The following is a 576,716-nucleotide window of genomic DNA, read 5'->3' as shown; positions in this document are numbered from 1 at the left end:
TAGGTTAATTGTATTGTGCAAGTACTTTTTAATTGTTTGTCTCTTGCAATCTTACATACACTTCACCAAATGGAATTGGCACTTAAGAATACAGCTGGACGTGTGTGCTAATATTTTGCTGTTTTATTTCTTGAATTAGGATTGATAAATTGAATGACCTCACTTTCAATGTTAATCAGTTGATGCCCTACCAGCTACACTGGTTGAAAGGAAATCATTCTGGATACTGCAGAGTGTGACGACTTGAACACACTGCTTGATTGACAGGCATTGAGGAGTGGTCTTGGAGTGGGAGTGGCCCCTTTCTGTACCCAGGTTTTTTAACTGTGCCGGTGGGTAAACGTACCAAATTTCAAGGGGCACACAATAATGAGTATACCTCCTAACCTATACTCATATGCTGCCAAGCAAACAAAACCCAGACTGATATCACTAGACTCTCCCACTGCACTACTCACAACTATGGCGTCTGATAATCAATGAGCCCTGTTAATGCACAAATTGAAATATGAAAGACAGTAAATCGTGCAGTGATAGATGGAGTCGGGGGACGATACAACATCACTGAGTTTTTTGCCACCTCAATAAGCAAGCATAAGGAAGGCCTCCCAGGCGTGACAGAACCAGCTAAGCTTGAACGTATCATTAAAGGTTGATAACAATTCCCTCCTTAATCTTTGTTCTGACCTTCGGCCTGACTCCTTAAGCATGCCATCTTCACTAATCAAAACTAGTAACACTATCCCTGATTATAGTGATAATATAATTTGGACCAACATGTCTGCATCCCCGGACCTAGAATGTATTGCGGCGATACTTCCATCTCGAGCTGCAATGATGATTCATTCAATGAGTCTTATTCCTCACATGCCAGTCCTACAAGTCTGGACTCCAAATTGGACTCCATTGCTTCCACTCTTGATTCAGTATTTGGGCCATGTTCTGCCCTAATTATAGAGCAGAGAAACCTTAACTTGGTGGTGACAGAAATTGTTGATATCGTAGAAAATAGTTCTATAAACAACCATCACCCCTATTCATATGGGTGAATTTGATAGTTACTCAATGAACAAAGATTCACCACAGGAGAGTGGAATTTCTTCCCCTATTGTGATTATTAACACCTTTCAGGCACTAATTCCGACGCCTATGGATGCATGTGATGCTTTCAAATACTTTCCGAATATGCACAAGTGCTTGCAGAGTGAACAACAATCAAAAAAGGCCTAGGAAAGCAGCCACAAACAGGACCAATCGTGAGGGCATCAAACAGAAATTAACTAAAAAGAACGTTGCGCTCTGGCATGTACTTTACTTTTTGTATCGCGCAGCCATTGACCCTTGGGCTTAAAGGTGCAACAAAAAAAGAGCAAATAACAGATACAGTTACAGAGGGGGAGCCAGCAGCAGGGTTCTAGAAGTAGTTTAGGTGAACAGATGAGTCTTTAGTTTCTTTTTGAATATGTCCGTTGATTCGATGATCTTGGTTCTAGTGGGAGATCATTCCAAGCCTTCGGAGCAATTGCAAAGAAGGCCCCTTTGGCGACCTTCACAGTGCTACATCTTGGGATAGTAAGAAAATTCAGATGGCTGGATCTTAATGATCTAACATAGGTTTTATTAATTAGCAGTTCTTGTAGGTAAGAAGGCATTCTTCCCTGTGGGCACTTCTGAGTGATGGTCAAGATACGAAAGAGTATTCTTGATTCGACAGATAACCAATGCAATGCACATCTTGCAGCCGTGACATGGTCTCTACGCCCAAGTTTCTTCACCACCCTTACTGCTCCATATTGTGAAACTTGCAATTTGTTACACACCGCTTTGTCGATGCCTATTAAAAGGCTAGAGAAGTAATCCATTTTAGCCCCTATAATTGCTCTAGCAATTGTTTCTGCATTCTTCTGCGAGATAAACGGCCTAAGGTCGGCAGGCAGCTTTAAGCAGTAAGCACAGCAGGATACCAGGCTGCTTACATGTGGCTTCATAGAGAGGTGCTGGTCAAACACTACCCCCAAAGTTTTAACTTTTTTTCAATGGGGTAATGTTTGTTGCTCCTAGTGAGAAACTCTCGTAGGTAGGGCCCAATTTCTGTAACATGTGAGGAGAGCCAATCGCCAACAGTTTGATTTTTTCTCTATTAAGCGCTAGCCTATTAGAAATCAATCAATAACTCAACTAAAGAGTAGATCTTATTAATCAATGCAGTATCCAGGTCGTAATTGCCGGACAAAGGAATGATGCATTGTGTATCATCAGCGTAGTTTGTGACAATATTACCACTAGTGACAATATTATATGCATTAGTACAGGAACTTACTACATTCTGCAAGCAGCACCTATTAGTCCCAGAAAGGTACCTGGTAAATCTACACATAACTTGCAATCAAGAGGTCCCTTAGAGCAGTGGCTCAATAATAACTTAAACGTCCCCTCGTTGAGACAGAGTGGCATAGTGGCTAGCAATGCATCTTCAAATTATGCTTCCTTTAAAAGATCATCCCTCACAGCTTAAAGCAATGGTTACCCCCAGATTGGAGGAGTGAGTAGCATTGAGAAGGAATATAGCTCTACGGGAGGAGAAATTGATACGGGAGCAGTGAGACCCAGCGTGATCTTGACACTCAAATCCGGGAGCCACCACGCAAAGCTCTATATTGGGCAACAAAGAATGATCAGCAGCTGGAAAGTCAATACAAATTGAGGAATTATTTCCTGCTATGGATAGTCCTTTTCTTTACCGTCAGAGGGTGCTGTATTTATTATATTCTGTACCTCAATTAAGGGGCATCAGCTCATCAGATATCACATCTATAGAATTACCAGACCTCTGTAGTAAAGACAATTGGGTAATCATAGAATTGGTTTACTCTATTATTACTGAATTGGTGGTCTTTTCAGCAGCACCTTTGTTAAAACATGATTTTGATATTATCATATGTAAAAAATGTGTTCATGAAAGAGGTAATCGTGATATGAAAGCTCTTGAGAAAGATAGGCCCAACAACCCTAGCTACATCACGGAAAAACATAGCTTATGGTACGCATACAACGATACTGACAAATCAAATAGAATGAACAGGTTGGGCAGACTGAAAACAGGTGCTATCTAGATGAATGATAAACAGAACAGCTTAAATGTATAATCCTGATTTACTGGAATACTAGAGGTGATCACTCCTTCCTCAGCTTCGAGGGAAGAGCTCTGTTATCTGACAGTGACATTTTTGCTTTACAGGAAATATGCTTATGTAGTAATCTAGTCTTAGTAATGTTATTCATCTATTTGCTAGATCCACCAGGGCTGGACGCCCATCAGGAGGACTATGTGTTGCAGTGAAGTCCAACCTTCATGCCAGTGAACTTAATAAGTGTGGCACCTCTCCAAATGCCTTATGTGTTTATATCAAGGGCTTGGCCCACCTAGGAACTATATTGGCCATCAACATATATGACGACCCCTCCCCAGGAGGGATCAATACCAATCCCATTATGAAATATGTTGAAAGGATGATTGAATGCTGGACAGACAAATCCCCTATGCAGGTATAATAGTTGGGTATTCGTTTTAACTCCTATTGTCACGGCTACAAATATTGAAGGAGGGTAAAGTGAAGATGATCGCTGGGCAAACACGCTCCTGAATGTTAATAATAAGACTCTCCAATGGGGCACCTCCCAAAGGAAAAATTGCAGTAATTGGCTAGAGTGTTTGTGTGCTTTAGGTTTAAACTATTTGAACCCCCAATTCCCCGAAGCTGGAGACAATTGGGATACATGGTCAAGTGGAAACACCTCCTCTAGGGTAGATTACATATTAGCGACCACAAGCTCCTGAAACTAAGTATAAGCCACAGAAAGTAAATCTACTTACGTTAGAAGCAATATAAATCTTCAGGTCTCTCTGGGGGGGACAGGATCAGGTGGACAGATCGATGTATGGAAACATTTAATCAGCGACTTGCTTTCTGACCTTTGGGTAATAAAGAAATATTGGAAACCATACATGCCCTTTTAGAACGTTCCGGGAAAACTGTAGTATTTTGCATACAGTGGGAGGTGCCACGAAAATATCTATGACTGGGTTATTAAAGAAAGGAAGAAAAGTTATAGAGGGAAAGTTTGCAGAGTAAAAAGCTAAGCCTCCCTACACAGCCAAGAAAAAAGGGAGATTATCTCAAAAATCAAAACAAAGTATAAAATTGGCTTCGTTCATATGGCATGATGTAGGGAACGCTATTTGGAAGATGCTGTTTAGCATTCTCATGGGTAATGACAAGAAGAAGTATTGACATCTTTACTGACAATACCTGTCTGAGAATGGACCAAGAGATGCCAACCTTATTGATGTAATGAGATGGGAGAAATGTGTTGGTGAAACCTTTTATGATAAGGTTCTAGGCACTCCCATGAGCGATTGTGTTGTAGGGGGCTGTGTAGGCCAATTTCCATTCAATCTGGATGACATTACTAAAATCATCATAAAACCCTCTTCTGCCCCTGGGCCCGAGGGGATACCTAACACAGTTATCAAAGGCAATATACATTGTTGGGAAACGATCCTATTAAGACTATTTGCACTAATTTGGGAAGAGGTACACATTTGTGATAATTGGCGCAAATCGATACTGGTCTCTGTCTTCAAGAGGGGGGGGCAGAACAGAGCCACTATGGTATGCTGGCTATGATCAACTCCTGTTCTAAGAATCTTTTCACTCTATTGTTAGGAAAAATTGGTCACTTGCTGACAAAAAAAAACAAGTATCTTGCCAACTAACAGGATTTAGACCCGGTCTAAGCAAACTTAAAAATATGCTAACATTGCAATATCTTATATCTGACACCACGATCACTGTGGGGAGAAATCTATATCTTTGGTATATAGACTACTCTGCTGCATTTGATAATGTAAATTGGGGCCATGCTTTGGGGTAAACTACTGAACTGAGGAATGTGCCCCCATAAGTTGTATTTTTATAAAAGTCATACACTCTGGCACCACAGTAGTGGTACGAACAAATTCTGATGGATTGTGGACGGGACTCATTCACACAAATAGAGGCCTAAGGCAGGGCTGCGTCCTGGCCCTGGTATTATTCAATCTTTACCTGACCAATTTGGACACAGCCCTAAAGGGTGCTCACAGCTTCATGCCAAAGGTGGGGAAAGCAAACATTTGTTGGCTTACCTTGTAAAAGCAAAAAGAGAAAATCGAGGCTGAGTACCCCAAAAGGAAATACACCAACACGGGCTTACAAAGATACACAGATCTTTATTCTACAACTGAACAGTTTTCAAAGGACAAAGTAACAGATAGCTATCAGGCCCTCAGTACAACATAGAGAATACCAGCCCTGTTCGGTGTATGAAGTGAGTGGGACTGTACATTAGATTGTTTGTGCTTTTTATACAATTCTCAACCTGATGTCCCGCCCATTTACAGGCAAACCATTTCTCGGACTAGGGGTTCATGCCGAGTTCGTTCCTAATTTATTCATCTATACATTTATGGATTATCCTTAATTCATACTCCAATAGGTTACAATAGCAACTGTGTGTCTTTAGATTCAACATTAAGCCTTCATACCTATTTCATACAATGCAGCTAAACAATTGTTCACATTCATCGTTAAAACAGTATCGTGCTTAATATGTGTTCGCAGATTAGTATCGTTGGCACAGGTAATCCTCGATCTACAGGTCAACGAAGGACAAGTTCTCATTGCATGACCCTAACATTTGGCCTACGGGCAGTTTAAGCATTAACTCGTCTGTGGAGGTCAAGACGGCAATGTTAGAGGCAGAAGAACACTGTCCACCATTTTAGAACACAGGGTGACTTTGGAGTGAGAATCAAAATGGTGGATGAACCTAAAATGGCGGCTAAATCGATCTAAGGTCAGAACCTTGAACCGTGGATTTCTTTGCAGAGCGACTAGGCTTAGGCCAATATATACAATAAGGAAGGCACAATATGGTTTCCAGTCTAACAAACCCTCCTTTAGGCCTAAACCAAGCGCTAAACTACTTCTAGTCACTTTACGAGTAACTCCACATCTCAGAATCCATACACCCTGAATCACTATCGGAGATGTCAATCGCCATAAGATCAGTTACTAAGATTTCTTTCAGCACATATTCATTGGAGGTCTTCTCTGGGGCGTATACCTTGCGTCCTAATGTACCCATCACCTGTGCGCAACATCCCCCTAGCATCGAACACATACCAGGAAGGCATTGTATACAACAACAAAGACACAACATAATTCCTAAAATGATCAGTAAGACTGAAAGTAGCTTCCATCCCCAAGATCGCAGAACCATGCGCTAAGATCCCAGTTTCCCTCGGAACATGCACTTCTGAACTTAGGACATGCAGATTCTGTATTGCCTTGAAGATAGTTGGGGAGGAATCTGGCACGAAAACACAGAAAGCTGACCCCACTAACTTACATACCCCTCCACGTTCAGCCAGGATGACATCTAATGCCATCCGGTTCTGAAGTGCTACCAACCTTATTGCTTTCTGTCCTAGAGTCATATTATAGAGTATGTCAGTGGTCCGGTTGATGGTCCTCTCCAGTACTCTCGCTAGTCTCCTTATATCTTCACAGTTCATTATTTGCCCCCAAAATGGCACAAAGGATTTCGCTACATCGCCCAGAACTTGTGCTGAAGTGTCACCATTCTCGTCCTGCCGTGGACGAGCCTTTGAAATTTCTACAGTACTGGCTATGAATACCCCGGGTAACAGAATCCCTAAATAACAGGTTCCCTGCCAATCCCTGGGTAACCATGGAAATGCTACATTACGGTAAACAAAAAATTTGCAATGTTGGCGCAACCTTTAAAATCACCCACTGACTGAGTACCATTCCTCTGTATGCAGAAAGAAACTGAATCGGGGCTATGATTGACAGTGTAGGAAGGAGGCGTGGCATCCCTATTGCCTATAGGAGTCATCTTGAAAGAGATCAAAGATTCAAAAGGACAGGACAGTCTATCGGAAGGCCTAATAGAAGCAACGTTAGGCTTACTCCTATTTGCAAAGAACGAGCATCCCAAGGGAGTCAGAACACGTTTTTCAAACTGGTTCAAACTAGTCCCATCAAAGTTCCCTGAGATGCTATTGTTCCAGCGGCCAATGAATAGTTCTCTAAGAGCAGCATAGCATGCAGTCAAAGGTAAAGGATGAATATACCAACCTAGCCCCTTATACCCGTGTTGCGGTAAATGTGAACAGACCCAACAATTAGATTTGTTAAAAATGGCATGTGTAGCATTCATAATGATTAATAGTGTATTATTATGATATCTCTGTCTGTGCTGAGAGTCTCTAGGAGATAGAGTGTGCAGATGCACGTAAGGAGTAGAAACAGTTGGTACATTTTCAGTAGGCAAAAAATTCTCAAGCGGATGTACTTCTTCTAGATACCAGAAACCTAAGACAATGACTATTGTAAAACCAATTAACATTATCATAAGACAGCAGTACATTTTCGGGGCCCACATAAAGGATTGTCCATTTTCACAGCTGGTCACATGTTCTCTTATCAGTCCTGTACGAGCGGAAGTGGTTGCAGGCATTGTAGTCTTCAAACGAAAGCACCAATGTTAGTTTGCTGGCGACCTCCAGGCCGAGCGTCTTCTTAGTCCTTCCACAAACCCTAGCCAACAGAATCCCCTTACCAACAATTGATCGGGCCAAAAAGACAAGCCCTTCGATGATTTTCCTCGATCGCACAGCCGAACCATGCAATAAATCCATTTCCTTGGATGCAGATCGTACCTTGCGATCCTTGGTCCTGAGTGATCCGCGAGCAACGTGTCGTCACTTCCCACTGGAAGTGGTGACTGAGCGGAAGCAAGGTCATAGACACAATTTGGGACTATTTCCGGAAACAAAATGGTTGGAGAGTGTGGAGATGAAATAGCTGTTTCCCCAGACCACACGGGATCAGAGAGAGTCTCCGATGCACTCTCGATGCTCGTTGCTGTTTCGTGATCGTTGGTTACAGCATTGGTAAGGGGTTCTGCTTCTTCTGTATTGTGTGGCACCGAGTGTGGAATCCTCTTGGTGTGCAACACATGAATCCAATTCTGCCGGCCTGCTACCCATACCGCAGTCTATGTGACCAGCAGGACGTGGAAGGGGACCCACCAAGGAGGTGCGAGGCAAGACGATTGCTCGAATGATCTCATGAGGATCCACTCCCCAGGTCGTTTGCTGTGACCGGGACCCTCATATTGTACAGGTAAAGCTTCTCGCACCTGGTGATAAATCAAATACAAGTTTTTAGTCAATTGGCTACAATAGTGAGAGAGAAGTAAATTTTCAACATTTTGCAAAGAACGACACTTCGAAATATTCCAAATATTAGCAGTCCTCCCCATAACCACATCAAAGGGAGAGAGCCCAGTCTTAGTTTGAGGGGTTGTTCGCATTGATAGCAACACGATCAGTAAGGCGTCCGGCCATTTTAGTTCGGTGCCGGCACAAGTCTTAGTGAGCTTGTTCTTGATGATGCCGTTGTGTCTTTCCACTAATCCAGCACTCTGAGCGTGTCTGGCCGAATGGAACTGTTTATCGATCTGTAATCCCGCACATATCTGCAGAATTACAGCAGCGATAAAATGTGGCCCATTGTCCGACCAGATGACTCTTGGTAACCCAAATCTCGGGAAGTATTCCTTTAACATAGTCTTTGCAGTGGTCATGGCTGTAGCATCTTTGACAGGAAAAACCTCAACCCATTTGCTAAAAGCACAGATAACAACGAACACATTTTAAATTATTGCAACGCTCCATCTCAATAAAATCAAAATGGATCACCTCAAAGGGGACAGAAGGTGGGCCAAAACTACCCCTAGGCGTTGATGCGCCCTGTCCCACATTATGCTGCAAACAGATCATGCATTCTTGAATGAAACGTTCAGCTACTTTCGAGATTTTGTCATTTAACCATACTTTCTGCAACATTTTAGTGATCTTACGAGCACATATGTGTGTGGGACCATGAGCCATAACAACCATCATCATAATATACGCGGCAGGAAGTAACCACTTCCCTTCAACTCTGTCCACCCAACACCCATCATCATCAAGTTTCCCCAAGCCCTCAGCCCATTTCTTGGACTCTTCTAATGTGGCATCGGCTTGGATATCCCTTACGGAATCAATACCCTCCTCCATAGTACAGGCATGTGTGGCTTCCCTTGAAGTATGCATGTCTGAAGAGAGATCAGTGGCAGTCTGTTTGGCTATCTGATCAGCAAAAGCGTTCCCTTTTCCTACATCATCTACAATCTTCTGATGCGCCGGCGCATTTTATGATAGCTAGCTGAGTAGGGAGTGCAAGCGCTGAGAGTAGCCGTACTATCAAGTAGCCATGCTGGATTTTTGTACCATGTGAAGTCAAGAACTCTCTTTCTGACCAAAGTCTCCCAAAGTTGTGAACCACCCCAAAAGCATGCTGACTGTCAGTGTATATATTCACTGTAAGCCCTTCGGAAAGTTCACAAGCTCGGGTCAATTCTATAATATCTGCAGACTGCGCAGAGTTATGCGTAATTCTCTTGGTTTCCACAACCGTGCTCAATGTAGGGATTGCATAAGCAGCTGTGGATGTACCATCCGGGAGTTTGAAGCAGGAGCCGTCAAAAAACGGCTCCCCTTTTGGATTGTTCAAAGGAGTATCTTCCAGATCGATTCTACCCTTTGTCTCTTGTTCAGTAGTGTAAGGGCAGCCAAGTGACTCTTCGTCACTGAAAGCAGTACCTTGCAGGAAAGGTAAAAGTTCAGCCGGATTAAGGACACAACACCTCTTGATTTGTATGTGTGGCACAAACAAGATCAATTCATATCTTGTTAATCGTGCGGAGGTGAGGTGTTGCGTTTGAGTTCTGTTCAGTAGGACATCTACAGAGTGAGGTACCATTAGAGTTATAGGATGGCCTAGGACTGTTCCCTCGCTCTGTTTTACAGACGCAGCAGCAGCAGCTACAGCTCGCAAACATCTTGGCAAAGCGCATGCTACAGGATCAAGGGCGGAAGTAAAAGTAACCGCACGGCCTATTCTTCCCTCCATGTTCCTGCGTTAATACAGCCAAAGCACATCCATCGCATTCAAGCACATACAACACAAAGGCCTTTTCATAGTTTGGTGTGCCCAAAACCGGTGCCGAGCACAATGCAGTCTTGAGCAAATCAAATGATTGCTGGTGTACCAAGTCCCACAGCAATGGCGAAGAAATGCCCTTCTTCGTCAAAGCCAACATTGGTTTGATCACTAAGGAGAAGTTCGGGATACAATGCCTACAGTAAGAAGCCATTCCTATCAAGGCTCTAACTTCTTTCTGCGTATTTGGGACAGACATGCTAGAAATGAGTTGTATCCGTTCAGGTGTCAACCTTCTTCCCTACTTTGACAGGAGATAGCCTAAATAGGCGACCTCCTGACAACAATATTGACATTTTTTAAGCGAAGCTTTGTGACCATCTTTAACCAGGTGAATAAGTAACAACACAGTGCCCTCTTTACAAGCGCTCTCTGAGTAAGCAGCTAAAATCAAGTAATCGACATATTGAAGCAGTGTACAAGTAGAGGGCAACTCAAGGGTATCGAGCTGCTCTTTCAAAGCCCTGCTATAGATGCTTGGACTTTCCGAGTAACCTTGCGGTGCACGGGTGAAAGTAAACAAACGTCCCCCTAAGGTGAACGTGAACAAGTATCTACTGTCTTTGTGTATTGAAATACTAAAGAAAGCGTTCTTTAGATCCACGACACTAAAATGAGTGGCTGATGCCAGGATCATAGTTAATATTGTCGTCACATCAGGCACAATTGGAAATTGTGGAGCAACGATCTTATTGATGGCACGTAGATCAATTATGAAACGAAAAGGAATTGCATTATCACCTTTTTTGTACACGGGCAAAATCGGACTATTGCACAAACTACCTGCAATTTCCTCAATCACCCCTCGATGCACAAAATCAGAGACGATGCATTTCAAAGCTTGCTCGCATTAACCGAAATCTTATATATACTGTGGAATACGTGGCAGCGTTACTCCATGTTTCAAGACAATTTTAACAGGTTCGATTTGTAAAACACCGACATCATTGTCATCTATTGCCCACAAACACTCTGGAACATCACTGAATTCCGGCGGCAAAGGTCTGGTCAAGAATTGAGAAACAAAGTTGCTGTGGTGAAATTGTCAAACGCACTCCATCAGAAGAACAATCAATTACAGCATTTAATTCCTTCAACAGATTCAACCCTTGCATATTCTCTCCACAATCCGTAGTCAAAAGGAATGGACAATGGTCCGTAAAGGGACCCAAAGAAATAGGTACCGGCAAAGAAACCGGACAAACAACTGGTGTGCCAGAAAACCCTACACAAACATTGGTTTGCCCTGACAGTGGAATGTCTGGAACCCGTGAATGATCAATGGAACACTTCTGTGCCCCTGTATCTATCAAGAATAGATGTTTCCTATTTCCCACTAACATTTCAATGTAGGGACCTTTCTGATTAACGGGAATAGGCGTTGGTTCCAAACCCTGCTTCGGGCAATCATAGCAAAACAGAATGTCATCGAAAGGACGTTTTTCAGAGAGGTAAGGGGCAGAAGGATGGTCAAAAATGTTTCTATTGTCCGCACTTGATGCCTGATTGTCCTGTGAAAAAGGTTGCTGTGAATCCTGCGAAAACTGACCTCTACCAGGACCCCCTATACCTGGGCGGCCTCTGGATCGTCTACCCATATTCTCAAATGTGTTATTTGACCTCTGTCGGAGGATCGGGCATTGTGCACGCCAATGACCCTCTTGTCTACAATAAGCACACTGGTTAATGTTTACAGGACCCAAGGGCGCGTCACCCTGTGGAACATACTGACCTCTAATTTGCATACTACCCCCTCTAAGGCCTCTAACAATTTGCTACAATAATACTTTAGTCTTCAAATCACCTTTTCTCTTTTCGACTCTTTCTTTTTCTTTATTGACACAATTCTCGTAGTACTGAGCCATGTGCAGTTCTTCTGATTGAGATTTCGCTTGCCAAGCGCTCTCGGGGGACATAATTTGCGACTGGATGTCAGGCAGCAATCCACGCACAAATTTGTCTACGAATAATCTTTTCCCAGACTATGTGCCTAAGTCTTGTCCACTGAAATCTGAAAATACCTGTTCGAACCGATTAAAGAACTCGATAGCACCCTCAGACTTCCCTTGGACACAGGCAGCAAGCTTGCCCCAAATATTTCTCTTTTCTGGAATTATAGTTTTCAATTTTGTAACTATTCTGTCAGGCAAAGTTAGTATCACTTGAGGCAGTCTTTCACCAGCTGGGCTTTCTCCAACGAGCCTAACCATGTTAGTCCATGTATCTCCAAACCCTGGTACGTCATCCACAGTTCTAATCTGTTTCCACAAATCAACAGGCAGGAGTACAGGAAATAACAAATCAATATCACTTAAAGTGAATACCAATGATTGCAAAACAGACTCTATCTCTTTGTAGAACCCTGTCGGATTCTTCCTAATGTCGGGAATAGACTGTTTGATGGTGCTCACTTCCTGTCTCGAGAACGGGACGTGAACAAACTGCGACACATAATGTGCAGGAATGTCCTGAGCTGGCGTACCTGCTACAGCATTAGCAGGAATCTCTACTTTTGGGACAAATGTCAGAGGAACCTCTCTCATAGGCGACTGAGAAATTGGCAACTCCTAACGCTTACTAAGCAACCGAGCCAAATCGAGCGCTAAAGCAGGCGAAGGGGTGTCAATCGAAAAAGCTCTCTTGTAAATACTCAATAACTCTGCGGGACAACTAATCTTTCTTTTAACACACTCATCCTGTAAGTACTCTACCATTACCTGTATCACTTTCCTCTACATTTCTGGCGTATACTGACTATACGTGTCATATACTTCAACGGGAGTTATCGTCATGTCTGAGATCCATATAATCGCATCTTTCGTGCAAATCTGCATTTCTTCAGTTATCAATTTACGACAAGGAAAGAACTGTTTCTGTACGAACATAATATATAAGCTATCACCATCTTGATCTTCATTCCGTAACCTTTCCACCTCCCTTCTATACTAAAGAACTCTCTCAACATGCTCTTGCACTCTATCCGCAGTGTCTCTAGAAAACGCTAAAGTATTCAGATCCCTCAATCCTTGTGGGAGATTCGTATCAGTTAACCTGTCCCACATTACACACAAATGAATCCCTAATCCCTCAATAAAAAAGTTTTTCTCAGGAAAATTGTCTATATTAGAAAGTGTGGCAAAAACATTAGCTTGATCACCCTTCTCCATGCAATGCTTAGCCCACGCAGTTAACTCATGTTTTTTCTATGGAGATACAGTATTACGAGTGACAATCCTCGATACCGCTCCCCGATCTACTACAAGCGGTGTAGAACCACTTGGAAGAGGGAGAGTAGGCAAGTTTTGGACATCTGGGAACAGAGGTGCCATTACTGGTACAATAGGCAAAGGTGGAGGAGCAACGACGAATGGAGGAGCAATGACTGGAGGAAGAAGAACAGCAGGAGGAGGAATAACAGCAGGAAGAGGCAAACCAGCAGGAAGAGGAACATACAGACGTGGCGCAGTGGCAACAGGCCTTCGTTCATGTAACAATTTATCAATAAGTTTGTCAGAAACATGAGAGTCTTTAGAAGGATAGATTTTCTGGGTACCAAGTGAGAAAGCCCTATCCATATTCCTAGCTGACTCAGACTGTTTATTTTGGTCATTTAACAATGCTTTTTCGGCGTTTGTCATATGACGGCGTGCATGTTTTTCTCTACTTTTGAGCTGCTGTAAAGCTTCTTTCTTCCAATTCTGTAATACGTCAAATGCTGCAGGTCTAGCCTTTTTCTTCAATAATATAGATTCTAAGTATTCAATACAAGGGATTTCAAAACTACCATTGATTGGCCACTGAAGTTCGGAAGCATGTCTAGTTTGTCTATGCCAAATATTAAATACTATACTACCAATGCCATGCTTACAGTACATAGTACACGCCGGCGACCCCTCCATTGGTGCCGGTCGGCCAAATTCCAAAGATTGTCTGTCCTTACGGAATAATGCCCTGAAGCAGGCAGACAATTTCCCAGGCATATCAGAATACTGGTGTTACTGGTCAATAATTGAACTCACGAGTGCAATACGCCAAAACAAATTATCAGGAGGTCCGATCGGATACAAATTTTCTAACAAAGGTTACCTCGTGTTTGGTGATTTCAGCAAATCTGCCCGCCTCGATATATGGACCCTCGTCAAGATGCTGACTCGGACCGCGTGCTCACCGTCCAGGGATCGGGTCGTGCAGCGCTGCTGAGGTGTCACTTCTCCTCCAAGTAAGGGGCCCCCTTTTACACCGTCCGATCCCGGTCCGATAGCCGCGTCAACCTTCAACGAGCTGGCATCAATCTTGAGGGTCCCTATTCGGGCGCCATCTGTAAAAGCAAAAAGAGAATATCGAGGCTGAGTACCCCAAAAGGAAACACACCAACACGGGCTTACAAAGATATACAGAACTTTATTCTACAACTGAACAGTTTTCAAAGGACAAAGTAACAGATAGCTATCAGGCCCTCAGTACAACACAGCGAACACCAGCCCTGTTCGGTGTGTGCAGTGAGTGGGACTGTACATCAGATTGTTCGTGCTTTTTATACAATTCTCAACCTGATGTCCAGCCCATTTACAGGTTAACCATTTCACAGGCTCGGGGTTCATGCCGAGTTTGTTCCTAATTTATTCATCTATACATTTATGGATTATCCTTAATTCATACTCCAATAGGTTACGATAGTAGCAGTGTGTCTTTGGATTCAACATTAAGCCTTCGTACATATTTCATACAATGCAGTTAAACAAGTGTTCACATTCATTGTTAAAACAGTATCCTGCTTAATATATGTTCGCAGATTAGTATCTTTGGCACAGGTAATCCTCGATCAACGGTCAACGAAGGACAAGGTCTCATTGCATGACCCTAACATTTGGCCTACGGGCAGTTTAAGCATTAAGACCATGTTACAAGCAGAAGAACACTGTCCACCATTTTAGAACACAGGGTGACTTTGGAGTGAGAATCAAAATGGCGGATGAACCTAAAATGGCGGCTAAATCGATCTAAGGTCAGAACCTTGAAACATGGATTTCTTCGCAGAGCGACTACACTTAGGCCAATATATACAATAAGGAAGGCACAATATGGTTTCCAGTCTAACAACCTATGCTGATGAAACGATCCTCTTAGACCAAACACCTATTGATTTGCAGCACTCTTTAGGCACACTATTCACCTATGCCACGAGAAAAAAATGACCATCAATTTAAAAAAAAAAAAAACAAGGTGATGATCATTGGAGGTTCTGCCTGTAACGCTCACCTGATTCCCACGGAGGCGCGGGTCTTGGCAGGAAGCTGTCTGTGACTCGAAAAGTGATGTGCAGGACTCGATTGGCTTCTGGGGTCGAACCTCTTCGCACTGTGTGTCGGACTCGAAGAGTGAGGTTTCTGCAGGTGAAAGGATATGGGGGTTAATGGTCTGGGTAGTTGAATGTCCCTCTCTCTCTCTCTCTCTCTTCCCAGCTTTTTCGTAGAGCCCCCCCACAGGTCAACGTGCTCACCTTATATAGGTGAATGCTGGGTTCTCCATCTGCGTCTGGTGCAGGGTGCCGTTGCCAGTTCCTTCACTGGTGAAACATAGGCCTCTTGAATTCAGAGGATGGTTACCGTCGTTATCTGCATGAGCGGTGAGTTTCTGGACACCTTTTGTATTTATAGTCTTTAAATGCGTGGCACGTTTATATGCAGACTCTATATAATGCTTTTCCCTTATGTATTGCAGGGCTCTTGAGATGGAAGATGAAGTGAAGCGCCTGGAAGTTCGTAAGTATGGCAAGCGCTCTAACTGTCTCTTTCCTTGCAGCTTAGTTCGTGTTAAAGAGACGCCGCAGTATTTGCAGGCGTTTGATTGCGACGAGCGTAATGGACGTAAGTAAATACCTGCTTAATGTCTTTTCTTTTGCCTTTCAGATATTGGTTTGCAGCGCCGGAGTCCGCGGAATGCCAGTAAGTTGTTAACGATACTTTGTCTTTACAGGCGGCGATGCAGAACGAAGAAATCCGGAATTCACAGCGTGCCGGTAAGTATGGCAATGCTTTTGCCCTTGCAGGTGGAGATGCGGCGTGAAGAAGCGGCCGCAGCCGATGGATCAGGTGAGTAAGTACTGCGTGTAAAGTTCGCCTTGCTAACCTGTTGTTTTCTGTTCTTTGCAGGTGCTGATGATGTCTGGATACTGAAATGGTAAGTAGGATTCTTGCAGGTCCAGGATCAGAAGAAGAAAAGCCGGAGCAGGCTCGGTGAGCGTTCTGCTGCAGATGCAGAATAACGCGAAGCACGCTTCATCTATCGGGTGTGGTTTAAATAGCCTTGGAGTGATGAGGCGTCTTCTTCCACGGCCCCGCCTAGGTAAGAAAAGAGTTCCAGTTTCCAGAAGAGTTCCAGTGCTGTATCCAGGGAGTGGAGCTGCCCCACCCAGGTAAGAAAGTAGTTCCTGTTCTTAGATAGCTTCTAAGTGGCTGGTAAGTAAGCAGCATGGTCTGCTGCAGGTAAGTCCACCCAAGCATCCTCACACCTAATATGAGCCCGGCGCTTCCAGTGCCGGGACCAATGGTTTTGATGAGCCTGATGCCACCGGCGCCAGGACAAGGTCCAAAAGGTCCCAGTGGGGACCGGCTGGTGCCTAGGATTAGGGTTAGGGGCCTGCTTCCAAGGACGTTGGGCTGGTCCTGGCTCCTTGGAAGCAGTGATCATGACAGTACCCCCCCTCAAAGCGTGTCTTCTCCGGGGGTTTTGGCTTGTCGGGGTGATTCAGATGGAATTTGACCAGACGAGGTGCGTGGACGTATTCTGAAGGTTCCCAAGACCTTTCCTGGGGGCCGTAACCTTTCCAATCAATCAGATAATATAACTTAGATTTGGAGATTTTGGAGTCTAGGATGTTCTTTACTTCGAATTCAAGTTCTCCATCTACTAAAACCGGTTCTGGGAGTTCAGTCAATCGGGTTTCTGGTTGCACAGGTTTTGATAAGGAGACATGGAATACTGGGTGTATTTTCATATGCGTAGGTAACTCCAATTTGACAGCCACTGGATTAATTATGGCAGATATGAGATAGGGTCCAAGGTATCTCGGGATGAAGGTGCGGGGTCCCTTTAGAGGCAGGTGCTTAGTGGATAGCCAGACTTGATCTCCTACAGCATAGTGAGGAGCCTCTTTACGGTGTCGATCTGCTCCTCTTTTGAATTGAGCTTTAGCTCTTTGCAGATGGGCCGAGGCTTCCTTAAAAGCACGGGTGATCTCCGAGTGCAAGTGATCCACAGCAGGTGCTTCGAATTCTTGGGGAGGATCTAGGTTAGAGGTTCTAGGATGGTGTCCGTATAGTAAGAAGAAGGGAGTCTTTCCTGTTCCAGAATGAATCGAATTATTGTAAGCGTATTCAGCGATCCAAAGAATATCCTTCCAGGGGTTTTCAGTTTGTTGGAGCATGCAACGTAGATATTGTTCTAGAGTTTGATTTGTCCTTTCAGTTTGTCCGTCAGTTTGGGGATGGTGACTAGTTGAAAGTCTTACATCAATTTGGGCTAGACGACAGCAACTGCGCCAGAAGTGAGAGATGAATTGACTTCCCCTATCGGAGACTAAAACCGAGGGAAAACCGTGTAGCCGAACGATGTTCTCTAAGTATTCTCGGGCCAATACTGAGGCTGATGGTAGACCCTTTAGGGGAATGAAGTGAGCCATCTTGGAGAATAGATCCACGACTACTAAAATGGTAGTATACCCCGAGCATGGAGGTAAGTCAGTGATGAAATCCATGGACAGGGTATGCCATGGACAGGGAGGGATGTCTAGTGGCTGTAGTAGGCCTGCTGGTTTTTCCTTCTGACTTTTATTCTGGGCACACACACCGCAGGAGATTACAAAGTCTCTAATATCCTTTTTCCATGACGGCCACCAGAAATGTCTTTTAATCTTTTCCATGGTTTTGGTAATGCCAGGGTGACCCTCCATTAGAGAGTCGTGATAACAGGAGATTACTTGTTTTTGTATTTTCTCACAGGGTAAATGCAATCGTCCTCTGAAATATGGTAGGTCTTGATCCACTGAAAATTCTTTCCCCTTTAATTGCCAATCTTGTAAATCGCCCGGAGTTAGGAGTGATTTAACCATGGTCTTGATGTCTTCAAAAGATTGAGCGCTGACCAAACCAAAAATTCTTTGTTCTGGAATTATGGGTATTTGTTCTGGATTGGTCAAATGTTCATCTACTCCCATCCGGGAGAGGGCATCTGCTTTTCCGTTCTTACTGCCTGGTCGATAAGTAATTATAAAGTCAAATTCTGCTAGAAACAGAGCCCAGCGAAGCTGTCTGGAAGATTGCGCTTTGGCTGTCTTTAGATATTGTAAATTGCGGTGGTCAGTCATTACGGTGACTGTGTGTCTGGCTCCTAGAAGATAATGCCGCCAGGCTTTAAAGGCCGATCTAATGGCCAAAAGTTCCTTGTCTGTAATTGAATAGTTGATCTCAGGAGGCGAAATGTTGCGGGACCAAAAGGCAACAGGATGTAGTTGGTGTGTGACCGGATCTCTTTGTGATAACACTGCCCCCATAGCAAGACTAGAAGCATCCGTTTCCACGATGTAAGGAAGTTCTGGGCGAGGATGTTTTAAAACAGGTGCAGAAATGAATTTAGCTTTTAAGTCCTGAAAAGCTTGTTCTGCTTCAGAAGACCACTCAAAACGTTTGTTCTTTTTCAACAGAGCGGTGATGGGCTGGACTATCCGAGAAAATTCAGGAATGAATCTGCGGTAAAAGTTAGCGAATCCTAACATGCTTTGAACTCCTTTTACAGAGGTTGGTGATGGCCACTTGATAATTGCATCAACTTTCTTTGAATCCATATGGACTCCGTTAGGTGACAATATGAATCCCAGGAACTCGACTTCCGTTACGTTGAAAACGCATTTCTCAAGCTTAGCAAAAAGATTATGTTGACGCAATCTCTCGAGAACCTTTTTAACGAGTCTCTGATGTTCTTCTTCAGATGATGAATAGACGAGGATGTCGTCAATGTAGACAACAACACACACGTCTATGAGTTCTCTAAGGACATCGTTCATAAAATATTGGAAAGCAGCAGGAGCATTACACAGTCCAAAGGGCATCACTTGATATTCGAATAGCCCGTACTTGGTGCGGAAGGCCGTTTTCCATTCATCGCCCTCTTTTATCCGTACCAAGTGGTAGGCTCCTCTGAGATCCAGCTTTGTGTATATACATGCATCTTTGACTTGGTCCAGGAGTTCAGGGATCAAAGGTAACGGGTATCTGTTTTTAACGGTGATCTGATTCAGGGCGCGGTAATCTATGCAAGTCCTAAGGTCTCCTTCCTTTTTCGGAATGAAGAACAAAGCCGATGAAGCTGGAGATTTTGAAGGACGGATAAACCCGTTAGCTAGGTATTGGTCCAGGTACTGTCTGAGGTGAAGGTTCTCTGGCTCGGTGAGGGCATAAATCCTGCTGCAAGGAGGAGTTGTTCCAGGTATCAGATCTATTTGACAGTCGTAAGACCTATGAGGAGGCAGGGTGTTAGCTTGATCCTTCCGGAAGACGTCTTGGAATTCCTGGTATTCGGGAGGTAATTTGGGAACCTCCTCAGAAGAGATTGCCGCCAGTGAAACATCAGACCGAGGATAACAAGTGGTAAAACACTCTGGAAACTGAACCGTCTTTGCTCGCAAATCGATTTGAGGATTGTGCTTCTCTAACCAAGGGATTCCCAGAATGATCTGGAACTGAGGGGCCTTGATTACATCGAACACGATTCTCTCCCGGTGTCCATCTTGACTCACTAGCGTCACTTCTTGGGTGGCATGCGTTACTGGTCCGGAGGCTATCTCCGTGCCATCCACAGTAGTGATGACGTCTTTTACTCCCTTAGGGACAAGGGGTAGATTCATCCTTGATACCATTTCACGGTCCACATAGTTACCGATTGCTCCGCTGTCAATGTAAGCTTCAATTGCATGCAAATGATCCGGACGTTCAGGACTAATGAGGACCATGGGTATCACGAAATGCGAGGTCACGGGACAGATCTTAACGCTCGGCAAGAGGACCGCTACTCTTGTCGGGCGAGGTCGTTTCCCTGCTCAGACTTTGTGGTACAGGTATCCGCGGCTCCTACAGTCTTCTTAGCTGGTTTCACTGGACAGTCCCGAAGAAAGTGTCCTGAGTTTCCGCAATAGAGGCATAATTGCAGCTGCCTTCTTCTTTCCCGCTCTTTCTGGGTTAAAGGTCCTTTCATGCCCCCTATTTGCATGGGTTCCACAGTGTCAGCTCCCTTATTCGAGGTCTGTGGTTTAGAAAACACTCGGGTATCAAATCTGGAACGATCTGCCTTCCTGTTCTGTAGTCTATGGTCCAATTGGACAACTAAGTCAATATAGTCAGAACATTCTTGTGGAGGATTCACAACTTGCGCTAACGCATCCTTGAGCTCTCCACGCAGGCCTCTGTAGAAAAGCGTTATTCTCTTGTCCTCGGGCCATTGTGTTTCCACTATGAGTCTATTGAAGGAGGCTATATAAGTCAAGAGGTCTTGACTACCCTGTCGTAATGAGAGAAGTTCATTGTCCAAGGCCTGCCCTTGTGCATGTCTTGCGAACAGTTTCTCCATGCTGGACTGGAAGGCCTGAAAATCATGTAAAACCGGATCATCCTGGGTGACTAAAGGGATCGATCAATCAGCAGCGCTGCCACTGAGATAAGAAAGCACGAAAGCCACCTTGGTCTGGTCTGTTGGGAATGCAGCGGGTCGACATAAGAAGTGTAGGCGGCACTGGTTGATGAACACTGCGAATTTCTTTGGATCACCAGAAAAGCGTTCGGGCGGAGCCAAGGGCACATTACCGGGCAGATTGATTTGCACTGGATTTGAAGCTGAGGCAGAAGGATAACTCCCTCCTGGAACGGGCAAAGGTGTCTGTCCTGCCTGCGTTTGTGACAACTGCCTAGCAAGGTCCTCTGTTCGCTCCTTGGAAATTATCAGTTCTCTTCTTAGAGAGTTTGTTTCCTGACGAGCTGCATGTACTTCTGCTCTTAATTCCCCGAGCAACTGGGCTAGTTGATCAGTGTCTGAGGTTTCCATTGCGCCTGGGTAGGAGTTTTGTGGTGGGCTTCGCGTTCTGTAACGCTCACCTGATTCCCACGGAGGCGCGGGTCTTGGCAGGAAGCTGTCTGTGACTCGAAAAGTGATGTGCAGGACTCGATTGGCTTCTGGGGTCGAACCTCTTCGCACTGTGTGTCGGACTCGAAGAGTGAGGTTTCTGCAGGTGAAAGGATATGGGGGTTAATGGTCTGGGTAGTTGAATGTCCCTCTCGCTCTCTCTCTCTTCCCAGCTTTTTCGTAGAGCCCCCCCCCAGGTCAACGTGCTCACCTTATATAGGTGAATGCTGGGCTCTCCATCTGCGTCTGGTGCAGGGTGCCGTTGCCAGTTCCTTCACTGGTGAAACATAGGCCTCTTGAATTCAGAGGATGGTTACCGTCGTTATCTGCACGAGCGGTGAGTTTCTGGACACCTTTTGTCTTTATAGTCTTTAAATGCGTGGCACGTTTATATGCAGACTCTATATAGTGCTTTTCCCTTATGTATTGCAGGGCTCTTGAGATGGAAGATGAAGTGAAGCGCCTGGAAGTTCGTAAGTATGGCAAGCGCTCTAACTGTCTCTTTCCTTGCAGCTTAGTTCGTGTTAAAGAGACGCCGGAGTATTTGCAGGCGTTTGATTGCGACGAGCGTGATGGACGTAAGTAAATACCTGCTTAATGTCTTTTCTTTTGCCTTTCAGATATTGGTTTGCAGCGCCGGAGTCCGCGGAATGCCAGTAAGTTGTTAACAATACTTTGTCTTTACAGGCGGCGATGCAGAACGAAGAAATCCGGAATTCACAGCGTGCCGGTAAGTATGGCAATGCTTTTGCCCTTGCAGGTGGAGATGCGGCGTGAAGAAGCGCCCGCAGCCGATGGATCAGGTGAGTAAGTACTGCGTGTAAAGTTCGCCTTGCTAACCTGTTGTTTTCTGTTCTTTGCAGGTGCTGATGATGTCTGGATACTGAAATGGTAAGTAGGATTCTTGCAGGTCCAGGATCAGAAGAAGAAAAGCCGGAGCAGGCTCGGTGAGCGTTCTGCTGCAGATGCAGAATAACGCGAAGCACGCTTCATCTATCGGGTGTGGTTTAAATAGCCTTGGAGTGATGAGGCGTCTTCTTCCACGGCCCCGCCTAGGTAAGAAAAGAGTTCCAGTTTCCAGAAGAGTTCCAGTGCTGTATCCAGGGAGAGGAGCTGCCCCACCCAGGTAAGAAAGTAGTTCCTGTTCTTAGATAGCTTCTAAGTGGCTGGTAAGTAAGCAGCATGGTCTGCTGCAGGTAAGTCCACCCAAGCATCCTCACACCTAATATGAGCCCGGCGCTTCCAGTGCCGGGACCAATGGTTTTGATGAGCCTGGTGCCACCGGCGCCAGGACAAGGTCCAAAAGGTCCCAGTAGGGACCGGCTGGTGCCTAGGATTAGGGTTAGGGGCCTGCTTCCAAGGACGTTGGGCTGGTCCTGGCTCCTTGAAAGCAGTGATCATGACACTGCCCTACAGGTAGTCCCTTTCTATTCTTATCTCGGGATGCCTATTTACACAAATTATACCCTTTCATCCTATGAAAAAGCATTGGCTACAAGTAAATGGAACATTATCAGAACATTCTTGGCAAGGTGGTGTGGCTATTCTGTAGAAGGCTTTCTGCAAATCTACTAGACGAGCATAATTCCCAGCATATTGTATGGCCAGGAAGTGTTACCAGAGAAATATCTTCATTGGCTGGGAAAGCTGGAGGGTAAAGTCTGGAGACCTATTCTAAAACTTTTGTGCTCTGTCCCCATTCAAGCTATCACATTTCTTGAAACTTTAGTGAACATTCAGAAATGCAAATAATATGTTAAATTAATGATGATTTCTTATTGAGCCTGGTTGCCACCAATTTGCAAAAGAATACATGTAACTTTGCACTGAATAACATTGGCTTAACTTCAGCGCTTTCTTGCAGGGATTATGCATGACAGCCACATTTGAACAACAAGAATTAATGACAAACTTCTTTAAAAAAGTAAAAACCCAATCAATAGATATGGAAAGAGCAAGCAACTTGGAACAGCTAGGCAATAGAAAATGATATAAGACCTCCACATCCTCTCAGCCACCCTACACCTGCATTTCAGGGTGGCAAGGTCGTAGTCATACTAAGGACATCCAGAGTGTTAGAGATAAAAAGATGCTGGTTAGAGAGGGCTGTGTCAGAGTGTCAGTCAGCAGCAGGCGGAGCAGAAAAGGTAGCGGCAAAGGCCTTCACTGACAAACGCTTCATGGGCCGGATGACCGAGAAGGTCGGTGGCAGTGCTGGGGTCAGCTTCACCTGAGGGACAGAGAGCTTCAAGTCAGAGGAGAGCAGAAAGTGGCCAGTCCAGGAGTGAGGAGTGGTGAGAGGGTTTGAGAGGTTGGATGTCTGAGGAGATGAGAACATCCAAGGTGTACCTGGCAGAGTGTGTCGGGCCAGAGGGTAGAATGGAAAGAGAGGGAGTGTTGCAGAGATTGCGGAAGAGACCAGAGGAGGGATTAGAAGCAACCAGGTGGATGTTGAGGCTTCTGAGGAGGAGAAGTTGAGAGGTAGAGGCAAGCAGAGAAGAATAGAGGTCAGCCCACTCTGAGAGGAAGAGGGCGACCTGGCCACGTGGCCTGTAAATGGTGGCCACAGTCAGAGAGCGGTCAGGAGAGATAGAGAGCCTGCAGACCAGGCATTCAAAGGAGCAGTAGGCTTGCCTAGGAATGACAGAAGCAGGGACCCACTCTGGAAAGATAAGAGCTACTCCACCTCTGGGATGGTTGGTTCTGGGTTCGGAGAGGATCATGTAGCCAACAGGGAGAAGAGTGTCAAAACTCATGACAGAGCTCGCCGTGAACCATGACTCAGTGAGAGCGAGGACATCCAAGTCCAATTCTTCAAGGAGGTGGCAGATGTCAGAGGAGTGTTTGACAGCAGAGCAAGAGTTGAGAGTAGCGACGTGGAGCAGATTGCCACATTTGAAAGACTACCGTGGAGGGGTACAGGCTTGAGGTACGCCCTTCAGAGGTGGTAGAGGGACCTGAGAGTGGGAAGAGGAGATAGAAGGAGATGGCAGAGTTGCCAGAGAGGATGAGGAATGTGCCAGAGAGGTGGTGGAAGAAGGAGGTGGCAGAGGGGCCAGAGAGGTACTAGGAGAAGGAAGGAAGTTGATAAGACGCGGGAGGCCCCCATCGAAAAGGGGCCGATTGGGCTGAGGGCCCTGTACCAAGACGGTGCCATTCAGATAGACATTAATGATGGTCTTGGAGGAGTGGAAGCAGGCCAGGAGGACCTCCCCCTGAGTGCCACTATCAATGGGAGAGGAGGAAAAAGAAGAGAGAACAGCGACCATACAAAGGGTCCATAGGTCTGGAGAGGGAACGACAAAGAGGATGTCGGTAAGAGTCTGTCTGGAAGAAGCACTGATGTAAGTATCAGCGATAGAGAGGCCCTGGTTGGAGACCAGGATGTCCCTCTTGAACCTCTGCCTTTCTGATTTAGTGCAAGGGATAGAATAGGAGATAGAGTAGCAGTTACAGAAGATAGGGGAGACAGAAAGCACCATAGAGGGTGCAAGAAAGAAGTAGGGGGAGGAGGGAGCTCAAGAGAGAGGATGCAGGATGAACAAGTAGTGGGTGGGAGGTCACACAGTAGGGAACCCACGGAGGGGCAGACACGTGCACCCAACAGTACAAAGGGTACTCCCAGCAGGGTGGGGTCCTAGACAGTGGGAGAGAGCCTCAAGGACACAGATCACTGTAAGAACAGCGGTAACCACAGTTGGGGGGGGACCTAGAGAGTGGGAGGGAGCCAAAAGGACACAGATCACAGTAAAATCGACAGTAACCACAGTTGGGGGGACCTACCGAGTGGGACAGAGCCTAATGGACACAGATCACTGTACAGCAGCACCCACAGTTGGGGGTTGGGGGGTCGTAGAGAGTGGGAGAGAGCCTCAAGGGCACAGTTCACAGTGACCACAAATGAGGGAACCTAGAGAAAAGACAGACAACACAAAGTATGGCTAACTGCTGGAAGGAGAGAGCCTAGGATTGCGCAGGGACAACGTATCTTATATCAGACTGTTAGATGGAAGTACGTGCAAAGGCTGGGAAGTTTAGTAGATAGAAGTAGTGGCTGCTCCCCCTGCCTGCACCTTTCTTAACTTTGGGCCGCAGGTGGTCGATGGCTGCGTTGCACAATCGTACTCTGTGCCACAACCCCTTTGACAACAAACTTCAGCATTGCACAACACTGTGGTCTTGCACTGCGAGGGCTTTGCCATAGAGGGTCTGATCCTCAGTTCTTAAAGGTTTGGATGCGTGGACGTAGGTGCAACATATTAAGTATCGACGGGCAGCGTCTCCTGTGCACGTGCGTCGCACAACACTGCACCCTTGTCCTGCGAGGGCTTGCTGCAGAGGGTCTGATCCTCGGTTCTTAAAGGTTTGGATGCCTGGACATAGGCGCAACGTATTAGGTATTGACAGGCAGCATCTCCTGCGCGTCTGCATCTCACAACACTGCGGCCTTGTCCTGCTGTTAAAAATATAAATAAGGTCCATACATTGCACTGTATTTAAAAACGATGTAAAACCTTACTTGCAAGACAACCTGGCCAGGGCTGTCTCAAGGTTTCCACTGCCAGTATCTGTGGATGTTCTTCTCTGGCGTCACGCTCTCCTACGATAATCCTGGGAGCGGGCAGCAGCAGCAATTGTGTGTTGTGCCCAAAATTCTTTACATAGGCTGGGCTGCATATATCAGCTCCAGCCCAACCCTCAGAGGCCAGGTGGGGAGGCCCCCACAGCACTTCTTAACATGGGCCACGTCTGCCAGGTGTGGCCCAGGGAGTCCATGTGAGCCACCTGAACAGGGGCTGGCCCCTTCACTTAAACTAAGCTGCTGAGGGGAGTGCCATTTTCTTAATGTGCCTGGGGCCGGCAGTGATTTCTGATAGCCACCTGCTAGTCAGGGGAGTGCCAGCATAAAAGCCCAGGCTGCGACAGTGTCAGTGCGCAGGGCAGGGTGCCTGTAACCCTCTAGCAGGGTTGAAATGTCACCCAGTCCACCATTTGCACTTCAACTGTTTTTTTTCCATGTTAAGTATAATGGTACCTTCACGTAACCACACGTGAGGGTCCCTTATTCTAGCCCCTTTTTTCATTTCCTGGTCCCTGGCGTGGCTGTTGCGCCGGGGATCTAATTTTATTTTTTTATATCCGAATCCCCAGTGCGGCTTCACGCGCCGGGTATCCTTTCTTTAATCCCCCGACCTCGGGGTTACAAGAGGTTGAGAAGGTTACTGCAGGGAAGTGGAGAGCCTAGTGAGCAATTTGGAGCTTCTATCTGGTGTGACGATGGTGACGTCTCAGTAGTGGTGCCCCTCAGGTACGGTAGTTGTGAGAAGAAGTCCTAAAGTCACCCTGGAGTGAGCTGGTATCTCTGGTAGTAGGCAATGTGCAGCACCTGGGCCTTTTACGAGAATTGGGGAACACAGAGGAGTGAAAAAATCTAAAGAGCATGCAAAAGTGGGTAGTGAGTAGACAGTGGATGAAAATAGTTCTTGAGGCGAGTTCAGAGATTCCAGTGATTCCAGAGAGGGCAGAGCCTTGGTAGGATCCCAGGAGAGAGACTAAGAGTGGGGCATCTGGGAGCACTTTAATTTAAGGTAAATAGTAAAATGCTGAAGAGTTTAGCGAGGGGCGCAGGTGACCAAGCCACATATAGCAAGGCATAACATGGCCTTGTGTGGCATAAAGATAATGAACCAAAAAAAAAAAATCAGCAACTCAAAACCTGTCACAAACAAGGCAATTTTTCCAATTAATCAAAGTGCAATTAAGTGTAGTAGATGAGACTCAAAGATGCCAGAAACAGTGTATTCTTTATCACCATCCACCGATACCAAAAGGCAGTGTAGCCGTAGAATGTCAAAAAGGCGGTACTCCAGGTTTTGGCACACCATTTTGCTGCTGGACATTTTGGTGTGGCGTCTTTGCCGCAGCTCTCCCTTCAGTGTGCCCTGTTGGGGACCACTTACAATTTATTAAAAAAAGGGAGGCATGGGAACATAAGTAGTGTATAATTTAATGCAATCAACTGCACAATAAAGAAGCACAGACATTTAAAGGGTTAATAAGTTGCATCCATAATTTAACAATGTTAGTGTGATGTCTCCAATGGAGTCATCACTGATCTGCCGGCTGTAACCTCCTCCCATGTGGCCAGGGGACGGCAGCTGCCACCTGATCCTGGCCCTGGGAGTGGCTTTGTAAGGGAAGATCGCATGGGTGGAGACAGCCTCCAGGAGGATGTCATGGCTTCATCGGGTGAGAAAATGGGCCTAATTCACAGAAAGTTTTCCAATGGGGTTTTGCCATTCTAAAACACTTCTGTTAATTAGGCCCATAGTATCCAAACAGGGCAGTAACAAGTGTGTGAGAAACAGAAGCCCTGGCAGGAGAATATACCAGACAGTCAAGTGTGTGAAACAGAAGCCCTGGCAGGAGAGTATACCAAGCACTTGAAAAGTATTGTGTTAAACAAGAAAAAAAGAAACCACACCACCTGACAGAGAAATACCAGGTGTTCTGAAAGAAACCAAAATTGTAAAGACAGGCAGTTTTTTATGTGCAAGTATGGTAGTAGGCCAAGAGAGACTCAAATAACTGGTGTGTATAAAAACCTCAAGGAGCAAAGAAGAACACAGGGGAAGGGAACTACCCGCTGGAGTCAAGATATTCTGGCTTGAAGAACTTCTGTTTGAACTATTTATTCTTATTTTCTGAACACTTTTCTAAACCTTTCAAGGTTATAGACTTTTCCCCTTTTCACCTTAGAGTTTAATTTATAGTGTGAGGGCTAGATTAGAACTTTGGACACAGGACAGTTTTGTTTTTGACATCCTGACACAGACAAATCCTTCGTTTTGTTTAGGTATGGTAAGGACAGGGGGCCTTTTCGCAACCTTTTTTATTTTCAATAAAAGTCTTTAACCAAAAACATGGCAATGAAGATCTAGACCCTCTGCCCAAGTTCTTACCAAATCTGGGTTATCTGCCCATGACCTGGCACAGATGGAAAGCTAAATTTGACATTTACCCCAAGGTCATTGATGGCAACAGTTTATCAGCCAGCAGAAACAAAGCCATATTCACGGTCAATCTGGGCTCGGAAGTACAGGAAGTATGTAGGAATCTACCTCCAGCACTGGAGGCTCACGAGGGCGAAAGGCTAAATGTATATTAGGAGGTAGTTACAAGGATGGAAAAACAATACAAGAAAAAAGACATACATCCATTAAGGAGAGACATACATTTTACACAAGATCAACTACTTGGTGAGCTCATACATGAATTTTTAGCAGCCTCCAGAGGTATAGAAACACATTGCAGTTTTGGGCAATTATTCAATGAAGTGCTAGGGGATCAATTGATGCTACACACAACAAATGACCAGATACGAGAAAAGAGTCAGAGCCTTACCTTGAAGAAGTCATTCACATTGCGAATAGCATAGAGAGGTCATCTGAAGCATGAAAGAAAAGAACAAAAGTGTGTGCAGCAGTGGGTACAGTATTGCACTTAAAACATACCCCAACCACGTGCAGCTGCTTTAACCTTGTTTTAGTCTATCGCCCACCAGGAGAAATGGCTAACTTTAATGAGGACATGACCGAGCTGCTTAATACCACAAATGGCCCTAATTGCGCTACACTAGTGGTAGGAGACTTCAGTAGATGGCTTCATGAACCAAGGGACAAAGAAGCAGCTATTCTAGAAGAGGTACTCCTAGACATTAATTTTGAAGTACAAAACAATGAGCCCACAGCTAAATCTGGCAACATCTTGGATTGGGTCATTTCAAGAAATTTGAATGTGAAAATAAAGGACACTTCACCTTGAATATGGTGCGACCATTGTGTCATACATTTTGCCATCTTCCTTCAAGGTATCCCAAAGAAACTGTCAAACCCCATAAAGGTGGTGTTACGCTCACCTGGACCCCACAGGGGTGTCGATCGGACCCGAACAGCTGCGGTCTCCGTCAACGTGATGCGTAGCGCAGAGATGATTGTCTGGACTGGCCCGCCTAGTCTTGTCTGCTGGACCCGAAGAAGTATTTTCCTGCAAGTGGAGACAGGGATTAGCTACCTGTGGGTTTTAGTGATGGCCTCCAAACTGTTCTCGTTCTCCCCCACTAATCACCTCTGATATCCCCTTAGTAACCTCACCTTATGTTTGTAAAAGATGAGCTCTCCATCCTGCGTGTCTTGCAGGGGCGCGTAGATACCAGTTACTTCACTGGTTTGAAGGCGTTGGGAGAGTTCGGGTAAGCATTGACTCTGAAGTCCCAGGCGGGATTGGTAAGTATCAAGTTCAAAGAGTTCAATGAGCCCGATGTTCACTCTTGTCCCCTTCCTTCCTTAATTTGCAACTGAGTTCGTGAGAAGAAGGTCTCGTAGCTGCTGCTGGCGTTCAGGTAAGAGTCTGTGTTACCCAACGCTGTCCGGTAACTATTGCATGCGTGAACATGTTTTTCTCCCTCATTACAGATGCGGCATATGAAGATATGGAGAATAATACCGCCGGTGGTAAATCAGGTAAGTCTATGGTGGTAAGAGGTATTTGATGATTACCTTGGCTCACCTTGTTGTTCTTGTGCCCCTAGGTGCCGGAGTACGGCGAAGAAATGATGTAGACAGTGACGGATCGAAAGATGCTGTGAGAACTGGCGAGCATGGCGCCGTGCTGGAGCTGGCAAAGCGACACGTGCAGGACTGATATACTTTCCAGGTCGGGAGATGAAATGGATCCGGAATCAGGTGCCAGGACTGATTTTTATTATGAGCCTGGTGTCTACGGCGCCAGGACTGAACCCAGACAGCCCCTAGCTGGGGCTGCTGGGGTTTTTGTAAATGTCTGGATGCTTGCTCCCGGGGCTGATGGGCTTGATCCGGATGCCCGGGGGTAGGCATCATGACAGGTGGTATATGTTAGGTTTGTTTGGCTGTTTGGTTACTGTGGCAAGATTTGATCGGTAGATGCAACGTACACCACCTCCTACTGTAATGTGATTACTAGAATGTTCCTTGTCCATAAATGCTAATGAACAAATTTAAAAACAATTAAATAAATAAATAATCATAACCTTAAAAACATCAAACCCTCGCACTTGCAGAATTGTCTCCATGACGTTATGTCCACCACAGTGGACATTGATCCTCCCAAACTCTTTATTGGGACCGGACTCTCTAATATGTGGGATAAAATAGCCCCCATTAATAGGAAATTGTTAAGGGAAAATTCCAATTGCAAAAAGTGGTATACTCTAGCTATCTCTGACTAAAAAAACAGAAAAGGAGCATGGTATACGCTTGGTTAAAACTTCCTACAGCTTTCAATAAGGCCACATGATAGGTACTTGAGCATGACTATAAAACAAAAATTATCATGGTCAAGAAAATATTCTTCGACAAAGAAATAACTGTGGCAAATAATGATTCTAGAAAACTTTTTGACATTTTTAAAACTCCTCAAGGCATTAACTTCCCCATCTGCCCATCAGATCAGGACTCACAGATTTTCAGCTAGCTTTTGCCAACAAAGTTAGGATTGCCCAGGATAAGATAAGATTGAACATAAACTAGGCCTTAGATCAGACTCCCAACACGGTTACTACCTTTTATTGAAGAAAGAGAAGGACAATCTAAATTCTCATTCAAACATATTACGAATTTTGAGACAGAAAGATTTTTGCCCTCCATGCGCCCCGCCTCCTGCGAGAGAACATCATTCTACCAAAACTAATACTGGATAATAAAAGTATCTTTGTATCATTCTTAACAAAACTTGTGAAGTCTTCATTTTATTATAGTTCAGTTCCCAAAGCTATCATAATAGTCACTACCACCGCTTTGGTTAAGAAGGGTGGCCTGGATCCCAAAGACGCCAAAAAACTCAGGCCAATTACCAACTCAAATTATTTGCTTAAAATCTTCGATAAGGTGGCCACTAGCCAATTACAGCCTCACCTGGAATCTTCATCCTTGTTGCATTGTAAACAATCTGGTTTTAGAGCCGACCATAGCACAGAAACGGCCCTGACTTACAAACCAATATGCCCGAGATGGTGGAGCATGGGAAAACAGGTCTACAGGTCCTCCTTGACCTATCTGCAGCTTTTGATCTGCCGGATCATGACCGCCTCATCTATACCCTACCTGATCTGGGGAATTGTACTCCCCATTCCACTACTTGGATACAATCTTTTCTTGCTGATAGACAATCTTCAGTATGTTGGGAAAATGCCTTTCCTAAATCAGCTCCCATTACCTGTGGTGTCCCACAGAGGGCCTCCATCTCCCCTACACTTTTCAATCTATACATTAGACCCCTTTGCAATCTGCTAGAGACCCTTGAGATCTCTTTTAAAAACTATGCAGATGACACCCAACTGATTTTAGAAGTCAGTGGGGATCATAACATCGCCTCAAGAAACCTGGACTCCATTCATGGGATTATTGAGCACTGGATGACAGAGAATTGGCTTTGTGTAAATGGAGTAAAAACAGAACTTCTGCTTTTTGGCAGTCCCTCAGCAAGATCCAAACTAGGGAAGGTGTACTCATGCTTTAGGATCAAGGATTGCCAGTGCTTAATTTGTAAAAAAATAAGTGCCGGGGCCCAAAAAATCTGGGCTCACTAATGCCGCCCCGGCGGCGCCGCCATCGCAGCTCAGTGCAAGATCGGCCCACCACCAGCCCATCACACTGCTGCTGCTCCATGTCACATGTTTGACGCTGCAACAACTGCTTGCAAGGGCTAGTAATGGGATGAGGAAGCATAATGCTTTAAAGTTGGAAAACAATTGTTATGATAGGTTTAGTGGCCCCCTTACACATCACCAGCCGACCCTGATTTGATCATTAGTAATGGGCACATGTGGGCCACTTTTAATTGGTGCCCGGGACAATGTTACGTGCCAGTCCGACTCTGGCTCCCACACTGCTCACTAGACACTGAGCTACTTAGACCAATCACTGCTCGTACACAGAGCTACTTAGCTCGCACACTGCTCACAAGACACAGTTACTTAGCTCCGGCCCTGCTCACACGACACTGAGCTACTTAGCTCCTGCACTGCTCACGACACTGGCTACTTAGCTCCAACACTGCATACAAGAGACTGAGTTATTTGGCTCCTGCACTGCTCACAACACTCAGGTACTTGGTCCAAACACTGCTCATACACCGAGCTATTTAGATCTCGCACTGCTCAAAATGCACTGCGCTACTAAGCCACACTATGTATGTGCTTTCACACACAGATACACAGAACTACAAGTACCACAATGTTAGTGGAAAACCAGGGATTGGATGAGCTAATGACTATCCCGAACTCCCACCTGCCTCTCCCCACCCGGACTCTATTCGGCGCCAATGGCATCCACTCGTCTTTAGTCTGCACAAGGAGCACCCCGGGGGTCCTGAGTGGCCAGCTGCTGTTAAGCAGGGGAACACTAAAACACGCCGATGGCACAGACCCCAGGGCACCCATTGACCGGCCAGAGAATATTCATCTATCAATAATGACGCAAGAGCAAGACGGCAACTCCCAGGATGCATCAGTGTGTTACAGAAAAGCACTGAACTGGAGACCTGACGTCTCTGTGATCTCGAGCCCTGGTGTCTGTCCCTGCTGTGCCACTGATTCTTTGCGTGTTACATTAAGCGCAAGAAGTCAACGTGGGCTGCTCAAATGGCAACATCTTGCGCAGCTGAATAAATAACGCACTGACATTCCGCTTACCACAAAGTAGCTGAGTGGATCAATGCACGCGCTGCGGAAATCTGCAGGGCGAATCTCGCAGAAACAATAGCTCGGACTTTTATAGGGCGATAACAGATGTGCAAAAGCCACGGCTGTGTAGTCGTATAACTACAAAATCACTTCAATGCGACAGCAGCGACTATATAAAAATAAGTCACTTTACATTTTTAGTCAGTAAAAAAAAATGGTACATCCTACCTACTGGGCCGCTCCTTCCTCCGTGTCCCCAGACCGCGAACTTCACACGGTTGCAGCTCGAATTCTCCACAGGTCCTTACACGGATGGGGCCAATTCTCTGGGGGTGGGGCCCTGGGTATACCGGTTCACCCAGCACGGTTCTCAGCAATGCCCAGTAGGCACAGTGCCCGAGGCAAGGCCTTTGGCATGCCCCAAGCACCCTCGGACTGGGTGTTTCCCCCAAAAAGGTTGAGTATCCAAGGAGGAGATACGCCCAGATCTACCGCCCCCCCCCACCCTTCCCACACACACACCACCCAGGGAGAGTCGCGTGGGCAGACAGGGTCTCGTCATTATATATACCCGCTTGTGGATATTTATATTCCCCCAACCGCCGTCAGGAGGAGGGGAGACAAGGAAAATGTGGGGGTCGCGGTCGCCCCGGGGAAATGTACATCTGTCGATACAGGACAGAGTGTCAATGCACCTGCTTCAGAGATCGTTGTGTGGCTCAAAGGCCAGGCGGCATTAGAGACACTTCCCTGTGGCCTGACCCGGTCCCGGGGGTTAGACCCAACCCCCCCCCACACTGTATTAATGCACTTCCCCACACTCGCCGGGCACTGGTCCTGCTCCCTACACTCCTGTGGGTTTAAACATCTGTGGGGCAGCTCATACATTACTGCAATTAATAAAGTACCAAAATGCAACCCCATCTGTGAAGGAAAAACAACGTGAAACATCCCGGGGAAACCGTGCACCCACCTCTCGCACGTGCCCCACTAATGTGCGTGCGTGTCTTTCTCCACGCCCCTGCTGCACGTGCAGGACACTGGCATGGGAGGTGTGCTGGCCAGCGAGTTATAGTGGGGCGGAGTTCCTATCCAGGACCTGGGGCGGTTAGTGAGGGCTGGTGGCGGCATGGAGACGAGTCTCGCCGCATTTTGCCATGGCCAATATTAGTTGCTTTCAACTTTGCAAAATGTGTTGCTTGCTTCCTGCAAAGTTGAAAGCAACTTTTCGTGCCTCTGGCCAAGCCCAACCCTGCAGGGTGCCTCCAGGATACTTCAGCAGCCTGCCCTGCTGCCCCAGGTCCTTCAAGGGCGGGCGAGCATTTGCAGGAATCTGTTACTTTTTTACAAAAACACTTGGAGCGGGTGGGGCTGAGGCCAGCCCTACACGCTCCCAGTGTTTTGTAAAAAAGTAACACTTCCTACAATGATCTGGCACCATGGTGTCAGTCTCGCGCTGACTTGCTGCCTGCAGGCCCTGATCATGAAGAGCAGATCAGAGTAGGTAATTACTGCCCTCCCCCAACACGCCCCCACAACCACCACCCAATCATATTTACAGAACTTCATATATATATATATATATATATATATATATATATGATCTCATTTGTGCAGTTTTGTCTGTGAATCTTGGCATGTTAATTCAAAACAGGCGTTTGCTCTAATTGATATAACATGGCTTGCTGTACACTCATGTGAAGCTCCTGAGAAACATTAGTCCTTTTATCTCTGAAGCTAACTGTTGTTCAATTGCGTGAGCCATCATCTTCTCGTGCCTTGATTTCTGCAAAGTCTTACTGGTGGTGGCCAGTAAAAAATGCATGAAACAACTTCAGACCCTTCAGAATGATGCAGTGCATGTTATCAAAAACATACCTAGACGCGAGCACATTTCTTTCAGTAGACAAACACTACATTAGCTTCCTATCTCCATCTGGATTAATTTCGATGACTGCCATCCTAGTACATAAATACCTGTATGGCAAGGCACCGGCGTACCTGAAAGCATGTATTTAATTGTATGCTCTTCATACTGCCAACCTGGGACTGATTAACTCCTTCAGGTTTAAAAGGACCAAGAGCTTATAAAGGGCTTTCCCAGTACTGGCAGCACAGGTCTGGAACGCACTGCCAAGTACCCTACAGCTGTGCCAAAATGTTAGGACTTTCTGCACAGTCCTGAAAACTAGACTGTTGACTTAGCCCAAAAAAACGAGACTAGTTCCCTAGGATCCTCTCTTATTCCCTTACCCTCTTCCCTCGAACCCTCAAGGGTCTCTGTGGTTTTTGTCCTGTTATACATGTATGTGTCTTTTTGTTTTTGTGCGCCCCGATGCCTGCGGGTTAACGGCGCAGAATAAGCAAATAAATAAATAAATAAATAAAAATAAAGGGGGAAAAAGGGAGTATCCCTAAGAAAGAATGGTTAGACAGGATGCATATGAACCTGAGATGTTACTGGTGGGGAGCCCAGGATCACGTTGATACCTCCAAGACATGCATAGCTATTGGACAGATATGCAACATATGTGGAAAAATGAGCGGTATTCCCAAGGCCGGCAGAAACAGAACATATAAAACACACCTTAGTGCTGATGGACTGGGACCCAGATGAGGATTCTGAATGTGCAGTTAAATGTGCAGCTAATGGTGGACTCAGGCTTGTTGCATACCTTACTACCACATAACATGTACAAAAAGAAATCAGAAAAGATGGTGGGAACACTAAATCAAGTCACAAAGGTGCCATGTGCATACCCTGAACATCAAATTGGCATGGAAGGTTGGTTTGCGAAAGAAATTAAATTCCAAGAAATATTAGGCAAAGTGAATGTGGTTGACAGAAGGTCACCCATTTAAAGCTGGAGACATCAAGCAGAGCTTGGGGTGGAGTTAAAGCCAGGGGCAAGTGCTAGTGATAGAGCAAAATGTGCAGCAACAAGATTGGATTGCAAAGTTCCTGCAAGTATTTTCAGGGGAAAATGGTGCCTTGAAACACCATATTAAATTGAGAAAGGGAGCAGAAGCATCCAAGAGCAAAGTGAGAAAAGTGCCTATAAGAAAATAGAGCCACTTGAAGTTTTATTACAGGACATGGTAAAGAAAAGAATTAAAAGAGGAGGCTGAGAGTATCTCCAGTGGTGATTCTTATAAAACCGGACAACACCATTAGGCTATGTATATATAGACAGGAGAGGTGTAAACAACAACAAAGTAGTTGATACGCATCTTCTACCTAATCTAACTGAAATGATAAACAGCATTATTCTCTATCATTGATTGACAAAGTGATTATCTCCAGATTGAGTTGATGGAGGAAAGCAAAAATGTGGTAACTTTCATCACACAATGTGGGCTTTTCACATTTAGTAGGAGCCTGAGGTCCAGGAATGAGACACGGACACACAGGATTCATGGTGGTTGTTATTGACTTTTATTTAAAATAAAAGGGGTTGGAAAATGCCTCACTGTCCCTAATCTAAGAAGTATTTCCCTACCTCAACCAAAGCTAAGGGTCTGTCAATTGTCAAGATGTCCAAAGCAAAAACGTCTGGTGTCCGAAATCCTATCCTACCCCTCACATCCTAAAACAAAGTCGGAGGTGTAAAGGATATGTCTTTTGTTCAAAGATTGCACAAATGTTCATGTTCAACAAAAGAAATAACTCCAACAAAAGTTCCAAATGAATAATGTTCACAGTGGCAGAGGGAATGGCTCCCTTCCCAAGGATTCTCTCCACCAAAAAAAGAATAACTAAGTTCTTTATAGCTCAAGAGGATAACTTCCTCCTCTTGTGTTGCAACTCACTCCAGAGGAAGTGACTCCTTTCCCCAGGATTCTACATTCAATACAATTCAATTCTTATGGGTATGCGCCTTCCTTACAATTCTCCTTTTAAGATAACACAAATTGGGTGCCAGTCCCAGACTCCTAAAACACCTGGTATACTCCTCTGCCAGGTTCTCTTTCACACTTCTTTATGGGTGTGAATGCTAGATCCTCTCTTCACCTGGTATACTTTCCTGCCAGGACATTATAACACAATCCCTCTTTCTCATTCAGCATAAGGGGGCATGGGCCTTCCCCTAGTACTTTAGGGCAAAGTACTGTGACAATGAAGGAGACATTATTGATTCCTATGAGGATTACTCCCCCCTACACTTGGCAACCAGTTCACTCTTTCAGGGTTTCTTTGCCTCAGTGCTGGTGTCCCCTTCTCCCCTTTTGGCTCACCAACACGTCTGTGTTCTCTCAAGCCACTTGCATTTGTTCATGTACTTGCTTCTGTGTCTGCTGGTCTCGAGCGTTTTCCCCAGTCAGCAGCACGGTGCCTTCTCACTCCTCGCATTGGAACGAAACCTGTCCTGACTTCTAGTTTCTTCCTGCCGCGACTTCCTTCTTCTCCGGGAGCTTTTCCGGTTAACCGGGACTACACAGCCGGTCTGCAGCTTGCCTCTTCACCTCTTCTCCAGCTGACAGCGCTCTGCAGCCACAGCTCCCTGTTCCTCCTGCTTCTTGGTCTAACCGACTGGTGCAAAGTTCTGGGCTCATCTCCCTCTCTAGTCGCCTCCACTCACCTGTCTTCAGGGTTCACCTCCATCTTTCGCATTTAAATGTCCTTGCACTGGCTGTTATTTTACAACCACTAGAGCGCACCATTGACTTTCCGGCTCCAGTAATCTTTCTCACTCCAGCCCTCTTCCTCGTCTCAGTGTTTTCATTCAGACGAATGTGACCGGGTTCTTCCTCGTCCCACCCTTCTACTTGCCTATGACAAAAGAGGGGTTAGAGTTACCTTATGGGACTAATTTCAGCTGATTATCAGCACTATTATAAATAATAGACGGTTAAGAATCACTATAGCAGCTGTATACACTTTTACCCCCTAGGGTGTTCTAGAGTAAACTTAGAATATAACATGGAGGCTTGTGGAATTACAGAGGGGTATTCAGTGTCCAAGGGAAAAGGGGGAAACCATTTCTCACCTGAATATGTAGTACCATCCCCGTGAGGGCCCCCTCCCCCATGTAGTCCTCCCTCAAAAAGCCACCCCCAGGGTCAGGATCAGGTAGCGGCTGCCATCTCCTGGCCACATGGGGAGAATCTATCCCCAGTAGAGGAGAGATGACATCATCAGATTCATCACAGTGGTATGATGGTCAAGTTGCAAAAATGCTAATTGTATCAAACTCAAGTACAATATTTGGGGCACAAATTGTCTTAAGAAGGGATCAGCCCTAAGAAGTCTTTATTCAGGAGTATCATTGCAGCACCCTACCAAGTGATAAGCAATAAATACTGTTTAAGACCAAGTTTATTGTAGATTTTGCATCAATTGTGGAACCATTAAGGGAATTAATGAAGAAGGGAGAAAAGTTTGAGTGAGAAGAGAGGCAGCAAAGAGCTTTGGAGAGAGCAAAAGAAGGTCTAATAATGCTCCCACATTGAAATTCTTCAAACTAGGAAGAATACAATAATCACTCTGGATGCCAGTAGTAAGGGTTTGGGAGCTGGTTTGACGCGGGAAGATGAGAAACTAGGTGAATTAACTCGGTTTTGCCCCAAGAACACTATCACAGACGGAAAGTGGCTACTCAGTAAGAGAAAAAGAGCTTTAGCATGCGCTTAGGGTGTACAACCCTACTGGCAATTCGTTTGAGTAGCACCTTTCATCTTGCAGACAGATTGTAAGCTGTTACTTAAAATACTGAGTGAAGGGGGCGCAGAAAGACCATCTCAGTGACTATTCAGAATAGTGTAGATATTAGTTGCATATAACTCCAGAGTTGAATTCAGAAAAGGACACCATAACAAAGTTGCAGATTGCTTATCGAGAATGCCCGGTTACAAGGAGGAAATAGTGATTGAAGATGCAGCGTCGATTGCAGCGTTTGTTTGTTGGCAGGAAATCCTGTAACTCAGGAGAGCTGGATGTGTGCCCAGAGTAACGATCTGACAGAGGAGTGTAGATATGCAGTGGAGGGCTGGCCTCTGCCCAAAAATAATGCATGGAGAGGAGGCCATTTTGGACAGTGGCCGAAGAGTTGTCTATGGAAGGGGGAATATTGAGCATGGGGCAGAGAGTGGTGCCAACCAAGACATCAGAGTATTTATTTTATATATATATATAAAATATATACATAGATAGGGTATATATAGCAAATGGGCATCTTGGCCATTAAGGAATGAGAGGCACAAAGATTCTTCTCAGAGAAAATATTTGGTGGGTGGGCATGGATAGAGAAATTGTTAGGTATGTGAGGGAATGTAGTCAGTGTAGTGAAGTCAGAGGGACAACGTTTTAATCACTAGGACACCACCATTGGTACCCTCGAAAGTGCGGAGAGAGCCTTGGGAAATAATTGACAAGGATATAATAGAACTATTCCATATGGTAAAAGCTGAGAGGAGAAATACATTGGTGTTGATGGATTTTTACAGTCATTGGCCTGAAGTGCAGCTTGTAAGGGAGAACACTACTGAGGTGGTGATTACAGTTTTACAGAATATTTTCCAAAGGGAAGGTGTGCCAAGATAAATTGCCACTGATAATAATAGGACGCAATTGGTGTTAACAAAAAAGTCATTATTTTAGTGAGAATGGAATCAAACGTATAAATACACCTTTATATCACCCCTTAATGGCTTAGTGGAAAGGTTCAAAAGGGTAGTTAAAAATATGGTGCAATTTGTAGAGAATCAAGATTGGAGCCGGGCTTAGAGTTACGTACAATCCTTTATGCATACAGAGTAAGAAAGCATCCCAGTACGGGAAAATCACCATTTGAGTTGTATTTATTTATTTATTTAGCACACCCAGCCCTGAGGCATTTGGGTGCTGCTTGTTGAGAGGAAGGCATCACAGGGATGCAAGGTGTCCTGGCTGGGTGGAAAGCATGTTGAACAAGAAAGAGGGTGCTGTGGACATAGGTATTGATTTCTCTGAGGTAGAGAGAAGGAGGGGGAAGATTAAAGAGGTGTATGACTGACTAAAGAGAGCATCCAGAGGCACGGAAGCTGCTCTTCTGAACACCTGTGAAGAACTGCTTGCATCTCTGGACTCTAACTCCCCAGCTGTCCTTTCCCTTCTTGACCTCTCCTCTGCATTTCACACAGTTAACCATTCCATCCTCATACAAAGGCTCCACGATACACTTTGTATTGCGGAACGGCACTGGATTGGCTGTCCTCTTTCCTCACTAACCACTCTTCCCAGGTCATCCTGGGCCCCTTCGCCTCTCCTACTCCATCTCCACCTGTGGTGTCCCCAGGGCTCTATTCTCTCTCCCGGCTCTTTAACATCTACCTTGCTCTCCTTGCAGGCCTCGTCTCCTCCTTCTCATCCAACTTCCAGTGTTTCGCAGATGACACACAGCTCGTCTTCAGACTCCCTGCTGACCCTCTTGCACCCTCCATCATCCCTGACTGCCTATCTGCCATCCAGTCCTGGTGCGCCTTCAATGATCTCTGCCTCAATGCCTGTAAAACTGAGATCCTTGCCATTAGGACCCCTGCTCCCTCTTTCTTGCCCTCGCTCTGGCCTTCCATCTTGGGCTCTCCCCCTGCTCCTTCAACTGTAGCCAGAAACCTTGGAGTCATTTTTGACTCTTCTCTCTCCTTCCTCCCTCACACTGAGGACATTGCAAAGAAGTCCAACTTTCAGCTCTTCCTTCTCAAAGGAACTCTACCTTTTCTCACATTCCTGCAGAGGTTCAATGTGACCGAAGCCCTAGTTCTCTCTAGACTTGACTACTGTAATAGCCTCCTCCTGAATCTTCCTTCCTCCACTCTTTGACCCCTTAAGCTTATCCAGAATAGGGCAGCGAGACTTATCCTTGGCCTTAAGCCCAGGGACCGCATCTCTCCTGCCCTAAAACATCTTCACTGGCTCCTGGTTGCTGCACAGATTAAATTCAAATCCCTCTGCATAATCCACAAGGTTGCCGGGGCCCGGGGACCACACTATCTTCAACTCACTAAATACTCTCCTTCTAGAGCACTTCGCTCCTCTGGCACCAACTCTTTGTGTGCAAAGTGTTTTGCCAAAAGGAGGGCAGGGGCCGCTCACTTTCCTCTGCGGGCTCCCTCCTTTGTAATAGCCTCCCCCTCCTCCTGTGCTTTGAGCAGGAGATTCTCAAATGTCAGAAGCTCCTCAACACTTTCCTCTTTTCTTCCTACTTCCCTCCTGCTATCCTCTGCTAATGCCACAGTTGTTGAATCCGTGTCCTTGGCCCTTATGCATCTTTGGGGCCGTGACCTCCTGCACCAATTCTTCCCAGCTCCTGCCTATCCACAGCACTTTGCATCTGCACACTCTCTGCTCTGGAGATTTGCCCTTACTCCTCCCATGGCCCAGGACGTGTAGCACTCAACATTCCTAGCACTTGGTCCATGGCTCACCCACGAGCTCGGACTCCCCAGTACTTATCCCCTTCTTCCCTCTTCCTTTCTGTACTTGCACGTTCTGAATACTCACATGGCATAGTAGGTTCATCCCTCTTCCACTTCCCCCTCTGCTCTTAATATTCTGTTGTAATGTATTTCACTCCCTCCCTCCCTGCCCTGTGGGAGCTTTATAACAGTATTTTCTTATTGTATAGGTGCCTAACAAGCAAACAATAAATACACAAATAAATACATAAATATGAGTGCAGGGTTGCATGATGTTTTGCCTTGTAAAGCCTACTTACCCTTTAGCCCGACCAACCAACTCTCTTATAAGATCTCCTACCACCTTACACTACACATAAACCCCACATAGGTGGCCGCACACAGGCCTAGCGCTTAGCACATCTGCACTCCTCTTTAACCCTATCACATTCTCCCACATCAGCAGCTGACCAGACCAAAAGCGCTGTAGTCTATCCGAGCTTGAACCTTTGGTAACATACTCCTAAGTTTCTCCACCAAGTCCATAGATAGCAGACTGCACCCATCAACACCACAGGTTTTGCATTTGCCTCTTCCATTGGTCCAACAATGATCCCTCCCTCGCCCTTTTTCTTACAGGTCCACGTGCTGGAATGCCAACAACAGTGTTAGAAGGGTGCCATAAAAAACGGTTGACATTATATTACATTGGTATAACTATGCAAGATTTGATATAATACATTGTCTTAATATATGAATCATCGCAATGATGTAGTTTGGGTGGATACATCATAGTCTCTCTTTATTTTCTCTGCGATCTGGACCTCTTCTTGATGATGTGCAGCTGCCGTTGTAGTTCGATCAAAAAGCTCTGTCCGAGATGCAACATCTCCAAATAATATCATCAATGAAAAATGGCATCTTTTAATGTCTAAAGTTATTTTTCAAATACATTTTTATTTTCTGAGGTATTACATTTCTGGGAATAATAAACATCAGGAATTTTTGTAAGCTAGGTTCAGAAAATAAATCTCCCAATGCATAATCAGACACATCTGATTCCAGCAAAGGTGCCAGCAGGATGTCATAGTGCCAGGGGGAGCAATGTAAGTGCTGTCCATAGCCCTGTGTTATGTTGTACTTATTATGTTTGAATGTATTTCTGCAGTGGTTATCTGCAGCCGCACATGTATATAGTTAGTCTGCTTCTCCAGCTCCAAAAGAGAATGTTCTGATTAGAGTGGGAAAGGAGTTTGGAGTGTTTTTGGTTGAATTATATTTCAGATGGAGCTGGAGAAAGGAGCAGAAGAGAAGAGATTCTGGGAGCATGTTATCCACGTAATTGGTATGCAAATAAAGCAGTGTTAAATACTCCGGCTACCTGAGTATTCTTCCCCACAACACTGGAGATGAGCTGGATAACTTGTACAGGTCCCTGATATAGAATGGGGCTGTCAGGCCCAAGGGCGTTGCCTGTGCCTCTGGTGTTTCCGTGCAGCATGGATATCACTGTGCTGATTAGTTTCCTGCTCCACCACCTCTGCGGTGGTGTGCTCTCCAGGCCATGACCTGGATATCATAGAAGTGGATTGCCTGTGGCCTGCGACTTATGAGAGGAACATTACCTGTCGGGGTGTGGATTTGGCCAGGAATACTGATGGTGCCCGACCCACGAGAAGGCTGTGCCGCCGAGCGATTCCTCGTCCACAGCGGAGGCCATGACAGGCCAAGAGGAAGTGACCCACAGGTGTTGTATGCCAGCAGCGTTCAGTGCTATAATATGGGTTACCAAGGTCAACTGAGGTGCCACCCTCAGCCACGGCAGAGGCTGTGACAGTCCTAGAGGAAGGGACCCTCGGGCCTTGTATGCTTGATACTGGTTGTGCGATAACCTGAAAAAAAGCCAATACACGGAGGACTATGCCTAGAGACCCAAGCTACTCCTCACTGATGACGCCCAACAAGGCTGAAACATGTCTGGGGATGCTTGTGGTCTCGTGCAGAAGGGATGTGACCTAGCAGTTCGGGCTGGACTGCCCCTTTTGGGGTAGGACCATGCCTGATTTGCATATGGTTTTTCCTCTTCTGTAATGGCTTGGCAGACTGAAAAACGATGGTCTGGAGGGTTGCCCAGAGCTTTGCCCGTGGTTATGATTTATTCAAAACCTTCCAGCCATCACCTTTTCGTTTTGCTAAAGTCACCCCGAGTGGGACGGGTATGCCCAGACGTGGGTCCCGAGTCTGCCGGGCCTAGAGACCCAAGCTACTCCTCACTGATGACGCCCAACAAGGCTGAAACATGTCTGGGGATGCTTGTGGTCTCGTGCAGAAGGGATGTGACCTAGCAGTTCGGGCTGGACTGCCCCTTTTGGGGTAGGACCATGCCTGATTTGCATATGGTTTTTCCCCTTCTGTAATGGCTTGGCAGACTGAAAAATGATGGTCTGGAGGGTTGCCCAGAGCTTTGCCCGTGGTTATGATTTATTCAAAACCTTCCAGCCATCACCTTTTCGTTTTGCTAAAGTCACCCCGAGTGGGACGGGTATGCCCAGACGTGGGTCCCGAGTCTGCCGGGCCTAGAGACCCAAGCTACTCCTCACTGATGACGCCCAACAAGGCTGAAACATGTCTGGGGATGCTTGTGGTCTCGTGCAGAAGGGATGTGACCTAGCAGTTCGGGCTGGACTGCCCCTTTTGGGGTAGGACCATGCCTGATTTGCATATGGTTTTTCCCCTTCTGTAATGGCTTGGCAGACTGAAAAACGATGGTCTGGAGGGTTGCCCAGAGCTTTGCCCGTGGTTATGATTTATTCAAAACCTTCCAGCCATCACCTTTTCGTTTTGCTAAAGTCACCCCGAGTGGGACGGGTATGCCCAGACGTGGGTCCCGAGTCTGCCGGGCCTAGAGACCCAAGCTACTCCTCACTGATGACGCCCAACAAGGCTGAAACATGTCTGGGGATGCTTGTGGTCTTGTGCAGAAGGGATGTGACCTAGCAGTTCGGGCTGGACTGCCCCTTTTGGGGTAGGACCATGCCTGATTTGCATATGGTTTTTCCCCTTCTGTAATGGCTTGGCAGACTGAAAAACGATGGTCTGGAGGGTTGCCCAGAGCTTTGCCCGTGGTTATGATTTATTCAAAACCTTCCAGCCATCACCTTTTCGTTTTGCTAAAGTCACCCCGAGTGGGACGGGTATGCCCAGACGTGGGTCCCGAGTCTGCCGGGCCTAGAGACCCAAGCTACTCCTCACTGATGACGCCCAACAAGGCTGAAACATGTCTGGGGATGCTTGTGGTCTCGTGCAGAAGGGATGTGACCTAGCAGTTCGGGCTGGACTGCCCCTTTTGGGGTAGGACCATGCCTGATTTGCATATGGTTTTTCCCCTTCTGTAATGGCTTGGCAGACTGAAAAACGATGGTCTGGAGGGTTGCCCAGAGCTTTGCCCGTGGTTATGATTTATTCAAAACCTTCCAGCCATCACCTTTTCGTTTTGCTAAAGTCACCCCGAGTGGGACGGGTATGCCCAGACGTGGGTCCCGAGTCTGCCGGGCCTAGAGACCCAAGCTACTCCTCACTGATGACGCCCAACAAGGCTGAAACATGTCTGGGGATGCTTGTGGTCTCGTGCAGAAGGGATGTGACCTAGCAGTTCGGGCTGGACTGCCCCTTTTGGGGTAGGACCATGCCTGATTTGCATATGGTTTTTCCCCTTCTGTAATGGCTTGGCAGACTGAAAAACGATGGTCTGGAGGGTTGCCCAGAGCTTTGCCCGTGGTTATGATTTATTCAAAACCTTCCAGCCATCACCTTTTCGTTTTGCTAAAGTCACCCCGAGTGGGACGGGTATGCCCAGACGTGGGTCCCGAGTCTGCCGGGCCTAGAGACCCAAGCTACTCCTCACTGATGACGCCCAACAAGGCTGAAACATGTCTGGGGATGCTTGTGGTCTTGTGCAGAAGGGATGTGACCTAGCAGTTCGGGCTGGACTGCCCCTTTTGGGGTAGGACCATGCCTGATTTGCATATGGTTTTTCCCCTTCTGTAATGGCTTGGCAGACTTAAAAACGATGGTCTGGAGGGTTGCCCAGAGCTTTGCCCGTGGTTATGATTTATTCAAAACCTTCCAGCCATCACCTTTTCGTTTTGCTAAAGTCACCCCGAGTGGGACGGGTATGCCCAGACGTAGGTCCCGAGTCTGCCGGGCCTAGAGACCCAAGCTACTCCTCACTGATGACGCCCAACAAGGCTGAAACATGTCTGGGGATGCTTGTGGTCTCGTGCAGAAGGGATGTGACCTAGCAGTTCGGGCTGGACTGCCCCTTTTGGGGTAGGACCATGCCTGATTTGCATATGGTTTTTCCCCTTCTGTAATGGCTTGGCAGACTGAAAAACGATGGTCTGGAGGGTTGCCCAGAGCTTTGCCCGTGGTTATGATTTATTCAAAACCTTCCAGCCATCACCTTTTCGTTTTGCTGAGGACTTTGCTGTGACACACATCTACCATCAGTTATCATGATTTACCCAGTGCGGTATTTTGGCTGTGCACTGGTTAGGATCATATTCTCTGCCTTGCAGGAACATAGATTAGACATTTTGCTTCCAGACTTTGCCCTGGCCATCTTATGCAAGTAAAGAAATCCCAGGAGGAAGATAGAGGGTGGAAGGTTAAATTAGGTGATGCCAGTGACACCATGAGAAGTTTTCATGCTCAATTCCTTGCAAATCCAGGGGAACCATCTGTGAAATGGGAGACTTGGAAAGAGGAGTTCCAGGACTATGTCCTGGCCATACATGGACCCTCATACAATATCAACAGGTGTTGGGCCCTCCTGATGCATTGTCTAGGTTATGAGGGGCGTCGGAACCTAAACAATCTACGAGACTTGTATCTCACCAGTGGGGAGGTTGAGGAACCGGTGAGTCATTGAATGCATACGAAAGCATTCTCAAGAAAATGGACTTGCATTTTCAAATAAATCTAGCATAATACTACAGAGGTACAACTTTGGGATACATGAACAGGTCAAGGGTAAATCAGTTGAAGGTTTTATCACCAGTCTGGGAGAGCTGGCTAACAGATGCAACTTTTGGCAGGCATATAATGAGCAGCGTTGTGACCAGTTCATGCTAACAGTGCATGAAAGCAAGATAAGGGATGAAGTATGGACTGAAGGTGAGCCTAGTCTCGATGATATGCTCAATATTGCAAAGAAGATTTAACACATGATGACATGTGTAAAGGAACGGGGAAAAAAGGAGTCACAGTCCTTGGAGAAAGGGGTTGCTGCTGTGGGTGCATGTGCGGCTCAAACGAAGAGTGGACAGAAGAAGCAATTGATGGTGCAGAAAGGAGATCTGGCCAAGAAGGGAACTACCACTGAGAGTGGGGAGTGATGGGTGAGAGGAGGGCATGTGCGTACAGGTTGGCTCTGCATGCCACTACGGGCCTAGTGCCATTTGAGGTCTTAAGGAAGAGGAAGCTGCACACAGCGGTTTGTGGGGAGGACAGCCAAGAAAGGGTTTGAGTGATTACACAGGGTCTTGGGTTTGTTAATATGAGAGGGAGAGATGTTTATGTTCTACTTATTATGTGTGCATGCAGTTCTGTAGTGGTTCTCTGCATCCACACTTGTATATAGCTGGTTTGTTTCTCTAGCTGCAAAAGAGTGTTTTGATGAGAATGTGGAAAGTAGTTTGGAGTGCTCTTGGTTGAATTGTATTTCAGTTGGAGCCCTAGAAGGGAGCAGAATCAGAGCACATCTGGGGGCCTGTTACCCGTGTTCTTGCCATACAAATAAAGCTTTGTTGAAAGCTCTGGTTACCCGAGTATGCTTCCCCTCAACACCCTTCAAACGTTTTCTGTTGCTCTGGTCCCTACTGAAGACTGATTACTTTTCTTTGGAGGTTGGTAAGGGTGATGCCTGTCCCGGAGTAATGGTTTATGAATGATTGGTAATAATTTGCAAATCTCAGGAAACTCTGGTGACTATTAATGGTATGGGGTGCAGGTAATTCCATAATTTACTATATCCTACCATGATTCATCACTGACTGTTTCCCCACACAGGTTATAGAAACTTGATGACATTTTCATGTTCATCGTTTTCATGGAGGTGATTGGTTCAACATTAACTTGATAGGAGTTTGAAAACACAAAGAGGGAATCAAGATGATGACGATATAACAGACCAATACATCATGGAAGACGGCATTCATAAAATACTGAGAAACAGTGGGGGCATTACCTAATCCATAGAGATATATAAGTATTCTGTTTGTTCTTGCTAAGTTCAGAAGGCATTCTTCCATTTATTTCCTGGATAAATTCAAATATGATTGCATATTTTACAGTGATCTAGCTTTTTGTAAATGGTGGCTCCTTCGACCTAATCTATGAGTCTGGGGTGAACTTTCTCAAAAGTGATCCACAGGGTCCCGTGAATCTCCTAGTGTTGGCGCCTTTGACATTTTACTGAATCTCCTTTAAGAGAAATACATCTTCAGGGAGGCACAGGCAGGTTGAGTCTCATTTCTTTGACAAAATACACAAAATAACTTTAAAAGCTTCAGGGAGGAAAAAAGGTTATGAGGAGTCAGATGAGGCCCGGCGGGTCAGTTAGCAAGCGGAAATGAAGTCCTGTTCATCTGTGCATGCTATCCACGTAGGACAGCATATTAAACTCTGCAGTAAGATAAATCAGTAGATTGGGATGCCTACTGCAGAGATCTGTGTGGAACTTGCAGGCCCCAGGTCTGAATATGGGCAAGAAAAACATTGATCTTTCATTCTTCTGAAATTAACCATATTAGTAAACCTAGGGGAATTTTAAGCTTGTCAGGTAATGTGCCATGCTGAGTTACAGGTCTGGAGGAATTGTAAGTGGGGAATTGTAATATTGCATGAAATACCAGCAGAGTCAGTCACATGTCATTGCTGCCTGCTTTTCATATGTCAGAGGTGGACACATATTACTGAGGTTTAGAATATAACAATATAGGGAATTCAGAACATGCACGGATCTCTGAAAAGCCTATATGGCTGGAGAAGAGCCAGTCATGCATTGGGCTGCATTGGGAAGTTTAATCCTGCTGGGTTTGCTTCCATGAGGACTACTGAGGATATTTATCAATTAGCACACCAGCAGGGAGGACAGGGGGCCTCTCAGCCAAACAACAAGCTTGGAATAGGGGGCTTTACCTCGTGGTAATGCCTGACTTCTGAGCGTCCTCAGAAGTGGGCAGCCACCATCTTCCCTGCTGGGCTGGACCACAAGTAAGTGCTCCCCTGTCCCTCTCTTTCCCCTCCACCCACTGCCAATTACCACCAACCTCACCTCCCACCCTTACCCCCACTCCACTTACCTGGAGATTCCTAGTCCCTCACTAGTTGCCAGGAACACGCTGTGTTCCCTGTGCTTCCCTGCTCCAGTACTGGCAGCCATGGAAAGGGAGAAGGGATTACATGTAGTTCCCATCTTCCTGGTCTATGGCAGCCTTTTCATTTTGTCGTACTGTTAAGTGGAGAAATGGCAACAATGCTGTTTCTGAACTTAAAAAATATTACCATCATGGAAAAACTTGCTGGGATGCTAAGAGCAATAAACCGCTCTCGGTGGGGCCATTACTAGATCTGGAACATTACTGACTCAGTAATGTTCCTGTCCCCCAGAGTTTATTGCTTAAATAATAGGATCAGTTCATGGCTGCAGGGAAATGACATCAGAAAAAGCAAGAGGTCAGAGGCAGTTACATGTCAATCATTCATGATGTAGATTCTGATGTTCCTTATAGGAATAGCTTTTACTCAAGAAGGAGAGCAATGCTATGGGCACTGTGCATGGGAAAAACACCTAATATATTTCTATAGTCAGATGACTATTCTCAAACGTTTTATTGGTGTAGGTGATGAGATGTGCTAGTGCATCTCATCACTTGCGCCCAAAAAAGATGTGTTCTATTCACGAAGTTCCTTTGAATGTGTGCATGCTGGATGTACACGTTCAGATTACGTTTTCCTGACTTTCTCGCCACTTGCCTTCCTCCTACTGTCCTCCTGCTTCCGAATAGTCTTCAATATGCTGGGCACATGTGTTAGACATAGAAAAGGAACAATGGGCCACATTGCAACCATTCTAGTGGTAAATCTGCCTGAATACCAGCCAAACACAATTGCCATTACTGCTACTTGGTCTGGCTAAATTACCGTCAAATTACAAGTGGTGCTATGACGATGTTAGCTTCCATTTATGTCCATAGGACTTCATGGGGATTTGGGTCAAAATACCGCTGGCAGCAATTCTGCCGATTTTGCCAATTCTGGCCAGTATGGAGGCAGAATTTCCTTCAGCATTTTGTGGTGTCATCAGTGTGATTAGGGGCTGTGCAATGGGGGCATCAAGGTTAAGGTGGCATAACTTCCAAAACCTGCTGAATTCCAGGGGTTTTGTGGCATTAAATCATCATCTTAACGTCACTTCAAGTAAAGATTTTTTCACTGAATTTCAAGGGTTTTGTTATGCTATACCTCCCATCATCTGTAATTCTGCCTATTTTCTGATAACATAACTGATATCATATAATTTGTTATCAATACCTGTTCTTCAGCTACGCAACATCAGGTTTATCAAGTATTTCATTTGTTTTTGTGTCCGCTAGATAAGAAGGGATTACCAATGGTGTACTGTGACCAGGGGGACTGAAGTAGGTGGGGGGGGGGGTGACCCTATCATGCACGGCACTTCTCCTGCACCTGTTCCATAGCAGCACAGAGGTTTTTTTTTTAACTTCCTTTGCACTTTTACACAAATAAGGGGGCATTGCTGCACATTTTAACTTGGATCCCAAATTCAGAATGGGGTACACCTTCCTCTGTGCCTCTGGCCCATTTCTGCCCCATTCATGCATGAACTGCTGCTGTTCCATTACAGTACTATCCTTCAAACAGGAATAGCAATGCTTAACAAAATATTTTTGCACATTTCACAATGATACAGCCTTTAATCCATGTAGATGCAGGAGGCAGCATATATACTCCTGCCACTAATGTATGCAAGCTGGCTCGCCAATGCATCACATGTGCTGCATCACAACTCTCTGGACACACACATGACTCCTTTGTAAATAAGGCGTCCTGCACAAGTATTGCAAATAGAATAGCATACAATGTACATTTCATATTTGCATTGTATGTGAACCAAACCTTAAGTGTTTTTAAATATTACATGTTCTTGTCATCTGCAAACAAAGATTACATTTTGTTTTTTTAGAACAACCAACCAGCCAGGTGGAAGGTTTTACAATTATATTGGGAAACGCATGCATTGAATGCTGCAATGACGACCTTTCAGTCCAATGTATGTGCATAGCATGTTTTTCAAGATGGCTGAATCAAACGGAACAACGGCATTCGACAGAGTTGTTGCTGATAAGAGAGTTATGTGATCATTGATAACACGCTTACACACAGTGAAATTTATGGAACAGATAAAATCTCGATAGATGTTAATTGTTTCTCAGAATTAATTTTGACTAGCTTTTCAACCAGGAAGAAAACAATAGAACAACATATACTTTGTCACATCAGGAGGCCAAAGAAAGTTCATTCTGAACCATTGTCTAAAACTGCAATGAGTACATTAAACAAATGCAGCTTGATTACAAAAAGGGGAAGAACCGCATTCAAGGACACATTGTGATAGCTAAGCCGCTTTGTTGCGGACTGACATGTCATAGCATGTAGCGGACATTAGACAGTTTTACAAATGTTCCATATACATCCCTGCTGTGGGTTTTGCAGTAGCCTGTGATGGCATTGCACTGCTCAAAAAGCTTGTCCAAGATGTGCACCTGCAATGGGGTAGTGCATGTTTTACATGGTAAGCCTGGCTAAAATATGTGAAGATCTTCTGCGCCACATCAACCATTTCTTTCACAGGCTGTCAAATGCTCATAAAACATGTGTTAGGCAAGATTTGGTGCAGTACCCTTTGGGTGCACTACAACAACCTTGACTTCCTGGCAATAGGAACCCAACCTTTGGCATGAGTCTGTACTACACAGGTTGGTAGTGTGGCTGAGCAGCCAGGCTTCTCTCAAGAGGGGTCAATGTGAGCAGTAGGGTGGTTAAACAGAGATTCACAGTGACAAGTATTCAAATAAACTCTTACACACAAGGCTTCTTGATTAAACAATTATTAATTTATTTATCAGTCAGTTTGAATAAGCCTTCTTCAGAAGTGACAATATAATAGTATCACACAAATATAATCCAAAATACACACTGTTAGTCAGCAAGTACCCATTTGGGATGGCACACAGACACTTCATACACCCTCAGGTGACTTAAATAGCTAGGACACTGTGGACATTAATATATCACTGGCACATTTGGAACAATACTGAGATGGGTGTCAAAGTAAAGAGATTTTAGAATAAGACAAGAGATCACACAAATATTCTTAAGCAGGTAAGTACTTTTGAACCCCCCCCCCAATGCAAAGTAAGTCAACCCTTTCCTGGAAGGAAGGTACAAACATACAATCAGGGGGGAGAAGAGTCATTCAGGGAGCCAGGCCAGCCAATGTGAAATTGGGCAAAAGTCTAGGTGAGCTGAAGCAATTCTTCCAGTTAAGTAAAAGTCTTGCACAATGTTTTAGAAGTCTTTGTAGAAAAGTTAGAATCAAAGTAGGCCCACAAGCTCAGAAGCTTGTGAGGAGTAGAAGATTCAAGCAACTCTACAGGAGCAACCAAGACAAGTCTCAACTGAGAGCATGTAAGGCTACAAGACAAGAGGTAAGTTCTCTTCGATTGTACAGCACCTTGGGTTAGAAGAAATGGTTCTAGCTGGCTTTTGTTCCTGTGTGGCTTTGCAGATCCTTTTGTTCCTGTGCCTCAGTCATGGGGACAAGAAGGAGGACTTTTGGGGATTCCTGCAACACAACAGGACGATCAGCGACAGCAAATGGCAAACTTCAATTCAGGGGCACTTCGGCGTTTCAGCCCTTCGCGTCTGACAGTAAATATCAACACTGCGGTTCTCGGATACCACTTCAGACTTTCCTTGCTTCTGGGGTCCAGCACTCTGTTGAGGTGGCTCAGGCTTGGTCAGTCCTGCATCAGGGTAGTCCGAGGATCTTCCTAGCGCTCGGGTCTGACTTAAAAGCGATCCACTCGATTTGGTGTTCCTCTCCCTGGCACTTCCGTTCCAACAGCAGCAGCAGTGGAAGTTCAGCCAGCTCTGAGAGGATGTCCAAACTAGTTCACTTTGGAGTTGATTGGTCCCACCAACTCAAGGAGAGAAGTCATCCTTGCAGGGCTTCTCTAGTCAAGGCAAATTCGGAGCTTCAGCACAGCAGCAGGGCCTCACCGGGCAAACCAACGGTCCAGGAGTTCCAGCAGGCGTCTCTTCCAAGTTCTTCCTTGGATTTCTTCATCCAGTTGTCGACTCTGCCTTCCAAGCCAAAAAGCCTTGCCCTTTATGCAGGTTTCTTCCATTCATTCCAGCCTAGCTGTCAATTGCCAATCGCCTTCGGGTGCATTCCTGTAACCAAGGAGATTAAGCACAGGGAGTTTCGGGCACCTCCCTCACTTCCTGACCCTGCTAGACATACTGGAGCCAGAGGCGGGCTTCACTCATGAATCCCGCCAAAGACAAAATGAACAAAGAGACCAAACCAGGTTTGCCGCGCAGAGTAAATCTCAATAAGGACCTTTCCAACAAGAAATGGCAGAAAAAGAAGACCGGGCCCATTTTGACAAAATGGGCACGCATGTGTGCTTTACTGCATCTGCAACGCAGCCCGCGGTAAAAACTCCCAATGGTAGTTAAAAGTAAACCACTGCTAACAGCCATTAATTGTGGAAAGAGTAACATAAAAAATGTTACATGAGAAACTAGACAAAGGGGAAACTAAGTAACCCCTCCAGCACCCTATTGTAAGATAGTGTGTGCTAGGTCTAGAAAGTTACAAATTTAAGTAAAGTCAATTTGACTTTACAGCTCTTGGAAACAGTAGTTTATCCAAGAGAAGGTATTTAGACCTTTGGGAAATCTGAAAGACTTCCCCGTGCCACTGCACCAAAGGTGCCCTGTGTCACAATGTAAAAAGATGATGCCTATGGAGTTTGTGAGACTCCATAACCAATAGAAACACAGAGTTAAATTCATGAGAGAGTGGAAAAAGGTCTCACTCTCTCCAGGTTAAAAATGAAAAAGTCCTAGAGTCCAGTGCTGGGGGTCTCTAAGGTAGATCGGAATTAGCAGATTTCTGAGAATTCTCCCTAATGTGATCACAAGGTAAAGAATATGGCAATTGTCGTGCATTATCTTGCCAATTTGGAAGATAGCAAGAACATTTGATCCATCGCCTGCTGTAACAAAGCCCTAATAAAAACGAAGATACTTTTTTCCACCTTTCCTCCACCTCCTCAACCTTCTCTCAGATGTCAACTCCCTTGTGGCTTCTTCATGAAATCCTTGAATCCACAACATTTCCTGGAGCCAAATTGCATACACCGTCAGCTCCCTCTTGACTGGTAAAGGAAGGAAAGACCACCCAGTGTCCTGTAATGGGCATAAAGTCAACACGTTGACTACTGGTTGACACGCCTATGTTGTAGTGGATTCCTGCTCCTTAAAGACTGTTATAAAACCTGCACTACTGTAGCAATTATATCACTGCACAATTCTGATACAGGCTTGCGAGAGAAAAAATCAGCAGCAATTAACTTCCCAGCCATGATCTACTTTTCCCATTTAGTGGAATCTAGTGTTTTCCACAGAGGGTAAGGTAAGGTAAGGAGGCTTTTGGCACAGTATAGCCAGGTTAACATTGAGGAAGCACTGTCTTTCATTTTACTTGCAATATTTTGGGCCATGCTCAAATGCTTCATTCATTTATTCATTATGCTGTCTATGAGGCAAGAAAATAAATACTGTAAAATTGTCTTCAAAGTATGTTCTAAGGTCTGTAGAAGGCTCCCATAAGTTTAATTCCTTCCTAGTTTCAACAATTGCTGAATAGTTATGTGGGAATGTTTTCTTTAGGAGTGGCTTCCCATGTCTGTAAAAAAGTAAAACACACTGCTGAGTGACCATGTGTTTAACTGGCAACTGGATTCCTGTAATGCCTAATTCAAAAGTAAATGAGGGAAGAAAACATTTAGCCACACCTACTAATTTCTTTCTGAAATGCGAGGACCATAAATCACTGAACACACCTAACCAACCAAGCGATGCAGAGAAATACATTAGTTGTCTTTCTGAAAAGAAGTATATCTGTACCTGCTCTCCCACCTAGAGGATGAGTGACACTTACAATGTCTCCAGGTGTGATCATGGACTCATGATAATTAGTTTTCTGAATTCCTTACATCAGTGGGGTTCTAGAATCACTGTGTGAAAACAGAATGGAAAAAAGACTAAAGGCAAGTCTATTAATTGACAGCCATATGCCAATTTGTAATGAAGAATGAATGCAAAATCAGAGCAGAGGTTGAATAAAGCGGGTCTAAAGCTTACCTCCTAGTCAGATAAGAATAACAACCCCACACACCTCTGAGTGTGTTCTGTGAGAAACCGGAGGGTATTCTCACTTTCACTCCCATGGGATCTTCTACACAGGTGGCCAGGGAAAGGACATCACTCTTGGATCCCGACCCTGGGGTTGGAGAAGCAAGGGAGGATCACCTGGGTGGAGGATTCTTGGAGATTGGAAGGGAGATATACTCAGGTGAGACACAGTATTTCCCATGCCCCTTCCAGGAATAATCCTCCATTTCAAAGACAGTAATGGGCTATTCCTATACATGCCTCCTTAACAAAGAAAAGGGTATGAGACACCATCAGTCTAGACATACCAGAAAGAGAGCAAAACCTCTTAAATATAAGATGGGCGAGACATGCTATCCCCCTTTTCCTAATAATAACCCACCCTATCCTTCTTCAACCTTTATGGGTTATTGTAAACAAGTTTCCCTTATTTTGTCTCAGTCATGTCATTCTTGTACTGGGACGAGGAAGAGAGCCTCATAGGAATACCACTACAAAGATAAGACATGTCACACTAATAAGCCTAATTATAGTCAGGAAATTGAAAGAGAGGACTCACACCTGCAGCTCATTCACATACCACAGGTGTATAAAAGGTGGCAGGCCAAAAGAGCCCAGAGAGGAGGGAGAGAAAGGTGAGACACTGCTGTGAGCCGTTGGATGCAGAGCTGCCATGTGATGAGGGCTGGAATACCAGGGACAGTAGTTGCTGCCGGTCCGAAATGGTACGGCGTGAGAACAGGAGTTCTCTGGCGTAACTGCAAGGCAAGAAAAGGCGGCATGCTGAGGGCTCGGCCTTCTAATGAAGAGAAAGAGTGCTCATTCTCCCGTGGCACTGTGAGAGTGTGGGAGTGTCTCAGGGGCAGAAGAGGGAACCCTGGAGGCAACTAAGTTGATGCGAGTCCAGCACAATATGCGAGAAGCCTGCAAAGGAATCTGGTGAGTTTTCAAGGCCAGGAAACCTGGTGTGAAACTGACTGCAAGCCATGTGAAGGAACCAGTGATTATCAAGTATAAAATGTAGTAGAGTAGTCATGGTGGTCTGAAAGAGGCAGAACACATTCTCAAATGTCTCCATCTGAACTGTTTAATGAATTAACAATCATGTGAAGTGTTAAAGGGACTGCGCCCCTTGAGAAACGGAAAAGGCAGTCCTGTGAGGTTCCAACCTGCGAAATGAACATTTCCATGGTGTTAAACGTTCAATCTTATAAAACCTCCAAACCTATTTTAAAATTTTAACTGAATTAAAATAAAGCAGATGACTCTTTTTTCTAAATACTGGATTGAATGCAGGCCAACCACCAGACGGTGAAACCCAGAAATTGGGAATCTTTTGAGCCTATTACAACTGTGAATTATTAGGAACTTTGGGAAGTGAACCCCATCACTTGTATTGAGAATTACTTTGAATGTGGTAAAGGGAACCTCAGTGCTTCTGCTGTGAACTATTTTGAGCGTGCAGAAGGAAAACCTGGTGCTTCTGTTGTGAACTGCCTTTAACCTGGGGAAGGAAGGAAGGAAGGAACGAACCCTGGGTCCTGATTCTAACTATTTTCCCTTTTCGTTCCGAAGGATAATTTTGAGACTGTAATTTTGAGATTGTGTTACGAAACTACTTTACACTTGGGGAAAGGGCAGAACTTTAGATTAAACATTGTTTTCTTTTGGTTTCTGATATCCTTACACATTGTATAGAGTTAGTTGTGAGGGCAAGTATAGGTTTTGGACAGAGACAGATTCTTCAGTTGAACTGTTTGACTTGGACCTTCCTTAGTTTTCTTTAGGTAGGAAATCCGGCCTTGCATTAGGGCAAGCAAGGCCTTTTTCCATCCTGTCATTTAGGTGAATAAAAGTGTTTATCTTGAGATTTGAATCTGTTGTCTGTGTCGTTCTTCATGATGCCTTCACAGTTCGCGCAGCATTTTTACACAGCCGTGACACGACAAGAAGGATACATTCCCTGTGTTTGCTCTGCTGTGGTACAACTCGGAAGAGACAAAATCCTATCAACATCAATGGGACAATGCGTAGATCATGTGACAGCCGTCACATGATCAACATGGCACGGCCAGATCTCCTGCTCTGAAAAGAAAACTGGACCATTGAGGACACAATCTCGTTTTGTTGGAGTAAAAAGAAAGGAACAACAGAGTTCCTGGCTAAGTGGAAACACTGTCTAAAAACACTGCAAAGTCTCTAGGTGCGACGCAGATCATAAACATGAGGCAGAGGCGAAATGCAGTGAGATGGAAAGATAAAATCAAGGAAATAAATCTCTAAAAGCTGGCTACCATGAATAGTCAATGTATCAATACTGTTACTGTAATGTATGGGTCCCAGTCTCTATTCTGAAAGCATATCACAGGCAAAAGACAAAACATCCTAAAAATCCTACAGTGGAACTGAGTGTGCAATAAAATATACAGACGGTTCATGAATACAGATATCACACCCAATCATACATAGCGATCATAAAGGCACCATATATACATAACACCATCTGAATATAAGATATATAAGAAATAGTAAGCAACCAATCACGAGTTCACAGATTCATTGTAGACTCATGGCCTATATATTAATCAAGGCATGAATAGCATAACAAGGAGACAACCAAAAAGAATTAGCGGGGCCAATGTAAATTCATGACCGTCTCCAAGACTGCCATTCTTCCTGCTGATTGAGCCCATATGTATAGCTGTCTAACTTACATCCAGAATCATTCTTTCCATGGTAGTAGCTGTTCTGTGTTTCTTTTTTCTACTCCAGTCACTTTGTCAATCAACCACCAGTCATATCATCCTCACTGCTGGCCATTGCCAAACAATGTTCCACTAGTAGAGCCTACACTGTTCTAGTTCTAATTTTGGACTGGTGCTCTGTGATTCTGATTCTTTTTTGCCTTGTAGCTTTGCCAACATACATCTTCAAACAAGGGAATTGTATCACATAAATGACATTGGTGTTTTGACAGGTACTTTGAATCTTAAAATGCCATTCTTTGTAGTTGACTTCAAAATTCAATTTGACCATGGTGAATTTGCAAGTTGGACACCCGTCACATGGATAATATCCTTTCACTGGTGTAACCCCACAAATAATCTCAGATTCGCTTGAGGTTTAACCCTGATCCTTTTGACACTCAGCAAGTGTTGCTTGAGGATTTTAGCTCTTTTAAACGCAAACAAAAGTGGTTCCATATCTGGAATGTCAAGTTGCAAAATATGCCCGTTTATTTAAAATTAGTTTTTTTATGGCATTACTTTGAGGACTAAATGGAATGACACAGACAGTCCTTGAGGTGTCCTTCGTAGTCTCGGATGCCTCCTAGGGTGTTGATCTAACCATATTCCTATCTCTTTTCTTGGATTTTCTGAGAGTGTGATTAGGATAACCTCTGTTAAGAAACATGCCAAATGCAATATTGGCTTATTTTTTTAAATCTTGTAGTAAAGGGAAATTTCTCCTAATACAGAGAAATTGACCAAATTGTACATTCTCTCTAAGGGCTTTAGGATTGCAACTTTGGTGGTGAAGGATTGTGTTATGGTCAGTGGGCTTTCTGTAGAGGCTTGCGCCAACGGTGCCATCTATTTCTTTTATAACCAGGTCCAAAAAAGGAATTGATGTTCCGCTTTTAGCCAAAGTAAATCTAAGATTAGAGTTCCCCCACCTCCATTACAGCATCAGTTGCAACATGGGGGAGCCTAGACAAAAGCCAAGGAATGAACTGATTTCCTGTGAGACCCTGAATCACATGATTGTATTCAAAAGCACCCAACCAATCCAAAATATCAAGTTTCACATCATACCCACTCACTGCTTCTTTGGGCAGGTGAAGACTCTTTGGACTGGAAGACCTAGAGGACTCTGGGAGGGAAACATTTTCGAGAGACAATCTTTTCATTTCAAGACCATGTTGCATTTCCAATTCCCTAAGTTTGATGTCTTGATGTTTGGCTTCAGTTTGGGCTTGTAAGCTTTGAAATTCGAATTCAAGTCTCATTTTCTCAAGAGACACATATTCTGGACTCAGTGATGAACCTTGTGGGGTCCCAGTGGCTAAAGGTTGAGGCCAAAGGGCAGGCTGGGGCATAGAGGGGCTCCCTCGCTGGGACTCCTCTCCCTCCTCTGACTCTTCTAATCCATTAGGGTTAGACTCTGAATTATCATCCTCATTATCAATTTCCACATTTCCTACCCAGACTTTGATGATTCAACAACCTTGCTATCAATTCATTTTTCTTTTCTTTTACAGGGAGATTCCGGACTTTACACATTTCTATCAGTTGCTCTACTGTTGGAATGATCAGGCTTCCTGAGTGAAGTTATCCATATTTGGCATGTTACAATTGCTGTTTTAGTGGAGCTTAGCCTTGTGAAGGATTTAGTTGAACAAAAGCAAAGCAAATACTTAGTGTAACAACTGTGCAATAAATCCTCACCGCCTGCCACCAGTGTTAGGCAAGATTTGGTGCATTACCCTTTGGGTGCACTACAACAACCTTAACCTCCTGGTACTAGGAAGCCAACCTTTGGTATGAGTCTGTACTACAAAGGTTGCTAGTGTGACTGAGCAGCCAGGCTTATCTCAAGCGGGGTCAATGTGAGCAGTAGGGTGGTTACACAGATATTCACGTTGACAAGTATCCAAATGGTATTACCCAAATTGACCTTTTACAATTAACCTTTTTCACAAGTGATCTAATTATAGTGGTCCTAACTGACCTTCTGCACAATTGACCTTTATATTATTTTAGTTATTTTATATATGTATTGGGTTGGTTTTGGATTATAAACAATATAAGGGGATTGGGTGGGGGATTGTGGGGGGATTTGGATTGGGTGGGGAGTTGCGGGGGGGTTTCCCCCCGCATATACGTCCTAATTGACCTTCTAAATTGGGTCAATTCTCCCGAGGTCAATTGTGAAAAGGTCAATTGTGAAAAGGTCAATTAGTATACCACCATCCAAATAAACTCTTACAAACAAGGTTTCTTGATTAAACAATTATTAATTTATCAGTCAGTTTGAATAAGCCTTCTTCCGAAGGGGCAATATAATAGTAACACACAAATACACTCCAGAATACACACTCTCAGTTTCTCTAAATCAGCAAGTACCCATTTGGGATGACATACATACACTTCCTACACCCTCTGGTGATTTAAATAGCTAGGAAACTGTGGACATTAATATATCACTGGTACATTTAGAGCCATACTGAGATGGGTGTCAAAGTAAAGAGATTTTAGAATAATACAAGAGATCACACAAATATTCTTAAGCAGGTAGTACTTTTGAACCCCCGCCCCCAATTGAAAAGTAAGTTAACCCTTTCCTGGAACGAAGGTACAAACACACAATCAGAGGGAAGAAGAGTCATTCAGGGAGGCAGGCCAGCCAATGTCAATTTGGGGCAAAAGTCTAGGTAAGCTGAAGCACTTGTTGCAGGTAAGTAAACGTCTTTTACAATGTTTTAGAAGACTTTGTAGAATAAGTAGAATCAAAGTAGGGCCACAAGCTTGGAGGCCTGTGAGGGGTAGAAGATGCAAGAAACTCTACAGGAGCAACCAAGACAAGTCTCAACTGAGAGCATGTAAGTTTTCAAGAAAAGAGGTAAATTCTCTTAGACTGTACAATATCTTTGGTTAGAATAAATGGTTCCAACTGGCTTCTGTTTCTGCGTGGCTCTGCAGAACCTTTTGTTCCTGTGCCTCAGTCATGGGGATAAGAGGGAGGACTTCTGGGGATTCCTGCCATACAACTGCACGATCGGCGACAGCAAAGTGCAAACGTCAACTAAGTGTCACATTGTCATTTCAGCTCCTCGCGTTTGACAGTAAATAGCAACACTGCGGTTCTCGGATACCACTTCAGACTTTCCTTGCTTCTGGAGTCCAGCACTCTGTTGAGGTGGCTCAGGCTTGGTCAGTCCTGCATCAGGGAAGTCCGGAGGATCTTCCTATCGCTCGGGTCTGACTTATAAGCGATCCACTCGATTTGGTGTTCTCTCCCTGGCACTTCTGTTCCAACAGCAGCAGCAGCGGAAGTACAGTCAGCTCCTAGAGGATGTCCAAACGAGTTCACTTTGGAGTTGATTGGTCCCACCAACTCAAGGGGAGAAGTCGTACTTGCAGGGCTTCCCTAGTCTAGACGAATTCGGGGATTCAGCACAGCAGCAGGGCTTCACCGGGCAAACCAATGGTCCAGGAGTTGCAGCAGGCATCTCTTCTTTGGATTTCTTCGTCCAGTGGTCGACTCTGCTTTCGAAGCAAAAAAGCCTCGCCTTTTATGTAGGTTTCTCCCATTAATTCCAGCCTATCTGTCAATCACACAGCAGGGTGGCTGTCCTTGCCAGGCAGCCAGCCAGCCAATCACCTTTGGGTGCATTCCTGTAACCAGGAGGATTAAGCACAGGGAGTTTCAGGCACCTCCCTCATTTCTTGCCCCTGCCAGACATACTGAAGCAAGAGGCGGGCTTCACTCATGAATCCCGCCAAAGACAAAACAAAAAAGGGTACAAACCAGGTTGCCACGCAGAGTACATCTGAAGAAGGACCTTCCCACCAAGAAATGGAGGAAAAAGAAGACCAGGGCTATTTTGACAAAATGGGCACCCATTTGTGCTTTACTGCAGCTGCGAAAGCAGCCCGCGGTAAAAACTCCCAATGGTAATTAAAAGTAAACCACTGCCCCCAGCCATTAATTGGTGAGGGGGGTAACATAAGACATGTTACATAAGAAACTAGACAAAGGGGATGCTAAGTAACCCCCCCAACACCCTATTGTAAGATAGTCTGTGCTAGGTCTAGAAAGTTACACATTTAAGTAAAGTCAATTTGACTTTACAGCTCTTGGAAACAGTAGTTTATCCAAGAGAAGGTATTTAGACCTTTGGAAAATCTGAAAGACTTCCCTGTGCCACTGCACTGAAGGTGCTATGTGTCACAATGTAAACAGATGATGCCCATAACCAATAGAAACACAGAGTTTAAATCACAGTAAAATACATGAGAGAGTAGGAAAACAGTCTCACTCTCTCCAGGTTAAGAATTAAAAAGTCATAGAGTCCAGCAAAAGTGCTGGGGGTCTCTAAGGTAGAGAGGAATCAGCACATTTCTGAGAATTCTCCCTAATGTGACCACAAGGTAAAGAATATGGCAATGCACAGGTCGCAGTGCTGTAGTCACCGTCTTCGTTAGCCTCTGGTAGGAGCATGTCCATGTCTGGGGGCAGTGGGACGATGCACAACCTAACCGGGTCTTCAACAAGCCAAATGTATGTTCAATGGTGCAGCGAGTACGTACATGGGCACGGTTGTATGGTTGCTTGTGGATGTTTTGGGGTTGCCTGACGGGGGTCAACCTCCATGGCATCAGGGGATACCCAGCATCACCTGTACGGGAGAAACCTGTACATGTCAATTGACTGGTCATTTCTTTTTGGCACAGGCTGTATAGTGTTCATTTGCAGAGTCAAACATGCACAGGCATGAATGAAATTTGCTAGCATATGTTAAAATTCGGGTACCAGAAAGGTACTTTGTCAGAATGTGTGTTGGGGGGTTGTAAAGTGGCATTCACATGGGCCATTCACAGACAACATGATCTCTGGTCCTTTTTGTAGAAATGACACACATGGAATGAATGGAAATGTCATCAATGATTTACAAATTTATTCCAGCTATATGGCCATGTACGACGGTACATTTGGCATTTATTTGAAAAGGAGGTGTGATTGTGTGGTTGTGACTGTCAGTGTACCTGTACGATTTGCATCCAGCACATTTTTTTGGTGGGTGGGTGCTTCAGTATTCTCTGGCTGTGCATCATGAGTTGTGGTTTTGCCTCACTGTGTTTGTGCCTGTCATTGTCACTATGGTAGTGGTACATGTAGCTCATTCGTTTTTCGCTGTACAGGATAGATGTGGTTGTGTTTGCACTGGGTATTTTTTATACATGGATGCACACCTGTCAAGGATTTCCACTCTGCCATGCCACTACTATGCTGCACCTTCAGGAACACCTACCCACTTGCACATTTCATGCACTGAGTGAGGTCATCTCAACTTCAATGTTTCAGGTGTACTTGTTTACAGTTGTCGATAATTATGTTCCTTCCTCTTGTTCTTGGTCTGCCTTCCTATTTTGCCGCCCTATCGGGCATCTGTGCACTTCCATGGAGATTTTATAACAGTTTCAGCTAATTGCTGTGCGAGTAATGATGGATTCATGCATGCAGTGTGCACATCCACTGGTCATGTTTGGCATACTGTGCCATAATACGACATTGCACATGGTCTACTAGTTAGACTCACCCAGCAGCCAGGTATGCTCTGCTGTTTCGTCACCCCCCCCCAATTCAACACTGACATTTTCCCAGAATTAATTTTAACTAGCTTTTCAACCAGGAAGAAAAAACTAGAACAACATATACTTTGTCACATCAGGCGGCCAACGAACTTTCATTCTAATCCATTGTCTAAAACTGTAAGGAGTACATTAAACAAAAGCAGCTTGATTACAAAAAGGAGGAGAACCGCATTGAAGGACACATTGGTCCATTACGAGAATCGCGGTAAGTTAAAAATGAGGCCGGAATGGTAATACCGGCATTCTGTACCGGTTCGGCCTATTACGAGTCGACATCCCGGCATTACCGCCACCGCTTGGATCATGCCCCTCTTTACCGGCATGCGTGCATACTTCGTGACAGCAATACCGGGACACCGCTAACAGAAGGACATCACAAGTTACGCGGGCATGCACTTTCCGGCATCCTGAAGGCAGTAAATAGGGTCACCATGATGCCAGTATTACTGGCATCGCAGATCACCCATAAATAGCAATCTGCTGTTTTCCCAACTGCCACAGGTGCACACAATCAGCACAGGTGGAGGCAATTGAGTGGCCCAGCACAAAAGGAGCACACCCACACACCACACCCCTTCCCACACCAAAATGATCCCACTTGCTGTTGCAATTTTGGGGCTGGAGGACATGTCTGCATTGCTACTCCATGAGCAACAACAAAAACAGGAACTGCAGAGGAGACACAGGAGGAGGAGGGTGGGACAGGCCCAGCAGGTCCCACCAGTGCAGCTAGTGGTACCACGTAGGCAGCCACCAATTCCTCGCATCAGAGCCAGTCCATTCAACTTAACCCCAGATCCACACCCTGTACCGCCTGGACCGGGACGCCATCACCAACATTGTGGACATGATACACAACAACATTGTCAGCCTGATTGAAATCCGCACCGCCATCCCCCCTCTACTGAAGGTAGTGTCTGTGCTCCACTTCCTGGCCACAGGCACCTACCAGCACACAGTGGGGCAGCTGCATGGCATATCACAACCTTTCTTTTCACGCATGCTGTACCAAGTGCTGGATGCCCTTCTGAAGCACGCAAGCAACTTAATTTCCCTACCACGGACTGCCCAGGAGCATTTTGACAATAAAGTTGACTTCCATGCACTGCCAGGCATGCCCAATTGTATTGGTTCCCTTGACTGCACCCATGTGGAATTGGTGGTCCCTCATGCCATGGAAGTGGTGTACCGCAATCGTAAGCTATACCACTCCATCAATGTGCAGATGGTATGTGACCCCAGCAAGATGATCACACTTTGTTGTGCCCGATTTCTCGGATCAACTCATGATGCAATGATGCTGCGGAACTCCTCGCTACCCCACTACATGGAGCGATATGCTGGAAGATGTGCCTGACTGCTCGGTAAGTCACGTGACAGGCCCATGGCAGTGTAATGGGGGGAGATGCATACTCCACCTGGGTGAGATTTGGGGTGGGGGAGATGCATAGTCCACCTGGGTGAGATTGGGGGGGGATGCATACTCCACCTGGGTGAGATTGGGCGGATGCATACGCCACCTGGGTGAGATTGAGGGGGGAGATGTATACTCCACCTGGGCGATTTGGGGTGGTGACTGGACAATGCCCATACAGCAAAACACTGTGCCCCAAAACATCCCAACCTGAACATGACACAAATGTCATACAAATAATCAATGCTGCACACCAATGCCAACATGCCAGACTTGCAAGCAGCCCACATCCCTCAACACGTCCACTGCACATCATCTGACCGTACCCTCTGAAACACAAATCAGCAACATGCATTGACTATGCGTAATGTACATGACTGCAGCAAAGCACAACACAGGACATGCATCCATGAGTGCGCACAAATAAATCCCACCAAGGGAATACACTGATTGTCACTGGCCCTCCACCACAGTAGCGCTGCATGTCACCATGGGAATAACAACCGATGAATGACAAATCATGATTAAACTTGTGGCAATGCTGCTAGTAAAAATACATCCAGGGACATGTGCATGTCAACACCAAATAGCTGCAGGCATGAGAGTGATCAGTACAGGTGTCATGGTAGAAATGGACTCACACATACCTCTTTGTGCTCCCATGCAGGTGATGCTGGCTATCCCTTGAAGCAGTGGCTCCTCACCCCTGTCCGGAACCCGCAGAAAAGGCACGAGGAGGACTACAATCGGGCTCATACCCGCGTTGTGATCGAGCAGACCTTTGGCCTGTTGAAGGCACGGTTCTGCTGCCTCAGCAGGTCTGGTGGCGCACTCCTTTACGGGCCTGAGAAGGTGGGAAAGATCACCATGGTCTGTGCCATGCTGCACAACATGTGCATCTGGAGAAACGTACCACTGCCACCTGACATTGACCATCATGCACCGGGTGAGGAGGATGATGATGAGGGAGGGGAAGTAGCGCCTCTGCCAGGTCGCGATGCACAAGATGCACCTGCTGTACGCTAATCAGTGATTGGCGATTTCTTCTGAAACACTGGGATGCTGAGGATTCTGTGTTAGTTGTTCACTGGGCACTGGGATCATGTGCATATGGACACAGGGTGTGTGGGGAGTTGGGCACTGTGCACTGTAATGAATTGAATAAACACACGCCAAATAAACAATGTCCAATCATGGAATTCTTTTGCACACAACGGGTGTATTGAATATTCACATCATTGTGAATGAACCCTCCACCTCACACACACAGCCTCCCCCCCAACATCCCCAACCCCCTGCCCCCAACACCTTCAACACCCCTCGCCCCCTCCCCAACACCTCATACCACCCCCAACACCCCATTCCACCTCCCCCATACCCCCTCCCCCATTAACACCCCACACATGATGTGCAATAAATGTTTTGGCATTTAACTACAGTCAGCACATGCAGTGTGGCCCTGCTAGTGGCGGCCTCTCTTGGGTTCGAGGGGCTGCATATCAGTGAGCCTTGTGCTGTGCCTGGTCAACCTCACAGGGCTGGTTTGTTTCGAGCTGGCAGGGGTGCCGGATGATGTTGACGTGCCTGCTTGCACAAGGACGCTGTTGGTGCAGGACTCTGGTGCTGTAAGTGATCTACAATCCTGCCCAGGACCTGGGTCACTGCTGCTAAACCCTCATGTATTAGTTATGTGTTGTTGTTCATGGCCACAATGAGTGCAGCATTGGTTTCACGGAGTTCGCGGCGGGTCAAGTCTCCCTCTGAGACGTACTGCTTGACCAGCTCCATCATCTGCTCCTGGCGGCCCTCCATTCTTGCCATACGACCCTCCATGTCACACATGGCTGTGGAGGTGGATGGGGCACTGGCAGGGGGGCCCAATGCAGGGCTGTCCTCTGATGGGGACCAAAGATGTGGACTCCCCTGTCCTCCGGACTGGTGCTGATGGGTGCCTTCTGGGGTGCCCTGTGTGGTGTGCTGGGGGGGTGGGGGCTTGGCATATGTGCGCCATCCCCATAGAGGTTGGACTTCCCATCAGAGTGGTCATCACGTGGCCCTCTCCCACGGCATCGCTATGGGGGGCTGAGGCAGCTGCCTCCCCATTGGAGCTGGTGGCAGCAGACTGTGTCCTGTCCGCCTCTGCTTCGACCACAGTGGACAAGTCCTGTGTAGTAGTTTCATCAGCTGGTGTGTCGGATGGTGTTTCGCTGTACTGTGGCCTGCCCTGTGTTGGTGCTGCTGCTCTGTGTGGCAGTCTGGGCATCAATATTGCCCTAGATGTTGTTGCCCTGGTGCCATCATCGATGGGCCTGGATTCCTTGACAGGTGTTGTGGGCTGTGTGGCAGCAACCTGGCCGTCACTGTCAGCATCCGTGCCTGTGGGGGACCAAGAGAGGCAGGGCATCAGTGATGGTGGTATGTGCATGATGCATACATTGGTGTTGGTGCAGTTATTCCCATTTGATGCATTGCATTCTTGTAGTTGTGGCGGACAGGGTGCTTGCAATAGGGGGGGCCATATTGGCATACACCGGGTACTCACATTTTAGCACTGGTGTCTGCTATGTGGCCTACCGTTGTATTGCGGTTTGCGTGATGTGTGACACATGCTGTTTTGCTGTGTGTTGGGTGTCTATTGGTTATGGAATTGGCATGCAGCATGCATATCAAAGTGACAGTGTTTGGCCCACCATCTGGACCTGGATATGTGAATGTGTGTATGATGGGGCATGCATTGCCTTACTTCACTATCACATTACTTGGCCTACATCATGCTTTGGTTATCTGTGGTTTGTGGGGATACTCACCTCCATCTGCCGATGACGGTACTCCCAACTCCACGTCTCCAAATCCCTCGATTGCCTTCATGCTTATGGTGCTGCTGCACGTTTCCTCCCACCTTGTGAGTTTTGTGGGATAGTGATCCCCGCCCCCTGTTGCCAGACCCTGCCTGCGGTTGGATGACATAATATTTTGACGCGGAGACGTAGATCGTCCCACAACTTCTTCACATGTTTGACTGTGCGGGTGGTGGTGCCAACCGCAGTGACCTTCCTGGCCACTTCCTCCCAAATTTCTTTCTTGCACAGTTGGGCTGGACGCCTTAAGTCTGCAGCGAACACTTCGTCAGCGTGGCCAACCAATGTGTCGGCCAACATGTTCAGCTCGTCATCGGAAAATCTCTTCTTGCGCAGTTGGGGGGTGCCTTTCCTCGTTGCTTTTGCCATTCCGAGGTGATTCAGGGTGCTCTCTAGTCGGTACAAGTACTGTGTTTGGAGGATTGCGATGGATTGTGTTTTTAAAGATGGCCGCCAGTGCATTTCCCATTCCGGCGCGATGACGTTACTTCCACATCCGGTATTATGGGGGTGCGTTATTTAGGGGGTGCTAATGGGCAGAGGCAGTACCAGCGGGTTTCGTGATGCTGCTATCAGGGCTTGGGGGGTCTTTAACGGTATGGCGGTACAGCCATTACCGGCATGGAGGTACGCACGTGCACGCGCTCTCATAATCAGCTGCTATTTGCGGCGTCGAGGCAACTCGGACACGTTAGTACCACCATGCCGGTAATGACAGTTTTTTAATGCAATCTCGTAATGAGGCCCATTGTGATGGCTAAGCCGCCTTTGTTGTGGACTGAATTGTCATAGCATGTAGCGGACACTCGACAGTGTTGCAAATGTTCCATACACATCTCTGCTGTGGGTTTTGCAGTAGCCTGTGATAGCATTGCACTGCTCAAAAAGCTTGTCCAATATGTACAAAGTACAATTCCAAATGGTGGTCACTGAGGTCTTCAGGTTGTGCAGTGGACACTTGCAGTGCACCTGCAATGGGGTAGTGCATTTTTCACATGGTAAGCCTGGCTGAAATATGTGAAGATCTTCTGCGCCACATCAACCATTTCTTTCACAGGCTGTCAAATGCTGATAAAACATGCGATCACAAGATAAAGAATATGGCAATGCATAGGTCGTGCATTATCTTGCCAATTTGGAAGATAGCAAAAACATTTGATCTATCGCCTGCTGCAAAAAAGCCCTGATAAAAACAAAGACTTTTTTCCACTGTTCCTCCACCTCCTTCACCTTCTCTCAGATGTCAAATCCATTGTGGCTTCTTCCTGAAACCCTTTAATCCACAACATTTCCTGGAGCCAAATTGCATACACTGTCAGCTCCCTCTTGACTGGTAAAGGAAGGAAAGATCACCCAGTGTCCTGTAATGGGCATAACGTCAACACGTTGACTACTGGTTGACACGCCTATGTTGTAGTGGATTCTTGCTCCTTAAAGACGGTTATAGAACCTGCCCCACTGTAGCAATTATATCACAGCACAATTCTGATACATCCTTGCAAGAGAAAAAAGCAGCAGCAATTAACTTTCCGGCCATGATCTACTTTTCCTATAAGCTCCTGGAATCAGTGTTTTCCAAAGAGGGTAAGGTGTCTTTTGTCACAGTATAGCCAGGTTAACATTGAGGAGGCACTGTTTTTGATTTTACTTGCAATATTTTGGGCCATGCTCAAATGCTTCCATGACACTGGCCAGGCACAATGGAGGATCACTGAAATGTGCTGCTTGGCTACGCAGTAGAACTTACTGCCCCACCCCCAAGCACTGAAAATGATGCATTATTTTCAGGGGTAATTATGCAGTCAGTTGGAGGTACGCTGCTTGTTTGATGGTATGGAGCAGGTTGCACCTCCGATCTTTTGACTTCTTAGCATATGTGTGCCTGGTGCCACAACATGTGGGAAAAACACACACAAGCGAAGGTATGCACATAAACCCTCATTCCCAGGGCTAATATAGCTAGAGCCACAAGACAAGGTAAGAATTAAGCTATTACTCAAACAAAGTAATGTAATTTATTTGAATAGATTTTCGTTTTATGTCCAACTCTGCTGGCTTTTTCATAAACAGTTAAATAGTTGTAAACATAATACACATATCAGAAATACACAACATATAAATATATAAAGGGCAGTAGATGCATCCCCAATTCTAAAAGCCTAATGTCAAAAGATGCCATTACCTCCTCATCAATAAGGACAAGAATGTCTCTGACTAGATTCTAAAACATCAAATTATTAAAATCGAAATTTGATTACATTGCAGTCATATAGCATTTTTTCATTATGCCGTGTACTAAGCGAGACAATAAAATGCTGTAAAATTGTCTTCAAAGTATGGTCTGAGCTCTGCAGAAGGCTCCCGCAAGGTTCCCTCCTACCTAGTTTCAACAATTCACGAATTGTTATGTGGGAATGCTTTCTTCAGGACTAGCTGCCCATGTCTGTAAAAAGGTAAAACACACTGTTGTGTGACCATGTCTTTAAATGACAACTGAATTCCTGTAATGCCTAATTCAAAAGTAAACAAGGGAAGAAAAAATGTAGCCACACTACTACTACTACTACTACTAATTTATTTCTGAAGTGCAAGGACCATATTGACTCAAATAAATCACTGAACACACCTAACCAATCAATCAATGCAGAGAAATACATTAGTTGTCTTTCTGAAAAGAGGTATATCTGTATCTGCTCTCCCACCTAGAGAATGAGTGACACTTACAATGTCTCCAGGTGTGATCATGGACACATGATAATTAGTCTTTTGAATTCCTTACATCAGTGGGGTTCTAGAATCACTGTGTGAAAGCAGAATGGAAAAAATACTAACAGTAAGTCTATTAATTGACAGCCATATGCCAATTCGTAAAAAAGAATTAATGCAAAATCGGAGCGGAGGTTGAATCTAGCGGGGATCTAAAGCTTATCTCCTAGTCAGATCAGAATAATAACCCCACACGCGTCTGAGTGTGTTCTGTGTGAAACCTGAGGGTATTCTCACTTTCACTCCCATGGGATCATCTACACAGGTGGCCAGGGAAAGGACATCGCTCTTGGATCCCGACACTGGGGTTGGAGTAGCAAGGGAGGATCACCTGGGTGACGGGTCCTTGGGGATTGGGAGGGAAATATACTCAGGTGAGACACTGCATGCCCCTTCCAGGGAGAATCCTCCATTTCAAATACAGAAATGGGCTATTCCTATACATGCCTCCTTAACAATGAAAAGGGTATGAGACACCATCAATCTAGACATACCAGAAAGAGAGCAAAAAGGCTTAAATATTAGATGGGCGAGACATGGTATCCACCTTTTCCTAATAATATCTCACACTATCCTTCTCCAACCTTTATGGGTTATTGTAAACAAGCTTCCCTTATTTTGTCTCAGTCATGCCATTCTAGTACTGGGACGAGGAAGATGCGACTAGGAGGCATATACACCAACATACAACCAAACCACTCTGGTACTGAGGCGAGGAAGAGACCCTCAGGGAATACCACTACAAAGATGAGGCATGTCACACTAATAAGCCTAATTATAGTCAGGCAATTGAAAGCAAGGACTCACACCTGCAGCTCATTCACACACCACAGGTGTTTAAAAGGTGGCAAGATAAAAGAGCACAGAGAGGAGGGAGAGAAAGGCAAGACACTGCTCTGAGCCGTTGGATGCAGAGCTGGAGTGCAATGGGGGCTGGAATACCAGGGACTGCAGTGGCTGGCGGTCCGAACTGGGATGGCGTGAGAACAGGAGTTCTCTGGCGTAACAGCAAGGCAAGAAAAGGCGGCATGCTGAGGGGCCGGCATTCTAATGAAGAGAAAGAGTGCTTGTTACCCTGTGGCACTGTGAGAGTGTGGGAGTGTCTCAGGGGCAGAAGAGGGAACCCCGGAGGCAACTGAGTTAATGCAAGTCCATCACGATATGCAAGCGGTCTGCAAAGGAAGCTGGTGAGTTTCAAAGACCAGGAAACCTGGTGTGAAACTCGCCACGAGCGATGTGAAGGAACCAGTGATTGTGCAAGTATACAATGTAGTAGAGTGGTCATGTGGGTCTGAAAGAGGTGGAACACATTCTCAAATGTCTCCGTCTGAACTGTTTAATGAATTAACAATCATGTGAAGTGTAAAAGGGACTGCATACCTTGAGAAAAGGAAAGGGGCAGTCCTGAGAGGTTCGAACTTGTGAAATTAACTTTTCCATGGTGTAACCGCTCAACCTTCTAAAACCTGCAAACCTATTTTGAAAATTGAACTGAATTAAAATAAAGCAGAATACTCTTTTTTCTAAAACCTGGATTGAATGCAGGTCAACAACCTGAAGGTGAAAACCAGAAATTGGGAACCTTTTGAGCCTTTTAAAACTGTAAATTATTCTAAACTTTGTGAAGAGAACACCAGCACTTCGACTGAGACTTATTTTGAACTTGGGAAAGGCAACCTCAGTGCTTCTTCTGTGGATTATTTTGAACTTGGGAAGGGAAGCCAAGTGCTTCTACTGTGAACTATTTCAAACTTGCGGAAGTGAACCCCGGAGCTTCTGTTGTGAACTGCCTTTAACCTGGGGAAGGAACCCTGGGTCCTGATTCTAACTATTTTCCCTTTTTTTTTTATGAAGGATAATTTTGAGACTGCAATTTTGAGATGGTGTTACGAAACTACTTTACACTTGGGGAAGGGGCAAACATTGGGTTAAACATTGTTTTCTTTTGGTTGCTAATATCCTTACACATTGTACAGAGTTAGTTGGGAGGGCAAGTACAGGTTTTGGACACAGACAGATTCTTCAGTTGAACTGTTTGACTTGGACGTTCCTTAGTTTTCTTTAGGTAGGGAAATCTTGCCTTGCATTAGGGCAAGAGAGGCCTTTTTCCATCCTGACATTTAAGTTAATAAAAGTGTTTATTTTGAGATTTGAATCTTTTGTCTGTGTCCTTCTTCATGATGCCTTCACAGTTCCTGGAGCATTTTTACCATTCGGTCAGAGTAAAAAGAAAGTAAAGACAGAGTTCCTGGCTAAGTAGAAACACTGTCTAAAACACTGCAAGATCGCCTGGTGCGACAGAGTTCATAAACAGGAGTCAGGGGCGAAATGCAATGAGATAGAAAGCTAAAATAAAAGGAAAAATATCTCTAAAAGCTGGTTACCATCAATAGTCAACGTATCAATACTGTGATGTATGGGACCCAGTCTCTATTCTAAAAGCATATCACACGGATAAGACTAAACAATGTAAAAATCCTACAGTGGAACTGAGTGCGAAATAAAAGATACCGACAGTTCATGAATACAGATATCAGACCCAATCAGACATAGTGATCATAAAGGCACCATATATACATAACCCCAAATAAAAAGCCAATGCTGGCAGGTTAATGTTTCTGAATATAAGATATATAAGGAACAGCAAGCAACCAATCACAAAGAGTTCACAGAGTCTATGTAGAATCATGGCCTATATATTAAAACAAGGCATGTATAGCATAACAAGGAGCCAACCAAAAAGATTATTCACAGGCCAATGTAAATTCATGACCGGATCCAAGACTGCCATTCTTCTTGCTGATTGAGTCCATATGTGTAGCTGTCTAACTTATACATACATAATTCTTTCCATGCTAGTAGCTGTTCTAGGTTTCTTTTGTCTACTCCATTCACTTTGTCAATCACCCACCATGTCATATCATACTCACTGTGGAAAATTGCCAAACAATGTTCCACTAATAAAGCCCACACTGTTCTGGTTCTAATTTTGGACCGGTTCTAATTTTGGACTGGCGCTCTGTGATTCTGATCCTTATTTGCCTAGTAGCTTTGCCAACATACATCTTCGAACAAGGGAATTGCATCACATAAATGACGCTGGTATTTTTACAGGTAATGTGAATCTTAAAATATCATTCTTTGTGGTTGACTTCAAAATTCAATTTGACCATGGTGAATTTGCAAGTTGGATGCCCGCCACATGGATAATATCCTTTCACTGGTGTAACCCCACAAATAATCTCAGATTCGCTTGTGGTTTAACTCTGATCCTATCGACACTCACCAAATGTTGTTTGAGGTTTTTACCTCTTTTAATACGCAAACAATGGTGGTTCCATATCTGGAATGTCAATATGCCAGTTTTTTTATTGCATTACTTTGAGGATGAAATGAAGTGACACAAACGGTCCTTGAGGTGTTCTTCATAGTTTCGGACTTCTCCTAGAGTGTTGATCTAACCATATTCCTATCTCTTTTCTTGGATTTTCTGAGAGTGTGATTAGGATAACATCTGTTAAGAAACCTGCCAAATGCAATAGTGGCTTATTTTTTTAAATATTGTAGTAGAGGGCAATTTCTCCTAAAACAAAGACATTGACCAAATGGAACATTCTCCCTAAGGGCTTTAGGATGGCAACTTTGGTGGTGAAGGATTGTGTTATGGTCAGTGGGCTTTCTGTAGAGGTTTGCGCCAAAGGTGCCATCTGTTTCTTTGATAACCAGGTACAAAAAAGGAATACATGTTGCACTTTTAGCCAAAGTAAATCTAAGATTAGGGCTAAGGCCATTGATCCAGTTGTAAAACCTGTCAATATCTGTGAATGTGGTGTCCCATATGATGAGGATGATCAATGTATCTCTTCTAACAAGCACATCACAGGAAGGAAGGGCTCACTGATGTTAAGAATGAATAGCTCCTCAAATTTGGCCATATATAAAGTCACCAAATAGGGGCAAAAGATGCCCCATGGCCGTCCCATTGATTTGAATTCAGAATTGGTTTTTAAAGTGAAATGTGTTTTGTTGAGTGCCACCTCCAATAGTTCAAAAATGAAGTCAGTGGGAATGTTGTGTGGTTGGATTCTGTAATTAAGGTATGTTTGCATAAATAGTTTCCACATCTAAGGTGGCCGAGAGTTCATGGTCAGAATGGAAAGGAAGACCTTCAATGACTTAATGACATCCGTGGTGTCAGCCAAGAACATGATGGGCTCTTCGGCTAAAGCTTCAAAAAGAAATCAATACATTTTCTGTAACGCTCACCTGATTCTCGCAGAGGCGCCGGTCTTGACTGGGCGACTACCGTATCTTCAAAAGTGATGTGCACCACCCGGTTGGCTCTTTGGGCTGGACCTCTGTGCACTGTATGCCTGACTCGAAGAGTAAGATGTCTGCAGATAGAAAATACGGGATTAATGAACTGGGGTTATTGGGGTGTCCCTATCTCTTTCCTTTTCTCCTCTCCTGTAGAACCCCAAAGGTTAACGCTCTCACCTTAGGTAAGTGAATGCCGAGCTCTCCATCTGCCTCGGGGCAGGGTGCTGTAACCAGTTTCTTCACTGGATAGGTAGCGCAGGCCTCTTGACTTCAGAGGACTGCTGTCCGTCGTTTACTTCACGAACGGTGAGTTCCGAATATTTCAAATGTCTTTAAAAGTCTTTTGTAATGCTGTCTCTTATTTTGCAGGGTTCCGGCGATGGCGGTTGACTGGCTGAAGTGAGTTGAGGATGGACCCGTATGCGGAATAGAAGCGCGTAAGTAAGCGCTTGTTGCTTGCTTTACGATGCGCACTAACTGTCCTTTTATTTTGCAGGTACCAGTTCGGAGCTGCTGAAGGATGCCGGAATGCCCACTGAGTTCGGCGTGGATGGAGTAATGGCACGTGAGTATTTAACATTACCCAATGTCTTTAAACGCACCTTATTTTGTCTTACAGATGCTGGATGCAGCGCCGAAGGCCTCCGGAGCGTGCGAAGAGTTGGTAAGCTTTTGTCTTTCAGATGCAGGAATGCTGCGCAAGGCGTTGATGACAGCCGATGGACCAGGTAAGAGATGCGCTGTCACTGAAGACCGTAGTGCTAACCTGTTCTTTCTTGTCTTTATAGATGTTGCTGAAGACTGGATTCAGGATGGTAAGCCTTTTTCCTTTAGGCCCAGAATCAGATGCAGAAGACACAATGAGCGTTCTGCTGCAGGGGATGCAGAATAACGCAAAGCAAGATTCATCCATCGGGTGTGGTTTAAATAGCCTCCTGTAGTGCTTAGGTGTCTCCTTCCACAGCCACGCCTAGGTAAGAAAAGAGTTCCTGCTTTCCAGAAGAGTTCCAGTGTTCTGAACCTAGGGAGTGGCTCCTGCCCCACCCAACAGGAAAAGTAGTCCCAAACAGAAGAGGATCAGGGGTTCAACTGGCAGGTAAGTAAGCAGCATTATCTGCTGCAGATAAGTCCACCCAAGCATTATGAGCCCGGCGCTTGCAGCGCTGGGACTGGGCATATTTATGAGCCTGGCGCCACTGGCGCCAGGACAGGGTCCAAAAGGTCCCAATTGTGACTGGCTGGCACTCGGAACCTGGGTTATGGGTCTGCTTCCAAGGGAGTTGGGTAAGTCCTGGCCTTTTGGAAGCAGAGATCATGACATTTTCCTAAGGATACCAACGAAGTACTGCACAAAGAAACAATAGGTATACCTGGACATTTGGCTGCATCTTTGTGTACATTAGGTAAAATATAGAACAAAGGAGTTCTGGGATTAATGGGGTTAAGAAACTACAATTCCTTGGTGGTAAGAAACACTGCATCTAGCCCTGACTTGATGTAATCAGCAACAAGGGCCTGAATGGAAGGGCTGGGCTCTCCCTGCAATGTACCATATGTGTTGACTTGATTGAGAATTCTTATGGCCTCAGTGTCATAGAAAGTACTATCCATGCAAACCATCCCACAACCTTTATCGGCACCTTTGATCACAATGCTTGCATCGTTGTGTAGGGAACGGAAAATGTTCTTACATTTTTTCCCAAAGTTAAAATCTCGCATGGGGTTGTTATCTTTATATGGTGTCTCGAAATCTCCGAGAATGTTTCTTTCAAATGTAAGGTTCTTCCTTAGAGACCATGCTGTTGATAAATGTGGATTTTGGATGGAAAGGGATATACCCTGACCTAAACCTGTGGGTCTCTTGACCATCCGAAAAATCCCAAAGGCAAATTTTCAATTTCTGACTCAATTTTAGATGTTCTACACATGGAGACATAGGGTAGGCCTAATTCAAGAAACACCTCTTCTTCCTTAGTCTATGTTCTTTGGGATATGTTAAACACTGGTGATGGCATGCCTATCTACAATGAGCTCTGTACCTTGTCTCCATGGAGTGTGGCTGATGCAGAGGAAGTACAGGTTGTGAAGGAGGCATCTCTGCCTGTGGGGGTGGAAAGGGTTGAGGTAGAAACTCCCCTCCTCACCTTTTTATCCAACGGTCTATCCCTATAAAAGAATGCCTGTTGCTTTTTTTCCCTGATTTGCCCCTGTCCCAGAAATGGTCTGATTCCAAGGCTGAAGAGAAATCAGAAAAGGTAACCCACTTCTTCTGATATCCTCCTCTTGCCTCTCTCTGGGATGAAGTCTGGGTCCAGTAAATCTAGCTAATATAATATGCTTGTAAATATGGATAGACTTTATATCATTTCAATGTTCGCCAAATCTTTTTTTAGTTTATTCATTTGTCTATTGGTTAGTGATTTCGTGAATACTTCTTGTTGTCTCTGAATCACTTCTAACTTATCTTTGGCATTTTGTATAGTAGCATGATTGATTAACAGTAATTGTGCCAAATCCAGATCTTCCTTGATTTTCTCACTAGCTTTCAATGCTTCCAATCCCTCTACATTGTGTAGCTATATGTGAAAAGGAGGCCTTGTATTCTGCACCATCTAGGAACAAGCATGGTTGGTTTCTGACTTGTAACCCAAGAGGAGTAATATTTCCTCAGAGGTATTCTTTCAACAAATGGCTGTGCATTGGGGTATGAAAATGCTTCTTATTTAGTCAAAGTATAGAATCACTGGTGATTTTAGTGGTGTCCATTGAGCCAGGAGGCTCAATATCAAAGAAAGATGGCCCACTGTTGGCTTCTGCCAGTTGCTCCTCTAAACGAAAACACATCTATGATCAAAGCTCCAAAAAAGGAATGGTAGCGGGGACCAACAGGATACAAATTGGTAAAAAAAGGGGAGTTTATAACCCTACATACCCAGCCCAAGTGGCTGTACGAACCTAATTCCAGTGAATAATTTATCTAGAATCACAAAACAAGGTAGGAATTAAGGTAATACTTGAACAAGGTAATGTAATTTATATAAATAGGGTTTAGTTTTATGCCTGCATCTGCTGGCTTTTGCATAAATAGTTAAACAGTTTTAAACATAATACATATATAAAAAATGCATCCCCAATTCTAAAAGCCTAATATGCAAAAGATGCATCACCTCCTAAACAATAAGGACAAGAATGTCTCTGGGCCTCATGACAAGTATGCCAAAAAAAGAAATGTAATTACCGGCATGCCAGTGCTACTGTGTCCGTGTGGTACTGCTGCCGGAATCAACAGTTGATTAAGTGTCAGCGTGCACACGCATTCTGGCATGCCGAAAAATGGTTGCACCGGCATGCCGGTAATACCACCAAGCTCCCCCAAAAAACCCTGAACCGGCACCCACGGTGCTGGTGTCTCTGATTCTGGCTGCACTCTCCCAGACTTACCGGCATCATTGTTACCGGTGCCGTTATTACCGTGACCGGAAATCATGTGATCGCCAGAATAGGATATGGACCACCGGCCATTAACAAAACACAATCCATTGCAATCATCTGTGCACAGGAGTCACAGACACATCCCAAGCACAGATAAACAACCAGATACATGTCTTCCAGGGTACCAACAGCACAGAGGCGTAAGCCACGGTTCAGCAAGGCTGAACTAAACACGCTGGCCGACACGCTAGTGGAAAATGCCGATGAAGTGTTCAGCAGTGACATATGGTGCCAAGCACAAATGCACAAAAAGGCCATCAGGGAGGAGGTGGCCCGGAAGGTCGCAACGGTCGGAAATCCCAGAGAACACTACAGGACTGCCACAAAACGTGGGACGATCTATGTCTCAGGGTGCAGAACCTCCTGTCAGCACAGTGCACCCAGGGCACGGCCACAGGAGGCAGACCTGCATCTCCCATCCACCTGCAGCCATGGGAGGAAACATGCAGCAGCGTCATGCACCTCAAGGCCATTGAGGGAGTAGGAGGTGCAGAGGCTAAAGGTGTAACATCGGATGAGGCTGGTGAGTACACGTAAGCCCAATGTTAGATCACAGACCTTTTACCCTGTATACAATTAAGTAGGCAAACAAGTCAAGTATGTTGTACCCAACACCAGTAAAACCCTGTTGGTGGCCGACCCCCTTCACCCTGGTTGCACACAACCACATCGAACCTGCTTCCAAACCACATTCATACACCACTCACACATCACACAGGCCGCCTGTATTGCCCTCACAAGATGCTACTGCAGGCACTCAGACATACATTCCTCTGACACAGCACAACTTATGTTGTCACCGCAGTGCTAGCACATGCCTAAAGTCATGTCACTGTAAAGCACCTCCACAACCAGCAAATTACCAGATGCACACATCAATGATACGTGTGGTCCACTCATCCCATCCACCACAGCCCATCCCGCTAAATCATCACCAACGCAGCAACAGCCATAGGCAGCAGTCACATGTGTAACACATCACAACCAGCCACAACAACATATCATACAGCTTGTGTGGCACACCCATAACACCCAAACCGGGACACACCAGTACCTCATGCAACAGCCACTGCACACACCATGTTCGCACACCACACATGCATCCACACAGCATCCCTGCACATGTATGTTTGCACCATGCCATGGCCACCACCATGTCCATGACAGAACATTTACATCAGAAGTACTAGCACTTATGTCTGTCTGATGAATCCACACCCATCACTGATGCCCTGCCTTTCTGACCCCCCACAGGAACATCATCTGCCAATGAGGCTGAATAGCCTAGCACATCCAGGAACAGCCTAGCACATCCAGGACCACCAGGCCACACCACAGCTGGACCACCACCATGTCCACCCATGGCTCTGCTGCTTCCTCCGGTAGACGAGAGCAGGCAACAACTCCTGCACCCCAGCCACCCACAAACCAGGTGGCACCTGCCCCCCAGCCACCCACAAACCAGGTTGTACCTGCCCCCGGCCACCCACAACCCAGGAGGAACCTGCCCCCCAGGCACCACCTGACCAGGAGGCACCTGCCCCCCATCCACCACCCGACCAGGAGGCACTCGCACCCCTTCTGCAAAGAGGTCCACAAGGGGTCCAGCTGACAACATTCGGGACAATGGTGGAGTAGGAAGTGTTGAAGGTGACCGCAGCTATGAGGCGGCTTCAGTCCTGTCGGCCTAATGAGCCCAAAACCTCCACCCCTACGCAATGCCAGGCATTTTGAGGGGCGCCTGTCCAGAATGGAGGCACGTCAGGAATTCCTGGCCTCAATGGTCCAACAACACCTGCATGAGGCCCAGTTCATGTGGGAGGGACTACAGGCCAGCTCCACAAGGTCCGCACGGTCACAGGGCAGAGCCACAGGTGCCTTTTTGCATTTGGCACAGTGTGTGAGGGAGGAGAACAGTGTCATGTCCTCCCTGGATGAGATAATTTCTGTGTTGGTGCAGGCCCTCGTGGACCAAAGGCACATGCCCATGCCACTGGCTCCCTCTACAAGTTCAATTACAGGGAGTTCCCTTCCAAGCAGCCCAAGGCGTTGATCTGAGCAACTGACTCGACCAGCAGAAGGCCGCAACCCTGAGCCTAAAAGGTGACAGAAAAAGGACACTGATTGGGTGGATGTGGGGAGGGATAGTTGGGGAGGGGGCATGGGGATAGTTGGGGAGGGATAGTTGGATGGGATTGTAGAGGGAGTTAATGCTTTTCATTAATGTAAATAATTGTTTTTGTCACAACATATTTGGTGTTGAAAAAGAAATCAAGACTGGACATTGATCATTCATTGTGAGTGCATTTATTCATGTAAAGTGCCCAGTGTGCTATATGTCCTGTGCAGTGTGTGTAAAAGGTGCTCAAAAGTAGTGGTGTATGAGGTCTTCACGTGTGACACGTCCATCCATGGCATCGCGGTGCTATAGCCAGCTCATCGTCACTGTCGTCCTCAGCCTCTGGTGGGTGCATGTCCATGTCAGGGGGCAGTGAGATGTTGCGCATGATACACATGTTGTGCAACATGGCACATGCAAGCACAATTTTCCCAACCTTTTTAGGGCAGTACATGAGTCCACCCCCCGATCTTCTGAGGCAGCAGAACTGGGCCTTCAACAAGCCAAATATCTGTAAAATGGTGCAGCGAGTACATACATGGGCACGGTTGTATTGAAGAGAGGGTCACAACAGCCTCTCTGGGCTTCTGGCACCCCTGCATCAGGGAAGGCATGCCGGACACCAGGCAGGAAGGCAGGTAAGGACTTGAGGCTGAATTTCAAAGTCATTTTCATTCTTCACAGCAAACCAGGAGAGAGCAGACAGCATACACCAGGAACACCAACAACAATCAATCTGAGCTCTGAATTCAGCTCTTTTTATACTGTTCCAAAGCTGATGTAATTTAATAATTAATACACAAAACATTTCTATTGGTCTTTATAATTAAAGACAAACCCTCACGTGCCGGTTATTTGTTGGCTCAACTGCCACTCAGAGGCCTCTATGACATCCATTGGCATACAGGCTAATTAAATTTGTGTGAGATGCTTTTGACCTTTAATATGAATCCTTTGATGCTTTCAGAAAGAACATCTTAGCATACTTCTCGAGGTCTTTTTGGCAGGCAGCACCATGTCTTCCGGTCAAAGGAGTCCAAGTATGGCATCAGCTGTGTGCACTGCCCATGAAACCAGTACACTTACTGGTTTTTTAACAGCTGTCTGCTCTAATTGCTATCTTCCCGATCCATCACTGTCAGAATTGTTACCAAGAAGTACAGACATTATGTCCCAGCCATGTCCTAATTCATTGAACCTTTAATGAACTGCTATGAGAGAGTTATTTATATCATCATCACTTGCAAGATTCCACCAACTTAGAATGTGTCTGACCATGTCTTATTCTGAATGCCTGGTTATTCCAAAATGGTTGGCGATCTATTTTTGATCAGAACTTAGTTCCTGTTCAGTTTTAAGCCAAGAATGTTGGTACCCACAATGAACGTATGCCACCCAACATGCCCTTTGCTGCATGAGGCATTCTGACCCCAAAATATACATTGAACTTAAATGTGATTTTTTGGGCCTATCAGGCACTACAATTCTGATTTTCGCAATACTGGAATTATTGATCAACCCAACAAGTTATCTACATTAAGTTTGAGGGGGTCATGGGGTCTAGCACCTTTAGCACCACCTCTACAGTATGTCTGCTTGTGGATGTTTTGGGGTTGCCTGACGGGGGTCAACATCCATGGCATCAGGGGATACCCAGCATCTCCTGTACGGGAGCAACATAAGTGTACATGTCAATTGACGGGTCATTTCATGTTGGCACAGGCTGTATAGTGTTCATTTGTGCAAACATGCACATGCATAAATGCGATTAGCTAGCATATGCAAAAATTCAGGTACCGGTACAGCACTTTGTCAGAACGCGTGGCGGGCGGGAGGATGTTGCAAAGTGGCATTCACATGGGTCATTCACAGACAACATGACCTCTGATCTTTTTTGTAGAACTGACACACACAGAATGGATGGAATTGTCATCAATGTTTTACAAACATATTCCAGCTATATGGCCATGTACGACAGTACATTTGGCATTTCTTTGAAAAGGAGGTGTGATTGGGGGTTGTGACTGGCAGTTTACATGTCCGCTTTGCATGCAGCAACATTTTTGAGTGGGTAAGTGCTTCAGTATTCTCTGGCTGTGCATCATGAGTTGTGGTTTTGCTTCACTGTGTTTGTGCCTGCCATTGTCCCTATGGTGTGGTGCATTCTGGTAAATGTAGCTCATTAGTTTTTTGCTGTACATGATAGATGTGGTTATGTCACTGGGTATTTTTCATACATGGATGCATGCCTGTCAAGGACTTCCACTCTGCCATGCTACTATTATGCTGCACCTTCAGGAACACCTACCCACTTACACATTTCATGCACTCCCACCACTGAGTGGGGTCATCTCTACTTCAATGTTTCAGGTGTACTTGTTTTACAGTTGTCAGTAATTATGTTCCTTGCTCTTGTTCTTGGTATGCATTCCCCTTTTACCGCCCCATCGAGCCTCTGTGCGCTTACATGGAGGTTTGCTATGCTGTTTACTGCCCCCCCCCCCCCAATTCAACACTGCAACATGGCCTAGTAGTTAGACTCACCGAGCAGCCTGGTACGCTGTCCAGCTTGTCGTGGCATGTACCAAGGCAACGTGGAGTTGCACAGCACCATGGAGTCGTATGTTGACCCGGGATATCTTGCACACCAATGGGTGATGAGGTGGCGGGCATCACACACCATCTGCACGTTCAGCGAATGAAAGAGCTTCCTGTTTTGGTACACTGCCTCCACAGCGTGCCTGGCCACCAGCTCCAAATGTGTGCAGTCCATGGCACCAACAACGTTAGGCATGACTGCAAGGGGATGGAAGGCAATTTTGGTAGCATTTACCTGGTCAGCAGTCCTGGGCCTGCTGATGAGGTCTCGTACGTGACACAGGAGTGCATCAGTCACCTGGAATAGCACACAGGAGAAACATGGTTGCGAAATGCCATGCAGCTCACCAACAGTGTGCTGGTATGTGCCTGTGGCCAGAAAGTGTAGCACAGACACTAGCTTCAGCAAGGGGGGGTTGGCTGGTAAACAGGAAATCATATTGTGCCTCCTTCTGTAATATATATTGGCCTAAGCCCAGTCGCACTGCGAAGAAAACCGCGTTTCAAACGTGCCGATTTTAGATCGACTTCGCCGCCATTTTGGGATCATCTGCCATTTTGATCTCTGTTGAAATGTAACTGTGTTGTAAAATGGTAGACTGTGTTTCCAACTAGTAACCGAGCCTTCCCGAACCTTGCACTTTAGTTAATGTTTAGACTGTCCGTTGGCCGAATGTTTAGGCTGAGTAAAGAGACCTTGTCCCATACCTGACTTGTTGTCTAAGGATTGTCTGCACCAATAAGCCTGATCCACGGACATACATCGACACAATGTAATGCAAATATCGAGCATGGACACTGGCTGAACTGCATTGTGAGGGACATGTGCTAAGGCCCACTGCTAAATCCGGGAATACACTGTTGCCATTGTGACTTATTTGTATGTAAACTAAAGTAATCCGTGTGCATATTGTCGTACAAGCCATAAGTGAACTTGGCACGAACTCTAGACCATGGATTATTAACTTGCAGAGGGCTGGACATTATTACAAAATTGTATAAATGCGTGAATGTCCAGATGTCCAGTACCTCTCACTTCTCACACTGAAGGACTGGTATTCGCTGTGATGTACTGAGGGCCAGATAGCTATCTGATTTGTTTCTTTGTAAACTGCGCAATAGTAATAAAGATCTGCGATTCTTTATAAGCCAGTGTTTGGTGTATTTCCTTTTGATGGTACTCAGCCTCGATATATTTCCTTGCTTTTACAGATGGCGCCCGAATAGGGACCCTCAAGATTGATGCCACCTTGTTGAAGGTTGACGCGGCTATCGGACCGGGATCGGACGGTGAAAAAGGGGGTCCCTTTCTTGGATGAGAAGCAATACCTCAACAGTACTGCATGACCCAGTCCCTGGACGGTGAGCCCGCGGTCCGAGACGGCATCTTGACGAGGGTCCATATATCGAGGCAGGCAGTTTTGCTGAAATCACCAACCACGTGGGTCCTTTGTGTCCTTAGAAATCTGATTGGACCCCCTTAGTTCTTTAATGAGGTGAGTTGTGACCTGATTCTTAAGTATCCTGATAATTTGTTTTGGCGCATTGCACTCGCGAGTACAATTATTGGCCAGGTAACACCAGTAATCTGATATGCCTGGGAAATTGTCTGCCTGCTTTAGGGCGTTATTCCACAGTGACAGACAATCTTTGGAATTTGGCCGACCAGCGCCAATGGAGGGGTCGCTGGCGTGTACTATGTACTGTAAGCACGGCATTGGTAGTATAGTGTTTGATGATATTTGGCACAGACAAACTAGACATGCTTCCGAACTTCAGTGGCTACCAATGGTAGTTTTGAAATTCCTCGTATAGAATACTTAGAGTCTATATTATTAAAGAAAAAGGCTAGACCTGCAGCATTTGATGTATTACAGAATTGGAAAAAAGAAGCTATGCAGCAACTTAAAAGTAGGGAAAAACATGCACGCCGTCATATGTCCAACGCCCAAATAGCGTTGTTATACGATCAAAATAAACAGTCTGAGTCAGTTAAGAGTGTATATATAGGGCTTTTTCACTTGGTATCCTGAAAATCTATGTGTCTAAAGACTTTCATGTGTCTGATGAGCTAATTGATAAACTTCTGAATGAACAAAGGCCTAGTGCCACTGCGCCACCTCCGTATGTACCTATTCCTGTTGTTTTGCCTCTTCCTGCTGTTCCTCCTCCCGTAGTTGTTCCTGCTCCTCCTATCGTTTCTCCTGATGTTCCTCTTCCTCCGGCTGTTATTTCTCCTCCTATTGTTGCTCCTCTACCTTTGCCTACTGTTACGGGTTTGGTAGATTTGGCTTCTGCACCAGTGATAGCACCTTTGTTACCAATTGTACAAGATTTGTCTACTCTTCCTCTTCCGAGTGGTTCTGTCCCACTTGTAGTCGATAAGAGAGCAGAATCAAAGATGGTTACTCGTAATACTGTATCTAAAGAGAGAAAGCGTGATTTGACTGCATGGGCTAGACAATGCATGGAGAAGGGTGAACAAGCTGATGTTTTTGCCACACTCTCTAATGAGAAAAACATTTTTATTGAAGGGTTGGGAATTCATTTATGTGTAATGTGGAACAGATTAGATGATATAGATCTCCCACAAGAGTTGAGGGATCTGAATGTTTTAGCATATTCAAGAGATACTGCGGAGAAAGTACATGAGCACGTCGAGAGGGTTTTTGAGCATAGAAGGGAGTTAGAAAGGTTACGGAATGAAGAAATTGATGGTGATAGTTTGGACGCTATGTTTGTACAGAAACGGTTTCTTCTTGTTGTAAGTCGATAAATGAGGAAACACGAATTTGCACAAAGGATGCGATTATGTGGATTTCAGACATGTCGGCATCTCCCGTAGAAGTATGTGACACGTATAGTCAGTATACGCCAGAAATGCAGAGGAAAGTGATACAGGTAATAGTAGAATACATGCAGGATGAATGCATAAAAAGAAAGATTTGTTGTCCCGCAGAATTATTGAATATCTACAAGAGAGCTTTTTCTTCTAACACTCCTTCAGCTGCTTTAGCGCTTGATCTAGCTCTGCTGCTCAGTAAGCATTCAGAGTTTCCTATCTCTCAGTTGCCTATGAGAGAGGTTCCGCCGACATTTGTCCCAAAAATTGAGATTCCAGCAGATCCTGCAACAGGTACTGCTGCTCAGGATATTCCAGTACATTATGTGTTGCAGTTTGTTCACATCCCGTTATCAAGACAGGAAGTGAACACCATTAAACAATCCATTCCCGATATTAGAAAGAATCCGACAGGGTTCTATAAAGAGATAGAATCTGTCTTGCAGTCATCAGAATTTAACTTGAGCGATACTGATTTGTTATTTCCCGTGCTCCTACCTGTTGATTTGTGGAAACAGATTAGGACTGTAGACGATGTACCAGGGTTAGGAGACACATGGATTAATATAGTTCGATTAGATAGAAAAAGGCCATCTGGCGAGAGACCGCCACAGGTAATACTGACTCTACCTGATATAATAGTCACGAAACTAAAAGCCATCATTCCTTAAAGAGGATTATTTGGGACAAACTTACTGCCTGTGTCCAAGGGAAAACTGAGGGTGCTAGTGAATTCTTTAATCGGTTCGAACAAGTGTTTTCAGATTTCAGTGGACAAGATTTGAGCACAGAGTCTGGTAAACGACTTTTTGTAGACACATTTGTGCGTGGATTGTTGCCTGACATCCAGTCACAAATTATGTATTCGGAGAGCGCTTGGCAGGCTAAGTCTCAGTCTGAAGTATTGCATATGGCTCAGTACTATGAGAACCAAGTTAATAACGAGAAAAAAAGAATTGAAAAGAGAAAGGAAGATCTGAAAACTAAAGTACTATTACAGCAAATTGTTAGAGGCCCTAGAGTGGGTACTTCACAATTTAGGGGACAGTATGCCCCACAGGGTAATGCGCCGTTGTGTCCTGTAAACGTGAACCAGTGTGCTTATTGCAGACAAGAGGGTCATTGACGTGCACAATGCCCGATCCTCCAGCAGAGGTCGAATAACGCATTTGGTAACATGGGTAGATGATCCAGAGGCCACCCATGTGCAGGGAGTCCTGGTAGAAGTCAGTTTTCTCAAGATTCGCAACCTTTTTCACAGGATAATCAGGCACTGAGTGTGGATAATAGGAACATTTTTTATCATCCTTTTGCTGCATATCTTTCTGAAGAACTTCCTTTTGATGCCATTCTGTTTTGCTAGGATTGCCCGAAGCAGGGTTTGCAACCGATGCCTATTCCCGTTAATCAGAAAGGACCCTATGTTGAGATCATAGTGGGAAATAAGAAATATCTATTCTTGATAGATACAGGAGCACAGAAGTGTTCCATTGACCATTCACGGGTTCCAAGCATTCCACTGTCAGGGCAAACCAATGTTTCTGTAGGGTTTTCTGGTACGCCACGAATCTGTCTATCCGGTTTCTTCACCTGTACCGATTACATTGGGTCCATTCACGGACCACTGTCCATTTTTTTTTTACTACGAACTGTGGAGAGAATTTGTTGGGGTTAAATCTGTTGAAGGAATTAAATGCGGTAATTCATTGTTCTTCGGATGGAATGTGTTTGACGATTTCACAACAGCAACTTTCTGTCTCTCAGTTTTTCACTAGACCATTGCCGCCGGAATTTAGCGATGTTCCGGAGTGTTTGTGGGCAATTGATGACAATGATGTCGGTGTTCTGTAAATTGAGCCTGTTAAGATCATTTTGAATCATGGAGTAAAGTTGCCACGTATTCCTTAGTATAAGATTTCGGGTGATGGTGAGCAAACTTTGAAATGCATAGTCTACGATTTTGTACATTGTGGGGTAATTGAGGAAAATGCAGGTAGTTTGTGCAATAATCCAATTTTGCCTGTGTGCAAGAAAGGCGATAATGCAATTTCTTTTTGTTTCATCATTGATTTACGTGCCATCAATAAGATTGTTGCTCCACAATTTCCTATTGTGCCTAATGTGACGACAATATTAACCATGATTCCGGCTTCTGCTACTTTCTTTAGTGTTGTAGACCTTAAGAATGCTTTCTTGAGCATTCCTATACACACGGATAGCAGATATGTTTGCGTTCACCTTAGGGGGACGCTCGTTTACATTCACCCATGCACCGCAAGGTTACACGGAGAGTCCAAGCATCTATAGTAGGGCTTTGAAAGAGCAGCTCGACACTCTCGAGTTGTCTACCACTTGTACACTGCTCCAATATGTGGACGATCTACTTTTAGCTGCTGACTCAGAGAGTGCCTGTAAGGAGGGCACTGTGTTGTTGCTTATTCATCTAGCAAATCATGGACACAAAGCTTCACTCAAAACGTTTCAGTATTGTTGACAGGAGGTCGCCTATTTAGGCTATATCCTGTCAAAGGAGGGAAGATAGTTGATGCCTGAGCGGATACAAATAATTTCTAGCATGTCTGTCCCAAATACACAGAAGGAAGTCAGAGCCTTGATAGGAATGGCTTCTTACTGTAGGCAGTGGATTCCAAACTTCTCGTTAACGATTAAACCAATGTTGGCTTTGACAAAGTAGGGCATTTCTTCGCCATTGCCATGGAACTTGGAACACCAGCAAGCGTTTGATCTGCTCAAGACAGCACTGTATTCAGCACCAGATTTGGGCACATCAAATTATGAAAAGGCCTTCGTGTTGTATGTGGCTGAACGTGCTGGATGTGTGTTGGCTGTATTAACGCAGGAACATGGAGGGGGAGGGAAGAATAGGCCGTGCGGCTACTTTTCTTCCGCCATTGATCCTGTCGCATGCGCTTCGCCAAGATGTTTGAGAGACGTCGCTGCTGCTGAGTCTGTAAAACAGCGAGGGAATGGTCTTAGGCCATGCTTTAACCCTGATGGTACCTCATTCTGTAGATGTTCTATTAAACAGAACACAAACGCAACACCTCACCTCCGCATGATTAATGCGATACAAATTGATCTTGTTTGCTCCGCATATTAAAATTCAGAGGTGTCGCGTTCTGAATCCAGCTGACCTTTTATCTTTACCGCAAGGTACTGCTTGCAGTGACGAAGCGTCACATGACTGCCTTTACACCACAGAGCAAGAGACTAAAGGCAGAATCGATCTGAAAGATACTCCTTTGAACAATCCACAAGGGGAGCTGTTTTGTGATGGCTCCTGTTTCAAACTTCCGGATGGTACATCCACGGCTGCTTATGCAATCACCACATTGAGCACGATTGTGGAAACCAAGAGAATCACGCATAACTCCATGCAGGCTGCAGAGATTATAGCATTGACCCGAGCTTGTGAACTTTCCGAAGGGCTTACAGTAAATATATATACTGATAGTCAGTATGCTTTTGGGGTGGTTAACAACTTCGGCAGACTTTGGGCAGAACAAGGTTTCTTGACCTCACACGGAACTAAGATTCAGTACAGCTCCTTGATAGTACGGTTACTCTCAGCGCTTGCACTCCCGACTCAGTTAGCAATCATGAAATGTGCAGCGCATCAGAAAGTCATAGATGATGTGGGAAAAGGGAACGCTTTCGCTGACCAGATAGCCAAACAGACTGCCACTGATATTCAGAAATGTATAATTCAAGGGAAGCCACAAATGTTTGTACTTTGGATGGGGGTATCGAATCTTTGAAAAGTATTCAAGCTGATGCCACATTAGAGGAATCTTAGAAATGGGCCGAGGGTTTGGCAAGAATGGATGATGATGGGTGTTGGGTGGACAAGTTAGAAGGGAAATGGTTGTTGGCAGAAGCGTACATTACAATGATGGTCGCTATGGCCTATGGCCCCACCCACATCTGTGCACGGAAGATTACCAAAATGTTACAAAATGTCTGGGTGAATGATAAAATCTCCAAAGTAGCTGAACATTTTGTTCAAAGTTGTATGATTAGTTTGCAGCATAATATGGGAAAGGGCACATCGACTCCAAGGGGTAGTTTTGCTCCACCTTCTGTCCCCTTTGAGGTTATCCACTTTGATTTCATTGAAATGGAGCGTTGCAACAATTATAAGTATGTACTAGTTGTTATCTGCGCCTTTAGTACATGGGTTGAAGCCTTTCCTGTTAAGGATGCCACAGCAATGACAACGGCAAAGACCATGCTTAAGGAATATTTTCCTAGGTTTGGTTTGCCAAGGGTCATCTGGTCAGACAATGGTCCACATTTTATCGTTGCTGTAATTCTGCAGATATGCGCGGGATTACAGATCGATAAACGGTTCCATTCGGCTAGACAAGTTCAAAGTGCTGGTTTGGTAGAGAGACATAACGGCATCATAAAGAACAAGCTCGCTAAGACTTGTGCCGGCACCAAACTGAAATGGCCAGACACCTTACCGATCATGTTGTTGTCAATGAGAGCAACCCTACAGACTAAGACTGGGCTCTCCCCATTTGAGGTGGTTATGGGTAGGCCAGCTAACAATTGGAACCTACCTAAGCCCCGATCGTTGCGCAACATTGAACATGTACTTCTTTCCGACTACTGTGGCCAGTTAACTAAAAATCTGTATTTGATTTATCAACAGGTGAGAGAAGCCCTCCCCATAAAGTACGAGGGCCCAGGGCACAGCATAAGGCCTGGAAGCTGGGTTCTCGTCAAATCATTTGAAAGCGCATCCTGCCTCGCACCGCGTTGGCAGGGCCCGCATCAAGTTCCATTGGCCACACAGACCGCAGTACGAGTGTCGGGGCGAAAACATTGGATCCACGTATCACATATCAAGAGGATTCCCTTCCCTTTGCCACACGATACAGAAGACACATAAATCCATACCAGCGCTGCTCCCAACGATCAAGTAGCATCAAGCAGCATCGAGAGTGCTTCGGGGACACTCCCTGAGCCCATGGGGCCTAGGGAAACAGCCGCTTTATCTCCACACTCTCCTACAGATCCTTTTTTGCCATTGTCAGGGTCTGTCACGGATCTGCCACTTCCATCAGGAAGCAACAACACGTTGTTCTCAGATCACGCAGTACCAGGAGTCATAAAGTACGATCTGCGCCCAAGGAGTTAGACTTACTGCATGGTTCGGCTATGCCACCAGGAAAAATCATCAGAGGGCTTGTCTTTTTGGCCCATTCTTTTGTACGAAAGGAATTCTGTTGGCTGGGGTTAGGGAAGGACTAAGAAAATGCGCGATCAGGAGATCGCCAGCAAACAAACTCTGGAGTATTGGTTTGAAGAAACAATGCCTGCAACAGCTCCCACTCGTACGGAACAAATAAGAGACTGTGTGCCCAATAGTAGTAATGAACAATTGAATGTGTGGGCCCCCAAAAAAGTATTGTTGTCCTGTGATTATGTTAATCGGCTTCACAATAGTAATTGCCTTAGGATTTTGGTATTTGGAAGAAGTACATCCGCTTGAAATTTTGTTACCCACTGAAAATGTACCTACTGTTTCTATACCTTTTGTGCATCTGCACACTATCTCCTAGAGACTCTCAGCACAGACAGAGTTACCACAACAACACTATTACTCATAATGAATGCCACACATGCCATTTTTAATAGCTCCAATTGTTGGGTCTGCTCACATTTACCGCAACAGAGAGACAAGGGGTTGGGTTGGTATATTCATCCTTTACCTCGGACTACTGCATGCTATGCATCTTTAAAGGCACTATTCTTTGGCCGATGGAATGATAGCATCTCGGGGAACTTTAATGGAACTAATTTGAATGATTTTGAGAGACGAGCTCTAACGCCCCTGGGATGCTCACTTTTGCGAATAGGAGCAAGCTTAATGTTGCTTCTATTGGGCCTTCAGATAAATTCTCGTCCTCTTCAATCTCTGATCTCTTTCAAGATGGCTCCTATAGGCAACAGGGATGCCACACCACCTTCCTACACTGTTAACCACAGCCCGATTCAGTTTCTTTCTCCATACAGAGGAATGGTACTCAGTCAATGGGTGATTTCAAGGGTTGCGCTAATGTTGCGAATTTGACCAGTGAGGACAGACCTCTGTATGTAGGTGAACCTGTCTACTCTGTTTGCAGTAATGAAGCTTTCCCATGGTTACCCAAGTATTGGCAGGGAACCTTTTATTTAGGGATTCTGTTACCCGGGGTATTCATTGCAAGCACTATAGAAATCTCTAAGGCTCGTCCAAGGCAGGACGAGAATGGCGATACTTCAGCACAAGTTCTGGGTGACGTACCTAAATCCTCTGTACCTTTTTGGGGGCAAATATTAAATCCTGAGGATATCAGAAGACTAGCGAGAGAACTGGAGAGGACCATCAACCGGACCACTGACATACTCTATAACATGACTTTAGAACAAAAAGTGATAAGGTTAGTGACACTTCAGAACCGAATGGCCTTAGACGTCCTCCTGGCTGAGCGTGGTGGAGTATGTAAATTAGTGGGGTCCACTTGCTACGTTTTCGTGCCAGATTCCTCACCAACCATCTTTAAGGCAATACAAAATCTACACGTCCTTAGTTCAGAAGTGCATGTTCCTGAGGGAAACTGGGATCTTAGCGCTTGGTTCTGGGACTTCTTACGATCTTGGGGATGGAAGCTACTTTCAATCTTGCTGATCATTTTGGGTATACTGTTGTTTTTCTGTTGCTGTATACAGTGTCTTCTTGGCATATGTTTGGTGTTAGGAGGATGTTGTGCACAGGCGATGGGAACGTTAGCACAAAAGGTACGCGCCCCAGAGAAGATGACAAACAAATTTGTGTTGAAAGAAATATCTGTTTCTGACCTCATGGCGATCGATATTTCTGATAGTGATTCAGGGTGTATGGACATTGAGACGTGGAGTTACTCGTAAAGTGACTAGAAGTAGTTAAGTGCTTGGCTCAGGCTCAGTGCCTCCTTCTGCAATATATATTGGCCTAAGCCCAGTCGCTCTGCGAAGAAAACCGCGTTTCAAATATGCCGATTTTAGATCGACTTTGCCATTTTGGGATCAATCGCCATTTTGATTTCTGTTCAAATGTAACTCTGTGTTCTAAAATGGTGAAACTGTGCTTCCAACTAGTAACTGAGCCTTCCCGAACCTTGCACTTTAGTTAATGTTTAGACTGTCCGTTGGCCGAATGTTTAGGCCGAGTAAAGATACCTAGTCCCATGCCTGACTTGTTGTCTAAGGATTGTCTGCACCAATAAGCCTGATCCACGGACATACATCGACACAATGTAATGCAAATATTGAACGTGGACACTGGCTGAACTGCATTGTGAGGGACATGTGCTAAGACTCACTGCTAAATCCGGGAATACACAGTTGACATTGTGACTTATTTGTATGTAAAATAAATATAATCCGTGTGCATATTGTCGTACAAGCCATAAGTGAACTCGGCACGAAGTATAGACCATGGATTATTAACTTGCAGAGGGGCTGGACATTATTACAAAATTGTATAAATGCGTGAATATCTATATGTCCAGTACGTCCCACTTCCCACACTGAAGGGCTGGTAGCTGTGATGTACTCAGGGCCAGATAGCTATCTGATTTGTTTCTTTGTAAACTGCGCAGTAGTAATAAAGGGTTTATAGTCATAATGTCGAAAAAAAAATGTCGACAAACAAAAATGTCGAAATTTTTTTTTCGAAAACAATAATGTCGACATCCTATACTTATAATGTAAAAAGTCATTTTTTGGAAAAAAAAATGTCGACAAAAAAATGTCACTTTGAACTATCAACACCTCACCCAACACCCCCTGCCACCCCCTACACCCCCCCAACCACCCTCTTACCCCTCATACTCAACACATTCTAATTATATATTTATTTATTTATTTATTCAATAAATAAATAACCAAAAAGAGTTTAATTTACTATGGGGGGGTCCCCCTGGGGGGTCCCCCCAACCCCCCCTCACCCAACACCCCCCTGCCACCCCCCACACCCCCCCCAACCACCCTCTCACCCTCATTCTCAACACATAGTAATTATATATTTATTTATTTATTTATTTCAATAAATAAATAACCAAAAAGAGTTTAATTTACTATGGGGGGGGGGTCCCCCCAATCCCCCCTCACCCAACACCCCCTGCCACCCCCCCAACCACCCTCTCACCCTCATTCTCAACACATAGTAATTATATATTTATTTATTTATTTATTTTTTCAATAAATAAATAACCAAAAAGAGTTTAATTTACTATGGGGGGGTCCCCCCAACCCCCCCTCAACCAACACCCCCTGCCACCCCCCACCCCTCATACTCAACACATCTTAGTTATATATATTTATTTATTTATTCATACAATAAATACAAAATTTCAAAAAAATATCGAAAAAATGTCGACATTATTGTTTGTCGACATTATTTTTTTCGACATTTATTTTTCGAAATTTTGACTGTCGACATTTTGACTGTCGACATTATGACTGCCCACCGTAATAAAGATCTGTGAATCTTTATAAGCCCGTGTTTGGTGTATTTCCTTTTGATGGTACTCATCCTCGATATTTCCTTGCTTTTACACTGTGTGGATATTGATGATGCTGACCAGGTCGTCATGGATCAGGTCCACTATTGAGGTGATGGTGTCACCGTCTAGCTAGTACAAGGTGTGGATCTGACCTGGGCTCAGCTTGAATAGTGTGGCCCTTAAGCGAGGGATTGATGCATGCCTACGGGCTGCAACCTTCTGGACATTGGGGATTTGCTGGGCCATGATGGCCCTCCTTCTCCTCAAGCACCTCCTCTGCATCCTCCGCCTCACTGCCTCTTCAATTAATAGCTCTGCAGGCATGGCCTCCAGCTCCAGTACTGCTACAGCTACTGCTAACATTGTGGTGTTAGAAGGGGTGTGGGGTGTGGGAGTGGTCTGCTTGTGCTGTGGCACATCCCATTGGGTCCACCTGTGCTGATTTTGAGCACCTGTGGCATGTTTCTACACACCAGATTCCACTTACCGACTAGTCCGCAATGCTGTGTTTCCAGCATCATTTTCCTATTGTTACCGCCATGTCCATGCCAATGATTGTGTGTCTGTGCACCTCGGAATGTGCACTTACTTATGCCATGCCAGTATCTCAGGCACGGCTTCTGTGTGTCTCCAGAGATACCGGCAACGGTGTTGCCGGATGCAGTGGGTCACTTGCGATGCCAGTGTTACCTGCATCACGACTCAGACTACACCGGTCCAGAAAAGGGTGCCGGTACAGATATACTGGCACCACTATTTCCAGACTGGCCTACTTTTAATGAGGCCCTCTGATTTGATTCACAATCTAAATCATAAAATTATTCAAATCAAAATTGAATTACATTGTAGTCATACATAATTTTTTCATTATGTCAACGTCTATTAGGTGAGACAATAAAATGCTGTAAAGTTGCCTTCAAAGTATGTTTCTGAGCTCTGTAGAAGTATCTCGTAAGGTTGCCTCTATCCTAGTTTCAACAATTGCCGAATAGTTATGTGGGAATGTTTTCCTCAGGACTGGATGCTCATGTATGTAAACACGTAAAACACACTGCTGAGTGACTGTGTGTTTAACTTACAGCTGAATTCCTGTCTTGATCATCATCCATCTCGTCATCATGATTGTTGCCTGACCTATCAATGGGTGACCATGTTTCAGTGCAGAAGTGCAGGTGTTTGGATTCCCAGGCTCATCAACTGAAAAGGTGTTGTGCAGACCTCTGGAACCAATGTGGTCAGCTGCTCACAATCAGCAAAGATTCCTCCACCAATCTTTATGAAGGCATCAGATGGAGGGGTAAAAATTAAACAAAATACATTGAGCTTTTAGATACGCTTAATGCCGTAGGTCAGCCGTTAAGCGCAAGACCAAGTTTCAAACATATGATGCTCTGCATTGTATTGCTTCTGATAAAAATGCCCCTGAGCTATCCTCCAAGCCCATAGGTGATCCTTTGTGACACAATCACAATAACAAAGCTAGTGCATTAAGTGAGCCAGGGCTTACAATGGTGCACCGAAACAGTTTTAAAAAACTGCTCCAGAGTGGGGGCACTGCTTTGGCTTCATTGGTTCCCCAATAAAAAGCATCCAGCATGTGTGTATCTGGAGTGTAAAAGCATGGGAAACATGTTGAGAATGTTAAGGACAAAGTACTTGATTTTCAAGATGTGGAAGGAGTGCATTTAGTGCAATGAGAAGTTCTCATCTGGCCAAGCAGGACAGTCCAAGCAGGACAACCCAAGCTTTACTCCGTTCAGACTGCCTAAATGAGTATATATGGTTTGTGGATAGAGACATTTTAGCGTTAGTCTAAGTGTTGTGACAAATGAACTGAGCAACACGCAAAACAGTTACAAATATGTCTTTGACAGTGATTCAAGAATGTAACATATCAAGATCTGTGGTCATTCCTATGTTCCCAAATTATTCTTTGATTTTATGCAAAGCTGCTAGTAGTGTCTGCAGCAATTGACAACAGAGTCCGTCTGTCAAAAAAACGAGCACAGCACAGCAGGACCCAAACACTTGATATGATACATTTGTTTTAAGTAAATAAATTGGTAGATATATTCATTTTGACAACAAATGGGTAAAGAGATATCCTTTATTGAGTGATGTTTTCTGTCTAGCACTAGTAGTCTTGATCACAATTCTTTTTTGTGCCAATCCAGACACCTGCCAGGTTTTCTAAATGCGTGAGATCGAACATCAAGAGATGAGAAGGAGGTCATCCACATTAGTACCCGGCGAGAGTCCAGCAGAATGCAACATGCAATCTGATTGGCTCTCGCCTGGTTGTTACCTGGCTGAGAATCCCTTGATTCTCGGCTGGGATTCCAGCTGCATTGTCCACGGTGGGGGGTGTGGCAGCCACTCAGCCAATGAGGAGGCTCGGAGTGGGGCCATCCCCGCTCCGAGCCTCTGCACGGCTGAGAAGCTGAATTCCTCCCCACCCTCCGCCGGGGACTCGGGTAAGGTGTTTTTTTTGTTTGTTTTGTTCCCCTTTCCTTCCACCTCCCTTCCCCCCCCACCCCACCCCACTTACCCTCTGCCTCCTTTGTACACGGCAGGTGACGTGGTAGCCTCCAGCCGTGTGGTGGCTCGAAGCGAGGCCATCCTCGCACCGCGCCTCCACACGGCTGGAGGCTACCATCGTCCCCCACCGGGGATTCTGGTGCGTATTTTTTTTTCTTTTCCCTCCCATCCCCCACCTCCCAACTCCACTTACCTTCTTCTCACTTAGGCCTATAACTATTGGCCCCGAGGCTTTACCTGACTCGGTAACGCCCCCGCTGCTCGGGGCATATTGCTTAATCCCTAGACGCTCTGTGGATTAGCTATAATCTTTTGCATGCAGTTAGTACTTGAATTCATTATACGGATTATCTGGCATGTTGAAGCCTGTTTAAGAACCAGGTTTTCCCATTGCGCTTAGAATCTTTTTTAGCAAGGTTCATGTTGTCAAACCAATGTGGTGCCGTAGTTCCTGTCAATGTCTTTTTTAACCATTTTTTGACATTCACCAGCAACAGGATGTAGAGGGCAATGTTGTATTCTGAGGACAATATGGCCACCCACGATCATTTAAAATAATCCACAACACATTTTAACCCCAGCTCAATGTGGGTTTAAAAGATTGGGCGGATGTAGAAATTCCCTCTAGTGTCTTGATAAAGGCCAAATAATAATTACAGGACTGTGGTGCTGCTCCAAATGACCAGAGTTTCAGGTAGGATGGTTAGCATTTTGTGTGGCATGGCAACATGGGGATGACATTGATTCCTCATAAAGCCTTAAAGAGACTAAATATATATATTTCTATAATTCTCTACTGTTCTTTATGCATCAGACTTTTTCGACAAAAAAAAAACGGAGTTTGGAAGTATATTCATTTTCACAATAGAATATTTTTTTCTTTTAAACTGGCTGAAATCATTGCTTATAAAAGAGTTGTACCTCAGCACGTTATGCCTATCAAATGAATTCTCGCACTCTACATTTTGAATAATATTGGGAACGTCAAAAAGTCTAGGTTGAAATAGTCATTAAACACTATATTTACCAACAAATAAGGCACCTTGTCATTTTAGATTACACTATTTTGATTTAAATTGCTAATGGGAAAATTGTGTATTACCTCTGACTGCTAGAGTATGATTGGTCTCACATATTTGCTACATTCTGAATCACTTGAACATTGGGTGTTTGCGTATTCAGGATTTCTTGAACTTTCTCAGGGAACTGGCAGGTAGTTTTCGTTGACTGAGGTTAAAATAGTTTAAATAGGGCGTAGTTTGATTTCAGGGTCAGTCGTGTAGTCATAGGCATAGGCAGGATGTTGCTACTGAAGTTTAGGGAATATGCTTTAATTGCAGGAGAAGTAGAACGTTAATTGGCTTGATTTGAGAGAGAGGTAGACACATGAGGATACAATTGGTAGACCATAAAAGAGGATTCAATTGAGGGAGAGGGAGAACATTAAAACAGGCTTTAAATGTGGAATGGGTAGAATATTAAAGTAATATTAAGTGAAGGGTGATATAGGACAGGCCATCCATCATTTTGTGACTAATACTAACTACTACCAGAGGGGATGAGAATCTCAGCACCTTCCATGACATGACATTAACACATGACATTTCTTGACAGAGACCAAGGAGTGTGAATGAAATTGCACAACAGTTATGAGAAGGACATAAGCTAGAATGATGTGGCTTTAACTGAGTGTTCTTTCGTTAGTTAACAAGAGACATTACTAGCTACAAAGTAAGGGCCTCACTACGAGATCTGCAGTATTCCGGCAGTAAATCAGCCGGAATACTGCCCAACTGAATTACCATTACCGCCACTTCGACTGGCAGAATTACTGCTGATTACAAGTGGTGGTGGCGGTGTAAATCCGCATTTCTTTTTAGTACTTTGGAATCAATGAGGCATTTTTGGGGGAATAACCGTGGTGGAATTTCCACCACAGCAATTCCGCTGATTTTTCTGCGTTAAGTGGGAGGATTTACCACCCGGATTTTTCTGGAGGTAAATCCTCCACTCGAGGCCCGGCCTCATAATTTGCTGTAGTGGTAAAGTTGCCAGCAACGGATTTACTGTCAATTTTACCACTTAATAACACACTTGTGATGAGGCCCTTACCATTATTCGGACTTTTGGAGGCAGGAAGAGATTATATTCTGAGGCTATAACGGGGAGTGGCTTTTTTGGGATGCACAAGAGAAAATACTAGCTTCAGAGAAAAAGGCTTACAACTATTTGGAAGCAAGAGGATATTACATTTAGTGTCTCTAACAAGTGTTCAAACTTTTTTATGAAGGAGAGACAATAAATTTGGCAAAGAAAGTCTTAGAATTCCTTTGTGACTTGTGATTGTGGAGAAGGCACCATTTTGAGTGCTGACATGTCTGGAGCACCTTAAAGTGCAGGAGGAGAGGAAGGCATGTGGCTAGAGTGCATGTTACCTCTGCCACAGTAGTTTGTGTGCTTCACGATGGAAATATTGTGAATGGGAAAGTGAACTAATCAATCTCCCATACAGCTGCAGCATCTTCCTCTACCTATCACTCTGATGTGCAAAATAAAGTATTACATGCTCAGGTAGAAGCAGGAAGGTCAGCCCACGTTATTGGGAAGGAAGGTGTACTTGTAAACTGTATCTTTTGATGAGGTCATTGAAAGAACATACATTAGTACCCAGCGAGGGTCAACCAGAATGCAACATTCATTCCGATTGGCCCTCGCCGGGGCATTACCCGGCCGGGACTCCCTTGCACACTGTATGTGCCTTTGGTTCCCGGCGGGGTTGTGGCGGCCCCTTAGCCAATAAAGAGGCTTGAAATGGGTCAATCCCCGCTCCGAGCCTCCCCATGGCTGGAGGATGCCTTCGTCCCTCGCCGGGGACTCAGGTACGTTTTTTTTTTCCTCCACGCCCCTCCCCTGCAAACTATCCCCTCCCTCCCAACCCCACTTACCTTCTTTTTTCTTCTTTTCTCGGGCGCGGAACGCGCTGGGAACAGAGTGCTCCCAGCGGGTCCGCTCCCGATGGCCGCCATGGAAAGGGAAAATGGACTACGTTTTCCCTTTCCCAGCGGGCATTTTTTGTGACTTAAAAAAAAATAATTCGGTTCCAAAACGCGTTTCGGAACAGAAAAAAAAGCAATTAGTACCCTGGTCTAATGGGCCGGGATACTAATGGCTATAAGCCCCTCAAAGGTGGGCCAATACCACCCGTGGTAATGCCCCCGGGGCTTGTAACTGCAGCCCTGCGGGCATTAACTGGGGCAGTACTGGCCTGCCGTCTCGTGGCTTATTGCCACAGTAAAGCAGTGTCAGAAATCAGACAGTATTGGTCTCCCACGCCACCACCAGCCAAATCCATAGAAAAATCTGGAAATAATGAATATGATGATGATGACGAGCACTATAAAGGTGATCCATCCAAAGATGGGTGGCAACCCATGATTTTGGAAATCAATAATACTGAAGAGGAGAAGGAGGGAGACATGCCAACGTAACATACACTTGGAGGGGAAATACAAAGGCTACTCTTCCACCTTTGTACAGGGTTGCACAAATATAGCCTAGCAGATTAGGGTGCAACATTTCAGCTCCACCACCACCACCACCACCTTTGCAGCCAGATGAGCATATGAAGGTGTTTATTTTTGGCAAAGCTGAAAACATTCTAAGTGTGGCAGTTCTTCACACAGGACAAAGAAGCAAAGTATCTCACCTACTGCATCTCTGCAAGACATCAGTCCACTGGGGAAAGATTGAAAATCATATCCTTGGAGTGTAACATGGTATAACGTTATGTACAAGCCTGGGATGGACCCACATGACCTCTAGTGTAGTCCTGTTATCAATAGCCAATCAAAAGGCCACTCCGAGCACATATCATCAACCAGCAAACTTTGTTTTTGCTGACTATAGACTATAGTACTGTTTTCGTTCAGAGTCCTGCTTCTGCTAGTTTACAACTGCAGTAACATTTAAAGGGTTATCATCTGACAGGGCAGAAATTAACCCTGCCATTTATTTTTAGTTTTTCCTTTGAAACGAGAAAGCATGGGCATCTTTTGGGTATTTCAGTCCAAGCTACATGGTAACCAGAAACATGCGAGTACAAGAGCTTGCCAAAGTTGACTCAGCACTGACGTGTGCGTGATTTTAGGTGAAGCATCTTAAGCTTGTTATCATGCAGTATGTGTCTGTCATATATTCTTGGGCAACTTTATCGAGTTTTACTTGCTGTAGTGCATTTCCATGTTCCATGGCATAAACTTCTTTCTTGGACACTTCCAAAGGTTTAAACATCTAAACAAGTGCTTCAAGAAACACACCATCAGCTCCACGAACAACAATAGTGTATCATGTTCAAGCAACCTTACTAAGAAACATACATCCTCTTCAAAGTACTACATTGTTGGCTACTTTGTTATTTAACCCAGTTAATATTGACATCGGATTCGATGGTTACTCAATGCATTATCCATAAGTTTTCACCATTTCAAATTCATACTGTGCTATCATCAATCCATGAAAGAAGAAGGCCGCAAGTGGCGATTCTGAGCTGGCAGTGTTTTGCATGCTGTGGAAAATATGTAAGAACTGGAAAGATAATGTTAATTGGATGTCTGCCTTTGAAGGATGGTAAAACAGTATCTCAAGTTTCAAGTTCGCAACCATGTGCTATCACGGGCATGTTTTTGGCACATTAAATTGACTCTGAATTGCCTCCTATTGCTTGGATATACTCAACAAATTTTTCAACAAATGTTACTCCTTTATCAACACTGCAACTTCCAGTGCTGAGTATGGTTCAGTTTTTTCTGCAAAACATTATTCTGTAAATGAAGCTTCTGCAATGTATTCTCGTTGTCACCCTCATGAGTGTAAGCAATATTCAATCAACACTACAGCTAAGTAAATGCCTAGTCTGGGATGCTGAGGAAAACCATTATTGATGTATTTTTATGTCCAGTTCAGTACTCTGGATGACAACCCTTGTATAACACCCCCCTCCTAGAATCCCCCTGACCCCACTGAGCCAAGAAGTAGGTTTGTTTTGCAAATTAAAAGGTTTATTTGTACAATTCAATAATATATATCTATATCACACTTTTATAATAAATTAATATCGGATAGTACACTGAGACATATGATGTGGATCCACAATGGGTAATGTTACAGTGGTACACTTGATTACTTAGGAGTAGTATAGAGGATGAGGTAGCTGAGAGTGCTTTTATGGCTACAAGGACAACGCAATGATGAATGAAATGCAGTACTGAAAATAACTTGATATGGCTTCAACCAAAGGCAATGTAATCACTTTTCCTTGACAATTCACTCCCCCCCTATGCAATGTAAGAAATGGAAGGAGAGCACACAGTCTTCAAGAATCCCAACAAAATGCAATACGAAAAGGTGCTAAAATTGCTTTTAATTCCCTCTAGAGGTTCAGGGTAGGTGATGGCTACTTTATATTAGTTCAGGCTCACTTTAACAATACTCTATGAATGATTAGCAGATTGCAAACGAATTTTAGCAAAGAGAAGCAAAAAGCTGTTGATTTCTACAGATGAAGAAATCGGGCCAAATCGCAAATCGCGGTAAATTTCGCGAGTGCTTGTGTCGTGATTACGGGAAAAGTATAGGGAGTAGGAAGTCGGTTCTAGGTTCGTTGCAAAGCCTAGATTCGAAGCTTTCAGATGAAACGGTTCCAGAGATACGGACGATTTAATAAAGGTAGATTTTCGGATTTAAAGTAAAACTCAAAATGACAGGTGACAGCTTGCAGCTGCAGAATTGACAGGTGACAGTTGTGCAGCTTTAAAAATGACAGATGACACAATTTCTAGGAGGCAGTTCTACTTAGGTTAAATAGTTTGGATTAGATTATTTTAACTAAGAGATTGGGTTCTGCACAGTTCTGCTAGGTACTCACAATATAAATTTGAACTAGGCCTCGTCACGAATCTGGTCAACACATCCGGCTGTGGTTCTGTCTGCTCGGCGGGTCAATCAGGCACCGGTTCTGCTCACAGCGGTCTGGGTCTCTGGTTCTCTCTCTGGCGATTGCTCTTGGCAAAAGAATTCAGACAGCTCACCCGGCTGTTGAATAGTTTGGTTAGGGTTGCTGGATTCTGAAGGCCTGCTGAGAATACTCCTCAGTTTGTGGGTTTAGGCCCTTGCTTTAAAGTCTGAAGTAAATTTCTGGTCTCTGAAGATTGATGGATGTGAAGTCTGGATCTCTGGATGTGAAGTCGTCGGTCAGCATGCTCCGCAGCAAATGGAATTGAATGTCTCTACCTGTCCCAGCAGTCTCTTTTTATGTGTTTTGAAAATGGGTGTGTGCCTGGGCCTAGCTAAGCCTGCCCCTCTCTACTTGTCATTGGGCCAATTCTCCCCTCTCCCATGATTGGGGGAAGGAAATGGATTGTCATCATGATGAGGTCTGTTTATGGGTCAGAGGATCCTCCCCTGGTCAAATTGCACACAAATCTATTTCTGATCCAAATACATATTTATCTATGTACCATTTTTCTCATATTATAGGTCCAGTTTACATATTTTCTGTAGCACCAAACCATCCGATCCCTGTCTTTGTACGATGACGTGTCCACTGATGACAGAATTCTCCCCTTTTCATCCAGATAAGGACCTCTAAACCTTTCCAGATTTTACACAAATGTGCACCAGGGAGATGGGTTACAGATGATAAAGTGTCAGATTTTTAACATGCAGATATTTGGAGTGAGACCCTATTTTCCGCTAGCAACCCCCCAGAATACACCACAAGGTCCTAACGCCTCTTAAAACGTGCACAGAAAAATCACAAAAATAATAAGATTACTTATATAATTCTGACAAGTCCGCACTATGAGTTATCTATCTTTTTAAAATGATGCCCTGGTCAAAAAGGGGTGTGACTTCCCACATCACTTGGTGGAATAACTGGTTTATCCACTTCCCCCAAGCTCAGCTGCTAGCAGAGGCACTGCCCCTCCCAGTTTCCCCCAAGAGGAAGCCACTTTACGACACCCCCAATATAACATTTGACTGAGTCAAGGAAGTTGCATTGCTCTGTCCCTTCCAGTTCCCAGTTGCTCCACCCCTAATCTAATCAGTGAGGTGTCAACTCCTTTTGGCAAGGGGCAGCTGGATGCAGCTAGGCCTGGAAAAAGTGGCTGAGCAGGTTTCAACTCCTGTCGGGGGTAGTTGTCAGGCAGAATCCAGTTTCATTAAGCCAGGTTTCAGCTAAATGTCACTTTTTGTTCCCAGTTTTCTACATTCAAATCAAACTGACAATTTTTACCTATACATTAAATAATTACTTCCTTCAGGTCATTTCAGAATATAGTTTTACATTGTATCCACCTCTTAGCAAGTCTTTCCTTGGTCTGGTTTTGTTTCATTTGTTCAGTTTTACACAAAAGTCTGGTGGTTTTAAAATGCTGGCTTTCTGATAGTGGTGAGTACCGGTAATGCAACCATTTTTGGGATTAAGAAAATGAATTCCCCACAGTTCTGAGTTGCTTTTTGGCAATCAGCATTGCCATTCCCAATGGTTTCAGCCTACTGTGTGTGTAGCCCAATGGTGGTTTTAGGCAGTACCCTCCTGTGCTCACAACATAGGCAAAAATGGGTGGCAGCCTATTCTTCATGTTTTCCCTGTGCACTCTCTGGGGAGTTCAGGCCATCATGATGTTTTCCATGCCAGTACTGCACAGTTTTATGGTAGGGCTTGGATGCATGGGTAAACACATCCCACAAGCCCCCCCTCTTGCGATGGCCATTCTGTCCTTTCACTGATGGAACTCGCAAGATCTGGGATGTTCGCCTCCTCTTCTTCCAATTCCATAGATGGCACAGTTCAGCATCTTTTCCTCCCTCCAGTCGATCAATCAGTTCTCTTGCTGGTCCTGATGGGAGGATTGGGCGGTACCCCGGGCCCCTCGGGTCTCTGCTCCCGGTCCCCGGTCGTCCTCCTTGGTCAGTCTCCATGGTTTCATTTCTCCTAGGATGATAAAGCAAAGCAGCAATACACATTCCTAGACATTTCTTCCTCACCATTGATATTGTGGGGTGGCATATACATTTTATAGTCAAAACATTTGCGTTCTTCTTTTAACCAAAACAAGATACAATTATAAGACATTTTTTTTTCCAAATCATAATATTTTAGAGACTATATGTGGGATATTGTAGGGTTGGAATTGAATTACTCTGGAGCGGTCCCCTCTGGTATTGCAGAGGACTCCTCCAGTTGTTGCAGAGTGCGTCTGGGATGGCAATACTTTAGCTGATTTATATGGACCCACTTGTCTTCCCCCTCTGCCAAACCGCCTTTGGGGATGCGGATCTTGTAGGCCACAGGGGAGATTTTGTCTATAATTTCAAACGGTCCCTTCCATGTAGGCAAAAATGTTCGCTGTTTGGCCTGGTTCCTTTGGAAATTGTATAGATAGACCCGGTCCCCCACAGTAAATTCCTTCCTGGTGGTCTTCAGGTCGTAGTGGGTTTTCATGCTATCAGCTGATCTTTCTAGATTCCGCTGAGCATAGGCAAAAGCATGTTGAAGGTGTTTCCTTAAATTCTCCACATACTCATGAGTTGTGGAGGCATTTATCAGTGTCTGCTCTTGGGTCCTGTAGAGCAAATGCTGGGGAAGCACCATCTTGCGCCCCGTCATCAACTCAAATGGTGACATTTTGGTTGCAGATGAAGGGCCATTAGGACCAGAGGTAATCGGATATCCCAACTTGGCCCAGAATCTGCCACAAACTTTTTTAATATGCTCACAATGGTTCGGTTGTATCTCTCTACTGCTCCAGAAGAAGCTGGCTGGTAAGCAATGTGTAGCTTTCTTTTGACCCCCGGTATCTCCCACATCTTTGTCATTACTTCACTGGTGAAGTGGCTACCCCTGCCTGACTCAATCCTTTGAGGTAGACCAAAACGGGAAAAGATGTGGTTAATCATCAGGGCAGCTACTGTTTCTGCCTTGCAATTTGGGGCTGGGAGACATTCCACCCACTTGGTAAACAAGCGTGTAACGGTCAACATGTACTTGTTTCCTCCAGACGAGCGAATCACAGGGCCTACAAAGTCGATTTGCAAATCTGACCATGGCAGTGTCATCCCCCTGTTTTGGAGAGGCGCACGGTGTGTGAGGGATGATGGCTGAAATTGTGCACACACAAGACACCCCTTCAAGTATTGGTCGAGGTCCTGCCCCATGTGTGGCCAGTATGCAACCTCTCTTAAGATTTCTAGTGTTGCGTGAAACCCCCTTTGACCGGCGGTGGCCGCATCATGGGCGTGACTTAACATCAGGCTTCGGAATGAGGTAGGAACCACCCACTGATCGTTGCCAGCTTTGGATTTCCTTACCAGCAAACCGTCTTGGATTCGGAACATTTTTGGACATTTCATCAACACTCTTAGGTCCTCTTTCCCAATGTAATCGGTATCCGTCAGGGGAAAGTTCTCAGGGTCCTCAAGGTGTTGGTAAAACTTACCAATAATTGGATCCCCCTTCTGAGCTGTAATTAAATCAGCATCAGGGGTCTCCTTACTCCATTGGGCAGTTGAAAGATCATTGTGAGCATTTGTCTGGGACGTAGTGATAGCAGTGACCTGGATTTCCCCCAACAGGGACTCTATTTCGATTAGATCCCCTTGGATGGCCCCGGTTTTGGCCAGCTGATCAGCTTAGTCATTTCCAGTTTTGTCTGGTCCCTCTACTTTGGAATGACCCTTGATCTTCTTCCAATAGATGGTCATCCCATTCGAGGTGACCAGATCATCAATGTTTTGGATTAACTTCCCATGTTTCAGGGGTTTGTTATTAGCACATAACATGCCTCTGGTTTTCCAATTAACCAGGTGCTCCACGAACCCGTTCCGTACATAATCCGAATCGGTGATTATGACCAGTTCGTGGAGTTTATGTTGGACAGCAGTGAGGATGGCCTGATGCACAGCCATCAACTCTGTCACCTGACTACTTCGGGGACCAATTTTGTATCCAGCGGAGGGTTCTGGAAACTCCTTCACCCAGGCATTCCCTACGCCGGCCACCAGTTCTTTCTCCCCGTTGTTGTCAACATGGTACGAGCATCCATCCACATAGACAGTGGGCATTCCCTCACACTTGTCTTCTTCAAAGACTTTGTGTGGGGAATTAAGGTATGCCTCCATGTTGTCCTTGATTTTTAGACTTTCGTCCTCGAGACAGTTTTCTCTGGCACAATCATGCAAGTCAGCCAGACCTTGCGCGACGGGACTCTTCTCGTTTTGGCCATATCTGACCTCCACAGGAAAGCCTTGCATTGACAGAATCCAGCAAGTAATTCGGGAATTACTCACATTTCCGGCCCGGATTCTGTCACTTTGGAGATATTGCAGAGGCTGGTGTGGAGTCTCCACTATGATGTGTTCCCCCTGGATAAACGGGCGGTAATTCTTCAATGCCCACACCGTTGCCAGGAGTGCCATCTCACAATCGTTGAATTTTTCCTCCGCAGTGGATAAAATTTTGCTCGCATAGGAGATTACTTTATTGACCTTGTCATGCTTTTGGTAGAATACTGCCGTCAAGCACGTATTAGAGAACCCTGTCTCCAGGAAGAACTCCTTGTTTCTGACAGGGTAAGCTAGACAAGGCACTTGTGAGAGGCTTCTTTTGAGTTGTCTTACTGCCTCGGATTGTTCTGGACCCCATTCCCACTTGACCCCCCCTTCAAGAGATGAATCAGGGGTCTAGTGAAGGGGTCCAGTGATCTCTGCGTAGCCTTCAATGAACTTTCTGCAGTAATTAGTCAGTCCAAGGAGCCTCGTTAGTACCCGCAGAGTTGTGGGGTCTTTCAGTTTCTGAAGTGCTTCCACTTTCTTTTCCTGGGGACAGAGACCCTGAGGAGTAATCTCATGCCCCAAGAAATTAACACGGGTTCTACACCACTGTGCTTTCTGGAAGGAAAGTTTTGCTCCGGCGGCCCTCAACTGCATCAGAACATAACAGATCTCCGCTATGTGTTCTTCCACAGATGAACTTTTGATGAGGACATCATCTACATAAGCCAGGTTACCCCTCGCACCCAGGTCGGGCATGGCCTTATGTAGGAAAATGTTGAATTCATTGCCGGAGTTGAGGTATCCGAAGGGAGTTCGGGTCCATGTGTACTGCTGGCCCCCAAAGGTAAAAGCCAGTTTGTATTGGTCCTCCCTACTGACAGGCACGGTCCAGTATCCATTGGTCAGGTCTATTACAGTGAATACCTGTGACCCCTGGATCTGGGCCAGCCCTTGGTCAATGTAGGGAAGAGGCCATCGGGAAGTATGGACCCGTTTGTTGAGCTCCCTAAGGTCGGCGCAGCGTCTCCACTGGTCCTTTGGCTTCAATATTCCCAGCACCGGATTATTGAAGGTGCTGTGTACTGGACGGATTATTCCCCGGGACTCAAGGTTCTTAATTATTTCAGTAAGGGACTCCATGGATGCGAGAGGCAAACGATATTGCTTCACAAACACTGGAGTCATTCCAGGGTCCGTGGGAATTGTTGTGGTGTGGATGTTGGTGCAACCACAGTCATATGAGTCTACTGCAAAGAGATCTGGGAAATCCAAGAAAACTTGTTTCAACTTTTGCTTCTGTTCCAGAGTCACGCAGGCATCAGCTAGGTTGACTCTCTCTTCCACCATCTGCCTGAAGCCTGGAAAGACTTGTGGTTTGGCTATCTCAGCAGCCTCCTCCGGCTGGGTGGAGAAGTCCCTGGTCAGAGTGCTGACTTGGACTGGGGGCTTCAGGTGGGAAAGGCAGCCCTCATGGACCTGGAAAACCACCTCATCCCTCCTGAAGTCACAAGTCACATCTTCCTTACCATAAGGGCAAGAAGTGTACACCAGGAAGTTCCCCCCATGCCGGGTGAAAATCCTGTCTGGTGTTGTGTTGTCATCACTGTCACTGTCAAAACAGTCCTTGGGGATTGGTCCTAACAGTTCATTTCCTAAATCAATAGAGAAATGTCGGGCATCAACCGCCATTCCAATAATGGTGCCTGCGGCTGGAATAATACTCTTTAAGTCGCTGTTGTCCACCTCTATTGGAATGGTGTCATGTTCTATGTTGACTAATGGTGTTGGGTTTACCCCCAACCCTTGCTGTTGGAGAGAAGCATTTAGATGTATGTAAGCATCAGGGTTTTTCAATTTTTGTCCTCTTTTAACTTTCACTTCCAGGGAGAATTGTCGGGTCCTTTCTGGGATGGTGACTTCCTCTTTGATCTGAATTTCAACTGCATAAGGTAGCAATTGAGCTGACCTAAATGCTTTTTCTGGATCATCAAAGCCCATGGGATTATCCGCTAATCGGGACCAAGCTTTGAAGTTTATTAGGTCCAAACTAATGGCAAAGCGATTGAGAATGTCACTGCCTAAGTAAAAGGCGGCAGTGACGTCTCGCACGACCCAACAATTATGGACTATGCTCTTGTTGCCAATGGAGATTTTGAGCATACACCTGCTTGGCAGGAGATGTTTGGAATTAGGTGCTTCCAGATCCATTTCCCATTTGTCTAGCAGTTTGAATGTGGGAATGGCTGGATCTTTTGGGAGTTGCCGAAACATGGCTTCGCTGATGAAGCTCTTACCGTTGTTCACACACACTCGGACGAGAATAGAGTCCTTCCCATCATTTAACTGAACAGGGATGAACAACTGCTCTCCAATTTGCTGAATATCAGCCAGGCTCTGAGCTGATTTCAGATCTTTCTGGACTATCGGAGTGGGAGTTTCCGATTGTGGATTAGTAAAGAATTTCAGGGTGTTTCCTTCCAGCGTGGAATATCACCTTAAACTGGAAGGAAGGTTGATTTTCAGAAATAGAGAGGACCCCCCCCATCACCAGTCTGTTGTCCTACTGCTATTACTGTCACGTCTGGAATTTGGTTGTTCTGGAAGTGAAATTCTACTTGGTCAGATTTTTGTTCAACCATGTGGCAGGTGCCATTTAAACTAACATGGTTGACACTCTGTTTTAATTTTATTGGTCGACTAGTCTGGGTCCAGAGGACCTTGTTTACGCAATCTATTAGGGGTGACAACCTTCTCAGGAGGTCATTCCCTAGTAAACCAGGGGTGCCCTCTGGAGTCACTACTATGACCGGGTGTTTCACCTTGTGTCGCCCAATTTTGATGTCCAAATCTGCAGTCCCCTCAACAGGAATTTCCTTCCCGTCAAAGTTCTGCAGTTGGCCAGGAAGAGAGGTGAGAGGAATATGGTAATTATCCCCCCTTCCTGCATTTAGTTCATCAAAGGCCCTTTTGGACAGAAGGGTAGCTTGGGATCCAGTGTCCACCAGTGCCAAAATTGTACCCTGCCCCTGTACTTGTACCGGGGCATAATATCTTCCCTTCTTCTCCACAAGGGGGCACAGATAATGCACATTTTTGGACAACTGTTGGGCTAACTTTCTGGTTTTGGACAAGGCGAGAGAAGAGATTTGGCCAGAATTCTGTGGAGAGTCTTGGGAATCTGAAAGAAAAAGTTGGCAACTGGAGATCAGAGCCATTGTGGGTTCCCCTGGTTCCGGTTCTGGGCCGGCCCCCCTTTTTGGAGGCAGTCACCAGGATGGGTTTGAACCAGGGGATTTCGGTATTGTGGGTTCTGGGATGAGATGATGGGCAGCGGTAGCTCAGTCTCCACATCTCCCCAGTCTGAATTGGCGTCCCTTGGGACCCATTTTTCCTTGGGAGGAGTTCCCCATCTCTAAAGCAGAAGATCCTTTCCCCAGGATCCTCTGAGGATCCCTCTCCCTCAAATTGGAAGATCTGTACCTCCTCCACAAACTGGGCCTGTTTGGGTACTTTGTTTCTCCTACCTCCTCTCTGCTCCTTGGGTGGCAGACTTTCAGGGGTAGGAGATTTTGTTTCCGGTTCCTGGTTTTCCAGGGGCTGTTTACAAGTTGGGAAGGAAGCTTCCTCCAAGGCTTTACACACCCCTTCCCCTTGTGCCTCCTCCCTGGGAACCGGTGGGTTATCGGGGTGCTGCCCCCGTCATTGTTCTGGAGCACCAGGTCCAGAGTTTGGGGCATTCTGCAGTGGCATGCTCATCTGAGGGTTCTGTTGAGCCCTCAGTATGTGACCCAGATCCCGTGCCATATTTTGGACCTGGCGCTCAAGTTGTGAAACCCGCTCAGGCTGCTACGGGGCTCTATTCTCTCCCTGGGCTGATCCCGGGAAGGGTAGCTATCCCTTCTCTGGTAATACCCCGGATTGGGAAGATTTGGGTACCCCTCCACCCTTGGCCTCCCCTCTCCCGGATTAGGTTGTCTGTGCTCAGGGAATTGGGGAAAGAAGGATGGATGGTTTTGGAGTTGGAAATTGGGTGGATACCTGGGAAAAAAGTTCTGCCCAGGATTTGGTGAATTTCTGCCCTCCTGGGGGAAGTTAGGAAGGAAGTTCCCCGGGTTAGGCGCTTGGCTGAATCGCCCCCCCCCCCCTGGGCTGGAGGAGTCCACACATAACCCAGGATGGGTCGGTTTCCCTTGAAGCGGGGACTTACATAGTCAGGGGAGCGGGGGACCCCATTTGTACCTACCTCCTCGACTCCCTGTCTGTGACTGGCCCGAGGGCCTTCTAAGGTATCCCTTTCCTGACTAAGAGCCTGCATCTGTGCCGCCAGGTCGTCCCTTTGCCTTTGGAAGGCACCAGCTTTCTGGCGCTCCTGATCAAACTCTGCCTGGGTATCCAGGTCTTTCAGAATCAATTTATTGCTTTCCTCTTTCTCTGTGTCTAATCAAATTTGCAGGGTGGCTACCTGCTCTGTGCATGCCCTGTTGAAGTCCAGTTGTTGCTCCAGCTTTTTCTGGCTCTGCAGTAGGGAGTCCAAACTTCTTGGTACTCCTTCTGCAAAGCCAGAAATCTGGTTTCCTGGTCAGCCTTTTCCTGTTGCAGCGTATCCATATCCTCCTTTATTTTAGTGATGTACTGTCTGCTGTCATTTTCTGACTCCTGGCTCCTGAGCAGCCTCTGCTCAGAAGAGTCCAGGCCAGATTGGGCCTTTTCTAACACCATCTGTTGCCTATTTGCCAGATCTTGGCCTTCAGCACATTTGTCCTGCATGGCTCCCATATATAGATACAAATATGCCGCTATCTTGGCAATCTTATTGTGTTCATCTTTTGCCTTACGGGCCATATATAATTCACTCAGGGCCACATGTAATGGACCCTGATCTCTCCATATATCTGACCCTGTTTCAGTGACCTGTTGAGCGATTGCCTGCAACCAGACCGTTTGGTCCTGATGAGTCCACTCACCTCTCACAAATAGCTTATGTAAGAAGTGCTCTCTGGCTATTTTCATATCTACCAAGGTCGTCATTCTGGAATTTGAGTTCCTTCCTGACTTAAGTTTGTATTTTATTTTGCAAAACAGACAGTTTCCTTAGAGAGTTCCTTTGAGGGATGCTTTCACAGTGTAAAACAGCGTGGTGATCTAACCGGATATGTGTATCTGGTCAGTTGGCACACTGTATTAATCTGCACAAGTGGTAAATCTAACCCAGAATATCCCGGACGAGCCCCCACTTTTGTAAGCGATATTCAATTAACACTACAGCAAAGTCAATGCCTAGTCTGGGATGCTGAGGAAAACCCTTATTGATGTATTTTTATGTCCAGTTCAGTACTCTGGATGACAACCCTTGTATAACACCCCCTCTTAGAATCCCCCTGACCCCACTGAGCCAAGAAGTAGGTTTGTTTTGCAAATTAAAAGGTTTATTTGGACAATTCAACAATATATATCTATATCACACTTTTATAATAAATTAATATCTGGTAGTAAACTGAGACATATGATGTGGATCCACAATGGGTAATGTTACAGTGGTACACTTGATTACTTAGGAGTAGTATAGAGGATGAGGTAGCTGAGAGTGCTTTTATGGCTTCAAGGACAACGCAATGATGAATGAAATGCAGTACAGAAAATAACTTGATATGGCTTCAACCAAAGGCAATGTAATCACTTTTCCTTGACAATTCACTCCCCCCCTATGCAATGTAAGAAATGGAAGGAGAGCACACAGTCTTCAAGAATCCCAACAAAATGCAATACGAAATGCAGTTCCCCCCCAGCAAGCTTAGAGGAAAACAGGAAGAGGTTTGAAACACAGGCCAAAAATGCTTTTAAATGTGATGGCAATGAAGTGAAAAGGTGCTAAAATTGCTTTTAATTCCCTCTAGAGGTTCAGGGTAGGTGATGGCTACTTTATATTAGTTCAGGCTCACTTTAACAATACTCTATGAATGATTAGCAGATTGCAGAAAGTTTAATTTCGTTCCTAGCACAAACGATTCCAGAGATACGGACGATTTAATAAAGGTAGATTTTCAGATTTAAAGTAAAACTCAAAATGACAGGTGACAGCTTGCAGCTGCAGAATTGACAGGTGACAGTTGTGCAGCTTTAAAAATGACAGATGACACGATTTCTAGGAGGCAGTTCTACTTAGGTTAAAATAGTTTGGATTAGATTATTTTAACTAAGAGATTGGGTTCTGCACAGTTCTGCTAGGTACTCACAATATAAATTTGAACTAGGCCTCGTCACGGATCTGGTCAACATGTCCGGCTGCGGTTCTGTCTGCTCGGCAGGTCAATCAGGCACCGGTTCTGCTCACAGCGGTCTGGGTCTCTGGTTCTCTCTCTGGCAATAGCTCTTGGCAAAAGAATTCAGACAGCTCGCCGAGCTGTTGAATAGTTTGGTTAGGGTTGCTGGATTCTGAAGGCCTGCTGAGAATACTCCTCAGTTTGTGGGTTTAGGCCCTTGCTTTAAAGTCTGAAGTAAATTTCTGGTCTCTGAAGATTGATGGATGTGAAGTCTGGATCTCTGGATGTGACGTCGTCGGTCAGCATGCTCCGCAGCAAATGGAATTGAATGTCTCTACCTGTCCCAGCAGTCTCTTTTTATGTGTTTTGAAAATGGGTGTGTGCCTGGGCCTAGCTAAGCCTGCCCCTCTCTACTTGTCATTGGCCCAATTATCCCCTCTCCCATGATTGGGGGAAGGAAATGGATTGTCATCATGATGAGGTCTGTCTATGGGTCAGAGGATCCTCCCCTGGTCAAATTGCACACACATCTATTTCTGATCCAAATACATATGTATCTATGTACAATTTTTCTCATATTATAGGTCCAGTTTACATATTTTCTGTAGCACCAAACCATCCGATCCCTGTCTTTGTACGATGTCGTGTCCACTGATGACAGAATTCTCCCCTTTTCATCCAGATAACGACCTCTAAACCTTTCCAGATTTTACACAAATGTGCACCGGGGAGATGGGTTACAGATGATAAAGTGTCAGATTTTTAACATGCAGACATTTGGAGTGAGACCCTATTTTCCGCTAGCAACCCCCCAGAATACACCACAGGGTCCTAAACCTCTTAAAACGTGCACAGAAAAATCACAAAAATAATGATATTACTTATATAATTCTGACAAGTCCGCACTATGAGTTATCTATCTTTTTAAAATTATGCCCTGGTCAAAAAGGGGTGCGACTTCCCACATCACATGGTGGAATAACTGGTTAATCCACTTCCCCCAAGCTCAGCTGCTAGCAGAGGCACTGCCCCTCCCAGTTTCCCCCAAGAGGAAGCCACTTTACGACGCCCCCAATATAACATTTGCCTGAGTCAAGGAAGTTGCATTGTTCTGTCCCTTCCAGTTCCCAGTTGCTCCACCCCTAATCTAATCAGTGAGGTGTCAACTCCTTTTGGAAAGCGGCAGCTGGATGCAGCTAGGCCTGGGAAAGTGGCTGAGCAGGTTTCAACTCCTGTTGGGGGTAGTTGTCAGGCAGAATCCAGTTTCATTAAGCCAGGTTTCAGCTAAATGTCACTTTTTGTTCCCAGTTTTCTACATTCAAATCAAACTGACAATTTTTACCTATACATTAAATAATTACTTCCTTCAAGTCATTTCAGAATATAGTTTTACATTGTATCCACCTCTTAGCAAGTCTTTCCTTGGTCTGGTTTTGTTTCATTTGTTCAGTTTTACACAAAAGTCTGGTGGTTTTAAAACGCCGGCTTTATGATAGTGGCGAGTACCAGTAATGCAACCATTTTTGGGATTAAGAAAATGAATTCCCCACAGTTCTGAGTTGCTTTTTGGCAATCCGCATTGCCATTCTCAATGGTTTCAGGCTACTGTGTGTGTAGCCCAATGGTGGTTTTAGGCAGTGCCCTCCTGTGCTCACAACATAGGGAAAAATGGGTGGCAGCCTATTCTTCATGTTTTCCCTGTGCACTCTCTGGGGAGTTCTGGCCATCATGATGTTTTCCATGCCAATACTGCACAGTTTTATGGTAGGGCTTGGATGCATGGGTAAAAACATCCCACATGAGCCACTCTAGCAATATTTTTGGACTCTCCTTATAACTCTGAATATGAAGACAGTCACTCTAGCATCCCTTTCCTGTCGTATTGCCAAATGCCCATTAAGTTATCTAAAAGAGGGTACAGTGGTTCTTAGGCAGGTGCTTCCCCATGGAACCTGGCACGGCTATGGGGTTCAGCTCTCCCAACTGATGGTCATCTAGCAATGCAAACAATAGGCGCCATTATGATGCATCAGATGGTTTCTCCGAGATTGCCCAGAGAGCATCACAGCACACATCTACTGCCAACAACAAGCTACAATGGTGGTGGCACAAAAGGCCCTGTGTGTGGATGAGGTCAATGGCACAGAATACAGTGAGGGCCGAGGTGCCTGGAGAGTTTCATAGGGTGTGGGACTGAGAGTCAGGTGTCCTGATGTGTCTTGCAATCACCTAATGTGTCCTTTTGTGAGAAATCTGTGGACATTTCCTCTTTGCCATCGTCATCGTCAGAAGATGCTCTGTAAGAGGGATCTGTGGAAGCTGAGATGTGTGCTCTAGCACTAGTTAGGCCATGCCTCTGATTCATGTGCATGTGGTTTGATGCGATTCTCAAAGCACAAACCTTCCTTGTTGTACCTGACTGGACAGGTGCTTTGCAGAGTTTGCACATGATTGTCTTTTAGTCCCTCTTCACAATCTTCCTGTAAGGGAAGTTAAAATAGTCTTGGAATTATGATGAGGTGTGCACTGTCATGAGCCAGGATACCCTGTCCCGATAGAACCCTGACAAGGCCTGCCTGTAGCTCTCTTGCTGCATCTGCAAGTCCAAACATGGGTAGAGAGACAACAGACTACCTCTGTCTCCTCCACCTGTGACTATGCTTTTTTCCTGCAGTATACCACCAGCACCTTCTTCATGCCCGTTTCGTCGCTGCCCACCCCCTTCCTGCTGAGTTACCAGCACATCCTTTCCAACACTGAAGTATTTTCAAGCAAATCCCGAACTGTACTCATTGCAACAATACCCTCCTCCACCATAACAATAGTGCCGCCTAGTATCCCCGGACACCTCGCCAGCTCATTTCACCATCTCTGAAACAAGGATGTCTCCCTCCGGTGACTCTGCTTCCTTTAGTCCCTCCTTCCTCTCCATCTCCAGCTCCTTTGCCAGCCTCATCCTTTCCTCTTCTTGTATTGTCTCCCACTGGCTCTACCATCTCAGGCAGCTCTTGCTGTGGATGGATGTTGGCATCTAGCATCTGCTTCCACAAGCACAAGGTGAACACCATTTTCAACATAAACCTGACAGTAGAGAATAGCATCCTCATCCTCCAAAAAGAGAACCTTCTCTTCTTGCACTCCCACAAAGTACAACTCCCAGCTCTACTTCATGATTTCAGTTTGATCTTAAATAACTGTTTTCACCAACTGCTTTTTAAGGAGTTACATTTCTTCTTATTGTCTTGATGTACATGTTTTAGTGCTGTTTGATGTTTTATTTTCTATGCCCGAAAAAAACTTGAATTGATTTGAATTCCTTTATAAGGAAGGACACTCCCTTGAAGAAACAACAATGAGATGTGACTGACAAAGGCAAACAAATTAATCCACATAAGACAACAATTTGAAAGGATTTTCAGAGTCGAAACGGAAGGTACATCTCTGGTTTGCATGCATGTGTCAAGGGGTTTTTAAAGTTTCAAACAAATTAGCAGGAATACAAAAAGGAGCAAAAGTTGTTATTTGTTTGGTTAAAAGCAATGGTATGCAACACAAATGGAACACATACTCACATGGCCCAACAGGTCTCCAAAAGGAGTTGAATGAAAAAATAAAAGGAAAAATGGCTTTTTTGCATTTTTAAACTTTTGGGGATTACATAAAGGGGTCTTGGAAAACTTTAAAAGACAGTAAATACTTTTTGTGGTGTCTTAAACCTGTTCTCAAGAAATGTAAAGGTAAAAAAGGAATGCACATTTTGAAGGGTACCCAATAAACATGCAGATGGACAAAAGAAAGCAAACATGGGTCAAAAAGCTCTAAAAAGTAATACACTGGCAGAAAAAGACTGACAGAGTACAAGAAAAAATCCACTAAAACACAAGTTTGGTACCTGCCCTGTACACTCCTGCACTTAACTAGAAGAGGAAAATGAAAGCGATCCGTGCCAAACCTCCCCAGAGCTGCAGGATTCCTAGGAGATTGTGCAATTCTCAGGCTGCCTAAAGGTAAACCCCCACCAAAAAATCTCTGTGTGGGTTTGGGCACTATTATGGACTACCATGGAGTCCCCATAGAGTTCTATGAGATCTTGTGGGTCCTCCAATACCCAACCATGAGATTTCAATTTGGCCTAAGAGATGTGAAGGGTGGTGGTTCGTCCAGCTTTACCCAGGTGTTATCACTCCATTATCACTACCTTTATTGGACAGTTAAGCTGTAATAATACTTTATCATGCGCAATCTCACGCTATTATGTAAATCTATCGTTATGCGCAAAACTCCCTCACAAACATCTTACTACAACCCCATTTGGAATGATACCCCAGCCCTCAAATAATCGACTGGGTTTGGTGTTGCCATCAATGTGTATCTTAATGTATGGTTTTCAAATGACTTCTGTTTTTCTGTACTCTCCCAGTTTTCTTCTACTCACATATAGTATTGCTTCCTGCTTTTTATTGTTCTTCTCTAGACAATCAAATGTATTTATTCTAGAGGACAGGTATTTCAAGTAAGGAGCGAATCTCGGGCTATGGGTAGAATTTCACAACTAACCACATGTTTTCTTAAAAAAATGTAAAAAGCCTTCTTTTCCTAGCATTGAAAAATCAAAAATGCACAAGTATATCAATACTGGGAACAAGTCCTCTCCCGAATGGAGTTTGTAACCCTGTTAGTACCTCCATGTACCCCACTATTCTGTGTTCTGGTCTTATTCCCAAATAGTTTGAAGTTATCAGCTGGAGTTAAAAATAGGACATACAAAGCATTATTACTGGCTAAGAAACAGATTTTGAGGAAATGGAAGTCTAATGGGAAACCCCAACTTGAGGACTGGGTTCAGAGTATGTTGCTTTTGGCTGCTGCGGAAAAAGTTTCATATGCTAATAAAAAATGTGATTGAAGACTCAAATAATTTGGGGTATTTTCAATTACTTATATGCTTAAAATGTTACCATTATGGACTTTTATAATATGTGTATGTTTAATGATCTGCTGGTTTGGCTCACCCTCGTCCCTTTTTGCACCTAGTGTTTGCTTATGTTTTTTGTCTTGTCTTTTCTTGTGTTTTGTGTTGTGTATTGTGTATTGTGTTCGGGGACAAGTGTGTAAAGTGGGGTTGGGATCTTCTGTATTTTTACAACAATATGAGATGTTTGATTTTTTTGCTATGCTCTCATTTTGCAAGATCCCTCATTGACTTACTTACCCTTTTCTTTGCTTTTTCCTTGTATTATATTTTGTCAACACTGTTGGAGACTGCTTGAATTTCTGATGGATTGAAAATGATGCATTATTAATTTAACACCCCAAACATTTTTTTTTTTTAAATGAGACCCATAACCTTTGACTCTCCAAACATGAAATAAATGAGTGTGCACTGTTGATGTTCAGCTGAACTTGTTTGACATGTGTAGGGTCTGATATCCAAAACATTTTTTCCATTTGTGTATGCACTGAAGGGCACCGAAAGGGAAAAATAATCAAATGTGCACTCTGCCTCGGCACAAATGGGCACCTCTCTGATGTGTACATAAGGGTGTGTGCATGTGTGAATGAGTGCTCATTGGGTCAGACAGGGGAGCACAGCCTCACATTTGCGGGAGCATCCCATATTCACAAACAGGATGAGATCACAACTAAGAGGAAATGCCCTTTCTGTCCACTCTTCCTCCCTGAAGCAAATGTTGGATTATGCACAATGCACAGAAAGACAATTCTTGACCCTCCTGAGCATTGCCACATCTTGAGGCCTCAGCAACATGAGTTGCTGCGGTCCTGAAAAGTAGAAATATAGTGTTTCATTTGATATTCAGCATGGCAGGCTGCTGACGACATTACATGCCTTATAATCTTGTCATTCTGCTTTGCCCTCTTAGCATGGGAGCACTGGGGCTTCCTGTCATCAGGTTACATACAGCCTTGTAACCACACGCACTAGGATATGAACGCATGGTGCCCTACTCCCACGGTTGTAAATTTGAAAACATCCCACATTTCTGGAGGTGGAATTTGAATAGCAAATTACCCCCACATAGAATACTTAGATGACAACGATTTTTTTTCTATCGTTTTTAATGTACTTTTCAATTAAGCTTTAGCAACATTGAAAAATTGGCAGCAAAATGCCTCTGGTGTGCAGAGGAGGATGCATTCTGCCAATGTCTGTGCTGTCTTTTTTGTTTCTCAACTACTCTCGATCAGGCACACTTAGGCGTCATTGCTTCAATGCACACACATTAAAAACAAAATCAAGCATTAAATACCGATGTGGAAATTTCTCCACATAGTTTTAGTGGCTGATCATTATCAAGGCTGAGTTTGAACGTGAAAAAACAGGTGTTTGGTATGTGTACATTTCAGCTAAGCTACGCCTGTTTTAATTAACTGCCTGCCTGTATAGCTGGAGAAAGGAACAGTCAGTTTTTCTCAGTTGCTAGAGTGCCACAATAGGCTGAAGAGGGACGCATACAATGGACACAGCTGGGAAAGTAAGGACTCTTTAACGTTTACAATAGCAATAACAGAGACCTCTTGTGTAATTAATTAACAACAAATGCAGTACGTTGTAATGAGAATGCATTTCCTAACTCAGATGGTTTAATGTGTGGGTGGGCCACTGATGGGAAAAGCATAGTTGCTGCACCTCAATGGGAATTCCTCTTGTAACATTGATTGTTGTAGTGGATTTATGGCTGCTGCACCTAAATGGTAATTGCCTAGTGACACGGTCTGCTATACTTGATTTATGGCTGCTGCACCTCAATGGGAATCCCCCTAGTGACATTGGTTGCTGAACTTGATGTACGGTTGTTGCACCTCAATGGGAATTCCCCTAATGGCATGAGTTGCTGTACTTGATGTATGACTGCTGCACCACAATAGTAATTCCCTAGTGACATGCGTTGCTATACTTGATTTATGGCTGCTGCACCTCAATGGTAATTGCCTAGTGACACAGGCTGCTATACTTGATTTATGGTTGTTGCACCTCAATGGGAATTCCCCATGTCATGAGTTGCTGTACTTGATGTATGACTGCTGCACCTCAATGGTAATTGCCTAGTGACACGGGCTGCTATACTTGATGTATGGTTGTTGCACCTCAATGAGAATCCCCCTAGTGACATTGGTTGATGTACTTGATGTATGGTAATTCCCTAGTGACATGCATTGCTATACTTGATTTATGGTTGCTGCACCTCAATGGTAATTGACTGGTGACACGGTCTGCTATACTTGATTTATGGCTGCTGCACCTCAATGGGAATCCCCCTAGTGACATTGGTTGCTGTACTTGATGTATGGTTGTTGCACCTCAATGGGAATTCCCATAATGACATGAGTTGCTGTACTTGATGTACGACTGCTGCACCTCAATAGTAATTCCCTAGTGACATGCGTAGCTATACTTGATTTATGGCTGCTGCACCTCAATGGTACTTGCCTAGTGACACAGGCTGCTATACTTGATGTATGGTTGTTGCACCTCAATGAGAATTCCCCTAGTGACATGGGTTGCTGTACTTGATGTATGGTTGTTGCACCTCAATGGGAATTCCCATAATGACATGAGTTGCTGTACTTGATGTACGACTGCTGCACCTCAATAGTAATTCCCTAGTGACATGCGTAGCTATACTTTATTTATGGCTGCTGCACCTCAATGGTAATTGCCTAGTGACACGGGCTGCTATACTTGATGTATGGTTGTTGCACCTCAATGAGAATCCCCCTAGTGACATTGGTTGCTGTACTTGATGTATGGTAATTCCCTAGTGACATGCATTGCTATACTTGATTTATGGTTGCTGCACCTCAATGGTAATTGACTGGTGACACGGTCTGCTATACTTGATTTATGGCTGCTGCACCTCAATGGGAATCCCCCTAGTGACATTGGTTGCTGTACTTGATGTATGGTTGTTGCACCTCAATGGGAATTCCCATAATGACATGAGTTGCTGTACTTGATGTACGACTGCTGCACCTCAATAGTAATTCCCTAGTGACATGCGTAGCTATACTTTATTTATGGCTGCTGCACCTCAATGGTACTTGCCTAGTGACACAGGCTGCTATACTTGATGTATGGTTGTTGCACCTCAATGAGAATTCCCCTAGTGACATGGGTTGGTGTACTTGATTTTTCATTCAATACAGGGTTTATTTGGTTTACATTAAAACCACAGCATAAAATCACAATACATTAGAGAAATACAATAACTATAGTAAAATCATGGCCTAACTGCCAATAAAAGCGTAATACATTACATTAAACATACACAGTAAAATATTTTGAGATCTAAGCCCCACTGCATATTAGTTATTGGACTGATTCGAGGGGCTCACATAAGCATAACCTAAGGTTTTTTAACAAAAGATAAAACATCAAACCTAAAATCCTTATCTGTTGAATGCATCATTAAACTCATGGTCCCCCAGCAGCTGCTTATGTTATTCTTTAAGAAGTGCAGCCCTAGCCATCTTCTTCGCAATACCATGTTAAATTTACCTATGAATAGAACATGTAGGAGATTTCCCGCTAGTCCCAATCCACATGGATATAATTCCAGCCATGGGGTTCTACTATACACTTAACCCAATTATTAGTATGATTCTCCTGCATTCGTGAGATTTTAACTTTGTAATGAGATTTAGGGGCTCATTTTGGAACAAAACTCCCTATATATTTTCAAGGACTGGAGCTTTGGCATGTTCCATGGGTGTTTCCCGATCTTTTCCTGCACACATGATTTTTGGTTGCTGTCCCTTAATAGGAATTCCCTTCCGACATGGGTTGCTCAATTTGACTTATGGTTGTTGCACCTCTTTGGGAATTCCCTTGGGACACAGGTTGCTGTACTTGATTTATAGAAAGGAATTATGAATCTTTTGAAATTCAGGACACTTTATGGACTATCATTCTTTGGGCAGTGGAGGTGATATTAGACCTATTGAGTGCGTATGGTTGACTTTTTTGAACTTGACAAGGTTTTAAAAGTCATTTAAAAATGTGTTATTTGTTGTATTTTTATGTGGAGCACATTTGTCCAGTTTTCTATATGTATATAAGGTTTTTCATATCTCCAAAATGCTGAATTAATAACTCAGTAATGCAATTTATATATTTTATAAATGTAAAATGTTTTGCAATCAAGCAGGTTTCAAGATCAGTGATCTCAAATGTAGGCCTTAAAACTACTCCTAATGATGTAAAGACATTGCTCATGTAGAGGGTTGTTTTTACAAAGGGATAGTTTTGAGGCTTGCAAATCTAAACAATTAAAATTAATGAAATAATTCCTTTATTGGGGAGACTTTTGAGGATGCTATAGAAGCGTGATCATAGCAACTTCGAAACAGCTTTGAGGGACAACAACATGGTGCTGTGTGGAAGCTTGTGCATACAAATATAGGTTCCATCATGGGGAAGAAGTACTTCATTAGCACTCGTTTATGAATTAAAGTGTGCAGGTACGGCTATTCACAACAGATATCCAGTGGAGCATTTCTGGCATAGTGATCTAAAGAAAATGCTAAGAAAAATTGTTGATTAGGATTTTCCATCATGAGTTTTAATCACACAAACAAATTAATATAAAGGAATAAATGCATATGCCTATAATACAGAAAAACAAAGATCAATGTACACCAATAGATGAAACAAGTCCAGTTATTGGTCTGTATGGCATTGTACAAATGTCAGTAAAAAACACTCCCAAGTGGGTATGTACTTAGGGACAGAACCTAAGAAAGAAAGGACATAAATGTTGTCTAGAAAGGATAAAAGATATTCGTGAGGTGAAGTGCCAAGATAGAGAGCACAGCAAAGAGAAAAAAAGTAGAAGACAGTTGTATAAATTACACAAAATTGTACATTTATCTGAAAAATCTGTGTGAACAGAAATAGCTATTCCATAGAAAAAACGATTCACTTGGTGGCTAATGTTTTGTGAGTCTCTCCCAACTTAGAGACTCCAAGGTTCCCAATTTAGGATTTCCCTTTAATTGAAGGGCGACTAGTGAGGGCTTCAAAGTCCTGAGGTCTGTAGCCTTAAGACCTAGGTTGGGGTCTGCCAACGTGTTAGTGAAGAATCTAGATAATCTGTGACAAGAATCTTGTGGCGATTCATTGAGATCACTGTTGGAGCATGTTTCAGTGAAGAAACTCCTAGGTCATCTCGCCCTCTTCAGGGCATCTGCTTGGACAAAAAGTGTAGGGAAAATGGTGGACTCCAGCTTCCAACTCCCCGTCTAGTGGGGCAGCCTTGGGTGGAGGCACAATCAACAGTGAAGGTCAGGTAAATAGATCCTGGTATTAATCCGTATGGTAGAGCGGTAAGGGTGCTCACCCTCCTCCTGATGAATGAGGATGAAGGAAGATTCCAAATTGGTTCACAATCATGTTTCTTGAACAACACATCTAATGTTCCCCCATGAATTTCAACGTCCAATGATAATCCAAGCAATGAGTAAGCATTCTGCATCAGATGGTCACCCTAGCTCTCCTTCAATGAAGTTGAAGCCACAGACTCACTGGAGCTAGCAACAACAGCTTTACTCATGTTGACTGTTACCAGGGTCAAGTCCAAAGAACAACCACACTTCCCCAACGTTAAACCGGCAATAAAAATGTGCAAGTGGTCGCTGGTGTTACAGTGGCAAAATGTATAAGCGTATGGCTTTACATTGTGACAGACTCAGCTTGGGCGCAATAGAGTGCACAGAGAGTTCACGAGACTGTCATTTCCTCAGAGAAGCAGAGCGCACTTTTTCAAGACAGTGTTACAAAGTAACTTTATTTCAAAAGAAAAACAAAAAGGCATTGGCAAAAAGCCAACAATGGTGACGTTAACTGTTGTTGATTGAATATTAAATTGTTAGCTTTGAAAGTTATGAGCACAGATACAGTGTAGGTTTACAAATGATGAGATGAAGCAATTTAGACATAGAAAACAAACTATTGAAATGGTAGACTGGTAAGACAGTACATATCCGTCAACTGCTATCTAGCTGCCTTTGGTTTTGTCTTTTTTTGAGTCCATACGTCACAAGTTGTCAACGTACGAATGATGATGCTTAGCTGACAACATTTGACCAAACCGCTATTAAAATTTAGCAAGCACTGTAACAGTTGAGCTTACCTAAAGACTTGCTGACAGCATGCTTGAAATAAAGCTTAAACATCATGCTTACCAAAAGGGTCTCTTAGTGGTAAGCTTATCAGAAGAGTAGCTAATGCAGCACCTTTTTAAAGATTCTGTAGAATGCCATATATACCTTAATGCTCCCTAGTGGTTTGGGAAATTGTTATCTGTTAAATGGGAGGGGCCCCAGCAATACCTGATTGTTTAGCACCCAGTGGGGTAATAAGGGGAATGTGGTAATGAAGATGTACCTGAAAGTGCAGTGTATCCTAAACCCAGTATTAGCACACAGGGTGGGCTTTGCAGCCAATCAAGTTGCTTGGATACTGGACTGAATCTCAAGATCCAAGCCTGCATTCCGAGTAAGTTGGAAGCTGCTCGCAACTGCCCCACCATCTTGCCACATGCTCCTCTCCTCATCCCCGTCCCGCAACCATCTCTCGCTTACCCGCCCACTTACCTTTTCTTTCTCTGACTTTCTGCGCTGTTCACCATCAACCTGGGCCACCAAAGACATAGAAGAGGGGCTCTCCACGGAGCCCCCCCCCTTCAATTTCCATGGCAGCCACCTTGAGTTAGTATTTGATTCAATTAACTGGACAGGATGAGGGTGATCCATTCATTGAACCAAATACATTGCTATCAGCACCCTGGTTCTTAAACCGAGAGTAATAGCAATAATACCCATAGCAAAATGCTGGATCAGCCAAGTGCCCATGGGCACTGTGCCCATCGCTAAAGGCCTCACTTCACTCAGGCATATAACTTGGGCCCAGGGCCATTACCTGCTGATGCAGCCCACCAGCGTGGGTATTATTGCTATATCATAAATGTTATTGTGCCCCAACTCTACATAACATTTTATGTTTATATGTAGCATATTGATAACAGTTGGATATTTGATGAATCCCCACTGTTTTCTTGTTTCTTTACCAGAACGCTTTAATGTCATTAACGGTCCATTTCTGTGTAAGAAGAAATCCATCAATTTAGGGTCACCAATTTGTTTACATGGATCCCAATCAGTGTTTACACTCCCCACATAATTTCATACAAAGCCTGCGTCGCATCTGGATAGGACTTTTAGGATATAATTAGAGTTTCTGCTCCAATGTGGAACTTATGAATGTATTTTTAATGTTAGTATTAAAATGCACAATATTATTATCATTCAATTTTACTTATTTTAACACAATTTAGAATATGGAAGCTGGGCCCCACCCCAGCACCAACATTTAGTGGAGTAGAGAAAGTCGCCACTAGCCTATTATGATCTCCTAAACTAGACTCCCTAATATGAAAGTCCGTACAAATTGCCAGTAGGCCCTTGGTAACAAGCAGATAGTTAAGGACAGAGGAGAGATTTCCTCTATGCCATGTACAGTAATTCTGACTGTCTTGACTCATTTGATCATTTAGCATATACAGATCCCAATCCCCCATTGTCTGTCTCCACAGCCTATCCTGCTTACATTTATTTATATCCCCTATCAAAGCACTAATGTACACAGAAGCCCTATTAAAACAACAGATTAGGTCCAAAATTGTGATTCAAATCTCCAGCAACAATTATGTTTCCACCGTGGTTGTTGTCATACAACTCCTGAAATAAATTGTGCCAACGTCCTTAGAAGAGAGCTGAGATTGCCATGAAAGCGTTGCTAATAAATATTCACCACCATAAGGCGAGGCCGAACATGATTTCACGTGTCAGGGTGAACACCATCACACCTCTACCCAATTCCCATTGTTTAACCAATTCAAAACTGGAATCAATTCAAACAGCTACTATTAGGCTGCAGAAAGGACGCCCATGACTCCCTTTTATAGCTGTTTGAACACAACCGGATATCCATCCTGAACAGGGCAAGATGTCAACTATACTTCCTGCAGGAGAAGAAAGGTATATGATCTCAGGAGTGTACACAGCTCATGATTATTCAGCAGATGTCAAAAACCCTGCGCATTCCACGAGATACACCTAAGGGGAGTGTGTGCGCTAAAGATAATGTTTTAATTCCTTCAATTGAGAAAGATACATTCAGCGCCACTGCTAGCCATCTTCATTCACTCATATTAATAGAATTATGCTCTTGATTACCTATTCTCTCCGGCTCTTTAAAGTAAACTAATGGTTGGCGGACCAACCCATCACCCCTCAAGCTCATGTCAATTTGCCTCAACCTGGCCCCTTAAGCAAAGACCCCACACAAGATTATTTCTCTGGATCATGTATAATGAGACCATAACCTAATTGTCACCATACACAATCCTAGATGGCATGGCCAATGTAACTCGATTGTCCCTCACAGGACCAGCAAATTCTACAAGATCAATATCCTTTGTCGTAATCAACCTAAGGTTTGGTATTTCATAAAAAAGAGCCACAACATTCAATCAGAATTCCCAGCCCCACAGACTCAAAGAGGTAATCCAATCCATAGTTTAGGGGTCCCAGTAGCCCTCTCATGTTTACTCTTTGAACTGGGTAAGCTGGAGGCTGTTGTGAAGACAGCGCTCATGTAAATAAGGGCCTAGCCAAGTTCCTTACCATGTCCTGTACAGATGATTCAGTCCGGGTCTCCTCATTCAAGCTTAAAATAGTCTTGATCTGTGGCTGAGGAACACTAATGGCCATAGTGAACATGTCTTGCGGCTGAGGACCAGTCATTGTTCCAACTTTAAAATCATACCCGATCCCCGATCCCCAAGTTATTGCTCAGCCCTATCATGTTAAAATCAAAACCAGAACTAAAATGTCATGGGCCAGCTCCTTCGGACCTTCCTGATCCGGAAAATCACCCACAATAAGTATGGAAATATTGTCCTCTGAAGCCAACTCACTACACAAGACGTAACAGACCAAAGCCTGGTGCGTGCGCTATACATAAATCTATTTAGCTCTGCAGAGGGTCCAGCTGCATATAATGGTCATAAAGAAGGACAGGTCTGTTGATGCCCAACATATAGAAACATAAGTAAAAGATAAATGACCAGTGTATATATGCGCTCTCCCTTAGAATTTCATTTATTCTGTGCTACATTGATTATTTCGAATATTGTCAAAGTCCATCTTGAATATATGATCCAATATGATGACGGAAACATCCATTCCAGGTTATAAGAGTTTATTGTATAGAGCGCTCAGCCGACACGTGTTTCGACAATGGTGTCATTCTCAAGCCTGACATAGTTAACCATCAAAATAAATGTGTGCAATACAATCACAAAAAGAATAAAAGAAGCAATTAAAGAGAAATTTGCATGTCACAAAAAAGTATTATGATAAATAATAAAACAATAATCAGCGAGCAAAGCAACGTAATATAGAGTTGACATACCCAATCAGATGTGTGGCAGTATAATATTGCACGAACGGAGCATGAAAAAAAGAAGAAAATACAAGAGTATGCTACTTAAAACATGTAAAGCAACGCACATGTTGTAAATAGAAAGTCATTTGGCATGTAAGCCCCTCCTCACCAGTGCATGTGCTCCAATCACAATTTGCACCTTAACACTAGACACCAGTTTAGTGTGTGTTAAAGAGTGTGAGGTCCCTAGGAAACCCCCTCTCTTATATAATCGCCCGTTAATTTGTACACCGGTGATAAGAATTTGTATGTTTGCCCACTCGTGCCATTTCTAGCAAATTGAAAGGTCACACAGTGTTGGAGTTATGTTATGAAAAAGGATATATAACTCACCATGGAGCGGCAATTAAGTGCAATGAGTCACAATCTTAAAAAAGAATTATTGGTTTGTCCGTATATGCTGCTGGTTGCCTCTATAGTTATCAGGTGGCAATCTGTCAAATGATTAAATAAGCCATATTAATGTGCATTTCGTTTTGATGTGAGTATATATACTGGTAGAACCTAAATTTGTTAAAATATCCGAGTCTTACCTTATAAACGGGTTAGATCCCGATCCAAGTGGTTTCTGCGTAAAAGCGGAGTCCACCGAGAATTCCAGTTTAAATAGTGCCAATGTCAGGCCACGTAGAGTAGTTGACTGAGCATGTGCTGTGAACTAGAGTGCAATAGTGAATGTAATAGCAGCGCATGCGCTAAGGTGACGCTATTCTATTGGGCATTCTCTATGCTAGTTCAGTGTATCTGGATCGCGCATGCGTATTGGGTGTCCATAGTTTTATTTAGGTATTGTCGTCATATGAAATAGTATTCTAATGTGCATGGATGCCTGTCGAAAAAGATTGCTTACGTCTTATAAGGAAATCGGATAATATAAGTGTGAAGCTCTACTAAAATAGAATGTAAGTGAAGCACAATGTGCTGTTCATATTTGCACACATGCTCGAAAGTAGCATGTGCGAGCCGACAAAGGTACAATAAAATTATTAATATTCATGTATTCTTATTTGTCACAATAGGGATAGTAGGACAGAAATCAACTGATATATATAATATGCAGACAGTCTGTTGATATAGTGTAATCATTAACAATAAATAAAGTGATACACTCTAGTTCATAGCACATGCGCAGTCAACTACTCTACGTGGCCCGACATTGCCACTATTTAAACTGGAATTCTCGGTGGACTCCGCTTTTACGCAGAAACCACTTGGATCGGGATCTAACCCGTTTATAAGGTAAGACGCGGATATTTTAACAAATTTAGGTTCTACCAGGATATACACTCACATCAAAATGTGCGTTGCTCTACATGTTTTAAGTAGCATACTCTTGTATTTTCTTCTTTTTTTCATGCTCCGTTCGTGCAATATTATACTGCCACACATCTGATTGGGTATGTCAACTCTATAGTTTTATTTATCATAATACTTTTTTGTGACATGCAAATTTCTCTTTAATTGCTTCTTTTATTCTTTTTGTGATTGTATTGCACACATTTATTTTGATGGTTAACTATGTCAGCCTTGAGAACGACACCATTGTCGAAAACACGTGTTGGCTGAGCGCTCTATATAATAAACTCATAGCCTGGAATGGATGTTTTCGTCATCATATTGGATCATATATTCAAGATGGACTTTGACAATATTCCAAATTTGAAATAATCAATGTAGCACAGATTAAATGAAATTCTAAGGGAGAGCGCATATATACACTGCTCATTTATCTTTTACTTATGTCACTACTCAAGACCTTTGTAGATCTTGAGTTCTTCTACTTACTTTCCTTAAATTTCCGTTTAGCCGTTTCACTTTTTTTGGAAGGACCCAACAGGGACTGCTCTAGCTCCATTAAATTTGCCATACGAAGAAACTTTCTTGAGGGCTTGTTCCCTGGCCTTTTTGCTTTTTTATTTTAGTACTTCGGCCCCATCTTCGGTGGGTTGTTACTTTTGTTCTCAGGGTTGTACTTCAACAAGTTCCCCTCTTTCAATCCTGGGTTGTTGTTCCCGCTACTTGTGGAACCCAAGGAACTTTTGTTTAGATGCATAAAAGGGTCACAGGAAGACTCCTTATCAGCTGGAACCGGAACAGTTGTTGTCAGCTGTCCAACACTGCCCTTCCATACCTTATCAAATGTGTCCAAGCGTGATAATATAACGCTTAATTGAAGTGTCTGCACTTTCAATTCTTCTCCGATATTATCATGAGCTTGACAAATTAGGCATTTGGAAATGACCCATATGTTCACTTCACTCAACGTGGAATACATGATAGAGACCTCTGATGTATTTATATCACAATATATCTAAAATACCTTCAGCTGTCCCTCCATAAATTCCTTCCCTCCCAAGCTCTTCACTCGTCCACCTCTAATTCACTCAGAGTCAGTCATTTTTCAAAGAAACGAGCTGGGGTAAACCTCTGTCTTTGATTGGGGCCTCCCTCTGGAACAGCCTCCCTCCCTGAAACTTTTTATTTTTCTGCACTTAACAGATACATGCTATGTTTGTTACCTTAAACCTAGCACTTGCCACTGCTGACTGCACTACCATTGTTATTTTTTATTATTTATTCATTTTATTTATTATTTATTTGTATTCCTTTACTCGTCACTTTCCACGTCTTCCCCCCGCCCATCCACTTTTCCCCTTTTCCCTCTCCCATGCACTTGCGCGTTCTCAATGTCACTGGGCCTAGTAAGATCATTGTTTTCTTCTCCCTTGTTCCCCTCCCTTGCCTGGTCACGCTCTGGAACACTTGTGTGTAAGTGTGATACAAATAAAACATCAATGTCAAATCCGTAAAAATGGGAGGGATGTTAAGGCGCGATGAATCCAAAGGGGCTCAATCAATACCATTAGCAGAGGAGAATTATTTCCATAAAAACTCACATCCGATGCTCTCCTTCCCAAAATCAAATACTTCAATGAGGCTGGCAAATCATCAAAGAGGCTCTCTGGCATTGGAGCCACAATTCCCACGGATTTAGAGATCGGTGGAAAATGATCCTCCATCTTATATTTGACGTGTGTCTTTGCAGTCCTGGTTTAGGAGTGGTCCCACTAATCACCGTTTGTTGAGAGGTGCATCAGTAGCATTCCACCCCAATCTGCCACTCGTTACAACCACACTCCCAAACTAAACCCCACTATACCGCCACTCAACTCCACCTGCCATTTCACAATCACCCCAATTCGCTATTACACATTGCCATACCACTTCACCCCACCACATCTTTCCACATAACCAGTCCACCCAATGCCTTACCTCCAAACTACCATGCCACACTGCCACTCCACATCACACCCACATCACACCTTTCCACCACACAGCAATGCACTCCACAACCCCAAACCACAACATTCCCACTCCACACGACCACTCCTCACTACCACTCCACACATTCACACTGCCATACCACGTTAGCACCACTCCTCAAACATCACCCCATCATTCTACACCAGTAGAATTTTACACCACCACTCCACCTCAATCTGCCATTCGACACAACAACACTCACACACTAAACCCCACTATACCTCCACCTGCCATTTCACAACACTTCACCCCAATTCACAATTACACATTGCCACACCACTTCACCCCATCACATCTTTCCACATAACCAATCCACGCCACCACTCCACCCAATGCCTCACCTCCAAACTACCATGTCGCACATCCACACTGCCACTCCACATCCCATACCAGAACACCGCTCCACATCACACACACATCACACCTTTCCACCACACAGCAATGCACTCCACGACCCCAAACCACCATATTCCCACTGCACACCACCCCATTGTAACACAACTCCACACAAACACACTACTTCACACCACCAACTCAGAAACACTTCACAACACCCCTGCACCACCACCACTTCACCACACCCTATTTCTCACACCAGAAGACCCCACCATTACACACCACCATTCCACACATCCATCCCACCACTCCAGACCTCAAAACCGACCCTCCACACCCTCACCCTACACACACCACCACGCCACACCTCCACATCACTACATCGCCCAGCTTAGCCTACTTGGATCTAACTGAATACCCTCACTCTACACCTCTGTTCCACTATACCTCCCTACCCAAGTCTGACCCCAACCTCCACTCTCATGCATGCCAACTTTATCCATTCCATTCAGGAGATGCTTGTCCAGTCCCGGTTTTAACTTTGCATTCTGGGACTTGCCATCCGAAGGTTATAAGGGGGAAATCCAAGGCTTGCATTTCCTGAATGGAATAATAATGTTGACATGTATGCTCTCTGCCCCAGCACTTGTCTACCTCTATCCCACACCACTGTACCCCACCCAACCTCCCTCACCACACTAACCATTTCAAACCACACTGTACTCCAAATCTGCCTCACTCTTCTACCCCATACCATGCTCTATCACCATGCACTTCCTATCCCCTCTACCCATTCTACCCCCACGTATCCCAACCTCGCCCCACTGTACCCACACCTTCTCTACCACATCCCTAACTCCACCCTACCATGCACATGAATATCCCCAACAACCCACCCACCGTAACTCTTCCCACTCATATCTTATCCCAATATGACCCCATACCACCCTACTCACATCTTCCCTACCTCATCCCTGTCCACCTACCCTTCATTACCCACCCATGCTACATCAGTTGCTTCCGACTACCCACACTAGCCATAGCTTATCCTTGCCTACCAAGCTAAATCCTACCTACTCATTCCCAAATTAGCTCACACCTTCTCCCTTCCACCTTACCTCCCCCGCACACCTATAACCCAAGCACACAGTTAAAATCACCAAACAATGGGCTTCATTATGACTATGGTGGTAGCCTTGCCGGTAAAACCAGCACGGCTGCCACTTGAGTAATTTCCTTACCGGCACCCGGCAATGGGGAATTACCAGGGCATTACAGCCCCGGTGGTCCCGGTAATTCCCCATTGCCGGGTGCCAGTAAAAATGACTCCCCATTGCCATTTGAGTCCCATAGGAGTCAAAGGGCATGGGGAGGACGGATGCAACCGCACCATTCATGAATGGTACCGGTGCATCCGTCAAGGTCTGCAAGCGGGTGCCGTTCCGCCCACCAGGTCAGACCTGGCGGGCTGACAGGCACCTGCCTACAGACTCTTAGTTTGCCGGTCCAGTAACAACAGTGCCGGTTACCGGACTGGCAAACTTGTAATGACGCCCATAGTGTTAAAGTGACAAAAATACCTAATGGAATGTCCTGACTTAAAAGTCAGAAAGCTAATATTAAAACTGCGTACAAATCAGTTCCCGGTCCTTTCAATTATAGGACCCAGGTTGGGTTTAACGCCCAGCAATAGATCCTGTAGGATTTGTATATTTTCCTATATACCAGAGACTCCTATATGCGTGATGACAAGATTAATAAAATTAGGAAACGTGTAGATGTGCAATTTGGGAGCATTTGGGAGTGATCGCATTGAAAATGAAGAGTAAACATTTTTGGTTCCATTGTCTGGATTCGGGTTTGGTGCCTCTACAGATTGCTTTATTTCGAACCTGGACAAAAGTCGAAAAGAACATTTCTGAATCTAGTGCCTTCATAAGCTGAAGCATTTGCTGAGACTCTGCAGTTGTGTTATTTTAATTTTTTTTCCCCACTTTGCTTTTTAATGGTTCGCAACAACTGAAGCCACTGCCCTCAGTGATGTGAAGGCGGGCCCAGGAGCAACGGGAAGCTGGTGGTTGAGTCTGGTCCTTCCGAGACCGTCCAGACTCCTCTGCCGAAATCAGACCCAGACTGCTGCTGGACATGTAAAAACAACACAGAACCCCTTATCCCCAAAGTGTCCCCTCTGAGGGGCCACAAGTCCATGGAATGTTCCTGGCCCCTGAATGCCTGAACAAGTCCTGAACAAAAGGCACAGCACTGGGTCCGGAGCTTGGCTCTGAGGCGGTGATGCCTCCTTGAATCAATTCCTGAGTTGAGATGCTTTAATTTTCCTCAATCAGGTTTAGATCTAGGTCGGTAAGTCATGCTGGAAGAGTCTGGAATGGGTAGATGTGATCCTGTCTCGTTGGACATCCTCTTCCTTGCTCAGCACATGGATGCAGCTGGTGATTGGACTGCTTGAGGGGCAGGGAGACATCCCAGTGCAGGCCAGAAAAGAGGAGGAAGAGCTCCGATCATCAGAGTTATCAAAGAAACAGAGGGTTCCTATGCTCTGCTTCTGATTCATTTTGTAGAAGTCCAGCGAGGGCCGGTGCCACCTCACATCCTCCTCGTGGCGCCGCTTCGTCCCACACTTCCTGGTGTTTAGGTCACATGACTGGGACTGGCTACGAGGCAAACAGTGCTGTCGGCGCACCATCTCTGGGGTGCAGGATGGCGAGCTGCTGGCAGAGGGCAAACATTATCCAGTGTCTTTGAAAAGAACTGGCGAGAGAGAGATGCGGCGCTGCAGAGAATAGCAATTTGGCCCCTCAGCACCATCAGAAAATGCCCCAATTGGAGAGAGTGTGCAGGACCCTGGCGACTCTCGACAGTAGGCCAGGCTGAAGAAAGGTGGACTGCAGGCTTGGATGCATCGCAGAGAGGCACTGGAGTCATTGTGGAACCGTAGGCTGGAGGCCCATGGGGTGGGGCTGTGAGCCTGCACAGTCAGCCCCCCGCCGCCTCCACCGCTGCTTAACAGGAGTCCAGACTTTCGAACCTGTGGGCCACCAGATAGGCTGCCAGCGATATCGGTCCTCAGGTACAGATAAGGAGCAGAGATGTTGCTTGCTGGGAGGAGCTGGTGGAGTGGATGCGTTGTCCGTGGCTGGAGTGCAAGAAGGTCCTCTTCGATGTGGGGAGTTCTCTCTGCTGAGGAGCAGAAGATGCAAACCCAGACTGGAGTGATGATGGTGTTGGACACTGTCCTGATATTCAGACCTTGGACACTGACTCAGGAGACCCCAAGAGCGATCCTCCGACATGAAGTGAAAGGGGCTGCTGCAGCCTTCGAGGTCTGGATGATCTGGCAAAGGCAGGCTGATGCTGAATGACTTGCCTTTCAGTTCCTCCAGACTCTGTTTCTGCAGCTGTTCTGTGATTAGGGAGATCATACTGATCTGGGGGTTCTGCTGGTGTCTGGGCACTGCCCGCCCAGTACCTTCTTTAGGAGCGCCACTTTTCCATCACGGCCATACTACTGCCACAGCTAGTACTGGGCAGTGTTGGCCGATCACATCACTCCATCACTGCAGTCTGTCACCTCAACTCCAGGCCTCTCTCGCCGCTCTGAGCCGCTGCGGCCTGTGATGCTTTTAATACCTCTTGTGTTATTTTAATTGAAGAAATGCATGTATGTATTAACTTTCCTTTGCTTTATATTTATATGTTTTATTATGTTTTGTGTTGTTTTATTATGTTATAAAGTTGCTATATGTGAAAAGTTCCATGTGAGCTAAACACATTCAAATAAATAAATTAAAGTAAAAGTAACATTAGTAATGCACATAGTAAAAAGACTTCTGTACACTGCATTAAAGAGAAGACTTTCTACTATGTCTGTTGCTAAGCACTAATTTGCCGACGTGTTTGGAATTACTGTCGAAGCAGAGCCCAAGTAGCTAATGCATCTTACTTATAAATGTCAAATTCATTGAACGACAAACGCCAAAACTACTGGCTTTGCCAAGGCTTGTTTAATCATGTTGCTTGCCGATGGACTACACTGGGGCTGCTCACCCAAAGCCCTGCAGCCTTTTTATGCTAACTGCAGGGCACACGGTTACAGCAGGATGTATAACTTGGCCCTTGCACCCACCCTCACGCCATATTAGAAATCCTCCTCAGTGTTCTCTGGGATAGTCAGGGGAATTGGGAGGATAACATAGTAATAAAAATGACAACAATAATATTAATTGTGTAAAGAGCCATCCTCCCCAAAGTCCCACACCAAATTAGCTTACAAACTAAGCAGACTGTATGGCAGAAGCCCCACCCACTCTACCACCTTAACTAATACACAACCCCTTTACCACATACATGCCAACATTAGCCATTCCGTTCTGTAAACTTAGATTTCCTAATTATAAACCCAGGACTGCAGGTCTCAGAATGCAAAGTTAAAAGCATGACTGGAATAGATTATTCTGAATGGACTGGATAATATTGGCGTGTATGCACTCGGCACATCACTCAAAATTTCACAATCCAGTCACACGCTGCTTCTCCCTCACTAACACATTTTCCATGCATAGTGAGCTACAGCTTCCAAGCGTGGCTTGAATGGGCTTCCCAATGTTTCAAAACAATTTGCTGAACTGTGCACAAAAAGCACAGTTTTCGGACAATGTTGCCATAGAATAAATCCATCTTGAAGACAATAAAAGGGGCTATGAAATGAGTCAATGATGCAATATGTGTGATATTATGCGTGTAGCAGCACTATTCAGATACAGCCATTATAAACCCATCAGAATCCCAATCCTTCGCTCAATATGAACAATGAGTTTAGCTCATGTAGATAATTTGTAGAGTTGACCCAGCTGGTTAGAGACACATCACAACTAGTTTGTGCTACTGCATAGGGTCATGTCCATCTGACAGGTTATACCAAAGCACCCATTCTGCCCATCACACCACACTGGCTCCCCCTGGCGCCGAGTCCGCCCCCCAGCCTCCCGGTGGCGCCCTATTATCCATCCTAGCCGGCACCAAAAGCTTCCACCTCCACTTGCTGATACCCTGGCGCACCCCGACGTGAGTAGCTTGGCACATATTTTGAGCCCTCAATGGTCCTCTCTTTTCATTTGCGCACTGCCGTAAAGTTGTTTTTCCAGCTGAGTGCAGGACAGCCTAGGAGTGGCAGCAGGAGTGGGGCAAATGCTGTGGGCGGCACTTCCCACAAGTTAAGCGTCAGGGTGATTAAGGGACCCCTTCATTCATAGAGATGTGGAGAAGAGGCGAGGAGATTGCCTCCCCACACCCCGTTGTCAGGTATGGATAAGTCCCAGAGGCTTGGGGGTTCCCCACCATTCTGGGAAGAATGGAGTAAAGATGGGGTTGTTGGGGAGACTATTTGTGGGAGGTGTGAATTGGCGGCAGCAAGCATAGGCAGCGCAGATGAAAGGTGTACCCCATTATACCATTTAAGGGGAGCAGGGTTGTGGGGGTGTCCCCCGTCCCCTTTAAATGGTATAATGGGTCTGGGGGTGGCAGGGGTGTCCCCCGCATCCTTTACATGGATTGCTGCATCAAAACCAAGGCATTTTTACCACAATATTTTGTAACCACAGCAATTTTTGCAGCGATTTTAACACATGGAACCCACTGATATGCCATTCAAGTTAGTTTGCCTTCCGAACAGTCACGCAAAGTGCTGAAAACACAGTTTGTATTAGAACTATTTAAGAATCTCTCAAAAACAAACAAAGTGGGTTCGTTTGGAAATCACGCTGTGAAGTTTGTCTTTCTCTAATGTGCCATATTTGTAAAAGCAAGACTGAAGAGTAGCATTTGTCTTCATAGGCTGACAGGGAGGATGCTCCAGATGAAGAGCTACTTATTTAAAGTCAACTTGTTTCTTTTATTTTTCTAAGGCCTATCATTGTGTGCAAACATACTCCACGTTTTGAAGTTACTGTGGCCTAGATTTTTCCCTTATCCATGTAAAATAGTTAGTATTATGTATGATATATATAGTTTTATGTATAGCACGTCATGTCTGACTCCTCAGACCTCCTGCCTTTAAGTGCTGTACAAATGGGTGTTATTAGTATGAAATTTAATAGTACTTAGTGTCTCACCCTTATAAGTATGAAGGACTAATTCAGCCCTGCTAAAATACGAACATGGATAGTGCAGTCTGGCACTTGTCAACTCGCTGAGCTATCCAATTGCGACACATAATGCTGTTTAATCAATTGTGCAGTTAAAAACATGTATCAGGATATCTACCCATCACCCCCTCCTGTCATCTCCAGTCCCTTTTAAAAGAAAATATAGCTCTATTATTATCAGGTTTACTAGTGGGCCATGACATGATTACAGTACTTAGAAGCAGTAGGAATATAAGTGTTATGTGAATAAGACATGTAGCCACCAGAAACAATGCATTACCAAATGCTGTGGTATTCACATCTAAGAAGAAATAGCTGGTAAGATAGCCCAGCGGGTTAAGTACTCACTGTTGGTATTTACGTGCGTTCTGCAGGTCACAGGTGTGAATCCTAGCAAGGGCTGCTCAGCAATATATGCCACTCACTATATATAGCTCAAGAATTAATGGTCAGCCGCATTTATGGTGACCGCTATGGGGTCAGCCTCTTGGTCCTCCTGATGATGAACCATGTTTGTATTGAAACACTTACAGTTGTCATTGGTTCCTTTTCAGTTTGTTTGTTATGAATTTCTTAGATTAAAATTTGATTGAAATATATTGGGGCCGATTCACAGGGAAACGCTCTGTGAATCAGGCCCGTTGCCTCTATAAACTTGACATTATAATGACAGTCTTTCTGTGGTAAAAAGAAGAAATAAAGGGTTCTTTGTTACTTCTTGCAGTGTTTGGGGTTTTGTGTCAGTTGGCTATTTCTCTGACTTTATACCATACAATCTATGGGGCATTAGCTCATATTGGGTGGTATTACTGGACATTTCAGGATGCACTTGGCATATGAAAGAAGCGACTGGATGCACACCGCTGTAACTTACATATTTTGACCATACCTAGGCTGCAAGGCGATAACAGATGTGCAATGTCTGTATCCTCAGAGGCTACATCAGCCACACTGTATTATGGCAGCATCTGCGAATGTGGGGCTTTACTGGGTATATGATTACTCGACCTGACATGTGCAGCAGTAATTGGCACAGGCTCTCAGTAAATGGGTGTATGAGGCTATAGTGGCCTATGCATGGCAGTTCCTCTGGACTATGTTCGTGCTACGTGGTCTAACTCTGTCATAACATGAACGACTCCATGGTATGTCACAGCCACACTCCAGTGAAAATGTGCTTGGTATCTAAAAAGTCTCATGTCTGCTTTAGTGCCGGTTTGGTATTTTATGAAATGTTAGCTTTCTTTTTACACCCACCAGTCACTTCAGGTGATATCAGGGTTAAATGTAATTTCATGTGATGTCACCAGGGCCAAAGGCCATATGACATCACTGCCTATGATGTCATCAAATGTGTGATTGTCACTCTCACTACCCCTGGCATTTTGGTGAATTGGTGTCCGTGAGGCAGCCATTGTTACTTAGGAGGTGCAAATGCTGTTTCTGGCGGCACAGTTCAGAAAAAATCCTTGCATTCAGTGGAGTTTTTTTGCGAGTACCTGACAGTTCTTTCTCTTCATATGAATAGCCTTCCTGCTCCTCCTGAACAACAGCCTCTTCATCAAGATGTTAGGCAAGTTCAGACCACTGATCATTCCTCTGATCATTCCTCCACATGATGGTGTCATTTTCTGGCTTCTTGTGTTTTCCTTTTATCCTTTTACTTTCATCCCATTGTCAAGATTATAGACCGTTTGTCCTGGCCCTTGACCTTTCCACCACTCCCTGGATTTATGGGAATATTTCCCCCAAGATGATGTCCCCGACTGGAAGGGACACAGCATGTGTATGTTCAGCATGAAACCCTTAGAATACCAATATAAAATTAACTAACAAAGCCCTTAAAATGGAAGTTCTACAATCGTATGCAATGGATAGAACACAGCAGATAATACTGTGGACTATACAGTTTCAAACCCTTCCAATAGCAATACAGAAATGGGGAATATAATAGCCTACAATATCTCACGCTCATGGGGTCAACACATAACTCTGGATTCAAAGAAATGGATGTGGGCATATTTATTTGAAAACTCAGACAGGCCCAGGGCTCAGGTTAAACAAGGGGTTTTTAAAGGAATCAAATGGAAGCAATTCCAGCTTACGCAAGGACTTTCGCTGCACTTTGGCTCTGCTTCCTAGTAAATGATGTTTCCAGTGGCTCCTGCACTTCTTTCTTGATTTGGTTGATGTGTCTGCTTGGTCAGAAGCATGAGATCCTGTGGTTTCTTCCAACTGCAGGGCATAAGGGACCCACGCTTGCTTCAGATGGTGCCAGCCCTGGACCAGACTTTGTCATATCTCACTGGGCCCTGGGGACTTATCCAATGAGACCCAGCATACTGGTGAGCAGAGACTCTGTCAAGGTCATGCCTAGTAATGAATGGTCAAGTGCCTCTTCCTCGAGAAAACTTTAGATCACCCCTCAACCTCCTGATTTAATTTACTATCACATGTATCTCTTCTATCTTCCTCCTGGAAGTACTGCAATGAGGGTCCATCTTCACCTTCATGCCTAGCTATTTCCCTTTGTCACACTTGGCTTTGCTCTTACTTTTAGGATTTTCCTGCCAATTTGGCCTTCTTGACTTCCTCTACTGTGCCTCGTTCTCTTTAATTTTCTCACTTGACCTCTCCAGTCTCAATTTGTTGCGTCATGGGCTGTTCTTATCTTTAACTCTCCTGTACTCTTCGTCTATTTCTCTCCATGCTTCTCTCTTGTTCTCCCTTTCTTCCCACTTCCGCCTCCCTCTTTCTTAAATCTCTCCATGCTCCTTATTCTCAACGCCCCTCTCCAGGTTTTTCCAATCTTATACATTTCTTCCCCTTTCTACTCCCATCTTCAGCTGTTTCCACTCTTTGATTTGCTTTCCTTCTCCCCCAGCTTCTAATCCCCTATCCAGGACTTTATGTTCTCTTCAACTTTCTTCACTTTCCACTCCCCTCACTATCTCTTTATTTGCTTCTCTCCTCCCTTCTATGTTCTCCATCCACGTTGGTCTCTGCAATCCCGCAGACCCACCTTCACTGGCCTCCTACTCGCTCTCTTCTACTCAACCCTTTTTTCCTTCATCCACACCTCATATCACCCCTTCTTTCCTCCTTTGAAAACCCACTTGAGGCAATAACTGGAGGCTGCTAATATAGCAACACGTGACCACCTTCCGGGGAGTGAACACCAAACTGCACTCAGAAGTAGTACGGCTCGTCCTGAGCTAAGGAATTGGCTGTCTAGATTGGAATTGCCCTTCACAGCTGTTCTGCGCTGCTCTACACTCATTTTGCCTCTCACACTACTCCATCGACCCCTGCTATTTTGCAGCTCCCCCTTTTTCCTTGAAGTTCATGGCCTGTCAGAATGAGGTACATGGGTGTTTTCTTTATGGGAAGCCATTGTCAGATATTGTTGCTCGGAAGCAGTAAGACCCCCACAGATGCTGTTTCCTTTCTGGGTCCTGCAGTCCAAGCTCGTGAATATGCATAAGCCAAACACAGTTTTCTGTGCACGTTTGGCATGTTCCAGTCATTTATTTTTCAAATGGGTATTGTAATTGCAGAAGTCTTTGATGTGTAGTGGGATTTTGGGCAGCAAAAGGGTTCTAACATGGGTTTGCCTGTGCATATGATGGATGAAGTGACACTGTGGAAGGGTCAGAGTGATGGAGTGAATGAACACCTGAGGTTAGAGAAAGGATGGGGAGCATGAGGAGACTCCTTTTTCCTTTTTTTGCTTTACATCATGTAGCGTTTGGTGCCACCTGGGCCCCATTGTCTTCCCAGTCTACTCTTTTAACCCCAAACATGGAACATTATCACACATAGGAGAAGTGACAGGACAGCGAAACACCATATAGTACAGTGATGTACAGCAACTTATCCAAGGAGTTGTAAAGGACCTTGCTCATTGCTGGAGTTACTAAGAATTTCTGTTTTTTGGGAGTCATATTCTCAGGTTTCTTCCAAACTTGGTCTATGAAAGAAGGCAAGCGTTTTGCATGATGTGTTCTGCTTCTTGGTATGCATCCTGTTGGCCTCCATTTGGAAATAGTTGTTGTTGTATTTGATTGAGCAAATACTGTGTTCACAATTCAACCATCATTAAAGGTCAGTGATGTGGTTTTAAGGGGCGGAAGGCTGTTATAGCGTCAGTAGTAGTTCTATCATGCCTTACATTTTCTTTTTGAAATGCCATCATATTATGGCATAAATTTACCTTGCGGGTATAAATTCACACACATTCCCCTGGGAAAGCATTAAAGGGCGCTACACAAAGTACCATTGATGGCCTGGATGGGTCAAAACTGAAGGGCTTGCCACTCATGATGGGGTATATGGGTGGGGGAGAGGAGGGCAGCTTTAACTGAACAGAGGTTTTAAAGAAATTGGTACTGTGGGAAAGAAAGACAGATTCTCAAATTGTACTGGATGACTTTCCAATCACCCTCACAACCTGCAAGTGCTACAGTAAGTGTCCGTTCTAAAATGCACATTATGTGGTGCCAAATACCAGAAAATCAACCATACACATATTTGCACTTGGTTCAGAATTATTGTATGTAGTATACACGTTACTTTAGTGGGATGCCCCTTGAATTGCAGGATATCGAGTGCTGTCTGTTCTGCAGAAAAACACAGTATGTGTGTGTTGTGTATGGTACATGCCAATAGGTCTCATGCTTTCTGGGACTTGTAGTTCTGGATTTGTAATAGGAAACGGAAAACGACAAGGCCCAGCAGACAGGAGAAAGCAAGGACAAGTCGAGCATCTCTCAAATGACATGGGGCACTCTTATTATGCTCACTTGAGAATGCCGAGGTTTGCTGACAGAGGACATATGCCGAATGGAAAGATTATTTTCGCATTTGTTGAAGATACATTGGTTCCAAAATAGTGTTGAAATGCATCAGTGAGATAGCCAATTTGGCTAATGGAAATTAGCAATATATACAGTAAGTTGATCCCAAGCACAGTGGCTGGATTAGACATGTTCGTTTAACCTGTTATTTCACACTAGCTGATGTGCTCTATTTTATTTTTAAACTCCTGGCCCCCTTATGATTTTATGCCTCCAAGTTTTAAACAGAAAAAAGACAATGTTCCCAACCCTTTGTCCCTTTAACTGCCCTGCTTTTTCATTGGTTCTGTGCATCTCCTATACTAAGGCTGTTTCTCAGTTTAGGAAGCCATGATAGCCAGCAGTGTTTTCCCACATCTATGTATGAGCCAGCAGAACCAAACCCCAATTCAGAGGCCTAGGATAGTTTAAGTTCCTAGACCCTTCGGCTCCACAACCAGGCACATCCACTGCCGAGTTGTGATGGTAAGCAAGATAAAGTTGAACTCTCTGAACAACACATGATTTTGTAAACAGGTTATAGCAAGGAAGAGAAGGAGTTCAGTGCCACAGTTGCAGAGGCAGGAGGGAAATGCAAAGGTAATATTCCACCTTTGTATGTGTCTCTCAAACATAGCCCGGGTGAGCTAAAACTCCAAAACATCAGCAAGTTGTAGCCATACCGCCAAGTCCACCACCAATATCTGGATTACCAGATTAGCATATCCCAGCAAGAAAATCCAAAGTCGTCATGCAGGATAAAGAATGACAGTATCTTGCCTCTTGCAAATAAACTGTGTGCAATATAAATGAAGGAAACAGGTTAGGTACTGCATCGTTGCTGTGTCATATGAAGCAGAATCATACACAGGACTGGGATGAACCCAGAAGACCATTACTGCTGTTCTCTCACCAGTACCAGGCCACTCCAGCCCATACTGTGTCAGCCCAGAAACCTTTGCTGCTGGGGCTTGCTCTCATTACCTACTGCAAAGGTGACTTCTAATACGGCCCCATGTGATTATTTGGTCCCTATCTATTAAAAAAGAGCTGCAAAAATGAAGATGTGTAGGTACTCCTATCACTGCTACGTGGGTTACGGAAGCATGAAGTTCGATCTCCCACAGTTGTTCATCCAGCACTTATGCAAACTTGCTTTTTAGGTGGAGCGTCATTGAGGTTTGTTTTTACACAACTTGAGAAAGTCATATGTTCTCAGGCAACATTATCTATTGTTATATTCCAGTGTTATAGTCCAGTGTGTACCAACTGCACTCATTTCCTGTGGCACATTGTTATGTTCTGTGGCAAACATCTAAACAGTCGCTTCAGAGAACAAACCATCTTCGTAAATAATGGCAAAATGGTATGATATTCAAGCAGACTCTCTAGACCATCTGGTGCTGTGCAACTATTCCCTTCGATCTTCCACAGTTGTGGTGTTCACCACCAAATTGACGGTTATCTGGTAATACATGTAGTGCACGCCATCATGACACATCCCCAGCCCCCTTTGTTAATAGTGACATGCACACAAGGTGACCATCACCACCAACACCAAGCTGCATTAGTGATGCTGAAAATAAGGCCTGCTGGTGGATGATGCCACTGGCACAGTGTGCTCACTGGGCAGGGGTGTTTGTGTAGGCTGAGAACCTTTGGACTACCAGTGTTTGCATCAACAAGCATGTTTGTCCTCATGGGAGAAACCTGCAGCCAATCCATCATTTCCATCCACGCGGCTATAGGGTCCTCCGTAAAAGGGTCTCTGAAAGCTGCCATGTGAACTCTAGGACTAGTGAGACCATGCCACTGATTCAAGGGCCTATGTATCGCAATGGTACCCAATGCCCAACCCATCCTTGTTAAATCCAGCCTGATGTCTTCCATACAGTGAATTTCACTGTGCTTGCCTCCCAAATTGCAATTATCGTTTGCAGCCAAACAAAGCAATTTAGGGCTAAACGACAAAGTAACAGACACATATCTTCGAAGCCACAAAAGGTCTACCTGAACACAGCCAAATGTGGTTAGAAAGACAAATGGAAACCCAAGGGAAAAGAAGCAGGACAAAGGTCAGTGAGAATTCTGGTGGTTTCTAGTGTTTTTATGAGGCACAATAAGAGTACAACAGGACTGATGGCACATGACAAAGGTCAAATACCAAAAAAACTAAATGGAAAAAGAAAGCAAATGAGGATCAAAAAGCACAAAAACGAATACACTGACAAAATAGGCCATCAAACTCTGCCACCGTCTACCAAAGCTCATACACAGGTGTGTTAATTTTTGTGATATACCTCTGCACCTCCTACTTCTTTTGCTTCCTACCCCATGCATGTGTTCTTCTGTGGTTCTATTTATTTCCCCCTCTTTCTCTTAAAGGGACATTTTGAAAAACGTGAGAGCAAAGTTGAATGCAAAAGAATGCCACAGTCAAATGTCCAGGCACCATGAAGTCAATTCTTGCAATCTCATCATGGTCAAAGGTCATATGTTACTTCCTGTGATGTTAACAGGAAGAGGCAGAGGGCATGCAATGACAATTCAGATACCCCTATGATGTTTATGAAATGACTCAAGCTGTTTTCTCACCATTTCCACAAATGCTTCGGACTTTGATATTGTGAGTTAGATCGAAAGATCCTCTTTTAATTAAAATACATGAGTAATACACCAGATGTGATATCATCAACAAATCTCACAAATGCCGTTGCAGTAATAAGACAAATAAATATTTCTTGGCGCCAGACAATGCTGCGGGGGTGTTCAGTGTTCTGTATTGACTAAAATGACTGCTTCATTCATTTCCCTTTTCAGCAAAGGCACTGGTCGAAGTGTAAGAAAGGATGCTGGCTGGCCCCGCTCCTCACAAACCCCTTTGCCCTGCCCCCTCCCGCACACAACACAAACCCCCAAACACGTTTGCCTGCTGTTAAAGGGAATGTTCAGTGCAGTGCACTGAAAGTGCAAGTTTTAACTTCTTCCTATACTGTTATTTTAAAACGAAACCGTTCCGTAAAAGTATAGGAGCTGTATAACTTAATTTAAAAAAGTAGAGGAGCACCGCTCCCAACCGCTCCCGCTCACTTCGACCACTGAGCAAAGGTGTAAACAACGGCAGATTTCAGGCTGCCAGAGTAAAGTGTGAACCTCAGTGCACTAAACGGTATTCAGTGTGTTACGGCCCTCTGAGAACAGGTGGGTCTCTTACAGTATTATATCTGAGTGGTGACTTTAATCATTTAGACACAAGGGTTAATTGTGCACTGAGTGCCTTTATGCTTTCATGTTGCGCCCCATCTAATTTTTGTGCCTTACCAAGGTGCAGGAAGCGGTTTATGCATCCCTGCTTTGCTTTCCTCCACTGTCTTGGAACATCACTTGGCTTTACATCTGCATGAGATCCTTATGCAAGCAAAGGATTCCTATGGAATACTTCAAAAACGGTAGCAGATGCTCCTCTCCAGAAAGAACATGGCATAATAACCTGTTCTGAGATGAGAGTTTGCAGCACACACTTTTTGCTCACTGTACCTTTCACAGATGGGAAATATCCATTTGCATATCAGTCTTTGTCCCGCTCACATGGGCAGTCCAACACCAAAATGCTATGGCAATTCCTCTCTGAACAAGAGTACCAACAGCAACCCCATACACGTGTTTCAGCCTTGTTGGGCCTCATCAGTGAGGTGAAGTTGTGCCTCTCTGAGCACAGTGAGCAGGGAGTCCACGTCTGGTTGCCCCCAGGTAACTCAGGGTGACCAACCCCAAGTTCCTTCCAAAAATACAAAAAAGGTAGCAGGCGCCCCTCTCTGTAAAGAACACGGCATGATAACCTGTTCAGTGGTTATTAACCACTTTGAGAATTCACAGCCATCAGCTGTCCTGCCTATGCTTACTAATGGTTTCCCGTTGCCATGGAAATGGCAACACCAAACCAGCCACCGAGAGGCCCATCACGCTGGGCCAGCAGCGGCCATCTTGTAATGTTATAGAGCAGTACATAATTTACTGTATAGTGTCCTTACTATCTGGTGATATTGTTCATCAAGGCTGGGCAAAGTCGTGTCCCTTAAAACTGTATGAGAGTCACAGCAATGTAAATCATTTTCCTTCAATTCTGCGTGCATCTCCAATAGCCTACTTATGGTTCCAAGTACATGTGTAAAACTGTAAAGGACTTTTCTATTCTGACATATTACTGTCTGAAGGCCATTTATTCATATTTGTTCTGTTTTACTGTTCTGGCGTCTTAACCGTACTACAACCTATTTTCGCGTTGCTGAAAACACTGCGTTTATTGCCCTACAATCTTCATTGTATGCAGGGCCGGTCTTACACCAGATTGCACCCCAGGCGGGAAGCATTGTTGACGACCCCCACCGCCAAAAGTGACAACCAAAATAATTGAATGTTACAAATGTTGTAAATAGGGCACTTGATAAAGAACTAGATGGAAATACAAATGCAATAGAAAATGCATACATTAGATACTAGGTGACAGTCTTACAATGTAAGCTGTTTTATGTGTTCAAAAACTAACTTTTCATCACTTTGGCCTTGCAAATTGAAGCACAGCATCGAATAGATCCAGGGATTGACCAATGTCATTTTCGATTGATAAAATAGCAAGCGATAAGTGGTAACAAGATCATAAGTGGTAACAAGTAACCGAAAGATGTGGGGTCAGTTGTGCCAGGGGTTGCAAAAACATTAAACTATAAACACGAGAAGTCATAGAGCAGGACGTATCCCTACAGCTGCCACATGCCAAGGTTTCCCTGACATCTCACTGGGAGTCACCCTTAATCCAGGGACAGCCCATTTCATGCAGTGTTATCACAGTGACACTTACAGCCACAAGTTGCACGCTTTGGAGACAAAATCCAACCATGAGCAAAATATTTAAACACTTGACCATTTGCCATTAAAAACGCACAAATAACGGGAGGCCACCGACATGCAACAATACATGCCCTAACACACTCAAAACCCACATTTGCATACACAGAGCATGCCATGTCAGGTGCAAATAAAAGACTAATACAATTCCATTAAACTCAAATACAAGCATCACTTGTGACATAAACGGTCTTCCGTCCAATGCCCAATTTAGGGCTTCCAGTTCAGCGCAATGTCATACTGTGCACACATGATTGGCCATAACATCCACAGATTAGGGTCTTCCAGTAATCCTTTAAAATGGCAAATGCAACCTAGTTAGGTCATTGTCTAGTGAACTTATACAGCATAGAGTATTAATCTCTTCTATCATTAGTGACTTCATATGGCGCTGAGTGTGTGTACTCTGTCAGCAATCACTTTGTAAATACAGCGTTTACAAGCAGGATAACAGGACTATGGCAGGGGGTGGGTGGGTGTTTTGAATACTGCGTGTGACTATTTCCCACCAGCTCCAGGGTGCTTGAACAAGCACGGATTGTTCAGCGGCTCCCAACCATATCCCATGAACTCCTGAGAGCCTATTCCCATTGTGGGACGGGGAGGAGGGCTTGCCTGCCTTGTCTTGTGACATGACCTGCTGTTGGCTGTGCACCACTGGAGGTGATGCTGTCTCACCCATCTGACCAAAGCCCTCCACCCCATGCATCACCAGGTGTCACTCCCAAATCACTGCATGCATAGAAGATCAGAACAAAACCCAGAAATTATAGGGGCGGATGAGGAATAGGTCTGCTGCCTGTGCCGTAACAAACTTTCAACTTGAATTTTTCAACCCAGCCAGTGCTGCTGCCTCCTCAGCAGGGACATCATTTAGGGGTCGACAGGGGTCGCAACTGCGACCCCTGAGGTCTCCCTTGCTACCCCTAAACAAAATGTAAATAAAAAAGTATTTTTTCTTTTTTTTTTTTTTAAATGCGGGCTTCTGGGCTTTGGCCAGACCCATGTGGCTTTTTGCTTCTAGAGTGGCTGGCTCTTGTTCAGGCCTCTTAAAATAAAATGAACAGGGGTTCCACAAGTCTAACACTTTCAGCAGTGACCCTAAATAAGAAAGAATAGGAATACCAAATAAAGTGTCTTTCTGGAATTCTATACAATAATTGCTAGACTTTATTTCAGGCACACTTCAGGGGGTGAGTCACTGATTTAGTCTGTTCTTAATCACCTCTACTCAGCCCTTCATCCTTCTGAGGTCGATAAATGAGTACCAAGACAGTTTGGTGATATTGTATGTATATTTGTTCTATATAAAGCGCTTAAGTGTAAGTGCTTTATAATAACACATCATTATCATTTGGCATTGGACGTCTGCTTGCATTCACAGTGATTTGGTAATATGGCCTATACACACTGATCTTAACAATACATATGGCGCTGGCCTGTTGGTAAAGTTAGTACTACTTTTCTACTCAAGTACATTAAATTAACATCACCAACTTTTGTGTTTTGATGAATGAATGCTAGAATGCTCTCACCACGCCTTTTAAGGACTGATCGAATCCAACCCCAAACCGAATCCGGCCCTGAATCCAGCCCCTCTAGCACTGCCCTTCATAACGTTTACTAGTAGTGAAGCACCGTGTTGCAGCAGGTTTCCCATTTGGATGGATTTTATGGCGATGAATCGTAAATGTGCGTAGGGTAATTGGTATGGAGAGAACCTGCTTGGCTATAGGTACTTTATCTGCACATCAGTATTATTGTTTTATTGCTGGAAGTATGCAATGTTGATTTGATCTATGTGTAAAACTGACACTTTTTTTAAAAATATTTTTTTGTTGTTGAAATGTTGCAGCCCTTGACCCAACGGGACTCAGAATGCGCGGTTAATGTTCATTCTGAACCTGGAGGACTACTGCCTCCAAAGCACATTTCACACATCCAGTCACTAAATGGAAGCTCTCATTGGCCCGTTCTGGAACATTCTTTTGATTTACTGTCACATCGCACTTCCAGCCAGAGTCAATATCTCCCTAGAGTGGCAGCTGTTGAATCCCAATAAAAACGACCCTTTACCTCCACGCGAGCAGCTAAGCCAGGCCGAGCAAATTCCTTACAGTGAGCTAAGGGAAGTGGAGGGGTGGGGGGGCTTTCAATAGGAAACAAATTCGCCAAAGCTTTGATGACCGTAGAAAAATTGGGTTCATTAGAAAAGAGAAAACTGATTCGTTCTTACAGGAGCGCAACGAAAGCATTACCGAGTGGCTGATAAGAACAATCAACTGCCCTCATGCGACTCACCATTACTTAGCAATGCTACCAGATAAGAGCCCTCGCCCCTGCCCAGAGGGGTGGCCCCCTCCACACGAGCTTGGTGACATTGTGCGTCCATAAGCGCGCAGTCTGCTGCTGATAAGCGCTTGTGTATTCTTGGCCGCTGGTCAAGTCTGTTGATAGGGAACTCATTGTTGGGAAAGACACCAATAAAAGCCAAGGACATCCTGAGACATTCCAACACTTGTCATGGAGGTGCTGGCTTCTCGTCGAGGTCACAAAGCCGGCCCCACACATCTCAGCGCATGCTACAGATTTACCCAAAAACTGGCCTACCCAACTCAAGCATTTTGCATTTTTTGTCTCGGCCATGGGCCTATTGCCCAAATGCCCTAATCCAGTCACACATGCACTCATCTCCAAAGCCATGGGCTACCTTACCAGCTATGAAGTTGCTGTGGCGCATACCGGTCTTCCCGACCCGGGTCCCGCACCACACCCAACCTCATGTGAGCCCACTGCCCGTCTCCTGACAGCCAGTCATGCCCCCAGCGCCTCCTTACCTGCAGCTCACTCCTTGCTGGCCACATACTCGTCTTTCCTCCCACCACCCAGGACCATATGCTCTCTGGCCCTGCAAAAGCGAGCAGCTGTAGGGGCAGCTTGGAGCCGGACCCTGTGCTAGGAGCAGTGGAGACCCTGGGCGCAGCGTGAGTGTGTGACCCCACCGGTCGATCTCGATTCCTAGTAATTACTGTGCACGCCAACTGACACAGGGTCACAGCAGGCTGCCCAATGAATCAACCCCCTGTGTCACTTGCGCCCAGGCCTGGCGCCTGCCTGGCTGGTGCCACCGTGAACAAATGTTGCTATTTAGCAGAGGCTTCTCTCTTTCTTTAGCGAGACTGGCTGGTAACTCTGCTTGCAAGTTGCAAGTGCATGCTCGCCACTCAGTCGCCACCCGGGTCCGACTGTGCCGTAGTGCAGTGTCAGTCAGGCACTTTAAAGTATAAACGTACGGTACTGCTGCAAAACAGTGAAAGATAATTTTTTCACATTTACCAATTCCTTTTTGTTTGAGATTCCGACTGGTGTCTTTTTTCCCCAGTACACCCATGAAACAGCACTGACTCTTCACACATTTTATTCAAAGAGGGAGTGGGGCTACTTGCATGTGCAGCTGTTCCAGCTCAGAGAAACAGGATCACAGTGTTTGAAGCAGACTTTCAATACTCATGAACATTCATCTTAATGTCAAACTATACTGTTGAACTAGTTTCTCACAATTTTTGCGCACATGAATGCATTTTATTACATGATGTTTATAGTTCCACATTTCAAAAAAGTGCCTCAACTTGGAAAATCATGAATTCAGCAGAATATTACATATTAAAATCTTAGTATAACAAATGTACTCCAGTCAAATGGTTTCCATTTTATAATTTCATAGTTTGCAAAATGCGATCTTAAAACAACACAATGAATACTAAATGCAGACAAGTCATTGAAATGGCCCGTTTCGGACAGGAGTGCTGCAGTTAAAAGAATAGCCTGCGGTTTTGCAGGAAGCTCCAGTTGGCACATAAAACCTACAAAGTGGAGAGGGAGCAGGATGTTCCTGCAACCTGCTGCTACGCGGCGCCTCCAATGCCACATGTTGCCACTGATTAACATAATCGCATTGTTCAACAGTGTATTTTTAATAACCAGTTAGAGGTTTCAGGATTGCTTAAGTAAGGTACAACAGAGGTGCTAATACTGTACAACTGACTGTGATTAATTTAGCAATCTGTGCCATACTTCTTTAACTGGAAGGTTTAGCATGCAACGCAAGAATCACGTTTATTAAATATCATGAGCCACTTGTAAAATTTCTACATCCTGAGGGGTATCTGCAATTTACAGTCATCCTGGTTACGATTTTGACCATTAAACCCTTGAAATGTTGAAGGTTATATGAAATACGTTTTGTACAGAAGGGGTCCCATGGCAGACGAGACCTCCGCTATGCAAAACGTATGTAATTAGCATGACTGGAGCGAAATGGGCTTATGGGCATGAGCTTGGATTTCGGCAAAATCAAATCCAAGCTCATGCCCGGCCGGGATGCCCCTAATGCAAGTCTTTCTGCAAGACTGGCGGCAGCCAGCAGAAAGAGCTGGTAACACCCCCCTAGCTGCCCCGCTGCCAGAGCCTAGGCAGCCCAGGCCCTGGCAGCGGGATGCTCCAGAGCTCACTATCTTGCCTTTGGACTGCAGTACATACCGTTCTTGACCTTTCCAGTACTTACGTTACTAGCACTTAGCGTCCAGATGTAGTCAGACTCTGGTCCACTCCACAAGCAAAAGGCAACGTAGGCAAGGCCGGACTGCATGACCACACCCTGGCTCTCCTGACTTTGGCATCAACAACGCGAAGAGAAGTGAGAGCTCCATGCTGTTTACTAATAGAAAAACTGCGTGAACTGGGGACACACCCCTCAGTGTTAACCAGTCAAGCCCAGCCATAACGTGACACTGTCAATGCTGTGAGATAATTATTTATTTAACAGTAAGCATTGCAGTTATGCTGCGCTGCTTGTGACAAATGAATGCACACATACGACAACATGTTTTCTCTCTACACCCTCACCCTCTCCCGTGGGGTCGGCACCCCCCCACCCTATATAAGTGTCCGCCACTGCTTTTATGTATCGTCTAGTACCTAGAACTGAACTACTAAAGGACAAACCAAGAATGGTGAAGAAAAGTGAAGAAAAGGTAGACTTCATAACGACTTTCAATAGTGAAGCTCACCTTTTGAAAAAATTCCTGACAAAACATTGGAACATTTTGCAAAGCGATGAAATGCTGAAACAGTATATAGAAGCTAAACCCAGGATAATTTATAGAAGGGCACCAACTTTAAAGCAAAAAATTAGCCCCAGCCATATGAAAGAAGAAAAAACCGAAGTGCTAAGTCAATTTTTACAAGTACCAGCACCAACAGGAACCCACAAGTGTGGGAGTTGTGGAATCTGTGACCAAATGGAAAATGGTGTAAAAGAGATAAGGTTACCAAATGGAAAAATTCACAAACTAAAGCAATTCATTAATTGTAACACTAAGTATGTGATTTATACAATTACATGTATATGTAATAAGAAATACGTGGGAAGTACTATCAGAGTACTGAAAATCAGATTACAAGAACATATTAGAGCCATTAAAAATAAGGACACAAGATACCCTATGGCAATTCATTTTGATCAAGAACATAAAGCAACGGATATTAAGGGTATCAAGTTTCTGGGTATAGAAAAAATTGAAAGCATGGAGAGAGGAGGCAACAGAGAGCTACAATTAAGGAGAAGAGAAGCGAAATGGATCTGTATTTTGGATACTTGCAATAGAGGGCTAAATTCAGACAATGAAATGAGTTATTGGTTGTAATGATTTGTTTTTTGAAATTCTGTTTGAAATTTAAAAATTGTTTGGGGGTTGTGAAAATGTTTAACTAAATTTAAAAGAATTGCTGATATAGTGAAAAGTAAAATCGGAACTTACTTTTGGTAAAGTGCCACGATCTTGAATTAGTGTCTTTGAAATAAAGTAAAAAACATAGTTTATTCAAACACTAAGATGGTCGCCGACCGTGTAGGAAAAACGCATGGCATCATTACGCAACGTAACGCATGACGTCATTGCGGTGTGATGAAGTCACACGTAGCGGGCCGGCAAGTATAAATAAGAGGATTCAAAACACTTTCACAGTAGCATGGACTGAGAAGGATTGAAGGCAATCGTACCGTGATAAATAAGGTGAGGAGAGCAGACTAAGGGATACTGTATGTTACCAAAACCATAGGGATTATTTAAACTTAACCTAAGCTTAAAAACTTTGTTTATTTTACTTCTGATTTTCACAGAAATCCCATATAATTTTTCTGGAAGATAAGAAAGGATAAATGTTTGCTATAAAGGGGAAAAAATAACTTTAACAAAAGGATTTAAAAGTTGAGAATATTATCGAATTTGAAAAAATTGGTGAGTATGTTAAATGAATATTTAAATTGGTGGTTTGCCTCTACCACCTAATTTGTTGTATATAAACAATGTATTTCAGTTGATATAGCTAAGCAAAAAAATGTTTTTTCTTGTTTTATATTAGAAAACTCTCCTGATGAACCACGTGCGTTAAACGTGGAGAAACACGTGTTGAGAGACAAAAGGGATATGGTTATTTGAAGAAAAAAGTTTGTTTGAAAGGAAATAAAAAACAAAGATGTGCATAACCAATCAAAGATGTATCTTTGTATGATTTAAAGTTCAGAAAAGGAATACCGGAAGCACACCCCAAGGAAGTGTACAGTTAAAAAGAATTGTCTAGTTCATGTAGCTTAATGACCCTGCTCTTTTGCTGCAAGTTTTAATATGCTCTGATGTGTGCAGAAATTATCAAATAATTATGTGAAATGCTATTGTTTTGATTTGCCAGCTTATGTTCTTTGACTCCTGGTTTTCAGATGGGTTAAGGGAAATAAGGGAAACCTGCCTTTCTGTAGAACACTGTGTTTTTAACCAGCATTAACCTTCCCTCTATCCTTCTCTTCTAGCTTCAGTCTTGTTGCTACTTTCCGATATTCCTACTACCCCTGCTCACTTGTTAGATGTAGACACCATCTAAGTCCTCCACTGAGTATCCCCTTGCTAGACATTCCCAGTATCTTATCCTCACATCTATCAACTGTCCTCTTGTTCCGCTCTTTATCTCCCTCCCCCACCACCTTTCAAACTTCTTTTCAAACTCTTCTTTTCAGGTCTCTCAGCTTTCCACCTCCTGTGCTTTCCATTTTCCTCTCCAACTCTTTCCAATCTCTTCCTTGCCTGCACTTTTGCCTGCCTTCCACTCTCCCGCTTTCTCTCCATCTTTCTTTCTCTCTACGGTCCTTACTGTTGTTCCTCTAAACAGGACCTACACCTTGCCCCAAACATAGGCATTTCAGCCCTACAGCTCTCATCTGCGATGCTGCAAACATTGATAGTGGAGGTGGCCAGTTTGAATTTGGAGTGTTCTTTGCAGATGTTTCTGGCTAGCCCTTGTTCCCATGCATGGCTTTGGGCAATGAACCCACCCGAAGGTTGTCTGCCATTTTGGATTTCAAAGAGCTTCCGTTGTTCCTTGTCCCCATGGCCGCTGCCTGGACGATTCAAACCTTCTCCCTGTGATTGTTTATTCATCTCGGTGCTCGCGCCAAAGGCGAAGGCCTACTGGCTGGCCAGAGAGTGGCGTACAAAACTAGGAAAAAGCTACAGCAAAACCACAAGCAGCTTTCCCTGAAGCTCATGGCTAGGTTTTGAAAGGAAAATGCTGGTCCTCCATGCATTAGACCACTGTTGGGTACTTGCTGCTTTAGAGCTGCAGCACACTGAGTCTGCCAATTGTATCTCAGGTTCTGCTGCCAATGCTGCCCTTTCTTGATCATTCTGCTCATGCAAACACATTTTGATATTGAGTTTCCATTTGAGTGTTGCTTCATTTGATTCTACGTTATAAAACCAAATCCCAAAAATTCAAATTACAAAGCCCACTTGTTTGCATTTTGTAATTCGAGTTTTGGGGAGTTTTTTTTTTTTTTACCCTGCTGGCCATGTAACGTAGGCAGGACTCTTTACTAAAATATAGTGCTTCCACTATGGCATAATCAACAATCAATTACCTACCACCAAGCTTATGTGTGGATTTCGCTGGTCTAGCCCCCTTACAATGGCCTTTTATTACAATTAATATATGAGAGTACATCAGTTGAGCAATGGCCTTCCATCTAGCATCCTGTGCTTGATTATTCAACTTCCTTCTCGGGATACCTAAAATATCCTCTGTTGAGGGCTCATCTCCATCTGCCAGTTTGGTACCTAACTTGGCACTGAGATTCCCAGTAACAACGGGCTGCCCTTCGGAGCTAATTCAATAGATGTTCTCAGGGGGCATCATCCCTCGAGCTGCCAAACTCCTGAGCTTTAGGGGGGTAACATATACATTAAAAGTAGACTGAATCTTTTAATCCTTTTGAGTCATACTCAGGACTAACATCGAGGGTACACGCGGGTGGACGGAGTCACCCCACTTTTTTCAGAGGGTAGACTCAGTCCCCATTTAAAGTGAGAAACATAGAACTCTTCCTTTAATTTTTGAATGATAACCAACTTCGGGGTTCAAACTGCAGTCGTCAGATTTGCAGGCTGGACACTTCACCACTGCACTATATATTATAACCTGATGGAAAATAGCAAACAACTATAGGTGAAATGTTTCATTTCGGTACTGCATGTTCCAGTGAAAAAAAAGTGTATTGGTTCTTGTAATTTAAAACATGCACACCTTTTAAAGTTTTCAAAAACACTATTAGAAGAAAACATCCTCTGTTGGTTTTGTGTGTGTGCGTTGATTTAATGGAAAGCAAATTACATTCATCCTGTGAAATTTGGGTGGTTATGCAAAGCCAAGTTAATGAAATGTGCACATTTCACCTTGATATGGTAATTTCTGGTGACGTCACATCCCTTTGCGTTCATTGATGATTCCCCCCCACTTCTATTTTTAGGACTCCACCCCTGGGCCCCATACTGCACATACCAATGCTCAATACAAGGTTATCTGCCTAGATGTATTTTGCAGACAGCCCTCGTTGGTAGGACAGCACCAGATGCATACACATCCACTACAAAAATGTCAAAGGCCGGGAAAAGGTCCCTAAGCAACCTGGAGTGCTCTTACCATGTTTTTTGCAAGTAGATGATGTTGAAAAAGCCTAGCCACTGGTCCCAGTCCACATCTGAAGCTTTATTCCTTACCCCTGCGATATTACAACTAATTATCTTCAGGGGGTTTGCCTTGTTGCCCTCCCCCCTCTTCCTGATGGAATAAGTTGGCCCTTCTACATGATACACCCCCTGCTCCTTTACTGTAACTTCTGGAATTTGGGGTTACTGGCTACCCGGCAAACATACAGTATTAGGAATTATTTAGTTGAACATAGTCAGCACAATAATAGACTGTCTCAACAGCGGTTGTGAGATAATGATTGGTCTATTTTTCTCCTTTAGTAACCGCTCCAGTTCGCTCCTTGAGCAATCTAATATTGACATCCTTAAGCGGGATGCTGGCTGAGATTTACACAGTCCCTTGGGCTCTACTTGGCATGTCACTGGTCTTGTTAGCATGCTATGCCAGGTATGAACCGCTGCTTGGACTGCAGTGGAAGTCATCAGGAGAAAGGATGTGTGTGATTTTGTGCAGGAGGTGTAGTTGTAGATTGCATGTTTTGATGACAGCGGATGAGTGGAGTGTGAAGGAAAGTTGTTGGTAGATGGTGAAGCCAAGAGATTTGACAGGTGGGCAGAGGGATATGTATGTGTTGTCCACAAGTGAGTTCTTGGGGGGCAGGCTGTGAGGTTTGGTTTGTGCATTGGGGAGCAGATGAGGAGGTTTTCTGTTTTGGAAGGGTTGAGTATCATTTGCGTATTGGTGAAAATGGACATTGTGTTTGTTAAGGGTCTGTCAAAGGGATTCACCATATAGGTTGAAGAGGGGTATGGGTAGGGAGGAGCCTTGTGGGACCCCATACTTGACAGGGGTGTGGTCTGATCGATAAGGGGGCATGGAGACAAAGTTTGACCTGTCAGTGAGAAAGAAGGTGAACCAGTCAAGTACCGTGCCAGAGAGATTCATCCTGTGGGCTAGGAGGTCTAGTAGAATGGTGTGCTCAACGGTGTCAAAGGCTACGGAGAGGTTGAGGAGTACAAGTGGTGCTGTGTGTCCTTTGTCTTTGATTATGTGAAGAGTAGCGTTCTCAGTGCTATGTCCAGGTCGAAAGCCAGAATGAGTAGGTTGTTTATGGTAAGCTGTTGTTGCCGTTGGATAGTGACAAAGCATTTGGCGATACTGGCAAGGTATGGTAGGATAGCAATGTGTCAGTAGTGTTCAGGAAGTGTGGGTTTGAGAGATGTTATTTTTGAGGAGGGTGAAATGTGTCCAGTTTTAAGTGTAGTGGGGATAGTAGCATGTGAGACAGGAGTTTATGTTGAGTCAGTGAGGAGATAGGGTGGTGATGCAAATGGATGCAGCTTGAGGTGCGCATGCATCATTCAGGAATTGTGAAGGTTTTGTTTTGGCAATGAGGGTGTCAGTGTTGATGGGGTGGAAGGTGTGCCATGTGTTTGAATGTTTGGGAGTGGGTAGTGTGATTGGAAGACCCGAGGGGAGGGCTGTCCTGGTGTTGTGTATTTTGGAGTTGAAGTAGTTAATGAGGGAGTTGCATTCTGCCATGGATGGGGGTGCAAAAGGTGTGGACGGTGGTTTAGAGAGTGACTTGATGATATTGAATTGTTTCTGGGTATGATTGGAGGCGGATTGGGGTTCTTGGAGGTATTGGGTGGCATTGGCATTACTTATGGCTGTTTTGTATTTTTGGCAACAGAGTCTGAGGGGTGCCCTAGTTGAGGGGCATGGGTTCTTTTGCCAGACACATTCTAGGTGTCTGGCTTCCTGCTTGATAGAGAGGAAGGAACTGTTAAACCATTGTTTTTGGTGGTTGTTGTGGGTATTCTTTATTTGAGGGGTGTAATTGTGTCGAGTGCCTGTGAAATGATGGTGTTGAACTGGTGGAGTAGGATGGAGGGAGGTGGAGTGGTATGAGTGTTGTCAAAGCTATGTCTGTAATGTGTTTGGTTTGTCTGGCTCGGTGGTAAGGGGGATGTGTGCATGCAGTGGGATTTTGTGTGCTAGTGTAAGCATGAAAGGGATAGTGAAGTGGTCAGACCATGATATCCAGATGCGAATATCCACAGAGACATCATTTTTGCCTGCAATCAAAAGGTCCAGGGTGTTGCCAGCAATGTGTGTGGGATAGGCAATGAGTTCTGTGGGGCCAAAAGGGATGAGCAGAGCGAGGATAGTCTTTAGTATGGGATTGGTGTCTGGAAGGCAACTACCAGGGTTGAAGTTGCCATGGTAGATGTTGTTGCAGGGGGAGGTGTGGTTATTAGTAGTGAAGTTGGTATTGTGTATAGGAGGCTGATAAATGAGGTGGAGAAAGGTGGGGTGTATGAGTGAGAGAAAGTGCTTCAAAGGCTGTGTATGGGGTTGGGATTACTAAGTGTGAGTGTGTTTTTATATATGATGGCAATGACACTGCCTTGTTTGTGTAGGCGGTCTCTGTGTTAGCTGAGACAGTGCAGGGGAATCATGTCAGGGATAATAGGTGTTTGGTGAGGATTGAGTCAAGTTTCTGTAAGGAAGAGTATATCTGGGGAGTGTGTGCTAATGAGTTCATTAATTTCATGTATGTGAGCAGGTGGGAGTGGCAGTTGAGAAGAATGCAGGTGTATGAAATTCATTGTTTTAGTGGAGTGTTGTGTTGGGGTTTGATGTGGATGTTTGTGTGCTTTATATGAGGCTTTTGTGTAGCAACCTGTGGCAAAAAAAGGCTAACAGTGAACACAGGAGGAAACAGAGAAGACTATAGCTTCAACCCTTAGCTCTGTCCTCACTTTACTTTTGACGCCGGGCGAATGGACGCCCAGCGAACAGTGCTTATATACCCAAAGTAACCCAGAAGTAACTTTGTCAGAGATCACAATAGCAGTCCGTAAATTGATCCTGGGTGCTTATTGTAGGTACACTGACCTCTGCAGGCAGCTTGAAGCAGATAGAATGAGAGACTTTGTTGGTGTTGGGATGTGCTCTGTGTTGCACTCAGGCAAGTTGAAGCCCATATTGAGCATGGAGTCACCTCAGTTAAATAATATATTAAGATCTACGAATTATCATCTCATGATACTTAATGTTAAAGGACATTTTTACCGCGCACTATCACCAGCGAAGTGGTCCCCTGGCGCTCTGGTGGCTCTGTAAAGGGATGGGAGAGGGGGGTTACTGGGAAGGAGCTGGAAAAGTGCACGAGAGCAGTGATGTGCTGTTGGCGGCCTCAGCCCGGTGGGTCTGTTGGCTGGGCCTGGGGTTATTTGCAGCCGGTAGTCGTTGTGTACTGTTGTGCAAGTCTATGTGTGTTTTTGTTTTGTTGTTACCATGTAGTGAAGTTTGTACGGTTTGTTGTGCTGTAGGTTTGTGGTTGTGTTTGGTTTGGAGTTTGAGAGATGTATGCAGAGGGGGAAATTGTTAGTGCAGTTGATTAGTTGGCATCTCTAGCCTGACTTGAGGCGGTGGGTTTCTGTATTCTCCCCAGATGGGTTTCGGTAGCACCCCTATGCATCTGTCATGATCTGAGTCCATCCAGCCTTCAAGGTCCCTTTTACATATAGCCCCCTGCTCCCCCGGTCTGCCTCGCAGTGCTACCCATCTTCTCTTCCCTTCCCACTCATACAGCCACTGCACCTGCCTACGCCCACGTATCCCGACAATTCCAGCCACTGTGGTACCTGTTGGGAACTAAGGGGCGAGTGCGTATGTTGGGTGGGATTAGGTAGGGTTTATTGATTCCGTCTCCGTGGGTGTCGCAGGTGTTACCCTCTTCCCGGTGAGACTCGTCATGGTGCCGTGGGACCTTCCCAGTGGGTTCTGGGAGCTGTCCATGTCTGGTTTAGTCTAGTCATCTAGTCAAATCAAACTGCTGCCATCAGCTGCCCATTGAACTGAACTAGCCAGAGCCATAGTGGGTGTAAAATTGGATTACTGTGATGGACTTTATGCAGGAAGTGCTCATCACATTGCCTCGTGCCTACAAACACTACAAGATACTGCTGCTTATACAGTAACCCACACCACAGATGTGTGCATACCACACCCATATCCAGATGGCTACACTGGCTGCCAGTAAAAGCAATAATCACGTACCAACTTCTTATTAATCATAAGGTTCCACATGGCAAAACTCCTAAATATCTTAAGCAGCGCTTGAAACAGCATGTGTCCTCCTGACCTCAAAAGCAGAAAAAGAGGCACTATGAATATGGATTTTTTTCGCCGCACACAAGCAGTAGTTAGCATGCTTTATATTGACTGCTAAGCAATGGAACATTCTTCAGGTTGACCTGCGGAATACAACTGGCTTTTACGCTTTCAGGAACCAAGTGAAAACCTTCTTGTTCTAAATGTTTGAACAGCTCCTGGTCCCACGTTTCTTTGATGCGTTCCTTCTTTTTTCTGTTTCTTGCATCTCTCTTAACTCAACAGAACCCTTTCCCAAGCTGGCTACTCCTGGGTTATGGTAGTCAACATCGCATGCTTAGATATTCTGGAGATGCAATGCCTAAACTCTCCCTCCCCTGCCTCGTTGCCAGGCTTTTTAAAGGGTGGGAACAATAACATAACTATGTATAGAAATGTAAACTCCTAACAACAAAGATAGCGCACACTTTCGACTGGTTCATCCCTACTGCCAAGTAGTCACACATGGCGAATCATAATATGTAGTGCAAAGTGATCAAGTCATTAATTTGAGAACACAACTTCAATGCAACCTGTTCTGAAATGAATGAAGCCAATTATTCAGCTAGTGAGAAATCAGTGGAATTGGGTGGGGAAATCCAGGCAGAGGGACAGTGAATGCAACATGGCTGGGGAATTCAGCACCAGAAGGACAGTCACTAGATAAATAGACCACCACCTCAAATACACAAAATGGACCCCATTAGGACTTTCCTTCTTGATTTTGAACTCTTCCTAACATAGAAAGAAGCCCTATTGTCATTAGATATTGTCTGACCATACTGAGAGAGATTAGTAGCAGGTCCTGGCGTACTGTGGCTACCTCTACAATAAGCTGGTAGGTTTTGTGAAGTTGAGTTTGAACCACTCACAAATGTGCTGCACTTGACTCAGGGCAGTGTCCATGCATACACATTGACAGGTTCGCTACCTACCATTGCTGTTCTGAATATGCTAATTCTTGATTTGGTTAGGGAGATATCTTTGTATTTCAGCAGATTTTAACTTTAGTTCATCATGTTTTCTTCTTTAGGTTATAAAATGCTGGGCAGCAATTGCCTGGGAGGCCAACAAACCACTCTCTATTGAGGAGATAGAGGTTGCCCCACCGAAGGACCATGAAGTGAGGATTAAGGTAAAGAAAATGTTTTTTAAATTACTACTATTTCTGAACATGTTACTAGCACTTGGTTTCTTAACAGTACTTAATATGTTATTGAAGACTCAATTCACCAGAATTGTCCATGTCACGGGTTGTAGAGAACCCATTCTATCGTTGGCACTCTGATGGCTAGGAACCGGAAGACTGAGTCACAATAGGCTGCGCACAGAAGAGCAATGTGTTGTGCATAAGGCTTTCCGGGCTTCAGACTGTGAATGCAGGTAGCCAGAGCCTGCATCAGGTGAGTGTGTGGCAGTGCATCAGGTGAGTGTGTGGCAGTGCATCAGGGGTAGAGGGTTGGTGTGGGATACGCAGCGGAGGGGGGAGCAGATAAGGGCCCCCGAAAGGGGCTGGGAGAGGGCTGTGAACAGAAGAACGACATTGCAGATGCAGAGATTTTAACCTAGAATCTGCAAGGTGTCTCTTTTGTACACTGGCCCTCATTAGGACCCTGGCGTTAAGGGGTTAAGGGCGCCTTACTACGAGGTCCCTTTGCGGCTCCCGACCTTAACGGCTGGTCTGAACCAGCCGTTAAAGTAGGGACCCACAAAGGGACTTTGAAGGTAATTATGGTACCGCAATTTGCGGTACCGTAATTACCGCCTTCCCCATTCCCATTGAGCCCTATGGGGCAAAAATGGGAATGGGGAAGGGCCAATGGTAAATGGGGAATTACCGCCCCGCCAACCTTGGAATGGGATGGTAATTGCCCATTTCACCATTGCGGAGTCGGTTACCGGCGTTAACCATGGCGCTAATAGCGCCATTAGTTAACGCCGGGGTCCTAATGAGGGCCACTGTCTTCAGACATGGATCCTGTTCAATGTGATTTGCACATGGATTGCAATGAAATATATACGAATATGAATCTAAATGGTGATACAAGTATAACACACGAGAGATACCTGCTTTGTGCATGCCAGCAGGAGATCTGTAATCAAGTTTTGGATGGAGATTGATTATCTTCTCTTATAAAGGGTATTGTATTTTTCTATTCATTGAGCAACAGGGACGCCATTTCAAATCGTACTGATCCTGAGATGTTAGAGTTTTAGTTTCCACCAATTGTAATATACAGAAATGTGTCTAGACCTGAGTCTGAGGCGCTCCCACCAAACTAACTAGTTAGAGTAAAATCTCATATGAGATACGTCACCACGCTATATATGCTGTGTTCAATAAGCATTAAACAATAAAAAAAAACAGTTCAATTGAATCTCAAAAGGACAGCCAACACAGGTTTCAACCTTTTCATAAATGTAAACATAATTGTATACAAGACACAGATTCACATTTTGTTACCAAACAAATACCATATAACAAATCAGAAGACAATGAACATTGTGAGGAAAAACAAGCATTCACATGAATTAAAAATGAAGCATCATTACATAAAAAGAAGACATACATAATAAAGAAAAGAGAACACAAATTAATAAACATGTGAGCTGATTTCAATTGGATCAGATCAAGTTCGCAACTTGCAATTTAATTGTCTCTTCTTCATGCCTTCCCCAGAACCAAGTAAACCTCACCCTCAATTTACTAGCACAATTCAAATTATTTACCTATTGGAAAGTGAAATAGCACTACAACCACAACATTAGAGGTCAGGCACTGGATACGATGTGCATGAGAAAGACAACTTCACCACCTCTGTGTGCCAGTCTACTATAAACAAACTAGTACAAACCACCCTTCATAAATGAACATCACACCAGTCCTACCTTACATTGGGTTTACCCCAGCAATTCACAACCATACTGTGCCCAAATTGATGGTGTAATGTGGACATGAACGCAGCTAACCTTATCATGAGTGTCGACTCACAACAAAGGGTTGTGTTGTCACGGTAACCTTATCTGTGGAGTAAACACCGTATTCCATTAGGTTGAATTAACAAGTGTGAGTTTTGAATTTCATACAAACATGTATTTTTATATGAGCCTTATTCCCTGCCACACTAGACATCCTGATTGTTTCTGTCTGATTTAGCTCTTTTGTATGTTGTTCTAGATTTAACAATTTGGAGCAATTTGAAGTTAAGCGTATAGCCTCTTATTGATTGATTGTATTTTAGGGAGTGCTATTTGGTAAGATACCGACGTGTGTTTTATGTCCACGTTACACTATCACTTTAGTTATGGTTTTTTTTTGTTAAAAATAAAATGTCAAACCTTGAGAATGATAAGCAGAATTTGTGAGTCTCACATTCATGACTCCTCACATTGGTCTATCTGGGAGCAAGGAGAATAACATCACTTCTCCCAGGGTAGGGTCCAATCATACCCCTTTTATAACTGAAGAAAGATTTAAAAACAGTCACATTCTCTGTTAGTGGACTGGAACCCTTAGGAAGACAGGAAAACCCCTTCTCTGTACCCATTCTCGGGTGGGGTTTGTTTTTCAACCTTTAACCAACCAGACTATTCATCCCTCTAGGAAAGCTGTGGAGGGTAACACTTATAAACTCTTCTTCCCCTGGTCTTATCAAGTACCCAGTAGGGATAAAATCATAATTTCCGAAGAGCTTCTGGTGGAAGTTCCATCAGGCTCAGCTGTGTATGTTACACCCATAAGTGGAAGAGGTGAAAAGGAATGTTAAGGGTGCTACCTCTGATGTTTGGTGAGAGGAATGGCTATAGCCCTTTTGAATTTGTCACATAGAGCAACACAAGTTAAGAGAGGTGAGCTGGTTGCACTTTGGTACATGAAACCCCATGGAACTCTCTACCCCAGTCTGATATTAGGCAAGGAGAAACAAATTGAGATGGAAGGGGGGGGGCAGACATCTTTTTGCCTAACTCGCAGTGGGTTACAGAAAAAATCTCTAAATCCAGTTACACACAAAATGTGTTAAGCTTAATACAGGAAGAAAACAAAACTCCAGAAACCTCCATAATAATAGAGATTTATCTCCCAGAGGGAGCAGGAGACTGCAATACACTTGAAACTATGGCGGTTCTGGTTGATACTTTAGAAAGTGATGGTACATCTGAACAGCTAATAGAGGTCTCTTTAGTTAAGGCTCCAGATAAAGGAAACCACAACATTTCTGCTCCATTGTTACCCACGGAGAACCTTGAAACTTTAGAGAAGTCTCCCAATCCAAGATTTTTCAGACCTCCTCAATGGGTGATATTTCCACCCCGTCTGATGAAGATATTATATCAAGATCAGTAACTTCTCTGACCGATTAAAGTGAAGAGGAACTTATTCTTTCATGACAGGAATTTGGGCTTCCTCTAGATTATCAACCCTTGTGAGAGGAAGAAATACCAAGTATTGTACCTCCATCTCCACCCTTGAATCAGAAATGGTGTTTCTCTTGAGGGGAGCATAGTCATCAGGCGAGGTATGGCCCCTCAAATAGAATTGTTCTCCCCACCACACCATTGTTAAAAGGTGACATTCATGGTGGCCAATATAAGGCCACAAGGGCTGAACCATCTTATACAGGTATCCCATGTGTCCAACCCTGTGATATTCTAACAGAAAGCAGAAAGGAACCTATTCCCAAAGGGAAGAAAAATAAGAGAAGGGCAAGAAAGACACCAGAGAGAATGTTTTGGACTGGGGATAAAGCCACATATAGAATACCAGTGGTTTTCCAAAATAAGACTATGTGGGTCCACTTAGACACTGGAAGTAAAACCTAAGCTATATAAGCCAGTTTGTTACCATAATGCTGGATGATTTTGAGTAAACCGTGTACATGGACAACCTGAGAAATATCCCATTACTGTTCTTAATGTCAACATTTTGGGAAAACGTGGTTTAATACCTTTAATATTGATAGATGACCATCCCATTTCCTTAGTTTTGGGTACTGAAGTTCCATGTTTTAACAAATGGGTCTTTAAAATCACCCGGCAGAACTTAAAAAGTGAGGCAACTATTGTCAACAGTAGGAAAATAATGATGTCCTATACACTTGCCTGGTAAATCAGAGGTTTGTGAAACTTCCAATGACTGATTTAGTCAATAACTGAGAATTGGAATTTCTAATAAAAATACATTGGTGGCCAGAATGAAGGGGAAGGTGGAATCTGGCCCAGGACTCCCAGTCTTTAGGGGAAGGGTATGTGGAGAATCATGCAGACCCTACACTAAAACCGTCCCTAAAGTCCCCTCCTAGGTAGCCAGGAAAGGGCAGATGCTTCCTGGTCATAATCTTGGGGGTGGTGTACTGCAGGAGGATTACCTGGGTGAAGACAAAACCCAGGGTGGTGGGAAAATTTTGCAGGGCGAGACACAGTATTTCTCCTTGAAGAGAAATAATCCTACCACAGACTGAGAGGGGGAATTAGCTTATTTCCATTTTCATATATCTCGGCCTCCTACTAAGGATGGAAAGATACATTCTAAAGAAGTAGCTCAATATAGTGTTGAACCCAAACAACACATAATTTATATCCTTAAATCCCCATATCCTCCAAAATGCCAAAGGTATGCCAAAAGGATCAACTATGAGATCTACATTTCTCTGAAGTGGACTACATGTTCCAGAATCCCTCAGGGACTCTGACGAAGAAGAGGGCTGGGAGGCAATGCAGGAGCCAAGGATAGGCAGGCAGGCCGAATAACTTTTGGCAAGTTTAGGTAATTAGTCCTAAGGTCCTGTACCTGAAGCCAATTAACCCACCTGAGGGGCATAAAAGGCTGCAGCAGGAAGGAGCAGTAGAAAGAAGCCGGAGTAGGAGCAGGAAAGTCAGCAGGTCCAGTAGCAGTAGAAGCAGAGCACAAGGATGGCAGTTCCCTAGGAGGAAGCTCTGTACTCCAAATCATCTGGAATACCTTGCCAGTAACTATAGACATCTTAATTCATGCTTACGTGCACATAAAAGTGAGTGAAAGTTGTCTGCGGAAGTGGCAAGTCATTTTGACACGGGAACTGTAGCACACGCTTATATCAGTGAAGCTAAAGTAACCGTGAGTAGAGAAAGCCTTGCGTTTCCCCATTGTAAACTGTAAACTGTTGCCGTATGTTTGTATGCCTCCTATTAAGAGGAGAACGTCGCCGGTAAGCCTTATGAAGCAGAAGCTGACTTTCCAGCAATGTTACAAGTTCATTTAACATCAAAGAGTTGCGCACCTAAAACTGTGTTTCCCACTACCTTTTGATGTACAACACTGACCAAAAAGAGGGAACGCACATCTTTGAAGTGGTAGTTCATTATAAAAACAAAATTGGGTGTACCCAATTTAATTTCTATAAAGAAACTAACTTCTTGTAACATACTGAACACTTATGTAGCAGTAGCAGAAGTTGCTGAAGACAAACGAAGAACAAGTATTATCCAAGCCAGTAAACCAAACCATGTTAAAGTGAAACCAGCACAAGTAAGAACTGAACACCGTTGTTTTGAAGCTAATGGATCCTCAGAGTACTCTGATACAATGGTGACAAGCTTATGTGAGAACCTAGAAGGTGTCTCACCCTCTAGTCCGCGGGGATATGTCATCCAGGTGGCCAAGACACGGCCATCGCTTTTGGATCCAATTCCTGGGGGTGGACCAGTCCACGAGGATCACCTGGATGAGGGGTCTTCAGGGAGTTGAAGTGGGGCACCGTAGCGTGAAATGTGGTTTCCAGGTAGGATACCTAGGAATTCAACCCCCCCCCTTTTCTGAAACAAACACTTTCTCACTGACAATTCACCATGAGCGACAACTGACAAACACCAGAGCCGTATAGCTGACATGTCCCATCACCATGGACAGGCAAGGTCAGGCAATTACGGATTATTACCCACACCTGACTTTCATCACACTTCCAGACACAGATAAAAGACAGAGCACAAAAGCACACTCTGAGCGAGGCAAACCACACAAGGAAACAGCAGTTCCAAGATGGCAGTTTAATACAACGAGAAAGAGAGTCGCAAGTAGCTAAGTATACGTGACCTCTAAAGAACGTTACTTTCGTAAGCCTTGGAAAGTAAGAAACCAACCAGGAACTAAGGCTGATCAAACCTGCACAATGTGATGGAGTTACCCGGGCCTCTCCTGAGTCGTTAACCAAGGCGGGGAGGAGCAATTGCTGTTGTGGTACTGTCCTTGGCTCCTACAACAATGTGGAGTCAGAAAAGACAGCACAGCCGCGAGTCGTAGAGACCGATACCAAACCAGCTTGTGTTTTGAAAAAAGGTTGTAAGCGGCAACATTTTACAAAGAGAACATTGTGTGAGGCTTTTGCAAAGAGCGACGTGGATATAATTTGAAACCAAAGGGAGTTATTGAACTTCGGGAGAAAAGATACCATACACAGAGTGGTGCAGCGCCACGTGGGTACTCATTCAAAAGTCTTCGTTAGGTATCCAACTGATGCTGAGTGTGAGAAAAGAGAGTATTGAGATTGAAGTGGTCGTGCAACAGGTCAAGCTAAATGCCTAAAGTCTTTGATAGTATAAAGTACAACACAATTGGTCTGAGCCAAGCTGAGGGAGAATAATTGAGTGAAAGAAAGGGATCTGAGCCCGGCTCAGGGGAATCCAGGGTGAACCGTGAGTCACCTGAGAAAGAATTATCTGAACATAGTTTGAAAGGGATCTGAGCCCGGAAGAGGGGGACCCAACGTTGAACTTTGTGTTTTGAAAAGTATCTGAGCCCGGCTGAAGGGAATCCAGAGTGAACACCCACATTGAGTGCTGGAAAAAGGAAAGAACGTTTTCGTGTTGTTTTTGTATACCAGGCCCTCTGAATCACGAGACTTGCAAGAAGTAAAGAGGCTTGGACACAGAAGGTCTTGAACTGTGAAAGTGGAACTGTATCCTCATGCCGCAGAAACCAGAGTGTGTGCTTTGCTCGAGTGAACTACCTTGTCCTGTGCTGAAAGTGTGGGGAAGGGAGGCCAACGGCCTGAATATCCTGTCTTAACATCTTTTTCATGAGCATCATCCCACCTTATTTTTAAATTAGTGGTAAGGATTGGCAATAGGTTTTTTAGTATGGGCCCTTTTTAATGTACCTTGTTGTAAATCACAGTGCTCACATTTCTAGGAGTTCCTAGCAGCAGTGGAAGCACGGCTATTGCCATGTTTTTTGGCAGCACTGTTCACAGACGGGCTCAAATAAAACCAATGAAGGCCTAAAAGGAAGAAATATTGATGAAATAAGGTGGTAAGGACCGGTCATTCACACTAGGCAAGTCAGGAGTCATGGTAGAACCCTGCTGGAACTTCTGTCAGCAGAGCATGGGTCAGGTGTAGTATTCCTAACAGGTAGGACCAGAGGGAGATGGGGAGGGTGTAGGGGCGGTAAGCAAGATTAGCAACAAGGAGTTAAAGGGCCTCGTCCACATAATCTCAGAATAGGCCCAAGTATGCTGGGCTTGCAGCACCTTCACTCTGAAACATTTTCATTAGCATTAACAACCTGATAGTTATACCTTTTTAATAATGTAGTAATTTTAACTGTTAAGTAGCTTGTGTGCCCAAAATACACGGGAGAACATGGGAGATAACATGAGGAGATACATGGGAGATAACAGGCGGCATGAATCTCAAGCTCATGCTGTACCTGTTCTTTGCAAGTGAAACATGCACTGTTACAGCCTATATGTGCAATTTGTCTGTTGAGGGAGTTTGCCCTTGCTCGTACCATGCTGCACCTGCACATGTTTAGGAAGAAACCCTGCACTGTTGTTACACATGCTGGCTCTGTGCCTGTTCCAGTATGCGAGGCCAGCTTGCACTGGTCCTGTCTGTGCCATAAATTTACCAATTTAAGTGAATTGTGCAGAGCCCCTTGCGATCAGTTGATCTGCCAATGCTGTACTTGCTTTGATTCTTGTACTTGCTCACTGATTTGTGAGGGAAATGAAACGAACCCTGGTATGATGAGCCTGTACATGTTTGCTCAGGACTTCCACTGCCCCAGCCCCTGTTGTACCTGATTGTGAGGGGAACATGCCTTGCCCTACCATGAGAAACCTGAAGGTGTCTCACCCGCTAGAGCCCAGAGATCTCTTTCGTCCAGGTGGCCAGGACACGGCCATTGCTATTGGATCCAGTTCCTAGGGGTGGACCAGTGGAGGAAGATCACCTGGACGGGGGGGGGGGGTAGTCTTTGAGGAGTGGAAGTGGGACATCGAAGTTTGAGATGTGTTACCCCCTTTTCCACTTTCTTTTAACCCCTTTTCCCCATATTTAGAAGCTCAGCCCCCCCATTTCCAAGAAGAACACTTTCTTACACCCTGACAGACAACGGACTAACACCAATTTGGCTGATGTCCTGACATATGTTTTATTGTTATTCTGCCAGTTTTGATTTGCTTATACTTTCATTGATAAATATAATGTGAAAACTCACGAAGGGGTCATAACTTGCGCTTTATAAAACCATAAAAATAAATTAAAAAATCAGTACCCTAACGAGTATAGAGTCCCCTTCTGGCTCACTTTGCCCGATTTTTAGCTTAGGACATCTTGGCGAGAGCCAATTGCTTCTGGAAAATCAGGTGAACTCAAAAAGATGGGGGTTGGCGGGTTGCGTGCCTGGCCGCATTGGTGTGAAGCTCAAATTGAATGCACACGGGGGGCATTAAGGGCTGAGTCAGACACATGGACAATTTAGTGGGCATTTTTGCAAACATCATATTATCATATTGCACTCTGCTTTAAAGTAGTTGCCCTTTTGTTTACAGAGCTTCAGGGATTTGGGCGTCAGAGTGAGGATTCCAATCTCGGTAGGAAGTCGACATTACCTCAATACACCACAGTTGCTTAACAGTAAACTGCCTTAAAAATACTGTTCAGTAAGCGCAATATAGAGTACACAGTATCTCCCATGTTTTACAGGACAAAGACCCGCCTCACCACGTCATGGCTCCAACACAGAAGTAAGTATGCCGACAGCAAGTTCATACTATACTACTGTACAGTTGCGGGTCCCTATGGGGTTATGGCCAGCTGCATGAATTATCCATAAAAGCACATAAACATAAAAGTATAAAAAGTGGTAGGACTAGGGGCATCAAGTACTGCAACCAATTAATCTGGGTCACACAGTTCCTGAGACGTTCGCCCAATTGATTGGCAAGGCAGGCGTAACACATAGACGCCACCACCACCATCAATGTAGAGTTCCGGGAATGCTGCCTAGGTGCTTGAATGGACACCTACGTTGCTCTCTCCTCCCACTGGCACTGCCCCTCTGGCCAGCCCATGAAGGAATGGGAGCGGGCACTATTCACTGGCAACGAAATGCCCAGTGGTGAAATGGGAAACAGCATCACGAAAAGGTGCATATGGGCAGTGTCACCAATAGATTGGACCCAAAGCATTGTCGAAAGAGGTGCCTGATTTGGCTTTTTCACCAGATCAAAAGAGCAAGATGTTAAGAATTCGGTGGCATGTACTGTAGGACTAGGCATGTTCAATGAGTTTTATTAAATATGCTTAACCTGGTTTGATACATGTGCATTGAGCTTTGGTTGATACACAAATGGTGTGATGTTTATTACTAATGTATTGTGTGATTTTTTTTAAGGCATCAGTTCCAGGCAAAAGGTCATACGATTTCACTTGCAGCAATATCATTAGGAATCTAATTTCACATCGGATTCCTCCATTTGTTTGTAGTTGATTTCCCTGGCAGGCTCTGCTCTTTTTACTGTCTGTCTGGGGAGACTGCTGTTACCTGGGGTAGATCTACTCTGCCAGACATTACCACCCAAATATGAGCCGTTGTGTATAGCCGTGCGGGACTTCAGATGGGGTAGTTCAGCCGACATCGCCACAAGCATGAGAAATGTCAAACTTTAGCTTCCCTCATGCCATTAAGTGTATGACTACTCTAGTAAGGCCTGTGCATGTTTGGCGCAAGCACTGCATGGGTTCTTTTATCCGTCTTTGCATAGCTGCAAAGTTGTTTCTTTAAGTACACTACAAACACTTTCCTTGCAACCATTCTTTCTTCATTAGCATCAGGGCTAGAAATGTGGACCTGCACTAACGGAATAAGCCGTCACTCCTTTCCAGTCTGTATTGCCACTCCTACTGTGCCAACTTTTTTTCCCCCCTTCTCTGGATGTGCCATACCACTCCCTGCTACTCCGTCTCTTCCTCTCAACTCCATTACCTATACCCTATTCTCCCAGCCCCGTCCATTTAATTGCTGTTATGCCGGCTCTGTCCCTCACTGCACACTCGAACTCCAGAGATGGCCGCTATGAACATAGAAAAGGGACATACATCTTGCTCTTTCTGTAAAGGAAATCAGGCTTATGCTACCCTTGTGCTTTGCTCTGGCACACCATGTCTCGGGTTAGCAGGCCATTACCGGCCAAGCCCGCGCCCCCCCAACCAGCTGCTTAACGCTACAATGCTATCGAAAAATAGATTATTTCTCCTGATGCCCTCTTTCATATAAATAGGTCTACTGAGACATCTCTTTGTATTTGCCTTCACAGATTGAGGCTTCAGCGATTTGTCGCTCAGATGATCACGCGCTGAAGGGGCAATTAGCTAATCTGAAATTCCCAGTGATCTTAGGCCACGAAGGAGCCGGGATTGTTGAGAGTGTTGGAAAAGCAGTGACATCAATAAAACCAGGTGATGAAATAAGTGCAAAAGTTTCTTTAAAGTCCAACAGCCTTCAGTGAACAAGGCCTTGACAATTACTGGATTTCTTTAAGTTCATTCATTACTGCACAGATCTTTGTTTTTAGCATTTTAATGAAGGTATATGTGTAATAATTCAGACTGTTTACGAGAGATGTGAATGACCGAAAGGTTACCTTAGAGAAACACTCGTCGTTCTCCCTCCTTCGCCTCCTTCTTCGGAAATGGTTCCGACAGGGGTAGAGAATGAGTGCCTCCCTGAGACCCTTCCTCCGCCTCAAATACAAAGATTAAGGAAGGGAAGGATTCCAGGGAAACCCTCTGGGGAAGAAAACCCTGTGTCGATGTCCACTGGATGGATGTCGTCTGTCCGGAGAAGTTCTTGGTAACCAGAACGTCTGCTGGAGTGGGCCGTCTGATTGGAGACAGAGGAAAGCGGTAAGTTGGAGCAAGGAAACTAGAAAGCAGAATATAGGTTGAGGAAATGAGGAGTACCTGATGGGAAGGGGGAAGCACCTATAAGGCTATATTGCAGGTCTTCCGAAGAGCCGCGGACAGAAGTAACTTCGAGGACGTTCCCGAAAGAAAATGGTTCTCAGATTTCTCTGCACAGGTAAGAGAATATTAGGTGTAACTTCTGGTCTATTTCTAACCTTTGATATATTACGGATTGAATGGCAATATTCACGTACCGCACGCCAGGGAGGGAGTCTCACTAGCGAACCGGTCAGTGAGCTTCAATTCGGAACGAGTGATGCAGAGGGAAACCACTCGAGACTTAGATGTCGTGTATGAGTTGGGAGAAGGAAGCGAGTCTGAAAACAGGGGAGAGGAAAGGGTAGAGTTATACGGAAGACATTACAAACAAACGAGCCTATAATAGATCCTAGTATCGAACTCACGAAGCGTTGTTGTTGAAGAGTAGCAACGCATCCGCGCGTTGTTCGCAGGACCAGATGAACCGGCTCCGGAGTCGGGGGGCGGTCCTTCCAGCGCGCGGCAATGGTGCAAGCCTAGACCCACACATTCTGTAGCGGCGGCCATCTTGGGAGTAAAGATGGCCGCAACCCGTCTAATCGACCATCTATGCCAGAGTGACCAAGGTCTCCGTAGGGGCGTGACAATATGAGTATGTGTTTGGCTGTTGTGCCTCAATATAATTTGCAAATGACAGTATTATGCACACTTAAATGAAGATTTGAAACTGTTTTAAAACAATGGGCTTATTCACAAATAACTGGCATCTCAGAAAAGCGCAAATCAGTTTATTTATTTGCAAAGGTCACCCATGCCTTTAGGGAGGGCTGGAGAGCAGCACAAGCACTTTGCAGCCATGTCCCCATAAACACTTTCGGACGTCAATTTCTAAGACTCTGGAGTAGGATGCGAGATATCAAAAAAATGCATTAAAAGTTTACATATTGTCTTAGTCCTCAGATACGAGCTAGAATTATCTATATACGCACACCAATTTACTGTATAGTATTTATTATCTTCAATAGGTAAATGTACACAAGCACTTATGGTGCAGGGGAGGAATACAGACTGACACGGGGTCTGATGAACATATAGTGAAAAAATAAGTGTCTACTACTTGAAACACTCCTGTCCTCTCTGCACACCACAAACTGAATAACACAGTCAAAGATTTATGAAAAAAAATTGATATTTTTACTAATGTTTTTAAAAATTGGGCCCGATTCCACAGGCATTGGTTATGCAATACAATTTCATTACAATATGAACAAAAATATACAAAAATGCACTGTGACCCCCTACAACTCTCGGGGTACAACTTAGTAGTGCAGTTATCTGGAGCTCAATGCGTTTCGGGGAGTAGACCCCTTTTTCAGGTGCAAACCATTCTGAAAAAATGTACATAAAAGAAACAGAGTTCAATTCATTTCCAGCTCCACACAATTCAATAGCGAGGTCACAGTAATTTACACCTATACAATTTTATTGTTGTATACAACCATTTATATTAAAAAAATTCATAGCTCTTTTAATTCTTGGAAATTTTCCCTAGTTAGGATTCTCTATGTAAAATGCTTCACACACTTCAACACGAAAAACACCATTATGTACATGTATGCCACACCGCTGATCTAAATAAAAATTCACGCTGTCATTAGTGACCCTATTGGCAGGAAACTACTCATAATGGCTTAATCCTAAGTAGAGGGCTGGCACACCTCAAACCTATTCAATCCTATATGTTGTCCAGTCTGTGTGTAGGTAGGCCTTCATTCAGCTATATCTGCTGATCTGTGAGATTCTGTGTGTATACTATTATGATGATAAGCACAGTTGTAACCTCAATTCCCATGTTATATCTAGATATACATATACTGAATGTCCGGGTTTTACTAATGTGTGATATCCATCCTCAACTGGTTCTGGCTAAATGCCTAAGATCTGAGAAAATTTCAACAGTAATTGTGAATCTAGTACCTGTGGTCACAGTGGACCGACGTCAGTTCCAGCGTTGATGTTTGTACCATATGGCCCCATGGGGATGACTGTCAGAGGGATTACCCCTTTGTGCGTGTTAATACTTCGGTTGCAGTGACCTCTAAATAGTTTTTCACCCGGTGAACACAATCCTATAGAGGCAAAATCCAATTTTAGGTATATAGGTGCTAGATTTAATAAGAGACTAACGCCTGTAGATCAGTAAAACTCACCTACGGCTGTCAATATGGGGAATATGAGTGGGGACGTCATCCAAATGTGAGAGAAAAGCCAATCGCTTCGGCAGTCCAATGTGCGGATCACTAAACATCATGATGTAATTACAGTCTATCCACCTTAATCTTGGTGAAATATCGGCATAAACAATAACTTGTGTTCTGTCCCCCGACAAACGTTCAACCTGTATCTATTTTCGTATATAGAGGAATAGTATAGCTCAAGCGTGAATAGGTTAAGCTAAAAATGGCGGCAGGTAAAATCTGTCGAAAGCACCTCTTGTAACTTTGCATATCTGGAAAATGCACATTCCAGGAGGTATCCACCAAACACCCTGTATCTACAAAAGATAATTTACCAGCAAAGAATCGCGGCAAAGCGGCAATTGCAAATGTGTTCTGGTCACTGTCAGAGACTGCCGGATCGCGTGTCACTAGAGGAAGCATGTGACTATGTTTATATCGGATAGCTCCTCCCCACGTAGCGTATAGGGCTAGAACATTAAATAACTCACCCTTGAGGGAATCTGCTAGGTCTTATTCAACAGAAACATGGAGACGTATGTCACGTGAGGACTCATGTATCACACTCTATTTAGATGGGAATCGTAGTTCGCAACATTCTGAAAGAAGGCAGGAAGTCCTAACTTGCTAATAAAAGTTACCTTTAAACGCATGATGAAGTGCGTTCCAAATCTCATAAAATAACTGTTTAAAAAAAAATAACCCCAATGCAGTTTGAGGTATTTCTAGCAGAGTCTGACACCAAAGTGAACTGAATTTCACTATGTACCAGCAACACAATATATGGTACAGAGTATAGTCAGCAACACCTCAGTACTCCAAAAGTGGTACTCCCATTTATACTGATTAAAGGAACTATTCGAATGCGACAGATAGATATGCAGCAAAAAGAATCTTAAGTTTTGACTTGGACTGTCCATTTGAAACAGTTAATAACGGTGCCAGTACTTCCGTGAAAGTCTGCGAGCGGCTGCCGTCCCGCCCGCCATGTCAGACCTGGCGGGCCGGATGGCAGCCACCCACAGACTCAGAGTGTGCGGTCTTTCCATCTGTGCCTTAGTATCAGAACTTTTCAATCGGCACTATACTGTCCCACTTTGAAACCCTGTTGCCTGCAGATTGCAACGTACACACTGCTTTTGCTCAATGTCCATTCCCATTCCTTTCGGATTCAAGCCCCATCTGGCCCACTCTGCACAACTATATTTTTCAGATGGTTGTGTGCCACACTGTGGTAGCCTAATCCTGCCTGCTTGACCTTTCCTCCAGGGAGGCTGCTAACCTTGCGCCTGCTGGCCCCTGTTCCACATGTCTTTGGCACCTCGCTGGCCAAACCATCGTGCCCCATCCATCACACTGTGAGTTTCCCAGCTTCTCCTACCATTTTCTGTTCTAATCTCCCACACATAGAGCCTGGAACCCTCAATCACATCAGCCAGCATGTGCCGATCTTTCCTCCCTTGCGTTTGTTTGTTTGTTTCCAACTAAAATGCACTTGTTAGCCCAGCACTGCCTTAGAAAGAAAGCCGCTGCCACCCTGAGAGCAGGCTCCTTGATGCTGCCCTTTCCTTTGCCATCCCTGCACCACATCTTCCTCTTGTCCCATGTGTTAGTGTTGAAACAATGTGATAGTGATGCATTTAGAAGGGTGGAATGTCATGCCAGGTTAAGAAGGAGGAATGTGTGAGGTAGTATTATGGAAGACGGAAAGAGGCCAGAAGCTGTAATTCAAGACCTGCATGGACCCCGTCCTTTGTTGGTCGAGCCCTCTAAATGTGAATGTGTGCATTTACTGTATTAAAGATTACATCCAACCTCGGACATTCCATTTACCGCAGACTCCAACACCACTCAGACATGTGTCTGCCCACCTATCTCAGCAGTGGAATGGTTCTCTGCTCCCATTCATTTACCGATATTGGCATTGGAGCCTGAAAGGTCTCAGTAGTTCCACCACACATAACCAAAGCTACAGCAGAGGGATGAGGGGTGCAGAAACAGAGTGTAGCGGCAATCTGCAGAATCACAGACGGCGCAACACTGGTCTCGAGCTTCAGGGGGTGAGCGGCATGAAGTGGTTTATTTGTAGCGTAAGGAGGTGCAGAGCTAATATTAGTGTAGGGCTGAGAAGTTGATGAATTTAGAGGTGTGAAATGTACAATCTGGCACTAGCAGAGTTTTTAGTACATTTTGAAGGTTTTGGTAGAGCGTCAACAAATTGAGTCTTTGTGCTTTGTTTGGAAATGCAACTTATTAATACAACCATATTTCTAATTGGCCTCATTGTGTCAAATTATTTTTTTTAATGAAATTGAATGTATAGTTGTGTCAACAAGTGTTTCACGCTGCTTTATTTCAGCAATTATCAGGACTTCATAAGTAATCAAAGAGGTACCAATTGTCAAAAGAATAAGTGAATTCATTTTATTTTATTTTACATTTTTATATAGCATGAACCAGGCAACAAGTGCAACAGAGTGCTTTACTATGTCAACTTACACAAACTAAAAATTGTTTGCCATTTACACAGAATACAGTTAAAAATAGACTCATGAATGAACCAACACAAAACATAAAAAAATAAACTCTGGGGATTAAAATACAACATTCAAGGACCGAGATTTTAAAACTTTACGAAACTTGAAATTTTCAGACATCAATCCTAGTTCAGGAGGAAGTGTACTGCAACAATTTACAGATGCACCAGAGAAAAGAAGGATTCAGCAAAGCTGGTCTTTGGAATCTAGGTACCTCAGGATGAAGAAGAGTCATGGCTACAAATGCCTCCGACACCTCCAGAAATATCTAATTTGTCAGCTACACAAGAAGGAGTCTGGAAGTTGATGGCTTTCTACATGGTGCAAATTAATTTAACACACATGTTTTACTCCAGTGGAAGCCAATGCAAACCTTTTAAAGATAGTGAAATATGATCATATTTCTTAGCCCCATAAACTAAATGAACAGCAGCGTTAAAAACATCTTTTAATGGGGCCAGGAGGATTGGGCAGACATACTAAAAGAGAATTTCCAAAATCGATTAATAATACTGAGCATTGCACCCAGAGTCAAAAGTGAGCCATAGAAAGAAAAGGGTTGACAGCTCTCATGGTAAAAAGGTGGTAATTCTCCGATTTTACTAAATAATTTATTTGTGGCACTGATGAAAGATGGGGGCCTAAAATTAAATGAAAATCAAGGATTAGCAAATCCCCGCAAAAACGCCCCTGGAACGTTTGCTTCTGAAAACCATTCAAAATAAGCAGGTTTAGGAGAAGAATATGAAAATAGTCCAAGCTCAGTTTTCAAGGGATTTACTTTTCAAAAATGAGACACCACCCAAGTCTGAATATCTTGTAGACAATCCCCAAGGTGTTCCATGTCACCTTCTGAAGACATTTTAATATAGAGCTGTGCGTCATTGGCATGTTGGTGCATAGACGCATTGAGCGTCATTATGAGTTGGCCGGTACACAATAAAAGTGCCAGTAGTAACGTTTACTGGCACTTGTTGACCAGCCAACTACAACTTTGCTGGTTGGGTTTATGGATTTACCCCCAGGTCTTAGCTGGAGGTAAATCTGACCCCTACCAGCAAAAAACTGCCTGTATTACAAACATGGTAATACCATTGCCGGTAATAGCAGCAAAATCGGTTTAGGTTTACTTGATCGAAATTTTTTGAACTTCTCCAATTTGACCAAATTCTTTTTGCTGTTTTTTTTTTGTTCCAAAATGCGGGGAGAGACAACCCGAACCCCTCAACCCCCACATCCCCATCCCTTACTCCACCCCATATATACATTTACTTAAGTTTGACCGAAATTCCCCAAAAAACTATTAAAAAAATTCAATCAAATTTAAAAGGAACTATTTTTCAATCAAGCATGCTAATACCCCAAAATCCCCCCATGGAATAGGGATTTACTTTGTATTCCAGCACGTGTATACCTCCAGCATCATGCCAGTGATTTCGACGAAATCCCCATGGAGTCCTATGGACTCCAAAAATTGGACTTACATCCGCTTACCACCAGTTGTAATCCTGCAGTAAATCCACGAGTGCAAGAGGGGGTAACCGATTTTGCCAGTTTTTCAGCTGATTTACCACCGAAATACTGCCTAACAGGTTAATTAATAAACCAAAATGTTGTGAGATGAGAATGGGCGCTGGCATAAGAAGCAGGAGGCAAGCATGAAGAGCAGGTGGAAGCAAGCACTGCTTCCTGAAGCTAAATGGGCCTTTGGCCAGTACTACTAATTAAAGAGAAAACAAGGTGAGTGGGTGATGAACCGCGTAATCACCTGCGCTGGGCGTATACCAAGTATACTGATGAGGGGTTCAAAAGTGCATGCTGCACATGCCTTGGTTTGGGGCCACACCAAGAGTGCCTCAGGACATTAACTTGGAGACAAGAGGGACCTTTAGGTTGATCACATGACCCACCGCAGACCATACATAATAAGTAAAGCGGCAGTCTCACACTCCAGAGAAGACTACCTTATCCGTCGGGATGCACACAGAGAACCTGCTCCCTCATAGAATGAAGAGCATGAACCATTGAGGAACCTGACATACGGTTTGACTGCATCTGCAGCGAGCCAACAGCCTCCCTTGGACCTGCACCTGCACCCACCTGCTAGGCAAAAAACCTTGGGGTCATCTTTGACTCCACTATCTCCTTCACCTCTCACATTTCGGATTTCTCTAAAAATTCTAACCATCAGCTACACCTCCTCAGAGGTCCTAAACCTTTTCGCACTTTCCCCCAGCTGCTCACTGTCTCCAGAGCCTTGGTTCTCTTTAGGCTGGACTACTGCAAAAGCCTCTTCCTCAGCCTCCCCTCTTCTACCTTGTGCCCTCTTCAACTCATCCAGAACAGAACCGCAAGACTTATCCTTGGCCTCAAGCCCAGGGAGCGCATCTCTCTGGCGCTTGAATCCCTTCACTGGCTCCCTGTGGCTGCAAGGATCAAGTTCAAGACCCTTTGCATTGTCCACAAGGCTTCCTGGTGCCTGCTGCCTAAATACTGTCCCTCACGAGCCCTCCGTTCATCTACCTCCAACCTTCTGCGAGTGAGCCTGTTTTCCAAGCAGAGATTTGGAGGCAGATCCTTATCCTCAGCAGGTGCCTCCACCTGGAATAGCCTCCGTGCCTCCATCTATTTTGAGCCTGATCTACTTAAATTCCAGAAACTCCTCAAGACCTTCCTCTTCTCTTCCTTCCCTCTCCCTCTTTCCTGCTTACATAGCTCACTGCTCTTTCCCTCTCTCCCTTACAGCATGCTGACTGGCTGCCTGGTGCACCTCAGAGTCTCAAAAGTCCTGGGACCCACACCAGTCCTCTCTCGCACTTCCCTCAGGGCCCTACACCCCACCGTCATTGCACTTGAGAAATAACGCAAGAGAGTGGCTCTCTCTGAACTTACCCTAGTCTCCACCGACCGGGTGCACTTGGAACTCCCCCTCCCTGTGACTGCATGTGCACCTGCACGATCCGAATGCAGCATGCCTGAAGATCGTCCGTCTGTTCTCCCTTGTCCATACTCCTTAATTGCACTGGTAAAACTGCAGAATCATGTCAGGTCTATTTGCTGTGTCTTGACTGTTAAATGATTTTGTAAGCACATAATCTGCCTGTGCAGACTATCATCGCCTCAGAATTTCATGGGTTTGAGCGGCTGTTGGTTTTTACCTCATGTTCCCACCCTCCTTGAGCACTTTGAAACACTTGCCTGTGTATAGGTGCTTTATAAATGATATGATATGATATGATAAGCCATTGAAACGCGTCTATACACAAGTGTTTCAAGGTGCAACGTGGCAAGGGAGGGGGAACAGAGGGAAGACGAAGGCAAGGACCCTACTAGGCATGTTGTCATTCAGATCGCACAAGTGCGGTGGAAGGGGAAAGTGGGCGGGGCAAGTGGAAGGGGAACAGTGCATTACAAAGGATTATAGAATAAATAACAATAAGCAAAAGTACGGCCAGCTGGTGGCAAGTGTAAGGGTAAGTGCAGACATCGGGTGTCAAGTGCTGGTAGCGGGACTGAAAGGATACAGGAGACAGTCCGCAAGTGCGGGGGTTGCCCGTAGGGCAGTGCAGGTGTGTGACTGGCGGGGGAGGGGACCTGTGCCTGAGATCAGAGGGTGGCCAGGTAACCAGTGAAGTTTCAGTTGCAGCCAGGAATTCTGCAGCGGAGAGATGTTTTGGAGGTGCTTCCGGAACCAGAGATGATTCCCCTCAAGTTTCTGGGAGGCATGGAGGCTGTTGCAGAGGGAAGCCCCAGCCGAAGAAAGATCTGCCACCAATGTGTTGCTTGGAGAAGCGACTGACCTTGAGGGAGTTGGAGGTGGATACATAAACAATACCATACCATACCAATAAAGCACACATTCCTGCAACTATCAAAACCATTCAACTACCAATTCTTCCAATAAAGTTTGCGCGCCTACACTATGTACAAAACCATGGACCCCAGAACCATGTGACCAACCCTAAGTAGTGGATCACATATTGAAACCACCATGCCTTGATAAAGCCCCTTAGGTCGAAACAAGTGTTGGCTGTTCTGTTCCATCACAAATGCACCACTGTTTCTACGATTATAATTGTAATCTGTCACAGGGACAGGTCTGACACTGATGCATTGCTACTTGTGTATACTAAACGTGCGTCACATTGCAGACTAATAAAACACACCAGAGAACTCCTTGAAAAACGCTGCAAGTGCAAAGTTGCAATTGGCCCCTCTTTTCTCCTACTTCTTAAAGAGGCAAGGAGTAGCATTCAACTTGTGCTGAAGCTGGTGTCATTATGAGTTCTCTTTTTAAAAGCGTGCCCTATGTGATGAATCTGAACATTAAAAACAGGAGAGGGTTTAGCGGTTTACAGTCTATCGTTGATGAGGCACATAGCCCCTGTGCTCTCAGATTCACAACCAGCTGAAGCATTTTCAGAGCATGCGATTGTCATGATTTCTGAAGTAGGTTGTTTGTAAATACCACAAGGTCTACAATAAGTTAGCGAGCACACTCCTATTTAATGTCAACTATGCTTTGTTCAGCTTTGCTGAATGAAGTAGATCAGAGTGGCTTCTTAGCTTTAAATATTCAAAATGGCGTTATCTTCCGTCACACTACATTTACAAAAGAATGCAGTGCAAAGAAATATAACAAAGAATTCTTCCAGCACAACAACAAGCTGTAGTGGTGTCCTTTGCAAGAGTTTGCGGTTACAATTTGCACTATGTGACAGTGCACCACAAAAATGTACGCTAGAAGCAACTACATACGCACTTAAGTTAATTTTAAGCAACTATGACAATGGAGGGTGGGGCATTTCTAGAGCAACACATACAATAAAGCACGCTTGGGTTAAGTTCTACTGTGGGAAATCATTTTAAAATAATTGTTTTTAAAGAACAGCTGTGCCTGGGCGCACTGCAAAAGCGCCCCAAGTCTTTGTCCCACACATAGCTAGCCACACCTTTCAAACCAGCAATTACAAATGTTATGCCAACACTGATTGTACTGCTTGCCAGGAGGAACGTCCCTCTTTTAGCGCACAATTATAATTTCACTAAAATCAGAGTTCACCTGCCACGTGCCGGAGGCTGTACAAGGCTGTCATCTGTTATTAATGGCCCAGCATTTACCAAATATTCCCACACGGGTTGCCTTACGTGTTTGTTTAAAAAAAAAAAAAAAAATCCCAAACTGGAACAGTTGTACGAAATTAAAAAGGACCTCACTTTGGGGAACTGGATTTTGAAAGGTGCTAGGACTACCTACCAGCACCTTTGCCAGTTTTACGGTGGGCTGGTGAATCGGCAGGTGAATCTGCACCTTTGCTTTTAAATATGTACAATATCCATCAGAACACTGACGCCCCGTTATAGCACTAGCCTTTTAATAGACACTTGCCAAATCCTCCATGATAGCTGTAAATAGATGTTTCACTGTCATTCGTGTTCCTTTATACATCCTCAATAGGTATGCAGTGACGAAATAGTGCCATATAATAAACTTGAATTGGTTAAAATGTGAGTGAATGGTCAGTCATATTACAATACAATTGAAAAACATAGGTTTTACTAGGTGGGGAGGTTAGAACCCACATCTCCTGTGTGCTGTTTGATTCCCAGGCATGCATAGAGATCTAGGTCACCTCGTTGTCGTTTCACAAGAGGGGACACATCTCCTAGTACCCTTCAACCCTCTCACCCCAACTACCCAATAAACCACCCCTGAAAAAGCTGCAAAAATCACAAAACGGCCATTCACCTACTGCGGTGACGTGGAACTCTTCCACCACTCCTACTTGCAATGGAAATGCAGGCTACACTCAGGCAAAGTGGGACACGTCCCATATTGTTGCTCACGGCCCTACTAATCGCCCACCTGCGCCCACTTTGATGGTTGTATTCAGAGCCGAGACTTTACGGTGTAAGAGGCAAAAGAGCAGCATCTGAGCACACTGTAGCTGGCCGGCTTGTTAGAAGCATGCAGGGCAAGAGCAACAAATTATTAAAAAAAAGAAAACCCCATGCCAATACAGAATCTATACATGCGTACAAAACGCATTTACTGTTAAATTCAAATCTGTCTTTCCAAAAATCGGCAATACATTTTCAAATTTACAAAACATGTATGAGTGATTTTTGTTATCAGTTTGGAAGAGTGGCATAAAAAATAGGGTTTAATGTAATGGCAGCTGATTTAATGGCTGACATCAAGATGTCCGATAGACAAAATAATGTGCACTTGAGCCGTAGCTGCCACAGAATGGCATGCCTGTGTGCACTGTGGAGAGGGCACGCTGTGCAGGCATGAAGACCTCTGTTCTGCCAATGAGCCACCACATGGTTAACTGATAAAAAGCTCCTGTACTCGACCTAACATTCAGACCCATCTCTGCTCATCTTAGTGACTAGGATTGGGGCAACACTTAGTTGTCTAATCCTTTTGGATTCCCTGGAGAGTGATCTGCTGGGCTCTGCTTCTTTCCTCCGTGCAAGTGTGGTAGGGGGAACTTGGTCTAGCATCCAAACTATATAAGGACTCAACATACACTATTGTGTGCCTTGAATGGCCCAAAACCCTCTGCCTATTCTACAGCACCCCACTATCAGAGGCCCTGGAAATAAGTACTGAGAACCAAAAAAGGCCCTGGAAATAATTTTCAAAGTGGCCCCATATTACACATTTTCAGCAAGCCCAAGCTTTTTCTAGAGAAAATTTGGAAATACCACAGAAAAGAGGCCCAGGGTGCAGAGTCCCACTGGGAAATCTCCAGAGGACCCTATGGGCCAGTCCACCCCTGCCCACTATTCCCACGGACCGACTATTCTTTTGCTGCACAGAAAGCTAAGCTCCTGGTGTCTCCTCTGGATGTTCATAATGACCAAGAAGAGCTTTGGATAGTGACTTGTATTAGTCTAGAAGAGACAAAGTTGATGTGGGTGGATGTAGACTTCTCCTGTGGTACCTACTGATGTCCTTGTGATCTTAGAAGTATTAATCACAGCACTTCATGGTCACAATATTTTGATTGATAACGATTTAAACAAACCATCATCAGAATCTTGAATACACTCAGTAAGGTGAATGATATCCTGCTTAAAGATAAGCAGGCACTGCAGCCGTTTATGAAAAACCTGGGCCTGGTGGATACATAGTAAGTTGCTAATACCAGCACCAGGAAATATACGTGTTATTCTCCATTGCACACTTACTTTTCAAAAATGGATTATATCCTTATTGACCATACTATTGGCCTTTCTAATTAAAGTGTGGTTGCTAGTAGCCTGCATAGATAATTGCATCTGCACCTTGCACATAGCTAGGTCGACTCATTGTGTTTGCCTGCACAAGCATTGTATAGCTTTTTGTACCTGGCTGAGTACATAGACCATAGCTAGATTATATAGCTAAACTGGTCTGTTATAGTTTGCCTGCATCCCTAGCACATAGCTAGTTTGATTCATTGTAATGGGCAGCATAGCAATTGCATGAAGTATTGTATCTGCCTGAATACCTAGCACATGGTAGACACTTGTGTGTCTCATCCGCTCCTTCAGTCTGAGATGCTACTCACATGCGGATGATACTCAGATCCTGATTCGTCTAGATGTTGAGCAGGCTGAGATGTCATCTCGCCTCTTTCAGTGTCTCTCAGTCGTGGGAGACTGGATGAACCACAACTGGCTGAAACTCAATGGTGACAAGACCGAGGTACTGGTTGTGGATTCCCCTCCGGTTGCTTCACTTTAGGTGTCTTCATTCTGGCCGCTCACCCTCAGATCCCTCCCTGTTCCCGTCTTGACCGTTAAGAATCTGAAGGTTGTGATCTCTCCATCTCTTTCGAGGGAACAACAGGTTTTGGCGGTGTGTAAGGCAGGACACTTCCATTTGAGGATCTTGAGGAAGGTTCTCCCCCTTATACACCCTATTTTTAGTGTTAGGGAGAATTCTCAAGAATGTGCTAATTTCCCTTACCTTTTGACACACCAGCAACTTTGCTGGATTTGTAAGCAGGGATGTCATTTCACCAAAATGCCAGGGATAGCAGAAGTAATATCAGAATGCAACGCCCCCAAGAGTGACATCATGGGAAGTGATGCCATTTGACCACGCCCCCATGTGACATCACAGGAAGTGGCATCTGTTAAGATGGATTTCTGAACTCTGACCTGGTGGGCAGAGGTTCAGAAGGCCAGCCTAGTTTCTTGGAACAGGTTAACCTCTGGACAAGCCAGACCAATCAAGGAAGCTATGGCAGGCGGTCAAGACTAAGTCTCAGGAGGGGTGAAGGTGACTGTAAGACCTAAATGAGCACACCAAGTAAGGACAGATACAAATTACTCCCAGACCGGTGTTATATCAAAAATATAAACACATTTATTACAAGGCCTTTGTAACTCAGACCCTAGCCAAAGAATCACAGCAATACTAAGTAAATCAACACAACACTATCAATAAAATGTATATATAAGACCATTGGGTGTAAAGGGTTCAATGCACGAAATATGTCGAAAACCTAGATGGGAAGGAAACAGGCAGTGGAGGTAGTCTTTCGACCCCTTCGAGATCAGCAACAGACCTAAGAGGCAGTCTAGAAGCTCAGGAAGGTGGATGAGGCAATGAAGAATAAGTTCCCACTATTCAGGGAGGACGTCCACCTGAAGGCAGAGGCAGTTCCAGAGAGCGGATGGAGTTGCTAGTTCGCACTAGCGGTGGAAAGGAGAGTGACCCTCAGGAGCCACTTGTGCATATAAAGGGGCCCTGGTGCTAGGGGTCACCGGTTAGTGTTGGGTTAGTGTTGGACGTACTCACCAGTCCCAGGCGCACTCGGCCCCAAACTTTGCCAGTTCAGTCCACTTCGCTTGCAGGTACGAGCGCAGCAAAAAGGACGTCTCTGCGGCTTTCACTTCCTGAGATACAGTGAGGATTCCCAAACGGGATAGTGGCGATTTCTCCGCTCTGGGTGGATGAATTGACCGGGTTTCACGGCAGCAGGCTTCAGGGGCAAGAGGTCAGAAATGCAGCACACTTGCAAGGGTTGTTGCTGTGGCAGGTGAACACAGTAACCGCGTATGCTCCGGTCCTGGTGCACTCATCTCACTTCAGACCTGGGAATGCCAAGTGTACGAAATTCGGTGTGAGGGTGACGTGGACACAGAGCTAACAGTATACCAGGTCTTGAGGACTTACTCGAAATGGCGGCAGTGACAGAGCAAAGCAACTGAGTAAGTTTGTCAGTCCACTGGTTGGCACAGGGACACTTCTGAGAAAGCTTACTTGCAGGTTTTGGTGAAGGTGCAGAGAATAGTTGGCCCCACTATTCCAATGGGTCAAAGCATCTTTGCAGACCTTCTAGGATGACCAGATGCAGAGGGGTCCTACAGGACGACAGCGGGCTTAGGGTTCCAAACCTTCCAGCGGGTTACCAGCGGTTCCTCAACTCAGCTTCGTAGTTTCAGGATACTTGGATCCTATCATTTGTTCAGTGAGAACTCCAGAGATCGACATGGTATGGGTATTTTCAGCCTCCTCATATCGCAAGTTCCCTTCACGCCAAAACGGAGAGGACCCAAAGGGAGATCTGCTCACAAACACACATTCCATATGTGGACCAATCATGGACCACGGTGGTCCCAGTCATTCATAGCACTCCATGCTTTCTGGCACCCAGGATGTGTATTGGTGACAGACACCCCAGCCCACATCCTGGAGTCACACACACAAGGCATGTAGAAGCCTGCGAAAGCTTGGCATTTCACGAGAAACTGCATGTCCAAATAAGGACTGACCCGGGTCCACTCGACCTGGGGAGGGAAAAGGGGCAAGATGGCCAAAGAACAGGACAAAGAACCTTGTGGCATGGCCATTTTGGATAATCACACATTCTGTTTCGGGTGATTTTGTTTGCATAAGAATTTCTCAGGGGAATCAGTATTTGATATTCATTTTCTATTGCCTTTTCACCATGTAAAGACTGCCTTCCAAGTGAAACATTTTTTAGTCTGTAATCAGTTTCTATGGAAAGCAGAACATTTATTTAAAAACCCACAGGTTCTTGGTAGTTGTCTTTCTTGTTTTTACCATAAACCAATGGTATTTTGTGGGTTAAGGAGATTAAAAAGTATCAGAGATCAATGGACCAAATACTTCAAACAGTTCTCCTAAATACTAAGTACGTCAAGTGATTTTTCATTATCCTAAACTCCACAACGTACGATCCATAAATATCCACAAAAGAACCTCTTCTTCTTTTTGTTTATGAAGAGGATAGAGCTGCAGGCTGGCAGGGAATTGTTGAAAATTTCTCAATCCTTTTTATGCCAAGTTGCAGCCCAATGATGCGCCGACGGGTTTCAATGGTATTGGATAGTTACACCAGTTTCAACAGGGCTGGTGAAGTCAGCATTAGATCATCTGCTGGCTTTATAAGTTGTAATAAAGCATTACGTGGCTGTTGAGGACCCACCTATTAAAAAAAGAGGAGGGGAAGGGAGAACATAAATAAAAACCTAGTTACAGTGTTCTAAAAAGGGGGGACACAGTGTATCCCATACATAGTGCCACGCAGGACTGTGTCATACCTCATGGTCAGTGTTCCCCACTTGTATGTGCTGGTCCTTACTTCAGGAAGCATAACTACAAACTTCCTGAAGCCGCTGTTCTTTAATGAGCCCAATGTTGTACAACCTTCAAAAGAGAAGAAAAACAAAGCCCCAAATGGGTGCTTCAGTCTGATCATGTGGCTGTATGGCAATAAATAGCAGTTTCATAATTACAGTGAAACTTTGAACTCATGTTCACAAAAATGAACATGTACTAGCTTGAGTCTGTTCGCATGCACAAAATACCCCATGGTGACATTTCCTATGTAATGGTTGTGCTTTAACATATCCGAAGTACATCCCCAATTAATATGCTCACCCTAGTGAGTGTAAAACATACATGCGAGCGAGTGCCTGTTGTACTGTTCCTCTTAGTTATGACACTACCAGGGAACTTTTAAGATGTAGTCTACACAAAGTGTTCGTGTTGGATGGCTCCCCTCTTCTGAAATAACGTTGGAGAAATGTGTATACATGCATACACGGCGGGTGCTGCATGAGGCATAACCTCAGCGTACCTCCCCCTCTAAAGTAGATTCACACGGCCGCTGGATAGCGTTCTCACCGTTTCAAATGTTTCATGGGGGTGAAGGCACGTGTGTGGATGTAGCCGTGGTCCATCCCGGCTGGTATTAATTGGTGTTGCTGGCAGTGTGCGATACTATGTAAAAGTCACGCTGCGTAGCTGCTGATACACGTGACCATGTCAGAAGGAGTGGTAAAGCAAAACTACCAATGGTGCTGGGTAATGTAGTCCTATTTGCAGAGTAGGGAGGGTGGGGATGTTTCTGGCCTCAGGAAACCAACACAAAAAGCAAAAATGGACAGACACAGAGAAATCAGAACTTGTGATCAGTGGGTGATTGCCCAACTGCTTTTTTCTCTTTCTTCTGGACAAAAGGGTAGGTAAAGAAGGATTAACTTTGTTGCAAAAGGCATTCGCTTGCAGTCGTTTTTCGGACCATTTTGCGCAGAAAGGCTGAGCCAGATGATGCTAATGGCCTAGTTTATGTCTGGAGACACAACTGCTGTGATGGTAATATGCAATCATATGTGGCACTATGTGCCCCAGTAGACTCCCACTCAACATATATACAACATTTTTGCAGTTAGCTCACTGTAGATGGCAGAAAGTCGTGATACAAGACTATGTAAACACTAACAGTTGCTAGTGTCAGGCTTACAAGGGTTGCAGTGTCATGTTTTGTGATATAAACCTATGTAGGGACTGGTGTTAATGTCAAAAGCAATCAAAACCAGACATGCGATCTAAGTATCGTATATGGGTTGCAAATATTTGATATACTTGTGCTGGTGGCATAAGACTCCAAATGGATTACTATGGAGTATCTCTACACAAAACCAACATACCGGCAATGCTAGTGTCCACAGGTTGCCACAGTGACTAAGACAAATCAGAGACATCAATCAAGAAAACAACAGATGAGAAACATTAACATCAGAAGTAAGGGCCAGTCACTACAGTGTTGCCAAAGTCTGCCAGGACGTGGGTTAATTTAGGCCGTTGGTATCAGTTTTTTGCTGGAATATCCACTGTTGCTCTCTTCTATACAGAAGATTATGCAGATTGCCACCTCTTGTTGGGATGTTGACCTTTTCAATTATAGACCACTTGAAATCGTTCGGACCGTGTTGTTTGTGTGCAAAATGTGCTACCATTGGGGCTGTGATTTAGTCCGGATGCATGAACGATGTTCTGCCAGTCTAGTTTTAATTGGACGGTTGGTCATCCCTATGTATTGTAAGCCACAGGGAAACGTAATGAGATAGATTATGTTTTTCGTGTTGCAATTTGCTAGGCCTCTCTGAACCCAGGGGTATTTCCAGCCTATATCTATGGTTTTGGTCCTCGTCGTGCTGGCACTGGCACTACATGACCCACATGGGCCATGTCCTGATGGTCTTGCTTGATTCCACAAAGTGTCTGGAGTCTGGCTTGTTGGCTCTCTGTAAGTGTGGATCAACGCATCTTTTAAGTTCCTCCCTCTCTTGATTGCAAACCTCTGTGTCATTAGGTTGGAATCTCCTACATTTAGAATAGGCCATAGTTTCCGTACTTCTTTTTTTATTTTGTTAATCATCGGGGAGTACGTGAATACAGCAGTGATTTTATCATCTGAGTTTGTTTGCTTCTCATGCTGATCTAGGGTAATTTCCCTCAGTATGTTTCTTGCTCTTTTTTAATGATTTGTTTGGGATAGCCTCGATTCTGTAATTTTCTAGTCAATTGATCCACTTGTTTGTCATATTCCACAGTGATTTTACAGTTCCTGCGGTATCTGAGAAATTGTCCAAACGGCACATTTTGTTTTAGGATAGCTGGATGGAAACTTGAGAACACGAGTAAAGAATTCCTATCCGTGGGTTTGTTAAACATACGGGTTGAGATGGTATTGTTCTTGACTTACAGTCTCAGATCTAGGAAATGTAGAGACGTCCAGCTGTGTGTGTCCGTAAATGTTAAGTATGGATTCTGCTGGTTCAACCAAGAAAATAATGGATGTTAGGTCTTGTCCTATGCCCTTGAAAATCAGCAGGATATCATCAATTTAACTAGCCCAAAGGTCAATGTAATCCAGCCAGGGGTTCGTATTGGGGTAGATTGATTGCTCTTCGAATTCTGCTACATATAGATTCGCCAGACTGGGTGAAAATGTTGCACCCATGGCGGTGCCTGAGATCTGTTCATAAAATGTGTCTCCATATAGAAAGTAATTCTTTGTGAGGGCAATTTCTGCCAGTTGCATTATAAAGTTCACAGGAGTCCTCAGAGGGGGTTGTGTAGTTCGTAATATCTTTTCAACCACCTGTAGTGTCACCATCTGCGGTATTCTGGTACAAAGTGCTGAGATATCCATGGTCACTAGTATGTTACATTCTGGGTCAAAGGACCATTCTTTCAAGAGATTCAATACTGCCATTGTATCTTTCAAGTATGATCTCATCTTACCTACCATCGGCTTGAGGAAAAAGTCTACAAATTCCGGGGGAGGTTCCAGGATTAATCCAATGCCAGACTCGATAGGCCTCCCAGGCACAGGTATTTTGTCTTTGTGTACTTTTGGCAATGCATAAAATGCCGGTCTTCTTGGCATTGAAGCATTTAAGAATTCATACTCCTTTGTGCTAATATAATCTTCAGCTATGGCTTCCTCCAAAATTGGTGAAATCAGTTTTTGTATATCCTCAGTTGGGTCATTTCCTAGGTAGGAGTGTTAGGACCATCTTATTGTAATCTTCTGTGTTTTGGATCACCGTGGCACCTCCCTTATCTGCAGGTTTGATGGTAATGTCCCTATTCTTTGTTAGAGTACATAAGGCAATGGCCATTTTGGAACCAGGCCACCTATTTGTGCCAAACATGGTTAACACAGTTATCATGGCAGGACAGGATTAAAAATAATGTGAAAATATAGCTGCCACCAGCCTTTCCATGACACATCTGCAAATCTCACAAAAGGTCCATCAGGAGTATCTAGGGCCTTTGGATAATGACTACAGACCCAAGTACACTGTACTGAAAGGTACATTGTGTACTTGTTACATGTTGCACAAACGTTGCAACATGTGAAAAGGACTAAGGGAAACAAAGTCTCCCAGTACTGACTGTCTTAAGGGCATGTCCTTTTCCCCATAAAAAGTGAACGAAAGCCCAGAGTACAGCTGAAGGTTGTGTTTCTCTGGCAAAGTTAGTCTATGGTGTCTAAACAGCAACAAAAAGTTTGGGGGTGTACACATGGAGGGAAAATTACATATAATTATGAAATCTTTCCTAACAGCATCACAAAGGAGGCCCAAAAGGGTGATGGCGACTGCCCCTCAACATCGACTTTTAAATCGTTCACTAAGAACCGCAGTTTTTTTTGTAAACTTTGTTTGTAAACTATCTGTACAAGTGTACAATGTGCTGCAGCCCCAAGCATACTGTCTTTGCCTCCCCTCTCTCCCTGCTGCCTACCCCCCACCTGTGCTTTCTGCCAGTTTGTTCTGCTTGTTGAGCATTACGAAACTTCAATACATAAATACAACTTGTAAACCAGACCGTATCTGGCCGGAAAACCACACCCCGCTAACCCTCAAAGTGCCTAGAAACCGTTCCAGCCACAGATTGCGCTGTACAAGAGCCCTTCATTTTCTCTCGTGTAACCTGTTGGGTGAAGACCTCCGGCTTGAGGGGGGGTTGGTAACTTGCGCCACCGCCATCCTCGTGGAACTTGTTGGGCTGGAAATGTAAACGGTGGCCATTCGGTCACCTGTGCAGAGAGCCGGCCCATAATCCTACAGATTAGTGCTTCATGCTCACGAGGCAGGGGAAGGGTAGGCAAGGGCACAACTATTCCTCTCAGGAGACGCCTGCTGCATGGTTCTCCCCTGTCTCTCGGGATCGGTTTTTCCTCTTCCACCTCAGAATTCTATTTGCATGAAGATCAGACCCGTTTGCACAAACGCGCTGCCTCTGCAAAGCACCCTGTTTATATGTCAAAACTCCAGGTTTAGCGGATTGCACTTTTAAGCCTAATATATAAAATTATTTAACGCCCAACACGGCCAGGACTTTCAGGACCTAATGCTCAAGAGCAGATCTGCCCCCACGCCCCTTTCATTCCGCCTCCTTATTTTTGCAAGTGCAAGACATTTACCACCCCTGCACTGAACACCTACTGCCCATCATCACCGGCCCTGCACATGGGGTACAACTCAAAATTGAATCTGCCCCCTAAGGGACTTAGTGACTCAGAACATTGAAGATAAACAAAACATATAAGGGCTACAAGAAGGAAACTGAACCCCACAAAACGATAAACACAAGCTAAACCACCCAGATAGCTTATCGGGAGGATAGCTCATGGACAACGTGCTGGCCTTGGAAGCAAGACGACACAAGAACACCACAGTTTTGAACTTGGGTCCGCGCTTAGAAACCTCCTGCTCTTAAACGCGTAATAAATAACCTATCATATCATATATGAAGTGGTAATAATATTGGGGTGTAGGTTACGGGGTGGTGTCTGAGCTTTACCCAACTAAAAAGCAGAGCGCAGGGAGTTGTAACTAGCACTTTATTGTCTACATTAAATAGCATAAATGTTAAAAGTAGCAGCCAGCTAGGTTCAGTTGAAGTGAGATTACGGAGCTTTGGACCAAAAGGCAACAATGTATATAAAAAAGATTTTACTTGGATACAAAACTTAAAGCCGCTTTCCAATGTACTAATATTTCCTCCATGCATGCTTCATCTATGTAGGCACGCAGGGAACATGATCGCAAAACCAAACCTGCATGAGCAAATGTCTCAGTGCAGGCGGAATCATCTGCTGAGCACAGCAGGAGCGCGAACGAAGCCTGTGTGCCTTATCCTCCAAAGCACCTTTCCTGGCGGCCTGGCCTGTCAGACAAGCAAATGTGCAAAGCGAGCTGCGCCTTCACAGCCCCTGCTAGTGCCTGCAGTATGAATAGGAAGTCAAGTCTATGTTAGGTTTTTGCTGATTTCTCTGCCTTTTATGGAGGCAGCGCATTGCCATTCTATAGGGCCAGTCAGTAGGCCCAGAAGAAGGGACCGCTTCGTTTTTTTTTCCTTCTCATGATTTGATATATTTCCATCCATTAACACCTTTATATGGTATGAGCACGAAGCCAGTAAGAGGCGGTCCGTTAACGGCTGCCGCCTCCTCCTGTCCTGCTGGATTGATCCAACTCCTTTGCAACATTGGTTGTCCGGCTTGAAAGCCTACACACTCACCCCAATCTTCACGCTGTGTGCGCCTGGGAGGGTGGGTTTAGAAGCAGGGCTGAGAGGATGAAAGAACTGGAAAAAAACAATGGAAGAGGTTCATTGTGACCCCTAGAGACAAGTGCATTATGGTCCATAACGTCCTAAATCACAGAGTACAATGTTCTGGTATATAGTTCTGTTGCTGTTCCTGCACATCGTCAGGCAGAATACAACATGGCATGTAGTCTTATGGGTTTTCGGCCTTAGCGAGATACAGTACTTATGGAATTTGTAATCCTGTGAGTCCGCTCTTATGGCGAATTCAGTTTGGCCATGTGTTTCCATGAGGACATCTATATAGTTAGTGCAGAGTGCATTCTGGGAAGTGTAGTTCATAACTAGGGTTTAGAACCAACAGCTCAGAGGTCACAGATTTCCATTGCAGACTTTGACCCTGTGGAATATTGCCCACATCCTCCAGTCTAAATTCCAGGCATCATTGAAGTCACCCCTCCCCTTGTAATTATGTGTTGAGAAGTGACCAGTAAGCTTGTTAGAAATGCCCAGTAGAGAATAATACACGTGGAGTTGGTAGAACTAGAGAAAGGGTTTGCTCTTACTTGGATATACTTACAGAGTCTTTTTGAGATGCTCTACAGATTAAAAACCTGTGTTCGCAGGTCCTGTAATTTAAAGACAGTTTGGCAGCATTCCCTTTGTCATTAACGTGCAACTCTTCTTAATGATATGATATTTATAATGCGCTTATTACTCAGAGGTTTCTAAGCGCGGACCCGGGGATCGAACCTGTGGTGCTCCGTGTCGTCTTGCTTCCTAGGCGAGCACGTTGCCCCTGAGCTAACCTCTTGAGACCGATGTGGGCCCTGACCTGGGCATGGTTGGCTGTCCGTATCCATAGACTGTTTACTTGTCATTGGATGGTAATATCAGGGCGTCTGGCGCTTCATCTAGCATATGCTGAAAATACTGGTAAAGTGTAGCCCCTGGAAATAGGGGGAAAGTGGCATTTGATAAAGCCACACCTATTGTCTTTGTCAATGCTTGCTGGCTTGCGTATACTGGCAGTTGATATTCCCAGTGCTAGGAAATGGCAGAAGGTGGTGGAGCCCCTCTCCTTGCCAGAGATTGCAAGAGATTGACAGAGGTCGCTGGCCAATCGTCAGCGGTTGCTCTTGTGACCTCTGGCGACCCCTAAATGACGTCCCTGTTTCTAGTATTTTAATTTTTACCCGGAAAAAGTGTGAGCCTTTTTTTCCAGTCTTTCATGTATTTTGATGTGTGTTTTACTTTTGTGTTCTTTGGATATGGAGTTTTTAGACAAACTCCATGGGCATAATTGTTTTCTTGTGTGTCACACAGCACCTTCAGTGCAGTGGCACAGGGGCGTCTTTATGACTCCCCAAGGTTTAAATACCTTCTGTGGGACTGACTACCATCTCCCAGAGCATGTGAAGTTAAATTGACTTTGTTAGTCTTTTTAAATTCATAGACCCAGCACACACTATCTTCCTATAGAGTGCTGGAGGGGTTGCCTAGCATCCTGTGTCTAAATACTCATGTAACAGTCAAATGTTACCCTTTCCTCTTGAAATGGCTGGTGGCAGTGGTTTTAGAAAAAACTACCATGATTTTTCCCGACCGCGAACACCGGTATCTAAAAATCGGGTCAGCCATTTTTTTCAATATGGCACCCATGACCCCTCTGTAAAAACAGACTCCGGTCATTTTTTTTGCCGTTTCTTTTAGGAAAGGTCCTTCTTGTGTTTAGCTCTGCACACCAAACCAGGTTTAGTCCCTTTGTTCGAAGCCCTTTGGCGGACTTCAGTGGTGAAGCCCTCCTCTGCCACCTGAGTGTCTGGGTTGGGCAGGATGTGGGGGAGGTGCCCGAAACTCCCTGTGCTTAGTTTCTTAGGAGACCTGAATACACTCTGCCGTGATTGGCTGGCTGACTGTCTGGCAAGGAGAGCCACCCTGCTAGGTGAGTGACAGCTAGGCTGGAATGAATGGGAGAAAACTGTTTAACAGCAGCTCTCTGGGACATGGAAAGCAGAGTCGACCACTGGAACGAAAGAACAAAAGAACCGAAGACGAGCTGAAGGAAGACGACTGCTGCAACTCCTGGACCGTTGGTTTACCCGATGAAGCCCTGCCGCAGGTCCGAATTGCCTGAAACTCCATCGACAGAGAAGCCCCTTCAAGGACGACTTCTTCCATTGAGCTGGTGGGAGCAACCAACTCATAAGCCTCCTGGACACTGTCTCCATACTGGTCGAATTTTCATCAGCGTGTTGTTGAAAACCGGATAGGCAGTGAGAAGGATACGAGTTTGTGGACTTTAAGGCACTCACACCTTAAAACCGACGCTTAGCCAAGCTTGTGGCACTTCCCTGGGCAGTGCAGGAACCTCCTGACGTCCTCCTTCTATTCCCCACGACTGAATCTCAGGAACAGTGAGATCTGCAGGAACTGCCAGGAACAACTGCCTCATCTACAGCTTTTCTTCATCAATAAGGTACTGTGCAAACGCGGTGTGGAAATCATATCTGCCGTGTCGAAAGTTTGTGAAACTTTCCCAACTTTGGAGTCTTGTTCACTCCTAAACCGACATATAACTCTTTCTCTGGCAAACTACTTCCTCGAACATTGTCAAAGACTTAACCGTTTACTAACAGAACTGTGCTATCCTATCCAAGACTCCGAACCATTGACTTTGGCCTAGACCTATTGAATTGAATTGCCAGTTGTAGTGAACTGGAACTATTTGCCTGCCTATGAAAGTAATTGTGCTTTAATTATTTTAACCCTTGTCTTTCTACCCCTTTTGAAAGTTACTGAAGTGCCATTTTGCTCCCTCTTCAGGGGAGCCTAACTTGTTCAGAAATGTATTGGTTGTGTACTGTAGTGTATTAAGATTGTGATATTGAACTGCTTCTTACTAGTGAATGTTTTCCAACTGACTGTGTAAATAAATGTATATTCTTTTGCCAAGAAACCTTGAATAGTGTTTGTTTGAACTACTGTGATTGCAAGTCCATTTTGTAACATCTTGTACTGCTCACATTACTCTTGAGATAAGTCTGGCTGCTCAGCCACTGCTACCGCATAACTGTGTAGTACAGGCTTGTACCAAAGGTGAGATTGTGCTTACACCTGTAGTCTTAATTATGTGTAGTGTTCCCAAAGGCTACTGCATGTAATTCTGCCTAACATTTAGGCCTCGAGTTGTTGCCGCTCTGGTTTTGAGTGGTCTGGACTATTGTAATGCTCTTTATCTTGGTCAGCCAAAAGGTCTCATCCAACGGCTGCAGCGTCTTCAAAATCTCACTGCATGGCTGGCTACCAGTTCCCTGTATGGAGCCCATATTGCACCAGTTCTTCGTATGCTCCACTGGCTACCCGTTGTACAGCGGGTGAAATTTAAATCTCTGTGTTTGGTCCACCGGGCCTTGTCGGGCCTGGGAGCAGAGTATCTTCGGGAAAAATTCAGCTGATATGTCCCTAACCATTGTCTTTGGTCGGGGATGTCGTGTTTGCTTTTTGTACCACCCTTCTGTCATTCTCGAATGGGAGGGCAAGCTTTTTCTGTGGCAGTGGCTCGGTTGTGGAACGACCTGCCAGTGGCACTTAGAGATATCGCTAATTACAATTCAGGAGATCTCTGAAAACGCTCCTTTTCTAGACATCAGTGTTAAGCTGCGTGTGGTCTCAGCGCCAAGATATCTTCAGATGAAAGCATGCTTTATAAACTCTATCAACATAACATACCATGACTAGATTAATTCATTTTGTTTGCCTGCTCAACCATTGCATAGCTATTGTATTTGCCTCCTATCCAGATCAATTCTATATTGATCCATTGTGTTTGCTTACATAACAGTTGCATAGCTTACTGTATTTGCCGACATACCCAGTGCATAGCTAGACCGACTCATTATGTTTGCCAGCATATCAAATGCATAGCTTATTGTATTTTCCTGCATATCTAGCACATAGCTATATTGATCTATTGTGCTTGACTGCGTAACAACTGCATAGCTAAACTGTATGCTTGCATACCTAGCACATAGCTAGATTGAATGAATGTGTTTGCTACTGCAACAGTTGCAACACTCGTATTGCTATCTGCATCCCTAGCACACATCTATTTGTATCCATTGTGATTGACTGCACACATATTGGGAAGCTAAACTGACTTATTTTGCCAGCTTGCATAACAATTGCATAGCTTGTTGTGTTCGTCTGCATACCAATCAGATAGATACATTAACTAATTATATGAGACTGAAAGCCTAGCACATAGCTAGATCCACTCACTATGTTTTGACTCCATAACATTTGCATTATTGTGAGGAAATGCCATCTGAAAAGGATGTAGAAGCCCTGGCACTTACAAAAAATAATTATTAAAATCCTGCAGGTAATTCCCTCGCAGGAGGGTTGGTCTGATAACCAAACACCCCTTTCCTTAAACTCCATCACAAAAGCATAGTGACACCTATATATAGAATGGGTCCCAGTAATTTATCTACTCATTTTCGGTTGATAGTAATGCTTGAGCAGAAATATTTTCACAACTCTTAGTGAAAAAACTGAATGATTGGATAAGAGAACCCCAATATCTTTAAAAATTAACAATCAAGATTCCGGAAAGGTGTTGGAATCTTTTCCAATTTATGGACCCTGATATATAATATCCGTACCACTTTGAAAACTAAAGATAGTGCTTTGCATATCTGCTTTATAGATCACAACACTGTTCATCATGATACACTATTGTCGAAATTTGAGTTGCTCCCCTTAATTCTGTATTTCATCAAAACACTTTACACCAACACTAACATCCAATTGAGAATGTACTAAGATTGGCTCTTAAGCAGTGGGATTCAGACTAATCACGGTCTGAAACATGGATGCTCATTAGCACTGATTCTTCATCACGTATATGTGGCTGATTTAGATGATGAACTAAAGAAGTGCAACAATTTTCCTTCTCTCATTGGACAACAACATATTGCATGGTTATCTTATGCAGATTATACCATTATACCTGACCAAACTCCAATAGGATTGTAGCACAGCCTTATGAGCCTCCAAAAACATTCCACAGAAAATCACGTCTATTAATACATTTTTTTTAAAAAAAAAAAGATATTATGGTTATTAAATCAAATAAGAAAATAGTAATAATTGTGGTTGAAAAATGAACAACAATTCTATTGCAATTGTAAGATCTCATACATATTTGGGAATTAGAGTATCTGATTCTCTAACCACTGTAATGTTGGCCAAAGTTACTAGTGGTAAAGTCCAGAAGAAATTCTACGTAGTTATGAAATGTGTCAGCCAAAAAGGAGGTTCTTCTGTAGAAGGCCATCTGCAGATTTATTTGTATTTTGTATTTATTGATTTTCATATAGCGCTTTACACCAAAGCACTTTACATAAGGATAAAAGAGAATACATAACAACTATTAACAACATATGAATCAAGTATCAGAAAACAGTATATGTAACAATTTACATGAACAAAATGGCATAATATGAGTGGTGTTGGACCGTGGTGAGAGAGGCAGCAAGGATATAGGATGTGGTGAAGGACCGTGGTGAGAGAGACAACAAATGCGTTAGGATGGGGATTGGAGGAGGTAAGATTTTAGAGAAGTGCGGAAGGAAGAATAGGAGGAGATGGAGCGGATAGGGAAAGGGAGAAGGTTCCAGTGGAAAGGGGCAAGAAGTTGAAAAGAACGGAAGCGGGATGGGGCACAAGGTGGGGGAAGATGAGTGAGTAGATAGAGATCGGCAGAGCTGAGTGGGCGAGAGGGAGTATAGAAAGTAAGGAGAGAGGAAAGGTATGGTGGGGCAAGACCATAGAGGGATTTAAAGACGAGGCAGAGAAAGATGAATTTAAGATGGGAGTGAAAGGGGAGCCAGCTAAGAGAGGAGAGAGAAGAGGAGATGGAATCATGAGGAGAAAGAAGGCACGGATGGCAGAATGGTAGATGGATTTAAGAGGTGCCAGATGAGTGGAGGGCAGACCGAAGAAGAGAGTAGAGCAGTAGAAGAGTCTAAAGAAGATGAGGGAGAAAATTAGGAATTTAGTAGCATGGAACGTTAGGAAGGGTCGGACTTTACAGATGTTATTGAGGTGGAAGCGGCAGGAGCGGGCAGTGAGAGAAATATGGTGGGTAGGGAGAAGTTAGACTCGATGTGAAGGCCAAGATTGCGGGTGTGGGGAGAAATGGGGTGTTGGGAACGGGAAAAGAGAATGTGAGGAGGAGGGGAGGGAGGGAAGAGTGTTAGCTGGGAAGAAAAGGACTTCCGTTTTGTCAGCGTTTAGGGTAAGAAAGTGGGAGGACATCCAGGATTTAATAGCAGAAAGGCAGGAAGAGAGCTCGAGATGGATGTCAGAGGTGAAGGAAGAGAAGGAAAGGAAGAGCTGGGCATCAACTGCATAGAAATGGTGAGATATACCAAATCAGGAGATGATAGGAGCTAGGAAAGAAGTGTAGAGAGAGAGAAGAGAAAGGGGCAGAGGACAGATCCTTGAGGGACGCTGTGGTTGAGAGGATAGATAGGGGAGGTGCAACCACCCCAGGAAACTGCAAAGGTGCAGTTGGAAAGATAGGAGGAGAACCAGTTGAGGACAGAGTCTTTGAGACCAAAGGATGAGAGAGTGTTAAGGAGTAGAGGATGATCGACAGTATCAAAGGTGACTGAGAGGTTGAGAAGAATGAGAATGGAGGAGTGTTTAGAGTAGTAGGCAGAGAGGAGAGAGTTGAGGACAGAGGTGAGAGCAGTTTCCGTAGAGTTGAGAGGGCGGAAGCCAGATTGAGTAGGGGGGGAGAAGAGAATGGGTAGGACAAAGGAGGAGAGTTGAGAATAGACAATACGTTCAAGGAGTTTAGATAGAAAGGGCAAGAGAGAGATGGGATGAAAGTTGAAGACAAATTGGGGGTTGGCAGATGGATTTTTCAGGATAGAGATGATAGTCGCATGCTTGAAGGAAGAAGGAAAGGTATATGTGGCTAGACAAGTGTTTAAGAAGGAGTTAAGGTAGGGAATGAGGAGGGGGTAAGTTTTATGAATAAGGGAGATGGGAATGGGATCAGAGGGAGAGGCAGTGGGATAAGTTTTAGATAAGAGGAGGGAAACTTCTGATTGAGTGACAGGAGTGAAGGAGGACATGGTAGAGGGTGGGGGAGAGGGAGGAGGAGGAAGGGGATAGTAAGACGTGGAGCAGAGAATGTCTTGACGAAGATTGAGGACTTTGTCAGAGAAGAAGTTGGCAAGATCAGTGGCTGAGAGAGGAGAGGCAATGGAGTGATCAGTGGTAGGGGGAGAGAGAAGATGAGTTAAGGTTTGGAAAATTCTAATTCTAATTCTCTACAGATTAGAAGAAACTTCATTGTTAAATATCATGGAAGGCAATATATGGCACATGGCTTTGAGCCTCCCCAAATCTACTTCTGTTGAAGCCATTCATAGTGAATTGGGTCTAATCTCCTTTCATACCCAGAAGCAAATTTGCCAGCAGAATATTTTATTTAAAAATGTTGAAGGAAAAATATAATTTTGCCACTATGTTTTCTAATTTATGACATTATTTTGAGATTGATTGTCCCACAGGAGTTTTAAAAAATGGACTAAATGAGGATAAACATTTTTATGGAGATGTTGGATATATTATTGTTTATCCATTAAATGTGTAAAGAGCAAGTGAAGAAATGAAAAAGAAAGCCGTGATATTGGATAGAAATAATAATATGCTACGGCTAATGACTAAATTCAAATACTCAGTGTATATGCATTAAAGATTTCCAGTAAATGCACCTTTTAACTATATTAGGAAGCTTAGTAAGGGTCTCAATTTGCTTCATACTTTATCTAGGCTGGAGGCATTGACTAATATCAGGAGTGACTCTGCTGCTTATGTAATTTAAAGTTAAAAGCATGTAGACAACTTCTTACTGGTTCAATTAAAGTCAAAGAAAAAAGTCAAATTTATGAACTCTCCCACCCCCTGCACACTTAATTGCTGAAAACTCAGCAGAAAATAAAATACAGACTAGTCATACAAATTCAAAGGAACAGGATGTAGCTGAACCAATATGATTTAATTCAGTTTATAAAAGAAAGCTTCAAATAGATGATTCATGTAGAGGCCAAACAATTTCCAATCATGCTCGACGCGTTTCAGAGTTCAAGCCCCTTCTTCAAGAGCAAGTCATACTGAAAGGTAAAGTCCAGACAAATCTATTGCAAATTAGAAATGATTCATCACAAAGATGTGTAATGTCAATGCACTACAAAATAGTATATCTTAAAGCTCACAAGCCCACAGAGTTAACCACTTGTATATTCATGAACCAACAACCTGTGCCCAAACAGGGGCATTCTAGAGGTATTGACTGATAAATTGACTTTCTCAATAGTCTCAAGGAAATCAAAGTATTAACATCAGATTGTCTTTTGTTTTCATTGGATGTCTGCAGTTTGTGCACCTCAATCCCCCATAATGAGGGTCTGGAAACTGTTGAATGGCTATTGCTCAACACAGGCCCCATTAGAGGCAATAGGCAGTTCATCATTGAGTTATTGAATATAATTTTATACAATAACTACTTCAGATATCAGGGCACTTTTTTTGCCGAAGCCTCAGGGACATCGATGGGCTCAGTCATGGCCCCATCTTATGCAAACATTTTAATGTACAATTTCGAGAGAGTATCTATTATTCTAGAACAAGCAGAATGGCCCAATAAGATACTACTTTGGAAGCGGTACATAGATGACATTTTTGAAATATGGTGTGGGTCACATCAAGAATAACTAGCATTCTTTGAATATTTGAACCAAGTCCACACTCATATTAAATTTACTCTAGAGATAGGTCTACCGACATTACACTTCCTTGATGTGAGTCTTAGGCTTAAGGACAACAAAATTGTTCTATCAGTCTACCACAAACCTACAGATGTTAATAGTTTGGTACTTTATATACGTATTCACCCGAAGGCCGTGGTGAGGAGTTTGCCGTACAGCCAGTTGCTCCGAGTGAAAAGAATTACTTCAGACACAGAGGGTTTTGAGACAGAATGTTTTGAGCTGATGCAGAAATTTAAGAACCAAGGATGTCCAGAAGAAGTTCTACAGGAGGCAAGGTCAAGAGCAGATCTAGTGCCTAAAGACACATTATTTAACCCGAAGCAACAGAGGAGTGAGATGCCATTGCTATTTATATCAAGGTTTTCCTGACAAAGATTCCAAATTAGTAACATTATTAAGAAGGATATTTCGTGTTCGAGTGTGACTTTTATTGATTTTGCACCTAAATTTTAAATTGACTAAATACGGTGCTGCAGCAGCGGATCTCCGCTGCCCTTGGGAAATACTGCCTTGTTTTAGCACACACCGTTGTGTTGTTTTAATGCTTGTTGGTCCTGCAATGCCATTCCAAGAGGGCCGGCCCGCATGCACCAGAGTGCCTGGGCCGTTGTTTCTAGCCGTTTGGCCCTGATTGGCTTGGGATAGGCTTATACTGGGCTGTTAGAGAGCTGGCAGGCTTGGCCGGCCCTCCCTCCACTGCCCACTCCTAAGGCCCCTGTCAGCTACCTGTCCGCTTCAGGGACGCCTTGGTCGCCTGTGTTGCTGTGAGTGCCCCCACACCACGCATGGTCGCCTGTGTTGTTCTGAGTGCTGCCCACCACCTCCATGGTCGCCTGTGTTGCTGTGAGTGCCCCCACCCTCCCTCTCATTGTCCCCCCCCTCCCCTCTTCCCTCTCCTCCAAGCCACGCCTGCCTAAACTGACTTTCTGCATTTGTATGCTGCTGCTGCCCTGCAACATGCATTTTGGGCAACATGTTTGTGATACCTAAACTGACTCTGCATTTGAATGCTGCTGCCGCACTGCAACATGTGGTTGGACAACATGTTTATGCCACCTAAACTGTCTCTGCATTTGTATGCTGCCACCGGCCTGTAACATGGGGTTAGGCAACCTGTATGTTTTTGCAAGCACTTTTTTAACTAAGTAGGACGCCCTGCAACATGGTGTTAGGCAACCTGTATGTTTTTGTATGTTGTAGCGGAGGTCCCAAATAAAGCTTGCACTCCAATCACCCATTTTGAAGTACCAGGAACGTTCACACCAAGATATGTGATGTATGATGAGCAAATAAACCAACAGAGAGCCGCGGTAGGGCTCTGCCCAGTACCTTTTAGAAGAACAGCACCTATTGAAGTACGAATACCAATGAAGCCATGTACAGTAAGGTATCCACTGAAAAAACCATATCAACAAATGAAACGAAATGAAGATCTTCTGAGTACAGTCCCTGAAGAAATCAAAAAGGTCTTAATGGAAGACGAATGGTGACGTCACTTGGGTCGGGACTGACTCACATATAAAGAAAATGATAACCAGAGAAGGACGCAAAGAGACGAAACACCATGAACAAGGATATCGTCAACCTAAAGTGAAAGGACGGTGCCAAAATGAATGAAGCTTAAGCTGTAAGCATGGCAAAGATATTTGGCCAGTTTACACGTGTACATATGCTTGGAACCGCAAGAAAGCTAAGAAAACAGTGTGGCTTGCTATGCTTAGTAGAAGAATAGTGCGGCAAGCGCCACTATACATAATCTACCTCAAACGAAGCACATTATTATAAGTGTATTTCTACTTTGCACAAGAAGCAGAATCAAACCAGGTTACTAAAGGCCACACGAGCAAAAACGAGAACAGACAGCTGAAACGAAACTCAGCAGAGGCAACTCGCGCCAGGAAAGCCAAGGTCATACCAATAGAAGAGCCGAACAGTAGCTACATTTAATTGAAACTAAGAACAGAATACCCTGCCTCTGAAAGGTCGAGATAACAATATGAAGGCAGGTGGTGGGTGAAATGAGAATACATACACAAATTGATGGAAAAGAGGCAAACTCATGGTGTCTGAACCACGTGACCAGCCAAGCAGGACTAGAACGAGAGCTCACACCTGCGCATGGCACAAGGCCAGGCAAAGATATCAGAACTTTTCCAGACAGAAGATGCGTCTGGAGGCCAACCACAGTGAAATAATTGACACATGGCTACTAAAGTGATGATTGATTGTAACAATGACTGGAGGAAGGCCGGGTAACTAAGGGGCACCTCGCACCTGGCCGACAATTCTGCGTGCTGCTAAGCAAAGTGGAAAAGTATGCATGGGGTTGGTGCCAACCCAATCACAATGGACCAAATAATCTAGGGTGCTATAGTCAGTAGAGCCAATAGGAGATCATACTTTTAGTGACGTCTGCAGTAGTCATTTTGGAGGAACGGTTTAGATGCCCACCTGACAGTGTTTACCCAATCCCCTCACTCCGTTACCATATACAGATATAGTACCTATATTAAAGTTACCTTTTCCTAACCAATAGAATTGCATGGCAACTTTTGAGTGTTACACGTCAATGATGACGAGTTTTCAGTATAAATGCAATAATTTTTATGAAGTTCGTTGGAGTTGAAGCGAGAAGGAAGATCGCCCCACTGCTGATATTCATGACTCCCTGCTTTTTGTACTTGTCATTAAACGGACTCCCTTTGTCAAACCATTGAGTTGTCCTTATTGATTGGTGTTGGAGTATTTAATTTGCACCCCCATCCATCTCATGGGTGCTGCTATCTTGTCTTAAAGTGCTTCTGAGCAAACCCCGATTCTATGGGCCAGTTGGGGGTCAAGCACTTATGTAACTAAGTAAGCCTTCTGTAACAGCACTGCAATGACCAAGGGCTGTTGTGCGCTTTATAAATGCAAATTAATTAAAACAAAATAAGAACTGGGGCATGCTCCAGCAGGACCGTAGTCTTCACAAATTATTACGTAGACCACCCCATGATGGCCTTTAAGAGGGGCCTTAATCTCACCGACAAGCTGGTACATGCGGAGAGACCCATGAAAGATAGACAATTGGTCTTCAGCACCCGCAAGAAAGGGACATTCTGATGCCTCTCATGTAATCATTGTAATAACATCATAAAGGGTAACACTATCTCACACCCACGTACAGAACAGAAGATCACACTGAAAGATATATATGCTATTAAGTGCCTTTGTGGACACCTATATATTGGTCAGACTTCAAGACCAGTTGAAAAAAGGTGGAGGGAACATAAATCTAATGTCAGATGTAACAACCAAAAATCACCAGTGGTAAGGCATTTCAAGGAATACAACCACGCAGTTGCCCAAATTAAATGTTTGATTCGAGAAGTAGTTAAACAACCAGGCAAGGAGGGAGGGGGGTTGGAATGACTTCAACTGTGCCTACTACAGAGGGAGATGTTTTGGATACAAAAAATGGACACTGTTAAACCTAGAGGGCTCAACAAAGAATTTTGTCTAAATTGTTTCATTTGATTATGTAACTTGGGACTATACTAATACCAGCCCACGTTGCATGGACAATGTCACTGTATGTAATGTACCCATGATTGGTAACACAGTCCATAGCTGGAATATGTAGATGTATTGTATAAGGTTCGATCACAGATTTGTATTACAGTAGTAATGATGTTGAGAGTGCTTTTTGGGCACTATGCTTGATCTGTATTTATCCTTTCTGTATCATGACCTGTCAAGGTCATTATTCCTCCCCCGCACCTAAACGTTTTTGAATTGGTTTAACTTGTGTAATTGTAGGTGTGCCCTCACAAGACACTTTACGTTGTTTCTATTAAATTAGCAGAATTTTATATACAAGGTTACCGTAATCTCGCTTATGAACTGAGGCAATTTATAAAGATAACTGTTGGGATTTTTTATATTCTGGTAATAACCTTGTTATGAATTTTACAATGTATTAAATTTGGCAAGAGATTTAAAACATTGCTGCAAAAGTCTTTTTGAAAATAACACTATCCTTTTTTAGCTGTTTTATCAGTGCTGTTTTATAATATTATAGCGTAAACCTATGACATTATTATATTATTTGAATATGAATGTGTATACAGTATTTCTATATTAATATGTTATTTTAGTTGTTTGTACATTTTGTATGTAAATATATTGTGTTGCAGTTATTAACAGTGTAAAAAGGTTATAATAACCAAAATCAACTTTAATAAAAAAGATTTTAAAAACATAGTTATTTATCTGCCCTGCGACATCAGTCTCCTGATCTGTAGCACCTGTTTGCAGTGGCATACAGCAGGCTAAAAGGTCAAAGGTACCATTTTGACAGCTGCTGTGACAGCCAAGTCCTGCAGTGGAGAGGCTACATTTAAAGTCTGCACCTCCTTCCAAAACTACATAATTATGAGGAAGTACCATACTGGTAGCAGTTTAACCATTAAACATAAGCCGTACCTGAGTTTGGGGTATGATGGCTGGTAATTCATATATTCATTTAAGTCACATCTGATTTGAATCATACAGATTTCACTGTGAGCCCAGCTCAACTGTGGAATGGTTGTGCAAATTCCAATCAGCCAACAGGGCAAAAGACTGTCATGCTATGCCTCTCTTTTGATCCTTTGTGAGGATGTACAACTCTCCTCTCTCCTACAAGACACCCACTCGGACATCCACTCAGCAGGAGCTGTTTGGGAAACAGGAATCAAATGGCACACCCAAAACAAAAGAACTAGTCTCATTCCAGGCTGTTGCATACCAAAGGACCTTTAATGCCATTAGTCTGAGAAGGGGCTATAGTTAATGTAGTCAGAGGGTGCTCAGCACAGTTAAGGAAGGATTCTGCCATCTTGTTTCTCTCGATATCTCTCCTTTCTTTCTGTCTCCTAAACACTTGTTAGTACACATCACTTTGGGTATGACGAAAGAAGGCAAGGACCACTATCACAAGGATAGATATTAGAACCCACAAATCAGGTTTGCTTTTGTCCAATCCCCTGTCGAGGTTTGCTTATAAAAGAGGGTGTCTCCCACCCCTTCTTTGATTCGCCTCTGGACCATCCAGGCTTCAATTCAGTGGAACCTCTTTTGGGAGAGTTGAGCTTTCCAAAGCCCACAGCCATTGAGGTGATGGAGTGCTCGAAGGTAGAGACAATCTCTCCTCCTCACCCTTTTCCAGGCTACATTGGGTTGCCTCTTGTTGAGGAACAGGTCCTACCACTCTGCTTGTAAACCTCGATAGGCTGGGAAAGTAGAATCTGAAACCCTGCCCTGGAGTTCTCCAGTTGGTCTCACAGCATCCTGAGGGTCAGAACACCCAGGATCCCTGTTTTTGCTGCATCTCATCGATTGAGCTATATTCAAACCATGTTCGCTGCATTCGAAGCAAACAGATTCAACACTGCTGCCTTTTGCACACACTTGCTCTTCAAACCACTGTGATCACCTCATTGAACTGGCACAACACTGCATCACCCGAGCAGAGCCCTGTCACCTGTCCAGCATGAGCACCAGCCCTCCGTGCAAATGCCTTTGGACTTCTGCATCGAACCAGTGATCAAACCGCCAGGACTTTGCATCACAGCTTGACTCGAACCGCTGGATCACCGCATCGCTCAGAGACCCAAACCATCAGTACTTATTGTCTTAAACCACTCTAAATTGTCAAACTGCTTCTGATAACCCATTCGACCTGCATCGCTTGATGCTGCATTGAACGGCATAAAGCGCCAGCTCGAAACAGCCTCAATGGCAACTCGCTGCCTAGGATCAATGCGACTAACATACTCTGAATCCAGTACATACAACATGCACAAAAGCTCAAAGCTTGTCTCAACACCATTGAACCGCCCACTTGGAATAAGGTACTTTGAACTGACCCTTTTGCACCTTTGTTCCACAACAGCATATCCTTTTTGAACTCCATGTTGCATTTCTTTCATGTTTTTCCTCTGTGCTTAATACCCAGAGTACTGCATCATTAATTTCTGCATTTCTCTGTCTTCCTTTTTAGGGATAGGCTTTTTATAGTGTTTTTACTAGCTAGTTGTACATTGGTGTGTTTTATTAAAGTGTGTATATTTTATAGCACCTTGATAAGACATTGCTTTATATTGGACTGTTATACTATTGCTGTTTGAGTTTCTTGTGGATCACATTCCCACCCCTTCTTAGAGTATAGCCTCCCTCGTCCCACGTTACCATAAACACGAAGGAGGTATATTTATTAGCTGTGCCTGTTTTATATTTAGGATTGGGATCAGTTCATTTGCAGAAGTGTTTGACTGAGTAGGTGGTTTAGCCATTGCTCACCCTTGCACTCCTGCTGAGCAGAAGTCATTTTGTCACAATAGCAGACTGTGTTGCTGCCTTCATACCAAGCACATACACTAGAGTGATTAATTGTGGTTGCCAGCGTACCTAGTACACAGCTAGATTGACTCACATGGGCTTCCTAGATTACAGTTGCGTAGATCTATATGTTGAATTGCATACGAAGCATTCACATTGATTAATTCACCGGTCCTGCATGCTCATATAGCACAAAGCTAGATTGACTCTGTTCTTCTGCCTGTATAATCGGAACACTGCTGGATTGACCAGCATTCCACCTAATTAACTCGGCGTGCCTGCTGTTATAGTCTTATGTCTTTATCTTGTAATTGAGAGCCATCAACAACTGTGCTTCTTTACACCGCTTTATTCGTACATCAACTGAACTCCTTCCAGTTTTACATTCTAGAGTCCCCCTCACACTATTCTACCATTCTAAGTTCTACCAAAGCTACAACTAATAATAATCTATGCAAGTACAATACACAACACCCCCCCTTACTTATCATTCAACTGCTTATTGATATGTCAGCAACTACATTTGTTCAATCAGTCTCGCTGGTTTGCGGATAGCTCTTTGAGACCTGTTTGTCATGTTCACTTCTTGTGGTTCATCTTCAATGTCCATATTCCCTGAACTCACACCAAAGTCAGAGTCCCTGCCTTCAGAATCTACTTCACTCACACCTACTTCTCCATTATTCTTTGTACACTCTTCTCTTGGAGAGGACCCTTCACCAGCACCCAATAACTCCTCATCATTCGCATACAACCAAGTTAAACCACTCTCCATGTCAGAATTATTTGACTCATTTGTCCCATTTTTCCCACACGATTCCCCATCATGCCTATCTTGTGTGAATTTTTTGAAAAAGGATATATTTCTCGTGACCTCCCCATCAACACCAGCTTCCGTGACCATGGACCCTTTTACATTTTTGACCTTCAACTGTGTTGGTCTATATTTCGAGTCCATTTTCTTTTGCTGCTTCTGCTTCACAACCACCGCATCTCCTTCCTGTAATTTTATCTCCATAGCCTTTCTTTTGCGATCCACCCACTCCTTGGGCTTCAATCACTTCATTTGATCTCTTCCTCTGATTTCATCATCCTCCTCGGCTGTGTAATCCTCCAACCTGGGAAGTCTGATTTGTGGTTTGTACCGGATCATCAATTCCGCTTGAGAATATTCTGTCATCTCATGAGGGGTATTTCTATAGTTCCTTATCATCTGGGCAATTGCCTGAGGGAATGGCATATCGTCCATCACAGCCCTTTGTCTGGTCCTGTAACGCTCACCTGATTCCCGTAGAGGTGCTGGTCTTGACTGGGCGTATACCGTATCTTCAAAGGTGATGTGTAACACACGGCTGGCTCTTTGGGCTGGACCTCTGTGCACTGTATGTCTGACTCGAAGGGTAAGATGTCTGCAGATAGAAAATATGGGATTAAGGAACTGGGTTATTGAATGTCTCTCTCTTCTTCCCTTTCTCTTCTCCTGTAGAACCCCAAAGGTTAACGCTCTCACCTTAGGTAAGTGAACCCTGTGCTCTCCATCTGCCTCGGGGCAGGGTGCTGTAACCAGTTTCTTCACTGGATAAGGGGAGCAGGCCTCTTGACTTCAGAGGACTGCTGTCCATCGTTTACTGCACGAACGGTAAGTTTCGAGTAATTCTAATGTCTTTAAAGTCTTTAGTAATGATGTTTCTTGTTTTGCAGGGTTCCGGCGATGGCGGATGACGGGCTGAAGTGAGTTGAAGATGGAGCCCGTGTGATGAATAGAAGCGCCTGGAAGCACGTAAGTAAGCGCTTGTTGCCTGCTTCACGATGCGCTTTAACTGTCTTTTTATTTGCAGGTACAAGTTCGGAGCGGCTGCAGGGTGCCGGAATACCCACTGGGTTAGATGTGGAAAGGAGTAATGGCACGTGAGTATTAAAGTTCCCCAATGTCTTTAAACGCACCTTGTTTTGTCTTTCAGATGCGGGGTGCAGCGGCGAAGGCCTCCGGAGCTTGCGAAGAGTTGGTAAGCTTTTGTCTTTCAGATGCCGGAATGCAGTGTGAAGACCTCCGGAGCGCACGAAGAGTAGGTAAGCCTTTGTCTTTCAGATGCCGGAATGCAGCGCGAGGCGTTGGTGACAGCCGATGGACCAGGTAAGTGAAGAGCTGTCACTGAAGACCGTAATGCTAACCTGTTCTTTCTTGTCTTTATAGGTGTTGCTGAAGACTGGATTCAGGATGGTAAGCCTTTTTCCTTAGGTCCAGGATCAGATGCAGAAGACACGATGAGCGTTCTGCTGCAGAGGATGCAGAATAACGCAAAGCAAGATTCATCCATCGGGTGTGGTTTAAATAGCCTCCTGTAGTGCTTAGTGTCTCCTTCCACAGCCACGCCTAGGTAAGAAAAGAGTTCCTGCTTTCCAGAAGAGTTCCAGTGTTCTGAATCTAGGGAGTGGCTCCTGCCCCACCCAACAGGAAAAGTAGTTCCAAACAGAAGAGGATCAGAGGCTCAACTGGCAGGCAAGTAAGCAGCATGGTCTGCTGCAGGTAAGTCCACCCAAGCATTATGAGCCCAGCGCTTCCAGCGCTGGGACTGGGCATATTTATGAGCCTGGTGCCACTGGCGCCAGGACTGGGTCCAAAAGGTCCCAATTGGGACTGGTTGGCACTCGGAACCTGGGTTATGGATCTGCTTCCAAGGGAGTTGGGAAAACCCTGGCCTTTTGGAAGCAGAGATCATGACAGTACCCCCCCTCAAGGCCCCTCCCAAACCGGGCTTCTCCGGGGGTTTTGGCTTGTCAGGAAATGTTCGGTGAAATCTTTTGATTAGGCGAGGAGCGTGGACATATTCAGCAGTTTCCCAGGATCTCTCTTGGGGGCCGTAGCCTTTCCAGTCAATTAGGTAAAATAGTTTAGATTTGGAGATCTTGGAGTCCAGAATGCTTTTGACTTCAAACTCGAGTTCTCCATCAACTAGGATAGGTTTTGGAGATTTAGTTAGTCGGGTTTGAGGTTGCACGGGTTTTAATAGAGAGACGTGGAAGACCGGATGTATCTTCATGTGCGGGGGCAAGTCCAACTTGACCGCTACTGGGTTTACTATGGTAGTGATGGAATAGGGACCAAGGTATCTTGGGTTGAATGTGCGTGGCCCTTTTAGAGGTAGATATTTGGTGGATAACCAGACTTGATCCCCTACTTGATATTGAGGGGCTTCCTTCCGATGTTGATCTGCTCCTTTCTTATATTGTTCTTTAGCCCTTTGAAGATGAGAAACAGCTTCCTTAAAGGCTTGGGTGATTGTAGAATGCAGGTAGTCTACTGCTGGTGTTTCAAGATCTTGGAGGGGATCCAACTCCGAGGTTCGAGGGTGACTGCCGTACAAAAGAAAAAACGGGGTTTTCCCAGTTCCCGAATGGACAGAGTTATTGTAGGCATATTGGGCTATCCAAAGGATGTCTTTCCAAGTTTTTTCAGTTTGTTGCAGCATGCAGCGTAAATACTGTTCCAGAGTTTGATTGGTCCTCTCGGTTTGTCCGTCGGTCTGAGGGTGGTGACTGGTCGATAGTCTCACATCAATTTGAGCCAACCGACAGCAACTTCGCCAAAAATGAGAAATAAATTGACTACCTCGATCCGAAATTAGAACCGAAGGAAAACCGTGCAGTCGGACGATGTTTTCGAGAAATTTTCGGGCCAGAGTTGCTGCTGTTGGCAAGCCTTTGAGCGGAATGAAATGCGCCATCTTGGAGAATAAGTCCACGATTACTAGAATCGTATTTTATCCGGAGCATGGAGGTAGATCGGTGATGAAGTCCATAGAAAGCATATGCCAAGGGCGAGGTGGGATGTCAATAGGGCGTAAGAGGCCTGCTGGTCTTTCCTTTTGACTCTTGTTTTGGGCGCATACTCCACAGGACATTATAAAGTCTCTGATATCTTTTTTCCAAGACGGCCACCAGAAGTAGCGCTTGATCTTTTCTGAGGTCTTGGCCATACCGGGATGTCCTTCCATTAAAGAATCGTGATAACAAGAGATTACTTTTTTCTGTAAATCAGTGCTGGGTAGGTATAATCGTTCTTGGAAATACAATAAGTTGTCCTTTACTGCAAAGTCCTTTCCCTGCAGATGCCAATTCTGTATGTCTGCTGGAGTTACCAGTTGCCTGGCTTTATCCTTAACTTCCTCTATGGATTCTGTGGCGATTACACCCAGAATTCTTTGTTCGGGAATGATTGGTACAGGTTTAGGGTTGATCAAGTGTTCTTCCACTCCCATCCGAGAAAGGGTATCAGCTTTACCGTTCTTTGTACCAGGTCGATAGGTAATTATGAAGTCAAACTCGGCAAAGAATAATGCCCAACAGAGTTGTCTAGAGGATTGGGCTTTTGCGGTTTTCAAATATTGCAGGTTTCGGTGATCCGTAATCACAGTAACGGTGTGTCGGGCCCCCAGCAGATAATGCCGCCAAGCCTTAAAGGCAGACTTGATAGCCAGAAGTTCCTTGTCAGTAAACGTGTAATTGATTTCAGGAGGCGAGAATTTGCGGGACCAAAATGCCACGGGATGCAACTGATTGGTTACCGGGTCCTTTTGTGATAGAACTGCCCCCATGGCAAGGCTTGAAGCATCAGTTTCCACGATGTAGGGGAGTTCGGGGCGAGGGCGTTTTAAGATTGGTGCAGAGATAAATTTAGTCTTCAAATCCTGGAAAGCTTGTTCCGCCTCGGTAGACCATTCAAAACGTTTGTTTTTCTTTAACAAGGCAGTGATGGGCTGGACTATTCGAGAGAATTCGGGGATAAACCTGCGGTAAAAGTTAGTGAAGCCTAACATGCTTTGCACACCTTTTACGGAGGATGGTGATGGCCATTTGAGAACTGCATCGACCTTCTTTGAATCCATACGCACTCCGCCAGGTGGTGATATGAATCCCAAGAATTCAACTTCAGTCACGTTGAAAACACATTTTTCCAACTTAGCGAAAAGTTTGTGTTGACGCAATCTTTCGAGGACCATTTTCACGTGTTTCCGATGTTCAGATTCCGATGAAGAATAAACGAGGATGTCGTCAATGTAAACAAAAACACACGCATCTATGAGCTCTCTGAGGACATCATTCATAAAATATTGAAAGGCGGCCGGGGCATTGCAAAGTCCGAAGGGCATGACCTGATATTCAAATAGCCCATACTTGGTGCGGAAGGCTGTCTTCCATTCATCGCCCTCTTTTACTCGTACCAAGTGGTAAGCTCCTCTAAGATCCAGCTTTGTATATATGCATGCTTTTCTGACTTGGTCCAGGAGTTCAGGGATCAAAGGTAACGGATATCTATTCTTAAGGGTGATCTGGTTCAGGGAGCGATAATCTATACAAGTTCTAAGGTCTCCTTCCTTTTTTGGAACGAAGAACAAAGCTGAAGAAGCAGGGGACTTGGAAGGACGAATAAACCCATTTGCCAGGTATTGATCCAGGTATTGTCGAAGGTGAAGGTTCTCAGGCTCGGTGAGGGAATAAATTCTACTACAAGGAGGAGTAGATCCAGGTATCAAATCTATCTGGCAGTCATGAGACCTATGAGGAGGTAGAGACTTAGCCTGATCCTTCCGGAAAACATCTTGGTATTCTAGGTATTCGGGAGGTAACTGGGGAGTCTCTGAAGAAATTGCTGCCAGTGCAACACCATGTGGAGGGTGACAAGTAGAGACACATTCTGGAAACTGGACCGTTCTTGCTCGCCAATCGATCAGAGGATTGTGTTTCTCTAACCAAGGTATTCCTAGAATAATCTGAAACTGAGGGGCCTTGATCACATCGAACACGATCTTCTCATGGTGTCCATCTTGTCTTACTAGCGTCACCTCTTGAGTGGTATGCGTTACTGGCCCGGAGGCTATCTCCGTACCATCCACCGTAGTAATGACGTCCTTTACAGCCTTGGGACAAAGAGTTAGATTCATCCTCAAAACCATTTCATGATCCACATAATTGCCGATGGCACCGCTGTCGACGTAAGCTTCAATTGCATGTAATCGATCCGGATTATCAGGGCTAATGAGGACCATAGGTATCACGAAATGCGAGGTCACGGAACTGGTTTTCACGCTCGGCAAGAGGACCTCTATTCTTGTCGGGCAAGGTCGTTTCCCTGCTCAGAGTTTGTAACTTTGGTAACTGCAGCTCCTACTGCCTTCTTGGCAGGTTTCACCGGACAGTCTCGAAGAAAGTGCCCTGAGTTTCCGCAATAGAGGCATAATTGCAACTGTTTTCTCCTTTCCCGCTCCTTTTGTGTTAGAGGACCTTTCAGACCCCCTATTTGCATGGGTTCCCCGGAGTCTATTCCTTTTGAAGGAGTTGGCGGTTTGGAAAATACTCGAGCATCAAACTTGGAACGATCGGCCTTCCTGTTCTGCAGTCTGTGATCTATTTGAACGACTAAGTCTATATAGTCCGAACAATCTTGTGGGGGATTCACTACTTGGGCTAACACATCTTTGAGCTCTCCACGTAGACCTCTATAAAACAGCGTAATCCTTTTGTCCTCAGGCCATTGAGTTTCCACTATCAGTCTGTTGAAAGACGCAATATAAGCCAAAAGGTCTTGATTACCTTGTCGCAACGAAAGAAGCTCATTGTCCAAGGCCTGCCCCTGTAAATGTCTTGCGAACAGTTTTTCCATACTGAGCTGAAAAGCTTGAAATCATGGAGGACCGGATCATCTTGATTTACTAGAGGGATCGACCAGTCTGCCGCATTGCCACTAAGGTACGAAAGCACGAAAGCTACTTTAGCTTGATCAGTTGGAAAGGCTGCTGGCCGGCATAAGAAATGCAACCGGCACTGATTGATAAATACTGCAAACCTCTTTGGGTCACCAGAAAATCGTTCGGGCGGAGCCAGAGGTACACTCCCAGGTAGGTTGATCTGCACTGGATTCATAGAGGATGTAGAAGGAAGATTTCCCCCAGATGCGGGTAACGGGGTCTGTCCGGCTTGTGACTGTAGCAATTGTCTAGCGAGATCATCTGTTCGCTCCTTGGAAATAATCAGTTCCCTTCTTAGAGCGTTCATTTCCTGACGGGCTGCATGCACTTCTGCCCTTAGTTCCCCAAGTAACTGGGCTAGCTGGTCGGTATCTGAGGTTTCCATAGCGCCTGGACGGGAGTTTTGTGGTAGGCTTTGCGTTCTGTAACGCTCACCTGATTCCCGTAGAGGTGCCGGTCTTGACTGGGCGTATACCGTATCTTCAAAGGTGATGTGTAAGACACGGCTGGCTCTTTGGGCTGGACCTCTGTGCACTGTATGTCTGACTCGAAGGGTAAGATGTCTGCAGATAGAAAATATGGGATTAAGGAACTGGGTTATTGAATGTCTCTCTCTTCTTCCCTTTCTCTTCTCCTGTAGAACCCCAAAGGTTAACGCTCTCACCTTAGGTAAGTGAACGCCGTGCTCTCCATCTGCCTCGGGGCAGGGTGCTGTAACCAGTTTCTTCACTGGATAAGGGGAGCAGGCCTCTTGACTTCAGAGGACTGCTGTCCGTCGTTTACTGCACGAACGGTAAGTTTCGAGTAATTCTAATGTCTTTAAAGTCTTTAGTAATGATGTTTCTTGTTTTGCAGGGTTCCGGCGATGGCGGATGACGGGCTGAAGTGAGTTGAAGATGGAGCCCGTGTGATGAATAGAAGCGCCTGGAAGCACGTAAGTAAGCGCTTGTTGCCTGCTTCACGATGCGCTCTAACTGTCTTTTTATTTGCAGGTACAAGTTCGGAGCGGCTGCAGGGTGCCGGAATACCCACTGGGTTAGATGTGGAAAGGAGTAATGGCACGTGAGTATTTAAGTTCCCCAATGTCTTTAAACGCACCTTGTTTTGTCTTTCAGATGCGGGATGCAGCGCCGAAGGCCTCCGGAGCGTGCGAAGAGTTGGTAAGCTTTTGTCTTTCAGATGCCGGAATGCAGTGTGAAGACCTCCGGAGCGCACGAAGAGTAGGTAAGCCTTTCTCTTTCAGATGCCGGAATGCAGCGCGAGGCGTTGGTGACAGCCGATGGACCAGGTAAGTGAAGAGCTGTCACTGAAGACCGTAATGCTAACCTGTTCTTTCTTGTCTTTATAGGTGTTGCTGAAGACTGGATTCAGGATGGTAAGCCTTTTTCCTTAGGCCCAGGATCAGATGCAGAAGACACGATGAGCGTTCTGCTGCAGAGGATGCAGAATAACGCAAGGCAAGATTCATCCATCGGGTGTGGCTTAAATAGCCTCCTATACTGCTTAGGTGTCTCCTTCCACAGCCACGCCTAGGTAAGAAAAGAGTTCCTGCTTTCCAGAAGAGTTCCAGTGTTCTGAATCTAGGGAGTGGCTCCTGCCCCACCCAACAGGAAAAGTAGTTCCAAACAGAAGAGGATCAGAGGCTCAACTGGCAGGCAAGTAAGCAGCATGGTCTGCTGCAGGTAAGTCCACCCAAGCATTATGAGCCCGGCGCTTCCAGCGCTGGGACTGGGCATATTTATGAGCCTGGTGCCACTGGCGCCAAGACTGGGTCCAAAAGGTCCAAATTGGGACTGGTTGGCACTCGGAACCTGGGTTATGGATCTGCTTCCAAGGGAGTTGGGAAAACCCTGACCTTTTGGAAGCAGAGATCATGACAGGTCCTTTTTAGACTACTCATAAATCTTTCCACCATCCCATTTGCTCCATTGTCCGTTTTGATTATTTGAGGTATTCCCCACTCGCTAAAAAGTTTGTCCAATACCAACACCACATGACGAAACGCCGTTGATTGGACTTGCTTTACCAGTGGAAATCTTGAGTATTCATCTATCGCCACCAGGAGATATCCACCTTTCTCCAGTGGACCAAAAAAGTCCAAAGCTACCCGGTTCCACGGTCCTTTGGGCAATGGTACGATCTTTAGAGGCGTTGCTTGAGTCACAGGGGACGTTACCTGGCATGCAAAACACTTTTGTATAGTGTCCTCGACAACCAGATCCATACATGGAAACCATACCTGATTCCTTAAAAAAGATTTTGTGCCCAACATCACTAAGGTCTTCCTCAAACTCCTGGGTGCCACGAGTCGTTTTCCCCTCAGCAGCATTCCATCTTCGGTTGCAGACAATTCACTGCTTATTTTCACTAACCTCCTCAAATCCTTCATATCTCCTTCCCCCAAGTCCTTTTCTTGGTCAATGCATTGCCACTTCCCAGTCCTTGTGAGCCTAACTGCTACTCCTATCATCGGATCAGTTTGGTTTCTATCCACAAATGTCTCCTTTGTTATCGCAACGGGCAATGCATTTGATGATATATACGATATATACTCTTCCGCCTCCATCTGCATCACTGAATCCACCACGCTCACTGGATGTCTCGACAAATAATCGGCTGGATTTGCATCTTTCCCTGGCCTGTGTACAATCTTGTAATCATATTCTTGCATTCTCATACCCCAATGCTCAATCCTTGGGGGCATTTTAATCCGGGGATTTCCAAATATTGAAATCAGTGCCTGATGATCCGTTACTAACACAAAGGGCTTTCCAATTATAAAGTGGTTACATTTTTTGCAAGCCCATACAGCAGCGAGACTCTCTCTTTCCGCTTGCGAGTAGGCTTGATCAACATCACTTAATGCTCGACTAGCGTAAGCAATAACCTTTATTTGCTTTTCCTCCAATGTTTCATCAGGATTTGTTTGTGCTAAAATTGTACCTAATCCCACTGGGCTAGCGTCAGCAATCACCTCCGTATCCCACTTAGGGTTAAAGTATGCTAGTTGTCTGTCATTTGCCAGCTCACTTTTTATCCTCTTGAAACTCCCTTCGCATTTCCCACTCCATACATACGCTACATCCTTTTTCAATAGATGTCTCAAAGGCTCACTCAGCGTTGCATATTCTGGCATGTATCTTGCACAATATCCTACCATTCCCAGGAAAGATCCCAGTTCAGTCACATCTCTTGGGGTCTGCAGTTTTAATATCACTCCCACTTTCTCTGGATCTGCTTTCATATCCTCCTCCGAGAATATGTGTCCGAAGAATTTCAGGCTTTGTTTGTTTATTTCACATTTCTGTGCATTCAACGTTAGCCCACTCTCCTGTAACAGTTTACACACTTGTCTCAAAGCTTTATCGTGCTGAGTTTGGTCAATTCCATACACAAGAATATCGTCACTATAATTAAATGCATTTGGTGAAGGTGCTATTACCTTCCTGATGGCTTCTTGGAAAATTTGAGCAGTGCTAAAAGTGGTGCTAAACCCTTCATGAGTGCTAAAAGTGGTTATTGGATGAGATTCCTGATCGATCACCAATTGATGGTAACCCTGGTTTAGATCCAATTTGCTGAATCTCTTGGCCATGTTTAAAATAATAATCATGTCTTCTATGTTTGGGCCTGGATACCTCTCTCTCAATATGGCTGTATTTGGTATCCTCATGTCCACACAGAGCCGAAACCGTCCATCAGCCTTGGGAACCACCACTAGAGGAGAAACCCATGGAGCTGGGCCATTCTCCACTCTTTCTATGACGTCGTTGTCCTTCAATTGTTTCAGTTCTTGTGATACTCTTTTCTGCAGATGAAAACCCCTACCCCTTCGGTGTTGTGGGACAGGCTGAATCGAACTATCAATGTGCAAATGTATATCATTTGATCTTAACTTTCCAATACCTTGAAATAACTTCGGGAATTCCAGTTTTAGCTTCTCTAGATCCAGTTTTTCTTCCATCATAGACCTTATAGCTTGAGGCTCCGACGGAACTCCTTGTATTTTTTCAGATTGATTTTAGCGTACATCAATGAGACCTAAATTAGTTGCAGTCTTGCAACTGATGAGACACCTGCCAACAACAGGGCTTTTGATGACTTGCACTTTGGTTGGAATGCATTTCCCCATGTGAATTAAATTGCATTGAAACAGCCCTTTATTCAGCAACGGCTGTTCCGCTCCCCATTGAAAAATTGTGGCTCTGGAGGTTCTCAAAGGGTATTGCTTAGCCACCTTTCTGTATATTTCCTCACTCATAACGTTGACTGTAGCTCCGGTATCCACCAGGAATGGTATATCTTCTCCATTTAAATTCACTATGACTCTTATTGCATTTTTATCACTTTTGTGGTTGCTTATCAGCCTCACATATTCTCTGCTGTATCGGTCATATTCATATTCTCTGTGATAATTTGTTGGTTCCATATCTTCCTCATATGCTGTCGTTGGCATTATTAGATTCTCATACAGGTCTTCATATTTTTTTCTTTCTTGAGTTTGTGCTTCATCATTGGTTGTTGTCACTCTCTGTCTCAAATCCTGTGTACCTTGATCACTCCTTACAATCTGTAATTCAACCATGGCTCTAACGAACCCAGTTCAAGCCGATTGTGAATTTCCTTTTGCCCCAGCATAAGACCTTATGTCCCTTTCTGTGGGATTACGTCCTCCAACACTTCTTTGGATAGCATACCTTCTATTTGACATGACTTGGGAATTATTGTTCATAAACGGTGCATTTGTTCTTTCCCTGCACATTGTTTGGAAATTATTTTCTTGCCCACATCGCAGGAATAGTTGGCCCATTGCGGGGCAAGACCCTTTGTGGGGAAATTCAAAACCACAGCGGTAGCGTTGTCTTTCACTGTTGCTCCTGCGCATTAAATCAGGTGATCCCATTCCCGGATGTCTCCTTTGCCACTGGACATTCTTGTTCATGACGGCTATGGTGTCTATGTTTTTCAGGTTTTCTATGTTTGCCACTTGTGCATCTACCCTCTCATATACTCTGGCTAGTTCTAGTACCTCTCTCATCGGTAGAGGTTTCTTCAACAGGTGTTTTCTAAATTGTGATGATAAGCATCCTTCAATCACTCTCAGCCGTATTGCCTCATCATCATTGAAGTTGCTAAATTCACAGAATGTGGTTTTCTTCTGCAGTCTCAGTACGAATTGGGCTATTGTTTAGTGAGGGCTTTGTTTACACTGGTTAAAAACATATCTCTCGTAATCTCTATTTAAGGGGATTATTATTTGCACATTGATTGCATTCACCAATAGGGGATAAGTCATTCTCTCTTGGGGAGGAATCATCTTGATAATACTTTTTATTTCCTTTCCGACCAAGTTTGTGAAAATGTCCATTTTATTTGGGGCATTTTGATCCCGTACAGCCCTTAAGAATTCCTCGAATTCCTCCAACACTCTTGCCACCTCTGGCCCTGTGTTTTTTGTGGTTCCAGCATGAATGGGTTTGGCCTCCTTAGATAATTTAGTGGATTTGTTGACGATAACATGCCAGTTGCCATCTGTGGCATGTTTTGTTGTCCATTTGCATCATCTGCAGAATGTGTGTCTTCTTGCGACATTTTCTGACCTTTTTATTTTGTTAACTTCTAGGTTATGTATGCATGTCTTTTCCTGTGTTTTGTAGCTACTCTTACTTTCTTGTTTATTTGGGCTTGTGCATTCCCACTTTCAATGTTACTGTTTTGCCTTCACTTGAATGTCTTTTATTGTTCACTTGTCCATTTTGTGCTTTATTTCTCCGCTTTATAATTTCATTATAAAATATTTTCAGTTTTTATCTATATCATTCCGACTCCTCTTTGTTTTGGTTTACACTTTTGTATCCCTCTGCATTCCTTCGTTCGTTCGTGCAGGTTATATTTAAAAAAAAATATTGTCTCCCAAAATGGCGTCACGTATTTTTATGTCCGCGGGTCCTTTCTCTAATGCCCTTTGCCATTTCCTTGTTGCTGTGCGTCCCCTTACGCTCGCGTGTCCCTCTTCTATGTTTATCGCTCACGCTTTAGCTCGCGCGTTTCGGTACATTGCTCCCCACTTAAAATAATGGTTCAATGTCTCCCAAATTATCTTGTTCAGCGCGGTGCGTGCGTTTCTCTTCTCCGCTTTCGAAGTCTATATTATAGTTTATTACCGCTCCTCCTACCTTATGTTCGGGCGGTTGATAAGCTGTGTCTGGTTTGTGTTCTTCATGTTGTTCTCAGCAATCCCTCATCTCCGGTGTTCTCATTTTTGGTGATTGTAGTGCTGCTTGCTTCCAGGCAGGTCCAAATTTATCCTCGTCGCCAATTGTTATAGTCTTATGTCTTTATCTTGTAATTAAGAGCCATCAACAACTGTGCTTCTTCACACCGCTTTATTCGTACATCAACTGAACTCCTTCCCGCTTTACATTCTAGAGTCCCCCTCACACTATTCTACCATTCTAAGTTCTACAGAGCTACACATAATAATAATCTATGCAAGTACAATACACAACACCTGCATGCTTACAAAGCTAGTTTGACTCACTGCTCTACCTGCACATGTGGGAGCATTACCTGATTAACTCTTTGAGCTTGTCACTAAATCATTGGATTTGTTAGATTACCTATTTGTGCTTTACTGCACACCTAGCACATACGTTGATTAAATAATGTGCTCTTTGCTTGCATAACAAGAGAGTAGCAAAATTATGTTTTCCTGTGTACCTAGAACATAGCTAGAGTGAATCTTTTTTTTACCTGCAAAACAAGTAACCTTAGTCCTGCTACATGCATACCAATCTTTTGAAAAGCTGGATTAACACATTGTTTACCTCCAAATAGCTAGTGTGCCATAGCTAGAGTCATTACTCCACGTGACCAGCAGCTCCATTACACACATATCATATCTAAAAGATCAGACAGTTCTATAATTGTATAAACGCACACAGTGTAGCATACTGGAAACTCATTAGACAGCCGAAACCCAGATCGTACATTCATCTAGATTACAAGCTAACCACTTCTAGTGCTTTCGTAACAACTCCTACTCTGCCAGTGGACCAACGCAATAGAGGGTTTAACAGCAAGGAGTAACCACCCCCTCTTAATCCTGAAATGCGATTGCATCTAAGAATCCCCAGAATTTGCTGGCACACTCCAACACTAAGGAAACTGTTCAACAAGCGAAAGCACAACTCCAGGCTGCAGTTAAAGTAGATAGTAAGTATCATTGCAACCCCTCGATCACTGTTAAATCTTCTTTTAGTCTAAGCACCTCAAACTTTGATTTTTCCAAGACCATGCAACAAAATATCTTGAAACCACAAAGACAGCACTGCCAGAAAGTAAAAAAGGCGAAAGAAAGCATTGAAAACAACCCTTGCCCAACCCTACCCCAATAGCCACCTACTCGGCTATAAGCCTCCACCAGCAAGAAACTAAACCTACACTATTCATCACTAGACCTCCTACATAACCCACCACAACCCTGCAGGAATGACAGAGAGATCAGCCAGACCCCAAATCAGAAAGTCTTAACATGTAATTCTGGGAAACGATCTAGCACAGCATCAAACGTCCCAACTACATACGTTCAACAAACCAAACCCATTCTGAAATGATCGGCACAAGATGGTACATCCTGCTAAACGCATGTTTTGTCTCCAAACTCTCCTCTTACATTTTTTACTTACTCCTCAGAGACAAAATACGCATACACTTCATCACGGAAACCTGTCTTTCCGATGACCAATCCCTGTTTATCCACAAGAGTATCCAATTATGATACAATATCATATGTACTCTGACCTGCTCCAACAATCCCACTGCATTGCTATGCTTCTTCTTAATATTCGGACCTGCGTCCTACAGCTCACACTTTGCAGATAGGTTCACTGATGCAAGTACTAACCTGTCCCCTGTCCGTGCATCACCAATGTCTAATTATACTTGTAGATTTCAACGTCCTGCTCTGGAATGAAAACAGCCACACCAAAAAGTCACTCAGAGTGAACTTAAACACATTACACCTCAAACAATTGGTTAAGGGTCCCATTCACATAGCTGGTTGCACTCTGATTGGCATTTTCTCCAGTGAAAATATAATCACTGTCTGCTTTCCACTGCACCCTCTATATGAGGAGGTGACCTATCCATACCTTTCACAATATTCACAGAGACACCACTCCTTGCAGAACCATTGAAAGAGCAGTCAACAATGGCCAAACCCTTCAAAGAATAAAAGCGAACAAATGTACTCTTCCCATAGATGGATCAACAATTGCGTTGGTTGCAAAACAACGCCATATTTGTAACTGGATCATTTCAACCATGGACAGTATCACCCATAAGAATCCTTTAAAAAACTCAAAAAAGAAGAAACTAGTTAAATGGTTCACCCCAATGTAAACGCATGAAAAAGGAAAATCATAAACTGGAAAAAATCTGGAGGAAAAACAAACTTCAAACTAGCAAAGTTGCCTGTCATTACCAGTTATGCATTTACAGGGCAGAAGACCTCAAAGAAAAGAATGCACTGTATCATTTTTACAAATATTTATTATGATTATCTTGTATATCATCTTAAATATCTGTTCCTCCTAAACTCTGGCTGCCCTCCTTGGGCCCTCTACCCTCACCATCCTGTGGGGCTAAAAACCTTGGGGTCGTTTTCGATTCCGCTCTCTTTCACCCCTCACATCATGGATCTTGCTAAGAAGACCCACTTCCAGCTCCACCTCCTTCCCTTCCTCAACTTCCCCCAGAAGCTCAATGTCTCCAGAGCTCTGGTCCACCCCAGGCTGGACTACTGCAACAGTCTCTTTCTCAATCTCCCTCTTTTCTCCCTACGTCCCCTCCAGCTAATCCACAATAGGGCTGCAAGACTTATCCTTGGCCTCAAGGCCAGGCACCGTAAGTCTCCAGCCCTAAAATATCTCTACTGCCTCTGGTGGCTGCACGGATCAAATTCAAGACACTCTGCATCATCCACAAGCCCTTCTGGGGACTGGGACCACACTATCTCCAACTTTCCTTCCATAAATACTTCCCTGCTAGGGCCCTACACTCCTCTAACTCTAACTCTTTGACTGGCAAATGCTTCTCCAAGCAGAGAGTGGGGGGCAGGTCTCTCTCCTCGGTTTGTGCCTCCCTTTGGAACAGCCTCCCTGCCTCTCCCACATTTGAGCCGGAACCTCCTTAAATTCCACTGCTCAAAACTCTGCTGTTCCCTACCTCTTTCCCTTCACTGTTAATCTCCCCACTGCCGCTGAGAAAGGTGGCCTGATCCACATGAAAATCCCCCCCACGCCCCACTGCACTGCCATGCGTGCCCCTGCTTGGCGGCTGTGCATCCCACCCATGTGATCAGCCTGCTCTAGCACTGAGCCTGAGGGTTTCCTCCTTGGCGCCCCTTAGCACTCCCCTCCCAGGCCCTCTGCCAGCACTTGTCCATTCATCTGCTCCACCCCTCCTCCCTCCCTACCTCCTGCACTTTTCCTCACTGCACTTGCACGCCCAAATGCCAGAAGGCCTAGTAGGAACATTATAGGAACATTACTGTGTTTACTGTTTTGGCCATTGTTATTATTTCCCCTGCTCCCTTCCCATTTAGCCTTGTGGAACTTTGAAACACAATTCTGTTGTATAAGGCACCTAACAAATACTCAATAAAATAAATAAATAAAAATAAAATTGGTATTCCTAAAATAAATAATTTTGTTTTTTTTCTTCAAGAAAGCACACTACGCCAAACTCCTTGAATTGGCACACAGAAAAGGCTATGTACGATTGTGTGATAATTAAAAAACCTGGCACCTTGTCACACAACTCTTGCTCCAAATCAGAAACACAGCGATCTGGTTGCTGCCCATATCAACAAAAAACGAAATCCTTGAAAGAACACCTTCACAATAAAGGATGCTTACACACCCGTGTCACTAACAACACTCCACTGATACCTTGCCCCACCTCCTTACCGACCTCTACCTCTTTTCGACTTCTCTCTGTAGAAGAAATATTCATGCAACTCAATCCAATCTCCAGGGTTCTCTGCGTTCCCAATTATTAGTCCATCATGAAATATTCAGAACTAATGCCTATGTTCCTATCCTTCCTCAATGACTCCATCGGCGCAGGAAGTGCCCCAGTTTCATTGTAATCTGCCTCCATCAGACTTCTGTTCAAAACGCCCACAGCGGACCCTGCTAGCCCAATTTTAAGCACTCCTTTCATCAGGAAACCTCTAGAAAAATGTATATATGGACAACTCTGGGTCTTTGTTGAAACAAGCAATTCCCTTGATGAGGCACAGCACAGTGTCAGACTATCCAGGGGCATAGAATCAGATTTGTGTTTGATTAGGTACATCCTTGTGAAACAATGCACATAAATCCTCAGAGAGTGCTTTCATCCTACCGGACATCTCAGCTGCTTTTGATACCATCAGTCACGAGATCTGCCCAAAAATACTAGAAGACATTGGAATTAAAGAAACAGCTCTATGCTAGATCACCTCATTCCTCACTGTCGGAATCGGAACCACAATCCTGGCCCTGTACAAATCCTAGACTCACACACTAAGCTGCAGAGAACCACAGGGATCACACTATCACCTCTTATATTCAACATCTACATGACACCCCTACTATACCCCATCAAGAGATCTGATATCACCTGCTACAACTGCGCGGATGATGCACAAATAATCTACAAATTTGAGAACAATTTATCTCAAAAACTCCACCTAGTAAAACATCTCTTGCACACTTGGATTACAGCAAACAGGATTAAACTCAACCCTTCCAAAATTAAACTGATGCTCTGCAATCTAACAACTTCCAACACTATCACAATCCCTTGGTCTGGCAACATGGGCCCATGGTCTGTACCATCCACCATGGTAAAGAATTTGGGATCGACAATGGACAGCACCTTAACACTTGAACTACAAGTCAGAGTAATCGTCAGAAGCTGATTATTCCAACTCTGCACTGTATGCAGCATATTCCCTGGCCTAACATTCACCCACAAAACCATGGCCCTGATTTCAATTGTACTATCCCGACTGCACTAAGCTAACTGCCTCTGTCTCAGACTCCCAGAGTACCTAAGTATAAAGAGTCCAAAATGCTGCAGCAAGACAACACCTCAGAATGAAGAGATTTGAAAATAGCATGCCAACACTCAATTTTTGTCATGGCGCAGGAACATTGGAAGCTCTGGCACCACTGGAAACGTGTTCATGTCAGTGTGCCACGACGTTTGACTTGAGCGTTTGTAACGTTCAAGTCTTCTTTCAATATTCTGCGCCTTGCATCCGTTTTATGTTTTCCGGATTTGCAACGTAGTGCATTGCAACCCTGTCGTTTCTTCTTTGGGGTAAAACGCTGTGTTTCTGCTGTTCCTTGTGATTTCACAACCTTCAGTCCCCTTCTCTTTCTGCTTCCTCTCCGCTTTCTTTACCAGTGTCATACCGGTGTCATAGTGATCCAGTATATCTGTTCTACCACTTCCTACAGCTCTTCAGGCTATCCCCTGCTCTGCCACGTTCTGCGTTCCGCTCTTCTCAGCTTCACCACTTCTACTGCATTACAGTCTGCTCCTCTGCATTTCATGGTTTGCAGTCTACTTTCTGTCATCAGCATAGCTAAAGATTGATTTCTTGCCGGAGCACCGTTCTTATCTCTAAAAGATTCATATTTTTCTGCTGAATCCTGCGTTGTCTTCAATTTGGAGGTGACTGCAGCACCTTGCTATCTGGGGGATTTTTGCCATGGGGTGGCTTTTCCCTCACCAGGCTGTCCCTGGGGGGGTCCATTCTACCTACCCTGTTATACTTCAGGTGGGAATTGTGGCCTCTAACAGAAATAGGCCATTTCTGTTTGAAGGTCGTAAGACAGCCTAAGACTACACCCAAGAGAGACAGCGACGAAGGGGCATTTCAGACACCTCTACAAAGGAATCAGGTGAGCCGGTTGCCCCTGTTTGTGAGAATATTCTCCATTGGCTGCCCATCAAGAAAATGTTTCATTTCAAAATCTTATGCATTACACAGCACTCCTACCACGGAAATGGTGCCTGCTCCTTCAGAAGGAAGTTCTAGCACTATATTCTTTCTCAAACAATAAGCTCCATCCCTGCTACACTAGTCAAGGTCCTAAACTTCAGTAAGAGATGGCGAGAGTCATCCTCATTCTGTTTTCTGGCTAAGAAAATCTGGAACACCCTACCAAAAGATCTCTGTCTGGAAGTGAAAAAACCTGATGTTCAGGAAACAGCTCACGACTTGCCTCCTAAACAAACCAACTTGAAAGATATGAAAGAAAACAGCAACCAGTCAAAGCTATGCAACAGTTATCCTCCTGAACCATACACCACAATGAAGAAAGGTACTTGGGGCCCAGCATGACACTCAAATACGTGATATTGTGAGGGCAATCCCATATCCTCCCATTGGTGCAGAGCAAATCACACCCTGCTCCTCACTGCTTATACTGAATAGTTTCTGCTACCCTAATATATCATTCCTTTTGACTTTCAAATCGGTATCCGCTTATACTACCTCTAGGCTACTACTTGTGGGATGCCCAGCCGATTTGTTTACCCGAGCTGCGTTATATTGAACTGCACTGGAAAGTTCTGACGAAATCAACCCTGGAAGAGACACTACCCCAATTCCTCCCCTCACCCCTCCCCTCTCATCCCTCAACTAACTCCACCATGAATACAAATCTTGCAACCTTACAATTCCCTCACTCCATTCAAACGACCCACCATGTCTAGTGTATTTAACAGTCGCCTACACTACCCATCTTCTATTAACAACCACTCTCTCCATCAAGGCTTCACATTGTGGGGGCTGCCCTTAAGGCTAATAATCAACCATCCATATTCATCACAAAGAAAACAGAGTTTTCAAATGGACATGCAGTTATCGGGTACTTCTGCCATGCATTCATCAAGAATACAGGTTTTCTGTATCTGCTTTTCCTCCTATCTGGCTAGCACGGCCAACCCACCTTTCTTACAGAGCCATGCACAGCAGGGACAACATTGCTAGCAGAAGGGTGCTATATGTGACCACTAACATATGTTACCTTACCATACCTCAGCTTGCCTTACCTTTCTGTAACATGCCTTACCTTATCATACCTTACCTTACCTCACCAATCGTCTGTACAACTGCATTTTGTTTACTGCAGTCTGAATAAATGCACTCCAGTCACTACTGGCCTGTGTAACTCCATCATGATCTCTGGTGGCCTGTGTAACTGCATTATGTCACTTGAAGCCCAGCTTACACCTGGTGCTCAATAATGATATCTGGTACTACCTGCTAGGCCTGGATGAACTTCTGATTTTGTAGGCTTGGACGAATCCTTTATGAACTCACGGCAGGCTTCGGGCCTTGCGTGACGATTCATTATCTAATCTGAAGCAGTAGATCTTGCGACGATTAACAGGTTCATTCGTCAGGTTTGTCTAGCTAGTAGGCACCCACTTGGGTGAGTTGACATATTTGCTGAGCCAATTAGAGCCCACAAACCTCCTAAATGATGTCTGTCCCCTATATAAGGTCCTACTTACTTCCTGCTCCATTGTGTGTTTTTGCTAGGCTATGACAGAAGGAGTAACGCAGGGCAGACTCACACTTGAAGGGAGTTTGGAAGGTTCTTCAAGGTTTTGGAGCATTTTTGGAGGAATTCTTGTGTTTCTTGTTGCCCCTTTTGTAGTATCTTTTACTTTAGAGTGCTTCAAATCAATTTGTCTAAGTGTTTGGTCATTGTGATTTGTGTCTTGTGTATTTGCCTTTAAAAAAAAAAAGCAAAAATGTGCCTTCTTCTCTTGTTCCTTTCTCCTTTTGTGTTGCTGTGTAACATATAAAAAAAAGAACACGTTTTCAACATCTATTGGATTATACAGAAGTACAAAATACATCTTACTCTCTGTGTTATTGTCATGTATTGTTTTATTATATTGTATTGTATTGCAGTAGTTGTAGTTTGCAGTTATTGGTTGAAGTGGCAGATTTTGATTGTAGATTGTAGTTGTAGGTTTTTGTTCTAGGTTGTAGCTGTAATATTGTTTTGATTGTTTACCTGTTAGTTCCTCTGTTTGTTCATCTCAGACTTCTCAAGTTCACATAGTTCTCAGCTTTATGACTTTTACCAATGGCAAACATGCTGCCATTTGGGCAGGGCACAAGGAGGAGAATCAGGAGGAGCATCATTTCTCCTTAAAGGAAGAAGAGGATTTCCCCATAATTGATAAGGAGTAGGGAGTTTTTGTTTGTGGCAATTTTCATGCCTAGCCTACAGAGCACAGCCAAACCTCTGAGGCAGTGGAGGCATTGGGAGAGTTCTCAGAAGTGGGAGAGGAGACCCTGGGATAGACAAAGACAGAGGCATGGAGAGAGGGCCCCATATGGATGACCCTACTGATGCAGTCTTGTCTATCATGTGGGAGAAGGGCATGGCCACAGCAAGCATCCTGGTGGAGATATTTGGATTGGGTCCATGGTGTGGTCATAGTGGAGGTGGACCTAACTGAGGCGGGGGAGGAGGACCAGGTACAGGAAGAACTGGTGAAAGAACGGGCTATTCCTGCTATGGCAAAGGTGGGAAGGCAGGAGGAGCATCAGGGAGCAGTGTCCACAACACCCCATCTTCCTAGAAACCCCAGAATGTCCTGACTGTGGGACATTCTTGCACTGCCACTGTGGCAGACAGTGAGGGGAGAGGAGCTTCTGCACAGTTGAGAACTGTGGGATACAGGAAGAGCATGGCCAGAAGGGAAGAGACAAGGGGTAAGATGGTCCTAGTACATCCCAGAGCAGAACAGACATAAAATCGGGCACACCATGACCAATCCACCACATCCATTCAGCCTCTCAATTATCAATGGCAGGGACAATTGAGGCCAGCTGCAGGCCATTATTTCAGCAGAAGTCTTTTGGCTGGATCCCCTGGGTGAGATCATGTAGCATGGTGCATCTAGTGCCTTTTGATTGTAGGCTGTCAATGGGTGCTGGGGAGCTGTGGCAGGCAACTTTGGGCGGCATTTGGTCCTCCAACACCCATCCATGTGGAAGATTGTTGTGCAGAGGGGAAGAAATAAGGCAGTCATAGGGGAGGGACTGGCTTCAAAGGTGGACTTCCACACCCACGAGATGGGCAGTAGTCAATAGGGAGCTGCTCTGGGGTAAACTAAGCAAATGGGGCCTGCCTAGTAGATTATTAAATAGTATAATCCTTCTTCACAAAGACTTGAATATCCAGTTGAGAGTAAACCAGACTGGCCACCAAACCAAACTTATTCCCGCCTTTTCGGTTCTGAGGCAGGAGTGCATCTTGGCCCCCTGTCTTTTTAACCTGTATGTTTCTGATATCAATGACTATCTTGAGAATATTTGAAGCTTTTAAACTTGTTGGTTAGCTTATACGGATGACTTTTTACTCTTTGACCGCACAATTGGCTTGCAGCATTTCATTAATGCTTTTTCTATTTTTACTAAAGATAAACATCTTTTGATACATTCTGCAAAAAACTAAATATTGTATTTAATTAAAATTAAATGGTGTGCAAAGTTTTCCTGGTATATAGGGAAAACGAGACTGAAAACTATGGACAATTTATTTAATTTGGGCTTTCCAATTACTGCTCATTCTAACAAGAGCTATGTTTGGGTGTTTGTTCCTACGTCATAAAGCCATAGAAATAGCTGTACAAATGAGCAAAAGCTTTAGGAAATATGGTATGTTTTCCCTTATTTCTCTAATTAAATTTTATGAGGGAAAGGTCGTCCATAACTAACATATGGAGTTGAAATCATGCAACCATGGGTTTTTAGAAAAGTTGCCCTGCATGGAAGCTCTTATTTGGCAAAATATGTTTTGCTGCTCCCAAATTGTGTTGCAGCAGCTGACATCTGCTACGAGTTAGGTTTGCTTTCTCTTGGGGGTCATGTATTATGGAAGAAACTGCTTCATTACCACACATTTTTGGAACCTACTCGAGAATCGCTTTTTATTGACTTGCATACTTTGATTTTAAAACCCAGTGATAATCCTGTATGTCATTATGCCAAGACATTATGAAAAAACAATCCTAGAGGAGGATGTCAATGGGGAAATGCTGGTGCAAACTCCATGTGGTGTAAAAGAGTCAATTTATCACAATGACTGGATTAAAACGTGTAATGCTATCTGTAGTTATAGCCTCTAACAAAACTTGAAGGAAGAATACAAAAAGGTGGATGTGTTCACCCCATACTCACATATATTTCCTAACCCTGGTTGGTGAGGACATGTTTATGAGTTTTACATTAAATGTACTGCCAACTAGGGAGATATTATGTGGGCGCAATACATTGTCTGGAGAATTGTCCTATTATCGATTTTGTAATAAAAAAAATAGTGAATTAGAGAATCTTAAACATTTGATATTGAAGTGTCCTGCATTACTTGAATTACAAATGTAGCATTTTAAACACTGAGTATATAGTGTTGATTTTACAGATGTTGAACATTCGTGGTAATTATTATAGATGGGCAAAAAAGTTTCAACTGCCCTACCTGTACTAATATTTCTTCAGCAATTGAAACTGTAAATTACATGAATTAGTTTTTTTAAAAGTTAATATACTGTTGTATCTCTATACTCTTTTATCACTGCTTAAATAAATTTTCTAGTTGTTTTATTGTTTTCTTTTGTTGCTGGTTGCGATAATCAACATTAATTGTTAATTGACTATTTTCATCTTGTTTTATGTCTTTTGTAAAAGGTTACACTTTCTTTTAACCAAATAAAATGAATACAAAATGATATAAAATAAGTTTTTTTTTATTTTATAGTATTTAAATAACAAGGTTATGTTATGTTATGTTAGACTGATTTATAAAGCGCACATACACACGGGGGCACCATGGCGCTGAGAGTAGAGGAGGAGCAGAAGGGACTAGAAGAGCAGAGTTTTGAGTGATCGCCAGAAAGAGAGATGGTCAGTAGTAGCACGCAGCATAAACAGGAGTTTATTCCAGGACCTTGAAGCCACCACCGAGAAATCACATCCCCGCATCTTAGCCAGCCTGATACTGTCATGATCTCTGCTTCCAAAAGGTCAGGGTTTTCCCAACTCCCTTGGAAGCAGATCCATAACCCAGGTTCCGAGTGCCAACCAGTCCCAATTGGGACCTTTTGGACCCAGTCCTGGCGCCAGTGGCACCAGGCTCATAAATATGCCCAGTCCCAGCGCTGGAAGCGCCGGGCTCATAATGCTTGGGTGGACTTACCTGCAGCAGACCATGCTGCTTACTTGCCTGCCAGTTGAGCCTCTGATCCTCTTCTGTTTGGAACTACTTTTCCTGTTGGGTGGGGCAGGAGCCACTCCCTAGGTTCAGAACACTGGAACTCTTCTGGAAAGCAGGAACTCTTTTCTTACCTAGGCGTGGCTGTGGAAGGAGACACCTAAGCACTACAGGAGGCTATTTAAACCACACCCGATGGATGAATCTTGCTTTGTGTTATTCTGCATCCTCTGCAGCAGAACGCTCATCGTGTCTTCTGCATCTGATCCTGGGCCTAAGGAAAAAGGCTTACCACCCTGAATCCAGTCTTCAGCAACACCTATAAAGACAAGAAAGAACAGGTTAGCATTACGGTCTTCAGTGACAGCTCTTCACTTACCGGGTCCATCGGCTGTCACCAACGCCTCGCGCTGCATTCCGACATCTGAAAGACAAAGGCTTACCTACTCTTCGTGCGCTCCGGAGGTCTTCACACTGCATTCCGGCGCCTGAAAGACAAAAGCTTACCAACTTTTCGCACGCTCCGGAGGCCTTCGGCGCTGCATCCCGCATCTGAAAGACAAAACAAGGTGCGTTTAAAGACATTGGGGAACTTTAATACTCACGTGCCATTACTCCTTTCCACATCTAACCCAGTGGGTATTCCGGCACCCTGCAGCCGCTCCGAACTTGTACCTGCAAAATAAAAAGACAGTTAGAGCGCATCGTGAAGCAGGCAACAAGCGCTTACTTACGTGCTTCCAGGCGCTTCTATTCATCACACGGGCTCCATCTTCAACTCACTTCAGCCCGTCATCCACCATCGCCGGAACCCTGCAAAACAAGAGACATCATTACTAAAGACTTTAAAGACATTAGAATTACTCGAAATTTACCGTTCGTGCAGTAAACGACGGACAGCAGTCCTCTGAAGTCAAGAGGCCTGCTCCCCTTATCCAGTGAAGAAACTGGTTACAGCACCCTGCCCCGAGGCAGATGGAGAGCACGGCGTTCACTTACCTAAGGTGAGAGCGTCAACCTTCGGGGTTCTACAGGAGAAGAGAAAGGGAAGAAGAGAGAGACATTCAATAACCCAGTTCATTAATCCCATATTTTCTATCTGCAGACATCTTACCCTTCGAGTCAGACATACAGTGCCCAGAGGTCCAGCCCAAAGAGCCAGCCGTGTGTTACACATCACCTTTGAAGATACGGTATACGCCCAGTCAAGACCGGCGCCTCTACGGGAATCAGGTGAGCGTTACAGAACACAAAGCCTACCACAAAACTCCCGTCCAGGCGCTATGGAAACCTCGGATACCGACCAACTAGCCCAGTTACTTGGGGAACTAAGGGCAGAAGTGCATGCAGGCCGTCAGGAAACGAACGCTCTAAGAAGGGAACTGATTATTTCCAAGGAGCGAACAGATGATCTCGCTAGACAATTGCTACAGTCACAAGCCGGACAGACCCCGTTACCCGCATCTGCGGGAAATCTTCCTTCTACATCCTCTATGAATCCAGTGCAGATCAACCTACCTGGGAATGTACCTCTGGCTCCGCCCGAACGATTTTCTGGTGACCCAAAGAGGTTTGCAGCATTTATCAATCAGTGCCGGTTGCATTTCTTATGCCGGCCAGCAGCCTTTCCAACTGATCAAGCTAAAGTAGCTTTCGTGCTTTCGTACCTTAGTGGCAATGCGGCAGACTGGTCGATCCCTCTAGTAAATCAAGATGATCCGGTCCTCCATGATTTTCAAGCTTTTCAGCTCAGTATGGAAAAACTGTTCGCAAGACATTCACAGGGGCAGGCCTTGGACAATGAGCTTCTTTCGTTGCGACAAGGTAATCAAGACCTTTTGGCTTATATTGCGTCTTTCAACAGACTGATAGTGGAAACTCAATGGCCTGAGGACAAAAGGATTACGCTGTTTTATAGAGGTCTACGTGGAGAGCTCAAAGATGTGTTAGCCCAAGTAGTGAATCCCCCACAAGATTGTTCGGACTATATAGACTTAGTCATTCAAATAGATCACAGACTGCAGAACAGGAAGGCCGATCGTTCCAAGTTTGATGCTCGAGTATTTTCCAAACGGCCAACTCCTTCCAAAGGAGTAGACTCCGGGGAACCCATGCAAATAGGGGGTCTGAAAGGTCCTCTAACACAAAAGGAGCGGGAAAGGAGAAAACAGTTGCAATTATGCCTCTATTGCGGAAACTCAGGGCACTTTCTTCGAGACTGTCCGGTGAAACCTGCCAAGAAGGCAGTAGGAGCTGCAGTTACCAAAGTTACAAACTCTGAGCAGGGAAACGACCTCGCCCGACAAGAATAGAGGTCCTCTTGCCGAGCGTGAAAACCAGTTCCGTGACCTCGCATTTCGTGATACCTATGGTCCTCATTAGCCCTGATAATCCGGATCGATTACATGCAATTGAAGCTTACGTCGACAGCGGTGCCATCGGCAATTATGTGGATCATGAAATGGTTTTGAGGATGAATCTAACTCTTTGTCCCAAGGCTGTAAAGGACGTCATTACTACGGTGGATGGTACGGAGATAGCCTCCGGGCCAGTAACGCATACCACTCAAGAAGTGACGCTAGTAAGTCAAGATGGACACCATGAGAAGATCGTGTTCGATGTGATCAAGGCCCCTCAGTTTCAGATTATTCTAGGAATACCTTGGTTAGAGAAACACAATCCTCTGATCAATTGGCGAGCAAGAACGGTCCAGTTTCCAGAATGTGTCTCTACTTGTCACCCTCCACCTGGTGTTGCACTGGCAGCAATTTCTTCAGAGACTCCCCAGTTACCTCCCAAATACCTAGAATACCAAGATGTTTTCCGGAAGGATCAGGCTAACTCTCTACCTCCTCATAGGTCTTATGACTGCCAGATAGACCTGATACCTGGATCTACTCCTCCTTGTAGTAGAATTTATGCCCTCACCGAGCCTGAGAACCTTCACCATCGACAATACCTGGATCAATACCTGGCAAATGGGTTTATTCATCCTTCCAAGTCCCCTGCTTCTTCAGCTTTGTTCTTCGTTCCAAAAAAGGAAGGAGACCTTAGAACTTGTATAGATTATCGCTCCCTGAACCAGATCACCGTTAAGAATAGATATCCTTTACCTTTGATCCCTGAACTCCTGGACCAAGTCAGAAAAGCATGCATATATACAAAGCTGGATCTTAGAGGAGCTTACCACTTGGTACGAGTAAAAGAGGGCGATGAATGGAAGACGGCCTTCCGCACCAAGTATGGGCTATTTGAATATCAGGTCATGCCCTTCGGACTTTGCAATGCCCCGGCCGCCTTTCAATATTTTATGAACGATGTCCTCAGAGAGCTCATAGATGTGTGTGTTGTTGTTTACATTGACGACATCCTCGATTATTCTTCAGCGGAATCTGAACATCGGAAACACGTGAAAATGGTCCTCGAAAGATTGCGTCAACACAAACTTTTCGCTAAGTTGGAAAAATGTGTTTTCAACGTGACTGAAGTTGAATTCTTGGGATTCATATTATCACCTGGCGGAGTGCGTATGGATTCAAAGAAGGTCGATGCAGTTCTCAAATGGCCATCACCATCCTCCGTAAAAGGTGTGCAAAGCATGTTAGGCTTCGCTAACTTTTACCGCAGGTTTATCCCCGAATTCTCTCGAATAGTCCAGCCCATCACTGCCTTGTTAAAGAAAAACAAACGTTTTGAATGGTCTACCGAGGCGGAACAAGCTTTCCAGGATTTGAAGACTAAATTTATCTCTGCACCAATCTTAAAACACCCTCGCCCCGAACTCGCCTACATCGTGGAAACTGATGCTTCAAGCCTTGCCATGGGGGCAGTTCTATCACAAAAGGACCCGGTAACCAATCAGTTGCATCCCGTGGCATTTTGGTCCGGCAAATTCTCACCTCCTGAAATCAATTACACGATTACTGACAAGGAACTTCTGGCTATCAAGTCTGCCTTTAAGGCTTGGCGGCATTATCTGCTGGGGGCCCGACACACCGTTACTGTGATTACGGATCACCGAAACCTGCAATATTTGAAAACCGCAAAAGCCCAATCCTCTAGACAACTCCGTTGGGCATTATTCTTTGCCGAGTTTGACTTCATAATTACCTATCGACCTGGTACAAAAAACGGTAAAGCTGATGCCCTTTCTCGGATGGGAGTGGAAGAACACTTGATCAACCCTAAACCTGTACCAATCATTCCCGAACAAAGAATTCTGGGTGTAATCGCCACACAATCCATAGAGGAAGTTAAGGATAAAGCCAGGCAACTTGTAACTCCAGCAGACATACAGAATTGGCATCTGCAGGGAAAGGACTTTGCAGTAAAAGACAACTTATTGTATTTCCAAGAACGATTATACCTACCCAGCACAGATTTACAGAAAAAAGTCATCTCTTGTTATCACGATTCATTAATAGAAGGACATCCCGGTATAGCCAAGACCTCAGAAAAGATCAAGCGCTACTTCTGGTGGCCGTCTTGGAAAAAAGATATCAGAGACTTTATAATGTCCTGTGGAGTATACGCCCAAAACAAGAGTCAAAAGGAAAGACCAGCAGGCCTCTTACGCCCTATTGACATCCCACCTCGCCCTTGGCATACGCTTTCTATGGACTTCATCACTGATCTACCTCCATGCTCCGGATACAATACGATTCTAGTAATCGTGGACTTATTCTCCAAGATGGCGCATTTCATTCCGCTCAAAGGCTTGCCAACAGCAGCAACTCTGGCCCGAGAATTTCTCGAAAACATCGTCCGACTGCACGGTTTTCCTTCGGTTCTAATTTCGGATCGAGGTAGTCAATTTATTTCTCATTTTTGGCGAAGTTGCTGTCGGTCTGCTCAAATTGATGTGAGACTATCGACCAGTCACCACCCTCAGACCGACGGACAAACCGAGAGGACCAATCAAACTCTGGAACAGTATTTACGCTGCATGCTGCAACAAACTGAAAAAACTTGGAAAGACAACCTTTGGATAGCCGAATATGCCTACAATAACTCTGTCCATTCGGGAACTGGGAAAACCCCGTTTTTTCTTTTGTACGGCAGTCACCCTCGAACCTCGGAGTTGGATCCCCTCCAAGATCTTGAAACACCAGCAGTAGACTACCTGCATTCTACAATCACCCAAGCCTTTAAGGAAGTTGTTTCTCACCTTCAAAGGGCTAAAGAACAATACAAGAAAGGAGCAGATCAACATCGGAAGGAAGCCCCTCAATATCAAGTAGGGGATCAAGTCTGGTTATCCACCAAATATCTACCTCTAAAAGGGCCACGCACATTCAACCCAAGATACCTTGGTCCCTATTCCATCACTACCATAGTAAACCCAGTAGCGGTCAAGTTGGACTTGCCCCCGCACATGAAGATACATCCGGTCTTCCACGTCTCTCTATTAAAACCCATGCAACCTCAAACCCGACTAACTAAATCTCCAAAACCTATCCTAGTTGATGGAGAACTCGAGTTTGAAGTCAAAAGCATTCTGGACTCCAAGATCTCCAAATCTAAACTATTTTACCTAATTGACTGGAAAGGCTACGGCCCCCAAGAGAGATCCTGGGAACCTGCTGAATATGTCCACGCTCCTTGCCCAATCAAAAGATTTCACCGAACATTTCCTGACAAGCCAAAACCCCCGGAGAAGCCCGGTTTGGGAGGGGCCTTGAGGGGGGTACTGTCATGATCTCTGCTTCCAAAAGGTCAGAGTTTTCCCAACTCCCTTGGAAGCAGATCCATAACCCAGGTTCCGAGTGCCAACCAGTCCCAATTGGGACCTTTTGGACCCAGTCCTGGCGCCAGTGGCACCAGGCTCATAAATATGCCCAGTCCCAGCGCTGGAAGCGCCGGGCTCATAATGCTTGGGTGGACTTACCTGCAGCAGACCATGCTGCTTACTTGCCTGCCAGTTGAGCCTCTGATCCTCTTCTGTTTGGAACTACTTTTCCTGTTGGGTGGGGCAGGAGCCACTCCCTAGGTTCAGAACACTGGAACTCTTCTGGAAAGCAGGAACTCTTTTCTTACCTAGGCGTGGCTGTGGAAGGAGACACCTAAGCACTACAGGAGGCTATTTAAACCACACCCGATGGATGAATCTTGCTTTGTGTTATTCTGCATCCTCTGCAGCAGAACGCTCATCGTGTCTTCTGCATCTGATCCTGGGCCTAAGGAAAAAGGCTTACCATCCTGAATCCAGTCTTCAGCAACACCTATAAAGACAAGAAAGAACAGGTTAGCATTACGGTCTTCAGTGACAGCTCTTCACTTACCGGGTCCATCGGCTGTCACCAACGCCTCGCGCTGCATTCCGACATCTGAAAGACAAAGGCTTACCTACTCTTCGTGCGCTCCGGAGGTCTTCACACTGCATTCCGGCACCTGAAAGACAAAAGCTTACCAACTCTTTGCACGCTCCGGAGGCCTTCGGCGCTGCATCCCGCATCTGAAAGACAAAACAAGGTGCGTTTAAAGACATTGGGGAACTTTAATACTCACGTGCCATTACTCCTTTCCACATGTAACCCAGTGGGTATTCCGGCACCCTGCAGCCGCTCGGAACTTGTACCTGCAAAATAAAAAGACAGTTAGAGCGCATCGTGAAGCAGGCAACAAGCGCTTACTTACGTGCTTCCAGGCGCTTCTATTTATCACACGGGCTCCATCTTCAACTCACTTCAGCCCGTCATCCACCATCGCCGGAACCCTGCATAACAAGAGACATCATTACTAAAGACTTTAAAGACATTAGAATTACTCGAAACTTACCGTTCGTGCAGTAAACGACGGACAGCAGTCCTCTGAAGTCAAGAGGCCTGCTCCCCTTATCCAGTGAAGAAACTGGTTACAGCACCCTGCCCCGAGGCAGATGGAGAGCACGGCGTTCACTTACCTAAGGTGAGAGCGTTAACCTTCGGGGTTCTACAGGAGAAGAGAAAGGGAAGAAGAGAGAGACATTCAATAACCCAGTTCATTAATCCCATATTTTCTATCTGCAGACATCTTACCCTTCGAGTCAGACAGACAGTGCCCAGAGGTCCAGCCCAAAGAGCCAGCAGTGTGTTACACATCACCTTTGAAGATACGGTATACGCCCAGTCAAGACCGGCGCCTCTACGGGAATCAGGTGAGCGTTACAGATACGAGGAACCAAAAGCAATGATGCAGACTGGGAACGGAGGCCGCGTGAGGATACATATTGGGAGAACATTTCCTGGAGATATTCAGCTCCTTCTTTATAGAAGGCACGGTGGACAATGCAAAGTGATTCAAAGAGGATCTGCTTCTCCACAGGAAGCCAGTGCAGTTTTCTGAGCAAAGGTGTCATCTGGGTACAAGGAGGTTATGGGGGGGCGGGACAACTGCTCTAGCAGCAGCATTTTGAAGCAGTTGAAGTCTATTTATAATATAGACAGGTTGACCAAGATAGAGTGAGTTACAGTAATCAACTGTAATCAGAACTAGAGCAGCAACCACAGGAGCGTGGAATTGGGTAGGGATAAAGGGGAGAACTTTCCTCAGTACACAGAGTTTGAAATGGCCAGATTCACTGACAGCAGCAGCCTGATAGGGAGGAGGAGAGCTTAACCCCAAGGTTTTTCACAATAGTAGACGGAAGGGGAAATGGGCCAAGAGAGGTATGCCAGAGGTCTGGGGTGTGTCGGAACGAGTGAGGTCAAGACGAACCAACAGCTGGGTGTCATCGGCATAGGAGTAAAATCTAAATCCATGGAAGCGGGTGAGAAGGAGGATGCATCTGTTATATTTGTTGAAGAGTATAGGGGAAAATGCAGGTCCTTGAGGAAACCCACAAGTAAGCCTCACCGATTCAGAGCAGAAAGGGGGAAGGGAGACAGACTGAGAGCGGTCGGCCAAAAAGGCAGAAATCCAGTTTAGACCTTGTCAGATATCCTGACTTCAGACAAATGGGAAATAAATATGGTGTGGTCAACCGCGTCGAAAGCCGCGGATAAATCCAACAGCTGTACCGCTCCCACTCCACCTTGGTCAACCAGGTGAGCAAGATCATCGAGTACAGAATTTAGCACCGGCTCAGTGCCCCTTCCTGGGTCGAAAGCCTCATTGGAAGATGTCAAAACATACTAAGGATTCCAGGAAGGAGGATAGACGTGGGGAGACAAGGGCCTCCATAACCTTCATCAGCACAGGAATAAGTGAAATGGGGTGAACATTTTCAAGCATCCCAGGATCAAGTGAGGGCTTTTTTAGCAGAGGTATGATGAGAGCATGTTTGAGAGGACTGGGAATAGATCCCTCAGAAAACGACATGTTAACTGCTGCCGTAGTATGGGAGATTACTTTGCCTGAGATGTCTTTAAGCAAAATAAGCTGTATAGGGTCAGTCAGGGAGGCTGATTCAAAGCGCTGAATTGCCTCTGAGATGTCCAGTTCAGAGAACACAGGGAAAGAGGACCAGGTAAACTTAGGCAATGGTGGAGGAGAGGGGATAAGAATAGTGGGGGATCGACTGGCCACCACTCCAATACCACCTGGTCAGAAAGAAAGAAGACAAGGTGTTGCAGAGGGCTTGAGAAGGTGTAACAACAGAGCCCGTTGTACTAGGGGTGGACAAGGACTGAACAAGTTCAAATAGAGCCTTAGGCTTGTTGACAGCAGCTTGCACCTTGTCACTGAAGAAATATTTTTTTGCAGCGCTAATGGCTTCTTGGTAGGCAGACATAGTGCTGATACATTTATCAGTATTGGAGTATTTTGCACACCATTTCCTCTCAGCATGTCTGCAGCCGAGTTTGAGACCTCTGAGATCATCAGATGAACCATGGCTCTGAGATATGATTCCTAGTTTTACAAAGCTTGAGTGGAGCCAGCTGGACTGCCACTGTTGAAAATGATTCTCCCAAAGAGCTGAGGGAGCAAGGCTGTGAGAGTTCAGCTGGCCAGGAAGGGAAGCAGCCAGATCAGCGTTGTTTACTTTGCGCCAGTTGCATTTAAAAATGGCAGGTTTGGCTGGGTACGCTAAGGTGTTCTGCACTGCAGCCGAGTAGAGAATGAAATTAAGAAGTGGTCAGTTCACAGAAGGTGGGAGAAGTACGAAACCACAATGTCAGAGTAAGGGGCAAAGATAAAATCCAAGATATTACCATGTTGGTGGGTAGATTCCAGAATAAGTTGAGGTAGGCCAAGATCTGGCACCAGAGAAAGAAAGTTAGTGACTCAGCTGGTGGGGAAGGAATTAGCAGACAAATTGAAATCTCACATGACCCAGAGGTTAGGATACATGGTCTGAATTTCAGAGATCAGGTCGGGGAAATTAGTGCAGAACATGGCGTCCACACCATGAGGCTGGTGAACCAGTAAGATGGTGAGCGTGGAGAGGGGGAAACAGAAATACGAGCAAGACAGCACTCCATTTTGAGTGTATAAGTAGGCACCGTGCATACAGTTTTATAGAGTTTTATGGATAATGGCCAGTCTGCCACCAGGATGGGCTGATAGCCGATCAACGTGGGCCAAAATATAGTCGGGGCAAAACCTGTACAATAGCGGGGCGAGATGTCTCCCATAGCCAGGTTTCTGTGAGAAAAAGCAGATTAGGCTGGGAGTCCAGTAGTAGTTCATGGCAATCAGATGTGTAAGCCACTAAGGAACAAGTGTTAAGGAGTCCACATTGTAGGCCTGTTACTGCAGGTTTGATCACTGCAGTGGATGTATTGAGAAACTCAGGAGGCCAGTGTGTCTCAGATGGGGCAAAGGAGATCAGAGAGCTACGATCCCAGGAGACCAATGAGGGGAAACTAATTTCCCTTCCTGCCCGAGCTCTGCACCTTTGGCTTGCTGACAGCGTGTCCGCTGCGCATGTCTGCTGCGCGGGCGAGTGAAGCGGCACATAAATGCCATCGGGGAAGCAGAGAGAGGCGGAGAGATGCCAGTCCGTGAACAAAGAAAGAGGGCTAGAACAGTCACAACGTTCCAGTGCTCTTCAGGGATCATGGAAAACACACAGGGTTTAAAAGCAGTTACGGGCAATACGGCAGCATGAAGTTAAAAGCAGGCAAAAAGTATAATGCACAATAAAGTACACAGTAAACTAGTTGTGTCAATATATTAAAAGCTATGAGTGGCTTTATAATGAAAGTCCACTAGGACCTCCTCAACTCTCAAGAGCAGACGAACGAGTGAAGCAGCACATTAACGCTGTGGGTGAAGCAGAGAGAGGCGAAGAGACGCCAGTCCGTGAACAAAGAAAGAGGACTGAAAAGTCACAACGTTCCAGAGCTCTTCAGCAAGCACGGAAAACACACAGGGTTTAAAAGCAGTTTTGGGCAATATAGAAGCATTAAGTTAAAAGCAGGCTAAAAGTAAAATGCACAATAAAGTACACAGTAAACTAGATTTGTCAATATATTGAAAGCTATGAGTGGCGTTTTAATGAAAGTCCACTAGGACCTCCTCGCCTCTCAAGAAGTTGTCTTCATAAGCTAAGTATTTTAATTACAAACATGGTTTAACTGGAACAGGTTTAACTTGAACATGCATTAGGTGTCATGTAACAGTGACAGGTTTATATAAAAGAAAATTAAAAGTTTTCCCATCTTTTAGCTTTCTGTGTCGTCTTTTAAATAGCTTGCTGCAGCAAAGAAAAATAGGTTCTGCCAGAGAAGAAGTGTATTTTTGAAAGAAATCTTGTCTGTAAATTCGATTGTTGTTTCCTTGTCTGCTTTTGAAGACACTACATTCAGAATGCAGTCAATATCAGTAGTTATCAGAATACAGTCAATACCAGTAGTTATTGACTGCATTCTCAACATTCTGACTGGCTGAGAGGAGGTCAATAACAATCTCCATATGGTAATACCTGCTAATGATCTGTGGCATGTTTCTACTTCTCTCTCTACTGTCCTCTTCAGTCGCAGAGCTGATTTATGTCATCAACGACAATGCAACAATTTCAGGGAATAAAAGTAGCCAGGCTGAAACAGTTATCATTCCAGCATATAAAATGATGAACATGGTTATGACCAATTAGCCTTCAATTTGGAGACTAAATAATTAAAGTACTTGGTAATATGCAGCGCAAGGAACCAGCCTTGTGCCCTGTAAAGAAACATCAATGATTGAAAAGATGAAAGATTGACATCTATTATAAGTGGCGGTACCTAAGCAAGATTACACTCCCTAGGCTCTCACTAGAAGACAACTGGGCTCTGGAACAACAGATAACCAGTGAAGAAATTGCTGAAGCGATAAAATCCTTGGCAGCTGGAAAAGCCCCAGGCCCAGACGGACTGTGTCCATAACTATATAAAGAGTACTCCGCAATTCTCTCCCCTATACTAACACTTGTATGGGAGGAGGCTATGAGTACTGGCTCCCTTCCGGACACAATGACGGGCGCCATCATCACAGTATTATTAAAACCTAGGCGTCCTCCCCACAAACTGTCCTCCTATAGGCCCATCTCATTAATCAACACAGACGCGAAGATCTACGCAAAGTTGCTTGCAACCAGATTATTACCCAAAATGACTACCCTTATACACCCTGATCAATGTGGCTTCATTCCAACAAGGTCCACAGCCTTAAACCTACGCAGACTGTTCGGAATCATGGCGCAGATTAAACCAGGGGTATAGGAAGTGGCTGTAACACTTGATGCCAAGAAAGCGTTTGACTCGGTCTCTCGGGCCTACTTCTTTGAGGTCCTAGATACAATTGGATTCGGTCCATACCTCACACAATGTGTCAGGCTGCTGTACACTTCCCCCAAAGCCAGGGTCCTCACGAACCATACTTTTTCCAACCATTTAGATTAAACAGGGGAACCAGGCAAGGGTGCCCCTTCTCTCCCATCCTTTTCGCTCTCACGATAGAACCAGTTGCGGCTATGGTCAGACTAGAACAGGAAAAGAGGGGCATAAGGATGGGCGGCATTCTCCAATCTATATCGTTATATGCGGATGACACATTATTGTACATACGTGAACCAGAGAAAAATCTAGTTCCCACATTGGCAGTGATAGACGAATTCACGGTGCACTCGGGCTACAAAATAAACACAACAAAGTCTGAGATTTTCCCACTAACTCCGGCCACCACCCGTCCTACACATACGCATGGTCTTAGGTGGTCTCCTGACCATATCATACATCTTGGAATTCTCGTCTCTAGAGATAGGATGTCCCTGTACATCGACAACTATGAATCCCGATTACAAACGATCCATACTAAACTACAAATATGGACTAGACTCCCTATATCACTCATCGGTCGCGTCACGGTAATCAAAATGGTGGTACTCCCCAAGCTCCTGTACGTGTTCACCAATGTCCTAATATGGCCAGGCAGACCCTTTTTTTGAAAACCTACGATCCATGGCAACAGCATTCATATGGAAGGGCGGTACTAACAGAATGAAGTGGGAGAAACTGGTGGAGCGGTACGAAATGGGGGGCATCGCTGCACCAGATTTCGAGCTGTACTACCTGGCAGCACAAGCACAATACGCTAAATACTGGCAGGACTCAGCATACAGAACATTGCATATCCCCATCGAACGCCATCCGGTCCGGCCTACTGATCTGCGCTCCATAATATTGATGAAAACCCATAGGGATGAATGTAAATTCGCCCGGCAACCTCCACGGTAGCATCCTGGGCCGCGATCAGTAAAAGACTGCAAATAGACACACCCTATGTCTCACAGGCCCGCTATGGAATTTCCCGTGCATCAAACCCTCATACGATACCAATATACATAAGACATGGACATGGGTTCCGCAATATGAAATCAAAATGAGAGATATGTTACCCAATGGTAGATTCGTTACACCAGAAGACTTTGCAGACACAGTGGGGCGAACCCAATTGGCCACCCTCCAATACCACTGCATGAAAGCTGCTTTCAAGAAGCGTTGGCCAACATACCCAGAAGAACCACCCACACATGCATGTTTTCAGTCACTCAAGTCACAATCTGGTACAGGGGTGTCGAAGCTATACAACATAATTCAAACACACTCAAAATCTTCGAATAACATCAAAGCCTCATGGGAGAGGGACATGGACATAACCATAGAAGAGGGGAAATGGTCAAGATATTGCCTGTTGTCTAAAAAAGTCTCACTGAATGCCGGCCTAAGACTGATACAATTTAAAATATTGAATAAGCTCCATTACACCCCTGTTAAAATGGTGAAATTCCACAACACATTGTCGGCAGGTTGCCCGAAGTGCGGAAGCCCCAGAGCGGATGCATTCCATATGTACTGGGCATGTCCCCTGATCGCTGGGTTCTGGCGGGAGGTTGTGTGACTAATAGAGGAGATCACACAGATCCTGGCGCAGCTCAGCCCCCAATAATACCTGTTCGGAGACATAGGGAAAGTACCAAAGCAAACTAGAAGATTGTTCAACGTAACGTGTAGTAGCTAAGAAATGTATTCTTCAAGCATGGAAAAGCAATACTACTACATGGATCAGTAGTGGCTAAACCACCTACTGAGACTCACGTTATCAAAAACCAACAATGATCTCAGTCATAGTGATGAAACATGCAGAGCCAAGAGATATACTCATTTGCCTCTTGTAGTCTAGTGGGCTGTGGGCAGGCAATACTTCTAAGATTGTTGTAAATGTGATGATAGTAGCAACCCAAACAGCAATTGTACAAAGATTCCAAAATAAAATAATGTACACTCAAGGTTCCATGAAAATATGTATACTTTAATTAAAAAAAACAACATACCCATAACTTTCTAGAAAAACACTAACACAAAAATTTTCTTTTAGCTCTGTGAGTACTCGAGCAGGGATGAAGAAGCAAGAAATTGCAACAATGTCACTTGAAAATTTAACTCTAGACAAAAGGCGCAAAAGAGTGGGTAATCAGTCAGATTGTGCATGGTCTCTCAATCAAGATGGACTAGGGGTTTGGTCTCTCAATAAGACCTACCTGTTATTGGGTGGTTTGAAACCTGAGCGTCTTGGTGATGTTCTTCCGAGTCAAACTGGGTTTGAGTAAGGTGAGTCACATTGATACAGGGGCCGAGTCCGGTTTGAAGTAGAGCTGTGTGTGATTCAATGTGGCATTCAAACTATGCTGGTTGAAGAATCTACCAGGGCCTGTTTGGCAGAATTGCTGATTCGAGATGATGGAAACTGCTGGGTTGAGATGGCATGTGGCACAAAGTTTTATGCAAAGGTCCTGATGGTCTGATGCATTGTTTGAAGATGCAGCGGGTTGCAGGCTTCCACAGTGGTGATTTCTTGTTCAAGCCAAAGTGTTGATGAGTGCGGCTGGTGTGATGCAGCATCAAACCGGTTCAATTAACGCAAGCAGGAATTTGAGGTTCATCGAGGATGTCGTAGGCAACACCACAGTCTCTCTGTGGTTCCAAGGCTTCCAGCATGATTGACTCAATTTGAGGATGGGTAGTTTGGTTGAGGTCAACCTCTTAGGCATGCGCCCTTTTTATTGAAAAAGATTCTTACGCAAGCGTGTCGCGTCTGTGTGAAGAATTTTTCGGAGGAACCACTACCCCTCCTCCGAGGTTTTAGACAAATGGCTATGGTTTCACACTTTGACTGCGCCACATATTAGTCAAAAATCGAATTCATACAGAAATAGGCCATCAAAAATGATCAACAGAAGCCTGTTCCGTATTTGAAAAAAGTCCCGTAGAAGGCCCTTTTTATTTGTTAACACGTGTTTTGGCTCAAACCTAGCCTTTCTCAAAACAGGGCACATTGATTTAATGTTTAACTAAGAAGAAACACAATGGGCCTCATTACGAGTCCGCTGCGCTGGAAAGCGGTGATTCCGTGTCGATGGTGACTCTGCTTCCGCAAGGTTGCGGAAAGATGATCCGATTACGGCATGTGGGTCGCGTGCAACACACCGAGGCGGAAACGGAGTCACCGCCGTCACACAAACACCCACGTGAGCGGACCTAGCGGCACATAAAACGGTGCTGCAACCGTGTCCGCCACCGCGAACACGGAAACACCGGAAGCGGAAATACCATGACCGCGGGAAAAAGACCGGAGACAGGGAGGCGGCCATCATATAAAGCACAATCCACTGCCATCCTGAGACACCACAGGTCAGATCACCTCCCTGAGACTGACAAACCATCCAACACCATCATGTCATCCAGGATACCAGCACGCAGGCAGAGAAAGCAGCGCTTCAGTGAGGCTGAGCTCACCATACTGGTTGAGCACATTGTTGAGCATGCAGAAATGCTTTTCAGTGCAGATCAGCGGCGTGCCGCTCAGCAAAGGCGCAAGGAGGTGTGGGCGGAGGCAGCACGCAATTGTACAGTGGTTGGCGTGACCACACGTTCAGTGAAGGAGTGCCACAAGAGGTGGGATGACATCAGGCACCAGGTGCGCAACCTCATCACAGCACACCGCCAACACAGCACTGGAACTGGTGGAGGCCCTGCATCCCCTCTGAAGCTGCAATCGTGGGAGGAGCGCTGCAGCAGTGTAATGCACCTGGAAGGCATCCACAGCATAGGATAGGCAGAGGCAGGTGTGAGCCCACCTGCAGATGCTGGTAAGTGCACAGAGTACAAAGCCATATGTGTGAGTGGGAGTGACCCAATGGCCCCACTTCCAATGCCCCCCCCCCAACAGGGCTGCAGTGACCCACTGACTGGTCAAATGATGAGTGACACATCCCCAAGGCACGACCCCTCAACATTCATACCCTGCGTGCCTGACAGGAAGCAGAGACACACACCTGTGTGCATAAATAGTCCAAAGTGTCGTAACGCAAGTGGATATGGATTGTGATGTTTGATGAATGTGATGGACACATTACGTATAACCACACAATTAAACACATGTCCTCTGTGTCCCCATAGTTGTGACAAGTGACAGCGATGATGGACAAGAGGCGACGCAGCGGCCACCTGCAGGCGCACAACGCAGCACTCAAGTCCAGGACGATGATGCAAGCTGCTCTGGCACACAGGCACCAGCAGAACCAGGAACTCTGGCAACATCAGGAACACCGGCAGAACCAGGGATACCAGCAGAACTACCCACATGCAGCCAGCCACCCATGCCCCGGATGACGAATCACAACCCATCTGCACAGCTGAGGAGGCAGCATCTAGTGATGGGAGTGGTCCGGTCATGCAGGCCAAGCAAGTGCAACAGGGTGATGAAGAAAACATGGATGGCATGTCACCCATCCATGGGCTAGAGTTCAGCCCCCAAGAACTGCACAGCCCCATGCGCTCCCCAACACCATCCATGGGCGAGCTATGTGCAAGATTGCAGCACATTGAACAACAGCAGGCCACCCTGACACAGCTGGTGGAAAGACAGCTAGTATTCAGCATAAATAGTCATGATACAGTTTGTGAACAAGTCCCTGGTTTAGAATCCCACCTACAAAGCCTTAATAGATATTTGGAAGCTATCACCGCTCTAAATGATAACATCTAGAGAGGTGACACCGTAGAAGTAGTGATTTACGATGAATCTGTGAAATGACCTGGCAAACAGTGAATGCTTATTTTTATTGCACCATTGTAGGTGGGATTCTAACCCAGGGACGTGTTCACAAACTGTACCATGACTATTTATGCTGAATACTTGAAGTAATCATAATGATGGTAAGAAACCTTTCCTCACCAACTATTATTGAAAAAGTGAAATATGCTTGTGCTTTCCCAAATTAGAAATGCCTTTAGCTAATAAGCACAATGCAAAATGAGTTTGAAAAAAGGAGTCACCTGATGATTGCTTGTGATTTGAGATGATCCATTGTAATGGAAGGAGAGTAACAAGGAGCCAACTAACAAGCAATTAAATGCTTATACAGTGTAAATTTGATTGCCAATGATACCTTTTTTGGTCTTTGTGGTTTTCTTCATCACATTTTGACTCTTCCTCATTTTCTTTCATGTTTCTTTAATTACCTAAAACTCCTACCCTTCGCCCCGCCTTGATTTCTGTCTTATTATTTAATATATGTATTACAATGACATTGTGTTTCTACTTATTTAAAAAGTAAATCAATATGCCCTGGTTTGAGAAAGGCTCGATATGAGTCGAAACACGTGTTAACAAATAAAAAAGGCCTCCTACGGGAGTTTTTTTCAAATACGGAACAGGCTTCTGTTGATCATTTTTGATGACCTATTTCTGTATAAATTCGGTTTTTGACTAATATGTGGTGCAGTCAAAGTAGTCAAAGTGTGAAACCATAGCCATCAATTTGAGGATCGTTTGAAGTGGTGGAAAACAGACATCCAGTTTCTTTGGGCTTTTCAGGGAACTGTGAGTCCCAGTCAAGGGGCTTGAGGACAAGGTGAGTCATTTTTTCTCTTCACTTCCAATGCAGGGTGCTTGTCTGGCACATGCAGAGGTTTGTTTACCTCCAGTGATGAACCTGTTTAGTGCCACAATTATGATATTTTTATGTAGAGGTTCACAAGTTAAATTCAGCCTCTGTCTCTCGACTCTGGGCCCCAGCATCTGTTTAAAGGGCACAATTAACCTTTAAACCGACCCTGTGCCACTAGAGAGTGGGTGATGAGGCTTGTGGCGTGGGCCCTTTAAGGGCGTGCACGCGACGGGGTGACGTTCGCTCCGTCGCGTGTTCTGTATAAATAAACAGGGCGTTCCCCGGTGGCGTCAGAACCACCGTGGAGCCCACACGAGCAACATCTCTGCCTCTGTGTCTCTGTGTCACAGGGGCTGGGGGGCTCACGAAAGGCGGTGTCGGAACACCGCTAACAGTAGCGACGAAGACCGGATCACTCCCTGGGACAGGCGGCAAAATTCGCTCAGTGCGAGGATGATCGTATGTGAGCGCATCAGTGATATTTGACCGCGGAGAGGGGAGAGACACACGCGGCCGGCGGCCATTTTGTTGAATAAGCCTCGGATGTTCACAGCCTCGTAACGAGGCATCTGTGAGCCATCCGGACCCAATATTTGGATATTTTAGTGTCAAATAGCCACTGGATGCAGCACGTGTCATTTTTACAATTACCTATTGACAGTTTCACTGTTTTTCACCGAGTTTGTGGTGTGACCCCTCTGGAAGACTGCTGGTTACAAGTTGGGGCCTACCCTGCTCAATTTTTGGACCCTCCATTGTCTGTCGGCTGGACAAGACTGTGCTTCCTGGATCTGCATGTGCCTGGCCACAGTGAAAAGGGGTGCCATCAGTGTTGGCTGTGTCTGGTGGTGAGTTGCGGCCCCATCAGTTGGATACATTCGGGGTGCCTGTGGGCTTACCACCATGAGCCAAGCTGCGGCGGCCGCAGCTGCTGCGCAACAACAGGCTGCTCCCGCAGTTCAGCCTCCACCTGTCCTGCCGCCAAGACCTCTGCTTAAGCCACCTGGTTCCCTACAACCAATGCCTGAGTTTGATATCTCAGGCACACCTTCAAGTCTGGGACAGAGGTGGAAGATGTGGATGGACAGACTTGAGATGTACTTCAGGGCCACGATGGAGACGAGCGACGACAGTAAGTTGGTCAACCTCCTATATTCTGCTGGCCCGGCAGTGCATGAGATATTTCTGTCCCTGCAACCTGTGGATGGGTCGTTTGCGGCAGCGAAGGATGCGCTCCACAACCATTTTCTGCCAATGGCGAATGCAGATTATGAACGCTTCCTTATGGGCACTGCTCGGCAAAAGGATGACGAGACTCTTGATGTCTTCTATGGGCGGCTGCGCAGACTGGCGGCGCCATGTGCGTGGAACGACCCGGACGTTATGATCCGTAACCAACTCATACAAGGGTGTGCCTCTGGCAAACTGCGGCGCCAAATACTGCTTGAGCCTGGCATCACCCTTCCCCGCATACTGGAACTTGGAAGATTCCATGAGGTGTCTGAGCTGCGGGCAACCAGAATGGAAGCGGGCGTGCACCCCGGCAAGGTGGAGGAGGTCTGCGCAGTCAGCAGGGGCCATGGATCTAGACGCCCCATGAACATCCAGGGTACACGACCACAAGTAGCGCAGTCCTTGTGCCAAAAATGCGGGTACGACCTCCTGCACCCAGCGGAATGTCCAGCTACGGGAGTGAAGTGTGGTCAGTGTGGGGGTGCAGACCATTTTGCCAGGATGTGCAGGACAACAGCTCCGAAGATAGTTCCCAGGGGGCCTGTCCGGGCCGGGTTCTTCCGCCCAGAGGGCGTCAAACATTGCCAAGGTAGACCAAGGGGACGAAGGGGCCCCTCAAGAGGGTGAAGAGGAAGAAGAGGATGAAGAAAACATTTTCTTTGTGTCAAGTGTGAGCATGCTGAGACATCGCTCAAGGAGACAGCCCAGGTGCAACGTGCTGGTCAATGGGGACTCAATACCAATGCTGGTAGACACTGGTGCATCTGTAAATGTGATGGCCAGACAGCATTACGATGCAATCTGGCCATCACAATGCAATGCAGGCCCCGCCAACAGTGACTGCTCCAAGGGCACGCATCTTTACGTTCGGAGGCGACCAGCCCATTCCTCTGGATGGTGTGTTTGTGGCAGGAGTTCAGTACGGCGATTCATTCATCCGTGCTAGATTTTACGTCACACCAGTAAGCAACAACACGCTCCTGTGCTGTGTGGCTGCAGAAGCCCTTGGCATTGTGACATTCGCCTATTCGGTTTACCTGGACGACATACAGGTGCTTTTTGCCAAGCACACCTCCCTGTTTGAAGGCATTGGACAGTTGGTGGGTGAGCCGGTACGGCTACACATTGATGAATCGATTCAAGCAGTGGCGCTGAAGCATCGGAGAGTACCGTTTCACCTCAGGGACATGGTGGATCAAGAGCTTGACAACCTTGTAGCCTTGGACATTATTGAAAAGGTGGAGGGCCCCACTCCACGGGTCTCACCCATCGTCATCGCACGGAAGCCCAAACAGCCTGATGTCGTGAGAATCTGCGTGGAGATGCGCCTCCCCAATAAGGCAATAAAGAGAGAGAGACATCTGACCCCCACCATCGATGACATCATAGCGGAATTGCAGGGGGCGAAATTCTTCTCTAAACTGGACCTAAGAGCGGGGTATCATCAGGTGGTCCTGCACCCCGAGTCCCGCTACATCACAACTTTCACCACCCATCGGGTCTTTACAGATATAAAAGACTGACAGGGTAATTCATAGAATTTCGCTGAAAAGTGTCGCAAGCGGCTGGCGCAGAGTGTCCGCGTGCGATTGACTGCGCCAGGCACGTGCGCTAAAACCGATTTCCGCGCACAGCGTATTCATGGATTTCATGCTCCCAAACCAGCCGTGGCGCAGAGTATCGCAGCGACCCTGCAGCAGCGCCAGTAACGCCCCCAAGAACGCCCTTGCGCAAGGAAAAGCCATCAAAATCGCTAAATCATCGCAAAGGGCTGCGCTAACCCTGGACCAGTTTACAGGGCTGCCAAACAAGGAACGCAAAGCGGGAAACGTGCATATCAGGGGTACACGTGAAGTCATACACGCGATTAGCCAGGGTACGTGTATTACAGGGGTACGCGGGAAGTTTAACACGCGATTGGCCAGGGTACGTCTATTACAGGGGTACGCGGGAAGTTTAACACGCGATTAGCCAGGGTAAGTGTATTACAGGGGTATGCGGGAAGTTTAACACGCGATTAGCCAGGGTACGTGTATTACAGGGGTACGCGGGAACTTTAACACGCGATTGGCCAGGGTACGTGTATTACAGGGGTACGCGGGAAGTCTAACACGCGATTGGCCAGGGTACGTGTATTACAGGGGTACGCGGGAAGTTATACACGGGATTAGCCAGGGTACGTGTATTACAGGGGTACGCGGGAAGTTTAACACGCGATTGCCCAGGGTACGTGTATTACAGGGGTACGCGGGAAGTTTAACACGCGATTAGGCAGGGTACGTGTATTACAGGGGTACGCGGGAAGTTTAACACGCGATTGCCCAGGGTACGTGTATTACAGGGGTACGCGGGAAGTTTAACACGCGATTAGGCAGGGTACGTGTATTACAGGGGTACGCGGGAAGTTTAACACGCGATTAGGCAGGGTACGTGTATTACAGGGGTACGCGGGAAGTTCAACACGCGATTGCCCAGGGTACGTGTATTACAGGGGTACGCGGGAAGTTTAACACGCGATTAGGCAGGGTACGTGTATTACAGGGGTACGCGGGAAGTTTAACACGCGATTAGCCAGGGTAAGTGTATTACAGGGGTACGCGGGAAGTTTAACACGCGATTAGCCAGGGTACGTGTATTACAGGGGTACGCGGGAAGTTTAACACGCGATTGGCCAGGGTACGTGTATTACAGGGGTGCGTGGGAATCATCACACGCGATTAGGCTGGGTGGGTCCTCACAGGTGTTCCCTGTACACCCTCCACGGCCCCTGCAGGCAGCCTACAAAACAGGGGACTACCCTGCACACCTGCTCATGTCCCCCTGCACCCCCACCCCCCAGCAGTGCAGGGGCAGCCTCCACCAGGCCCCCACTCATGTCTCCCACCACCCCCACCCTCCCGCCACCAGGGGCAGCCTCCACCAGGCCCCCACCCATGTCTCCCACCACCCCCACCAGTGCAGGGGCACCCTCCACCAGGCCCCCACCCATGTCTCCCAACACCCCCACCCACCAGCACTGTGGGGCACGTGGCCAGCAGGCAGTCAGGCAGCAGCAGATGGCAGGTGGGAGCGTGCTCAGGGCTCTGGGGGGCAGTAATTTGGCCTCCTGGCCAGGAGCGTGGTCTCTCGTGTGTGAACGCGTGGACAGCCTGATAGGTAGTGAAATCCCACACGTCAGCAAAGGCCCTTAGCGCGTAAACCCGTCAACAGCATATGCGCGCCTATAGTCACCTGCACGTGCAGGAAATTGTTGCGTGACACGTCCCAGTGTCAAAGCGTGTGATTGGTGAAAATGGATCTACACGCAGAAGTGTCAAAGCGTGTGATTGGTGAAAATGGATCTACACGCAGGAGTGACAAAGCGTGTGATTGGTGAACGTACACGCCGCGTAAGTGACGCTGTACGTGTGGGCCTGTATATAAGGTACATGTAGAACACCATTTCCTTGTACGTGCTTTTCGTGGAGAGCGAGTGGGTGAATTCTGTACTTCTTGTCGTTTCACACGCGATTTACTTCACGGCGTTTCCAGTTCGTATTCCCTGTTACCTCTGACAGCTTTTTCTCTTTTTTCTCTTTTACTGGTTTACCTGGGCCTGTTCCCTCAAACAGTGTCCCCTTCTACTGTTGTCCTGTCTTCTCAGACAGCGTACACATCTTCTTTTGGCGGGGGTTTAGCCAGCCAAACGCGCTCATTCTTCACGCTCTTTTACCTGGCAGACGGTGAGTCACGCACGTATCCAACTTCTGTGCTTGCCCCGTGTGTAGCCTACCCCTTCAGAGGTCATTCTAGGCTGCGTGTGACACGCATACGTTCATTCTTGTGTTACTGGGTGCCACAGCGTAGTGCAGGTTTTTCTTTCTGCACACGTGGTCTAGGAGGGGTTGCGTGCATGTCATCTCCCTTTTTTGGGCCTCCTGTGCGTTGCGTGACCCGTCATCTTTCCCCAGGGGTTACAATCAGCCGTGCTAGAGCACTAGGGTACAATTACCATCTGGTACCCAACCCCTTTGACCCCCAATTGCCCAGGACAATTGTCTACAGCCACTCCCATACGCACATTAATATCAGTGCCATGGCTGGGAGGCGAGGATTCCGTAAGGGTGGCAAAGGTGGAAGAGCCACAAGTGGTGGCCGTGGTGGATCCGGTAGGGGACGTGGTCGTAACTTGCAGGGTGAGCCTGTCCCCCCATGTGTGGAGGACCAGTCAAGGGCACCCATCATCCCCCCCCTCCCCCCCTCCCCCCCTCCCGTTGAGGCTGAAGTGGCTGACACCATCCATGCTCAGCCCTTGTTGGACCAGCCCATTGTGGCACCAGACCTGGCTGACTCCATGGCTGACTTCCAGGTCAGCAGGGCTACGACACGTACGCTGGTGCACGTTGATGCCATCATGCCACGTGGATCTGGGGCAGCAAGGTCATCTGCTGCACCAAGGAGGCAGGGCGGAGTGGCTGCAGGGGCAGCTGCGGCTCCATCCACCCCAGCCCTCACACACCCAGCCAGGACAGTGTCGGTCCTAGTCCATGCTGCTGACATTCCCCCTGACACCATCACACTAGAGCCAATGCCTGCACCAACTCCCATGCTGAGTATGCAATCCCACACTCCTGATACAGAGTCCACCAGGGCTCCTGCCCCTAGTGTCCAGAGCGGCGCAGGACACTCAGGATCACCACCACCTTCCAAGCGGAAGAGGAAGAGTGCTCGTCCGGCACAGGCTGATGCCCCAGACACGGCTACACAGTCCGGCCCGTCCAGGAAGCCCAGCTTCACGGATGACGAACTGAATGCACTTGTCGAGTATGTGTCCGGACATGACAACGAGATGGTCATTGTTGCAGGATCCAAGACCACACCTGCACAACGCCAGGCACACTGGCAGACCGTTGCGGACATCGTAAGTGCCCTTGGAATCGTGAGGCGCACAGCCAATGATTGCTATAAGCGCTGGAATGACCTAAAGCGCAGGGCAAAGAGTAAGCTGGCCTCAAGTCATGCCGCAACTCTAGTGACTGGAGGTGGGTCTCCAGTAGTAGACATGGAACTCACTCCACATGAGTCAGTCGCTGGGACCTACGTCACGGAGGAACAGATCCAAGGCGTGGGAGATCTGGCTGATTACGAGGCATTGTCCGGTGAGTGCACATGCATGTGTGTGTCATCCATGTGCATGGTGTGTGTGTGAGGGCTTCTGTTTGGGTGCCAGGTGAGAGTGTGTGCGCCTCAGTCGTATGGGTCAGCCATGTGCTTCATGCAATACTTCCTGCGCAGCTGCATTTGGCCATAGCAGTATCCCTTCTGCCAACAGTAGACATCTAGCACAACTGCACGCCAGTTGCCCTTGAAGTGTCACCTTGACACAACATATTTGCTTATTTTTCACTGTTCATTCAGTCAGTTTGTTTGCATTCCACCACTTTCACTAGGCATGTCGCTGTCCACTAGTCACATATCTGACATGGGTATGGTAAAGGGGAGTGACTTTGTTACCTGGATATCATTTGTACACACATGTCCCTGTGCAATTTGACCATTACAGACTGGCAGCTCCAGGTGAAAAATCTGACCTGTTAGAATCAGAAAAGCTATTACATGCGGGAACTGGACTGAATGAATAGGTGCTGCCCTCCTCTCCATCTTCACTCAATAGCAATGGTACATGCCATCTGTGTGATGGCATGTGTGTTTCACCTGCCAATCACAGGCCAATGTGTGATGCCACTGCCAGGCAGCATGCAGAAAATGTGTTCATCTTCCATCTTGGTGTCATCAGTGTGTGCCGTTTGCCTGCACTTCATACGCAGTGAGGGTGCATGCATGGGAGGGTTTTAGTCATGTGGGACATGTGTCAATCAAGTACTGGTTCTCTTGCTTCTCAGCCCTCAATGTGTGCCATGGTGCTAATGCCTGTTTCCATTACTTTGTTTTCATGTCTTTGCAGGGGAAGACGCACCTGATACTGCTGGGGTTGTGGAGATGGTGCAGACCCAGGAGGTGTCCCAGGGCCGACCAACCACCAGTGAGGGACGTGGTGTGGTGGTGGGGGAGAACCCACAAGTGCTGCAGGTCGTGCTCTCAAGGGGTGTCTCTGGCTGCACCTCCCCCGAGCTGTACTCAGGTGTTGATTCGGATGAGACCTACGTGCCGTCGCTGGTGAGTGTTCCAGGGAGGGATTCTGTTCTGTCTCACCCACCTGCACCAGGGTCAGTACCCTCCATGGGGATGTCAGTGTTGGCAGCTACGCCTTCGGTGGTTACGGATGCAGGGTCACACTCCGCAACATCTGATCCTGTTCCTGGGCCAGCAGATCAGAGGGGGAATGCAGTCCTGCAGCCTCAGGCAGTGCCGGCACAGCAAGGCGCAGTTCGCCTTGCCCCAGACAGGTGTGGTGCCCGCCGACGTGGTGGCCGTACGCCACCCGGCAATACCGCATGGGAGCAATCCATTTACGGTATGGCTACCCAACAGGCTGCATCATCCGAGATGATGGCTCAGGCCATGGATAGGGTGGCCACTTCCATTGTCCCCCCAGAAAGGCTGATGGAGCGACTAGAGCAGGCAACCGACTCCATCTGCCAGTCACACAGGGAGGACATGTTGGGGTCCAACAGGGACAGGCGGGCGGCACTGGCGACTCTGCAGGAGGCCATCTCCATTGAGTCCCAGGGCCACAGGGAAGCCCTGAGGCAGGAGCTCCTACACCTCAGGACGACTCTTGTTGAGCTTGAGGCTTCAACACACCAAAGGACAGAACAGCAGCTGGAGCGTCTCACCCGTACGCTCTCAGCTGAGATGCAGGCAACGAGGGCGGAGGTCCGGGCATCCCGTGAGTTGTTGCATGGGGACCTCCGCACACTCATCCTCCAGAACCAGACCTACCACACCCGCATGCTTGCAGCCATGGAGGAGCAGACTAGGGCCTTGCGTGGGCTGCCTCCCATAGTGCAACCACCTCCGGATGCAGCTGCACAGGGTGATAATAGCGACAGCAGTGACACTCCCACAATAGGGTAGCCGTGTGGGCCATGAGCCCATGGAGGTGTTTTATCTTCCCAGGATCCACGCAGGTGGGTTCTGGTGTGCATCCTGTCCTCGGACCTCCTGGGTGGCCTCCCCAACCCCCCCGGGCCCATCAATGGCCATTTTTGATTGTTTCTTATTTTTATTTTTATTTTGATTTCTTTTATTCCCAATTTTTTTGGGAGGATCTGTTGGCTCCGATCTGTTGGCTCCGATCTGTTGGCTCCGATCTGTTGGCTCCGATCTGTTGGCTCCGATCAGTTGGCTCCGATCTGTTGGCTCCGATGTGTTGGCTCCGATCTGTTGGCTTCGATGTGTTGGCTTCCGTGGTTCCTGTGGGCATACGCTGCATTGTGGCTGGGCACATGCAGGCTTGTAATGTATTTGGTTCAGATGCTTGGGTTTGAGTCACACACACCCCTCCTGCTTCCCGTTTCCATGGGCTTGCAAAGGGTGTGCCCAAGTGACAGTGAATTACACAGTGACGTTGGACTCCCATGAGCTGTGTGGCCAGTCTGTAGTCAATACTGTGTATACATTCATAGTGCATATTGCTGTTGTGTTGTACACTGCATGTTGCATTGATGTGTAACTCTTCTTCTGTGTCTACCTCCCAATTTGCAGGTCCCTTCCTCAAGTCCACACAAGGACCTCTAGTTTGGCGAAGGGGACCATGTTGGCAGCAGTGCACCTACAACTCTACATGGCGCCAACACTGCACAGTTGGTAGTGGTGGGAGTGCAGGCATTTCCAGGTGGTGAGACTACTAATATGTAACCTTTTTGATGTCATGTTAATGGTACTACGTGCTCAAGTATGTTGTTGGTCCGGCATTGCTGTGAGCATTTCAGGTGTTGCAGGTTTCTAATAGTGCCACTGTACATAGTGAGAGTGATGTCATGTTGTGGGGATTACTTTGTTTACCTGCAATTAGCATGACATGGCACGGTGTGTCGTGTGGCAGTGCTGGGGTTGGGTTGGCTGACATGGCACTGTCCTCTTGTTGCATTTTGCAAGTGGGTATTCATTTTAGCTGCTTCAATGTGTAACTTCACAAAACTGCATTGGTGGTGTCTGTGTGGGTAGGGATGCACACATTGTGACACTTCCAGGTGAACAATCTCAGGCTGACATGGAATTCCCGGTTCATTCTCCACACATTCAGGATCAGTGTCAGGTTGAGTCATCATTGATTGTCAGATGGAATGTGCCAGGGCAGTGTGCACTCCACAGGGGTGTGATTTCTATGTGAAGTAATTAGCCACTAGCTGTGTACGGGCTGCCTCCCCCCGTGCCCTTTCCCCTCCCATGCGCAGCGGCTGTGCATGTGGTTGGGGATGTGGGGCCACCACCATGTCCACGGCCAGGCCCCGGCGTGTTGCAACGTTGTGCAGGACACATGCTGCCACTATGATCCTGCACACTACTGGGGGAGCGTATAACAGCTGCCCGCCAGAACGGTCAAGGGAGCGAAAGCGTGACTTCAGCACTCCGAATGTGCGCTCCACTATGCCCCTGGTTGTAATGTGGGCTGTGTTAAATCTTACCTGGGGTGGCGTGGTGGGGTTCCGAATTGGCGTCATCATGTGGGGGCTGAGAGGGTAGGCACTGTCCCCTGTGGAGGTGGGGATTGGTATCATTGGTGAGGTTGTGACCTTGCTCAGTATCCAACATGCATGCATGTGCAGTGGCATACATACTCACCAAGCAGCCATGTATCGCCATGCCGCCCAGCTTCTAGGTCCCGGCTTAGGGTGGACATTCGGTAAATGAAGCTGTCGTGGGTGGAGCCGGGATAGTTGGCATATACTGAGGTGATGATTCCCTTGGCATTACATGCTACCTGCACGTTGATGGAATGCCAGTGCTTGCGGTTCCTATAGATGTGCTCAGATGCCCTGGGGGGACGTAGAGCCACATGGGTGCAGTCGATGGCACCTAGCACTTTGGGGAATCGTGCCACTGCGTAAAAATCCAGGGCGGCAGCATGCCTTTCTGCAGGTGTTCTGGGCAGGTATATGTGCCTGCGGACTGATGGGCGTGCAGTCATGATGTTCAAGACCTGGTGTAGGCAGCGTGACTGGGTGGCCTGTGACACCCCACCCACTATGGCACTTGTCCGCTGAAATGATCCAGTGGCTAAGAAGTGCAGTACATTGAGGACCTTCTCCAGGGGGCTGAGTGCTTGGGAGCACAGGGTGGGTGATGTGAGGTCATCCTCCCACTCACTCACCAGGTCCAGTATGATGTGTGGTGGAAACCTGTACCTCCCATACACCTGGTCATCAGGCATCCCGAAAAGGCTGGTTCTGGGTGTGAATATTCTGGCCCTGACTATCCTCCTCCTCCTCCTTTGGTAGCCCACTGCCACTGCTGCTAGGAACGGTATGTTCATCCTGGCGTCTGAGCTTGTTATTGTTAAAGTCCGCAATTTATGCTTAGCGCGTGTTCTAGGCGAGCGTGTGACCCGCGCACCCCTGGAATCCAGTTCCCAGTCCAATAGCGTGTGGAAATTCACACGCACCACGGGATACAGCGTGTGACCCGCGCACCCCTGGAATCCAGTTCCCAGTCCAATAGCGTGTGGAAATTCACACGCACCACGGGATACAGCGTGTGACCCGCGCACCCCTGGAATCCAGTTCCCAGTCCAATAGCGTGCGGAAATTCACATGCACCACGTGATACAGGTTCGCTGACGTACTTGCGTGTGTAAGTGGCCGCGCACCCATTAAATACACGTACATAGGCCAATCGCGTGTACGCGCACTTTTGTCCAATTACACGCGATGACACTCTGACGTGCAGTATCTCCACCTGTGCCCCGTCATCACGTGCGGAGTGGGGAACACCCGTGCGGGTCACGTCACAGACGCGCTTACGCGCTGAGGGACTCTGGTCCAATAGAATCGCGTATGCGTGCTGACGCGCTTACGCGCTAAGGGCCTTTCCTCGGATTTTCACGTGCCAAATCACTCCGTATCAAGCTGGCCACGCGAAAACACACGGAAGCCCACGCTCCTGCCCAGAAGGCCGAGTTACTGCCCCCCAGTGCCCCGAGCAGCCTCCCACGTGCCATCTGCTGCTGCCTGCCTGCCTGCCTGCCTGCTGCCACCGTGCCCTGCCATTTGGTGCCTGCACATCAGCCATCTGCAGGGGTCCAGTTGCTGTGTCCACCCCTGCTGGAACAGAAGACTCCCGACTGGTATTACATCGCTCCACAGCCCAGCCCCAGGACCCAGTTGCCCACCCACACCTGCCTCTGGGGTTGCCATGTCGGGCACTTCCACATCTGGCACCAGTGGCAACCCCAGGCCAGAGGGGCAGAGGGGCACCAGCTTCACTGTCACCGAAGTTGGTGTCCTGGTGGAGCATGTCCTGGGGCAGTATGATGCCCTCTTTGGATCGTCCCGCGCCAGCAAGGAAGGACGGCAGAGGATCTGGGCCGACTGTGTGGTTGCCATCAACGCGGAGGGGGTGGCAACCCGCGACGTCCTGAAGATCAAGAAGCGCTGGGAGGACTTGAGGTCCAGGACCCTTGTGAAGGCCCGGCGCCTCGTGGAGGGGGGCCGGGGCCGCATGAGTTCCATCCAGATGAGGGTCCTGGAACGCGTACGCCCAGCGCTCCACGCCCAGATCCTTGAGAGGGAGGCCCGTCTGGAGTTGAGCGGTAAGTGTCCATGCATTACTGTGTGAGACAGGGCATGTTGCGGTGTGCTGGTTCTATGATACTTGCCTGTATGTGTGCCATAGGCCATGTATGCATGTATGTGTGCAGGGACATCATGGTAATGCATGTGCGACCAGTGATGTGTGATGCACATGGTTGTTGCATGTGTTGAAATGCCGCATGGGGAGCCCTATTCAGATTTTGAACATGAGAGCATGCCAGTCTCTGTACGTGGACATGGGTGGGGGTGAGGGATGGGTGCTGATGCCAGGTACATATATGGTAGCCATGTCTGTGTGCCTGACCTGCGTGTCTGTGACTTGTGCATGCCATGGATGCATGACACATGTGTGTGACAATGCAGAGATTCAGTAAAGCAGCCAAATTACCCTTGTAACCGCTGTGTTTGGTGTGTTTGGGGCCAGATGGATGTGACTGAGGTGAAGTGTGTGCATGTGATGGGCATGAGGCATGATGCATGTGAGTTACATATCATTGAATGTTTCAAGAGTCCATTGGACATGCATGGAAATGTCCATGGCATGCACCATGCCTGTTACTGTGTGTGTTTTGCCTGGACTGACCCATGTGTTGTGGAGGGACATGATGGAAGTGTACTTTGACAGTGGTGCTCATCTGCTATTGCTTCCTGTCTAGGGGACCATTGTACAGTGCCCTGATGCTTGTGTTCTTTGTCTCCCTCTACGCAGCGGCTAGTGAAGAAGAGGGCGGAGACGGCGCTGTGGAGCAAGGCGGCGGGGATGCCCCCACGGCTGCAGCGGAAGGGGTGGGTGAGCCCCCACAGGGGCCTGCTACGGTGGGAGACGGTGAGGAGCCATCCAGGTTGGTGGTTTGCACAGAGGAGGAGGAGGCCGCCACTGGGGCACACATGGGGCCTGGTGGGGGCATCCCTGCTGGTGCAAGTGGTGCAGTCCAGGGCCAGGGGCAGGAGGCAGCACAGGTCACCGTGGAGGGGCCTGTGCATGTCGCTGTCCCTGACCCTGTGAGTGCACCACCATGCACCAGCAGGGATGCCCCGTCCCAGGCCCGTCCGCAGGTAGAGGGGATGTCCATGTCACCTGACTCCCCTCCACCTGCGGACGTGGGAACCCCTGGCCGTGCGGAGAAGGTCCTGATTGGGGTCGCGATGCGCACGGCTGTGATTCGTGATGCCGTGCGTGCTTCCCGGGAGGAGCACGCACGTCATCACGAAGTGCACCGTGCCGACGTGGCCCAATTGGGATCGGCCATGTTCGGGGGTTTCCTGCATGTGTTGGCCAATGTGGCGGCCCTCTCCTCCTCTGTGCAGGCTATCCACCAGTCGTTCTCCTTGCCGTCTTCCAGCCCAGATGCCACCAGGGCCCCCTGTGGACCTGCCCCGACCAATGCAGCCAGCTCGGTGGGGATCCCATCCCTGCCACAGTCGGGAGTCAGAGATCCAGCAGGGGTGGACACCAGAGCAACTGGACCCCAGCAGATGGAGGATGTGACGGCATCATCGGGCAGGGCACGTGCACGACGGCGTCGGTGGTTTCCATCAGCCTGGATGCCGTCGTGCTGGCACAGGCAGTTGCGTCGGAGGCAGCAGCAGGCTCAACGTGGGAGGCATCATGGCTCGGGGCCATCAACATCGGGGGTGCAGGCATCGGCCGGAGGGCAGGAGAACCCTGGAATGGGAGTGGCTTCCGTGTGGGAGAGGTTGTGCCAGCGGATAGGTGCGGAGCGGCAGCGGGCAGAGGAGGAACGGCTCACGATGGTCAGGGCGGAGGACTCCATGCGGAGGGCGCTGAGGCGGGCTGAGTGCCTCGAGGGTCTTCGCAGGGAGTTAGAGCTGGACACTGCGTTATCCCTGCGGGACCTCGGGGCCAGGGAACATGCCCGCCTCCAAGCCATTGACCAGGAGTTCGATGATGCCCTGGCCCATGACAACAACCAGTGAGCCGTCCGAATAGCCCGCTGCCTTTGTATATAGTTGTATAGTTAGGGTTAGGTTTCCTTTGTTTTTTTGAATTTTTTTTGGTTGAGATTGGACAATGCACCACTTTTTTGTATATAGTTCACTTTTTAGTTAGTAGTCAGTTAGGTTTAATTTGGTAGGGCTCATGGACCCAGGATGATCTTCTTAATTTCCTTATTTTAATAATTCAGAATTTTTTCTTGGACATTCATCTTGTTTAGTTTGATTTGCTTTGTGTTTTTTCTTGTTTGCTGTCCAATACATAATATTTTTTTATTCTTCAATGTGTCGTATCATCTCATTGCTTTCAGGCATGTCATGTTGGGTGTTTTGTCATTCACTTGCAGCCATTGTGTGTGACAGACATGTGTTAAATTGCATTATTTACATTGGGGGTGTAACATGTAATTGCCTTTGATATGTGGGTGGGTGTGATAGTTGGTTGGGCCTTTTGGCAGGGGAGGATGGGCATTACGGACATGATTGGGGAATGTTGGGACCCAGGTGCAGGGGGGCATGGATTGGACATGGGTGGGGGCCTGCTGGCAGGTGCCCCACAGTGCTGGGGTGTGGGGGTGGTGGGAGACATGAGTTGGACATGGGTGGGGGCCTGCTGGCAGGTGCCCCATAGTGCTGGGGGGTGGGGGAGGGGTGGGGGACATGAGTTGGACATGGGTGGGGGCCTGCTGGCAGGTGCCCCACAGTGCTGGGGTGTGGGGGGGGGGGGTGGGAGACATGAGTGGGGGCCTGGTGGAGGGTGACCCTGCACTGCTGGGGGGTGGGGGTGGTGGGTGACATGAGTGGGGGCCTGGTGGAGGGTGCCCCTGGTGGCTGGGGTGTGGGGGTGGTGGGAGACATGAGTTGGACATGGGTGGGGGCCTGCTGGCAGGTGCCCCACAGTGCTGGGGTGTGGGGGGGGGGGTGGGAGACATGAGTTGGACATGGGTGGGGGCCTGCTGGCAGGTGCCCCACAGTGCTGGGGGGTGGGGGTGGTGGGAGACATGAGTGGGGGCCTGGTGGAGGGTGACCCTGCACTGCTGGGGGGTGGGGGTGGTGGGTGACATGAGTGGGGGCCTGGTGGAGGGTGCCCCTGGTGGCTGGGGTGTGGGGGTGGTGGGAGACATGAGTTGGACATGGGTGGGGGCCTGCTGGCAGGTGCCCCACAGTGCTGGGGTGTGGGGGGGTGGGAGACATGAGTTGGACATGGGTGGGGGCCTGCTGGCAGGTGCCCCACAGTGCTGGGGGGTGGGGTGGTGGGAGACATGAGTTGGACATGGGTGGGGGCCTGCTGGCAGGTGCCCCACAGTGCTGGGGTTGTGGGGGGGGGTGGGAGACATGAGTTGGACATGGGTGGGGGCCTGCTGGCAGGTGCCCCACAGTGCTGGGGGGTGGGGGTGGTGGGTGACATGAGTGGGGTCCTGGTGGAGGGTGCCCCTGGTGGCTGGGGTGTGGGGGTGGTGGGAGACATGAGTTGGACATGGGTGGGGGCCTGCTGGCAGGTGCCCCACAGTGCTGGGGGGTGGGGGTGGTGGGAGACATGAGTTGGACATGGGTGGGGGCCTGCTGGCAGGTGCCCCACAGTGCTGGGGTGTGGGGGGGTGGGAGACATGAGTTGGACATGGGTGGGGGCCTGCTGGCAGGTGCCCCACAGTGCTGGGGGGTGGGGGTGGTGGGTGACATGAGTGGGGGCCTGGTGGAGGGTGCCCCTGGTGGCTGGGGTGTGGGGGTGGTGGGAGACATGAGTTGGACATGGGTGGGGGCCTGCTGGCAGGTGCCCCACAGTGCTGGGGGGTGGGGGTGCAAGGGGACATGAGTTGGTGTTCATTAGTTCAAGGAGACATGTGCCTTTGCTGGGGGGCATGCCCATGGTGGGTGGGCTGCCTGCGGGACATGACCAGGGATGCAGGGTAGTCCCCTGTGGTGTGGGCTGCCTGCAGGGGCCGTGGAGGGTGTACAGGGTACACCTGGGAGGACCCACACTGTGAAATCACATGTGGAACTTCCCGCGCACCCCTGAAATACACGCGCCCAGGCTGTTCGCGTGTGGAACTTCCCGCGCACCCCTGCAATACACGCGCCCAGGCTGTTCGCGTGTGGAACTTCCCGCGCACCCCTGAAATACACGCGCCCAGGCTGTTCGCGTGTGGAACTTCCCCCGCACCCCTGAAATACACGCGCCCAGGCTATTCGCGTGTGGAACTTCCCGCGCGCCCCTGAAATACACGCGCCCAGGCTGTTCGCGTGTGGAACTTCCCCCGCACCCCTGAAATACACGCGCCCAGGCTATTCGCGTGTGGAACTTCCCGCGCACCCCTGAAATACACGCGCCCAGGCTATTCGCGTGTGGAACTTCCCGCGCACCCCTGGAATACACGCGCCCAGCCTATTCGCGTGTGGAACTTCCCGCGCACCCCAGAAATACACGTAGCCCGCTCCCCCAGACCCGATCGCGTGTGAAACTTCACGCGAACCCCTGTGATGCACGTACCCTGCTGAAATCGCGTGTTAGACTTCCCGCGCACCCCGGTATACACGCACACGTATTTTTTGTCAGCGGGTGTCCGTGTTTGTGGGTACCCCTTTGCACGTCTTTGTTCCTGGAGGGCCACAGTATGGGACATTCATCATGGCAGTATATAGGTGCGATTAGTTGGCGCACCTTTTGGCGCACATTTCTTACAGCCGCAGAGACTCTACCGCCTGCTTTCTTGTGGCGGTCGTGTTTGTGCCTGTGCGCTGGTTTGAGCGTGCGCTTTTTTCCCCTATTCTATTCCATGAATACGTGTTGTAGGCGAGCGTGTGGGCGTTCCGCGCACTTGTGCCCTGTACTTCCCCTGTGACGCCCACGTTTTGGCAAGTTGTTCCCCATTCCGAGTGTTACGCCCGTGTTCCGCCTACTTTTGTTGCGTGCGCCGCGCTATGTGCGATTTTCGCTGTGGCCTGTGCGATTTTCGCAGTGACCTGGCGCACGCTGTTAGATGGCCTGTGCGCCAACGTGCGCCGCGCACTTTTTATCGCACATCCGCTGGTTTTCTCGCGCACGGCCTTCCATGAATCGACGTGCGCTGCTTTTCGTGCGATTTTCGCAATTGCACTGCGATTTTCGCTATTCCACTGCGATTCGCACGTTTTTGCCCACTTGCGCCGCGCTAATTATTCCATGAATCGGCCTGTGAGTTTTGGGGTGTCTTCGGCGGCGGAGGTGTTCCAGAACATCAAAAGGGGGGCATTGGCGGATCTGAATGGAGTCCTTAACATCAGCGATGACATTCTGGTGTACGCCAAGTCTGAAACAGAACACCTGGCGCGCCTGGCCAAGACCTTCGAGCGTCTTCGCTCGCTGGGACTCACCTTGCACAAGGATAAGTGTGAATTCCTCAAAACAACTATTCAGTTTTTCTGGTTTGTCTTCAAGGCAGATGGGGTGTCGCCTGATCCCCACAAAGCGAAGGACATAAGAGAGGCTCGACCGCCAGAAAATGTTGCAGAGGTGAGGCGCTTCCTGGGCATGGTCACTTATTGTGGCCGCTTCATCCGGAACTTGGTGTCCCGCTCAGAGCCGTTAAGATCTTTGACAAAGAAGGACACCGTGTGGCAGTGGGGGCCCCTTGAGCAAGCGGCGTTCGATGATATCAAGAATGCTCTGGCGGCGGAGGACACCATGGCGTTTTTTGATCCGAGCCTGCAGACGGAGATCGTCGTGGATGCCAGCCCCTACGGCCTGGGGGCGGTGCTCACTCAGGTGGGGAGTGACCAGGAGATTCGCCCCATAGCCTATGCAAGTAAGGCACTCTCCGATACAGAACAAAGGTATTCTCAGATCGAGACGGTCTTGTGGGGCTGTATACATTTTCGCCTATACATTCTGGGGCGACCTGTGACTGTCATCACGGACCACAAACCTCTGTTGCCAATCATGGCTGGCTCTTCCTCCATGCCACCGATGAGAATTGAGCGCTGGATGCTGGCTCTGCTCGAGTATGGAGTGTCCTTGATATATCGTCCCGGGGCCAACAATGTTGCGGACTATCTGTCTCGTCATCCAAGAGGGGACTCTCATGCATCCACGTCAGCAGAAGAGGCTGACGAACACGTTCGCCTGGTCGTAGAAACGGCCACCCCGAACTCCATGCAGGTGGAGGAGCTGGAGCTAGCGTCAAAGAACGACGAGTGCTTTGCCGTTCTAAAGACAGCCATGCAACAGGGTGCCTGGAAAACGGTTTTGGAGGCTTTGGACCGCAGAACGTGTGAGGCCAGAGTGGCTCTGGAGCAACTGTGGCGGGGCGCGAAGAACTGACATTTTCGGAGTCAGGGCTCTTACTGAGAGGTGGAAGGATCGTGGTGCCCCAGACCAAAATCCCACAGGTTATCACCCTGGTGCACACCAAGGTCATCAAGGAGCCCCCAAGACGAAAGCTCGTCTCCGCCAGAAGGTGTGGTTCCCTGAGCTCGAACGGCGAGTTGAGGAGTTTGTGGCATCATACATGTGGTGCCAGGCCACATCACCGGCCCCTAGGGAGCCTTCCATCGAGACAATGCCAAGAGGGACAAGACCATGGGAGGTGGTGCACGCGGACTCGGGGTCCACATCACAGGGCACTCACTTCCTAGTGGTGGTGGACGAGTGGTCTCGATATCTGAGGTTGAATTCATAGAGTCGGTGGCGTTTGACAACGTAGTGATAGCACTGGAGAAAATTTCCGCCACTCATGGACTACCCTCTGTTCTGTGTTCCGACAACGGGGCACCATTCCAAGGCGAGAGCTTCACTGAACTCATGAGGGACTATGGCATTCAACACAGAAGGGTCACCCCGCTCTGGCCTAGGGCAAACGGGGAGGCAGAGCGCATGATGCGTACACTGAACAAAGGGAAGGGCGAGTGCCTACAGAGGGCGCTGTACGTATTTCTGCGGGGATATCGGACCACACCCCATTCATCAACTGGTGTGGCACCTGCAGAGGCCCTATTCCAACGTTGCCCGAGAGACATAATTCCTGAGGTGGGAGTTCGGGAGCCGGCTGTCATTGACAACGAACAGGTGGAGGCGGACCGACTGACCAGAATGCAGACTGAAAACATCCTGAGAGGGCTGAGACCACCCACTAATGCCTTGGGTGATGAAGTGCTAGTGAAGAATCGCCACCCACAGGGCAAACTCTCCCTCACGTATGAACCCACTCCCATGGATGTCGTGGCGGTGAAGGGGTCCATGGTGACCGCCTCTGACGGGACTTTATCAGTGACCAGGAATGCCAGTTTCTTCAAGAGGTTGGATGAGCCGAAAGTGGGCAGCACTGACGACCGAGAGGGCGAAGAGGCACTGGACGAGGGTGGGGGTGAGGCCCCCGCCGTGAACTCTCCCGCCCAGAGCGGACCAGGTCAGAGCACACCGACCAGAGACGTCGGCAGGAGGTACTCCCTGAGAACAGGGCGTGGGAAACCTGCCCGTCTCATTGACTATGTGACGGACTGAGCCGTGGAAAACACCACTGAGGGATCCAGGGTGGCTGTCAATAAATGGGGGTAGTAGGTTTGTATTGTGTGCTGTGAAATGTTTGGTAGTTAGATTCTCTCCTTTTTCAATTGTTGTTGTTATGGAAAAGGAGGAGTGTGGCGTGGGCCCTTTAAGGGCGCGCACGCGACGGGGTGACGTTCAATCTGTTGCGTGCTCTGTATAAATAAACAGGGCGTTCCCCGGTGGCGTCAGAACCACCGTAGAGCTCACACAAGCAACATCTCTGTGTCTCTGTGTCACGGGGGTTGGGGGCTCACGGAAGGTGGTGTCGGAACACCGCTAACAAGGCTCGCGGGAGACGGATGCAGCAGGGCACATGTGTTTAGTATGATTTTGACATGGAGTTTTTGGAAAGGGGTGTGTGATTAGCAGACTATCCTTTGTGAGATAGATAACCTGCATCGTTTCATTTATTAAAAGTCAGGCTCACCAGTTGGAAATCTTGCAGGTGACATTTTACATTTTTCACAAACCACAGCGTAAAAGGAGAATAAAAGGAAAGAGTAAAGGAGCTTCAATTTTTCCTTTGGCACACTGTTTTTGAAGGAGGTAAACTACTTACAGGAGAAACAATAGCAACAAAGTACGAATGTTGGAAGTCCCCTTTAAGCAACTGCCACTTTTTACAAAGTGTTCCAGATAAAAAAGCTAACTGTGCACACATTTATTTTAGTTTGTGCTCGATTTTTTCTGCCTACTGAATTTCATAATGGGCACTTTTACAAATGATTGTTAATTATAGTATGTGAAGTGATCCTTTATTTTAGAAATCTGTTGTGTTACATTTCAATGTAGGCCGCAAGTAGAATGATGGAAGTTGAGCTCGTCTTTGACATCATAGCTGTATTACATTGTACAATAATGTGGTGGCATATCAGTGTAGAGGTTTGTCTTCTAATAAAACATAAGGCAGCTGCAGCCTCCAACAAGTTCTCCTCCTCTCCTCCAAGGGACTATAAAGTGTAAAGTGACATGCATGTAGATGTGGCTGCACCACCACCAAGCTTTGTTTCTACAGAGCCCAGAGAAGTAGTGGAAGGAATGATGCTCCATCATCACCTCACCCGCTGTCTCCTCTGCCTACCTAAGGTCTCTACATGCATGAGGCAAGCCGAGGAGAAGCAGATGCACTTGGCAGCAAGTCTGCCATTCTGGCATGCCGATATAGCCAAGGGCAGTGGCAGCAAGGTGCAGACTTCTTGGGAAGGTGAAAAAAATCCAAAACGTGATGTAGGGGTGGTGGTAAAAGGCTGGATCTCAAATATTACACAGGTCAGAGTGAACCCTGAGTGAGTGGAGAGAGTGGCATGGTGGTAGGCATATTATTAATAATGAAAGGGGCAAGAGGTCCGAATGGCACGGAAAGTGTTGGGAATGTGAACAGAAGTCCAGTTAGTTGTTGAATATTTACAAGTGTTGGCGGAGGGACATCCCTCTTGAACGTAGGGAAGGGTGACAGGATGATAGTTTTATTTGAGCAATTTAATAAGGGACAAACCTGCCGAAGCAAGGAAATGGAAAATGTGACAAAATATGTTTTATATTTCCCAAGGATGGTTTTAGGAGGTAAGGCAAAAATTACCTCACACTCTCTTGGCTCGTTCAGGGTGGAATTGCTGGCCACATAAACTCCCTCAAACCGTGAGTGTTTTCATCATCCATGGTGAGGGATTTTCCAACTTTGGCCCCTGAGTGTGAGAGAACTCAAACATGGATCTCATTGTCTACCAGTCACTTAGAACACCTCAGTAGATGAAGCTGATGACATTCATGGGGGAGACATCCCAAGGCTGATAATATAATAAAACAGTTCTCTACAGCTGCCAAGGGTGTCAACACAGGCTCCATGGAGGGGTTCCAAAGGCAACCATTGGTTCCTAAAAACATGAAATTGTTCCCCAATGCAAAGCATCAAATTGTAAGAGTGTTCTATCAATATATGTGTTTGCCTTGAGTCATTCCACAGAAAACAACCAGTTTGGAAGATTCTGTTTTGATGATGTCATATTGTAGGACAGAAACCGCCTTACTTGACCTAAAGAATCAGATGGACGATGCCAGAGACCTAGGCAAACCAGCTCTACTCCTACTCCTCGACCTCTCTGCAGCATTCAACCTTGTAAACCACCATGTCCTATGTCACCACCTTTCCACTACAGCCAGATTCTCCCCCGACGCCACGACCTGGATCACTTCCTTCCTACAAGACAGAACCATGCAAGTATTCTCAGACCTAGCCAACGCCTCACCTACCATCATGCTGTGTGGAGTTCCACAAGGCTCCTGCCTCTCCCCCACCCTCTACAACATCTTTACTCGCATACTCTTTCTCATCTTCAATGCTAAGGGTATCTCCTACACAAACTACGCGGACAATACCCAGATCCTCCTCAGCCTCACGGCAACTATGACATGGACTCTGCTATGCTTAACGACATTTACAACACCATCCAGGCCTGGATGGCAGCAAACGGACTGTGCCTCAACTCTGACAAGACAGAACTCCTCCTGGTAGGTTCTCCCAACACATTAAAAAACCTTGACTCACAAATAAGCCACTTCACTATTGACTCCATCAAAATTCCTGTATCAGACTCAGTCAAAACCCTTGGAGTCTACTTAGACGCCGATCTATCCATGAGTAAACAAGTCAGTGCTATCACCTCCTCGGCAGTCTACCATGCCAAACTAATCAACACAGCTAGACCATTTCTCTCCAAAGATAACTGCACCAACATAGCCAGAGCCATCACAGGCTCAAGGTTAGACTACTGCAATGTCCTCTTCCTTGGAACCTCCACCAAAAACCTGGACAGACTACAAGTCATCCAGAACAACGCACTCCGCGCAGCTCAAGGTATCGGGAAAAGAGAGCATGTTACTGCCATTAGGAAAGCAGCCCACTGGCTTCCAATAAAAGAGAGAATCTTATTCAAAACCCTGACACTGATCCACAAGTGCATCTACCACTCTGCACCCAATTACCTCTCACAGAGGATTCACCTCTGCTCCTCCACAAGGCCAATTAGGACACCCTACACCAACACGCTCTATGTGCCTATGCTAAAAAGAATTCGAGCTTGGTGACCCCAGCTTCCCCTACTTAGCACCAGCACATTGGAATGCCCTACCTCCCTCTATACGAGGCGAGGCCTCCCTCATGACCTTTCGCAAAGCCATGAAAACGGTGCTCTTCACCTGAAGCACGCCACAATCTACAGCCATGACCTACCTGCTTATCACATCAATGTGATTCAACATAGATGTGACATAACTATGTTCATATGTAAATAATATGTATCCTAATGTATAGTTGCTCTTATTGCTCAATGTACAACTGCTGCTCCCCATGTGCCCTCTCCCTCTAACTAAGCTCCCCTCAAGTAACAGTGCCTCAATGCCCAAGGGCTGCTGTGCGCTATACAAATGTAATAAATAAATAAATAGGCTGTGGGAGGCATTTTACAAAAAACTCCATGCAGGCACACAACCACGTGCTCCTTCAGGACCAAGGAGGAAAGCAACGCGGACACAACGTGAACGAGCAGGAAAATGGGACACAGCATTGAATGGAGGCGTAAAAGCAATACACCTTCTTTTTACACCTCAATTTAATCATTTAATAGTCATTTTTCAAAAATTGTTATGCATTGCACGGGACTGCCAACGCTTGCACTACAAGTTGTTTGGTCTCCTCCATGCAATTGTCTTCACTCTCAAAGAGGAGTTGTAAAGTGAACAGTAAAACGAGGCACAATCTTCTTTACTCTTCGATTTTACTCTCTGCTTTGAGCGAAATAAAATACTGCCTCTACATTTTGCTTCATTATTGATTCTAATACAATCTTCAGGCTATTGAGCAGGTGCAATTGCAAGGTGTATTGAAATGGAATCCATTGGTTTTACACCTGCATGAAATCTCATGCAGGCATAAAATGTCTGCTCCTTCAAAACAGAGTATGAAAGCAAAGCAAATATGCACCATCTTTTAACCCACAGGTAAACTCCTCCAGGTGCTGCTGTAATGCGAGGGATCTCAGTAGAACTCTACGTGGCTAATCCTGCCATACAAATCAGGATAACTCAGTATTTCTTCCTCATGAAAGAGACCCACAATGAGTGCCAAACCCTCAGTAAATACTATGAGGGGTGCAGCAAATCTAAAAGGAAATACGTGGAACTGGTTTCATGTGGATCCCTCTAGAAACTGAAGGAATGTCTGGTGGGATTCTTGGATAAGCATGTGTAGGTAAGCAATTTTCTAATAAACCAACAGCACTGGCCGGCAGCAGGGGTGGGATGCAAGGACCTGATGCGGCATCCCCTTGTGCAAAGACAATGGTCTGAAAACCTGCTCAGCCTTTTCTAATCAAGCACTGGATGGAATTCTCCTCAGGGTTAATTCACTAGAAATATAATGGAGAGAACCCTGCTTTTGTGACCGAAGTGTGGCCCACTCATGATGTCATTCTTTGTCAGCATCCACTGTATACCCGATTGAATGATCTCGCCTTTGGCAGATGTCCTGGGTAGAGGGGTTACATAGAGGTTGGAATCTGATGGAATTTCCCTGCAGTCCGTATGAATATCCTTCTATGCATCATTTTCTGTACCAACAAATCTGAGACGCCTCTTCAAGTCTCAAGAAAATAGACTAGCAGCCCCTACCATAATCCTCTTCATAGAGTGGCATAGTCATGCTTTGTGGGATAGCCGTAGTGGTGGGATGAGGACCCAATGATCTTCCCCGACAGGGCTTATCTCTTCTTCTTTGATGAAATGCATCTTGAGTGACCAGAGAAGCCACTCGGAGTAAATAACTCCTAAATGCTGGCATAGTCAAGTATTTTTCTCTATCCTTAAATTACAACACTTATTTCCTGTTCTTAAATGATTTCTCCTGGAAAAAACAGATGTGCCCCAAAGTGTTAGGTTCTAATTGCTTTACCAGATGCTTCGGCTTTCCAATTCCACAGCCAAGTGTTACACTGTTGGCTATCGACAAGCTTCCCTCTAACAACATAGCAATTTATGTCAGAGATTAACTGAACCTGCCTTTTCATAACCCTAAGCCAAGGACTAACTTCAGTCTCTTGGTTATATACTGCATAGAGAGTCTTGAAGACCAGCATCAGGTATTTCAGTGTGCACCCTAAGCATGCTCAGGTCATTGGTATTTGATTTCTGAGGAGGTTATCTTTAGATAGTTAGAAGTCTATTGGTCCACTTGGTCCGCTGGAGTAGCCTCATTGGGAATGCAGTTACCTTAACTAATAAGTTCATCATTTGTCATCAAGGTTAACATTGCTTGGGTATTTAGTATGAACGTTATTTTTTTTTTTTAATTTATAAAGTGCGCTAACAGCCCGGAGGCATCAATGCGCTGTTACAAGAAAGTGTCTTAGTTACAAGTTTTGCTAGAAATACAGGTTACTAGTTGACTAGTAAATACAATTTAAACAGGTATCTCAGGAACTATGGCTTTTCAATATCCTTCCATTCATTCCAGAGTCGAGTTTCCATATCATTAACAAAAGGACGAACTGCAGACATGATGTTTTTGAAATTCTTGTAAACCTTTTCCTCAGGTGACAAGGCAGATCCCTGGACTTTCATGTTTAAGCGGATATGTTCAAGGATGCTCTCGAAATCCACCTCACCTTATATATGTATACCAGAATTCTGCACTCTTCTCATCATCCCCTGCATCCCAAGAGGGAAAGGGGAAAGCGAGGGGGGATTCTTGTCTTCATCCTGTCCTCCATCTTGGACAGCAGGGTTGATCCCTGGATCCACAATAAGAGGTACCACTAATGCTATCAGTGGAGCAGCAGGAATCTGGTCTTCCCACAATGCTTCTGCCACTGAGCATTTAACCAGCTACACAATTCGGGCATCTGTCAGGTGACCGGTGATCTGGAGTATCTCTTATGCTTGGAGTGGTGTTGTCTGCATCCCATAAAAGGAGGAGATCTGTAGGAGTAGGGTGATAAATGCCTTTTATTTCACCGTCTCCTTTGTATGTTCCATTATTCCTGCAATAGGGATAGGCAGCCTTATGTTGTCAGGGCCCATAATCAGAGGTGTAGACAGGATAGGGCCTGAGCAGGCAAGGTCCACCCAATATCTGTAAATGCCCACTCAGCAGCGCTGTGGGGGCATTTATGGATGTTAATGTCACTGTGGTTGGCCCCACTACATCAGCTTTAGTCCTCACTTGTTAGACAGTCCTGGCTACGCCTCTGCCCTTTATCAAAAAGCAGGATGGCAGTATATTAGGTGTATCACATACCTGTTCTGATGCTGCTGCCCTTCATTTTGTCAATTTTCCTTGGCGAGATCCCTGACGATGAAAATGTAGCACTGGAGACCTGTACTTCGTGCTTCATCTGTGTGTCATTATGGCCCTGCCACATGGAATGCTCTGCATGGGACTGGGTTGTCTGATTATTCCTGCTTCTGTGCCTGCCCTGCCTTTGATTGTGCCAAAGTCCACAACAAACGCACTCTGCTTTCTGTAGCACTAAACGCTCACTGAATGTTCAGCGTGAATTACCATATTTCTCTTCATGGATCCACAACAACGGCATTTCAGCGGCTTCTGCATTACCTAACAACCATTGTGCCATCATCTGATTTCATCCATGTGGGTTTGTAACAGCAGAACTCTTTGGATTCTAACTTTTATTTTTTAGGACCACTCTTGTCTCATCAATTTGATTGGTGCCTTGTGGCTATATGGGCAGGTCCACAAAAGCATGCCCATGATCCAACTTAGCAGCCATGCTGGGAACCAGTCTCATGCTCTATACACCCTGTTTACCCACTTTGTATCTTTGAGGAGGGAGGCCTTAGTCTACAAAGGCATGACCATGTGTACAGGAGTGTAAATATGATACTACAGCACGGTTTTCTCCCTTAATTTGGGTCTATGCTGAAACTGGTAACAGCCCTTTCCCAATAGGTACGGCGTATTTGGCACAGACATAAAAATGCAGTAAGCAGACAAGAATAGGCAGATACTCCTCCTCCCTTATACTCCCTTAACGTAGGAGTGCCCACATGATCCTAGTTGTGTGGATCAGTTGTCTTGTGGAAGCCATCATTAGTAAGAACTATGACAAGAGCAGGTTGGCCCGCAGGTAATGGCACACTATGTGCCAGAGTGCATGATTCTATTTGCATTGCTACAGAGATCTGGGGACACATGGCGTTGCTTGTGGATATATGTGGACATCATTGGCATTGATTCAGTATTTGATTCTGCTTATTCTCGTCGAAGTCTTACATTGTACAAACATTTGTATTTTTTCTCCACAGGTGATAAAGTGATCCCGCTCTATATGCCGCAGTGTGGAGAGTGCCATTGCTGCAAGAGTAAAAAAAGCAACTTATGCGCTAAGAATGAGTCCGTTTTTGGTTACAATTCCCTCACATTTACACTAATTTCAATATATTAACCATATGGAAAACTCCTAAAATGTCCATCTCTTTTTTTCCTAGCATTGGATCATTCATCGGCCTGATGGATGACAACACCAGCCGGTTTAGCTGCAACGGAAAGATGATTTACAACGTCTGTGGCACCAGCACTTTCTCGGAGTACACAGTTGTAAATGAAATCTCTGTGACAAAAATTGATGCAGCTGCCCCACCTGAGAGAGTCTGCCTGATTGGATGTGCTTTTTTTACTGGCTACGGGTGTGCAGTTCAAACTGCCAAAGTAAGTCTCCCCATTGTTGTGATTAGCCCTTCTCCTCTATATCCCTCAGCAAATGTGTGATACCCCAGTCTATTAACCAACTGTCAAGAAGAGATCAAGTCCTTCTAATGTTTGCATAGCTCCCCCTCGTACATTCGCATAACACTAAAGAGGTTTACAGAAAGGATAGTAGTACATCATTATTAATCTATTTGGGCAAACATGCAACCACATTTTATTATTTCATATCTAGTTTTAGGGGTAATCTCCCAGGGCATGCTTGCCATCCATAACTAAGAATGCCAATCCATCTCCTTTTTTGTCTCCCTTGCCTGTTTTCTCATCACCCCCACTCCAACACCAATCCTCTTCACTAGCCATTCCTAATCTTGCCCAGAGCCCTCCTTTGTTTCATTCTCGAATGCTTCCTCTCACTGGTATAGTGAGTGCAATGCTTTCAACATTTAAGAGTGTTCATTATTACATTTATATTTGTTTTCTTTCAATAGGTTAGACTTCTGTTTTATGTATAATTCTTGTTTAAACTATTAATTATTTTGTTTTAAATGTTTTTTAAATGCAATTGCATTATTCAAAAGATATCACATTCCTAATTTATAGTTTGTTGGTAAAATAAAGCAAAGTCTAATGAAAATGTACTTTATTTAGAATAAAACAAATCATCCACAAATACATGAAATACAATACAATAATACAAAAAAAAGACATACTTGCAAAAGAAAGAAGAGGACAACACATAAGAAAACACAGTCAAAGTATCATAACTGTATCATTAGCCGGTCTGATAGCACAGCGAGCAGAGCGCTCTGTTTCTTTGTTTGTTTATTATTTATAAAGCACACCACACCCTGGGATGTCTGGGCGCTTTACAAGACATCTTAAGATATAAGTAGGTACAAGTGGAAGTTGATACATAGTAGAACGTCAAAGGTAGTCACATCTGTACCCTGCAAATGCGGGTTCGAATCCAGGCACCGCACACCATGGGTAATATTATGCAGCGCTCAGATGCCTGAGGGATCGTATCGCTATCAGGGGTGGATTGGCCCCTCAGCCAATCAGCCCGTGGCGGATACGATATGGGTCAGTCCCTGACTGGGGGCCGGTTTCTGCCCATGCTGGGCCAGTGTGAGGAAGAAAAAAAAAGAAGCGGAAAAGCACCCGCAGCAGAGTAACGACAGCAACAGGAGCCAGGAGGCTGCATGCAGGGCTGGGCTGGGCCTGGCTGGGACCACAGCACAGTGGCGGCGCCAGCGCACACATTATGTTGCTTTCAACTTTGCAGGAAGCAGCAAATTTGTTGCACTTCTTTGCAAAGTTCAAAACAACTTGTTGTGCCTGGGGACCGCCAGCGCTGGCCCTATAAAAATGGGGCTGCAGAGGTTGAAAGGGCAATGAAGACATGGAGAGAGAGTGACAGCAATGGGGGAGGCGGCAGGAGAGGCAGTGATTTATGTTACTAGAAAAGTGGTATTGCTGGAAAGAATCGGAAACATCCAGGGCTGTTCCCGCTCGCAGGAAGCAGGATAGCAAACCGATGCCGTGCAGCAGAGGAGTGACTCTGTCCAACCCCTCCGACACCTCAGCAGAATGCAAAAAGCAGGACGACATGGACCAACAACGAGAGGGAGCAAACAATGGCTGCAGGCGGCAGCAGCAATGAAACATTTAACCCCCGGCACACGAGGGTGTCAACGAAGCCCCAGAGGGGCAGCAGGCGTGATACCTCCATACTTACCTGACTCAGACTCAGCACGGCAGCCTCCGATAAGGAAACTAAAAGCGGCCCGCAGGAAGGAAATGGAGAGCCAGGCGCGTTCCTTGGCCCACTGGAAGCTAAACATTGGATGCCGCGCTGGGAAGGCAGTGACTTTGTCCCATCCCGCATGACATCAGCACAGCAGGCAAAAGCCAAAGACGGCGGCAGCACAATGCGCTAAGGAAAGGAAGAGCCGGTGCTGCCTATAAGCAGAACTGAAGGTGCACGGAAGTGGACCAGTCCAAGCCTCGGATGCCAAAAACCGGAGAGCCAGCACCAGGAGGAGCAGGCAGAGGCAGCCCCGGGCCTGCTGTGGCCCTGGGACCTCTTCATTTGCCCCTGCGGAAAAACCAGGCCTGCCTCGGGTCCCCCAACCCCTCACCCCCATGGCGGGCTGGAATGACTGCTCAGTGTAGGCAATGTACCGGCTAGTGATTGTAGGAGGCAGCAGCATGGGCAGGCCTGCGCTCACCTTCCAGCTCATTCAGGTACAGGCGGCCTATGGGAAGAAAAAGAAAGAACTAAGAACATACTGCTCTCTTGAGGAACCGAGCTTCAGGAGCGGCATTGGCAGACTGACACTTCCCCAGCCCATCCAATACAGCAGAAATGATGCAGTGTCAGCAGTGGCAAGGGCCTCACACAAGACGGCCCTGGGGGATTCGGAAGAATGGTCCGTGCCCGTGTGTAACAAAACACAGCGAGTGCCACTGGGTGGGCGACCGTCAGTGCCCCAGCATTTCCAGCACATCCGCAGCTTCCCAGAACAAATTAAGCTGGGTCAGCGTGGCAAGGGATCAACTGTGTGCTTGGGAAGGCAAAGGCAGGCGGCTACAAGAAATTAAATTAGCTGACTGACAAGCGGCTTTTGAAATAGCACTTGTCAAAATGTATGTAAGCAGACTCCCGCGGCCCCCTGCGACGGACACTCCAATACATGGAAAAAGTAATTGTTTAAATTGCTGGCCTGCAACACCTGAAAGCCGAATTTTGCAGGCACCACAGGACTGCTTTCACACACGGAGAGAGGTGAGGCAACAGTTTTTCTGTTAAGCATCCACGAGGATCAAGACAGCCGGAGCACCGACACTTTCCCAGCCCTTCCGACAGCGGGGTGCTCTGCTCACCAGCCTATAGCATGACGGAACAGAGCAAGGATCAGCGAATGAACACCAGTTTAAACAATGGTGCTACAGAAGGGCAAGCAGGCGGAATTCTTCCCCTGCTACAGGACCAGGCACGGCATAAATTTTGTGGCAGAAATCTGGAGGCCCCCCTTTTTTGCCCCAACCCTTACAAAAGGGAGAAAGGAGAATACCGCAGCTATCTTCAAAGCGACTAAGAGCAGACAGCATCTTTCAAAGATCAGCACTCCGGCCATGGACGTTTTCTGACCTGGCCACAGCCCATAAGGGAACCGTGAGTAAGACTAAAATAACAATATGAATAGAGATTTTAATGATACATATGGTGGTTCATTTTTGTATGAAATGTATATCACATTAGTGAAATCATAACCATATTTTTCGTAGTGTACTTAGGAACAATGCTATACAACATCTCCCTAAACCTCATTCTGGTTTTCCTACTTCCCCCACTTCCTATCCAACCATCGTCACCCTAACCCTCCTTTCATGCTGGGGTTCGGAACCCTATATAAGCATCGACTTGCAGCAGGTCTCAAAACCGCAGTGGGGGTGGTAGGTTCATGTCACTCCTGCGCCTTGTAGCTGTGGACCCCGTCACAAAACTATGCAAAGTTATGTTATTTTATGAGTTGTGTTGTAATGTAACAGACACATGAACCCTCCATAAGTAGCATTTTCTGTAAAGTTGTGAATTGACACAATAAATGGATGATGGTTTGAGGGCCACTTTTATGAGGTGCGAGGTGGGCCACTTTTCTGAGGCGAGGGGTGGGCCACTTTCTTGAGACGAGGGGTGGGCCACTTTTTTTTTGGTGTCCAGGCCTATTTCTTGTCCCAGTTCGACCCTGATCGCTATATAAATGCTAAATTATTATTATTGTAACAGTGTTCTTATTCTAAATGCTGAAGTCAGGAACCTTCCCAGAGCAAGACATACAGACTGGTCAGAAAGAAGATGGAGGTATTACAAAGTAGGACAGCACTGCTTAAAACAAATGCACTTGAAAACAGAGAAGGATGAAATGCAACAAAACCTCTTCTTGAACTACATGACAATGGCACGCCTTCTCTCCTGGTTGCTGCCATGCCGGTTTGGTGTAGATGGGTTAAGTGCTAATTTATTTTATCGGAATCTAGTCAGTAACAAACAAACAAACATTTTTTTTCCCCCAAAGCAGATATGGTACCAAAGTCATTTTATAAACTTTGAAGCAAAAGTTGTGTTAAAGGCAAATAGTCCCCACAATTTAGCTACAAAAACAGTTTTACAAAAATATATTCACTACAAATGCTTACAATCCCATAGGTAGAAAAAATAATGTTTAAAGAAGAGAGAAGGGTCGCCTTTTTCAGTTTGGTACATGTGCAGGGGAAAATACATAAATAAGCATTCTATGGGCCTCATTACACGGAAGGCGGTGAGCCATGGCGCTATAAGCGCCATGGCTCATGCTGGTAAAATACCGGCACCGCCTTGGCGGAAAGGGGATTTACCGCCCCATTCCAAGGTTGGAGGGGCGGTAAATCCCCCTTCCGCCATTGCCCTTCCCCATTCCCATTTCTGCCCCATAGGGCTCTATGGGCATGCGGAAGGTGCTAATTACGGCACCGCAATTTTGCAGTGCCGTAATTAGCTTCGAGGTCCCTTAGCGGGTTGGTTTTTAACGCCCGCAAAAAGCAGGCGTTAAAGCACCAACCCGCTAAGGGACATCGTAGTAAGGCGGTAATGGTTAACGGTCACCGTTACCATTAACGGTGGCCGTTAACCATTACCGCCTTCCGTGTAATGAGGCCCTATGTCTTTTACCTGGATCTTTGCATTTCAATTATGCATTGATTTATAATCCCTATCGACGATACCCTCATGTATTACACTGTGAAACACATATACTTTATAATGTATATGCATATGGCGCCTGATACAATATATAGTGCTTTCTGGGTAAAAGTGGGCGGCATCACAGTATTTACTTTCCAAAGGATTTCGTCACATAGATAGTAACAGCACGAACAGTACTTCCAATGTACTTCTCAATGCGTAAGGTGCGAATATGCAGCCTTGCTTTGAACCTCTTCTAGTAGCTATCCAAGGAGAATACATTCCTTCACACATTCTTAATATTTCCTTTAAAAAAAATTCACCCCAATAATCAATGAGATTTGATCCCCCATTATCAATCGAGACCAAGAAAATGTATTATATAACATCTTTTCACTATAATCAAAAATAAAATTCTTAAGTCAAGGACAGTTTAAATTTAAGTGCCTTAGCTTGTCTTCTAGTCCTCATGTTTACAAAATCTACAACCTCTTGCATCTCTTTCCTTACCCTCTCTGACTAGAACAAACTGTCATGACCCCTGCCCCTAGCCCTGGCAGTCAGGCCACATGGGCTGCACCATAGGAAATGGGAGAACTGGAACTCACAATGGCAGTTTCACAACATGGATGCCCACATGGCTCAGTTCCAGAACTGAGCCATGCGGTCTAGCATTTAGGGTGTGGTTAGGCCTGGGTGCACCTGGGATACCTGGAGGCTATATAAGCCACGCTCAAGCTGGAGAACACGCTTCGCGTTACTCTGCTGGTCGCAGCGTGACGCTCACCACGGTCTGTCTGATCTACCTCAGCATTCTGGGCCCGATACCTGCAAGAACAAGAAAACAAGAACACTGTTAGTATTCGCTTAGCTGTTAGTGAGCCCTGCTCCTGTCATCCGCTCCAGAATCCCGAACATCCAGCATCTTGGCGAACACTCGCTCTCTCTCCTAGAAGTCGCAACCTGGGGAAAATAGAGAAGCAGCATTGGTAAGCGTTTATTCTTCACATTTAAAAGCAATCAAAAGGCGCACGCGTACCTGAATTGGACTTGCTTTTGTTCCACATCCATTCCGGGCCTTTCAACGACCTGCAAGAAGAAAGACAAAGCTGATTAACACGCATAAGTGCTTGAAGGAGGTTCGAACAACACCTTACTCGCCGCTCTCAATCTTCTAGGCAACATACAGTCGGGAACATCACGGTGGCCTGCAAGAAAGGAACAACACAGGTTAGCACAAGAAAAGCACATAGCGCCGCGCTCCGCACTTTCACTTACCATCTCGGGCACAGCCCCATCCAGCACGGCATCACCAGAACTCCTTCCACACCTAAGACAGAAAGAAAGACATTAATAGGGGCAATTAGAAATAAAGGACAAGCTGTCAAAACATCAGACTTACTTGGCGAACTGAGTCGCAGAAGGTCTCGACTCTGAGGGGCCCGCACCAGTGAAGCAACTAGGTTGCAACGTGCCCCTCCACAACGCACCCCTCCCAGAACAGCAGGACGGAGACCGTACCATACCAAAAACCAAGACCTGGTCCGCAGCTGAACAAGAGTCCAAGGGAGTGGGTCCAAGATCGGAAGCAGTTCAGCCAGATTGGGTGGCGTCCCCGTGGATACCAGGTGAGCGTTACAGAACGCAAAGCCTCACAAACCACAACCCACCTGGGCGTCATGGAAACCTCGGAAACTGACCAGTTAGCTCAGATGCTGGGGCAGTCACACGCTGAGGTGCATTCAGCCAGGCAGGAGACCAACACCTTGTGGAGAGAATTGATAGTGGCCAAGGAACACACTGATGATTTAAGTAGACAACTCCTTCAATCGCAGGCCGGACAAGCCCCATTGCCTGGGAACATTCCATCTATGTCAGCACCGCCGATCAATCCGGTGAAGATCACCCTCCCAGGAGCAGTTCCTTTAGCCCCACCGGAGTGTTTCACGAGGGATCCTAGGAAGTATGCAACCTTCATGAACCAGTGTCGCCTCCATTTTCTTTGCAGACCTGGGGCCTTTCCTAATGATCTATCACGGGTGGCCTTTGTGTTGTCTTATTTGAGTGGCAGTGCTGCAGATGGTCTGTACCTTTCGTTAGTCAGGATGACCCACGGCTACGTGACTTCGGGGGCTTCCAGCAGGAGATGGAAAAGCTCTTCGCCCGTCGTACTCATGGACAGGCACTAGACAACAAACTCTTGTCCCTCCGTCAAGGAAACCAACATTTATTAACATATATAGCGACCTTCAACAGGCTTGTGGTCGAAGCAGGGTGGCCAGAGGAAAAGAGAACCATGCTATTTCACCGGGGCCTACGGGGGAGCTAAAGGATGTTCTTGCCCAAGTGGTGGATCCACCAAAAGACTGTGCAGAGTTTATCAACCTTGTGGTTCAACTTGATCACAGGTTGCAAGACCGAAGAGCAAATCGGAGCAGACCAGAAACTCGCCCTATGTTCGTGTGGTCTAAGGACCATGTTCCACGAGTGACAGACAGTTCCGTGGAGCCAATGCAACTAGGAGGAGTAAGACCTCCTTTAACCAAAGCTGAAAGAGACAAGAGGAGGGAACAGCAGCTATGCCTATTCTGCAGAAAAGCAGGTAATTTCCTCAAGGAGTACCTAGTAAATCCACCAAGGAGGACCATAGGAGCCATGGATAAGGAAAACATGAATGAAGAGTCAGAAAACTACCAAGCCCGGCAAATGTAGGGGTCCATTTGTCGGGCAAAGAAAGTCAACTACAGACCTCCAATTTTGCGTTGCCTGTGATCCTAATCAACCACATCTAGGATGCATACTGTAGAAGCATACATCGGCAGCAGAGCCATTGGGAATTATATGGACCAGGATCTTGCAGCAAAGATGGGGCTCTCTCTGTGCCCTAAGTCGACCACCGAGACAGTGACCACCGTTGACGGTGCAGAAATCGCTTCCGGACCAGTATCCAAGCGCACAACAGTTCTAACCCTCCTATGTCAGGACGGCCCCGGGAATCTATCGCTTTCGATCTCATCAAGGCGCCTCAGTTCCGGTTGATCCTAGGGATGCCATGGTTGGTCGCACACAATCCGCATATCGATTGGTGTGCAAGGGAATTGGTCTTTTCCGAAGGCAGTACTCGCATTTGCTATTATAAAGGAAGGAAGTCAACGAATACAAGCCCATCTGTCCAGGGAACAGCGGAAATTGCCCTGGGTGTGATCGGTACCCTACCAAGTGAATACCAGGAGTTTCAAGATGTGTTTCAAAAGGAACAAGCTAACACCTTGCTACCACACAGACCCTATAATTGCCAGATCGATCTGGTACCTGGTGCACAAATCCCTTGTGGTTTAATCTATGCGCTTACAGAACCAGAGAATCAACATTTGAAGTCCTACTTAGATCAATACCTGGCTAATGGTTTTATCTGCCCCTCAAAGTCACCTGCAGCATCTCCCCTATTCTTCGTGCTGAAGAAGGAAGGAGATTTGAGGACCTACATCGACTACCACGCGCTGAACCAAAAAAACGTTAGAAATCGTTACCCCCTGCCGCTTATTCCGGAATTGTTAGACCAGGTAAAAGATGCCCAAATCTACACGAAATTGGACCTTAGAGGGGCATACCATCTTGTCCGAATTAAAAAGGGGGATGACTGGAAGACAGCGTTTCATACCAAATATGGCTTATATGAATACCAGGTAATGCCATTTGGCCTTTGCAATGCCCCTGCCGCATTTCAGTATTTCATGAGCGATGTCTTGAGAGAGCTGATTGACATCTGTGCCCTGGTCTATATAGACAATATCCTAGTATACTCGGCCTCGAAACAGGACCACGTCAAGCATGTTCGTTCCGCCCTTACGGAGCTCTGCCAACATCACCTCTACGCGAAACTCGAAAAATGTTCATTTCATGTCACCGAGGTAGAGTTCCTTGGCTTTATCCTCACTCCAAAGGGAATCCGAATGGATGTGCACAAGGTTGACGCCATTCTAAACTGGCCAGCCCCAAGTTCATTCAAAGGGATACAGAGCATGTTGGGCGTTGCAAACTTTTACCGCTGATTTATCCCGGGATTTTCTCAAATAGTACATCCAATCACATCATTATTGAGGAAGTGCAACAAGAAGTTCCAGTGGACAGAAGAGGCAGAAAAGGCCTTTCAAGAACTCAAGGTGAGATTCACTTCCACCCCGATCTTACGATACCCTCGCCCATATCTTCCGTATGTGGTGGAAACAAACGCCTCCAGCATGGCGATGGGAGCTGTTCTATCGCAAAGGGACCCACAAACTGGCCAGCTACATCATTTAGCCTTCTGGTCGCGTAAGTTTTCACCACCTGAACTCAATTACGCTATCACAGACAAAGAGCTCCTAGCCATCAAATCAGCCTTCAAGGCCTGGCGACATTATCTGCTAGGTGCCAGGCACACTATCACCGTGATAACTGAACATCAAAATCTACAATACCTAAAAACTGTAAAGGCGCAATCCTCACGACAGCTATGCTGGGCCCTTTTCTTTGCGGAGTATGATTATGTGATCACGTTTTGACCCAGGGTTAAAAATGGAAAAGCTGATGCCCTTTCCTGCATGGGTACTGATGAATTGGTATACACGACCCCCAATCCTGTGGCCATCATCCTGAGTGACAAACTCCTGGGCATTACAACCACGATGACTCAGGACGAATTACTGCAAGGGATCCGACACGTGATGACCCCTGAGTTGTTACAAGAATGGGATTTGCGGGGAGAACACTATGCAGTCAAGGACCAACTACCATATTTCAGGAACCGTCTATTCTTGCCCAACAGAGCTTCAGACACAGATCATCTCATGGTATCATGACTCCCTAATTGAGGGCCACTTTGGAATTGCTAAGACTCTAGGCAAGGTCAAGCGAAGCTACTGGTGGTCCACGTGGCGTAAAGACATCATTCAATTCATCATCTCTTGCGGTATATGTGCACAAAATAAGTAATCTAAGCAGAAACGAGCTGGACTCCTCAGACCACTGGAAATTCTGCCGGCACTCTGGCATACATTATCTCTTGACTTTATCACTGACCTTCCATCCAGTCAAGGATACAATACAATTCTAGTGGTCGTAAAATGGCCCACTTCTTGCCGTTTAACGGTCTCCCAAATGCATCTAGCCTGGCAAAGATATTCCTCGAGCACATCGTAAGACTCCATGGGTTCCCATCATTGCTGATCTCTACTCGAGGTGCCCAGTTCGTATCCAACTTCTGGAGAAAATGCTGTTCAATGGCTCAAATCGACATCAGACTATCCACTAGCCACCACCCCCAAACGGATGGCCAAACAGAAAGAATGAACCAAACGCTCAAACAGTACCTGCGCTGTATGTTACATCAAGTGGAAGGGAATTGGAAAGACTTGCTGTGGATAGCCGAGTATGCTTATAATAATTCCCTGCACAGCAGTACAGGACAGACCCCATTTTACACAACTGGACGTCTGCACGTCTCTGGAAATGCCGGCCATCAAAACCTCACACACCATCATTTCTCAGGCCTTCACAAGAGCTGTCGAACATTTACATCAAGCCAAAGACCGCCAAAAGAAATTTGCAGACCAGTGTCGTGAAAGGGCTCCCAACTACCAGGTGGGAGACGAAGTTTGGTTAACATCAAAACATGTGCCTATAAAAGGAATCCTGACATTTCGCCCACGATACTTAGGACCTTTCACCATCAAATCTATCATAAACCCAGCTGCAGTTAAACTGGCCTTGCCTACCAACATGCATATTCATCCTGTGTTCCATGTATCTCTCTTGAAACCAGTTCAACCTGGAACACGGGTAACCACACCGCCCAAACCAGTAATGGTCAATGGAAAACCAGAGTTTGAGGTCAAGAACATCCTGGACTCAAAGTATGTCAGAACAAAAGTATACTATCTAGTGGACTGGAAGGGGTAAGGTCAGCAAGACAAGACATGGGAACCCTGTGATTACATCCATGCACCACGTTTTATACAGCGTTTCCATCGTCATTATCCCACCAAGCTAGGACCAGACAGGAAAACCGCCCTGAGAAGGGCCTTGGGGGGGAATGCTGTCATGACCCCTGCCCCTAGCCCTGGCAGTCAGGCCACCTGGCTGCACCACGGTCTTCCATCATGGCCCCAAGGACCCCATCATGTCCCCCAAGACTCTCTTGGAGTCAGTCCTGGCGCCTTTGGCACCAGGCTCATATGGGAAATGGAAGAACTGTAACTCACAATGGAAGTTTCACAACATGGATGCCCCCGCATGGCTCAGTTCCAGAACTGAGCCATGCGGTCTAGCATTTAGGGTGCGGTTAGGCCGGGGCACCTGGGATAACTGCAGGCTATATAAACCACACCTAAGCTGGAGAACACGGTTTGCATTGCTCTGCTGGTTGCAGCGTGACGCTCACCACGATTTGTCAGATCTTCCTCAGCATTCCGGGCCTGATACCTGCAAGAACAAGAAAACAAGAACACTGTTAGTATTCGCTTACCTGTTAGTGAGCCCTGCTCCTGTCATCCGCTCCAGAATCCCGAACATCCAGCATCTTGGCGAATGCTTGCTCTCTCTCCTAGAAGTCGCAACCTGGGGAAAATAGAGAAGCAGCATTAGTAAGCGTTTATTCTTCACATTTAAAAAACAATCAAAAGGCGCACGCGTACCTGAATTGGACTTGATTTTGGTCCACATCCATTCCGGGCCTTTCAACGACCTGCAAGAAGAAAGACAAAGCTGATTAACATGCATAAATGCTTGAAGGGGTTTGAACAACACCTTACTCACTGCTCACCATATTCTCGGCAAAATACAGTCCGGAACATCACGGCGGCCTGCAAGAAAGGGGCAACACAGGTTAGCACAAGAAAAGCACATAGCGCCGCGCTCTTTGCTTTCACTTACCATCTTGTGCACAGCCCCAGCCAACAGGCACACCAGACCTCCTTCCTCACCTAAGAAAGAAGGAAAGACATGAATAGGGGCAATTACAAATAAAGCACAAGCTGTCAAAACAGCAGGCTTACCTCACCAACTGAGTCGCAGCAGGTCTGGACTCTGAGGGGCCCGCACCGGTGAAGCAACTAGGTTGCGACGCGCCCATCCACAACGCAACCCTGCACAGAACAGCAGGACGGAGAGGGTACCATACCAAAAACCAAGACCTGGTCCTCAGCCGAACAAGAGTCCAATGGAGTGGGTCCAAGGTCAGAAGCAGTCCAGCCAGATTGGGTGGCGTCCCCGTGGATACCAGGTGAGCATTACACAAACACAAAATTAATATGCAAGACATATAATTGGAAACATAATTCATATTTTTTATATATGGTTTTATAAATAAGGCGCTCTTATAAAAAACGATTGGGGAAACTGTCCCAGCAGATGGGGGAATTTCATGGTTTTTTTTGCGTTGTGTGGGAAAACCACTGGATGTTGTGCTACGTCTCACTGTGTTTTAGAGAGACTCAGCTTCACTTAACTGATGAGGCCCAACTAGGCTGAAACACATGTCTGGGTTGCTGATGGTTCTCTTGTTCAGAGGAGATTTGCATAGCATTTCGGTGCTTGACTGCCCTTGTGGGTGGGACAAAGACTGATATGCAAATAGTTATTTCTCCTCTTTGAAGGGTGCAGTGAGCTAAAATGTGGTTGTAGACCATCCTGAGTGGAAGAAATTCCATCGAATAGGGTATTTGACCCATGTTCGATCTCAATAGAGGGGATCCCACACTCCTTTGCAGTTTTCCTAAGTGCCTATTAGTCAAGCTGGAGGGAGGTCAGACACCTCCTCCCTAACCACGGAAGCCGAATGGAGTACGACCCTCCAACTGTGGTTGTCACGGGTACCTGATGCGAGTATAACAGGACCCCACGCGGCAGGCAATGGGTGGAAGAGGGTTAACCAGGAGTTGTGGATAGATATGGGGGTGTTGGGAACACCAGCAAAAGGGTTATGATACGTATTTGGATAGGAAGAGGGCGATGTAGGGAAGGCACATACAACATGCACAACATGCATAGGAATTCATCTGGACTTCATAGTCATGCACATTATTAACCAACCTGCCTGTGCAGTTTCCTCATATTAGGTACATTCCTACTCCTACCTTTGAACTCAGGATGACAGACAACACAATGTGGCACATGAATGAAAGCATGAAGGACGGGATACAGTCACCACTGTAAGAAGCATAAGCAAACAAAAACACAATAGACTTATTTCCAAACAACACATTTCCTATAATGAGGCCTGACTTCCTTCCTCAGTCACTGTCATATTTCCTGATGTTCTTCACTCAATTGTCTTGTGCACATGTCGTATCTCCCAATACCTGTTGCTTCACAGATATTTTCCTCTCAGGCAATGTAACGCTGGATGGCCCAGCCTACACCGGAGTCCTTATGCCCTTATCGTGGCCCTGGGAGCCTGATATACACACGGACTCATTGGGTCTACCAACAACCAATTCTAGAGAGCAAGTTAGCCTGCTGCTGCTCGCTTAGTTCTATGTGCAAATAAGTTATCTTAATTTTGAGCAAGTACTTATGTTAGGCTTGCTGTGCTGAAGGCGACCCGAGCAGATTAAAGTAGGCCATGAGTCTTCAACCCAACTCCCCAGTCCTACAGGGAACCAGGCACCTCCTTCGCGCTGACCACACGTATACATGTTGTGATGCAGTACCAGTCACTGCTGCTGCCTGGAATTTTCCGTTCTAAGAGGAATCCCTGTTGCTGTCAGGGTTTGCTCAACATGCCTTCCTGCAACACGCTGTGCTGCCCATGTCTCAGAGCAATAATTACTAGCATCTGACATGGCAGGAAGGCTCCCTTATGAAACCTGGTATGCGCATGTGCTGCATGCGCACGTTTCCCCACAGCCTCATGGGAATTATAGTTTCTCGCCACCAGAATGGTCTGGGGCCCCAGTACAAGACACGTCTGTGGCTTGTTAGCCTGCGCTTGTTGGCTCCGGCCAGAAAGGAACTTGATGTGACGCCAGGTGGCCTATCCTCCTAATACTATTATTTGGAGACAAAACTGCATTGAGGAGTACCCATAACCTTCCAAAAACCAACCTGTTCCATAGGAAGAATATTACTTTGCTCAATTCGGGCAGCCAGATGATCCAGTAGCAATGATGATGCAAAAATCTTCTCCCGAGTAATCAAGTAGCGCAGTGTGTCTATAATAACCTGGATCCATCTAACAATTTGTAAATTTAGATCATATTTGATTTTGTCCATGAGGATGGTATAAACCACATTTTTGATATTTTGTTAAACAAAGCAAGCAATATTTCCGTCCACATAGTTGAAAGAGGATTTAATATCACATTTGATAGCCCACCCGGACCAGGTGCCCAAGAATTCTTTAAGTTATTAATATCTTTTATAATAGGGTAAAAAAGTGTGGGGTATCTAGTACATTAGTGTGCTGAGACATCTGCCAATTGAATGTAAGGAAAGACTCCTTCATCGCACAGCCAGATGGGCCTGTAGAAAGAGTGTTTTGCTGTGGTTTGGTTGAAAGAGAGGGGCTACCTCTACCCCACTATTTAATATAACAAATCTCTAGGTCTTTCCCCTACTCCGCGCTACACACCCCTTGTATAAAGAACACAAAGTCACTTGCACTAATTTTTCTGAGAGCAGTTCGTGTTTATTTGGCGTGGGCCATATGAATAAGGTGTATTTCCTTACTCAATCAAAACATGTAGGTGCAACACACAGAAGTATGTTTTCGGCATCAATAAGTCCAATACATTCTTTTCACAAGCCAATTAGTCAACTTCAAACAGTCACTGTTGTAACCTAATCCTTTGGTCAATACATCAAAAGTGTGAATGAGGTGTACACAACCGAATTACCCTTGTGGTTGTTTGTACAGTGTGCACTTGTGAGGATGTTCAAATAAATGTGTGCACTAGTGTGGTTACCAGTTGCCAACACGTGTTTCGACCCTGCGGGTCCTCGTCAGGGAAAAAGAAAAGCAAAGTACAGAAAATATATATATATAATAGCCCCCTTACTATAAAATAATTTTGCTCATTTCTTTCTTCATTCTAAAAGGTGATCCATCTTCTGGATCAATTTTATCTTGTAGAAAGTTCCTCCAGATTACTTCTTGAATAGGATTAATAAAGCAGTCTAATGGAATCATCCCCCATTTTAAACAATTCTCAAAAACGTCTAACATCATATGCTGATAACACTTTGAATAGCTGGCCCATTCAGTCTCCCCCCATTAAATTAATAATTTATGAGCCCATTTTTTGTTGTATTTTCCATTTGCCATGTTTCACCATGGGCCATGCGAGTTGTGTCTAATTCAATATGGACCACCTAATTTCTTTTCGATATTGTTATTTCCGTTGTTATATAATTACAAGAAAGTAGCTGGGGTACCCGGCATTACCCATGTCCTGATCAAGCGGCTTCTCATGTGCCTGGAGGATATTGCTCTTGTCCTCATGTCAGCAAGTCTTGCTTCAGTTTGCTCTGGCATCTCATTTGCCCTGGAGAAAGTTGCTCTTCTCCTCTGGTTGGCAACTCGTGCTGCTATTTGTTGTTGTGTTTCAGAAGCTCTTGATATTGATTTTCGCTTTGCATCAGATGGAGCTTTTCCAAGCGATGTTCCTTTTTTGTGCAGCATTTTTCAGTCACTCAATAGCTTCAGCACATTTGAGAACATGTCCAAGAAAGAGTGATTGATTGTGCTCTCTTCCTGTGAATGAACTTAAGTAAAACTGTAACCTTGCCATTTCCCATCTTTGGAGTGGTGTGATATTTTTCTGTTTTTTTTCTTTTTTTTTATTCCCTTTAAAATGCTTTCATGAACACTTTCGAACTGTATACAGTAGCACTACATGTCAAAGGAATAACCAACACATAGAACATGTTGCTTTAGACACTTTTTCAAATGTTGCCTCCTTCTGGTACCTACTGTAGTGAATCTGTGTGAGCATAAGTAAATGAGGGTGTCTACAGAGTACATTCTTTGCATCCAAACATAGACTACAATCTTGCCCCAGACAAATGAGGAAACCGTGCAAAATTTGGTAGCAGTGGGTTCAAAGGTGTGGACTTGTATAGCCGGACAAACACACACATACATACATTCAGCTTTATATCTAAAGATTGCCTTGCTGAGGCATTGTCGATGGAAGCCTTACTTCTCTGGTCACCTTAAAATGTGATGACCACTTAGTCCTTAATTCCAAGAAATTCATCGGAGAGATCTGTTTACGACCACATGTATCTTTTGTAGTAAGATTTCCAAACATTCTTACCCACTAAGTCACCTCCTGAAAGTTCCTCCTTCCATATATTCAAGACCATGGGAAAGGGGGGAAAAGTAGCAGTATGTTCAACATATTTTTGCACAAGGTAAAAATTACAGAACCAGGCTTAAAAATGCAGGAAATGGCCCAGAACACATTTTGGGCAATAACATGTATGGAGCAGTGGTTCTGGTCTTTGCATTGCAGCACATTCTGTTGATTGGAAGACATTCTTGTGGTCATTTTAAATACGTTTATTGCTTGTATGGGACCACCTGCAAATTTAAACATTTACAAAGCATACAGTACAACCAGTCAACATCACCTTTACCATTCAGCTTTACTCTCTTGCTTGCAAAAAAGTAAACGCTGCCTGCAAATGATGCTTTGCAGGCAGCATTTACTAATGGAATCCCATGCTCATTAGCAGGTGCTAATCTGAGGTGGATTACATGTGAAGCCATTTGTTTTGTGCCTGCGTGCCCCTCGTATGCCCAGGTGGGGCACACACTTGATCGAGGGTGCAATATGAAGGCATAAAAGCATTATGCTTTGCTTTTATGCTTTCCTGTTGCACTCCGCTCAATTGAAAAATTACCCCGATACTATTGCCAAATGATGAAAGGCATGCAGCAAAGAGGTGAGCACAGATCAAGAAGAAGGCACTAAAAAGGATAGTAAGGAAAGGGCTGGACCGTTCTACCATTTCTGATCATCAGAGATGGACACCTTAGACCTGAACATCAATACTATCAATTCCACCATGCAGGTAATCGAGGAAGAGCTTGCATCAAACCACAGCATTCAAGCAGCTGTACCACCGCTGTTAGAATGCATTGTGGTGCTCTTCTTCTGTGTAAAGATTAATTTCACAACACTCTTGCATAGACCCATGCCAGCACACAGATTATCTTCTCAAACATACTGCTGCCCATCCTGGAAGCCGTGGTGTGAGGTCTCTGCCACTTTCCCAGGGTACCAGTGCAAAAGCAATTCGATGAATTTAACCTTTATGCCTTCGAGGCTTTCCCTATGAAAAATTATCCCGATACTATTGCCAAATGATGAAAGGCATGCAGCAAAGAGGTGAGCGCAGATCAAGAAGAAGGCACTAAAAAGGATAGTAAGGAAAGGGCTGGATCTTTCTACCATTTCTGATCATCAGAGATGGATACCTTAGACCTGAACATGAATACTATCAATTCCACCATGCAGGTAATCGAGGAAGAGCTTGCATCAAACCACGGCATTCAAGCAGCTGTACCACCGCTGTTAGAATGCATTGTGGTGCTCTTCTTCTGTGTCAAGATTCATTTCACAACACTCTTGCATAGACCCATGCCATCACACAGATTATCTTCTTAAACATACTGGTGCCCATCCTGGAAGCCATGGTGTGAGGTCTCTACCACTTTCCCAGGGTACCAGTGCAAAAGCAATTCGATCAATTTAACCTTTATGCCTTCGAGACTTTCCCTATGTGGCAGGTATGATTGAATCAGGGACGGTGCAAGCACAAGGAAAGGTAGCGGTAGCCTAGGGAGTTTGCCAGCAGGGGGAGTCAAGAAGCAGGTGGTTCCCTCTGCTTTCATGAATTACACCAAAATGTAAACCAATCTGAGTTAAAGTATATGTAATGTATGATGTCCTCCTGCAATTAGAAGTGCCCTGCTGCAGATCACAGTGCTCACATTTCTAGGAGTTTCTAACGGCAGCGGAAGCAGGGCTATTGCAATGATTTTGAGCTGCACTGCTCATGGATTGAGCACTGAAGGTCTGGAAGGAAGAGATAAATGGAATAATGTGGTCAGGACCAGGGCACTTACACTAGGTATGTTAAGAGTCATGCTAGAACCCTCCTAGAACGTCTGTCAGCAGAGTGTTGGCTTAGGCATGCCAGAGGTCTGGGGGTTACTATGACCTTACCTGTTCAGCTCCCAGGGCCCAACAACCGTCCCCCAGTAACAAATGGAGGACTCATCCAAGTGCAAGTTAGAACTGTCATTTATTCCACAAACTGACAGGGATCATACAGGACCTTCGGAAATTCGTAGAATCGCCACTCCTGAGCCTGTGTCTGGCCTTTTTGTTGTCCCCTTGCATCAGATATTAACACAAGGTACTAGTACGTATGTAGGTTGGCCTATAGGAAGGTGTGAATGAATTAAGGTCCTACCCCTGGTCCAAACCTAAGTACCCCTTTGGGGTAATAGCATCTACATATAATTAGTATCCATCATAAAACAACACATCAAGGATAGTCATGCAAATTATTGTAAGTTAAAGACAAAACTTTATGTGCAAACATCCGTACAAATACAATCAATAAAACATTTACAAGGTTACATACATATGAAAAACAATCCTTCTTAGTATGAATCAGAATGCAAAATTGCTAAACAGAAATCATGAATGTTAGATAAAAAAGAAAGAAGGAAAAATGGAAAAATCAATGAGACATAAACCAAAATAAGGAAATATTTCTCCCAATGTAGAAACATCAACACTGGAAAAAGGTAACAAATACTTTTTTCAACATTATATGATCATAGTAAGTATCAGTAACACCCCAGTGGGAATATATGTTCATACACCAATGGGGTGGGGTCTGCATCAGCACATGGGCCCTTCCGGTTGGGTGATCAGAGTGGTATCACTTATGGTTAATACCTATAGACCTCATTTGATTGGCCCTTGCATGTCAAGTGGCTGGCCTGCCCCTTCCCCAAGAAACTACCTGATACATTGTTGGAGGGTCGCAGGACTACCATTGGCCTCTGCCATCCACCCCTGGATTTCTGTTCCCTGATTGGCTGGAACTGGTCTCCCCAGGCCTGGGACCCAGCTCTGTTCTCAGCGCTCTGCACACCTTCAAAGGGTGATGAAAATGACTATGTGTTCCCAATGTATCTGACAGCAGTACCACTTTTAGCTGTGAGAGTGCCCTCAGCATTGCAACGTTGTCAACGACTTCATGTTTCACTTCATGTCGGTGTTGCTGAGAACGGTTCGTCTTCCCACCATGTGTGAATGACCATTGTCTAGCTCGGCCCATCACGCAGTTGAGGACCACAAAATTGAGCTTTTCTGGTCTGCAATTTATGAGGATTTGTTCAGTTTTTCTGCAGATGGCCCCTTGTCATTTTAGGATTGGAATGTTGCTTGTCTCTGACTTTGGCAGCTAGCCCTGGCCTGTTGTTCTGTGCAGCCTGGTTCTGCTTTCCTTTGCCTCTCGCCCTGTGGCTTGTAGTTCATGTGATCCACAGTATAGTTATACTATGATTTCTACACATCTATACTGTGCTATGTTTCCCATAGATTAGTCATATTTGGTTCTTACAGGCTCCTTACATGACCCTGAAGTTCCATAGGGTTAGTTGCCATAAGGTCATGAGCATCTGCAAGCTTGCTCTGCAGCTCTACATTTGCTTTGTGTCCCATGTTTCTGCATTGGGCTAATGGGAAAACTAATAAACCTACTGGGTGCCAAATACACTCCTCATCATTTTGAGACAATACCGCCCCTACTTCGACATTTGATGCATCTGTCTCTACTTGAAAAGGTTTTACAGGATCTGGGTGTCTCAATACTGGGGCTGAGGTGAAAGCCTCTTTCAACTCTTGAAAGGCCCTTTCTGATTCCTGATTCCAACAAAAGCTAGTTGATTTCCTTAACAACTTAGCTATTCGGGTAACAATTTGTGAAAAATGTGAAATAAATCTTCTATAAAAGTTAGCCAATCCCCAAAAAGACTGAGGGCCTCATTAAGAGTCCGGCGGTAACCGAGGTGGTAAAACCACCTGGTTACCGCCGGACTCGTGTTACCATTCCGCCTCCGTGATTCCGGGAATTACCGGTGCATTACAACCCCAGTGACCCGGGAATTCCGGAGGTGGAATGGTGTAAATCCCCATTCCCATTGAGTCCGCAAGGACTCAATGGGAATGGGGACCATGGAAACACTGGCACCATCTTGTGATAGGGCCAGTGTTTCCACGTCTGCCTGCAGGCGGGCGGTGGTAAACCTGCCCGGTCAGACCTGCCGGGAACGCCACCTCCCGCCTGCAGGACTTGAGATCGGGCAGTCCGGAATGAACAGTGGCGGCGGGTTTACCGCCACTGTTATTTCCGGACCGCCCGACCTGTAATGAGGCCCTGAATAACCTTGATACATTGTGGCGCTGGCCTTTCAGTGACTGCCTGTACTTTCTTTTTGTCCATTACTATAACAGTAGGTGTCAAAATGAACCCAAGAAACTCCACCTGAGTGGTATGAAAGGCACATTTTTGCCAACTTTACATACAACTGATAATCTTGCAACTTTTGCAGAACCGCCCTAACATGCCCTACATGTTGGTCTTCTGAAGAAGAATAAATCAAGATGTCATCAATGTACGCAATAAAAAACACCTCTAAAAACTCACTCAACACTTCCTGCATAAAATACTGGAACGCTGCAGGACCATTACACAATCCAAAAGGAATAACTAAATATTCAAATAATCCAAATTTGGTCCTAAAAACAGTTTTCTATTCACCCCCCTCCTTTACTCGAATCAAGTGATATGCCCCTCTTAAATCCAGTTTTGTACACACCACTGCTGTCTTTACTTGATCCAATAATACTGAAATTAAAGGCAAGGGATACTTATTCTTCACTGTCACTTTGTTCAAAGCCCAAGAGTCAATGCAGGTTCTGAGCGTTCCTTCCTTCTTTGGGACAAATAACAAGAGCGATGGGACTGGGGAAGTAGAATGTCTACTGAAACCCTTTTCCAACATGTCATCCAAATACTCCCGTAAATGTTGATTTTCTGTTTCACTGAGCATGTATGTCCTGCTACAAGTTAATTTGGCCCCAGGCTCTAATTTAATCACACAATCATACGATCGATGAGTAGGCAACCTCTCTGCTCCGCCTTTATCAAACACACTGGCAAAATCACTACACTGGTCTGGAATACCTGACCCCACAGCTCCAACCACTTGTGATTCTTGTGTCTGATCCGACAAGAACAAGGCAGGTCCCATTTCCTCCTCCATATGACTCATACACTCCGACCTTTCAAAAAGTACTTCCCTAGTGACCCAATCAATCCTGGGATTATGCTGTACTAACCAAGGCATACCTAAAATGAACCCAAACTGAGGTGCTGTGATTAGATCAAACAAAATTTCTTCCACATGCCCCGACCCACTCCTCATTTGAATTGGTTAAGTCTGTTGACAAATGGGCCTGGAAATTAAGGGTGACCCATCTACCGACTGCACCCCTTCCACCTGTGATTTGTCCCTCAAAGGTAAACACAACCTCTTGACCAAACTGATATCAATGAAATTCACGGTGGCCCCTGAGTCCACCATGGCTGACACCATCTGTTTGGTGCACGCAAAGAATAATGTCACCAGCTTGTACAAATGTGAATTCCTATTTCCTGCCGTATTTGCTACCCAACTGGGGAACATACCTTCAGCTTGGCCTGACACCTGAGTTCCCCCTAAGGCCGGCCCAATCCTTTTCCCGCCTCTTTGCTCCTATCCCCTCCTCCTCCCTTCTTTGGAGTGTTTGGGCATGTCCAGATATAATGTCTGGGTTGCCCACAATACAGAGGACAATTGGTTTACTAATTGAGGAAACCCGTGTCCCCTGCACACTATCAGAATGGCCGAAGCCTATGTGTAATTTTTAGGATCTAATTGTATTACTAGTCAAGAAATACAAAGGTGTCCTATTAGTTTACTAGATGATTCTTGGCCTTATTTGTTAAGTGAATTTATTTTCCTTGCAGACGCTGGAAAGTGTCTCTAAGATAACCCAATTAATAATTGACAATTCATTCATTTATCTAAAAGAGATACTATTCAAATTTTAACAAGAAAATAAAATCTTGATCTGGCCCAACGCGTTTCGAGTATTGTTTTCACTCTTCATCAGGGGCAAAAATGTTTTCTTTTTTCTTACACAACATAATTCTCTAGAGAAAAAAATTAATGATCCAATATTGATAAAACATTCTAATACATATTCATTTTTATATGCACATATAAAAAAACATAACTTCATAATTACTAAGTAGAGGCACAAAAAGGTATTTCTGTGTGGGTCATTACTTCATACTTTAGACTCAAAATCATTGTTCAAAAAATGTTTAACAAAGAAGAGGCATAGTAACCATGTGCTAGTGCTAGGTATCTTAGTTGGTAAATGACAAACAAATCTACATTTCCAAGATTCAAGGCAATTTACAAGTTAGCATACAGCGATATTGTGTTCACTGTAAAATAAAATTCCTTTTGTGACAGGAAAATTGCTGTGGTATCAGTATGAGTAAACTATCTGTTCGCTTACATAAGAAGAATTTTTAGGAAGGTGCGAGTCGTGTTTTCTGAAAGTGTCCTCCTTTCTGTGGGCACCCCCACTATGTTGGCATGGTGGTGGGTTGATCCACAGGCTGCTGGGAATTGTAGTTCAGAGCCTATTTTCTGTATTTTAGGCGCCTTCTCGTGCCCCATACCCAATTCCCGACATTCGGGTTGTAACCATGGATAGGTTCAAAAGGCATTGTGCTCTTGCTGCTGGTATTTCAGTTGTATAAACGTTCTGGTGACACTCATAGCATAGGGGATTAATGAGCAGACATAGCAACTCTCCCCGTTGGTTTCTTTCATTACTTTTGTTATCTGCTTGTACCACATGTTATTGGACACTTGAGCAGTGTCAGTGAGATATAGCTCCAGCCCTCCCATGTCTGTATCAGCACTGCTCTTATCCCTCATTACTGCTCCCATGTCCACCTGCATGGTCATTCCACCTGCTGAAGTTGGGGTAATGAGAGTAGAGGATGCAGTGGTATCACTAGCGAAAAGGGAAATTCACCAAAAAATTTAAGCAAAAACACCACTTGGAAATAAGAGACAAAACAAAACTAGCATTTTTCTAATAACCGTCTCCATTACCTGTGCTGCTTGGATCCTGGTGCAGCTTGTGCTTGAAGATATCAGTTGCTCACCTGAAATACGCAAAACTAGCGTTAATGGAGTAGTATTGTATTAATTCAAGCCCTGCAGACCGTGTAGTCTGCCATGTCAAAAATGAATAATTGTTCCCACACAGATTTAATTCTAGGGTCTCAGAGTACTGTGAGAACAGATGGGTTTCCTCTTTCTACTTGTGGGTAAACTATGAAGACACGGAAATAAACATTAGGGTGGTGTCTCTGGGCTCTGTTGGATCTCCTGACAAATTGGGCGAATTGGCCTTGGAAGGTTTGAGGATGGGGATCAGTGGGAAGCATGGACTTAATGCAATAAAACAGTTGCACTTTCACAATGAATGTGTGCCGCAGGAAAAATAACAGACAGTGTACCATCACTCTGGATGTGTAGGGAGTCCTTGCCCTAGGTCTGTAGCCCGTGATCGAGTAGCCATTAGGTGTCCTCTGCTGGGCTGTTCTGATTCCAGGTTATTGTTTTGCTCTTCTGGTTGTGGATCTTTGGCCTTGTTGATGTTAGTACTAGGAGAGGCTGCTGCTTTGTAGGGCTTGATGTCACCGAGGTGAATTCAAGTTGTCTTCCCAGCAAGCTTTACTGCTCTCTCAGTTACCAGTTCTACTACGTGGGGGTCCGTAAACAGTGGGGCATCTCACTTGCGGAAAATGTTGCACAAAGGATCTCGGTCACCTGGATACAAGGGTGGCGACTTAAGTAAGTCCTCAGTGCAGTCTTTCTCTTCACTGGCTTCAGGCCTCTCCAGTTGTTGCTGAAGCTGCCGAGAAATAAAAGAGGCACTAGCAATCAAGGAAGTTGTATACTCATACATTTCCTGACCCAATATATCAGACACAAGTTCAGCATCATTTATTGCCCTTGTGGGAGGAGCCAGGGGAAGTGGCATGTGCCGTCCTGTCACCACTTCATGTGGGGTTAAATGGTGGTCAGACCTGGGCTTATTGCGCAGTGCAAACAAGACTAAGGGAAGGCAATGGAGCCAGTGTTTATTCAGGGTCTACTTAATTTTGTAGATAGCCTCCTTGATCAAGCCGATGAGGCGCTCACACAGTCTGTTTGCTTGTGGGTGATAGACACAGGAGAATTTGTGTTGGATTCCGAGCAACTTTGTAATGTGCCGGAACATTTCTTGGTGAACTGAGGGCCGTTGTCAGACCGCAGGACCTCACACACCCCCCATCGTGGGACTATCTCCCGGACCAGGAATTTTGCCACTCTATGGCGGTCAGGATGAGAACAAGGAAAATGGACACACAACCACTATCATGTAGCGGTACCTTTGGCAAACTTGGATCATGTCAACAAAGTCAATGTGCAGGTGTTTCAATGGACCTACTTGGCGAGATATGGCTCCTCTCACTACCCTCAGTGTGTGACCTGCAGTATATTGTATACACACTAGACAATTAGTTATGAATTCAGCCACGTGTTCCGGCAAGTTGCGACAGAACCATGTTTCTCCAATACGAGCAGCAAGCACCTCCTTCCCATTATGGGTTGGATAGAGTAATTGTGTCAGTGCTGTGTGTAATAATGCAAAAGGTATCACCACCTTCCCTATGTTGTTTTGCCGACCATAGGGCAACTGCCAGAGACACTGTACACCCTCTCCTTAGCCACAGCTCCCTTATTGCCCTGGGTGCAGCTCCCTGCAGCTCCATAATCTGTGTTACTGGTAATGTATTATACCCTTCTTTTAGTTTCATAGTTCTTGTATAATCGTGCACGTGGGAGGATGCCTCCATTTCTAAAATGTCCCCAAAATAGGCAGTCTTTTGCTTCCACGTCAGCTGCTTCGTTACCCCTGTAGATGGTATCCTCCCCTTTTGTGTGTGATTGGCACTTGACTATTGTTATTCGTTCTGGGAGATCTATGACCTCTATCACTCTGCCCAATAGGACTGTGTGCTGCTCCTGTGACGCAACAGCACCTGGAAGGCCCTCCTCATCCAATGTGACAGCCCAGAATGTACAGTGGATGTCATGTAGGCTGAATCTGAGTAAATCATCACTTCTTTCTCCCTGCTCTGCTCCAATGCTAATATTAAAGCCACTAATTCTGCGGCTTGTGCTGAGTAATGTGACAGCAGGCATGCACTCGTCACTACTTCACTGGTCCCGTCCTCTCTGTCTCACGACTGCTGTCCCAGTATGCCTTTCCCCAGTCATTTGGTCGATTGTTGAGGACCCATCAATGTAAAGCATGTCTCCCCCCTCAAGTGCATTCTCCTGCACCTTGTGGGTGTCACTGAATTCTTCTATGTTTGCTTTGCAATCATGTGCTTAGTCGCCCACCTGTAAAACATCGGTGAGAAAGGTCTTGAGAGCTGGGTTAGATAGAAACACTGCGTACCCTGAAGTCCTCTGTGTTGTCAGTGTGCTCTTCGGTCTTTCCAGTATTGCAAAGAGAGCATGCTCCACGTAAAGAGTGGTGCTGCATCCCATGGTAATACTCGCAGACCTGTCCATAACGAATGTGGCTGCAGCCAATGCCAGTTAGCATTGAGAGTGTCCTCCATGACTGGGTCTAATTTCCCACTTTAATAGGCTAGAGGCTTGTGCCCCATGCTTGTCTTCAGTGTCTGTACTTCGGTCATAACCACTCCATCGGTGTGAGAATATAAAGAATTCCTTTTGATAATCAGGGGTCCCTAACACTGGAGGTGTGCATATTGCTTCCTTCAGCTTGTTGAATGCCTCAGTCATTTCTACCATCCATATCTTCTCCCCTCTCTGGTCTTCTTTCAGGTTGTTCAATAGAGTCCTAGTGTAAGTTCTGTAGTCGAATACCCATGCCCTGCAGTAATTACATAGTCTTAGGAACTGCTGCATTTGTCTTACAGTTGTGGGTTTTGCTGTCCTATGTATTGCTTCGGCCTTTCTGGTGTCACTCTTCTGCCATTTTGGGATATCATCTGTCCAATGTACAGCACTTCTGTCTGGCAATATTGCAGCTTGGCTTTGTCTACCTTGTACCCCTTTTCTGTGAATACTGTCAACATGTGTACTGAGTCATTTCTATACTGTTCTTCTGTCTCACTGCAAATTAATATGTAATCTATGTACTGTATGACCGTGCTCTCCATCTGTACATTGTCTAGGTCCTTTTGGAGTACCCTATTGAATATGGAAGGTGATTCATAGTACCCTTGAAGACGTTTTGTATGTTTCCACTTCTTATTTCTATATAGAAATGAAGTTAAGTCCTGTGAGTCTGGGTGTAATGGTATAGAGACAAATTCATTCTTCAAATCTATGACCGTGAAGTAAGCAGCTTCTGTGGGAAAGCTACACAACATTTTTGCTGGGTTGGGAACTAAAGGATATTCTGCTTCTACAGTATATTTAAGAGTGTGTAAGTCCTGTATAAAACACCATGACCCCCCTGTTGCCTTTTTGACAGGGTACGCAGCCGTGTTGCATGGTGATTTTGATGGCACTAGGATGCCCTGCTTCACTAGTGCTGCAATAGTCTCATAGATACCTTCGTCTGCCTCTCTTGAAAGTGGGTATTGCTTAACTCGTGGTAAAATTGCCCCTGGCTTCAGCTTTATTTTCATCGCTCGTTCTCCTTCAGAAGCGCTTCATCATATGGACTTGTGGTCCATACGATGCTGGGGACCTTTGCCATGTCCTCCTCGAGAAAGGTTGGCATTGCTTTTAACACCGTCGGCATTCTCTGTGGTTCCTCTCTTTAATGTATCCTGCCCCCAATATGTGATGCTCATTACGAACACCATCTCATGGTATGATCTGTTGTCTTTGAATAGTTCTTCATCTGTAACTGTGGTCAATGTGTACCCTTCTGCCACGGCGATCAATGCTCACCATAGTCGTTATTTGTCATCTGTCCCATGCACTCCTATCCAGTCGTCCCTCACTATTACCACTTCTAATTCTAGTGGCACTATTGTCCCTTCCTCCTCATCTAATGGTATCTCTGGCCTGAATAAGTACTCATTTGGAAGGCACCACATTTTCCCGTGTCCCTGGGAGCCATGCTATTATTATTTCAGTCCCATACTGAAACAGCTCCTCATCCACTGGCACCCCCCTTTGAACCCTTTGTCCACAATAGGCTTGAATGATCTCGCTCACATTTAGAAGGTGTATCGCTGGTGTGGAACACACTATCGCCTTGTCAGTGAATGAAATGGTCATGTTAAGTCTGCTCATGATGCCCCAGTATGTTTACAGGTGACTGTTGGGAATAAAGTAGGGGCAGGGATAGATCATGTTCTCCTATAGAAAGTGCAATATCCTCTGTAAAAGGAAACACTTCTGTTGCTCCAGAGAATCCTTGAGCACTCATGGCATCACCTGACATACTATATTTGCCTTCCCAGATGCAGGATTTAATCACCCCTGTCTGTATTAGAAAGGACCATTGCTTGTCACCTATTGTCGCCCCTATATGAGGTTCCTCCACAGGGTTCGGTGTTATCAATAGGATGGAACGCATCAAGTCCATCTGTGGGCTGTCCTATTGAAAGAATAATGACATTCCGTTTCCCAAGAACATGTTGCCCCCACCACAGTGACCCCCCCACAGTTTCCTAATGGGAGTCGTAGTCACGGAGTCAGCACGTGCCACTGTCCCGTCATTTGGCTGTGGGCTGTTCTGCATCTGTGGTATTTGCAGTACCGTTATGTGTGTTGTGTGTTACCTTGCATCTGTGGCATCTGTGGTGCATGCGAATACTGTTGCATAGGTGCTTGCATTTGTGGTGCCTGGGTCATGGGCTGGTATGTCTGTGGGCTTGCGTTTGGTGTCTCTCCTTGGTGTTGTATTTGGTCCTGGCCATAGAAGTTGTTCTGTTCCCCTTGATATGCTGGCTGGTATGGCATTCCCCCATTTTGTTGGGTCCCTCCCCTGCTTCTGCATACCCTCAAGATATGCCCTATCTGTCCACACACCCAACACTGGGGTGGTTCTCTCACTTGCCTCTGAAATCCTTCAGAAACCCCATCTGGGCCCTGCAGCATGTGTTGCCCATATCCTCAAAACCCCCTGAAAATCCCCCTTGGTTCTGCTGCATCTGATGGCCATATCCGTGTCCTCTTGGTGTCCCCCCTCTTCCTCTGAACCCATGCTGCGCATCTCCCCACCCCATGAACCCACCTCCTGTGGGCGGTGGTGCATACTGTGTCTGTGGTGCCCCTTGTCCTACCAAGCTCATTAACACTGCCCCTTCCATATTGTATTTAGATAGTTTCTTCTGTACCGCCTACTTCCTTTCCTCGCATTCTCTTGCATTAACCTACAGTAATGCACTATCATGAGTTGTATTTCTGATCAATGTTTTGCTTCCATCCCCATAAACTTCTTCAGTTGCCTTTGCACCTGTTCTGGTAGTCCCTGGCATAATATATGATAGAATAGTGCCACTGTTTTATCCTATGGTTCTCGCATTTCAAGGCACCAGAGCTCTTAAATAGTCTGAATATAGTGTAAGGGGTCTTCGTCTTCCTCCATTTTGCGTGCCATAATCATACTAATTTCTGACGTGTCTGGGTATTATGTCTGCAGAGCTTGACATACGGCCGCTCAGCAGTTAGTAAATGATGCATGATCATGTGCTGTGTCCTGGGTGGTTACTCCTGGGTACCACGCCCTTTGCATACATCATCAGCAGCCTACCCGAGGATCGCTACTAATAACCCTTAACATCTCCTAACGCTAATTTCTGTACCACTGTCATTCTTTCCATTTCATATATCCATTTCCCCGCACCCGCAGTTAACAAGGGTAGCCTGTACCTTATGTTTTCCTTATCTATGTGCTTCCATGGTATGTATTGAGGTTGCCCCTCTCTCTCTTCTCCAGTAGGGGCAACTGTGTAAACCCGATCTCCCTATTCGCACCTCTTGTCAGCCTGACCTGCCTATCCAATCTCTCAGCGTCTCTAATGTCAGTACATGCCCTTGCCAGTTCTCCCTTCCTTCATGCGGGAAAGTCCCTGAGTCTCTGCACGTATGGGATTATACTGTCCACACTGCAGGATGCATCCCAAGACTGTCATGATCTATCGTCCTTCTCACTCCCATATCCCCCTGTGTTCTTTCCTACTCCCCATGTCTTGCTTCTGTCTGTGCCTCTCCCCATCAATCAGTGTCTGGGTCGTCCCCTTGCCTCATCCTCACTTCCTTCTGTGCCCTCGTCTGATTTAGTGGCCCCATGTCACTGTCAATATCGTCTGAGAAGCTGAACCTCCTTCAGACAGTGTCTTAGCTTAGCTTCCCCTCAAAGTCAGTCAAGTTACCGCTACCCCTTCTCCGGGAGGATCCTGTGTCTGTCCGGTCCGATGGTGTAGCAGTCCTGTCCCGTGTAGTGCTGCTGTCTCACTCCATTCGCCTATCTGCTCCCACTTCGTCATCTATCCTGCCCATTCACCACTGTGTCCTTATGTCTCTCACTGCGCTCACCTCCTCCTCCTTGCGTTTGCACTCTCTTACGAGTCACTCTATTTCTGACTTTCTCTGTTCCCTTCTTACTAAAGCTTGCTTTTCCTTTTCGTCTTCCTCCCTTCGCCTCTCTAACTCTTCAAGCTCCCTCTGTCTCCTCATCTCTCGCTGCTCCTGCTCTTTCTCTTCTTCCCTTTGCTTGTCTCTTTGCACTCTCTTACTTCCCTCCTCTTCTTCCTTCTCCTTTTTTTCTAGTTCTCCCATTATCTCTGCCCAGTCTCACGCTTCGCTGCTCCCCTTATGACCCTCCATTTCTTTACTCGCCCCTGCTGATTCTCCTGTTGTCTTCCCATCCAATTTCAGAAGTATCTGCCCTCCGACCCATTCGTCTCGCCTGTGCCTGATTGTGTTCTCCTCTCCCACCATCTGTCTGTCCAACCCCTTTCAGCCCCTCCTCCTTTGTATATGATGGAGGCAGAAATATTGGATTTGTTTACCCCTCCTCTGCCTTTAGCTCCCGTATAGGGTTTAGCCCCTGCACTCCTGCGGCAGTATTCTTTCTCCTTCTCTGGAGGAGGCGGGGGCGCGGGGCAGCGGGCGCTGCACCTGGTTTCTTCTGCTGGCTCTGCATCCATTGACGCCTTGCTACTTCCCCCTCTTCCTCTTGGAACATTTTCCAAGGTTTGAATATTACCATGCAATTAGCCAACTTCTTCCACTAATAAGTGTCTTGTATGTGTGTCTGTAATGGCTGTTGCACATTTTTGGAGAAACTTCCACATTGTGGCCATGGCTTAGTCAGTTTACCCTCTGTGCTCTTCATCCATTCGGCGCTATTTTTTTTAAATCTTGTCCTTATATCATGGAAGGAGCTTACATAGGGGCGTATCTACCCGCACTTCCATTGATACATTGCTTTATGCTTACTTGACCTCAAAACAAGGCTCTCGATACTCCTGTTATTACACAAGCACAATCAATGCTTTCAACTCAGCTTTCTTAAATTCACAAATACCATTTCTCATCAACTCTTCCCGAGCCTCTCTGGCTCCCAAACAACCTGTCAGTCGTGCTGCGTGCTCCACCCTTCTACAACTCTCTGCCAACTCAGACACACCCACCAATCTTGCGCATGTGCCTTCTGTGCACCACCGCCGAACAATTTTGAACTCTAAACACCGACTTCTGTATTTCCTTGTGCTCTCCTAGTCCTATGCACAGGCCTAATGGGTCACGTCACCATTTCTCTGAACAAGGGAGGTCTACATGTCTCTTACAATGCTTACAACGCTAATGTTCCACTACACAAACATTTACACAACCCCAACATGAACCCAGAGCTGTCTTCCTGACTCCTAACAGGGGATACCAATATTTTTCGTGCTCAATCTGTACCTACAGCATCACCTTGTAGATAAAACATCTCCGCGAGACTTAACCAGACAATATATGCAAGCTCCCTTGGCTAAACCTTTACACAGGGATACCATCATCCATGACCTGAGTAAAATGCCCAATTCACAGGGACTCCAATATTCACATGACTTCTGTCATCCGTGCCCTTAAGTCAGTAGTCTAGGTTATTCACTAGAACCTTTTACCTCAAGACCGATTGTTCCCTAACCACAGAAATTACATATACCTCCGCTCTTTTCCCTACTATGCTTCACAGTGCTCGACACTACTAAACAATACTCAACAATACTCCAAAGATGCATAACAATGCACATTACCACCCTGCACCCACTGTTACGTTACCCCGCTTTTAGTTGCTTTGTGGCTGAGTGAACACTTACGCTCAGTGGCTCACTGACGCCGTTCGGCTACTGGCTCCCCCAAAGCTGCCACGTCACCCTTCTGGTCTGCTGGACTCCTCACAGACCACGGGCAGGATATTTCCAAGCTGGCTCCTGACAGCCTTTGCATGGGGGTGCACTTCCCCGTTGGGGTCGTTTTCTATGAGGCACCCCACAGCCCTCCGTGTGCTGCGGCAGAAGGCGGTTTATGCCGAACGTTAACCATCCTCTGCTACCAACTTGTTTATTTAGGTATGCCAAAGGTCTAGGGGTTACTACGAGCTTACCCGTTCAGCTCCCAACACCCAACAGCCTTTCCCCAGTAACAAACGGAGGACTCAGTCAAGGGCACTCTAGAACTGTCATTTACTACACAAACCGACAGGGATCATACAAGACATTGTAAAATTCCCAGAATCAGCGCTGCCAAGCCTGTGTCAGGCCTTTTTGTTGTCCCCTTGTATCACAACATGAAAAAACCTATCCGTCCTTCTGGTTGGGAGATCAGAGTGGTATTCGTTATTTATAATGCCTATAACCCTCAGTTGATTGGCCCTTGCATGTCAGGTGGCTGGTCTGCCCCTTCCCCAAGAACCTATTTATTACATTGTTGCAGGACTACCATTGGCCCTTTCCCTCTGCCTTCCATCCTTGGATTTCTGTTCCCTTATTGGCTGGAACTGGCGCCCCCAAGCCTGGCACCCAGCTCTGTTCACAGCGCTCTGTGCACCTTCTCAAGGGGATGAGAATTACTATGTGTTCCCAATGTATCAGTTAGGAGTACCACTTTTGCCTGTGAGAGGGCCCTCAGCGTTTCATCGTTATCAATGACTTCATGTTTCACATCATGTCTGTGTCGATGAGAACTCTTCGTCTTCCTACCGTGGGTGAATGACCAGTGTCTAGCTTGGCTGCATCATGCGGTTGAGGACCACAACATGGAGCTCTTCTGGTCAGCAATTTATGAGGATTTATTCAGTTTTTCTGCAGATGGCCCCTTGTCGTTTTAGGTTTGGAGTGTGTTGCTTGTCTCTAACCTTGGCTGTGAGCCCCAACTTGCTGTTCTGTGCAGCTTGGTTCTGCTTTCCCTCATCTCTCATACTGCAGCTTGTAGCTTCATTTGATCCCCAGTATACTTATACTATGATTTCTACACATCTATACTGTGCTATGCTTCCCATAGGTTAGTCGTCTTTTGTCCTTCCAAGCTCCTTACATGATCCTGTAGTTCCATAGGGTTAGTTGCCATGAGCATCTGTAAGCTTTCTCTGCATCTCTGTTTGCCCTGCATTCCACATTTCTGCATTAGGCTAATGGGAAAAATAATAAAAGCTTTTGACAGTATGTATATGTATCTGTCCTCTATGTATAGAACTGTGTAAGCATGTTCTTCATGTATGCGCGTGTATGTTTGTGTAACTCTGTGCATGGTTGCGAGTGTGATTCCTGACTAATGTGGCAACATTGTGGTGTCAATAATGACATCAGCACATTGTTTTCTCTGCATTAGTCAATGTCTTCCATCGAGGCATTTGGGTCCATTATCAATGTTGGAGCACCTGTATCCATAAATACATTTACTAGATAAGGTTTGAATGGCTGTCTAAGAGGGTACCTTTCCGCACACATGGATGTCCCTGGCCCTCGAGTGGGCTGTCCAAATAATGAGTGGCTTTGTGCGTTTTTTACTCTTCAGGCCGTCATGTTCATGGGGAGGAGGAGGAGGCGTTGCAGCGACCCTTTCTTCAAGAGCATGGGTCAGGTAAAGTACACCTAACAGGTAGGCTCAGAGGGAGATAGGGTGGGTGTAGGGGCCTTAAGCAAGATTAGTAACAATGAGTTAAATGGTCTTGTCTGGATAATCTCAGAATAGGCCCGAGTATACTGTGCTTGCAGCACCTTTACTCTGAAACATTTACATTAGCATTGACAACCTGATAGATTTACCTTTTTGAGCAATGCTGGAAGGGCTGAGTACTAACCCAACAATTGATGTATTGCAGTGTTTGCTCTCAAGTAGATATAATGCATATTTATTAATGCAACTTTATACTAATTCATGGATACATAGACTTTATTTTGGGCACAAAAGCTATTTGAAAGTTGACATTCTTTGTATCTGGGTGAATTCTCAGCTGCAAGCATTATCTTGCAATTCTTGGAAAGTTAACAATGAAAAGATGCCCAATTAATTTTGTGATTTTCAGAGAACATTTTCCAAGCACTACTGATGGTACTAGTGAAGTCTTGCTATCTTTGTTACCATATTTATACCCTGTGCAAATTATAAATCCAAGATAAACATGCTGGATGAGAATATGGGCATGTTGAGGGCAAAGGCATACCACTCAATCTTTCAGTTTTATGTGAGTCTTCAGATGTTAAAATGCTGGTCAAACCTTAAACTTACAGTGAAAGGTTGTAAACAATTTGAACATTGTGAAAGGTCAGGCTAGCAATTTGATGATGGGGAAAAAAGGTCCCTGCTCATGCAGTACCTGTGGGTTTTTGAGGAAAGATTGCTGTAGCCTGGGCCTATGTTGTACTTCGTCAGGGAAAGCCTGTACTGGCCCTGCCCAAGATGTTCCTGTGCCTTTTTTCTTTTTGTGAAATTATTGATGTCAATTAAAAGCTGGTCCACAGCACCTAATAAGACGCTGGGGGTGCGAGTGGAGATAGTAGGCACTGATGGTACTTTGTCTGCAGTGAACCTGCCCTCCAAAGGGCCACATATGCTCCAGCTAAGCTACAATGTCCTGCAGTCTTAGGACTTGCTCTATGGGTAGTAGCCCTTCCCATCCCTTAGGCAGCCTGATATTGGCTTATGGGAATATTCTGCAGACATGGAGTGGAGACTTTCTGCAATGATCAGGGTGGTGTGTGTGTTGTGTGTGAGAGTGTGAGAGAGAGTATGAGAGATTATGAGAGAGAGTGTGCGTGAGAGAGAGTGAGAGACAGAGAGAGAGAGTGACAGAGTGTGAGAGAGTGTGAGAAAAAGAGTCTTCTTCACCTGGCCCTCCCGCTCCCACACAAGTAAGCCTGGTAATTAGCTATGTACGAGTGCAAAAATCAGATAAGTTTGCAAAATGCATGGTAATAACTGCTGATTGGGGTAGAGGGATCTGTGAAAGACAAGCTCTCCACATGCATGGGAAATAACACGCTGAATTTATGTCATGCTGATGCTGTACCTGTTCTTTGTCTGTTGAGGGAGATTGTCCTTGCTCGTACCATGCTGCACCTGCACATGTTTATTAAGAAAACATGCACTGTTATTACACATGCTGTACACATGCTGTCTCTGTGCCTGTACCAGTATGTGAGGGTAGCTTGCACTGGTCCTGTCTGCCATTAATGTACCAGTTTAAGTGAAGTGTACAGAGGCCCTTGCAATCAGTTGCTATGTCAATGCTGTACTTGTGCATATTTGTGAGGGAAACCTAGACGGACCCTGGTATGATGTGCCTGTAGCTGTTTGCACAGGACTTGCACTGACCCTGCCCATGTTATACCTGCTTGTGAGGGAAACTTGCCTTGCCCTACCCATGCAGACTATTTACCCATTTGTTAGGGAAAAATGTAATAGACTTGTCCATGCTGTACTTGCACCCGCGTGTGTTCGAAACAGGCATTTCCATAATAAATCTGTATTTATGTTCGAGTAATGCTTGAATCTACTTTTTTGTGAGTCAACTTACACTTGACCATGCTGAACTGTGTGTGAGAGATGTTTGCTCTCTCTTGCTGAAAAAGCTGTATCTGTTTGAGGTGGAATCTTCAACTAGCCCTGTCCATGCTTTATGCATTCTTGGTTGTTATGTCAGCTAGATGTGACTCTGCTGATGCTGTACCTGTTTGTGGAAAACATCCACTAGCCCTGCTCATGCAGTACCTGTTGGTGCTTGAGAAAAGATTGCAGTACTGTGGGCCTATGTTGTACATGTTTGACAAAAGCCTGTGATGGCCCTACCTAAGCTGTTCATGTGCCTGTTTTATTTTTGTTGGGGAAGCAGGTGTTGGTCCATATAAAAGCTGTATCTGCTTTATTTGTGTACTTTTGGAAGCTTTGCAGCACTGCTGCCCAGACTGTGACATGTGGGTTCCTATGCTGGGAATTTGGACCTTCTTCGTCCCATGCTGTACCTGTTTGGTGTGTGATAGTAGCTTGCAGTGTTGCTGACCATGATGCATCTGTCCAGTGTGTGATGGAAGTTCTTTTTGTGAGGGCCACTTGCTCTGATACCCATATTGTACTTTTCCTATAAGTCAGGACAGTTTCAACCTCTGCTATGTGTGCTGTCTTTTCTGTGTGTGAATAAAGTTTGTAGGTACCCGGTCATTTTTTCAAAAACATTTTTTCTGAAATAATGGAGGTCTAGCATAACAAACAATATTAATCTGCAGGCAAGAAATCACATGGAATGCCCCATACCTTTGAACAAAATAGACAACCACAACACCTAGCACACACACACACTCACACACACCAGATTTCACATATTGATATCAAGTATTGACTAAAAACTAGCGTATTGTTTCTGAATCATGACTTCTCCAACCTATGGTGCAATGTGAATTCCAGTGACTCTCTGAGTAGATGGAAGGCACGCGAGATGGCACTTTGGTAATGAGTTTGTGTAGCACAGGTGATCCAGCTCAACCTTTCCTTGGACATGTTCAGAGCTATGGTATGCCTTGCCCTGATATGAAACCCCTTTATTTTAATGGGGAATCTGAATACCAACGGAAGCGCAGGGTCATGACCCCTTTAGATAGCCTATCCCAGTAAACACTGCACACATTTGTATCAACAACTCTATTTAATGTACATTTGAGGCATTGTACAGGAGATCCGGTGTCTCCATAAAACACAGTGGTCCTCCAGTACTTTCCACTACTCTCCCAGAAAAGGTGTGCTATTGTCACCATGATGTGTTGCATGTTACCCAACATTTAAATGCAGTGGAATATGTCACCCCATAGAAGGACAATGGGAACAAAGAAGAAAGACATGAAGAGATTTTATCAGCAGGCACTGGGGATGATATAAATTGGTTATTGAGAGAGGAGATGATTCACTTTAAAAATAAATGTATTTTTATACCTCATATTGCATGACGTATTTGTTGTATTCATTTATTATGTCCATCCCAAAATACAATGCATTGCGTATTCCATTCAAAAGAACCCCCTCGCAAGTCACATCCCAAATGATGTGAATGTCGCATTATTTCCTAAACCCAAAAGTCTATAGTGGCCACAGCACAAACACGAAAATCAACTGGGATAACTATTTCTATTTCTATTTTGCTTGAAGGTTATACTTGGGGAAGATGCCTGGGAGGAACATCTCCTGGGCCTGTCTGGAGAAATCTGAGATGAAGCCTAGAATACGAAAGAAGGGGCTGTGGATAGGATGAAAGTTCCCGTTCGCACTAGATCTGAGCAGGGAGATATAAAGTGCTCCCGCTGCTGGACTACAACAGTCAGTGTGGCAAGTGACTGGGGTTGTGCCGCATTAGCAGCAACCACCTGCATATGGGGGCTTATGCAGTATGCTTCCACTCATTAAAGGGCACGTGTGGAAGAATGTGCCCCTGCAAGCAGATCAATCTGGATTTGAGATGCTTGCGTATGTGCTAATCCGTGCTTGTCAACATGAGGCTCCTGCCTCAGTACACAACTGACTCTTTACGGGCCACACTGATTTTGCTACCAGCATGATATCTTGATATGCCTCGCAGAGTGCAGTTCAGCGGTCACCATTTCACTGTCATTTTTTGCCAGCTATTGTTGGCCAGGTGCCATCAACAGAACCCTCAAAACAGCCACTCAAAAGAATACAAAACAGGGGTTGCGTCAGTCACTGGAGCAGGTGTTCTGATTGTGGTTTCCGTTTCTGGGCAGGTCTTGTAGGTGAGGTTTTGGATTGTCCTTTCGTGTGTGGCCCCTCATTTCTGGATAACAAGCCCGGCCTGTTTTCTGTGTCATCCAAATCACAGATCACCAGTATAGCCACTGACTCATATTCTCTAAGACCTGCTCGTATTGTTGAGATCCCCAGAAAGCGAGTGCAGTTCATGGCACAGGTAACTGGGATTCCAGCCTTTATGGATCACCTCCTTGTTCTGCCCAATCATCACTCTCCTCCCCAGCCAATGCTTCCTGTTTAGCATCTGTAAGAGGTGTTACCAAAAAGGAACATATGATGATTTCTTAATTTTTTCCAAACTTTAACGTTTTTGCAGTGGGTTACAGGGAGATCATCACATCATCTTAGGATTCTTGTCATTGTACATACATTTGATGATATACATTTCTCCACTCGGTTGTTCATAACATTTGTACTTCTTGGTTCATGCTAGTATTACATTCGCAATTCGTTTACAAAATCAGCACTTATTGACACATTTGCAGTTTCTAATTCTGTAGTCTAGTTATATATTCCCAGAACGGACCTCATATATCTTTTGGTCTGCTAGGTGCTACCACTGTGCATACATATCTTTCCTCCTTGTCATTGATATATGTTAGTGCCTTAAACCACTGTTGGATTGTCGTAGCTTCTTATGATTTCCATTTAAGTAAAATGGATTTTTGGCTACTACAACCCCATGTTAAAGAATCTTCATATTTTAATTTTGACTTTCCCTTTACCCCCAAAGAGGTACTTTAGGGGAAGGAGTGCTGGAGGGCTATCAGTTATGTGGTGCAACACCCCTGCAACCCGTTGCCAGAAATCCTTAATCAGACAGCAGTTCCAGAACATGTGGTGGTCTCTGCATCCTCGCTCCCACATTTCGGGCATTTTTTAGCCTTATCAGGGTAAAATCGTGAGGTCTATGCAGGTGTATAGTTCAACACTTTAAATTGTTTTAAACAGAGAGTGCGTTCAGTGAGACGTCTTTGGTTGGGTACACATCTTCTGCCATTTAGTATCGTTTATTGTGTTTCTGGTATCTCTCTCCCATTTTTGTCTGATTGCATTCTGTGATCTGCTGCATTTTGTACTTTAGCGTATAACATGCTAATATACCCCTTCTACCCTCTCCCTTCGCTATCATTTCTATACACTTGTTTGATTCGGGTTCCTGTGGGAACGATGACCATTTCTTTTTTACAGCTGCCCGCATATGGTAATATTGCAGCAACCGTACTGGGTTGTCCCCCAGTCTGGTTTTAAATTCTTCTATCGTGACAACTCTTCCCTCGGGTTAGAGGTCACCAAGTTTCATCTCCCTGACTGGGTCCCATGCCGCTTGGATATCTGCATCTTTTGAGGGAGGTAGTTCAGGGCAGTTCCACAGTGGGGCGCTATTACAATATGGATTTTTTATTCCCAATCTGGTGTTTATTCATCTCGAAGCATCCACCGTGGTGCGCACCGGATCATACGGGCATGAGTCTACATAACAGTTACTCATGACTGATTTAAGATCAATCAGGGCGCCCCATGGGATTCCAATGCCTTATGTGATGTTTTAGAATCTGATCCATACCAATGCTCTGCGTGATGTGATGGGACTGCCAAATACTATAACTCAAAGTCAGGGGCAGCCAAACCGCCCCTGTTGTATGGTTCAACTAGGCATTCCCATTTCATGCGGGCTGTTCCACCCGCCACACAAATCTCACTGTCAGCGTTTGTAACGTGGTGAAAAACTTCTGCCCTGGCCATATTGGAATAGTGTTAAAGAAATACAGTAATATGAGTACTACCACCATCTTCAATATTGCAACTCTGCCATACAGCGATGCGGGATGTTTGGTCCACGGGTTTAATTTGTGTTCTAGTACATTTAAGTATTCTTCATGCTTTTTTTTCAAACAATAGTTTCCGTGTACGTGACACCTTTTGATTGTGCTGCGTGCCCACCATAATCCATGCACAGCCCCCTGTCTTGTGGTGTTCTCTGTTAGAGGGAATAGCTCAGACTTCGCTGTGTTGACCCTGTACACTGAGTGTTGCGTAAACCTTCGACCTCCTCCAAGGCTGGTTCAATAATATTCTCTGGGTTTCTGAGATATAAAAGATTGTCATCTGCATACAATGAAATCACCTGCGGAGGCCCCCTTATATGTATTCTTCTGTGACCGTGGAACTCCCTGAACCTGCTTACTAACGGTTCAATGGTCAGTGCGAACAATAGGGGAGAGAAGGGACATCCTTGTCGTGTTCCTCTCGCTAGCATAATTTACTCTGAGTAGTTTCGGTTAGTGTGCACTCTGGCCTTTGGGTCTGTATTTAATAATTTTACATAATTTATGAATCCATCTCCCAGACCGAATCGCCTTAATACCCCGAACAGGAGACAACAATAGACCAAATCAAGTGCTTTTTCGGCGTCTAATATAACTACTGCAGCAGACACTTCCGGGTTTAGCTAAGCTATTGTTCCAAATAATCAGCGAAGATTTAGAGCGGTCGATCCCCCAGGAATGAAACCAGATTGGTCTGGATGTACTAGACTAGTCAGATATGGAAGTATTCTGTTTGCCAATATTTTTGTGAGTATTTTTGCATCCGTGTTTATCAAGGAGAGTGGACGATATGAGGGCATCTCGTTGGGGGGTTTCATCATGCAATGTATATGTTATTATCCAGAAGTTGATTCTAGATAGTGCATCATGTACTGTGGAATAGTATGTAAATTCTGTTTTGTCTGGGTGTTCCTCCTTACAGGCATCAATTAATGTATATTGTGCCATAATCTGGTGTATTGTCAGTGCTGCTTTCGTGTTTCCATGGTTTCTGGTGTTAGATCTATCCTTTGTGATATCGAGAATTGTGTTGAAATCGCCCCCCACAACACTGGAACACCAGGTGTCTTCCCTATCAGCGTCGCCACGTGTATGTAGAAGTCAGGGCCATCCATTTTCGGGCCGTATGTATTTACTAATGTTATTGCCTCGTTGTCTATGGTACCAGTAACTATGACATATCTGCCGTCAGGGTCTATGTGAGTAATCTCGACATTAAAATGTATGGATTTATGTATTCATGTAATCACTCCTCTTGCCTGAGAGGAGTAGCTGGTATAATACCTATTTTTACCCCATCTTCGAGCAATTTGTCTGTGTGTTGCGTCCAACACATGAGTCTCTTGCAACATTATTATGTTGGGTGAGTGTCGTTCCAAGTAAGCCCACACCTTCCTGACTTTTATCGGGTTATTCAACCCACGCACATTCCATGAGATCAATTTCAGGCTTTTAGTCATTTGCTGACTGTTGTGCGTATCTCTACTTTAACAAGGATGATGTACATTTTGTATTCCTTGATTTTTCTGATCCACCGCTTCACCCACATGCAACTTTTCCCCCCCGTGTTTTTTACGCACAACTTTTGAGTCCAATTGGGCTCTGTTTACCCACTTCCTCGGTATCGTCATAACACATCCCATCACCCTCACCATCGGCCCCAACTTGATGATGCATTACCCCAAAAAGCTTGGAAGCTCTCCGGGGTGCTGTGTGACTGTCATGTCCTCCCGGCTCAGCTACAGCATGCCTCATCTTGACGTCTATATTTTCATTCTTGTGTGCCTAGATTCCGTGTCTCCCATCTGGATAATAGTTTGAATTGTAGCACCAGTTCAGACGTTCTCTTCAACACAGTCCCCGTCACCACCCGGTTTGGTTATTCATTTCTCTATTCTGGCCTGGCGAGGGGGCAGGTATCGAAGGCTCCACATAGCTGAGCACCACAGCCGGATTTTCAAAGAAATTAGCTTTTCCCCCATGTTGAATCCACAGTTTAGCAGGAAAGATCAGAGAGTATGGTGCTCGGCGTGCTCTGAGGAGGCGCGTCACCTGATCATATGTTTTCCTTTGCGCCTACACTCCAGCAGCGAAATCGGGGTAAATATTTATGTTGCTTGAGTCATAGCGCAGCGTTCTCAATTCCCTGGAAAGTTTTAGCATTGTGTCCAGATCTCTATAATTCAGCAGTTTTGCAATTATTGTCTGCGGAGGCACGCCAGGGCGTGGCAGAGGGGGGGCAACAGTCCGATGCGCTCTTTCCACCAGGAATTGCATGGAAAACTTAGTGGGGTCAAACAGTGTTTTCAGCAGGTTCTCCTGAAATGGCTCCATTGGGCCTTTATACGCTGCTTCAAGTACCCCCACCACTCAGATGTTATTGCGTCTAGATCTTGACACTAAGTCATCGCATTTATTCTTCAGATCGCTAAATTCTTTTTGATAGTTGCTATGTTGTGATCATGTCGTTCGAGAGTGTCTTCAGTGGTACTGCCCCTTGCTTCCATCTCATTGATACGACCACTCACTTTCTCAAGTTTCGCTTTAAGAGAACCCATTGTGGAGACAATGTCATCAAGCTTTACATTGATTGACATAAATCTGTATTGCATTGTATTCAGCAGGTAATCTTCACATGTGTTGCCCTCTCCAGTTTCCCCTTCACTTGTGCTTGGCAGGGTAGGTGTTTCTAGAAGCGAGGATCGGGGACCAGTGAACGAGTCCATGGGACTCTTCTTCTTACTGGCACCCTTTGTCATTTTCCTGGAGCACAGAGATCCTGGTCCGCTGTGTAGCTCCGTCACTGGCTTCTGTCTCTGGATCTGTGTACACCGTGACAAGCAACAATCGGATTTGTATTCAAAGTGGTGTAGTTGGGTAAGTGCTCTACAGAGATCTGATTTATCAGCCTTGTTTCTTCCCCACTATGATTCTGCAATCGTTGCAGTGCACTCGTTTTGCACTCCGTACAGAGCTATCGCCTGTTTAATTCCTTATCCTGTATAATGTTCTAGTGCCTGTGGTAGCTAGTGGCAGTGATACAGTTATCTGTCTGGCGTGCAGCTCTTTAGAGGTGGGTGCTGTTTGGATGGGCTGGACTACTTTCCAGGGGTACCTCTGAAATGGGACCCTGTCCAGACCCCTTTCACTGTCTGTAACTTTTATTAGGCCTTATTGTCTGTATAAGGATGTGTTCCCACTTTTTCAGTGGTAATGCAATTGGATCTTCACTGGCTGTTTCCTTCTCTGCACGATTGACTGGGATCCAGTCAGTTACTGCCCTCTGAATCAGCGCAGACAATGGTGCTGTTGTAGTTCAATGCACTCTTTCCTGTAAGCTTTGGGTCGCACCCCCCTTGTGTTTCGCTGGGTTTCTGGGTCTGCAACTCGATGATGTGGTCAGCCCGTCAAAGATTTTACAGATCATTGTCCTTTACTTATAGATCCTTGCCCGTTTGCAGCGTGGGGTGCCAGGCTTTGTGCTGTTCCCTCAATTGCTGATGTCTCTAATTGGAGCACATATAGCAGTTCAGCATGCATGCTGCGGGCCGCTGCAGTCACCACATGCACGTGTGCGCCACCCCTGCCGGCACAATGTGCTCTGTGTTTCCCATTTTCAAATGAATATCAAGGGTCCGGGTATGAGAGGGCACTGTCATGCAGGAGCTGGGTTGCAATCCGGCAAGGCAGGCTTAAGCCCTGGTGTGGCCCAGGGCCTTCACTGAGTCCATATCTCCCGGCCAATGGCACGCTGGCTGCGTGTTCTCTGGCAGAATGTTCCCAGCTATGTGTCGTGGGGCACCTCCACAGTACTTCCAGCCCACCTCCCGGGGGGGGGCACTTATTTATTCTGTGCCTTGTCTCCTGACAGCTGCTTCCCTCAGAGGGGTTGCGCTGGGGGGAGTCTCACTTATCGGATCTTCCGCACATCTCTCCCTGGCAGTTCTCTGTGTACCACTGTGAAACGCTGCTGCGCACCTCCTCGTCTGGTTCAACTGGCGCCGCGTCTGGCAGGACTCTGGCTTTTTCAATAGATTTACCAAAAAAGCGAGGGGCACCAGCTGCCTTAGCCCACTCTGCCTCACTACTCCATTTGTTTCATATGCAGGTCTCCGGTGCTAGGGATGTGCCAGCTACAGCCTCTCTTGGATCCAGCCCACTTGTTCCAATGGGAGGCGGCGCCTCCTCCCCTCAGGCCGTTTCCTGCTTTGTGGCTGACTCGCATTGCAGCGTTCTTTGGCTGCAGATATCTTCAGCGTTATGTCACAGAGGAGGCTCACAGTCGGGCCACAGGCTCACGGTCCTGTCCCCTCTCCAAATGTCCACTCAAACGTGCTTTTTCAGGCACGCAAGAGGATCTACCCAAGACAGGATTTTAGATTGGGCTGGAGCCTCACATTCAGGTGGACATCTCGATCAGCTGCTCAACAGTGCCTCCAACATATGATGATTTCTAATCTCACACCTAGATTATGCAAACTCGCTATACCTGGGCACCCCTGCATCACATCTTAAAAAACACCAATTGCTTAAAAACACTGCATCAAGGCTCATTATTGTCCTTGCCCCAGAGAACACATCAGACCCACCCTCCGTGCCCTTCACTGGCAGCCTTGAAGGTGGATCGTCGCCCGATCGGCAATGTCCACCACCTACTGAGCTATACACAACACAGGACCAGAATATCTACAACACAAGCTCACACCCTACACACCCACCAGAAACCTTAGATCAGGCACAGCTCTCCTCCTTGCCATCCCAGTCACTAAATCAAGCAGAATAGGGCGATCTTCTTTCTCCGTCCGAGCCCCCACTATCTGGATTTCAATTCCATTTAACATCCACCGCATAGAGGATCACCTCGCTTTCCGAAAATGCACTCAAGATGTGGCTCTTCCCCTGTGCATCTTGACTAAGCTAGTCCACCAACTGGGTGAACTGGGTGAACTAACCCCACAGATTGGCAGGATCTAAGATGAGTTACTTGAGGTGACAACAAGGCAGTGCTCAGCTGGCAGTACTCAGTTGATCCATATGATACATCCTGATACACTAGTCGCAACCAGATATCAGCCTTGATTCCCGGGTATAGCACTCCATCTCAATGGAACATAGCGGTATCCCTACCAGGGCTCGGCCACCCACCCGCAGGCATCTGCCATAACTCAACCACCCGACTTCACAACGCACCTGAAGGAGCCAAGTATCCTGTCAATCTGCAAGCCGTGTAAGGAGATGGTGGATCCGTTGGATGAAGGCCTGATGACCAACTTCTGCTGATGTCCTGGTAGAGGCCTATCTTTTAGGTGATCTCCAGAAGTCCTGTGATGGATCTTCGACCCTTGGAGTGGAGGGACCATCCATTCCTGACGTCTGCCCAGTGTCCTGCGAAGAAGAGCTTTCGGAAGTGTCTCTGAACCAATCTGAGGTTGACCAGCTCAGAGTTTGGGCTACTGTGCTGCAGCGGTTGCCATTCTGCATTGAGGCCTGGAACCTTGAGGATCCACAGCTTATGCTACAGGAGTCATCTCTGCCATATATCATGGTTCCAGCATCAAGGGGACCCGAGATAGGAGACAAAGTCTGACCGCAACAGTTGTGTCCCCCTGCATCACTGTGCATCGGTGGCCATCATCCAAGAAAGCTTTCCTGCATCCAGTGCGACGAGGGGCCCTGCATCAAGTTCTGCCTTCTCCATCCTGAAGACCCTGCACCTCCGGTAAGGAGGGAGGGACCAACTGACCCATAAACAGAACACTCAGCACAGCCTTCTCTCACTCATACATCAACATTCCACTTGGTACTGTGATGTCATGCAAGTACCAAGTGGCTAGCTCAGCTGGCTCATGCAGTGCCTGAAGAGTGTGACATAACACATCTCCCTCCTTACCGAAACGTCTGCACAAACAATAAGCACTTTACATATAGGCAAGTCACATCACCATCCACCATACAGCTTCACAAGAAATCCCACAGTTATGCAATTCCTTACTTCACCTACATATCCAGGTCACCCTCAATACCAACACAAATCACCTTCTGTCTATCCCTGCCACGGATAAACTCTAGACTCTCACCCTAGACACATGCCAGCCTATACACTAGGCTAAAGCTACCCTACAAACCAAACACTTGCTAACATAACATATATCCTTCCGCCCGCCCCTGCCACAGGTGAGCCTCCAGGCTGCCACCCTGAAGCATGGATTGTGATCCTGGCGCAATACTAGACATACAGGAAAACAACAGAATCACCATACCTATTGAGAGAATTCATAAAACCGCTAACCACTGCTGAAATATCACCACTATGCCTACATCACGAATATACAAACAAATACAACAAAAGGACTAGGCCAGAAGAGCCCAACTCAACCACACCAAGATAAACAGATCCTACAACAACTCGAAGATACTGGCCAGGCATCTCCAAGACCACCAACAAAACAGTGGGTTGGACTAAACGCTCAACTCAATGGCAGCACTGACGAGTCCCATAATCCTGACCTTGGGGTACCTTGGCCTGGATTTACATATAACATAAAAAGAAAACAACTACAAGACAACTCTTCATCTTGGACAACATATTTCCGTTTAGCCAATGTTACCACCAGAGGGCGTCCCCAACCAGTACAACAGCTAATTCTAAGATAACCACTACCACATCTTCATCCAACAAAACCACCTGTCCATTTCAGATGAGAGTTGACTTCTTCTAACAGTGCACTACTACCATTCCTAAGATCTTCTTAAAATCACCCGACCACAACTCCCACTCACCTTAGTGCACTTCTCCACTTACTCACTCCTGCACCTGAAAGGGCGCTACCCCCAGGATTTACCTCACACGTCCCCATAACCAAAAGAGGACTTTACTCACCATGCTTAGGTAAAGAAAGGCGCTACCTCTGTATACAATGTACCAAAATCCACAACTACTATGGATCCTACCTCCCACCAACACTTAGTCATCTTAAAACAAGTGTCCCTTGCCAACCAATTGACACCTAAATGAGGCGCTACCTCAATACCGTCAATTTAAATAAAAGCGCTTCCTCCATCTCATGGGGCGCTACCTAATACACATATTTAAGCAAAAGCGCTACCCCATCTCAACACAGATGGACAGTAATCCTAACTGTCCTAACTCCTAACCTACCAAACAGATTAATGACCCAAAGTCATTTGAACATGAACTAAGCTCACATCATTCATAACCAGATACATATCCATCAGGTTTACTTATTCACAGTCAACCTTATGTACAATGTATGAACCACAAATGACATTTCTTTAGGCTTGGTGATTTAACATAAACATTTCCTACATAGTTCTTTTGCTTATCCATGCTTTGCATGAATCTTAAATGCAAAATATTCCCTACATAGTTCTTTTGCTCGTCCATGTCCTGCATTAATTCTAAATGTCTAAAAGTCCAAAAGTCTATAAAACTCTTTGAACCTAAACATCCTCAATAAGTTACACTAGCTCATTCACACACAAAGAGCTCCACACCGTATCACATTGCATTTAATTATGCACCTTTCAGTAAACTGTGTAAAAAGTCCATAAACCTGCAAATATTAAAGACATGGTTAAATTGTAACTGCAGTGACTTAACCCATTCCATACACACTCTCACCAGACCAGCATTTCTCATACAACAGTTTTCACCAAAGCCCACACTAATACTCAGTACAACAACAACCTACATTGCATTAATTAAGTTCTTAACTTAAATCCTAAATGCAAAACAAAATAAACTCCATCTCAACATGCATTTTAGCATTATACAGTCTCATACAAGTAGCATTGTACAACAATTTTACCAACATGTTGGCCGCTGCATAGCGCCTCAGTAGTGAGGCGGAGCGGCGTTACCTGCACCCGACCTCATGAGCGAAGGATGCCTTCCACAGTACTTCGCCACGTCGCCCGCTACATCGTACCCCTCACGGGCGGAGGATGTTTGCTGCATACCGAGCAGTACAGCTTTCCTCCCCACACAGTAAAATTAGAGCGGGTTCCCGAAACGCGGGATCGCTTCTCCCTTCCTAGTCTCCGTTCCATCCAAATCCAATTTAAACTCCTGTGCTCCTCCCGTGCTCTCTAGTAGACCAACGGTCCGTTGAGCTCCTGTGCTTTCTGCTCTACGCGCTGTTTCTTCACGCACCACTGAAAAGAGATCCGCTCAAACTCCCCAAGCACTGATCATCCGTGCACTGAACAGTTTCAGGAAACATACTTGGCACATATATATTACGTCCATTGTCCTTACGTTATGAAGCACATAAAGAAGCAATTATGCTTCCTTTACTTCATTTCTGTTTATGGGACCCTTCACTGCGTGCACACAAAGGAAAGGCTTCACTTCAAATTAAAAGAAACCCTTCCATCATATTGAGGAGCCTTTCATCACTTCTGCAGTCCCTTTAAGTTCCTTATGGCTCCAGACACAGCACTCCCTTAGATAGCAGGCTGATGGTCCGTCCAAATTAGTCCAGGAGCACTTTTACTAAAGAGGATCAATGAATCTTCTTATTCTAACTCCCCAAGCACTGATCATGGGTGCACTAAACAATCCCAGGAACCATACTTCATGCATATATATCACGTCCATTTAAGTCCAATATGAAGGGTAGAAAGAAACGTTTATCCTTTCTTTACTTCAATAATTTAAAGAAACCCTTCATCATATTGAGGAGCCTTTCACCACTCCTGCAGTCCCATTATGTTCCTTATGGCTACAGACACTTCACTCCTGTAGAAAACAGGCTGCTGGTCTGTTCATATGTCCAGAGGCACTTTTCTTAAATGGACCAACTCTTCTTTTGTCCCACAATCGACCATTGTAGGGCCACCCTTGTTGCATGGACCCCTTAGACTTCTCATGCCCTGGGACCCTTCACTCCCAAGGCAATGGGCTGAAGGACCAGCACTCCCAATGCAACGGGCTGCTGATCCAATCTGCTATGGTCCTCGCTATGGTCCTCCTCCTCTTCCCTCTCCTCCCTTGTCCACCCTGGGTGATGGGTATGCTTACTTGGGGGCGGTGATGATGTCTTCTTCTTTCCTTGGTCCTGTTGGTTCGTGCATCCCATCCTCGTCGCCATTGTAGTAAAGCAGATGTCCATACTTGAGTTAGGTTGCTTATAAGTAAGTTTACTTCCAGTTCTTCAGTTACATGTTAAAGGACATAAAGACATAAGGTATAAGACATAAGATAGATCTTAGATAGATCACCGGCACCCATCACCCAGGGAGGGAGGGACCAAATGACCCATAAACAGAACACTCAGCACAGCCTTCTCTCACTCATACATCAACATTCCACTTGGTACTGTGATGTCATGCAAGTACCAAGTGGCTAGCTCAGCTGGCTCAGGCAGTGCCTGAAGAGTGCGACATAACACAGGCAAGTCCTAAGAAGAATTGGAGCATGGGCATGAGTTTTAACAGTACTTGCCTGAACCCCATATCTCCCTTTTAAAAGTTTGGTAACTTTTGAAATATTTTATAACAATTTGGTTTTGCCATTGCTTGCGTAAGCATTCCGAATGTGGGGGGCACTTTTATTCACTAGAACAAATTATCCTCTACCCCTTTCAACTCTTCATTGGACCCCAGAAGCTCTCCATTAATGTTTTCCCATCTCAAAACTGTGAAACTGTGTGTGTCTTTGTTAAGGGACTTCAATTCAGCACTCCAACTAAGTCAATGCCTGGTCTGGGATGCCCAAGGGAAGCCCTTATTTATATATTTTTATGACAAGTTATAATCTGGATGATAAACCCTTATATAACGCCCCTCTCTTTGAATCCCCCTGACCTCACTGAGCCAAGAAGTAGGTTTGTTTTGCAATTTACAAATTTATTGGAAAATTAAACAAGATATATATATCACACTTTTATAATAAATTAATATTTGATATCACACTTAAGAATATGACAGTGATCAACAATGGATAATACTACAATTGTACGCTTATTTAATTACTTAGGAGTTGGTATAGAGAGGATAAGGTAGCTGAGAATGCTTTTATGGATTCAAGGAAATGCAATGGTGGAAAAGAATGCAGCACAGAAATAATTGAGATGGTTTCAACAAGAGATAATACAATCACTTTTTCTTTTGACAATGCACTCCCCCCATATGCAATATAAGGAGATGGAAGGGGAGCACACAGTTTTCAGGAATACAAACATAATGCAATACAAATTTCAGTTCTCCCCTAGCAAGCTTAGAGCAACTGGGTATGCTTTGAAAACATGCAGAAATATTTTGAATGGGATTTGCAAAGAAGTGAAAACTATGCTAAAATGATTTTAATTCCCTATAGGAGATTCAGGGTAGGTGACAGCTACTTGAATTAGTTCAGGTCAACACTAGCAATGATTCATGAGGGATTATGAGGTTGAAAACGAATTTCGGCAATACAAGCAAGAGCAGCTATATTTTTACAGGTGTAGAAATGAGTCAAATTGCAATTCGCGGCATTTTTTCCGAGTGCGTCGAGCGCGATTACGGAAACACTATAAGGAGTAGAAAGTCAGTTTTAGGCTTGTTGGAAAGCTTAGATTCTTAGCTTTAAAATGAAAGTTAAATCTCATTACGGTTCCAAAGATAAGGACGATTTAGTGGAGGTAGATTTTCAGAAGTAAAATTTAAGTTTCAGAATGACAGATGCGCTGTGGAAGGTTTTGGATCAATAGGATGGACACACAATTCTATGATGCAGTTCTAAATAGGTTAAAATAGTTTGAATTAGATTATTTTAAACTAAGAGATTGGTTTTGCACAGTTCTGGCTGAGTACTCACACTATAAATTTGAAATAGGCCGTCAGGGTCTGGTCAGGTTTGGGCTTCACTCGCCACGGACGTTCTCTGGTACTGGTTCTGAATACAGCAGTCGGGGTCAGCTCTGCTCTGCTGGTCTGGCACTCGGCACTGCACGGCGGTCTGGATCTCTGGTTCTGCTGGTCTGGATCAAGTGGATTCTGGATACAGCACTGCTTTCTGGGTACTGGCACAGAGTTCTAGCCAGAATCAAATAGCACAGCCCGGCTGTTGAAGAGTCAGGTTGCAAAAGATTTTGAGGCCTGCTGAAAAGGATTCAGCTTGTAGTTCAGGCCCCTCTGCTAAAAGTTCTGGAGTCTAAGTTCTGGATCTAAGTTCTGGTTCTGGAGTCTTCTGGATATTGTCTGGTCTGGCAAAATGCTTCGCAAGAAATCAGTTTGAAGTGGAAAGTGAATGTCCCTACCGGGGTCCCAGTGGCTCCTTTTATGTCTTTAGAAAATGGGTGTGTGCGTGGGCATAACTAAGCCTGCCCCTCACAACTTATCATTGGCCAAGCTCTCCTCTCTCTCTTGATTGGGGGAAGGAAATGGAGTGTCATCGTGATGAGGTAAGTTTATGGGTCAGAGGATCCTCCCCTTGTCAATTTGCACACAAATCTATTTTTGATCCAAATACATATTTATCTATGTACAATTTTTCTAATATTATATGTCCAGTTAACATATTTTCTGTAGCACCAAATCATCCGATCCCTGTCTTTGTAAGATGTTGTGTCCACTTCTGACAGAATTCTCCCCTTTTCATCAAGAACACAACCTCTAAACCTTTCCAGAATTTACACACACATGCGCAAGGAGTATGGGCATCAGATGATAAAGTGTCAAATTTTTAACATACAGACATTTGGAGTAATACCTTATTTTCCGCTACTACCACCCAGAACATACCACAAGTCCTAACACCTCTTAAAATGTGCACAGAAAAATCACAAGAATAAATGATATTATTATATAATTTTGACAATTTCGTACTATGAATTATCCATCCTTTTAAAATTATGCTCTGGCCCAGATGGGTGTGGTTTAGGTTCCAAAGCACATGGGGGGATTTCTGTCTGTCCCCGCCTTCAGCTCAGGTGGCTCCCAGAAGCACTGCTCCTCCCAGTTTCTTCCAAGAGGAAGCCATTTACGACCCCACCTAATTTAACATTTGCCTGAGCCAAGGAAAGCTGATTGTTCTGTTTCCTGCAGCCCCAGGTACCCCACCCCTAATTCAATCAGAGAGGTGTGATCTCCTTTTGGTGGTGCAGCAGAAGGAAGGCCAGGACTGGGCAAGTTTCCACTCCTGTCGGGGGTAGTTGTCAGGCAGAATTCAATCTCTTCAAGCCAGGCTTCAGCTAAATGTCACTTTTGTTCCAGTTTTCTTCATTCAAATGAAACTTAAAATGTTTGCACATTCAGCTAGAATGCTGATTCTAAGTTCAAAACTATGACATTTAAACAGTTGCAACCTATGTGACACTCAAAAAGTAGGTCACTCATTTATTTTAAACATTTCGATTTTAGTGGTTTTAAGTCCAATTTCATTTAAGCTGCTGACATCCACCGCTCAGCCAGTTGTGTTATGAACATTATTTTAGGCTCTTCATCTTTCCAGATTTTGTATGCACACAAGACTACATTCTGCCAAATGTCTGCTGGTGTTCAGTGAGATTTTTGAATATCTTGCAATGTTTAAAATAGGCATTTTTAGCTTGCATTTCAGAGAAACAAAGGTGATTTCAAGGTGCTTTTTGAGCTAACCGGCACTGCTGTTTTTCCTTTGGAACCACTTTTCACTCATGGTGCTTCTGGCCCATCACACTCGCACTGGTGGGTGGCAGGTCAGGCGACCATCTTGGTGTGCGCAAAACTGCGCAGTTTTCCTGGATTCTGGCGCAAATGTGGGCTTTTCGCCATCTTGGATTTTCTAAGCCCAGAGCACCAAATGTTGTAGCATAATAGTTCAAACGTGGGTCAAGACACCCAACAAGCTCCCCCCGCCCGACTGCACTTTGATTTCGAGTCGAGGGGGAGTCGGGTGGAAAGGATGTTTTGATTCACGTGCTGGGAGGTCCGCATCATCTTCTTCTGATTCCGCAGATGGCACAGTTCAGCATCTTTTCCTTCATCACGGTGGATCGATCGGTTCTCCTCGCCGGTCCTGGTGGGAGTTTCGGGCGGTACCCCGGGCCCCTGGGATCTTTGCTCTCCGTCCCCGGGTCGTCCTCCTTGGTCAGTCTCCATGGTTTCATCTCTCCTAGGATAACAAAGCAAAGCGGCAGAAACATATTCGTAGACATTTCCCCCCCACTATTAATGGTGGGGCGAACATATACATTTTATACATCAGGAAACATTTGTATTCAAGAATCATAGAATTTTATAGGCTATATGTGGAATATTTTAGGGTCTGTGTTACTCTGGAGCGGCCCCCTCTAGAATTGCAGAGGACTCCTCCAGTTGCTGCAGAGTGTGCCTGGGATGGCAACACTTTAGCTGATTTATATGGACCCACTTGTCTTCCCCTTCTGCCAAACTACGTTTGGGGATGCAGATCTTGTAGGCGACTGGGGAGATCTTGTCTACAATTTCAAAAGGTCCCTTCCATGTAGGCAGACATTTTCGCTGTTTGGCCTGGTTCCTTTGGAAATTGTATAGATAGACCCGGTCTCCCACATTGTATTCTTTCATGGTAGTCTTCAGGTCATAGTGAGTTTTCATACTCTCGGCTGATCTTTTCAGATTCCGCTGAGCATAGGCAAAATCATGTTGGAGGTGTTTCCTTAAATTCTCAACATATTCGTGAGTTGTGGAGGCATTTATTAATGTCTGCTCTTGGGTCCTGTAGAGCAAATGCTGGGGAAGCACCATCTTGCATCCAGTCATCAGCTCAAATGGTGACATTTTAGTTGCAGATGAAGGGTTAGAACTGATGGCCATTAGGACAAGAGGTAATCGGATATCCCAACTTGGCCCAGAATCTGCCACAAATGTTTTTAATATACTCACAATGATTCTGTTGTATCTCTCTACTGCACCAGAAGAGGCTGGCCGGTAAGCAATATGTAGCTTCCTTTTAACCCCCAGTATCTCCCACATCTTAGTCATTACTTTGCTGGTAAAATGGCTACCTCTGTCTGACTCAATCCTTTGGGGTAGACCAAAACGCGAAAAGATGTGGTTGATCATCAGGGCACCTGCTGTTTCTGCCTTGCAGTTTGGGGCCGGTAGACATTCCACCAATTTAGTAAATAAGCATGTCACCGTCAACATGTACTTATTTCCCCTGGAGGAGCGAATCACGGGGCCTATGAAGTCGACTTGCAAATCTGACCATGGCAGTGTCATCCCCCTCTTTTGGAGAGGCGCACAGTGTGAGAGGGATGTTGGCTGAAATTGTGCACACACAAGACACTCCTTCAAGTATTGGTCGAGGTCCTGCCCAATGTGTGGCCAGTATGCAACCTCTCTTAAGATCTCAACTGTTGTATGAAACCCCCTATGACCGGTGGTGGCTGCATCATGGGCGTGACTTAACATCAGGCTTTGGAATAAGGTAGGGACCACCCACTGATCATGGCCAGCTTGGTATTTCCTTACCAACAAACCTTCTTGGATTCGGAACATTTTTGGACATTTCATCAACACTCTAAGGTCCTCTTTCGCAATGTTTTCGGTATCCGTCAAGGGAAAGTTCTCAGGGTCCTCAATGTGTTGGTAGAACTTACCAATTATTGGATCCCCGTTCTGAGCCGTGATCAAATCAACATCTGGGGTCTCTGTAACGCTCACCTGATTCTCGCAGAGGCGCCGGTCTTGACTGGGCGACTACCGTATCTTCAAAGGTGATGTGTAGCACCCGGTTGGCTCTTTGGGCTGGACCTCTGTGCACTGTATGCCTGACGTGTAGAGTAAGATGTCTGCAGATAGAAAATATGGGGTTAATGAACTGGGGTTATTGGGGTGTCCCTATCTCTTTCCTCTTCTCCTCTCCTGTAGACCCCCAAAGGTTAACGCTCTCACCTTAGGTAAGTGAATGCCGAGCTCTCCATCTGCCTCGGGGCAGGGTGCTGTAACCAGTTTCTTCACTGGATAGGTAGCGCAGGCCTCTTGACTTCAGAGGACTGCTGTCCGTCGTTTACTGCACGAACGGTAAGTTTCGAGCCATTCAAATGTCTTTAAAGTCTTTAGTAATGATGTCTCTTGTTTTGCAGGGTTCCGGCGATGGCGGATGACGGGCTGAAGTGAGTTGAAGATGGAGCCCGTGTGATGAATAGAAGCGCCTGGAAGCACGTAAGTAAGCGCTTGTTGCCTGCTTCACTATGCGCTCTAACTGTCTTTTTATTTTGCAGGTATGAGTTCGGAGCGGCTGCAGGGTGCCGGAATACCCACTGGATTAGATGTGGAAAGGAGTCATGGCACGTGAGTATTAAAGTTCCCCAATGTCTTTAAACGCACCTTGTTTTGTCTTTCAGATGCGGGATGCAGCGCCGAAGAGTAGGTAAGCCTTTGCCTTTCAGATGCCGGAATGCTAACCTGTTCTTTCTTGTCTTTATAGGTGTTGCTGAAGACTGGATTCAGGATGGTAAGCCTTTGCCTTTCAGATGCCGGAATGCTAACCTGTTCTTTCTTGTCTTTATAGGTGTTGCTGAAGACTGGATTCAGGATGGTAAGCCTTTTTCCTTAGGCCCAGGACCGGATGCAGAAGACACGATGAGCGTTCTGCTGCAGAGGTTGCAGAATAACACAAAGCAAGATTCATCCACCGGGTGTGGTTTAAATAGCCTCCTGTAGTGCTTAGGTGTCTCCTTCCACAGCCACGCCTAAGTAAGAAAAGAGTTCCTGGTAAGAAAAGAGTTCCTGCCTTCCAGAAGAGTTCCAGTGTTCTGAATCTAGGGAGTGGCTCCAGCCCCACCCAACAGGAAAAGTAGTTCCAAACAGAAGAGGATCAGAGGCTCAACTGGCAGGCAAGTAAGCAGCATGGTCTGCTGAAGGTAAGTCCACCCAAGCATTATGAGCCCGGCGCTTCCAGCGCTGGGACTGGGCATATTTATGAGCCTGGTGCCACTGGCGCCATGACTGGGTCCAAAAGGTCCCAATTGGGACTGGTTGGCACTCGGAACCTGGGTTATGGATCTGCTTCCAAGGGAGTTGGGAAAACCCTGACCTTTTGGAAGCAGAGATCATGACAGTAACCCCCCTCAAGGCCCCTCCCAAACCGGGCTTCTCCAGGGGTTTTGGCTTGTCAGGAAATGTTCGGTGAAATCTTTTGATTAGGTGAGGAGCGTGGACATATTCAGCAGGTTCCCAGGATCTCTCTTGGGGGCCGTAGCCTTTCCAGTCAATTAGGTAGAATAGTTTAGATTTGGAGATCTTGGAGTCCAGAATGCTTTTGACTTCAAACTCGAGTTCTCCATCCACTAGGATAGGTTTTGGAGATTTGGTTAGTCGGGTTTGAGGTTGCACGGGTTTTAATAGAGAGACGTGGAAGACCGGATGTATCTTCATGTGCGGGGGCAAGTCCAACTTGACCGCTACTGGGTTTACTATGGTAGTGATGGAATAGGGACCAAGGTATCTTGGGTTGAATGTGCGTGGCCCTTTTAGAGATAGATATTTGGTGGATAACCAGACTTGATCCCCTACTTGATAGTGAGGGGCTTCCTTCCGATGTTGATCTGCTCCTTTCTTGTATTGTTCTTTAGCCCTTTGAAGGTGAGAAACAGCTTCCTTAAAGGCTTGGGTGATTGTAGAATGCAGGTAGTCTACTGCTGGTGTTTCAAGATCTTGGAGGGGATCCAACTCCGAGGTTCGAGGGTGACTGAAGTACAAAAGAAAAAACAGGGTTTTCCCAGTTCCCGAATGGACAGAGTTATTGTAGGCATACTCGGCTATCCAAAGGATATCTTTCCAAGTTTTTTCAGTTTGTTGCAGCATGCAGCGTAAATACTGTTCCAGAGTTTGATTGGTCCTCTCGGTTTGTCCGTCGGTCTGAGGGTGGTGACTGGTCGATAGTCTCACATCAATTTGAGCCGACCGACAGCAACTTCGCCAAAAATGAGAAATAAATTGACTACCTCGATCCGAAATTAGAACCGAAGGAAAACCGTGCAGTCGGACGATGTTTTCGAGAAATTCCCGGGCCAGAGTTGCTGCTGTTGGCAAGCCTTTGAGCGGAATGAAATGCGCCATCTTGGAGAATAAGTCCACGATTACTAGAATCGTATTGTATCCGGAGCATGGAGGTAGATCGGTGATGAAGTCCATAGAAAGCGTATGCCAAGGGCGAGGTGGGATGTCAATAGGGCGTAAGAGGCCTGCTGGTCTTTCCTTTTGACTCTTGTTTTGGGCGCATACTCCGCAGGACATTATAAAGTCTCTGATATCTTTTTTCCAAGACGGCCACCAGAAGTAGCGCTTGATCTTTTCTGAGGTCTTGGCTATACCGGGATGACCTTCCATTAAAGAGTCGTGATAACAAGAGATTACTTTTTTCTGTAAATCTGTGCTGGGTAGGTATAATCGTTCTTGGAAATACAATAAGTTGTCCTTTACTGCAAAGTCCTTTCCCTGCAGATGCCAATTCTGTATGTCTGCTGGAGTTACAAGTTGCCTGGTTTTATCCTTAACTTCCTCTATGGATTCTGTGGCGATTACACCCAGAATTCTTTGTTTGGGAATGATTGGTACAGGTTTAGGGTTGACCAAGTGTTCTTCCACTCCCATCCGAGAAAGGGCATCGGCTTTACCGTTCTTTGTACCAGGTCGATAGGTAATTATGAAGTCAAACTCAGCAAAGAATAATGCCCAACGGAGTTGTCTAGAGGATTGGGCTTTTGCGGTCTTCAAATATTGCAGGTTTCGGTGATCCGTAATCACAGTAACGGTGTGTCGGGCCCCCAGCAGATAATGCCGCCAAGCCTTAAAGGCAGACTTGATAGCCAGAAGTTCCTTGTCAGTAATCGTGTAATTGATTTCAGGAGGCGAGAATTTGCGGGACCAAAATGCCACGGGATGCAACTGATTGGTTACCGGGTCCTTTTGTGATAGAACTGCCCCCATGGCAAGGCTTGAAGCATCAGTTTCCACGATGTAGGGGAGTTCGGGGCGAGGGTGTTTTAAGATTGGTGCAGAGATAAATTTAGTCTTCAAATCCTGGAAAGCTTGTTCCGCCTCGGTAGACCATTCAAAACGTTTGTTTTTCTTTAACAAGGCAGTGATGGGCTGGACTATTCGAGAGAATTCGGGGATAAACCTGCGGTAAAAGTTAGCGAAGCCTAACATGCTTTGCACACCTTTTACGGAGGATGGTGATGGCCATTTGAGAACTGCATCGACCTTCTTTGAATCCATACGCACTCCGCCAGGTGATAATATGAATCCCAAGAATTCAACTTCAGTCACGTTGAAAACACATTTTTCCAACTTAGCGAAAAGTTTGTGTTGACGCAATCTTTCGAGGACCATTTTCACGTGTTTCCGATGTTCAGATTCCGATGAAGAATAAACGAGGATGTCGTCAATGTAAACAACAACACATACATCTATGAGCTCTCTGAGGACATCGTTCATAAAATATTGAAAGGCGGCCGGGGCATTGCAAAGTCCGAAGGGCATGACCTGATATTCAAATAGCCCATACTTGGTGCGGAAGGCCGTCTTCCATTCATCGCCCTCTTTTACTCGTACCAAGTGGTAAGCTCCTCTAAGATCCAGCTTTGTATATATGCATGCTTTTCTGACTTGGTCCAGGAGTTCAGGGATCAAAGGTAACGGATATCTATTCTTAACGGTGATCTGGTTCAGGGAGCGATAATCGATACAAGTTCTAAGGTCTCCTTCCTTTTTTGGAACGAAGAACAAAGCTGAAGAAGCAGGGGACTTGGAAGGACGAATAAACCCATTTGCCAGGTATTGATCCAGGTATTGTCGAAGGTGAAGGTTCTCAGGCTCGGTGAGGGCATAAATTCTACTACAAGGAGGAGTAGATCCAGGTATCAGGTCTATCTGGCAGTCATAAGACCTATGAGGAGGTAGAGAGTTAGCCTGATCCTTTCGGAAAACATCTTGGTATTCTAGGTATTCGGGAGGTAACTGGGGAGTCTCTGAAGAAATTGCGGCCAGTGCAACACCAGGTGGAGGGTGACAAGTAGAGACACATTCTGGAAACTCGACCGTTCTTGCTCGCCAATCGATCAGAGGATTGTGTTTCTCTAACCAAGGTATTCCTAGAATAATCTGAAACTGAGGGGCCTTGATCACATCGAACACGATCTTCTCATGGTGTCCATCTTGACTTACTAGCGTCACCTCTTGAGTGGTATGCGTTACTGGCCCGGAGGCTATCTCCGTACCATCCACCGTAGTAATGACGTCCTTTACAGCCTTGGGACAAAGAGTTAGATTCATCCTCAAAACCATTTCATGATCCACATAATTGCCGATGGCACCGCTATCGACGTAAGCTTCAATTGCATGTAATCGATCCGGATTATCAGGGCTAATGAGGACCATAGGTATCACGAAATGCGAGGTCACGGAACTGGTTTTCACGCTCGGCAAGAGGACCTCTATTCTTGTCGGGCGAGGTTGTTTCCCTGCTCAGAGTTTGTAACTTTGGTAACTGCAGCTCCTACTGCCTTCTTGGCAGGTTTCACCGGACAATCTCGAAGAAAGTGCCCTGAGTTTCCGAAATATAGGCATAATTGCAACTGTTTCCTCCTTTCCCGCTCCCTTTGTGTTAGAGGACCTTTCAGACCCCCTATTTGCATGGGTTCCCCGGAGTCTACTCCTTTGGAATGAGTTGGCGGTTTGGAAAATACTCGAGCATCAAACTTGGAACGATCGGCCTTCCGGTTCTGCAGCCTGTGATCTATTTGAACGACCAAGTCTATATAATCCGAACAGTCTTGTGGGGGATTCACTACTTGGGCTAAAACGTCTTTGAGCTCTCCACGTAGACCTCTATAAAACAGCGTAATCCTTTTGTCCTCAGGCCATTGAGTTTCCACTATTAGCCTATTGAAAGATGCAATATAAGCCAAAAGGTCTTGATTACCCTGTCGCAATGAAAGAAGCTCATTGTCCAAGGCCTGCCCCTGTGAATGTCTTGCGAACTGTTTTTCCATACTAAGCTGAAAGACTTGAAAATCATGGAGAACCGGATCATCTTGATTAACTAGAGGGATCGACCAGTCTGCCGCATTGCCACTAAGGTACGAAAGTACAAAAGCTACTTTTGCTTGATCAGTTGGAAAGGCTGCTGGCCGGCATAAGAAGTGCAACCGGCACTGATTGATAAATACTGCAAACCTCTTTGGGTCACCAGAAAATCGTTCGGGCGGAGCCAGAGGTACATTCCCAGGTAGGTTGATCTGCACTGGATTCATAGATGTTGAAGGAAGATTTGCCCCTGATGCGGGTAACGGGGTCTGTCCGGCTTGTGACTGTAGCACTTGTCTAGCAAGATTGTCTGTTCTCTCCTTGGAAATAATTAGTTCCCTTCTTAGAGCATTCGTTTCCTGACGAGCTGAATGCACTTCTGCCCTTAGTTCCCCAAGTAACCGGGCTAGGGGGTCAGTATCCGAGGTTTCCATAGCGCCTGGGCGAGAGTTTTGCGGTAGGCTTTGTGTTCTGTAACGCTCACCTGATTCTCGCAGAGGCGCCGGTCTTGACTGGGCGACTACCGTATCTTCAAAGGTGATGTGTAGCACCCGGTTGGCTCTTTGGGCTGGACCTCTGTGCACTGTATGCCTGACGTGTAGAGTAAGATGTCTGCAGATAGAAAATATGGGGTTAATGAACTGGGGTTATTGGGGTGTCCCTATCTCTTTCCTCTTCTCCTCTCCTGTAGACCCCCAAAGGTTAACGCTCTCACCTTAGGTAAGTGAATGCCGAGCTCTCCATCTGCCTCGGGGCAGGGTGCTGTAACCAGTTTCTTCACTGGATAGGTAGCGCAGGCCTCTTGACTTCAGAGGACTGCTGTCCGTCGTTTACTGCACGAACGGTAAGTTTCGAGCCATTCAAATGTCTTTAAAGTCTTTAGTAATGATGTCTCTTGTTTTGCAGGGTTCCGGCGATGGCGGATGATGGGCTGAAGTGAGTTGAAGATGGAGCCCGTGTGATGAATAGAAGCGCCTGGAAGCACGTAAGTAAGCGCTTGTTGCCTGCTTCACTATGCGCTCTAACTGTCTTTTTATTTTGCAGGTATGAGTTCGGAGCGGCTGCAGGGTGCCGGAATACCCACTGGATTAGATGTGGAAAGGAGTCATGGCACGTGAGTATTAAAGTTCCCCAATGTCTTTAAACGCACCTTGTTTTGTCTTTCAGATGCGGGATGCAGCGCCGAAGAGTAGGTAAGCCTTTGCCTTTCAGATGCCGGAATGCTAACCTGTTCTTTCTTGTCTTTATAGGTGTTGCTGAAGACTGGATTCAGGATGGTAAGCCTTTGCCTTTCAGATGCCGGAATGCTAACCTGTTCTTTCTTGTCTTTATAGGTGTTGCTGAAGACTGGATTCAGGATGGTAAGCCTTTTTCCTTAGGCCCAGGACCGGATGCAGAAGACACGATGAGCGTTCTGCTGCAGAGGTTGCAGAATAACACAAAGCAAGATTCATCCACCGGGTGTGGTTTAAATAGCCTCCTGTAGTGCTTAGGTGTCTCCTTCCACAGCCACGCCTAAGTAAGAAAAGAGTTCCTGGTAAGAAAAGAGTTCCTGCCTTCCAGAAGAGTTCCAGTGTTCTGAATCTAGGGAGTGGCTCCAGCCCCACCCAACAGGAAAAGTAGTTCCAAACAGAAGAGGATCAGAGGCTCAACTGGCAGGCAAGTAAGCAGCATGGTCTGCTGAAGGTAAGTCCACCCAAGCATTATGAGCCCGGCGCTTCCAGCGCTGGGACTGGGCATATTTATGAGCCTGGTGCCACTGGCGCCAGGACTGGGTCCAAAAGGTCCCAATTGGGACTGGTTGGCACTCGGAACCTGGGTTATGGATCTGCTTCCAAGGGAGTTGGGAAAACCCTGACCTTTTGGAAGCAGAGATCATGACAGTCTCCTTACTCCATTGTGCAGTTGAAAGATCATTGTGAGCATTTGTCTGGGACCTAGTGATAGCAGTGACCTGGATTTCCCCCAACAGGGACTCAATCTCTATTAGATTCCCTTGGATGGCCCCGGTTTTGGCCAGCTGATCAGCTAAGTCATTTCCAGTTTTGTCTGGTCCCTCTACTTTGGAATGACCCTTGATCTTTTTCCAATAGATGGTCATCCCATTCACGGTGACCAGATCATCAATGTTTTGAATTAACTTCCCATGTTTCAAGGGTTTGTTATTAGCACATAACACGCCTCTGGTTTTCCAATTAACCAGGTGCTCCACGAACCCATTCCGTACATAATCCGAGTCTGTGATTATGACCAGTTCGTGGAGTTGATGTTGGACAGCAGTGAGGTTGGCTTGATGCACAGCCATCAACTCTGCCACGTGACTACTTCTGGGACCAATTTTGTACCCAGCAGAGGATTCTGGGGACTTATTCACCCATGCATTCCCTACGCCGGCCACCAGCTCTTTTTCCCCATTGTTGTCAACATGGTAAGAGCATCCATCCACATAGACAGTGGGAATTCGCTCACACTTGTCTTCTTCAACGACTTTGTGTGGGGAATTAAGGTATGCCTCCATGTTGTTCTTGATTTTTAGACTTTCGTCCTCGAGACAGTTTTCTCTGGCACAATCATGCAAGTCAGCCAGACCTTGCGCGAGGGGACTCTTCTTGTTTTGGCCATATCTGACCTCCACAGGAAAGCCTTGCATTGATAGAATCCAGGAAGTAATTTGGGAATTACTCACATTTCCGGCCTGGATTCTGTCACTTTGGAGATATTGCAGAGGCTGGTGTGGAGTCTCCACTATGATGTGTTCCCCCTGGATAAACGGGAGGTAATTCTTCAATGCCTACACCGTTGCCAGGAGTGCCTTCTCACAATCGTTGATTTTTTCCTCCACAGAGGATAAAGTTTTGCTTGCATAGGAGATTACTTTATTGGCCTTGTCATGCTTTTGATATAATACTGCAGTCAAGCATGTATTAGAGAACCCTGTCTCCAAGAAAAACTCCTTGTTTCTGACAGTGTAAGCTAGGCAGGGCGCTTGTGAGAGGCTTCTTTTGAGGTGTCTTACTGCCTCGGGTTGTTCTGGACCCCATTCCCACTTGACCCCCCTTCAAGAGATGAATCAGGGGACTTGTGATCTCTGCGTAGCCCTCAATGAGCTTTATGCTGTAATTAGTCAGTCCAAGGAGGCTCCTTAGTTCCCGCAGAGTTGTGGGGTCTTTCAGTTTCTGAAGTGCTTCCACTTTCTTTTCCTGGGGATAGAGACCCTGAGGAGTAATCTCATGCCCCAAGAAATTAACACGGGTTCTACACCACTGTGCTTTCTGAAAGGAAAGTTTTGCCCCAGCGGCCCTCAACTGTGTCCGAACATAACGGATCTCCGCTATGTGTTCCTCCACAGATGAACTTTTGATGAGGACATCATCTACATAAGCCAGGTTACCCCTTGCACCCAGGTCGGGCATGGCCTTATGTAGGAAAATGTTGAATTCATTGCCGGAGTTGAGGTATCCGAAGGGAGTCCGGGTCCATGTGTACTGCTGGCCCCAAAGGTAAAAGCCAGCTTGTATTGGTCCTCCCTACTGTCAGGCACAGTCCTGTATCCATTGGTCAGGTCTATTGTGGTGAATACCTGTGACCCCTGGATCTGGGCCAGCCCTTGGTCAATGTAGGGAAGAGGCCATCGGGAAGTATGGACCCGTATGTTGAGCTCCCTAAGGTCGGCGCGGAGTCTCCACTGGCCGTTTGGCTTCAATATTCCCAGCACCGGATTATTGAAGGTGCTGTGTACTGGACGGATTATTCCCCGGGACTCAAGGTTCTTAATTATTTCAGTAAGGGACTCCATGGATGCGAGATATTGCTTCATAAACACTGGAGTCATGCCAGGGTCGATGGGAATTGTTGTTGTGTGGATGTCGGTGCGACCACAGTCATATGAGTCTACCGCAAAGAGATCTTGGAAATCCAAGAAAACTTGTTTCAACTTTTGCTTCTGTTCCAGAGTCACGCAGGCATCAGATAGATTGACTCTCTCTTCCACCATCTGCCTGAAGCCTGGGAAGACTTCTGGTTTGTCTATCTCAGTGGCCTCCTCCAGCTGGGTGGAGAAGTCCCTGGTCAGAGTGCTGATTTGGACTGGAGGCTTCAGGTGGGAAAGGCAGCCCTCGTGGATCTGGAAAATCACCTCATCCCTCCTGAAGTCACAAGTCACATCTTCCTTACCTTAAGGGCAGGAAGTGTACACCAGGAAGTTCCCCCAAGCCGGGTAAAGATCCTGGCTGGTGTTGTATTGTCATCACTATCACTGTCAAAACAGTCCTTGGGGATTGGGCCCAACAGTTAATTTCCTAAATCAATGGAGAAATGTCGGTCATCAACCGCCATTCCAATAATGGTGCCTGTGGCTAGAGTACTACTCTTTTTTTTTTTTTATTATTTTGTTTTCAAGATTTACAATAACCAAAATATACATAATCAAAAGTTCAAACAGAGTATTAAACATAACACTCAGTGTTTCATAGGTACAGAAGCAAAAAATTCCAAATCATGGATAAATATTGAAACATTTCAGATAATACAAGACACATGTTGTACTATTCTTAAAATAAAACACCTAATCTCAAAATAATTCAACAATAAATGCAACATAGAACATTACAAAAACATAAAGACCACACACAGACTACATAAAACAGAACAAAAACAAAACAGGGGGAAATCCTCAACTGATGCACATAAATAATATCGGATAGTCGGATCCGATAGAAACAACTAATCCTCAGATACACAGTCACCATATAAATCTGTAAATGGTTTCCAAAGATCTCGATACTTATTTTCCTTTCCTTGTCTCACAAACATCACCCGCTCAAAGTTTGACAATACCAACAAATCATTAATCCAATTCTCCAGTCTGGGCTACTACTAGAGTAGTACTACTCTTTAAGTCGCTGTTATCCACCTCTATTGGAATGGTGTCATGTTCTATGTTGACTAATGGTGTTGAGTTTACCCCCAACCCTTGTTGTTGGAGAGAGGCATTTAGATGAATATAAGCATCAGGGTTTTTAATTTTTGTCCTCTTTTAACTTTCACTTCCAGGGAGAATTGTCGGGTCCTTTCTGGGATGGTGACTTCCTCTTTAACCTGAATTTCAACTGCATAAGGTAGCAATTGAGCTGACCTAAATGCTTTTTCTGGATCATCAAAGCCCATGGGATTATCTGCTAATCGGGACCAAGCTTTGAAGTTTATTAGGTCCAAACTAATGGCAAAGCGATTGAGAATGTCACTGCCTAAGTAAAAGGCGGCAGTGACATCTCGCACGACCCAACAATTGTGGACTACGCTATTGTTGCCAATGCAGATTTTGAGCATACACCTGCTTGGCAGGAGATGTTTGGAATTGGGTGTTTCCAGATCCATTTCCCATTTGTCTATCAGTTTGAATGTAGGAATGGCTGGATCTTTTGGGAGTTGGCGGAACATGGCTTCGCTGATGAAGCTCTTACTGTTGGTCACACACACTCGGGCGAGAACAGAGTCCTTCCCTTCATTTAACTGAACGGGGATGAACAACTGCTCTCCAATTTGCTGAATATCAGCCAGGCTCTGAGCTGATTTCACATCTTTCTGGACTATCGGAGTGGGAATGTCTGATTGTGGATTAGTAAAGAATTTCAGAGTGTTTCCTTCCAGTGTGGAATACCACCTTAAACTGGAAGGAAGGTTGATTTTTAGAAATAGAGAGGACCCCCCCCCCGTCACCAGTCTTTTGTCCTACTGCTATTACTGTCACGTCTGGAATTTGGTTGTTCTGGAAGTGAAATTCTACCTGGTAAGATTTTTGTTCAACCATGTGGCAGGTGCCGTTTAAACTAACGTGGTTGACACTCTGCTTTAATTTTATTGGTCGGCTAGTCTGGTTCCAGAGGACCTTGTTTACGCAATCTATTAGGGGTGACAACCTTCTCAGGAGGTCATTCCCTAGTAAACAAGGGGTGCCCCCTGGAATCACTACAATGACCTGGTGTTTCACCTTGTGTCGCCCAATCTTGATGTCCAAATCTGCAGTTCCCTCGACGGGAATTTCCTTCCCGTCAAAGTTCTAAAGTTGTCCAGGAAGAGAGGTGAGAGGAATTCGGTAATTCTCCCCCCTTCCTGCATTTAGTTCATCAAAGGCCCTTTTGGACAGAAGGGTAGCTTGGGATCCAGTGTCCACCAGTGTCAAAATTGTACCCTGCCCCTGTACTTGTACCGGGGCATAGTATCTTCCCTCCTTCTCCTCAAGGGGGCACAGATAATGCACATTTTCGGACAACTGGTGGGCATATTTTCTGGTTTTGGACATTGAGAGAGAAGAGATTTGGGCAGAGTTCGGCAGGGAGTTTTGGGAATCTGAAAGAAAAAGTTGGCAATTAGATATTGATACGATTTTGGGTTCCCCTGGTTCCGGTTCTGGGCCCTCCCCCCCTTTTTGGAGGCGGTCACCAGGATGGGTTTGAACCAGGGGTTTTCGGTATTGTTGGTTCTGGGATAGAATGATGGGCGGCGACAGCTCAATCCCCACATCTACCCAGTCCATGGATGCGGTTTTGGGTTCCCCTGGTTCCGGTTCTGGGCCCCCCCCCCCTTTTTGGAGGCGGTCACCAGGATGGGTTTGAACTAGGGGTTTTCGGTATTGTTGGTTCTGGGATAGAATGATGGGCGGCGACAGCTCAAACCCCACATCTACCCAGTCTGGATTGTAATCCCTTGGGACCCATTTTTCCTTGGGAGGAGTTCCCCCATCTCTGAAGGAGAAGATCCTTTTCCCAGGATCCTCTGAGGATCCCTCTCCCTCAAATTGGAAGACCTGTACCTCCTCCACAAAATGGGTCTGTTTGGGTCCTTTGTTTCTCCTACCTCCTCTCTGCTCCTTGGGTCGCAGACTTTCAGGGGTAAGAGATTTTGTTTCCGGTTCCTGGGTTTCCAGGGGCTGTTTACAAGTGGGGAAGGAAGCTTCCTCCAAGGCTTTACGCCCCCTCCCCCTTGTGCCTCCTCCCTGGGAACCGGTGGGTTATCGGGGTGCTGCCCCCGTCATTGTTCTGGAGCACCAGGCCCAGAGTTTGGGGCATTCTGCGCTGGCATGCTCGTCTGAGGGTTCTGTTGAGCCCTCCGCATGTGACCCAGATCCCGTGCCATATTTTGGACCTGGCGCTCTAACTGTGAAACCCGCTCAGGCTGCTACGGGGTTCTATTTTCTCGCCTGGGCTGATCCTGGGAAGGGTAGCTATCCCTTCTCTGGTAGTACCCCAGGTTGGAGAAGATTTGGGTACCCCTCCACCCTTGGTCTCCCCTCTCCCAGATTAGGTTGTCTGGGCTCAGGGAATTGGGGAAAGAAGGATGGATGATTTTAGGGCTGGAAATTAGGTGGATACCTGGGAAAAAAGTTCTGCCCAGGGTTTGGTGAATTTCTGCCCTTCTGTGGGAAGTTAGGAGGGAAGTTCCCTGGGTTGGGTGCCTGGTTGGATCCCCCCCGCTTGGGCTGGAGGCGTCCACACATACCCCAGGAGGGGTCGGTTTCCCTTGCAGCGGGGACTTACATAGTCAGGGGAACGAGGGACCCCATTTGTGGGACTACCTCCTTGACTCCCTGTCTGTGACTGGCCCGAGGGCATTCTGGGCTGAGAATTATTCGGTGCAGGTAGGTTTTTAGGCCCCCCCATCTCCAAATCTAAAACGGGGGCAACCTTTACCTCTGTCACCTTGGCAGCAGCAGGGGTGCTGGTCGGTTTGGGACTTTTCTGGGCGTTATTTTTATTTTCTATGGGCTTCTGCACCTCATAGATTCGGGTGGCCTATTCAATGACCCAGTCTAGTGACCTTTTCTCATGAAAATCTCTCACTAGCTGGGTCATTATGTATTTGGGTAAGGCATGGAAAAACGTATTTACAAACTCTTTACTGTCCGTGAACACCCTTTTGGTAGTCTGCGCAAAGGCACGCTTCAATTCCTGCACACATTCTTGTGGGCCTGATCCTCCCCACATTGCAAATTGTAGGCTGCCTTGCGAGCCTCTTGGGTATTTCTGTGAACAGAAAAATGTTTCAAGATGGCCGCCCTATATGTGGACCATCTTGAATGGTTTTGGTCCTCCAGCCCTGCAAAGAAACTGGAGTATTCTGGGGAGAATGTCCATTTGACATACTGAATGCAGCTACTACTGTCCTTCAAATGGAAAGTCTCCATCATTTGCTCATAAAGCTCCAAGTGTTCCCAAACAGAATACTTGGCGTTCTTGTGATAAGGGGTGATGACACTCCTTATTGCCTTAATCTGTTTTAAGGGGTCCTTAAGCAAGGCCCTTTTTGCCTTATTGGCCTTTTTGGTTCGGGTAACCCTGGTCCATTCCTCCTCTGACTCAGAAGCACTGCTCCCAGAGGTGCCAGTCTGATCTTCCAGGTTTTACCGGATTCTACGAGCCTCGGAATGGCTGGCAGAATGTGGGGACCTGGTCTTCTGTGTCCTGTGACACTCAGAAGAGTCTTCAGATTCCTCCTTGCTGCCAGGATTTGATGAGTACCCCCCCACTGACCTAACTGGGCAGAGGTTTTCAGGATGCCCTTAGTGGGCCTACTCTCCTGGGGTTCCCCACTTAATTGCACTGTACTTAGGTGCCCATACCCGGATGCCCGCCCAACCATTCCTGGGTGGTACTGGCCTATGAGCCCCATACCTTTGGCTGGATAGTAATCTGCCATTCCTGTGGCCCTGGGCTCATGTGCACCAGGGGACATGGGGGTGGCAGAGTCCAGGGACCGGGAGGGATGAAGGCCTCTAGTACTAGGGCTCCTGAGGTTATGCTCAGGTGTTTCCCTTTCCCAGCGAACCTCATCTCTATCAGCCCCTGCTCCCTTTTGCAATGCAAGAGCCTGTGCTTTCAGTTCCTCAGTTAAAGCCTTACTAGACTCTATCAGTCTCTCCTGCATGGCTACCTGTTGCTGGAGCCTACCATTGTCCTAGCAGAGAGCCTCATTCTCTCTCTGTGCCTCTTGGTTGGTCCTGGAGTACTGGGCCAGTTTTTGCTGCAGGAGGGTTACCTCCTGAGTCCCATCCCTACTGGCCTGCTCCTTTCTTGCCAAAGCATCTTCCACCCTCCTGGTGTGCTCTAACAAGTTCTGATGCTCTTTTTGGAGGTCACCCAGTCCCTGGAGGGCCAAGTGATTTTCTTCAATTTTTCCTTTTAATTGGCAGACTTCCTGGCCCAAGGTGTCCCTTTCCTGTCTAAGAGCCTGCATCTGTGCCGCCAGGTTGTCCCTCTGCCTTTGAAGGGCACCAGCTTTCTGTCGCTATTCCTCAAACTCTGCCTGGGTGTCCAGGTCTTTCAGAAATAATGTATTGCTCTCTGCCTTCTCCCTATCCAGGTGGCTTTGCAGGGTGACTACCTGCTCAGCACATACCCTATTGAAGTGCAGTTGTTGCTCCAGCTTTTTCTGGCTCTGCAGTAGGGAGTCCAAACCTTCTTGGTACTCCTTCTGCAAGGCCAGAAATCTGGTATCCTGGTCAGACTTTTCCTGTTGCAGGATCCCCATGTCCTCTTTTCTTTTAATGATATACTGCCTACTATCACTTCCGGACTCCTGGCACCTCTGCAGCCTCTGCTCTGAAGAGACCAGGTCAGATTGGGCCTTCTCTAATGCCATCAGTTGCCTATTTTCCAGATCTTGGCCTTCAGCACATTTGTCCTGTATGGCTCCCATATATAAATATAAATATGCCGCTATCCTGACAATCTTGTCGTGCTCATCTTTGCCTTTAGGGACCATATATAGTTCACTCAGGGCCACATGTAATGGACCCTGATCCCTCCATGTGTCTGACCCTGTTTCAGTGATCTGGGGTGCGATTGCCTGCAACCAGACCGCCTGGTCCTGATGAGCCCACTCACCTCTCACAAATAGCTTATGTAAGAGGTGTTCTCTGGCTATTTTGGCATCTACCAAGGTCGTCATTCTGGAAATTGATTTCCTTCCTGACTTACAGAAGTTTGTATTTTATTTTGCAAAACAGACCGTTTCCTTACAGCGTTCCTTTGAGGGGTGTTTTTACAGTGTAACACGGCGTGGTGATCCAACAGGATTTATGTATCCCATCAGTTAGCACACCGTATTAATCTGCACAAGTGATAGTTCTAATCCAGAATCCTCGGCTCGAGCCCCCAATCTGTTAAGGGACTTCAATTCAGCACTCCAACTAAGTCAATGCCTGGTCTGGGATGCCCAAGGGAAGCCCTTATTTATATATTTTTATGACAAGTTATAATATGGATGATAAACCCTTATATAACGCCCCTCTCTTTGAATCCCCCTGACCTCACTGAGCCAAGAAGTAGGTTTGTTTTGCAATTTACAAATTTATTGGAAAATTAAACAAGATATATATATCACACTTTTATAATAAATTAATATTTGATATCACACTTAAGAATATGACAGTGATCAACAATGGATAATATTACAATTGTACGCTTATTTAATTACTTAGGTGTTGGTATAGAGAGGATAAGGTAGCTGAGAATGCTTTTATGGATTCAAGGAAATGCAATGGTGGAAATGAATGCAGCACAGAAATAACTGAGATGGTTTTCAACAAGATATAATACGATCACTTTTTCTTTTGACAATTCACTCCCCCCTATGCAATATAAGGAGATGGAAGGCGAGCACACAATTTTCAGGAATACAAACACAATGCAATACAAATTTCAGTTCTCCCCTAGCAAGCTTAGAGCAACCGGTATGCTTTGAAAACATGCAGAAATATTTTGAATGGGATTTGCAAAGAAGTGAAAACTATGCTAAAATGATTTTAATTCCCTATAGGAGATTCAGGGTAGGTGACAGCTACTTGAATTAGTTCAGGTCAACACTAGCAATGATTCATGAGGGATTATCAGGTTGAAAACGAATTTCAGCAATACAGCAATAAAAGCAAGAGCAGCTATATTTTTACAGGTGTAGAAATTAGTCAAATTGCAATTTGCGGCACTTTTTCCGAGTGCGTCGAGCGTGATTACGAAAACACTATAAGGAGTAGAAAGTCGGTTTTAGGCTTTTAAGCTCAGATTCTTAGCTTTAAAATAAAAGTTAAATCTCGTTCCTAGCACATACGGTCCCAAAGATACGGACGATTTAGTGGAGGTAGATTTTCAGAAGTAAAATTAAAGTTTCAGAATGACAGATGCGCTGTGGAAGATTTTGGATCAACAGGATGGACACACAATTCTATGATGCAGTTCTAAATAGGTTAAAATAGTTTGAATTACATTATTTTAAACTAAGAGATTGGTTTTGCACAGTTCTGGCTGAGTACTCACACTATAAATTTGAAATAGGCCGTCATGGTCTGGTCAGGTTTGGGCTTCACTCGCCACGGACAGTCTCTGGTACTGGTTCTGAATACAGCGGTCTGGGTCAGCTCTGCTGGTCTGGCACTCAGCACTGTACGGCAGTCTGGATCTCCGGTTCTGCTGGTCTGGATCAAGTGGATTCTGGATACAGCACTGCTTTCTGGGTACTGGCACAGGGTTCTAGCCAGAATCAAAGAGCACAGCCCGGCTGTTGAAGAGTCAGGTTGCAAAAGATTTTGAGGCCTGCTGAAAAGGATTCAGCTTGTAGTTCAGGCCCCTCTGCTTAAAGTTCTGGAGTCTAAGATCTGGATCTAAGTTCTGGTTCTGGAGTCTTCTGGATATTGTCTGGTCCGGCAAAATGCTTCGCAAGAAATCAGTTTGAAGTGGAAAGTGAATGTCCCTACCTGGGTCCCAGTGGCTCCTTTTATGTCTTTAGAAAATGGGTGTGTGCGTGGGCATAACTAAGCCTGCCCCTCACAACTTATCATTGGCCAAGCTCTCCTCTCTCCCTTGATTGGGGGAAGGAAAAGGAGTGTCATCGTGATGAGGTAAGTTTATGGGTCAGAGGATCCTCACCTCGTCAATTTGCACACAAATCTATTTTTGATCCAAATACATATTTATCTATGTACAATTTTTCTAATATTATATGTCCAGTTAACATATTTTCTGTAGCACCAAATCATCCGATCCCTGTCTTTGTAAGATGGTGTGTCCACTTCTGACAGAATTCTCCCCTTTTCATCAAGAACACAACCTCTAAACCTTTCCAGAATTTACACACACATGCGCAAGGACTATGGGCATCAGATGATAAAGTGTCAGATTTTTAACATACAGACATTTGGAATAATACCTTATTTTCTGCTACTACCTCCCAGAACATACCACCGAGTCCTAACACCTCTTAAAATGTGCACAGAAAAATCACAAGAATAAATGATATTATTATATAATTTTGACAATTTCGTACTATGAATTATCCATCTTTTTAAAATTATGCTCTGGCCCAGATGGGTGTGGTTTAGGTTCCAAAGCACATGGGGGGATTTCTGTCTGTCCCCGCCTCCAGCTCAGGTGGCTCCCAAAAGCACTGCTCCTCCCAGTTTCTTCCAAGAGGAAGCCATTTACGACCCCCCTAATTTAACATTTGCCTGAGCCAAGGAAAGCTCATTGTTCTGTTTCCTGCAGCCCCAGGTACTCCACCCCTAATTCAATCAGACAGGTGTGATCTCCTTTTGGTGGTGCAGCAGAAGGGAGGCCAGGCCTGGGAATGCAATTGCTGGGCAAGTTTCCACTCCTGTCGGGGGTAGTTGTCAGGCAGAATTCAATCTCTTCAAGCCAGGCTTCAGCTAAATGTCACTTTTGTTCCAGTTTTCTTCATTCAAATCAAACTTACAATTTTTACACATGCAGCTAGAACGCTGATTCTAAGTTCAAAACTATGACATTTAAACAGTTGCAACCTATGTGATACTCAAAAAGTAGGTCACGCATTTATTTTAAACATTTCGATTTTAGTGGTTTTAAGTCCAATTTCACTTAAGCTGCTGACATCCACCGCTCAGCCAGTTGTGTTATGAACATTATTTTAGGCTCTTCATCTTTCCAGATTTTGTATGCACACAAGACCACATTCTGCCAAATGTCAGCTGGTGTTCAGTGAGATTGTTGAATATCTTGCAATGTTTAAAATAGGCATTTTTCACTTGCATTTCAGAGAAACAAAGGTGATTTCAAGGCGCTTTTTGAGCTAACCGGCACTGCTGTTTTTCCTTTGGCGCCACGTTTCACTCATGGTGCTTCTGGTCCATCACGCTCGCACTGCTGGGTGGCAGGTCAGGCGACCATCTTGGTGTGCGCAAAACTGCGCGTTTTTCCTGGATTCTGGTGCAAATGTGGGCTTTTTCGCCATCTTGGATTTTCTAAGCCCACAGCACCAAATGTTGTAGCATAATAGTTCAAACATGGGTCAAGACACACAACAACTTTGGTGAGCTTTTAGGCACAAGGCCCCATATATCTTAGGGACGGACCTTTAAAATGAGAGTTGTATTTCTTTTCATTTCATTTAGTGAATGTATAAAGCTGAATTTGTTGTATCTATGTGAACATGTTGTGCTGAATGCTAATACTTACCTTCCTTTGCAGGAGTGTGTTATGTTTTTTTACCCCTACTCCAGTGATTGCATATATGTATCATTTATTTAGTTTGTATGATAATATTACATGCTACTAGTCATTTTACAAAGTGTTATATTTCCATAAATAAATAGGTATTTATACAACTGTTTGTCTAAGTGTAATCCTTGACTGTTCACTGTGTGTACTCATTGAGGACCCCTTAGCAGGCTCACCCCTCCTGGGACTTGGCTTTGACCACTCCTCTAGCTGCCTTGAACTGGTTTGGCTACAGCTCCCAGAGTAGTCCCTTTCCCTAAAATAGGTTGGCCTCCTATACAGCTGTCCACCAAGCCAGAGTATAGAAATACAGTTCTAACAAATTGCTGTGCAGTGGTGAGGATCAGGTATTGGGTACCTCAGTGTTGTCCACTGGTGAAGTGTCTGGATAACACTTACACAGTACACTGATCTTTGATTGCCTTGTAGTGGATTACTTGAAAAAGGTGTGCAGTGATGAGGCCTCACAGTCTCTGGCACCAAAGCTGATTTCATTGTCAATATTCTGGATTTTGAAAAGAGTAAGAGTGGACCTCCCATAACTAATGTTACTGATAATGATGTTCGGGCTGTGCCCTGCAGCAGTAATGGGGTTGCTGCCACTGCAGCTACTGTAGGCAGGGATGAGGATGGTGGAACTGCTGAACATTTGTATGCGACTACCTCATAGGCTCTGAGACTGACGCCATTTTATATCTGAAAAAGAGAGACTTAGGCTCAAGGAAAAAGAGCTTGAGTTCAATTTAGCAAGATTAGACTTTGAGATACTTGAGAAGCAGAGGGACAGAGATCACCAGATGGAGCATGCCAGGTTACAGGCTTCACAGGTTTCTTCCAGAGGATCTGGAGATGGTTATCGGTCCTCTTCACATGCAGGTTCCCAAACTATCTGCTCAATGAGTATGAGGAGAAGGAGGACATAATTGTTTGGCTTGCGACTTTTGAGTATGCATGTGAAGTACAAGGAGTGAGTAATACTGATAGAATTGCATGGTTTCTCAGCAGACTGCCCCATTATGGCTGCAGTGCCATTATGGAAATGCCACATTGGGCAAGATTTTGCTACACTTAAGCAAACTCTCATCTTAAAGTTTGGAAGACTTCTTCCCAATACTTGAGGGGATTTAGAGAGTACAAGAAGAAAGAAAATCTGACTTATGTTACTTTTGTTAAAGATTCCTTGAAAGTCTTGTGTGGATAGGTAGAGGGTTATCAGGGAACCGCCTTTAGATGGAATGATCCACCTGGTCATGCTTGAGCACATCCTTGCCTCTTGTTCCCCAAAGCTTAAGCAACAGTTGGCTAACTCTATGGAGTTAAATCCTAAGACGTTAGCCATTGCTGCAGAGCTGACTTGTGGATATCAAATAGAGTGTCACATAAAAACAAGCGTGCTTCTAAAAGCAGGAGGAGGGAAAGAATCAGAAGGAGAAAGATGGTGGGAAAACAGATAAAACGTTGTCCAAGAAGGCCCACAAAAAGTCTAAAAAGGAAAAGTCACAAGAGTCAGGTCAGGGTAGTGGGACTAATCCCCCTAAGCATAAGTGGTTTCTCTAAGCCTCCCTATGTGTCAAGACCTAGTGGGACTTGATTTACTTGTGGAACCATTGACGACAGGAAGGCGGACCTCGGGTGTAAGGGTAAGAACTTGGGGACCCATTTTGCAAGTCTGGCCTTTCCCAAGGATGAGGAAGAGGAGTTTGCAGGGGTGACCTTCCCTTTGGATTCTTTTCCTAGAGGTGAAGAATCTGAAGTTAGTCTAGATTCCTTGGAACCTAGTAATGCTAAGGCTTCTGCTCCCATTCCAGTCAGGTCCCTTAGTCATGTTTCTTTTGGGAATAGTGTTCAGGTATCAGATATAAGTGCCTCTAGTGTTAGGAACACTGGACCCAGTCCTACTGATATACCGTGCTCCATGGTAAACCCACAGCATCTTGCTAGATATGCTGTGGGAGATACTCAGTTGGCGGGTAGGCCCTCTCTCAATGTTCCAGAAGCACCTGTCATGAGAGCTGTGAAAAATTAAATTGTCAGAGCATCTGTCAATATTAAGAGTACTGTCCCTAGAGGAGTACTGGGTGATATCAGTCATCAAGACTTGTGTCCTGAAAGATACTCCCCAGGTCCTTCAAGCAATAGATCACAGGATCAGGCTGCCTTAAACAAGACTAAGGGAAAGCCTAAGCCAAGGGCAAACATAAGGCCACTGAGTCAGAAAAAGAGGCAGAGGGAAAATAATATTCCCCCTATCTGACCTATAACTTCTGTTCAGGTAGTTGGTAGTGTCCCTAATCCAAGTTTGGAAGAAGGACTACCAGAAAATCATGGAATCTATGGGACTCCTGAACTACCCAGCTTGCTGGTAGAGGAGATCCTTAGGGGAGAGATTAGTATGGGCCAACAAAGAAGGAACCCCTTTTTAAAAGGCCTGTGGAGAAAGGCTTGATTCCATTGGAAGATTCCCCTCCATTAAAGCAAAGAATACAACGGGAAGGTGGGTTACTGAAAAGTAGTCCCACAGAGCCCATCAAAGTCAGGATAACACCAGAAGGGTCTAACATACATTCCTGATGGGGGTCCCAAGAGAAAACCACTGTAGGGACCTCACTGTCTGTCACCAGGCTGACAGGAGTGAGACAAGTATTCAGTCACTCCAGGATTCACCTTTAGGATTTGACTCATTTTTACCAGAAACAAGTCCTAATTTGGTTAGACATTTGACTCTGGAGACCTCAGGCAATAAGTTACAATTGATGGTTGCTCATCACAGCACCATATGTTTTTGTGCCAACCCACAGAGAATGACTGCCAAGTCAGTCATTGACACCTTTTTGAGTGGCAGTGACAGAGTTAGCTCCTCTGCTGTGCTCAGTAATGGTCAGACCCAGTGGAAGAAAGGTGCAGTGACCTTTCATGTGTTACCAAAGTGTTATCCACCGGAGGATGTCTGAGGGGGACCCTTGTTAGATCTTTCCTAAGTTTGATTGGAGCCCTTAGCCCCAGAGAAGGAAGTGGGACCTTCTGTCACAGTTGTTTCCCAAATCTCTGAACACATGTGAGTTGTCTGGGCATTGCCAAGTTTCCCAACCAAGCAAGGTAAACTATTCAAAAGGCCTTGTTGGACCTACAAAGGTTACCATAGAGTTCCCTATGAATAGTGTGGAGGATTCTGTCTTAGGGGATAGAATTGGAGCTCTGCTTTTGGCTACAGAAAGGGGGCCAGGGAAATCTGAGTTTCTCAGTTGTCCGGTGCCAGAGCAGCTCTTCTAATGGCTTCAGTAAGGATGACCTAGTGCCCTCTCAACTGACCCCACATCAGCAAAGTGAGGTGGAGATTTTGCTGAGGCAATTTCCCTCTGCATCCGAGCTTAAGTTATGTATACAAGCACCACATCTGTGGTGCTTGTATACATGGCTTACATGGACACATACCACAGGCATGGCTCCCCATCCATGCACTCTAGAATGCAGCTACGGCTATGTCAAATTCGGTGTAGCTGCTAACATAGCCCGCTGCACAAAAACCCATGACATGACTTTGCCATTAGTATAGAGCGACAACCTATGATAAATTTGGTCAAGCTGGACACACATCGAGTCTCCTGCACTAGCACTCTGTCTAGACCACCAACAGCACCCGCCCACTTACCTGACCTCTTGGGTTGCATACCGGAGCCTAGCCAGCCCCCCTAATTCCTAATCCTGGCAGAATGAACACACACACACGTCTTGAAGTCCACTCTTAAAACGTTTCCCATATCTGGACTTCGGCCCCTGAGGGCGTTCCAACCAGGAAGCACATTGAGGCTATACAAATGAGGAAATTGTGCTATAGGTAACGAAGGATAGCGCAGGACAATGCTTTTGTTTTGGAAGGAAGACAATTTAGCGCAACACAGGTTTGAATCCCGATCCCATGCTTAGAAACCATTCTCTGGTATAAAAGAACAATTATAATAATAATATTTATAATAATATAAATGATGGCTACAATAGATGACCTCTGCCATTAGAGTGGAGTTGAGTCCAACGATAAATTCGGTCCAGCTGGACACATAATCAGTCTCTTTGAATCGCATACTCTCCTGAAAGTCTATCACAGCACCCATCCACTAGACAGATCTCTATGGGTGGCTAGCAGCGACTTAGCCACCCCTGCCTACCTTCTATCTGGCTAAAATGCACACACACATTCAGCAATCCTCCCTTCAATTCTCATCTCTCGGACCTCGGCTCCTCCAAGGGCATTCACCCACAGCCCTTCGAGGCATATGCCATATAACATAACATATGAATATATTTTGATGTGCTGCGATTTTGTTCAATTCATTTCTGCAGGGCTCCACGTTTTCCCAAGCCAGCCGTGTTGATGATTGTTTTGACACCAAATATGCCAAAGGACCCCTTACAATAATCAAGAACCCGACATAAAATCTGTTTTGATAGGTTATTCCACCTCTTCTTGAGGTCCTTGACACAGCAGTGCTGCAGGGCATATTGTTCACAATGGTGTGGGTACCATTTCACAGGCAGCTGCTTGTTCTCAGGCTTATTTTGTCTGTGGCTCACCCACAGAGACAGGGATTATGCTCCACATTGTAATTGACAAGGAAAGCTAGTTCTTCCTCTGAAAACTTGATCTGTCAACCTTTTTCTTACATGGTCATGCTGGTTCCCAACAGTAAAGAGTGTGGACGTTGGGCAAAGCCATTCAGTGGCAGGAGTGGGGAGCTGGTAATATGGAGAAGGCACATGTGGCAGCAGGTGGCTCTGCGGGTCACAGAAGACAGGTGACAATAATAACATGTGGGTGTGAATACTTGAGGAGGAGCACTGTGCCATATAGCGGGCAGTGACAGATGTTAGGCTGGTCAAGAACGGGAGCTGCTGGGAACAAATCTTGGTCTCCCAGCCTGGTGCATGTAACGAGAAAAGAGTACAGGTTATTGTTCCTCAAATGCTACCTTTGGCTGTAGGCAAAATCAGTGTCTTTGATGGTCCCTCCCATGCTCATGTCAAGTTGCAGGAGCATCAAAGCAGCTTTCAACAAACTCTAGGCAGTTGTGATTCAAAATCATGCAGACATGGATGATGAACACTGTGGAGCATGGATGTTCCATCGAGTCAAATTCTGTGACTTTGGCAGGTGGCATCGTAATATTACAGAGAATTCCAACCTGCCAGATGTGGTATTGCATGAGATGAGTAGATACCCCCTGTGGCTCAGATCAAAGATCTGGCATCTCTAAGTGTAATCAGGTGTTTGGTTCAGAAAAGTAATGCATTAGTCAGTAATCCAAACACATCATCAAATCTGAACACCTTATTGCTCCCAGGAAAGCCATTTTTCCAGAGGCTGCCACTCTCACAAGCCGCTGCCATAACATATGTGTTGTCTACAAAGCCATAAACGATCTGGCGCTATCATCTTCCACTGCTCACAGGAATCAATTCTTTGCAAGACATTAGCCGCTGGATGCGCACCTAAACCACTGCTCGAAGTAGTAGCTCAAACTATTTGAAGATACCAAATGAAAAGGCCTTGGTAGGCACCTGTTTCTGTGTTGGTCATTTTGCTTAAATGATTACTGATGTTGATGCTTAGCTGCAAACAAAAACATCTTGTTTCAGTAAATCCATATACAACATTTGTAAAGCAATGCAACAAGGACATTTTGAAGCAGAAATGCTATCCTAGGATGGATAGCTCAGGGGCAATGTACTTGCCTTGGAGGTAAGACAGGAGAAACACAGGCTCGATCCCCGGGTCCGTGCTTAGAAACCTCTGGGTATTAAGCGCATTATAAATAACCAATCATAATCATATCCGATGAAATAGGTCTCAAAGGTCTTCCCTAGCAGGCCCATAAGGGTAGTCTATCATGCCTACACCTTTGTCAAGACTGCGTTTAGTTTGTTTGCGTCTGAAAACGTAAGATAATATAAATCAAGCACCGGCAAAGCAAGTAGTTTTGTTGTAGGTAGTTGTTTATGGCATTTTACATTTATAGGTACACATGCAGTACATACTCAGGCTCTACTAGACCAGTAATTACAAACATGTCTTCAAATTAGTTATTGGGGAAAAATAACATTAGTAATAGATGTTCACTGTAGTGTACTATGCATACTACTAATGTTACATCTGAGAAAAAAACTCTGTTTGGACATTTTAAGGTTTTTTGCATGGTGATTGTAAGAGTGAGCTATGGTGGCAGTATTAGGGGTGAGTTTAGGTGGACGGGAGAAGGGGACAGCTAAGGTGGAAGGTAGTAGGCAGTGGTGAGCATGGTTGACAAGAATGAGCTAGGATTACTGGGGTAGAAAAAGGTGAAATAGACTTTGGGTTGTTGGAGATAGGCCATGGTGAGGATGGGATGTACAGGTTAGGTGTGATCGGGTTGGTTGGTAGGAGTGAGGTAGTACAGATGTGGATAAATTGGGGTGGGCAGTGTGGGGGGATGTGTGGTTGTGGATAGAGTGTGGAGATTTTCGTGTGTGTGGAAATAGAGAGGGGCATGGATCTAGAGAGTGGGTGAGAAGAATGGGTTGATGTACAGTAGGATGGGGCAGTGGTGCACATGTGGGCAATAGAGTTGGTGCATGATTTTAGAGTGGTGTTTAGTGTGGAAGTGGGGGTGATATGGAGTGGGGTGTTATGGTGGTGTGGAGTGGGGATGGTGGTGTGGATGGTGTGATGGTGTTGAGGTGTGGAGGTATGGTGTTAAGGTGTGGAAAGGGTGTGGAGTGGAGCTATGGTGGTATTGTAGTGATGTGGAGTGGGGTTGTGGTGGTTGAAAGTCTGGATGTGTGGTGGTGTACAGATGGGTTGTTGTGGTGTGAAGGTGTGGAGTAGTTTGAATGTGTGAAGTGGTAATGGGTGGAGTACATGATGTGATGTAGTGGTGTGGTGGTGCGGAATGGGTTATAGAGATGTGGTGTGGAGTAGTGTGGTTGTGTGGAGTAGTGCTATGGCTGTGTGGGGAGGGGATGAAGAGTGTAGGTGTGAATTGGTAGTGTGGAGTGCAACCAACTTAATAAAACTCACTGCGGTGGCCATTTTACTGCATTTGTTCACCACATTTCATGGGGAAGCACCTACAACCATTTCTATGCTCCTCCACCCTGGTTCTATCTAAAAATCAGATAGAACTATATATTTACCCTGCTTAAAAAAAGCAGTGCAAAAATGATAAAAAGGGCATTGACCAAATGTGGTGAAACGGCCACAGTGAGTTGGTCAAGTACCATGGAGTGAAGTTGCAAAGGGTAGAGGGGTGCGCTGAAAGATAGGTGTCTGAGGTAGAGAAGGGGTGAGGAGAAGGTCAGTGAGATGAGTCTAACAGGGGACCATGGACCCCTGTTAAAAGTAATACAAGGGAAGAAAAAGTCATACAAAAAGGACATACACTGAGCAATAAGTTACACACATTTATTAGACCCAAACATCTGGGAAGCACAGTTCAGACAGCCCAGTGGAACTGAACTGAATGAAGTGAGCTGTCAACGCCGCCGACTGCAGCTGAACATTTTATACAAAATGTGTCAAATTATCACCCAACTTCTTGGTTATTAAGGCAGGCCACAGGTGCCGATTGGTGGGACTACATCAGTCCCCTATATCCAAATATATGTTAAATGGTCCTAATTGGTTGCTATACCTTTTGGCCACAATTACATTAACAACCCTCGTGACATCACAACCTTTTCCCACACAGCCCCTCAAAGACTTGATTATGCTGACCAGTCAAAAAACATTAGTTTGCCATTGGTTTGCAATGTGCAATATACAAAATAGCTTGAGATGGCAAGGGGCGAGACATTCACACTGAGTCTGACCAATGATGTGCAACACAGACATCAGTGAGGACACTGCACAATGTTACAACCTAGGGACACCAAACCCCCCACCTGCTGATTGGCTCCCCGTCCTATGCCCAGAGGCCCAACCCCAATGCTCTGTCCCCAAAGCTCCATTCTCACGGCTTGCTGCCAAGGGTAGTTTGACCACACAGTGGCCACAGTTTAATTAATGGAATTCAATTTCTATTTCTCTGCCAATTTTCCTCATGCACCCTGGTGCCTTGCTCGTTGGCCTCCAAAGTATCTTTTAGATTTACTTCAATGTGGCTGCGTTCTCCTGGGAACCTTTAGCCATGCAACGTTTTAGCACACTCTTTCTGCTGAATGTTCAGAAAATAAAATACATTCTGCTTGTCACACACAGGCATGCAGCTTTTTTCTTAAGATCTGTCTGCAAAAAATGTTTTCTTAACATGGGCGTACAACCAAAATGGCTTCTTTACTATTCATAGATTGCTCAAAGAAGACCCCTATGCTATAAGCTCCCTTCAACATTTTACACACCCACGCTGTGCCCACTCTATGTGATTAACCCATACTTACCCCAAAGCGCCTACACCTCCTTGAATTCCACCTTGGGACTTCTCATGCTGCGCCTGCTTCAATGTCATTTTATGCAAGCAGCATCACGCTCAAAGACATCCTCACCCCGGATGTCATCCATCACGCTATAGTATCACCATGTATCTCTCACAATTGGTACGTGCGTCCCCCTTGGCAGCATTGGATCTGGACCCACAGGGTCTTGCCAATAGGGGATACTCATTTGGCGGTTAGGCCCTCTCTCAATGTTCCAGAATCACCAATCATGAGAGCTGTGAATAATTAAAGGGTCAGGGCATCTGTAAATATTAGGCACACTGTCCCTAGAGGAGTACTGGATGAGATCAGTCTTCAAGACGTAGGTCCTGAAATACACTCCCCAGTTCCTCAAAGCACTAGGTCACAGGATCAGGCTGCATTAGCCAAGCCTATGGGAAAGCTTAGACCAAGAGGAAACCTAAAAGCCAAGGAGTCAGAAAAAGAGGCAGAGGGAAAGAGAATAGTCCCCCTGTCTGACCTATTAGATCTGTAGAGGTAGTTGGTAGTGTCCCTAATCCAAGCTTGGAAGGAGGACCACCAGAACATGTTGCATCATATGGGACTCCTGAACTACCCAGAGATCTCTAGGGGAGAGATTAGTATGTGCCAACAAAGAAGGAAACCATCATAGCTAGGCCTGTGGAGAAAGGCCTGCTTCCAGGGGGTGGGCTCCCGGCAGTGAAGCAAAGGATACAACAGGAAGGTAGGTTACAGGAAAGAGAGTCATTGTAATTCATCAGGACACTTGCAAATTATTTCCAGGGCCTCTTTTGGTTCCCAATCCACCCCTGTCCCGAGTAGCATTGCATTAGAAGAATCAAGGTTCAAACGTTGAAAGAATTGAAACGACCAAGTTCGCAGGGATAATCAGCATCCTGGAAACATTCACGTGACGTCCACTTGCCCTGGCTCCAGGTTTCCAATGAATTGACTCTGTGCAGGCAGCAATTCACAGGCAAAATACTGTAACATAGAAACATCAAATTAATGAATGGCCATAGAGTTGCTATTGAGTGTTATGTATTTGTCACGTCACTGCGTACGCAGGACGTGACGTGCTATTAATGAAAAAAGCCGAAAGGCACAGGCAGTTCCTCGCTAAGACTCCAACTGTCTTGGATGCATTTCTGTATGCACGCTATGGCCCGTTGGGCTACACATGCACTGGAGCTCCCTCTCCCAGCAGGGAGCTCCAGCTGATAAGTAACACTGGCGACAAGGGCACGATGCGGATTACACACGCAGAAGCAATTTTCTTTTCTTCTCTCTAAGAAAAAAATACATGTAAATTCTTGGAACACCGCCACATGCAGCAGTGGCAACTTACTCAGACATGCCATCCAGACCTATCCAGACCCGGGACAGGCTTACATGGACACAGACACGCAACACGTGCGATTTGAGGCAACAGAAGGCCGAATTCACCAGAACTTTTGTTCCGAAGGTGAGAGGGCTGCCCAAACTACCACCCAGTTACACAGCGACAGGGGATTTACTGGGGAAAACATGACAGGAGGCATATCCACGCCCATAGAGGCATCCCTGCGAGAATAGCAGCGTTGCTCCCCTCTCCTGCAACAGCACGCAACCAAGGTGGCACCACAACACAAATCCCCCTAAGGCCTACAGTGGTTCAGACACCGACTGGACTCCATACTGGGAGAGGTGTGACATCACAAGCACCCACCCTTGCACAAGCCACGACCCTGCCAACAAGCTGTGTGGCTCATGTTAGGAAATGTGTGACTCCGTTTTCTGTTCCCAGCCATGGTTAAACTTTACTTTTGTTCTTTAATGGAATGGACACCAGCAGATCAATTGAAAAGAAAACAAGACCCTTACTTTTTCCAAATAATGCGTGTGACACAGAGTTTAGTACCAGTTTGGAATAGGGTTTTGTGCACTGCCCACAATTCTTATCAATTGCAGCGTGGAATACTCTATGTACTGCCATGCTCAGCCCCCCAGGAGCTCTGGGATAGCCTGAGATCTCCATTGCAGTAGCACGATTACTTATGTCTAATTTCTAAAGCATTAATGGAGATCATCAAACCTGCCAGGAGCTGATTTTCTTTTCCCAGGCCCTATGCATCTGTGGCCAATACATATTGAATATAGGCACTAGGCATGTACTGCGGTCAAAAGCTAATGATGCCTAAGGTTTTTGACCTTGACCAATCGATACCAAAATATGTTGACCTGAGATTGTTTATATTTTATTACAAGTTAATATTATGCCTGCGAAAATTTAAAGATCTATTGGTTTTGCACTCAAGCACACCATTAGTAGTGAATGAATGCATGAAACTCTTGCACCACTGAATACTGCAATGTGGATTGCGTGCAAAGTGGGACAAACAGTAGGCGTGGGGGATGGATCTACTCAACCATGCCCTTAACACAACTGTTTGCTCTTGCCCACAGAGGGCCAGTAGCAGCTGAGGCTGTGGGCGTCACTGTTTTCACCTATGGCAAAGTCCCACATGGGTGCTCATTAAAGGTTTTGCTGTATTCTGCATGAAGCTATCTACTTTTTGTGTCAGGTGGCAGTCAAAGTGTCCTGCCAGAATGTTGCCCATCTTGTGTTATTAAACGCAGGTATATAGTGCTTGCATTAAATACTTCCTGGTTACACCATTAGAATTGTGCATATGTTTACCTCCCAGCAAAAGGTGGTGCTGAAAATATTCCCGCCCAATCCCCTGATGGGCCCAGCAGGTTCCCGCGCACTGTAACGGAAATGAGTGCATGCAGAAATCTCTTGTGGAACACTGCAAAACTTGTAACGGGTCCCATGCATTTAGTGCATGCACATCAGTAAACTCATAGCACGCATGCAGCATGTCTGAAATAATGAATGCCATGATTTTGAAATATGCGTGGGATGGCAATCTGTATAGCACAATGGTGGTTCACACAGCTAATGTCCCATGAAGAGACATGCCCTGAGAGGAGAATGATGGCCCTTCTGTGCACTGTGCAGCAAGCGGGTGACACCGAGGCCACCCATGGCGTGTTCACATCCTCACCCCCCTTGGGGGTCTACAATATCTTTTTGTCCATTGCTAGGGGACATAATGGGCGGACACGTTTTTAATAGCTTATTTTGGATGGAGGTGAAGGTGGAGAATTCCAATGCGAGATTCGAACCCCTAACGAGGCAGTATTTGAGCTATGAACCCATACATAGGCCCATAGTGAAAGCAGGCGGTATTTCCGATGCAGGCCGTGTTTTTAAAGTTGGCACCTGGTTCATAATGAGGACCATGTTGGCACCTCGAGTCCAATAATTTGCAGCTGAAAAGTGAAGATTGTTATCTAGAAGAGGGACGTTAGGGCTGATATATTGATGCTTTGTGGTATACGAGTGATGACTACAATAGTAGGCACCTCAGTATGTCTGTCCTAGGAAAGGAAGACCTAACGGGTCTACTCTCCATATCAAAACAAAAAGGTGATGGTTGGAAGGTTTTCAATCAATCATAACCACTGACACGGCTCTGGGCAACTCTCCAGACCATTGTTTTCAACCTGCCAAGCCATTACAGAAAGGGAAAGACCATATGTAAAACAGCTATGGTCTCACCCCAATAAGGGTATACAGCCCGCACTGTTAGGGGACATATCCCTTCTACACGAGACCACAAGCATCCCCAGACATGTTTTGGCCTCCTTGGACGTCATCAGTGAGGAGTAGCCTGGGTCTCTAGGCCCAGCAGTCTTGGGACCCCCGTGTGGGCATAGCCGTCCGACTCAGGATGACTAAAGCAAAACAAAAAGTGGATGGCTGGAATGTTTTGAATCAATCATAACCACTGGCACAGCTCTGGGCAACCCTCTAGACCATACAAAGCCATTACAGAATGGGAAAGACCGAAATATGTTTGGGGATGTTTGCGGTCTGATGCAGAAGGGATTTGTACTAGCAGTTCGAGCTGGACTGCGCTTTTGGGATGGGACCAAGCCCGATTTGCATATGGTCTTTCCCCTTCTGTAATGGGTTGGCAAGCTCAAAAACCATGGTCTGGTGGGTTGCCCAGAGCTGTGCCCATAGTTATGATTAATTCAAAACCATCCAGCCATCACCTTTTCGTTTTGCTTTCCTCACCATATCAAACACTGCCTTACTCCCTACAATAGGTACATTTGTATTTATTTATTGAATATTTATAAGGCGCCTATGCAGCCAAATGGTGTTTCAAGGTGCCACAAAGTACAAGGGGGAAGGGAACATGGGTATTAAAACAACAATAAATGGTCCTACTAGGCCTTGTGACATTTGGATTGTGCAAGTGCAGTAAAGAGAAGTGTAAGTGCAAGGGGAGGGGGGAACTGCATACTGTGCAGGGGGCCTGGGTATGGGGCTCAGGTGGTGGGAAGGGCTCTGGGGTGCTCAGAGAGTTAGCGCCGCGGGTGCCAGCGGTGAGGTCACTGACTAAGTGCGAGGACAGGGTAAGACCAGATTCGGAAGGGAAGCTGGTCAGGGGGGGCAGGACGGAAGTTGCAGAGGGGGAGTGCTGGTGAAGAATGGTCAGGCAGGGCCTGGTGTCCTGTAAGACTCGTGAAGGACCAGGCTGACAGTCTCAGCAGCATAGGTGGAATTAACAGGGAACAGAAAGGGGGAAGAGGTAGAGAAAAGCAGGGTCTTGAGAGGTTTTCAGAATTTAAGGAGGTCCGGCTGAAGTCTGAGAGGGGCAGGGAGGCTATTCCAGAAGGAGACACCTGCCAAAGAGAGGGATTTACCTCCTACTCTCTGTTTGGAAAACCATCTGGCCTGTAGAGAGTTGGAGCTAGAGGACCGAGGGGGCTCTAGCAGGGAGGTATTTATGGAGAGAGAGTTGGATATAGTGGGGTTCCAATCCCCAGAAAGCCTTCTGGATGATGCAGAGCATCTTGAATTTGATCCTCGCAGCAACCGGGCACCAATGGAGAGATTTTAGGTTTGGAGAGATGAAGTCCCTGGGCTTGAGGCCAAGGATAAGTCTCTCAGTCGTATTCTGGATTAGCTGAAGTTGGCACAGAGAGGAAAGAGGGAGGGTGAAGAAGAGGCTGTTGCAGTAATCCAGCCTAGAGAGCACCAGAGCTCTAGAGACATTGAGTTTCTGGGGGAAGGTGAGGAAAGGGAAAACGCCTCTAAGGAGTTGAGGCTGAAAGTGGGCCTTCCTGGCAAGGTCCAAGATTTGAGGGGAGAAGGAGAGAGAGGAGTCAAAGATGACACCAAGGTTTTCTGGCCAAAATGCTAGGTGATTAAACCACTTTGGGTATGAAACCACTGCCCATGCTTTAGTATGGTGCATGCAGATGCTGCCTGGGTGGCGTAGAGGCTTATGAAGCCAGCTTGTGGACTGACCTTGGCAAGTAGTTTGTTTAGAGTACCTCCCAAAATGGCGGGGAGGGTCCCAGAAAATATTTCTTTGATGGAGGTGCTTTCTGATGAGGAATGGACCCGCAACTCCCTTTAGTAACAGGAACAAGGTGGAAGAAGGTGGAATTGTTTTTCATTGTCGTCATGGCTCAAGCTTCCATCACTTCAGATTCATCAACCCTTGCCCCTTCCTCTATGGACCTCTCTCTGCCTGAAACCAGGAGATATTCCTCTGTGTCACTTTTCCTGTCACGAACATGTATCCTTAAGTGCATCCAAAGCCCCTTTTCGATGATCTTGATGGTCTGGGTATCACCTACACAAAATACGCTGATGATACTCAGATACTCATCCAGCTGTCGGGGGATTATGACAAGGATTTGGCCTTTGTAAATAGAGTGTACCTCATCGTCCAGGCATGGATGGCCTCACACGGTCTATGCCTGAATGATGACAAAACGGAACTCCTCATCCTAGGCACGACACCTAATCTCAATAAACCAGCCCAGAACTATTCCTTTTTCAAAATTGACAATAACAACATTTCTGTGGCTAAGGAGGTTAAAACCCTTGCCTTCTATTTGGACTCCACATTTACCTTCAAAAAACAAGTAAATGCTATGGCCTCCGCTACCTCCTATACCTGCACACTTATCAGAGCAGCCAAACCATTCCTCTCCTCTAACAACTGCATTACCCTAGCTCGAAACCTTGATCCTGTCCAAGTTGGACTATTGCAACGCTCTATATGTAGGTAGTAATAAATACATCACACACAAGATCCAAATCTTGCAAAATAATGCCTTAAGATCAGCCCTAAGTCTCCTGAAGAAAGCCCACATCTCAGATACCAGAAGATCTGTCAACTGGCTCTCTGCGAAAGACAAAATCTTCCTTGAATCTGTCTCTCTGATTCACAAATGTCTCCACCAATCAGCCCCTCAATACCTGACAACGAGAGTTACTAGACAAGTATCCTGCCGCCCTTCTAGAAAGGCCAACTCCAAACTTCTACTGGTGCCATGATTCAAACGCACTATGACTGGGGGGAGTAGCTTTCCTGTCAAAGCAGCACAAAATTGGAACTACTTACTGCCATTTCTGAAGGGAAGACCTTCCAACATGACAATTAATGTACTTTCACTGTTCCCTATGCTCAGCTGTAAGTCAAAATTTGTAAATTGTGTACATTTTTATTTTTATGTAAATATGACTTATTGTATCTTTTTCTAATGTCGTTGATGTGTCCAGTACTGTAACCATAGCTGGAATCCATCCACTGTGCTCTTGTAACCTAAGCTATACAATCCTATTGTTGCTCTTGCGGCCTGCTACCTCAGGGTTAGGAGCGCATTACAAATAATAAAACAAACAAACAAACAAACAAACAAATATAATATTGTGTAATTCTTAGTTCAATAATCAACTCTATAATGTATCATATTGTACAGAATGTTGAACAATACATTTATGTTAGATGAACAATATTCAAGACAGAATTGTGTTTTAAAAGAACTAAGTATGTTTTCTATATTTCATAAATGAGCTCTTGGGTGTTACGTCAATAACTCCTCCCTTCTCCATTTAGGTTGAAGCTGGTTCTACCTGTGTCATTTTTGGGCTCGGTGCCATTGGCCTGTCTGTCATGATTGGTTGTCATGTTGCTGGTGCCGCCCGGATCATTGGAGTTGACATCAACAAAGACAAATTTGCTAAGGCAAAAGCTGTCGGGGCCACGGAGTGCGTCAACCCTGGGGACTTCACCAAGCCCATTCATGAGGTGATATGTGAGATGACGGATGGTGGCGCGGGATATACCTTTGAGTGCATTGGAACCATCAATACCATGGTATGTCCAAGCAGGCCTACGATTACCTTTTGTCTCTGCTGAACGCATGAGCTCATGGAATGTGGCGCAAGGCTGAGTAGGTGACAACCATACTGATATATTGAAGACATAGGGCCTCATTACGGCCCAGGCGGTAAGTTACCGCCTGGGTCGTACCTTTACCACCATGGCGTAAACTACGTTTACGCCATGGTGGTTGGCGGACTTACCGCCCCATTCCGAGGTGAGTGGGGCGGTAAGCCCCCATTAACCCATTTACCCTTCCCCATTCCCATTTTTGCCCCATAGGGCATAATGGGAGTGGGGAAGGCGTTAATTACGCCACCGTAAATTACGGTGGCGTAATTAACAACAAGGTCCCTTAGCGCCATGGATTTTAACACCTGCTAAAAGCAGGTGTTAAAACCTCCATGGCGCTAAGGGACCTCGGAATCAGGCGGTAAGGGTCGGCGCTGTTTACGCCGCCGTAAACCCCTTACCGCCTGGGTCCTAATGAGGCCCATAGTTAAAAGTAGAGGTTCTGGCAAATTACACTGAGTGTGGGGTGGGCACATTTCAAGAACCTGTCACATCAACTGACAATCCATGAACTTCTTGCAGCCATTGGCATCTGGTTATCTACTGTATTCCAGCAGCTGGAACTGCATGGACTAGGGTTCGCTATTGAATAGAGAACCCACTGAATTCATGCAAACACTTAACATGTCACATTGGAAGAGGCAGGATGTCATTTTCAGGAACAAGGTTCAGAGCATCTCATCCGAATTATATTTTGTTCACCGAAAGATTCAATGCCCTTGTTTTCATGTAAATGGTCCCTTCAACAAGGTTTTAATTTTGAAAGCTCCACGGGGGTCGGGGGGTCTGGGGCAGGGCAGGGTGGGGGGAAGTTTGTTGTTGCTTTTTACTAATTTGTGTATTAAGATTATTGGACTGTCAAGGGTGGATGTGCTGTGAATCTGAGCAATTTGGCTTGGCCTAGCAGTGCTGCTCCCTCAGTTTTTCTTATGTCATAATGCATGTGTGTGACTGTGCTTCATGCATCCTAAATTCCTCCGCAGAGCTCAGATTGTGCATCTGGGCAGAGAGCAAGATGCTATACTATTGGCCCTTGCTGGTGCCCAACCATGCACCCATCATCTTTCCAAATGATTATATTCTACAGGTCAATATTATCTTGGAGCAGTAGACACAGATTTCCGTAAGGCCATCTCTGTGTAGCAACATCGCATGTAGTAAGTGCTCCTCCTGCTTCCTTTTACCAATGGTGCCAGCATCATTTAGGTCACAACTTGTTCCAGACTGATGTGTGGCACCAGCCTCAATCATGGTGTCAGGACATCTCCCAGTTTCATCTAGCATTGCACTATAGTTCATGGAGCTCCTGGATGCCATTGGTTAATGCGGTGCATGGCTTTTGTGGGATTGTGGATGCCATGGCAGGGCATCCCAATGTGTGTAACTGTTACAGAGTACAATATGGTGGCAAAGGTCTCTTTTGTAACCTCTCCTCTTAGAATGGCCCTTTGCCAACCATCTGATGTCTCAAGCCCTTCACCATCTGCTGCTATTAAGGAAAGGCTTAGATGTCAGGCAGAAGAGACTTTTCCTTATCGTATTTCAAGGGTAGGTGAGAGAAAGGGGTCATAAGTGTAACATGTTTTCAATAAAGCACTTTGTAGTCTACCCCCATTTCCCCCAAACCACTGAAACGATTCATGCAGCAGAATTAAATTCCCCAGTTCTATCATATGATTTATATTTGCACCGCCCAATGCTACACGTGCTTGCCCACTAAAAGGCATATTTATAATTCACCAGCTGAAATATTACCTTTGTGAAATCAATTTCCTAGCTGTGTAAACAAGTACGGTAAATGAAAATAGAATTTGATACCAATAAAGAGTTGGCACTATGAAACTTTATAAAGCTTTTACAGAGTTCCCATATGAGGTGGCAGCAGAACATCGCAGAGAAATATAAAATGCTGGCATGCTCCCTCTTACCCGGCAGACAAAGTCGCCGCCTCTGGCGGTTAGCACATCACCAGGAGTCAGTACCTGGTCAGAAAAGACCCTCGCAAATGCAAAAATGAAAGAAGCAGGAAAATAATTCCCAAGACAATGCAATTCAGAAAGAAATTAAGACCCCCCTCTTCAGAGAGCACCCTCTTTGCCTCCTCCAAGACACCCCCACATCCACCCAGCCACATATTTCTCCTGGAGACTACCCTTTACAGCTCACGACCACTGTTCATCCCCCTCTCTGTTGCAAGGACTGCCCCCCTCCCCCAAGTAACCGTCTAACATAAGCCTGGAACACCTTTCAATGTATCTGTTGCTACCTGGAGCTAAGTTCACGCTCAATAAACACACATACAAAACACCAAAAGGGAAAATCCTAAAACAAAAAGAAAACAATTTTTCAATGGCCCTTGAGCAGAGAAAGTATGTGAGGAGGGATAGCTTAGGGGCAACCCTTTGTCTTGGAAGCAAGACAACGCAGCGCTACACAGGTTCAAATCAAGATACTAAAATAACAATTATAATAGGCATCAGTGACTTGCCCATAGAACGACTGCCTGTCACAGTGTTCCCAGAACGGAGGCATAGTTCAAGGGTTTTTATTATCAGTTGTATAAAGCCTAAATTGGATGTGTCAGGATGGTGGCAAAATGCAGTAAACAATGTGTCTGGATGATGGTGTCTCTGCTTGTGAGCATGCAATGTGAGGAAGGGACCAGTCTCTTGCAACAATGGGCCAACCCAACAGGGGTTCCTCCTCTTGCTCTAAAAGGGGAATGCCTGCTCTTGCCAAGTTTCCGAAATTAAACCACAACAGTTCAGGCATGGGCTCAAAGCAAAGTGTCCTAAAACTTCCTCTTACAAAAGATAAAGGGGAAAATCAAATGGTTTCGGAGCAATGAGGGTCATCCCGTCCTCTGACCCTTGCCTCTGGGTGTGGATCTTTCCCAGCACTGGCCCCACAGCCCATGGCGATCCAGATGCGTATGTGACACTCCTGCTTATTGCCTGCTAGGGGTTTCTTTGAGGTACTCTCCTGCTGGGCCAGACAGACCTCCTGCCATGCTAGGCCCACCAACGTTATTGCTTCCAAGTTGGTCTCATGTGCCCTGGTGGGGATTGGCAGAATCCCTACTCTCACCTTAAACCTACTGCTCCTCCTGCCATTCTCCCGTGACCCATGTTCCTTGCTGGCAGCTCCTTGCCAGTCCTTCCTGTTCTCCACAGTAGTCATGCCAACTAGTTCCTACACCTACCTCTTTACCTTGCCCTCGACCAATGTGGTGCTCTCAATCCCCCATTCCTGCTACCTAAAAGAGAGTTTGGTGTGTCTCTCTTCCACCTAAGATGATCTGGCTCTATCCAATTCTCCAGCTGTTGTGATCGTTCCTCCTTCTCCTGAAGGTATCCCTTTTCTTTCTCCTGCCAATAACACTCTCCCTCTCTGGCTACCACTCTTTATCACGATGATTTTCTCTCACCTCCAAGTCCTGTCCTTTCTCTGCTTATCATCAAATCTTTTCTCCTAGCTTCCGACTGTCCTTGTGTTTCTACGGACATATCACCAGCCTCCTTCAGCACACCACTCTCCTCCACAATTGCCTTTCAAATAATATTCTCTCCTGCACAATATGCCGCTCCTCTTTTCAGATCGTGCCCCTCATGTTCTTCTCTAAGGTGATACTTGTCTGCCTCTACTCCTAAAACATTCCTCTCCCTTTCTGTCTTTCTATTTCTCTCTAACAAACCAGGATCCCCATCATCCTTCACACAACAATTACTCCCCTCTAACTCTTTATGTTCTTTATCCAATATCTCTCTCCTCTCTCTCTAGAAAATGCTTTAAACAAGCACAGGTTATCCTTCTTCCTGATCTTCGCTGCCCCAATCTCCTTGCACAGGTTCCCAGAGAAGGGGTTTTCCAGTGTCTGCTGCTCTCCTTCTGTTAGCTCCTGTCAGATCTCCCAAGCATTGACCCTAACTGGCTTGCTTCCTTTTCAAGTATGATCTCTCCTCCGATTTGGGTAGTGCTTAATGAAATGAGTTGCCCCTGTGCTGTGTAGGCTGGACAGCACTGTGATTAGGCCATGTGTCTATGGTCATGTGAGTTGCAAAGTGGATATGTCAAAGATTATATCAAGAATGGTTGCCATCTTGGATTCTATTTTTTGGTAAAGATGTAGGAGCTGTTTTTTTTCTTCTGGTTTCAGTCTTTAGGGCTCCTCCCCTCAATAGTTATTTTAGCTTATCTCTGTATCCAGCAGGTCAAGGTAAAAGCCATAAAATCCTTCGGTGGGTGGAGACTGAATCCCCATTTCTTTTTATTTATAATTTGTCTGTTTTTTCCTTTAATTTCAAAATGTCAGGGGAGGTTACAGCCTCTCCTTCTTATGTGGCTGATGATGAAGTGATGCATTCAGTTTTTTTGTATGAGGAGGAAGGAATGTTTCCTCTAGGTAGTGGGTGAATGTATAAGGAAGAGCAACGCTTCTCTCTTCCACCACTCCACCCAACGAATAGGAGGTGGATACCAGGTCTCCACGACTGTCCTGTTCAGAGAGTAGGAAGTTTCTCTCTGGGGTGCTTTGGTGGACCAGGTCCTTCCATTTTGTTTCAGCAAATTTAATTTGTATCTGCATGTCACAGGCCCAATTCAGATATTCGTTCTAAAAAAGAGTGAGGATTATGGGTGATGTAGTTCTTCCCTTTTTGGTCTCATAGCCAGGTTTCGGCATGGAACATGTTTCTTCTGTTCTCAGGGACCTGACTGCGGTCTCCTTAAAATGTTTATCCCTTCTAATCCACAGATTTCCCTCCCTGATCCAGTCTAGGACTTCCTGAGTGGTCATGTAAGGGACAGTTGGTCAACCATGTGATTGTCCCTTGCCATATAACCTAAAATGATATGATGCAGGAGACTTAATAACATCATCATAAAGCAATAAGCATCTAAATACAATAAATACCAAATACCAAGCTCACTGTCTAAAAGTGCACACACTCGGCTTGCCAAGAGCACTCCCTTCTGGGACGGCACAGCTCATCAGCCAACCAGTTCCTCTTATTTGATCAGAATCATTTGGTATAAAACAAATCAACATTGCCACTTCTTTGTGCCCAGTGCTATTGGGAGAATCCTTGGATTCTATTTGAACAGACAATAAATACATGACATAAAAGGTATGTCATTTTAATATTTACAGACACAAGTTTGAACGATTTTCTCACAAGCTATTTGCGATAATAAAGAAGATCCACACAGGTAAGTGACGTTTCACAAATAATAAGCTTTATTGAATAATAAGACCTCAAACACAGGTCCGACCTCTCTGGGAGACAAACGCCTCTGAATGAATCAGCTGCTAACGGTGGCAACTATCACAGAGTGAGGCACGCAATGGTGTTCCATAATAGAACGTTGGAGTGCCGTTGTGTACACAATGTAGAGAGGGAGGCATGCACGCAATAGCATCAGGGGAAAAGGGAGATGCTTTACATGCACATATAGACATTATGCTCCTCTTACTCTTGATAGGAGGGATTCACATATATGTATAAAGCAAAACAACCTGTATGTGCAACTCTTATGAAGGATACAAACTTGACATTGCGTAATCAGTAGACTTTACAAGTCGTCTTCTCAACCGACCAGATGAGATGTCTGAGCACCTTCCCTCATTCAATCCATCATTTTCTGAAGTAACATAATTTACACCATGCGTACCATATAGGCCCTCTTCTTGCCCCCCTCTTACACAATTCTCACTGGGCACACTCTCCCTACACACTTTGTTACTGTCACTGTCCTGGCAGTCTTTATACCATTCATCCTCCCTGCTAGGTAAAAGTTGCCCACACCTCTCATCATCATCATCCGTAACTCTGATGTTCAGATGCCGTAGAAGGCCAGCCCGGTCCATACTCCCGCGTCTCCCATCGCTGGTCACCACATGCTTTTTTCCACTCTCATGACTTTGATGGGTTCGTAGTAACGAGAACACTCTTTGGGTACACTGAATGGCTTTTTCACATTTACCAAATCTCCTACATGCACCAACCTCCCCTCAGCGACCCTCAACTCATATTGACGCACTTTGTTCTATGTCAACCATTGAGGAAACAACTGTGAACACATCCTCCAACCTCTCATTTTCTCAAAAGGTGACACGCCTAACAATACATGAGGCGTGTCTGTCACATCACGGAATACCTGGCGTTTGTGGAACCGATGGCGACACGAACGCTAGTTTTGTTTTCATTTACCTCCGTTTTGGCCACGCCCCCTTTCCTACGTTTTTCTTCCCTCTGCCCTGATTTCATTGGTTGTGACGCTCCCCGACTCGGGCTCTTTACCAGCTCCTTCCGGGTCGGGGATGCGTCGCAACGCTTCCGGGTTTTCGTATCCCTGAGCCTTGCTGCTAGTTTCCCGTTTCGCCTCCCCCGTGCCAACTACTACTTCCATTCCTATTCATTTTTGTTTTGTAGTACTGCGCCTTTCTAGGCGCCACTTTTTTCCACCTATATTTCCTATTTAACTAGCCTTTTGCTGTTTTCCCTTTTCCCGTAACTTTTCTTACACCTACCTTCTTCGCCTCCTTCCAGTCTGTTACCCCCCTTCCTTCCTTCTACGTTCTACCCTTTTCCCGTCTTCCCCTTCTTGTTTTCCTTATCTTTATTATATCTTTTTTACCAGGTCTTTCCTTCCTTTTTCACTCCTTGTTCCTTTGAGTATCGCTACCATTGCCCTGCCGTGTACCAGACCCTTGCCTGTACTCCGGATTACCTATTCTTGCCGCCTAAAGATACCTGCCTATTACTCACCGTGTACCAGACTCCTGCCTGCATTTGGACTGCCTTTGTTTATCGATTTGAATTCAGACGCCTGTGTTTGTTCCTGGTTGTCTGTGGACTACCGCCCTTCCAAGGTATCACTCCACGGAATACTTCCGGTCTACAGTTCTACCCACCTTTCCGGAGACCAATCTACGAACAATCTAAGATTTAGGGGTTTTTTGTGCCTTCTAGGCTTTTTCCCCTCCTAGGCGATTCCGGGAGAGGAGCCCCCTGGTCTTCCTTATTGGAGACACGGTGGCTTCCTTTCGGGGCCGTCCTTACCTCCATAAAAAAAAGGAACCTTCCAGGAGAAGAGAAAAGAAGGGTACCTGGAAAGAAGAAGAAGGTGAGGAGTTAGGGGAGGGGGTAATTTCAGAATCTGATTCATCTGACAAAGAGAGCACTGATTCAACTAACAGACCTGACAGTGTCTCTGTACGCTTTCATCATTTTTTGCACACATTTCCTCCAATCTAACCTGTTAGCAAACGCCAGTTGGATGGTCTCCTTGATAATGCCATTAGTCTGTTCAACTAAACCGTTGGCCCTAGATTTATATGTAGAGTGCAGTGCAATGATTCTCAATACCATGCATTTCCAGGTACTCACACATTTCCTGTGACACCAGCTGCACCCCATCATCCAACATAATGACACTATGAAATTCTTCTCTTGAAAATAATCTCTCCATAAAATCAATCACAGACTTAGTAGAGATGCTTTCCCCAAACTCCACCTCGAACCACCTTGAGGGATAATCTACAACCACAATAGCCACGCCTGCTTGGGAATTTCTACACTGCCAATCTCATGTTTTTGGGTCTTTAGTTACTTATCACCCAGCCTCACAAGGAATACAAAACCCAGCCTCTTCATCCACCATGTTGTCCATACCAGGCCACCAAAACCTGGCTGTTAATCTGTGCTTGCTTAAGCTTTTACCCAAATGGAACTCATAGGCATGCTTGACCAGCTCTCGCCGAAGTGATAATGGAGGGACCAGTCATTTTCTTCTTACCAAACCCCTCTGAACTACTCAACTCGTCCTTTACTTTGTAAAATGATGAACTGACCTCCTCTCCTGAATGCCAGCCGTGCTCAGTTTTGGTGATAGCATCTTTGAATTCGTTGTCACACTCAAAACCATTGAGCCAAATTTCTTTCGAAAATACACTGTTCACCATGTTCCCAACCTGGACAATCCATTAATCGCTCACCCCTTCTCCCTCAACAACATCCTCCCTGGGAGATTGTGACAAACACTTAGCGACAGGATTAGAGGGGCCTGGAAGAAATTCCACTACAAAGTTAAAACCCTGCAATGCGACAACCATCTGGCTATCCTGGGAGTGTCCAGGCATCGCATACCATGAAACAGTAAAGCACCTACCCTTCTAGAGCATACATCTATAGTGATTATCTACCAGGGCATGACATCTGTGTAATATGGGGGCATTTGGTAATTCTTGTTATATCCTTTTGAATACATTATCTTCCTTCTCACCTCATAAAATCTCCTCTCTCCCCTTCAACAAATCTCTAAGAACTGTACACTTTGCTGAAAGATTTTCCACAAATTTGGCATACAATTCCACCATACCCAGAAATGACCTCAACTCATCCCTGTTTGATGGAGATTTGATTTCAAAAATGGCATTTACCATCTCAAGGCCGGTCTCCAAACCATTACTAGTCCACCTGTGGGCCAAAATCGATACCTGGTAAACTTTAAATTGACATTTGTCCTTCTTCACTGTCAACCCCACCACCCCCATTCTCCTCATTACCTCTTTTACTCTGGAGTCATGTTCCAATTCATGTTTCTCAACCACCAAAATATCATCTTGGAAACACCTTACGCCAGGTATGTCCCCTAGAAGATCGTTTGTGATCTTCTGAAAAACAGAAGACGCTGACGTTAACCCAAAAGGCAATCTTTTAAATTGATAGGCTTCCATGAGTGTAATGAAGGCAGTCAGTGCTCTAGAAAACTGGTGTACGTCCACCTGATGGTATGCAGACGATAATTAAAGTGTGGAATACCTTATTCCTCACCACCAATGGGAGATTCCTCACCTTATGCACACGTGGCTTGGCATTTTCCATCAATTGGATTGTGTGCTTGTACCCAAGTAGTCTACCAATCCCTCTGTGGAACACTGTTCTGAATAAAACGCCTCCCTACCTCAGTCCAAAATGTATTTATTTATTTATTTAATTTCTTGCATGGCACCACATGCCCATGGGCCTCAGGAGAAATGTCTCTGATTTGTCTTTACCAACCATCGGTACTTCACAATTCCTTACCAGGGTGCAATTCCAAACCTAGCTTTCATTGATGCTTCCAACCCAATAAGCAATCACCTTTGGCAGCTACATAAACTTTAGCATGAATGTCTTTTCTGCCATATGCAACATTGCACCACACAAAACCCCGGATGGCAATCTTGCCCCCAACATATGCCTTTGGTTGGATATCCGAAATGTGTAAAGTGTGGCTCTTATCACCCCATATTTCTTCTCAGATATTATGGTGTACGGAGACCCAGAGTCCGCCAGAGCTATAACGGTAGATCCTACCACCAGAATGTCCACCTCAGTGGAGTGTTTTCCCCTTCTTTATTATCCCCTACCTCCCCACAATGTGAACAATCTTACAGGACCACACATGTTTCTCCTCTGTGACACATTTCACAGCAGTTTCATTATCTGATGCTCCATTATTAGCTTTGCACAATCTGGCAAAATGTCCCATCCTGCCACACTTCCTACACTTTACTCTCATGGCCGGGCATTCTCTGGGATTAAGTGCATGTTTTTCGAACCCACACCTTGAGCAATGCCCCTTGCACATTTGTTGTTGAGTAACTTGATTATTGCCATTTGACTTGTTGAATCTATTCCCAGCACACAGCTTTGATTCCTCACCAGTCATTTCCTTATAATCCACATCCTCTTTCACCGATTGAATATTTTTTTTTGCCATTTTTAGCATTAACCTCTTTCAAACAGCTACTGTTAACTCCATACCTCTGGCAATGATCAATACTTCCTGTACAGTATATTTTTTTTCGCTTGCCACAACCTCTCTTGTATTTTAGGATTAGACGTGTGCATCATTAGCTGGTCCCGTATATATTCATCTTCCCTCTCTGTGAACTCACACAATGACAATAACCCTCTTAGGTCAGCTACACACACATCCATTGTCTCCCCAATCCCCTGCCTTCTTGAGAATAATGTGTATCTTTCCAGCACAACATTTACCTGTCTACCATATTGAGCCAACAGCTTCCTCATAGCCGTCCCATATAGGCCATCACCATCCCCCTGTGAACGCCTTCACCATCCACACCATGTACATCAGGCAATTTGTTATCGCTCTGACCGCCTCAGCGCCCACACGACACATGAGGCTTGAGAATGTCCTTTCATCCAAGAATCTTTCAAATCATGATGCACTACAATACTTACATAGATCTTTCCATTCCTCCCATGGAACAGGTGGTGCCCCTGGGGTAGCTAGAAATGTGGGGGATGGGTCCAAATTATGCATGGTGATATAAATGTATCCTGTAATAATGCCAATAAAGATCAACAAAAGGCGCTCACTCAACAGATGATCAATGATCCCCACCCAGTGCCCAGATAAAAATATGATGTCCGGACAAGAGCGACCTCCCGCTGCCCACAATGTCAGGATTGAAATGCTGATCCCACAGGGAACCGGAAAAGAGAGTGCAGTAACCTCCTTCTTTAAAAAATATTTGTTTTAAAAGTAAAATGCAGTACAATATTCGACTGACCACCAACACACCCTAGAAATGTGCACCTTCCCAAGATTAAGGGCTCTATCACAAGTTGGGCGGTATTTGCGTTACCGCAACTCCCCGTTCCCAATGGAGCTTTCTCAGCGCTATTACCGCCGGCGCAAGTAGCGCTCTACTTATAGTGCTGAAAATGGGAAGAAGGGGAGGTTTAAACATCCCATTTTCTGTCCAAACTCGGGATTGGACGGAGCGGTAATGCAGAAGTAATAGCATTACTGCCACATTTTTTTTTTTGTTTTTAATTTATTTACAATACAAACAAGAATACACCAACGCATAATACAATAACATTATATACAAAGTCACAGAAAACAGTAAATAAACAACAAAATTCAGGACCCAAACCCGCCCAACCCCCTGTTCACATCTCGTTACCTACAAGATCAGTTCAACACAGTTCCAAAAATGTTCCCCAAATCTTGAGAAACAAACCCATTTTGCCTTGTTTTCTATACAGTCGTTCCTCCATAGCTGCCAAATTCCCCATTTCAGTCAGCAACAGCTCTTTGTCTAATGTAGCAATCGACTTCCAATTTCTGAGAATAATCTTTTTACCCATTGCAGCTCCTCTCAAGAACCTTTTTTTTCTGGCACTGAGTAAGATCTTCCAAAATGGAATCATTCCCCAGAATTAACGTCTCAAAATTAAAATCAATTGTCACATCCAAGTTGCCACATTTTTAACACTCTGCCCAACACCTGATGACCCCGTAAATCTGCAGTGACAGTCTGTTGTTAATGAAAGGGAAGAAACATCAAAGCCTTTACTCATGTATTTCAATAAGCAGTTATATTTGTTATATATGCTGCTGTAAAAGTGCCTCCTGGTCTGGAGGTGGCGCTGTTCCCACTCAGAACACTGCATCCGATGAGTAAGCCTGGCCGAAAAGCGTCTAGGCAGTGACACCACGCCTTCTCCTTGAGCCCCTCCTCGCATTGTCAGTAGTTCACCAGGGAAAAGGCTGTACCTTTTCTGATGAATATTTCCCAAGAACATGGAGGCGCACTGATGAACATTAGACAAGAACAATAGACGTTGCAAGCACAATCCTTCTATGTGCCTCGGAGCACCTACGCCCCGCAGCAGTTCCAGAAAGTGGCGTGCGTGCCCCACACTACATGGGCGGATCCAGCCAGCACCCACCTCGATGCAGGTCGACCGAGTCTTATTTTCTTTTTTCCCGCTCCTCCGAACACGACCTAGGACCTCGTGCAAACGGCTACAAGTGTTGTGCTTCCCGTCAGGTGCTGGCCTGTACTCCAGACGAATCTTAAAATTGGATGGTGTGCTCCGTGCTGGGGTCTTAATCCCACCGTCACCATAAAATGTAATAATGAAGAAGATCCACTCAGCTAAGTGACACTTCACATGTACAAAACTTTATTGAATAACAAGACCCCAAACACAGGTCCGCCCACTCTGGGTGACAAATGCCTCTCACTGAACCAGCCGTTAACGGTGGCAACCGTCACAGAATGAGCACGCATGCCATTCCATGATAGAACATTGGACTGCCATTGCGTGCACAATGGAGAGAGGGAGGCAGGCACGCGATAGCATCAGGGCTAAAGGGAGATGCTTTGTGGCGGTACATATAGGTAGAACACTATTGTACCAAGCAGAGTTGAAAGCAGCACAGGTGGACCGATATGCTGACCGTTGGGTCACATGTTATCCATTCTTCTTGAATGTCTGCCTTCCATTGGGTCAGAGCTGAAGAAGACACAAAACAAACTTTTCCTTGCTAAATTTCATGATCAGATCAGTCTCTAATTTTAGCTGAAGCATATTTTCCACCTGTAACAAAATCCAAAAGAATGGATCCATTCTGGGCTTGAGCAGAAGAATGGTGGTTTTGAGACACTGCCTGCATGGGCACATGCTATTGGCGGCTTTGATAATGAACGTTGCATCAGTTAAAGACCGTTTCAAATGAAAGTGATTGAACCGCCACCGTTTACACACGTTGGTTGCATATTTTCTCCTTTGTTCAACAATACCATTTTTTCTCTTTAACTATTTTAGACACTCCATTGTGCTGTTGGCTCGGCTATTGACATGGGATGAATATTAGCTCCTGCAGGTGTCCTTACGCTTGGTTCATCAGGCTGAAAAGTCTGAAGATGCTGAGGTGACAGTCAGACGTCTTTTAGAGAATTCTCCCTTAAAGTACCGCATGCCTCAGTTTTAGTGTCTCGGTAGGCATTTGGCATGACCCAGGCTATTGACATGGGATGAATATTAGCTCCTGCAGGTGTCCTTAAACTTGGTTCATCAGTCTGACAAGTCTGAAGATACTGGGCTGACAGTCTGACGTCTTTTGGAGAACTCTCCCTTACAGTACCGCATGCCTCCGTTTTAGTGTCTGGGTAGGCATTTGGCATGACCCACCTAGTGACATCAAAATCATCCATGAAGAACGGTGATACCTGTGCGAACATGTTAGGGGCATTAATCTCTCTCATTGGCTCAAGACAGTGTAGGGATTTCATGGATGACAGCTAGGATACACCCAGTTTAATGATAAAGCACACATGTTTCTTGCAGTGTGTCTTAATTTCAGATGACTCAATTGGCAGCGAATAAACACCTTCTGGGGCATTTTAGTCCTTGTAGGCATGAACTGCATCAGACCCCAATACTGTTTATTTAAATTAGAAAAGATAGCACTTTGGCCCAGATACATGGATTTATTGAAAGGATTTGGGGAAGAAGATTGCACAGTTGCAAATCAGTATTAAATAAATAAATATATGAAATGGATTGGCTTGTCAACGGTGGGCCAAATGTGAGATCACAATGTTGACACAATATGGTATGATCACTTCATGTGAAGAATTAACGTGGTTGCCTTCTGAACCAAACTGTTAATTATATTTTTATCTCATTCTCGCTTTGTCGTAACAAAAGCGATGTCTACTTCAGTTATCTGGTTAATTGAAAGAACCAGGAAGTGTTTTCACTGATTGAAAAGTGCTATCTCGGCAGATAGCTCAGTGGCAACGTGCTCTGCTTGGAAGCAAGATCACATGGAGCAACACAGGTTTGATCCTGGGGTCCGCTCTTAGAAATGCGTTATAAATAACATATAATGGCCCTCATTACAACACCGGCGCTAAACCATGGCGCTATTAGCACTATGGTTGGTGCCGGTGTTGTAACGAGTCCGCCATGGTGAAATGGGGAAATACCGCCCCATTCCAAGGTTGGCGGGGCAGTATTTCCCCATTTCACAATGGCCCTTCTCCATTCCCATTTTTGCCCCATAGGGCTCAATGGGAATGGGGAAGGCGGCAATTACGGTACCGCAAATTGCGGTACCGTAGTTGCCTGCAAGGTCCCTTTGCGGGTCCCTACTTTAACGGCTGGTCCAGACCAGCCGTTCAGGTCAGGTCCCGCAAAGGGACCTCTTAGTAAGGCGCTAAGTGGTTAACGGCGCTGCAGCCTTTTACGGCGCCGTTAACCACTTAGCGCCTGGGTCGTAATGAGGCCCAATATCTCAACAAAATATAGTAAACTGATACTTAACGGTAATATTGGAGACAGTTATACTTGCTCAAAATCAGCCTTTTGCAAAAATGCGGGTGACACCTAATTATCAATGTTGAAACCCAAACAGGGCTGACTCAGCTTTTTCCTTTTATTTAGGTTTCTAAGCTTAAAGGGATGGTCTAGTAACATTTTTTATTTAAAAAATAGATAGGCCACATAAAAAAAAAAATACTAGCATCCTCCGTTTTAAAACTTCCTATGTAAAATTTTGAGCTATTCAAGCTCAAAATTCGAAAAAAGCAAGCACAGTGGCGCAGCCATTTTGTGAAATGGAGGCCCTCCTGTGCTGGCTTTTGCTTTTGCGGCACTAATGAAGGAAAAGCCAGCCAGCTCTAGTAAACAAAGTCTACCGCTGGGTGGCTTTCCCTTCATTAGTGCCGGGACTCGGAGGACGCGGACCGGAGACCAGAGCAGGAAAGCTGCAGCTGAATCTCGGTAAGTGCTATTTATTTTTTTTACAAAAAATAAGCAGTAGCTGCAGTTTATTTTCTAAGTTTTCCGGGCTGGAGGAGCCCGGTAAACTTAGAAATAAAACCGCAGCTTTAAAAACGTTGTATTTATGTTTGCGGTCGCTTTTGAAGCGACCACAAACATAAATACAACGTTATTGTGTTGGAAAATGCTGCGGTTTTTCTTTCCAAGTTTCTCAGTCTCCTTCGGCTCGGAGGAGCCTGAGAAACTTGGAAAGAAAAAACGCAGCATTTTCCAACACAACCGCGTGTGTTTCTGCCTGCTGTGGCTATCACTTTGGGTCTCCGGTGCTCCCAGGGGAGCACCGGAGACCCAAAGTGAAAGCCACAGCAGGCAGAAACACACGCGGTTATGTTTACATGCCGCGTAGTGTTTCTACCTGCAGCTGATTTCCCATTTGGGGCTCTCGGGCTCCCCGTAGGGAGCCCGAGAGCCCCAAATGGGAAATGCTAAATGCTGCGTTGTCTGCCTAAATCTGCTTTCCCATTTGGGGCTCTCGGGCTCCCCGTGGGGAGCACGAGAGCCCAAAATGGAAAAGCAGATTCAGGTAGAAACAATGCGGTTGTTTTCCGCAATGCCGCGTTGTTTCTGCCTGAATCTGCTTTTCCATTTGGGGCTCTCGGACTCCCCGTGGGGAGCCCGAGAGCCCCAAATGGTAAAGCAGATTCAGGCAGACACAACGCGGTTGTTTTCCGCAATGCTGCGTTGTTTCTGCCTGAATCTGCTTTTCCATTTGGGGCTCTCGGGCTCCGTGTTGGAAAACGCTGCGATTTTTCTTTCCAAGTTTCTCAGGCTCCTCCGAGCCGGAGGAGCCTGAGAAACTTGGAAAGAAAAACTGCAGCGTTTTTCAACACAATAACGTTGTATTTATGTTTGTGGTCGCTTCAAAAGCGACCGCAAACATAAATACAACGTTTTTAAAGCTGCGGTTTTATTTCTAAGTTTTCCGGGCTCCTCCAGCCCGGAAAACTTAGAAAAAAAACTGCAGCTAGTGCTTATTTTTTGTAAAAAAAATAAATAGCACTTACCGAGATTCAGCTGCAGCTTTCCTGCTCTGGTCTCCGGTCCGCGTCCTCCGAGTCCCGGCACTAATGAAGGGAAAGCCACCCAGCGGTAGACTTTGTTTACTACATCTGGCTGGCTTTTCCTTCATTAGTGCCGCAAAAGCAAAAGCCAGCACAGGAGGGCCTCCATTTCACAAAATGGCTGCGCCCCTGTGCTTGCTTTTTCGAATTTTGAGCTTGAATAGCTCAAAATTTTACGTAGGAAGTTTTAAAAGGGAGGATGCTAGTATTTTTTTTTTTATGTGGCCTATCTATTTTTTAAATAAAAAATTTTACTAGACCATCCCTTTAAGAAATGGAGTACAATTTATTTAGCAAATAGTAACACTGGTGACTACGAAAATAGTACATACTTTCGTGCAAGTGTAAAAAGCCAGGACTTCCAAATGCAGTAAATACTGAGTGAACTGAGATTCACCCAAGCTTAACAGTAATCCTTGCAACAGTTCCATTCCTTCATTTTCTCCTGCATCTTTGAGCCACTGAGGTCATGTTATAGGCAGTATGAGGCTATGAACACCCGGTGGATGAAGGTCCCTTCAGCGAGAGGGATAATAGTGTAAAAAGTGAACCAGATAGTGATCCCGAATCGGCTCCATCCTTGGAGGAAATGGACATTTCTTCTTCCTAAACCATGGAAAATGATAGACCATCTACAGAGGAAGTCCCTCTGGATATATCCCAAGGTCAAAGTCTGATGGGCACAAATGATGAGATATGAACATAGATAATATCTCTCGCTGATAACAATCTCTATAACACCTCTAACGAGATAACTGACACCCATCTAGTAGAACCCACGGAAAGATATTGTTAAGAACATCACCACCCTTTAAGAAAGAGATAAACCTTGAGATAGAAGAAACATGTTTTATGCAGGGAGAAGTGGAACCAGAGGATAATTTTCTGGTAGAATCCGCTGATATTTTCTTTACCCAATAGATCAATTGGATATCTTAAAAACCCCTCACAATAATGCACACCTCAAAATACAGTGTGAAGCGAGAAAAATATTACCTAAGGGTTCTCTCGCTCTCTTAGAAGAACACATACCCTCTTCCCCAGGAGATCTCCTCAAGGGTTCGCTAGTAGTAAATATCACTGATAGTTGTGAGAGTGGTGAACCAAGTATTAGCCTCAGGGAAACTGAGAGAGATAATCTAGGGCCATTTGTATCCTAGGATGATAATAGGAGAACATAAACAGTCAATTCTTCCCTTGGGGTGAGTACTCCTTTTACACCTGTGGGAAGTTTCATCATCTCAATGATCCACGCCCTAAAGATGTATAATACCAGAAGCTAGCGAAAACTGAAGAAAGAGATATTCCACCATCTAATTTCACACACGTTAAGAAGAAAGTGAACCCTAAGAAACCTCATTTAAACAGTAAAAAGAAGAACCAAACAAAATCTCATTCCTTTTTATATACCGGGGCAAAAACAAAATTTAGAGTCCCTGTCATTTTAGAAGGGAGAAACCTTTGGGCCCACGTGGACAATGGAAGCAAAGAATGTGCCAGATGTGCAGACTTGCTTACCGAGGGTTTGAAAAGGATGGGAGAAGAAAGAGTAGGCTGTGCCCATGTCCACATAAAGAAATTTCCACAAACTCCACTCCCTTATCTCCATCTTGGGGAAATACTACATCTGTTAGTAACCATTGTTCCCAATATGCCTGTCCAAATGTTCATAGGAACTAACCTGCCCCAATTTGATCAGTGCTTCTCACGAGTCACTTATATTAATCTAAAGTCCAATAAAGGTGAACCTTGCTATTAGAAATAACTATCTGACTCATGCGTAGATGAAAGCAACTTGAAAAGGGAATGCGGTGGGTTTCGGACTTGAAATTCTCCTTCTTTTCAGGTAAAAGCTACAAAGCATTCAAGTCTGAATGGCATAGGGGAAGGGTTTGTTAGAAACCTGCAGGTATTCTTCCCTCTTCTCCCCGGGGATTCTCTGCTCAGGTGGCCAGGGAAGGCCCATCACTTTTGGATCCCAAACCTGGGACTGGACAAGCGAGGGAGGATCACCTGAGTGGGGGGCTTCTGGGGATTGGGGGTAGAGTACCTCAGGTTTAGATTCCGCGATCCCTCTTTTGCATCTCCCCCACAGTTGTCATGGGTTGCTTGCACTGAAAATCTCTCTCTCCCTCTCCCTTTCCCTCTCCCGTCCCCCACCCCCAATCACTGGGACGAAGAAGAATATGTTGGGATTAATGGGCAATGGATTCCTACGGGCATTCTCCATTTTGTCCCTTTAACAAGGACAGACAGAGTCAGGCAATTCAGGTTGCCCATCCACACATGACTGCAATTAACTTTCAAGGCAGGTATAAAAGGTGTAGTTCAACACAAAGGTTGGATCGAGTTGGGAAGGAGGTCCAGAGCAGAGAAGACACAGCGTGGGGAGTTGCTGGAATGACCCCGGAGAGGGCAGTGTGCTGCAGCATCAATCTGGTGAGCCGAGCCAAACGCTATCAGTTGGGCAAGCCATGCGTCCCGTGGATAGGACGTCAACAGACAAATCCCTGTTGACCCTTAGAGGACCAATGCTTTTTCTCTTGGGGCCAGAACAGACCCCAAAGGTGTCCAAGGGGCATGTTGTGAGACCCTGACCTTGGCCTCACGCTGTCACAGGAAGCTGCTGCATTGCAACGCCACCCAGTGACATACATACCAACATTCCGAAGCACGGGGGGGGTGGATTTCATCAGGGAAATCGGGAGATGTAAATTTCCCCATAGGAATGCATTGGGGCTAGAATGATTATATGCAGGAGAACGTGAAAAATAGCTTTATTTTTCATTGAAAAGTCTAGAGTCTCCCGCCTAAATCGGGAGGGTTGGCATGTATGCAGTGAGTCATGTGTGAGAGAGAGAGACTCGGTTAAGCGTGCAAGCAGGCAGAGCAGCTTTTTAGGAAGGCAGTGTGAGAGTGGCACTAAAAGGCAAAACTCAAGGAAGAGTGAAAGATGAAATTAAAAACAGGCAAGCAACCTGAAGATGTGAGAAAGAGGAACGTAAACGTGAGGCAGTAAAGCCGGTAAGCGCCGGAGAACCAAGGGGAAAAGAAAGTGGAAAGCCAGACGGGTAAGTGGCCTGGTCCAGCGGAGAAAGGAGAACTAAGGTGAAGGAGTGCATGAATCAGTAACGTGCGGACAAGTGGCCCGAAGGTAGAGAAAGGGTCCGGGAAGCACAGGAGTAAAGGGAGTGAAAAGAGACGTGAATAACCAGGGGCAAGCTGTTAGAGTGTTTGCGCAGGAAGGAAAAGAAATGCGCTGCGTTCCCAAAAGTCTGACAAGATCCTGCCCTCCGGGGACTGCGTGCCTTATGAATTTGAGTTGTATAAGCTGAGACTTGGGAAGGGAATCCCGGAGTCTGTCTGAACCTTTGCCTAAGACAATTTCCTTGAACATCTTTGAATATTTTCTCTGTTGAATAAGCTGAGACTTGGGGAAGATAACCCTTGAGTCAGTCTGGGGTTTGACTATTTTCTTTGGAAATCGACCTAAGCTTGAGGAAGGGAACCCTGAGAGGTCCAAAGAAATCATTTAACAGAACTGTGTGTTGCTTTGGGAACTTTGGACATATCGCACTCCAGGTGAGAGAAAACCTGGAATACTTACGGTGAACTGTTATGGTGATATATTTTGGTTAAGAGCTGGAAAGCTAGGGGAAGCTGACCTTGGCAATCGAAGAGCCAAACCCTTGCTGAGACCATAAAAACCACAGCTTAAAAGTAAGACATTGGTGGTAAGTCATTAGTGAGCCAGAACTGGTACCTGCCTTGTTTTTGCATCACTATTTTGACTGCATCAGAAATCCCCTTTTCTACACTTTTCTTAGTCTGTGAGGGCGGTATACACGCATTTCGTCGACCACTTTTTCATCGGGGACTTTTCATCGCCGACCCTTTCATCGCCAACATTTTTTTTAAAAAATTTTTTTAGGGGGGGTGTTTGTGCTGGTTGGGGTATGATTATTTAAGTAAGGGGGGGGGGAATTGGGGTGCACAGCCCCCCCCCCGATAAATAAAAATAAATAAAAATGTTGGCGATGAAAGGGTCGGTGATGAAAAGTCCCACGATGAAATTTCGCGTTCGGCGAAATAACGTAGAACCTGCCATTGGGTTAGCGTAGGCTGAGACACAGGCAGACTTTACTTTGGGATTTACCGACTTTGACGGTCTTAGTTACATCAGTTGAGGGACCGTTCCCTTTAGAACTAGGGCCAGTTAGGAGTTCTACCAACCCCAACATTTTGTTTAATAAAGGTTTTCAAACTTTACTTGACGAGTCTGTGTCTCTCTTGATACCATGCCTGTCTCACACTTGTAGGAAAAAAGTGAAAACAGACAATCAGTCTCAGGAGCCCACAATGTTATACAGGGTTACTTTAAAGCATCTTGACAGTGTTGAGCCAGGCTCCAAGCTGTTGAGCTTGTGTGTAGAACAAGTTTTGGAGGTGGCGAGTCCTGTTCCTTTCAGGTGGTGATTCAGCATCGAATTAGATTACAGTCAGTGCTTGGTGTGGTTTGAGGCGGTGTCAAGCCGTACAGGTCCAACAGGTCCCCAGGAGCAGGTGCTGGTGCTCGAGACATACAGGTGATCGCCCTCTACTCAGGAGATTTTAGGTTAAGCTGGCTTGATAAGGCATGCAGTAGTTTGAGTACAGGAGTTAATGCCAAAGGCAGCATCAATGGTTCCTTCTGGTTCAAATGTATTTAACATGGCTAGAAGGCGGGTTGATCAGTTTGATCCTGTGAACACAGGTATCCTGGCTTCGCTGGCCTTCATGATGCTGTGAGACCCATTGCAGGTGTTCTAGGACAAGGTGAGCGCTTTCATGTTCTGCTCTCCCTTCCTAGGGTGATTTACAATCACAGTGGCAGATGCTGCTGTTTAGCAAGAGTCACCCCCAATATGCCCTCAAAATGGGTAGGGAGCAAAGCTTGCCTTGGAGCACTTCTTCAACTCAGTGGTTGAAGGCTTTGGAAAAATCAACTTTCTCAAAAGAGGAACAAATGAATTATTACTTAGGTCCTGGATGGAACAAATGTGAATCAAAGAAGGGGTTGGAGACCCCCCTTTTATAAGCAAAATATCCCATTATAGTTGAATAAAAGCAAGCCTGATTTAATGTGCCCAATACCTGCCCTTGCGACAAGTGGGCTTTCCTAGTTGCATCATACCAAAGTGCTTGGTGCTAAAGGAAGTGTAGGAGACAGGAAGGAAGAAGAGGCACAATATGTTTGAATCATTCCGCATCTGTGTTGGGTTCCTTCTGACTACACTAACGCTGCACCATTCACATACCCATAACATTAAAGGCTCCTTGTTATGCAACACCCTGGTGTGAGGCTAGGCCTTTTGTTTATCGTGTGCCCTTTGATTCATGTTTCCAAGGACAGATCCTTCAAAGGGGCTGTCTTGCTGAAGAGAGGTGTTACCCAACCTCACGAAAGATTTGAAAAGAGGCAGCTTCCCCTGGCTATTGTGCAGCTTGGTATAGCAGTGACAGCCAGTCCAGAGAGAATACAAACATCCTGTCCATGGATTGGTATAGCAGTGACAGCCAGTCCAGAGAGAATACAAACATCCTGTCCATGGATGGCCTGCCCTTACATGTTCAACATGTGTAAGATGCAGATCAGATGAAACTTTAATAGTAATGTGAATCACCAGCTACCACACACCAACTCAGGTGGGGCTAATATTTAAAGTTTAAACTGCCACCAAGATGCTAGTCAATCATAATTATGGGGTTTTGAAACAGAGGTGCAGATTTTAAATGTATCTTCTTTGCTGAAGTGACCATGCTGTCACCCCAGCTGTCAAGCAAGAGGGCAACTTAGACATTGCTCTGTGCCACTGGAGAACAGAAGCTGCAGATCCCGATACTTATGCACCAGGGCAGAGGTGTACACTTTGCTTGTGGAATGGCGTTTGATGAAAGAAGAGGTCTAGTTAGCAGACCACACTTTCATATATAGAAGTACCCGCATTGTTTTATTAATTGATAAACATATACAAAACAGGGTTTCTACACCCATGCCAAAAGGAATTTTCTCACATGGCCCCAACCCAAAAAGGTTGGCAACTACCTTTCCAAGGGTCAAGCTCATCCTGCAGATGAGGAAATATACCGATACCATCTGCACTAGAATGTTGAGATCCAGACTTGGGCAGCATGCCCATTTTGAATCTCTGTCAAGGTTGGGCCAGATGCCCAAACTCTGAATGCTTCCCAATTGTGAACCACCTTTCCCTGTGCCAATGAGCAACCTGTCAGGTAGACAATGGGCTGATTAAAAACGTCTGAGGTTAGATGTGTTGAGTATACTCCAATTCCAGACTTACAGGGGCCTATCTGGCATTTAATCTCCTGTGGATAGTCTGGGAGTCCTAGAATTGATACTTGATGGCACAACCATGCCCTGCCTGTGCGTCTCTTCAGACTCCTTGTCTGTGAATAGGTTAAGCACTCCCCGTGCAACTCTTCCCTGTTGTGGAATAGGATATGGTTTTTGCTATGCATCTCATCCCCTTGTTGGAGTGGCCCAGCACCTCTGCCCTGCACCAGTCCTCTAGTCTGATTGCTCAGACCTGTTATTGTGGGACAGTGCCTCTGTTCCTGGCAAAGGTCAACCTGACCTGGGACTCCAGCTGAAGACGACTCATTCTGTTCTGTCAGGCCTTCAAGATATGAAACTAACCCGTTCACCATTTCAGGTTCCTTTTCTATGCCAGTAGGCTGTCCTAAGATCACTAAATACGTTGTTAACACTATAATCACCTCAGTGGCCTTTGATCCCTCTCACACAAGGGTACTTAATTTTGGGACTGCAAGTTACAGGTGAGATCAGTCTCTCACTGTCCCCAGTGTAGAACTCCTCAGGGCTTAGGGCTTCAATTGCTTCCTCATGTGGTGCTTGTGGAGCGTACACTCAAGTTAGTACCTCGATTAAGTCTGGGTCAGTGAGGCCATTACTGAATAGTCACCCTAATGGAATAAAGTCATTGCCTGCAACACAGTGCACAGAGGTGATTACCCGCCAACTAAGCTCTACCATTGTCAAGGGACAGTATGGAAGACCATTAATCCCCTACTGGCTGGTTTGGTCCTCGTATGTACTGCTCTTCCTTCACCCATTTTCACCTGACAGCTGTGATACTCTCAGCAGTATCACACAAAGCAGGAGACTTTTCTCCACTCAAGGAAAGAGGGTATGAAGGGGTCCCCTCAAATGAACTGGTACCGTTCCCACTCAGTGTCAGGGAACTTTCGCTAATTCACTGGCTTAGTGGGACTTCCTCTGCTAAGATGCCCACACTGACTATGGCCTACACCTTCAGGAGACCAAAACTCCTCACACAGAAAACAAACTCTGGGTGTTGAAGAGGCGGGGCCTCGGTCCTACAAGTGCCCTCACTCTTTTTCTCTGTGGGGTTTGACCTGTGCTTAATTTGTCGGGGTGTTTACCAGGGCTTAGCCCTGGCACTTTCTTTTAGAGCGCCAGCAGGTATTGTGTTCGTTTGTTTGATTATGTTGTGGTGTTTTAGCAACTTTATTATTTTAACTGTCAGTTGTAGTCACAAAATAAGCAATAACAGTGTGCATTTGCAACGTTCGCTGCAATCTGGGATGATCCATGTTGTTCATGAACCTGATGACTAGGTGTGCAGGGCAGGATTTAGTTATCCGTTTTCATGGATAACATAGGTGTCAATGCTGGGAACATAGGTTGGCCATGCCCACACACTGCTCTAGTCATCCTGAATGTCATTGGTGCACCTTCTCTACTGTAATAACCAGCAGCACTGTCACAGCAGCGTGTGTTTGACAACATGCCAGTCACCAGCGAGTAGCCCCAGCATAGGGGAAAGGTAAGGTAAAAGGACGCTGTCGAAGAGGAGTGCCTTCCGCAAATGCCATTCTAAATAAGATCTTGCTGCAGTGTTTTACAGACAGGTTCATCAGTTCAGTAATCATATTGCCTGCAAATGTCCTTCATTTTACCATACCTACACGTTAGTTCTTTTTTCTGTAGAGAGATCAACAACGCCATCAACTTGCCACCGATAGAATCAGATTTAAATTTTAACAATGAGGTGTTTAGAAAAAACCTTCAACATTTATCTTACTTCGAGACACAACTAGATTTCAGCATGACGTCCTTTAAAGTGGCCTGCTTCAAAGGCTGTTGCAATGTTAACCCTCAATATGCTGGCTCGGATCTATGTGATCACTGCGACGGCCGAAAATGGCAATTTTTTTTTTTTTAACCCTTTGCACCACATATATATGCGGGGGAGACCCCTGCAGCGCCCCATATTAATATTATACACTTAACCCCCCACACATATATATATATGGTGTAAGGGAGGGGTTAAAAACGAAGAAAAAGAAGTCGGCATTTTCAGCCGTCGCAGTTCCCAGGTCGACATTTTTGTACGATTCCTGCTGGCATTAAAGTAAGTTTTCAAAGGAATGCTGCATGCAATCTGGTGCTCAGATAAGTTATGTTTGAAGTCAAACCATTACCCATTCCCTGGGGTTCTTGCCTTCCCGAATACACTGTGGTCAGTGCACCCATCACCCTCAAAGAACAGGAGGGATTGCAGCTTTAACCCCAAGTATAATGACACTCTATGGAGCAGCTTTGGGTGGTGTCAACAGTGGATGGGGAGCTGTGTGCCCTGATGTGTCACAGGCATGCAAGAAAATATTTGGCCCCTGACACTTCTTATTTTACAAATTGACCAACCATAGGTTTGGGATTTCCCTTCATGTTTCTGGGGACCTCTGTCCTTTCCCATCTTATGTTTGCTATTATCAGTTTCATTGTTCTCTGGTTTGGATGTAGTCATCAGAGCCCTTTTCTGGATTAGAGTGCTCACATACCTGCGAGCAGCTTTTGCAAGCATTCTAGGGTGTGGTATACTCTGGGATACTCACGTCCACTCAATGTTGGCGTAAAACTGTCTCTCAATTTTCAAGGATATTCTCAACTTTGTTACCTGTGAGCCATCCACACAGATACAGCTCTCTAAAGCTCGGGAGGTATTGTAAGGGTTTTTTTAAAAACTTTCTGAGGGTGATAGACTTTTTTTGGAGTAAATGGGCTTCTTCTCAGGAGTCAACTCAATAATGACATCAATTCCAGCCGTTGGAAAGCATCTTATTAGGGTTGCTCCACACAAGTTCTCTTCCAGGCCCTGGAGGCAGAAAGCTACTTCCAGTGTTTCAAACCACTCGGAAATATCCTTCCCCATCTCATATGGTTGGATGAGATCCTTACAGATGTTGCACCTAGGCTTTCCTTGGGAGCCACCATTGGAAACCGTTCTCTTCCCACTGGAAGTCTGCTTGCAGGCTTCTTTCTGGTATGCCACCCCAAGTCCAAATAACATCACCTTCTTCTCCTCTATGATGAACCTCCCCGCAGCCACTTATGCCCCCAAGAGACCATGCTGGGCCCTACCGTAACCACTGGATAACATACACCTGAGACCTGACAGAACCCTGGAACCTGTGAGAGGCTATATTCCACACCCTCCTGGGGCTGTGGTGAGAACTGCTTTCTTCATTGCTGTCCTCTGCATGGGAGTACTAGGTCACTGCTAGCCCCCCAGAAATCCTCCACCCCCATGGCTTCCTCAAAATCCTGAAGGCTCTTTAGCAGCTCAGCTCTCTTCGTCTTACTTCCATCAGAGAATGTCCTCTCTTGACATAGTTCATGCAGTTGCCCTTCTTTCAAGCTTTTCACAGCTCTCGTGTCCAATGTCTATCAGTGTTTCTAACGTTAACTACACAAACACTTATTTTGGAAGAGTAAGCTGTGGGTACATTCTGTCCCAAATACCAACCTCTGCCATTACTGTGACAAAATGACTTCTGCTTTGCAGGAGTATAAGGATGAGTAGTGGCTAAGTCGCCTACTCAGCCACCTCTTTTCTACAAACCAACATTAATCGCAATCATACAGTAAAATAGGCACAGCTAAACGATATATCTCCTGCTCCATTTGTGGTAATGTGGGCTGAGGGAAGGTTATATCTTCAGACGGAGTAGCAATGTGATCCAGTAGCAACCCAACAGCAACAGTCCTAAATAAAGGAATGTCCAATCACGGTTCTATACAAATATTTATACATTCATTAAACAGGAATTTGTCCCTTCCCCCCAAGGGGAAGCGACCCCCTTTGGGACTAGAGAGGTGAGCATGCTAAATTGAGCACGCCCTACGGGACAGGGCAAGCGGGATCCCAATGGAGGTGACTACCCCCTGGAGGTCAGGCAATCCCTGTATAGAGATCTTTGGTTTCCTCACTTGTCCCAAGAAACTGGCAGTTTTATTGGTTGCATGGGAGTTAACGTTTGGGATAACAGGCACCAGTATATACAATTGGCTGTTGTGGTTCTGACTGCTTTCAGGCACCACACATACCCAAAGAGTCAAACCAACACAAAGGAACAACTAAGTAGTAATGATGCAGTTCTCTTGGTATTTACCAGGGAGGAATAACAGGCAAGAAATGCAACAAGGAAATCTCTGCATTGATTCCCAGTGGCTGCAAGAATTAGGTTCAAGACCCTCTGCATTGTCCACAAGCCCTTCTGGGGCCCGGTTCCTCAGTACCTCAAACTCTCTCTTTGTAAATACCTACCTACTCAAGCTCTTCGCTCCTCCACCTCCAACTCCCTCAGGGTGAGTCACTTCTCCAAGCAACAAGTTGGTGGTAGATCATTTTCTTTGGCTGGGGCCTCCCTATGGAACAGCCTCCCTGGCTCTCTGAAACTTAAGGAGAACCATCACCGGGTGCGCAAGCAACTTAACACCTTCCTCCTTGCTTCTGCCTTCTATCTTCCTCTCCTCTGCTGATTTCCTGTCTGATACTGCACTGGTCACCTAGCTACCCTCTGATTTCGGGCCCAGGTCCATGCCCGCCCAGTTGCACACTCGCACTGCCTCCTGGCAACCCTTGCACTTGGGTCTCTATCTGTATCTCTATAGTCCCCCTGTCAGCACTTTTGGACACTTGCTGTCTGCACTTACCCTTGCACCTGCCACCTGCTGACTGCACTTCTTGTTATTGTTTTGCTCCCATGTACAGCACTGCCCCCTCCCCTTTACCCAGGCCCTTTTCCTCTCTGCCCTCCCCTGCACTTGCGCAATCTCAATGTCACTTGGCTTAGTAAGATCATTGTCTCTGTCCTTCCCCTATTCCCCCTTCCTTGCCTTATCACCCCTTGAAACACTTGTGTATAGGCACGTTACAAATGCCATATCATATCATATGTCTAGTAGGGAAAAAGTACAAAAGAGATGTAACCAGTGTCTAGGGCCATGAAAGGTGAACCAGTGGGACAGAGTTACTTAAAATAACCTGATTCCAAGTTTAGGCGGTTTGTGAAAGCGAACCAGACTTCAGGCTGTTGTGTTTGTGGGTCAAACTGCATTCAAAGATGATGAGTCACGTTGATCACAGGCAGTGAGACGGCCTCGAGTCGGCGTTGAGCAGAATTCGAGCAGGTGCTTCGTATGGTTCAAGGTGGGATCGAGCAGTGCAAGTTGGATGGGTCAGGATGAGCAGTTCGATGATTGAGTGTGGTTCAGAGCGCTTAGTACGGCTGGTTCGGGTCAATGAGTCATGCAATGGTCAAACAGTTCAAGTAGAGCTATGAAGCAAAGTTGTGGCGGTTCGATGCAGCAGTTTGAAGTTGCGTACATGGGGCGTTGGTGGTCCAGTTACACTGGTGACAGGGCTCTGATGGGATGATGCAGTGTCAAGCCGGTTCAATGAGGGTAACACAGTAGATTGAACAGCGAGTGAGTGCCAAAACAGCATCGGCAGATCCTTCAAGTTGGAATGCAGCGAACATGGCTCAAATGTAGCTCAATTGGTTCAATGTGGTGTAAACAGGAATCCTGGCTGTTCTGGATGTCAGGATGCTTTTAGACCCAGTTTAGGGGCGCTAGGACAGGGTGAGTCCTTCCACGTTATGTTTCCCAGCCTAGGGAAGTTTACAAGCAGAGTTGCAGGTCCTGTTCCTCAGCAAGAGTCACCTCCAATATGACCTGGGAGTGTGTAGGTAGCAGAGCTTGCCTCTGCATTGGCGCACTCCTTCAAGTCAATAGCAGAGGGCTTTGGAAATATCAATACTCCCACAGAAGGTCCAAATTAATTGTTTCTTAAGTACTGGATGGTCCAAAAGTGAATCAAATAAGTGGTGGGAGATGCCCTACGTTATAGGCAAAAGGTCCCATGGGATTGGGTGAAGGCAAGCCTGCTTTAAAGGCTCCAACCCATTTCCTGGTGCCAATTATGCTTTGCTAGTTTCATCGCACCCAATTTGACCAAGGCTAAAGGAAGTGTAGGAGACTCTGATTGAAATGGCTCAATGATGGTAAGACTCGAGTTATGAAATCCTATGTTGACGGAGAGTGTGGAGGTCGGCAACAACCAATGAATAACAAAAACAAGAAGAAAAACAGGGATGGTCTTGACTGTGGAACAATTAGTGATATATAAAGATGTATGCGGGGTGAGCATGCAAGAGGACAAAGCCCTCCAAAGGCCTAGGGGGAAGTTGGAGAGAAGGGGATCATTAAGCAACAATACCCTCACTGAGCATGGTTTAGTGAGGCAGTGGCAAATTACAGAAGGTGATGTCCATGTGGTTAGTGGTAGTGTTTTTAGACAAGACTGTATGATACCCCCAAAGGAGTGAGAGAACAAATCATTGATTAAGCTCACAAAGATCATCAAACAATACCAAAAACAAAGCAGCGGTTGAGTGCAGACGTCTGGTGGCTTGCATGTGACTTGGTGATTGGAAGGAAGGTGAGAAATTGTATGCAGTGCAACAATAGTGAAAAGGCTCTCTATACTTGAGAAGTACCCCTGTCATACACTTCCACATCAGTAAAGGTGTTCTGCAAGGAGCATCCCTATCACTCCTAATTTTCAACTTCTTCCGAAAAACCCCTTTCCGGCGATCATCCGCTCGTAGAATCTTACCTGCTACAACTAGGTAGACGACACACAGATCATCCTCAAAATCCCCAAAACTCAAGGCTCTGGCAGTCCGGACTTGTCCTCACGCCTCTCGGATTTTGACCACTGGATGATGACCAACCACCTCATCCTCAACCCTGGGAAAACTGAAATCCTAGTTTGCGGCAAAACAGCCTTCCTCCCCCAACCAATCCCATGGCCCAACCCACCAGGACAAGCACTGGCAATCTCTAACTTGGCAAAAAACCTTGGATGCACATTGGACTCAGACCTATCCCTCACTCAACACACCACTATCGTATCCAAAACCAGTTTCTTTCATCTATGGATAGTCAGGTGTATTTTCCATTACCTCACCCATCCCCACCGTTTCTCGGCCACCAACCCCATCATCCTGTCCAGGCTAAACTATGAAAACTGCCTCTACCTAGGAGCCCCGGCATCTCTACTAAGAAAACTTCAAAGATTCAAAAACGAGGCAGCACTCCTGCTCCTTAACATACGTGCCAGAGAAGACATCAGCCCTACCCTATGAGTGCTCCATTGGCTCCTGATTGGTCGACGCACTACCTTTAAAGCCATGTGCATCACCCACTGTGCAGTCCAAAACACTGGACCGGAATTGATCCGAGACAAAATTGTTCCGTACTGATCCTCTAGGATCCTCAGATCTCGCACAGCATTTCGTCTAGTGATCCCACCACATAACTCCTTGATGCTGGGTTGGTTCCTCCTTCTCTGTCCAAGCGCCAATCATCTAGAACTCCCTACCACTGCACATTTGCAACATTGAAAACCACCTAAAATTCGGAAAGGCCCTAAAATCCTGGTTTTTCCCAATATTCCCCTGAACCCTTGTACCACCAGACTACACTACTGAAACCAACATCCCCTCCACCAATTACAACACAGTGGCCAGCAGCTTTTGTAGCGGCTCACCTGACACATTTCACCCTATGGACAACAACATTCCTACCTTACAAAGACACCAGTGAAGCCAGCAGTGTTCGCTGTGGCACACCGCAAAAAACTCACCCGCGCCCACCCCCTTACACCATTGCTCCAGTGAGACCACAAATAATGAGACAAATAGACCAGGGAAGCCTGCAGCCCTCACTGAGGCACACCGCAATAAACGTTCCCACTCTTAGTGCATGCGCAGACTCTCACACTAAAGAGACCATGGCCATCCCCAATGTACAATGATCGCTCCAGCTGAACAACTCCGAAGACTACTGCACGAATAACCTTGAAGACTACGGTACGTATACCTTACACCACATCTGGGGACACAGGCTGCAGGCATGGCCAAGCATCCATGCACTGTAGAATGCAGCTACGGCTATGCATTCTGGTCTAGCAGCACAGATAGCCTTAACACTGAAAGACCTGACGTGCCCCAACACCTCTGCCACTAGCATACAACGACTACCTGCGAAAGAAATTCGGTATAGCCGGTGACTCATCGACTCTCTCAACAATAGCACTGTAACACAACCTCCAACAGCGCCCACCCAAGTGCCTGGCCTCGTTCTGGTGTAACGGTTTTATGACAAGGCACACTCGAGCCAGGGACTTCTTCCACTGACCATGAATGTGGCACACAATAAAAACGCTTTTTATCTTTAATTACTCTTGGGTCCTTTCTTTGAGAAAGCCCCCAACCCGCCTCACACCCACCTTAATAAACACCCCATGTCGCAATGGACTATGAACCAGGCCGGTGTGTAACAATGAAATATTTATTACATTTAGGATTCAAGGAAAAATCAGAGCAACATCAAATAATAGGGCAGCAGCCACCATGGAGTGGCAGTACAAATGCAAAAATCTCACAATACAGTTACTTCAAATTCCTAACATAACATACATCAACCTTTTTTAGAACAACAGATGGCATTCAAGTTCAGCACTCCCCTCCAAACACCTGCTAACTAAATTCTTTGTGGATGAAAACTAGTGGCAAGGAGTCAGTATGAAGAGGGAATTTTGAATCCAGCCCACCACCCCAAGATGGGAAGCCAGAAACGAAAATGAAAACCTTTTTAGGAGCATAATCGCATACTCAAATTTTACTTGCTACTTGTACATCAGTTTACAATGGCGGTGGGATAGCTAGGACAGAAATTTTTGTGGCTGCATAAGGTAAGGAAGCTGACAGACTGCTGAGCAGAGCACCAAAGCAACGTGTACACAGGTAAGAAATCGATTTGGAGTAAAAGACAGAAATACAACAGAAAACACATGCTGCAGAATGGCAATTATTTTCTTCACGGAACTGGGGATGATAGCAGCCACAGAAAAGGCTTGGCTGTCAAAATCGAAAATCGTTTTTTAGGATAAGAATCAAGAGTGCATAACAGATAGGATTCTGATGGAAAGGGATTACTCTTTATTGGATTGTGTTTGGGGGTTTATATGGGATGAAACGCAAATCGGAATTGGGAGGAAAGCACAATACACATGCAAATTCGTTTTTTGTTAAACAAAGACTTTTTCTGTTTAGAATATATGTTAATGGCTATAATTATTAAAGAAAGGCACTTGACATGAGGTGGTTGATTTTGAATGCCAACTAGTTCACCATGGATCTCTTTATAGGGGAATTAATTGATTTAATTGCAAAATAATACCAAGGATTTAACAGGCTATGGGAGGACTTATCAAAGAAATGCACTAACATACACAGGCTAATACAGATTTTTCTATGGAAAGGTGAACAGATTATACTGACAATTTGGGATCTTGAATGGGATTTCAATAGGGTGCAAGGGTCAAAAGAGTCGGATATGCAATCTGGGGACTGGGTGATATGATACTTACAATGTAAGCTTGAGTTTGGGGTTGCTGGACATCCAGCGAGGTCTCTGGACAGCTAGGCCAAGGGAATTGGTCACTGGGCTCTCCTGAATTGGGTCAGCTGGACAGCTGGCCAATGATCTGGTCACTGTGGACAGTTGGATGGGGGCTGGACAGCTGGGCAAGGGATCAGGTCACTGGGCTCTCTTGAATGGGATCAGCTGCCTCCCTTCCTTTCTCCCTGCATTCTGGGTATGCCTGGATCTGGATGGATGGATCTGCTTTCCTGGATCTTGAAGAAGTTTCAGTGGATTGTCCTGAGTCTGAATCGCAATGGCGTGTGTGTCTCCCCCTTATAGTCCCAAAATAACATCATCGGTTTACAATCTGGGGGGTGAATACTCTGGACCCCTCTGCTGGGATAGGGCAGTCTTCCAGTGTCCCCTCCTTTCCCTGGGTTGATTGGTTCAGGGGAAATTACATAATTTATGTGTGTGCACTTATGACTTTATTTGTCTCACAAAGCCTATTTCTTGACAAAAATAAGTTATGGATCAAAACATCAGATTTATACTAGCCACCGTCATGAAAAGTAGATATGCAGATTCAAAAGGAATTGGGAAAGCCGATCGCTGACTCTGTGTGAGGTAGCCTCACTTTTTTGCACATTTCTGCCCTTTGTATGAGATACATAATATTTAAAATTATGCACATGGTCCCTTTCTATTCACCAAACATTTACATAGAAAACTAGCATAACAAAATAATCCTTATTCATTCAGAGTGCTGAGAAAAATGTCTTAAACTGCAGCAGTCTATTAGTGACAATGGGGAAAGTTGGTCACGTGGGAGGACAGTGCTGCAAAACCCCCACAGCCAAATTGTCTGCTCTTGGCTCAGCTTGCACAAAGGACATCCTGTGAATGAGTGCTGAAGGAAATCGCACCTTTGGGACAAACACAGGGCCCAGTCACCTCCTTTGTATTTTCTGGCAGTCCTGTCAGCCAGTCTAGTAGAACCAGCAATTATTACTCCTTCAGCCCCAGCACATGTCCGTGCAGAATTAGTTCACTTAAGGATGCGAAAGTGGGCGGCAGGACCTCCTGACAAACTGGTTTTACCTCTGCTAAGCTGATTGAAGTCAAGTCTTGTGGGGGGAAGAGCATAGTATCCCTTGCTTTGCAGCCACTCATCCACATATACAATAATATTTCTGTCTGAGCAACAGCTGTCATTTGACATTTGAGTTTAAACATAATTTTTCCTTTGTTTTACAAATAACAAATTCACACGTGTGCAAGATTTACATTTCCTATTTCCAATGTGGTTTTGGAAATAATATTCTCTTCCCATTGATCCCTTTTGAGCGGGTTTGCAGGCAATATTGGTGCATGAACACAGATGGGAAACTACAGAGGGTTTCTTTGATTTTGACATGGGATGAAAATAGAATGCTGTATTCATTTCTTCCAGGGTTTCAGAGTGCAATGAAAACAAAGCCGTGTCAGTTACAATGGGAGATTCTTGCTCCTTAAGTGAATGAACAGTCAGCCACGGCTGTTTTTGGGATGGATTGCCTAACTTTCTTTGGCATTTCAGATGGAATGAGGCACACAGGGATATTTTGCAAAGCAGCGCATACATTTGTGAAATTTCAGATGAAAGGCAAAAACACATGCAGGGCTGTATTTAAATAGAGCACACACTTTGTAGTGTTTAAATGAAGAAAAAGAACCAATGCCATATGAACTGCGGTGCGCAGCCTTTAGTCTTCAAATGACAAAACAGTCAATGCAGAACCATTATGAATGTAGGTTATTTTCTTTTTGATTTAAATGAATTAAGCAAATGCAGCCATTCTTTGTGTGGCAGTGTTTAAAGCTTGCCACCCATGTGCCAGGGAAAGAAAGCACAGCCGTTTTTGGGTGAAATGTGGAAATGTGGTTTTGAGGTGAAGGGGATTTCTGTCATGGGCCATAAATGTACCCCACACTGGGCTGCTTAGTCAAGCTTAGCAGCAATCCAAGTCCTAGACTGGCAAAAATGCACACATGCATCTCCTAACCCAATCCTCTAAGAGCTCTCCAGCACATTGACTACGGTCAACAAGGGTGTTCCGCCCAAAAAAAAGCACATTGAGGCCACACAAGTGGTGAATTGATATGATGGGTTATTTATAACGTGCTTAATAGGTTTCTAAGCGTAGACCCGGGGATCGAACCTGTGTTGCTCCGTGTCGTCTTGTTTCCAAAGCAAGCACCTTTCCCCTGAGCTATCCTCCTGAGACAACATCCCATTAATACCATGGGAAAGAGTTGGAATGGGCATAGTGGGGCCAATATGCTGCCAAGGGGTTCCACATGTTTGTATTGTTTTCATAGATCTCTTGACACAATGGGAGAAAGTGTACATTCAAAAAATATTTCCACATGGAAAGTAATCCATTTACGAGATGAGATATTTTTTTTGAGAGAAGGCTTTCCAAATATAATAGTAACTGGTAATGCAGTGCAGTTTAGATTAAAGCAAATTAAGACATTTGTAACAGAAAGTGGTACAGAACACAGTTTCAGTTCGGTATATCATCTACAGACAAATGGGATGGTAGCAAGGTTTAGTGAGACCATTGAAGACTGTCTAAGAGTGCATTTGCGAATGGCCAGGACTGGATGAAATCTATCTCAGAGAAAGTAATTGTACAGTTTCTCACCTCACACCATGATAGGGTGCCACCGTTTGAATTGAGTAGAGGCTGCAAACCGAATATTAGGGTGCATACTCCATGGATGCAGAAAGCTCATCAAAGTGTCAATAAAATCTGGTGTGATTGAAAAAAGGCAGTGGAGGAGTGAGCCCCGAATGTGTACAAGTGAGTAAGGGTAGCACTTTTGAAGGAATTGTGGGAAGGACCCATGAGATGGTTCAGACCAAGGACTAGGATTCCTAGTGTATATCATAATGTCATCCGCACAGAGGATGGTAGGGTGTTGAATTTGGTGGTTTTGCGCTCATAGCAAGGACAGTTTCCTCATGAGGGATTCGGAAAACAAGATATGAAGGGAGCAGTTAGCGGGACAGAGATGCTGGGTGAGTCAGAAGCAGAGGGAGAATAAAAGATAAATGGTTAGGTTAAACTCCAATGAGCAGGTGAAGGTTGGGCAGACTCCATTAAAGCCCTAAGCATCTAGAAGACTATGGGCCTCATTACACGGAAGGCGGTAAGGGTTAACGGTCACCGGTAATGCTACCGGTGACCGTTAACCCTTACCGCCTTACTACGAGTTCCCTTTGTGGGACCCGACTTTAACGGCTGGTTTTACCAGCCGTTAAAGTAGGGTGCCACAAAGGGACCTTGGTGCTAATTACGGTACCGCAATTTGCGGTACCGTAATTAGCACCTTCCCCATTCCCATTATGCCCTATGGGGCAAAAATGGGAATGGGGAAGGGCCTTGGTGAATGGGGAATTACCGCCCCCGCTCCCCTTGGAGTAGGGCGGTAATTCCGCCATCCACCAAGGCGGACACGGTAAAATACCGGCGGCAACCATGGCGCTAATAGCGCCATGGTTACCGCCTTACGTGTAATGAGGCCCTATGTAAAACCTGCAGCAAAGCCACTGGTCTTAACAGGGGAGAGACAACAAGACAGGTGGGTGCCAATGGGCTTTGCAGATATAGTCTAGGCAGTTAGGTGTCCTGTACAATAGCAGGATTTTGTCATAAATGGTTGAGCGTGAGAAGTGTGGTATGCTAGGATGGAATGCATGGAGTCGGAATTTTGGGGGAGAGCATGGAGGTCCACACAATGTGGAAAAGATGGTTTAAGGCAAGAGAGCGAGTGGTGTAAGGACGTAGAGGCTGGCGGGCTAATGATTGATGATTCTTACAAATAAAGCTCTATTTACAAAGTCTCACCAGTATATTTTGCCTTGACCACTATTAAATGCTATTTATCCAATTCACAAGGATTTGCACTAGAGCAAATCATGTGATGCCCTGTGCATTGGAAATTTGCTCCTACTTCCTTATACCTTTTTGTACAAAGCCTAAAACTGGAGCAAATTGGGAGCTGCCATGAGCATCCTTGAGAGGATCATGTGCCAATGAAAATCACAAGGACTTCTCAATGGATTCACAGGTATGATCTAGGGGGCTCCAGATTTACTCTAGTTTTTGCTTTTGTAAATGAGTTTGAGGTGGCAGGAGCTAATCTTAGATTCTCACAACTTCTCCTGATATTTTCCAATGTACCGCTTTATCTGGCCCTATATGTTTGAGGTTTTTTTCAGTAGTGGAGGAGAAGAGAAAGGTTAAAATGAAGTTCTAGTTTAACTGATCGTTTAATGAGAATGGGTTGAACAGTACACATTTTAAAGCAATTGGGAAACGTCCCTGAGGAAAGTGAGTGGTTGAAGAGAGAGGATAGGTACATGCGGAATAGAGGAGCTATGACATTTATAGACTTGAGAGGAGAAAGGATCAATCAGACTACACAATGGTTTATCAGTGCAGGGAAAGGGAATGAGGATGGTGGGTATCATGGGGAGAGGTGGGGAGAGGTAACAAAGGCAAGGGATGAGAGGGGTATGAGGAGGTGAGGGGAAGAAGGGCGAGGGAAAGGAGAATGGTGATGGTGACAGTAATCTTGGACATATTGAACAAGAAGTAAATGGTGAAGTTGCCAGCTGAGGGAGATGAGATGGAGTGAGGGGGCAGCTTAAGTTGAACTGTAGAGCATAGCTTCTGTTGATAGAAGAATAGTGATGTGATCAAATTGGTAAAATAATCCCATTTGGCCATATACAGGGCATTAGTGAGGTCACAGAGACCAATATTGTTGTTGGCAAGGAGCGAGTATGAGAAGGGTAGAGGAAGAAAGAGAGAGAGAGGGGAAGAAAGAGAGGATTGGGAGGGGAGAGGTCAAGTAGGAGAAAGAAGTGGAAGGGGAGGAGTATGAGGAGGAGGAGGGGGGTGCAAAGATGTGCGCCTGTAACATAGATGGAGGTATATTTGGGTCTTGAGCAGTATGATTTCAGGAGCAATCTAGGGTTTGAGAGGAAATAGAGGAAATGGTGAAGGTGCCACCCTGGTAGAACTGTCTGAAAGGGGAACTGAGGGCAAAGTGTAAATCATTGAAGACGTCCTAAATTGGGAAAACATGTCCTGCTGAGAGCAAACTGAGAGGACTGAAATGTAGATAGGTAGGAGGCCACATAGTCTCATTTTAATTTGTATGGGAGTAGAGAGAAAGGAGAAGGGACGTTCATTTTAAAATGAATTATAATGTGGTCAGAGGGGTAGCAGTCAACGGTGAGGTTGTCTGTAGGAGGAAGAGAGAAATGTAACATCAAGGGAGTTGCTGTGGGTGAGGAGTTGATGGAGTGAGTAGTGTGAGTGCTATGAAAGGGAAGACGTTAGATCAAGTTGGTGGGCATCAGACATTCTGAAAGGTTAAAATCACACAGGAAACAAAAAAAGAACATTTGAAGGGCAGGAATCAAGTAGGAGGTAGAAATTAGCAAAGAGGAGCTAGGAGAGACAGATGCATGACAGAGAACAGTAACTGTGAGGGGTAGTAGCTGAATGTGAGTACATTCAAAATATAGGAGAGTCATATGAGTGACTATTGATCCCTAGGCCAACTTCACCAACTCTTCTGTTAGGTTGGTGTGCGACGGATGTAGGCAGTGTCAGCGTGGATGCTTGCTAATATGACAGCATTGTGAGGAGAATTCAGGTTTTTGTGATTCCCATGACTTTGATGAAGGGTTTGTAGGATTGAAATCATCAGAGAGGAAGATTATTTACAGATTAGATGCCTGTTCCAGAACCCATGGGTGAATATAGAGGGAGTGGTTGGGTAATGAGCTGAGTAAGGGGAAGAGGTTGCAATGGGTAGGTTGTCTGTTGCAGGATGTGTGTAGGATAGGATCATTTGGGAGGAGGGTAGAGGGAGCAGGAAGGGTAGGGTAATCTTAGAATGTAGTATGCAGTAAAAAGAGGAATAAGAGGGATAGGAGTACAAGTGATAGACATTGCAGGTGCATGGTGAGAGGAGGTTAAGGCACAACCTAGCATTCATGGATCTGCCTGAGCCAAACAGGGGCACACCGAAGTTGTCCTTGACCTCTATTTTCTTGCCAAGAGCATCATCTGTCAGTGGGATATAGATTGTGATTTTTGGTCACGTGGTGCATGGGAAGCCTATGGGTGAGCAGATTTCCTAAAGTGGTAAACGCCAATTCCGCGAAGCAGACAGGGTAGATGGAAGGTGAATAAAGAAAATCTGGATAGATGAAACAATGGCCTACCATGAGAAATGTTTTTTGACTAAAGATACTAAGTTCCTGTGAATTTCTTTTAAATACCACCTGAGGAGAGGGCCGAGCAGCAGGTGGTCACATGATCTTAGGCTTTGTCACATGGTGTAGGGGGAGCCTCTGGGTCTGTAACAGGCCTAGATTAGAATGCCCCTGCTGCTGTGAATTCTGGGAGTAGGGAGAGTGACGAAAAGAAGTCAATGGAGTCAAGGGGTGCCTTATGAAGTTACAGCTGTGCTGAAGGGGTCGCAGCACTGAGGGCCAGGTCATATTGTGCAGGAGGAGCCCATGCTCAAGCAACGAGCATGGAGTGTTAATGCCCAAAAGCAGTCATCCATGGAAGGTGGGCGATGAAAAAGGAAGTAAGAGGGAGTTCATGGATGACCTACCATTTAGAGCCTTGTCAACTGGACAACACAGGTTGTTGTGATGTTCTGGCTGAGCACTGAATGTGGAGATACCCAAACTGAAGTGATCACATGACCACCGGCTGGGTCATATATTGGAAGGGGAGCCTATAGGTGAGCAGCATGCATGAAGTAGTAATTCCCCACTGCCACACATCCAGTGAAGGTGAAGGGCGAAGAAAGGAAGTCCAGGGGGATGAATGGATGGCCTATCAGCTAGTGATCTTGCAAACTTCAGTCCCTTGACTTGTGTCCCTTTTGGCATTATCCTTTGGATGTCAGTGGGAGCCTGGGGGCATCTGTTAGATTTCTTGTGAGTGAAACTGTGTGTGAATTTTGATGTTGGCAGTTTGTGACCACTGGCTTTTTATTTTCTCCCCACTTTACTGAGTTAATGGTCTGTGTGTTTGAGGCCGTATGGACATGTGCATGGGGAGGGTAATCTGTGTGTTTATGAGACATATACACTAATACAGTCCTTCACATACACACTGAACTCATCCACGTGTCTGTGTCTGTGTCTGTGTCCGTTTTTATTTGTATCAACTTTACTACTTTATTTGTGTTTCCTCTGTCGAACCTGCCACAATAAGCACCCACTTTTTCTTTCATGGCACACAACAGAAACTGTGAATGGACATTGTTAACGGCAATCAGGAGGAAAAACTGTATTACAATGTTTTCTAACTATAGAACATATAAAGGTCCTTTCCCTAGACTCCTTGCCACTATTGTCCTAACTCTACACCACTCTGCTCAAGCAGACAAGGCAGAACAGCACGTTTTCCTCAGAAGACACAGGACTGACAGAGAAAGGGGAAATGTAAGTGGACAAGCGTATATACATGATGGAAGGAAATGTATGTACATCCGTCCAACATTCACTGCTCAGAATAAAAAGTCAAAGTCCTTTATAATTAAGCACCAGAACCCCAATCTTGGTAGAGCAGCGCAATTGGTGAATGATCATGTTGGCCTATCTAGCAAATAATACATGTTGATTTCTATCACGACCCTTCTTTGAATTGTTTACCTGTGTGTGTGTCTTTTGTAATCTATAAAAACTACTATATGGTATGTTTAGCCTAATGTGTAAAGAATTGTTCCAAAGCAAGTTGTGAGATATCTGCAAAATTAGCCTTCTAGAGAGCCAATGAGCAAAAGCACACTGGCATTTTCCATAACTATTCCTAAGAATAATTTGTTTAAATTTTTTTATTGTGCATTTGTTTAAAGAAAAACCTTTTATCACAGAGTGTATTGTTATATATACATATAAAAGAAATATGCATGCGTTAATACAGTCTAAATTATTTTTCTCATCTAAAATACATATCAAAATATATTAAATAGTGCAGTAAATTTTGGTTCGCAATAAATCTACCAATTTGTTAATAATATCTAAAACACATGTTAAAATGTCATAATAATACAAAGCAACAATGTTCAAATCATAATAGAAAAAAAATGCCAATTTGTTCAAATTAAATTATATCACAATAAATAGAAGGTATACAAGTTAATGGAGAAGAGATAATTACCATTGACAACTGGACTGTGTTGTTATCATGAAATCGCTCTTAGTTTTCAGTTGAGAAGACACTCATATAGGAGACGTAATGGGAGAAATTAAATTATTATACCCCTCAATTATTAAGTAGGCTTCATGAAAAATTAATACAAGGCTCAACACTGGGTACTCAGCCCAGAAAACCTAGTAGAAATTAGCTATGAAACAGCTAACTATATATGATTGAAGAGATTTTGAACCTCCTTCCAGACAGAAAATGCTGCTGCAGTGATCAAAATGGATTGCGCTTTGTTTATACTGCTCCAGAACTGATCGGTTTCAATAAAATCACAGGTGGTGGAGGTAAGGTTAGAATATCTCTTTCAATATACATTTGTTAGTTTCAGGCAACCTGTCAAAATGTGCTGAGAAGTCTCAACCTACGTATCACATATACGACAATAGGGCCTCATTACGAGAAGTGCGGAATGGGTTTAACGGCGCCGGTAATGGTGCCGGCATCATTAAACCCACTCCGCACTATTACGAGGTCCCTTTGCGGGACCCGCTGTGGACGTCTGGTTTTTCGATAGCGGGTTCCTCGAGGGAACCAGGGAGCTAACAACGGGCCCGTAATTGATGGGCCCGTTGTTAGCTCCCTCACCATTCCCATTCAGCTAATTAATCCTAGCAAAGTATTTGAATGAAGATGTGGTGATAGCATGGAGAGAAAAATCTTGGAGCGCTGTAATAACCATAGCGTGGGGACGTAAGGCCAAGCTCAAATCCTAGTGCCTCCACTGGAACAGAGGCTGGGACACCAAGGATGGCATGCAATCATTTTGCTTCTAATTTTCCAAGCCACTGTGTCAGAGAAAACAGATAACCCATTCAGAATTCCAGGTATTACATTGGTTTTATAAATGGTAAGACGTCACTCGATGTTATAGCATCTTCTTTATCTAATAAACTTGTTTTTCACTCCCCATATTCTCATTAATTTGGAGCCAATAAAATGGTAGTGATGGTTCCCATCTGCGTGAGAGCTCATGAGATGTCCAAGATACATGCACTTCTTAATTATTTCCAGAGGTGTATCAGTGATGATCCAATTAAAGGATTTCTTTTTTTGTTCTGTCACCAATGTCAACAATTTTTGTTTTATGAGATGTTCATTCTAAGATGATTCACATCTGCATAAATGGGCATAGAATACCATTACCATCCAACCCATGATCCTGCACTAATAGCACCGGGTGACAGTAATGCTATCAGCCCGGGCGGTAGCGCCACCGGGATACCACCGAACTTGTGATAGGAATTTGATTAGTCACAGCACCTTCTTGATTATTACGGTCTATACCTGACCTATCAGCGTGTAAAGCTTCACTAAAGAACAGCAAGAGAGGGTCTATAGCCCACTGTCTTAGTTTATTCCAGAGAAGGGGCCGGGAAAAGGAAACAAAAGCTTTAGCAAAGACAGTAAAGCAAAGATATAGCTTTTCATGTCTAGGGCCCTTTGTCTCAGCCATGGCATAGTAAAGAGCTGTTAAACTATGAATCGTGCCATGTCCTTTGCGAAAACCAGTCTGCAGTTCATGAATAAGTCCTTTACCCTAAGCCCATTTATTGAGCTTATTTTGTAAGATGATACAGAACATTGTTTGACTTGAATCTAACATGGCTAAGAGCCGATAGTTTTTATTTGTATTTATTAAGTTTATATAGCGCTTTACGCCAAAGCGCTTTACATTATAACAACAAGATACATAGAATATGATAAACTAGAAGCATAATTACAAACATGAGACAAGCCATTAAAATAAACAGTAAGTAGAACAATTTACCTAGGATAAAAAACGAGTGAAGGAGGGAAGCGGAGTAAGGGGGAGAGGAGGGAAGTCAGGGAGGGGAATAAGATGGAGTTTCAAGGGAGCAAAGGAAGTGTAAGAGGTGGTAAGTGAGAAGTGTAAGGGAAGTGATGAGGAAAGTCAGGACGGGGAAAGGAGAAGAGATTTTAAGGAGGCGCAGAAGGAGGAGTAGGAGGTAATGGAGCGGATAGAGAGGGGTAGAGAGTTCCAGTGTAGGGGGCAAGGAGTTGAAAGGAACAGTAACGAGAAGAGGCACAAGGGGAGGGAGTAACAGTAAGCAGGAAGAGATCAGCAGAACGGAGGGAGCGGGAGGGAGTGTAGAAAGAGAGGAGAGGGGAAAAATAGGGGGGAGCAAGATCATGAAGAGATTTAAAAACGAGACAAAGGAAGTGGCATTTAAGTTGGAAGTGAAAGGGAAGCCAGCCGAGGTAAGAGAGCGAAGAGGAAATGGAATCGTGAGGGGCAAGAAGACAAAGGGTACGGATGACAGAGTGGTAGAGGGATTTAAGGGGAGCGAGATGAGAGGCAGGGAGTCCAAAGAGGAGGGAAGAGCAATAGAAAAGTTGAGAGAAAGTAAGAGAGGAGATTAAGATTTTATTTGCATGGAAGGTGAGGCAGGAACGGATTTTACGAATATTGAAGAGGTAGTAGCGTCAGGTAAAAATAGTTATTATTAGGGTCATTCTTGTCCCCCTTCTTAAAGACAGAGACCAGAATAGGGTCACACCAGCTAGCAGGAATCACACCAGTGTCAATACATACTTAAACAACTGCTCTAATATAGTAGCCCACAGAACTGGGTTGGCCTTCATAACAGCATTAAGGATACAGTTGGGACCAGCGGCAGGTTAGTCTTTAGAATTTTAATAACTGCCAATGTATCATCAAAGCTGTATCCCCCAGTATCCGTTGTGATAATAGATTGGAAATCATTGTCAAGAACCTGAAAATCATCAAAGTAATGTCCGGTAATTGCCTTAGTCAAAGCACCTTCTGATATAGGATTTAAGTCGTGCATGGTTTTTCCAGCTGTATAGTATCTAATTTGTGCCCAGAATGTTTTGCTATCAGGATCACGCAGCAATCTGTACAAATATTTCCAACGAGAATTGGTGGTAGAATTTGTATAGACCCTGACCCGATTCTTATAACTTGTAGATAAAACGGACAATAGGTTATTCTTTTCTCCGAAGTTGATTGTTTTATTTTTTTAAATAGAATTTCTCGCATTAATAATAACAATAATTAATGAGAGTCTCTACAGAGACCAGGTCCAACCGGACCTAGGACTATTGACTAGTAAGAGCTTCAGACCATGTCCAAGATCACAGGTAGCTGTGTGAGGGCTCTGCTAATTGGTCATAACAATAAGAGGCTGAATCATTCCTGCTTGTTTTCCTTTCAGTGGTGCATTTAACACAGTTTCACAATTTCCTAAGGTCCATTTACTCCTTCGTGTGCATTCTTTAAATTTCACTCTGCACCTTTTGGATTGTGGTGTGTATCTAGTTTAAAAGGTGCTCTATCACCTCACAGGAGCTTCCTGGCACTGGTAAAGAGTAGTTATTACATTCTATGCATCATCTTTATCTTCAGTGCTGTGTCTTTGGAAATTAAAATCTATAATAATGAAAGAAGCACATACATTTTACAAGTATTAGGTAAGCTGTATTGCACCCTATGATGACAGCCAGGTAGTGTACAGGTGTTTTATTTAAGTTTTGCAGCTCAGTTATTTTTGTAGAAATGGCAATCCAAGGTCATCTTGCAAACATACACATAAATCTGCCTAAATTGGCTTGATTGTAATTGGGTGTCACATGCTTTCTGTTCAGCATGCAAAAGACCTTTCCTTAGCCGACAGTATCCACTTTTATTCTCCTCAGATATCAGCCCTGCAGTCTTCACATCCCGGTTATGGAACCTGTGCCCTTATTGGAATAACTCCTGCTGGTGCACAGTTGGCATTTGATCCCATGCTGATGCTCACCGGGCGCACATTGAAAGGTTCCTTTTTTGGAGGTAAGCCCCCAGATTCATATTGCCATTATCTGCGACACTGTCAGTGTTCCAAATTAGTTTGAGAGAGTCACAGGGTTATGTCAACCTTGAAGTGTCAAAATACGACTCGAAGCAAAGGTATATAGTTAATGTAGTTTATTTGTAACAACCAACAGTAGGGGATAAAGATCACTGAAACTACAGGAAGGGGTTCACACTACAAATAGGTCAATGTATCAATCTCTGCCCCACAGACTCTGCCTTTCCCTGTGTGGAAATAGTCAACTACAGTTTCTGAAGGTTTGTTTTCCCAACACTTTTTTCCTGGTCTTGTCTAGAGTATTTCTTGTCTTGTACCTCCCTGATTTCCGAATGCTCCTAAGACCTGACTTTTCCTATCCACCAGCTAATCTCCCTCACTTAACATCTTAGTCTCTACTGAGCACCTCAGGGAGAATGATGTAATTAGCAAATCCCATAATAAATAGCTAGGATACCGTGAATGCACTCCTTGTCTTGTGAAATGCCTGGCTCCACCAAATCTCGTGTCCCAAGCCATCTGGATGGGGCTCAGGTGTCAGACTCTTAAGAATGCAATCGGACATTGGAGTTCTGAGGCGCAATCCACTTATCATTGCTGTCTGGGTCTGAAATTGAAACACTGTGCTCATTTGTTCTAGTTTTTCTGCAGATACTGTGTGAATCAACTCTGCATTGAAGAATCTGTCTGGATGCATCACCTGCATTTTGATATTTTTACTTTCCATTGTTATGCATACAGTTATTCTACAAATCATATAATGTGTGTCATCAGCTGAACTTTATTATGTATAGCCTTGCATTTTGTTAGTATGACTGAGTGTATATGTGTTGTATGCTAACTGCCCCGTCTTTAGAACTATCATTCAGTCGCAGTGGGTTCCTAGCTATAAGTGGGGGCAACCCCCTCCAAGCAGTTCGGGCTGGACTGCCCCTTTTGGGGTGGGACCAAGCCTGATTCGCATATGGTCTTTCCCCTTCTGTAATGGGTTGGCAAGCTGAAGAACAATGTCCTGGAGGGTTTCCAAGAGCAATGCCAGAGGTTAGGATAAATTCCAAAGCATCCAGCCATCACCTCTTTTATTTTTCATAAGTCACCCTGAGTGGGACAGGGCGGCCCAGACATTGGTCCCAAGCCTGCTGGGCCTAGAGACCCAAGCTACTCCTCAATGATTACGCCCAATGAGTCAGCGACGTGTCTGGGGATTCTTGTGGCCTCGTGCAGAAGGGATGTGACCTAGCAGTTCAGGCTGGACTGCTACGTTTGGTGTGGGACCAAGCATGAATTGCATATGGACTTTGCCCTTCTGTAATGGGTTGGCAGGCTGACGATTTATGGTCTGGAGGGTTGGAGAGCAATGCCAGAGGATATCATTGATTCCAAACCATCCAGCCATCACCTCTTTTGTTTTGCCTAAGGCAGCCCCCTTCAAGCCAGCCCAAAATTGTTTCCAAACACCAGCAAGATAATCGGCATATGCGACATGCATTGGCTAGCCAATCGGGACCACAAGAACTTTGTTGGATCAATCAGAGCTTTGGATTCTCGGGGGAGGTTCAGTGGGCTGATAAAAGGCATAGCATTCTTCTTGGTTCTCTCTGAGTTTAGGTCAACTTTTAGAGTGAGGAACAAGGCACATCCTAATAGGGGAGAAGGATGCCCTGTGTAGAAGCCACTGAAAGCACCTTTGTGTGTATTAATTAGCATTTATTTCCCTGTTAGTTTCATTTTGTTTTGAATTGCTCTTGTTTTATGAATTTCCTTAAAGTCTTAGGCCCTCATTACGACCCAGGCGGTAAGTAATCGAAATTACCGCCATGGCGTAATGAGCGTTAACGCCATGGTCCGATGGCGATAAGAGCGCCATATTACGACCCATCGCGCACGAGCATTACGCCATGGCGGTAACGTAAACTACGCCATGCCGTAAATAGCCCTTACCGGCCTCGTTAACAGCGCAGGGTGACCTACCGCCACCCATCATTGCGCCGACCGTAGTCAGCGGTCACCGTAATTAGCGGTGACCGCAATTAGGCGGAACCGGAAATAGCGTAATCGCGGCAAAACGGGAAACAGCACAGCGGCCATCTTAAAAAACACAATCCATTGCCATCCTACCCAACCACACCACAACCAACCCTCAAACCCTGTCATTCCCATAACCCACCCATTTCCACACCCAACCATGCCGAAAGTTGTGAAGAAGGCATGTGACAGGCAGCGGCAGGAGCGCTACAGTCGTGAGGAACTGCAAATGCTTGCAGACACGCTCCAGGAGAAGGCCGATGTTGTCTTCTCCACTGAGATGACCCGGCCAGCCATAGGCCGCAAAAAGAAGGTGTGGGAGCTTGTGGCACAACGTGTCAGTGCTGTTGGAAGCACCCCACGCACCTCCAAACAGTGCTGCAAGAGGTGGGACGACCTGCGGATCAGGGTCCGTGGCATTATGTCTGCCAACCGTAACCTGGCCCTGGGAACTGGCGGGGGAGCACACTCCCCACTGAAGATGCAGCCATGGGAGGAGACATGTGCCTCTCTGATTGGCATTGAGTGCATCGAAGGTGTCGGCGAGATGGAGAGAGGGGCCCCGACATCTGGAGACACAGGTAGGTGCCTCATATCCAGCCTTGCAAGACACCCTGATACACTTGCACGTGACAATCACAATGTGGCAGACGCAACACATCAGCAGATGAGCCACACCCTGCGCACATGCAGCATGTACACTGTACAGTAGGCAGACACACACCTGCATGCAAAACCGAACCTAAAGGGAGGCAACCTGTATGTCACGGGCTACTAACTCCACCATCTATCCATTACACTCTTCACAAAGCCTGCTCAATGTCCGCTGAACCATCAATAACAGTCAACCTCCTCTGCTCCACCACAGGCTCGCAATCGGACACTGGCAGGGACGACAGCACCAGCACCCCAGCCAAGAAGGCCAGGAAAGTGGGAGAAGGGAACCATGCATCCACCTCTGCTGGACCCAGGCCGAAACCACGCCAGGCTGAAGAGGCCAGGGCAGCAAAGTCCCCCGAGGAAGGGGTCGTGACAGCGCCTGCAGCCCAACAACACCCTCTGTTGCCCACTGAGGGCAATGTGTCAGCAGGGAGCAGTACTGTTGGGGAGACTGCAGCCATCGCTGCCTGCTCCGATAGTGATGTGGAGGATGACACTGGACTTGCCCACAACACGCAACTTCACTCACCACACCTATCCCCAATCAGCCATCATGGAGATGACACCCAGGGCCAATCGCCTGCTAATTCATGGCCAGCAACTCCAAGCCCAGTGGGAGTTGGGGAAGATGGGAGTAGTCCCATTGGTCCCCCATTGGCACCCTCCATTGGGCCAGATTTCCAGCTGTCGCTGGAGCAGATTGCCAACAGGCAGGAAGTACTGGGCACACTCCTCACGCAGCATGTTGCAGAATGTGGAAGTGCCAGTGCAGCCATGGAGAGGAGTGCTGATGGCATCAGGTCTGCCATCCAAACTGCCAGCAGGGACATATGCACTGAACTTGCTGCAGTGCGGCAGATGATGAGCCAGCTCATCCAGACAATTGTGGACACATGCCATACTGAGCAGCCCAGTACATCCTCAGCTGCAAGTTCAGCACAAGCCTCTCCCGTCCGCAGGTCATCCAGGACCCTGAGGAGCACAGGCAGGGGGGCCCCAGGTTCCGGGAGAGGGGGCAGTCAATAGTGTGCAAAACTATACACACTTCACCACGGGCACTGTCACATGTTTGCAGGGTGTTCAGGGGGGAATTGGGTGTGTTGGAGTGTTCAGGGGGGAGGGGGAGGGGGGAATTGGGTGTGTTGGAGTGTTCAGGGGGGAGGGGGGAATTGGGTGTGTTGGAGTGTTCAGGGGGGAGGGGGAGGAGGGAATTGGGTGTGTTGGAGTGTTCAGGGGGAGGGGGAGGGGGGAATTGGGTGTGTTGGAGTGTTCAGGGGGGAGGGGGAGGGGGGAATTGGGTGTGTTGGAGTGTTCAGGGGGAGGGGGAGGGGGGAATTGGGTGTGTTGGAGTGTTCAGGGGGGAGGGGGAGGGGGGAATTGGGTGTGTTGGAGTGTTCAGGGGGAGGGGGAGGGGGGAATTGGGTGTGTTGGAGTGTTCAGGGGGAGGTGGAGGGGGGAATTGGGTGTGTTGGAGTGTTCAGGGGAGGGGGAATTGGGTGTGTTGGAGTGTTCAGGGGGGAGGGGGAGGGGTTCTGTTATACCTATTCAGAAGAACAATACACTTTTTCATTTCTCACAAACGAAATGTGTGGACATTGCTCATTGCGTATGTGTGCTTTATTGTTTCACAGTCCACAGTGTTGACATACCAGACACACACAGTGCCCCAAGTGCCATCCATATGTTACACACACGCTGTGTGTGCTAGAAGTATCGGTCAATGACATTCTGACGCATTATATGCCCCTCCTGTGCATCGCTGCCTCCCTGAGGTGCTGCCCCATCCCCATCATCATCATCCCCATCATCAGGTGGTTGTGGTTCTGCGTCAGGGGGCAGAGGCACGTTTCATCTGATGCACATATTGTGTAGCATGACACATGCCATGACGATCTTTGCAACCTTCTCATGGCGGTACAGGAGTGCCCCGCCAGACCTGCTGAGGCAGCGGAAACGTGCCTTCAGTAGGCCAAAAGCCTGCTCTATCACCACACGGGTACGTGCATGGGCACGGTTGTAGTCCTCCTCATGCTGGTTCGATGGGTTCCGCACTGGTGTGAGGAGCCACCTCTTCAGGGGATAGCCCGCATCACCTGTAAAATGTGAGAAATGAATGTGTCAGGAACGAGATTGATTTGTGAACATGACGCACAACCATGCCTTGATTCCGACTGTTACTGTGCACCAATTAGAGTTGTGCTAATGGATTTACACTGTGCAACCAGTATGTGTTCATGGCTCTCATGTACTGTTTTGCATGCAAAAACACAATGCAGGGGGGACGATTGCCTTGTGAATGGCCATCCACGGTGTCTGTTCAGGCCGTCATTCATGTGACCTTGCACGTGTCCTGTGAGCTTGAAGCCCACATGATAGCAACATTGATGTCTGGCTCATTATGACCCCAGTGAGCATTACTGGTGTCAATGGGGACAGTTTGTGGGTCTTGTAGTGGTGCATTGATGTTCCTGTCTGTCATGTGCCTCCTTTGTGCGCAGTTGTGGGGGACAGGCCTTTCAGTAGTTGGTGCATGGTGACGTGCATGTTGGTGGTTTTCTTTAGGGTCAATTAGGTCACAATTTGCACAATGCACTTGCAGATGGTTGTGTCGTTTTTGGGATACACTTTCATTCACATGTTGGGATGATTAGGTCAGGCATAATGTGTACACTACTCTGTTGACGTCAGTGCTGCCACAGGGAATGATCTGGCTACTGCTAGTTGCACCCATGTGATGTATGCATCACCCCCCTGTATCTGCCAGATGAAATATGCATTGGTACGTCATTCAACACCCACTTTGCATTTCCATGCTCATGACATTAGACTCACCGAGTAGGTAGGATCTTGGGCCTGCATGTCGCTCCATGTAGCGTGGTATTGTGGAGTTCCGAAGGACCATTGAATCATGTGTTGATCCGGGGTATCTGGCAGAACAATGTGTGATGATCCTGTTGGAGTCACAGACCATTTGCACGTTGATTGAGTGGAAATGTTTACGGTTGCGGTACGGTACCTCCATGGCATGTGGGACCACCAATTCAACATGGGTGCAGTCAATGGCACCAATGCAACCAGGTATGCCGGCCAGTGCATGGAAACCCACTTTGGTGTTGGCAATCTCCTGGGCAGACCGTGGTAATGAGATGTGGTCATCTGTGTGCTTGAGGAGGGCATCGAGCACTTGCATCAGTGTACGCGAGAATAATGGTTGTGATATGCCATGCAAGTGCCCCACTGTGTGCTGGTAGGTGCCTGTGGCCAGGAAGTGGAGCACGGACACTACCTTCAGTAGGGGGGGTGGCAGTGGGTGTTTCAATCATGCTGACGATGTTGTTGTGTATCATGTCCACAATGGTGGTGATGGCGTCCCGGTCCAGTCGGTACAGGGTGTGGATCTGCTCAGCGGTGAGGTTGAATGGGCTGGCTCTGATACGTGGGATTGGGGGCTGCCTGCGTGGTGGCACTGGCTGTGCTGGTGGGGCTTGCTGGGCCTGCCTTGCCCTCCTTCTCCTCCTGCGTCTCCTCTGTGCAGCGTGTTGTTGTTGTTGTTGTTGTAGTTGCTGTTGTAGCACTCGCATTGCTATCAGGTCCTCCAGCCCCAACATTGCTAGTCCTATTGGTATCATTGTGGAGTGTGACTGGGTGTGGGAAGGGGTGGGGTGTGCTCTTTTTGTAGTTCCTGAGTCTGTATTGCCTTCACCTGTGCTGTTTCTGTGCACCTGTGGCAGCTACATTCACTTTACATGGCCCTTTACGGTTGGTTCGCGATGGCGTAATTAGCACCATGGCGGTAAGGTACTTAACGGGCTGGGTGATGGCGTTAGGGGCATGTCCGCTTGGGTTGGCATTCGCGTACCTTTCCGCCATGGCGCTAAGTACGGTGTGGATGTTCGCGTGCGCGCGCCCTTGGCGCAGTCAGCGGCAGCGTTAGCTACGATGCCGCTAATGACATCGTAGTTTACGGTCACGGGTCGTAATCGGCCTTAGCGGAAGACGATGGCGGTAATCGTTTACCGCCATCATTTTTCGCTTTGCGCCAGGGTCGTAATGAGGGCCTTACTCCCACTATGACAAACCCTTTATGAATCCCATTCTGATTGTTTGTGTTTTACTCCCTTTAGCTCCCCTTTCATCCTTCCAACACAAATACAAAATAATTAGAAAACAAGAAAAATAACTTTGCTAAAACCGTTTATGGATATTTTTGTGTTTGATTGTTTTTGGATTCCTTTAACTTAACTTTCCTCCTCCCACCCCAAAGAGGTAAAACATAAAAATTGAAACCGTTTGTGAATACCTTTCCTGGATGAGGAAGATTAGGCAGAGGGACAGGAGGACTCATGCATCCAGAGGAGTGGGAGCAAGAGGAGGCTGATGGAGTTGGTGCTGGTGTCTCTGATCCTTTGGAGGGACAAGGCTGATCACCAGAAGGGGCAAAAAAAGTGTACTTCCACAACACTTCTAGCCTGGGCCACTCCCGGGTGTGGCAGTACTTCACTTTGCCTGAGGGTAAGCTACAAGCATAGGGTTGTTCTGTTGTGAGCTTGCTATGCAAAAAGGAAGTGCAGCAAGGCTAAAAAAAGTGATATTATGGCACAACTAGAATGAGTAAACATCTCATGGTGGAATTCAAACAATTTAGAAAAATGTGTTATCTACCCCCTGCCTCCATGGTAACCTTGGCTAGTGGCACGAAGAACGGACCTGACGGCACTTCTGGATATCTAGGTTGCTCCTCACCACAAATTTGATCAAGACAGTATGAGAAAGAGGTGTACCTTCATCCTTCATCAGAGATTCTCACTATCGTAAATGTTTCTCACGTAACCGTGTTTAGTATGCTATTTGTTGCCCAACACCAGATGAATTAAAACTTCAGAAGAAGATTAGCACAGTGAAGATAATCATCATATCAGAATCTTGAATTAGGAGCACTAAGAACTGTTTAAAGAAGATATGTTTTAGTAAACCTGTCAAAAACTAGTAACACATAATAAAGAACGATTGATACTCTACGAATTATATGTGGAAAAAAATCACAATAATTGTTAATCTTCTCCCATAATAAAATGCACAATAGCATAAGTGCATTAGCATCCATGTTTGTGACTGTCTCATTGAGCTTTGTAAATTGTTAGAGGAAATCAATTTTTGAGAGTTCGATGTTCCTGCATCTAGCTGACGGGTGCTGCATGTTCTTTTGTCCCAGGTGTGAAGGATCCAAGAACTGCAAATTGATATTTGCAGTTCTTGGATCCTTCACACACTGATGTGTGTCGCCCTGCGCTACCTTTTTTTCTTTGGTCTCCCCCACCCTTCCCTTGGGGCTCACCAAGGTATTCTGCATCTGCCATCTCATAAATCATCAAAAAACAAATAAATATTGATCAGAAATCATAATAGTCAGCTTCCACGTTGCAGTGCATTGGAGGGCACTAGAACCAGGAGACTCAGGAGGACACTTCATGCTGTAAATTTTAAAATGTTCCAAGTGCACGTGAGTCAAGGAAGGAAGCTCCTACAATTTCCAGCAGGCAGTAAAGCATTTCCGTGATTTGAAATAGAAAACATTTTTTTCCAAACCCTGCCAAATATTGGTTCTTACTGTTCTATCTGTGTCTAAAGGACGCTGAAGGGGTCTTCCTGTTTTAAAAGTAAGTCACTATGAGACAGCTTGAATTGTGTGTTCTTTGTTGAAAGAGAGCATCAGTTTATGGATAGTATTCCCAAATACCTGTCCTTGAGGTAGAGGCATTGATCTGGAAGTAACTCAAGGAGCCATGTTTATAATGAGAGTTTGTGTGGCTTCTGCTCTTCTCCTCTAAGGGTTAAGAATTTCCTAGCTCGATCGTATTTGCGACAAACTTTATGGACACCAGTGGGGCTAATATGGACTTTAGAAGGCCCATCAGGCCTGTCAGTCGTTCCCTCACATTGTGCTGTCATTTAGTCTAGGTTCGTCTGCTGAGAGTCCCTGAGTATTTTTGTTGAATTATTTATTGCACCTCAAATATGGGGAAGAGCAACACTATTGAGAATGTGTTGGGGATGAAGTATTACGGGAAAAAATAAATGGCCATGGTGGGTGGTGGGTGGGGGAATCAGGGGAAGAGCAAAATACACAGATGGATAAGACTGAGATTTTCTTAAGGGAAGTATTGGGGGTATGGTGGCAAAAAAAAAGAAAAATCGCTCCTAATGAGAAGTCTTTGAGGTGGAAGCCAACGTGGAGGAGAGAGATCCCCACACTTAGACTTTAACCTGAACCAAATAGTGAATTCTATTAGTAGAGCACCACGTGGTGTGGGGGTTAACCTCAGGGCTTCAACCCATGCGGCCTACTTGTTGGTTTGGTGGACCAAGGCAATGGGTGGAAAGAATGGAGTTGTGTAAAACCCCTGATGGTGGGCACTAAGACAGTTGCACAAGGACAGATGAGAGCAAAATGAACAGATATACACCCAACTATAGAGAGGGATGGCAAAAAAGTTCAAGGCTCCCTAAAAGATTAACTGACCCTGAAAGAGAATTACCGGATGTATATGGGCAGGCAGAAGCTATCATTGAGAGTGGGTCAACAGTTACATTTGAAAGAACAATTGTTCAGATGGGAAAGTAAGAATGATACGTTGTTGAAAGGAAACCATCAGCATACCTCGCTAGAACATTTGAGCACTCCGCCGGAGGAGGACAGTCCAGTGAAAGATAACCAGAGACCTTTTAAAATGTTTTTTTGGGAGCAGTATGGTGGCAGACCACAGACCAAGGAGACCTGCAACTATGCCTGTAAATTTGTATCCATAAGACCTCTGGTCTCATGCATATCTGCTGAATTAAGAATCCAACACTTACTTGTAACAGCGCCTCGATGCCCATGGGCTGCAAGTGCGCTATACAAATGCGAATAAATAGAAAATAAATAAATATGTGGGCACTGCCACAGTCATGCACTGCACATTAGAGACAGGACACATGGCAGCTCTTCTAAACTTCCAGGATACATATAACATATACCCATCAGACAAAAAAATCAACTTACTTTAGGGGCATCAAAGCCATAGCCTGCCTTACAGGGACTTCAAAATAGGGTTCAAACTGCCATTATTGTTATGTCGCAGCACCCCATGGAGAAAGGGGGCAGACCTTAAGGCCATATTTTAAAGCTGTAGTGTATGAAACATCGCCTGAATGTGGAAGGGCCAGATTGCTTAGAAGTAGCAGGCTAACCAGAAGACAGGGAGGGGCAACATGTGGAGTAGGTGAGGCAATGGTTAGTGAGAGCAAGTGGTACTGCATTGTAATTATGTGTGGAACAGTTGCAAGTGTGGTTAGGACAGGAAGTGTAGGGAGTCACTATGAAGTGATTGTGCAAGTGGAAAGAAGGTGTTTGAGTAGAAAGGTGGGTGGCCAAGTAAGGCACAAGATAAAAAAAGAAGGGTGGGGCGGGGACGGCGGAGTAGGTATTGGATAGGAAGGGAGTCCTGAGGATAGTGACATGGAATATGAGGGGGCTAATTAATGATATTGAACGGAATAGGGTTGTGATGAACTGGAAAAGAAAGAAAATAGATATTGTTCTGTTACAGGAAACTCACCTGACGAAGAAAAAGAAAGAGGTGGTAGCTAAGAAATGGAAAGGGAATATCCTGGGGGCAACGTACTTGGCGTATGCCAGAGGGGTTATAACATGAATAGCACCACATATTCCGTTTAAGCTGTTACAGTCCACCATAGATACAGATGGGAGGATGGTGTTAATAAGAGGGATGGTGGATATGTGGCGCTAAGGGATACATCGTTCAGAGAAGAACTGAGATAAAGGAATATTTTGAACATAATACCAATATTGTGGAATCGGCTGGGACCCTCTGGGAAGCGTTTAAGGTGGTAGTGAGGGGAGCGGCAATATCAAAATCAAAAGGATTGCAGGGTGGCATTAAACGGGAATTGCAGGCCACAGAGAGGAAGTTAGAATCCAAAATGTGGGAGGGCTTGAGATCCCCTGAGGAGGCGGAGACCATCCACCAATTACAGCAAGAAGTTAGAGACCACAGGGAGAGCCTATGCAATCTAAACTGTACAACAACATATGTGGAGAGGCAGCATGTGCAAGGTGACAGGGAAGATTACTGGCCTGGTTGTATAAAAGTGAGACCCCCAGACAATCGATAAGAGCAATACAACATATGTGGAGAGGCAGCATGTGCAAGGTGACAAGCTGGGAAGATTACTGGCCTGGTTGTATAAAAGTGAGACCCCCAGACAATCGATAAGAGCAATACAACATATGTGGAGAGGCAGCATGTGCAAGGTGACAAGCTGGGAAGATTACTGGCCTGGTTGTATAAAAGTGAGACCCCCAGACAATCGATAAGAGCAATACAACATATGTGGAGAGGCAGTATGTGCAAGGTGACAAGCTGGGAAGATTACTGGCCTGGTTGTATAAAAGTGAGACCCCCAGACAATCGATAAGAGCAATACAACATATGTGGAGAGGCAGCATGTGCAAGGTGACAAGCTGGGAAGATTACTGGCCTGGTTGTATAAAAGTGAGACCCCCAGACAATCGATAAGAGCAATACAACATATGTGGAGAGGCAGCATGTGCAAGGTGACAAGCTGGGAAGATTACTGGCCTGGTTGTATAAAAGTGAGACCCCCAGACAATCGATAAGAGCAATACAACATATGTGGAGAGGCAGCATGTGCAAGGTGACAAGCTGGGAAGATTACTGGCCTGGTTGTATAAAAGTGAGACCCCCAGACAATCGATAAGAGCAATACAACATATGTGGAGAGGCAGTATGTGCAAGGTGACAAGCTGGGAAGATTACTGGCCTGGTTGTATAAAAGTGAGACCCCCAGACAATCGATAAGAGCAATACAACATATGTGGAGAGGCAGCATGTGCAAGGTGACAAGCTGGGAAGATTACTGGCCTGGTTGTATAAAAGTGAGACCCCCAGACAATCGATAAGAGCAATACAACATATGTGGAGAGGCAGCATGTGCAAGGTGACAAACTGGGAAGATTACTGGCCTGGTTGTATAAAAGTGAGACCCCCAGACAATCGATAAGAGCAATACAACATATGTGGAGAGGCAGCATGTGCAAGGTGACAAGCTGGGAAGATTACTGGCCTGGTTGTATAAAAGTGAGACCCCCAGACAATCGATAAGAGCAATACAACATATCTGGAGAGGCAGCATGTGCAAGGTGACAAGCTGGGAAGATTACTGGCCTGGTTGTATAAAAGTGAGACCCCCAGACAATCGAAAAGAGCAATACAACATATGTGGAGAGGCAGCATGTGCAAGGTGACAAGCTGGGAAGATTACTGGCCTGGTTGTATAAAAGTGAGACCCCCAGACAATCGATAAGAGCAATGCAAGGGGCGGATGGCCAGACACAGGATACCCAGGAAGGAGTAAATGAATATTTCTTTGAATATTATCAGAAACTATATGCAGAGGTTACTGAGAAGGAGGAAATAGATGTGTTTGAAGCATTAACCGCGATCACTCTTCCCAAACTCGAGGAGGCTGAAAGAGAGAACCTAGAGGCTCCTATTACGATGGAAGTGCTAGAACAAGTGATTAAGCTACTACCCACCAACAAAGCCCCAGGTGCAGATGGACTCCCGAGTGAGTTTTACAAAGCATACAGGTCGGAATTACTCCCCCCACTGCTGGAAATGCTGAATGTAGCATTAGACACGTGCACATTGCCTGAATCCCTCAGGGAAGCGATCAGCATACCGCTCCTTTAGCCCAACAAACCGAGCATGGACTGTGGTTCTTACAGACCGCTCTTGATGCTTAATCAAGACAGCAAAATACTTACAGCAGTGGAGGCAAATAAGCTAAAACCAGCTATAAATAAACTCATACACCCAGACCAAACGGGTTACAACCCACGCAGGAGTATATCTGACAACCTTAGAAGACTCCACCATGTTAAAAAGCAGACAGATGGGAGCTCTCAAGAGATGGCAATAGTGTCACTGGATGCGGCGAAAGCCTTTAACTCTGTCAAGTGGCCCTGGCTACTGGCTGTGTTAAAGGAATATGGTATTGGGCCAGTATAACTGAAGTGGGTTCAATTACTATACAGCAAACCATTAGCCTGAGTCAGAACAGGATCGACCATATCAGAACAGTGGCAACTGGGCAGAGGTACTAGACAAGGATGCCCCTGGTCCCTGATGCTTTTTGTTATAGCATTGGAGCCCTTAGCAGCGTACGTGAGGCAACAATATTGTGAAGTAGGAATCAACACCAAAGGTGGGCAACATTTGATATCGATGCACGCGGATGATATGCTCTTATGTCTGAAATACCCAGAGGAGAACCTTCAGTACATTTTGGAGGTTATGGAGCAATATGCAATGCTGTCTGGCATAACAGTTAACCCCAAAAGTCTAGCATATTCCCCTAGGCAAATATGTTGGAATGCAACAAAAAGTACTGCCAGTGTTACGGATAAAATGGAAAACCAAGACATTCAGATATCTGGGAGTCGACATAAATCACAGTGTTGAAGCCGAACACAAGCACAATACTGAGAAGGCAGTGTCTAAAATAGAAAGTAGTGTGACATTCTGGGCTAAGCTACCTCTGACCATGATGGGGAGAGTGGCGTTGCTAAAGATGGTTGTACTATCCAGGCTGTTACGAACATATCATATATGATACCCAAACAATTCTTCGCCAAAGTACACAGCATATGCAGAGGGTTCATATGGCATAACTCCAGGAATAGAGTAGCGTTATGGAAGCTTCAGAACCCATATGAACAAAGGGGCATTAGATTGTCCAATTTCCAAATATAGTACGTGGCTAGTCAACTCCAATATGTGGAAAAGCGATTATCCGAAGATCCTACACCTGAATCTAAATTACTGAAGGCTGAATGTACCCCTTATTTTTTAAATGAATGGATGCGATTGTCAGATTTGCAACGGGGAGGAGGGACAAGATTTTTAGACCTGGTGGTGGCACTGAAAGGTGTGGATGGGCAAATGAGAAGGAGCATAAGGAAGCATTGAGAACCGGAAGGTTTAGCAACATTGGGGATGTGTGGCTAGATGGGAAGTCGATGGAGTTTGATACATTGGTAGAAAATACAGGATTGCATCGGGACAATATATCACATATACCAGGCTGGTGAAGATGATAGAAAAAGGCATGTGGCCCGAGGCAGTGCTGACCCCAACAGCGTGAGGCGGCTATGTAACCATTTTATGATATGCCGGAAGGGGGCCATGAGGTCTCCCGGATATACGAGCTGCTGATGTCTCAGGTGGGAGAAACAATGGGAGATGGGATGTGGGTCAGGGTACAGGGTTACCACAAAAAAGTATCATGGAATGTGAGGTTGCAACAGATTCAGTTATATGTCACCCACAGGGCATACATGACCCCTAAGAAGATAGCCAAGTTTAAAAAGGCTGGAACACAGATATGTCCAAAATGTGGGGAGGAGAACGCATGTTCTGGGCATGCCCCGAAATAAAGAGATTCTGGAGGGAGGCAGCCCACCTCTTGGCAGAAAAGGAGATCAATCTGGACCTGAACTCATTATGGGCCTGCATGTTGGGGGGTTCCCCGGGCCGCGCACGCTCAAACATATGAGCAAACTCAAAGACCTGGCATATATACTGCTAAACGTAGGATAGCAATGGGTGGGAAAGCAAGTAGGAGACTGAGTGCCGAGGCTTGGTGGCAGGATATCCAGAAATGGGCGAATGTCGAAACAACGGTGTGGAATGAGGCAGCGAATATAGGTGGGGAGGAAGAAGCAGACAAGTTGAGTGCCTGGAAACAATTAGTTGGGCATTGGTCTATGTAACCTTTGCTAGATTTACTATCTTTCCGTGGGGGAAGTCACATGCAAATGTTCAGGAACTAAGTTAGACAGTTGTCTGTGGATGTTGTGCAAGGGACTCCTTATCTCATTTAATCTTTTTTTGACCACTCTACTCTGAAATTAGAACAGTTTATTTGCTTAATCTGTCAAGGGTGAGTGGCCTACATCACTATATGCCTGCAATCTTTTTTGTACTATCAATACAGAGTGTACATATTGCATTTGCCTTTAGCAATTTTCTATATATAGCTTGTCACAAGACAAAAATTCCTATTGGTATAGTGGAGGCAGATTTTTAGATGGAGTGGCTGTCAAAATTCCTCTCCTTAAGGCCTGTGTGATTCATTTTGAAAAATTCTGGATTTCTAATATATTTATGTACTTCATCATCACATACTGCTTTTGATATTCAGCCTCCAAACATTAATTATCTGCCTTCTGAGGACGTACTTTATTAATAAATGCTTTTGCTTGATGTTCTTCCGTTTGACCTGTACATTTAAGGGATATGTGACTTGGTTTTGTAGAGATGTGAACTAAACCCGGATTAATTGCTCATGGTGTTGTTGGCTTGAGAGTGAGGTGGGGCATTACCTTTGACATTTTTATTTTGATCTTAACATGTTTTTAAGGTATTGGTTTTATTTACTTTATTAATCATGTTGCATATTCTATGTATTATTGTACTTTAAAAAATGAATTCAATATCAGATTAAACGGATGTGATGATGAATCAAAATAATTAAGGTCAATAATTAAATTAAAATACATTTTCATAAATAACTGTGACAATAAAATTGATCAGAATTAATAATAAATAAGGTGTAAAAATGTGTTTTATTAATGAAAAATATCACAGTGATCAAATTAAAAAATGATTCACCAGAAACAATAACAATCAAGGTGAAAACATATATTAATTAATGAGACACACTATAGTGAAAAAGAAAATGTAGTATTAATAATAATGAAGAGGAATTCAAATACATGGTACTAATCCATGGAAAATATCCCAGTGACCAAAACAAATGTTGATCAGAAACACTATTAACCAAAGGGAATACATAACCGTAGTGACAAAAACAAATACTATTGATCAGAAATAATAATAAACAAGAAGAATAAAAAGAAATTGTATCAATTCATGAAACATTACAGTTACCACAAAAATATTGACCAGACATAGTAATAATGAAGATCAAAATGGAAGACATTTTAGTAATTGACAAAAACACCACAGTGACCCACACAATATAATTGATTAGAAATAATAATAATTAAGGTCCCAGGATACTGGACATACACAATTTATGTTCCCCATTCAAGTACCCCTCATCCCTCTCAATTGGTAAGGCCCTAGTATTCACCACAGACCATTCCCTAGAATCCATCCTTCTTCCTTTTCCATCACCGTCGTTGGCATTTCTAAATATACTACATACTTTTGATACCAGGGCTGGCACCCGCTTCTCCTCCTGGGTATGGGGGGTGGGGGGGCTACATTTATATAGCTTATACAATAAATGTTGTAAAGGAATCCAACCGGGCGTCACACACCGGACCAGGACCTTCGCCCTTAGCCTTAGATGTAGCGAGCAATGAGAATGATTTTTCTTGATTTTCTACGAATTCGAATTGAGCTGATACCAACCCATCTCACATGCCCTTTTACAAATACCCCGGGTCACAATGGACGATGAACCAGGCCGGTGGGTGGTAACACGATATTTATTTATTTTAATTTTAAAGAAAATCACACAATTTTTATATTGGGCTGCAATCACCAATGGGGTGATAATTACAATGAAAACCACTGAAATACACTTGGGTAACCTTCTACAATAACATATCCAAAGCACAAATGAATAGGAAGACTTTTTCAATTAGGATAGATAGCACCCGAGTTAAGGTTTCCCCTGCAATGTTTCCTCAAACCCCAATTAATCGAATTCTGAGTGGATAGAAAGAAGCAGAGTCAGGAATATGAGACAGCAAACAGAATCAACCCTTCCCTCACAAAACAAGAGGCAAAAACTGATTTTAAACCCTTTGCAATGGCCTAAAATGACACTCGGATTTTGACAAATAATTAATAATATGTCTGTTTAAATAATGATATACATATGTTTTATCACAGTATCAGGGATGTAATATCGATAGCAACTATAAGGTATCACAAAAGGCATACAGTTCAAAAAGCAACTTGAAATGAAAACACAGTGCAGCCCAATTCACACGTTGAAAAGTTGCAATTTACACATTTGCAGTTTTAACCCTTTAAGTGCCATGGGTATTTCTCCCCAGTGCCTAGGCCTTTTTTGGTGATTTCGGTATGTGGCCATTCAATGGCTTGTAACTTTTTTGTTACATGAGATATCTCGGCCAAATTAGGCTCCTTTTATTCCCACATGTAGGCGGTCGTAACGTCACCCAGGAATCCTAGGTTGCTGTAGGGGGGTCAGAGAAAATAACCAAAAAGGGGGGAAATTTTGGGGTTTTTTCAAAAAATGCCAATAAACTGATGCACAAAGTAGCCTGTGGTGTTTTTCTTGTAAGGGCTAGGAACGAATGGTTTGCTGTGCTGAATTCCCCAATATCCTGGCTTTCAAGAACAGGTTGAGTGGAAATTGGACATCCATGGACGGAATGGAAGAAAAGGGTAGGAAAGCCGATTTGGAGGACGGAAAGGCATATATTTCTGAAAAGTAGACAAAATTCCAAGTTTAGGAAGGGGTGATTTGCGTAGGTCAGGCAACAACTAGGTAGGGGAAACTGTCATAGATTGGGGAAAAAGCGGGAAAATTACCGAAAAAAAAGTATGTGTTGGACATGGTTGGCTTGGTATGGCAACGGCTTCTATGAATTTTGAGAAAAGCAATGCTCCGCTACATTCCCCCGACTCTTGCAGTTAGGAGAGCACACATTTTTTGTAGTGTTTTACAAAACAAGCAATACCACAAGCCAAACACTGAGCCATGGTACACAGGAGTTTTGCGCTCACGGCCGGAACAGACGCACTTAGCATGTGTAAATCGGGAAAACCAATGTGGTAAGGAACGGCAAGCATACAATTTTTTAAAGAGCACGGACAGACCTTTTCCAGGGTAGGCGACTTGTGCAGGTTACAAAAGAGTATGGTGCCTAAAGCAGTGACTAAATGTAGGTCACATTTGGGAAATTAAAGGGTTGTGTGACAAAGGGCACCAGCAAATGGGTCAAAACGTTATGAAAACGACACAAACACAACACATGGCCTAGCGTCCCGCGTTCCCACAGGTGTCCCGATGAAAACGGTACCTCACATGTGTGGGTGCACCGACCTGGCCGCCAAGGGGAAAGCCTAAAACACAAGTAACTCCAAGTCTGTTTTCAGACCGGAATTTCAGACGCTCTGCCGACCGGCACAGCATACAGATATGGGCCTTGGGTGTCCAAGACAGCAAGGAAAACAGGGAACCCCATGCATTTCCGAAAAGAGGACACCCGTGGGAATCCACAGAGGTATGATTTGGGCACATCGCCCTAGAATTTATTACCCAGACACCTCCGCAAAGTCTGAAATGTGGGAAAAAAAACACATTTTCCGCACATTTCGCTCGGCTCACCCATCGAAACACGCCCCGAACAACACATGGCCTACCGTCCTGCGTTCCCACAGGTGTCCCGATGAAAACGGTACCTCACATGTGTGGGTGCACCTACCTGGCCGCCAAGGGGAAAGCTTGAAACACAAGCAACCCCAAGTCTGTTTTCAGACCGGAATTTCAGATGCTCTGCCGACCAGCACAACATACAGATATGGGCCTCGGGTGTCCAAGCCACCAAGGAAAACAGGGAACCCCATGCATTTCCGAAAAGAGGGCACCTGTGGGAATCCGCAGAGGTATGACTTGGGCACATCACCCCAGAATTTATTACCCAGACAGCCCCGCAAAATCCGAAATATGGGAAAAAAACCTTTTTTTCGCACATTTCGCTCGACTCACCCATCGAAACACACCCCCAACAACACACAACCTACCGTCCCGCGTTCCCACAGGTGTCCCGATGAAAACGGTACCTCACATGTGTGGGTGCACCTACCTGGCCGCCAAGGGGAAAGCCTAAAACACAAGTAACCCCAAGTCTGTTTTCAGACCGGAATTTCAGACGCTCTGCCGACCGGCACAACATACAGATATGGGCCTCGGGTGTCCAAGCCACCAAGGAAAACAGGGAACCCCATGCATTTCCGAAAAGAGAACACCCGTGGGAATCCGCAGAGGTATGATTTGGGCACTTCACCCCAGAATTTATTAGCCAGACAGCTCTGCAAAGTCCGAAATGTGGGAAAAAAACGCATTTTCCGCACATTTTGCTCGACTCACCCATCGGAACACACCCCCAACAACACAAGGCCTACCGTCCCGCGTTCCCACAGGTGTCCCGATGAAAACGGTACCTCACATGTGTGGGTGCACCTACCTGGCCGCCAAGGGGAAAGCCTAAAACACAAGTAACCCCAAGTCTGTTTTCAGACCGGAATTTCAGACGCTCTGCCGACCGGCACAACATACAGATATGGGCCTCGGGTGTCCAAGCCACCAAGGAAAACAGGGAACCCCATGCATTTCCGAAAAGAGGGCACCTGTGGGAATCCGCAGAGGTATGACTTGGGCACATCACCCCAGAATTTATTACCCAGACAGCCCCGCAAAATCCGAAATATGGGAAAAAAACCTTTTTTTCGCACATTTCGCTCGACTCACCCATCGAAACACACCCCCAACAACACACAACCTACCGTCCCGCGTTCCCACAGGTGTCCCGATGAAAACGGTACCTCACATGTGTGGGTGCACCTACCTGGCCGCCAAGGGGAAAGCCTAAAACACAAGTAACCCCAAGTCTGTTTTCAGACCGGAATTTCAGACGCTCTGCCGACCGGCACAACATACAGATATGGGCCTCGGGTGTCCAAGCCACCAAGGAAAACAGGGAACCCCATGCATTTCCGAAAAGAGAACACCCGTGGGAATCCGCAGAGGTATGATTTGGGCACTTCACCCCAGAATTTATTAGCCAGACAGCTCTGCAAAGTCCGAAATGTGGGAAAAAAACGCATTTTCCGCACATTTTGCTCGACTCACCCATCGGAACACACCCCCAACAACACAAGGCCTACCGTCCCGCGTTCCCACAGGTGTCCCGATGAAAACGGTACCTCACATGTGTGGGTGCACCTACCTGGCCGCCAAGGGGAAAGCCTAAAACACAAGTAACCCCAAGTCTGTTTTCAGACCGGAATTTCAGACGCTCTGCCGACCGGCACAACATACAGATATGGGCCTCGGGTGTCCAAGCCACCAAGGAAAACAGGGAACCCCATGCATTTCCAAAAAGAGGACACCTGTGGGAATCCGCAAAGAGGTATGATTTGGGCACATTGCCCCAGAATTTATTACCCAGACACCCCCGCAAAGTCCAAAATGTGGGAAAAAAAATGCATTTTCTGCACATTTCGCTCGGCTCACCCATCGAAACACGCCCCCAACAACACATGGCCCACCGTCCCGCGTTCCCACAGGTGTCCCGATGAAAACGGTACTTCACATGTGTGGGTGCACCTACCTGGCCGCCAAGGGGAAAGCTTGAAACACAAGCAACCCCAAGTCTGTTTTCAGACCGGAATTTCAGATGCTTTGCCGACCGGCACAACATACAGATATGGGCCTCGGGTGTCCAAGCCACCAAGGAAAACAGGGAACTCCATGCATTTCCGAAAAGAGGGCACCTGTGGGAATCCGCAGAGGTATGATTTGGGCACATCACCCCAGGATTTATTACCCAGACAGCCCCGCAAAATCCGAAATGTGGGAAAAAAACCTTTTTTCCGCACATTTCGCTCGACTCACCCATCGAAACACAACCCCAACAACACATAACCTACCGTCCCGCGTTCCCACAGGTGTCCCGATGAAAACGGTACCTCACATGTGTGGGTGCACATACCTGGCCGCCAAGGGGAAAGCCTAAAACACAAGTAACCCCAAGTCTGTTTTCAGACCGGAATTTCAGACTCTCTGCCGACCGGCACAACATACAGATATGGGCCTCGGGTGTCCAAGCCACCAAGGAAAACAGGGAACCCCATGCATTTCCGAAAAGAGGACACCTGTGGGAATCCGCAGAGGTATGATTTGGGCACATCGCCCCAGAATTTATTACCCAGAAACCCCCTCAAAGTCCGAAGTGTGGGAAAAAATTGCATTTTCTGCACATTTCGCTCGGCTCACCCATCGAAACACGCCCCCAACAACACATGGCCTACAGTCCCGCGTTCCCACTGGTCTCCCGATGAAAACGGTACCTCACATGTGTGGGTGCACATACCTGGCCGCCAAGGGGAAAGCCTAAAACACAAGTAACCCCAAGTCTGTTTTCAGACCGGAATTTCAGACGCTCTGCTGACCGGCACAGCATACAGATATGGGCCTTGGGTGTCCAAGACAGCAAGGAAAACAGGGAACCCCATGCATTTCCGAAAAGAGGACACCCGTGGGAATCCACAGAGGTATGATTTGGGCACATCGCCCTAGAATTTATTACCCAGACACCTCCGCAAAAAAAAAATGCATTTTACGCACATTTCGCTCGGCTCACCCATCGAAACACGCCCCGAACTACACATGGCCTACCGTCCTGCGTTCCCACAGGTGTCCCGATGAAAACGGTACCTCACATGTGTGGGTGCACCTACCTGGCCGCCAAGGGGAAAGCCTAAAATACAAGTAACCTCAAGTCTGTTTTCAGACCGGAATTTCAGACGCTCAGCCGACCGGCACAGCATACAGATATGGGCCTCGGGTGTCCAAGCCACCAAGGAAAACAGGGAACCCCATGCATTTCCGAAAAGAGGACTCCTGTGGGAATCCGCAGAGGTATGATTTGGGCACATCACCCCAGAATTTATTACCCAGACAGCCCCGCAAAATCCGAAATGTGGGGAAAAAAACCATTTTCCGCACATTTTGCTTGACTCACCCATCGAAACACGCCCCCAACAACACATGGCCTACCGTCCCGCGTTCCCACTGGTGTCCCGATGAAAACGGTACCTCACATGTGTGGGTGCACCTACCTGGCCGCCAAGGGGAAAGCCTAAAACACAAGTAACCCCAAGTCTGTTTTCAGACCGGAATTTCAGACGCTCTGCCGACCGGCACAGCATACAGATATGGGCTTTGGGTGTCCAAGACACCAAGGACAACAGGGAACCCCATGCATTTCCGAAAAGAGGACACCCGTGGGAATCCGCAGAGGTATGATTTGGGCACATCGCCCTAGAATTTATTACCCAGACACCCCTGCAAAGTCCGAAATGTGGGGAAAAAAAGCATTTTCCGCACATTTCGCTTGACTCACCCATCGAAACACGCCCCCAACAACACATGGCCTACTGTCCCGCGTTCCCACTGGTGTCCCGATGAAAACGGTACCTCACATGTGTGGGTGCACCTACCTGGCCGCCAAGGGGAAAGCCTAAAACACAAGTAACCCCAAGTCTGTTTTCAGACGGAATTACAGACGCTCTGCCGACCGGCACAACATACAGATATGGGCCTCGGGTGTCCAAGCCACCAAGGAAAACAGGGAACCCCATGCATTTCCGAAAAGAGGACACCTGTGGGAATCCGCAGAGGTATGATTTGGGCACATCGCCCCAGAATTTATTACCCATTTTTTACCCAGACACCCCGGCAAAGTCCAAAATGTGGGAAAAAAAACGCATTTTCCGCACATTTCGCTCGACTCAACCATCGAAACACGCCCCCAACAACACATGGCCCACCGTCCCGCGTTCCCACAGGTGTCCCGATGAAAACGGTACCTCACATGTGTGGGTGCACCTACCTGGCCGCCAAGGGGAAAGCCTAAAACACAAGTAACCCCAAGTCTGTTTTCAGACCGGAATTTCAGACGCTCTGCCGACCGGCACAGCAAACAGATATGGGCCTTGGGTGTCCAAGACAGCAAGGAAAACAGGGAACCCCATGCATTTCCGAAAAGAGGACACCTGTGGGAATCCGCAGAGGTATGATTTGGGCACATCGCCCCAGAATTTATTACCCATTTTTTACCCAGACACCCCGGCAAAGACCAAAATGTGGGAAAAAAACCGCATTTTCTGCACATTTCGCTCGACTCAACCATCGAAACACGCCCCCAACAACACATGGCCCACCGTCCCGCGTTCCCACAGGTGTCCCGATGAAAACGGTACCTCACATGTGTGGGTGCACCTACCTGGCCGCCAAGGGGAAAGCCTAAAACACAAGTAACCCCAAGTCTGTTTTCAGACCGGAATTTCAGACGCTCTGCCGACCGGCACAACATACAGATATGGGCCTCGGGTGTCCAAGCCACCAAGGAAAACAGGGAACCCCATGCATTTCCGAAAAGAGAACACCCGTGGGAATCCGCAGAGGTATGATTTGGGCACATCACCCCACAATTTATTAGCCAGACAGCTCTGCAAAGTCCGAAATGTGGGAAAAAAATGCATTTTCCGCACATTTCGCTCGACTCACCCATCGGAACACAGCCCCAACAACACAAGGCCTACCGTCCCGCGTTCCCACAGGTGTCCCGATGAAAACGGTACCTCACATGTGTGGGTGCACCTACCTGGCCGCCAAGGGGAAAGCCTAAAACACAAGTAACCCCAAGTCTGTTTTCAGACCGGAATTTCAGACGCTCTGCCGACCGGCACAACATACAGATATGGGCCTCGGGTGTCCAAGCCACCAAGGAAAACAGGGAACCCCATGCATTTCCAAAAAGAGGACACCTGTGGGAATCTGCAGAGGTATGATTTGGGCACATCGCCCCAGAATTTATTACCCAGACACCCCTGCAAAGTCCAAAATGTGGGGAAAAAAATGCATTTTCTGCACATTTCGCTCGTCTCACCCATCGAAACACGCCCCCAACAACACATGGCCCACCGTCCCGCGTTCCCACAGGTGTCCCGATGAAAATGGTACTTCACATGTGTGGGTGCACCTACCTGGCCGCCAAGGGGAAAGCTTGAAACACAAGCAACCCCAAGTCTATTTTCAGACCGGAATTTCAGATGCTCTGCCGACCGGCACAACATACAGATATGGGCCTCGGGTGTCCAAGCCACCAAGGAAAACAGGGAACCCCATGCATTTCCGAAAAGAGGGCACCTGTGGGAATCCGCAGAGGTATGATTTGGGCACATCACCCCAGAATATATTACCCAGACAGCCCCGCAAAATCCGAAATGTGGGAAAAAAACCTTTTTTTCCGCACATTTCGCTCGACTCACCGATCGCAACACACCCCCAACAACACATAACCTACCGTCCCGCGTTCCCACAGGTGTCCCGATGAAAACGGTACCTCAGATGTGCGGGTGCACCTACCTGGCCGCCAAGGGGAAAGCCTAAAACACAAGTAACCCCAAGTCTGTTTTCAGACCGGAATTTCAGACGCTCTGCCGACCGGCACAACATACAGATATGGGCCTCGGGTGTCCAAGCCGCCAAGGAAAACAGGAAACCCCATGCATTTCCGAAAAGAGAACACCCGTGGGAATCCGCAGAGGTATGATTTGGGCACATCACCCCAGAATTTATTACCCAGACAGCCCCGCAAAATCCGAAATGTGGGAAAAAAACCTTTTTTTCCGCACATTTCGCTCGACTCACCCATCGAAACACACCCCCAACAACACATAACCTACCGTCCCGCGTTCCCACAGGTGTCCCGATGAAAACGGTACCTCACATGTGCGGGTGCACCTACCTGGCCGCCAAGGGGAAAGCCTAAAACACAAGTAACCCCAAGTCTGTTTTCAGACCGGAATTTCAGACGCTCTGCCGACCGGCACAACATACAAATATGGGCCTCGGGTGTCCAAGCCGCCAAGGAAAACAGGGAACCCCATGCATTTCCGAAAAGAGAACACCCGTGGGAATCCGCAGAGGTATGATTTGGGCACATCACCCCAGAATTTATTAGCCAGACAGCACTGCAAAGTCCGAAATGTGGGAAAAAAACGCATTTTCCGGACATTTCGCTCGACTCACCCATCGGAACACAGCCCCAACAACACAAGGCCTACCGTCCCGCGTTCCCACAGGTGTCCCGATGAAAACGGTACCTCACATGTGTGGGTGCACCTACCTGGCCGCCAAGGGGAAAGCCTAAAACACAAGTAACCCCAAGTCTGTTTTCAGACCGGAATTTCAGACGCTCTGCCGACCGGCACAACATACAGATATGGGCCTCGGGTGTCCAAGCCACCAAGGAAAACAGCGAACCCCATGCATTTCCAAAAAGAGGACACCTGTGGGAATCTTCAGAGGTATGATTTGGGCACATCGCCCCAGAATTTATTACCCAGACACCCCCGCAAAGTCCAAAATGTGGGGAAAAAAATGCATTTTCTGCACATTTCGCTCGTCTCACCCATCGAAACACACCCCCAACAACACATAACCTACCGTCCCGCGTTCCCACAGGTGTCCCGATGAAAACGGTACCTCACATGTGCGGGTGCACCTACCTGGCTGCCAAGGGGAAAGCCTAAAACACAAGTAACCCCAAGTCTGTTTTCAGACCGGAATTTCAGACGCTCTGCCGACCGGCACAACATACAGATATGGGCCTCGGGTGTCCAAGCCGCCAAGGAAAACAGGGAACCCCATGCATTTCCGAAAAGAGAACACCTGTGGGAATCCGCAGAGGTATGATTTGGGCACATCACCCCACAATTTATTAGCCAGACAGCTCTGCAAAGTCCGAAATGTGGGAAAAAAACGCATTTTCCGGACATTTCGCTCGACTCACCCATCGGAACACAGCCCCAACAACACAAGGCCTACCGTCCCGCGTTCCCACAGGTGTCCCGATGAAAACGGTACCTCACATGTGTGGGTGCACCTACCTGGCCGCCAAGGGGAAAGCCTAAAACACAAGTAACCCCAAGTCTGTTTTCAGACCGGAATTTCAGACGCTCTGCCGACCGGCACAACATATAGATATGGGCCTCGGGTGTCCAAGCCACCAAGGAAAACAGCGAACCCCATGCATTTCCAAAAAGAGGACACCTGTGGGAATCTGCAGAGGTATGATTTGGGCACATCGCCCCAGAATTTATTACCCAGACACCCCCGCAAAGTCCAAAATGTGGGGAAAAAATGCATTTTCTGCACATTTCGCTCGTCTCACCCATCGAAACACGCCCCCAACAACACATGGCCCACCGTCCCGCGTTCCCACAGGTGTCCCGATGAAAACGGTACTTCACATGTGTGGGTGCACCTACCTGGCCGCCAACGGGAAAGCTTGAAACACAAGCAACCCCAAGTCTGTTTTCAGACCGGAATTTCAGATGCTCTGTCGACCGGCACAACATATAGATATGGGCCTCGGGTGTCCAAGCCACCAAGGAAAACAGGGAACCCCATGCATTTCAGAAAAGAGGGCACCTGTGGGAATCCGCAGAGGTATGATTTGGGCACATCGCCCTAGAATTTATTACCCAGAAACCCCCTCAAAGTCCGAAATGTGGGAAAAAATGCATTTTCTGCACATTTCGCTCGGCTCACCCATCGAAACACGCCCCCAACAACACATGGCCTACAGTCCCGCGTTCCCACTGGTGTCCCGATGAAAACGGTACCTCACATGTGTGGGTGCACTTACCTGGCCGCCAAGGGGAAAGCCTAAAACACAAGTAACCCCAAGTCTGTTTTCAGACCGGAATTTCAGACGCTCTGCCGACCGGCACAGCATACAGATATGGGCCTTGGGTGTCCAAGACAGCAAGGAAAACAGGGAACCCCATGCATTTCCGAAAAGAGGACACCCGTGGGAATCCACAGAGGTATGATTTGGGCACATCGCCCTAGAATTTATTACCCAGACACCTCCGCAAAAAAAAATGCATTTTTATGCACATTTCGCTCGGCTCACCCATCGAAACACGCCCCGAACAACACATGGCCTACCGTCCTGCGTTCCCACAGGTGTCCCGATGAAAACGGTACCTCACATGTGTGGGTGCACCTACCTGGCCACCAAGGGAAAAGCCTAAAACACAAGTAACCCCAAGTCTGTTTTCAGACCGGAATTTCAGACGCTCAGCCGACCGGCACAGCATACAGATATGGGCCTCGGGTGTCCAAGCCACCAAGGAAAACAGGGAACCCCATGCATTTCCGAAAAGAGGACTCCTGTGGGAATCCGCTGAGGTATGATTTGGGCACATCACCCCAGAATTTATTACCCAGACAGCCCCGCAAAATCCGAAATGTGGGGAAAAAAAGCATTTTCCGCACATTTCGCTTGACTCACCCATCGAAACACGCCCCCAACAACACATGGCCTACCGTCCCGCGTTCCCACTGGTGTCCCGATGAAAACGGTACCTCACATGTGTGGGTGCACCTACCTGGCCGCCAAGGGGAAAGCCTAAAACACAAGTAACCCCAAGTCTGTTTTCAGACCGGAATTTCAGACGCTCTGCCGACCGGCACAGCATACAGATATGGGCCTTGGGTGTCCAAGACACCAAGGACAACAGGGAACCCCATGCATTTCCGAAAAGAGGACACCCGTGGGAATCCGCAGAGGTATGATTTGGGCACATCGCCCTAGAATTTATTACCCAGACACCCCCGCAAAGTCCGAAATGTGGGGAAAAAAATGCATTTTACGCACATTTCGCTCGGCTCACCCATCGAAACACGCCCCGAACAACACATGGCCTACTGTCCTGCGTTCCCACAGGTGTCCCGATGAAAGCGGTACCTCACATGTGTGGGTGCACCTACCTGGCCGCCAAGGGGAAAGCCTAAAACACAAGTAACCCAAAATCTGTTTTCAGACCGGAATTTCAGACGCTCAGCCGACCGGCACAACATACAGATTTGGGCCTTGGGTGTCCAAGCCACCAAGGAAAACAGGGAACCCCATGCATTTCCAAAAAGAGGACACCGTTGGGAATCCGCAGAGGTATGATTTGGGCACATTGCCCCAGAATTTATTACCCAGACACCCCCGCAAAGTCCAAAATGTGGGAAAAAAAATGCATTTTCTGCACATTTCGCTCGGCTCACCCATCGAAACATGCCCCCAACAACACATGGCCCACCGTCCCGCGTTCCCACAGGTGTCCCGATGAAAACGGTACTTCACATGTGTGGGTGCACCTACCTGGCCGCCAAGGGGAAAGCTTGAAACACAAGCAACCCCAAGTCTGTTTTCAGACCGGAATTTCAGATGCTCTGCCGACCGGCACAACATACAGATATGGGCCTCGGGTGTCCAAGCCACCAAGGAAAACAGGGAACTCCATGCATTTCCGAAAAGAGGGCACCTGTGGGAATCCGCAGAGGTATGATTTGGGCACATCACCCCACGATTTATTACCCAGACAGCCCCGCAAAATCCGAAATGTGGGAAAAAAACCTTTTTTCCGCACATTTCGCTCGACTCACCCATCGAAACACAACCCCAACAACACATAACCTACCGTCCCGCGTTCCCACAGGTGTCCCGATGAAAACGGTACCTCACATGTGTGGGTGCACATACCTGGCCGCCAAGGGGAAAGCCTAAAACACAAGTAACCCCAAGTCTGTTTTCAGACCGGAATTTCAGACTCTCTGCCGACCGGCACAACATACAGATATCGGCCTCGGGTGTCCAAGCCACCAAGGAAAACAGGGAACCCCATGCATTTCCGAAAAGAGGACACCTGTGGGAATCCGCAGAGGTATGATTTGGGCACATCGCCCCAGAATTTATTACCCAGAAACCCCCTCAAAGTCCGAAATGTGGGAAAAAATTGCATTTTCTGCACATTTCGCTCGGCTCACCCATCGAAACACGCCCCCAACAACACATGGCCTACAGTCCCGCGTTCCCACTGGTCTCCCGATGAAAACGGTACCTCACATGTGTGGGTGCACCTACCTGGCCGCCAAGGGGAAAGCCTAAAACACAAGTAACCCCAAGTCTGTTTTCAGACCGGAATTTCAGACGCTCTGCTGACCGGCACAGCATACAGATATGGGCCTTGGGTGTCCAAGACAGCAAGGAAAACAGGGAACCCCATGCATTTCCGAAAAGAGGACACCCGTGGGAATCCACAGAGGTATGATTTGGGCACATCGCCCTAGAATTTATTACCCAGACACCTCCGCAAAAAAGAAATGCATTTTACGCACATTTCGCTCGGCTCACCCATCGAAACACGCCCCGAACTACACATGGCCTACCGTCCTGCGTTCCCACAGGTGTCCCGATGAAAACGGTACCTCACATGTGTGGGTGCACCTACCTGGCCGCCAAGGGGAAAGCCTAAAATACAAGTAACCTCAAGTCTGTTTTCAGACCGGAATTTCAGACGCTCAGCCGACCGGCACAGCATACAGATATGGGCCTCGGGTGTCCAAGCCACCAAGGAAAACAGGGAACCCCATGCATTTCCGAAAAGAGGACTCCTGTGGGAATCCGCAGAGGTATGATTTGGGCACATCGCCCTAGAATTTATTACCCAGACACCCGCGCAACGCAAAGTCCGAAATGTGGGGAAAAAACTGCATTTTCCGCACATTTCGCTCGACTCACCCATCGAAACACGCCCCCAACAACACAAGGCATACCATCCTGCGTTCCCACAGGTGTCCCGATGAAAACGGTACCTCACATGTGTGGGTGCACCTACCTGGCCGCCAAGGGGAAAGCCTAAAACACAAGTAACCCTAAGTCTGTTTTCAGACCGGAATTTCAGACGCTCTGCCGACCGGCACAGCAAACAGATATGGGCCTTGGGTGTCCAAGACAGCAAGGAAAACAGGGAACCCCATGCATTTCCGAAAAGAGGACACCTGTGGGAATCCGCAGAGGTATGATTTGGGCACATCACCCCAGAATTTATTACAGAGACAGCCCCGCAAAATCCGAAATGTGGGAAAAAAACCTTTTTTCCGCACATTTCGCTCGACTCACCCATCGAAACACACCCCCAACAACACATAACCTACCGTCCCGCGTTTCCACAGGTGTCCCGATGAAAACGGTACCTCACATGTGCGGGTGCACCTACCTGGCCGCCAAGGGGAAAGCCTAAAACACAAGTAACCCCAAGTCTGTTTTCAGACCGGAATTTCAGACGCTCTGCCGACCGGCACAACATACAGATATGGGCCTCGGGTGTCCAAGCCACCAAGGAAAACAGGGAACCCCATGCATTTCCGAAAAGAGAACACCCGTGGGAATCCGCAGAGGTATGATTTGGGCACATCACCCCACAATTTATTAGCCAGACAGCTCTGCAAAGTCCGAAATGTGGGAAAAAAACGCATTTTCCGCACATTTCGCTCGACTCACCCATCGGAACACAGCCCCAACAACACAAGGCCTACCGTCCCGCGATCCCACAGGTGTCCCGATGAAAACGGTACCTCACATGTGTGGGTGCACCTACCTGGCCGCCAAGGGGAAAGCCTAAAACACAAGTAACCCCAAGTCTGTTTTCAGACCGGAATTTCAGACGCTCTGCCGACCGGCACAACATACAGATATGGGCCTCGGGTGTCCAAGCCACCAAGGAAAACAGGGAACCCCATGCATTTCCAAAAAGAGGACACCTGTGGGAATCTGCAGAGGTATGATTTGGGCACATCGCCCCAGAATTTATTACCCAGACACCCCCGCAAAGTCCAAAATGTGGGGAAAAAAATGCATTTTCTGCACATTTCGCTCGTCTCACCCATCGAAACACGCCCCCAACAACACATGGCCCACCGTCCCGCGTTCCCACAGGTGTCCCGATGAAAATGGTACTTCACATGTGTGGGTGCACCTACCTGGCCGCCAAGGGGAAAGCTTGAAACACAAGCAACCCCAAGTCTATTTTCAGACCGGAATTTCAGATGCTCTGCCGACCGGCACAACATACAGATATGGGCCTCGGGTGTCCAAGCCACCAAGGAAAACAGGGAACCCCATTCATTTCCGAAAAGAGGGCACCTGTGGGAATCCGCAGAGGTATGATTTGGGCACATCACCCCAGAATTTATTACCCAGACAGCCCCGCAAAATCCGAAATATGGGAAAAAAACCTTTTTTTCCGCACATTTCGCTCGACTCACCCATCGAAACACACCCCCAACAACACATAACCTACCGTCCCGCGTTCCCACAGGTGTCCCGATGAAAACGGTACCTCACATGTGCGGGTGCACCTACCTGGCTGCCAAGGGGAAAGCCTAAAACACAAGTAACCCCAAGTCTGTTTTCAGACCGGAATTTCAGACGCTCTGCCGACCGGCACAACATACAGATATGGGCCTCGGGTGTCCAAGCCGCCAAGGAAAACAGGGAACCCCATGCATTTCCGAAAAGAGAACACCTGTGGGAATCCGCAGAGGTATGATTTGGGCACATCACCCACAATTTATTAGCCAGACAGCTCTGCAAAGTCCGAAATGTGGGAAAAAAACGCATTTTCCGGACATTTCGCTCGACTCACCCATCGGAACACAGCCCCAACAACACAAGGCCTACCGTCCCGCTTTCCCACAGGTGTCCCGATGAAAACGGTACCTCACATGTGTGGGTGCACCTACCTGGCCGCCAAGGGGAAAGCCTAAAACACAAGTAACCCCTAGTCTGTTTTCAGACCGGAATTTCAGACGCTCTGCCGACCGGCACAACATATAGATATGGGCCTCGGGTGTCCAAGCCACCAAGGAAAACAGCGAACCCCATGCATTTCCAAAAAGAGGACACCTGTGGGAATCTGCAGAGGTATGATTTGGGCACATCGCCCCAGAATTTATTACCCAGACACCCCCGCAAAGTCCAAAATGTGGGGAAAAAAATGCATTTTCTGCACATTTCGCTCGTCTCACCCATCGAAACACGCCCCCAACAACACATGGCCCACCGTCCCGCGTTCCCACAGGTGTCCCGATGAAAACGGTACTTCACATGTGTGGGTGCACCTACCTGGCCGCCAACGGGAAAGCTTGAAACACAAGCAACCCCAAGTCTGTTTTCAGACCGGAATTTCAGATGCTCTGCCGACCGGCACAACATATAGATATGGGCCTCGGGTGTCCAAGCCACCAAGGAAAACAGGGAACCCCATGCATTTCGGAAAAGAGGGCACCTGTGGGAATCCGCAGAGGTATGATTTGGGCACATCACCCCAGAATTTATTACCCAGACAGCCCCGCAAAATTCAAAATGTGGGAAAAAAACCTTTTTTCCTCACATTTCGCTCGACTCACCCATCGAAACACAACCCCAACAACACATAACCTACCGTCCCGCGTTCCCACAGGTGTCCCGATGAAAACGGTACCTCACATGTGTGGGTGCACCTACCTGGCCGCCAAGGGGAAAGCCTAAAACACAAGTAACCCCAAGTCTGTTTTCAGACCGGAATTTCAGACGCTCTGCCGACCGGCACAACATACAGATATGGGCCTCGGGTGTCCAAGCCACCAAGGAAAACAGGGAACCCCATGCATTTCCGAAAAGAGGACACCTGTGGGAATCCGCAGAGGTATGATTTGGGCACATCGCCCCAGAATTTATTACCCAGAAACCCCCTCAAAGTCCGAAATGTGGGAAAAAATGCATTTTCTGCACATTTCGCTCGGCTCACCCATCGAAACACGCCCCCAACAACACATGGCCTGCAGTCCCGCGTTCCCACTGGTGTCCCGATGAAAACGGTACCTCACATGTGTGGGTGCACTTACCTGGCCGCCAAGGGGAAAGCCTAAAACACAAGTAACCCCAAGTCTGTTTTCAGACCGGAATTTCAGACGCTCTGCCGACCGGCACAGCATACAGATATGGGCCTTGGGTGTCCAAGACAGCAAGGAAAACAGGGAACCCCATGCATTTCCGAAAAGAGGACACCCGTGGGAATCCACAGAGGTATGATTTGGGCACATCGCCCTAGAATTTATTACCCAGACACCTCCGCAAAAAAAAAATGCATTTTTATGCACATTTCACTCGGCTCACCCATCGAAACACGCCCCGAACAACACATGGCCTACCGTCCTGCGTTCCCACAGGTGTCCCGATGAAAACGGTACCTCACATGTGTGGGTGCACCTACCTGGCCGCCAAGGAGAAAGCCTAAAACACAAGTAACCCCAAGTCTGTTTTCAGACTGGAATTTCAGACGCTCAGCCGACCGGCACAGCATACAGATATGGGCCTCGGGTGTCCAAGCCACCAAGGAAAACAGGGAACCCCATGCATTTCCGAAAAGAGGACTCCTGTGGGAATCCGCTGAGGTATGATTTGGGCACATCACCCCAGAATTTATTACCCAGACACCCCCGCAAAGTCCAAAATGTGGGGAAAAAAATGCATTTTCTGCACATTTTGCTCGTCTCACCCATCGAAACACGCCCCCAACAACACATGGCCCACCGTCCCGCGTTCCCACAGGTGTCCCGATGAAAACGGTACCTCACATGTGTGGGTGCACCTACCTGGCCGCCAAGGGGAAAGCCTAAAACACAAGTAACCCTAAGTCTGTTTTCAGACCGGAATTTCAGACGCCCTGCCGACCGGCACAGCATACAGATATGGGCCTTGGGTGTCCAAGACACCAAGGACAACAGGGAACCCCATGCATTTCCGAAAAGAGGACACCCGTGGGAATCCGCAGAGGTATGATTTGGGCACATCGCCCTAGAATTTATTACCCAGACACCCCCGCAAAGTCCGAAATGTGGGGAAAAAAATGCATTTTACGCACATTTCGCTCGGCTCACCCATCGAAACACGCCCCGAACAACACATGGCCTACTGTCCTGCGTTCCCACAGGTGTCCCGATGAAAGCGGTACCTCACATGTGTGGGTGCACCTACCTGGCCGCCAAGGGGAAAGCCTAAAACACAAGTAACCCCAAATCTGTTTTCAGACCGGAATTTCAGACGCTCAGACGACCGGCACAACATACAGATTTGGGCCTTGGGTGTCCAAGCCACCAAGGAAAACAGGGAACCCCGTGCATTTCCAAAAAGAGGACACCGTTGGGAATCCGCAGAGGTATGATTTGGGCACATCGCCCTAGAATTTATTACCCAGACACCCCCGCAAAGTCCGAATTGTGGGGGAAAAAACGCATTTTCCACACATTTCACTTGACTCACCCATCGAAACATGCCCCCAACAACACATGGCCTACCGTCCCGCGTTCCCACTGGTGTCCCGATGGAAACGGTACCTCACATGTGTGGGTGCACCTACCTGGCCGCCAAGGGGAAAGCCTAAAACACAAGTAACCCTAAGTCTGTTTTCAGACCGGAATTTCAGACGCCCTGCCGACCGGCACAGCATATAGATATGGGCCTTGGGTGTCCAAGACACCAAGGAAAACAGGGAACCCCATGCATTTCCGAAAAGAGGACACCCGTGGGAATCCGCAGAGGTATGATTTGGGCACATCGCCCTAGAATTTATTACCCAGACACCCGCGCAACGCAAAGTCCGAAATGTGGGGGAAAAACTGCATTTTCCGCACATTTCGCTCGGCTCACCCATCGAAACACGCCCCCAACAACACAAGGCCTACCATCCTGCGTTCCCACAGGTGTCCCGATGAAAACGGTACCTCACATGTGTGGGTGCACCTACCTGGCCGCCAAGGGGAAAGCCTAAAACACAAGTAACCCTAAGTCTGTTTTCAGACCGGAATTTCAGACGCTCTGCCGACAGGCACAACATACAGATATGGGCCTCGGGTGTCCAAGCCACCAAGGAAAACAGGGAACCCCATGCATTTCCAAAAAGAGGACACCCGTGGGAATCCGCAGAGGTATGATTTGGGCACATCGCCCCAGAATTTATTACCCAGACACCCCTGCAAAGTCTGAAATGTGGTAAAAAAACGCATTTTCTGCACATTTTGCTCGGCTCACCCATCGAAACACGCCCCCAACAACACATGGCCTACCGTATCGCGTTCCCACAGGTGTCCCGATGAAAACGGTACCTCATATGTGTGGGTGCACCTACCTGGCCGCCAAGGGGAAAGCCTAAAACACAAGTAACCCCAAGTCTGTTTTCAGACCGGAATTTCAGACGCTCTGCCGACCAGCACAACATACAGATATGGGCCTCGGGTGTCCAAGCCACCAAGGACAACAAGGAACCACATGCATTTCCGAAAAGAGGACACCCGTGGGAATCCGCAGAGGTATGATTTGGGCACATCGCCCTAGAATTTATTACCCAGACACCCCCGCAAAGTCCGAAATTTGGGGAAAAAATGCATTTTTCCACATTTCGCTCGGCTCACCCATCGATACACACCGCCAACAACACGTGGCCTACCTTCCTGCGTCCCCACACGTGTCCTGATGAAAACGGTACCTCACATGCGTGGGTGCACCTACCGGGGGCGCAAAAGGAAAAGGGTAACCCACTGGTAACCCCAAGCCTTTCGCCACTGCCCATTCTGTTCATGTGGGCAACCTACAGATTTGGGCCTAGGTGTCGGAATATAAACAATATTATGCCTCCTATTGTAATAATTGTATGTGTATTGGCCTACGCCAAGTTGTCTAAACATCATGTGCGAACAAACTCCACGACAAGGTCTTGACCTTAGAGAAACCAATGTAAGCCGCCATCTTGGATTGAGCCGCCATTTTAGGTTCTCTTGTTATGTAGAAGTCACCCTGAACATCAAAATGGAGTCCAAATGACATTCTGAGTAAGATTCTGGCCGTTGTGACCTCCGTACAACTGAATAATTAATATGCCTGCAGGCCACTTGTCGGGGTCGCGAACAGAGACCTTGTCCTACTGTTGACCTATATGTAAATGTACTACTTATATCAGCGAAACTAATCGAAATGCATACATTAAAGGATTGACCTGGCAAGGAACCCTAAGACCAAAATTAAATATTTCGCAGAATGGTTAACCCGCAAGAGGGTTGGCCAAGGGCTGGACAAATTGTATAAAAGGCCCGGGTATTCCAATATGCGGTCTCTCTCACTAACACATCGAACCCCCGTTGAAGTTCGTTTTGTTATATTGAGAGCCGAATAGCTATCCGTTTGTCAATTGACTTGGTAACTGTTGTAGCTTGAAATAAAGCACTTGTATGTTTCTTTGTAACCTGTGTTGGTGTGTTTCTTTTTGGGCTTCCCGGCCTCATATTATTTCTCTGTTTTCACAGATGGCGCCCGAATAGGGACCCTCAAGATTGATGCCGGATCATTGAAGGATTGACGCAGACTATCGAACCGGGATCGGACGTTGTGATACTGCGGGCCCGACCTAACGAGACGCGATACCTCGGCAGCGCTGCACGATCCGATCCTTGGACGATAGTCGTATGGTCTGACACGGCATCTTGACGAGGGTCCATTTTTGAGGCGGGCAGGTTTGTCGAAACCACCAAACACAAGGTAAAATTCATTAGGTAAGTTCTTTGGTAAACCCTACGGTCCTCCTTAGGTTTGGTCAGGTGTAGTCGTGACCCGACTCTTAATTTAACCCTGACAATTTGAATTTGGTGTATTGTATCTGTAGACACAATTATTGACCAGGTAACACCAATTTTTTGTGAAATGCCTGGGAAATTTTCTAGCTGCTTTAGGGCTCTGTTCCGCAGCGATCGACAATCTTTGGAATTTAGCCGCCCGGCACCACAGGAGGGGTCGCCGGCGTGTACTATGTACTGTAAGCATGGCATTGGAAGTATAGTATTTAATGATATTTGGCACTGACAAACCAGACATGCCTCCGAATTTCAGTAGCCAATCAATGGTAGTTTCGAGATCCCCCATATTGAATACCTAGAATCGGTCTTGTTTGAAAAGAAGGCCAGACCTGCAGCATTTGATGTTTTGCAGAATTGGAAAAAAGAAGCGTTGCAGCAGCTTAAAAGTAGGGATAAACATGCACGCCGTCATAAAACGAATGCCGAAAAGGCGTTGTTATATGATAAGGAAAAACATTCAGAGTCAGTCAAGAATATGGATACGGCTTTCTCACTCGGTATCCAGAAAATCTATCCCTCTAAAGATTTTCATGTTTCCGAAGAATTTATTGATAAATTGTTAAACGAACGCAGGCCTGGTGCCTCTGCGCCACCTCCGTATGATCCTCTCCCTGGTGCTCTGCCCATTCCTGCTGTTATTCCTGCTGTCATTCCTGCTGTTAGTCCTGTTCCCCCTATACAACCTATTGTTCCTATTCCTCTAGTTGTTGTTCCTCCACCTACTCTACCACCCCATCCCCTTGCGCCGATAGTCGCACCTCCATTGAATTTGCCCGAACCTCCGCTCCCGAGTGGTTCTGTACTGACTGAAGTTGATCAGGGTGCGGGGTCAAAGATTGTTACTCGAAATACTGTCTCTGCAGAAAAGAAACAGGAATTATTTGCATGGGCTAAGCATTGTATGGAGAGAGGTGATCAAGCTGATGTTTTCTCTACATTATCAAATATGGGTAATTTTCCCGAGAAAAATGTTTTTATTGAAGGTTTGGGGATTCATTTATGTGTAATGTGGGGTAGATTACATAATACAGATCTCCCACAAGGGTTGAGGGATCTAAATACTTTAGCGCTTTCGAGGGACACTGAGGAGAAAGTACATGGTCATGTTGAGAGGTTATTTGAGTATAGGAGGGACTTAGAAAGATTACGGGATGAGGATGGTGAAGACGACAGTATGTATGTACAGAAACGGTTCCTTCGTGTCGTAAATCGGCATCTGAGGAAGTACGAATTTGTACCAAAGATGCGATTCGATGGATCTCGGATTCATCGATACCGCCGGATGAAGTATATGACACGTATAGTCAGTATACAGTAGAAATGCAGAGGAAGGTGATTCAGGTAATGGTACAGTACCTGCAGGATGAATGTGTAAGGAAGAAGGTTAGTTGTCCTATAGAGTTATTGGGTATTTGTAAGAGGGCTTTTTCGCCCGACACTTCTTCGGCTGCCTTAGCGCTCGACCTGGCTCTGTTGCTTAGTAAGCGATCAGAATTACCTATATCTCAGTTACCAATGAGAGAGGTTCCTCCGACATTTGTCCCAAAGGTTGAGATTCCCGCTAACGTTGGGACAGGTGCACCCGCTGTGGACATGCCTGCACATTATGTATCGCAATGTGTTCACTTCCCGTTTTCGAGACAGGAAGTGAACACTATTAGACAATCAATTCCCGATATTAGGAAAAATCCGACAGGATTCTACAAATAGATAGAGTCCGTTTTACAGTCCTCTGTGTTCACCCTAAGTGATATTGACTTGCTATTCCCTGTACTCCTGCCCGTAGATTTATGGAAGAAGGTTCGAACAGCAGATGATGTGCCAGGGTTGGGAGATACGTGGGCTAACATAATTAGGTTTGATGGGGAAAGACCAGCTGGTGAGAAACCACCTCAGGTAATACTCACTTTGCCTGATAGAATTGTCGCAAAATTGAAAACCATAATTCCTGAGAAAATAATTATTTGGGACAAGCTTACGGCCTGTGTTCAAGGAAAATCTGAAGGTGCCACTGAATTCTTTAATCGATTTGAACAGAAATTCTCTGACTTCAGTGGACAGGACTTGGGCACAGAGTCTGGGAAAAGGTTGTTTGTGGACAAATTTGTACGTGGATTGCTGCCTGATATCCAGTCACAGATTATGTCCTCTGAGAGCGCTTGGCAGACGAAGTCCCAATCTGAAGTTTTGCACATGGCTCAGTATTATGAGAACCGTGTTAATAATGAAAAAGAGAGAATAGAGAAGAGGAAAGGAGATTTGAAGACTAAAGTATTGTTACAGCAAATTGTTAGAAATCCCAGAGGAGTTAATTCACAGACCAGAGGTCAGTATGTTCCGAAAGGGAACGTCCCCTTGGGTCCTGTGAATATTAATCAATGTGCCTATTACCGCCAGGAAGGTCATTGGCGTGCACAGTGCCCCGTCCTTCGACAGAGGTCAAACAACGCATTTGGGAGTATGGGTAGACGACCTAGAGGTCGCCCCGGACTGGGGGGGCCCTGATAGAGGTCAGTTCTCGCAAGATCCTCAGTAACCTTTTTCATGGGATAATCAGACTTCGAGTGTGGACACGAGAAACATATTTGATCACCCTTCTGCTGCCTACCTTTCTGAAGAGCTTCCTTCCGACGACATTTTATTTCAGTAGGATTGCCCGAAGCAGGGTTTGGAACCTTCACCTATTCCCGTTAGTCAAAAAGGTCCCTACGTTGAATTGTTAGTGGGGAATAGGAAACATCAGTTCTTGATAGACACTGGAGCACAGAAGTGCTCCATTGACCATTCTCGGGTTCCAAACATTCCACTGTCAAGGCAAACTAATGTTTCTGTAGGGTTTTCTGGCATACCAGTTGCTTGTCCGGTTTCTTCGCCGGTGCCTGTTTCTTTGGGTCCCTTTACGGACAACTGTCCATTCCTCTTGACTTCAAACTGTGGAGAGAATTTGCTGGGGTTAAATCTGTTGAAGAAACTAAATGCAGTAATTCATTGTTCCTCTGACGGAGTGCGGCTGACGGTTTCACCACAGCAACTTCCCAGTTCTCAGTTTTTGACTCGACCATTGCCTCCTGAGTTTAGCGTTGTCCCGGAATGTTTGTGGGCGGTTGACGACAAAGATGTTGGGGTACTACAGGTTGAACTCGTTAAAATAGTTTTGAAACATGGAGTTAAACTACCACGCATTGCGCAATATAAAATATCAGTTGAGGGCGAGCGCGCTTTGAAGTGCATTGTCTCTGATTTTGTGCATCGTGGAGTGATCGAAGAGATTGCAGGTAGTTTATGTAACAGCCTGATTTTACCCGTGTACAAGAAAGGCGACACCGCAATCCCATTTCGTTTCATAATTGATCTACGCGCTATTAATAAAGTTGTCGCCCCACAATTTCTAATTGTGCCTGATGTGACAACGATACTAACGATGATCCCTGCTACAGCTACGCACTTTAGTGTTGTGGATCTGAAGAATGCTTTCTTCAGTATTCCTATACACAAGGAGAGTAGATATTTGTTCGCGTTCACCTTGGGGGCACGTTCGTTTACATTTACTCGTGCACCTCAAGGTTATACTGAAAGTCCAAGCATTTATAGTAGGGCTTTGAAAGAGCAGCTTGACACCCTCTACTTGTACACTGCTTCAGTATGTCGATGACTTGCTTTTAGCTGCAGATTCTGAAAGTGCTTGTAAAGAAGGCACTGTATTGTTGCTTATTCATTTGGCTGAACATGGTCATAAAGCTTCGCTTAAGAAATTTCAATATTGTTGTCAGGAGGTCGCCTATTTAGGCTATCTCCTGTCAAAGGAGGGGAGAAGATTGACACCTGAAAGAATAAAACACATTTCTGGCATGTCTGTTCCAAATACACAGAAGGAAGTCAGAGCCTTAATAGGTATGGCTTCTTACTGTAGGCTGCGGATCCCGAACTTCTCACTAGTGATAAAACCGATGTTGGCCTTGACGAAGAAGGGCATTTCTTCGCCGCTGCCATGGAAGTCGGAACATCAACGATCATTTGAGCTTCTCAAAGCCGCGTTATGCTCTGCACCGGTTCTGGGTATTCCAAATTACAATAAGGCCTTTGTGTTGTTTATGCATGAATGTGATGGATGTGCTTCTGCTGTGTTAACACAGGAACACGGAGGGAAGAATAGACCGTGCGGCTACTACTCATCCGCCCTTGATCCTGTTGCATGCGCTTTGTCAAGATGTTTGCGAGTTATCGCTGCCGCGTCTGTAAAACAGAGTGAGGGAATGGTCCTAGGCCATGATTTAACCCTGATGGTACATCACTCTGTAGATGTCCTATTGAATAAAACCCAAACACAGCACTTCACCTCTGCACGGCTGACGAGGTATGAATTAACTTTGTTTGCCCCTCACATTCAAATTAAGAGGTTTTGTGTTCTTAATCCGGCTGAACTCCTACCTTTCCCGCAAAATACTGTTTGCGGTGACGAAGAATCACATGACTGCCTTTATGCTACTGAACAGGAAACGAAGGGCAGGATAAACCTTATAGCTACTCCTTTGGATAATGCAGAAGGGGAGCTGTTTTGTGATGGCTCCTGCTTCAAACTCCCGGATGGTACATCTACAGCTGCCTATGCAGTTACTACATTGAGTACAGTTGTTGAAACTAAGAGAATCCCACATAACTCCGCGCAGGCCGCAGAGATTATAGCGTTGACCCGAGATTGTGAACTCTCCGAAGGGCATACAGTAAACATATGTACTGATAGCTAGTACGCCTTTGGGGTGGCTCACAACTTTGGGAGGCTCTGGTCGGAAAGAGGGTTCCTAACCTCGCATGGGACCAAGATTCAGCATGGACCCCTGATAGTGAATTGCTCTCGGCTCCCTAGTCAGTTAGCGATCATGAAATGTGCAGCGCATCGTAAAGTCATAGATGATGTGGGAAAAGGGAATGTTTTCGCTGACCAGATAGCCAGGCAAACGGCCACAGACCTTAGCGCAGACATGTATGCTCTAAGAGAAACAAAAGATGCCTATGTAATGGATGAGGGTATTGGGTCTGTACGAGATATCCAAGCTGATGCCACAATAGAAGAGTCTAAAAAGTGGGCCGAAGGGATGGGGAAACTAGATGAAGATGGGTGTTGGGTGGATACATCTGAAGGGAAATGGTTGCTCCCTGATTCATATGTGCTGGCGATGGTTACGATGGCACACGGTCCTACGCATGTGTGTGCCCAGCAGATCACGAAAATGTTAGAACAAGTCTGGGTAAATGATAACATTTTGAAGATCGCGCAGTGCTATGTCCGAAATTGTATGATATGCTTACAGCACAATGTGGGGAAGGGACAGTAACTCCAAGGGGTAGTTTTGGGCCTCCTTCTGTTCCCTTCAAGGTCATCCACTTTGATTTTATTGAGATGGAACGGTGTAACAATTTAAAATATGTCCTTGTAATCATTTGTGCTTTTAGTAAATGGGTTGAGGCTTTCCCCGTTAAGGATGCTACTGCCATGACCACTGCGAAGACTATGGTAAAGGAATTCTTTCCACGATTTGGGCTGCCAAGAGTAATTTGGTCAGACAACGGTCCCCATTTCGTTGCAGCAGTAATTTTGCAGATATGCACAGCGTTACACATTGAAAAACGATTTCACGCGGCTAGACATCCTCAAAGTGCTGGGTTGGTAGAGAGACATAACGGTATCCTAAAGAATAAGCTTGCTAAAACATGCGCCGGCACCAAACTGAAATGGCCGGACGCCTTACCTATTGTATTGTTAGCCATGAGCGCCACACCTCAAACTAAGACTGGGCTCTCTCCATTTGAGGTAGTGATGGGGAGACCTGATAATATTTGGGGTCTTCCAAAGCCTAAAGCACTGAGAGAGGTTGAAAATGTATTGCTTGTAGACTACTGTAACCAGTTGACTAAAAATCTGTATCTCATTTATCATCAGGTTCAATCAGCTTTACCTGTACGGTTTACGGGTCCAGGGCACAATATTCACCCTGGAAGTTGGGTCCTGGTGAAGGCCTACGAAAGGTCTTCCTGCCTCGCGCCTCGCTGGCGGGGACCCTACCAGGTGCTGTTGGTCACCCAGACAGCAGTGCGGGTGGCTGGAAAGAAGCATTGGATCCACGCAACGCATGTCAAGAAACTTCCTCACCCGACGCCACACGTTACAGAAGAAGCAGAACCCCTCACTGATGCTACAATCTCAGATCCTGGAGTAGCAAATAGCGCTGTGAGTGTGTCGGAGAATCTCTCTGAGCCCGTGGAGCTTGAGGAACAGTCCATTTTGTCTCCACACTCTTTGGAAAGATCACTTCCGGAAAGTGTTGTTTCAAGTTCTGCGACTTCCGTCGCCTCTGATACGTTGCTTCCCTTAGGAAGTGATGTTACCTTATTTCCGGATCAAACAGTACCGGGAATCACCAGGTACGGCCTTCGACGAAGAAAATAGAACTACGGCATGGGTTTTGCCTGTGCATGTGGAAAAGAAAAGAGTCATTGAGAGTTTTGTTCTTGCAAAAGAAAGTTTTTGAAAAGAAAGGGATTCTGCTGGCTAGGGTTGGGGAAGGACGAAGAAGTCGCGCGACCGCAGTGTCGCCAGCAACGGACATTGGGGTCGTCGATTGAGAAACTACGATGCCTGCCACCTCCACCGCTGCTGCTCGCATTGGACTTGTAAATAAGGGGGTGACCAACTCGGACAATGAACAATGTGCCTGGGCCCTGAAAACGTATTGTTGTGTTGTGATAATAGTAATTGGAATTTGTATAGTTACTGCCGTGGGACTCTGGTACTTCGAAGAAATGTATCCTCTAGAGCCTCTTCTGCCAATTGAAATTGTACCTACTGCTTTGACTCCCTCTGTACACCTTCATACTTTGTCACCTAGGGACTCCCAGCATAGACGAAAGTACCATAATAACACTTTAATGATAATAATGAATTCAACGCATGCCATTTTTAATAAGAGTAATTGCTGAATCTGCACCCATTTACTGCAACATGGGAACAAGGGGCTAGGATGGTATATTCACCCTTTACCTTTAACGACTTCTTGCTATGCCTCTCTTAGATTCTTTGGCCGTTGGAATGACAGCATCTCAGGGAACTTTGATGGAACTAATTTAAATAATTTTGAGAAACGTGAATTGACTCCCCTGGGATGCTCGCTTTTTGCAAATAGAACTAAGCCTAATGTTGCTTCTATTAAGCCATCTGATAAACTGTCTCTTCCTTTCCAAACTCTAATTTCCTTTAAAATGGCTCTGATAGGCAATAAGGACGCTGTGCCTCCTTCCTACTCCATTAACTATAGCCCTGATTCAGTCCCCTTTTGTGTACAAAGAAATGGCACTCGGTCAATGGGAGATTTTGAAGGTTGTGTGAACATTGTAAATTTGACTGGAGAGAACAGGCCTCTATATGTAGGGGGGGCCTGTCTATTTCGTTTGCGGTAGTACAGCATTTCCCTCGTTGCCCAAGGATTGGCAGGGAACCTGTTATTTAGGAATCCTGTTACCTGGGGTATTCATAGCTAGTACATTGGAAGTTTCTAAGGCTCGCCCACGGCGGGACAAGAATGGAGATACCCCTGGGCAAATATTGGGAGATGTAACAAAATCAGTTGTGCCATTTTGGGGACAGATAGCAAATTCTGAAAATATTAGGGGACTAGCAAGAGTACTGGAGAGAACCATCAACCGGACCACGGATATTCTCTATAATATGACACTGGAACAGAAAGCAATAAGATTGGTAGCGCCCCAAAACCGGATGGCATTAGATGTCATTCTGGCATAACGTGGTGGAGTATGTAAATTAGTCGGGTCCGCTTGTTGTGTTTTCGTACCAGATTCCTCACCGACAATTTTCAAAGCAATACAGAACTTGCACGTCCTTAGTTCAGAAGTGCATGTTCCTATGGGAGATTGGAGTATTAGTGCTTGGTTCTGGGATTCTCTACGATCCTGTGGTTGGAAGGTGCTTTCTGTCATACTGGTTATTTTGGGAATCCCGCTATTCCTTTGTTGCTGTATCCAATGTCTACCCAGTATATGTGCAATGCTAGGGGGATGTTGCGCTCAGGCAGTGAGCACGATAGGGCACAAAATGTATGCCCCAGATACAGCATCTAAAGAATTTGTGTTGCAAGAGGTTCTGGTGAACGACCTAATGGCTATAGATATTACAGATAACGATTCAGGATGTATGGACGACAACGCATGGAGTTATTTTCAAAGACATTAGAAATAGTATTAGCACTTGGCATAGGCCAAAAGGAGGGTTTGTTGGAATAGAAACAATATTATGCCTCCTATTGTAATAATTGTATGTGTATTGGCCTACGCCAAGTTGTCTAAACATCATGTGCGAACAAACTCCACGACAAGGTCTTGACCTTAGAGAAACCAATGTAAGCCGCCATCTTGGATTGAGCCGCCATTTTAGGTTCTCTTGTTATGTAGAAGTCACCCTGAACATCAAAATGGAGTCCAAATGACATTCTGAGTAAGATTCTGGCTGTTGTGACCTCCGTACAACTGAATAATTAATATGCCTGCAGGCCGCTTGTCGGGGTCGCGAACAGAGACCTTGTCCTGCTGTTGACCTATATGTAAATGTACTACTTATATCAGCGAAACTAATCGAAATGCATACATTAAAGGATTGACCTGGAAAGGAACCCTAAGACCAAAATTAAATATTTCGCAGAATGGTTAACCCGCAAGAGGGTTGGCCAAGGGCTGGACAAATTGTATAAAAGGCCCGGGTATTCCAATATGCGGTCTCTCTCACTAACACATCGAACCCTCGTTGAAGTTCGTTATGTTATATTGAGAGCTGAATAGCTATCCGTTTGTCAATTGACTTGGTAACTGTTGTAGCTTGAAATAAAGCACTTGTATGTTTCTTTGTAACCTGTGTTGGTGTGTTTCTTTTTGGGCTTCCCGGCCTCATATTATTTCTCTGTTTTCACATAGGGCGTCGAAGCCAGCAAGGAAAACAGGGAACCCCATGCATTTTCCAAAAGAGGACACCCGTGGGAATCCACAGAGGTCTGCCTTGCGCAAATTGCCCCAGTTTTTATTAGCCACAATCCCCAACAAAGTGTGATATTTGGTGGGGAAAAAACGCAATGTTCACTTTGTCTGGGGTTCTGGGTAATACATTTTGGGCCACTTGGCCCAAGTCAGACCTCTGCGCTTTCGCACGGGTGTCCTCTTTTGGGAAATGCATGGGGTTCCCTGTTTTCCTTGCTGGCTTCGACACCCTAGGACCAAATCTGTAGGTTGCCCACATCAACAAATTGTGCTGTGGTGAAAGGCTTGGGGTTACCAGCGGGTTACCCTTTTCCTTTTGAGCCCCCGGGAGGTGCACCCACACATGTGAGGTACCTTTTTCGTCGGGACACCTGTGGGAACGTGAGAAGGTATGACATCTGTTGTTGGCGACGTGTTTCGGTGAGTGGACACAGGGAAATGTCTCTGAAATTGTCTGGAAATGAAGACAATTCTCAGACATTTCGCTCTGGCCACTCACCGAAACACACTGCCAACAACACATGGCCTACCTTCCCGTGTCCCCACACGTGTCCTAATGAAAATGATACCTCACATGTGTGGGTGCACCTACTGGGGGCGCAAAAGGAAAAGGGTAACCCACTGGGAACCCCAAGCCTTTTGCCACTCCCCATGCATTTCCTAAAGTAGGACACCCGTGGGAATCCACAGAAGTCTGCCTTGCGCCAATTGCCCCAGTTTTTATTAGCCACAATCCCCGACAAAGTGTGATATTTGGTGGGGAAAAAACACAATGTTCACTTTGTCTGGGGTTCTGGGTAATTCATTCTGGGCCGCTTCGCGCAAGTCAGACCTCTGCGCATTCGCCTGGGTGTCCTCTTTTGGGAAATGCATGGGGTTCCCTGTTTTCCTTGCTGGCTTCGGCACCCTAGGCCCAAATCTGTAGGTTGCCCACATGAACAAATTGTGCTGTGGCGAAAGGCTTGGGGTTACCAGAGGGTTACCCTTTTCCTTTTGCGCCCCCGGTAGGTGCACCCACACATCACATGTGAGGTACCTTTTTCGTCGGGACACATGTGGGAACACTAGAAGGTATGATATATGTTGTTGGCGACGTGTTTCGGTGAGTGGACACAGGGAAATTTCTCTGAAATTGGCTGGAAATGAAGACAATTCTCAGACATTTCGTTCTGGCCACCCACCGAAACACACCGCCAACAACACGTGGCCTACCTTCCCGCATCCACACACGTGTCCCGATGAAAATAGTACCTCACATGTGTGGGTGCACCTACCGGGGGCGCAAAAGGAAAAGGGTAACCCACTGGTAACCCCAAGCCTTTCGCCACTGCCCATTTTGTTCATGTGGGCTTGTGGGATGTATTTACCCATGCATCCGAGCCCTACCTCAAAACTGTGCAGTACTGACATGGAAAACATCATGATGGCCAGAGCTTCCCAGAAAATGCACAGGGAAATGCATGAAGAATAGGCTGCCACTCATTTTTGCCGATGTTATGGGCACTGAAGGACACTGCCTAAAACCACCATTGGACTACCCACACAGTAGTCTGAAACCATTGGGAGTGGCAATGCTGATTGCCAAAAGCAAACCCATAACTGTTGGGAATTCATTTTCTTAAATCCCAAAAAGGGGTGCAGTACCAGTACTCACCACTATCCAAAAGCCGGCGTTTTAAAACCACCAGATTTTACTTTTTTGTAGAAAACTGAATAAATGAACCCAAAACAGGCCAAAGAAAGACTTACTGAGAGGTGGATACAATGTAAAGTTATATTCTGAAGTGACTTGAAGGTTTATAACAAGACTGGCTGAGCTGTGGATTTCAGCAGTTTAAGTAAATTTGGACTGTAAGACACTAAAAAAATCTAAATGTTTAAATTGACTGAGTGACCTACTTTTGAGTGTCACATAGGTTGCAATTGTTTAAATGTCATAGTTTTAAACTTAGAATCAGCCTTCTAGCTGCATATGTGAAAATGTTTAGTTTTATTTGAATGCAGAAACTGGGGAACAGAAATGACATGTAGCTAAAAACTGGCTTAAAGAGATTCCAATTTGCCTGGCAACTACCCCCATCAGGAGTGAAACTTGAGTCACAGCTGTGTTCCCAGGCCTAGCTGCCCTTTTGCTGCTCACACCAAAAGGGATATGACACTTCCCTGATTGAATTACCTGGGCTCTGCAGGAAATTGAACAAAGCCCTGTCTTGACTCAGGCAAATGTTTTATGGCGGGAATCGTAAATGGAGATTTCTCTTGGAAGCACAGGGGAGGGGCACTGCCTGTGAGAGCAAGCTGGCCTGGCAGAACTGGAAAAACCAGAAATTCAACCTTGTGCTGGAGGAAAACCACACCCCTTTGGGGCCAGAACATAACTCTAAAAAGATGAATAACTCATAGAGCGGACATGTGAAAATTGTATAAATGACATCATAATTCTTGTGATTTTTCTGCCCACATTTTAAGAGGTTTTTAGAACCGGTGGCATGTTCAGGGGGGTTTTAGCGGAAAAGAGGATATTACTCAAAATGTGTGCATGTGAAAAATCTGACACTTCATCAACTAATGTCCATACTCCTTGCGCACATGTGTGTAAATTTGGGTTAATGTCCGAAATTGCGAAACCAGTTAAAAAGTGAAATATGTGCCATTTTTGAATGCAAGCCCCCAGGAAGAGCAGATTTGGACAGGGTATACCTCCTGTGATATGTGAAGGGTGCATGTAATTTTAAACAAATGTGTACCTGTGCAAATATGTTTTTTTGAGCAAATATAGATTGTGTGTAAAGTTGACAGGGGTGGGTTCTCTGTATCATAAACAGACCTCATCATGATGACACTTCATTTCATTCCCCCAATCAAGTGGAAGCGGATGAAGTGGCCAATGACAAGTGGAGAGGGGCTGGCTAGTGATGCTGCTCACACACACCCATTTTCAAAACACATAAAAGCAGAGAGACAGGACAGATAGGGACCTTCAAATCCATTTGCTGCGGGACGCTCTGCTGGAAAATCCATACTTTACCTCCATCAATCTTTAGAGAAAGCTGTGCAGAAAGATCCAGACTTTAAATCCCTCAATCTTCAGAATCCAGAGAGAGAGCAGACCCAGATCACTGTGAAGTGCAGAGACCAGAGTCCCGTCTAAAACCTGACCAGATCCATGGCGAGGCCCATTTCACTCAAGAAGATAGTGTGAGTACCTAGAAAACTGTGCAGAACCAATCTCCTAGTTAAAATAATATAATTCAATCTAGTTTAATCTAAGTAGAACTGTCTCCTAACTGTCACCTGTCATTTGCAAAGCTGTCACCTGTCATTTTCTAGTTGCAAGCTGCACTTGTCTTTTTGAACTTTAAAATTTCAAATCTGAAAAACGACCTTTATTTAATCGCTCATATCTCCGTGACCGTTTGCAAATTTCTCCACTTGCAAAAAGATACCTGCTTTTGCTTTCCTCTGAAAGAAATTCGTTTGCCTCATAAAAACCATCCCTGCATCATTGCTAGTGTAAGCCTGGACTAATATTAACTAGATACCACTCACCCTGAACCTCTAGAGGGAATTAAAAGCATTTTAGCATATTTTTTCTTCATTTCCAGCACATTTAAAAGCATTTGGGCCTGTGTTTTCAACTTCTGTAGTCTAAGTTGCTGGGGTGAACTGAATCACATTTGATTGCATTTCTGAGAACTGTGTGCTTCCCTCCATTTCCTTGCATTGCATAAAAAGGGGGGGGGGGTGAATTGTCCAAGAAAGTGATTACATTGTCTTTTGCTGAAATCCTATCAAGTTATTTTCTTTACTGCATTTCATTCCACATTGCATTCATTTGAAACCATAAAAGTATTGTTGCTATCTTATCCATTTCATGTCAACTCCTTAGTGATTATAAAGAAGTGTGCTAGTGCCAGATTCTCCGTTGTTAATCTTTATCATATCAGATTAAGTGTGCTATTCAATTATTAATTTATTATAAAGCGTGATATAATATATATTGTTTAAGTTATCAAATAAACCTTTAAACTTGCGAAACAGAACTACTTCTTGGCTCAGTGGGGTCAGGAGGATTCCAAGAGAGGGGTGTTATATAGGGGTAGTCATCCAGAACGCATGAACTGGACATAAAGATATATCAATAAGGGTTTTCATTCAGTATTCTAGACTAGGCGTTGACTTGGCTGTAGTGCTGAATTGAATCCTCTTACAAATTGGGGGCTCGTCCGGGATGTTTGGGTTAGATCTATCACTTGTGCAGATTAATACAGTGTGCCAGCTGACCAGATACACATATCCGGTCGGATCACCACGCTGTGTTACGCTGTAAAGCACTCCTCAAAGCAACGCTCTAAGGAAAAGGTCTGTTTGGCAAAAATAAAATACAAACTTCTGTAAGTCAGGACAGAGACCAATCTCTAGAATGACGACCTTAGTAGACATGAAAATAGCCAGAGAGCACCTCTTACATAAGCTATTTGTGAGAGGTGAATGGACCGAACAGGGCCAGGAGGCGTGGTTGCAGGCAATCACACAACAGGGCACTGAAACAGGGTCAGATATATATAGAGATCAGGGTCCCTTACAATTGGCCCTGAGTGAACTATATATGTCCTCTAAGGCCAAGGATGAGCACAACAAGATTGCCAGGGTAGCGGCTTATTTATATTTACATATGGGAGCCATGCAGGACAGATGTACTGAAGGCCAAGATTTGGCGAGTAGGCAACTGCTGGCATTACGGAAGGCCCAATCTGATCTGGACTCTTCTGAGCAGAGGCTGCAGAGGAGCCAGGAGTCAGAAAATGAGAGTAGACAGCACATCATTAAAATAAAGAAGGATATGGACATCCTGCAACAGGAAAAGGCTGACCAGGATACTAGATTTCTGGCCCTGCAAAAGGAGCACCAAGACAGTTTGGACTTCTTACTGCAGAGCCAGAAAAAGCTGGAGCAACAATTAGACTTTAACAGGGCATGCACGGAGCAGGTAGCCACCCTGCAAAGTCATCTAGATAGAGTGAAGGTAGAGAGCAACAAGCTGATTTTGAAAGACCTGGATACCCAGGCAGAGTTTGATGAAGAACGCCAGAAAGCTGGTGCCTTTCAAAGGCAGAGGGACGACCTGGCGGCACAAATGCAGGCTCTTAGTCAGGAAAGAGACGCCTTAGGCCAGGAAGTCTGCCATTTAAAAAGAAAAATGGAAGAAAATCACCTGGCCCACCAGGGACTGGGTGACCTCCAAAAAGAACACCAGAACTTGTTAGAGCACACCAGGAGGGTGGAGGATGCTCTAGCAAGAAAGGAGCAGGCCAATAGGGACACAGCTCAGGAGGTAACCCTCCTGCAGCAAAGACTGGCCCAGTGCTCCAGGACCAATCAGAAAACACAGAGAGAGAATGAGGCTCTCTGCCAGCGCAATGATAGACTCCAACAACAGGTAGCGATGCAGGAGAGACTGATAGAGTCTAGTAAGGCCTTAACTGAGGAACTGAAGGCGCAGGCTCTTGCATTGCAACAGGGAGCAGGGGCGGATAGAGATGAGGTTCGCTGGGAAAGAGAAACTCCTGAGCATAACCCCAGGAGCCCTAGTACCAGAGGCCTTTATCTCTCTCGGTCCCTGGACTCTGCCACCCCCATGTCCCCTGGCGCACATGAGCACAGGGCCACAGGGATGGCTTACTATCCAGCCAGAAGTATGGGGCTCATAGGCCAGTACCACCCAGGTATGGAGGGCAGGCATCCGGGTATGGGCACCCAAGCGCAGTGCAATTTACTGGGGAACCCCAGGAGAGTAGGCCCATTAAGGGCATCCTGAAAACCTCTGCCCGGTTAGGTCAGTGGAGGAAGTACCCATCAAATCCTGGCAGCAAGGAGGAATCTGAAGACTCCTCTGAACTGCGCAGGACACAGGAGACCAGGTCCCCACATTCTGCCAGCCATTCCCAGGCTCGCAGAATCCGGGAAAACCTGGAAGAACAGACAGGAACCTCTGGGAGCAGTGCCTCTGAGTCAGAGGATGAATGGACAAGGGTTACCCGAACCAAAAAGGCCAATAAGGCAAAAAGGGCCTTGCTTAAGGACCCCTTAAAGCAGATTAAGGCGATCAGGAGCGTCATCACGCCTTACCATAAGAACGCTAAGTATTCTGTTTGGGAGCACTTAGAGTTGTTTGAGCAAATGATGGAGACTTTCCATTTGAAGGACAGCCAAAGCTGTATTCAATATGTAAAGTGGACCTTCTTCCCGGAATACTCCAGTTTCTTTGCGGGGCTGGAGGACCAAAATCATTTAAGATGGTCCACCTATAAGGCGGCCATCTTGAAACATTTTTCCATTCATAGAAATCCTCAAGAGGCTCGCAAGGCAGCCTACAATTTGCAATGTGGGGAGGATCAGGCCCCACAAGAAATTGTGCAAGAACTGAAACATGCTTTTGCGCAGACCACCAGAAGGGTGCGCGCAGACAGTAGAGAATTCATAAATACATTTTTTCATGCCTTGCCCAAATACATAATGACCCAGCTCGTGAGGGATTTTCACGAGAAAAGATCTTTAGACTGGGTCCTTGAACAGGCTACCCGGATCTATGAGGTGCAGAAACCGGTAGATAGCAAAAATAATGCTCAGAAAAACCCCAAAGCCAACAGCACCCCTGCTGCTGCCAAGGTGGCAGAGGTAAAGGTCACCCCCGTTTTAGAGTTGGAGATGGGGGGGCCTAAAAACCTACCTGCACCTAATAATGCTAGGCCCAGAAGGTCCTCGTGCCAGTCACAGACAGGGAGCCAGGGAGGCAGCCCCACAAATGGGGTCCCTCGCTCTCCTGATTATGTAAATCCCCGTTACAAGGGAAATCGACCCATCCTGGGTTATGTGTGGACTCCTCCAGCCCAAGGGGGGGATCCAGCCAAGCACCTAACCCAGGGAACTTCCCTCCCAACTTCCCACAGCAGGGCAGAAATTCTCCAAATCCTGGGCAGAACTTTTTCCCCAGGTATCCACCCAATTTCCAACCCCAAAATCATCCATCCTTCTTTCCCCAATTCCCTGAGCCCAGACCACTGAATCCGGGAGAGGGGAGGCCAAGGGTGGAGGGGTACCCAAATCTTCCCACCCCGGCGTATTACCAGAGGAGGGACAGCTACCCTTCCCGGGATCAGCCCAGGGGAGAAAACAGGGCCCCGTATCAGCCTGAGCGGGTTTCCCAGTTAGAGCGCCAGGTTCAAAACATGGCGCGGGATCTGGGTCACATACTGAGGGCTCAGCAGAACCCTCAGATCGGCATGCCGGCGCAGAACGCACCCAACTCTGGACCTGGTGCCCCAGAACAATGACGGGGGCAGCACCCCGATAACTCACCGGTTCCCATGGAGGAGGCACAAAGGGAAGGGGGGTGTAAACCCTTGGAGGAAGCTTCCTTCCTCACTTGTAAACAGCCCCTGGAAACCCAGGAACCGGAAACAAAATCTCTTGCCCCTGAAAGTCTGCCTCCTAAGGAGCAGAGGGGGGGTAGGAGAAACAAAAGACCCAAACAGACTCAGTTTGAGGAGGAGGTACAGATCTTCCAATTTGAGGGGGAGGGATCCTCAGAGGGTCCTGGGAAAAGGATCTTCTCCTTCAGAGAGGGGGGAACTCCTCCCAAAGAAAAATGGGTCCCTAGGGATGCAAATCCAGACTGGGGAGATGTGGAGACTGAGCTACCGCCGCCCACCATCTCATCCCAGAACCAACAGCAAGAAAATCCCCTGGTTCAAACCCATCCTGGTGACTGCCTCCAAAAAGGGGGGGGCGGCCCGGAACCGGAGCCAGGGGAACCCACAATGGCTCTGATCTCCAGTTGCCAATTTTTTCTTTCAGATTCCCAAGGCTCTCCACAGAATTCTGCCCAAATCTCTTCGCTAGCGATGTCCAAAACCAGAAAGTTAGCCCACCAGTTGTCCAAAAATGTACATTATCTGTGCCCCCTTGAGGAGAAGGAGGGAAGATACTATGCCCCGGTACAAGTACAGGGGCAGGGTATAATTTTGGCACTGGTGGACACTGGATCTCAAGCTACCCTTCTGTCCAGAAGGGCCTTTGACGAACTGAATGCAGGAAGGGGAGAGAATTACCAAATTCCTCTCACCTCACTTCCTGGACAACTCCAGAACTTTGACGGGAAGGAAATTCCCGTTGAGGGGACTGCAGATTTGGACATTAAAATTGGGCGACACAAGTTGAAACACCCAGTCATAGTTGTGACTCCAGAGGGCACCCCTTGTTTACTAGGTAATGACCTCCTGAGAAGGTTGTCACCCCTAATAGATTGCGTAAACAAGGTCCTCTGGACCCAGACTAGCCAACCAATAAAATTAAAACGGAGTGTAAACCATGTTAGTTTAAACGGCACCTGCCACATGGTTGAACAAAAATCTGACCAAGTAGAATTTCACTTCCAGAACAGCCAAATTCCAGACGTGACAGTAATAGCAGTAGGACAACAGACTGGTGATGGGGGGTCCTCTCTATTTCTGAAAATCAACCTGCCTTCCAGTCTAAAGTGGTACTGCACGCTGGAAGGAAACACTCTGAGATTCTATACTAATCCACAATCAGAAACTCCCACTCCAATAGTCCAGAAAGATGTGAAATCAGCTCATAGCCTGGCTGATATTCAGCAAATTGGAGAGCAGTTGTTCATCCCTGTTCAGTTAAATGATGGGAAGGACTCTGTTCTCGCTCGAGTGTGTGTGAACAACGGTAAGAGCTTCATCAGCGAAGCCATGTTCCGCCAACTCCCAAAAGATCCAGCCATTCCCACATTCAAACTGATAGACAAATGGGAAATGGACCTGGAAGCGCCTAATTCCAAACATCTCCTGCCAAGCAGGTGTATGCTCAAAATCTCCATTGGCAACAAGAGCATAGTCCACAATTGTTGGGTCGTGCGAGACGTCACGGCCGCCTTTTACTTAGGCAGTGACATTCTCAATCGCTTTGCCATTAGTTTGGACCTAATAAACTTCAAAGCTTGGTCCCGATTAGCGGATAATCCCATGGGCTTTGATGATCCAGAAAAAGCATTTAGGTCAGCTCAATTGCTACCTTATGCAGTTGAAATTCAGATCAAAGAGGAAGTCACCATCCCAGAAAGGACCCGACAATTCTCCCTGGAAGTGAAAGTTAAAAGGGGACAAGAGTTGAAAAACCCTGATGCTTACATACATCTAAATGCTTCTCTCCAACAGCAAGGGTTGGGGGTAAACCCAACTCCATTAGTCAACATAGAACATGACACCATTCCAATAGAGGTGGATAACAGCGACTTAAAGAGTGTTACTCTAGCCGCAGGCACCATTATTGGAATGGCGGTTGATGACCGACATTTTTCCATCGACTTAGTAAATGAACTGTTAGGACCAATCCCCAAGGACTGTTTTGACAGTGACAGTGAGGACAAAACAACACCAGACAGGATTTTCACCCGGCATGGGGGGAACTTCCTGGTGTACACTTCCTGCCCCTATGGTAAGGAAGATGTGACTTGTGACTTCAGGAGGGATGAGGTGATTTTCCAGGTCCATGAGGGCTGCCTTTCCCACCTGAAGCCTCCAGTCCAAATCAGCACTCTGACCAGGGACTTCTCCACCCAGCTGGAGGAGGCCGCTGAATTAGCCAAACCAGAAGTCTTTCCAGGCTTCAGGCAGATGGTGGAAGAGAGAGTCAACCTAGCTGATGCCTGTGTGACTCTGGAACAAAAGCAAAAGTTGAAACCAGTTTTCTTGGATTTCCAAGATCTCTTTGCGGTAGACTCATATGCCTGTGGCCTACAAAATACACATCCCCAAAGGTCCTTTGGCAGCGGGGGAAGACAAGTGGGTCCACATAAACCAGTTGAAATGTCGCCATCCCAGGCACGCTCTGCAACAACTGGAGGAATCCTCTGGAATCCTAGCGGGTACTGTCTCAGACTAATTCAGTTCCAACCATAAAACATACCACATCTAGTCTCTAAAATATTGTGATTTGCATGAAACTGTCTCTTAGTTATACTGTTTTTTTTTCAAAATAAGAATGTAATGTTTCATTATGATGAAATGCATATGCTGCCCCACTATATCAATGGTGGGGGAAAAATGTCTATGGATAGGTATTGCCGCTCTTCCTTTGTCATCCTAGGAGAAAGAAAACCTGGAGACGGGCCAAGGAGGACGATCCGGAGACCGAGAGCAGAGACGCAAGGGGGCCCGGGGTACCGCCCAATATTCCCATCAGGACCGGCGAGGAGAACCGATCGACCAGTACCGGATGGAGGAAAAGATGCTGAACTGTGCCATCTATTGGAAGAAGATGAGGAAACATCCCAGATCTTGCGGGTCCCACCAGTGAAGGATCAGATGGCCACCGCAAGAAGGGGGGCTTGTGGGATGTATTTACCCATGCATCCGAGCCCTACCTCAAAACTGTGCAGTACTGACATGGAAAACATCATGATGGCCAGAGCTTCCCAGAAAATGCACAGGGAAATGCATGAAGAATAGGCTGCCACTCATTTTTGCTGATGTTATGGGCACTGAAGGACACTGCCTAAAACCACCATTGGACTACCCACACAGTAGTCTGAAACCATTGGGAGTGGCAATGCTGATTGCCAAAAGCAAACCCATAACTGTTGGGAATTCATTTTCTTAAATCCCAAAAAGGGGTGCAGTACCAGTACTCACCACTATCCAAAAGCCGGCGTTTTAAAACCACCAGATTTTACTTTTTTGTAGAAAACTGAATAAATGAACCCAAAACAGGCCAAAGAAAGACTTACTGAGAGGTGGATACAATGTAAAGTTATATTCTGAAGTGACTTGAAGGTTTATAACAAGACTGGCTGAGCTGTGGATTTCTGCAGTTTAAGTAAATTTGGACTGTAAGACACTAAAAAAATCTAAATGTTTAAATTGACTGAGTGACCTACTTTTGAGTGTCACATAGGTTGCAATTGTTTAAATGTCATAGTTTTAAACTTAGAATCAGCCTTCTAGCTGCATATGTGAAAATGTTTAGTTTTATTTGAATGCAGAAACTGGGGAACAGAAATGACATGTAGCTAAAAACTGGCTTAAAGAGATTCCAATTTGCCTGGCAACTACCCCCATCAGGAGTGAAACTTGAGTCACAGCTGTGTTCCCAGGCCTAGCTGCCCTTTTGCTGCTCACACCAAAAGGGATATGACACTTCCCTGATTGAATTACCTGGGCTCTGCAGGAAATTGAACAAAGCCCTGTCTTGACTCAGGCAAATGTTTTATGGCGGGAGTCGTAAATGGAGATTTCTCCTGGAAGCACAGGGGAGGGGCACTGCCTGTGAGAGCAAGCTGGCTTGGCAGAACTGGAAAAACCAGAAATTCAACCTTGTGCTGGAGGAAAACCACACCCCTTTGGGGCCAGAACATAACTCTAAAAAGATGAATAACTCATAGAGCGGACATGTGAAAATTGTATAAATGACACCATAATTCTTGTGATTTTTCTGCCCACATTTTAAGAGGTTTTTAGAACCGGTGGCATGTTCAGGGGGGTTTTAGCGGAAAAGAGGATATTACTCAAAATGTGTGCATGTGAAAAATCTGACACTTCATCAACTAATGTCCATACTCCTTGCGCACATGTGTGTAAATTTGGGTTAATGTCCGAAATTGCGAAACCAGTTAAAAAGTGAAATATGTGCCATTTTTGAATGCAAGCCCCCAGGAAGAGCAGATTTGGACAGGGTATACCTCCTGTGATATGTGAAGGGTGCATGTAATTTTAAACAAATGTGTACCTGTGCAAATATGTTTTTTTGAGCAAATATAGATTGTGTGTAAAGTTGACAGGGGTGGGTTCTCTGTATCATAAACAGACCTCATCATGATGACACTTCATTTCATTCCCCCAATCAAGTGGAAGCGGATGAAGTGGCCAATGACAAGTGGAGAGGGGCTGGCTAGTGATGCTGCTCACACACACCCATTTTCAAAACACATAAAAGCAGAGAGACAGGACAGATAGGGACCTTCAAATCCATTTGCTGCGGGACGCTCTGCTGGAAAATCCATACTTTACCTCCATCAATCTTTAGAGAAAGCTGTGCAGAAAGATCCAGACTTTAAATCCCTCAATCTTCAGAATCCAGAGAGAGAGCAGACCCAGATCACTGTGAAGTGCAGAGACCAGAGTCCCGTCTAAAACCTGACCAGATCCATGGCGAGGCCCATTTCACTCAAGAATATAGTGTGAGTACCTAGAAGACTGTGCAGAACCAGTTAAAATAATATAATTCAATCTAGTTTAATCTAAGTAGAACTGTCTCCTAACTGTCACCTGTCATTTGCAAAGCTGTCACCTGTCATTTTCTAGTTGCAAGCTGCACTTGTCTTTTTGAACTTTAAAATTTCAAATCTGAAAAACGACCTTTATTTAATCGCTCATATCTCCGTGACCGTTTGTGCTAGAGACTTGCAGTAACTTTCATCTGGAAGCTGAGATCCTAGGCTTTCCTAGCCCTTGTAGTTCCTCTGTAATTGCACCAGACGCATTCGCGAATTTTACCGCGATTTGCAAATTTCTCCACTTGCAAAAAGATAGCTGCTTTTGCTTTCCTCTGAAAGAAATTCGTTTGCCTCATAAAAACCATCCCTGCATCATTGCTAGTGTGAGCCTGGACTAATATTAACTAGATACCACTCACCCTGAACCTCTAGAGGGAATTAAACGCATTTTAGCATATTTTTTCTTCATTTCCAGCACATTTAAAAGCATTTGGGCCTGTGTTTTCAACTTCTGTAGTCTAAGTTGCTGGGGTGAACTGAATCACATTTGATTGCATTTCTGAGAACTGTGTGCTTCCCTCCATTTCCTTGCATTGCATAAAAAGGGGGGGGGTGAATTGTCCAAGAAAGTGATTACATTGTCTTTTGCTGAAATCCTATCAAGTTATTTTCTTTACTGCATTTCATTCCACATTGCATTCATTTGAAACCATAAAAGTATTGTTGCTATCTTATCCATTTCATGTCAACTCCTTAGTGATTATAAAGAAGTGTGCTAGTGCCAGATTCTCCGTTGTTAATCTTTATCATATCAGATTAAGTGTGCTATTCAATTATTAATGTATTATAAAGCGTGATATAATATATATTGTTTAAGTTATCAAATAAACCTTTAAACTTGCGAAACAGAACTACTTCTTGGCTCAGTGGGGTCAGGAGGATTCCAAGAGAGGGGTGTTATATAGGGGTAGTCATCCAGAACGCATGAACTGGACATAAAGATATATCAATAAGGGTTTTCATTCAGTATTCTAAACTAGGCGTTGACTTGGCTGTAGTGCTGAATTGAATCCTCTTACAGCAACCTACAGATTTGGGCCTAGGGTGTCTAAGCCAGCAAGGAAAACAGGGAACCCCATGCATTTTCCAAAAGAGGACACTCGTGGGAATCCACAGAGGTCTGCCTTGCGCAAATTGCCCCAGTTTTTATTAGCCACAATCCCCGACAAAGTGTGATATTTGGTGGGGAAAAAACACAATGTTCACTTTGTCTGGGGTTCTGGGTAATACATTTTGGGCCACTTCGCGCAAGTCAGACCTCTGCGCATTCGCACGGGGGTCCTCTTTTGGGAAATGCATGGGGTTCCCTGTTTTCCTTGCTGGCTTCGACACCCTAGGCCCAAATCTGTAGGTTGCCCACATGAACAAATTGTGCTGTGGCGAAAGGCTTGTGGTTACCAGCGGGTTACCCTTTTCCTTTTGCGCCCCCGGTAGGTGCACCCACACATGTGAGGTACCTTTTTCGTCGGGACACCTGTGGGAACGAGAGAAGGTATGATATCTGTTGTTGGCGATGTGTTTCGGTGAGTGGACACAGGGAAATGTCTCTTAAATTGCCTGGAAATGCAGACAATTCTCAGACATTTCACTCTGGCCACCCACCGAAACACACCGCCAACAACACGTGGCCTACCTTCCCGCGTCCCCACACATGTCCCGATGAAAACGGCACCTCACATGTGTGGGTGCACCTACCGGGGGCGCAAAAGGAAAAGGGTATCCCACTGGTAACCCCAAGCCTTTCGCCACTGCCCATTTTGTTCATGTGGGCAACCTACAGATTTGGGCCTAGGGTGTCGAAGCCAGCAAGGAAAACAGGGAATCCCATACATTTTCCAAAAGAGGACACCTGTGGGAATCCACAGAAGTCTGCCTTGCGCAAATTGCCCCAATTTTTATTAGCCACAATCCCCGACAAAGTGTGATATTTGGTGGGGAAAAAACACAATGTTCACTTTGTCTGGGGTTCTGGGTAATACATATTGGGCCACTTCGCGCAAGTCAGACCTCTTCGCATTCGCACGGGTGTCCTCTTTTGGGAAATGCATGGGGTTCCCTGTTTTCCTTGCTGGCTTCGACACCCTAGGCCCAAATCTGTAGGTTGCCAACATGAACAAATTGTGCTGTGGCGAAAGGCTTGTGGTTACCAGCGGGTTACCCTTTTCCTTTTGCGCCCCCGGTAGGTGCACCCACACATGTGAGGTACCTTTTTCGTCGGGACACCTGTGGGAACACGAGAAGGTATGATATCTATTGTTGGCGACGTGTTTCGGTGAGTGGACACAAGGAAATGTCTCTTAAATTGCCTGGAAATGCAGACAATTCTCAGACATTTCACTCTGCCCACCCACCGAAACACACCGCCAACAACACGTGGCCTACCTTCCCGCGTCCCCACACGTGTCCCGATGAAAACGGTACCTCACATGTGTGGGTGCACCTACCGGGGGAGCAAAAAGAAAAGGGTAACCCACTGGTAAACCCAAGCCTTTCGCCACTGCCCATTTTGTTCATGTGGGCAACCTACAGATTTGGGCCTAGGGTGTCGAAGCCAGCAAGGAAAACAGGGAACCCCACGCATTTTCCAAAAGAGGTCACCCGTGGGAACCCACACATGGCCAAATTGGAGGTGCGGCCCATCTCATGTAGCCCTCCCCAGGGGCAGATAATGGGGGGTTGTCCTGCACTCCTCCCTGGGCTCAGGCGTCCATTCGTAGGAGCAGATATCTGGTCCCAGGGAGGGCTGCATGACATGGCACCCACTCCATTGTGGCTGGGGGTGAGGGGGTCAATGCCCCATCCCATTAGAAACTTCCCAGACCCTTTGGGGTGCCCCACAGCCCCCCCCTAAAAAGCATTCCACCATTTCCCATTTCTTTCTTTCTTTACAAAACTTGCCTTCGTGCAGAGGGGCACATTGGTGTGCCAATCTGGCCCCGGGGTGCCCAAACCTTACTGCCCCACACACTGGGGGGCCTGTCCCACCATTTTTGGGGTCCCTCTCCCCCCTCACCCCAAATGGGTGGCAGGGGCACCTCATGCAGGCCTCCCTGGGCCTCCTACAAACGGCTGCGTGAGGTACACCCCCCCTCCATTTTGGGTGGGGGGGAGAGGGCCCCCAGAAATGGTGGGACAGGCCCCCCAATGCATGGGGAAATAGGGTTTGGGCACCCTGGAGGCAGATTGGCACACTAATGTGCCCATCTGCGCCAAGCTAAATTGGGTAAACAAAGAAAATAATACAAAATCGTAGGCTGCTTTTTAGGGGGGCTGAGGGCCACCCTAAATTGGCATCGAATGTTATACTGCAACGGGGGGTGGCACTCACCCCCCCTCCCACCCCAAATGGAGGGCCCCACCTCATGCAACCCTCCCTGGGGGCAGATATCTGCTCCTAGGAAGGGGAATCTGACCCCAGGGAGGGATGCATGAGGTGGGGCCCCCCCATCTGACGCCAGGGAGGGTTGCATGAGGTGGGGCCCTCCATTTGGGGTGGAGGGGAGAGTGCCACCCCCCGTTGCAGTTACCTAGTAAGCAACATATGGTCAGCCATCTGCCCCAGGGTTCACACGTATGTGCCCCCATGCTTTGGGGGCTGGGAGGGGGGAATGGGTTGCTTATTTGAAGCAGCCCCCCTCACCCCCAACTCACAAACGGATCCATGGTGGTCCAAGAGGGTTGCTGGTCACGGATCAGCACTCTGCGCTGATCCGTGACCAGCAATGCCTCATGTTGATGGTGTCCTTGGAAAGGGGAGAACTTTCCCTTTCCAAGGACACCACTTTTTGCCATATCCCTGGTGGTCTAGTGGGCCCCAGGGCCCCAAACCCCCGCCCACCTCCCCCCTTCCCTCGAAATGTTTTTTTTTATTTTCACCCCTGGGGGCAGTGATCATCTGCCCTCGGGGGTCTCTGGCACTGTGGCTTCATGCTTTGGGGCAACGGGGGGAATGGGGACGCTTACCTAGTAAGCAACCCCCCATCCCCCGCGTCACAAAAGGATCTGTATTGATCCAGTGGCATTGCTGCCCGCGGATAGCGCGCCCTGCGCCCGATCCGTGGGCAGCAATGCCACACAATGGGTATCGTTGTAAAGGGGAGAATCTCCCCTTTCCAACGATACCCGCCTCGATCTCCGGCTTGAAATACAGCCGGGGATCGAGGCGGAACAAGAAGGTCTCTTACCTTCTCTCTTCACCGCCACAGCCGAAAATGGCTGCTGCAGTGATTTTACTTTCAGTTTCACGCCGACGTGCTTTATGCACGCCGACGTGAAACTGAAGGTAATCCAGCCCCTTGGCAGTGAGGCGGGACTTCCCCCTCACATAGCCGGGGGGTTGGATTACAGCTTTGCTCGATCCCTGCATTGCAGGGATCGAGCAAAGCAGAGTGCCAAAACCGATGACCCGGCTCGTCGGTGGCAACCTGGAGCGCTATCCACTGACGAGCCGGCTCGTCGGTGGCACTTAAGGGGTTAAATGTCAAAACGGTTTTAAAAAAAATGTGTGAAATGCACAGAATCGGAATGCGTTTTTTAGGCTGGGTGATAGATGCACATCATAGGGACAATATAGAAGTCAAAGAGTGGCTATAACTGAAGAATTGGATGAGATTTTCAAGGAGGAAGGAGGTTCTGTTTAGGTAGAATAAAGCAGTTAAGAAAAGAAAATCGGTTTTAAAAAGGAAAGGCAAGTTTTACTTAAACTAAATTATCTAGACTATATGGTTAAAGAAAGACACGGTACGTACCAAGATTGATTCGCAACGTCAACTTTTTCAGCCTGCCTTCAACTTTATGCAGGAATTAATTTGATTATTCCAAATATGACTAAGGACTTATGATCTATGCAAGACAGAAATGATAGAAACGTGGCGCTAACGCTTGGAGATCAATGACAAGATGCACAGAGAATTCTAACAGTTTTAATAAGGAATCAGGGTATGACTAGGATTACTTAAAAAGTGGAACAAAGGCAAAGTACAAAAATGGGGTAGGCTATGCGTGGCTATGTGTGGCTGTGGGATGGGGAAATACTCACAATCCACACTCGAGTATGGGGATTTGGACAGTCTACCGGTTCTGAACTCAAAAGCTCTTGTCACCGGATAGCGGCGGACACTCCTAACAGCAAGCAGCTGGGCAAGTCTGGTCACTGGATGGCAAGGGAACAGAGGCCATGCAGGTAGTGAGCAAAAGGGCGGTTTCCTTTTTACCCCAAGTAACTCCCATATCTTTGTCATCACTTTGCTGGTGAAGCGACTATCTCGGTCTGACTCAATCCAAGGCAGTGTCATCCCCCTCTTCTGGAGGGGAGCTCGGTGTGTGAGTGAAGTTGGCTGAAATTGTGCCCACACAAGACACCCCTTCAAATGTTGGTAGACGTCCTGCCCCATGTGTGGCCAGTATGCAACCTCACGCAAGATTTCTACAGCAGTGTGAAACCGGCTGTGGCCGCGTCATAGCCGTGACTTAGCATCAGGCTTTGGAATGAGGTAGGGACCACCCACTGGTCACAACCAGATATGGATCTCCTCACTAACAAACCGTCTTGGATTTGGAACATTTTGGGACATTTCATCAACACCCTGAGGTTCTCTTTCCCAATGTAATCAGTATCTGTCAGAGGAAAGTTCTCAGGGTCCTCAATGTGTTGATAAAATGTCCCAATAATCGGATCCCCTTTCTGTGCCGTGATTAAATCAGTATCTGGGGTCCCCTTACTCCACTGTGCAGTTGAGAGTTAATTGTGAGCATTTGTCTCGGACCTAGTGAGAGCAGTGACCTGGATTTCCCCCAACAGGGACTCGATCTCGAGGAGATCCCCCTGGATGGCTCCGGTTTTGGCCTGCTGATAAGCTATGTTGTTTCCAGTTTTGTCTGGCCCCTCTATTCTGGAATGACCCCTGATCTTCATCCAATAGATGGTCATCCCATTAGAGGTGACTAGATCATCAATATTTCGTATTAGCTTGCCATGTTTGAGTGGTTTGTTATTAGCACACAGCATGTCTCTGGTTTTCCAATTTACCAGGTGCTGCACAAACCCGTTCCAGACATAATCTGAATCAGTGATTATGACCAGTTTGTGTTGGATGGCAGTGAGGATGGCCTGATAAACTGCCATCAACTCTGCCACCCGACTGCTAAGGGGACAGATTTTGTACCTAGCGGAGGGTTCCAGGGCATCATTCACCCAGACATTCCCAACGCCGGCCACCAGTTTCTTTTACCCATTGTGATCAACAGGGTAAGAGCACCCGTGCACATAAACTGTAGGCATTCCCTGGCACTTGTCTTCTTCAAAGACTTTGTGCAGGGAATTTAGGTACGCCTCCATGTTGTCCTGGGTTTTAAGACTTTCGTCCTCGAGACAGGTTTCTTTGGCACAATCATGCAAGTCAGCCAGACCTTGCGCGAGGGGACTCTTCTTGTTTTGGCCATATCTGACCTCTGCAGGAAAACCTTGCATTGACAGAATCCAGGAAGAAATTCTGGAATTACTCACATTTCTGGCCAGGATTCTGTCACTTTGGAGGTATTGCAAAGGCTGGTGTGGAGTCTCCACTATGATGTGTTCTGCCTGGATGAACAGGCGGTCATTTTTCAATGCCCACTCCGTTTCCAGGAGTGCCTTTTCACAATCGTTGAATTACTTGCATAGGAGATTACTTTATTGATCTTGTCATGCTTTTGATATAATACTGCTGTAAAGCATGTATTCGGGAACCCTGTCTCCAAGAAGAACTCCTTGTTTTTGACAGGGCAAGCTAGACAAGGCGCTTGTGAAAGACTTCTTTTGAGTTGCTTTACTGCCTCGGCTTGTTCAGGACCCCACTTCCACTTGATCCCCCCCGCCCCTTTGGATCAGGGGTCTTGTGATCTCTGCGTAATCCTCAATGAACTTCATACTGTAATTAGTCAGTCCAAGGAGGCTTCTTAGCTCACACAGAGTTGTGGGGTCTTTCAGTTTTAGGAGTACTTCCACTTTCTTTTCCAGGGGACAAAGACCCTCAGGAGTTATTTCATGTCCCAAGAAGCTGACACTGGTCCTGCACCACTGTGCCTTTTGGAAGGAGAGTTTTGCCCCAGCAACACTCAACTGGGTCATAACATAACGGATGGCCTTATGTAGGAAGATGTTGAATTCGTTGCCAGAGTTTATGTATCAGAAGGGAGTCCGGGTCCACGTGTACTGCTGCCCCCCGAAGGTAAAGGCCAGCTTGTATTGATCCTCTCTACTGATGGGCACGGTCCAGTACCCATTGGTCAGGTCAATGGCAGTGTATACCTTTGACCCCTGGATCTGGGTGACCTGAATCTGGGCCAGTCCGTGGTCAATCTAGGGGAGAGGCCATCGGGACAGGTGGACCTGTTTATTTAGCTCCCTAAGGTCTGCGCAGAGTCTCCATTGGCCATTTGGTTTTAAAATCCCCTGCACCGGATTATTAAAGGTGCTGTGGACTGGACAAATAATCCCATGGGACTCAAGGTTTTTGAATATTTCTGTCAGGGACTCCATGGATGCGAGAGGCAAGCGATATTGCTTCAGAAACACAGGAGCCATTCCAGGGACCATGGGAATTGTTGTTGTATGGATCTCGGTGCGACCACAGTCATACGAGTCCACAACTAAGATAACTTGGAAATCTAAGACCACCTGTTTCAACTTTTGCTTTTGCTCCGGAGTCTCACAGGCATCAGCTAGGTTTACCCGCTCTTCAACCATTTGTCTGAAGTCTGGAAAGACCTCAGGTTTTGCTGTCTCAGCGGCCTCCTGCAGTTGGGTGGAGAGGTCTCTGGTTAGAGTATTGACCTGGACAGAGGGTTTCAGGTTGGAGAGGCAGTCATTGTGGACCTGGAATATCACCTCATCCTGCCTGATGTCCCAAGTCACTTCTTGCTCCCCGTAAGGGCAGGAAGAGTACACCAGGAAATGACCCCCTTGCCAGGTGAAGATCCTGTCTCGTGGTATGTCATTGTCACTATCATTGTCGAATGAGTCATTGTAGATTGGTCCTATCAGTTCGTTTCCTAGATCCATGGAAAAAGGTCAGTCATCAACCGCCATTCCAATAACGGTGCCTGCGCCCAGATTGATACTCCTGAGGTCGCTGTTATCCATCAATATTGGTATGTTGTTGTGTTCTACATTGACTAATGGTGTTGTGTTTAAGCCCAACCCCTGCTGTTGGAGATGGGCATTAAGGTGTAGATATGCGTCAGTTTCTGACCTCTTTTAATTTTTAATTCAAGTGGGAATAGTTGTGTCTGTCCTGGGATGGTGACCTCCTCTCCGATTTGAACTTCAACTGCATACGGTAGCGATTGGGCTGACCCAAATGCTTTTTATGAATCATCAAAGCACATGGGATTGCCCCCTAGTCGGGACCAGGCTTTGTAATTGATCAGATCCAAATTAATTGCAAACCAATTGAGAATGTCACTGCCTAAATAGAATGCAGCAGGGACATCTCGCATGACCCAACAATTATGTTCTATGCTTTTGTTACCTATAAAAATTTTGAGCATACACCTGCTAGTCAGGAGATGTTTGGAATCGGGAGTTTCCAGGCCCATTTCCCACTTATTGATCAATTTAAATGTGGGGATGGCTGGATCTTTTGGGAGCTGTCTGAACGTGGCTTCGCTGGTGAAGCTCTTTCCGTTGTTCCCGCACATTCGGGCAAGAACATACTCCTTCCCCTCATTTAACAGAATAGGGAGGAACAACTGTTCTCTAATTTTATGAATGTCAGCTAAACTTTGAGCTGGGTTCTCATCGCTTTGATAAGAGGGTTGGGATTTTCAGATTGTGAATCAGTATAACATTTCAAAGTATTTCATTCCAGTGTGGAATGCCACTTAAAACTAGAAGGAAGGTTGATTTTCAGGAATGGAGAGGAGTTTCTATCATCAGTTTGTTGTTTTACAGAAATTACTGTCATGTCAGGTATTTGATTATTCTGGAAATGAAACTCAATATGATCAGATTTGTGTTCAACCATGTGGAATGTGCCATTTAAACTAACATGGTTTACACTCTGTTTTAATTTTATTGGCCTGCTAGTCCAGAGGACCTTGTTCACACAGTATATTAGGGGGGGCAACCTGCGCAGGATGTCATTCCATAGTAGACAGGGTGTTCCCTCTGGAGTCATGACTATGACCGGGTGTTTCACCTTATGTCGCCCAATTTTGATTTCCAAATCTGCAGTCCCCTCAACAGGAATTTCATTCCTGTCAAAGTTTTGGAGTTATCCACGAAGAGGGGTGAGAGGGGTCTGGTATCTCTCCCCCTTCCTGAATTTAGCTGCTCAAAAGCCCTTTTTGACATTAGAGTGGCTAGGGATCCAGTGTCCACCAGTGCTGATATTGCACATTGTCCTTGCACTTGAACGTGGGCATAAAATCTCCCCTCCTTCTCCTCAAGTGGGCAAAGGTAATGAGCATTTTGGGCAAGCTGGGTGCTTAATTTTTTTTATTTTGGACTCTGACACAGTAAAGTTTGGACTATTTTCTGTGTCAGAGTCTGGGAATCTGTAATAAAAATGTGACATCCTGAAATAGATGGGGATTTTGTAATCCCCCGTTTCCCTAATCCTGTGCTGCCCCCTTTTACCTGGAGGCAGTCACTAGGACCAGTTGTGGGGAGGATCCCTCCTTTACTATTCTTTTCTTAGAATGGCAATTCTGGGGTTCAGGGTTGGGTGACTCTAAATCCGCCCCCACTCTCACCCAGTCTTCATTCCGATTTCTTGGGACCCATTTTTCTTCGGGAGGAATTCACCCATCCCTCAAGGAGAAGATTTTTTTCCCAGAATCCTCTAAGGATTCTTCCACTTCAAATTGGAGGACACTAACTTCCTCCCCAAAATGGGCCTTTTTGAGGTCTTTATTTCTCCTACCCACCCTCTGTTCCCTGGGTTGCAGATTTTCAGGGACAAGAGATTTTAGTTCCGGTTCCGGGTTGTCCAGGGGCTTTTTACAGGTGAGGAAGGAAGCTTCCTCTAAGGCTTTACACTCCCCCCATTCCCCTGTGCCCCCTCCTTGGGAACCGGTGGATTATCGGGGTTCTCTCCCCGTCATTGTTCTGAGGTGCCAGACCCTGGGTTTGAGGGGTTCTGAGCCGCCATGTTTATCTGAAGCTTTTGCTGAGCCCTCAACATGTGACCCAGATCCTGTGTGAGGTTCTGGACCTGGCGCTCCAGATGGGACACTCGTTCCAGCTGGTACGGGGGTGTTTGTTGATACCTAGGAGATTAACAGGCAGGGTAACTATCCCTTCTCCTGGGGTACTTTAGGTAATGGGGATTTTGGTAACACTGCACCCTTGGCCTCCCCTCTCCCGGATTATGTTGTCTGGACTCCTGAAACCGGGGAAAGACAGGAGGGTTGCCCAGCAGGTTTGGGTTTTGAGGATACTGGGGAAAGAAACTTAACCCAGGATTTGAGGGATTACTGCCCTCCTGAGGGAAGTTAAGAGGGAAGTTTCATGAGGGAATACTTACCTGGTGGTACCCCCCTTCGGCTGTGGGAGTCCATACATACCCCAAGATAGGTCAGTTGCCCTTGTATCTGAGACTTACATAATCAGGAGAGTTAGGGGTCCCATTGGTGGGATTACCTTCCTGACTGCCCTCTGTTTCTGATTGGCCAGAAGGCCTTCTCAGCCTCTGATTTTGCTAGTTTTGGGTAGGTACATTTTTAGCCCACCTCCCATTTCTAGGACTAAAATGGGGCCAACCTTCACCTCCGCCACCTTAGCAGCAGCAGAGGTGTTGGCTGTTTTGGGGTTTTGGGATGGTTTTTATTTTCTGCAGGTTTTTGGACTTCATAAATGCAGGTAGCCTGCTCTATTACCCAGTCCAGAGACCTTTTATCATGGAGATCCCTCACCAGCTGGGTCATGATATATTTTGGTAGTGCATGAAAGCAGGTAGTAATAAACTCTATCCGTACACACTTTCCTAGTGGTTTGTGCAAAGCCGTGTTTAGGTCCTGCACAAATTCTCGTGGAGCCTGATCTTCCCCGCATTGCAGATTATAGGCCGCCTTGCGAGCCTCTTGGGTGTTTCTGTGGGCGGGAAAATGTTTCAAGATGGCTGCCCTGTAGGTGGACCATCTTGAATGGCTTTGATCTTCCAGTCCAGAAAGAAGAGTACTCAGGAGAGAACATCCATTTAGCATACTCTGTGCAGTTCTGGTTGTCTTTAAGGTGAAAAGTGTCCATCCTTTGTTCATAGAGTTGCAAATGCTCCCTAACAGAATATTTTGCGTTTTTGTGGTACAGGGTTATGAAATTCCTTATAGCCTTGATCTGCCTAATGGGGTCTTTCACCAGAACTCTCTCTAGTTTATTTGCCTTCTTTTGACGCTTCACCTAAGTCCACTCGCCCTCAGACAACTCAGAGGCGCTACTGCTTGAGGACCCCTCATGATCTTCTAGGCGCTTCCTGATTCTGTGAGCTTGGGAGGGGCTTGAAGAATGGTGGGGCCTAGTTTCCTCTCCCCTGTGATGCACAGGAGAGTAGTCTTCTGACTCCTCCCTGCTTCCAGGGTTGCCAGAGGATCCCTCCCACTGCCCTGATTGGGTGGAGGTCTTCAGAATGCTCTGTTTGGGCCTCATGTCATTCTGTTTTGCTACAAATTGAACCAACTGGTCCCTTTGGAGGTAGTATTTTTGCAGATCTAATTCCCTGACTTTCTCTTGATAGGAGACTTCCTTGTCAGAAAGATCAACCTTAATATTTTTGAATGATCTGTACAGGGACGCACGTCCATCAATTTCTGGGGGGCGCTGACCTATCAGCTCCATTATGCTAGACCTATTTCATTCTGGCAGCCTCATGGTTTCTGGCTCATGTAAACCAGCAGACATGAAGTCAGCAGTGTACAAAGAATTAAATGGGTTTGAGTCCCTTAGTACAGAGGTCATCATACTATGATCAGGGGTTGCCCTGTCCCTCTCTACCTGTTCGGGGTCCCTCCAGTTTGGATTAAATCTAGCACCCTCTTTCTCCAACCTCACTAGTTTCTCCTTCTCAGCCCCTACCTCTTGATAATAGGCAAAGATATGAGCCTTTTGCTCAACTATCAGGGCTTTACTGGCCTCTATGACCCGCTCTTGAGCTGCCACCTGCTGGTGGAGCCCCTCTTTCTCTTCACAGAGGACCTCATTGCCTCTGCGCTGCTTGTATGGTTTGGGAACATTGAAACAATTTCTGCTGTAGGAGGTAAACCTCCTTTTTCTGCACGTTTAGAGCCTCTATGGCCTGCTCTAACTCGAGTTCCATTTGTCTCCTATGTCCCATTAATTTATCACATTCTTATTCTTCTTTTATGCGAGTCAGTATCTGAAGGTCTGACTCCCTTTTCTCCAGATCGGTTTTCAAACTGCACATTTCCTAGTATAGGGCCTGTTTCTCCTGACACAGAGCGCTCCTTTGTTCAGCCAGGTCATCCCTTTTTTGTGTTATGGCGCCTAATTTCTGGCGTTCTTCATCAAATTCTGATTGAGAGTGGAGGTCTCTCATAATTAGTTTATTTTTTCCTCTTCCAGATTTTTGATCTGATTTTGTAAGATGGTTATTTGTTCTGAGCAGGTTCTGTTATATTTTAGTTGTTGTTTTAATTTCATTTGACCCTCTTCCAAAGAGTCAGCCTTTTCTTGACACTCCATTCTTAAGGCATTTAATTGGGCCTCTTGGTCTACATTATTTTTCTGTTGGAGAGCCAAGTCCTCTTTTAACTGTTTGATATAGCTCTCAACTTGGATCTCAGAATCTTGGCTCTTTTCCACTTTTTCTATCACTAGTTTTAGCTCAGTCTGAATTTGATTTTGGTTTTGCGCCAGTGTTCTATTTTCCTCACATTTTGCCTGCATCACCCCCATCTGGAGATACACTTAGGCTGTGATTCGGACGATTTTAATCTGCTCTTCAAGATTTGGAGTCATGTAGAACTCACTTAAGGCTTGATGTAGCAGGCTACCGTCCTGCCACACATCCGTGTCCATGGCGCTGACCTCTTGCATCATCTCTCCTAGCAATACTTCCTCCTCTTGTTGCTGCAATTCTCCCCTGAGAAATAATTTGTGCAGAAGGTGCTCCCTAGCCATCTTGATCTCTACTGTGGTAATTTTGGAAAGTGTTTTGAGACGCTTTACTAGTGTGATTAGCGTCCATCCCAATAGCATTCAACTTAGAGAGTTGTTTAGCCACATGTAATGTTGCTTTAGGTGGGGGAGAGGGAACACATTTGAATTTAACCAACCCATTTCGAGCCTCTTAGTCACCGCTGGTGGTGTCTAACTAGTACTTAATTTTCTTTTACCACACTGAGTTGGCCTAGCCATAACCAGAGTTAGATCAGAATGGCCAGCCCTATCAAGAGGCCCTAAAATGATTTTCTTTGGATCCTTCTTTTCCACCAAATCCCTCCCTGTTAACATTCCACCCTTTCCCTGCCTCCTCAAAGTTTCTGCAAATGATCCCACCTCCAAGGGTCTTCAGAATGGAGGAGCAACAACCTCCAATTTCTGAGCCTATGATTTTGAGGTACCCTCTATCGATCCACTGTTAGGTACACTTCTATCAAGCCCCACAGGGGCAATCAGGGAATTAGAATCTCACTGATAACAATTGGCTCCAAAGTCAACATACTCTTAGGTGGCAGCAATCATTCCTCCCTTTCAATAGGTGGGAGAGCCTCCCTATGACTATATGGGGGGGGTCAGCCACAATCGTCACAGGCTTCATGGTTGTAGGTACTTTGATTCTAGTCACATTTCCTATCTTCTCCCCCAACTGCACCAATATCAAACTGTGCTCTTTCAGTTCATGCCAAATATTATCGTAAAGGTTAACAAACAAACTCAAAACCATGTTCAAAGCCGAAACAGTTGGATGGGTTAAACATATTCGCTCTCAACCTCCTTTAGGGTGTGATGCATCCCCCCTCACCCAGTGAGTCTGTGGCCTCTGCCCTAGGGGGTTGAGTCACATTTTCCCTTGTAGCATCCTTTTCCCCAATCAGGTTAGTCAGGGGAGTAGGTGAATTAGGCATAAAAGAATCACAGGTCTGCGGGATCACTCATAGGGATGCCTCCAGACCCACCACCCATCGATCTCTCCAACTCCAGTTGAATTTCACCAAAATCGGCCTTGCTGTTCACATTCGTCATCAATGAGTGGTCAATAAATGCCATAGCTTTCGTAGGGGCAATTGATTGGATTTCAGTACTAGTTCCAACCTTTTTGCCAAAGTAGGAATCAATAATTTGTTGTCCTGCAATAGGGGACTGCATAAAAGTTTGGCTTACCATGGTTCCCTTACGACTACAAGGGCGATTAGGAGTTTTCAGACCCATTAAATCCCCACGCGACTTAATACTAGATTGAATCTCAGCCAGATTCCCACCATCCTGATCTATTAATTCCTGATTCCAACACTCATTTCCAGTTGCCTGGGGAAGTTCTAACAGGGGACCCGTCATAACCGAGTCAACCATTGAAGTCTGATGGCCTCCCAAAATCGCATTTGATTTACCACCTCTACCACCTTTACTGCCCTTTGAAATCTGCGCAGGAATACCAGTGAACTCCAAAGGATTAATTGAAGGGGGGCCACCAGTCGTCATTTGTCTCCTCAGACCGTTGCGCATAATATTAAAACACTTAATACACAATCTCCTTAGACAATCCCAGTTAATTCCCTACAAGATAGAACACCCAGATGAAAGTAAGGATAGGGCCAGCAATATAAATGTAGAGGGCAACAGGTAATCCTCCACAAAAGAGCGGAAGTCCGAGCCAAGGGCTTCCCATACAGGATATCATACACGTTCCCACAACCAGTGCGATATTCGCCTTGTCCTAAATATGCAAATATACAATAGTGTAAATATGCAGATGTGCAATTCACGCAAAAGTGCCAGAAGTGCAAATATGCACATTTACTGAGTTATGCAAATATGCAGGTGTGCAAATATGCAGACGTACAGACAGCACAAAAAGTGCAAAAAGTACAAGAGCTGTGGGAAAGAAGGATTGGAAAGATAAGCAATTTACCATTAAGTGACTGTCAGTGAGATGTTTCGTAACGTAGCAGCAGAATAGCGGCACAAATTAAACTGACACCACTCAAAACGGTGTAAAGACAGTCCAAACAAACCAAAAATACACAGAAGGCACAACTCTTGTTAGAAGATAAAAGTTAAAAAGGTTAATAATAAAAAAAGGCGCATACACAGTAATATAACACTTATTCATAAAAATAATCATTAATAGTCGTAAAAACTCTTAAATAGGCGCACACATGATGAACTGATGGATTAACATTCCACAAAAAAAAGTGTTAAGTGTTAAAAGAAAATTGTCCAAAAGGTATCAACATATTATTGACGGCTTATTCAAAACACAAAATATTGAGGAGCAAAAAGGAGTTGATTTAAAGTAAAACTGGATGCGTCTCGAGCGAGCTAAGTACTTGCTCCTGGGCGGTTAAGAGTGCCAGTTTAAGTTCCAGGAAAAGTTGCGTATAAAGTCCCAAATATCACAAGTCACTGGCCACCCGTTAACATAGGACCGAACCCAAGTGCCCCAGAATGCTCTCAGCGCATGCTATGTTGTTGGGATTATGATAATCCACAACATGACACACTCCCACTTTAAGTGTTTGCTAGCAGCGGGCAAATCAATTCTGGATGGAAGTAATCCCTTTTCGAAAATCTCTCTTCCTGGGGAAGCTCCTGGAGAAACTGGCCATCTCCCAGCTTAATCTTCACACTGAATCTGTTGGTTGTCTTCATGACCATCAGTCTGGCTTCGGAGCTGCCAGAAGTACGGAAACTGCTCTCCTGAACATCCGTGAAGACCTGCTCTCCAACCTCGACTCTAACACCCCTTGCGTCCTCATCTTGCTTGATCTCTCTTCTGCCTTTGACACTGTCAACCATGCCATCCTGCTCAAACGTCTCCGTGATAGCGTGGGCATCACTGGTCAGGCTCTGGCGTGGCTGACTTCTTTCCTCTCCGACCAACCCTCCCAGGTCCAACTTGGGTCCTTCCTCTCCGCTATCTTTTTCTCTACCTGTGGTGTCCCGTAGGGGTATAACCTCTCTCCCTGGCTGTTTAACCAATACCTGGCACTCCTTGCCCACCGCATTGCCGCTCTATGTCCCAACTTTCAGTGCTAGTCAGATGACACCCAGCTAATTTTCAGGCTACCCTCGGCCTCCTCCTCTCCTTCCCTCATCTCGGACTGTCTGTCTGCTATCCAGGAGTGGTGTGCCGCCAATGACCTCTGCCTTAATGCCAGTAAGACTGAGATTCTCCTCATGGGCACACCCACTCTCTCCTTCCCTGTAGCTCTCTGGTCAGCCTCTCTAGGCCCTCTTTCTGCTCCCGCCTGCAAAGCTAAAAACCTCAGGGTCATCTTTGACTCCACACTCTCCTTCTCCCCTCACATCTCTGACATCTCTAAGAAGTCACACTACCAGCTGCACCTCCTCAGAGGTATTCTTCCTTTCCTCTCCTTCCCCCAGAAGCTCACTGTCTCCAGAGCTCTGGTTCTCTCTAGGCTGGATTATTGCAACAGCCTCTTTCTAAATCTGCTGCTTCTACTCTCCGCCCTCTGCAACTTATCCAAAACAGGACTGCAAGACTTGTCCTTGGCCTCAAGCCCAGGGATCGTATCCCTCCAGGACTGAAATCTCTGCACTGGCTCCCAGTGGCTGTGAGGATTAAGTTCAAAACCCTCTGCATTGTTCACAAGGCCGTCTGGGGCCAGGGGTCTCAAACCTTCAACTCTCTCTTCCTAAATATCTTCCTTCTCGAGCTCTTCGCTCATCCGCCTCCAACTCCCTCAGGGTCAGTCGCTTCTCCAAGGAATGATTTGGTGGTAGATCTCCTTCTTCGGCTGGTGCCTCCCTCTGGAAGAGCCTCCCTGCCTCCCTTAAACTTGGGGAGAACGATCTCCGGTTCCGGAAGCACCTCAAAACCTTCCTCTTTGCTACTTATTTTTCTCCACCTCTTCTCTGCTGACCTCCTGGCAGTAACCGGAACAGCAATGGCTACCTGGACACCCTCTGATCTCAGGCGCAGGTCCTTCCCCGCCAGCGTCACACTCCTGTACTGCCCACCTGGCCACCTCCGCCCTTGGGGACTATGCCTGCACTTACCCATGCACTTGCCACTTGATGGCTGTTACTTACTTATCGTTATCATCTTCTCCCATGTACTGCACTGTCCCTGCCCCCTTTCCACGCTCGGAATGACACCTGGCCTAGTAGGATCGTTGTCCGTCTTCCCTTTGTTCCCTTCCCTTGCCTCGTCGCGCCTTGAAACACTTGTGTATAGGGGCATTATAAATGCCATATCATATCATATCAATGCAGGCTATGGTACAGTGGAAGCTAAGAACGGTACCACACTCCCGCAATGCAGGGACGTTTCGCTGGGCCAATTTAAACATAAAAGAGCCCTGTAATCACCCAGTACCTAGTAACCACGGGTGTCAGACCGGCAACCAGGAACTGTGGCCGAGCGCTACATTGCTCAAAAGGTGTTGAAATCAGCACATTGGCAAACGCTTTCCCGTTCAGCCAGAGGACACAATAAGAGTGTTTGCAGAAGTCCAGTGGCCAAGGATGACACAGCCACACCAAAACACTCCTGCAGCGGTGAGTGAGAGGTGTTTCTATAGTATCTCCTCCCACAGTATGGATAGTATGGAAAGCGAGGAAAGACTGTAGCACTAAGGGAGCTCCGAAATCCAACTCCGTAGACAGTAAAATGTGCCAAACATTCCCGCAGCACCTCACCACTATAATGGACAGGAATACTTTGTAAACATCTTCCTGGCTGAAAAAGCTGAGGAAAATGCGAACAAATGTTTCATAAATAAAGTATTGGGATGTTTCAGGAATGGCCAGCTTACATCAACACCCAGGCTAATACAGTTTGATCACTCACTGAACACAGAAAAAGCCCAGCTGCAAGTTTGTTTAAATATAGAATTGTGCTATTCGTTGACTAGGTCAACATATTGGACGGCATTACCAGTAGAACTCTTGACAAAGTACTGCTGCTCCATTGCAACGTTTTGGGTAAATTGTGAGTTGCTTAACAATAAGACCACCAGCCACAACATCTTAAGTAATAACAGGCAACTCTCTGCAAAGCTGCATCGAGACGCTGCCAGAATACAGTGACTTGTTTGAGAATCACAAATCTACCACAAAATTAACTTTGCCTCAGACATTCCTAACCGGAAAAACAACGATTTGGGGAGTTGTCCAGAATCATACCTGCGGTTCTAAATCATTCAAAGCATTCTGACCATAACTCTTCATTTTTGCAAAAGTCACCAAAGGTGAGAACATTAGGACAGTATGCCATCTGATATGACCTAGCAGTGGGAGCAAGGCTTCCTCTTCTTACGTGCGACTAAGCATGATTTTTGTATGATATTTTTGCCTTCTTTAATGGTATGAAAGAATGAAGGTTGGAGTGTATCCCACAGTAATGCCATAGCTAATGATTCATTCAAAACCTTCTAGCTATCACTTATCAGTTTTACTAAAGTCACCCTAAGTGGGATTGCTATGAACAGACATAGGTGATGACTTGCTGTGGCTAGAAACACAAGCAGCATCTCACCGATGACGCCAAAGCAGCCGAAAAATGCCTGCGGTTGGATTTTTGGTCACATGCACTAGCAGACTGGGCTGGTCTGCCACACTTGGTGTGAGCCCAATACTGACGTGCATGTAGTCATTACCGTTCCATAAGGCTTAGAGGCTAAAAACAATGCTCTTGAGAGTGGCCCAGGGCAGTGCCAGAAATGATAATTCCTTCAAACCCTACCAGCCATCAATGCTCAGTTTGTGTTTGGATTACATTCTGTAGAGGAGAACTGTGGTCACTGGGTTCTGTCTTGTGTTTCTGTATTGCCGGTTGAGCCATGTATTTTGTATCCATGTGAATTTGCTAATAACAAGGAATGGCATTTTCATTACAAAAAGATCTTGCAATAAAGAAAAAAAAAGGAAAAAGAGCAATGGGAAACATCAATTATGGGTGATACGGCATTGCTGCATTAACTCGGTCAGTAACGTCCTCAACACTATCCCCCCCTCCGGCCCCACTTTTTCTTTTTTTTCTTTATTTATTTGCTGTCTCTGCATAAGACGCAGACAGTTTTCTGTAACCCTTATGTTTATGTTTATGTTAATATTTAAGGAAACCAAAAAACAGAGTTTAAAAAAAGTTTTTGAATGAGCCATACCTAGCCTAAGTCAGAGCATTCACTTATTTCTATGCTTTACAATAGTGTGTCTACAGTAGATTGCATTCCAGTTGGTGGTGGGGTGACAAGGAAACATGTAATGAGAACAATACACATGAAGTCAATACTGATAAGTTTAACATTTATATAATATGATTATGAGGAACCCGCGGAGTCCCGCAAGGCTCCATTCTCTCCACTGTCATCTCAACCTCTAAGTGGAGTCCACTGGAAGCACTTGTGGCCAAATTCTACATCAACATCCACCAGTATGCAGATGACACACAGCTATTTCTGAAGGTCAACTACTTGGATGTCATACACCAATTGAAACACTGTCTCTCCACCATTCAAGCCTGCATGTAAAGTGCCCATCTCAAATTCAACACTACCAAAACAGAGAGCATCCTCCTCGGGGCACCACCAACAGTACCCAAGTTCAAAATGGGCCGAAACAAATGCATCTCAACAGCTTCTACCCCCAACCTGATCCTAGTGAAAAGACCCTCTGTTTCACCATTTTTTGCAACCTCTCTGTCAAGCACACATCCCTAGGCACACACAACAGCATGTTACCAGCTCTCACTCCTGCACGAAATTAAACCTTTCATCCCGCCTCAGACTATTGATCTGTCATTCAGGCCCTGGTGCTCTTCCTCCCTGGATGGTGGCAACTCCTCCAGGCAAATGCCCCAACCACTATTGTGCCCTCCTGAAAACAGTCCTGTACACCACAGCATGCTTCATCGCAGATCTAAAGAAATGCAACCACATCTCCCTACTCTCAAAGAACTACACTGCTACCTCACATCACCTTCAAGAAATCTTGAGTCACCAACTGCATAACGTCTAAGATGCTGCCATCTGAATAGGTTAAAGCAACACTGGGAGCCAATATATCGCCAAGCTGGAATCCCAGAGGAACAAGAAGGAGTAGACCAGAAGTTAAGCATTCCCCTGCTATTTGTCCATGCTCTTAAAGAACCTCCCTGCTGACATCAGGCTGGCTCCTTCCTCCTGCGATTAAGGACAGATCTAAAGACCCTGCTATTCAAGCAGCACTTCACAAACAAATGGGTATAATAGACCAACAAGACAATTCTGCCACCAGAATATGTTCCACACCTGATATTGTACTGTGCACCGCTGAATTAGATTTGGGTTGTATAAATCACCTACATAGATTCATTTCCTCAATTTTTGGGGGGAATTAAAACCCCCACTCATTGGCTGGATACATTATCATCGTACGAGTTTACACAACTCATAATGAGGAGGACTGCTAATAATAGGACACCATTCTGTTACTTCCCGTTTTTTTTTTTGTTTCTACCGCACTCCTTAATTAGGGTTCTTCATAAATGTGCCTATAATTCCAATGGAATTACTGCCAAACCTGTACACAGCTACCACCACTTCGTCCTGAAAGTTTACCATGGGATTACGAGTGGGGTGACAGTGGCGTTAATCTCAATGTTTGGGGTCCGAAGAACTCTGCATGGATTCTGTCAGATGTACAACACATGCTGTAATTCTGCCACAGGAAATTGTAACCATCGGTCTCGAAATTCGGAGGTGCGTGAACGTGAAGGTAAAATGGCTGTCAATCTGTTGCTGTGGTATATCTGGCATTGTTGCTCACACTGTGGAACTCATAATGAGGCTCATTGTCCTTAACGTGGAGACCCGTCGGGGGTGCATGCATTGCACAATAAATGTAGACATTTCACGAAAGCAGGCCTTTGGCCTTCCACTTCTTTGTATAGAGATGTATGTGCATATATATAGTGCATATATACAATACAAACGTGAACTTCAAAAATCAGATATAGTTATATTTGCAAGTCATCAGTCTTTCTGTAAAAGGTTTCCCATATGGATTCACTTGGGAATCGTCCTTTTATGTCAATCGACAAAAATGAAAGCTATTGTAATGAATATTGGGATATTTATCATATGCACATTGTGTTTGGAGCTTTCTTGTCAGCCTTTCAACTTTTAAAACAGCGTGCTTTGACATTTTGTGCATATTCCTTGGATTTCAATTTACCATTGATAGTGCTGATGACTATTGTGTTATTGTTACATGCTATGATAATCCTTCAATACACTCTGATTTTGTTTAAGACTGTGATGTTTAAGAGCAAGGTTCACAAACTACTATTGGATTCAAACATTACGTTTGTGTGCTGAGAACTGACTTAACCTAGGGACAAAAATTGGCACATCTGTAAATCAAGAAACACGTAGAGCGCAGCAACATATCTCGAAAGCACTGACTTTATCACCAGAGACGGATCATCCATAATGGGCAACAGGGCACCAATCGCCTACCCAGATATTAAGAGAGAAGTAAGCCAGCCTATTGAAAACATTGTGTAACCCCTTAGTTGCAGCAAGCAGCTGCGGATGCATTTCTGAGCTGGCTTTGTCATCGCAGGGAAATGTGGTGTCTCTTGGCTTACAATACTCTAGCCACCCATCGCCAATAGCCCTTCTAAGGCAAGTTGTGTTTGGTTTCCCCAGCTTTGATGGGGTCACTGGGCATGCATGCTGGAGTCTGCAGGCCTAAGCTGATGTAGAGGTGCTTCTGCACTTCCCTACACATTAAGGTGGCCTGGGGTGGTGAGATGGTGGTGCACCAGCTCCACCGCTCATATCAGGATCCAGAAACGGATAAGTGATTGATTGACCCACCCCCCCAATCCATTCTATCCTGGTTCCTATCTGGGGGCAGACAGGAGCCGAGGGTCATACTGGCTTGTACATAGCAGCAGCGGGAGTCCGAAGCATGCTATCGGCCAGTCATTGTTAAGGCAAAGAAAAGACATGCCTTGTTTTATGTATGTGTATTGTGGTGGGTCAGAAGAAGGAGCCGGACACATTATGGACGTGTTACTTTCCTTTAATGAAATTATAGGTAATAAGGTTTATCAATCCCAATTACTAAAGGGATCACCCTACGTATATAAATCAACTAAAGGTGCTCGTCTATCATCAAAAAAGTCCAAAATTAACTGTCCTTCTTCCCAAAAATAATTCTTCCTGACCCCACCACTAACTTGTACAATTCAAAAGGGTCCAAAAGTATGTCCCTCTTCTCTTGGTCATTTCTCTTCTTGCCTTCCTTCCAGCGGCTTTCACTTTCAATCACTATCTTATGTTCTGCGGGTCTTGATACTCAAATGTTCAGAATATGTGTGTCACGACTGCTGGCAGCTGGCGAGTCTGGCGGAGGTGAAAACTCCGACGCCATTAGACTGTTCCCCCACGTTTCCTCGAAACGTTACCCCGCGGTCTAGTCTTTTTCCAACATGGCCGACCCGTCGAGTATTTCACCATTCGTTACTCGGCGGCTCAGCGCGTTGTAACTGTGCTTTCCCGTGTTGCGTGCGCTCATTTTCTGTGTTTCCTTCTGCAGTCTTAGTCCACCTCATTTCCCTCTCTCCCGCTTCCAATATTTTCCTTCCTTGCTACTAGTCTACCCGTTTTTGACCTTGCCTCTTTCTTCCTGGTTTCCTGTCTCTCCTCCTTCTGCTACGTTCTGCTACGTTCGTGGCAGTTGTGTTTTGCATCTCACACCTGTCTTTGGTGTGCTCCTCCGCAGATTTCTGCTTCAGTTACGGCAAGTTACCTCTCATCGTATCAGCCTATCGACAGTCCTCTTCGGTGCATCGTGGTTTTTTTTATGCCCTAGTGGCTTTTTCCCCTGAAACACATCTGGCTGTCGCGGAGAGGAGTCATTGTGAATTTCTCTTTATAGAGTCACGGTGGCTTCCTTTCGAGGCAGACCGTATCTACTCACAAAGAAGAAGTCTCCAGCGCGACACCCCCGAAGAAAGAAGCTGAACTATTCTACCTCATCAGGTGAGGAGGAGGAAGGGACTCTGGGGCTGCGCAGTAATTCTAGCAGTGAGGAGGACATATCAAAATCCGTGGTCAATCCAGTAAGACAGTCTGATAGTCCTGAAAGATTGCAACGCCATAGTGAAGACATGGCCACGCCACAGCAATTACTAGAGCTAGTGGCAGCGGTCCAGAACCTCCAGGTTGAGGTCCAGACACTCAAGACCGACAACGCGGCTCTCCATCAGAGAGTAGCCGCTAGAGAACAGCAGTCTACGGATCTACCCCCTTTACCCCTGGTGTCAGGGAAGTTTGATGGCTCCGAAAGGAAGGTGACGGAATTTCTGGAAGCCTGCAATATACATTTCACATTCAGACAAAATGCTTTTTCCACAGACCATGCTAAGGTGGGTTTTATGATAACGCATTTAATCGGGAACGCCTTGGCATGGGCAACCCCTTTGGTTTCCCAGTCCGATCCAGTCCTACAAGATTACGCTGCTTTTAAAGACCTCCTGAAACAGACCTTTCTTTGGACGGAATGTGCCCACATCACCAGTGAGGATTTACTGGATGTTCGCCAAGGGAACTCCGACCTACTCTCCTACATATCCACCTTCAAGAAATTGGCTACTGAGGCTGGTCGGCAAGAACAAGCTCAATACACGATTTTCCGCAGAGGATTGCGGGAAGAGCTTAAAGACGAACTTGCCAGGATTCCTCGTCCTGACTCCTTCTGGGATCTACTAGCGGCGGTTCTATGGATTGATTTTCGTTTAACCGAACAGAAGAATGAAAGGAAGAAGAGTCGTAGCTCTACCTCATTCTCGGACACTCACACTCCTGCTTCCTCACCTGCTACCCAGAATGCCCGAGATGAACCCATGCAAATCGGTACCACCAGACCTCCATTGACCGCCGAAGAGAAGAAAAGGAGACGAGATGAGAATCTCTGTTTGTATTGCGGTTCGGCAAATCCTCTATTGAGGGATTGCCCAGATGTGCCCCCCAGAAGGTCAGGAAACAAACACCCTCGGTAGTTGGTGGGACAGACAGTACTCCCTTATGTTCCAGACTCATAACCCACACCACAGAGATGGTACAAGTCTCTATACAGCAACACAAGGAGCAGATACTGTTTGACATAATCCGTGCTGCTAATTTCCCCGTCATCTTGGGAATCGGTTGGCTCCGGGAGCACAACCCCACGGTGGATTGGACTAACAACCTAATGAGCTTTCACTCCAAGTACTGTCAAAGGAAGTGTTTACCGGAACCATTACATGAAACCGTTAAGACGGTATGCGCTACGGAGAAGAGTTCCATTCATTATATTCCAGGTTGTTAATACTCGGAAGTATTTCAGGAACAGGTACCCATTGCGCTTCCTCCGCATAGAACTGAGGATTGTAGTATTGACCTGGACCCTCAGGCCTTGGTTCCTTTCGGACGGATGTATCCCCTCTCTTTGTCAGAAAAGGCTGTACTCAGGCGTTATCTCGATGACAATCTAGCTAACGGACTGATCCGCTCTTCTAAATCACCTGCAGGTGCCTCGTTGTTTTTTATCACCAAGCGAGACAGCAAGCAGTTGAGGCCATGCATCGACTACAGGGGACTTAACAAAGTGACCATCAAGCACCGCTACCCGATGCCCATCATCTCTGAAATTTTGGAAGCTGTCCAAGGCTCAGTAGTATTCACCAAGCTCGATCTACGGAATGCCTACCATCTACTTCGGATCAGAGCGGGGGACGAATGGAAGACGGCTTTTCGCACACCCACGGCCTGTATGAATATCAGGTGATGCCATCTGACCTGGTTAATGCACCCTCAATCTTCCAAAGGTTCATGGACCGTTTGATTTCGGATCTATTGGGGCAAAACACAGTGGCCTACTTGGATGATATCCTAGTGTATCCCCGCAATTAGGAAGACCATATCCCCAAGTTAAAGAGGTTTTACACAGATTGCAACAACACAACCTTCTGGTAAAGCCGGAGAAATGTACCTTTGCCCAGTCCTCCTTGTCCTATCTGGGATTTATTCTATCTGAGCAAGGAATCACCATGGATCCCAAAAAGGTCGAAGCCATACTAGACTGGCCGTCACCCACCTCCATCAAAGAAATCCAACATTTCTTGGGACTTGCAAATTTCTATAGGAAGTTTATTCCAGAGTTCTCCCGACTTACTCTTCCCATTACTTCCTTGTTAAAGAAATCTTCCAGACCCTTTATTTGGTCAGTGGAAGCTGAGAACAGCTTTCTCAGCTTGAAGCAGAGTTTCTGTTCAGCACCCATTCTTATGCAGCCAAATCAACTAAGACCCTTTATCCTGGAGACGGACGCTTCAGCAGTGGCCATAGGTGCCATTCTCCTTCAATCTGACCAAGGCCGGGAACATCCTGTGGCTTACTATTCAAAGACTTTGACCTCAAGTCAACGGAACTATTCTGTCATTGAACGGGAACTCCTTGCCATGAAACTGGCTTGCCTTGAGTGGAGACATCTACTCCAAGGGAGTCTTCATCCCTTCCAAATACGTACAGACCATAAGAATCTACAAATCCTCAAACAACAAGGATGTTACAACACGAGACAAGCCAGATGGGCTCACTTCTTTGCTCAATTCAATTTTTCCATAACCTACATACCTGGTACCCAGAACCAGATTGCGGATGCATTGTCCCGCCGAGACGACAATAACTTGACCTACAGGAAGGAGATGATGTTCCCACACACCCGAATTATTACCTTGGTGTCCTCCTTTATGCAGGAAGTGAGAGAAGCCTCTCTGAATGGTTCAACACTGGATACTACTAGACTGCCAGTCAGCTGTAAAGATGGTCTATGCTTTGTCCAAGGAAGACTCTTCTTGCCCACACAAAGAGTCCGCCAACAGGTTCTTCGATGTGTCATGACTCTAAAACCACCGGATATCGAGGGATACGAGGAACGCTGGAATTGCTTAAACGTTCTTTCCATTGGCCAAACATGAAGACGGATACACGCACAGTCGTGTTTAGTGTGTCAGCAGAACAAGCATTCCACCCAAAGACCTTTGAGATTATTACACCAAGATCCAATCCCTTTGGGTCCCTGGAAGTCCATTTCTACCAACTTCATCGTTCAACTGCTTAGTTCCCAGGGTTGTGCATGCATTATGGTCACTGTGGACTCTTATTCCAAACTAGCACATTTCTCTCCGCAGTCCAAGTTACCGGCAGCCTCCGTCATGGCTGAAGTCTTTCTCAAAGATATTTTTCAGTTACACGGCTTGCCTGTAACGCTCACCTGATTCTCGCAGAGGCGCCGGTCTTGACTGGGCGACTACCGTATCTTCAAAGGTGATGTGTAGCACCCGGTTGGCTCTTTGGGCTGGCCCTCTGTGCACTGTATGCCTGACTTCAAGAGTAAGATGTCTGCAGACAGAAAATATGGGATTAATGAACTGGGGTTATTGGGGTGTCCCTATCTCTTCCCTTTTTTGCTCTCCTGTAGACCCCCAAAGGTTAACGCTCTCACCTTAGGTAAGTGAATGCCGAGCTCTCCATCTGCCTCGGGCAGGGTGCTGTAACCAGTTTCTTCACTGGATCGGTAGCGCAGGCCTCTTGACTTTAGAGGACTGCTGTCCGTCGTTTACTGCACGAACGGTAAGTTTCGAGTAATTCTATTGTCTTTAAAGTCTTTAGCAATGGTGTCTCTTGTTTTGCAGGTTCCGGCGATGGCGGATGACGGGCTGAAGTGAGTTGAAGATGGAGTCCGTATGATGAATAGAAGCGCCTGGAAGCACGTAAGTAAGCGCTTGTTGCCTGCTTCACGATGCGCTCTAACTGTCTTTTATTTTGCAGGTACGAGTTCGGAGCGGCTGCAGGGTGCCGGAATACCCACTGGGGTTGATGTGGAAAGGAGTAATGGCACGTGAGTATTAAAGTTCCCCAATGTCTTTAAACGCACCTTGTTTTGTCTTTCAGATGCAGGATGCAGCGCCGAAGGCCTCCGGAGCGTGCGAAGAGTCGGTAAGCTTTTGTCTTTCAGATGCCGGAATGCAGTGTGAAGACCTCCGGAGCGCACGAAGAGTAGGTAAGCCTTTGTCTTTCAGATGCCGGAATGCTAACCTGTTCTTTCTTGTCTTTATAGGTGTTGCTGAAGACTGGATTCAGGATGGTAAGCCTTTTTCCTTAGGCCCAGGATCCGATGCAGAAGACACGATGAGCGTTCTGCTGCAGAGGATGCAGAATAACGCAAAGCAAGATTCATCCACCGGGTGTGGTTTAAATAGCCTCCTGTAGTGCTTAGGTGTCTCCTTCCACAGCCACGCCTAGGTAAGAAAAGAGTTCCTGCTTTCCAGAAGAGTTCCAGTGTTCTGAATCTAGGGAGTGGCTCCTGCCCCACCCAACAGGAAAAGTAGTTCCAAACAGAAAAGGATCAGAGGCTCAGCTGGCAGGCAAGTAAGCAGCAGGGTCTGCTGCAGGTAAGTCCACCCAAGCATTATGAGCCCGGCGCTTCCAGCGCTGGGACTGGGCATATTTATGAGCCTGGTGCCACTGGCGCCAGGACTGGGTCCAAAAGGTCCCAATTGGGACTGGTTGGCCCTCGGAACCTGGGTTATGGATCTGCTTCCAAGGGAGTTGGGAAAACCCTGACCTTTTGGAAGCAGAGATCATGACATTGCCCCAGAAGATCGTGTCGGATCGAGGTACCCAATACACCTCCCGATTCTGGGAGGCCCTGTGTAAACCTTTGGGCATGGAGAGAGCCCTTTCGTCAGGATTTCATCCCCAAACAAACGGCCAAACCGAAAGGCTCAACGGAACATTGGAACAGTATCTGAGATGCTTTGTCAATCAACAACAAGACAAATGGGTAGCCCTGCTTCCTACCGCTGAGTTCGCGTACAATAATGCGGTACATTCCGCTATGGGTCTCAGCCCCTTTTATTGTACGTATAGTTTCCATCCTCGATCCATCATACCTACCATCTGGAAAGAGACCAACATCCCGTCTTTGGAGACTACACTCAAACAGCTTAGGGAAGCTCATGACACAGCTAAACAAAGCCTACAGGAGGCCAGCAGACGGTATAAGAAGCAATCCGATAAATATCCGAGTCAAGTGCCTACTTGGGGTACAGGCACAAAGGTTATGCTGTCCACAAGGTTCTTGCCCCATTGCGTTCGCCCTTCCAAACTATCTCCCAGGTACATCGGACCATTTGAAATAGAGTCCAGAGTCAATCCAGTTACCTACCGATTAAAGTTGCCAAAGACCCTCAGACGGATCCATCCGGTATTTCATTCCTCTCTCTTACGCTCCTTTGTACCTGACACTAGGAAGCGAATTTCGCCCAAGTTAATGAACCAGACCACTTCTGCCTCGGATGAATACAAAGTCTCCCAAATCCGTGACTCTCGATACCATCGAGGGCGCCTTGAGTATCTCATACACTGGAAAGGCTATCCCTCCTCAGAGGATACTTGGGAACCAGAGACTCAGGTTCATGCCCGCGACTTCTACTCCAGTCTCACAGACTTCATCCAGGTAAACCGGGAGGAAGGGGTCTTCGAAGGGGGCATACTGTCACAACTGCTGGCAGCTGGCGAGTCTGGCAGAGGTGGAAACTCCGATGCCATTAGACTGTTCCGCCACGTTTCCTCGAAACGTTACCCCGCGGTCTAGTCTTTTTCCAACATGGCCGCCCGTCGAGTATTTCACCATTCGTTACTCGGCGGCTCAGCGCGTTGCAACTGTGCTTTCCCGTGTTGCGTGCGCTCATTTTCTGTGTTTCCTTCTGCGGTCTTAGTCCGCCTCATTTCCCTCTCCCCGCTTCCAATATTTTCCTTCCTTGCTACTAGCCTACCCATTTTTGACCTTGCCTTTTTCTTCCTGGTTCCCTGTCTCTCCTCCTTCTGCTATGTTCTGCTACGTTCGTGGCAGTTGTGTTTTGCATCTCACACCCGTCTTTGGTGTGCTCCTCCGGAGATTTCTGCTTCAGTTACGGCAAGTTACCTCTCATCGGATCAGCCTATCGACCATCCTCTTCGGTGCATCGTGGTTTTTTTTTATGCCCTAGTGGCTTTTTTCCCTGAAACACATCTGGCTGTCGCGGAGAGGAGTCATTGTGAATTTCTCTTTATAGAGTCACGGTGGCTTCCTTTCGAGGCAGACCGTATCTACTCACAAAGAAGAAATCTCCAGCGCGACACCTCCGAAGAAAGAAGCTGAACTATTCTACCTCATCAGGTGAGGAGGAGGAAGGGACTCTGGGGGTGCGCAGTAATTCTAGCAGTGAGGAGGACATATCAAAATATGTGGTCAATCCAGTAAGACAGTCTGATAGTCCTGAAAATGTGCTTCTTTCTGTTATCTTCCCTAATATTCTTTTGAGACTTCATTCATGCTCTTCCCATATAATTGGGTGTTTTGTTCTTTCTTTAAGGCCAGCGTTATGACACCTTTCCTTGGAATACTTTCTCACCCTCTATCTTTAGTTTTATAGTGTTTACATTCTTGAGAGTTAATCTTCTCTGGGTTGTGTATCACTTTATGCCAACTATGGTTTCCCCACTCCTGGGTTCTTGGCACTGGAGTGGTTCTTTTCTGATTTTGTTCCCTTAACAGTCGCCTTTCACAATATTTGTTACACTGATTTGAGTTGGACTATTTCCTCTCCTTAAGGCTCTGTACCTGGGGGTTTCTCCCTTCTTCCCAGGGTATTTGCTTGCACTTTTTAGAAGTTTCCCATAGAGCGTTATTTGTCACACATTGCATTGACTTCATAAAACTCTAATTCTGCTGATTTAATGTTTGACTTTCATACTTGTAATTGTGCAACGTTTCTCTCTTTCCTGTCCATTGCCTGTGCGGTCTACTGCCTTTTCCATTGTCCCTGGTACCTCTACTGACACAAGGGGGACGTCGCAGGGCTTGGCGCGTAGTCAGGTCTTCTGTTTCCTGATTCCTCTTCTCTGTGTCTGGTCTCATCCGAGTCTTGTTCATGGCTCCTTAGAAGCAGGATTCAGCAAACAGCATGGGGCTCGTAGCGCTCCTTCCTCAGCCAGTCTCTGTATCATAAACTGGATCTTTCATCCACCATTATGCAGCTGTGGTCACGCCACCACCTGGTACAGGACTTTGCTCCCAGTCGTGGCAACAGTTCTCCCATTGTCGGATTCCTCATCTCCGGCATCTCAAACCAGTGTTCTTTGCCTGTCCGAAAGTCACAGGCTTCGCTACTTCCCTCTGATCCGCCTCTCCAAGGCGCAATCGCATCACGGGGATTTCCCTGCGTACCATGCTCTCTCTCTTCGTAAGAGCTACTTGTACCAGTTATGTACATGTTTCTTTTTAAAGAGACATTTCCTTTTTCTTTGCATGGCTGGTTTGTTCCCATATTGACAGATATGGTATTTGACGTAGGGGTTCCTCATCAGAACGTTCTTGTCCCCTAAGGGGGAGTCACTCCCATCCATTGAGGTCCCTCTTGCCCATACCCCTAGGAAGGGTCTTGCAGAGCAGACTCACCTCCCTATTCTCAATGGGGTGGCTCCACCTGTGAAAAACAGATTAATACGTGTGATTTGTTACAGTATGCATGGGTACAATGCCAAAATGAGTGTTGTTTCCTTTTTCAGTGAGCTTAGCATTTTTGTGGCTTAGTGGGCAGAGCCAACATTATAACCATTTGTATGTGGGGATACTGGCATGCGTTAGTGCAGACAGTTTAGACCTGATATCTGACTGCACCACTGTAGGTCACATTTTCTCACAGTGGCAAAACATTTTTTCTGGTGTAATGGGCAAAGCAAACATGATGAGTGTCATAGGGTGGGGATAGATGCATTTTTTGGTGCAGCCTTTATGGACATGTTTTCTTACAGTGGCACAGCATTTCACCTGCATTCTGGGCAAAATGCACAAGAGGAGTATTGTTAAGTGGGGATACTGGCCTACAATAGCACGGCCAGTATGTACATGAAGCCCATAGTGGTTGCACCAACACAAGCCATCGTTTCTTAAATTGTCAAAGTTTTTCTACTGGCATTGTGAGCAAAGACAACAAAATGAGTGTTCTCATGTGGGGTATGAAGGCCTCATGAATCAAGACACAAACAAAAGATTCACATTTCTTAACAAATGGATTCTTTTAATCTTAATTGTCAGGATGGAGTAAGGCCCACCTTGCCCTAAACTGAGGCGGGGTCTAAATTAAGTTCATTTCAAAAGTCTGTCTGTGCCCAAAACCTATACTTGCCCTCACAACTAAATATATACAATGTGTAGGGATGTCAGCACCAAAAGAAACAGTGTTCAAAATAAGGTTCTGAGCCTCTTCCAGCTTTGGCTTATTTTTAGTTTCACCTTTCTCAAGTTCAAAATAATTCCAAAAAGTATGGTTCCCTTCCCCAAATTTAAGACAGTTTCAAGAAGCCTCTGGAATCCCTTCCCCAAGTTCAGCACAGTTTCAAGAAATGTCTCAGGCTTCCCTTTCCGAAGTTCAACCCACTTGACAAAGTTTTGGGGTTCTCATCCCCAAGAGGGCAGCTCCTTCAACAAAACTGCAATCAGTGCAAGTCTCTTGACTTTCAATAATGCTTCCAGTTTAACTTTATAATCCTATAGTCTCTATAATAGTTTAAACAGATGATTTCTTTCACGTCAGCACTTATTAGACAACACAGCCTTTATAGCTTGGCTTTTCTTGGTTCTTTTCTCATGTATGGGCTACTCGGTCTAGGCGCAGTTGTCAGACCACACGCTCCACCCATTACAGGTCACGCAACCGATAACACTTGGCATATTTGACACTCTTGCGTTTCCTTGGTCAACACAGGTTTTCTCCTCAGACATGTTTCAGTAACCAGCATTTGCTGTAGTTTTCTCCTTGGCAGTCTTTTGGCTTTGCCACAACTTGTATTCTATGCATTCTATGGTGTTCATCCTTTTCCACCACCTTGTGTTCATATTGTCTATTCATGTTCATCAACTTGCTTTTCACGCTTGCTTACCACTTATTTCATAAGTGCCCATTACGGGCTTTCATTTTGGTCTGAAGAGGGAGACCCAAACGTACACCACTTCTGGGCCCCTCCTCTCCATCATTGATGTATCACAGATGTAAGAAACGCTATTCACTCAGAAAGCCATTATCCTGATGATCTCATAGATGAGACGAGCACACCATTAATCGAGCAAGGTCGACTGACTGCAAGCATAATGAGCCGATGACATCACGGCTGACATCATGATATGGATGTTACGCAGACATTTAGCTTTATTGCTGGTAGACACGAAGAATATGCTTATGACTCACTTACTTAGAGGACTGACACACATATACCTTTTTGCTACACGTAAATTGCAAGATGCTCAAAAATACATATGAACTGCTTGCTGATGGTTAAACACAGCTAACTTGCAGGGGACACAAGCTGAAAATCCACATAATTGCAAGCCTTAGAAGTCCATTTCGAGGTCCCTACACACATTACCTGAAACTGCCAGACAGAGCCTATTCATTTGAGTCAGACAGAGCTGGCTGTTCCCATCGAACTGAAGTTAGGAACATACTAAAGTAAGGTTCAAAGCCAAATGTTCTGTCTCAGGGCCTAGGCTATTAGAGATCGTAACTGATTGGGAACATGCAGCATCTTCAGGGTCGTTCCCTCTACCTTGACTTGTTCCACTTGGTTTGATAACTGTCCAAAGCTCCAAGACTGAGAAGACCCTTTCAGTTCAATCCCTAATCACCTTCCAAGCTAAGTTTACACTATGTTGCACTGGCCAATCACCTATCGCTAGCCTGCAACTTTGTATTTGATACATGAAGAGGTGATCTGAGGAGGAGCCACGAGATATGGTTTTCTCAATGGCCGCACTAATCCCCTATGGAATGTGTATGTAGTTCACCTTACTAACCAATCCCTTCCACTGTTAGATTTTTAGGTGTAACACCATTTTGTGATGTCACATTTTAACAAAACCAGACGACAAGTGCCTGGAGACTGAGAGCGTGTGGAGAATATTGCATTGTTCATGCAGCAATCCCTGTCATTGAATTGTTAATAAAGACAGTGAACTTTATCCTATGGCTGGGTCTCCCGTTCTTGGTGCAGGGGATTTCCAGGGCCTAGTTCCTCTTGCATGAAGACAGGGAGACTGATATCAGTTCCCCATCCGCTCTGTTACAGTTCATAAATGCTCCTTAATGGTTGTCCACTACATTAATAACTGCAAATCTTTCTCTTTCCACTTGTGCTGTGTTTTCACAGCATTTCCATATCTTTTCTTTAGTTCGGTATTCAATAAATCTTGTTGCATTTCAAAAAGTTGTTATTCTTTCATTTGGTTTCCAAAACTCATTATAAGGAGTTTCAGTTTGAGCAATGATTGCAAATGTCCAATTCCCACCCCTGGAGCACCCCGGGGTTCATGGTTGATAGCTAGGTCTGTATATCTGGGTGATCGGTGTTGTGGGTGAGGAGTAGGATTTCAGTCTTGGAGCGGTTGAGCTTGAAGTATGCACTGGACATCCAACACTGAATCAGCAAGAGGCAGGTTTTGTGCCTGATCATATGTGAAGCACTAATGCACCTAATCTATTAATTTTCAAATGCTGAACGATTGGATTTCTACAAGCTTTCATAATAGCAATTGTTCTGAAATTGAGAGGTACCTTGGATGATTCTGAGCAAGGAGCACAAGACAAGAAACGACTAGGCCCCTATGGATGTGCTCTTTGTGATTTCTCAGAATTTGCTGAAGATAAACTCTAGGAACAATAACCTTATCCGTCTACATCTTAACTTTTACTTGAAAGATGGCACTGGCCTACTTCCATGTTCCTTGAACTTTGACACTCTGAGCAGAGAGAACATTTACAACTCTGAAGTGACATAAATGCCTATAAATGTCCATGGTGAATGCTGGGCAGCTTGGTCGCTAGGAGTTTGCCTAATTAGCAGCAGTGATACAGTAAGTGAACAAGCATTGGCAAATCCAATAGATCTGCCTTTTCAAATGCACAGGGTAAGCCTTTTTTGTCTTGTGGGAGCTTTACAGAAAATCTTACTATCTACAATTACAAAGACGGATCTTTATGCTTTTCAAATACTTACTTCCCATGCACCCCTTGTGATTCGCCTTCTGAATCCACAAATCATCAAATTCTAAAGAGTCTGATAGTGCAGGTGAGAAAAATGATCTTTTTTGCGTTCAATATGTGCATAAACCTCACTGTCTACTATTTATGTTATGTTATGTTGATTTGTACCGTGCACCGCTACAACGCAAGGGCAGTCTCCAGGTGCTGATGTGGCTCTGCAAGAGAGGAGGGCTGGGTGTGTTAGTGGGGATAGGATGATAGGATAGGTTCATAACAAGGAGGAACTGACGCCTGTGAGTGTTGTTTTGCTTGTGAGAGTTGGTTCAGGAGGCCCTGTGTGTTGTAACCGTATGAGTAGAACTCAGTGCTTTTGATGTATGCTAGTGTTTGTGTTGGTCTGTGTGTCGTGTGATGTTGTGTGGATTGCGGTAGTGCACACTGGTTAGCTGTATCCATAAGGGGTCCAGAGTCACGGATGGCTGTTAGCTATATGACTACCTATTGTGTTGGTATGTATTTGTGTAATGTTGATGGATTTATGGACTATGTGCCGGGGAGTTCCCTCTAGGTTTTCTTCCAGAATCTCAGAGAGATGGTAGGGTGTGAGCCTTAGATTGCTTCTTGGTGTGTTTATGTGTAGTGTGGCTAGCTCCTAATCAAGTGTAGTGGCGTTGGTTATGTGTAAGGAGCAGGAAGGGGGAATGGGTAAATATGCTGGTTGGTTTTGGTGAAGACTCTGGTGTGAGTCTTTGGTTGCCGCTTGATGGTATCTACCAGCATTCTTGGTTGTAGTTCATCAGCCCATCTCGCCTCCTCCCTAGGTTAGGGGGCTGACTCCCCTGCGGGTTATGCTGGCAGGTGGACGGTTGTGTTCCTGGTTACTCGTCCAGGTTAGTCGTGGCCTATGGGTGTGGACCTGATGTCGGTTGCTGAAAGGTTGCGCTGCAGGAGTTACAGAGATAGAAGGTGGGTGCTCAGCGGGGCGGCCCTGAAAAAAATACACTACAGCCTAAATGAAGCATCACACAGGGTCTATCTAACAACTCAGTTGAAATACCACCTTAGCAATTTATACATCTTTCTTCTGGTTTTACATGGATTACCCAGGGGTGTAATCCAGATATGGCTGGGGAAATAATGACAGCCCCATAATACCCTTCTCAACCAAAAGACCGCAGAGCTATATCCCAAGCTCTGACCAATCTAATGAGCCAGGAAAAAATACACTAGATTTAGGACTGAAGCAAAAACTATAATGGGCAGAAAGAAAATAATCGCCAGGCTATCCTATAATCAATAAAAGGCACTATAGTAACCAACAGAAAAACGGACTGACACAATACTAATATATATTATTGTAGATAGAAGCAGAAACAAAATGCCTGACAAACTGCCTCCTGTCCACTCATAGCATACACAAACATAGTTGTAAATGAACACACAGGTGCAGAACACACATAGCTCCAAAACGCATTTGCAGCAACATTGCAAACACAAATCCAACTCCTGTGCAGTTGTAGTCCACCCTCAAATGACACAAATATATACAACTCCAGCACCTGCACACCCTCCACGTACAGAAACAGCACAAACAAAGCATGGTGTACAGCTTAGGAAAGCAGATAGTTCCAACTCAGAATGCATTTACACACTTAACTTACCTCAGCGACTATCTCATTTCTACTCTCTGGTTGTATGGAGGCCTCTGTCGATACCTAGCCATCACAACGACAATAAAACAGCTGACTGAAGGGAAATAATGCGAAGCATACAGTGCATCATAAGGAGTGCTAGGCCATGAGGGAACAAGGGAGAGGCTTTCGAATCTCTTCCCTGCCTTGAGCGTGGCTATCCTCGTGACTCATCACATGGAAATAAGGAAAGACTTGCAGAATTTGCTGGGCCAGTGGTGGCCATTATACATTGGGAACTAAGTTGATAGCAGTATGACAGCAGGAACCGAGGCAACTTCAACAACCAATAACACAAGCATAATATGGAACAACTCTAAAGAGGAAAGATTAATGTGTCAAGCAGAGAGGTCACAAAACTTGGCTTTAAAAGCAGGTTTCACAAAGATACAGTTAGTGTGGACATTAATTGCTGATTTCTGCAATCACTCTTTTGCCACTGCATCTTTCCCCTCCTCCCTCAAGCATTCCCTTGTGCACCCTCTTCTGAAAAAACCTTCAGCAGACTCTAACTCTCCTGCCAACTACCGCCCTATTTCCATCACGCCCCTCCTGGGGAAACTGCTGGAGAAGCTGGCCTTGCCCCAACTCAACTCGCACGCCAAATTGTTGATGGTCTCCATGCAAATTTTGTGGTAATGAGACAGGCAGGCGGTGTCTTGAGGAAAGAAAAGTAGTCTTTATTTGACTAACAAGTAATTGTCAGGAATCCCCCCACATTTCTTTTACAAAAATTAAAGCACAGTTCTTCACAGAAAGAATTTCTTTCCTTCTCCTTCTGTTTTTAAGCAGTATTCTTTTTCTGGTTCCTTACAGGGGATGCAGTAAGGACCTCTGGATAACCTGCTCCTTTTAGTCTTCATACACTCATAAGCCTCCCACAGCTCTCCTGTCTCCACGTCTGGTTGGCTCTGCAACAAAACCGAGAGCGAACCGCCATTCTCATCCTACCTGTGGGCTTATATAGGCAGCGCTTAACTGGCCAATCGTGACCCATTTCCTTCCCCAGGTTATAAGCCCGCCCCCTTCTTCTTGGGAACATGGCGTCCTATGTTGCTCCCGAGTTCCTGCTGCTCCCACTGCCCTGGCTGTGACCCCGTTATCCAGGTAAGTGAGTTCGTATTTATGTGGCTTTGTTTGAGTCAGGTTGCCTGCTACGTGTTTTTCTGCTCGGGGCTGTTCTATCCTGCTCCCATTATCAGAAATGTATTTATAAGCCAATACCAGCATGGCTGCTGACTCACAGCACCGCAGCGTTTCAGCCCTTGTGTCCCCGTGGCCGTACACCCGCTAGAGGCCCCGCCTGGCCCCAGAGCTTCCCCACTGGGTTTTGCACACAGGCCGCTCTCAGTAGTAAGTTCCTCCGACTCCTCCCTGCATCTTTTCTCCATTCGTCCCTTGCATGGCAGAAACCTGGGCAGCATTTCCTTTTTCGTGTCTCCCCACACCACTCCTCCCTCGCATGCCCGTTCACTGGATACATTCTCTTTTCCCGTCTCACAGCCCCACCATCCGGCAAGCTGGCACAGTTCTGGTTGCTCTGTGTCACTTCTTGGTGTTTCGTTACTGTTTGGATTTACGTTCTCCCAGGCCATTCCAAGGGGTTTCGTGTCCTGTTCTAGATTGTTTCATTATCAATCTGGATTCCGAGCATCCAGAGGCACAGAAACTGCTCTTCAGAACACCCCTGAAGAACTGCTCGCCTCTCTGGACTCAAACTCCCCAGCTGTCCTCATCCTACTCGATCTCTCCGATGCCTTTGATGTGGTCAACCATTCCATCCTTATACTGCCCAATTCAGGAGAGCCCTTAAAACCCATCTGTCTGAGGGAGGAGGACCTTAGGTCCTCCGTTTTTACCTCAACTTATCGGACTATGACTGAAATCTCTCTTAAACTGTGACCTTTTAGGTTTTTAACATTTATTGTATGTTCTGTCAAGTAAGTGCCCTGAGGCCTGCGGGCGAGCTGGCGCTATACAAAAATGTAATAGAATAGAATAAAATAGATTACAATACAAAGGCTCCACATTAGCCTTGGTATCTCGGAATGGGCACTGGACTGGCTGACATCCTTCCTAACTGACCGCTCATCCCAAGTCATCCTGGACACCTTCTCCTCTCCTACTTTCTTCTCCACCTGTGGTGTTCCCCAGGGTTCTATCCTCTACCTTTGTATCTTTAACATCTACCTTGCTCAGCTGTCACGCCTCATCTCCTCCTTTCCCCTAACTTCCAGGCTTTTGCAGACGACAAACCATTTTTTTTCAAACTTTTTGCTGACCATCTTGCACCTTCGATCAGCCCTGACTGCCTATCTGCCATCCAGTCCTGGTACACCTTCAACAATCTCTGCCTTAGTGCCTGTAAAACTGAGATCATTCCCATCGAGACCCCTGCTCTATCCTTCTTCCCTTCACTCTGCCCTTCTTCTATGGGCTCTCCCGCTGCTGCTTCTTCTGAAGCCAGAAACCTTGGAGTCATCTTCGACTCCTCTATCTCCTTCCTCGCTCACACCCCCGAAGTCTCACTTTCAGTTGTTCCTTCTCAAAGGAATTCTACCATTTCTCACTTTCCCACAGAGGCTCAATGTTACCCGAGCCCTGGTTCTCTCTAGGCTTGACTATTGCAATAACCTCCTCCCGAATCTACCTTCTTCCACTCTGCGACCCCTCCATCTAATCCAGAATAGGGCAGCAAGACTTATCCTTGACCGTAAGCCCACGGACCGCATCTCTCCTGCCCTAAAACATCTTTATTGTCCCCCGGTGGCTGCACAGATTAAATTCAAATCCCTCTGCATCATCCACAAGGCTGTCTGGGCCCAGGCACCTCACCATCTTCAACTTTATCTTACTAAATACTATCCTTCTAGACCTCTACATTCCTCTGGCACCAACTCTTTGTGTGTAAAGCGTTTTGCTAAACAGAGGGCAGGAGGTTGATTGCTTTCCTCAGCTGGCTCCTTCCTATGGAACAACCTCCCCCTCCATCTGCGCCTTGAGCAGGACTTTCTTAAATTCTTGAAGCTCCTCAAGACCTTCCTCTTTCCTTCCTCCTTCCTTTCTTCTCTCCTCTGCTATCTCACAGTTGCCGTAATTGGTGTTTTGGGCCCTTATGCATCCTCGGGATCCTGTGTCACGCGCCTGCCTTCCTGGCGCTTATTGTCTTCCTGGAGATTGCGTGGCCATTGAACATTCCAGCACGTTCTCCTACGCTTTCTCATTAACGGTCTAGTGTTTTGCGTTCCCTTTCTTTACTTCCTACTTTAGCCCCGCTTTCTCTTCTTTCTGTGCGTTGCAACCCCGTTGAGTTCACTTTCCACTTTGGGTTAACGCTTCCTAGTGTTCCGCTTGCATTTGCTGCTGCCTTCTTTCCTTGCCTTTCCCTGCTTTCTGGCTTTCGTCCTCCTCCCTGTTTTTTCCCCTTCTCGCTGCTGGTCTGCCCGCCTTGGTGCTCTCCTCCCTGTTCTTGGAACTGCCACCCATTCTCTCTCTACCTTTCTTCCCGTCCTTCTTGGTATTGCTTACCTGTTATCGTTTTGGCTGCCTCCTCCGCTCCATACCCGTGCGATATTCTGTTTGTCTCTCCTCTCTGCCTTTTCCCTCTGCTTTACGTGTGATTTACCTCAGATTGCTCCTAGGCTCTGTGGTACGGTGCCTATTTCACTGAAGACGCAGTGTTGCTTATCGGTCCTAATTCAATATCCATTGGATCCACAGCTATCTCTCCAAGAGGTTTTTTTTAAGCCGTTGGCTTTTTTACTCTTGACTTAGCGTTCTCGGGAGGGGGTCCTGTCTTCTCCGACTTTTGTCCGGCACCACAGTGGCTTCCTTCCGGGGATGGCCATACCTCTATCAAAAGAAAAAGACCAACAGACGAAAGAGAGGCAAGGAACCTGAGATTACATCAAAGGATTCAGGTGAGGAGGAGGAGGGGGAGCTAACAGATCCTGAAGATATTATTGTCGACAAACCCTACACAGCTGACACCCTGGCCTCCCACACCCAAATGCCCCAGCTTCTGTCTACCCTTAGCACTTGCCTCAGCACACCCTCCATCCTTGACATTACCCCTTACACCTAACACAGCTCCTGGCCGTTTCGCACTCACCATACCATGCACTTCATCTGTGGCTCACCCACGAGCATGGACGCTCCAGCACCTACCCCCTCTGCCCTCTTCCTTGCTGCACTTACACATTCTGAATACTCACAAGGAATAGTAGGGTTGTCCTTAATCCTTTTTCCCTCCAATGTTTTTAATAGTTATGTGAATTTTAATGTGTTTCACTCCCTTGTTCCCTCCCATTTCCCTGTGGGCGCTGTGAGAAACCTGAAAGTGTCTCACCCGCTAGTCCCTGGGGGGATCTGTCATCCAGGTGGCCAGGACACAGCCATTGCTTTTGGATCCAGTTCCTGTGGGTGGACCATTGCGGGAGGATCAACTGTATGAGGGGACCTCAGGGAGTGGAAGTGGGAGACCGGAAGGTGAGATGCAGTATCCCTTTCCTTATAACACCTGTTCCCCATCCTACCAGCTAGGACACCTAGGAAATCAATCCCCCGCCCTTTCCCGACACAAACCTGTTCTCACCGAAAGTTCCCTGTGAACGACAACGGACTAACACCAGAGCCTGACATGTCCCAACACAAGGGTCAGGCAGAGTCAGGCAATTACTGATAATTACACACACCTGACTTCCATCACACTTCCCCACACGGAAAAAATTTGGAGCACGAAAACAAGGCAAAACACACGAGGAAGCAGCAGTTCCGAGCTGGCAGTTTAATATAAGGCAAAAGACGGAAAGACCAGAAAGGATTGCAAGGAGGGAATTGGCCTTGGCCTTTTCAGAGGATGGAAACCATTACTTTCATGAGCCCTAGAGAATAAGAAACATGAGACCGGGAATTAAAGCTGAAGGAAGGTGCATTGTGTGTCGAAGGTACCCGGGGTTCTTCTGTAATAATAGCTGAGGCGCGGTGGAGCGATTGCCAATTTGGTACTGTCCTTGGCTCCTACAACAAAGCAGCCCCAGTAAAGTCAGCACAGCCGTTGAGTTGAGGAGACTGATATCAGACCGGTCTGTGTTAGAACCCAGGTTGCTGGCTGCAACATTGTATGAAGAAGTGTGCAAAGAACAGATAGTAAGACGTATGTAATGAGCGATGCAAATATAATTGAATATCCAAGAAGTGACTGAACTTTTGAAACTAAGGTAGATATCATATACAGAGTGGCCCGGCACTACGTTGGTGCTCATTCGAAGGTCTCTGTTAGGTATCCAACTGAGAGTGTAAAATTGTGAACTGTGAAATTGAAGTGGTCCTGCAACGACTCCAGCCAAACCCTGTGCACATTTGAAAGTCTTTGATTGCTAATACAAACTGTAATCAGTCTGAACCTGGCTTAGGGAGACTTATTGAGCCCAACTGAAGGGCATCCGTGGTGATGAGTGAATCTCCCTACTTGGATACTTGGAAAGGGACTTTTTCGGTTGTTTGATACATTAGGCCCTCTGGATCAAGAGACTTTTTGATAACTTAAAAGAGTTGGGCATAGAATTCTCTAATGCTTGTTATAGAACCGTGTCCTTGTGCCGAAGAAGCCCAAGAGTGTGCTATGCTCGGGTGAACCGCCTTTTACCGTGTTGAAAACGTGCGGAATGGAGGCCAATGGCCGGAACATTCTGACTTATCATTTTGTGATCACTTCATTCTTTTTCATGAACATTTCCACACACTATTTGTAAACTAGGGGTAAGGATTGGCAATAGGTTTTTTAGTATAGGCCCTTTTATTTTGACTCCACTCCACTAGGACTGCGTTATTATTATTTGATGGTCGTAGCTTGCTCCCATCTTTAGATTTAGGTTTAGATAAGCGTTTTTCCCACCCTTGATAACGTTCAATAAACACCCTTGAACTGTGATCACTTGTGTCTTTCTTACTTTGATTCCATGTCTTCCTTAGAGCGCTTTGAAACAATATTTACTTGCTGCATAAGTGACCTAACACACGAACAATAAATAAATAAAATACTCAAAAGCAAAGCAGTTACAAAGGGGCAATGAAATGTGGCATGCAAAAAACGGTTTCTCCAAATGTAAAAGCAGGGCCCTCATCATTTTTTTTTTTAACTACCGTGTACTCTCACTGACATCACTAGTAGACACATGTAGAAATAAAACTGTGTGTTGTGAATTAATCAAACTTTCATGAGGGAACCTGGCTACGGACTTCCAGAAGCCAAATAATTACACATTTGTGCTGCACCAACTGGATGCAAAGATCCTCAATTTTAAGATGGCCCCCTTATAATTAATCATCACAGAGGATAAGTTAATTTCATTAGTATAGTGATAGAGTAAAACTTTCAAATATCCCAGCAAGGATGCCATATATTAATAGCATCTCAACTGGTCATCATAAGCTGCATCCTTCATCCATACTGGTGATGCTGCAGAGTTGGAATCTTGCTCCACATCTACTTTACGTGCCCTGCAAATAAACGCAGAACAGGTCAAACAGACCCACAGGCACATAATAATTTAGATTAGAGAACATTGCACCAAAAAGCTTAGGACAGCGCTACTCCTAGCCACACCATCAAGCAAAGGGATCCCTTATTGTACACTCCCAGCATCAGTCAACTTCACAACCCTCTTTGCAACCTGACGGACTCAAACCTTTATACTGGATCAATGCGATCTCGGGTAGGACACGTTTTTCTGCACCACTCTGGAGTAGAGGCACAACTTGGTTCCAATCTGAATATCAACTGTATTTTTCTAGGCCTCGGGCAGAGTGGGCTATACGTCCTGCAGTGTATCGCCAGGTCTGAGGCTCAAGAGCTCTACCTTGGACAACATATGCCATAGGTCAGACGCACTCTACCCTAACAAAAATTAAACAGTTGTGCAAGGGGTTTGCTTAAATTATCCTGCGAACCACTTAAATAACTAGTTCACTCCTACGTCTTTCTGCTGGCACATGAGTATTGATGTATTCTCATATCACTAAGCCAGTCAAAACTGAACATGGCGCCCATGGGTCACCTGGGGCTGTACTCTCCCCACTGCCAGCCACTTCATCCGTTGAGGGATCTGTCTGAGAGATATACAACAACAGCCTAAAAGTCCCTCTTGTTTTACAAGGCGGGAACCTCCATTACATTTTATAGTCCAGAGGCATGTTCATTTGAGCCTAGTTTCTCCTCTCGAAATCCATTCCAGTCAGAACCAACTGTCAGAATATGTCCCTCTGATAGGTCACAGCACAAGCCAATGAGCCTAAACCCTCGCAGGCAATCCTATGCCATATGCTACAGCACTGCCCTCTACTGGGAAGTATGCTTCCCCATAGTTACCTCAGTTAGGCAACGAGACTGACCACTGGAAGTGATGTCAATGCACTACAGGAAGAAGGAAAAGTGTAACCTCCTGAATACCAGGAAACGGTCACAAGAAGAAAACACATGAAAGACATAGATGAATACATACTGATCTTGACCCCACAGATCTAATGTGACCCCTGTCTGAAGTAACAGCCAATCAGTCAGAAGTTTTGCTTCCGCATTCATAATTCTTTTTAAAAAAGCAGGTGCCAGAATTTTCAGAAAAATATAAAATGATACGGCCGATCACAAACCAGCATGGACCTAAATAAAATATCGGAATACCCACTCCGTGAAAATGGTTGTCATGCAATATGACAGCGCAGAAATGTTACAGTCAGTAAAGTTCATTCTCCGCAGCATTCCTTCCTCCTTACATCAGTATAGAAGACATGTGTTTAATGTCGTTTCTCGTTGTTTCTGAGCTGCCGACGAGGAACAGTCATCTGGCTCTCAGGATCATACTAATCTAGCCCCAGATATTTCAATGCTGGGAAATGGTTTGTTTTTTTCATTCTCATTTCAAATATTGACATACAAGTCCCAAAGTGCCAAGGGTTGCGCGATTAGATGCCAGTACTGGACCAAGGTGACCCAAAAGACATGGGCCATGCAACCCCCTGCATCGGGTCTTTCAGGAGCAAACGTGTTTCCCTAATAATTAGGGGAATATGAGCAAGTAAAATAAACACTGATGAGTGAAAAATCATACTGGGGCGTTTTATCAGTGCTTTTACTTTATAACAGAATACTTGAAAGCATAATTATGATCAGTATGTTTTGTCTTTTTCAGGATTAAAGAGTAAAGACTGCGTCCCTCAACTGGTATCTGATTACATGGAAAATAAATTTAAACTGGATGAACTTGTGACCCACACTCTACCATTCGCGAAAATCAATGAAGGCTTTGAACTTTTGCACGCTGGAGAGAGGTGAGTTGTTCTTAATTTGCACTCGGAAGCAGTTTATAAGCTGTCTTGTGGCTAAGAAACCACAAATGGAAAAATGAACGAACTTACAGGTATACAAAGCCTTAACATCAAAAGGTCTCAATAATAATAAGGCCCTTACTGTTTGGAATTCAGCACACTTTAGGTGGCTCACGTCATGGCGGACAGGAAGAGTATTTGTATACAGGGCCCACATTGCCAATTCACGACTGTGAGCATGATTGCTCCCTTCTGGTAGAGGACTTCTGTTGTTGTAAGAAGGATTAGTGCAACCCTTTTTTACTGCACAACAAACTATGGGCAAAAGTTGATACTGTTTCCGGCATCCGGTCCAGGGGCATTGAGGTAGGATTACGGGTGCCGGAGGGACGGTGTAAATCCCCATTCATGGAGTTCCATAGGACTCCATGAGGGGATTTGCCGTCATTACCAGCACCGGCACGGCCGGTGTGGTAAGGGGATATTTTTTTGGCAGTAGGGTGCCTGGTTTACCTCCTGCATTTAAATGGAGGTAACCCAGGTGCCCCACCGGCAAACCCATAGTCGACCGGTCCAGTAAGGTGCCGGTATCCATGAATACTGGCACTTGGCCGACTCAGAATGAGGCTCTATGTAAGTCACAGCTACCAGTGATTGAAATCAAGCAAAGAAAGAACATGAGTTCATGTCTTATTAAACACATTACTGACTATAACAGAATATTCAAGATTGTACTAAAGGTTTGTTCTGTTATCATGTAATTATCAACATTATTTTGTCTTTTCACTGTAAGCTGTGCAGTGAAGACATCACTCTTTTGTTTGTTTTATTTTACATTTATATCAGCGCACAAAGCCTTGTGGCATCTAGGCGCTAGTTACAGAAAAGTGCATAGAATAGTTCCTAAAGTGCAAGAACAAGCATATTTGTTAGAGTCAAAATCGGTGTGTGTATACATACTGGCAAAGCTTCACCTCATGTTACGGGGCTACATCTGGCATGCAGGCAGGCATAGGAGACATAGTAGGTGTGGAGGCACAGCTGGCAAAGCCTCACATCATGTTACGGGGGCTACATCAGGCATGTAGACAGGCATATGAGACAAAGTAGGTGTGTAGGCACAGCTGGCAAAGCCTCACATCATGTTACGGGGGCTACATCAGGCATGTAGACAGGCATATGAGACAAAGTAGGTGTGTAGGCACAGCGGGCGAAGCCTCACCTCATGTTATGGGCAGGCTACATCAGGTGTGCGCGTACAGCGAGGTAACAACAACATTGGATGGGTACACACCGTGGCAAGCCTCGTGGACATGGGCTACATAAGCTGAGCAGGCAGACAAGATGGGTCTCGTGTGCAGACAAGATGGGTTTCATGTGCAGTCAGGTCGGTTTAGGTAAAAATATTCGGGATGAGTTTCATATACAACACAAGGCTGCCAAGTTAGGTCAGGTGTATTGAATAATAATAATTTTGCATTTATATAGCGCTACGAACCCTCAGGTATCTGAGGGCTGCTTATGGTGTGTGGTGCTCATTTATCGACCTCGGAAGGATGAAAGGCTGAATTTGCCGGGATTTAAACCTGCATTAGCAGACTCTGCACGGATGTCAAAGCAAGCGCCAGGGGTGGACTGGCCTATAGGGAACTCTGGAGATTTCCCGGTGGGCCTCTGCACCCTGGGCCTCTTTTATGTGATATTTCTAAATTTTCTCATAGGAAAAGCATTGGGCTTGCTGAAAATGTAGCAAATGGGGCCACTTTGAACCTTATTTCCAGGGCCTCTTTTGGTCCCCAGTAATTAATTCCAGGGCCTCTTTTAGTTCCCAGTCCACCCCTGAGTTCCCAGTCCACCCCTGGCAAGCGCTCTACTTGCTGTGCCACTTGACCGGCTTGCCACTTGAAGTAGCTGATGGTGGGTAGGGTCTTATTTGATGTAGCCACACCAGTCGGCTGTGCATCTGCCTCAATTGTATCAAAGCCTGGAAATCTGGAACGCAGTACGTGTACGCTCCCAGCGAACGGCAGAAATCGAGTTACTGAGGGCAAGCACCTCCATCGCAGACAAGCGGAGGGAGGGGCACAAAGAAAGAGGGAAGGAAGTTGTAGCAGCAGAGTGGGCTGAGGAGTGGTTTAAAATGACACTGATCCGTCTTAACTGCTGTGAGGCGCATTGCAGGCTGTCAGGAATAGGTTGCAGTTGGAGTAGATACTCCATGATGTGGGGGATTTGGCAGGTACTCATAGCGCCTCGATGGCCAGACAGGGCCAGAGAGGAGTACTAGACCTTAGAGCCAGGCCTTTGAACAAGGGCCGGCTCCACCTGCCCCCAGATGCTGGGACCGTCAAATAGGGCCTCTGCCATACAATCATCAAAGATGACTCTGCCATCCAAACATCAACGATGATACTGGGGGCCCGGCAAGTAGCTGCGACACAGCCTGATGATCTGTGCTTTTCATTGGATGTAATGGCTGCAGCCATTTTGATGTGCACCTCGGCAGTTGGCCTATCCATGTGCATAGATGCACTGGGAGGCTGGCGCGATCCCGATCCAGCTGGGGTTTCGGGTAGTGCTGCTCCAAAGGTGGTAGGAGCTCTGCGTTCATGCAAGCAGGGCCAGACAGGAATACTAGGCTTTAGAGCCAGGTCTTTGAACAAGGGTTGTCTCTGCCTGCTAGCAGATGCTCGAACCGTTGGATAGGGCCACTGCAATCCAAAAACTGTTGATGATACTGGGGGCACGACAAGTAGCTGCCACGCAGCCTGATGATCTATGCTTTTCATTGGATGTAATGGATGCAGCCATGTTGATGTGTACCTCAGCAGTTGGGAGGCTGGCGCGATCCTGCTCCAGCTGGGGTCTCGGTAGTCATGCTCCGAAGGGGGTAGGAGCTCTGCATTCATGCAGACAGGGTCAGACAGCAGTAGCACTCCTCTTGCTTTATAACAGATATTATTTGAGGGTTGTGACATCACCAGTACCGTTAAAGCTGTAATTATCAGCTGAGTGACTTCCCTCTGCCTCCCGAAGCTTGCCACAATGGGCTGAGGCAGGTCTGTGTGCAATAAGATAATACATCACTCTTCAGGATAAGTGCGCAGTGGATCCCTAGCAATTTTGAACCTTGCCATTTTCAAGCAACACATATGACTACTGGAGAAATTGGTTGGAGTGCGCTGTGTGTCGAGTTAATGACATAGTAGGTGAAAGCGAGTTAGGGTGTTGTTGTTATAAAGGAGACTTGCATGGTAAGCTTTGTGCTTGTGGTTTGAGTTGATTTAGACTGGAGCACTGGGTTTGAAACAAGCATGAGAAATACAAGCCCACCCAGTGCTAGAGCTCTCTGGTGGAACCCTGAGGTGAGTCATCTCAAAGGCAGGTGCGGGACACAGTTCGGTCTTCCTTGGTCTAAAGAATGAACATATTCTCGTTAGCGCTTTTGCTACAAGGCTTAGCAGCAATGGCAGCTGAACACGACTGCGGGATGGGGATAGTCCCTATGAGGAACACCACTCACCGGAGCAGCAAAAAAGGGACAATAAAAAAAGGCATGGATGTGGAACATTGATGGGCCACTTTCCCTGGTAAGTGGCAGTGCAGGCCTGAAGTATTGTGCTATGTCCTTTGGGTGCACATAGGCATCCACCCCTAACGAAACGTTGCCAACTAGGGTGCCTGTACAAGATTACATTTCTGCTGCCCCCCTGTTAGGGAGGAAACCCTTTCACCATTGCTCTAGAAGTTCCGCTCTTATGATCAGCAGGGCGGGCAGAGGGGGAAAACACTTGAATCGCGCAGGCACGTTTGATGGGAATATTCTGTGGCAAGTAAGTGTGAGAGTGACCTGCAATACGTTTCAGCACACTTAGCACAGGGCTTGGGAACCTGGATTCCCCCACAGGCCCTGGGTTGGCGAGTCACATCCCCCACAGGTGGGTAAGAGAGTGAATGTAGCTCCAGGTATGGGCGTGCATAAACATCCCAGAGTGAAAGATTCCCCAAGGGAAGAGGTTGTGTGGGTGAGACATAAATTGAATGGGACATGGCCAGCTTTCAGGCCTTGTCAGGGGAGAGAGGGAGCCCAACCCAAACAACCCATGGTGCCGAGCGAGTGCGGGCAGGGCCCCTTCCACCTTACCTAGGATGAATGCCCTGTTGCCACTGTAGGAGAGCGCCGGTGGGGAGAAGACGCAATAGGCAGCAGCCGGAAGACAATGCCAGAGCCGCATGGCTGCGGTCCAAAATATGCTGGGGGATTCAGTGAACCACACAACACCGGCTGCAAGAGAAAGGGGCACCTCTGAGACATTACAAGTCAACACAGCATGCAGAAATCGAGCCTGCTCATCACCACTAACCCACTAGAGGTTCCAATTAATTAATGAAAGCCTTCACAGAGGCCTTATTGATGAAAACCCCACTAGCCATTGGATTACAAACCCTTTTTAAGCCGTCCTCCATAGCCTCCCCATGTCTTGCCTTGCCTCGCAAGTCAGGTACATGATTGGAAAGGGCAAGTATCCAATCCTGAGAGGAGTTGGGGTATTTAAGAAGGTTTGTGTTGTGTAGTGCCTGTATGAGATGTGCTCAGTGTAAGTGTGGTTGGGTAAAGGAGGGAGGTGTGTTGTGTAGTGTCTTGTCTGGTATGATGAAGCTAGTGATGTCACGTGGAATGTTGACAAGTGAATGATGGAATGTTCTGAGTGAGAGTTCTGAGTGGAGGCAGTTACAGCTGGCCTGCCTGACGGATGGGAGCCGGTGTTGTCCTAGCTAATGTCCTATGTATTCCTTATATGTCCTGAATATGTAACTGAACTGGCCTGGAGACATCATCTTTTCATTGGTGACGAGGTGGGGGTGGGTGGTAGGTGACGATGAAGTTGTGAGGTGGTGTCAGAACGTAGGTTAAGTAGCCCAGTGCCTGGGCTGATTTGGCCCTGGGGTGAGAGCCCAGTTGTTTGTTTGTGACGGGAACAGGCAGAGGGAATATTGTTGTCTTGGTGAATGGTTTTCGAGAATGTAGGATGTTTTGGTTTGTTGTCTTGATGGTGGGGAACTTGCTGTGGAAGTGTCGGTCTGTGTGTGCTTTGTCATGGGTTGGTGTGGTTTGGTAAAGGAGGGAGGTGTGTTGTGTAGTGCCTGTATGTGATGTGTTCAGTGTAAGTGTGGTTGGGTAAAGTGTAATAAATCTACAAGTAATCATAAAGGGCCTGGAGACAGCATCTTTTCAGTGCGTATGAGTTGTGCAGTGTGGATTACTTGGGTGAGAACAGGAGGTAATGAAGGGCGTCCAAGAGACCAGCGGAGGTGAGAGGGACCGCAGTACAAAGCTATTGGAGGGAGTGGGTCTGCGGAGTATTTGTGTGTGAGAGTGGAGAGTGGAGTGTGAGGAATAGAGATAGAGTAGGGGTAGCAGGGTGTTAGCGATAGTGGAGATGGTAGTAGTTGTGGGGTTGTGGGAGTAGTAGAGCGGTAGTGGGAGTAGGAAGTGGTAGTTGGTAGTAGCATACAGTAGTAATAGTGAGTGTTAGTTGCAGTGGAGAGAGCAGTGGTAGTGAGAGGGAGTAGGAGTAGTGGTAAGAAAGAGGGAGTAGCAGTTACAGAGGAGTAGTAGGAGTGAGGTGGTAGCATAGGAGGGACACAAGTATAACAGAGGTAGCAACAGTATGAAAGTGCTAGAGTTCTGAAGTGAAAGTAGAGGTAAAATCAAAGGGTGGAGGTGGAAAGGCAGAGTGAGGGATTGGAGGGGCAGTAGTACGATGGGAGAAGAACATCTCTTGAGACCATGGTAGAAAAGGGTCAGCAGAGAACGGGTGTGAGAGAAACCACCATCCCTAACCCACCCAAGTGGGATATGTCAGAGAAAGACTTGATGACCCCCAGGGAGTCAGATAGCCACTGTATTAGGGAAAACATCATTAGCGGCAGGAAGAAGAACAGACAGCAGGGGTCACCAGGCGGTCGTACTAACAACCCGTTATTGGTGCCTGGGCTAGCGAGGAGGGAAACTCAGGGTAGACAAGTTAGAGAGGGACGGCCCTGGTGCCAAGTTCCCAAAAGACCCTAGTAGCCTGAAGTATCTCCCATCAGACCCATAGACAATCTGTCTTTATTTTCAAATAAACACTCTTGGACTTGCTACCTGAGTCAGTGTAGTTATTTGTGGCGGGCAGCCCCAGTCACGTTAATCAATGTTGGAATGTACATATGTAATTATTTGAGAAAAAAATATGTTTTTGTTTAGTCCGGTGTGGCACCACACAGAAGAAACAAAGTGCATACAAAGGTCAATTTGAGTTATCACACCGAAAGTTGTAGTGGCATATAATAGACAAGTCAAAATTAAATATACTGGTCTAATGCACTTGGCTACATAAATTATTGTTTATTCCGTTCTTCACAACAGTTGGATGCCCATTTGATGCCGTAGCAGCCAACACGTGTTTCGACAGATTGTCTTTCTCAAGGCTTCCCAATCTGCCCAAAAATTACATGACAGTTTAGCCGGTTGGTCAAAACATAGCCAAATGCGTCATTTGTCAAATAAGCAATCACATGCATAATGTTCAATGAGTTAAGTCCCAAAATCAAAACATATTGTAGTAACATACTTTTACATAGCAGGGTTGAGTTGGGTATGTGGTGTAAATACCGAAGTGGTATGGAAAAGATATATAATAATACCGTAGGAATAACTGACAAGTTAACCACTTTGAAAAAAAAGTATCCTGTTGCAATACTTATCACCAAGTTTGTGGGTGCCCATGGTTGCTCTCATAGTACATAACATAATTTTAAGTATACAATCCTTGTGTGAAAGTCCAAATGGCAGTAAAGCATGTAAGGGTTTGAGATCACCCAGAGTGGTGTCTGGATTACATGATTGTCATATTAGCCGCATCGTACTGGTCGTTACATGCAGATTATACCGTTGTGGCCTTGAGACAAAGTGTGCTCCCAAAATATATGTGGGTAATTCCTAAATTCTCAGATGAAACACTCACCCCATGAACCTTTTGTTAATCTGTGGATGAATAACATCAACAGGAATGATCAAAGACCGAATATGGGCTTGGTTTCCCAAAAGAAAAATGTGTGCAGTATCAGCTTAGTAATAATGATTGTTTTACCACTTATACTTGATTGGGTCAGTCTATCATCCTGGAGATAATAATGTGGTAGCTGATTGACACATGATTTATATTCCGCAGTTTATCTGTTCAATATAAACAATGGTATAGAGGTGATTGTAGAGTGGTGACCAACAAATGGCTGGTTTAAGTATGCTTCTCAAGCCTACGATGCTAATATAATCAAACACGCGCTTTCCTTATTTATCGGAAACGCGTTGATTTGTAATATTAATTGTGCCTTTCCATTTAATATATACGTGTTCGTTCCGATCCCGCTTGTTCAGCGGCTATGTGATCCCTGGAAGTAACAGAGTTTGCTCTGTGATGATGCATAACTTTTAGCAACAGTGTTCCACCCATAATCGCGTTCGAAAAAGACTTACTTAATCAGTAGTTGCAGATGACGTTTTCCGATTCATCTGCTCCAGCATCAGCGGTCACAGTGGGCGCATGCGCCCTTTCCCTATTAAAGACTGTTTATTTCCGGGTGCACGCAGAACGTGCTTGCCTGTCCTGAACTGATAACTAATAGACTGATAAATGCTGCAACGTCCCGCTCGTAAGCGGGTTTTATCGATTTCACAAAGGTTTAACTTCCTGAAATTGATTGTGCGCCGGAGGACCAAATTGAGTTTCTAATTCGGATCGCTGAAAAAAACACATTGCAATATAATTTTGCACACCCTGATACCCATGTATTTATTATTGCTACCCTCAGCTGTGGGGACATCACATGATCGCGGGAGCGTGTTCTCGCAAGATCTCGCGAGACGGGATCTCGCGAGCCCACGCTCCGCGGGAAAACGTTCCCGCTTCAGAGTTGGCGCTCGGCCAGCTGAAGCGGTCACAGAGGAGCGCTGCTCCTGATTACAGGAGAAGAAGCAGTGAGCCACAGCACTCACACCACAGCTTCTAGGGCGTAACACCACAGCCACAGGAGGCTACATGGGGGCCCTAGAGGTTTACAGCGTGCCACCGGTGAGCACAACCTTTCCACAGTGAATCAACTGGGAAAGCACAGGACTTGATCGCAATGAACTGTAAGTAAGCGCCCAGCGCCACCAGGCCACGTTAGAGCCTTTCTCCCTTTTGTCAGTCAATAAAGACTGTTAGAAACCCTACAGCGTCCTGTCATCTATTCAGGCCACAACATAACTGGCGACGAGGATGGGATACCAGAAGTCCCACGGACCCACCATGCAAGGCGCCACACCACCCCCTGCGTTTCTCCCCTGGCCAGGGACACCAGCAATTCCTTGGATGCAATGGGAACCCCTTTTCTCCACCTACTTGGAAGCAGTGGGCGGCACGCAATATGCCCCCATCAGGAAGAGGGCGATGCTGCTAAATGCGTTAGGGGTTGAAGGTCAGCGCATCTTTGCCGGCCTTAAAGAAATACCTGCGGCCGACAATGACGTCGAAGACGACGATGTTTACAAAGAAGCGACTCGTCGCATCATGAAGAGATTCACCAATAAGGAGAACATTGTACTGCACAGGCTGAGATTCTACACTCGCAAACAGGAAGGGAGCGAACCCGTGGATGACTACATCACCAGGATGAGGGAACTCGCTTCTCTTTGCGCCTTTGGAGAAAATGCAGAACAGGTTATCTGCGACATGCTCGTTGTCCACACCAACTCTAGGAAAGTACAGGACAAACTCATCCAAGAAAAGGAGGTCACGCTCAATAAAGCCATCCAGATTGCCAGGGCGGAGGAAGAAACCTCCAGCAGACGCAAGGAGGCGGGAAGTCACCTGCCTGTGCCCGAAATGGCGGCGCTACAATGGAGAGGTCGCAGAGACAAGCATTCCCGTGATGGCCCCAAAGACAAAAGTCCCAGGAAAAAGGAGGCACCGAAATGTTACAGATGCGCCAGCTCCAAGCACATGGCGAACGACCGCGACTGCCCCGCCAGGAATAAGGAGTGCTCCAAGTGCAGACGCATTGGCCACGTGGCTCCGGCATGCATGTGGCGGGAGAAAACTGTTTCCCGTGTTGACGGTGACTGCACCTCAACTGATGATGATGAACTACAGGACAGACCCATGTTTGCAATGGTCAATGCCCCCCATGCCAGAAGAGAAAAGCCCCACTGCACCATTAAAGTGGACGGAATGGAAACGTGCGTCATGGCTGATTCGGGATCCGACCTCACCATTCTGCCCATCAACACGTACAAGGAGATGATGGGACAAGAAAAAGTGGAGATTAGATCAACCAGGCAAAAACCGACCGTGTTTGGAGGGGCAACGGTCGACCTTTTGGGCTACATCAAAGCCCGGATCGATTTTAAAGGGAGGTCTACCACCACCAAAGTGTATTTTTCACCCAAAGGTCCAGCCGTGCTGGGGTGGGATGACCAACACAAACTCAGCATGAAACTAGATCCCAGCACTCCGGAAAAGGTGCTCATGATCTCATCAGGAGCAGCGCAAAACTACAAGGAGATCTTTCCAAACCTGTTTTCCGAGAAACCGGGAAAAGTGAAAAACATTGTCCACAAGATTCGGCTGAAACCCAACGCCACCCCGGTCAAGCACAAAGTAAGGGCAGTACCTGCCACCGCAAGACCAGCTTTGGACGCCCACCTGCGGGAGATGGTCGAAGAAGGAACCATTGAAACCGTGGAATCCTCAGAGTGGCTGAGTCCGGTAGTATTAGTAAAGAAAAAGTCCAGCAACGACCTCAGGATCTGCATCGACCTGAGAAGCCTGAACTTAGAGGTGATCACGGATAGCTTCCCACTCCCCAGCATCAATGAGATTGTCCTCATGATGAAGGAGGCGGCCATTTTCTCGAAGCTGGACATGCGTGATGCCTATCACCAGATTCCTCTACACAAGTCCTCCCGCCCCTTACGGCGTTCATCACTCCTTTTGGCACCTTCCAATACACCCGCATGCCTTTCGAGTTATCGTCCGCAGCATCCGCATTCCAGAGGATGATGAACTCCCTGCTTAAAGGACTCACCAATGTCTCATTCTTCCAAGATGACATCCTGGTGTACGCCAAAGACAACGAGACCCATGACAAGCCACTCAAGTCAGTCCTGAGCAGACTTCAGGAGGAAGGCATTCACCTACACCATGAAAAGTGTGTCTTCGGGGTGAACAAGTTAGAATATCTTGGGTACTGCATCTCGAGTGATGGGGTAAGCCCCAAGAAGAACCTCATGGAGGCCATTACAGAAGCACCGGCGCCGATGTCCAAAGAGAAACTACGCTCATTCTTGGGCCTAGCCGAGTACTATGCCAAATTCGTCCCCAGGTTCTCCGAAACCACGTCTCCCATGAAGGAGCTCCTGAAGAAGGGGGCAGCTTACTCTTGGGGCCCAGAACAGGATGAGGCTTTCGGCGAAATCAAGAAAAGGATTCTACACGCGCCGTGTCTTAAACCATACAACCCTGAATGGGACACCTGCATCACCGCTGACGCCAGCGCATACGGCCTGGGGGCCACCTTGACCCAGAAGAAGGGCGACACTGAGAACATTGTGGCGTTTGCATCCAAGGCATTATCCTCATCCGAGAAGAATTACTCTACGGTAGAGAAAGAGATGTTGGCATGCGCCTGGGCCGTCGACTATTTCAGATCATACGTATTGGGGACAAGATTCAAGTTGATCACCGATCACAAACCCCTAATTCACATGTTGAGCCCGGGCGGCACCAAGACGGCCACCCCTAGACTGGCCAGGATCGCCGCAAAGCTCCAAGAGTATACCTATGAGATACTACACATTGCGGGCTGGAAAAACGCACAAGCGGACTGCATATCCAGGCTCCTGAACCAAAGCGCCCCTGGCACCACATTCCTGGAAGACGAATGTGTCGTTGCTTCCATCGGCGACTTGAGGAACGTTGAGTACATGGAAATGAGTGAGCGCCACTGGCAGGAAGAGTTCGAGCAAGACTACGCCCTAAGGCACGTAAGCACCTGGGTTCGAAATGGATGGCCCAACGAGAGAGCGATCCCCGAAGGCCTTCGTCCCTACTGGAAGGTGAACGAGGAAATCACCGCCATGAACGGTCTCATTCTCAGAGGTGATCAAATCATCCCACACAGCGGAATCCGCAAAGTCATACTGTGCAGAGCACACTCGGGCCATCTAGGTTGCAACATGACCAGACGAAGGATACGCGACGCATACTGGTGGCCAGGCATGGACCAGGATGTACGGCAGATGGTCGATAGGTGCCATGAATGCTCAAACAGCGACAAGCGCCTAGCCGTGAGGCAAGCCCCCATGCTGCCCACCGAAGTCCCCAAAGGGGTGTGGCGAAAACTGGGTCTGGATTTCATAGGGCCGCTGGACAACATGCCCCCAGAGCACAGGTACGGGATAGTCATGGTCGACTATATTTCCAAATGGGTGGAAGCTGATTTCACCTCAGACATTACCACAGGAACAGTCATTGAAACACTCACCGCCATATTCCAGCGGGAGGGCCTGCCCGAAGAACTCGTCACGGACAACGGAGTCCAGCTAGTCTCCAGACAAATGGAAAAATTTCTCAAGCTCAACAACATCCAACAGCGGAAAGCAAGTCTATACCACCCACAGGCAAATGGCCTAGTCGAGCAGACAAATGGCTTCATCAAGGGGGCGCTACAACTGGCTCACGCCTCGGGCCTAGACCCGTACAAGACAGTCAAAGAAGCCGTAGCGGCCCACCGTCTCACCCCCAACGCCGTCACAGGTGTTTCACCTTTCCATCTGCTGAGGGGGAGAAGGGCAGCATCCTCACTGGTACCACCATGGCTCCAGCAAGTGAGGGCCGACGAAGACGTTGACATGGATGACATAACGTGCCGCATGCAGCGCAACAAAGAAGCAATGAAAGCACAGGGGGATTTGCGCCGAGCCGCTCGACACACACAAATCAACAAATCTAGAAAGGGTAGCCATGTACCGCAGGAAAGAAGACACTGTACACTTACAAGGAGACACTGGAGAAGATCAAGTCTGCCAAGAGTCATACGAGAACCATCACCTCCCAAGTAGAGATACCATAGAGCCGCACCATCACAACGACTTTGTAAGCCCCATCCCCCCAACAACACCCAGGGAATCACAGCAAAGAACTGGACAAAGAGAACCTGAATCACCAGCACCTTCCCAAAGACACTTCATCGATCCCCCTCCATACCCCGATCCTGGCAGGCCCCAGAGAGAGAGAAGGAAACCCAGGAAATATGCGGACTTCATCATGGAGTGACCACCCATCCTTTTTGCCAGCAAAGGAGGTGTGTGGGGACATCACATGATCGCGGGAGCGTGTTCTCACGAGATCTCGCGAGACGGGATCTCGCGAGCCCACGCTCCGCGGGAAAACGTTCCCGCTTCAGAGTTGGCGCTCGGCCAGCTGAAGCGGTCACAGAGGAGCGCTGCTCCTGATTACAGGAGAAGAAGCAGTGAGCCACAGGACTCACACCACAGCTTCTAGGGCGTAACACCACAGCCACAGGAGGCTACATGGGGGCCCTAGAAGTTTACAGCGTGCCACCGGTGAGCACAACCCTTCCACAGTGAATCAACTGGGAAAGCACAGGACTTGTCGCAATGAACTGTAAGTAAGCGCCCAGCGCCACCAGGCCACGTTAGAGCCTTTCTCCCTTTTGTCAGTCAATAAAGACTGTTAGAAACCCTACAGCGTCCTGTCATCTATTCAGGCCACAACATCAGCCTTGCATGCTTATCAGCATTGGTTCGGATCTCATGGCATTAAAAAACAAAATGTTGGTCAGTGCCGGAACAATGCCAATCCCATTTGGATAGAAAGGCAGTGCCCAGGCACAGGTGATCAAAGACATAAAACAAGAAACACGGGCCTCTAACAGTTATTAAACTAGTCATGATAGCATATAGCTCAATAGCAAATACAAATGATAAAGCTTGTTAGAATAATTAGTTGGACAAACAGATTCTGTAGCCTAATACATAAATGAAAACTCTTGCAAAAGCCATATTCCGACATCAAAAAAAAAAATACATGCATTTCATGCTCAGAATTTAGGCCTTCTGTTGTATAGCATAATGAACAGATATATTTAGATTCCAAACATCTCAAACGGTGAGTAATATCCACACCTTGTTTACTCAAACTAGCCCTGTAAAGACCAATGAATGTATGTCACTCTTGTTTTCCAGTTGATGGCAAATCTGCCAGTGTGATGCTAAGGGTTATCTTTGATCTTGGCTACCCAAGCTATGTAAGTGCTCTCGGATTCGAAGGGGTCTTATCGTACTTCCTACATAGATTTATTTGCATACACAAATAATGGCATAAACCACATGTGTGGTTTTACAGTTGATGAACTCTGTAATTTTAATTGTGACATCTGGTTCATAATTAAATTGCTCCGTGTCCTGATGGGCATACTGACACATGCTACACGTTCCACATTTGTGGAATCCTTTAGGTGCCCGCAACCAATCACTACCACCATTAGGTTTACCAGTGAGTGGATCTAGAAATGACGGACATAAAAATGTTTTCATTGTTGGTGCCTTGCTGTAAATAAATCTGTGTTTATCCGCTAAGTGTTGTCTACGATCTGTATCCATCAGTAAGAGGTGCCAGTGTTTCTGGACCATTGAGTAAAGGGTGTGGGCATCATTAGAGTATTGGGCAATGATGTCCGCAGTCCGGTCGGTGTCCCGACTGGACTTCTCTATGCTACTTCTACATTTTTCCAATTTGTCTTGTGATGATTTGACTATGTTAGGTGAATACCCTCACCTGTCAAATCTATCTGAAATAAGATCACACTCTTTAACAAACTGTGTATCTTCACTAAAATTCGGTCTTGCTCTATAGAATTCTCCACCCAGTATATTAAGGATGGTGGCCCTCCTATGACAACTACTAGGATGTAAGACAGAATTAACTTTGGTCAGTTTAGGAAAGGTTTTGGATTCAATCTTGCCTTTATCAATATAAATGCATAAATCCAAAAAAGCAATGCTCATGGCATCACAATGTCCTGTCAGCTTGATACCAAATTCATTTTTATTAAGATAGTCTTTAAACATATGGAAAGTTTCTTCTGTGCCTTGCCAAATGATCAGAATATTGCCAATATATCTCTTCCACATAATAATGTTATCTATAAATTCCTTATTTGACAGGGTATGAGTCTCCTCATATTCAGACATGAAAAGCTTTGTGAGAGATGGTGCATATTTTGCTCCCTTAGCCACCCTATTAGCTTGGGAGTAATATGCACCATTAAAAATGAACACATTATTCTCCAGAGAGAATTTCAGAAAGGATTTAAGCATATTGATATGTTCTGAGTACGATGCAGAAAAACCTCTATATGTATAATCTATAGCCTTTATAGCCAATGAGTGATCTATAGATGTATATAGTGCGCTGACATCCAGCGTGCCCAATAGCCAGTCATCCTGCCAAACAATATCCGCTAAACATAAAAGCACATGTGTGCTGTCCCTGATATAAGATGGTAGTCTGATACAATTATCAATATACTTGGACAATCCCTCCATAGCCCTGCCAATACCACTAACAATTGGTGTAACTGGTGGCAGACCTACAGAAGCTTTATGAATTTTCAGTAGAAAATATAGTGTGGGCATAACTGACTTAAGAATTAACAAACATTGTTTTTCTTCCTTGGTCAAAAGTCACAGTCAGAACCAATCCGTGATCAAGACACTTAAGTCTTGCACAATCTTCTTTATAAGATTGGATGGAAGTTTGGTATAACATCCAGGTGTTGGTAGATGTCCTAGACCCATCTGAATATAGTCTGATGCGTTCATTAACACCACATCCCCTTTGTCCACTTCCTTTATTACTATATTCACACCATTAGTTAGGTCACAAAGAGCCCTTTGTTCTTCTCTGGATAGATTGTTAAACGTATTACTATCCTTATGTGATTTGTGATCTAAATAGTGATGGATGTCAGTAATAACCGCTTGATGAAAGGTTTTTATAATATTCTCATTGGCCAACTGTGGAGTGAATTTTTATCTGGGTTTAAGTTCTGTCACTGTAAGATTCTTTGCTTGTATATCCAATTCTTCATGTATATTTGCTTTGGTAATATCTGTTCCCGATGTGAGTGTCATCAGAAGATGGGTATTCTCAATGTCTGCTCAAGTGAAATTACTTAAAGTTTTAATAGGTGCTGTCATACTGGTAGTCTGTACCTTATTTGCAAAAAAACCTTTTTAATTTCAATTTTCTATTGAATTTGAATAGGTCAATTTGAAAGTTAACAAAATCAGTCCCTTGTGTGGGTGCAAAGGCCAAACCTTTATTAAGAACACCCATCTCATGTGTTGTCAGCTGCCATGCTGACATATTGAAAACAAAATTAGTGTTGGTCAATTCACTAATTGTTTTCTCAGAACTGATCTTGTCACTTGGCCTATATTTCCAGTGTTTCCATCGGCCTTTATTCCTGCCTCCCCTCCTCCCCCTGTGCTGAGGTTTTTCGTTGCTATTTTTAATGTTAGTGGATCCTAAAAGTGTATCTGTTTGGCGTAGCTTCTTTGTGCACCCTCCTGTAGTGTGTTATTTCTTCTTAAAAGAACATTTTTTTGCATTGGCGTGTGGTTGTAGGGTCTGTTGATGTGCTTGCCCTCGTCTCAGCCTCAGAGTCAACGTCTGAGCTTCCTTGCGATGTATTTGGTGTACTGCCTCTTGATCTAGATCTAGAACTATCGTCATATTTAGCTTGAAATGTGTATACCCTGTCCTCTTGATAGTCGCGTTTGTCACAGAAGTATTTTCTGAACTTTCTTATTCTGATATCCTGATATAGCTTCAAAATCTCATGCATTTTGGCGTAATTTTTGGCTTAAGTGCTCACTTGACTATCTGAATCCGCAATCTCTTGCTTCTGTCATCATGAGTTCCATTGTCCTCTGGAGAACTAGCACATAGTCAGTGACTCTCACTGGCTTGAGGGAAGGGGCACTCTCCAACCCTTCCTTGATCAGGGCCAAAGGTCCTCTAACCGTATGACCATAGAGCAGTTAAAAGCGGCTGAACCCAACCCCTGCTTGAGGGATTTCTCTATAAGCAAAGAGAAGGGATGGCAGTAGAAGGTCCCACTTTCTTCTAAGGGGTTCTTCTAAAGCACGTATCATGCTCTTCATAGTTCTATTAAACCTCCCCACTAACCCATTGATTTGGGGATGGTAGGCTGTTGCAAACTTGTAGGTCACTCCACAGTTTTTCCACATGGTCTGCATGTAGTGGGATGTAACATTTGACCCCCTGTCAGAGATGACCTCCTTAGGAAAACCTACCCTGGTAAAGACAGATTTTCTGGTAGCTGCAAGACAGAAAAGGAAAGGCAAATAGACATCCCTTTCTTGCCATATAAGAGAGAAGAGTGCCTTGCCAACCTGTAGAGGTCGAAAAAGTCTTGTTGAAGTTGCTAAAATGCTAAGTCGCAGAATTTGTAATAAAACTGTGGTTGTTAACACTTTTGTCAGTTGAACGTAGTAGAAGTAGAAGTCAACTGTGAGGTAAGGGAGCCTGCTCTCACAATATCATTGGCAGAAGGGAGTTACTAGGAAGAGAGCAAACCCTAAGAAGAAGCATCCTGACAAATTGTATATAAAGACGCTGTAGAGGTTGCAAGAAGAAGAGTTGTTGTTATGTAGAAGTGATACTTTTGTCTTCAGCTTTATCCATTCTTTCCTGGACGGAGGTAAACCAGGAATACCATTGGTGCTGTTGTTATGTTTGTGGAACTTGAAAGGGGAATCTTTTCATCAAGCGAAGAACAGACTGTTACCAGTAGATTTTTGTTTGTGTGAACTTTTGTTTCTTTGGAACTTTTCAAGACTTGATTTAAGACTTACTTTTCTGTGGAAGAAATTGACTTTGGGACATTCTTGGGGGAGCACGATCTGCCCAGGACAAATACAAGTCATCAAAGACACTGGTCATTTGGCAAACTTTTATTGATGTTGTTTTTATGTTGTTTTGAATGTTTCTTTTGTTTAGTGTGAGGGTTAGTTTTGTACATGCTATGAGGTTTTCCCTTAGATCCTAGCTTCGGTAGAGAATACCCTGATAGCAGAGGTTTAGTTAGAGTTTATGTTCTGATCTTCTTTCAAATAAAATATAAAACCATATAAAAACTAAACAAAGTGTTCAGTCTCCCCTTACTGACCCTTCACAGTTTACAGAGGCTGAAAATTGCTTTTCAGCAATATGTTAAGGATAAGTATTTGAAAATCAATGCCGCTAAAATTAAGGTGTTTGCAATTAGATCTTCCTGCAAGCCTGTACAATTTAGTTGGTTCGGTGAGAGGAATAAGTTGGCAGTTATAGAAAAGTTTGTGTATTTGGGATTTTCAGCTGTCTCAAGGCCAAATAGGGGCCATATTTGGGATAAGGATTTGCACAAGGTGAATGTTTTAGCTGCTCAGATGAGAAAGATTGATGTGAAATATGGAAAAGTTACCTTTGAACCGCTTATTAAATTCTAAGTGCAAAAAGTTGTTCCAAAACTTCTATATTGCATAGAAATGATGTGAGTGTGGTTTTGTGAAAGACTGGACTTCTTAGAAGCAAGAATATGGCGTTGTGTTTTAAGATCACCTGTTTACCAGCTGCAGATATCTGTTTTGAGCATACCATTAAGACCTTAAAATCAGTTGCATTATGGAGGTATCTCTCTTTCTATAAGAAGATTCTGGATCCATTAGAGGATTCTTTCTTTTTTGATCTGAAGCAATTGATTGATGCACAAAAGAATAATGTGATGAGTTTGCGAAAAAATGTCAGGGAATTTTGGGAAAAATTGCACAGTGATCTTGTTTAAGCCACAAAAATCAATGCAAGGGTGCAGTTCAGAAGTATTTTTCTCCGGAATAAAAAAAAGGGAGGCTGCTTCCGGCGAATTAGATTCAGAGATCAGACCATTCTTAAAATGTGTCTGTAGGTACTGTTTGAGGACTTCTTTCTCTTTGGCTGAAGAATATACATTCGGCCGAAAGGCAATGGGTTGTCTGGAATCAAATCTACATCTCTCCGATCAGGTGGAAGTTCTGAGTTTTCTGTGGTAGAAAAAACCTCATGGTATTGTTGGTAGGCTTTGGGAAGGCCTGATATCTGATTGAGCGAAGTGATTACCTTGGGAATGGAATTAGGGTTGGAGGAAGGTTTTTGTGCTCCGGAACCAACAGCCAGGCAATGTTTCAGGCAATATTCAGAACCTAAAAAGAAAGTTCCTGCCGACCAATTGATAAAGGGATTGTGTTCCCTCAGCCATGGCAGCCCCAGTATTACGGGATAATGAGCAGCCTTGATGATGTCTAGTATCAATGTTTCCTTGTGTGAAACCACCCTCATCTCCAGGGGACATGTTTGATCCTTAATAGGCCCTGTGACAAGAAGACTACTGTCTACATTCTCGACTGGGATAGATATGGTCTTGGCCGAACGAGGGATGCCATGGACACCTGCCCATTGATCATCAATGACATTTCCGGCTGCTCCACTATCTGTTAGGGCTGGGATGTTTTGGACGTGTCTATTACCCCAAGTAAAGGATATGCAGAGTACCAGCATAGAATTCTCTGCCGGGTTGATGCTGTTAAAGGATTGTGCAATTGTTGGGGAACCCTTACTATGCTGGTGGTCCTGAACCATGGTTCCCTCTATAGTCGGGTGCTGGCATTTCCCTGCTTCCATGGTGGTGCAGTGGGACATTCCCTTAGTGTTTGGGTATTGGCTCCACAGTACATACAAAGACCTAGGGTTCGTCTTCTAGTGCATTCCTCTGTAGATAAAGGGCCTCGGGCTGTGCCCAACTGCATCGGTTCTTCGGGAAGAAGGACTCGTCCTACCGGGTGTGGAATATCAGAAGGAGATCTAGGCGTTCTACCCTTCCTCCGTTCTTGATGTCTCTCCTGTAATCTATAGTCTAATTGCATCACTAAAGCAATGTATTCTGTTAAATTGTGAGGACGTGGTACTCGTGATACCTCATCCTTTAATTTTTCTGATAATCCTCTGTGGAAAATAGTAATTAAGGCATCATCCATCCAGGCAGTATCACTGGCCATCTGCTTAAACCTGGTAATATACGTTAGTATATCTTGATCCCCTTGCCTGAAATCCAGTAAAGGCGATGGTGACCTCCTGTCTTCCAAACATACTTTTGACACTATTGCAGAAAGCAGGATATGAATCTAGAACAGGGTTATTGCTAGTGACCAAAGGCGTAGCCCATGCCAGCGCTGCTCCTGTAATCTGTGAAATCATGTGCCCCACTCTGTCCCTATCCGTATGAAAGAAAGCTGCCTTGAATGCAAACTGCATTGTGCAGGACTCCAGAAACTCTTTAGCTTTATGTAGATTACCATCAAAGCGACCACTAGGTAAGGGGAAAGGAGGCACCTCTGAATACTGCAGCGATCACCATATCTGTTGCCATAAAGTAGCATTCTCCTGTTTGAGATGCTGCCCCTCGGCTGTCAACGAATGAACCGTCACGACTAGCTGTTGTCGCTGATCCATGCCTGTGGGTGTCACATATCTGGTTGCTATAATTTTCGGGTGTTGCTAGCTGTAATACCATGGTACAAACTGCTCTACAACAAAATTATGCAATGCAACCAAGACACATGCCATCCACTAACCTGTTTGAGGTAGAGAGGCCAGTTGTAATGAGAATCTACTTAGTCACCCCTCCCAGATCCTGCCAAAGAGTAGGAGCAGAGAGAGGTTTCCAGGGAAACCCTCATGGAGAAGAAACATTGTGCAGCTTGAGAACGAAGGTCCTGGGGATCCGGATGGAGTCTGGCGTCCGGGATGTTGATGCTCCTTCAGATCGTCGGGATGGCACTACAAGATAATGCACAAGGTAAGTGGGGAGTGTAGTCCACTATTTCCCTATCTGGATATGGTGGGTATTTACCCTAATGTAGAGATCTCTCTCTTGCTCTTCAGAATGGGAGGGCAGGAGCTGGGGTAAACTCCAAAGCTGTATGTGTCCCAACTGGCCAGGGGGAAGTAGACGGGTGAGTATGACCGATTTGGGAAGGTTAAAGAGAGAAGGAATTGCTGAAAACCTACTGGGTGTGACACACAGTCTTCGTAGAGAGAAAGAGGCAGTCGTGGACGGTAAGAACGGGAGCTGCGTTATCTGGCTAATGTAGGTCAGAAGTGCAGAATGTGGTGCCTGCATACTGGTTAAAAGAAAGGGAAAGTATGTGATTGTAGTAAGGTTTAGAGTGGTAAAGAATGTATGCTGCTCCTAACAAAAGTAACCTACCCGTAAGGGCTGGGATTTGTCTAAGTAGGACAGAGTACGACCATCGCAAGTGAGCAATCTGGACTGAGAGGGATGTGCCGTGACTAATGGAAATAGAGGGAAAGGACACATGTGAAGGAAACAACAAGAGATTAAATTAGCAAAGAATGGTATTTAGGTCTCACAACAAACTCACAAAGTGTAGCAACTATGAAAGTAGCAGCGCACGGTTCGACCGGTTGAGGAGGCTGAAATTCTGCCGTCGGGGCGGAGTTCCAGACACCAGTTTCCTGATAGGTGATTGCAACGCCATGTAGGGAAGGTGGCGCCATCTTGGGAGGAATCCTGTGCAATCCTAACACATGCCGCCAACGATGCCACAGAGACCAGCGACGGCAGCTAGACATCACAAACATGAAAGTAGGGAGTGAGTTGTTAATTATGAACCCATATAAGGTTAAAGAATGGATTGGATTGATACATGTGATAACACTTCAAACTATCCACTATTTGCAAAGCTTAAAAATGATAATGAAAAGCAGGGTTTGTTAGCTAATCTATCTATAGAAAATGATTAGGTATGTTTCTGTACTCAGCTGATACAATTTGTCAATGTTAGGTTGCTCTCTGCTGTCCAAATGGCAAAGTGCACCTCTGTGTGCCCTTAATTCAACAACAGCTGCCAATTTTAATGAACAGAATGAGTACGGTCCTAAATGGTCACCTTCACTTTCCACTATCTCAAATATTCAGAAAAATGTCAAGTTACTTCTTTCCAACCCCACTTCTCTTCACACAGGGCAGAGCGGTTCCAATGACAATGAACAGTTAATTACCAGCTCAACGTTGCAATCTATAAAGAGTTAACGCTGTAGGACGAATGCCTCCCCACAAGCAAAAACTGAATGTAGGTGCTGTAATTATGCTACTGTGTAATCGTATGCCCTCACAGGGACTCTGCAATGGAAAAGTGCTGACAATTACACTTCTACAAAGACACATCATAGAGGCCTTTGTAATTGATGGAACTTAGATACTGTTTTATACCACGCATACTTCTCATTCCATCTGATACAAATATGCCTTTCAAATTCAAAAGAAGACAGTTACCTATATGTTTAGTGTTTTCAATGACCATTAATAAATCACAGGGACCTATTCCCCCTTCCTGCAAGCGATTGTGGTAATTCTGATATTTAAGAAGATGGACAGAGGTGACCCTATGAATTACTGAATGACATTGACCTTTAAGATATGCTAGAATGGCGTATGTTATGCTGGGAATGGCTAGTTACTTGAAAAAGTCCTGCCTAATGACCAACTTATGAATTTTATGGGGTTTAGGTTGAGCCTTGTCCACAGAAGGGTCATTTTAACAATATGAAGGAACATACCAAATGACCTGTCGTTTTGAAGTTTTCATGTGAATCCTCCAGCACTGGAAACGCTGAGACTTTTAATGATGGACTGTCCAAGCTTAAGGGAATACCACGTAAAGTGCTTAAAAACTTTTGTTAATGGACTGGATTTTGTCAAAATGGATATTTGTGGCAATGGATTCTAAGTGGTTTGTGTACGTCTCCTTCAAAAGCGATTGTGAGGTTTTTAAGTCTACTGAAACTGACTTAAAATTGCAATTGTTTTAGGCTTCATAAGAATGGCAGTGTTTCTACTTTTTCTATTGAAATTGTACTCCTGTAAGTGTTAAAATGCTTTTTGGAGTCTGAATGTTGTAAAGGAATTGTACTTTTGCATGTGGTGTGATGTTTTTATAGTTGTTGAATTTCGTAAAGGTTGATTTTATTAACCATTAGTAGAAGTACCCGTTCTCTGTACGGGTTCTGTACACAGATATGATAACACTCTCAATTGCTGAAAATGAATGATACTGTAGGTCGCTGTTCCGCCTACCCTGTTGTGGTGCAGATTGTTGTGGTGCATTGTGTTGCAAATATCTCACAAACCGTGCATCCTACGGCCCTGAAAATTGGTTTTCAAGGTCCCACTTTTGTTTCCCTTCCCGGTGAACATGGTTTACTGCTTCGTCGGCATGCATCATCTCACAAAAATCCTCTGGAAAAGTAATTTCACGTGATATGGCAACAATGTGGAAACTTCTTGAATGCTTACCTGCCTTCACCTTTGCCTCTCAGGTCCATTCGCTTCCCATACATTTTTTGTTTCCCTTCCCAGTGAACATGGTTTACAGCTTCATCGGCAGGCCACAAACCTACAAACTCATTTTAACACATTTTTGCTGAAATCCTGGGAAAGAGGTGAGATGTACAAATGTCATGTAGCCAGGAATGTCGAAAGGGTCCTAACAGGTAACTATGCAAAATATGGTGCAGATTGGTGAAACAGTCTGGAATTGTATAAGGAACAACACTTCGCCAAGCCACAAACTCACAACCCCACAAATCCCACCACAAACCCACAGATACATTTTGACTTTAATATATATAGATATACAAATACAAAACCAAAAATTAAATTATGAAATGTGTAGTTGGAAAGAATATCTGGTGATAGTCTGACATTTACTTAGCTAAAACGTATTTCAGAATTGTCAAAAAAGAAACCCCTTTTCTCTTGGTTTCTTTTTTTATATGCTGAATGTTCTTCTTCCTCATAATCCACAAGTGCAGAGGTGGCTGTCTTCACTCGAAAGTTAAAATCATTGCAAATCAGGACTAACCATCTCTGGAAAAAGGGGAGCTAAGTGAGTCTTGAAACTGTGAAATATGTTCACCATTAATTTTACCCCAGAAGGAATTAGTTATTAATTATAAGTTGATAATCATTGGGTTTCTTTAAAGCACACGAGTTAAATTGCATCAGTCGTATTTAGTGAGACGCCAAGACAAAGTTTAAGTGAATAGCTATCAGTACTACTTAACACATCTCTACAGCAATCTCATGTGAATTGTATTACTTGAACGCTGAAACAGGAGAAACTCTGTAGATTAGGTGCCTCTTTTATCCAAGTTTCCTGTAAAGTGCAATATCACATTTATTGTATATAAAACAGACACTCATTGAATACTGATTACATTCCATGAAAGGATTGATATGTAACTTTCCATACCAACATCAACCACCATTAAAAGAGCTGTACTAAAGGTATATATATATATATATATATATATATATATATATATATATATATATATATATATATATATGTATATATATATATATATATATACCTCTTTTGTTATTTCAGTGGAGTTCTCTTTCGCTAAACTAAGTCCAATTCACTCCCAGAATAGCGCCTTTCGCTACTATTCTCTCCCAGTGGCCCTTTACATTTTCTGAGGAAATGAGATACGAAAAGCCAATCTGGTCTTGCAGGGACCTGTTGCTGTCATGTTGGATGGGACACCCGTCTTCGACCTACTGCGGGAAGAGGTATTTTGCAGTCAGTTTGTATAAAAGTAAGCAGACCTTGGTACTGAACTTGAAGGTCCCATGACTAGTAAAAACGTGAGAGTCACCACCAAAACCAAGATAAGAAGAGAGTGTAATACCTCCAAATTCTGTCAGAAGGGCAAGACCTGGCGTGCAAAACGGCACAAAGTTAAAAAGCTGTAATAGAGGCTGTAATGTAAAGAATCAAGGTATCGGGCAGGGCCATCTTAAGCACATTTGGGGCCCTGGCCACAAACATCTTTGGGGCCCCCTCCACCAAACCAAAGGAATTAAATGAGTAAGACTACTGGTCGTTCCCCCCCCCCTCCCCCCTCTCCGAGTCCCACCTGTCGCACTCCCAACCTATAGGTTGATATGCTGTTTCGCAGCATAATAAGCATGTTTATACTCCATTTAAGTCCCCTTACCGTCTTCAATCTTGCTCTCATCAGAATGATAAACAAGTAGCATTTGAAGACCAACATTAGCAGTCTATGAAGAGGTTACTGCTCTAGTACATACAGGATACTTTTTTTAGCAATAGCATCCAGGAAGGTATGCAGCCTGTAGTATTAATGCAGGACTGTATTTAAAAGGTATATGTAACCTATAATAGACCGATAACTCACATTAGCTGCCTCTGAGAATGCAAAAGTGCTCATTCATGGATAGAGGAGACCAAGTGGAAGGAAGGAGAAAGCATCACACATGCAGTAGCATGGATAGTGGATGCAGATTAGAAGCTACCAGGACAGTGTCTTTTTTCGAGACAGACCGAGATTAGAAATGAGATATGGTTTTCAAATAGTGTTGCCAATAGATATCAAAGGACAAATGCCTGTGTTGGGCGATACAAATATGCTCACTATTAAAGTGGAATCAACCCTGTAGCCAGTGAAACCATGAATAAGGCATTTATGAAGACCATACCATAAGAAGGAAATCACTCTGAAGGGCTGACAATTTTGAAAGGTTTAGGGACTGGCAATATTGAGAGGTTAGGCAATACAAGATTAAATGAGATGCACAGGATCACACATTAGTTAAGGGGTGACTGGGTGAAGCTGTGATTCGTGCCAACACTGCAATTTCTGCATTTGAACACTTACTTTTCCAGTTCTTACCATGAACTAAAACATTCTCATTTAATAAAAACGGACTTGGAAAGTACATTACCAAACATGACCATTTTTAAACAAAAAATTATAGAAGGGTGTTATGCAAAATTGGGATGATTCTAGCTTCATTTTCTCCATCATCAAGGGAAGTATATAAGTAGCAGCATACCAATCGATGTGATTTAACAGGGTTAAATTTAATCTGGGTTTGTCTTTTGTATTTTAAATTTTTAAATGCTTCCAAAACAATGGCTTGTGACATTTTCAATTATAAACGTGCATAAAAACCTTTGACTTTTACCAAAAAGCAAACCGTTTTTTGTGTCAAACAAGCAGACCTTAAAATATGCTTGCATGAAGCCTGCAACATCTGGTCCGGTATCTTCTGTCTAGCAACCTTTTCACCCAAATGGCCTACATAAGAAGAAAGATCAAGTAATGGGCTAAACGATACCAGCACTTAAGCACCTAGATGCCTCTGGGCTTTGTGCACCATATAAATAAATAATTCAAATCAAATCAAAAGCATGCAAGAAGGCAAACCTCACACAAGACAGCACAGTAATGTTAGGTATATTAGATGATTTGACCAGGATCACTGTATTGTCTGCTGGCAAATCCAGGATACAAGCATGAACGCTTTTGTTCCACAGTCTTGAATTTGGATACTTATTCACCTCTTGGACTAACAGTTTATGCCATCATTGGAGGCGATTGCCTAGGTTTTACAACACCCCATCTGAACAAACCAATTTCTAGACCTTCACCATACGGATGATATGTTAGTTTTTATAGCAACCCCTATCTGGTGCAGGTACATTGCTGATAATAGCAGATGTTGTTCTGCAAAACCAAGTACAAATGCAAGCAGGTTTATACATTTCAGACATCGGATAGGCTCAGCCAGCCTTGCTGGAACGTGATATTCTAATTTGCATATGAACACATATCTCTGCAATGGGTGCTTCACACACTGAGATAACTTCTGAACCATTGTGGCACTCAATTTATCAATATGCATTTCACCATTGCCTATTGCACATGATCAACATAATTCCCACAGGAAGGAAAGAATGCTACAGAGTTGTGACGTAAGGAACTCACAAACTATGTATACCACAGTGAACACAGAAAGCAAGGCGGAATGTACTTGTCAAAACAGAAAGGCAACCGGTTTAGAGCATCAGCAGCACCCATAAAATGTCCTGACGTGTGCTATTGAAGACTGGTGAGCAATGGAATATTACTTCTTCAGATCAGGCAGCCCTGTGGGGCCCCCCTCCAAGTTGGGGGGCCTTGGCAAGTGCCCCTTTGGCCCTCCCATAAAAAACATCTCTGGTATCGGGAGTCAACTGCTGAAACGCATTTCCCCTGAAAGAAGAGGAGAGCTGGAGAAAATCGAGAACAAACTCACCGGAAGGAGATACCGGAACCGGTCCGAGTGGATCCAGAAAGAGCCTTGGATACCGAGCGAGAGGATGGGAATAAATTAATAGCGTACATGGTGCGTGAAAACATCATCAAATGCAGACATGTAATGACGTCACTGGATGCCGCGCTGCTCCCGAGTGGCAGCTGTGTAAAACGGTAGTCAAGGAGATAGCTGCAGATACGTCCCAAGGCATTTGTGCACAGAATGAAGGATAAGCATTGTCCTAGAGAGTAAAGGTAAAGTCATGAACAGCTGAGGCCAAAGTGGGGAAAATAAAGAAGGGTGAGTAAAAGAGGGCAACCGTGGTGGTGACCAAAGGACTGTAGATATCAAAACACAATGAAACTACAAGTTGAATAACAATAGCTAGAGGTAAATCCCCCAACTTTCAGCCAAAGCTATAGTTGCGCGTTGTGGTAATGCAGCGGTATATGGTAATACCCCTGTATTTTGCCCGCACCTCATGACTTGTAATGAGGCTCATGTACTATCTGGCCCGTGCCAACATGATACACTGGCCTTAGTCCAACCACTTTCTCCCAGTTACCTGAGATGGTAAAAGCACTCATCAACAGTAGTTTCTGGCACAAATGCACAGTTCATAATCAACAATCATTGTCAACAGTGTGATGAATCTGATGATGAATATCAATCCTTTCCCTGAGGTGGCCAGTCAAAGACAGTAAGCCTGTGAAGTGGAGGCAGGACACTGGGACGCTTATGTGTGTTTGCTGTGAGAGGCCCGAAGAACGTCAGAGAAAGCCGGGTAGCCCTAGGAAGGGAAGCTGGGTCAACTGGGCACTTCAGCAACTCCACAAAGTACGGATAAGTGTCAGGTCTATGAGTCGGGTGACTACGAGCAAGAAGGTTGGGACACTGGGACATAAAAAGAAGAAAGTGAATGAAAGAGGGTTTCGTGGCCTGACACTTTGACAAAAGTAATACTGAATATTGGAACTGTGTGACTATGAGAAATACCAGAATAAAGAGAGAACCTGTCAGGGAAGCATTCAGGTGTTTGGACATTTAACAAAGTAAGAAAATAAAAGTGGGTTTGAGACCCAGTGTTTTGGTGAAAACAATTCAGAATATTGGAACTGTGTGAATGCAAGAAATACAGGAATAAAGAAAGAGTCTGGCAGGGGAGTATACCAGGTGTCTGGCAAGTCTGGGACCCACATCCAAATTGTATAAAGGAACTACATGAGAGAGCCTGGCAGGAGAGTATACCAGGTATCTTGCGAGTCTTGCACACACACCCAAAATTGTGTTACTTTAGAAATGTAATCCCAAGGAAGAGTCGTGCACTTGGGGTTTTTGTGGCATAGACTTTGGGAAGGGAGTTATTTCCCCTGGTGTGGATTGTAATACCAAGAGGAGAGAGACATACTCTTGGCCCTTAAAGAACTTGCTTATTCTTTGGAACTTTTGTTTTGGTAAAGGGAAACCTGGGGAAGGGAGCCATTCCAAAGAACTGTGAACATTAGCCATTTAGAACTTGTGTTGGATTATATATATTTTTTTTAACTTGAACATTTGTGCACTTTTCAAGCCAGAGACAATACCCATAGCACCTTAGAGTTAGTTTTAGAATGCAAGGGCTAGCAGAGGATTTTGAACACTGGACATTTTTGCTTTGGACATCTTGACACTGGAAAGACCCTTAGTTTTGGTTGAGGTAAGGAAATACTTCCTAGATTAGGGACAGTTAGGCAATTTCCAACCCCTTTATTGTTTAATAAAAGTCTTTAACCAACACCATGAGTCCTCTGTGTCCGCATCTCATTCCTGGTTCCTCACATATCATGCCAGGAGTGGGATCGGGCTCAGTTGACACAAATGGGGAAACCTTCAGATTTGAAAAACATAGTCACTAAGCTTCCAATCCATAAGTAGCTCCAGACAATTCTATTGGATTCAACATATGCAGTAGAAGGGGAGAGTTGGTGTAACCCAGAGACAGAATGTTAATACCAACTTACATAATTCGATTACCCCAAGGCACTTTCATCAGATTAGCCTCTAAATCTTGCCTAGCTTGGTGATACGGCCTAGAAATCCAAGCGGGCATCATAGATCCTTACTATAGCGTGAAGTGAAAATCTTGATTCTAAGAGTGGGAAATAGGCATACCAAATAAAGGCAGGCGAAAAAATAGCTCTGGGGAACTTGGAGAGAGATTTGTTTCGCAAAATAGAGAAAATCAAGGATTGGATAAAACTGAGAGAGGCAGAAAAGGCTTTGAGTAAGCAGATGATGATCCCACTACCATCTGAAGCAATACAGCCAAAAACCCTTGCAGAGGAACCTGAGATCATTCCTGATTTAGCATTTGCCCAGTGGAATAACACCTTACTAGCAGAAGCTTTTCTACATGTGCTAACTGTAGAGGAGCAAAGGCAGAAAGGGGGGGCATTCTTCTTTCTAAGACATGGGACACTTTATAGGGGTGATCTCAGTCCTGATGGTACTCCTAGATCAACAGATTATGGTGCCTAAAAGTCCCAAGAGGATGGTTATGCACATTGCTCACTCCCACTTAACAGGTGGTCACTTGGGGACAGGTGCAGGTAATAAGCTGATTTTATTGGCCTGGAATCTATGCTGATGTGATGTCATCACAACCTGTACTTTGTGCCAATAGACTAGTTCTCAAATACCTCCTCTGGCTCCACTCCAACCTTTGCCTGTTATTGATGTGCCATTTTCCTGCATAGGCATGGGCATTGTGGGGCCCCTTGAGCCATCTAGGTTGGGAAATCATTACATCTTGGTAGTTGGAGATTATTCTCCTCGATACCTAGAGGCTTTCCCACTATGCAATAATATGTCCCAGAGATTCCGAAGCACCTCATCCCATTTTTCATGTGGAGAGAAACCTGGGGACAGGAGTCATTCTCAGGAACTGTGAACATTATCCATTTGGAACTTGTGTTGGATTTTCTTTTTTTTAAATTCATTTAACTGTTATGGTTAAACCAAAACCTTTTAACACTATAAAAACGAATAGAATAACGTTCATACAATCAATAAAAGAAAACAAATAAAAAGAGATACAATAAATAATACATAATCATATATCGGAACATTTAATTCATAAAATATCATACACATATTAATTACAATACTTTGAAAAATCATAATTTTTCATTCAACAATCTAACACTTTCTTGCCATATATAGTAAAGGATATCATTGAGAACCATACTACTTCGTGCAAATAATAAGGACCAAGTTTGGCCAGAACTGTAATTTTCTATGGGATAACGAATATTAAGATAGCCTTTGTTATGCATTCCTCTAACTACCATACTGTTCGTCAATAAGTACCTGGGCGTTTCAACCTCAACGTTGCATAGACGTCCTAGTCTTTCCAGGTATGGTGTATAAGTCCCAGCCTGGACATTGTAGGTAACAAACCAAATCTTAACTGGGTGATGAAATGTCTGACCTTTCCATTAGTTATTATAATAATATAAATATTTTGTGTATTTATCGGAAAGGCCTGATGCACATACAATGAAAAGTATGATTTACTAGTTAGCCAAGTTACGTTATTATCCCTATCCGAAAAGAAGGGTCTTTTATTCTCCTTAATTCAACTTGAACATCTGTGCACTTTTCAAGCCAGAGACAATACCCTTAGCCCCCTAGAGTTCGTTTTAGAATGCAAGGGCTAGGATAGCATTTCAGACACAGAACATGTTTTACTTTGAACTTCTTGACACAGGACAGACCCTAAGGACAGTGAGGCATTTAACAACCCCTTTATTGTTTATTAAAGTCTGTAACCAATTCGATGAGTCCTCTGTATCTGCGTCTCATTCCTGGATCCTCACAACAGCCAACAGGGTAAAGAGGTAGCCTAGAGAATTCTGCAAAAAAAACATATATATCAAAACACTAAGCCATAGGAGTGGGAAGTAAGGCAATCCTTACAGAAGAGGTTCCTGAAAACAGAAGGTCGTTCGTCACCTCCGGCAGTTCTCATCATACTAAGATTATGTATTTATGTATTTATTAGTCCAGGGACTTCATGCAACCACAGTGGACACTGCTAGGAAAGATTCAGTTGAAGATATTTTTGGTACTAATGCATTAGCGGCCTTATTAAGATAAAGTATCATACTGTCTGGGGCCATTTTAGACATCTTTAAATATTCCTTTGTTAGGATTCTTCCTTTTGGACAGTTTATCAGTAATATATTTTCAATTAAAACCAATTGCTTAACAGTGCTTCAAGTATCTAGAAATCAGGATGTTAATAACTTCAAACCTTTCTTTTGAGTCTCCACAAAACTCCTAACAAAATCTTCCTGGTTACTGTTATAAACATTGGAAAGAATGTTGCAACTGGAACAGTGGTAAGCAGAACCAGTGGCGCCCCCAGACATTTTTTATAGGGGTTGCCTGATGAGGCCACAGGAAATCTTGGGGGGGGGGCACACCAAAACAAGAACATAACTGAATTTCTGGGGACTGGGTCCAAAATACCTTCAACTTTCCCTCCATAAATACCTTCCCACTCAAGCTCTTCGCTCCTACACCTCCAACTCCCTCAGGGTCTGTCGCTTCTCCAAGCAACGAGTTGGTGGCAGATCTCTTTCCTCAGCAGGGGCCTCCCTCTGGAACAGCCTCCCTGCCACTCTGAAACTTGAGGGGAACCATCTCTGGTTCCGGAAGCACCTCAAGATCTTCCTCTTTGCTTCTACCTTCGCTCCCCCTCTCCCCTGCTGATCTGTCTGCTTTGGCACAATGCACCTGGTTTTCCCACTGCTTTCGGGCCCGTGTCCATGCCCACCCAGCCACTCACCCGCACTGCCCCTGGCAGCACCTGCACTTGGGTCTGTATCTGTTGCCCTACAGTACCCTTACCTGCACTTACCAGACACCCCTTGTCTGCGCTCAAGACCTGCACTAGCCACATTGCTGGCTGCACTACCTTTTATTGTGTTGTACCCCTTGCTCAGCACTTTCCACTTTTCCCCTCTCCCTTGCACTTTCCAGCCTTCCCTCCCCCCCTGCACTTGCACATTCTCAATGTCACTGGGCCTAGTAAGATCGTTGTTTTGTCTTCCCTTATTCCCCTCCCATGCCTCGTCGCGCTCTGAAACATTTGTGTATGAGCACGATACAAATAAATATTATATCATATCATAGCGAGAGAATCTTCCAAATCCTCACTCAGTTTTTAATTGCCAACATGTCTATCGAATATGGTGCAATCAGCAGGGTTTGACTTATGTAGGAATAGAATACTAGATGTATCTAGCCATTGGACTGCATTTACAATGCAAATGCACCCAGTGGTACATTTTACGCATTGGTCTCCACAAAAGAATCTTAGGAAAGTCAAGTTGATGGTAAGATGAGGGTATACCAAAAGGCTTATTTTCAGTTTCTGAAATGGCAGCTCTTCTGCTATCTTCAATTTAGTTTCAGAATGTTACTTGTAAGTTTGAGCGACACATCTTTCCTTTACTATTTTCTGTTTTGCTGAGAACACAACCCAGGGAAAGTCACCACCTGCCGGTGTGTATAAAAAAAGCCAGGCAGTTCAAAAGTTAGACTTTCTTATGAATACTCTTACTCTTCAGGTAGTGTGTGGGATTGGCCATAGGAATTAGATTGGCCATGGGCAGTCAGTGGGCAGGTAAATAAAACACCCTCAAGAGTCCCTCCTCACAAGTCCTGTCCTTCCTAATTTTACTCCAGTTAAATAGTTTCAGCTTACAGCAAAAATGTAAACTAGACTGAAGTAAAACTAAGGTAAAAGTGAACCTCTCTGGTCAGTTGGCCCTCTGGTCCTTGGCTGCTCTGTTGAACTCTCCTCCTTGGCTCCCTTGCAGGTGAACCTTTGGTCCATCCCGCCTTTGGTCTTTGGCTCTCTCGTGAGCTGGTGGAAAAAGCAAGACGCAAAACGCTTTTTCTGTCAATCATACAAACAACTACCTTAGCTACCTGAAGCGCACATAACCACTGCTTCACACAGCTGCCAAAATATCTAAAACGTTCACCGTACAGAGCCATATCTTTTAAGATCTGCAAACATCAATGTTGTAACAAAGCAATCTTGGCCTGATCCCTCTGCTACTGCATTCGCCCCCAACCCTATTACTTGCAGGTTCTGAAGCTCCTAGAAAGTGTGAAAATGGCAGATGGTGTGCAATGAAAGACTCAATATCATAGCTTAGCAGGACATTGCAGAGTGTGAGGCAGTACTCTGGACAGCACAAGCAACCTCAATGATTGGGAGCAACAGGGGAGAAAATGTAATGTTGGTTTAACCAAAGTTAGCCTGCTATACTAGAAACTCTGGTGCACTGACTGGCTGGTGAGACTGGTCCTCATTATGACTTTGGCGCTATGGTATGGGGACGGTGCCAGTAAGTCACCGGCACCGTCCATACCGTGCCGCCAAATTACGCGTTTTACTCGCGGGTGCCTGACAGCCCGCCAGGTTTGACCTGGCGGGCTGTGCGGCACCCGCGAGTGAAACTTGCGGATGCACCGGCACCGTTGTAAACAGTGCCAGTGCATCCATTCTCCTCATCCCCGCTCTGCCCTATGGGGCAGAATAGGGTTGAGGAGCCCGGTAATACCGCCACCCGCGAATGGGCAATTACCAGCCCATTCAACTCATAATGGGCCGGTTAGTGCCCATTCGCGGGTGGCGGTGCCGGTAGCGAGGTTGGCGGTAGCCGTGCCTGTCATACAGGCACGGCTACCGCCAACTTCGTAATGAGGCCCACTGTCTGCCTGTCAAATCAAGTAATTGGAGACTGGGGGAGGCCAGTGCAGCAATCATGCAATGATACGTGACAGTATTGGAGCCACTAGCAGAGGAGCACCAGGGTACACCCATGTGTCCCTACACTTATTAAAACTGTTCTATTGTAAGGGCGAAACATAATCACTGATAAGCACTCCAATTTTTGCAGTTGAATCAGGGTAAGATTGCATTATTTGCCCAGGATCACACGCTTATGCTAAACAGCAAAGCAGGGATTTTAACCCACTCTCCAATTTAGGCACAAACACCTTCTTCCACGCTTTACTTGGAAGAAATAATACAGTTTTGGGAGTTGAGGCCTACAATAATACTGTCTTAGAGTTTACTTGCAACATACACAAATTGCATAATAAAGCATCATGACAACATGTATATCCTTATAGCAGCATGTTGAGATAAAATAATATCAGAGTACCTTTATTTTCCACATCCTGAATGTTAAACTATAAGATGCAAAAGCCAAACTATCTATTTATTACCTATTTTATTTTCAGCGCTTTGAGACGCACAATAAAATACGTTGCGTAGTAAACTCACTTAGGTTTGGAGATTCGTCACAAACCTCCATCATGTTATGTATGGTTTTAAGAACATTCAAGTAAGGACATTCACGCAAAGTGTACTTTAATTTTATTCTTTCAATTAAATGAAATGTGGGGCTTGCCTTCCTTGCAGCAGAGCTCCTCTCAAGCCCCGTGACCGCCATCCCCTCGTGTTGATAGTTCAGCGGCCTTGCAAGCAATTGCATGGGTACATCTGAACAGCATTTTGCAAATCGGAAAACGAGCTGTGTATTGATCTGATCTATAGAGATAAGATCAGGTCAGTTTGTTTTCCAATAGCACATGGTTAAGGCCTCCAGGCAGTCACTGTGAGTGGCGTCAGTGGACTGGAGAGGACTGCTGCAAGGCAAGCCACGTTTTGTTCTACTGAAAGAATACTGAACACCAGCATTTTTTTCAGTAGGATAAAACGTTAGGAGAGGCACCCAGTCACTTTTGCAGGCTGCCCATGGGAAGCTATGTAAATAAATTAGCTTCTAACTTGGTCGGGTAAAAAAAAACAAAAAATAAACACATGCCTTTCTTTCTGTGCTGTGCTGCATCACAACAGCACCAGACATGGCCAGTGTGACAACACTACACATGTAATTAGCCCGATCCTCTGAGCCGACAACACCCTCATGTCTTCAGCTTTCTGTTCTTCCTCACAGAAAGATCTTCTGTAATAATCTTCTGCACTCAGGAGTCCGCACTGGGCCGTGATGGCTCAGGCTGGCTGGGACGCTTTAATTAAATTAGAGGTTTTATTATGTGTGTAGCCCTACATGGAGGACTGCGCTGCCGACACCTGTAACTCTCTCTTTCTGACTTTCTATGCGTTGGGCACCTCTAAGCAGCCCCGGGCAAACTCTGCCTCCAGTCCCATGCTCAGTGGAGAATGCAAAACAGAAGCAACTGCTACAGCCCTGCAAGCATTGTTTGTGCACTGCACACGTGCACTACTTCAATCGATCTACCTGTTACACTGAGTTGTCTCTTTAAGAGACGTGAGTCGAGTCACGGGGTCTAGCCACGTGACGCGTGACGTTGGGGGGAGGAGTGCCTGCGGGCAGACAGGAATTGTACACGAATAAAGAAAGACGTGTTTCCTACACTCGGTGTGCCTGTCTTCATTGCGCAGGCCCCCCCCGGGCCTAACAACTGGCGACGAGGTGTCTTCCAGGGCCGCCGAGTCCTCCTCCTCCTCCTCCTCGCCCACGGCGCCAACCTAGCTCCACAGCGCACGTCGGGTGCTGACGGCTTGACCTGCGAGCGCTCGCCTCCTCCTCCACTCCAGCTCCTACGATACGCCGATCCCGGCCCACCAGCAACCCACTCCTCCGAGGCTTCCACGCCACGCAGGAAGGGCGCGTGCACGATCCCCAAAAAAAAAAAAAAAAAAAAAAATCATCAATACTAAAACGAACCCTCCACGCACGTTACAGCATCAAGCCTGATCCCAGGCCCAACCCAGCAGCAGGCCCAGGCCCAGGCACCCACCAGCACGCCTGACCTAGGCCCGGCCACCCACAACAAGAGACTGACGCTGAGGGTACGACCACCCGCCCGCCAAGCCATACAGGCTCCGGAGACCGCCACCAGGACCCCGGTGAAAGGTGGGTGTCACCCCGCGCTGCCCACCAGCCCACAGCTCCTGCCACCAGGGAAACGGCCCCCAGGGACGGACACACGCAAGTGAACGGCACCGCTCACTGCTACAATGAGCGCACCCCAAGATCAGCAGGCCCCGGGCCCCCCTGCCCCAGCGGGGAACACAGCAACCACGGCGTGGCGCATGCCACCCCCCTTCTCCATGATGCCACAGGCAGATAAAGGCCCAAGGTGGGTTGAGTGGTTGGAAGACTTCAACACCTTCATTGACGCCGCGGGTGAAGAGAAATCCCCAAGACTACGCAGCATGTTTCTGAACCTAGCGGGGAATGACATTAAAATACTACTGAAAACCATCCCACAAGCAGAGCAAGCAGACTTCCCAGCCCTTATTGCAGCACTGAACAAAAGACTGGTGATTGAACCCAACAGGGATTACGAAAGATACATCTTCAATCAGTGCAAACAGAGGGCAGATGAAACGGTCGACGAGTTCATCACCCGCTTACGAATAAAAGGTGCGAACTGCCAGTTCCACGCGTTCTCCCTAGACGAAGCCATTAGGTTACGAGTGATTGAAGGGTGCGTATCTCAGACGCTAAAGAAGCAACTGTTAAAATCACCCGTCACGATTGATGAAGTTAGCCAGATGGCAAGGATCCTCGAGAGAGTCGAAAAGCAAGTGACGCAGATAACTGGCACCGCCTCCTCCAAGCATGATAACAACGAGGTGATCGCAGCCATGCAGGCCAGTAATGCCAGGGCATCAGAGAGAGGACCCAACCTCACCTACTCAACAATTCCGAGAACGCAACGCCAGTGTTACCGTTGTGGAATGCCGTATCCCCATGCAGGGACATGCCCCGCATTGTCCCAGAAATGCGGCAACTGCGGGAGAGAGGGACACTTCCAATCAGTTTGCAGAGAGGGCAAACCGTTCCCAACCCAAAGACCGCCAGTCGCCCCACAATTCAAGATACCCTACAGGAATCCACAAAGCCAAGGCTATCCGTCGCGCCCGTTTCAACAAAACCCGAGAAGGTATGTCAGGGTAGTCGAAGATGTCTACCCTTCGGAAGAACCCCAAGGCGACGGAGAATATGAACAGATATCCCGCATTAGAGATGAATACTACGGGCCCCCAGCACCCATCTCTCACTACGAGGCGGACCAACACCAACAGCACCCCGAAGAGGAAGGGTATCAGTTTGACCACTATCGGCAAGATGAATATGTCAACCTCATAATGGACGAAGGACAAGCATGTGAGGCACCCAAGATACCAATGGAAATTGGAGGCCACCAATTCTGTTTCCTGGTTGACTCAGGAGCAACGGTCAACATAATGGGAGAAAAGGAGTTCCACCAAATTCCCAAGAAACCGACCTTGGTGCCCTCTGAGTCCAAGATATATCAATGGGGCGCCGACACTCCACTACAATCAATTGGCTTCTTCGCCCGCCAACTCGTTCACGGCAACCGTGCCATAATGACACGCATACACGTAATTCGCAGCCCAACGAAAGGAAGGTGCCTCCTTAGCTACAGGACGGCCTCCTCCCTGGGACTCATAGACATACACGTCCGAGATGGTGACATGATCTACTCATCAGAACCGACTCAGGTGGCGAAAGAGAGCGTGTCAAACGTCCAAGCGGAACCCAAGGAGATGGACGTGATATCAAAAGACGCCATCGTGAAAGAATTCCCCCTCATCTGCAAGGGCCTAGGAAAGCTGAAAGGACCCTCAGTTAAACTGCATATTGACCCCGCAGTTCGCCCGGTTCCCCAGCACCCGAGGAGAGTCGGGTTCCACCTCCAAGCTGCCGTGTCAGCTGAACTCAAACAGCTCCTAGATAATGACATAATTGAACCAGCAGTGGGCCCGACCCCGTGGGTCTCCCCACTAGTCATCGTGCCAAAAGAGGGGGGACAGCTCAGGCTCTGCGTCGACATGCGCGTCGCCAACACCGCGATCCAGCGGGAGCGACACCCCGGCCCCCGAATCGAGGACATGATCGTCCAGATAAACAAGTCCACCCTTTTCTCAAAACTGGACCTTAATCAGGGTTACCACCAACTGGTACTTCATCCAGAATCCAGAGGCATAACCACATTCGCCACGCACGATGGCTTATTCCGGTACAAGCGCCTTAACTTTGGCATTCGTCGGCCGCAGAGATCTTCCACGAAACCATCAGGCAAATCATTCGCCCAATCAGAGGAGCACTTAACTACAGCGACGACATCCTAGTATTTGGCAGGTCAAAGGAGGAACACGATGTAGCTCTCCGCGCCACCTGCAAAGCCATTCAAGATGCTGGACTCACCCTTAATGTCGACAAATGTCGATTCAGCAAGACCAAGCTGAAGTTCTTTGGCCACATATTCTCCGCGGATGGAATGACACCGGATCCCGACAAGGTGGCGACGATCTTCAGCCTACAAGAACCAAGGCAAATAGCGGACGTGCGATCGTTTCTGGGGATGGCAGGTTACTGCGCGAGATACATACCCCACTATGCCACAATCACGGAACCCCTCAGGAAACTCCTTCAAAAAGAGATGCTGTTCGCCTGGACGGCTGATTGCCAAGATGCGTTCGACTCCATAAAGCAATACCTAGCGGAAGCCAGAAAACTTGCCTACTTTGACCCCAGCTGGCACACTGAAATCGTGGTCGATGCAAGTCCAGTCGGGCTGGGTGCCATCCTCGCCCAAACAAACGATACAGACACCCACCCGAGACATGTGGTGGCCTATGCCAGCAGAGCTCTCTCGAAACCTGAGTCCGCGTATTCGCAGGCGGAAAAGGAAAGCCTAGCAGCAGTCTGGGCATGCGAACATTTCCACAACTTTGTCATAGGAAAAAAATTTACTCTAATAACGGACCATCAAGCCCTCCTCTCACTGTTCGGCAACCCTCGAACCAAGATGCCGCCACGAATTGAACGGTGGGGCATCCGCCTGCAGGAATATGACTATCACATAATTCATCGTCCGGGGGGAGAACACAACCCAGCGGACTACTTGTCGAGACACCCCACGGGACAAGCCACACAGCGAAAGGGAGATGTAGAATACATCAGCTATGTCACCACAAACGCACTTCCCCCGGCAATTTCACTCGAGACAATCGCGGAGGCGTCAGCTGCTGATCCATCCATAGCACTGGCGATCAACCTCACAGAACACAACAGATGGAAGTCATACAGGAAACTTTTGACGGAACATCCGGACGCGAATCGAGATGAACTGGAAAGGTTGGCAAAAGTTCATACAGAACTAGCCGTCAAGGACAAGTCCATACTTCTTCGAGGGTGCAGAATAATAATCCCAGCAGCCCTACGATCGGACATTATAAAGACAGCCCATGAAGGCCATCGCGGGGCAGACAACACCAAACGGCAACTTCGGTGCCACGTATGGTTCCCATTCCTGGACGCGCTAGTAGATCGATGGGTACGAAACTGCATGGCATGTCAATGCACAGCTAGGGCTGAAGCCCCCGCACCACTACAGTCACTGCAGATCCCCGATCACCCATGGGAAAGAGTGGCAATAGACTTTTACGGGCCCTTAGAGTCTGGCGAGTACCTACTACTGTTCATTGACGAGCACTCTCGCTTCCCAATTGTGAAAAAGTCGCCGTCAACAGCCTTCGCCCACATAGCAGCTGTCTTCGACGAGGTCGTGAGCGAGTGGGGCATACCAGAAGTTATCAAGTCGGATAACGGCCCGCCGTTCTGTGGTCACGACTTCGCAACTTTCGCCAAGCATCTGGGTTTCAGACACCAGAAGATAACACCAAGATGGCCACAAGCCAACGGGATGGCCGAGAGATTCATGTCATCGATCAAGAAGACCTTACAAAGAGCCAGACTAGAAAATGTTGACCCTCACCAGGCTCTGTGCAGGATGCTTCGGGACTATCGAAACACGCCGCACGAGGCCACAAACAGGACGCCGGCTGAGATGATGGTAAAATACCAAGTTCGCACTCGCATCATAAGACATCCCAACAACAGACCGGAAGCAGATCCGGAAGTCTTAGCGAGAGATGCGGAACGGAAGGAACGGGCCCGCATCCGAACAGATGAGAAAAGAGGTGCTCGCCCGAAAGAGATCCAGGTAGGAGACGAAGTACTGGTCCAACAGACGATGGTCAAAAAGACTGACTCAAGGTTCTCCCCACAGCCGCTTCTCGTGACAGCCATGAAAGGAACCATGGTAACAGCTGAAAATGAAGAACGGGAAGTAACTCGGAACTGCTCACAGTTCAAACTCACCACCGTTCAGGGCCAGCAGGAGCGAGACCCCCCGGATCCGGAACCAATGCCTATGGGCCCGAGAGACTCACTGTGGTCACCACCGAGATTTTCAGCTCGCCCAGGAGTGAGGAGAGTACAAGAGCCAGAAGATGATCTAGGTGAAGCCGCCAACGGTCGGCCCCATCGGGTCGTAAAGAAACCGTCGCGCCTAGTTGAAGAATGTTAATACTGTTGTTGTAAGGACATTCGTCCGGGGGTGATGTTACACTGAGTTGTCTCTTTAAGAGACGTGAGTCGAGTCACGGGGTCTAGCCACGTGACGCGTGACGTTGGGGGGAGGAGTGCCTGCGGGCAGACAGGAATTGTACACGAATAAAGAAAGACGTGTTTCCTACACTCGGTGTGCCTGTCTTCATTGCGCAGGCCCCCCCCCGGGCCTAACACTACCGTTGCAAACGAGATAACGGTTATTTCATGAGAATGACATTTATAACGCTATGCTGTTACAACCCTACACTGAACTGTGTATGTTATTGTCCATGCACAGTTCAGTGCGAAAAAATGTTTGGTTTTTTTTGCTTGCTTTTTCGCAGGGTGGCTGATGGGGGGGGGCATCATTTCTATAAGGGCGGCTGTGACCCCCCCCCTGGCCACCCCTTGGCGGCGCCCCTGAGCAGAACAACCACAGACTGGAACACATACCACCACCAGAGAGAGTAGCTTAAATCTGGACCTCATAAATATATTATCCCCAGACAGGACATGATAAACACCTCATGGATCGTAGAAAGGTGTATAGACAGACAATTAGCTTCACTGCTAGCTACATTTTGATCAAGGGGCACTCTTCGAGACCAACAGAAATAAAATATAAACAAGCTTTACAAATACTTATGGGCAATGTTGGGATCTATGTGTATTTCCTATGACTTCATTCTGTTTGATTGGTGTTTGTCCTATTTTCAACAAATTACCCCTCCATCTGTCCCTTATTAGGGGTTCACCTAATACCCCTTTCGATTGCCACTTCTCTTCATTTATACAATCTACCCATTCATATGTTTTCTTGCTATTTAATCGACTAACTGAATTGCAACTTTCGTGGCAGTGTGAGGCAATATATGAGGCTCTGCTCACTTCCTGTTCCTTTGCAGGTTTGCTAGGCTTTGAGGGATGGTGTAACGCAGGGCAGGTTCAGACATGGAGGGTGTTTGTTGCATTTTGAGAATTTGGAACTGAGATGTGAACAGTTTTAGGAATTGGATGCTTATTTTTGTGAAGTAGTGTGTTCTCAAGGGTGTTCTGTAATTTCCCTTTTTCACTTTATAAAATGTACTAAAAATAAAATAAAAAACTATTTTCCTGTACCTGATCCCATCTCCACAAATTACAATCTTGCCAATTAAAGTTGTTTACCCTTTTCCTATGTCCTCCCTACATTTTCATTGTGGTCGTCTCATCTCTCAACTTGATATTGTATTGGTCTGTATTCTTGTTAGTGAAGTGTTGTCTATGAGTTCTTCTGCTTCTCTCTCTTTAGGAGGGAAAAGACACATTTGTGAATCTTAGGAAAGGAAGACGTAGGAGTGGAAGAGCGAAAAGAGTAGGATTCCCCAGTGTTTTAAGTGGGACGGGGCCAGCCGGGGCTGGGCACTGGCACTCCCTAAACATTGGGTCTGAGTCGGGGCCCTGCTGGAGCACCCAGTCCCACCACAACATTAGGGTGACACATTATCCTGCTGCGGCCGCACTCGCTACGGGAGATGCGCCCGCCATTAAGTCAGGCAAGCTGACAGAATTGCCAGACAGCCACAGTCACGCTGTGGCTGGCTGGCACTTCTGTCAGTCACTGTAAATTCCTCTGGTGACCATTGCGCGAGGCGTCACCAGAGGAAGTTACTGTCCCTTTGTTTCCCCACCCCTCCCCAGGTCGCTGAGGCATCTTTAACCCTCGGCGAACCTGGGGATTTCTTCACATATTTCGAGGTTTAGAAAAGATGCCTTGAAAAGTACACAATTCAAGCCATCTTTTATAAAGCTTTGCCAGTGGACAAAGACACCTCGGCTTTGTCTGTCATCAAAGCTTTATAAAATATGGATTGAATTGTGTACTTTTCAAGCCATCTTTTATACACATGGAAATGTTTAAAAAAGATGGCTTGAAAAGTATGCAAAACATAAGGTATGCACACCAATTATAAATGTTATATATTTGTATGCATACCTCACTATGGTTTGAGTACTTTTCAAGCCATCTTGAAGTATACAAACTATAGTAAGGCACGCAAACAAATATATAAAAGTAAGCATTTATATATTTATGTATGTACCTTACTTTGGTTTGTGTACTTTTCAAGCCATCTTTGATAAACATAGGAAATATGTTACATATTTCTTTGTTTATAAAAGATGGCTTGCATACTACACAGACCATAGGAAGGAACGCATACAAATATATACATGCGTAAATGCATTTATATATTTGCGTACCTTACTATGGTTTGTGTACTTTTTAGGCCATGCCCATCCCACAAGTCATGGCACCAAATGAGGCCGCCCATCGCTTTCTTACCCCGCTTAAAGCCCTGGGATTCCCTCATGATGCACATGGGTGGAGGGGCACCTTGTGCTGTTGTTGCCACTGAGTTATGGTCATGGGCCATGGAGGTTTGCTGCTCTTCTAATTACTGCAACATTAGGGTGGCTGCAAGGAGAGGAATAGAAGAGGAGCCTGGGCTATCAGAAGAGGGCCTGAGCCTTAGAGCAAGGGAGGCAGGGCCTTTGGTAGAGGATTCTATGATGATGCAGGAGGACGTGGGCATGTTGCACCATGTTAGAGGAGGTGGTAGATGTTAGATGTTGCAAGCAGCCTGGCTGAGGAGTACAGTGGGGATGGTGCCTGTCGAGTGCGGGCAGTTGCCAAGTAGGTGGTGGACTCCACCAAGGCGAGTGGGCCAAAGAGAGGGATGTCATTCAGGAAGAGCCACATGTTCATGGTGAGCATTAGGGGGAATACCAGCCTGTGGTGGTGCTGCAGCTGGGGGAGGGGCGGGCCAGCATACAGAGAGGAGTCAAAGGTGTGGAGTGTGGAAATGGCAGAGTAGGGCCTCACTATGTGCTTGCAAGGTCTGCACAGGAATTCCAATCCCAGGCAACAAAATACCTCTACTCACACTCAGCCCTCATTATTTTAGATGTGGCAGTATTTTGAACTGTGCTGTTTCCTGTTTGACGGTCATGGTGACCAAAATGAGTGAGAGCTCAAATGTTGATGAATGCTTCATGCATCTGTGATCAGAGTGTTGTCCGAGTGCTTTGAAAGCGCCTACATGTTCAGTGTCAGTTGGGCGCTGAGCGAGGGTGAGTCAGGTGGCCATTGAGTGTTTCCTGTGTCTAGATATTGTTTTAAGGCCTTAAAAGAAACTTAAGAGTAATCTGGAGAAATACAGACATTAATTTATAAGCTGAAACCTCCCAGGTCATCACTGCACTGAAACCTGCCAAGTCGTCATTGCACTATCAAAGATTTTGACATAACATTTTCGTGACAAGATGTTGAAAGGACCACGAGAATTTTGAAGAGGACCTGCTTGTGTGAGTCTGGCTGGGCGCAGAAAAGGTGCAGGCAACCAGTGTCCCACCAGTGGAGTGTTCTGGCTTTCCGAAGGGACTATGCCCAGATGTTATGCGTTTGTGTTCCTGACATGGCAAGCGTCCCTACTGCCCTTTGTGCCTGATAAGATGTCTTCTTTAAAGACAGGTGTGGGCTATACCTAAGCTACAGTGTCCTCATTTGGTAATTATTTGACCATACTTAACACGTATAGCCCAGCGCCTGTGTCTTTCAATGATGAATGCCTGTAATTCAATGGTGGCTTTTCACAGGATCCTGTTAATATGGTATGCTAGTTAGAGTTAGTTGTAGTTTAGTGAGGGAGTTGTTATTAGAGCACAATTTGTGATGCAATGCCATGATGTTGTTTATTTAGAACAGGGGTCTACAACCTGTGGCTCCCAAGGTATTTTGGACTACAACTTCCATGATTTCTCACCATTGTCTATTCTGGGTAACGCTGATGGGAGCTGTAGTGCCAACCATCTTCTGAGACATGAGTTAGAGAGTTAGCGTTGTGACCTCTGGTTGTTCAAACTTGTTGCACGTTGGTGACCAATTTCAGTAATGCTTCTGTAAACTGAGGCAGGATGATTGAGTCTGTCGCAAACAGCGTGCCGTGGCCCCATGTGCATTCATTTTCTGGGTACACAATACATCATAGCATACGGTGCAGAGTAGCATTGTATATGTTAGCCTACCTATTGCACCGCTGTATTGTTGTACGAGTGATGTTGCTGTAATAACCCTTGGAAGGGAGAGTTTGGAATGTCATTGCAGAGTACCATGCTTGAGCTGGCAGATGCATGGGCTGTTCTATTGTTGAATGAGTGATGTCAGTGTAATAGACCTTGTAGGGAGAGTATGCCAGTGTTTCTGATGTATATATTTTGCTGTGTCCCTTTCACTACCAAATGCTAAGTACGGTAGTGGATCAGGAATCCATGACCTTCATGAGTGGGATTTCATACTTTTCTTTTGGTTACATTTCACTTTTCAGATACTGTTGATTTATGTTTCAGAGATGTATGAGAGGCAATATTGTGGTGTGGTACATATGTCGTTGGTAAACTAATGGGAGCCATAAGTGTGGCAAAGTCCCCACTCTCGCTCTGAAGATCAGCAGTGGAGTGACCAAAGCAGTCAGATGCCTCCCCAAGGTTGCGGATAATGGGTCTGGGAGTGGTACGGGGAGGATCCCCTTAGCACTCTCACTTAGTCCCTATCTCAACTAACAACAGAGTACCTTTATTTTATTTATTTATGTGTGCATTTATAGCAGCGCACGCAGCCTAGGGGCATCTAGGCACTAGGTACAGAAATCAGGTACATAGCAGAGAGTGGTGACGACACAGTTAGATGAAAAGGTGGCTTTTTTATTTTTAATTTTTTGTATTTTATTTTTTGTAATTAATCTGTTTAGAGTTATATAAAAGTCTATAGAGTTGTGATTGTGCATTCACTGTAAAGCGCTCTGACGAAAGTTCTCAGCAAGAGGAAAGAAAGAAAGAAAAGCTCTGCAGTTAAATTGCCTTGATCTGTTCTAGGATGGCTAATCCTGTTGAGGTTGAACGGCCTTCTCCAGAGCGATGTTGAGGAGTTTAGTCGTTGCTATTAGCCATCTAGTTTGGGCTCTTGTAATAAGGCGGTTCCACCAACTATCTTCGTCATCGACGTAAGAGTTTGTAACCAGGGGGCCGATGAAAGCTTGGCTTTTCAATTTTTTTTCTGAAAGACTGGTAGGAGGGTTCAGCCCACAGATGGGAGGGGGGTTTATTCCAGAGGGTAGCCGCCCAGACTGGAAAACTGGCCCCACCAGCTCTTTTGCAGTGGTATCTTGGAATCTCCAGGAAATGTTTGTAGGCTGAGCGCTGTGGCCTTGTAGGGTCATCTCTTTTGATCATTAGATAAGGTATGTTGGTGTATGGTTAGCTAAGCATTGATGCATGATGGGAAGAGTTTTGAATATTCTTCTTTTCCTGATGGAGAGCCAGTGGAGGGCTTTCCTCGTTTCGGAGATGTGGTCGTGTTTGCCTAGGTCTGTGGCTGCTCGGAGGGCATTGTTTTATACCACTTGCAACTTATTCAGGTTTTTTTCTGAGGTGCCACGCAGAAGAGAGTTACAATAGTCCAGTTTCGATCCAATGAGTGCTCAGGCAATGTTGGTTCAGTTTTCCAATGAAAGGAAAAGTTTAGTGACATTGATTAATTTAGTGGCGTATGCGGAGGTAGATGAAATGTGGTTTACCTGCCTAGTCATGTTGAGGGTGGCATCAAGAAAGACCCCCATAGTTTTGACTACAGATGTGATAGGGGTGATGTTGCCATCAATAGTGAAGAATTTTAAATCTTTGTCAAGTTTGGCAAGGGATGATGGAACTCCAGTGATTAGGAGTTCTGTCTTTTCATCATTCAAGCAAATGCTGCACTTGCCCATCCAGGTTTGAAGGGTATCGTAGATGGCATTCACTTTGACTGAGTCTTAGAGGGGGTTCCCAGATATGGGGATGAGGATTTGCGTGTCCTCAGCGCAGTTTGTGTAGGAAGTGCCAAGGGAGTCGAGGAGGTTGAAATGTTGTACAGGGTCGGTGGCGCACAGGAGCCTTAGGGTATGCCACATGTGATGGGGGTAGGAGAGGCTTCTGCGTCACCAGCAAAGACTCGCAACATTTTGTTTGACAGGAATGAGGCAATCCATGTGTAAGCATCTGGGGAGAAGTGAGCTGAAGTGGTGAGGTGTTGATAGAGCATAGTATGGTCAACCAGGTCAAAGGCTTCTGACAAGTCAAGTAGAAGGAGGAGTACGAGTTTGCAAGAGTCAATGGTGTCGTCAAGTTGGTTTTTTAAGTCAAGGAGGACTGTCTCAGTGCTGTGTCTGGAGCAGAAACCTGATTGACGGGTGCCTAGATGTTATTGGATTCAAGGAAGTCACGGATCTGGAGATACGCCACTCTGTAATATTTTTCAGGAAGAAGGGGACAGTTGTGATAGGTCGGTAATTTGTGGGTATTGGGGGGTCCATGGAGTTCTTTTTAGGAGGGGCAGATTAGGGATTCTTTGAGGGCAGTGGACACAGAGCAGGTAGCAAAGGAGGAGTTAGTGATGGCTACTATGTGTGGGAGAAGGGACATCACCTCTAGACCTGGGTAGCAGAGCCTATATGAAATCAGGAAAAATGCTCTCCCAAAATCCACAGCACATTGCTTCTTTTTCTGCTGAAACCAGTGATTCAGCAGTGGTGGGCGCTTTATGGTCCCTTCATTCCAGCACACTTGGCCTCCCTCACGTTGCTGCAGAATTCCCATCCAATGTGGGGAAAATTGTTTCCTGAATCAGGAAGTGAAACTCACTTATTAAGCAGGCATCCATCCTACAAGGACTCCATTGTCATTGATTTTGGAACAGATAAGCTCAGGCTGCCCACCCAGCGGGCAGGGTTAGGTCATGACAACAAGAGAGAGTACCACTGAAAGGAGGGACCTTTCAGCTGCAAGTCTTACCTCAAATTGGAAGCCATCCTCAGAGGAAGGAGAATTAGAAGCTTCAAGATGGTGAATGTGGTCCTTAAAGATTTGTTCCAGGAGACACTAGAGACCCACCTCTGCCCAGAGACATATGACTTACATGTTCCCATCCTGCACACGTGTTTTACCTTAACCCATATAGAGGCTGAATGGCAGGGATTATGTATGGCAGATAGGCAGAATACCACCCAAGGGGAGCGATACACCAATCTCTTATCCCACAGCAACATTGTTAGCCATCCCAGTTGGATGAGCCCAGTATTCAAGATCCATCTCATGTACCACTCTTGAGTCTTCTTTAACCAGAAAAAGACTAGGAGGCCAGGCTAAAGACCTTTTAAAGGCTGACGGATAGGTCTGATATTGTACACAGTTGGAGTAGTAGCTGGGGAACCAGAGACAGAAGATTGGAGCTGTTTTGGAGAAGGCTGAAGGGGAGTTCAGCAGGACCTAGACTGGAGTCCAGGAGGCAGATAGAGAGGTGTGGAATACTATACTGGCCCACACTGCAGAGTGGGAGCCGGAGGAGAGACAGGGGAACGCACATATAGGAGCCAAGAGATCTGGAGCTGCTTGTAAGGAGTCACAGAGTGGTGACAAAAGATAGACAAGTGGACTTGGGTGAAAGGTGTGTACAACGGAGTGAAGAAGTTGATTGAGGAAAACATTTGGAGAGTGGGGAAATGTGTGTCTGAAGGAGTGAGAAAGGTGATAGAGAGAATGATGTGGCAAGTGGAGAAAGGTGTGCCAAATGAGTGAGGAAGGTGAAAGAGAGAGAAATCTGTACTTGGGGTGCGGAGGCAGGGATAATTGTTCTACACAGAGGGGTGAAGAAACAAATGGCATTTAGAATACAGGTGATGCTGAGATGGGCACAGAATGTGGGTGAGATAAAAACCTGGAGAACATTGATTGCAATAAGGACGGTGTGCAAAGGGTGAAGAGGGAGCAATAGTGAGTATCTAGAAATCTGGAACTGGGAGACAGCAGGTGCCCAAAGGGGCCATGAAGGCAAGTTACAGTGTACACAGTGGAAAACAGAATACAGCATACCACACAGAAAGAGAAACATTTTAATGTTGGTGGTGCATTCATCACTAACTTCTCATTTTATAAGCATACAATGATACTTGGGGAAAGGGGCCAGAAGAACAGAATCCCCCCAATGGAAGCTTGTATGAGAATCACACTTGCATGATGTTTATAGGAGGGTGTGTGGAATGTTGCAGGTAGGCAGGAGATTATATTCAGTGTCAGTCTCTTGAAGTGAGTTGATTAGTCTTGTTCTATCCGGTGACACTTGGCAGGGGGGAGCAAGAGGAGCAGAGAATCCCTGAGGGCTGATTTTGGAAGACTTTCATTCTTAATTCAATGTTGTTGGAGGACTGAGCATAAAATCAGGAAGTGTGTCAGGGTCCACAGGTTAGCCAGTGAATGACACATTTGGATACATTAACATACACATGAATCATAGGCATGGAGAGACATGCTGCTTTTTGTCTTTTCACATGTGCAACACCACTTGCAGTGTGCTTTTGTGGTGTCAGAATTGTACGTGCTCAATAGAAGGTATTATTCTACTTACATTCCAGCCCATTGTCACAAGTCACATGCCAGGTGTCAGACAACAGTAATGAACACCCACAGATACTGACGTGGGAGGTTCCATTAACTTCATCGGGGGAACAAGGGGAGAGATTAAAATCTTATCTTATGAAGATCATGTCAGATGACCACATGGTGTGCTTCAACAGCAGGAGGCAAATTCAATTTCCAGGTATGTATCTTTGCCACCCCTGTGTGCTGATAAATTAGAAAATAATGATGATGACAATGACATGGATGATGATCAAGACACATATTAATATCCATCGGAGTCCAGCAAGGCAGGTGCTGTTAGAAAGTAGTCATACTGAGGAGAATGACTCCACAAATACACACTCTGCTCTATTACTAAAAGCTCATCCCCTCACCTATGTACAGTCTCATCGAGAAACTCACACAGGTCAGAAAAAACAACAACATTATGTGGCATCTTGACCATTACCACCGTTACCTGCATTTTGCACAGAAGAGTCCTGTATGTTTGGTAGCATACCACAATGAATGTCAAAAACGTGTCAGGATGTAACACAAAATAAAAATCAACATAATCTGCACACTTGTGCAAAATGGGGTGTCAAGGGAATGGCACAACCAAAGTTGGTCTCTCATCTAAGTGGTCCCATATGCTACCACATGCAGTTCCGACCTTACTATAGTATCAGGCAAGCAGCACACCATCTCCAATCCACATAAATGCCCCTGAAAATACTGCTGATGTCTTGCTCGTTGGAACTCCAATCTTTCCACCTGTAACTTCAGTAATGCATAATAGTAATGTCCCACTGTATTAGGCCAGTATTATTAAAGTGTCTGGGGTGAACAAATATCTCACACATTACATAAAAGATTATATCTGCTTGATGCTAATCTGGCAATAATGTTGGCAAGGGATCTCTTGTCCTACTTTTTTTGGGAAAAACCCTGTTTTACAGTAGCTCTTGGGATAAGCCAGTCACTGCTGCAAAGTTTCTGGTCACAGTTTTTTCCACCGGCAAGGCAGTACTGGAGTTGTGAGTTGGGGTTGGTGAAGCTGGCCCTACAGCAGTCCGTAGGAAAATTAATCAGAGCACGTGGAAGCATAGAGGCTAAGGCCTAATTCGTAATTTGCTTTTAGTCTTTTTTGCAGCAGACAATGGATCTAATGCCCTTGTTGCTTCATGAACTGGCTCGAAAATGCATGTCCCCTGCTTTGCACAAGTTCTTCACCTCATGGTAGCATGCTAAATCAGCAGTTGATAGCCTGTAAAGAATTGGCTGCGTTGGCCCAAAAAGTCAGCTAACATTTCAGCTACGATTGTCATGCCAAAAATCAACTGTCAACTACAAGTGCACTACAAGTTGCACCAGCACAACATGAATAGCTCTTTATTCACCTGTTGGATCTTTACATTGTATGTGTTGGAAAGGCTATGTAAGCGGTGCAAAGCCATTGCAGATTACTGTAGCATTAACAACAGAGCTCTAGATGGGTCACTTTTAACATCATAGCAATGGCAGCTACAGTGTAATGTCTGCTCTGTAGTATAACATTTTAAGGCGGCTACCAAGTGGGCTATATGTCAATAACACATCTCTTATTGAGGTTCTCCTTCTTGTGTACCTACTTGAGATCAACCTGACCAGCATGGCAGGGGTCTGTGCCATGAGAGGTGATTCTGATGTGGCACAGCTAGTGAGGGACCTGCTTTCAACCTTTCATGGTGATCCAAAGATTGTTGGATTTAAAGGTAACATTGAGTACTTGCTGGTTTCCTTTGTGGACACATGTAAAAACACTTGCACTTGCCTGGTGTACTATCCTGCCAGAGCTTTCTTTAAACACTATTGTAACCACCGGGTATACTCTCCTGCCAGGGCCTTTCTTCCTGTGTGCTCTGCACACACTTTCAAATGTAATATTCTGTTTAGTCTACTTTATCAAACACAGTAGCTGCCTGGTACATTGTCCTGCTAGGGCTTCTCTTCAATGTGTATTGCATACACTTGCACAATTTAGTCTGTTACTTCTTGTTTGCTTACCCTTTTAACAAATGGTTCAGTATTTCCTTCTTCTTGACGTCTTTCATACATATGTTTTACATATATTCGCTTTTGGCATGTCTGCCCATACGCCCCAGTGTCTCTGCTTCCCTTTAGGGAACTCACCGGCTCTTGCTGGCGTTCTTTATTCTTCCCACAGTCAGCTGGTAGTGGTCATTTGGTTTTTCTTTCCATCTCACTACTTTCGTTCCTTCTGGTTCCTGCTGGGTTCTTTTGCTTTCTGTTCGGCTTCAGCCAGGGAAACGCCGTCGCTCTGTACACGGTGTTGGCTTGTGGCGTTCTCGCAGTGTGTCTCCTCTCACAGTCAGTTTCCCACTTCTGTCTTCCTGAGCCGGATGGCGCCACAATGCCTTCTGCAACACCACATTCCCTCGGCCCTTCACGAGAGAAGCAGCTTCTTCACTACAGCAGCGTGCTCTTGTCAGCTGTGGCTGTGATTTAAATCTCCTGGCTACAGGTCTGTGCTCACAACATCTAGAGCACAGCCTGTACGCTTGGTCTTTTCCCCTCTACATTAGTCTGTTCTTCTTCCTCATCCCAGTAGTCTTGCATTTTTGGGAATGGAAGTTCATTATTGATGTCACATGTGTAGAATCTGTGTAGGTACCATAGAAGTGCTTGAAGGCATGTTAGCCCTTGATAACTTGTAAGTAAAATCTGAGAAGACATTTTCATGAGCATTGGAGTATAAGTCAAGTCTTGATGATTCAGACACTGATCTTGTTGGATGGTTTTCCATACCAATTGTAGGTGGTTGAGGGGAGGGGTAAACATTTGCCAATAAGACATTGGTCATTGATGGGGTGTCCTCAAAAAAAAAGGGGATGTCATGTCTCATCCAATGGAGCTGTGCTATTCTCCCAGAGGCTGTCTCCCAGCATGTGATCCTCCCTCATATAGCCACCCCAGTGTCAGGATCAGGTAGTGGCTGCCATCCCCTTGCCCACGGGTGAGGTTGCCGCCCGGAAAGGACTGATGACACTATTCATCACATTGGGAAGTACATCAATGACACCTGTTAAAAGCATCCAGTACAGATGAAACCTACAGAAAAGAGAAAATGTGGGCCACGACAGTGATTCCGGAATCTCGAATATAGATGGATCATCAATTCCAACAGACTTTTGGGTCATCAGCCAACATTTGTTTGATGTCTATCTATTGAGTACTTAATCTGTGGAAAAGGATAATGCCCCATTACAGTACTAGTACAGAAAGTGGCTTGTTTGTTCAGCAGCACTTGTGCAAGTTGCTGTAGAACCGCAAAGCTGCCCGCCTACATGTGTCCAGTCTGAGAGATTTTATAGAACGGCCGGGTCTATTGTCTGTAACCACAGGAAAAGCTTTACAGTGCAACATGTTGAACAATTAGCATTTATAAAAATGAATTGTCACTTCATTGCAGCAGACTATTGAATGCCATCTACCCAAAGCCAACAAACCAGCTTGAATGTTGATTATGATGTTTCTTACTTAGCACATATTGGACACTGACAAAAGGAACAGGGTTGTTTTTTGGTATGTGTGGTTGGGACACAGATAGCTGTAGTAGTAGTAGTTGTGACCAAGAGGCCCTGACAAGTTGCTGTCTTCCATATTACAATGCTTTCAATATGCTGGAAATAATGTTCTCAAACTCCTAATCACACATTATCAAACGTGTACATGTTCTCCTACAGCTCGCAGCTATCCCTTAATGTTCATGGGCTATTTGACAGGCTGCAACTACACATTTAGATTATCAGTGCCGCCACTCAATAAGGTCCATGAGATCTTTCACAGGGCACAGCCGTCAACTGAGGTTCGTAGGTTCCCCCACGGTGCACAACACCACCTTAAGGTTCTTAGGAGGAAACCACCCACTAAGGGTCTCTGGTTTTCATACCCACCTCTTACCTTACCTTTTTGTTTTTTTGCAGGGGAAGCTTCCCACTAAGGTTCTCGGCTCTTTCATAGGGTGCAGCTGCCCCTAAAGATCTCAAGCTCTCCTATAGAGCACACAATATTCCAGTTGGATTAGTCCCTCTTTGTGGCGAAGCCCTCTATTAATCCCTCATTACATTTCTCTGCACAACTACCTGCTGGATGAAGGACAGAGGAGCTCCATATGCCTCCTCGGGATGCGCACAGGCTGCCCACCCCCACTATGTGGTTCAGCTGCCCCGTGCTAACCAACTCCCCACAATAAAGGCAGTATGTTAACCCATGATGCAAGATGTGGTGCATGGGTGGTTGCCCAAAGATGCATAATGCTGGTTGTGCAACACCCCAACTGTGTGTGGGGTAGTGCTGACAAAAGGGGCCTTCTGCTTGCTTGCAACATTTCAGTGAAATCCATTGCTGGTTTCCACTGACACCAATTGGGCAGTGTGGCTAGGTTCCAGGTTTGGCTTCTGGAGTACATCATGGTAGTGATATCATGATGTTCAATGTCACTGCAACCTTGCACTGTAGACCTGGGACATGCTAAGGCTCACCGGTTCCTCACCACAAGTGGAGAGGTAGTTGTGGCTGCACGGTTGGTATCCACTGAAGACACATGAAGTTAGTATACTCTTCTGTGCTGCAGCCACAAGTTATTCCTCATCACCGTCATCCCTAGGACATGCCCCCCTTTCTGATTGACTTGTGCCCCATGTGTCCTGCTCTCAGCAGTCCTGCGCCATGCATTAGACCTCAGGTTCCTCTCCCGGATGATTTTCCAGGGTTCTGTGAAATGTGTAGGGGGTTAAGGTCACAGATCCCCTGGAACCGCCAAGCTTCTGTGTCTACTATGGCAGGAATTGGCACCTCCACACCATTTTTCCCTGTATCTGGTCCTACTCCAGTCCCTTAGGTAGGTCCGTGCCCCAGCGTTCCCCAAAAGTACATTACACTAACACTCTAAACCTTCAGTGCACCAACAATCTTCCACCCTAGTCTGCATCCTAGGGCACCAGGGCAGCCACCCCCGGGCACTATCTGGAACCCAACAGAGAGCAACAACAAACGCATCACCACTAAACATCAGTCCACACAGCTCTCACACTGAGCACACACACACACTCCATCAGAAACCACGGTCAACCTCAATAGCACCAAATACACCCCTTATACCACAACACCACGAGACCCCAGGTCCCTGTCAACTGCCCACAGCAGTACATCAACCACCCAGGACCCCTAGTCCCTGCCTAAACTACACCAGAGTAACAGTGAAGTACACCACCACAACCTCTGTTAACTCTGGTCCTTGTCTAACTGCATAGCATTGACACCATCACTTACCTATGATACCCCTAGACCAAACTAGGCTACCATAAGGATACCCATTCCTCAACACACCAAATCACGGAACACACCCTTTTTCACAACACACCAAACACGGGACCACTTTGCCCTGAACAACAGCCCAAGGAGAACCCCTTCATTCACACGCCACATCATCCACACAAAACAGGAGACAAAATGCAAAATCCTTTTAAAAACTTTGTCGTAGAATGGGAACATATGTGACACAATTTGTTAACCTTAATATGTACTATGTCACTTAGTCGACTTCACTGAACGATGTAAAAGCAGTAATAGTACAGTCGCCAACAACATTCCTTAGAAGGCATTAGAGCAGTAACCCTAGAAATAAAACAAAATGCTGATACATTCCTTCCCATGAGTCCAAACCACCCACTAGTCCATCCAGGCCCAACATGTTTAGACTCCACCTGCAAGAAAAATCAGTTAAGCAACAAAATACACTGTAATTACACTGTTATTAATGTCCAAGTACAAGGGGCCACGACATAAACACACCATCCTTAATGGCTCATAACATACATGCACCGATGCTAACACGGACAGGCCACAATACATAAACCGGCCTGACACACTACGAACAACGTTCCACTAGAACAAGAACCGGAATGTCCTCCTCACATCGGGGCATCAACAGTCAAAATCCAAATCCGACTGGACCCCTGAAACAGTAGTGCTGCATCCGCACCTACCATGGAAAACTCCTTCTACTGCCACGCCACACAAGCAACACGTTGTCCATGAGTTCAATATGACCTCCTGCTCCTGTGGGAAATCCACTGAGTCCACAGGACCATGCAGTGTTACCACCGCGTCTGGGGTCCATTCTGACAGCTGCTCCCCAGTCCACGCTCCAATTGTGGAAAAACTCCACTTGCTGCCACGGATAGTGAGACAAAACGGTTTCCATCCGGCAACAAGGACACAACATCATTCCGTTGCAGCCACGCAGCACAAGCAGCGTGCTCCAAATTCTCCATGCGGTGCATCCGGTCGCGCTGGACTGCCTCCTGATGACCCGTTAACGTCATAATTTTACCTCTGATGTCATGGAGGTCGCATCGCTGTTGCGCCTCCGCTTTAGCAATCCCCTTGGAGTCCATGACGCCGGGGAATCACCACCCCAGCGCTCTCCTCTGATGCTGACACCCGACGGCAGCCAGGACATGGCCGCTACGTCCTCTACTCCAGAACTCCACCCGACCCTACTCCACACAGCCCAGGGGAAACGCTCCTCCCCGCTCCCCTCAGCAGGCAAGTGCAGAGTGGCCAGAACCCAACTGTGGAGCCCTCTGGCCCCGCTGCACCACGATGGCTCCAGAAACAGCAACAAAACCTCCTTACGCGCTGCCTGATGAAAGCCGTCCTCATACAGTCCAACACAGACAGAACGCGCACAGAGCCGCATCCTCAGCTCTCTTGCCTACCCGGAATCCAGCTGTGCATTGCTCGCATGCACCAAGGTAGATGTCCTTCAGCACCGCCCGGCCTGCTGAAACAGCAATCAGGCTCCCATATCGACACTACTGGAGAACACCTTACAGCTGGAACACCCCACCAAGGGCACGCTCCTCCTCTGCACACCAAACTGTGTGCCGTGCAACCCTCTCCTCCTTGGGGGCATGATGAACTACGCCCCGAGCACCACATGGTCTACAGAAAGTACCTTCTCCACGGTTCTCTCCTCCTCTGCCGTCCGCAGACCAGAAGACCATGAGCTGACATAGATGGCATCACCATGGGACGTGAGCACATGTAGGGTGATGTTCCTGGACTGAACTGGTGCCCCCTCCTCGACAGGATCCCATCTTCGTCACCAGCGAAATAACGTGGTACCAGAAACCAACACCTGGACCAGCAGGTAAGTTGCTTGTAGGTTTATTGGTAGATATATGCCAGGAAGACACTGGCACATCTCTCCATGCTACCGTACACTCTCCAACTGTAACTGTTGGAACCCCTGTTCAGAACATAACACATAGCGCTCTACACTCACTGACATCAAAGCATTCCGGGGTCGGTGATGTCACCAGCACTCAGAAATACACTACAACATACTGCTTAATGGTCTAAACTCGGATTGTTGATCAAACAAACGCAAGTTTTCCTTTCTGAAGACTTTGAGTTATTTGATAATCATATTTTCCACTTATTTCTCTTTGAAAGGGATATGAGATATAGAGCAATTATTTAATGAAATATGCATTTGTTTTCTTGATAAGATAGGCCATGGTTGACGATTCTAAGTGAGTAGAAACGTGCCTTGTGCATGAGAAGCCGTTACAGAATTCTGTCAGGGTCATGTGGCAGAATCTTAAGGTTTTCAATGATGAATGCTTGACAAGTTAGGCAGTGCTCTACAGAAGCCTTCATAGACTTATCAGCTGTTATTACATATGCAGGAGCAACATATATCAAAGGCAAGAAACATTGTAGAATTCTCAGAATCTGAAATGGCTGAGGCTGTGGATCTGTGTTGTGTTTTCACTTGTAGCCAAATCATCTTCTAACTTGTTTGTAGGACAGGTGCCTCATGACATTTGCATGGCTGTGCATGTTTGTTCCACATACTGACCATCTGACGTTTCTTGCTAGAGGGCTTGATGAAGAGGGGGATGTACATCTATGCCAAGCTTTCCAGACTTAGGATGACTTTCTGCTTTCCTCTAAATGCCATCTCAACTGCAAACATAGCATTTAAAACATCAACATATTTAAAAATGGTGGCCAGCATTACCTGAGGTCTAACTATCAAACTAAGAGATTCAAATCCCAACCCGCTTTTTCCTGATCCATTACGCATGAAAGAAGGTCTGCAATGGCACCTATGACACCGTCAGACCATTTTTCCTGTGCTGTCATTTAATCCTATTTATCAGACTCTGTAATAGAAGCATTGATGATGCTGAGAATGTATCTCCATTAAGGACACTCACAAAGAAAATCAAAACCTGAACAATGGAAATATGGCAGCCACCATTTCACAGCCACTGGGTATTTCTTTGGGTAGCATTTCAAGCCTTTGTTTTCAATTAGCCATTAGCGCACCTGAATGAAGTACAGAGGAGTACCGCTTCGCCGCTCATCTTGCCGGTCTGGAAACCTGATCTGAATTGAACTGCTGCTTAATACGCTCAAGTAAGCTTTTAACAAGGCTGTTGTGACTTAAACTTTAGGCTCCGCCCACTTTTTAGGCATGAACCTATTTAATCTGGCAGGCGCGCGCACCTGTACGCGCGCCCTTGAGGGAAGTACCGAGAAGTACCGCTTTGCCGCTCATCTTGCTGGTCTGGAAACCTGATCTGAATTGAACTGCTGCTTAATACGGTACTTTACTCTCTACGGCTTCAAGATCTACTTTTCCTCTTGTGGACTACTGTGGACTGAACCTAAGTTCTTTTTTCTTTTACTTTGCAGCTCAAGTAAGCCTTTAACAAGGCTGTTGTGACTTAAACTTTAGGCTTTGCCCCCTTTTTAGGCGTGAACCTATTTAATCTGGCACACGCACGCACCAGCGCACGCACCTGAGCGATGTCGCTGCGGCGATGTGAGCGGCGCGGGTTCACCGCGGCGATGTGAGCGGCGCGGGTTTCTCTATATTCGGTACTTTCGATTTGTTCACTGCAGGGTGTTTGGAGATTGTGTTTTGTTGCTTATGCTGCCTATGTTGTTTTGAATTGCCCTGTTTTGTAGCGCATATTGAGGGCGCGCATTGTAGTGCTCTATTTTCTTCAGTGAAGTGTGAGAAGTCTTCTAATGAAACAAAGCCTCCATACGCTCCGCACAGGCATGCCGCCTCTTCAGTGTGAAAATCAAGCTGAAAACTGTAAACTGCTTAATGCTGTTCTACCCCGATTGCTCGTTTTAAAGCTAGGAAGCGGGCGATACAACATACTATTAACCCAAAAGACACCTCTGTGCGTGACATATGATTTTTCTATCCTGAGTCTGCAGCGAAACTGCAGGCTTCTAAAAGTGTCCGTTCGCTACCCCTAGCTAATTGTGATTTGCCTGCCTGTCACTCTCATACTAACATGGACACAAATAATAAGTCTGTGCAGTGCACTATCCCTAATCCCTCCCTTTTTGATGGTACCGTCTTGAGAGGTGATTCTATGGCCCGTATAGCCATAGATTTTCAGGATAAAAGTCCTGTAGCCTCTGTAACTTCTGATGATGTTGCTGTCATCGATTTACCATCTCCAGGGTCAAATTGTACTGTGCAGGAAACTTTTGAGAACTTGTCCTTCTCGCCTAATATGTTTTCCAATACTGACTTTACGAAATCTAATGTAACGTCTGCTTTTCTAGCTCCCACTCCACGAAAATGTAACATTACAGAAAATCGACCAAACATTCAAGGTATCCCAAAGGTGGTCGAACTTACACTGGAAGCAATGAAGCAATGAACCTCACAATGAAGACTATTACCCAACTTTTCAATACGTTAAATGTGAAATTAGATGCTCAAAGTTCACAATTAACTTCTGTTATTGCTTGGCAAACGAAGCAGGACCAATATGTGGAACAAAAGGGTGTCCATTTAGTTGAACAAATTTTGCGTAACAATGTGCCTATCACATTAGTAGATAAAAGTTCATCACCTATAAAATCTTTAACTTCGAGCATTGCAACAAACACTCATTTTGAAACATTGGAAAAAGACTTCTTGGTTACAAACCTTTTGGTCCCTTGTCCGCCCTTGAAAACTAATATAATGATTGCGGATAATCCTGTTTTGACACCTTCACTACCTTATATTGGTCAAATTATTACGGAACAATTACCTCTAAAGATACTCATGCTGAAGCACCTCACAGTGTGAATATTAAATTAACAGAACAAGAACCATATACTATTTTTTGTAAAAAAACCACCACTAAGCAAGAAAATCTTTGTCCCCATGGAGAAAAATTAAAAAGTATAAAAATGAGCAAAGTTACCTCAACACCTGGCTCAAAACAATTTATTAAAACATTGACTGTTCCGCCAAAGAACAATTATTTTGCCTCTATGGTTGTAACCAAAAAATATCTCCAATTGAACCAAGCTCATAAATTGAAACTTGCTACTGCAAATATTACCTCATCTATAACGACCTATGCACCGCTGGATAACTTAGTTAATGCTGTCCAGAATCATGAACACTTGCAATCAACTTTGGAAGCCAAGAATATAAAAACCACGCTTTCTGTTGACACTGATCATGTAGAATAACTCAAATCAAACAGCTCAGAGTCATAATAATCCATGTCCAGCTCTAGAACCTCAGATCACTAAAGCACCCATACTTGCTGACAATGATCAAGCAGCACAAGACGTTAGGAGACAGGAGATAAGGAAAGAAGTTGATGCGTATATGAGTAGATTTCCAACTGCCCCATTATTACAGGCCCCAGTGCTAATACCTAATGCATGTCCTCCTGCAATAAACCTTGACCCTTTGAATAAACATTCCTTAAAGGCTCAACCTAGTAATGGTGGTTTGGAACTAGGTTCTCAACTGTCCAATCCTATGCATGACGCTGAGATAGCCTTACTGTTACAATCTCTGTTACCATAAAATCAGAATAAGGCCATAGCTCCCATAGCATCTAATTCCCAAAAAATGAGCCAAAAACCAAAACAAATCTTAAATTTGAAAGATCGTAACCAGAACTCTACTGCTTTAATTCTTGGCTGTCGACCTTTACCCTACCCGCAATATGTCCTTAACAGACGTAGTGTTCTAGAGTTGTTCTCTGACATTCCATTGTTGGAGGACATTAGCACTGCAGATATTGAACAAGTTGAATTCTTTAATGACTCTACATTGAGCACGGCTTGTTTGTGGCTGAGCTCCCGAGTCGTTTGGAATCTTATTTGGGAAGCTAAAGATCAGCTCCTCGCTATGGGTTTTTTGATTCTGCTGGGACCCATTAAAACTAATAATGAACAACCAAAAGTGGATTTGTGGATAGATGCGACCTCAAAAGAACTTACCAGACTTTCTACAGTAAGAATTTCAGAACACGTTACCTCAAAATGCATTTGTAATTGCGATTCCAGAAGTTAACTAGAGCTTATTAGTAGAAAAGAGCGTTCTATGACTCTAGCATCTTGGAATACACGTGGTCATCATCATCTGATCAATAATCAAAACTATACATTGGACAGTTATGATTTGATCCTCTTACAGGAAACCTGGCTGACAGCAACGCCGTCTTGGGACGATCACGCACTTCACTTTACCCCTGCACTCAAGGGAGTTAAGGGTCATCATCCCATGTCTGGCCTCTGGTTCCAAACTGAGCTCTGAAATTAGCATAATTTTTACCTATGTTCTGAACGCATATTCTCAACTCACTGTTGTTTCCATTGAAGCGGTCTTATATGCACTAGTTAACTTATACTGGAACGCCAAGAGCATTGACGAATAAAGGTTCTTGTTTGATGTATCCACCCTTTTGGATTATATTGTACTGGTGCCAGAAATTGGTTATACGATTGTGGCTGGAGATCTAAATTTGCATTGCCTCTCACAAAAGAACAGTCATGATCTCGCAAGACGTATACAATGGTATCAGCTTATGGCTTCTAGAGGATTTTGCATGCTTAATGGAAGTAGTTTCGACAATAGCGACTCAAAACATACATGGTCTCAAGGGTGCAACAAAGCTACCATTGATTATATTTATGTAGATGACAAACTATTCTTAAACGCCAAATCCTTTCAAATTAAATCTATGGTGGGAAGTGATCATCGAATGCTTGTTTTTGAGTGGATCGTAGCTTTGTCCGCACCAAACAAACCAACTTTGCCTATAAAAGGAACAATGTTTGTCAATGGGCGCTTGAATTGAATAAATTGGACTGAAAACACTTTGATTCAATTTGACCAATCTTTACACTCTGCTTTTATCCACTCACGAGTAAACCAACCATCGCGTGACATCCCATATTATGACCTTATGCAACGATTTGCTGTGAAAAGTAAAAATCATTTAGCTCACGGACACCGAAACCATACTTTCGAAGTCGAGATTAAAAATATGAAAACTGCATTTCGTTTGCAAAAGCGAGAAGCCATGAATCTGTCAATAACCTCTAGATCTAAAGCCTTAAATAAGGCTAAAACCACTTATAGAAATTGGTGCTGTTGGCATCGTATTAAATTGTTGCAACAAGATGGTGAGACTATGTTACTAGCCACCCGTGATAAAAACACTGCCCATATTTGGAAAGCGCTGAATAATGCTTCAGCTACTCCTCAGACAATGGGGGTCATTCTGAGTTGGGCGGCAAGGGGTTACCGGCACCGGTAAGGATGCCGGTGCCAATAACCCCCTACCGCCCTATTCTGAGGTCCCTTAGCGGGTCCCACCAGGAACGGTTGGTCTGACCAGCCGTTCTTAGCGGGATCCGTTAAGGGACCTTGGAGCTAATAACAGGCCCGCAATTTGCGGGCCCGTTATTAGCGCCTTCCCCATTCCCATTGAGCCCTATGGGGGCTCGAATGGGAATGGGGAATGGTATTCGGCATGGGGACTTACCGGGTCTGCATAGGTCCGAATGTCCCGGTAAATCCCCATTCCGCCTACCCCCAATGTCTCAAATCCATAGTGTTCCTGAGTCTGTGTGGATTAGCCATTTTACACAAATCTATGCTATTCCAAATAGCTCAGGCAAAGCATGTGAAATCGATTCTAATAGCCCATTTTTCATTAATATAACAAAGTCTGATATATGATATTTCATTAATACAATAAGTCAATCAAGAGCTCCAGGTCCTGATGACCTTTCCAATAAAACGTTCAAACAACATCCTGAAATGTGGTCTTCAATTCTACAACAAATATTGGAACAAATTAACATAACACAAAACATACCGTCTTCATGGAAACATCCTATAATTGTTCCCATCCACAAGAAAGGTGATCGTTGTTTGCCTGAGAGTTATAGACCCATTGCCTTACTTTATGCCCTTGGAAAGATCTATAGTCATATTGTATTGCAAAAACTAAATGAATGGACTATGAGAGAGTGTAAAAGAGACCCATTTCAATCCGGTTTTGTCTCTGGGCTAGGCACTTCTATTAACCTGATTACCCTAAATATGTTAAAATCAATATATTTTGAGCGAAACCAACCTATTTACATGGCTTTCATGGATTTTCGTATAGCTTTTGACTCGGTTGACCGAGAACTTCTTTTTGGTAAACTAAAAAAATACGGTTGCCCTTCTTCACTTCTAACTGTTATTAAGAAGTTGCACACAAACACAACTATACAAGTTAGATTATCATTAGATGGCTCTCTATCAGCTAAAATCAAGACTCAGAGGGGACTTAAGCAAGGGTGCATACTTGCATCAACGTTATTCAATCTTTTTCTGTTGGATTTAGGAGTGTCCTTTGAAGATGTCAAGACTGACTCTCCTAAACTAGGTCCTCAGAAGATTATTTGGCTTTTATATGCTGACAATTTCATTCTACTATCCCAAACTCCTAAAGGCCTGCAAGAGCTATTGAATAAACTGAATAAATATGTTGTTAATAATAATCTGACCATCAATGTTGACAAAACTCAAATATTGGTGTGTGAAAAAACAAGGAATCCCAGAATGTTAAACTGTCAATGGTCTCTGCAGAAAAAAAAACACTTATGGTGGTGCCTCATTACAAATATTTGGGATTGCCCTTCTCAGGGGCCTTGAGCAATCTGATCTATGAAGCCACTCTTGATGCTAAATTAAGGTAATTGATTTCACAAGCAAAGATCATTCTGCACAGATATGGAAAATTCGCCACGCTTCATATATTAACCTTTTTCCTTCAAAAAGTGGTCCCTATTCTATCATACGGGGTGGACACCGTATTACCTAGTCCAAGAAAATTCTGGGTCCACTATGAGGGAACACTTTGGAAGTCAGTTCTTTGTTTAGCTACCTGTACTCCGATCAGTCTTCTGCGGTATGAATTGGGTTTTATCTCCATGTTTGGCCAAGTGCTTTGGCAGATGTGTAATCTCTATAGAAAATGCCTACTGGGAATGAATGTAGCAAACATTTTAGACTCAGTCGCAGCTTACATTCAGACTTCGGAAGCTGAGTTTCCTAGAAAATGGGTTAAATGTATTTTGAACAACCTTGTTGATGCAGGCATAATAATTGATCCATTGTTAACCAACCCTGTGAAGGCGAAAATACAACTCTACCGCTATGACTGGATCATAACACAAAATTCTTGTGCACGTTATGTAAACTTTAACCTGCAATTATTTCCACATAAGAACTTTAGAACAATGGAAAGTTATCTTATCAAATGCCCGTCAGCTTCTGTTAGATCTGAAATGTTAAGACTGCGACAACATTTTTGTCCCACTAACCAAATTTTGGTGAGAAGAGGTTTAAGTCACAAAAGCCAAAACTTCTGTTGATTTTGTAAAAATCTAAAACAGTTGGAGACTTTATCACATCTAATAGTAGAATGTCCAGCACTTCTTCAAATACGAGTACTGTATTTTCGTAATATGATGCAATTCACTTGTGCTCGCACCACAGATGAAATATGGAATGCTTTGATTACTAGTACTAGAACAGTGATACACATTGCTCTAACTCAATTCATAAAAACTATTCTACCTGGAGAATTGTATCTGAATGGAAATTGAATATCAGTGATCACGTATCTATTCTGAAATGTGCATTCATCATCAGTACTGTTTTTGATATTTTAAGAACATAATTTCTTTTTTTATAACTTGTGACTTCTCTTTTCTCTCTCCTCTTGTTTAAAATTCTCAGTATTTTTACTATTCTTCTTTTATCGTTTGAATGAAGATTTTGAATGGCTGCAAATAATGTATTATGTTTGTAGATTTATATTTTAATATTAGACTTGTGAAGATTTTATGTTTATCACTGTTAATGAACATCGGGATTTTGTTAATATTGAATATCATTTCATGTAAATAATTAATTTAAGTATGTTGAAAGTATAACATTTGAAAGGTTGAGTATTTAAGCCAAACAAACAAATAAAAGAAAGAAAATAGCCATTCAAGAAGGACCCCAACTTCATGCAAATCAGCCTTGTGCTCACCCCAAGGTGATCAGTCCAGCGATCAGTGCAGTGCATCCTGAAATGTAAAGCTATGCAGCGTCTGCAATGAAACCCGGTACATAGCAGCCTAATTTTACTGTAAACATTAATTGCATGATGGGGGCCACCAACATTAGTACTTATGTGCTGAGTTAAATGTTCACAAGGCAAAGGAAAGAGTAAAAGCAAGTCCTACTCGCTTTTTCTTTTGAATTTTCCTCTACGTCTTGTGAACAATGATTGTTACCACAAAAGGTTGTATTTCCCTTCCTTCTGATCAGCATTCCACCTGATCTATTACAAATTATTAGCCACACATCCGCAAATTACTAGCCACATCTCCATGGAAAATCACACATCCCTGCCCCCCTCAAGTCCCTTGTATTTTTCCAAATGATAGTCAGGGTGTCTTCTCCACTGCTCCTGTTTCATTTCCCTTTGCTCCAACAGACCACAGTATGGTTTCAATAGAGCACTTCTGGCAAGCCACAGCACTTTAAGCCCACTGCGGTGGTGATGGGCACAATGCAAAAGCTTAATAAATTGAAATGACATAAATAACACATATTTAGAGTTTAAGCAAAATGAATAACAAATGGAATGCCAGTTCCAATTAATGCCTTTGTAGGAAATGAAAACTAAGATATTTGACACACTGCGTATCCTGGTATAGGTATGGAACATGTACACGTGTTATGCAATAAGTAACTGACACAACTTTCATTTTCATTTGCAGCATTCGCACTGTTCTGACATTTTGAAAATCATGTCACTGGAAAGTTCTTCCGGCAGAAATCTTCTTCGCTTCAAAACCGAGATCATCATTGCATTTCTTCAATAGAATATTATGGGCTGGGTGATTTTAATAGGTTTCAGGGGTAAAGAGACACCTGTGTTAATTTGCAAGTATTCAAACACTCGTAATCTGGTATTAGCATGCCAGCGGTATTATATTTAGAAAATAGTGCTTTATATGTATCCTGGAGAAAGTTGTACCATGTAGTTCATATTTCGTGCTTGGTATTTCTCCTGTGCAGAACTGCAGTGACTATAGAGTGTGGAAATACAAATTGTATTTATGTGTCTCATATGTGTTACTTAGGAAGTACTCCACACCGTACACATACTTTTATTGACTGATTAGTCTATGGTTAATTCTAGTAATACAAATTTTAATAAAATGCACGCATGAAATCTAGACTATTTTTACCACTTTTTAATCAGTAATAACAAGCAGAAAAAACAACATATGGGACGCTAACCCCAAAGCATGGTGGACCAAGGATAAGAAAGATTAGGTGCCTTTGCCATTCTTTGTCCAGGATGTCCCCATCATATAGAAACTGTGTCTGGAGTAAGGCCTGGGATGCAACCACAAATGGCTCCACCCAATCCCTACAAGTATATGCTAGTGTCAGGTGGACGCCCATCGAGATTTAGTGGTGTA

At 45.7% G+C, this 576,716-nt stretch overlaps 1 protein-coding gene and 1 pseudogene across 1 annotated transcript; one reads left to right on the top strand and one right to left on the bottom strand.

Annotated features, from left to right (window-relative positions):
- Positions 1–119,904: 119,904 nt before the first annotated feature.
- On the top strand, positions 119,905–576,457 carry LOC138515893 (alcohol dehydrogenase 1-like). Its single transcript, XM_069630655.1, has 9 exons — positions 119,905–119,965; positions 161,793–161,894; positions 172,336–172,477; positions 277,451–277,538; positions 277,634–277,853; positions 365,762–366,022; positions 409,617–409,752; positions 511,404–511,542; positions 576,006–576,457. The coding sequence occupies exons 1-9, from the start codon at positions 119,948–119,950 to the stop codon at positions 576,028–576,030; spliced, it is 1,131 nt and encodes a 376-aa protein (XP_069486756.1). The 5' UTR covers positions 119,905–119,947; the 3' UTR covers positions 576,031–576,457.
- LOC138515494 (protein FAM53C pseudogene) lies at positions 133,986–135,280 on the bottom strand (annotated as a pseudogene).
- Positions 576,458–576,716: the final 259 nt, after the last annotated feature.

Source organism: Ambystoma mexicanum, chromosome 6q (assembly GCF_040938575.1).
Source record: "Ambystoma mexicanum isolate Mex_15411 chromosome 6q, UKY_AmexF1_1, whole genome shotgun sequence".
NCBI lineage: Eukaryota > Metazoa > Chordata > Amphibia > Caudata > Ambystomatidae > Ambystoma > Ambystoma mexicanum.
Note: the sequence above shows the minus strand (reverse complement) of the source record. Positions and strands in the feature narration are given on the sequence as shown.

Excerpts from the sequence above, each read along its gene's own strand:
- LOC138515893 (XM_069630655.1), top strand. Across the intron at positions 366,023-409,616 it reads TTGGAACCATCAATACCATG|ATATCAGCCCTGCAGTCTTC; the intron begins GTATGTCCAAGC and ends TATTCTCCTCAG. Across the intron at positions 409,753-511,403 it reads GAAAGGTTCCTTTTTTGGAG|GATTAAAGAGTAAAGACTGC; the intron begins GTAAGCCCCCAG and ends TGTCTTTTTCAG.